The sequence below is a fragment of the Anopheles gambiae genome, chromosome 3 (genome assembly GCF_943734735.2).
Source record: "Anopheles gambiae chromosome 3, idAnoGambNW_F1_1, whole genome shotgun sequence".
NCBI lineage: Eukaryota > Metazoa > Arthropoda > Insecta > Diptera > Culicidae > Anopheles > Anopheles gambiae.
The window spans coordinates 19,155,966-19,654,576 of record NC_064602.1 but is presented as its reverse complement, the minus strand read 5'-3'; the positions used below and the strand labels follow the sequence as shown (position 1 = coordinate 19,654,576).

The 498,611-nt window shown below is 44.0% G+C and overlaps 6 protein-coding genes and 1 long non-coding RNA gene across 35 annotated transcripts; 5 read left to right on the top strand and 2 right to left on the bottom strand.

Moving 5' to 3' along the window:
• The first annotated feature begins 12,749 nt into the window (after positions 1-12,749).
• LOC1279830 (cGMP-dependent protein kinase, isozyme 2 forms cD4/T1/T3A/T3B) lies at positions 12,750-142,844 on the top strand. Of its 18 annotated transcripts, XM_061659483.1 has the most exons (12): positions 14,235-15,338; positions 22,203-22,536; positions 24,365-25,345; positions 35,543-36,453; positions 91,660-91,826; positions 132,535-132,754; positions 139,110-139,346; positions 139,427-139,576; positions 140,228-140,721; positions 140,812-140,937; positions 141,007-141,196; positions 141,285-142,844. In XM_061659483.1, the coding sequence occupies exons 4-12, from the start codon at positions 35,591-35,593 to the stop codon at positions 141,448-141,450; spliced, it is 2,613 nt and encodes an 870-aa protein (XP_061515467.1). In that variant the 5' UTR covers positions 14,235-15,338; positions 22,203-22,536; positions 24,365-25,345; positions 35,543-35,590; the 3' UTR covers positions 141,451-142,844. The 18 variants fall into 18 exon arrangements, with proteins under 18 accessions (XP_061515466.1, XP_061515463.1, XP_061515459.1 ...); XM_061659482.1 differs by lacking the exons at positions 14,235-15,338; positions 22,203-22,536 and adding an exon at positions 12,750-12,861 and having other exon boundaries at positions 24,290-25,345; XM_061659479.1 differs by lacking the exons at positions 14,235-15,338; positions 22,203-22,536 and adding an exon at positions 12,755-13,018 and having other exon boundaries at positions 24,290-25,345.
• Positions 17,783-19,729, bottom strand: LOC133393660 (uncharacterized). The gene is made up of 2 exons (XR_009766313.1): positions 19,399-19,729; positions 17,783-19,293 (listed from the first exon to the last, which is right to left on the bottom strand). It is a non-coding gene; the product is annotated as an uncharacterized LOC133393660 (long non-coding RNA).
• A 1,191-nt stretch (positions 142,845-144,035) lies between the features above and the next one.
• On the top strand, positions 144,036-150,383 carry LOC1279829 (protein argonaute-3). Its single transcript, XM_319604.5, has 3 exons — positions 144,036-145,706; positions 147,830-149,143; positions 149,232-150,383. The coding sequence occupies exons 1-3, from the start codon at positions 144,315-144,317 to the stop codon at positions 149,316-149,318; spliced, it is 2,793 nt and encodes a 930-aa protein (XP_319604.5). The 5' UTR covers positions 144,036-144,314; the 3' UTR covers positions 149,319-150,383.
• Positions 150,384-156,638: 6,255 nt separating this feature from the next.
• Positions 156,639-157,763, top strand: LOC1279828 (trypsin-4-like). The gene is made up of 2 exons (XM_319603.5): positions 156,639-156,894; positions 156,963-157,763. The coding sequence occupies exons 1-2, from the start codon at positions 156,843-156,845 to the stop codon at positions 157,688-157,690; spliced, it is 780 nt and encodes a 259-aa protein (XP_319603.2). The 5' UTR covers positions 156,639-156,842; the 3' UTR covers positions 157,691-157,763.
• Positions 157,764-159,274: 1,511 nt separating this feature from the next.
• LOC5668075 (insulin receptor substrate 1) lies at positions 159,275-375,863 on the top strand. 12 transcript variants are annotated; one of them, XM_061659755.1, is made up of 12 exons: positions 159,296-159,425; positions 172,707-173,452; positions 215,647-216,782; positions 345,079-345,259; positions 345,344-345,469; positions 346,873-347,018; positions 349,056-350,060; positions 360,807-362,027; positions 363,881-364,262; positions 364,426-364,549; positions 365,484-365,641; positions 365,711-375,863. In XM_061659755.1, the coding sequence occupies exons 3-12, from the start codon at positions 215,771-215,773 to the stop codon at positions 369,210-369,212; spliced, it is 7,857 nt and encodes a 2,618-aa protein (XP_061515739.1). In that variant the 5' UTR covers positions 159,296-159,425; positions 172,707-173,452; positions 215,647-215,770; the 3' UTR covers positions 369,213-375,863. The 12 variants fall into 12 exon arrangements, with proteins under 12 accessions (XP_061515750.1, XP_061515749.1, XP_061515739.1 ...); XM_061659756.1 differs by having other exon boundaries at positions 159,304-159,429; XM_061659757.1 differs by having other exon boundaries at positions 159,316-159,466.
• Positions 375,864-380,316: 4,453 nt separating this feature from the next.
• On the bottom strand, positions 380,317-387,221 carry LOC1279826 (MPN domain-containing protein CG4751). The gene is made up of 6 exons (XM_061656921.1): positions 386,584-387,221; positions 386,394-386,501; positions 386,064-386,307; positions 385,898-386,000; positions 385,408-385,826; positions 380,317-385,324 (listed from the first exon to the last, which is right to left on the bottom strand). The coding sequence occupies exons 1-6, from the start codon at positions 386,659-386,661 to the stop codon at positions 381,399-381,401; spliced, it is 4,878 nt and encodes a 1,625-aa protein (XP_061512905.1). The 5' UTR covers positions 386,662-387,221; the 3' UTR covers positions 380,317-381,398.
• Positions 387,222-387,775: 554 nt separating this feature from the next.
• On the top strand, positions 387,776-388,711 carry LOC1279825 (COP9 signalosome complex subunit 8). The gene is made up of 3 exons (XM_319600.5): positions 387,776-387,946; positions 388,006-388,076; positions 388,148-388,711. The coding sequence occupies exons 1-3, from the start codon at positions 387,890-387,892 to the stop codon at positions 388,581-388,583; spliced, it is 564 nt and encodes a 187-aa protein (XP_319600.4). The 5' UTR covers positions 387,776-387,889; the 3' UTR covers positions 388,584-388,711.
• Positions 388,712-498,611: the final 109,900 nt, after the last annotated feature.

Below are 498,611 nucleotides of genomic sequence, written 5' to 3'. Positions count from 1 at the left end.
AGCAACAAGGAGGAAGCAGTAAAGCAGATGCTTTGCTGCTCCCCCCGAAATCCAATCACTTAACGAAAATGGGAGCCGAAAAAACCATTCTGGACGGTAGATTCGTAAATCGATTGCGAGAAGAGAAGGTTTTTTTGTTTTGCTTATTTTTGGAAGGGAAAGGATCGAACGTAGAAAGAGATGCACAACGTCCAGTAAGGCTTCAAAGTCAAAGCTTCAGGTCAGTAAGACTTGGATGGGGGTTTGGTGGAATTGGAATGAAGTAATTCTTGCTTCCTTTTTTTTATTTTTGTTAGATTAAAACAAAAAATGTATGCTTTTTCAACTACCCAATTAGAAAATTAAAAGCAACATGGCAGATAATTGCATAAATTTTACGTGTTATGCGGATATCTTTTTCGGTGCAAGGATTGCTATCAAGAGTTTTCAAAGAGAGTAAAGAAAACATTAAACATTTCTTTAATTTTATTAAATACGAAGCGAAACACAGTTCTATTTTAGTAACACATTCATAAATGGTGTACTTAAATAATCAAACAACAAATTTTGTCATATGAATTCGTAATAAATAGCTCTGTGGTAATCAATTTAAGCTCAAAAAACGAAATAAAATTTAAATGTTAACAAAAACTACTAATAGAATTTCTCTCGGTAAAACGCTTCTTAAAACATTGGTATGACATCATGACAAAAATTATCTCATTTTAGTAATGATTTAATAAAAAAAAAACTCCAAAAATAATTATTTTTCATTCTGTCCGATTCTATATGATTTCCCCAATACTTATCAAAACGAACAACATGTTCGAAATTAGTATGCGCCATCTGTGAGTATCTCTTAGTAAGCTTTTGTTAGGCTCATCTTACTACCCTGTTGCTGGAACCGCTCACATCGGAACAAAGATGGAAGTGGGAAAATGGCCGACAAGCTCCACCCATTCGCATTTGACTTGGATGAATAAAACAGCATCAAGCGGGAATCAATGGCTATGTTTGTTATGAAAAGGTTATATATTCAACAGAGAACATTTATAAAATTTAGGTAAAGCTGCAATTTGACTTGTGAAAGTAAAATAAGAGTAATTTTTCGAGGCAGCTTTAGCAAGTGCGAAGAAAACAAAAAAAGAACAATTAATTATACGACATGTTAAGCGATTAACTTATACAAACGAAATGCTTTTCTATACAACATGTAATGGTTTACAGTATAAATTGTTCTTAGTTGCGAAAATTTTGGCGTATTGATAAATTTTTACATAGTGCTAACGCTGTTCCTAGGAAGTGGGAGGAGCTAAGTGAACTGCAATCTTAGGCGACGCTAGCGCTCTTAGTGGAGGATATATAAATCAATGTATGTTGAAAGTACCAATAGATGTCGCTTTACTTTAACGCCTGACTGTATGCAAGCTGTACGACGTGAGGTTAAGAAATCTATGCAATTTGCGAACGTGTCGATTTATTATGACTTACACTCGTGAAAAACCACCCCGTTTTTTTTTGAAAACACCTTTTTTGAAAACCTTTACAATAAAAGATGTTAATTTTTTTAAATTAAGATACACTGAAAAGAAAATAAGTTAAGATGTTTATAGTCCAAAACGACACATTCAGTTTTATTTACTAATGCATGCCTGGAGTCTTTTTAGGCCGTCCACAAGGACAGAGGAGGTGTGGTAGGTTTACATTGAGGTGGCAAGACGGCGTGGAGGCGTCCGCCATAACGGAATAGCAGACGAAGGCGCGAGACCGTGAGCGGTTTTGGACACTCCAGAGGCAAGACCAAGACCGCAAAGCGGTTGTAGCGCCGGATAAGTAAGTAAGTAAGCATGCCTGGAGTGACCGTGAGTAATGTAAGTTTCAGTGTGGAACAGTTAATTATTTCTTCCGTGGAGCACACAATAATTCAACAGGTAGGAAATGTTCCTGAAGTTAAAGATTTAATTTTTTTCATAAAGTTGTAATTCTTACAACCATCCAAAGAAGCATCGAATAAAATGCTAACAAAGGCCTTATGCTACAATGTTGCCACATTTGAGATCTTCCAACTTGCCGTCTTTCAACTGCCCCCACTGAAGGCAAACAAAACAATATTGATCCACACCAAGGGTCTAAACGTAACCTCCACCAAATGCTACCACAATCCCGTCGTGCCATTATTTAAGATCGTCTAAAAATTTGTATTCCGTGCAGGATGCAACATTGCAGTCCGGTTTGTTTCTCCACACACGCAGCCAAAGCGCAGCACGCGATGCACTGTTCCCCCCCCGAACCGGGATGTGTGCATCCCAAATGCAGTCGGCGGCACTCAAACAATGCAGCACACAATGAGCACACGATGCAAACCGCACGCGAAAACACCCAAACAGATACTGCACAAACATTGTGTTTTGCATGAGATATCGCTTCCCCACCCTCTTCGCCTCTCCATACTGCAAACCACCCGCACCCTGCAAACGCTAACCCTCCACCCGGCGTACTGCTGCGGGTCAATTACAAATGCAAAGTGCATCGAAGGTAGTATGCACGGCACGGGGTGGTATGTGCAACCCACTGACCCATACAGCGTCCCTTTGCCACGAGGCGAGAGACCATCCCCAGTTCGGGTCGACATTGTTATTAGCATCATTATAAGTATCATAGATGCATTTATGCACCAAGCGTATCATTTGTGCTTATCTGCGATTGCGCAAAACGATCTGGCGCGGCGGCGGTGAGCTGAGGCCAACAATTGCAACCCCATTGCAACCTTTACCTTCAATACCGTCGGTTGCACGGTACATGGGATCCCTCTTCGCTGCTGGTAGCCCTTTGATGTTTTCCTGCTGTTAAATTCATTGACCCATTGAGGGGATGAGTTTTAATCGAACCTGCACGCAAAACACGCTCCACGGGCTGGCCTTAATGAAAATGTGTGCATTCAAGATTGAACGTAGCATGCAGCCAAAACGCGATCTTCGGTTTGTGATCGCATCACACTCTTTCGCACATCCATCGTGTTATTGCACTGTTCAGCTTATGTTTAAATCCTGCAACATCCTATCGCGTTCTTAAGGTGCAGCGCAAATGGTGTCTAATACGATTAGTACGGGATATGGTGTACTGTGAAAAATTAAATTGATATATTGTTTCGTGTGTATCGACGAAACCTACCACAGCTGCATTTGTGAAGGGACCTGAATCGTAAGTAATATTTGTTCAATTTAAACAAAATCTAGATTGGTCATATACAAAGTTCAAAATATCAAACTATAAAATAACAAATTCAGATCTTATTGATTATGTGCCGTACTTTATACATTCTGAACTTCTAGTCATTAAGCATTCTTTTTAGTTGGTTAGGTACTCCCTTAGTAAGCTGACACTTCCAATCGAAGGTATACGTTGTTATAGAGAACTCGGTTTCTAAAATCTCTAGGCCACTTGAGAAAAAAATCCTGTTTTACTTGTATCTAAAAAAATACCTGCTAATTAAAAGACACACATTCAATAGTTGCTCGGCAATCAAAATTCAATTAGCAAATTCGATCTGTATAATTTATGCTAATTTGTTCATCAAAATGTTAACCAGCTGCTTTCAATTGTCTTCTATGTTCCACATGTTTGTAAATGGTCGTGGACTAACCCTTTAAAATTGCCTTAATTTAAACGAATACATGACATTCCTTCATGTTATTTGCTTTTCTGATGATTTATTTTTTGATGATGATAAGGTATAAGAATGGGATTAATGTATTTCTTTCATAACGCCAGTATCGCCAGTATTTTTATTGCCTGAGATTGAATTTAACGACACAATTGACAAGCAAGAGAGCAGTGTAGCTACTAATCATCTTAAACCGTTAAAGATTTGAATGTTTCCTATGTTAACAATATAGGATCAATAGAAAATTATGAATACATGAAAGTATTATAATGTTTTGCAATCTTAAGAGTTTAAATCAAATGTATAAGTAGATTAAAAATTTGCTACGCTTTTACTGTTTCATCAACTGATTACTTACATTTAGGATCTAATTTATCAGATAAATAATATTGAGTAAATATTAGAGTTAACCTTCCGACTCATTTCTGATAGAACGTTTTCTATTCTTAAATACAAAAGATGTCTTAATTTTTTTTATTTGTCATGATTTTTTTTTAATCTTTCTATTATGCAAAAATTTACTTTATTTAAAAAACAAAAGGATGGAAACAACGTTGAACTAGTTACAGACAAGTTTACTATAACAAGCATGGATATTTTCTGCAAGTTGTCCATACATCTTGAATCGATCAATAAGAAGATAGAATAACTTTTTTTTTATCATACAGAAATTAGGCAAAAAGAATATTGCTGTTTATTGTTAATTTCATAAATATAAAAGCTGTTACATACATTTTCATTAGAATACTTTTTGTTCAAAATATAAAACGGTTAATAAATTACTCATAAGATTTCCCCACAAGCAGTGCATATTTGAACAGAACACGAAGGATAAAGTAACGCCTCCGAATAATGACAATACACATGTATTAAAATAGGGAATATATTTAAATTAGAAACGTTCGAAAAATTTCATCAAAAAAAATTAAAAATAAACTACCTAAAGAGCCTTATTAAGAAGGATAAAACATAAATTACCAGGCGATACATTTTCCAGCTTTATATTTTGCAATGCTTACCCTCTGGCTCTGGCACCAAACGAACAGGACATTGAACATGCAAAATGTATGGAATTTGACAGGTTTGAAACGAGCTGCTGTTTGTCTTGCGTTTATTCGAGTCTGACGTCTAGTTCGATACAGTTGGTGCCAAAGCGCCGATACAGTGCTTAGATTAGGTTTAGGCTTCAGAAATTTAGTTGTTTCAGAAATGCTAATCTGTTTCACGGGCGATCTGAAAACGGGTGATTTTCACCAGCAGTAGTTTCTAGTTGCCAGTCTCGTGGTACAGATATTCATTCGTACGACTTTACAACATGCCCTTCATGGGTTCAAGTCCCGAATAGACCGTGCCCCCATACGTAGGACTGACTATCCTGCTATGGTAACAATAAGTCACTGAAAGCCAAGCTCACTAGCAGTGCAGGCAGGCCTTGACCGGCAACAGTTATTGTGCCAAGGAAATAGAAGTCTGTAGTTGAATCTCGTGTTGAATATAGTAGTTAGTTAAATTTTGAATATAAAAACGCTTTAAAAGGAATTTTTGTATTTGTTTTTGTTGTTTTTCCAAACAAATATTCATTGTTATTTACTTTTTTTTAGTGTTCAAATGAAGCATACAAAATTGTATTTTACATCATTTTTCTTCGGATCAAACAAAATCATGAATTATTCACAAACTGTACAAGGATTGCCTCACAGCTCCAACATAATTTCAAAGGCAATTATATCCATATCAAAATTGCTACTACTACGGGCTATAAAAATGTCATCAACAGATCGTCGTGCCTGTCAAAAGTGTATTTATTCTTAGTATTGATTAAAAAAATGTGTATTTTTGCTTCAAGATATCACAATCTTTCACAATTCCGTCTTTTATCACATCTACAAACCGAATATTTAATCAAGCTGCTGCTAAACCATACCTATACACACACACAAACAGCGATGCAAAAGCAAACAAATTCCACAAAACCATGAATCATAAAGCCATAATTCCAGCAAACAACATTTCCAACATACTTATCCGACTTCCATTACCAGCAAGAAAGTACGGCACACCGCGCCAGGGAATGAATAATTTCTTCTTATTACACCTCCCCCCGTTCCCTTCACGACTCCACACCCCCCCTCAAAGTCTTTACAAATGGAGAAAAAAAGATTTCCCAAACCCCCGAAAAACTACAACCCGGGCATGTCGGAACCATATCTATTTGATGTCCATCTGCACTTGAGACGCATTTAAATGCATTTCATCGGTTAACTGTGTAGACGTATACACAGCAGAGCCCGAAAGCCGCTGTAAAGCTCGTGCTGCACTACACCCGGGCGCAAGAGGGACGGCAAATAAATAACAAATAAAAATGTCATCTCCAAAGGAACGGGATCAATCGGAATATTAGATGCACATTGGGATGGTTTACGGGGGAATAAGATTCGATGCAACCGGTGCAAACATTTCTTTTCTCCAGCTTGTGCACCTTTCGTGCGTCTTTCGTGCAGATTGAGCGGCGAGGGCCAGGAGGGGGCCCGTTTTTGCACTTTGCACCAAGAAGCCAACGGTGGGAAAGGAAATTGAATAGTTGAAGAAAAATTGCAACCCCGGCAAAACCGTTGCTTGCCACCGTTTGAATGGTTTCGGCAAATGGGAGTGGCGGCCGGCTTAATCGCACATGCTGGCAGCTCGTAAATACCCTTTCTAACAGATTGCAATCAGATGCAAGCAAAAGATAAATACTTCAACTAAATGGGAGAAAAAAAACACACACACACACGGGTGTAAGGATTTGATGAAGCGAAGCAATTGAATGAAGCTTTTACTGGCAAAAAAGGGGGGAAAAAGAAACGATAAAAAGAATCATTCTAGACGCACGAACGACTCAGAACTTCGTTTTGATGTTCAGTACGCAACAGCTCCAGAAGATGGATGAGATGAATTTGTTCTATGTAAAAGGTTCATATGGATTTTATTTTACATTTTTTTAGCGTATTTTATAGATAAATGTTTCTATTTGAATTCTTTCCGAAGAAGCGTTAGTTTTTAATGCATTCTGTGCATTTTCGTTTCACAACCAAAGCAACATAACTCAACCATTAATCACATAATCGTTTCCAATTTAACCACCAAACCACTCGAGCATCAAATCAGCAAAAGAAACAGAAGAAGCAAAAAACTCAAATAGATTAGCACATTTGTGTGCAAAATGAAAGCAACCAATAATCAAAAACAAAATCAACCAAACACTCAGACACTCACTTACAACCACAGCCATACTAATAGTGGAGAAAAATGGAGAAAAATGGAGGCTATCCAAAAGAAAAGGATACACCCAAAACCGTGTCCATCCATCGTTGGGACTGGAAGAAAAAATCTAATAACAAGAAAACCAATAAAATTTATTACCCCATGTCTGTGTGTGTTTGTGTGCGGAACGGAAGGGCAAAAGCAACGAGCAAACGGGAAGTTTTGGGGGTAAGAAAAAGAACGATCCAGCGAGCCGTCTAGAAACGATGGTCCATTTTCCATTAAGATAAATTCCAATAATAGAGGTCATTTATATCCTCGAATTGAGTTGCACCCGGGTTTGCCGTTTGTAGTGTGTGTGTTTGTGAGTGTGTGTGTGTGTGTGTGGGCGCAATGTGTTATTTCGGATATTAGTTCGTTCATTCGTAGCAGAGTGGAGCCTTTCGGTGGCTCCAGCTCGATGTTACCCCACATTCGGTCACACCACCCCCCCCCCCCCCCACACTAACGAAGTAAAAGGTTCCGGTTAGTCACACACACACACACACACTCTGGGGGTGTGAGAAATGTAGGACGCTTTTATATCGTTGCGCAAATATCGCATTCCACGACGCTGTGTTTGGAATGCAGACGGGGTAGCTCGTTGTAGTAGTACGAAACGGCACAAACAAACAATTGGTTCGCTTTTTGGAGTGTCCTAGACCCATGTGCGCGGTTTCCGGTCTTTTTTCCTCTTGTTTTTTGCTTGTGAGCGGGAGGGGTTTACCAGCAACAAGGAGGAAGCAGTAAAGCAGATGCTTTGCTGCTCCCCCCGAAATCCAATCACTTAACGAAAATGGGAGCCGAAAACCATTCTGGACGGTAGATTCGTAAATCCGATTGCGAGAAGAGAAGGTTTTTTTGTTTTGCTTATTTTTGGAAGGGAAAGGATCGAACGTAGAAAGAGATGCACAACGTCCAGTAAGGCTTCAAAGTCAAAGCTTCAGGTCCAGTAAGACTTGGATGGGGGTTTGGTGGAATTGGAATGAAGTAATTCTTGCTTCCTTTTTTTATTTTTGTTAGATTTAAACAAAAAATGTATGCTTTTTCAACTACCCAATTAGAAAATTAAAAGCAACATGGCAGATAATTGCATAAATTTACGTGTTATGCGGATATCTTTTTCGGTGCAAGGATTGCTATCAAGAGTTTTCAAAGAGAGTAAAGAAAACATTAAACATTTCTTTAATTTTATTAAATACGAAGCGAAACACAGTTCTATTTTAGTAACACATTCATAAATGGTGTACTTAAATAATCAAACAACAAATTTTGTCATATGAATTCGTAATAAATAGCTCTGTGGTAATCAATTTAAGCTCAAAAAACGAAATAAAATTTAAATGTTAACAAAAACTACTAATAGAATTTCTCTCGGTAAAACGCTTCTTAAAACATTGGTATGACATCATGACAAAAATTATCTCATTTTAGTAATGATTTAATAAAAAAAAAACTCCAAAAATAATTATTTTTCATTCTGTCCGATTCTATATGATTTCCCCAATACTTATCAAAACGAACAACATGTTCGAAATTAGTATGCGCCATCTGTGAGTATCTCTTAGTAAGCTTTTGTTAGGCTCATCTTACTACCCTGTTGCTGGAACCGCTCACATCGGAACAAAGATGGAAGTGGGAAAATGGCCGACAAGCTCCACCCATTCGCATTTGACTTGGATGAATAAAACAGCATCAAGCGGGAATCAATGGCTATGTTTGTTATGAAAAGGTTATATATTCAACAGAGAACATTTATAAAATTTAGGTAAAGCTGCAATTTGACTTGTGAAAGTAAAATAAGAGTAATTTTTCGAGGCAGCTTTAGCAAGTGCGAAGAAAACAAAAAAAGAACAATTAATTATACGACATGTTAAGCGATTAACTTATACAAACGAAATGCTTTTCTATACAACATGTAATGGTTTACAGTATAAATTGTTCTTAGTTGCGAAAATTTTGGCGTATTGATAAATTTTTACATAGTGCTAACGCTGTTCCTAGGAAGTGGGAGGAGCTAAGTGAACTGCAATCTTAGGCGACGCTAGCGCTCTTAGTGGAGGATATATAAATCAATGTATGTTGAAAGTACCAATAGATGTCGCTTTACTTTAACGCCTGACTGTATGCAAGCTGTACGACGTGAGGTTAAGAAATCTATGCAATTTGCGAACGTGTCGATTTATTATGACTTACACTCGTGAAAAACCACCCCGTTTTTTTTTGAAAACACCTTTTTTGAAAACCTTTACAATAAAAGATGTTAATTTTTTTAAATTAAGATACACTGAAAAGAAAATAAGTTAAGATGTTTATAGTCCAAAACGACACATTCAGTTTTATTTACTAATGCATGCCTGGAGTCTTTTTAGGCCGTCCACAAGGACAGAGGAGGTGTGGTAGGTTTACATTGAGGTGGCAAGACGGCGTGGAGGCGTCCGCCATAACGGAATAGCAGACGAAGGCGCGAGACCGTGAGCGGTTTTGGACACTCCAGAGGCAAGACCAAGACCGCAAAGCGGTTGTAGCGCCGGATAAGTAAGTAAGTAAGCATGCCTGGAGTGACCGTGAGTAATGTAAGTTTCAGTGTGGAACAGTTAATTATTTCTTCCGTGGAGCACACAATAATTCAACAGGTAGGAAATGTTCCTGAAGTTAAAGATTTAATTTTTTTCATAAAGTTGTAATTCTTACAACCATCCAAAGAAGCATCGAATAAAATGCTAACAAAGGCCTTATGCTACAATGTTGCCACATTTGAGATCTTCCAACTTGCCGTCTTTCAACTGCCCCCACTGAAGGCAAACAAAACAATATTGATCCACACCAAGGGTCTAAACGTAACCTCCACCAAATGCTACCACAATCCCGTCGTGCCATTATTTAAGATCGTCTAAAAATTTGTATTCCGTGCAGGATGCAACATTGCAGTCCGGTTTGTTTCTCCACACACGCAGCCAAAGCGCAGCACGCGATGCACTGTTCCCCCCCCGAACCGGGATGTGTGCATCCCAAATGCAGTCGGCGGCACTCAAACAATGCAGCACACAATGAGCACACGATGCAAACCGCACGCGAAAACACCCAAACAGATACTGCACAAACATTGTGTTTTGCATGAGATATCGCTTCCCCACCCTCTTCGCCTCTCCATACTGCAAACCACCCGCACCCTGCAAACGCTAACCCTCCACCCGGCGTACTGCTGCGGGTCAATTACAAATGCAAAGTGCATCGAAGGTAGTATGCACGGCACGGGGTGGTATGTGCAACCCACTGACCCATACAGCGTCCCTTTGCCACGAGGCGAGAGACCATCCCCAGTTCGGGTCGACATTGTTATTAGCATCATTATAAGTATCATAGATGCATTTATGCACCAAGCGTATCATTTGTGCTTATCTGCGATTGCGCAAAACGATCTGGCGCGGCGGCGGTGAGCTGAGGCCAACAATTGCAACCCCATTGCAACCTTTACCTTCAATACCGTCGGTTGCACGGTACATGGGATCCCTCTTCGCTGCTGGTAGCCCTTTGATGTTTTCCTGCTGTTAAATTCATTGACCCATTGAGGGGATGAGTTTTAATCGAACCTGCACGCAAAACACGCTCCACGGGCTGGCCTTAATGAAAATGTGTGCATTCAAGATTGAACGTAGCATGCAGCCAAAACGCGATCTTCGGTTTGTGATCGCATCACACTCTTTCGCACATCCATCGTGTTATTGCACTGTTCAGCTTATGTTTAAATCCTGCAACATCCTATCGCGTTCTTAAGGTGCAGCGCAAATGGTGTCTAATACGATTAGTACGGGATATGGTGTACTGTGAAAAATTAAATTGATATATTGTTTCGTGTGTATCGACGAAACCTACCACAGCTGCATTTGTGAAGGGACCTGAATCGTAAGTAATATTTGTTCAATTTAAACAAAATCTAGATTGGTCATATACAAAGTTCAAAATATCAAACTATAAAATAACAAATTCAGATCTTATTGATTATGTGCCGTACTTTATACATTCTGAACTTCTAGTCATTAAGCATTCTTTTTAGTTGGTTAGGTACTCCCTTAGTAAGCTGACACTTCCAATCGAAGGTATACGTTGTTATAGAGAACTCGGTTTCTAAAATCTCTAGGCCACTTGAGAAAAAAATCCTGTTTTACTTGTATCTAAAAAAATACCTGCTAATTAAAAGACACACATTCAATAGTTGCTCGGCAATCAAAATTCAATTAGCAAATTCGATCTGTATAATTTATGCTAATTTGTTCATCAAAATGTTAACCAGCTGCTTTCAATTGTCTTCTATGTTCCACATGTTTGTAAATGGTCGTGGACTAACCCTTTAAAATTGCCTTAATTTAAACGAATACATGACATTCCTTCATGTTATTTGCTTTTCTGATGATTTATTTTTTGATGATGATAAGGTATAAGAATGGGATTAATGTATTTCTTTCATAACGCCAGTATCGCCAGTATTTTTATTGCCTGAGATTGAATTTAACGACACAATTGACAAGCAAGAGAGCAGTGTAGCTACTAATCATCTTAAACCGTTAAAGATTTGAATGTTTCCTATGTTAACAATATAGGATCAATAGAAAATTATGAATACATGAAAGTATTATAATGTTTTGCAATCTTAAGAGTTTAAATCAAATGTATAAGTAGATTAAAAATTTGCTACGCTTTTACTGTTTCATCAACTGATTACTTACATTTAGGATCTAATTTATCAGATAAATAATATTGAGTAAATATTAGAGTTAACCTTCCGACTCATTTCTGATAGAACGTTTTCTATTCTTAAATACAAAAGATGTCTTAATTTTTTTTATTTGTCATGATTTTTTTTTAATCTTTCTATTATGCAAAAATTTACTTTATTTAAAAAACAAAAGGATGGAAACAACGTTGAACTAGTTACAGACAAGTTTACTATAACAAGCATGGATATTTTCTGCAAGTTGTCCATACATCTTGAATCGATCAATAAGAAGATAGAATAACTTTTTTTTTATCATACAGAAATTAGGCAAAAAGAATATTGCTGTTTATTGTTAATTTCATAAATATAAAAGCTGTTACATACATTTTCATTAGAATACTTTTTGTTCAAAATATAAAACGGTTAATAAATTACTCATAAGATTTCCCCACAAGCAGTGCATATTTGAACAGAACACGAAGGATAAAGTAACGCCTCCGAATAATGACAAGAAAAAACACCCATCTACCGATAAAACATTCTTTACATGCAATATGTCTGTGTACCCACTCTTGTTCCGCACACTGTATCTGGCACGCTTGTACTTTGGGGCACCGTCTGCATGCACGAGCGAAGGGTCCAACTTACCCTCACGCACACACATACATAAACAGCCGTTCACTGAAACCATCCCCCCAAAATCCACTTCACATACGCACGCACGTAGTGGTGGTGTAGCTGGCCGAGCTGGTTTAGCGTACAGGGTAGCTCGCACACTTTTGAAACCACCAACGGGGGTCCTAAATTATAGATTTTTTTTCATCGAAAATTGTGCTTATCTCTAATAATTTTGAATTGATTATTTCGTGCTTAAATATGAGAAAATTATAAATACTATAATTGCTCGTGCCAACAGTATTTGATATTATAAATCAATTTAAAAACAATAATATTTAAAGAAGTTCCTATTTCACTACGAATCGTAACCATTGAAGTAACAACTAAAACATTTAGATATAAAATATATAGCATAGTATAAAAAAAAGTTCCCAAAATCCAATGAAAACACACACACCATTGCGGGCACACCCTGTAATGCGCTCCGGTGCGATCCGTGATTTACGTTTAGGGGGTCTGCCTCGGCGTGCGCGGCACTTCGGCGTTAAGTTGCGTGTTTTGTGTTGTTACTGGTGGCTGCTGCATGGCTGGTGCTGCCGCGGTCGGTAAATCGTGTGCTGCGTTCGAATCTTCTGCGCTTTAGCGCTCCAAAGTTACTGTACACCTTTTACATACCGAATTTGCGTGTGCGTACTGTTTTCGTAAAAAAAACGTGTGTGAATCTCGGACGAGCGCGTATATCGATCACAAGCACAAGGGTGAGTGAGTGAAAGTTTATCAGATCAGCGTGCGCGGCTGTGTGCGAGTGTGTGAGCAGCCAGACAGAAGGACAGAGAATATTCGGCGCGCTGATAACACACACAGGCCGTCCGTTCCATCTACTCGGTACATCACACACTCGCGCAGTACACAACTCAATCTGCTGCATTAGGTGGTACACGTTCTTCTTGTACGCACCCCGTTGCGATGTCTGTTTTGCGTGTGTGTGTGTTTTAGGGTTATTTTCTGTGGAACCACTCAACAAATCAACTTAAAACCGGAGCATCAACATTCAATAATTTGTGGTACAATTGTTTTTTTTTTTTGTTTGTTTGTTTGGGTGGTGACACTAATGCGCGCAACAACAAGTGCACACGCGAAAAAAAAAGCTGTCATCTTGCGACACACAACCACAGTGCCGATCGCCGCGAAACGCCTCGTTCTGTTCTGTGTGGAGTATGAGAAGGGGGGGGCAGCAACACACAGCTGGCTAGGGTTCGACACATGTGTTTGTGTGCGTGTTTGCTGCTGCCTACATTGTGTGGTGGTGGCTTGCTGCGATCGCGCGCGCTCTGTTCTATTACCCGCGCGTCACGCATTCTTCTTCAGCACTCTGTCACTGTGTATTTCGCACAAAAAAACCGTTCCCTAGCGGCTTACATGTGTGTGCATGCAAACGTGCGACAAAGTATGCCGGTGACCCATACCCGCGTTCACGTTGCGTTCTCTCCGTCTCTCTCTGCTCACCCGTTTCTTTCTACGACGTGCGGACGACGACGACGACGCGGTTTTGCTGCTGCTGTTGTTGCTCTCAGTACTGAAGAAGCCTTCCTCCTGGCCACCGACCAACCGGAGTGGACGGATTGTGTGTGTGATCTTGTGGTGTGGTGTGTGTAGCTAATAAAAACCGCGTGTGCAAACCATTTCTTTCCATTTCGTGTGACTGTGTCCGTGTGTGTGTGTGCGTTGATTTTGCTGCATTCTGGTGCATAACGGTACAACCGGGTGGCGTGTGTGTGTGTGTGTGTGTGTGTGTGTGTGTGGACAACAAGACAACCTGCAGCAGGCTGGTGGGATGCTGCAAACCGGATCTTTTATCAGTCATTATCGGCGGGCGGCTGGTCTCTCCGGAAGCAAGCTGGCGACACAACGGCGGTGTCCATCCCTTGTGTGTCTGTGTGTGTGTACGGTGTGTCAGTGTGTGAAGAGCGATTTTCTCGCTTTCTGCTGCATTAGAGAAATAAGAAGATAGAAAAAATACCCTCATCAAAATCGATCAAACTTACGAGATAGCTTAAATAGATGTTTGCGTGATGTGCGTGTTTTTTTCCCCCTCATATATGATGTGACGTGTGTGTGTATTCTCTGTATTTTGAATTTCAAAAACGATCGTCATGCGTTTGTGGGGCACTAAAATCGAAAACCGTAACCGCCTTGAAACGACAACGGGATGATGATGCGTCCTGTTCTTCGTGGCTGTGGTGTGATGCGCGATCAACTAATGCCCACCGCGTGTGGGAGGATCGCTTGTTGTGCTTCTTTGTCTCCCGATCACTCCTCACAAGTGCCAAATCCGGTGGTGGTGGTGGCAAAGGCGGCAGTGTGGTAGCTATTTATTTATAGCACAACAAACATGGTTTAATGTGGCGCTGCTGTAGGGCGAGAAGATCCGTTTCCGTGGGGTTTGGCTTGCCACCCGTCACAGCCCTGTGCCTGTGGTGCGCTTTAGCTAACCAAAACCGTTGCACAATTGGCGTAAATTGTACTTGAAACGATTGATAAAACACACCGAGCAGACCAACACACACACTCTCACCACTAGCTGATCGGCGTGATGACAGATGGATTTCGATCGCAATGAGAGCGTGTGTGCGTTCTAGTAGCACAATAACACGACTCTTCTCCCCCCTGATCGTAGTGGGCTGTGAGTGCGTGTTGATTTGACAGCGATTTGTTTACGTTTGTGCGGTTTCGGTGTTTTGGCTGCCCTCCTTCCCTCTCTCACTGTCTCTGTACGGAACTGGGAAGGGGTGTAGTTTTTGTGGGTCGTTTTTTCTTCTTTCCATTTTACTGCTTAAATCGTTGCAACACGCTAAATTGTGCATTGTGTTTGCACCCGGACACTTTGCTAATGCAGTTGTTCACAACGTTCGCAAGTACTGCCGAAGCACGTGGGTAGTAGCTAGCTGCTGCAAGAGCGTGGTGTGACGTTAAAATGGCGTTCAAATGAGAGTCTATATTTGTACGCTCGTGCACTATCCATTCGAAAGAGGGACCAACCGGAGATGGTGCAGCGAAGATAAGGGACAAATACAGAAGGTAAGCAAGTTCGCAGATAAATAGTTTATGTTACGTTTTGTTTATTAAATATTATATGTTTTCTTTACTGTTTTCTTTTTTCCCTTTTAACAATCACTTGTTTTGTTGGGACTGTTCTTCAATTAATAAAGAATAAAATCATTCGCATTCAATTTATCGACAATCACAACTGCCAGCACTCTCTCACCTTGGTAGTAGTGTCTGCTCAATGACACACTTTTCCTTTTATTGCACATCGCCTTCCCTTTGCCTTATCGCCTCGTGTCCTTCCACCGGGGGCGAAATATGGTTAATTTTCTGTCAAATTACTCAACTCTTTTCCAATGGCGATTCAGTTCTTCCTTCGTGCAATTTTGTCGTCTTCTCTTGCACGGGAACGCTTTATGACAGGCTAACGCTTTCGGGTGGCTGGGTGGAAGGTGGCCCCCTTGGCCAGTGTAGTAAATGCCGCTGTATGCCGATTATGGCCACAAACAAGACGCGGGTGCATACATGGACAACAGCCGTGGCGGTGGGCTGTGCAGGCCAAGGCTTTTTATCTGGCTGGTGCCAAGAGGGTGGTAATGCTGTGTGTGTGTGTGTGTGTTTTTTATGTTGCTGATCACTGAAATCTGAACGGATGGAAGATGATTCTGAGGGAAGGATTTAGCACGGCTTTTTGAAAGGTGCACGTTTCTTTCTTGCAAAAGCGAGTTGAAGATTGTGGGATTAAGATTGTGATGATATTGTGGAATTGGGGACGTGGTTATGATCGTATATATAGGCGGAGGTACAAAATTAAATAAATTTTGGCAAGAAGGTCTCAAGCTCGTGAGTTTTAACAAATATGTTTCAAGACCCCTACTTGAACGCTTTACACAACAGCGGAGCAGATTCAGTCGTTTATATCAATTAAAAACTAATGAATGTAATGTAATTGACTGGAATTCAATTGTATTTGCATCCAATATCGTTCTAGTCTCATGTGAGACATCCTGTAAAAAAACTGATGAAACAAAACATGTTTACAACACCGTATAAAAAAGATAATTTTTTGAATTGAAATCAAATAAAAAAAAAACACTCAAAAATATGTAGTAATTTCTATATTTATTCTAGATATAGGGATTTGAAGATCTTAATTGCAAATCATCAACTAGTCAAAGAAGTTGTTTAAAAAATTTAAAACTTACACCGTTTTCGAGCTCAAATAAACAATGTGCTGCTTTTGAACACCTTAACACCTTAACATTGTTGACTTAGCCTCAAAAAAGGTGTATTTTATTTCGAATCACAACTTTGGATTGCTGCTCTCTAGATCGCACCAACGACTCCAATCTGATTCCGGCTGTTGTTGTCCAGTTCCCGCTCCGGCAACAACCACTAGTTCCGCCCAAAATCTTTAGTCGTCTGGAGTCATCAGGAGTCGTCTGGAGTCGTCTGGACTCAAAACTAACTACAGTTTATCAGGCACTCAAAACTAGTTCTCAAACATGAGCAGTTTTTCTCATTTTGAGAAACTGTTTTAAGTGCATGATAATATTTTCTCAGTTCCCTTGCCCCTTGCCTTGCTTCCCTTGCCCCACGACTGAAGAATAGTGTTCCGAGTCGACCGGAGTCAGAGTCAGTAGTCGGAGTCGGAGGTGAAATGCCTGACCACAAAAATATAACACCGATCTTCTTCACCTGACTCCACGCTCTACCCGATCGACTCCGGCCGACTCCGTACAACTCCAGCCATCTCCAACTCCCGACGATTCCGGATAACTCCGGACATTTCCAAACGATTCGGACCTCGGACGACTCCGGGCAAGTGGTTTTGTATGGAATGTTGACACGATTTCAGTCGTCTTCTGAGTAGTATCGTAGAACTACCATTATTAAAAATTCAGACTTACAGAATACAGAATACATGGATACCAATGGCAACAAAATTTGTAGCGTAATAACGATATTATACTGGATTGAACGGGAGTTTGTTCCAATACAATTTTGTACTATTCAGGCACTTTCTTTTTCCTGCCAACAAGCTTACATTTCAGCCTGTCGCTGGAATAATATTTATCATTAGGGTTGTATGCATGTGACAGTTACCATTTCTTGGCACAATATTTATCATTCAGCAATAAAGTTCAATCCTTCATGAGATAACCTCTGATCGCGCCTGCGACGAATCGGCGTTTATTTACATATTTTTCAAGCTGAAAATCTGTGGCTAGTTTTATGCGTAGTTTTGTATGAAGTGTTGACAGCCGCCAATCCATAAGAAAATAGGCCTATAATGAAATCTGCATTAAAAGACAATATTCAGGACTTCCAAATCATGCTCTTTTATTCGCTGTGAAAATACGTAATTAAAAAAAATCCTTAAGTGTAATGTGTATGTTATGTAAGTTAGCTGCAATAATTTCTCCTAATTCTTTTGAAGCTGAAGATATGAAATAATAATTTTTACAACCCATTAATTGTTTAATTGATATCGCTTTATTTTGTTATCGCATGTAATGAAAGTCTTAATTTTGTTTAGATGCCCATTCAATTGTTGCTGACAAAGCAAACTCACCAAGGATCTGCCAACATCATGCTACGGATGTAGGCATGAGTTGCAAATATCGTCCAAAATAACACTGCGTCATTCACACTCTCACGGGTCTGTATCGTTTCGCCTTCCCAAGGAGTCTTATCAATTATGGCTATTTTATTTTTCCATTCACCCACTGCCGCGCTGCCATCGCATCCGTCACTCCGATTTTGCTATCGCTGACATTTCATCGCAAAAAGCCACCTTCCGCTTGAACGTCAGTGATCTTTATAGTCCAACCAACCTCACTGCCCCCCAAAAAAGACATATATGCTGATCGATTGTTTAGTGGTGGGTGTCAGTGGGTGAGAGCAAAATTTGCTTATCAGCTCATTGCCAAAATAGCCACTCTCAATTCAAGTGGAAATAATTAAAGAAAGATTGCTCAGAAGATTCAGAACTTTGACGGTTTTGAAAGATCTCACATGTTTATGGGACAAACCACACCAAACACCGACACCGATTCCGATCAATCATTCCAAAGGGGCAAGCTCTGATACACGTTGCGATGTATCGCTGTTAGCTTTTATGTATCGTTCACTCAACGTGCCGTTAAACGGTGATGTAATGGTCTCGTGTACACCGATGCTCTAGCATCAGGACAGTTTGCTGGCTCGTTGCTTCGTGCTGCAATCACGGGGGTGAGGGATGAAGGGTGATTATAGCAATTTCCCACCAATTTCCTTCCAACCGCGCCAGCAGCCCGCAACCAGCGACGGGAGGGGGTTGGCTGCCTGTTGATTGCATTTTACCCTCGAGCAGGCTCGCCACTCTGGCGATGTGTTGCACCCATTGCCGGTCGGTATCTATTTTTATCCTTATCGTGTGTGTATCGAGCACCAGACGGCCGGCAAGACATCATCATCAATCCCCCCTTTGCGTTATCGATGGTTCTGGCGAACCGTAAATGTTAGGTTAATGAACACCCAAGCTGCAGCTGGACGGACGGACGGACGGTTGGAGCGATTCCGACGAGCTGCGAGCGGCGAACGTTTTCCTTATCGCTGCTGCGGGGATTTAGGCGACTAATCAGAGGCGTTACTGCGGATAGGATGAAATCAATGCTTGATGCCGATACTTTGAAGTTGCTGATTGGAATGTTTGTGCGAAATTTGTGCACAGGTAATAAAGTATCAACAGGAATGGGAAAGTTTGGTTGTTTTGAAGAACAATTACGCGTTTGCGATAAGAACGATGTTGCGCTCGCTTGTTCAAGCTTTTAGGTGAAGGTCACTACGAAGAACGCGTGTTCGGAGTGACATCATCCGAGTTTGGGGCATCGAATGAATGTGGATCTTGTTCAAGATCATCAGCAAGCAAAACAGGACGGACTGACTGACTGATCGTGTGCGGTGTGGTGATGCGAACCTCCAACGTCCATTTTGCGCACCAGGCCTGAAAGGTAAACAGTGTAAATTTGTTTTAAAATTCATGTAAAGTAGACACTGCACCGCAGCGTATCGGGTGTTTGCATGTGTAAACTATCGTGTCCCCACCTACCTGATGGCCCTCGACAGGGATAGGGCGTGCTGCTGAGTGTTTGTGACCGTGAACTGTTTGTTGCTTCCTTCGGGCTTGGAAAGCAGATTGTTTAGCCGAGGGAAGAATATTCATTACTCCGGGGGCTAAATAAACGAAATTCCTATTTAACGGAATTCAATGTTTAGTGGATACGTTTTCGACATATGGTTGTGGTTATTGTGGTTTGGATAAACATGAATAGTATGGTTGAACGTACTATTAAGGAAAGAATTTTATGAATTTTAGCAATACTTCGCATTTTGATTCTCAAATTACTACATACACGTCTGGCATTGGCCAACAAACATACAAATAGCCATGACATGCTAATAGCCTTCCTTGCATGTATATGTTTATCACATAATAGTACACCATTACATGACATAAACCTGGTAATAGCACAAATTGTCGCGAAAGTAGCCATAAAAAGTTATATAGACCAAATCAAATTCAGATAACACAAACCAGGTTATCTTGAAAAATAATATTTGTACTTGACTTGTATAGCATTAGACCGTTAACAAAATTATTCAACTTAATTAGTCATGTTATCACAGGCGTTTTCATTCAACTATGAACTGGATGAACAACAACTGAAGAGTGAAATTAAGGTTCAAAATACTTGGTGGTGAAGCTAGAGCATTCAACAAGACTGCTCGCTTAACTTACCGAAGAATTGTTGACGTTTGTAACAGACTCCCAGTCAACTGTTAAATCAGAGTTTAACCAATCTATGCCAACCTATTGGCGCTTGTTTATAGAAGAATACTCAAAGATGGACTTCAAATATCTTGAATAACAGGCAAGATAAGGGCATGATGTATGCCGATGGACACCAGTCTGTGAAAATGTGTCCAGAAGGCATTTGTCATTAAAACAATCAAGAATAGATGTTATATATCCAAAGTAATGAATGGCTTAAAGAAAAGTAGCTATTTTTTTTTCAATAAAATCACTTTTCATAATTCAAGTGATGTCACTAGTATTTTAAATATTTCTCATATTTATTCTATTTGATTTAAGAGGGGAAAATTTATAGCTTTTATGATGTTCCTTTTTAAGTTATGGTAATTTTTTTTTTAAATCTTTACTTGCACTTTAATACAGGCGTTACGAGGTAGGTCTCGGATGAGAATTGAACTAAGGATCAATGCTTCACAAAGGCCACACGTTTATAACTAGACTATTCGGTCATTCTCGATTAGATGAGCTAAAAGTCGTATTTAAAATGAGTGCAGTATCAAGGTGATACTGATTTGTTTTTGATCAGATAATCAGATACTATAAAAAAGTACATTGTTTGATTGATGAAAAAATGATTTATGATAAATATTTTAAATTTTTAAAAGTTAAAATGAAATTTAAAAAAATCGTACTGTTTAAAAAATTCGACCAAATCAAAAAACTCACCGTCTCAACCGTGTCACCAGAGCAGTTCGCTACAAAATTTATGCACATGCAAATGTGAGCCCCTTAATTTAGTAATTAAAATGACGTTATTCAAACTGCGCCCGTCACACTCACAATGCCAAGTTGCAAAAGACGTACAAAATAATGATCACACCATTAGAGCATCGCTAGTGTCTCACCCCTTGCCTTTAGCACACGTTGATGATGCACCCGACAATGATGCACCCGCTGAAATACTCCACTCCATCACGGTGGCAGCCGTCGACACACGGGGTACACAGTCATCTTTGCTTTCTATTTTTAGCCTTCGCTGGAACATCGAATTTGCATTCACAAGAAGACGCCAGGCAGCAGGACTGTCCCGATCGATCGGTCGGTCGGCTGCAGCCATCCCAGTTTCGGGTGCCACATTTTCAAATTCCACTGACGTAAAAGGCATCACAGTGAAATGTTTCCTTCCTCCACGGGGCAACAGATCGCTCCGCTAAAAAAAAGGAAGAAGAACTGGCTCCACACTGACCGGGCAAGCCGGCTATGCTAATTTATGTAGATAAACAAACGAACGGTCTGCAACCCTCAGGGTTGGGAGATGAAATGACATTGGAACGAAATAAAATAAAATAAAAAAGATCCAATACACAAACACACACTTGCATGAATAATATGTATCACAGTGAGAAGATGGGACTGCGTTTTTTGCGTTTTCTTTACGCGAATTCATCGCTCTGTGGTGGCCGATGTCTTGAACTGTGTATGTCTGGACAGTAAACACTATTCTAACGCCGCACTGTCGAAAAGATGGGGAATATATTGGTGTGCTTCCCCGGTTCGTCACAGGCTCGCTGTCTTTTATTTCTGTAGTCTAAGATCACCATTGCGATCCTTGTGGGGGGGGCGTTTATTATTGAGCATCTCGAGAGTGAGTTTACAATTTTGTTAACAATAAATGTGCCTCAGACACAGCAAAGGTTTTGGGGTTTTTATTCATTCAAACGCCGAGCTCGAAACAGGTTCACGGTGGTGTGCATCTTTGAATCTATGAAACGAATTAAGGAATGTGGTTAATTTGCATTTGCAAATAAAAACAGACGAAAGAAACGGGCAAGCGGGACGGTTGTGAAATACATTTTTAAAAAGCGTCTTATCTTACCGCGTAGCACCAGGGGACACACGAGACAAATTTAGATTCGTGAACGAGTGCCTTTTATTTATAAACGTTGGGATGATGGGTTATTCTTAATTAAATCCCGCAAGGCTTGTTCGAACTGTATTAATTTAATTGATGATTATTATCCTATTTTTAATTCATTAGAGCTTCAATTTAGTCAATAATTTAATTTGTGTTTTTTTTCTTGTTTTCCTTTTTCTTCCAGATTTATGCAACACGCATCGGAACGGGGGTTCACTCGGCCTCTCCACTGGTGAAAATAAACACCACGCGGCGGTCAATGCCAAGGCGCGCTCGCTGCCGGGTTGAATAAATACACACACAATAAGGGGGGGTTTCTTTTTCATTTGCAATGTGATCGTAAGAACATCGTTGCCTTACGATCTTAGCGGGCCTTTTGCCAATTTTGCTTGCCGCTGCTGTTTTATTTGTTTGAAGAGGCGGTTAATTCGCAACCCCCACCGTTTGCCAGCACAACAACAGTTGCAAGCACCGTAAAGCCTGGTGTGCGTTTTGGTTGTTTGGTTCTGCAAGAGTAGGTAAATTTTGTCGCGTGTAATACGAGCGGGGCCGCGGTCGACGTTTTCAATGCGCAGGGTGCAGGGAAACAAATTGTATAAAAAAACAGATTGGTTTGCATAAAACCAAAATACGCCAATAACTGTCTATGAAGTGTTTTACCGTTTCCAAACTGTTGACGATTGTATTGCAACGCTTTTTTACGCAATTTTGTGGATCTTATTGAACCCACGGCAATGCTGAAATACGATTTTGTGCATTTATTAAATTATTTTTTTATTCGTCATTTTTTTTAGGATTTCTCATAGAATAAGCGCTACAGATGCATGATGATGATGATAACTTATATTTTACTCTAATTTCAATGCTAAAGTCAAAATAATCTTCTAAAATTGACAAATTGAAATGAACATTAAATGAGCTGTACCTAGCATAATAATTAAATATTTAAATTACTCATAATTAATTCTATACATTTGTGTAAATGATTGAGTGAACAACTGTTCATTTTAGTGATGGGCATACTGAATCAGTATGAGTGATTGAGTTAAGAGTTCACAGTGAATCAGTTGAACTAACATTGCGAGGAGTTGATTTTATTCATTTGCGATATAGTTCTTCATGCCGAATATTAACTCATTGACAGTTCGATGAATCAGCCGTGAGTCGTGAGTTCAATAAAGGTTTTAAGCATAAATTTTGATCAATGATTCAACTCTTCACGTCCACTAGTAGTAATTCACTCACAGTGAATCCAATGATTCCGGAGATAAGTGATGCTTTCGATTGTTAAATCTCGGTAACTGGTTTAACTGTTCATTCTGATTTGCAACTTAATTACAAAAATATGCATGACTGAAATCATTGTGATTAGAGTCCTACAAGTCTTGTTTCGTTGTATAGAAACTGCATTTTGCTGTAGGCGGCTGTTAACAATTCATATATTTCATAGAACTTGCACACATTTTTGCTCTTGGTTTATCAATTTGGCTCTTCAAGTGAAACTTTACAAGCATTATTGTAGAATTTAGCTCTTTCGGTCATAAAGTCTGCCGACTGCTGCTTTAGGCCATCCTTTACAGGGTTTACCTATCCAATCCAGCATCGTAACAGCGTTATCGGGTGCCGTAAATACTCATTCGGGCGACGTCAACCCTCAATTGGGCACTGTCCTTTCTATTCCAGACTTGTGAAGTATGAATCGGTCATAGTGATGAATGAAAGCGGCCTATAAGGATTTTTGATCGCAAAAATCTTGTTCGCCAAATTCTTCGTAAAAATCTTGTTTCTCGAAATTCCTGGTCTCAAAAAGCTTGTTTGCAAAATTCTTGGGCGTTAAAATCTTGGGCGTCAATTTCTGGGGTAATGAAGAAGGTCCGGGTCTACCAAAGAATCAACTGAAAAGAACGAAAGAATCGCGATTCACGATCATTTCGTCTAGATGAAAGAACTAGCATGTTCATGTTCATGAAAATGAAGCGTAATGTCCACGCCTAAATGGCATCATAAACAATCACTAGCTGTAATTAAAATGTTATGTATCTACTGTGTTACGCCTTTAAGGGTTACTAACACTTTGCATCTCTTCGTCACCACCTAAGTCGATCTTCATTAGATGTTGTTGTAATTGTGACATAGCCAAATAGTATCTTAGTAGAAACTTCGACTCAAGTGTCATCGCACTTGTCACAACAATTAAGCCCGGTTATAACCTTCGCTTAATGACAATTAAATTAATCAACTTAAAACAAATTAAAACAATTCCATTTCCAGCCTTCCGAGACACCAATGCACGTCGCGTTAACTGACAGACACATTCCCATCTTGTTCTTCCTCTATCTTCTCCAGACACAGGAGCTGTGCACTGCTTCCTATCAGTTAAATTAACCTCCACCGCCGCCGCACCGCAGCAGTGATTCAAGTGGTACACCGTGTGAGTGAATGAAAAGCAAAAAAATATTTACATCAACACACATCTACAGAAAGAAAGGTGCGTTCTTCTTTAGCTCGCAATCGCGTCGTGTTTGTTTGTGCATTTTTTTTCTTTTTTCATCTTAAACGCCGTCTCTTGGGCGAGTCGCGAGTGTCTTGCCTGTTGGTGGTGTGTGCCGCTATCAGCAGCTAACAACAACCGTGTTAGAGAGGCGTAGCGAAGTAGCGTGTGTTGCGGTTGTTGTCGTCGCCCCGCGTACACAGTAGTGTAGAGTGTGTGCCCCGCGCGAGGCCCCGCCGAGAGTGTGATTTTGTGTGCGGGTTGGTTTATTTTTTCACAAAAAGTCAAGTGTTTGAGCTTATGATTAGTGAAGTGTGCGAAGCGCGCGTCCGTAACTGCGTTGGTGCTGGTGTGTAGGATCGCCCGCGTGTGCGTGTGTGTGTTAGAGAGTGATAATAGGGCGTGCGTGTGTGTGTGTGTGCGCGCCTGTACCAAGTTCTCAATTAAGTCGATTCGGAATCGAAGTGGTGGTGGTTGTTCCTTTCGCGCGTTGGTGGTGCCGCAGGGCAAGAAACGGCGCGTGGTTTCTCGCAGGCACAAAATAAAGGGAAGAGCTCCCAATCGACGATCGAATCAAGTGCGCCGGCGGCTCAACGACAGCAGCGCGCGCGAGACCACCAACAACACGCGACGCGATCCCCTTCCTTCGTCGTGGGGTTCCGTGTACATCGATTCGTCGTCGTCGACGAAACTGTTGGACCCGGGCCCCGCTTGGTTGGTTTGGTATTGTGTGTTCGCGCGGGCATTGTTAAAAACAAGTCCGCGATATTTCAGCAATTTCAGTGCGTTCCGAACGCTCCTCCAGCGCGCAGGACCAGTTCTCTCTTTCGGAAGTGGTACGTACAGAGGGTGTTACTGCGATAGGGTGGAGAGGTGTTGATCCACCATTGGGTGTTCTGGTGGTGCTGGTGCTGGTGACGTTTGTGTTATGTTCTTGAGGTTTTTGAGCGGTGGGCTTTGGAGTAGGATGTGAGGTCAGCTGCGATGAAGTACACCCAGTGCAAGTCCTAATCCTAAATCCAAAGCTCTCGAACGTAAGGTGGCGTACTGGGCGTGAAGGTTGCTACTCCCATCGGCACGATGGGACGACTTGTGAGACCCGGATCAATCAGAACTCCTCCAGAATCAGAAGAATGGTGGATGTTATGAAATCAATTGAATGTGTACAGTGGCCCACATTTGCTTACAGTGGGCGCCTCCAACAGTGTCATTTGGTGCATTGATTCTATTGAAGATCGCTGTCCGGTTTTATTGGTTTGTGGGGATATCAAGTGTTGATGGTTACACCTAAATGGTTGACTAATATATGTGAAATGAAATGAAATGAAATGAAAATGATCATCCCCCGTCGTAGGCCCAAATTGGCAATCGAATAGGGAAGGTTGGGTGGGGAAAGTTTGTGATATGACGACTTCAAAAGGGTGCAAACCTTCGCCAGTGCAGTGCTCCTACCGCACGCTGCCCCGGGGAACCGGATTGGAACGGTGCCAAACGTTTGGACAAACAGGAGCGCGCGTTCCCTTATGAAGCAAGGTCGTGGCAAGGTGGCAAATAAACGAAGTTGCCACCTTTTCGCAATGACGGAAAAAACCCCTCGATCAAAGTGTGTTTGCCTGTCCTCGGGCATGAGTGTATAGCAAGGTATCGCGAAAAGGCAACAAAAAGAGATCTCAAATCAATAGGAATAAAGGTTTAGAGATGGCAAAAACGGATGCCCGAAAGCATCGCTTTTCTAGCGTTTCTAGCGGCTACAACGCGTGCTATCACGTGCTTCTAGTTGTCCCACTGATCAAATGGTGTGCTGTGCCGCCCCTGTAGGCGATGTTGGAAAACTGTTCCGCAGTTACGAGAGCAGGCTGCCTATTAACAGGTTATCAATTGAGCAGCCGTATCATCAACAAGCACAAGCACAGTGCGGGCTAAAAATAGCACATTTTTCACTACCGATCAAACCCTTCAACATAGGCGCGCGGTTAGTTCTAGGCGAGAAGCCTTGAAAATAGTGTTTTCCGCCTGTGGATGGTGGATGTCTGGTACCGCTTGTTGGGTGGTTACTACATGATGAGAATTCCCAGTCCGAGGTCGACACAGCTCGCTGTGTTTGTATGGTGCATGAGATAGATAAGCAGGGTGGATGATTTATGGTATGCAAACATGGTGCTTAATGTTCTTCTTCTGGATGATCTGTTGGTTGAGAGGTTTTTGAGATTTGGCCAGAAAGATGATGCAAACGGATGTACGTAACACTTGAGTTATCTACAGGCTTGTTCCTTGTTCCGAAATTCTGAAACATTAGGAGATGATGAATTGTATCAGCAGTGTGGAGAAGCAAACTTCAGAATTTCAGAACTTCAACCAAACACAAAGAAACGAATTCGGAAATCTCCACCTTAGGAAACCCTGACTGACTCAACCAAAAGTGATCTCAATATGCCCGATTTTCCCCGCTTTGTGTTGTTAACCGATAGGCGCCCATCATGGGAAACAAAATAATCTTCCCAGCAACCCTAACATCATCAAAACCGTCCAAATTGTGTTCCCAACAAAACAAAACATTCAATAGTGCGCCACATACTGGGCGGCGTCAATGTCCTAATTTATGAGTAATAACCTCTCACTCAACGGCACTCTCGAGCGCTGGCCACGTCATTGGGTACACTTCATTGAACCAATTTGCGGAATTGCCTGCTATTAAAATGTTAGGCCCCCGGCGCTGAAGTAGAACACCGATGGAGGGAATTGGACCTCGAAGGGTTTGGTTCACGGGACTTCACGCACAAGGACACACTGAAAAGGGGGGGAAGCGACGATATCTATTAGTAAGATTCTCCGGGTCGGGGCGAGGTCTTGTTTATGAGTCCGGCATATGGACCTATGTCGGGGAAGTGTTACCATTTATTGGATTGTCGTCGTCTTCGGGTGTGTGCCTGTTTGCTCTGTTCTGGCACCCAAAAAAATATACGGTACGAGGGTGCGTGACGGTTGTTCGTGATGGGTGAAATTCGCAAGGTTTTTGCTTTTCGTACGAGCGCCTGATAACACGACCAGCAAAGTAAACGAACTCCGGAGAGGTCTTACCGTATCGGTGACCTAGTTTTGTTTTGGAGTTGTTTGCTTTCCGATGCGAAGGAGGGAGGTTAAGGTGCTGTTTGGTGTTAGAGCGGACAGGTTTACACAAAGTGACGAATCAAGTTAGAATGTGTCTTTTGCTTGTTTCTGACTTGTTTGAATATTGTTCAATTTTGCGTGTCCTCCAGATCACTTGTTGAATAATGTATCGCTAACAGAATAAACCATTCCGCTATGGTGATGGTAATAGTATACTTCCATACCTTCCTGAATCCTAGCTGGTGCCACTGCTTGCTGCTGCTTGACGTTTCGGCATAAATCTCACCGATTTATGGACATTGGAAATCCTGGTTTTGATTGTAAACAGTACCTCTGAACAGAGCGCATTTGCATTAAACGGACGCTAATTGCTATACGTGTGCCCGCCCGCACAGCGTGATCGCGACTGGGATGCGTCAACAGTGTCAGAAGTTTGTTTAGGTAGCGCACTGCACTCATGTCTTTAGTGCGCAATGATTTCTAGAGTGGAATGCGTTGCCTCTCATATCATAATGACATTTCAGAGGAGATATTAGTGCCTGGTTATTGAAATAGGAATAACAGACAAGAAGTTCTGCTACAAAAGAGTAGCTTTTTGAATTCCTTTCTCAATAGAATTCATGCATAATATCTGCATACATCAACAGATCGGAAAAGTTTAAACAAATCTCAGCCCGTGTGATGTAATGATGTGTCTGACAAACTGCCGAGACACGCACAACATGTCAACACCGGCTGATATAAAATGGTGTTCTCGCAAAAAACAGCTCTCTCCTTTACTTGCACGTTTGCCCGTAGATTAGGTTTCCTCTGCGCACCTGTTTAGTTGATGCGTGGACAATGTAGCCGCACGCATTAACATGTGTCGGGGCGCATCCACGAATCAACCATATCGGGTATCCTATCGCTTCGACGTGTGCTTGTTGCACGCGGCCCTTCCACCACCGCGCTTGTCTGTTCGACATCGCTAGAACATAAATCATGGAATCGGTTAACATGGTAGCATCGCGTGTGGTGTAGAATCATTGAAAGGGGAGGCAGCAGAGGTACCGCAGGGAAGCAACCCTGATTGGCAGCGACGAGGCGAAGCATGTGTATACCATTAGTGTCGGTTTGCGTTTCATTACCACAGCCAGTGCAGCAAGAAACATCGGCTCGAAGGTGTGATGGTGGTGGTCGGTGTTTGCGGTGGGCAGGTTCCGGTAGCGATAAGCTCACCACTGCCCGCTTCAAGTACTGAGCTCTGGGTGAGAATAAAAACGAAGCGCTTGTGCGTGTGTGCGGTTGGGGGCCGAGTTGGTCGTGATCTTCCACTCGTCATGTCAGGGCACTAATGAACGTGCATTTCATTTTTTTTTACCACTATTCTAAGCGCTTTAGGTATGACAGATGAACAGAATGGAAATGCATTTCAGCCTGGTATCCGTTCTCATTTTAGAGCTCGTGGTTTGTTCAATGATTTGTAGCAATTGATATAGCCTACGATATTTCTGCATTATATGATAATTGTGAAAAATGCGTATGAGATACGTGTTTATTGCTAGAGTTAAAGATAATAACAATACAGGGTTTTCCAAGTCAGTTTGGAATGTAAACGTTGTTATTTACCGCATCCAAGATGTTTTTCAACAGCTGTCAAATCGTTTATTTGCTTCAAAATGAAAATTCAGTTTGAACACATGATTTTCAACACATAACAAAGAACTTTCAAACTCAATCCAGCTTGAGTCGTGTTGAAAATCATGTTGGAGAAATTAAAAATAATTGTCATGGAAATGAAGTGTCAGATTGATGTGGAACAACATTTTGCATGCGGTGAATAACAATGTTTACATTCGAAACTGACTTGGAAAACCCTGTAAGTCGCTGAAAGCCAAGCAAACTAAACTTGTTAAAAGCAAGCCTTGACCGACAATGGTTGTTGTGCAAAAGAAGAAGATCTCTGGGGATAAAAGATACGTCAGAATATTAATGATTTTTGCTTATAAGTACTTATAAAAACGCTCAAGCATCAAGTTTTAGGTACCAAGCGATCGGTATATCTTGATTGATATCATTCGATGCTAAAATAAGCCCTTTTAATGACATTTACCGTCATTGGGGCCCTTTCCGTTTTAAGTTCGTAGGCTGAAATTTCAACCTGTCAGCTGTTTGCATTGTATAGCAGTTTTCGAGCAGCTATCAAAGTGAGTATAATATACAAGTGGGCTTATCCCAAGGTGTAACAATTCAGAAGGCTGGTTTTTAGCGCTTCTGTTTCTGATTGAAGATTTTAAGAGTGTTTTGTGTATTCGTCAAGCCTCCAGAAAGCTTGTGTGTTTCAAAAGTTTTCACCCATCCTGTCAAAAAATGATATTCAAATTTGGTTTAAATAAACTTGCTATGAGACCACCTGGACTACATACACTTTGATTCTGGATACCATCACCTGATCTCTTTAATTCACCTTGGGATAAATGTAAACACCAACTTATTTTGCCATTTTTCCGGGCAGGTACTCTAATCTAATTCTAGCTTTGAGGCTAAAATAATCTAGACTGGAAATTGCAGGCTTGTTTACATGATTTCAGCCTCCAACTGTCATACTATATTCAAAAAGCTGACTAGAATCGTTAAGGTTTCCATAATCAGATAATTTCAAGCAAAATAGTATTTAAAATATTTTAAAATTTATAATATAATGGAATATATTTTTTTAATAATCAAGACATCAACAGAGATTTGAATGCAAAACAACCTAATATTCGCGGGGAAATCGATTGCCTATCAATTAGCCAGAATATGATATAAATTGTCGGGATGTATCCAAACTAAAATAGAAATCGGTCAATTGAAGATGATAAGTAGAAATGGATGTGAACGAGCAATTGCCGTAATATTTCGGTAAAGCCTATTTTGTACCCCGGAGAAGCATTATAAATTGTAATATGTTTGATTACATCCACAAATAGTGGCTTATGATCAGCAGTAATAAGATTGCCACATGATCATTGACAAATAATTAGCAAAATGTTGAGTTGTTTTTACATAATAATTCCATTCTAATGAAAGTTCATTTCCAAATCAGACGTTTTAACCTTGTCGACAAACAAATCCTATTAGAGTAACAAGTTGGTATTTGAACACTACTTCGAAGAACATATTTTCCAGCTTATCTTACTAGTGTCTGCAGGATTGGATAGGCACAGGTTATTAGGCAATGTACGGCTTTGCGTTTCATTAAAATTACTTGCACTTATTTCGGCATTGATTCCTGACATAATAGATGTAGTTGCATGGTTTTAATCCAAATGATTCAAATTCAGATATTATAGAATCCACTTCTGACGATAATATTTCTTTTCCACACATTTATTTGAATCCATTTAAAATCATTCAACGCAACTCAAAGCTCCGCAGCACGTTGCGCTATGCTATGTTGCATTGAATAATTTCTTCATCCATTTTACTTGATCTAATGAGCTTATAAAACTGTTCGATGCACTTACCCCGATCGCTCACTTTAGCACACGCCGGGCTCGCCTTATGGCTTCATTAAACAACCAAACAAGCAGCGAGGTGGTGGTGGTGGTGGGTAGGCTGGGCACCCGGTGTGTCCTATCGTGGTTTGGCTTTTCGTCCGCCATCCAAACGGAAAACATCACTCAAACAGAGCCTGCCGGTTTGGTGTGATAGTAGCCTGCAAGAAGAAGAAGAAGAAGAAGCGTGTGGTGGTGACCGAGACCGGTTCGCACGACGATGGTGGCGGAACGCTATAAATCATGTGTACCACCGCATACACGATCGGTCCCCGGCTCCAGCTGAGCGCTCTCACCACGAGCGTGGCCGCTGCATGTGTGTGTGCATCATGCAGCGGCCAACTCATTGGAAAATACATTTTAAAATGTAAAACATCGCGACAGGGGGAATAAAACAATGAAGAAAAAAAAACGCTCCGTATGGTGCACACTGCTACGTTCAAGTGTGTGTGTATCGGTCGTGTGGTGGTTGTGCTTTATCGACAGCCTTCTAATGATTGTAATTAATTTAATGCAGCTTTTCAATGCAACGCATTTGGGGCGACCCCAACAGAAACATTCCCCTCCCCGCTACTGTTTGTGACGGTGGCAGCGGAGGGATGCATTGCGTGATGTGTACACGCAGTGCAACAACACAAAGAAACAAAACGAAAACGGAACCAGGCGAGGCTGCTCGGTTCGCATGTGCAAGCGCATGCTCGGAAGCGAATAAATAGATAAGAAGGTGCGAGAGGTTAGGGTGGTGGAGGAGGTTGGTGGTGGTGCTCCAAAAGAATTAATATCTATGCGCTATGCGTCAATGCCGGTTGCCCATTTTCATGTTGCCTACCCTCACCCCCCCTCAGGTTTCCCTTTCGGCATGTCCTCGCACTGTTTGTCGCATGGTTGCCACACTGTTACCGCGCCACCATTACCGTGTGGCGGCCTGCCAGCTGTGTGCCAGTTTCCTTTGCCGGCAACGCTCGAACCGACCCGGTCGAAAGAGGCGAGGAAGAGCAACAAGGGGGTGGTTGCACACGGTTTCTCTTTTTCAATTATTTAATAATTGTAATCAATTGAAAATTTATGCGCGAAACGTGTTTGCAAACGTGGCCGCGTGGATTGTTGGCGTCGGAGAGAAAGAACGCACTGGTGTAGAAATTAATCTGCCACATTTTTTGTTGCGTCTCTTCTGCTGTGCAAACGGCAACCTGTAGCATAGAAAACCCGCTTCTACCGCGATGTGTACTTTTATTACACGGGTACACCTCGCCGGGGATCGACAGCGATCGATGTCGTCGTCGGATGCTGTCGGAATGTCGCGGTATCCAATGCGGGACCCTTAAATCATCCCTCCCTCGGGCAGCAGTATCATTTTGTGTCGATTTCCTTCCCTGTGTTTCGTTGAAACGGGCAAAGAAGGACAAAAAAACCCCTGCGAGCACCCGACACTCTCGATCAAGCGTTCGCGTAACGTCGTTAGGCATTATAGACTCGCTCGTCCACCGCAGTAGTCACCGCGTCAGCCCCGAGAGCATAATAGAAGAGGGGAGGGGGGGTCTGAAGTTTAATTAGGTGGTGAAATACATTTCCGCTTTGGAGCAGGCGAGTCGCTGCTGCTGCTGATGGTGCTAAAACCGGTGGCGCCGGAAGTGATCGGTTTCGTGATCGTGTGCCGCGTGGGTATCGGCTACCAGTGTTGTTGCTCGCGGGTTGTTGCCGCAAAGGGTAACGAAATTCGAAAAAAACGGGTGATCGACAGCAGTTTATCACTTAGCGGAGCGCGTCGGACATGCTGTTTCTTCGTATCTTATCGTAAAAGGATATGTACAATTTATCGGCGCTGGGAGATTAAATTTTATCAGCGTATGAATATTATGACTTGTCGGGGTAAGATTCAGATTCTGGGAGGTGTAAAGTACATGCCAATGATGCTGCGGTGGATCAACTTTGAAAGGCTAATCTAGTTGAAGTTCTCTATTTCGTTACAAGCTAGGTTAGATGTATTGGCCTTACTGCAGGAGTAGTACGATGTTATAAATTCTTAGTGCGAAGTTATCTGGTTAACATCAGACGTCTTTCGACGTTACATATCTGATGTACCTAAGAAGCTTCGTAGGGAATCGTAGGGAAATTCGTAGAGAAAGAATCAATGAAATCCAGAAGAAGACTTCGTACGGACTTCATTGATTTAACAACAGCAGAATAGTCCTGTATGGAGGCTTTGGATTGAACCCTTGACGGGCATGTTGTTAGACGACGACCTACCTGATGTAGCAGGATATGTAAATAAATTCTCATTTTGTTTGTTGTTATTTGCCTTGCTTGTAAGGACTCGTTGCATTTGAGCTTAATTCGTCTTTTTTCTGTTAATTTTCGGCCAGTTAAAGTGTGTTTTATAGCCGATTTTATTGGTCAGTTTCATCTTGAGATTTGAGCAGTTGCAGTCGTTTTCTTTAACTACTATTTTAACAAATAATTTTTTTTTATTCAGGAGTAATGGTCCAAAAAGGCCGTATTGCTTAAAACAAATTAATTTTAACAAAAATTAATCTGAACTGCAATTTGTTTGCCGTATTTTAAATTGTTAGTGCTTGTTCTACCTATTTACACTCCTGCAACATCAAAATTCTACACAGCAAATTTTCTCATCCTGCTTCAGTAAAGTTTTTTACTGAAACGGTTCAGTATTAGAATATTTTACTGATTTTCAGCATAAATGTCATTTTTTACTGATTTTCAGTAAAACAATTTACTGAATGCATTTCAGTAATACATATATTACTGAAAATCAGTAAAATAAGTGTCAAATTAGTCGTTTCACTGGATATCAGTAAAACAAATTACTGAAAATGCAGCAATCCATTCTGTCAAATCGACCTGTCAGTCAGATCATCAAAACAAAACAATGCGATAGCCACTTGCTCGTGATGTGCAAAAAGTTGATTTTGTAGGCGTTTACAGGCACCCTGGTGAAATTTCAGGTGGTATTTCGGCTAACGGGAGTAATTTGAAACAATTGGCAGCCGTGTTGGTGTGTAAAATGTTTGCTACAATCCACTGTGCGTGCTGAAATTGCGTGGTGTCTGTGAGCGCTTACTGAACCATCTACACTTGCGGCGGTGAAATACCGTATAAAAACTTTATAAAACAACACGAAACATGTATTTATATGAACTGAGCGACTGGCAATATCTGCGCATCAATAAAAACTCAATTTAAAAGAAGTATTTCGTCATTTTTTAATCGCTACCAACTACTGAATAATCAGTAATATGAGAATGGCTTTGCTGGGATTTCAGTAAACGAGCTGTCATTTTGGTGAGCATCGGACATTACTGAATGATTCAGTAAACATTCTTTTTACTGAAAGGATTACTGAAACTTCAGTTAAAAAAATTTCAGTAAAATTTTACTGAAGTTCAGTAAAAAAAGTTTTCTGTGTAAGGAGATGCAACCATGCCTTAACCAAATATTGGTAAAATTCAATATTTTTGATAATTTGTAGGTTTGTTACAAACTACAAATTGAGTAATGAATCTATTTTGATAAAAAACAAACAAGGGACATCTATTTTGATAATAAAATAACAATATATTCGAGCCAGGACCTAAAAGTCGTGCAAATTATGTAATATCATTTCTATATTTTTAGTGGAAAATACTCTAATGCTGAAGAATTATCTCTTAATGGATGGTGGTACTAGCAGTAGATGCTGAAAATACTCTTATGTTTCAAATTCAGTTCACTATTATAATATATCACTTTATAGATCGTGGAACTAGCAGTAGAATTTCATTAACGGGTTATTTCTTGAGATTTTCACGATATCTCAATGTCCTCAAAGGTTGAAAGTAACTTTTTTTTATTTCAAGACAATCTGGATACTAATGAACACGAAATATTACAATAATAGCAACATTGGATTATTTTTCTGAAGATGTTGGAAAAACTTTGGTTATTCATTTTCTAACAACGAATTCAGTGGGTTTGTTCGACTTAAAGAACCAAGCAGAGCTTTACTTCTAACATCAGACAGGAATTTACTCTTAATTTCTCAATACAGTTTTGCTGGGTTAGTCTGAATGCCACATCAAGTACAAAAATCTAGACACCAGAACCAAACAGAGTAACTGAAACAAAAAAAATCCTCAAACGCGCTTATAAATAGACGTTCACACTTCAAACAAAACTTCCATTTGTTTGATAGCCTGCAGTAGCAGCTATCATGAGCATAACATACTGAGCATTCTCGACTCATTTGTAGCACCACCAGTGTTGTACTCCTACCGATCAACAACCTTGCAAAGTCACTCAGATGCACACTCACCCATATCCCCTGAAAAAACTCTGCTTTCACTCACTAACCTATCTTTGTTTTTGTTTTCTCTCCGTTTATCCCTCTCGCCACCCCTCGCTGGTGGATAGATTTTATTTTTATGACACCACCGGCCGCAAGCAGCAAAAATCGTGTGGATGCGCGTGTGTTTTGACGGGCTGTGCTTCGCGTCACGGCGCCCGGCCGTCGAGCAGGAGACGCAGACGGTCCTGTGCGGCGCAACCGCACTCGACGCCCAGCAGCTCGGCCGGCTGCTGAAGTACACGAACTTCGCGTCCCCCGCCGCCGTACCCGTCTCGGCTGCGCCCCGGTTCGGCGACGTGCTGCTGCCCTCCTCGGTTCCGGCCGCGAAGAAGACTGCCGCGTCCGCGACAGCTGCATCGACCGACGCATCAGTCAGCGCGCACGGTTTCGCGAGTTCAGATCGTTCGGTGGCGCGTAGCAGCAGCAGCAGCAGTAGGTGCGAACAGTCCGCGAGTGTACCGCGCGACCGCAACGATCGCGACGGCAAGATGAGCGACCAGAGCGCGTCAGCGACGGCCCCGGTACCGTCGGACGCGTCCGACACGGTGAATAACAACCTGGACGCGGGCACGGTCAACAGCTACAAGCAGCTGGCCCAGCTGCAGGGCGACCAGCAGGTCCAGGGCATCCTGCAGAACCTGTTCATCGGCGATGGGGAGGCGCTCGGGCTGTCCCCGCAGGTGCAGGAGCTGCTCAAGGTCGTGCAGGCGAAGGACATCCGCATCCGGGAGCTGGAGGATATGCTGCGCCAGAAGCACGACGAGGTGGCTGAGTTGCGCAGCCACCTGGACAAGTTCCAGAGCGTGTTCCGGACGAGCGGTGGGGCGACGGGAGTTTCGCCCGGTGGCCGCAAGCTCGGCACGCACGGCGGTGTCCAGCGACAGCGTGCCCAGGGTATTTCGGCGGAGCCGCAGAGCGAAAGTTCGGTGCTGGAGCTGATGCACGTCACGTTCCCGAAGTATGATAAGGAAGAAAGGTAAGTCAGACAGATTGTTTGGGGCTTTTAAGTGGAAAACCTTGTGCAAGGAAATGTTCCTGTGTATAAACTCTTGGTGCAGAATACTCAAGTGCTTCAAATCAAGCTTGATGGGACGTCAACAAACCTGTGGTAGTTCTCATATTTGCCTTCGTCCTACCTGCTTGCGTTGAAAAATCAATTACAATCCGTACCGATCCAAATCAGTAACTTCTCAGTATCCAGTAGCCACCTTAGCAGCAAAGGTAGCGCAACTTGTTCTGACCTCGTTCTCGATTTTTGCGTCCTACCCTCAGTCTCAGTGTCCCACTCGGTCGCCGTCACAACCTCGCTAGAAACACGTCAGTCGCGTACAAACGACTCAATTGTTAGACCCCACTGTCTTAGTAGACGGGGGGGTGATGTCGTCTCGCATTCAAGTGTAACTGATTCAGCCCGCGTCCGTATCGCGGTACAAGGATCGCCTGTGTGTACTACCGTGAGCTATCTTGCTTTTCGATCAATTAGAGCACACGCGGTCGATCGCAAGATGCATCGCGCGCGCAGCTGGGTCTGCTTTTGGTGGTGTGCAAGTGGCCATGGAGTGCTGCCTGCGTAATGCAGTTGCTGATGATGCGATCGCTTCCGATGTTCGACCGATGGGAAATGAAACGTGCTGAATTCAGTGGTCGCGCGAAGCATGGATTTTTGTGGAAATGGGGATGTACTAGTTTTTTTTGTTTTTGTACCATTGAAGTCGTGGTTGATTTTACATGTTTGCATAAAATCTAGGTTCAAAGATAAAAAATAGGAGAGCAGAATAGATATTTTTTCAACGTCTATCAGGTATACTAAATGTTTCCCTTCGAGTTGTCGATTTCGAGGTTAAGATCATGTTTTTGTGTTATATAAAAAATTCACTTTGGAGTTCATTTGAATCGACGAATAGAGTCGTAATCAGAATAATCTAAGCTTGTGTGGCAGTTTCCTATTAAATGTGAGTTATATTGATGTATGTGATATCTTTCAACTAGCGATGTGCACATTGAGTCAGGAACCAAAGAGTTAAATTGTGAGCTTGAGTTTGAATTGAGTATTTGGGGCGATGAGTAATTCATTAACAATAACTTCAATAATTCATGAATTAAGTAACACTTCAGAGAGTAGAATCTTGATGATTCATTAATTCTTCATGCCAAATATTTATACTATGAATCAATCTTCAGTTGAATTACTCTTTATAGAACCGACTCTTCATAAGTAATGCGAAAAGTCTCTATTCATACTAATAACTAGCGTACAGTGAATAAAATATTGCATGAATTAAATAATTCTCAAAAGAGTTCAATCTTGAAGTCTTATTGAGTTCTCCACACAGACTAGTAGTAACTCCTTCATATTAGTTTTTCCTGACACTTAATGGGTTATTTGATGATTTCAATGGCCATTCTAACTCATTCAAACGAATTCTTCTCTTTCAATTCTTGATATTCAGACAATGGGTGGCTACATTTTTTTGTAGAATAGTTCTAGAATAGAATTCAAAATCCGAAAAGAATAAGCTTGTTCATTTTGATTCAATTCACGGTGCTGTGCGGTAATTCCCATAACTAGTTTCTTTCATTTTTGTTCGTACTTTGGTGCCTTCTTTCTTCAAGAAATCCTTAACATTATTTTAAATCCATGTCCTCGTTCTCAAGAAATCATCGAAATTTACGATTTAAAGATTTAACATTATCTGTATTTCTTAAGTCTATCTAATTACCAATCCCAAGCCATTTCCTTAGAACCTGCAACGTCTACCACAATAGACCTTGCAACGTCTACCCTTCATTAAGTGGCATTTTTTAAACCTCACCTTAAGGGTGGTCTCTTACATCGGCTCTCCCTCTAGTTAATTGTGACTTATCTCAAGTGTGTGCTCGTAATGGGCCGTTTTTATCACTATCATTCCTTTGTACGTATTTAATTTTGCAACCGTCTGGGTCGCCGATGGGTGAGCTTTTTTAAAGATTGCTTTGGCTATCCCAAGCCTTTAGCTGCAAGTGTGTGCTGGAACTCGTTTGCTCGCTACTCCATTCTAAACGGTTCACATTCACCCCTGCGAAGCTTGATGGTGTGCTCTGGTACCCTTTTGGATTCTTAGGAGCATAGGAGCCCCGAAACGTTAGGCATCACGCTGAAATCACGCCCCAATAGAGCTCCACCCTCTTGCGAGACGCGATTGCAGTAAAACAAAACCAGCCACGATCACGTATTGGAGGCAAGGCGGTGCATTTCGAGAGTGGCGCACAAAATGGCACAATTGCATCGATTGCACAATTCCAGTGTCTCTCGCGCACCGTGCATTTGATGGGGTCTTTTTTGCGTCGTTTGTGTAAAGAGTGCGAGCCGCAGGCACACACACACGCATTTATATGGGCATAAATAATGTCCCATGTTGACCGTCAGCACTGAATGCAAACCCCTCTCCTGCTCTGGTTGTTGGTTGGTAGTCGGTTGATGGTGATGATTTTATGCTCGCCGCCCCGTGTACCAGACACGCTCAAACCAGATCAAACGGTCTGAGCCTGAGTGATGTGTTAAAATGTGCGCTTATGAGCAATGGAGCACACACCCTCGAACTCTACTGTGCTCGATCGGGGCAATGGTGGCATTTAATCATAGGAAATATAAATCCACCCCGACAGTGTGTAAAGCGGGTGGGTTTTTTTGTGTTGCTATTTGTTGAACCAAATGGAAAACCGATTACATTTGATCGAGAGAAGAAAAAAGATACGAAATCGTTCAACGGCGCCTATGGCGTGTGTGTCGATGTCACAAGTGTACGCTGCTCTGTCCGTGAGTTGTTACACGTTGACTCGTGTACACACACACACACGCGGATCGAGTCAGATCGTGTAAAATCCATGTCGTGCAGATGTCGGAAAAATGTCTACCGTCCACTGCTTCAACTGTGCAGAATGTGAATGTCGGCAACTACATTTTATCCGCCGTCCAGCAAATTAACACGAATTAGCACCCGCGGATCGCGCACCGAGAAGGAGGAGAGCTACGCTTTGCCGTCTCGAGCGCGCAAGTTGGAGGGAATTGGAAGGTGATAAAATTTAGGTTATTTGAAGGCACTGTAGGTGATAAAATTTCGTTTATTTCACCTGCTCCGGCGGGGCGAGCATTCCGTAGTTATGTGCTCTAGATGGTGAGAAGCTGGTTTGCGGTTTGGAGGCGATAAAAAAGTAATGTTTTCGCTTCAAAACTATGATATTAGTAATGGGGAATTTCTCGAGAAGCTTAGCAATACTTCACTATACTCTTGTGTAGAGTTCTGTTTCATGAACCTTTCGAACCTACAGCGATGAGTGATTCGAATATCGAATCGAATCTCCAAAGATTCATGTATCTTAGAAAAATATAATGATCTCTAAAGATCCATGAATCTCGGACTATTCAAGAGTTTCTAATGATTCATGAGTTTCTAAAGGTTCATGGATCTCTGAAGATTCATAAATCGTTAGAGATTTATGATGTTCAAGATATTGAATAATCTCAGAATATTAATGATTCTCAGTAGATGTATCTCATTCAAATCGTGAATCTCTGTGGGTTTATGAAACTAAAGAGATTCATGAATCCTGATTGCTTTTATTATGAATCTCTAGTGTCTATAGATCTTAAATATCTAAAGACTCATGCATTTCACGTTGATCTACAAAGATTCAAAGAGTCTTGAGGTATCAGATATACATGCATCCTCAGATAATTCATGAATCTTTGGAGAATCTCGATTCTTTAAAGAATCAAGAATCTTTGGAGATTCATGGAACTCTATGATCCATTAACTCACAATAATGTATCTGATTCAGTATCACCCATCACCTCCACTCTTGTGCGGTTATTCTTCCAAATAGAATGTTTTATTTTTTCGTTTACGTCACCACTTACGATTGCTTTCAAGATGCGTGGTGGCAAATTTTCACGCGAATGTTTGTGCTGAAAATTTACTCCCGATAAACAGACCACATACACTCCCCGTGTGGCACATGATCAAAAACAGACGCTGGCCGAATTCTTCAATATCTACTGCTCCACTTCTTCCAACTGGAACGGGTCGGAAAGCACTTACAAATAACGATACTCGAGTTACGACGAAGTGTTACAACCTCTGGGGTGGGGAAAGGAATCCCAGCCCACCTACCCCCAAGAAGAGTGGTGCTGTTGTGTAAATAAATCCTCATCGGAAGCGTTCATTCGCACGTGGTCGTTGAATGTTGTGAAAGGTGTGCGGGGTTTGGGTCGTTGTAGGAAGCAGCAGTCGCCACCGGTTCTGAGTTGCACAATGCACATTAATCGAGTTCATGCGAGTGCGTTGTGTGAAGTGTGTGGCTCGTGTGGAATTTCGATCCACACGCGGGCAGTGACCGTGACGGATGGAGATTTTTTCGTGTGTAAATCGTTATGTTCACATCATTTTTTGAATATTTTGTTGGCAGGAGAAAAAAGATGTCATCATCATCTTGTTGGGTCGTTTATCAACAAGTTGTCTTCCGTCTCTTTCTGTAAATTACAGTTCCGAGGCATGTTTCGTGAACTGGAATGCCCCCGAACATCGTATCGTATATCTTCAACACTTGCTTTTAGCTTAAGGGAACCAATCCTTTACGATATCCATTAGCACCGAGAAATATGATATTCAAGACAAAGTTAACTTCAAGCTTTTTCCAGTGCCCGGCGGTCTATCAAGACTCCCCAAAGAGGTTCCTCCAATGACTCCACTTATGACCGCACTCTTAATCGTTCGGCGTCAACTTCGAGCCGCCACTTTATCTTGCCTCTATCGGCAAAATGAATCAAATTGTAATTAAAACGTTTGCCACAATCGGGGACCAATCGTAAATCCATCCACACACCGTACCGAGCTTGCACATTACATGGAAGAAATCACCTACCAGCCCTGATTTGCAGCACGTGCGCCGGTGAGTCAGAGCACTGGAACTAATGCTTCTCAACACATGCACCCAGATAATGCAACCCTTTCTGCAAGATCTTAAGGGGGGTTGGCTCGTGTACGGCACGACATTACTAACGTCCCTGTGTAACATAGTTGTTTTTGCTGCCTGTTGCCTTAGTAGCTTAGCATACCGAATGTAACCGGTGACGACGGTGTCTGTCCAGTGCTCTTGTTTAGGACCTTCGAGAGGAGAAGCGTATGATAGCGTGTGAATGAGAATGGCCACTTTTATTTATGGCATCGTGGGGAAGGAGAGGCCGAACCGTTTGCTGCCGGTGGTCTGTGATTAGTGATTGTGATTGCGTGCAATTAAATAAATTTTGCGCTGTCGTGAATGCGCGAAACGGCATGAACTGTTTGCAATCTGCTGTCGCCTCAAGCTTGTGGAAGGGTTTTGTGGTTAAAATTGTGTTTTTTTAACATTTTTAAATAAATCGACTGGGTGCAAAATAAACACTATTTCATTGCTCACCTGTACGGTATGATCATGCTCTTTTTTAATCGAAGACCATGCCAAAGCGTCCAAAGGCACGATCCGTGAGCCCCCGAAACGCTTCGGGGGAAGTTCGTGTCGTACCAAACGGGCCCGCTCCCTCTCCATACCCGTTTGCCATAAATGTGTTTCAATAAAAAAGATTTATGGTAATGCTGATGGAGGAATAATAACGATGTGATTTCGATAATTAAAGCAGCAATTTAAGATAAACATGGTGTGTGCGTATGTCCGATTGTGTGTGTGTGTGGGCGCCTCCATCGCGCCTTTACGGCGTGACAACGGTCGTCGCTTCGCTGCGCACAGGGGCACGTACGTTCGATCGATCATATGCCGCGCGCAACCGGCCGTGTTATGATTAGCTGGACGTGTAATGTTCTGTTATGTCGTAGGTAATAGTTTTCTTTTTCAAACCGTGGATTAAGCTTAGCCTTAGATTGGCCAATGTTTATCCGAGCAGGTTTGCGCTGGACGACGATGTGGAGCACAAGCCAGGGGTAATTTGTTTTGAATAATTCAACATTTTTTGCTATTAATAGTCAGGATTTCTTTGAAGTTATGAATGATACCACATTTTAGAAATGTAGTTGGAATATAAAATTGAGAAAATTTGTATGTTTTCTTTTTTTTGAAATTATTGTTCTTATAAGAATCAATGTAGAAATGTAGCATTACTATCGATCAGTACTTGTTACATTTTTAACATCACATAACTTTATCTTTTTTAGAGTTAAATATTATTCAAAACATTACATTAAAATCATCTGGTGATCGATATGGACCTGAAAAACAAAGTTATGAAATTAAATAACAATTTATCGTGCTAATACAGATACGACCTCACAAGCCTGTCCCGCCCCATCGGCGTAGCCACAACCTGTACCGCTGTAAGCTAATATCAATTAGCTTCTCTCTATCTACCCTCCTCACTCCATTTCCCCTCCTCCCCTCACCCTCGTCATGACACTACACAATTAAAGCTATCTAGCTTCCTCAAGGAAACATGGCTCTCTCGACTCGACGATAATCGCCGGGTGAGTGGACGCTGTTTTCCTCGGCATTATTAATACCTACACGATGCTGCTGCACAGCCCCGGCGGGCTTTTCAAACAACTTTACTTAAACGGTCGTGGATGGCGGAAAATGGGTTTTTTTTTCGCGGGCATGGCCCACGGAGTAGGGTTGAAATTATTTTATTGTTTGTGAAAACCGAACTGGCCTTACGCAAAGATGCACAAAGTAAACCAACCTGCCTTTTTTCTACCATCTCTACTAGGCGTGGTGCTTTGGTGGTGATTTTGCATCGCTGGAAGCGTTTTGGGCTTGTTTTACACTTAGGGCTCGTAAGGTTGAGGATGCCCGCGGTCAGTGAAATAAGTCGCTAAAACTGGCCCCCGGGTGGGTGGTGTTGATGGTGGGCGCATGCGGACCTCTTAAGCACGGATAATGAGTCTTAGCATCGAGCGCTTATGAAACGACAGGACAAACACGCGGTGTGTGTTTAAACGATTGTGTCGAACGGCAGAAGTAGATGTAGATATCGCTGGCAAAAGTTGAACAAGTTGTTACTTTAATTTGAAGCAAGCGTTATTTGTGTTTGTAATTGGATGTAGGCTTTGAGTGTCTTTAGAGAATAATCAAATTGACTACTCTTGAAATGAAGTTCTTTATTTGTAAAGGGTTTTCAAAGGAATAGATGTATCAAATTTTTAACTTAAGCTTGGTTTTATTTTAGTTTTTGGATCTCAAACTAATGTTTTAACCAAGTTGAAACTTTCTCATGGCATATATGAATGAAAAATGAAGTTTTGAAAACATATTGAGCTCATAAAAGGCAAATTAAATCGTTACTGCATATACTTTTCTACCGAAATATATTTGAATGTCGAATAGATTTAAAATACAATAAATAAATTTAATAATTTTAAATTACTAAAATTTAAAATTAATTTTTGAAACGAATAAATTTAGACAAAGAAGTTCAGTAAAAGTTATAACCTCGGCAGAAAATCATGTTCAATTACTGTTTTGTTCGGCAAAGTAATACAGTAATACAGGGATTTCCAAGTCAATTTGTAATGTGCACATCATTATTAACCATCTCCAAGATGTTTTTCAACAGCTGCCAAATGTTGTATTTTCATCACAACAAAATTTCAGTGCTTACACTTGATTTTCAACACTTAACAAAGAACTGTCAAACTCAATCCAACTTGAGACGTGTTGAAAATCATGTGGATGAATTAATACATTACAGGGTTTCCCACGATTTATTGGTCAGTTCCCATGATTTTTTGGTGTGTTCCCACGATTTTTTGGTCGTATCCCATAGATTTTTGGTTCGTTCCCATAATTTATTGGTATTTTCCGATTGGATATCAATACAATTGGACCAAAAAATTCTGGGAAACGACCAAAAAATCGTGGGAACGCACCAAAAAAATATGGGAACCCACCAAAAATTGATGAGAACCAACCAATAAATCGTGGGAAACCCTGTATTGAGATTCTCATGCAACATTTGACAGCTGTTGAAAAACATCCTGCAAACAATAAAAAATGCTGCTGACATCCTGACTCGAAAAACCATATACAATTCTTTGTATATACAGGTTTTAATGAATAATGTGAAAACTCAATATTTCATCCTTACCTACAACCTCAAATCGTCGCTTTTGCTTCTAGCAGTTAGAGATGATGTAAATAAAGTGAACCAAGTGGACCACCATCATGTTGTTACACTTTTTCAACGGGTTTACCATTAAGCCAGAAAGGTCACTGCTTTATATCGCTCTGCTACAATGTTTGCTTTCAGCATAAATAACAAATCATACATTCCAAGCCCAGTAAGAGTGTGCTTTGAACTCCTTTGCTACAATATTGCGTATATTCCATTAACCACGGTTGTGCGTTGGCAAATTTATTGTTTTTTCGGTAAGCAACACACAAAAAACAACTCATACACACAACCTAAAAGGCACAATGTCAACCGTAACCTGTGTGCGTTCGATAAGTTTATCGTTCCGATTGGGTCCATATTTTATCGGCCTTTGCTAATGATCCGCACGCAAACCTCCGCACGGGGCAGAGAAGGCATGTTTTCGCACTTGGAAATTCTCGCTCGAAGGGGATCGCGCACACGGGGTTCGATCGGTAGCTCGCCCGAACAACCAACCCCTGCCCCTGCTGTACCGATCGTCGTAAATCCGTTGTCACCCCACCACGCACTATCTGCTACAACGGATCGCATGTTACCCTTAATGGGTACAATCGAAACCGTTTAAGTTCGTGTATCCAGTCCACAGTGTGTCTCCCCACAGTGATGCTTGACGTTCGTACGCTGTTGCAACTTTGTGAATCACGGAGACGTTATTCTTATCTCGCCTGTCGGTTTGCGAATTGCATCGCAAATTACACTGCCACCCAATCCCTACAAGCTATGTGCTGACGAGGCGCAAAGGCAGCCGGTGCCGGTGATGTGATGGAGTGCACCAGCTCCTCAAACGGACAGATTGCTTCATTACGAGCAGAGATTTTAATCACACTTCATCATTGCCGTCCTAAGCGGGTCCTAAGCTGCTGGTGCTTCGAGTTGCTTCTAATTCGCTGCGTTTGGGGCGTATCTTTTTTATGATTATTTATCCTGCCATCGCTGCTGGTATGCTGTTTCACAAGCTCCGGGCACACCACCACATTAGTGCAGCTGCCGATGGTGGTGAATGTGTGTGTGCGCGCTGCTTCCCAAAAATGGCAGCGAAGGGTGCTCGGAAAATCGGTCAGCTTGATGTATACGCCCTGCTGCACTGCGCGCTGCAACTGAAACTGGAGCAAATTCCAGTGCATCTTACTCATCGATCTTTTCGAGCGTGTGCGTTGCATTTTGCACAAGATGATGTGGGGCGGGGGCACCCTTTCTAAGCAGCAATCCTTTGCCAACTCCCTTGGCTACGAGATTGATCTCAGCAGCACCCCAAAGGTGTGCAACCGGTTATGCGAAGCTGTTGTGTTTATTTTGTTTTAAGTTTGAGTGTGACGAAGGCAAAGAACGAATATTGCGCCGAACACACTGCGCTGCACTGCACGCTGGCTGCCTAGCGTCACTTTGATTCTTTTGCGAGACGTGAGTTTGTTTATGTAAACAATGCCCCGCCCGAAGTGGAAAAAATCACCAATCTGGGCAGAGGTGCCAAAGGTGATGCATCGGTCGCGGCTTTGAAGGTTGGTGGTTGTTTCTTTCATTGATGCCGCTGTCGATAGATTGGCCCGTTTCTAGGAACTTGTAAGGTGAGAATTGTAATAGAGGGCACTTGCATTTCTTTCCTGAAGTGCTTAATTATCCCGGATGATGATGGTTTGTGCAAAGATAGTAACATTGTTACATTCTGTAGCTGCTTGGTAGCTAGTTAAGCTCTAACGCAATTAGAATATAGTTTTGCAAGTGTTTTTCGTTGGTATAAACCAACGTTATAAAGGCTTTCACATAGTTATAATCAAAATTCAAGTTAAAATAATACGTGACTAATGCGTTCCGGAGACATTCACATATCTGTGATTTTAGCGTGTGTCAAATATCACGGGTTTGAGTCAAAATATTGTTGATAAATGGATATTTTTGATTAAATTTAGTGCTTTTTTGTCCTTAATTGCATTCAATACAAATCGTAAATAAGATTAGATTGTTTCTGTCTTTTTAACAATTTAAAACATTCAACAATATTTCAATTTATTTTGCATTTGACAATTTTTGAAGAAAATTGTACTGATTTGATACATGAACTATCAAAATTACAAATTCGCGTAGCTCGAATTTGCGTAACTCAGGGGAAAAGATTGTACTGTATAAGGGATCATCCATAAATTACGTAACAAGCAAGGGTGGCAGTACCTCCAGCGTTACTATTTGTTACAATTGAAGGAGAGGAGTGATATATTTAAATCTTATAACACAAATCAAGATGTTGCAAAAACACAAATTTTGTTGTAATTTAATTCAAATTCCGTCAGAAAAACTACAGTGAAAGATTTTTTTTAACATCACGAATGTATGCTACTGAGTCAGGCCTTTTAATCGCTTCAACAGAAAAAGTGTTTAAGAGTGCTCTTCAAAATTTAGAATTATAAAAGAATTTTTGAAAATTTACTTTGAAACACAATTAACAATTATAATTGTAACAATTATATTTTAGCGATGTGCAATTTATTGTTAACCTCTTATGGTTATTTAACGAACTCATTTTATATAGGAAACATAAAACAGGTATGGAGATATTGAATGAAGATCTCTAAACTAATTAAATTACATTAAAACTAATTAAAAATAACAGACTTTATAATCAGCTAAAATTGTTACTTTTAAGCTGTCTCGTACAAGCCTACAGCTATTACTGAGAGAGTACATTATAAACTTCATCAAATAGATTTTTTTCTCCTGATTTCGCTATCACCAATATTGTAAATATTCGAAATTTTGTTCTCACTTCGATCCAATTGGTTGCGCCAAATATTTATGCCTGTGTAAATAAACCATCAATCAATATTCAGTTCAATTCATTACAAATAAAACTGCATGCACCTTCGTACGACGATGATGCGCACCATTCGCTTCACATGCCCCGATGGACCCGTTAAAAGCGCACCCGTGCGCCACCGTATTTGCACATTCGATGGTGGCACTGTTGGCCACTCGCCAGCCACACCGAAAGCTGTCAAAGTTCAATCAAATTTGTCATCAATAATTATGCTGCGGGGCAGTGAGGAGTGTAGGGCCGTGTACACCCGTGCCCGATTGACAACCCGGAGGAAAGATTAATTGTGCGCCCGCTTGCCACCACAGGTAGACATTTGAATGTGCGTGTGGTGTGTCATTTGCAAGGGTGTATTCCCATGCACGGTGAGGAGGGGGGAAGCAAATGGTGGTTGAATGGCGGGTGTGTGTGTGCATTGGCAATTATTTGATCGTGGGCCGCCAACGAACCGCCACGGTTCGTGTCAACAAAATCCAATTCCACTATATTAACGACTGGTGGTAATGCGTTACAGTGAACTGTCGATTTTGTCTACACTCTGTTGTTGGGAATTATGCAAAAATAATGCATACAATGTAAAAGATTTTAATGAAAATTTGGTGGTTTTTAAACAAGCGCTGATATGGCATATTTATATTTAGTAATTTCCTTTTTTAATTAAATGCCAAAATCCCTGAATAAATCTTGGAACTATCTCAAAAATTCACTTAATTTTCATTATTGCCAAACCAGCAAGATCACGCATATGAATAAAATGTGTACACCACTGTGCATACAATTTACCGTAGAGCGCAATCGGCCTTTCCGTTGCACTCGACGCCGCACATTTCCACCACCGGTCATGCACTTTATATTTTAATTTCATTTTAATAACCCTCTCCCTTCCCGGCAACCACCTTATCAACCACCGTCTTACTTACTACCCCTCTTCCTGCCTAAGGTGCGTAAGATTAGGTTTCAGTGCGTACGCTCAGCGCAACGGTTCTCAGCGGTGCGCAGTCATCAGGGCTAGTCAGTCGGCCGGATGATAAGGCTGATGAATGGTGAATGGGACAGACGGGGGCCCGCCGATATCGTGTATCGTGTATACGGCGGTGAACACCGGTTATGTTCCTTTGCATACTGCATGATGATGGTACCTATGTTAAAATGCTCGATCTGCCATCTCTCTCTCTCTTGCAGCGCGAACGATCGTACCAGCGGTTGCTCTATGCAAACGCAATACTTCGTGTAGGTATTAACGTTTTGCATACGATCGCGCGCGTGCCATCTCTCTGCCTGTGTGTCTGGCAGCTGCGGTGAGCGTGAAACCATTCTGCCGGGGACGCTTGATCTGACGGTCTGTTTTGTGCGTTTAATTTATTAACTATTATATTGTCATCGCATAGGAATGATGAGGCAGCAAGTACATGCAAACAAAGTGGATTGACGTGAATGCGATTTTAAACAATGCATTTTAATTGCTATTATGGATTACAAGATCACAGCATTGCAAAATTCATTATTAAATTTATTGTAAATAACATTCATTCGTAGTTGAACAGTATTTGAAGGAGTCATGGGCTTCATTTGACTAAAAAGTTTCAACTTGATCTTTATATGATGAATATACTTAGTTGCTACTCTCTACATTTTACAATTTTTGAATTGTAATTAATCTTTTTTGCACGGAAATAGGCTGCTATGGCAAATTCAAAAATGACTAAGTTGACAGGATTCTCTACAGACCTAAACAAATTAGATTGTATATTCTATAGGCAAAACTTACTGCAAAACTTGCCTAGATATACTTAAAACCAAAATTGAGCACTCAAGAAACCCAGTCGGAACTGATAGGACTTTAAATTCTTAATTTATCTCAAACGTTCAGTTTGGGTGATTTCATAGCCATATTGCGACATAATATGTGAATCAGAATCAATACCTACAGTCAGGATTTAACTGTAGAAGTGCTGATAAAAAAATAAAATTATTCATATTTTTTTAAAGTGAAAGTGTCATGTGCTTTGTTTAGAAAATTGATAGAAATACAAACCTGCATGTTACTACCACGTATCGCTGTACTAGCCACTTTCATTCGCTACCGACAGGCATAACATTTCCATACCGTGTTCAACAAAACGTGGTCTGCGGGTTGACATGTTGATACTGGCTATCATGCATGCTACGAATAGTTGCGACATCATGCTATGACTAACATCAAATTTACATTTCTGTCTGGCACTAAATTTCCCTACGAAAACACCCGCACGCGTGTGAACGTGAAGTTGGCATGTACTGCGGGCCGCTCAGTGTGGGTCTTCTTCTTATCAGCTGTCTAGTTACGCCATTGAATAATCCCCACCCTGAGCGCACCCGGTGGGGGTGATTTCATCCGCAAGCTCCCCAAAGTCCTTGGTGCGTCCCCGGTGAAGGTTGACTGGTACGCACTGCCATAAGGTCATCCCCCTGATCGATCAAGGTAATCCGCAGTGGGAGATTCCCAAAACCCAAAAGGGACAGAGGCATTGTAAATGCCATTTAGCCCGCCTCTCAGCTGGTTGCGTTGTATTTGGGTTCCACTTTCACCAAAATTAAACTCACGTCTCAAATTAGTACACCGACCAGTAGTAAAAATAGTGACACAAGCGATCATAAAAGACGCTTTTTTACAAAAATCATCTCTAATTCTCTACCACCACTTTCCTTTAAACGATTGTGACATTTCAATGTATTTTAACCCGATTTAATGTTCATTGGGCGTAACGTGAACAAGGCACGAGCGATAAGGTGTCTTGCTTCGAATCGTCCCAAACGAGGCAGTAGGGGGTCGTTTGTTTTGGCCAGAATCGGCCCAGCCCAGGGCATTATTAGAAGGCGGTGCAGCGTCGGGCGAGATGAGGACGACTACGACGAAGGTTCTTTCCTCAGATGAGGTGTCTATTTCTGTCCCGATGCCAACAGCTGTGTTTTTCTGTGAGCATGCAAAGCAATAGCGCGTGTGGCCCCGTCTATGTCTTTGTGCTCTACTGCCGGGTCGGGCTGCTGTCCGTGTTAATTAGTGCTTGACTCATCCGGCAACCGTGTCAGCGGCACAGGACGCCGGACGGCAAGCTGTTGGCATGGGATCGAGTTTCCTGAACCGTTGCCTGAACTCAAACGCCTACGGTGTACCGAGATTACGGTGGCAGAGCTATTAAAATGCTTCGCATTGAGTTGTCGAGTGCGGTTGGTGCAGCTTGGATGATGGTTAGTCAGCAGAGGCCGGATTTGATGGGTTTATTTGTTGCACGACTAAAAATGTAATGCACGGGTGAAATTTAACGATGGGCTAGAATGTTTAACGGAGGGCAAATGGAGTGTTGAACAATTGGTTGCAATTCTTCGTTTCCTTTAATGAGTTAAGGATATCATTAATTGAATTTAATTTTGCCTTTTAGAATCTTACAAGTGTCCTCTCTGCAGCATTCACTTTGTGTATGGGAAAATGGAGTAATTTGGTCATGCTAAGCCTTCCATTTCAAAAACATTTAAAAAAAAAAATATTTGTTTTGCCTTGAGGTGTGATATTTACATTTGAGATTTTATTTGAACATAATCGTCAGCTTAAGTCATAGCATGCGATCTGCTATGAGCATCGAAGTCCACAGGTCATAGCTGTAGCCAGTACTGCAAAATGTCATGAGAATCACGTGATAATCGGCCCCGAAAACAATGAACATAACCGGGGTAGCTTGATGTTCATCGCTGATACTCAATGAAAGTGCGTCATGACATGCCGAACGCGACATGAGAAAGCTTAAGTCTAATGCGATACTCAAACTGACAAGCTGAGCTTAATGCCGGTGCAAGCATAACCATGATTTTTTTCTGCCTGGGAACAGTGCTGCCAAAAGTCACTGTTTCTGTCACCAATTCTCATGACAGAAACGAAGCTCAAATCAGCTCACGTAAACAATTGAGATGATCAGAGGTGAGACTCAAACAGTTGGTGGATCAATCACATGTTTGGTGACATTTTGTTTAGTACGCAACTCTTGGTCACTCACTTGATCACGGCAATGAACAATGAAAGACGATGACAATTTTTTGTCGGTGATTATCACGACATTCTTGGAATATGCTTGGCATGTGGTCCAAAGCAACAAAATGAGCATGCTTTCTCGCGCTGTTTGGTTTGATGGTCTGTCGTGCCAAACAGAGCGAGAAAACATTCTCATTTTCTTGCTTGGGTGCTTGGTTGCTTGTTGACTCCCACGCACCGCATATCTCCCATTACGATAGTGATGCTCACCGAGAGAAAATGTCGCGACCAAGTGACTGACCAAAAGTTGCTTGCACAAAATGTCACCCAGCATGTGATGGTCGCACCAACTGTTTGAGTCTCACCTTTGATCATCACAGTAGAGCTCGTGACGCTGATATGGTTTTGTTTCAGTTGGAATTTGTCATGATTATGTCAGTGACATTTTGCAGAATTGGTCACAGTAAAAAAAAGTAATGACAAAGTGACTAACCAAGCGTAAGATGCTAAAATGTCACAAAGTATGTTTTTGTATTAGGGAAACGCTCGTTTGACTGCAGTGTACACTTAGTCAAAAAGAGTATCATCATTTTTTGTGACAAAAATTCAATAGCTCTTATAGAAGTCATTGACAAAATGCCGTCTAATTTAACAATATGAAGCACATTATTGAACAACTTTAAAACATTTTAAAATCATAATAGAGTTACCCTACTGCTCCGTGTTTCCCTTATTTTTTTTTTTTTTGGAATAATAAAAACCAATCAACAAACGCCATTCGCGACGGGTATTTCCCGCTGCTGGAAGCTTTACGTCACGATCCTACAAGGACGTGGCTCCCCAGCGCTTCGTGTTGATGAATAGGTAACGAATGGACATCGCGCGTGTTTGCGTGTATGTGTAATGGCATTTCCGGAACAACATAGCTTGGTGCCACCGGAAAAGGCTCGATCGACGGTGTGATCTTTTTTTTTTCTTCTTCTTTTTCTGGTTGTAAATTCCAATCCGCTTGAACCGATCGTTGGCGGGTGGACACATACGGGCACTGTGTCAGCTGTGGCACCGTTCACGTCACGTCACATCATCCATTAGCAAAAAGCAGGTCGTCCATGTTCGTCCCATTTGGTGAGAGAGCGGCGATGTCGTCGATTTTTTGCTGCAAGCCTCGGATGCATTTCTACGAGTCAAAGTTTTCTCTCCCGTAGATACCCAGTGGGCCCACAGCGGATGGGGTTCAGTTAAGGAGGGAGGAGGGTAACATAAGACAAGAAAAAGGCAAAAACATGCATGCGCAATTCCAGCAAACGGCACCACTTTTGGGCTTGGTCATAGTGAACCGGTGCTTACCAAAAGGATCTCACTCGTCCAGTGCGCGGCAAAACGTGAGATGAATGTAACGATAAATTTTCCCTCACTTGACACGACACAGAGACGGTATTGCGTTCGGTTGCAAGAGCAAGAGAGAGAGACGCTGAACTCGACGCCAAACAACGGTTATGTTATGGCTTTTACGAGAAGAGAAAGCATAACACAGAAAAGATTTCTCTGCGGGAAATCGGACAGTACACCGGGGGCCGAGGTTTTCCCGCGATGCATCCCCGCGGAATGATTAATGTTGGACAGAGTCACCAATGCAGCACATACCCGTAAATCACACCGATCTAGCATTGTGGGCAGGGGGTGCTTTGGACGAGGTTTTTTTGCCTCAGCACATGATTGATTTTTCCACTGATTGGTTGCGTTTTATGCAGCTGCAGGTGAACCGGAGCACTTGAAAGAGGCTTTATGCGCGTTTATTGCGTCACAAAGGTTGTGTCTGTGTGTTGATATCCTTGGAAAGGTATTATTTGGTCGTATGCAAATAAATTATGTTGTAGAAATTGAGGATAAAGGAAATGATTGGAATTGATTTATATCATATGAAGTGCAAATTGAGATTGAATCCCATTAAATTCCATCCTTTTTATCCAGCAAGTTTACGAGATGCCTGTCCGAGTGCTTCACCTTCACAAGATGGATTTCCTTCACACAGTAAAATTATGCTCTTTTTCACCAACCTGTGCGCTGATAATCCTGCCCTACTACCTTCCTGCTCGCAGGCAGACACCAATTAAAGTGTCCGTGCACGCGGTTTGGCTTTGCGCGTCGATAAATCATATTTAGCGGTGGTGTGGTTTATTTATTTTGCCCATTGCTGCTCACTGAACCTGTAAGCGGCTGATTGGCACTTACAGAGCGCGCGTTATCCCATAAATCGTACTGCAGGGTTCAAGGAATGAGAAACAAAAACACACAGAGGCCCAGTGAAAACAAATTCCGCTCGATTGGTGGTGACCCACCACCGGGATGCGAAGTGCATCTCATTTGCAAATGTCATCCGTGACAAATGCACCGTCCATGCCCTGTTCGGATGGCTTTAAGACCCTTTTGGAGGGTAGGGCGCTGAAAAACCGCTCTGCTGTATGGAACTGCAGCCCGAGGGCTTTCGGGTTGCTGATCCGCCCCAGCGGAGATTGTTGTGGAGATCGGTTGGAGATTTGTTCATTTATTAAAATGCTTTCCACGCTGGGTGGGATTTAGGGGTGGCAGAGAGCAGGACAGGCCCTACCGTGCACAGGTTGTGGTTAATTAAAGTTTTTCAAAATGTGAGAGTGCACTTGTTCAGGGTTACGCTGTAACAGGTGGTGCTGGAAAGCAGTGGGTCCTTGTCGCGTGGTGCAAGGGTCAGGTGCAATTAGACCTTAGGCGAGGTTAATAATTGCAAACAATGTTTCGTTTGTTTGGTGCAGTAGAAGAGAGAGCCAATCTTTCGTTTGTTGGCTTCTTAAATAAGGTCTAGTTGATCTGAAGAAACCACTTAAAGCTTGATGCACTCATTACTACGTTTTTGATACTTTGTTGTGCAACCTATTTCGCATTATTTGGGGGTTTTCTCTGTTTCTTTATTTGTGTTCAAACAGTCTAATTGTTTTTCGTGATCTATATTTGTTCATTTTTAAAACGAATGTTACTCATAGTTATAAAACAAATCATCAACTCTCCATGATAGTTAAAAATGTAGGCCAGGGTAAAGCGAATCTATTGCGTTTAGTTGAATTATTTGAATGGTTTTCTGAAGGTGCTTCCGAAATAATTGCAATTTTAGATTTTTTGTTCCAAAACAGGCATTCCAAAAGCCTTTTTAAAGCATTTGCAAACAATATTTTAATATCTTATACAGTGAACCTTCTCTTATTTGACACCTCTCCAATTACAAAAACCCTCTCTTGTTTGAACATTTTCCACCGTCCCTTCATTTCCAGTACATTTTTGCCCCTATAATTTGGAAAACCTCTGAAATCTACATCCCTCTTATTTGTGTGTGGTGTTTCCATGGTTATTGAATGATGTATGCTCATATTGGCAATCGTGTTTGTAGTTTCCAATAGTAACAGTTAACGCTGCATACTAAATGTTCTGTCTCTTTCTTGTTTTATGGACCTTTCATTCACTTTCAACCTCTGTAATTTGAAAACCCCTATTATTCGACAGTCCCATTATCTCTCAAATAAGAGAGATTCGACTTTATATCTAAATGAAACAAAGTAAACGAAGCCTTCGGACAATCAAATTGAAAAAAGCAAAAAATATTTATTTATTTATTTATTTATTTATTTATTTATTTATTTATTTACGTATCGGGAAATAGGCCTAAATAACAGATACAAATTCTTAATTAGTAAACATCTTAAACATAAATAACACTAGCCCTTTACATCTGACGAAGGCGAGAAACAGGTATATGAAAATCTGCAGATGATTCAAGTCTATTGTAGCTGACACACATTTTAATTAAAGGGTCGTTAGCGCCAAATGAAGAAGATTGAAATGGGATCCTGATTAAAGACCTGCTTCTAAGATCCCTAATAGGTACAGAAAAGCTGATCAGATTTAAAATTTCAGGTGCATCAATAAGCCCATTTAATAATTTATGCATGAAATTACATTGAGCATTCTTTCTCCTGTGTTCTAAAGTTCCGAGACCAAATAACTGACACCTGACATGGTAAGGGGGGCGTGGCATTTGGTTTGGCCAAGGAAGACGATAAAACATAGCGCGTGTCACCTTTTTCTGAACTTTTTCTATCATGTCTATATAGGTCACTTGGTTTGGACACCAAACAACGCAAGCAAATTCTAGGATCTTAGTTGACAAAAAAAATATAATTTAGGGACATTTCACGATATTAGCTATGACACATATCATGAATACATTATGAAATCATATCTACACTCCACACACAAAACTTGCCTGCGATTTTCAGCCTAGATTATTTCAGCCTCATAGCTAGAATTAGACTCGAGTACCTGGTCAAAAAATGTCAAAACAAGGTCGTGTTTTCAATTTTCCCAATCAAAGTGTCAAAGAATCAAAGTGTATGTAGGTCCAGGTGATTTAATAGCCTATTTTTATCACCAACTTTGAACGTCACTTTTTGACAGGACGGCTAAATTTTTGCTCAAACAGGCTTTCTGGTATCTTGACGAATACACAAAACACTCTTTCTACATTCAGAAGCAGAAGCGATAAAAATCAGCCTTCTAAATATATATACCTTGGGATAATTCCACCTGTATATTATATCCACTTTGATATCTGCTCGAAAACTGCTATACAATGCAAACAGCTTACTGGCTGAAATTTCAGCTAATGATCTTAAAATGGGAAAAGGCCCTTATTTAGTTTTTTTTACAACATTCTTATTTTTTTTGTATTCATGAGAATTACTCAATTAAATAAACGATCTAAAAATTCTCCAATAAACCACTAAAAACTTCGTCGTACCTTCGATTATATCGAACATAGTCCAATGCACATACATTCTTAGTTTACTTTTGTTTTTACATTTTACCTTTATTCCAACGCTAGTGAATTAAGTCAGCAAACTAATTCACTTTCAATCGACCGTGTCTCCAGGTGTGTCGCGTAATCACTTTGCGAGTAGTTTTCTTGTAGTGCTCTAACAAATTCTACAACACGTCGTGAACCGTCCACTAGACTGGCTGACAGCCACCGAAAAAGGACATCAACGATCCCCCTGGCAGCGAACCCGTTTCTGCAAATAAGTCTAGAGCAAAATATCCCCGTGCAAACAAAACAGACAACCTTCTAGCTACCGTTTTTCGTGCAGTTTCACTGGTGCAACCGTTTTAGCCCACCACCCCCCGAGATAGTTGGATTAGGTGCAACCCTCCCTCCCGGTTTACCTTAGAGTCTTCGAAGCCCCCCGGAGGCATCTGGGAAATCGATGGCCGCACTAACTCGGTAATGTGTGTGTGTGTGTTTGTGCAATTTAAGAAACGGTAACTGAATGGGCACGAACACACCGCGCACCGTGGGCTCGATTTGGCGTTGGGGGCCGTCGTAAGTGCGACAGGACACTCTCGACCGATACGTGTGCTAATGAACGTGACGATGGTTGCGGGTGACAGAGGAGGGACGCGCTGCGCTTATGCGATTTATGTTCGCGTGCGTCTGGAACGAGCCGTTCCTTCAAATTCCGTTGCCAATCACCTTGCTACCGTTTGGTTTGCGGCGATTACTTAATTTATAAACAATCTGCACGAAACACGGACCCCTCTTGCTGCTGCTGCGAGTGATGCGATGGGTGGAATGCAAAAGGGATATAATTATGTAATGTGAAATGCACCAGCACACGGCACCACTGCACACAATCTATCGATGTAAATATGTGTGTATGTGTGTGGGCATGTGTTTGGTGTGTGGCATTGCAATTAATCTTCGAGCTTTTGACAGTTTAATTGTACTTAATGGATTACATCATGAAATGTTACGATTTGCAAAATTTGTTGAGTTATATGCATTGAATTTGATAAGAAGCGCAGCTTTGAGTTAACAATGTTGCCAAGGCTGTTTGACGAAACAGGTCTAAACATTCACTTTGCTTTGGTCAAAACTGAATATTAGACATGAAATGTACTTTTTAATGCTTTTTTGGGTTATTTGACGTAAACCCATTTCCATTATTATTTTATTCTGAAATCCTTTTCAATGCATAATTGCTAAATTTTACCTCTTAGCTATTAAAAATAGTTAAAAGTGATGAAATTGCATACCTTTAGGCGTTTAGTTCAGCCGAACGTGGATTAGTGTTTGTTAGTTGTTTGTTGTTTTATTCTGATTGAGTAATTAAACTCGTTTGAACGGATTTATTTCTTTTAATTTGAATGTTTAAATTCAAATCTAAAAATAAATCGTTGAAATACATCTGAATGTATACTATTTAAATAAAGCAACGAGATCGTCTGCTCCCAAAACCTGTTCCTTCCGACGAAGCCCGATGCCCTCCGGCCGTCGGCAGCCGGCTGATGAATGGTTAAACGTTTACTGTTCATGTAATCTACATTCGAAATGACCGCGACATGTAGTTTGCTTTTTTGCTGCACCTTTTTCCCCTCTCTTTCTCTCTCTACCACGAATTCCACGTATTGATTCGTGTTGCCGAAACTGTTAACCAGATAACGGCGATCCGATAAACGTCATAAACATACGGTTCTGACACGGCTTTGCATGATGAATGCGTTAAGAGATGCTGGAAGAAAAATGCTCAGCCAATGCAAAACGCCCCAACCGGTCGGCAAATGTTGACGGAATAATAAATGAAAGATGGAAAATATGCGTAAAATTAATTGAAAACTGTCTCTAACCCCCCTCCGCCAACCGTGGCTCTAAAAGCGCATTAGCAATGTATGCAAATCATTCGTTTCGTATCGAAAACAACCACCGCATGTCGTAAATTAGTGCCGGCAATAATTCATTCTATCAGCAGGGTCAATCTTTCGGAAAAATTATCTCCTAAACTCCTTTTTTTCCTGCACCACAGAGCCCCACAGATGAGAGGCATTTCCGCTCGAACTGTGCGCTCACGGGCCGGGCGCTGGGGATAAAACATATTCACGTGCCCGTCACCGTAATCATTAACACCTTATATTTGATTTTATGATACTGCAGCACGATTAGCAAGAGAGGAACGACGACGTTTTAGAGCGAACCGGTTGGGTCTCGCGCCATTGCGGCTAGGCCGCCGCACTCGCGCCGGAGACTAATTGGTAGCAAACGTAGCACACGTTGCGCGAGAGGAAATGCAATCGGACGAACGCGTGCGGACCTCGTAAGTCAGTTCGATCGAATGCTGCGGCGATATGAGTGCAAATGTTGACATGGATTTGCAACCAATGAGTAGAGAAATGGGTAAACATTAGCAGCAACACCCGTGCAGCGGCAGCAGCCGAGCAATGACAGCAGTGAACCGGTTGGTTGGAGAAGTAATTAGATACGGTTATGCGAGACGTGAAATGTAATTAAAACCAAATCGAGCTGAAAATGCTTTTTTTTTCTTTCTTAAGGATGGAGTAAATAGCGAATGGTTTAAAACAAGGGTAAACAAGTTTTGTGCAATTTCAAGGCCATAGAAAGCGAAGTGAAATGACACAAATCATAGAAAATCTAGACGACTCTAAACGACTGAAACTCCGGGTGGAACTAGTGGTTCTTATTTTTTCCGGAGTCCTAATCGGAGTTCTAGGGTCGCTCCAGAGAGCACATCAGCAGTCATAATCCTTTTCACAGAATTGGAGAAAGGCTCAAAGTACTTTGACGTATGTAATGTATTAAGACCTTTTTTATCTTTATCACATTCACATCAAAGTTTGTTTGCACACTGCAAGCAACTGCTTTGTGTTTTTTTTAATATTTTTTTTTAAATTGTGGATGTTCTTTTGGTGCAGAAATATTTTATAGCTTTCCAAATATATCTTATACTCTTTTTTCTACTTGTGTGAACAAGCATCTAATTTCCAATAAAACGGTTATACTTCTGGCCAACGAATGCGAATCGTTGGACGCACACTGTACATCGATCGCTAGCGCACGGTAGCAGCGCCATCTAGCGGCGACTAGTGCAAACCGTTATTCGAGTACACTTGGTCGGATGTTTTTCGAGCGGTTGTTCTTCAAGCTTTTGTTTGTGAGATTTTTGAATTAATAGGATTTTTGACAATAATTGCTTCATTTCGCATTCAACAGATATTCGAGAGAAAAAATGATAAAAGTCTCTAAGCTTTTTGAATCGTTTTTCATCGTTTCCAAAGCTCTAGGCATAACGAAATGATTGCTCCGTGCGTTGCTGTTGCTACAAATTACTAGCTGTACCGCACAGAGCGCCGCACAATGCAATTGATGTTTATTAAACTCCCATAAACTTTTATTTGATAGAGCCCTCAATCACGAGCACGCCCGAAGTGTATGCGGCCGCTTTCGCTGCAGCAAAACGGTTTGAAAATTAGCCCCTGCGGTCAAGCTTCTATCGCCGATTGCACTCCTTCGGTCCTGCAAATGTGCAATGTGGCAAACACGAACCATTTGGCAGTGTCTGCAATTCAATTCGCCACTAACTACACGCTCGGCCACACGCGCTTGCCGCCGAACGTCGATCACAACGGACCCTCGGAGCAATGGATTTAAGTGCTCGACACTTTGGCAAATCGTTCCAAGTGGCAACCGCCGACCAATAACGTTGAAGCGGCGCGTTAATCACACTGCTAATGCGCGATGTTGTTTAATTGGCGCATGTGTGCGCTGGAAAACAGTGAAATGTGCTCTCTTATCGTGCCAGTCTGATGTGCATTTCGAGCCAACGAGCAGAAGCGGCAAACGATGTAAACAAAACGGTTCTGGTCAATTGTTGACGGGTAAACAGATCGTGTAATAGGGAAACAGGCCCGATTTTATGGTTTGAGAAGGTGTGGGAGCTTAGGATGGTTAAAATTGTTTTCAAAACATTGTGCCTGTTGTGATCAAATTAAGTGGTGAACACGCTTTATTTCGTTTTGTTGAAATTCTTTATGATTACTTTAATTTCCCAACAAATAGACGGTTTTCGGGGTAATCCTTGTAGTGCATTCTAGAGCACTAAAGCAAACAATCGTATTATTGCGTGATGCAGTTAAAAGACAAACGCTTCGCTTCTTTGATGTTGCTGCCCTACAACAACATGATACGACTTGCTAATTCTGCCAAATCTTGCTAAAGCGAACAAAACTCTTTAAACGTACCGTGACGACATTACCCGATTATCCTCACCTGGCAGTTTATATGCACGACCATCGTGACCGTCCCGCAAAGCAAGCGAAAGAACTGGGTTAATCCTCAAACACGCATGCTGCGCTTTCGGCGATTCTGCGCCACTGCGCCAAGTGTTTAATTTTACGCAATTTAATGGACAACTTGAATCATTTCTAAACGGTTATCAATCAAACACCCCCGGCTATGCGTCCCCAAGCACAAGACAAAGCACCGTACAAACATGCGAACAGGAGAAGCAATTTAACTCTGCTCCATTTCACCTGCCATACCTACCAACCGAAGGATATCCGTAACGCGCTTTGTTGTTATGACTGGCGCTCGCGAGGGATTTTGCTGTTGTTGTTTTGCTTTCGGCTTCTGCCAACCTTACCGCGCTTTAAATCTATCAACTTTCCAGGGTCGTGCAAATAAATAGCACTGTGCGAACTGTCACACCCAAAAACAAAAATTGCGACTTCGATCCCCGATAATATCGCGCAGTGATGATGGTGGCTCCTCGCAGCCCCCTCTCTCTCTGCTTACTGTGCACCTATTTGCTACAACTCTATTGCGCACGGTTTTCGGCGCGCTTTGGGGCTATCGGAGCTGCAGCGGCGGACGACCGGTAATAATTTCGGTCAATTCGATCGCGTTTGAAGTGCCCGGCAGCAAGCATTAATCACTTGCCTGCCCGGCCGTGCTGCCCTAGCAGGTATCGGGCGGTATTGGATTGTGTTGGGGGCACTTTTTTCATTGTCAGTAACCTGTTTGTAAGCGATTTGGGCAATGATATTGTACCGTGCTCAATCTTAATCGACAGATTACGATCAAGTCCTCGAACAACAACAACAACAACAAAAAAACCAGAGAAAAAGGAGTTTTAAGAAAATGCGACACGAGAGCTGCTTTATGTACTTTCAAGGTGCTGGGTGTGTTAAAATTAGAGTAAGAGGGAGCGAAAGGGCACGGGAATCAATAGAGGACGCAAATAATTAATACACACCACCAAATATTTAGCGTATGTTTGATATTTAACGTATGAATGACGATTTAGAGTAGCTGAGTTGTTTTTATATACTTCCTCAAATTCAAAATAAAAATAAGAATTCATCATTTTTAAAAGGGATTTATTTAGGTTTTATTTTTGTAAAATTTAGATGTTATACCATTTTTCCAAATGAGCGTTTTCCAACCCCAATATGGATGCTATGCAAGAGGTGCTTTTTCGTACACTGAATGCCTTTTCTTCTTCTTCATCTTCAATGGCACAACAACCGTTGTCGGTCAAGGCCTGCCTGTACCCACTAGTGAAGTGAGCTTGGCTTTCAGTGACTTATTGTTACCATAGCAGGATAGTCAGTCGCACGTATGGGGGCACGGTCTATTCGGGGCTTGAACCCATGACGGGCATGTTGTTAGGTCGTACGAGTTGACGACTGTACCACCAGACCGGCCCAAACTGAATGCCTCTATGAAACGTTTTATAATGTTCCTCAGGACCTAACCTAGCCAGAACTAGTCCATTGCTGCTAATACAGTGAGGATGCATCGACAGTGTCCTTTTAATCCGGTAACTAATTAAAACAAATTATCCAAAAACTGTTTGAATGAATTGATCCTTTCCGTTTTAAGTTGGTAGGCTGAAATTTATAACTGTGAGCTGTTTACATTGTCTAGCAGTTTTCGAGCAGCTATCTAAGTATAATAGTATAATATACAGGTGGGCTTATCCCAAGGTGTATGAATTTCGAAGGCTGATTTTTATCGCTTATGTTTCTGAATGAAGATTTTAAGAGTGTTTTGTGTATTCGTCAAGCCTCCAGAAAGCTTGTTTGAACTAAAGTTTTCACCCATCCTGTCAAAAAGTGATATTCAAATTTGGTTATAAAAAGACCACCTGGACTACATACACTTTGATTCTGGATTCCATCACCAGATCTCTTTAATACACCTTGGGATAAATGTAAACACCACCTTGTTTGGCCATTTTTCGAGCAGGTACTCGAATCTAATTCTAGCTTTGAGGCTAGAATAATCGACACTGAAAATTGCAGGCTAGTTTTGTGTGTGGTTTTGTATGGAGCGTTTACATGATTTCAGCCTCCAACTGACAAACTCCATTCAATAGACTGGCTAGAATCGTGAAGGGCCCCATTATTTGCTTTTTGAAGATTAATATCATTATCATACCATGTTTAATACATTACCTAAAAAGAGGATCAATTACAATCAATGCAATGTTATAAAAAAGAGCCATGTATTTAGCTGCATCGGTGTATCTAATGACTCAATCTAGAAAACATTAAACCGGTGTATTCAAGATCGTAATAAATTTGTATTGTTTTAAAACACGTAGAAGATCTTATAATTTACTGTAATGTACTGTACTGTAACGTAATGTTCTGTACTGTATTGATTTTAAAAAAATCTTATTATTTTAGCGGGTGATTAACTGCAATTGTCTATCTAAAATCGATACCAAGCATTAAATGTGCTCATTTGTCCCATCATTCTGTAACATATATTTTCGAAGCTAAAGGAATCAGTAGCAAGCGAACAAACCCAAGGATCTTTCAATGCTTTACTCTCTCCTCATAAGTTTTCCTTACGAAGGAAATAGCATTTTAATAACCCCTGCAATCGTTCCCAAATGAAGCCATATTTTAGCGGCTAACCGGAGGCAACATAAAATGTGTCTGTAAATTAACGATACAACGTGCAGCACACTGGGTGCACCGAGCAGCATAGCGGGAGTGACTTTTGGTGTTGGTGCAAGATGGAATCACCAACAAGTGATCCCCAAAAGGTTGCTGGTTGAGATCAAATGGGTTGGAGAAATGCATTCAACTTACGCACCTTTTTAGAATCACTCCAACCGTGTATTACGATGTTTATGCGCACCTGATCGCAATCGGATCGACCCACCAAAAAGGCCACCATAAATTATCGGCTTTGGAGCAACAACAGACGGGTGGGGGACGGGTTTAGCGAGTGCACACCACGAAAATGCGATCGATCGAAATGTTTGCGGAAAAGCGAAATAAAGTACCGGAATAAAGCTGAACAATTTCAAAGCGATCATACCGCGATCTCCTCGCGAATTGCATTACACTCCGGGGTGGACGACGGTGGCACACACTTGCATCACCCGTGTGTCGGTCGGTGTCGTAAACCCGTTGTGGCGCATCGTAAATGAAGGTGAACGAAAACAAAATAAAAAAACAAATCCCCGTAATCCCCTTATTTGCCCTTTTTTCTGCTCAAGCGGCTCCAGCGGCGGGTGCAACAGGTTACATGAAAGGGCAACTCCGGAAGGATAAAATAGCAAACGCACAGCAAGAAACTGAAGTCGAAGCGGCGATTTCAGCGCGCCGAATGATATCTTAACCTGAGAGAGGAGGCGTTGGGATTTAGTTTCTTTCTTTTTCGGTTGGGGCCATGGGCGGTACGAATGATTGTGAGCGTTTGCAGTACATAAATTTTACTGCAAGATAAAAGAAAAGCGCCTTCCGGTAACCGGGTGGGGAAAGCAAGGCAATGGTTGATAAAGCCTGCTGCAGGAAGCGGTGCCATTCGGCGACTTTTATGATCACCTTTCGCCCTCGATGTTAATGTTTTTCCGTTTCGTTTATTAACGACAGTTTCCTGCTCTTATTGTACATTTCTTTTTTAGTCTTTATGAAAAAACGGCATGTTTTAAGTTGAATTTTTACACCTTTCACGTTGTTTATATGTATTTTGCTGCTTTTTATTTTTGTTCTTGTTTAATAATTTTAAAATTAGCAGTTTTACTTCATTTTGAAGGTTTAAAAAATCAATTGTGTTTTTACTATATTTAAAGCTCTTTTCCCACATAGTAAATTCAATAAAAAGAAAAAGAATTTTTATGAACAACAAACACGAAACCTTTGTCCCATAAATCAACGGAAATCAAAACGACCGATCGGTAAAATATCGAAATAAATGCGCGATCAAATGTGACACTGGCAGCGAACAAAAAGCATGTTTTTTTATACACCTCCCTCAAGCGTGAAGAAACACAATAATCTTTTGATGGTTTTGCGGACTTTTTTTTTATTTGGCGTTTGCATGTCTGTCAGCGATGAATCGTCGCCTAAGTGCAGCCCGCCTGCCTGCAACCAATTCAGAATCAATTTATGGAAGCTGTAAAATATTAACCGAAAACAAGCGATCGATCCAAGCCGGGCGCATATCGGGCCAGCGTTTTTGATGACCGTTGAGGTTCCGCTCCCGCTGATGTCATGACAGCTACGGTCCCCGGGGCCGATAATTTGTTACACGCCAAAAGGTATGCCTGGAAGCGAGCGCGCCTTTATTGAGACATTCTTTGGCTGGTTTGGCTGTGTCTGATGCCACCAACGGAAACAGAAAAAAAATTCCCTCCCATTCCCGGGGGTGTATAGATTGGAAAAATTGAAAGCGATTGTCTTTGCGGCGCAAAGATCGCTGTTTGCCCGATAAAAAGCGCTATTAATGCACCCGAAATGGTATTAGATGGGGCGAAGGAGGGAACTGGCGATGTTGTAGCCAGGTCTTGCCAGTTTTAGTCGAGCCGTGCGTGAGCGTTGTATCCAAAAATCAAAGAAATCGATTAAGGATTCTGGTGTAATGCAAATGTTTGATGGAATATAAAGATTTTCAATTTAAATATCAATTTAAAATTTAAAGTTTTATCGATCTTCGGTCGGGTTTTTGGGGGTCGTTTTTATTCAAAAATATAAACAAGAGAAAGGCACGCTGGTGTATAGAGAAGCTCAATTTGCTCATTTTATTGTTACAAAACGGTACCCTGCACAACTTGCTTCGGTGCTTCCAAAATAGCCTTTTTCCCTGCTTCTGCGCAGCCTATGTGACAACACAAATTGTTATCGTTTTTGGCGGCAAAGGAAATAAAAATTATCCAGATGAAATACGCGCTCATTTCGCTCGAAGAAGTCGTCGTTAAAGGCCTCTGTCGGCATAGAAAGTATGCCAAAAAAGTGAACGCAAAAGGGAAATTTCCGCAGAATTGCGTTCGTTAAATTGTACCACTTGGCAACTGTTCAAAACAGGAACGGTTCGAGTATTGCTGCTCGACTTTTTACATTTATGTCATTTATCGAGAGTATTAAATTGCCAATTGCACCACGGGAACTTAATTGCAATCTTGCGGAGCGGTTCTCTTTTTTTTTTTGTTACTCTCAGTTTCTGTTGCGATGTATGCCATAAAGTTACTGGTTTAATGTTGGCGCAAGTTTGTAGCGCAAATCATCATACAAAACTGGTTGAATCCAATGAAGCGCAATGAAAAAAAAAAATAAGCAATGCGTCGAAAGAACTGTATTTTTGTTAATTTACAAGTCATTTTAATTGTTTGTTTAAACAGGCGCAGAACGAAAGCCTGAAAAACACACCACACCGCAAAGCAATTAAAAATCGTTGCCAAAATTGTGATCCAATAATCAAGCTGCCCATTCCGTTCCGCCGCATTGCCAGCAAAATGTAGTTGGTGTGGTGTGGTGGTACATATTAAACTTTTGTTTTTCCGTCGCTGTTTCCTTACACGCAGCCACAAAAACATGTTTTGTTCACGCAGCCATTGTCCGTAGGTCGTAATTTCTTCTGGTTTTGGTATGATGTTCACACCTTTCCGTTGTCCACTCACAGGCGCTTCGTGGCATCGGCATTGTGAATTTATTGATGCAACAACGCATCGTATGACAGTTGGTAATTCGTCATCTTTCCTTAATGAGACCTTAATCAAGTGCTGCACACAAGCTCCTCCGTCACGTGCGTGAACATGATCGCCTGTTGTCGGTGTTTCGGGGTTTCTCGTAGTTTTTCTTTCTTCCAAACCAAGCAAGTCCTGCATTAAACCGGTTGATATTTGATAACCAAACAGTGTGTGAGTGCGAAAAAAAGCCGGCGCAACCCCGCAACGCACGCTTATTAAATCACCCAATGTCACCTAAATGTGTGAATGACGCGAGATATCGCCTTGCACTGCTGCAGCCTCCCGGTGTGATCGTTGTTGGTTAATTAAAACATTGGTACCCACGACACCAGACACTTTTCTCTTTCCCACCAGCAGGATACATTTTCTTTAAATTGTGTGTTTTTTTTCTTCAATTGGAACCCATGGTACATTGAGTTGATGAATGTTCATTAGGTTATTGCGCAGGTTTTGACATTAATCAATCGTTATCGATCGTTGTATCGTGTTTCCAATACTACGCCTTAAAAAACACATTGCCCAATTTTGATATCGATCGTGGGCAATCATAAATTCGGAACGTGTAATGCCACTGTCAACAGTAATTAAAAATTAATGGTGTGTTAATGGGGAATTGGTTTTATCGGGTCATACGCAGCATGGCAAACCGCTGCTGCTTTGCAGTGTTTTTCTCATTTTATATCAAGACTCAAGCGCAAAAAGGTTTCCTTCCTAGAAGCATGAGGCAACAAAATGTACTAACAAAATGCACGCAAGTGTTACAAACTCCAGAAAAAAATGCCAATGTTTTCATGTTCAGCAAAAACCACCTTAATGACTGTTATAGTTAGCTCTAATTTTATTTTTCTTCTTTGATTTATTTCACAGGTATGTGAACGGGACCAAACACAGGCTTTTATTATATCTGGTAAGAGATTTATGCAATTCCTTCAAACCGATAGCGTCAAGTGTTGATTACAAATCTTTTAGACTTTAAGTTGATTTGAAGCATCAATTCCACTTCTGCTTCAATGAATATCATCTCTGTCGATGGTTTCGTAACGAATGTCACGATTAATCTCGAAATTACCCCGTACGTGACACATTTAAACACTGCGGCCGTTAAAAGCGATCCGGGCGGATACGAAGATTTAATGACACAAGCGCTTGCGTCAATTAAATCGCATCCATCGTCCACCGATTGCAAACAACGCCAGTCGTGAGATTATGTTGCACTCCCGCTGACGTGTGGTGGTGAGCAAGAGCGCTATATAAACAATCGCAAAAATTGGAGCAAACTGCAGCGAAAAAGCGAAAAGCCAAAATAAAAATTCAGCTCCGCGAAGGAAAATCCATTTCCCCCCCATGTGTCAACAGACAGAATCTCAGAATAAATAAAACAAAATGTAGCATCTACTTTGAAGTTGGTGCGCCTCTTGTGATGGTTTATATATTCTCTACGGTTTGTAGTGTAGCACGATAGCAAGATACAAAACACGATGAATAAAACGAGCGAGAGCTGGATCACCGGTTTCGTTCGATAACCCCCGGATGATTGCGAATCAAGCGGTAGTGAAGTTATCTCCCTTGAGACTTCCGATTGAAAGGTCCCCAAAAATCTCGAACGGTAATTTCCCGGCTTACCAACCGATCGACTCTGATCGGCTTAAAGAAAGATAAAACTACACACGCCATGGGTACCGTGCAAATAGCCGCCAACATGTACGATTGTGAAAGGTTCCGATCGTGTTGTGGTCCTCAAAACTGCATGTTACTGTGCGCCCGTGTGCACAAACATACACACACACACACACACACACACACAGACACGTACCCCGCCCTCGATCGTGGTTGATCTCTCGGTCTCTCCCTTCCTCGCCCTCTCTCGATCTTTTGGCCACTGAACGTGCGGATTATGGGATGATGAAATGGAGCCTGCGGAATTGGACCACACACTCCTAAAGCCAATGTAAATCACCTGTCACTCAACTTTTCAACGTCGTGCGATCGAGATCGAACGCCGCCGTGTGTCGTACACCCGAAAGGGAGACCGATGGTCTTTATTTTTGCATCCCCGTCCCAAACCCTTGAGGTAATAGAGTTATAAAACGCGTAGAGGTTAACTGTCGGACGAGAGTTGGAATTGCATACGGTTAGGTTTGCAAGTTGTTGGAAAAGGTTTTAAAACTGTAACATTAAAAATTTACTCACATGAAAAACTTGATTGAATTTGATCAATTTACTTTCTCCTGGGTTGAATGCTATAGAGATGATTCATTCTACGGTTATTCCAATTCCAACAAAGGTGTTCAAAAAACCAGGATGAAAGGTGTGTCCCTCCCTTTGCCAAGAGGAAGTTTACTCTTGAGGGGTAAAAGAGGTAACATGTCACCTTTTTGATACAAACGATCACAATGCGAACTGCAAAACATGTGAACGAAAGCAAAAGAATACAGAAACTGACAGGCTGACAACGCATGCTCCTCCTTTGCTCCTGGTTCCTCGTTACATTTGAAGATTCCGCACCGGTCTCACGGACATGTACGCGTTGTCGAAGATGAGGCGGCCCAATGTACACAACTCCCGACCCTGGATGAACAAGATGGCTAGAAAACAAGACTGCTCGTTTGCGCGAATACAATTCGGGCGTGTAAATATTTGAAAGTAAGCAGGTCCCGACGCGTCGCTCTACGGCCCACACCAAATGAAGCTAAGCGCAAATAATAATTAGCGTACAATAGGGGGAAGGAGGTATAGGACGACGAACAGCCGCCGACAAGAGACGAACGATCGCTAATACCATCAGCTTCAACAATGCAAACCTTCATTCAATGCATTGTGGAGCGTAGTAGGCGTTTGAAGATGTTGGGGGAGATCACACCGAAACCCCAAACCCGCTGACCCAAAACAGAAAGCTCCAATTGTAGTGAGTAATGTTGTCTTTCCAAGCTGCCTGCTGGAACACCTGAAGATCCTAAAGAATTGGCAATATTGGCACGTCTGAGCTCTTAGAGGTGTTCCGCGGTCGATTGGGGAAAAGAAACAAAACCAAAGATATTCACGTCCGGCTTTCGTCGGTTAGTCATCATCATCATGATCATCACGTGCAGTTGGAGAAGTACGGTGGCATATTCCGCTTGGATGTTGGCCGGCCCCATGTAGCCATCAATCAATTCGCGTGACATTCACTAACCCCCATTCGCGACTGATGGTTACAGAAGTCGTCCTAATAGAGCCTGAACTACGTCTACCTTTGAGCGGGCATCACCAATACACTCTTAACGGGGTAGAGTTGCTCTCACCACTACTCTTACATTGCAACTTGTACCGAACATCACCTTCAGATTCGCATCCGATCTACGCGGCTAGTAAGCGGCTTGTGAGCAAAATCAAAACAACCCTCAGCCGGAAACTCAATTAGCTGCGTGATCGTGTAGCTAGTTAGGCTCGCCGTACTTAAGTGAAGTTTAATCGCTTACGGCCGGAGCCTGTTTGGCGGTGTTGCTACCGGTTACGGTGACTACGATGCGTAGCTAACGGTAGTAGTGTGTACCGTCATGCGTTAACTTCTGCTAGACGCAGCTTAATTTGTATCTCCCATATCATTTACACTGGGAAATAAGATCGTTCAAAATGTTGTTTTTATTAGCATTGAAAGGCACATGCAAGTTGCAAAATATGATTGAAAATGACTCCAGCAGACACTGCGCACAGTTAATAACGCCAATGTAGCTGGAACTTCCCAGGGACATTGGCTGGTAGTGTCGATCTTCAATAAAATTGGTAATAGATTTATATTGGCGGGATCAATTGACACGGCGGTGAGAGGCGTCTCGGGCGCGTAAACTTGTGACGCATTTCTTTTGCCGCAAGCTGACCAGAAACTGGGCCACGCGGGATCCACCAGGGGGTGATCTGGTGCCTACTCTTTAATTGATGGTAGTCAGTTAAATGCTGTGGAGTTCGGATATAGCTAGATTTGTCTGAGTTATTGATGTACTCCACAACTCAATTCTTTCCATTTGTGCCCATCTCTCTGATGGTTCAATCGTGAAGAGCAGCCAGTGAAAACCCTTAAATTTCAATCCCATTTACACACCCCATAATGGTTATCGGGAAGCAATGCGTTGATGTGTGACTTGCAGAGTTGAACGATGGCTGCTGCTGCTGCTGGCGACCGGCTTATCATCCCCACGCCAATCACGTTTCTTCCACTGTCCCTTGTTCGCCTTCTGATGGACCTGTCCACCAGGCAAGCCCTACTAAAACCGGTGTCGATCAATTCGCACCGCATCTCCCACCCACCCCGGCCCGATGCCGATCACGACCGGTGCGCGGTGGTAATCATCTCTTCATTGGAGCTGTCACTCTCAATGTTTTCGTTTTGATAGCTCTCTTTCGCTGCGCCGCTGTCAGTGTGAAATTCGAGCAGCTGCTTTGACCATTCGAGCACCCCTCAGGGTGGGTCTCTCGGTCAATCTCTCGGCATCTCTCGAAGCGCAGGGGTGTACCAAGGGGGTATTTCTCTCTCCGGTTTTGCCTGTTGCCGTATGACATAATTCAAGTTTTTCGCTTCCTTCGTCCTTCCCCGAACCGGACACTCTACGAACTGTGCCTCTAAGCTCCCACGAAGCCTATTGGCGAGTCTCTGAAGCCCGCACGCACACACAAACAGCAGAGCCCCCACGTACACCGTGCGCACAGCAAAGGTCCTTGACGAACTTCGTCGTGCGTCTTTTTACACGTTCGTCCGCCCCAAATCAAGAACCGCTGCGTATGGTCGGGCGGGAGGCAAAGGGGACGGAGAGAGGCCTGCTGCGCGGTGGCCAGAGTGAAGTGAGAGGATTGTTTCGCTTCTTAATTTTCAAACCCCAGACACGCTGCCTGTGCCTGTCGACCCTATCTCGCGTCGGACGCGCACCGCAGTCGCGCGAGCTGTTCTCTGTCGTGGCGTGCGGAAGAGAGTGATCAGTGCAAAACAAGACACCGTACAGCGCGGAACGTTTTTTCGGTTGCGCTTTCCCGAGATCATCAGTCATTCGGAGTCTCGAGATCAGTCTTTTTTGTTTGGTTTCGGGAGTTGTCCGTCCGTTTTGCGCGTGCAACCGAAGTTGTCGCTGCTGTGTTGCTTTTTGGGAACGGCTTGTGAGAAACTGTGTAAGATCTCGTAAAGTGCGTTTACAGCTGAGCTGTGTGCGTCCAGTGCGTGCGTCTACGACCCTGTGCCACAACACCAGGGTTGATGGTTAAGGAAGCTTGTATCTACCGCGTGCGACGTTGGAGTGTGTTTGTGTTTGTGTATTTATTTTTTGTCTTGAATTTTGACCATCATCGGCCTACCTAAACCGTTCCAAGATCAAGGTGACTGTGCTTTCGGTCGACCCGTACCTACGGAAACCTGTGTGTTGCTCACACGCGGAAGTTCACCTTATTAAGACATCTGGCTGGTGTAGTTGTGTGGCTCTGGAGAGTGATTGTTAGTGCGCGAACGTGTCCAGTGTGGTACCGATCAAACTCCCAAAACAAAACAGAATTGCCTGCGAATTCGTAGTGTTAGAACGCGTAAACAACGCGAGCTTCTCTTGAAAGTCACCTGTGTCTGGGTTTGCTCCAGTCTCCAGTGCGCGTACGCAAAGGGTGCTTGTTGCTGCTGCTGCTGAGGCCAAGGTTGCTGTCGTCGATCGGTCGACACGCTGGTCGACACAACCCGCGATGGACGATCGACACCTGGTTTGAAGCGCGATTGTGTGTGTGTTTGTATTTGTCCTGCGTTCGTGCGTGTGCGCGTGAGTTTGGAAGTGCAACGCTGGCAACTGCACTGCAAGTTGATGCACTCGCGTGAACGTGCGGCCAACGACAAGTGTGTGACAGGACCGGTCAACTTCCCTTCATCGAACAGTAGTTTCCCTTTCAAGCTGACGTCCGACGACCGAAAATCGGACCCGTTTTGCATGACGTTGTGGATCAGTTTTAATTTATGGACATCATTGTGCCAGTTGTCTGGTACGGGGTGGTTAGTAATAGGCACACAAACACTAGAAAAACCGTGGGTTTTGGGTGACTGTGTATTAGTAGTAGGCAATATCGTAAAGACTTTCATGGCACTTGACGACGACGCTGATCGCTCAAGTACCTACGCCGAACGGCTTCCAACGCTTTGATGACAGCCAGAATTAATGATTTTTGTCCTTGGAACCACCGGTGGACAGCATTACGATATGCAACAAAGTGTACATTGACACATGGCTTCTTCGTTCGCCTCTGTCATCACGTACTCGAGATCGCGCGAATCCGCACCAGCTTTGAAACCAAGACCTCCGTCCCCCGGTACTGACCAACGGCGGTGCTACGTCGTGGCGTGTCGTTGTCACCGTGGCCGATCCGGTCATGTCACGCAAAAAAAAGACACGCAACCTGCGCGGCGCGAGTTGAATGAACTTGCTTTGGGACAGATTTTTCTTACACACATAGCCGCTGAGAGCGTAGCGGCGGCAGGCAAATCTGTCCTGGGACAAGTTCAAAAACGCAATCAACCAACCAACACCGCGATCTCCTTGGGGCGCATGCGCGCAATTTCGGTTTGCCATTTCTGTTGCGACTGCAATGATGCCGGGGTGTTGTGTACTAGTTTGTGAGCAAACGTACCATAGTTGGACGAAAACTAGCTGCAGTGTGCAACATGAGTGTTTGTATTTTGTTTTTTTTTTTCCTCTAAATGAAATTCTCGCTCGTTTATCTACGAACACCGATAACGTAAGCCTCCATAGGGGCACATGTTCAAATAATCAGGTTTTAAGTGCCGGAGCTACCTTTCGGTTCTCTGTAAATGGAGGTTGAGTTTTCGAGTTGGAGTTTCTCTTCCGATTACCGCCTGTTAGAGGTTTGGTTTTGATATGGATTGACCTAAAATCAGAATCACATTTATATGTGTTTGGGTGATTAGGATTGAAAAACGAACGCAAACCTTACGCTCCCCGAAAAGGTGTGGCTAGTTGGCGAACGGTGTAAGATGTCTAACGGTTATCACATCAAATCTTTAATTCAGTTTTTTCACCTCTCAGGTGTATAATGTTGGATATCATTTTTTGCTCGTTTCAACGCTTTTGAAACGTGAGACGTGTTTGACACTTGAAAGGCTTAAGTTAAGCCTTGTATAATTAAACGAGCACAGTGTGTTACGTTACACTACACTCACGTGTTAGCGTTTGGAGACGAAGACGAACTCGACGCGTGTTTCGGTACAAATGTTGTTCTTTGATTGAACTCAGCCGCCCTTGTCAACACTTGGCAGCGGTAGCCGAAAGATGTTGCATTACGTACATGTCCTTCTCCCAGATGGTGTGTATGTTAGTATTTCGCATTGCACTCTTCGCTGTCGAGGAGGATAGAAAAAATAGCAAAGTGCGAAAAATGTTCACACGAACCACGGCAGACAGCTCGTCTCCAACAGTGAGATCGTGAGATCCGCATGTTCTGATGGTTGTCATTACAACCAATTAAAATAGGCAGCTATTGAAACGGATGTACGTCACACCAACAGCTGTGATTCGGTTTTGCTTTCGCCCCTCCCTATCTAATGGCACTGAAAAATCGGACAGCAAAATCAATTAACACCTGGTTTGCTTGGTTTGTTCGGGTGCATAGAAAATGAAAACAAACCTCAATGTTAAGGTAAACATAATTTAGAGTTGATTAATGGAGGTTATTAAGTTTCGCACTAAACGGCTACAAGATTGATAGCTTTCAATTCGTCTCACTTTGAAGTCACATTTTCAGCTTTACTATTGCGTGCTAAACGATTGATTTCTGCAAACCCCCGCTCCATGACCTATTGTCAAAGACTTTTAAGGTTAAATTGTTTTCTTTTTGTCTGACGAATTTCGATTGTGAAATCGAATATTAAGCAAGGAAATGAATGGAACTGTAGCTAAACTAAATGCTCCGAACGAAGCTATTATTTTGCACAAACGGTCTTATTAATGCAAATGTGATACCCTTCGCAAAATTCCTCCATATCCGGTGATATTGAACGTTCGACCGCAAAGCGAACGTGGTAAAGCCATCGCGATCGGAAAGGGTATCGATTTCGGAATGATATTTCTTTGCGTTAAATTATTTCCGCTTGAAATCCGATTCCGATCCAGACTTTGATATGTTACGCAGAAAAGAAGAGAGAGACACGCACTCCCCGGATGGCCAAATCTGGGTCGATCGGTGCTCTTCGGCATTAAAGTTCGTTGTCTCGAGGGGTAAGCCCCATGACATGATTGACCTTAAGCGGCCTCAAGGCTCTGGGAGCCGGAGACCGAAAGAATAGGGTTTGCGAACTAGCAGAGCTCCCCTAATACACACACCGGTGATCGTGTTTTGATCTGCGCATTGTAGATCTCTTGGGAGACACGGAACACAGGCTTACCACACCGGCGGGACAATCTCGGCACAGATTAGATTAATGCAAGGTAACTCGGGTCGGGGGTTCTTTTTGTAGGCTAAACCGTTCGTACATAAATCCTGCCGACTCAACCGCCAATTTACTCCACCAAGCCCTTGGGGGGCAGCAGCAAACGCATCTAATGGCCCCATTCTCCCCGGCATGAAGCGTCACCAAAGTGAACATTATGGAAGATTTATTGGTACCACCGCGTTGACTTCATGCATTTCGTGAGAGAACGGCGGCCCCTGGTGTGTAGTGTATGACAAGATGAGGCTTTTGATTGAATTATGAAATAACAGCCCCTATACATGATGATCGTTATTGTCAGCATCTCGGTTGGGGTAGGTTTTAGACACGAGATCCCAGCACGTATTAATCCACCTTTCAGTGCGCGGTGTACGGTGTTGTGTAGATGCCAATTTAATGACACTCAGCCGTCAGGTTGTTGTTGCTGGAGCGATACGAGATCTAGAAGGTTGTGTAGACGGCTAGATTTCACAATTGGCTGGTTTGGCTTCTCTGAAAAGATTGACATCTGCGGTAGTGGCAGACAACAACAAAAACCGTTGGTATGTCTATTGCTACTACCAGTGATCAATGTCTTGGCAGTTAGATCGATTGATGGCTGTGAGATGATCAATCGCAGTTAGCTATTGTGTTGTCACATACGAAATGCTTATAACTCCGAACAAATAGGTCCATGTCATGGGTCAATCAAGATAGACTTGGAATTTCGCGATTTCGGTGGAATAGATGGAGATCATCTTGAAGGCGATAGTCGTTCCCAATTCTTCAAAGTTACGTATAAAATACTGTTGTTTGAGGATGTATGAGGCAAACAATGAAATTGTGAAACAGTGCCGTTAAACCCTTCAAAATCCCATTTCTTCCTCAATAAGATATCTCATCAAAACTCATTAGGCGTGATCGTGTGTCTTGCTGCATGTAGAAATCAATCCATACTAAACCCTGACGAGTTCATCCGCAGAGTCCATTTTCAACTCATAACTCAATGAAGCCCAATTACTTAAGGGATAAGTGTCACTGTCTACCGGCTTCGCTGCCGACAGTGTAAACCGGTAACTGTTGTGTGTTGCTTGCGGCACTCGGGCCAGTGACAGAAATTATTGGATTTGCACCGATCTGGTGTCCGTGGCGGCACGCAACCATGTCTCGAGCAGCTCAAACCGTCCCTTCAAGGAAAGGTGTCGTGGAGCGAATTCATTTGTCGACACAGCAATTTGCAACAGTCGTCGTGCTTCGTGATGATGAACTCACGAACAGGAATCCAAGCCTTCAACTCTGCACGATTGAGTAATAATAATGGCAGAAATAAGCCTTCAAACGGATCGACTGCTCGAGCAGCACGAAGAGCTTTTGCTTTCGGTCGCGAGTGTGCGGGCATAGCCAGTGGCAGTTTTAGCACCACAGCCCTAAAACTTAAATAATTAAATAAATTATTGAAAACCTATAACCGGCTTACCGAGCGGATTCACTCCGACCGCGGCCGGAGGGGTATAATTTTGCTCACGTGTGAGGTCACGCAGCGTTTGGAAGCGTTGCAAACGCACCAGCATAAAAAAAAACTCCTCCGAGAGTATTACCTCATTTTTATGGCATGCCGTAAAAAAGAACCGTATCCGGCCAAAGGGGGAGCAGCAGGTCCGTAATAAAACATTGACATTAGCAGAACAGGTCCATTTTCGTCACATCCTGCGTGTGATGATGGGTGGTGGTGGGCCTACCTTTCACTATTTCACTTTGTTGGCGCTTTCGTCCTTTGATGAAGCATGAATGCGCGGGGTGTATATGACAGTTTCGTTTCGGTATTTAATAACCACAGCTCCCACAGAAGCTGTCAAACAAAGCATAGGCGGTACAATTTTACTGCAGTTGTCGCTCAAATTGTTTACGCTTTTACATTTCTTACAGTGAGAGTGATATGTTGATGTATATAAAGGTGCTCTGGTGCACCTCTACCGGACAGTAACGGTGCTTCATGTTTATTCGGTGAAATGTAAATAAAGCAACAACATCTTGCTTAATATCCGAACGATCTTAATCACTGTTACAATGTTGATGCATTTTGAACTTAATTTGAGGCATGAATTTATACTCTTTCCATTGCTCATTTATTATGGACCTCCTCTTTCTTAAAAAGAGAACACAAATTTCTGTACTCAAAAAATAAGTAAAGAAGGCAAAAGTCGACGAAAAAAGCAAACCACTTACCTTACGTTTTAATCGAACGATAAATCAATGTTTGATACTGCCTGTCTCTCCCTCGATCACTTACAATGTGCATCGCAAATGTATGTCATGCACGTGATGGGCCGTGCCGTGCCCATGCGGCATGCATTAAAAATAGAAAAGCACCGTTAGGAGGAGGGAAAGGTTTCACTTTCCCAATTGATCCATAAATAGCGTGCGCAAGACTTTGGCAAGACTCACAAGAAGAAGAAGAAAAAAAAACATCAACCGCCAAAACCTCGAGAATGTATTGTATTTACCATTTCTGTACGGCAGAAACGATTCGCACACCAACGCCGGAGAATCGTTTAAATAATGAGGTGCACATTATTGGGGAAGAATTATGGCAACCGACACATTTCATCGCCAAACGGATGCACCTGTTTTAAGCAGAAGCGAGGGGGCCGGTTGAGTTGGATGATATGTTTATGGAGCATCGTGTTTGTAAAGTTGGGAGTTTGATTCACTTCTTTATTGCACAAAGATTGTAGGTACCAAATGTCACATTGCTGTGCCTAAAGCGTAAAGCGTATAATCCTAAACCCCTCTAATGTAAGCTACAGTTAATTAAAACATGATTAATGAGCTTAGTTTTAAACGAAACGCGTAGCTTTACACATTAATATTTCCTTTTGAGTTCCCCTGCCACATTTTTCAATCATTTATGATTGCGCAACTTTACCCAACCCTTCAATCATCGTCGCGACAACTGGATGAATGACACAGAAAAATTAGTTCGCAAAACGGATCGAGTTAATTTATGCACCTTCAGCTTGCGACCATGTTGTGGTCCCACGTTATGCCTAAAACAAATAAGAGAGGTAATAAGAGAGAAGGAGGCTTGTACGAAGCCTTCAACACACTATTGTGAGATTAGCAAAAAAAACCTACAAACCACTTGGCAATGTATAACACACACACTCACACATACTCTTTCAAAGACATAGCGAACAAACATCAAACGACATAAAACGAAACGAGCTTTAGTGCAAATAGAAAAAAACAACACAGCGAGAGAAGAGTGAAGAGAAGAAAAAAACAACACAAGCACAAGCTATCGACGGAGCTGCTGCTCTCCCTGCCCGAGGTCCTTTCACGTGCGAGTTGGCGGAGGGTTTTGACTTAGTTAAGAGCTACATTTTAATTCCAATCAACTGCGCCTGGTGTAGCCGCCGATTCCCCCCGCGTCCTGTCTGTCACCTGTGTCTTGTAGGCCACCCGCGGTCGCTTGGATGCGTGGTTTTCCAGTTTGCTCGGCACCGTTGCAAATTATCTTGTCGCGTCTTGCGTGTGTGTGTGCCGCTTCTTCCTGTGCACCTTAAGGTAGGCCACCAGCATCAGTGCAGTTGATTCAATTTTTGTCTTCATTGTAAGGCGTGCTGTGTGGCCATTCTCGATCATGTCTTTATTGGAGTTCCCTTCTATTCTGGGCCTCGGATGATGATGATGGCAGTTGACGGAACTTGAACGTAAACAAATAATCAGTCACTTTGTGACCCGCGGTGCGTGCCTGCACCTCCATTACGACAAGTTGCGACGGCCGTTTCCGACGTGGGGGAAGGAATGTCCGCCCCCGGTGAGCCATAATCCGGCGACGGTGTCCTGCTGCAGAAGCCAACGACCTGTCGGATAAATTTGCATGCGCACTGATTGACGGCGTTGTGCTGTTGGGGTGCGTGCGTGCGTGCGTCCAGCTTTTGTGGACGGAAAGATTTTCCGTCTTTTGACAGCCGAAAGAAGGAATGGAATGCATGCCGTGTTGCGTACTTACCGACATCGCATCCGTTACCCCCTCGTGGTGGTGTTGCTGTTCGTGACAGTGAACGGTCAGTGTTGCCAAAAATGGCCGTTTCAAGTGCTGTGGTGGCCGCCCTTCACTTTGTGCACTCACACTGGTGATGGACAGCGATCGATGCAAAAATGGACATATTTTGCTACCGATCGGTGGCATGGTGGTTGCCGGCTTGCACACACGCGATAGCTGGTGAGCGAGGTGGTTTTTTTTTTTTGGGGCCATTCTTTGTGGGATTTTCCTGGCCGCGGGATTTGGTCCGTTGAAGGTTGCGGGTGGTTTGCCACCCGTTGCTTTTTTGGTGTGATCAATTACAACGGAAACACAGTGCAACCTGTCGTGTCAAGAGAAAGGAAAATGATCTGTAAGGTTTGACTTATTGTTCTCTTCTTCGGTTTAGCTATAGAAAAAGGTTTAAAAATACACTTAACTACTGCTTTCACGTCATTTTGTACGATGTTTTGGACTCATTTTAGTTTCTCAGCAGTTTATCATAAAATATTCAATTTGTAAAAATATGTGTCTCAATATTTCCATTTTTGTTATGTTTTTCTGTCTCATTATAATGCAGTTAGTTTCCTTTTTACAACATAAAAACTATTATTGGGACCCTTCACGATTCTAGTCAGTTTTTTTGTATGGAGTTTGACAGTTGGAAGCTGAAATCATGTAAACACTCCATACAAAACCACACAAAAAACTAGCCTGCAATTTTCAGTCTAGATTATTCTAGCCTCAAAGCTAGAATTAGATTCGTGTACCTGCTCGAAAACACGGTGTTGTTTACATTTACCCCAAGGTGCATTAAAGAGATCAGGTGGTGGAATCTAGAATCGAAGTGTATGTAGTCCAGGTGGTCTCATTTTTTTAACCAAATTTGAATATCACTTTTTGAAAGGATGGGTGAAAACTTTTGTTCAAACAAGCTTTCTTGAGGCTTGACGAATACTCAAAACACTATTAAAATCTTCATTCGGAAGCAGAAGCGATAAAAATCAGCCTTCTAAATTCATACACCTTGTGATAAGCCCACCTGTATATTATACTCACTTAGATAGCTGCTCGAAAACTGCTATATAATGCAAACAGCTGACAGGATGAAGTTTCAGTCTACGAACTTACAACGGAAAGGGCCCCATTATCAGTTTTTGTATTGATGGTTTCGATTTTTTGGTAATCATTTTATACATTGTTTATCCTATTTATTAATTACAATAAATTGTTTTTTTTTTCAACTATTGCCTCATTTGTACTCGTCATTCAATCTTATTCATTTATCTTGTTGCTTTTCTTGTTTTCATTTTCATTTTACCCTATGGCATTATATTCAATTGTTTTTTCTTAATGTCTTTGGCTTCTTTATTTCTTCAAAAAGGCTTTATCGATGTATTTTATTATGTTTTTTTCTTTCTTTTATATTTCTCATTGTAATTTTCTTCCTCGTGAAAATCTACCATTGAGCTATGAATTGATTTTGTTCGATTTATTACTTATTATATTAGTTACTATTGAACTTATGGTCAAAGCTTGAAACTTGATAAATCTATTTTAAATAGTTTAAATTAATCACTGCTCTTGTTTTTATTCTGCCGTTTCCGTTTCCATCATCATCATCAGCATTTATCATCATCTGACATGAATTATGGCTACTTAACAGGACTCGTTCCCGGCACCACGATCGTGGCGCACTCTAACAAATGTCTAGCCTAGCTCTGTTTTCATAGCACCAAATCCACGACCCACCGACCTGCTGCCGGGTTGCCCGCCGATAGATTAACCACCTAAACCTATCACAACACCAAATGGGCATCACTCTTACCAACCAGCTGTGTGTGCCGCAGCCAAAAAACACACTCACGCAACGCGAACGCATTTTTCAACCCGGTTCGTGACGCGTTCATACGAGAGAATATAAATAAATCCGCACGAAGCTTCCCTTCCGCCCTGAATTTGCGGCTACCTTTTGTATCCGCTCGTGCTACTACCCTTTAGTAGCGATGGGAGCAGTTCTTACACGCATCTAATGCCCCAACCACTCGCCCCACGACTCGCGGTAAAAGCACAGACCGGCCGGCGTGTTTTGGCGTACCCCGCTGGCTTGCGTGCGTGTGCCGGCGGGCAAGATGTGATGTTTATTTTCGTTTTGCGATCGAAAGTGAAATTTCGCTGTTTGGTGGCCGGCTGTGCTGTTTACCGTGCGCAGTTTTTTTTCGCCTTTTCCGATAGAAATTCGTTCTTTCGGGGGTTTTAAACGGTAAAACAACAATTTGTTTACATGCGACCGGTTGGTGAGCTGGTACGTTGTGGTTAGAGTAGAATTCTTGGTTAGAAAACCTTCGTCGTGGTTTTGCGTGTTTTAATAACATAAAATGTAGAAGAACATCTCTCTTCGTGGTGCAAGTGTGCCTGCGCAAAGGGGCAGAAATTAGGCTGAACAGATGATGACGATTAAATTTAATTTGGCTGTGCGTCTAGCGACCGTTCTACTGACGGCTGTTTGTCGCGTAATTTATTCGGGAAACGTGTGGTCCCGGCCCCGTACTGCAGGAAGATGCATCGAAACTGCAATCTTGGTTTGCAGATCTGCACAGTATATGTGTGCACCATGTGAAGCCCATAAAATACGGCAGCGTTCGTTGACATGCGACAAATTTTACTAACTCAACGGTGCACCAATGGTGCGATGCAGATTTTCCTCCTTTTTTTGCTGCTTCCTTGCATTCCTTCACTGGTCGCTCAACCCTGTTGACTTGGGCCAACCTTAATTCGGCTACAGCCGATGACAAGCCGGTATGATTTATGTTTCCGACCATCGCTGGAGAACGTGTTTTATTTAATTTCGCTGCCCGCGCTCGTTTTCGGTGTGTGGCTTAGTAATTGAGCGGACTCATTGAAAGACTCGTTTTCTGGAGCAACTCTCTGAAGTAAAGCGCGGTACGGTGGTCGGCATTGCGATAAGCAGTAAATTGACGCAATTTGTTTTTTGGGTTTGTGTGTTGTCGGAGTCTTTTTTACGTCAAAAAGGTGAGCGGGAGCCGACAAACGGTGAAATGAAAAATGTGCCCTGTCCGCGCCCATAATTAGAGCTATCCATCAGCAGCCGAAAATTTGCATGCGCTTTAACGTACCGCGGTACTTATGGGATGGAACTGCGAATTTGTAATGCACCATTGCTTGTATCTTTGCGAGGATAGTTTGGAACTTTAATGTGTGCACAGTTTAATTAGCTCGTGACGTTTTAAAGGCCGGGGGACACTGTCCGTACTCGCTAGTGTAATTTCAATTTTCAGTAGCGCATCTGGCGGCATTTAGTGGAAGCTTTTTGGTAAACAATTTGGAGCTTCTTCAGAAAATATGTTATTTTTCTATGTTTTGTACTTGATTTGGATGAGAAAAGTTTTGTAAAAGGTAGATGCACATGTCCTGCACGCATTGCATCCATTTTCATGACAAAAAACGATGGAAAAATATCGATAACTAATGCCCACAAAATCAAAACGTTCGACGATTTTTAATGTATAAACTAAACTAAACATTTTGTTTTTGAGACCATTGCCAAAGTGTAATTATTTCCTGACAGGGCGTATTCCTGCCTCAGTGAAAATGATGTAAAAACATAAATGCACCTAATTGACAGTCATTGGAAATTAAAACACATTAAAATGAAAGCCTGTCCCAAATCGTTCAGTCCAAAACAATGAGCTTGCACTGTGTGTGCCAATGAAGACATTGCGCCTGATTGGCACAACACAGCCCTTTGCCACTCTTGCCTTGCTGTCGTCTGATATGCAGATCACCAAACGACGGCATGTAGACGCCAGGCTGATCGCGCCAACAGCAGCAGCAGAGCCTCTACACAGCACTCGATTCCGATCGAAACGACTGTAGGACTGAATCGATTGAACGCATTTATTATTCGCAGTTTTGACGCATGCCTGTCACTCCTCGAGCCTTCCGCCGCTGTTGACTCCAAGCAACCGATTGGTGATTGACGTTCGTCGGCGGCGTGGAAAACTGTCTGTGGCTCACGATCTCGGCCTGACGCGCACTCCGCTACCACCCGGTGGACAGTTGAACGATCGATAATTTGCTCGCGTCATCGATGGGGCACTTTTATTAGGCAGATTGAATCGCACGAATCTCTGAAGAAAATTGAAACAACATGAGAGGGTGATCCAACCGTCAATCATGCGTTTCCGAGGGAGAGATTGAACGTTGACATGGACGTCTAGACGTCTGGGGATGTGTGTGGTTGCTAATCGAATGATAAGTTTCAATTAGCAAACGGCTAATGAAATAACAAATCAAGTTGGTCTGATACAATCACAAAACTCGTCACGTTCGAAGAAATGAGAGCAAATTTTCCATTAAAAATCATACTTTACTCTCCTGTGTTTCAAGCAGCATCTCACCAAAACGGGTAATCCATATCCAAACATACTCGAAATTGGACGCTCCATATGCAGCTCCAAGGTACAGCAAAACCTCAATCGATCCTTTCTCTCAGCGCTCTGAAACTTAATAGGATTATTGGCCGACCACCGCCTGAGGTTAATTATCGTAAAGTTGGACGAAAAATTGATCCGCTCGGAGCATTGTCTCGTTGTCTCGGATTGGTTTCTAGCTCGGAATCGTACCAAATAAGATGCAAATTTATTACAACCCACCCGCCGGGACTTGGCGAGATCGTTTGCCAATTTAGTACTTCGTGCACTCGTGCCCAAAACGGTGGTGTGATGTTTGGATGTTTGCAAAAACCAGCAAAGTTGAAGAGCACCTGAAGGTCCTTTTTGGGGTAGGTTGCGCGCTTATAACGTACAAAAACCTGAGCAAACAAGAAGAAAAGCAAAAAATCATTCGCACTACTTTGGCGTTATTAATATTACTTTGCTCGCACGAGGTTACCACCGTGCCGCCGTGGAGCGATTGATTTGTGGAGTATCATTTTTTATGCCTTCTTTGCGTCAAAGCCCTGACAGCCGAAAAGGGGAGAAGCGAAAGTAATTCGTTGGGCCAGCCTTTCGCGTCGGGCGTGGGTTTATTTTGCGCAGTGCTGCCTCAAAGCTGCTGGGAACGATATTTCGGCTTAAGGGTTATAATTGAACTGGATTGGACTCTCGAGCAGCACAAAACATTCGCCACTGGGTGTCTCTGCCGTAGCCGGTTCGTAAACGTGCGAATTGACTGTTTGTTTGCCTCATTAAGATGTGTACTCCTGACGAGAACCGCTTCTATAACAACAAAAAAAGGCTTTAGTAGAGCAGTGCCTCACCGTGTCGCTGCTATTCAGGCGGGGAAGGGCACATGGTGATTATAGTATGCTGTAATGATCATGATCATACGTTTGTAGCTATACATCATGGACACGGCTGGAGATACCGATGCCCATTGTTTGAATTCAATTAAGATCCTTAACGAGCCATCGTTTACCACCTACCGAGTGAGCAATGTGTTGCCCGAGAACGGTGTTGCCCGGTTTTTCGGGGGCAAAATGTGAAGTATGTTGGGCCAGAAAAAGGAGCAAGGTAACCTGTTATTTTTTGGAAAGCAAAAAACAAAACGAACCATGTAATTCATTAAATTACTTTCGGATATTTTCGCGTACTAGCGGCAAGGGTCGGTACTGGATCGTTATCTTGCTATTGTAGTACATTGGTTTTCTTGGATAATTATTGCGGTTTTCTTTTTTCTGATGTAGTTTTATGGAATATTCCGTCAGATAAGACAGTTTGATTGGATCTTTGTGTTTGATACTGAAATCTGTTTTAATCTCTCAAGACCTCAAGGTCCATTAAAATGTCTAGTTTTTATTTCTGCTTAATGTACTACTAAAACCACTCAATTCAAACTACTTCATAAAAACTCCGTCCAACCAGAGGACCTTGTCTGGCAACAAACGTGGAAGCGTTCAGCGATCGTTCCTAGAGTTTTGTGTGTGATCATTAAAATTTAACGAACTCTACCGATCGAACCCACCTTACCTTACTATGGGAAGGGAACAGATAGCGCAGTGAACGTGCGGCGGCGTCGGCGGCACCTACTACAAAACCGGACCATAAACGTGCCTTGCCATGGCACGGTTTTCATCGAAACGGAAAGTGATTTTTTTTCGAGCGGCTAGCAAAGCGGCCATTTTATTAGCATTTTCCGGCGGTGAAAATTCACACTAGAGTGCTTCAAATGCGTGTGTGTACTACTGCAAACGATTAACACGAATGAGTAGCGTGTAAAACAGGAACAGGGGTTTGATCGAGTGGTGAAGCTGAAGAGGGAAATAAAACCAGCTTCAAATTGGAAACAATTCTCCATGCCATTTAATGGCGTGTTACTATCGAAACGGTAGCCTTCGGAAGTCAATTTGTTAGTCAATTATCATCGTATAACACGGCACAACAAAAAGCGGAGAATAAAAGAAACCAACAGTCCAGGGTTGGATCGTAAAATGCGAAAAGTTAACCAACAAATTAGTCTTCAATGATCCACAACGCCATAGCAAAGTCGGCAACGAGAGAGAGGGAGCGATAGAGAATGCAAAAAAACGTGTCACCTTTAAGACAACATCTAACCTCAGTTATGTCTTTAGCTATTTCTCCATCAAGTCTCAACTACGCGGTGTGATGTAAAGTGTGAAACGTACAAAGACAAACATCGAGCCCGCCCATTAAAGAGTCATCAAACGACGAACATCAAGTGTGTGCCTGTGTGTGACTTAACCAGGTGTTTACAAGCTGCTTAATCCCGATCTTTTAATGCCACCGGGCATAATGTTGCAACAGCAACCACTTCAGTGAAACCCTGGGACTCGCGTGTGTTCAGTGTCTGCAAACCAATTACGGCTCCAAACCCAGCGGACCAGGTCGTTGGTGCATGTGAGTGAGCCAGGTTCAAAATGTCCTTACCTCATTCGATCGTTACCGCTGTGTTGATCGTGGTTGAATAGCTAAGTGCGCGTGTGTTTGTGTGGTTGGAGAGACGACGGAACATCTTCATCGGGAATTTCTGTGACAGTCGTGGAATTCTTGTCCAGTTTATTAAGGAGTGTTGAAAGAAGAATTCAAAGGTTACGCTCCAAACGTGATCCACGTGAGTGCTTGTAAGCGTGTGGTGTATAACATCTTTTGACTCCTCGGGAATAATAATACCAGTGGCCCCATAGTTCCGTTGCGAGGTTGGAGTTCGCAAGGACAACGTGAACGCATTCCTATACACCGTTTTTGGACATCATTCCAGAAACTCTGGAAACGGAAGATATCGCTTGGAATTCCGGTGACAATCAAAAATGTCATCGTCCAAGCCGCCGACGATGAAGTCGGCCCTACACGGAGGCATTTTGGGCGGCAAGAGCAATGGCAAAAATGGCAACGCCGGCAATGGCAGCGGTGCCGAGGGTCGACCAGTGCCCGCCGGTGGCACGCTCGGACTCAGTGCCGCCGGCTGCAAGTACGACCGAACCATCGAGGATACGGTGGTGGCGCTGCGCCGCGAGCTTCGCACCGTGTACGAAACGCTGCGCGAACAGAACGAGAAGCTGGTCGATCTGGAGAAGGATGTGCGTGATCGGGACATTAGCATTCGCTACCTGAAGAACGAGTATCGCAAGCTGCAGGAGTACTACCGGAGCAACAAGAGCGACCTCTCCGTGCCGCCCAACTTTAACCTGAACGGCAATAATAAGGAGAACGGCGGCGGCGGTGGTGGTACGGCGAACGTGGACGAACTGTTGCAGAAGCTGCAGCAGGAGCTGAAGGAGAAAGATCAGATGGTACGCGAGTTAAATCAGAAGGTGATCCGACTGTCGAACAATCTGATCTTCGTTCAGAAGGAGTCGCTCAGCAAGGACGATCGGTTGGACGAGCTGCAGAATGAGATTGACAAGTTCCGGCAGGTGGTAAGTAGTAGTTGGTGGTAGGATGTGTTTGTGCCGATATAGGGCAGCAATCAGTGACATCTTTGCTGTGACATCTCAGGTACGGCCCATCACGAAGGCGATGATCGAGAAGCGCTGCTCCGAGGACACGTTCGACAGCTGGTCACCGGGTGTGGAGAATACGCGCGTCCTGCCCGTCACCGAGACGCGCATCAAGCGGCAGGCCATCAGTGCGGAACCGTTGTCCTCGCTGGCCGGAATGCAAGGCGATCTCATCAAGATTCCCAAATCGTCACTGTAAGTGTAATGGGGGCTTATGCGGTGGTTCGTGTGGTTTGTATCCCAGGAAACTGGAAATCTGCCTACCACACACACACACTTCTACGTAGGCGATATTCACACGCTTCGCAGCAGCGCAAAGGTGGTCTGGTGGTTAGCCTCCCTACGGGGGCCCCCGTAGCCCGATATCGTAGCGGAGTTCCGCGTGGATTTGTGACAGATCGAAGGATAGCACGAAAAAATGTAACCCCGGGTCGCGTCGGGTGTGTGTACACCGCGCTACACATCGGCGTGGGCTGTGTTGGCCGGTGACATGTGTACACCGTTTTATTGCGTGTGAAACCACAGCTCTTGCTGTTGCCGGTGGTATCGTGTGACATTTGTTGAAGTTAAACTGGATTCCAAGTTGGGGAGAACTGTTGTGAACGCAAACGGAGTCCGGGAGAGGCATTAAAACCAGCTCGCAAGATCCTTCCAGCAAAATGACTCGTTTTCCACTTTTCCACGTGAGATCAATCAATGTAACGAGCTGTACGTGCATTTAAAAAAGGATGCCCAAAGGGATGTGAAATCTTCCCCGCCCCGACACCTCGGGCAACTAATGATCGGCAGCAGCAGCAGTCGATCGATCCGGCCGGCGATACAACAGGCTGAACCGTTCGCGTTTGCCACGTTTGCGTGCCCGCGGGCAGTTAATTAAAATGTTTACATTCCACCCCCGGTCGATGCGAAGTCCGTCGTCCGGCGTATCCGTCGCGCAAATTAAGCGGCATTAATTCTGTCACTGATTAGACCACCTTTGCCCGAGCAACGAGGCGTGTTATGCTGTTGGGGCATGGGTTTTGCACATGCATCTGCGTTAGGTGCGTTTTTTTGTACATCCACCCCAACGCAACGCTAAAGGCGAAAGGGTAACTAACAACAACAACTACTACTACGCACACGTCCATTGGGTCGATGTACGCAGCTAATGTCAACCGTGTGTCTGTGTGTGTATGTGTATGACTTGGCGAACCGTTTTCTAACGATGGGCCCGCATCGAAACGGCGGTGCTAATGCTAGATGAACGATTTAATTCAATCTAAATTACTGTCGCACCATTGATTAGAAATAATTCAATCCGACACGGCAACGGTCTCCGGCGCTGCAGAATTTAGTGGCTGTGGCTGGCAAGGAGGTTGAGAAACTAGCGGTACCCGTTGTTACATTGTGTGTTTAACGATGGCTGCTTTGTGATCATTATGTTTGGTCTATTAAATAATTGAATAATTAATCATTTAATAACAGCGATTCAACTTTTAATCGAAAGGAGCGAACTGAACTGTTTGAAAGAGTAATGGCTACACAAGAAATGTAAAATAAACTAAACAGATTGTTATCGAGGCATCATCCATAAATTACGCAACGCTTAATGATTTTTTAAAGCTAATATTGAATACTTCTTCAAAATGTTCAGTTAGAAGCAAATCATTATATTAAATAAGCTTCGGTTTCTGAAATCCTTACAGGTTTGTCTTGTTGCAAGTATTAATGATTTTTAATACGATTTTGGTTTTTTGTTGTTGTATAGTCATAAAGTGATTGAAGGAATTATTATTTTGCATTTATATTCTCGATTTGACCATTTACGGGTATCAATGAATTATTCTATAAAAAAGAAAAAAAAAATAAATTTTGCCAAAACCGCATACATTACAAAGTTATTTAACATTTTGTTGATCTTTTTGCAAAATTTCATGATAATACGCCCTATCTATTACAAGATTTTTTTTTCTTTGACTCAACAACCGATGTCGGTCAAGGCCTGCCTGTACCCACTTGTGGGCTTGGCTTTCAGTGACTAATTGATTCCCCCCCATAGCAGGATAGTCATTCCTACGTTTGGCGGCGCGGTCTATTTGGGGATTGAACCCATGGCGGGCATGTTGTTAAGTCGTACGAGTTGACGACTGTACTACGAGACCGGCTATTACAAGATATTAATATTTAAAGTCAATTATTATTCCAGGAAACACAACTGGCTATCATATTTGGCAGACATGGCTCTCAAAGTGTTTACTACATTCTTTAATCTCATAATTATATACCAAAAATGATGAAAACTCAAGAATTATATGCCGGTACTGTTGAGCCATTCATTTTATTCTATTGAAGATAATAAAATCATCGTCGTTTTTCTAACGCATGACCCACCAAATTTAGGCTCTATATATTAGATAGACCAGGCCAACCAGGCCGTCCTTACGAGAAATAAAAAAAAAAAATTTTTTAGAGATTTTTGATCATCTTGTGTTGTGTTACCTTAAAAGGTTTTCAACTACTCTTTTTCTCATTTGTAACAAATCGTAACGATAGAGTAAACTCCCACCTCATCTGAGAGTGTTACGTAATTTATGGATAATCTCTTTGTCAGAAGAATTCAAAAATGCCTCTGAATGTTGACCTATCAAAGTCTCTCTTCCTCAAGCTCAATCGCGTGCATTTTGCTCACAATTCACGTGCAATCCTTGAACATTTTGTCTCAATATGTCTTAATTTTACCATTAATATGTTGAATGAAATGTTGGATTGTAATTTTATAGCCATCTTTTGACTAAATTCAACACGACAAGGCCATGACGTCCACCAACATAAACACCGCGCACATCGTTCCTCATTCATCTGCCCATAAACAATGCACGCTCCCTCCTCCATGCAGGTCGTTTCCAAAAATGGAGCGTTAAATAAAGGTATAAATCCAAACGTCGACCCCAAAACAAAACAAAAAAAAAAAGGCAAACATCGGAACGCCGATCGCCTTGAATGGTGTGAGTAATCAGCTACTAATTACCTCATTAATAATTGTACTCACGTCACTTGGCACGGGGTGCCGCAAAGGTCGTCATAATTCATGCACCAACCAGCGCAAAACTCAACCCGCAGGCGCGGAGGCCACACTCCCCAAAAAGCGTCTAGTGTGTTAGCTTCGCCTCGGCACGAAGAAGAAGAAAATTCCCAGACAGCTGGGCCCGTGCCCAAGGCCCTGCAGGGCACAGAAAAAAGGAAGGAGTTCCATGTTTCGGGGTGTCATAGGTGTTGTAGAACGGTTCCTTTCAGCACGTGCCGTACCCAGTCTGTGGCATGTCTGCGACCCACGCACAACTCTCCCCACGGCGTACATGGGAGGAATATGTAAGTACGCCCAGAAATCTATGGCCTGACATTTGCACTCCATGGGAACCTTTGCTCGCCCATGCAGGGAGCGCGATATCGACAGCACAGCACCGTAGTGGTACAGACGGGCGGTAGATGTAACGCGAGGTTGCTCTAGTATCCTCACCCTCTAGCGGCACCAATCCTTTGGGCGAGATACCACTGTCAATACTCTCAGGCAGGTCTCATATAACCTCAAACCCACGGATATTGTGTACAGAGAAAAAAAGGGGACCATGTTCACCCATCAACCCACCTGGGCCCGTCATCAAACCAAAAACACTGACAAACACAAACGCGACCAGCTCGGCCAGCTCTCTATCGTGTGTGTGTGTGTGTTTGCTCTGGTTCTGGTTGGTCTTAAATTTTATGCCCTCAGCAGACCAGCAACAGTCATCGCTTGTCACCATTAAACAACCATGACAATTTCATTAACCACCATCGCATAAAGCTGACGTACGGGTCGGTACAATTTGACTACCCTGACGAGCTTACGATCATCCCACTAAAGGGAGAACAGCCACCGGTCGGTCGGTCGGTGTACTGCCTATCCTCGCCCACCCTACAGAATGTAACAACGATCCATTTCGCTAAATGTTTTATGCGTTCGCTACTTTCGACAATAATCGTAAAAATTAATAACGTCGACTTGGCGTGTGCGCGGGCGCGCATTTGCGCGTAGCCACTGGGCTGGGCGAGAGTGGATACATTGTACCTGGCCCCACGGTAGCCGTTAGTAATGGTGAGACACTGGATGGATTTATTGTCCGGTTAGGGCAGTTGGGCGGGTGACAGTTTTTATTACCTTTTTGGCATGTGTAGGATGCAATGGGGTTCTATCGTGGCGGGTGGTTGATACAATGGCTGAACCGCTACAGATTCATTTTTCAATTTAAATTCCTGTTTTATAGCACTTATTCACAATATACGAAGTGTGAAATGAAGTGTGGTATTTGCAGTTTTTAATTAATAAATACATTGTTTCAGCTACCCATCTCAACAAAAATGCACCCAAAAGCATGTGTTTTATTTTTAATTTTCGCACAATTCCAAAATACAAAAAGACATGAAGCCACAAAAATCAAACCATATTTACGTCTCATTTATTTACATCGATCGATAAGTTAATTGCTACAAGCGGTGGAACCCTCTCCGGGGAGCTTTCCTCCCGCCGTAAAGTGCTCTTATTTGCGCGCATAGCAAACCCCACCGCCGCGATCGCGCGACCACACCGTTGATTGATTATTGCAATCGCTAAAATGGACATTTGCACTTACCGACGCTAATTGTCTTTAGCGGGCGACCTTTTCGTGCCGTGCCGCACGTGTGCATATGATTGCTGAGCATGATTACGTCCGTGTCTGTGTCTGATTTCAATTCGATCGTCAATCGATCATCTTGACGCTATCGGCAGATGAAGGGTAACTTAGGGAGAGCATAATTCGGGTGCTGCAAAGGGGAGGTGATTTTTTGTTCGCCTCACTCGAGATGTAATTAACGATCGTGATTAATGAGTTTGTTTCCGTACCCGCTTGCATTACTTTTAGATCCCGTGAAATAATCAAATCTGCCATCTTGGATAACGATTTCATGAAGAACTTGGAAATGACACAGATACGCGAGATCGTCGACTGCATGTATCCGGTACAGTACGCGGCGGGCAGCCTGATCATAAAGGAAGGCGATGTGGGCAGTATTGTATATGTGATGGAAGGTAAGTTGAACTATCGTTTTTATGCCATATATTTTTTTTCGATAAAAATATTGGATTTCAAAATTCAAAAACCTGGTCTGAAAGCAAAATTTTGTATGTATTTCATGTTCTAAATATTTAGAGTATTTTTATCCACATAATATTTATTTTAAATCATATCATGGTTGGTGTTTTATTCCTATAAATACATACCGTTTTTGAACAAATCAGAAAATAATACCTTGAAATAGTATTATTTATTAAATTTTCTAAAATTTTATTTTTGTGTTAAAGAACAATGCTGAGGATGAAATAAAAATAGTTCCTTCAACCATAATGAACATTTAAACAATGAAAACCCTTCTGCTCTGTCCAATGCTCAGCACCATAGTGCGCCTGCATGGCGACGATGTGTAGTGCATACCTTCAGGCGTATATCTCAAGTGAAATAGGCAAATCGTCGACTTTTTCGACATTGGTGCGGTGTTTTGTCGACATTCGCCTCTCTTTAAACTTAACTTAATTTTTGAAGATATTATTGCTTTTTTTGTTTCATTCTGTTGGAGAAATGATTGTCAAATGTTGTTTTAACCGTTTTGAATATTTAAATACTACAGACAAATTTGATCTTTTGTTTTTTTTTTATTTGCTGAAGAATTTATGATTCATGATAAGACTTATGTCGTTTCTAAGTGACAACACCGCCATCCTTCATGTTCTGCCTGTACGGTGGAGAAAAGTTGAGATATTGGAGCTCTTCAAGCAGCAAAAAAGTGATGGATGCATTTGTGCAACATCCGTTCCTGTCCGCATGCGTGACGGACGTTTACATTGTCGTTCGCCGGCTACAATCGTGTCCGAACTTTTCGCCAACTCTTTCAGTTCTCCAGCTTTTAGATACAAAGAAGCCTCCCAAGCACAACACCGCTGGGGTAGATTTTTCCCTCATTTTCACTTTCTACTCTCCGACGCCGGATACAACCGCGCAGCAGCATTAGCAGTTGTACTGACTTGATCGATGATCTTACCGCGCTCGCACACAGTCCGTCTCACGCAGCTGGGCTCTTGCGCTGCAAAGCAGTGTAGATTTTCGCATCGTGCTTAAAATATTACCCCAGCGTGCAGACCGCAGTGTTTGCTGCGAAGATGAATGGCGGCTGCCTGCACGATGACGACTTGTCGGCCGGCCGGCGAATGCGCTTTCGCTTTCAGATCAAATGACAATCGATGAATTATCTAACCGTGCGGTGGGTGCGCGTCATGCGAGAAGCGTCCTGTTGGGAAGCGGCATTTGCGAGGAAAGTAAATTGGCAAGAAATGTGCCTGCCATTCGCCGAGGAAAGTCCCGACCGACAGGAGAAATATGTTGATCAATTCGAAGCATTCATGGGCGCCATCGTCTTCGAGACGATCGTTTTGTGTGCCGTGTTTTCATCAGCGCGCAAAATCTGGCGCGTTGTTGGCGATTGGTGAGCAGATGATCGTTTCTATTTACCGTGTAATAACCGCAAACAGATGGGTTGTTTGTTTAGCGATATTTGTTGTGCAATTGAGTCGGTTCAATGAAAGTTACCGAGCAACAAATAAGTTTATTTGCAGTGTAAACAAGACTAGGAGCTTGTTAAGTTATAACTTCGAGCAACGGACTAGATGTATCAGACTTGTATTTATAACTTAATTTACAGCAAACAAACCCCGATTAGCCAACGGGCAGTAGTAGCAACCCCCAGTTGTCGTGGGTCCTCCCCGACTGAACCTTAAAGCGCATGTATTAGAGGCGTGGTAAAACGTGGTAGTAAGATATGCGAAACGTTGGTAAAAAAAATCAGATGAAAAATAACGAAACACGCGTTCGGCAAACGCCAATGCAAACAAATTAATCACACCGTCCCTTGTTTGTGGAGACAGGCATCCGGGGCAGTAAGCGGAAGTGAGTGGAACGGCGAAACGGCGAACCTAAACGCCTTTCCATAACCACCCCGCTTGGCCCGGAGTGTGCAACATAATAATTTAATGCTTCACTAACGATTCCAGCGATTCGGCGCGATGCAAACGACCGTGAGGCTTGTTTCAGGTGTCGGCACACTTCCATTTCTTCCAAATGCCCTTTTTTCTCTCCCATTCTATCTTCGTTTGTACCCGGTCGTACGTACCCGTGTGGCGATGGTTTTTCGTGAACGCGATTCTAAAGAGATTGGAAAGCGAAACAGAACCGACCAGTTCGATTAGCACATGTTGCGATGAACGGTTTCCGGCGAAGAAGACACAATGGTCCCGTCTGGAGCTTAAGGGGTAACTGTCTCCTGTTGGAAGAACAACATTCCACACCTGGTTGTGTTTATGTTTTCCACCAGTGCCCCTTTTCCTGAAGATCAATTAACAGTGTGTGTTACTCTTCTAGTACGGACGCTTCCTGTTCTGCACGAAGTTTACGTAGGCGATCGGCGAACAACAGGCGCGATTGTTCTTGGTCATTCGTTAAAAACTCATTTCCAGGGCAGTGGAAGGTAGATCGTCCATTATCTGGATCTTGTAATTCTGAGCTTCCTCTTCTAGACGAATTGGTAAATAATGCTATAAAAACCATCCAACACAAACTGTGTGATCTGCCCACTTGAAAACAGTCCTTGGATGTTCTGAACAATCCAAATTCATCGTGCCATGTCCAGGTGTTGCGTTTTTTAGTACCAACTTTTGAAGTTTGCAACCACCAATAACTCGCTCGTTAGTCGCGTTGTAGCCTTTCGTGTGGCTTCAAATTTGTTTACAGCTTTTCCAAGGCCACAGAAACAAACCGACCGTACATGACGGTGCGCCTATTCTACTGGGCACAGCAAACACAGTTCGTGCGGGTCGACAATCGGACAGACTAGCTCCAAAATCTGATCGCATCATGTTGTCGCCACTTAGTGCAGTCATTGGACGGTATCTCAACTCCGCCCAGACATCATGCTCTAGCGGTAAACGATTAACATGCTGACGTTTGCTCGAAGCTTGTAACAACCTTTGCCGATGAAGAACGGGGAGTCTCTGGGATGCCCTGCGGCATATGGTATAGGTGCGACCTGAATGTGATTCTACATTACAATGCAGCAGGATGACGTTGAGGTTGATCTGTCTCTAGATAGCGTAGCGCCTTTGGCAGTCAGTAAGGTTCGTTGTCAGGCTCCCCCGGTTTGCGCTGATGTTTGCAGAGCTCGATCGTATAGTTTATGACACCCGACACACCATCGATCTTGAAGCTGCTCATCTCATCTTGTTCTGGCCTCGTCCCCGCACGGGTCGGATCTATTGCAAACCTGCACCAGACACCAGAACAATACCCAACCGGATTGTGGCATTGTGCTTCGGTTGGAGGTTTGCTTTCGTGTGTCGACTTAAAAAGCCATTTCGGAGTGACGTACCGCTCACTCACTACTCACGGGTCACTCGAGGGCGAGATGATGTTGCAGCAAATGCCAGGGTTAAATATTGGGCAGACGCGCCAGACCGGATTCGAAGATGAAATAGTAGGTCCGTCCGATTCGATTGCCATTGTTTCCGAGACTGTGTGCGGCGGAGAGTCGACTCGATCTCTCGGGTCCACCGTATTCGGCAATCGGCAATCGGGGATCTCGGTGTGTTCTCACGAGATTGCGATCGTACCGAAATAAAATCAACACAATGCAGTGCGGTATGGTGTGTCTTGTTTGTGACGAGGTGCACGTTTTTTTAAGGGCTGGGCTGAGATCGGCAGATGATCGCTTTATAAACGCGTGCAATATTCCAACCGTGTGCCCTCTAACATTTTAATTGAATGTAGGTTTTTGTTGGTATTGTGGTGCTAATTGTTTTATTAAATTAGGGCACCAGCCTAGTCTAAAGTGGAATTTAAATGTTTGGGGGGAGAGCCGTTTTAGGGTGATTGGAGGTGTGGGAGTGGGTTTTGTGCAGAATGAAATATCCATTTGTCAAGGCGACGTTTCGTAGTATTGGTACATCGGTTTAGATCAATTAAAATGATTTATGATCTTAGAGTTAATTTTTTGTCGTACTGTGACTACTCTGCGTAATCTTTTCAAATCAAAACTGCTGAAAAAAATCAGTTATTTTGTTGAAGATTTTAAAATAGGTTTAAAAGATTTGGATTTGGTTTATAAAGGGTTTACTCAGTAGATACTCAGACTTTTAAGTAGATAATCAGACTGTAAAAACCATAAACACCTTCTAGCTTAGTTATAAAAATAGAAAACCAAATCTTCTATGATTAAATACCTAATTTGTTCAATGTTTTTTTTAACTTCACATCAACAATCGATCTTAATAAAGACAAAATGCAAATATAAGACCATTTAAACTTTAGAAACAATGTGATTTTAACGAAATTCTTAAAATTAGTTATTTAATTTCAATTACTTAATCTTAATTTCAATTAGTTTTGACATTTTGTATATGATTTTCAATATGAATGTTTACCCAAGAAATCAGTATGCTTCCATATTGCAACACAAAAAGAGTTCCTTATCACCGGCTACTTAGTGCATGGCAAGTATGCGTTTGAGATGGAGCAAGCTTTTATTCTCTCCCAGATCAGATCACTCTCCGATCACGATCTTCAATCCAATCTGTTTACACAACACTCTCTCCGTAGTGCACACGAAAACGATCGGCAGTTCGCGCAAAGAGAGTTCGCAAAGCATAAACAACGGACCTTTGCATAGGGACTCGTTCACGTCCAGCTGTTCGAGGCGCCACCGAAAAAAAGCTCCCTCCAATCCCTCTCTTTTCTCTCTGTTTTCAACTGCAAGAGAAATCGAAACGGCACCCCGATCGCGTACACACCGAAGCACAAAGAGGAGGCCCCAAAAGCACAACGCACAGCCAGCCAACGCTCTCGCAAGCAGCTTTCGTGCGGCCCGGGCACGACCAGGCCCGCTCAGTCACGTTTCGCGTTCCGACGGCAAAGCAACACGCGCGCGCGCACACGCCACACCGTCTAGAGGCCGTGCTGTGTTGTGTGTTTCGGGTTTCGAGTGGGGTTTTTTCGCGTGCGTTTCCAGTGCTGCACTGTTGTTTGTTTCGCCCTGCTGTGTACACATCGATTTTGCCGTCACCAGCAGCCTCTGTTGCTGTGCGTGTCACTTGCAAAGGGGGAACACAGAAAGAGGAACCACGCGCGTACGGCCCGCGGTTGGATTGGCGCGGTTCGCGGATGCAAAGTTTAACGATCAATCGCAGCCACGATCACACGCACACGTGCGCTTTTGGTAGTGCGGTTTCTACAATTCCACGGTGTGGTTACGTTTTGTTTTTGCTGTTTACGGTCCGTGCTGTGTGTTATGTTGTGGGCGATTGTTTGTGTACGCTTCGGTAGGTGCATGATCTCCCAGTGTGTGTGTGCGCGCGTCTTGTGATCTTTATTGCACAGAAAACAGGCAGCCCATTGGGGCAGCTACAACAGCTCCAAGGTCTGAAGGCTCAAGCGACGCGGGAGTACAATCTTGGGTGTTGAGGGTGATACGACCACCACCACCATCACTTGGAGAAGTCTACAAAAACCCGTTCTAGGCCTTCCATAGCCTCGCCCTGCAAGCAGCTTTGTTTGCATCGAGTGCTCTATGTGTGGATGTGGTGTAGTACTGTGTGCTTTGTGATGAATGTCCAAGTTAGTTCCTGACAGTCTGCAAAATCCCAATGCGATCCCAACTTGATCTATCGACCCCATGTATATTACATCAGACGTGAACGAAGAGTACGATCTTCAGATCAGATCCCGATCGTGAAGAATACTCTCCAATACACTCGAGTGCGTGAAAGTGACATCGACACATCGAAAGTGTACTACCCCAAAGGAAAGTGACAGTGAAGGACATCGTTGACGTATGCAACGTCTTGGAGAGCCAATAATGCAAAACTAGCCACCCTTCTCCATCGACAATCTCCAATCGATCGGATTATTCTGCAACTTCTTGAAGCCACGCTGCGCTGACTCGCTTTGCGGTCGAAGTCGAGTCGCTCGCTGCTGGTTGAAGTGTTTTCACTCACCCTGAGGGTGTAGAACACGGCTTCGGCTTGCATACACCACCCTTTCGAAACGAACTCTACCGGTCGCCACAGCCGCGCTTCGTTGTCGGTGTTGGGTTTACCGACCACATAAACCAGTCGGCGACGACGCGCGTTTGCCAGTGAGATGAATTTCTTCGCCCGCTCATACGACCTTTACTGAAGCCGCGGCGTGTGTACGCTCTATGGTCCCCAGACAAGGAAGTTTGCCAGTAATGTCATGCAGACGGGCGGGTTGAGCTGGAATAAATAACCGGTTAGAGAAAAAAATAAACCCGCAAAGGGTGGGTGTAAGTCGATTTGGTTGTTCCGCATGTCTCTTGGAGCTTCTTGGAGTCCCCCCTTCTCTCGCGGAGTAGTCATCTCTGCGTTCGGGAAGGACGTTGGCGGGTCCTCAAGCATTCCATCATTCTGTGTGAGCAACCAGTGTGTGAGTAAGCGAAGTCCCAAAGTCTTATGTCACCTTGCGAAATGAGCAATCGATGTGCTTCATGTGCCCGCGGGCGCACTATGTGTCGCTTTGGTGACAACTCCTTTTCCTGAGGCCTTCTGAAGACCGAGCATGGAGGGGTTTTTCTTTGGCGTTTGTGTTGGGCTGCACTTTAAACATCAAACCACCACCACACTGTTCCACTTTTTTCCGTTCACTCCGAAACGGTCGAAGGTAACGAGATTTTATGTTTCGCAGCGCTCTCTTCTGGTGTGGTTCGAATGCAAACCAACCGACACTTTGGTGCTCCGGTTTGTTGTAGGGCATTGTGTTGGGTGTGTGTGTGTGTTCTTATGGTGCACCGTCATGGTCAGTACTTCTGCAGTGTGCAGTAATTTACGTTACTTGAAGAGTGAGCGACATAGTAAACGAGAGAGTGAGAGTTGGTTCTGAACGGCTCAGTGTAGGGTGTTGGCTTCCCCTTCGAGTGGCCCTGACCACCCTCCGAATGCGTTGTGAATAATTAAACCAGTGCTCTGCGCTTTTGCGGTACCGCAGTGTCCTTAAAAGATCATTTTGCGCGATTGTTTCGGTACCGTACTTCCCCCGGGCCCGAAGAAAAACTGGAAAGGCACGTTTCAAGAGTGGTTTATTTGTGCAAAGATTTCAAGATATATGCAAACGAGCAAACTGTTTGAAGTCGTAAGTTGGAAGCATTTCAAGCGCTCTTGGAAAGGAGCTTATAGAGTAGTCTAACTGGAGGGAAACTTGAAAGTCTATCGTATATACAGAAAAGCCTAATCCAAAGCAGCCCAATTTGAGGCGGATCAATTTTGATTGGCGCATGGTGGCGATAGAGCAAAGGTGTGGTATAGGCATCGCCACTGATACACCACACTTCTTGCCCCGTCCATAACGTCCAACACAATTAACGAATGTTTGGAGCCACGGAGCACCTTCTAAAACCGTCCCAGGCAGTGGCCCGAATTGAGTCATCATCGTTCAAATTGAAAATCCATTTGGTAATCGGTCTCAGATGATCAATCACCTTAACGAGCGCCCAAGAGGCCCCCGTGTGCGATGAGCCGGCGTAACACCTCCCGATAACTTCCTTATTGGGCTGCGCCAAGTGACATCCACTGAAGGGATTGGGGTTCGGAGTTGAAAACTGTTTGGAGTTCCGTGTAGATTGGACGCTCCAAATTACGCCAACTTCACATTGATTGCTTGAAACGAAAACATCAAGATATCCTGCATATATTCCACAACAACTCTGTGGCGTATTTTCGATAGCTTCACAGTACGCGATCATCAACGATGGAAAAGCTCGCCAAGTATGCGAACACTATTGGAGGCCACATTCCTTTTGGGAAAAATCCGAAACCAACACATTTGCCCTTCTGTGGGCGAAATTTGCTGCGCGAAAATGTACTCCTCCGCTCCTCGTGCGCATCAGAAATCAGACAGCCGCGATGAATATCCGATGGCCAAGGAAAATGCCAAGTGAACGTGGAGGTTTGTTTGGAGGATGTTCTCCACCAAAGGGGGGGAGCCCATTTTCGGCATACAAACACTGCTGGCATTCATCGTACGTCGCGTGACTGGGCGCGTTGCACTTGTTAGAGCCTTGCAGTGCGCGTGCTGGAATGTGTTTTGTTCCGTTTGTTGAAGTCCGTTGAAGGGCTTCGGATTCTTGCAAGCGTATCGGGCGCGCGAGGGAGTGCCTGGAGTGTTCATCTGGTAATTGGACACGTAGACACGGCTTTAAATTAATTCCTCATCAATCGAAGGATGCACTCCCAGACGGATTTTTGCGTGTCGTCGTTGTCGGATCGGGGATGATACTCTCATCCAATTTGTGTTCGATTGAATTAAGCTAAACTACCGTGTAATGGATGTCCCACTTTTTTTCGATAGAGAGAGTGTATGTAGAGTAGAACTGATAATGTATCTAATTTCCTCCCCTGGAAGGGTTAGATGAAGCGTACGTTGGTATGGAAAACGAATCCACTAGCAGTTTCAATTTACGTCGTTGCCGCTTCGGTTTGTTGACGGCTTGGGGCCGTTAATTAGTGTGATGGTTGGTTATGTTGCTTGCTCTGGCCCTCTCGAATGGAATCGAATTTCACTTATCCACGTACGGAGGAGGCCTTGGCTTTGCCAAAGAAATGCAAAACACAGACAGGCGCAAAATCGATCAATTGCGCCCATTTTCGGTGTGTGTTAGCTGCGGTTGTTTAACCTTTTCTTGTTGCTGCCTGGCGTATGTGCGTGCCCAATTTTGCAGCGTATTGTTTTTCGGTGCGGAATCCAACGCACGCTCCAGTAACCTATTTTGCGTGCGGGAAACTAAAGCAACGCGTCGAATGGAGCATCTCAATATCAAAATCAAATCCTATGAACCGCTGTACTTAAATTGTTTACAGTTCCGGAATTGAATGATACTTTGCTGCCCAATGGCTCTCCAATAAATATGCCGCCTTTTTATAATCCTTTTATAAAAGGTTCCTTTTCCCTTTTGCGAACCTGATCAATCGTAACAAAAGAACGTTATTATGCGAAAGCAAAACGGAATGCATAAATAAATAAAATTATCTGTAAAATGAAATTTTAAACAACTCCATAATGCCTAAAAAAACGATTCGATTTCGAGGCTCTTGTTACTGACGGTGGAAACTGGATTGAGAGCGTTTTGCTCTCTTCTACATACCGGTCGCTGTTTCAGCTGACACGACTTTTGGGGTTGGCAATTTTAAGGTTCGCGCAACCGAGCTTGCCTCATGCGCTCACAAACACACACTCTCTGGGGGACGGAGGACCTTGAAAACTCGTTCAGCCGAAGCGACCCGGGTAGTCGATGGAATCCGTACAAAAGCACACCGATCCAGGATGCACGATCGAAACACGGTGACGGCGAGACGAACGAACCGGTTCAAGGATCATGTGCGTCATGTCTCCAGACCGGAAAAATGGCGATTTCGTTGTCCACACGCGACAACGACGACGACGACGATGGCAAAGTGGCAGTATTTGGCAAGAAAAGAGGATGTTCAACCCAATTAAATGATAAACAAAAACAACACCAATGCACTAAGAAGGAGGTTTAGTGGAGCATAACTGAACAACGCTGAGTTTCTTGCAGGAATTAGGGCTAGAATGGTTCCAATGAGTCATACTTGTTTGGTTTATGATGGGAATTGTTTAACAAAAACAAACCAACAAAACAACAAACAAACAAAATAGTATTGGCGTACTTTATTGCCTTGCCTTCACAATTCAATCACGCCTCTCTCGCATAAACAAAGCTCTTTAGCAACACTCAAAACGCCCCAGAACGAATTATACATTCCAAAACGAATGTCGGAGTGTCTTACACACCCCAAAAACACACGCAAAAAATCGATTTAATTTTTCATCTGTCTCCAGCACCACGGGCGAGTGTTTGTCAAGGTTATTTTGCTGATTGAAATATTTCGCCATTCCTTCGGATCATATTGTGATGTCATGGCGTTGCGAGATCAACAACATGTTGACATTTTTCGACGCCAAATCTTTAATAGAGCTAGCTGGGTGAAGGCAGCCAAGCACTCATAGATTGGCATAGAAATGAAATCTTTGATTAGGGTCGCAGCTTGTCTACGGGCACTTCAGGAGTTGCTGGTGGTATTTTCATTGCACTCTTGATTGAATCATTGAGGTATTTGAGTTCGAAGACTCTCGCCGTAGATGTTGCTCTCATCACGTTGATGCTGTTATCAGTTGTTCATCCGCGAAGTGTAACGTGACCCACTCCACACTCTAGCCTGCCCCGGCAGAGACCCATCATCACTCCGGAAAGTCCGTAATCAGCAGAAATTCATTGAGGTTATAGCTCGGTGATCATTGGGTTTATACCGACCAAAACAATAAAAGACTGTCTGGCTACCCAGGAAAGGAAACACCCTTTCAGACAACGGCATAGACGCAAACGGAGTCTCATCACGCTCACTCTGCTCTGAAGATTGTACTCCCTGACTCGCTCGTTGCACGTCGACTCCATGGACGGCATTGTAGAGGTGTGTGCCACAGTGTGTATTTATTTTTCTATTTCTCTCGCCTTCTGTGTGTGTGCGTAGCGTCGTAGCTGAAGCGTATCAAATAATATAATCATATTACATGTGACGACCAGACCAGTGAATGGAGTGCTTGCTGCTGCCGCCTGTGGCCGTTGCTTGTTGGTGCGGGTGTGTACTCGACCCTCAACTCGGTAGATGCTGCGCTAGCGTGCGTCGTACGTCGGCGTGAAAGACACTATTGTGTGTACAGTTTGCAGTGTACAGGACCTACCCTGTGCCGAAAAGAGTCCAGAAAAGTGTTAGATTATTGGAAATCCCCAACATGAAAGGTGCTACGTAGTGAGGTTCTTGTGAAGTGTTTCCTGTTCCTATGAAGAGGATTGAATTGTGAGAAGATATACATATCTCACCTGGAGGTACGGTTGTGTGTGTGTGTCTGTAAGGTTAAAAGTGCTAACAATGAGGATCACCCATCATCCGGGCCGTGCGATTGACGCGAGTCTTTCGCTGGAGCAGCGCAGTGCGATGGGTGCCCTGTACGAGGCTAACTGGAACAAGGTACAGTCCAGCATGAACTCACTGATCGAGAGTCATCATGAGACGAGTCCGTATGACACAGTAGGTCAGGCAGCGAGTAGCAGACCGGTCAGCCAGCCTGCGCCATCCTATCGCATCTCAACAGTGACTGGATCTTCCGAAGATGATGAAGGCCTGCCGGACGAGGAGGAGCGTGACGCATTTCAGGAGAGCAGTGGCGCACTGAAGGCCCTAAATGGGTACCGTCCAGCCACGATAAGACGCGCCCGCCAGCGACAGTACCCAGAGTGGGACGAGTTGAAAGATCCGAAAGATGCTCCGGATGATCCAAGCGCCACCAAATATCATACCGTTCGTGGGGGACGGATGTTTGAAAATACTCACAAACCGCGACCAGCCTTGCGGGGGTCCAGCATGGCAGAGTTTGATGCAGGGCACTATGCAAACTTGCTCCCAGGGGAAGACCGTGCTCCCGCCGTACCGGCACGCAACGGAACGCTCAAACGTTCCAACACGGTGGCGGCCCAAATTCCAACCGCCCAGCAGCGAACGCTCGATCGACGGGAGCTGTTTCTGCGCCAGCAGCAACACCAGTACACTCCTCCACAGCAACCCTCGAAGAAGGAGCGCGTACGGCAGCAGAAACCGATCGACGAGTACTCGGATCATCTGCACCGTCCCCCGGTCAGTCACTACCCAGACCCGATGACGGATCTGGAGGGTAAGCTGCGATCAAGTGCGATCTGTGATAGTGCTACCGGCGGTGGTGGTGGTGGTGCACGGTACCGTGATAAGTCCAGCCCGGCCGACTATCGGCGCGGCAGCGATGACAGCGAGAGCAATCTCTCGATCGGCGATCGTATGACATCGTACCGGTCGGATAACGATCTCTGCTCGCAAATCTATCGCGAGGGCAGCCGAAACGGGTCGCTCGCAAGTATACCGCGTGCAACGGCGACACTATCCCGCAATCGCACGATCAAAGGCCGGCCTATCCTGGAAGACATACCGGCGGATCTGTTGCCCCGGCTGGAACCGGAAAAGCCGAAACGCTCCTCGAGCAAGAAAGTTGGGTTCGGTAAGATGTTGTACAATACGATTTCCGCTGGTACGAAATTCCCGCGCACACTACTCAAGTCACACTTTGGAGGTGGAGGAGCACGGGAAGGTGGCGATACGTCCGAGTATGATAGTGCGACGGGCTATCAGGATTCGCCACTGTCGTCGATGTCGTCGTCTTCGTCTGCCTCGTCCTCGCCACCATCATCGTCCAAGTCATCGTCGTTCAAGAAACTGTTCGGAGGGGCCGGCAGTAGTAGCAGCAATGGAAGCAGGAGTACCAGCAATAGCAGCACGGGTTCTGGAACAGTGCATCAGCAGCGCCGCCAGCAGCTTGGTGACGATTGCAGCGATGCGTACATTATTGCCACGCGACCAGCTAGTGGCGGGAAGTATCCCTCGCTGGTTCCGGTGCATACGTACGCACGGAAGCGTCGCACGGGCAATCTGATCGCCAACGAGCCCATCTACGGCAACGTGGAGGAGATCTACGCCAATCCTGATGGTGAGTTTGCACAATGTTCACGTTTTTCTACGATTCGTACACCGATGTCTATCCCCTAGATATGGGGGAAGATGTATTTCTGACTGTGAACAACTAATTGATACACATATCCGCTTTATCTCTAAAGAGAGCAATTAGAGTAGTACCCATCGACTTTGATCGTACTCTATCAACTGTCTTCCTCGTTTTTGCGCGCACAAACTTTCTTCTCCATCATCATCAGAGTAACCGCTTGATGTACGCCTGCCGTCACGATCATAACCATTACAGACTCACAAGGCACACTAGCCGGATGCACCGAAGGGCATCCTGCTGTGCAACGTTGTGCAGCCTGTTGTTTGTCGTATGTTGTCTCTCTTCATGATTTTTAGATGCAAAAAACCGGCCAAACAGTTTGCAAACACAGCTCACCGACGACTCATAATAAGAGCCTGATGATGGTGCCGCTTTGAAAGGGGCTCCAGTCCCGATAACAATAAATGATGACGATGGCGCTCGCGGGTTCCTTCTTTCTTCTCATCTCATCGCATCCAAGATGCATCACCCCGTTTGTTGGCGAGGCAAAGATCGTGAAAACAACCTCTCCGCGCGTCCATCGGGATGCCGTAATGTATCCCAGGTACTTGCGGATAATGGCTCTCGCGATCTCCACCAGATGGGAGACCATTAGTCAGCAATGCAAACACTTACCGGCGGAGGTCCGGTTTTCATTCCCAGCGCAGTGTATAGCGTTAGCGAATGGTGATGACTTATCGCGATACAGACACATACACACTGGCGGTGGAAGTGACAGGAAGTTAAGAGAAACATTAGAATTTACTTAACACAAAGACGTTGGAGGGAGAGAAATGTCTTCCGAGAGAGATACCTTTGGGCGATGATCTATGATGCGGTTTGAGAGATTATGAAAGGTTATGGTTGCGGTGAAACTTACCTGCAACCGGTACGTTCAAATCCCTTTTTCTACCACGTGTCACCTTTGGACCTACTGGTGCAAAGTGTATACATTCGGGCTTTGATTGGTCGTTGCCGAAACTATTAAATATCACTCAAAATCATATTTCAACCCCGTCAGTCCATTAGGCTGACTATTAGGCGCAATTGCTTCCTATGGTAGGTTTTTCGGTACGTTAAATCCGCATCCAATGGTGCTTTTATGTAAGGTGAGAAAATTACGATCCTCACCAGCACCCCGTGTGTTGGGTACTGATCTTGCAGGTTTCATTCAGGTCTGCAGAGGCGAAGAACCGTCCTAAAAGCGGTTAAAACCCCGTACCCAACACCGTGTTGGCGCACGATGCAGGGAACGTTTCACTTGCTTCCGTTTGTGTGCAGCTCTGCGCTCACTGCCGGAACACCATTTACATGACCATTTATTGCGATTAACCGCGTCCAATGTTGCAAATAGATCGAATCCGGACACGCTGTTTTACCACCTTCCCCAGTGCGCGATGACGATTTTGTAACGCGGTGGCGCGCGTGTATGTGTGTGAAATGTGTGGAACCAATCGGAAATGTTGTGATTCCAATATCTCGCAGCAGACAGAACCGCATGTGTGTTGCCGTTTTTGTTGATCCGCTCGCTGCAACGGAAAACAAACGCGTCTGACATCTTCCCAAAACACAGCCGAAAATGGTAAACGAAAGTGACACCGTACCGGGCGGCAGGGAACTGACGACCGTGCAGCATCACTTTCACTTTTGCTACATCTTCGATGGTCAATGCACACACACAAACATACACACGACGGCTAAGGAAGGCGCATCACAACCAGATCCCGTCTCGTGCAAATCGTGCCGCGCTTGTTAGCCCGTATGCACGATGCAGCCCAGACGCATCAAGCCGTTGCCGTGGAGGATGATGCTACCGCAGCTGGGTTGAACTTTCGCCAAGATGATGGTCCTCCAACGTCTACCACCGTGTCATCAGCGCGTTCGTACGCAAAGTCGAGATGAGACACCGCCCCGTGTCGTCGTTCAAGGCGAGTCGCTTCCTTCCTTTAACCTTTCACTGCTGGAAAGCTACATCGAGGTTTGGCTATTACGAGAGCGCACGCGAGATCTAATCGAACACACATCGTCCTCCGTGCTCGGTCGTTCGTCCGGCAATCGCGCATTCGTAATTAGCCAAATCCTCGCGCGATGACCACACCGTCGTGGTTGAATGTCAACATGCTTCGTCTCCGGATGAAGTGGTTTTTTTGCGAAGAAGAGTAATACGAGAGGAACCCCCTGTTCTGAGACGTTTTAGATATGCTCATTTGAGCGGGATGTGATGTAAGCGAGTGATATTATGAAAGCGAAGAAGATAGCGCATCGGGTAAGCAAAACGACTGTTGTGTGTACGAGAGTGTTCCCCCTGTCCAATGTGTGAGGGTGATAATGGGTAAATTACGGACAACTTTAGCTAAATACTTTCGAATTGTTGTCACCAGGTGCTTTCACGTGCCGATGAAAATTGATAAAGACCATGTTTCGTTCATTATCACCCACGTTTTATTTTTAGCTTCTTTAATGTGAGCTTTCGAATCGTGAGCCCTTTACTCAGCTGACCGCTGGTGGTTTGCTTACATTAAGGGAAATTAGAAATTTTTATCACGCATGAGCTGTTTGTCTACGCTTTTAAAGTGGTGATTGCATAACTATAAGACCGAGGTATATTTCCTAATTTATTTTTCAAAGATTTAATTATGTTTCTGATTTCAAAAGTAAATAGAAGTTATGCTGTAAATGAAAATAAATCACTTCTAATAAATCTTGATGTCTCCGAATGACAAGGAACCGAAGAGTTACATCTTGTTTTTGTTCATATCATTTATAATTTGGATCAGTAGATTGTTAAAAAAAAATTAAAAATTGAGAGATAATTAAAATGCTGCTTGTTTTTGGTCATATTTAATCAATTTGATTCGTTTTTAAGAATATTGAGCTTCAAACAGTTAACAAATATAAGATATTTTACAATATTATAATATAGAATTTGGAACTCTACTCTACCCATTCTGCAATTGGTACAAAGTAGGCAGAAAAAAACCCCAAAATCTATAACAAACCAAGCGAACGGTTCAACCGATAGAGGTTAGCCACACGACCGTTGTAATTTATTCTCACAACAATTTTACGCCATTTAAACGCAATTACTGTGGCCACCGGAACAAATTGGACAGCTCCCCCCAATGCTCTGCGGTTGCTGATGCGTCGTCCTCTGCTGCAAACTAGACCATTTGTTGTGGTGCGTTGATTTGTGTTTTCCATTTTTCGGTGTACAACAGCCGGCGTGTTTGTTTCGTTTCTCTACATGTGCAGCACAAAGAGCCTATTTAGGAGGTTATTCGATTTTTCTCTTTTTTCCGTCTGCTTCTAAACATGCCTGCCTAATCGGACCCCCAATTTCCCAATTCCATTTCGAGGTACGATTGAACTATGGATTGAAATAGATCTAAAAAAACAAGAAGCGTGCGTGGTGCGTGATCGTGCGGTGGAAGCTTTATTATGTGATCCTTTTTTTGCACTCTTCCCAGTTGTTCGAGGCTCTGTGTCTCTGATGAAAGCGATTTGTGGTTTGTGAGGTTCCCATTTCGCAGAACGGATAGAGCGTATGCATAATTCAAAGGGATTGCCGGTATCTTGCCGATATCTCACACTTGAAATGGCACTAGCAGAAACCGCACACGTGCAACATCGGTCACAGAAGTCACTTTCACTCGGACGTCTTCCCGGCCGACGGTGTCCGCCGTACACTCCAGCCCAAGCGCATCATGCATTCATGGATCACCTAACCGAAAGGATTACGTAAAAACGGTACCGTGGTTCCCCGTTTTCCTTTGGTAGCGAAAGTGGTGTACCGCTTCGGTTCTGCTTGCAATGGTTTCGCACCGACACTATGCATACATACATATCCGTGGCCTGGCTGGCAGGCTTTAGATTAAACAGTGAAAACAAATCGCTAGCAAGCCTCACTAGAGCCAGTTCGGTCTTCAACACCCAACGAAATGCTGAAGATGCACCGCCGCTGCAGTTTGCGATTGAAAGAGTGTTTTGTGCGATCGTGTCTCTATTGATTTCGAACGGAACGTGAGCTCTCGGCGGTTTGCCCGGGCGGCGAGGAATCCCGAAATGCACTCACACGCCACACGCGGTTGCATGTTCACGAAGGGAATCCTTTTACTTTCGAGTGCATTGAAGAAGGAATGTTTGCCATTGCTGGGTAACACGATACGATACGGAACATGGACATTCAACGCAAAACAAAATGTGTTTGAGTATGAGGCTCGCCTGAGGGGTTTCAGGTATTCTTTAGAGTCGTAAGGCCTTGTGATGAGGTGCCTATTTGCTATTAGAAGGGGGAAGATGGAGATACTTGTTCCATTCAACGCGAGATAAATCGTTGTTTGAATAGTAATTTATCATTTCAGTTGAACGTTTAATATTTTATTTATAAAGCTATTATTTATGTCCGGAGATTGTACTCAAATTGTCTTTCTGCAGATTGTCGAATATGATAAATTTAGCAGTATTTCTTGCATCAACATTGTATGAAAAAGTATGAAATTTGCCTTTTATGAATAATATTTATCATTAAATTTGGTAAATTCAAGGAAAATTATTCCTCAGTTTATACAAATAATTCCTCTTAAAATCCAAAGCTTATCTAAGCAATGCCACAAACATTAATTAAACGGAAAGATACTAAATTCTAATGCAATAAAGCATTCCACGAATCATTTAACCGACCACGTAGCAACCTCTATTCCACACCAGCGATCATATCACAATACCGTTTAATCCCGCTCGCTTACCGCTCAATTAATTCTTATGAAAGATCGTATCGTCTTCGAGTTTTCGCGTAATGTAACGCATTAGACAATCTTAATTAAGGCCATCAGGCACTCTGCATAATGTCACTCTACACTACGGTGGACGGTGGATCGAGGAATTGAGATCGATAGCGGTACATTGGTGGGCCGCCCGTCTGATCGAACTGGAGCTCTCGGTGCCTTCGGTGGCATACGTGCATGGTGGCATCTTTCTAGCGACTCCACCAGCCCCGAGATCATTAGAGCAGGCAGTGGATGCTATCGCGGCCGCGTATCTTCTTCGTCATTTGCATCCAGCATATGATCCGTGAAACGTTTCTTCGGGCGCTCGATCTCTCTCTCTCTCTCTCTCTCTCTCTCGATTGGCCTTTCTCAGGGGCACATTCCACTGTCCGGTCCAACACCGGTTGGCTTATTTCGTCTTCGTTGCATATTTCACAGAACATGTGTGTGTATAAGTGGCGGTCATTAAAAAAACGTCCCCACCTTTCCCGCACCTGCGCTTCTCAGTGCTTCCGTTGCGCCCGCGTGCTCTGATTACCATCGGAAGACGGCACAAGGGCTTTGGGACATACGGTGTGTCATAAATTATGACACCGGAGCAGCATGCGAGTCGTCCACTGTGTAATGTGCAAGGTCTGCATAAATGACGGGAAAGAATAGGCGTAGTAGAAATGGAACAGCAACCTTATAACGTCACAGTAGAGAGGGGAATGTAACTAAAGCTACTTGATAGACGAACTGGCGACTTCTTCGAGAGAGAGAGAGAGAGAGAGCTGAAGTTAGTTTCACGGTTCCAATATGTTTTGTTGGAAAGTTCTTATCTACTGAGAAGGTTGAAATTCTTCAAAATTGTATTGAATTTTGTACTGTTATGTAGTTGTTATCCCAAATGGTTCTTCTGGAGTTGGTTCTGGATTCTTGCGATGACTAATGCTATGTTACTGTTGAATCAAACATCAAGACAATTAGAATTAAATATTTACATCTTTTATTGCTATTAAATGCTCTAATTTATTCTACAATTGATTTCGATTAGCTCTGTACGCATCTTTGCTCGCCAATAACTACGATTGCTCAAAGCTCAAATATGAATAGCGACCCAAAATGTCAATGTCTTGTTTCTGTTGATTCTTCAAATGGAACGGTTTCGGCCGTATTGCTTGTCCATCTTCAATATTGGTACTTCATCGCCTCAACATACTGAACTATAGGATCAGCAACAGCCATATTTACGACGCCACGGCTAACCTTGGCTCACATTTCTGGTATTTAGTTTCAGCCAACAAAAGATACCTTAGAGTAAGTCAAATTGCCGGCAGAAGACCGGGTCATCGTTAAAGAAAATATTGAACACTCTGTCCGTGAATACCATTACCGAACGAGAGTGATCCTACGTAGTCCTTGAGAATACTTTCATTGTTTTGTCTGAAATTTCTTTGTTTTCTCCCTTTTTCCTCGTACCAAGTCGTTTGCTTACACGTCCATGAAGTGTGGAGAGATCGATCGTGTTTCCGAACGGTGATACATTATGCATACGCAACCAAAGCCAACATTGGAGTCGATTTCCAACAAGTAATCACTCATCGATGCCACAGCGCCATAAACAAACAGTCGTTTGAAGGATTCGTTGTTCATGTGCATAATAATTGCAGGAAGAAGCGAGAAAAGCACAGAAAAATGGTCACACGGAAAAGAAAATCAATCTGTTTTCTGTACGATCACGGCGATGCACCTTGGCGCAGGGTGAGCAGGTGCTGCCTTCGCTTTTGCTGTGCATGCGAAAATGTTCACCGGCCCAGGGTCTTGTGCGAAAGTCAATTTCTAACACCTAACTGCCAGCAAACTTTCGGTGGCAATGAGTGAGCGCAAATTTCCTTGCACAAATTTATGCCAATCTTGGACCGGTCGCAATTGGATGCGGGTGTACCCGACGTGGTTTACCGTCGAAAAGATGCTTTGAATCGCAAAGCAGTGCGCGATGAAAGTAAAAGTTAGCGACCGTTGGTGCCGGAGTTCAATGACGCGCGTGTCACGTCGCGTTAACCTTAACCGCCGCCGCGCATTCGGGTTAGCGATTTGGGGTGATTTATGTTTCATTTCGCTTTCGGGGGTGATCGGTGCATCCGAATCTTCCACGGTCAGCCAAAGACGCCAAACGCAAAGAAACTCAAACAGCCGGAAAAGTGGTCGAATCGGTTTTTGCTTGGGAAATCGCTTTCCTGATCGTGTGCGCGTGATACTTTTCGCTTCTTTGCTTTGTGATTTTCCACGGAGATCTCAATTTTTTGGAGTTGTTTTGGGGGAAAAAAATTTGGGGAACCCAAAAGTGCCGACACTGAACGATGACTTTTTAAAACGATCTAAAAGGTTTGTTTTGTGGACGTATGTTTTCATTTCCGCTTTCGGCTTGCGCGGCGGTTGGAGGTATTTTTGTTTGAAACTCTTCAACTTAGCTCATCGTTTTCACTCGTTAGCTAACGGAAATCGGTTCGCTACTGGAGAGGAGAAAATCAAGCCTCCATTCCGGGCCTCTCTTACGGTGTTTCGTTTGCATTAATAATTTCCATAATGTTCATTCTTCTGCCTATTGATAGAGTTCTTTTGTTTTTCTCCCATGCATATCCCACCAACACCGCTCTAGGTTGAAGGAGAAACTTTCCACAGCATGTTGTTTTGTGTAGTAACGGAATTAGTAGATAAACATATCAGTGATGCTCTAGCAATAGCAACATCAACCTCATTGTACATCGCACTACTCTTCTGCTGCAATCTGTTTTGAAGCTATTTATTATGATTCAAATTTTTCCGTCTATCAGCAAGTTCAAAAAACAAACCCTCACAATCACCACCACCGCTACTACCAGGAAGAAGGAAATGCCTACGATTTTGGCAGCTCATAAAATAACACTTCGCACCGTAGTCTGGTCCCGGAGCTACCCATCGTTTCGGTTGTAGTTCTCTTCCGCGGTTTCGTTCAGTGACCGAAAGGTTCGTCCAAACCTCATCGAAGGCCCTCGTCGATGATCCGATTGCCCATTAACGGAGGTTTTTTTTTTCGATGATGCTTTATGTGCGGCCGCGCTAGTTTGCGATATATTTATATTCATAACGGTAAGCCGGTAACGATTCCGGAGAAGGGATGCCCACGCTGGCCGCCAGGTGCTGGTCGAATGATTTTGGATATGGAGGGTTTGTTGTTTTGTTTTATGTTTCGTGTGATCTGCCCTGACCGCGATGGTGGCGGCGCAATCATCATCAGTATGCGAACCTGTGGTTGGTAGGTTTGAGCGCAGGAGGTTGCGATCGATTGCAAGCGCGACTTCCAAATGGTGGCAATAAATCGTTCAACCAAGAAGCATGTTTGATTATTCAATGCGCGGTTTTTCGTGTGTTGGATGAAATTCAAGCGTAGGATATTAATTAAATTTGAGTTTAAACAATCAAAAAACAAAATGTTTAAACTTCAAGGATGTTGGATGAACAATCATTCCTTAAAAGTTTATACACAGGTTTTGACTTCTCTTGGACTTCGGTCAAAAGACCAAATTCCTTTTATAAATAAATTCACAAGGACTATACGCATTCAAGAATCAATCTAAATCTGGATCATCTGGATAAATATTGATATACTTATACCTGGAACTTCTTGTACTGAAAACTGATCATGTAGACATATTCTAAGATCATCTTTTAATTACAAATTTAGAAATAAAAGCCAATTGCAATGATCTTTTTCTATAAAACACGCCAGATCTGATAGGCTGCCCTACAGAACTCTTTTGGAATGTGGGTTTCGACGACCTCATTAATATCGAACATGATCTCACCATAATTCTTCAATGATATGATGTATTCTGATGTTACCTCAATAACGTTTTTAAGGTAAATCTTAATGTAATTACATAATGATCTACGGGATAAAAAGGTGTAATATTGAATTAGTTTACTATTACATTGTATTCTGGGTTATTTAGATGACAACTTTGTCAAGTAAACATGCACGAGGTCGCATCATAACCAAGAACTTTAGTCGCTATTTCTATCAAGATGATATTCAATGTTGCTGAAACCTAGGTCCATGCAACTAGAAAGCATCCCTAATGTTTTGTATATGTTTTCCAGTTAAAATCATCAGTTTTGAAGCAAAACCTGCACCTCTAAACAGGCTGTTACATCAAACTTTGTACTATAATTTTCAATCTTTGAAACCCCAAGCCATTGAAGTGAAAATAATAATCTTTTACTTTTACTTCAATTCCACCTCTCTCCTGGTGGCCCTCCTGATTGATCCTAATTATGCCAACTAAATCTAATTTTCCCATTTCTCTTGTCCCATTCCAGGTAAGAGTGAAAGCATCGCTAATAAGATGAAATCCTTGTCCCCGGGACTGTGTCCACATGTAGTAAGTGCGAATTCATTTCGTCTCTGTAGCCAACTAAACGCTCCAAAACGGTTCTCCGGCCCTTATCGGCACAGTCAGGCCGCAGTCGAACCCTGCTGCTGGCCCACTTTCAGCAGCCAAGGAATTGTAGCCTTTGGTGTGTGTCGTGTGTCGCCCAGAAGCCCACCACTATCATACGATCGCCAATCCTCCTTGTACCTCTCCCATCCAATCTCGGTGGCATGTTTTTCCTGCCCACAAACAACGTGCGCCACTTAAATGTCATTATCAGGGTGCGGCAAATGTCAACGTGTGCAAGTATGCGAATAAAAAAAACCCAGATAGGCAATTCAATGTTGCACAAAGCGCAGGAATCTAAAATGAAGGAAAAAAAAGTTTCTTTCTCGTCGTCGCCGAAGGTGAAAACTCTCGCATCCCGACGAAACGGAACGGTATCGCACCGGTTGCGATGGAAAACCTGTCCGAGTCGAGCGCGTGTGCCCTTTTTTCCCTTTCCTGCGTCGAGTACCGTCCAAGGTTTGTGGCCCGGTTTTGATCCACTTTTTTACGCCACTCTCCGTTCCCTTACACAGCCTCCACAAACGGGATAAAGGGACGCGCCTTCCCGACATTCTCCCACGTGTGTAAGGCGCGTAAATCAAACGAAAACAAAAGCAAACGTACCATTACTACCCTTTCACTTTATATTGGCACAGGTCCGGGTGTCTGTTTGTGTGTATCGGCGGTTGTCGATTTTTCCCCAGTTTTTTTTTTTTTTTGCGTCCCAACGGAGGTGGAAAACATGCTTCGGGTTTTATTTTATGCCAACACCGTGTGCATCCGTTGTTAGATGTGTTCTGTAGTGTGTCTGTGGGACTGAGGGGCTCGTGTGTTTTTTCTTATTGATGTTACCTATTTATTTACTTTTTTTTTGTAACGACGCCATCTTCGGCGGCGTTTCCACTGGCCCCCGGAATGCGTCGTTTATCGCTGAAGGTTTCAGGGCCGTTTGAAAGTTGTTATCTTGTTGGGCAAGTTTTTTGTTTTGTTCATTCCCTTGTCGTGGTCAAATAACAATTGCTTTTCTGCAGTCGATCGATCGGCTCGACCGAGGCTTCCGCTCTATGCGTGACTCCAGCACAGCCCATAGAAGGCAAGGTTTGCGTAGGGGCTGGTTTCTTTAGGGGAGAAATGAACGTTTAATCGCTTTCATTTCACTGCTTGACATCGCTACTAGAAGCTTTGAGCAAAATGGGGCTGCAATTCTGCTGTCCACATGCAATCTGGTTTGAGCATTTCTATTTATACTTGCACAAGAGAAGGTATCTTGGGACAGAAAGAAGCTATGAAATAGATGATCCTGATACTCTATTTTTGTCTTGTTTGTATGGAAAGACATCTTCAAACGATCGCGCAGAAGTACCTCAATATATAACAATTTATAAACCATTCAATTTTAATTAAAAGTCGCTTCCTGTCCCATTGGCTATCAAGCCAAGCTCATTAAAGAAGCTCCCGCTCATTGCCATTGCGCACGAACTGATTACCCTGATGGTGGTTGCAGCTGATCGTGACCAATATTTTGTGGATACGATTATCGATCCCCTCCCCAGGCATGAGGAGGTTGGGGGCCCCATCTTGCCGATGTAGAACAGAATTTATCTATCAACCGCTTTAATTCCCCCATTAGCCGGCCGTTTGTGCCCGTTACCTGCCATCGTAAAGCGTTATTGGATGTGCGCTCTAACGGGGAGGACACATCCGCCGATCGTTTATGATGGAAAAAAGCCAGACCACCACCACACGGGCGACTAAACGGTTTGCAAACAAACCGTCCGGCGGGACACACTGTTTCTGTTGGTACGGCTAGACAGCAGCAGCAGCAGCAGCAGCAGCATCTTGCTCGGAAGAAAGTGGTTTGACACGATCATTAAAAGGTTTCACCTCTCAATCCTTACCTCTTTCGTACAAGACGTCCCATCAGGCTTCCCTGCAAAGCTTCCAGTTTGTGGTGGTGTTCGCGTGCGCGATCGATTGATTAAAAAGAGTTCCGTGCTCTAGCCGTTCCTGGGGCGTGCCGAACGCGATCATAAATTCAACATTTGGTGCATGAAATCACGAACGCGCGGTTTGACAGCATACCGAAACTCCACTGCCGCTCCCTCGAAAAAGCTGCCTTGCCGAGCGGGAGCGATCGCGAGATCGACACCCCAAAATGTCAACGGCGCTAACCCGCGAGCGCCTGAACTTTAAAGTGTGCTTCACGACCACAATTACCATGCAATTATTTCGGCCTTTTTCCCCTTCACTCTTTCGCTTTTGTTGTTCGGAGGTTGGGAGGACTGGGACTGGATGTGCAGCTTGAGCAGCAGCTGCAGCAACAGCTTCCTACCGGATCAAAGCAAAGTATGTGTGTAACCGAAAGGAAAATGGAACTTTGTTTGTGAATGTGTTTGCACAGTTAGCGAACTCTGGCAAGAAACAAGCAGCAAACACCTTGTTCGCGGTGTGTGGAGGCCGACAAACGCGCCCTGTTTTTTTTTTGTGCAATACGTTTGAATCTGCCCAACCTGAGAACTGCAAGCGCTGCAAGCGAGCTCCATTTGCGTTCTATTTGGCGCGAATCGTGACTTTTCGTGGTGGTGCTCTTTGTGTGCAACATCACTCGCGCCCATTTGTTGTGCGGCTTTTCGGAGGTGTGGATGAGCCCTGCCGTAAAGCCCTTCCTTCCCTATCGAGGTGTAGTGTAGGAAGTGTAGCTGATATTCTAAACCACCAGGTATCCCACGGCCGTTCCCTGCTGATGGAACGCGCGAGTTGCAGCCCCGTGGGGTGAAACCATCGTGCTGAAACGGAACGCTCATAAATTCCATCCCTGTTTCATGTCAAATCGTGGTGCGCGGTGTGTAGTACACATTTGCAGTCAGAGATTGCCAGCCATCTAGAGGCCGGCAAATGGCAGTATATATTGTGAAGGGTTTTGTAGATTTGTTTATACGTCTGTGTCTGTGTTAACTAGAAAGGAGGCTTATCTGCACTTTGGCCGCGTTGAGTAGTGATAAGAAGCTGTTGTGTTGTACTGTCAATGTTGGACTGATTTATGCTCTAAGCATTTGCAGAGGAAAGACAGCGTTGCTTAATCAGTTGGACCCACGCTGTTGAGTTATTTGTGGGAGCTCTTGAGAGGATTGTGGAGTGTACCTTTGGGAATTGAACTGATCCAAGTGGATCTATTTTTAGAGTACCTGAATATGGTTTTTCTCAGTCGTCTCAATACAGTTTTAGAGTACCTCGGTATAAATTTCTCAGCCTTCAAATACTCTTACCTATGGTATATTTGCGTAGCTTGAATTGTTTCAGGAATTAGTTTTTATTCATTAAACCAAACTGAAACTATCTTATTAACTGAAATAGTTTCTCTCCATTCTTAATTTAAAAATTTAAAACAATTTGAAATAATCTTCAATGTAAATTGGAATACAATGTCTAATGGCAGGTTTCTAGGGCGCAGCATTTTCAATTTTAACTCCAATTCTAAATATCCAATCCAATTCTCAACGGCAGTGTAATACTTCTCTTTTTCTAGTTGCTTTGTACAAAATATGCGTTGAGCAGATGCTTAATACGCAATTATATTGGATGTTTCACAAAACTTTAATGGATTTCATTGATTTTTTTCAATAGCAATAGGTAATTCTTATTCTTGCTCAAGCATCTTCCCTTTTTGGGGCTCAAATAGTTGTGTGACTCCTGCTATTGTTAGTCCGATTCCGACTCAGGCAATATCCGAACCATTAGTTCCACCTGGAGTCGGAGTCGTCCGGAGTCGCCCGGAGTCGTTCGGAGTCATCCGGAGTCGTCCAGAGTCGTCCGGTGTCGTCAGGAGTCGTCTGGAGTCGACAGGACTCGTCCAGTGTCATCTGGAGTCGACAGGACTCGTCCAGTGTCATCTGGAGTCGACTGGAGACGTCCGGAGTCGTCCGGAGTCGATCGGAGTCCACCGACCTGATGCAATGTGATCACATTTCTTGGTGTTTTATTTCTTCCATTTTGCACGTGTACTTCATATATAGGCCTTTGTTTTGTAGGTCGTCTCCGGCCGACTCCGGACGACTCTGAACAACTCCGGACGACTCTGACTCCGAACGACTTCGAACGACTCCTAACTACTCCAGACGACTCAGGATGATTTCGAACGACAAAAAACGACTACGGATAATTCTGGGAGGACCTACCTCCAGGAGTCGGTTCCGAAATTAATGGAGTCGACTTCGAATTTTTGCCAACTTTACCCATCACTAGTCTCAACTGCTGTAGACTTTTGAATGGAATAGTCAATTTTGCCTATCAGAGAAACATTAGAAAATGGATCGATGAATTGTATACTTTCAATTCATAATTTTATACTAACTTGGGTTACTTTTTGCTATTTTTAATGAATTTTGCCTCTCTTAGTTAGAGTGAGTTGATGATTTTTCCATTATGTGGCGTGGTATAGGTGTATTGAAAATCAACCAAAAATAACCCTGAAAATCCTTCAACTGGATTAATTTTATCTTTATTGAATGTCGTGATCATTAATGGATCGATTGTTTCTGATACGATCTAATGATTTAATATAGCGTGAAAACTCGAACGCTTGGCATGCCACTCGGAAATCGATCTCTAATTGACTGCTTACAAATGAGCATATATAAATCGCTTGCTATCAAAATAATGCCATTATCTCACACATGTTCCTGCAGCCTCATCATTTTTTTAGGATTATGAAAGACATACACAACAAACAGAAACGCTCGTTTTTGCCCCGTTGTTTTATAGATTCCTCCCCGAGTTTGTTTTTCCATATTTTTGTTGTTGTTATACATCCCACATTCCACCCCCGTCGGATCGCAGATTGCGGAACAGTATTTCTTTTTACAACTGCTTTACAAACGCACACAGCAAACGGTACACATTCCGGCGCTCGATCCATCCGTCCGTCCGTTCTCGGTGGCGAGCAAGTGGGTTGCAACGTGCACGACGACGCGGCACCGCACAAACCAGACCTAAACCACCGACTAGCAGCAGCGTGCATCATCACTTACAAAACCACGAACGGTCCCGCGAGACGACGGTTAGCAATAAAACAGCATCGTGTGGTGCGGTACCCCGATGCTGAAATGAAAAATCCACCCACCACCACCACCCGGTTCGGTGTCGCTTCCTGGATCCGTGAAAAATCCTCCCTCTCAAGATCGAGCCGCGATCGATCGTATCGGGCAGCTCGGATCGTCGGTACGGCCCACCGTTTGTGTTTCGTTCGAGCTTATGGGTGAAGAAACAACAGTTTTCCACCTGACGGCACACAGAGCACCGATGGCGGCGGCCGCCTTTGGACAGTGCGAGAGGTCGCGGTCCAGCGCCCAAACGGCAGAGTTTGCTTGTGTATGCTAAACTGGGTTGCCAAGCCCCCTCTGGTCCCCGGGGGGGGGGGGGGGGGGTTGTGGTAGCTTTGTTGCTTTTGTTTTTTTGTTTGTTTTCCGTTCAACTGTGGCCCGCACCGCTTCGTTCACACTGTGAAAATTCACTTTCTTCTACGGGCGCTACTGCAGACAGCATGGGCTGCAGCTTCACTCGAACGGAACATGGAGCAGCGCGAGCGATTTGATTGATTGATCTTTTTTGACGCAACCGTTGCTGCGGCCATTCTTCGTGGCTGCGGCGGGCGCGCCGCCGCTACGGACAATGTTGCAAGTGCACGTTGAGGCATGCGTTGGCAGCATTAGTTTAAAGACAGCAAAGGAGCAAAGTACTTTTTGGATAACGCACAAAGCACGAGACTCTAATCAAATTAAACGCCGCACCACTCTATCACGATTGCACAAGGCGTTTGAGAGCGTTTGTGTTGAAGTGTTCGGTGGGTACAATTACGGTGTCTTTTGGATGGATACAGAAGAGAAGCAAAATTATTCCTTTTGAAGCACATCAATCAGCTGGATCACTTTTTAATGATGGTTTAAAGCGATAAGAGTTCGTTTCAGTATTTGATTACGCATTATTTTGTTCTCCTGTTCAAATAATTACTATTTATATTTTAATATTGAAAGTTTCTTCTTCTGTAAAAGCCATTTTTTCTAACATAAAACACTGCAATTAATCATTTGCCCCGTCCACTTCACATGCAAACCTCGTCACTAAATGCCCCCCTCCCATCATCTGACTAATGAACGCATTAGCGAATGTGCCATCCTTCTTGTGAGAGCTTGATTGCATAAAATTGCCCTTTTACGCGGCCACTTTCTCTTGCGCCTCTTTCTCCCGGTGTTTTTGTCGCATCCAATTCATCTCTCTTGTTTTTGTTTATGCTGCTACTGGCCCTGCTGCTACTTCAACCCTTTTCTGCATTAATAACTCCCACACCTTCTTCCCATCTCTCTATGGCATAATTTTGCCTTCGAACGCGTGTGTGTGCCCTGAACGAATTATAAAAGCTGAAAACGATTTTTTGTTTCGCTATCGTGCCTCCATCAACTGCGTGTGGTGTTGTAGAAGGAAAAGATCGCGTTAGATATTAGCATATCTTTTGCACTGCACTTGGGCCTGTTTGTCTATCTATCTCTCTCTCTATCTGGCGCTTTTAAAACTATTATTATGTGTGGATCTGGCAAAAGGTGTTCACTCAGTGGCGTTGTTTCACAAGTTTCCAAGCACAGTTTTCCTTCACACACCTTACACTCTTGGGCCTCGTCCACCGATTATTCACTTTTAATGCGCTCTCATTGGTGCAATCAGTGCACCAGAATGCAGACCCCACAGACAGACTCACTTTTATCTGGCACGCGCACGTTACCTTCTCAACCCATTTCATCGAACCCACGAATTTCGCTTTCAACTCAGCAGGTGTGTTTATTCGGGTTTTTTGGTTTTTGGCGCGCGCGCGCTACATCTATCAAACTTTTCCAATCTTATCTTGTGCATCGAAAATGGTTTGCATAATTTCTGCACTTGGGTGTGAGAACTAGTGGGCTTATAAAAAAATCCTATCTCCATCACCTGGTTGCCTGGCCCCAGTAATTTGCCAAATCAACGTGCTCTTTTTCGCAAATTGAGCACTTAAGTTTGCAACCCACAATAACATGTGCACCTTAAATTGGCAATACAGGCAAAAACAAAACACACCGAATGTGGGCACATGTGTGTGAGGCCAAGCATGTGAAATTGGAACGAAAGTGCGAGTGCGGCTGCATAAAGCCTGGCTTGGGTAAAAGTGATAGTTTCACACCAAGCGGCAGCGGCGATGAGTCAATGATATCAACTGCAGTTTTTTGTTGTTGTTGTTGTGGTTTTGGGGCATTTTTCTCTCTCAACATCAGTAATTATAGCAATGCAATAGACACCGATAGCCTATCGGATTGCGGTGTAGCTTTGGGCGTTTCGAAATGAGCTGTCGAGTATAAAATGAACTAAAAAGCTATTTAATTATCTCATTATGATTGTGTGGTGTGGTGTATGTGAAGAAATAGATGTTAGAACATGGTGTTATTATCATTTTGATCGAGTCAAAGATATCTTATTGGCTCAAGCAGAAAAGGTTTGTGAAACAGAGCGGGGGTGAAACAGAAACAAAACACTTTAATTTTATTTAAATAATAAATGCAACAAGTGTAAACCACGAAGATAGAAACTACTGATTTACCAGTCTAATAATGTATTGATGATTCGTGTATCAAAACGAAACGGTTCTCCGTGATGCATATCAAAATAACAAGTTGAATAAATGCACAGTTAAATTGGCTGTTACTGAGCGCACTTGTACATCTGAGCTCACCTCAATTCATGGATTTAATTAAGCGAAATCACTTCGGAACGTTTAACGCTGTGCGAAGTCACCCAAATGCACACCACCGCAGTGACGATCGCGAGCGCTTGTTAAGCGGCATCCTTCGCTTTTGAACGCGGAAATGAAGCCAAACTCGCTGCACACGGTAATGGCTCAATCACGGAAGAGAAGTTCCAAATTTTGACGAGTACACCAAACAGAAGAAACCAGCACAAAAGCACCATCATCATCATCATCATCATCATACACCTTAACGATCGAAGTACGTACTCGTTTCGTTGGGTTCTCTTACCTCCCAAACACCCAGAATAAGCGGGGTCACTTGAAACCATTTTCACAAGCAATCGATCGCTGTTAGACGAACGACAAGTTTCCGAAAACCAAACAGAGTCCACACAGCAGTGTGCTTCACTGCTGTGTCCTATTGGCCTCAAAAATGGTCTGCGCTTCGACAGTGTAGTACCCTGCAGTGTGTACTGCCGTTAGCCGTACCGAGGGACAATAATTGCGCGCTTAAGCAATTGCACTGCGGCACCACGGCCAACACAGTATGACGCGCCGCCACCAGCTCCTCCACTTCACTGTTTTTCGGGGAGGGAAAGAATTGGAAAAGTGCGCGCGCTCCGCAAGACAATTTGTGTTACGCCAACGGTGACGACGATTTGCTGTCAACCTCTGGTAAAAAATAATCAAAAGCAACGGGCTTGGTGTTATGTCCTACTAACCGTCTCTCCACTCGTAGGGAGGCAGAAAAGGGCATGGTTGGAAAGATTGGTTGCTCGGGATCAGTGCAAGATCTTAAGGTTTAAGGAAGATTAGTGTGGAACAGGGACAAACGGTTTGCGTATCCCTTTCATCGGAGATGGATTAGTGGAGGGCGAGGATGAGCTTTGTGTTAGGCTTTTAATTGTGACCCCTATTGCGAAGTAGGTTAGGAAAAAGGGGAGAAGCAAATTGCTGTTTATCAAAGAAATTGGTTAACCTTGATGAAGGTATTAGATATGGTGGTATCTCTAGAAATAAGGGCACGGCAATGGGGGTAGAGACTTTCTGGACATTCTGGAGCTTTCTTCTGAGAAGTACAGAAGTACGCAAAAGTTACTGAATCTTCCGATTTCATTTTTGTATATCTCCTAAAAACCCTGGAACCTAATGATTTCTCCCCAACTAAACCTCCTGTTGAAGTGTGTATGCCCCCTTTTTTGCTGCTGTTTCAGTTTTGCAAGAGGATGTGGTTTTCGGTGCAGAAAATGGGTCAAATAACCTTCCCTTCTAGGAAGGTGCTTTTGGTTTTGGAAGGTGCTGCTTCTCGCCAACGCCCATCTAACTTTCAAGAACCGGCTGTGAATCACCGAACCAAACACCACCACCCTATGAATCATCCGCTGCCAAAGAGATGACTCAGACTGAGCAAGTGGATCAGCAAGAACAGTAACTTGAGCGGGACTGAGCTACCGATGCACTTTGCTGAATTTTGACACGGAACAAGCCGGTCGTTTTCGATGATCCGGTTTCAACAGCTCACTCACACCCTAGAAAGAGGACTCGCGTGGATTGAGTAATCATAAGTCGCAATTTCGATGTTGGCTGTTGCTGTTGCTCCATGTCATCATCATACTGCCTAATGGTGCAAAAATATGCAAATGTTTGCTAAAGCGCGATGTGGCGGGAGCAACGGACCCAACGTTGTTTTGGCATTCATAATGTATGCCTCCCTCGAACGTACCGCGAGGAGAGACATACGTTGAGGTGTGGTAATTCGCACAGTCCAGTTATCGTGTTTGGTTTTGTGTTTGGTAAACACGCGGGAAGGCCTGAGGAATTCAGCTTCTTCTTCGTGGTTGCGCTAATCGTGTCACTGCACTTTGACGAACGTGGAAGGGAATGCATTTGCGATTACACTTTTAATAATGTTTGCACGCAGTTAAGTAAGCGGGGGTTAAGCATTATGACTAGGAAGTCTTCCAAAAGCAGGAAATATCTAAAGGAAACAAAATAGAACAAAAAAGCTAGTACAATGTTATTTCCTTTTACTGTTTTGCTGTTGGAAGCACGTAATACGATGAGATGAATATGACAGGACAAAAACAATGTTGTTTAAGTATTGTTTGGTATGTTCTTGTTACGATTGTGTGTAGTAATCGTGATTGCCTCTGAGCCTCAGTCTGCGGCTCAAAACTCAGACGGAATTGAAGCTTATTTATAAGAAGATCAGAGATTGTTGGAATGAGGAACAGGAACTGCTTGGCAAAACAGCTTAAATTTAATTTTAATTAACAAAATAGGAAGTCGAACGAAGATACCAAAAATACAAATTAGTTAATATAAAACCGCACAAAAAATCGTACATCATGATACTACAACTTTTCAGATCATATTCTTCAAGACAAGTAAATCATTCTCCGTATGCTATGTAGGCATTCTACAGTCACTTCCATTTAATGCAGTGAGGACTGCATCAGTCTCTAACTTCATTCCACTTGTTGCGGAGTGATTTCTTGACCTTTACACCGTCTGTGATTGATTGGGCTCACCCATAATAAGACATGGAGAAGGGCGCGGTCGGTACGAGATTTGATCCGATTATTGGCATGTTGTTGAGTTCTGCCCATTTTATGCCTGTATCACGGGAGCGCCTTCAAATACAAGATCAAAGCCGCCTTTTTGAAGGTTGATTTGAAAACGTTGGTTATAAATCGACACACTGCCAGTGTCTGAAGAACCACTCCGTGGACAGTTTATTAACCATTAAAGATTGCTGTCCATCAAATACCTAAGGTATATTAAATTTTGATCTTAGAGACATATTCGCCGTATTGAATAGTATATGTTTATTCACTAAAAATACTTATTGAAAGAAAAAACTGGTAAAAGTATTCTTTAACGGCAGTGCAAAAACATAATTTACATTTCCAATTTAATATCCAATTTTCTAAATTATCTCGTTCAAATCAAAGCCCTACTTCAAACCTCTATATCTTCATTTGATTAACTATGATCTAAAAACCTATCGCAGACCACATGTTTGCTAAAACCTCTTTCACACGGCTCTAGAGCCTCCTGCCACACGTACACGGCTCATCCGCTCAATAATCGCCACCAGGAGCCCTAAATACTATCAATGCTTTTCAGCACAACCCGCCTCAAGACGATGCATCTCGTTGACCTACCAACGAGCACCCGCTATCAATAAATGAACCGTCCCGCGAGAACGGTTGTGGCCGTAAAAACTAACCTCACATCATCCACGCCGAAAATAAAACCCTCCAGAGTGAGTGCGCGAAAAGCAATAGGCGCAATACGGAAACGGAACCAAATAAACGCTACAGCTGCTGTGTACTGTAGTGGACGTATTAACCGAATTTTGACCAATCCAATCGACGAGGAAGGGGAGTTGTTGAAAAGGTGAATGAGCCGTGCTAAATTTCATGCGCTGTTGTGGAACAACCCGTACTTTAGCCGATGGATTGCGTTGAATGCTAGCAATGTTTAACCCAGTTACGTTCTCCTAAGCGGGAGTAGGTAGATGGAGGAAGAAATGACGGACTTTTCAGGGACCCGTCCACACCGGAACGCGAAACCCGGGGTCCATCGACCGGATCGATAATAGCGAGAATCGGTCAATCTCCTCCTATAAGCGTGTGTGTGTGTTTGAGTGCGTTCGCTTTCAACTATGATTAATTTTCACACCAAATCGTACCAGTCGAATGAGTTGAAGAAAGCACACGTGGACGGAACGGAGTGAATGGAAAACAACAACCAGCCAGCCCCCCTCCGAACAGTAGAAAGAGAGCCCCCAGTATTTGCTTCAGCAATCAATCAAACGGTTTTTCATTCATCGCGTTTTGGTTCAAACAGTGGCTTTCTTTCCGCTTCGCGGAGCTTTCAGCGTCCGTTTGCATACGGCGGTGGCGTGTGTGTAATGCGGGTAGAGTAGTACTTAGCCCGTCTAACGATGGATAATCAAACAACGAGTGAAGTGTTTTGGAGCTGGAAATTGTTTCTCCTTTTAGTATACCAACGGGGTTTCCCGAAATAACATCCAGAGGAGACTAGGTCTTGGCCTGCTTTCCGAGGGGTTTGGGGCAATGCCGTGCCTGAAGTAGTACCGTCTGAAGAACAATTCTATTGTACGGTTTGGTGCTCTTACTTTAACCTTCATTGTACAATTGTACTTTCTTATCTGCTTTTCCTTTTTTCCTACAACGTTCAATTGCTTTTGTAAGGTTTTTTTGAAAGATGATCTGTTTGCACTCCTCATGTACAATTAATTACGTTTTTGCTTCGCATACGCGCGCCTACCTTCACTGACCTCCTGACATATACTTGAACTCTCCATCTCCAACCGCGTCCAACAGTGTGAACTTTCTCCTTGTTCCTGCGCTCAGCTGTCAGCCCGTTTTACCTTACGGGCAATTGCGCAAGCGCTGTAGAATGGGCCGGGAAGATAGCACCAGGAACGTGATCCTCCTCCTCCAAAGACGACTACACATTCGTCTTCGTCCGCTGGGAACACTGTGTGCTTTTTTCGGGAGGATGTTCATCAAAGTGTGTAATAATTACAGCGTTGTTGTTTGACTGGGAGAAAATATTCACGCGCAAAACAATACACAACCAGCAAACCCCCCCCCCCGGACCGGAGAACGCTTAAATGTAAAGGGCGTACCTTACGACGACATTAAGCGGGCGGAGAGATGGCTTCTCTTCGGACTTCGTTTGAAGAGAAAATTGCCAATCCGCACCGCCCTTCTGGGGTGATGTGTTTTCCGGTGGCAATTTTTCTTCATAAAATTTTGCAAAACTTGCCGTCCCAACAAAAAAAGCAGCAACTCACTGCAAGCAATATTTGTAGGTTAATTGCGCGATGTCAGCAGTGCAAAATTGTGCCGTTACGGATTGTGAACTGAGCGGGTTGTCCATCACGGTTTTGGCCCTCTTTCGGTGGAGGACGGTTCTACACCCACCCACTCCGGCCTGTGATGTGATGTTGGGTGAAAATTATGTGTGCCATCGCACAGCAGCTTCTTCTATGCTTTATTACCGTCCCACAGCGACTGGGACTGTGTCCGCTTGTCTGCAGTTCCGCAATCCATCATCATGCTCTCTGCGGTGGTATGCGTGTGTGTGTGTCTGTGGCGGTGTGGCACACGTCCATCTCATATCATCGGGGAGCCGCCGTGACGGTTCGTTACAAATGGCGTGGCGCGGCTACCTTTGGGCTTACGCAATCTCTCACCACCAAACTACTATAACATCCCTATCGGTAACCCTATCACGATCGCACCTGGGCTCTGTTTTTTGCGGTCGCATCTTCCGGCATCATGACGCGGCGAAACTTCCTTTACTATACGGTACCCAACAGAAGGAAATAACACCATCTTCTGATATATGGTGGTGGTGACATCCAGCTCAAAGAGTGGTGTGGTTTCCGTTTTCGATTGGATCACTTTATCGCGAACCCGGGGAGGGGGAGAAACCGTTTAATGCTGTGATGTGGTGTTGCTGCTACTACTGGAATAGCTTAACTGGACCTGGCCACACTGTGCGTGTAAGCAGCCCCTTAGCCGTGGTTACATGTTTAATGCAGAGATGCATTTGCAGATGAACGCGCGATAAATAGCATGTTGCATTTTTGCAATACGTCGCAATGTGCCTGCCTGCGTGTGTTTTAATTACTGATTTCACTTTTGTTTATCATTGCAAATGCAACCAACCAGCCATGGCTGGGTAATGATGGATATTGCAAAAGAAGAAAGTGTGCTGTTGGTCAAGATGTCATAATGATGGGTTATCTTAAAGGTGCTACAGGAAATCTGAAACCGTTTTGTAATGCATCTTTGCTGATTGAATGAGTGGTAGGACATGACAGGCGGTGATGTATGAAACTTGTACTATAACTCGTTGTGGACGTTATCGATAAATTAAAACAATGACATACAAAGAGTATCTAAAAAATGCTGAAATTAATAAAACGTAAAGAGTGCATGAACAGTCAGATACATCAGGGTTAGAAGTTACAGATTAAGACGGTTGAGACATATCACGAAGATCATGAACACAATTTCTATCAGGATCTTCATATTCGACCATCAGCAAACAACCGCCAATATCCTCGGAACTAGCTTCAGATGCTATATGAAGTAAAGAATTAGCAGTTGAATATCCAGAAGAAGATGTTTAAGCCTATGAAGGACATTTGTAGCGGGACAAATGACGAATGCATCTGGTAGAATACATTCAAACGAATAAAATCAAAGCCGGAGACTTCTAACAAAGCAAATTTGGAGCCCTTCTTAGAAGCTGTTCGGTTGGAAATAGTACCTTGAGGCATCAGTAGTTTCTAGTTACAAAGCTTTATTGATAACCTACATCCTACACCGTAGGATATAAAAACTACTCAGTTTACAATGTTACATGACATGATCAAACACGAGAAAGATCAGGAACTTTTACGTCCGCCAAGCCGTGGTATCTCAGAGGTTCGTTGGAATTTCCAAAGTCATACGTGATTCGGCACTGCTATTTGCAAATTTGAGCTGATATCTCCAAACTTTGATGTGATGTATTCCATCTAGATATCTTGAAGTACCCAAGCGACCTAATGATATTTATAATGAAGTCATCTCAAAAGTGTTTGAAAGGTGTATGTAAGACCTCCTATGCTTATTACAAACAAATATATAAAAAAATGAAGTAACGATTGACCTTGCATCAATTCGTAGTAATATACGATTTCTTGTGGCTCAGACATAGGTCTTTTGTGATGTTTTATCTAATGATAAGAAACACCTTCTTCTATCATGGATTAAATTGTATTATCATATCCGTTGTCATGCTTCATTCTCCGCATTTAAAACCTTCAATACAATAATTATCACTGCACAACAGTTCCCCCTTTCTCCTTGCCCACAAACCTGTCTGTCGTGAAAGCTTTCCACCCCGTAGTGGTGTTGTGCCCTTCGAATATTCACATCAAATGGCTGGCCGGTCACCACCTCCCATTGAGCGTGTTAGGTTAGGACGGGGATGGACAGATTGCAGCACAAAAGAAGTGACAGCACATTCGCCGGCGTTCCACACGCTAGGGCTCCACTTGCATACCATTGGGGGGTTGCATGGTGCAAGGGCAATTATTTAATATCCACACAGACCGCCGGCCAATCGCGGCTAGCGGAACCGATAATATGCAAGTTGCCGGCGAGTTGCAACATACATGTCGCTGCACCGTTGCTGAGTGTGTGTTTGTGTGTGCGGTAGACAACGGCATGTCTCAAGTGCACGGCGCTTTGTTTAGTCGCGTTTAGTGTGGTGATGGAACAACGTGATGACTATGGGGCCGGCCGACACGGATCATCGATCAACATCAGTTGACATGGGCTTGACAGTTGACAGCACGCGGAGTAATCGACGTTGACCACCGCTCAAGCTCGAAGCATCGAAGGTCTTGCAAAGCGGGAGTGTGGTACCCGGGAAAAGGAATGCACACGATGCAATTTGTTTAGATGCACTTGTTTAAACGTCCCGGCAGAGTATGCCTTCAACGCGTGCACTTACTGTTAAGTGAAGCAAAGGGTCTGAATAATTCCGCTCGTGAGGGTGAAAAATGAATATATTAATATCTGCTGTGCTCCACTTTTTGCCATTGTATAATCTTGTTGCTTTCTAGCCGAACGAAAAAAAAGCCCTTTAAGCCAAACGATGCCACCGCGGGTCCGCTGGCACCGTAATCCCTTTTAATTAGGCATTTAAATAAAGCAGCATTAAATTCAGCTTCCCGCTACCACTTTATTCGAGCCCTTTCGATAAAGCCGCGGCAACCACGCTACCGTTAGGTAAGCGCAGGTGGGGTTGTTTTTTTTGTTTTTATTACTGCTCATCATTAAAATTAATAAACAAAAACGGCATATCAAAATATACAAAAACTGCCACAACTGATGTACGCATGAAGGGCTGTGCGTGAAGAACGTAACGCTGAGGCTCATTATGCGCAAGTGCTTCCATTTTTTTTCCTACGGTTTTTAATTCATGCCAACTACCACCCCATACCAAATGTGGTAGAATTTTGTAGCGCTTTTGTTTCGACAGTGAATGACGCACTTTTGTGGTGTCCCCCCTTACCCCTAAATATGTATCACTTGTTCGTTTGTCTGTAACAGGGCAAATAATGCCTCGAAACAGGCAAATCGCGCATACAAAGTGGACTAATCGAACGTAAACACAAAGTGGACTTTCGATCGGTACAATTACACCGAAGATCGCAAACCTTTGGAAGCGCTACACACAAGCGCAGAGTGGGATCTTGTTGTTGCACATCTGTAACCGCATGTCCGTGCTCTCTGCGCGCTATTGCAGTTTGATTTATGTGTGGCCCTCTGATGCAACAATCACAACCAAACTAGAACACCGTGCATACGTGTGCACACGCTCGAAGGCAAATCGACGATCCGATGGATGGATAATTATTCCCTCATCGTCGCAAACCACGCGCAGTTGGTGATCCACAAAGCCCAATTGGATGTATTTTCGCGTATCACGCGCGCGATCCGTGTACGATCGCAATTTCGCACCCATCGCAATGGCCGCCGGGGAGTAGTTAGGGTGTGCGCGAAATGTAGCCCCCCCGGGTGGTGGCGTCAAATTTGCTGCTGGTCAACAGTTTTTACGACCTGTAAATGGCACCATCATCATCATCATCATGATCATCACCATCGGCGTCGTTGGGTGATTTGAGTGTCTTTTTCTGTGCGAACGATGGGCATTTCTATATCCCTGCAATGAAAGTGGTTAAAAATTTTGCAGCACCCAAAAACGGGGGGGAGTTGTTTTCGCGCGCGCGCCCGCAATATAGCAGCCCAATCAAGCTGTGAATGTGCGCACCACACCGCGGGTATTTTATGCGGGCAAGCATTGGTTTTGGCTTACGAAATTGTGGTTTTTTGCTCTTTTTGCTGGCACCACCGGTGTATTGTCCTGATGTCGTGATTGATTTATGTAAGGCAACGGAAAGGTTTATTATATACTTGGTTTGGCACCAGATAGATTGCAGATCTTAGTTTCATAGCCGTAACACTAACATAGTTTTTTGGGATATCTCATTGTGTTAAAGTTTTTAGTACAGATAGGATTCAAGATATTACTATAATCATCTATTGAATTCACAATACTAATTTGCCCTATTATAGCATCGATCCCTACCAAGCGGATACGTATCTTATTGCCTTTGCTGGACAAGTAATTTAAACCGTAGTATGCCACTGTGTACTTGCTAGATATGTATATTTTGAATTGTCTATTTTACAGATGTTACATATAGATTTTGCAGACAAACATCTGTTTAAACCATGTATGTTGTGAAATCTGTGGTCCTAACATAAGGTTAACTTGAATTTCCAGAATTAATCATATTTGTAATTTTAATTCGGTGTCTCAGTCTATAATTCGGGGGCGGTCCGTGGTACAGTCGTCAACTCGAACGACTCAATGACATGCCCGTCATGGGTTTAAGCCCAGAATGGATCGTCCCCCGTAGCAAGGATTGACTATCCGGCTACGTGGTAATGAATTAAGTCTCGAAAGGCTGTATAGGCCGGCATGTCCGCGTAGGACGTTACGCCAAATAGAAGAAGATAGAAGAGGTCCCAGTCTTTAAAAAAGTGGGTTTTAAAACTTACAGAGCACGGCAATTCTGGTATACAGAAGTTGTTTTTTCGATTCTTTGGAAAGATATTCGGCAAGGTATGATCGGCCCTTTGGCAGGATCGCAGGGTCGTACCGTAGTTTCAACTGCTGTGGCCTGAGTCATAGACTCTTTGCCTAATGTCCAAGCCCTTCTCGACAGTTGCTTCTGACACTAATGTTTAATGTTCTGACACTAGTGTCGAAACCGATACCGTTGTCGAATTTTTGACGAAGAATTCCTGGAGTTTTGTCCTTATTTGCATTAAGAGTATATCAAGATTCTATTTCTTCGTCTGTTGAGTTGCTAGTTGCTCGCTAACATTATAGGATGTTAAATTTGTGGATTTTTTGCTTTATAAAGTAAAGACACGCTTTGCTCTCCACTCATTGAATTGATGTTCTGATCTTCTTGATGTTCTGTAAACAAACTCGAGTGTATCACCAACAGGAACATGCAAAAAATAGAGTTCAAAGGGTTATTTCTTTGTGGGGGAATTGTGTATGGAAATTTAAAAGAAAATACAAATATTTTATGTTTATAACAGCAGACGCCAGTAGTAATAATTCGTACGCTGAAATAATTCCTTTGCTCATGTCAACCCATTCCTGAACCTCTCATGTCAACCCATTCCTGAACCTCTCATGTCAACCTCATTTTTAATCTTCCATCCTTCCTCCTCAAACTTTGCGTCCGATTCGCGATCACATTCCACTTCGAATAAAAAACTCCACTCTACAATCTACCCAAACCTGTCCTTTGCCGTTGAAGCTCGCTTTAAAGGGCACGCACGCTTTTCACTCATTTCCGCACTTTCCCGAGGGGAAAGGGAGGAATAAAAAAACAAACTCCTCGTCGACATAATGAAGGGTTGGAATTGTGTACGCAATCCGCTCGCAACTGCGGATGTTTGTGAAAAACGAGAGGGAAAACTGGTCCGCAAACGTTCGATCCTACATTGTCCATTCCTTTAAAAGAAAAGCCTCCGAACGGAAGCTTTAGCGGTAGTTCTCTCTGTCTCTGTGTGTATGCGCGCGAGCGCCAAGGAAAGGAATGTTTCGCCTCACCGGCACTCGGTGACCAGAATAGCTGTCCCGGAAACCTCCATTATACCGCTGTGTGTGATGGCAACTTCCGTAGATGGTCCTCAGTTCCTTCATTCCTAATGGACATATCTATGTGTTGTGCATGTGCGTGTTCTTCCGCATTTCAGCCCATCTGATAAGGGATTGGTTTGTTTTTCGCTCCGCTATTTTCGATGAAGACATAATGACATACCGAAGAATGGAACCGCGTGCGGCGGCTCGAGCACTAAGATCGTCCGCCTTCTCCACCACTGATATGCGCACGTACTTATCACGAAACCTGTTCTTTTTGCTCTATTTCTCTCCTACCCCCCAGAGGGCCGCGTCGAAGTGTCGCGCGAAGGCAAATACCTGTCCACGCTGTCCGGTGCGAAGGTGCTCGGCGAGCTAGCCATCCTGTATCACTGCCAGCGAACGGCCACCATCACCGCCGCCACCGACTGCAAGCTGTGGGCGATCGAGCGACAATGCTTCCAGACGATCATGATGCGCACCGGGCTGATACGGCAGGCCGAGTACTCCGATTTCCTCAAGAGGTAAGTTCAAAGTTCGCTCTCTCCCTCAAATTTTTCCAGATCTTGTTCTGCAAATTCAGATCCTCACACAAGCTGTCACATTTATCAAATGATGGCGCAAACGAACGGAAGCGAGTGATCAATTTGTCACGATCAGGTCGGTCGGTCGGTCGGTCGGTGCCGCCGTCTGCGTCAGATTTATGGTTCGAAATGGGAAGGCTTTTCTTGGAAGGCGGCTATGATGTACCGTTTTGTCGTGGGAACTAAGATACAAGGTCTGATGGCCATGTGCGCATTCGTAGCGACGCGATGCCATTCGACAGGCTGATGGTGCTGGCGGAACCCGGTAATTTTAGTAGCAGCAAATTACATGCATTATTGAGAATACAAGGCTTTAAGGAGAGGCTCAAATGGTTCCCTCCGATTTGTTTAGATCCTGGGAACTATTTAACAGCCTTTTTTGTCAAGTTTGATTAAAACTTTGAACTTGAGAATGGTGACTTCTTGAAGAGTTTGGTAATGATCGTTCTGTTGGAGTATGACATGGACATGATCGATGTATTTATAGGACATTATAGCACAGTCTTGTAGACAAAACCAATTAAAACTCGATTCCCCAGCAGACCACCAACATCATACCTTCAGTTCCAATAGTAACAAGTTCTTTGATAGTGCGCAAGCGATTAAAACTCAACCGCACAACCAACTCTACATTTCGTAGTGTGTGATTCCATTCACTTTTTGATTCAGTTGTCGCAACCGAATGGTCAGATCAGGGCGGTTTTTGATCGGGCGGCACCCCGGCCTTTTACGTTTCCTGCCTCTCGCCTGCCTCGCAATTCTTCAAACCGTACATTGGGCAAACTGTTTGCTTGCAACCGGTATTTCGCCCCTCGTTCGCCGGATGATAGGGTGGTGGTGGGTCTCTGCTTGAAGGTAATGGTAATTGATCTTTTAACTGGTTTGCTTGAATGCTGGACAGCGTTTCGGCAGACAGGAAGAAAACGCTTATCCAGATACGCGAGCAAAACACGTCCGAAATTGGAGTTGATGTAATAAGCAATGCAACAAAAAAAGCTCTCGTTTTAATATGTTCAAAAGCCTCTACTTATTGTCCCAACGTAAGACAACATAAATATAAATAGTTTTTTGCACCCAATGACACCCTTGTTATGCGCCTCCAATGTTACATGCAATGCGTTTTAACCCCGTTTTTTCCACGAAGAAATCGCATTTGGGGTGCGATGTGAGGTCATCTGCGTTGCGTAAAAGCGTACTTTACGAATATGTCATACCGTTGATTAACGAGCGGCGGCAGCCCTCCCCTGATCGATCGGTGAAAGGATCACGAAAAGTTTTCACACACAAACGCCCCGGCTGATTGCCAATTTATTACCCTGCCCCGTGGCGTTACAGCATGTGCTTTTAATTGTGCATCGGAAGCTCAACCCATCATAAAAGCGCATTCCCTTCCACCCAAACTCTGCTAGTGCTTATTGTTTTGTGTATAATGTTCGGGTTACTTAAGACCTCCACAAGGAAAGGACAGACACGTCACAAGGATCAGGCGGACTGTGACTCCGCCAGTACGCTTGGGAGAACCATTGCTACGTGACATAAACCCACGAAACCTGTTTCCCTGACATAATGTCCTCTCGGGTGTGGGGGCCAACTTTTTTTTTTGGACACAAAAGTTCGCCCATTTCGGGTGCTGCTGCTCTACTTCTCGCACTACGCCGGGAGTTGAGAAAGTTGTTTCATGTCTCTCGGTCTGCAATGATGATGGATTTTAACCATTCCCACATGTTTTGGGCGGCAGGCCCGCTTTCGCTACTTCCAATTACGCCATCGGGAGACCCATCAGGATCCAATAGTGGCTGCAAATGTGGTCTTGCAACTCTTGCCACCCTTCTTCGCCCTCGCTGGAAGAGAGAGAGAGAGGACGGTAAGGAAGGAAGGAAAGCAAAAAACTGAAATCGAAAGCATCCCCCGGGGGCAGGTTTTTTTCGTTTAATAGATGATTCATTTCGTTCGTTCGATCAGTACGGGTGTGGGGTATGCTGTGTGTTTGTGCTGCAGTTCGTGAGTTTTGACAGTGTTGTTAGATGTGAGGAGGAATGGGGCACATTTTTACACCTCACCTCAACACAATCGTTTGATGTTCGTGCCACAATCATCCCGTAATGGATGTGTTTATTGCGGTAGCATTTAGCCCGAAGCGTTTAAGGGGGCGACGACGCGCTGTGGACAAATTTTGAACGAGTTACATGAATGTATGCATGCAGCTCGATCGATCGATGTGTGGAAATGGGGCTCTCTCTCACTTCGTAAGATCGTGTGCGACGGACAAAGGCGAACCAGTTTGCGGTGAAAGAAGGTTGTACATTGCTTGTTCGGGTTGTACGAAGGGTTGTTCGAATTAACTGTTTTGATGACAATGATTGACGTTGGGGCCCAAACAGTTTGATTCATGTTGAGCAATTGGAGACAGGAAAGCAACTTCAGGTTCAAACAAAGTGGTACAATATTAAGCTACATCAACTGATCAGTAACAAAACAAAAGATCATCTACTGATCTGAGGACTTTACTTCAGGTTTTTAGCCAATATGCCCTTAACATCCTAACTAACGATTTAGGAGCCAACAGAAGATTGTTCCTCCTTATTCCCTTTAGTGTTCCTGTGATCTTATTATGTTAAGTAAATGTTAAGTAAAATAATTGATTACCTTACGTTATTCAGGTTCCAATACTAGACGTCTATAGACACAGCCAAAGTCTTTTAGATGTACCGGCTATTAAACGATCTGAACGAAGATCAAACAGTATGAGGGTTCAGTCGTGTAACTCGTGATGAATGAATGAAATGAAAAGTCAATTTCTTTCTACGCCATCTCTTCAAAGGATTTTTGAACTCAATTTCAATCAGGTCTTACTGATCATTGGTGTCTAAATGATACCTTGTCAAGACAAGACATCTTCCAATGATCATCTTGCAATATCGCTTACCATTGAGATACAGTAAGAGACCTTTGGAAGTCTAGAAGTACATTTTAAAGAACAGATTTTCGAGAAGACTGGTACATAGAGCTACTGGTCGGACGTGGAATCAGGACAGTCTCTTCATGCCCATGACTATAAGCCTGTAGGACAGTGTAGGGATCGAGAGGGAAATCACCACAGATAGCTTATTGAAATTATTACTCCACACACTAATAATGGAGTGTTTTATGATTCCAGATAGCTTTAGAGCTTTCAGAAGAACAAGTTCAGGTTATCTCATTTCTTTTTTAAAGATTGATTTCCAACGAGTTCAGAAATTGGTTGCATTTCTACTAAAAATGACATTGTATAAGATACAATGTATAAGATATAAGATATCCAAGATACCTAATTATCTTTAGAAGCCTTCTACATCAATGAAGAAGCTATAAGATCGCTCTACCAGTATCTCATATTCTAGCGATCGGCAAACTTTGTGACTGAAAGAGCTGAATTCTACAAAAATGTTCGTAGACTTTCACGTGAAGAGCCAAATTGTTAAACCAATAGCAAAAATGTGTGCAAGTTCTATGAAATATATAACCTGCTTAGAGCCGCCATCTCGATATCAAAGAGCCACATGCGGAGCTTGCGAGCCGTACTTTGCCGATCGCTGTCCTTTTCTAGTTCTGTTGGATGTGTCTTCGGAAGACCTCATCGAGTAATCAAGCGGGGACAATGTCCAGTCTCAGCTTGCTATCTCTCCTCACTTCCTAAGATCATTCTGATCATGCTCACGAAACGTTATCATTATCATTCTCGCGGATGAAACTCGTTCCCATGGATATAAACTAAGAACAAACAACACTCTAAAGCGCGCCTTCCGATTCATAATAAACCATTTTCGCTACGCTTCTAGTAGTCAAGCGCCGTCTTGTTCCCATCAAAATCTCTCCAACGCCGGCGAAATGGAGCGGGGGATTGGGTGGGCCTTCCCGGACCACATACCGTTGATGACTTCATCAAGCCGCTCTCGGAGCGAAACCAATTGCAATTCTTTCACATCCGCACAAGAACGCCAAAAGCCCGCAAGAACGATTAAGAGGGAAGCGTGCTGGGTGAAACAGAACGTCCCCGACTGCGCCGGTGCTAAGTCTTCATTATCAAGTCTTCAAAACCCCATTTACTCGCCACCTTCAGGGCACGTTTGGCACGCGAATTAGTGGTGGTTGGGATGTCCATTTTTTGGTTTAATTTCTTTTCCCTCACCCCAAATGACTTGAAAAGAGCAGCCTCTTTTGCACGTTCGCGCAAACCATTTGTTTGGCGTTCTATTATCGTTTAATTTGTTTCTCGCCGCGGCTACTGCTGCTGCTGCTGCTACTACTATCGCTTGCTCCTCGCCCCAGACACACTCTGTGTGAGAGAGCCTTCTGGGGGTGTGGGAAGGCCATCGTTGGGGGGTGTTCTTTTACGACGCTGGCTTCTGTGTGTTGTTGCACCTGATGTCGGTGACTGCAGAAGAAATCTATTTGCCCCGAGCACCGATACCGGCTCAGCTGGCAGCGTGTGAACAGGTCTCATTCATTCATTCATTCCCCTGGCAGCTTTGTAATTAACGCATTATTTCATCGCGCTCTTTTTTCGCATTGGTTCTTTTGTCCGGCGGCCGGCCTTTTGCCGCCTTTTGCTTGGATGGGTGGCCTTCACGGCGATATCATGTTGGCAGGGGGTGATTCAAGACGAATTGATTAGTGAATAGATTTTCCATTTTTCTTATTACCATCGCGCATCGACTCACAGTAGGAGTCTTTTCATACCTTCAGGTATTCCTATCTGCGCTTTGTTTTCGATGCTGTGTGCAATGTGGCAGCACATTCCGATTGTTGCGACCTGTGCTGCACTTGATTTCATAGTGAGTGCAGCGCCACTTATGCAGTCGCGTGCCATTCGATTTGTGATGCAAAGAGGGAGAATGGAGGCCCCGTGATGATGCCGCCCCAATCGTCACATAATGGGTGTGTGTGTTGTGAGAATGATGTTGGCGTGTGTGGTTGGGGAGGAGCGTTATGATGACATAAGATATTGCTGACTACCAAAGGGGGAAAGTTCATTGGAAAGAGTTCCTGAAAATAGAGAGAGAAAGAAAAAATGCATTAAATCGTTTACGATTCTGGAGCATCAAAACAGAAACAATTATGCATGGGGAGAAAACAAAGATGCATTTCAGTGCAGTTTTCTGCATTTTGTATGCAGTTTTGCATTAAAACCTGCCGTTATAAATGCAAACCTCTCGGTTCAGGTGCCATAAAATCGGACAATTCAGTGTCTTATTCAGCTTTTGTTGCTACATTTCCTTTGAAGTTCTCACATTTAAGACGTGCGCTGGAACGGCACAAAAACCAAATACCGTTCGTTTATCTTGCATTTATAATGGCACACACACACACGCATACACTCTTTCCGACCACCGTGACCTACTAACTCATTCTCCATAAAACCTTCCTTTACATCGATGGTAAATTAAACCCTCTCCCCGGGCGGCACAAAACGCAGTCAAAATCTACTGGTCGGTCTCTGCCATCATTACGTCATCAGGGCCATCATTACACCCGGGCACACACAACCAAGCGGCGTGTGTGTATGTGGTGGGTAATGTGACATGCATAATCAATTCCCCACGTTGACCCTCATCGTTCATCCTCAAAGACGAACCGTCAAACCGTATTTATGACACCCGCACAAACACACTTCGGAACGCAATAAACCGCGAAAAAAGCATATGCAACACAACAGCAACTACATGGTGGCATCAACCTCGGCTGTGGTCACGGTTTAGGACATTACCCTTGACTGCTGGGGCTTCCCCCTCCCCCTCCCCGATGATAGTTAGTGCCGCTGGACACGGTGTGTTTGTGCGTGTACTTACCTCTTTTCCCTTCCACTGATCAGGGCCACATTACGGCAAAACGCATTATTCTGCGCACCGCATGTGTGGCTAAAAACTAACCACCACCCGCCGGTACTATTGTTTGCATGCCGGATGGAGCCGGCTAAACACTGGGCAAAACACCAGGTTTGGGGCAACCTGCTTAGGCAATGTTTACACCCGGTATGGTCGTGAGGTCAACACTGTCGGAGGGTTTTTATGCGTGCTTTCGCACCTGCTAAACAACAATGGGATCTAGTTGCCCTTGGGCAACCATGTCCACAGCTGCAAACCAGGATTTAAAAGGGTTGTTGAAAATTGTTGGATCAAAGTAACTGTAACCATCACCCCACACCGGTTTGTTGATTGTTTCTGGGTAATTCTGTTTGATTTAGATACATTTAATGTCTTTTGGCATCACTTTGTAAGTACTTTTCCACTGCTAACGCTACTTCTCTCTATTTCAGTGTGCCGATCTTCAAAAACCTCCCGGAGGACACGCTGTGCAAAATATCGGACGTGCTGGAGGAGTGCTACTACCAGAAGGGTGACTACATCATCCGCCAGGGTGCCCGCGGCGACACGTTCTTCATCATCTCGAAGGGTCAGGTGCGCGTCACGATACGCCAGCCGGACACGCAGGAGGAGAAGTTCATCCGCACGCTCGGGAAGGGTGATTTCTTCGGCGAGAAGGCACTGCAAGGGTAAGTAGGGACACACTTCTTTAGAGGGGAATTGAGTGATCGCTAACAAAGTGTCTTTATTTTCCCCAAAAAAAAAACAGCGATGATCTACGCACGGCAAACATTATCTGTGACTCACCGGAAGGCGTTACCTGCCTGGTGATTGACCGGGACACGTTCAACCAGCTGATCTCGAACCTGGACGAAATCCGAAACCGCTACAACGACGAGGGTGTTAGCCAGCGGAAGAAGTAAGTAAAGTCTGTAGTGAGGGGTAAAGAGAATCCGATCCGACTCCAGAAGGCTGGTCCTCCCAGCAATAGCTGGAGCCGTCTAGGGTCATCTGAAGTAGTCTGAAGTCGCCTGGAATATTCTGGAGTCGTCAGAAGTCGGAGTCGTCCGGAGTTGGAGACATCCGAAGTCGGAGTCGTCCGAAGTCGAAGTCGTCCGAAGTCAAAGTCGTCGAAATTCGGAGTCGTCCGAAGTCGTCCGTAGTCATCCAAAATCGTCCGCAGTCATCCGAAGTCGTCCGGAGTCGTCTAAAGTCGCCTGAAGTCATCTGGAGTCGTTCACAGTCATCCGGAATCATCTGGAGTCATCCGGAATAATCTGAAGACGTCCGGAGTCGTCCGAAGTCGTCTGAAGTCGGAATCATCCGCAGACCATCTTCGGCCGACTCTGGCTCTAACGACTCCCGACAATTCCGGACGACTCCGACTCCAACGACTCCTACCGAAACTAGTGGTTTCTTTGTTGCAGGAGTCGGAATCGCAATAAAAATAGCCTGAGATGGTTCGGAGTCGCGGGTGCGCTCCAGAGAGCACACCACTAACAGCCTGACACTACGTCTACTGGTTGAGATCAATGTCCTAATCATGCGTCTTCCTACTCTTTTTTCTAAGGATTTGGGAAGAGTTCCGAGAGGTGAAGCTGTCCGATCTGCGCGTCATCTCGACGCTCGGCGTCGGTGGCTTTGGGCGGGTGGAGCTGGTCCAGCTGGCCCAGGACAAGTCGCGCTCGTTCGCGCTGAAGCAGATGAAGAAGGCACAGATCGTGGAGACGCGCCAGCAGCAGCACATCATGTCGGAGAAGGAGATCATGAGCGAGGCGAACAGTGACTTTATCGTGAAGCTGTACAAAACGTTCAAGGACCGCAAGTACCTGTACATGCTGATGGAAAGCTGCCTGGGCGGGGAGCTGTGGACGATCTTGCGCGATCGTGGCCACTTTGATGATGGCACTACGCGCTTTTACACGGCTTGCGTGGTGGAGGCGTTCGATTATCTGCACTCGCGCAACATTATCTATCGCGATCTGAAGCCGGAGAATCTGCTGCTGGATGTGTCGGGGTACGTGAAGCTGGTGGACTTTGGATTCGCTAAGAAGCTGCAATCAGGTAAGGAGAGAGAGAAAGAGAGCGCGAGATACGTTTTGGTGAATTCAAGATGCTCATGATCTGTTTTGTTTCCGCGAATCTTCTCAACAGGTCGCAAAACATGGACGTTCTGCGGTACGCCGGAGTACGTAGCGCCGGAAGTTATTCTTAACCGTGGCCATGACATCAGTGCCGACTATTGGTCGCTTGGAGTGCTCATGTTTGAGCTGCTGACCGGTAAGTTTTCGCTCGTATTAATGAGTGGGTTCCTGTGGATCTCTTCTAATGGTTTCTCGTGTTTCACAGGTACGCCACCGTTCACTGGAGCCGATCCGATGCGCACGTACAACATCATCCTGAAGGGTATCGATGCGATCGAGTTCCCGCGCAACATCACCCGCAATGCCAGTGCGCTGATCAAGAAGCTGTGCCGGGACAATCCGACCGAGCGTCTCGGCTACCAGCGAGGCGGCATCAGTGAAATCCAAAAGCACAAGTAAGTGTGTTTGACGCCTGATGAAGACACTGTCATCGCAATCAGAGCTCCGCTAGACACTAATAATGCTCTTAATTCTTTCCTACAGATGGTTCGATGGCTTCTACTGGGAAGGATTGCGGAATCGTTCACTGCCGCCGCCGATCCTGCCCAAGGTACAGAGCGTCGTCGATACGGCCAACTTTGATGACTATCCGGCCGATCCGGATGGTCCTCCGCCGGATGATCTGTCCGGATGGGACGATGATTTCTAAGCGAAACGTCGTGTCCCCTCTTGCCTGCTGTGCGCTCTTTGATGAAAGATCTTTTCGCGCTAGACACTTCCTATAAGAAAGTTTTGCTTCTTCTCTCCCCCGTGCCTCCCGTGCAATAAGGTTACATTTTCGTGCGTTTTTGTTTTCGTTTTTGTTTCATTTTGATGAATGAGAGAGAGAGAGAGAGAGAGAGAGAGAGAGAGTGAGAAAGAGAGCCAGCGATTGAAGTTTGAACGTTAATACCGTCTGTCGTCTAGCGCTTGGTTGAACGTTTGGTTGTTCCTTTTGGAGTTAATGAGGTGTTTGTGGCGGTGTGACCTTGTGCACGGGGACGGTGTAGCGTTTTTATACATATATTTTAAAAAGTTTTATCATTTTTTTATCAAAAAAGAAGAAAAAAAGGTGCAGACACAGAAAGGCAGTCAATTGCAGAGTGTACTTTTTTTTAATGGAAAAGAAGAGAATGTGTCCTTAAACAATTAGTTATACGTTTAACAAATAATAGCAAAAAAAAATACAAGAATTAGAGGATTGAGCACAGCATCGTCCATGTCATATGTGTGAGGTGAGAGGGTCGGAAATGGAAGAGAAGAAACTGTTGATTATGATTGTGTACTGCTTTTGTACTTCCCTGTTTTTTCTTCTTTGATATCTGTTTTCCATCCTGAATAATCCTTTCTCGTTAGAGATCACGTGCGACGACCATCGTACCACGTGGTATGCCTTAGCTAACAAAAAAGCCCCAATTTTTATTGCTAACACCTGTCTCTCTCTCCCTTTATACCCCGTTACTTCAGCTAATTGTTGGTCAGAATTTAAACACCCCCCGATAATAACCCCGATAATAGTTGTTCGACGCTAATTGATAATGATAACGTTTGGTTAGCGAGAACAGGAGAGAGAGAAAGAGAAACGAATGTATGTTTGTATGTGTGTGTGTTGCGTGCGTGCGTGTATGTTGTTCAATTTGTGCAATCGAGATTCTGTAAAATATACATATTAAAAAAGCGAAGTCTGTACATAACAAAAAAAAACAATGCGCGTCAAAATTCACGTGTTAGGTGCATATATATGTGTAGTGAAAAACAAACAAGCAAAAACAGCAGAATTGGTTCGCGGTTTAATGTTTCTTTTTGCTTTCCCTTTTTTCGCACGATCATTTCTCCAGTGTCTAAATAGATTATTGGAATGGTTCGTTGTTTAAATTGTTATTTTAAAATTGAGCGCATGGTCGTGTGTGTGCGCGTATGTGTGGTTGATAGCCCGAAGGAGAACCGTGTGCAGAACTAGTTTCCTTTTCAGCAGCTGATTAGAAATCAGAGTTTAGTTTCTAGCATCGTTTAAAACTGAGAGAAAAAAAAAAACAATAAATTCGTAATCCGTGTAATTTCGAGTGTGGTGGTGTGTGCCGTTTGATTTGGTAGGCTAATAGTTGGAAAGAAAATGGCCAAGATTGAATGAATTGCAGAGTCTGCGGGTCAGCGATTTGTGAAAAGCTCTATTTTTCTTATGTATTTTTTCACATCAGCTAAAAAAATATAATTTTATACAAATTATTTCGAATTATACCAAGAGACAGGGTAGAAATTCTTGTAATACAACTTAATGTGGTAATTTAAATATTTCTTTAATTATTTTTCATGGAGACCCAAATCAAAAGATGTACAAACAAACATCCCCTACAAGTCTTACTTATTTTATTTGTATTTTTATACATACTTCGACACTTTCCACTCCTGGACTAAGAAAGTACAACGGAAAATACGAATTCTGTATTGACGTTTTGTCATCCACACGACCATCTGTCATATGCGAGTGACAGATCAACTGTGGTAATTCACCTTGTTTGTTTGCTTCTTTTGTACCAAACACTCGCTTCTCGCTTCAATTTTGACTATTCTCTTGAAGTGCTATCAGAAAAAATGCGTGAAATTTATTGTTATGCTTTTTTGTTCTGTTATCAGTTAATATTGCCCAACTAGTACCCTCAAGCCGCATCACAAAACCTGCGTATTGTTTTGTGCGCGGTGAAAACCGTGCAGAAGCCGCTGACAGCTACGCGCTGTCAAGTTTCGCCTCGCAACCAGAGTGACCAGAAATACCGATTTATCTGTATTCCTACCGATTTTTTATACGCCTACCGATTCACAGATGAGCCCCCTAAAACTACCGATTTTTCATTTATCCTACCGAAAATCACAGATTTTTTCGTAATATTAACCAAAAAGTCATATAACCATTTTCCAAATCACTTAATGTATAAAACTCTATATGGAAATCACTAGCAACTGGAACCAGAAGTTCAATAGAGACAACTAAGGCCCGTGTCTGTGCTCCATCGCATGCGATTTAATCGCACGTCCTGTCAAACGCTTTTCGTATCATATTGCGATTATTTGAATGATTTTAATAATATAACGATTATGAAAAATTAAGTTGAGATTGTTCCTACAAAAAACCACACATTTAGTTTGACAGATAAAATCGGATGCGGCGTCCGACGAAATCAATATTTTTGATTCCGCTTGATCCACAGATTAGCTTCCATCTCCAGCCTAACGAAAACTACCGATAAAATTTTGATGCGCCTACCGAAAACCGCAAAAATAATCTGGCCACTCTGCTCGCAACAACACAATAGAACTCGCTGTGGCAATTTCTCGCGAAGAACGCACGTTTCGCATTGTTCTCCGGCTTAATAATCGAAGGTTCTTTGACCGCTGCCGATCTGCATGAAGCGGACAGATAGCGCGTGTGAAAATCGTGAAAAAGGGAAGCTTTGATATCAAAAACCGTGCGTGTTTCATCTCTTGCCTGTGACCAGGGACTCTCCTCCTCCTCCTCCGTGTATAGACTGCTCCGAGATGAGTTCACGGAAGGACTTTTTTCGGTCGATAATAGAATCCTCCTCGTCGATCGGTGGCTCGAACAACGATTCGGCGAACGCTACGTCACAGAACCTCGACAGTGGGTACCGCACGGGCGTAACGACCAGCGGCGAGGAACCGACCGCACCGTTGCCAGTTCAAGGCCGTGGACGAGCATGGGCACTTTCGTCGCTTGGCGTGACGATGGCACCGCCGGCCGATGCGGCAGCACCGCTGGTGACGCCGATGGAAAACCTCGTCATGGGAGGACGGGGCCGATTTTTGCAGAAGCTGCTAAGCCAAGCCGCCCCGACCGCGGCCACGGTAGAGCCACCGGCGGATACGACCGTTCCGATCTCGTCGGCCACTTCCGGAGCGGGAACGGCATCGATCAAGGACAGCGACGCTCGGTCGGTCGCATCAAGGCAGGCGTCGGACGTTACCAAGGCGGAGGATTCGTTTGTGCTGCGCGAATGCAAGGAGCAGGGCGAGCCGGTCATACGCATCGGAAAGGAGGGCAACCCGCTGCACCTGATGGGCAACTTCATGGAGCTGAAGTGCGAGCCGGATCGCGGTATCTTCCTGTACACGGTCGACTTTAGCCCGCCGATCGATGCGAAGCGCACCCGCCAGCGGTGCATCGACAGCCACAAGGACGTGTTCGGCACGGCGTACACGTTCGACGGGCACATACTGCTGCTGCCGAAAGCGTTGGAGCAGGAGCGGTTCAAGCTGACGTCCCAACATCCGACCGAGGGTACGCCCGTCACGCTGTCGGTGGTGTTCCGCGTGCAGCAGCAGATGAGCCAGAATGTGGCGTTCTACAACAAGCTGTTCCGGCGCATCATGTACATGCTGCAGCTGTCCGAGATGGGCCGCAAGCACTTCGATCCGACGCAGGCCCGCATCATACCGCAGCACAAGCTGGAGATTTGGCCCGGGTTCGTGACGGCGGTGAACGAGTTCGAGGGCGGGCTGATGCTGAACCTGGACGTAACGCACCGCGTGCTGATGCAAACGACCGTGTACACGCACATCAAGATGCTGGCCCAGGCCCGCGGTGGCCAGTTTAGGGAGAATGTGCTCAAGTCGCTGCTCGGGGCGGTCGTGCTGACGCGGTACAACAAGAAAACGTACCGCATCGACGATGTGTGCTTCGACACGAACCCGCTCAGCACGTTCCGGTACGGGGAGCGGGACATCTCGTACGTGGAGTACTACAAGGAGCAGTACGGGCTGGAAATTAAGGACCACCAGCAGCCACTGTTGCTGAACCGGTCGGAGCGGCGCGTGGTGGGGAAGACCGAGCCGGAGGAGATGATTGTTTGCCTGGTGCCGGAGATTTGCTTCCTCACTGGGTTGACCGATGAGATGCGAAACGATCATAAGGTACGTTTTGGGAGTGTAGATTGGAAATGCCAAATTGGTCTGGAAATGGTTAAAGTATATAGTTCCTTGTTTTGATTGTAAATATTTACAAAAATTCCGGCTAATTCGATATTTCAACAGTTTATTTTGAACTTTTTACTTTTTTTTAAATTACGGCTCTAAAACAATATCGATTAAGTTTCTATGAGAGACTAATTACGATTTGTTTATTATGAGTTGCATAATACGTAGTGATCGAGGAAAACTGAACGTAATTCTTTATTTTATTATTTATTAATATTTTAATTTAACCATTTATTGTTATTATTTATTTAACTATTTATTATTATTTATTATATTTAACTTTTTTGAGATTTTTTAAACCGAAATTTGATCAGTTTATAGATTAGGGGAACTGGGGGTAGTTTCGACACCTTAAGGGGTTTCCCCTGATTGCAATAATTTTGCCAATGTAAACTTACTATTAGATATCGAAAATGTCTTTTTTGATTCATTATGTACAATATTAAGAGAAACTACGGGTTCTGCATTGATTTTGATAACATTTTGATAATAATTAAAAAAAGGGTGTTTTTTTGCATCAAGACTGCAGACACCTTGTTGGGTAATTTCGACACATTGATTATAATTGTTAAAATAACATACTCTGATGGCCGGTTGTTTTTCATTGAAGTTCAACAAAGTATTTTGTACCAATTTTAAGAAAAATTAACACGAAACATTTTTGAAATATGCGAAAGAAATGAAGTTACAAACAAGAACAAATATTTCGTTACAAATAGCATAGGACCAGACTCCATATAGTAGAAGCTGTGGAGATAGCATCTGGTTTATAGAATGAATGGTTAAGATTACTTTAAAAATAACCTTGCAGCCAGTATCTTCCAGTAATCTTTTTTTCATAAAATCGAAAAGCGTGCTCAATTTTATTTTTCCCTGCCAACTCAAAAGCCAAAAGACGAATATTTTTCTACTATTTTTCTCTTCAGCTAAGCCTAAACCGACCTAAAGTAAGCCTAAAATACAGTCAAAGCCATAACAATATTAATTTTAATAAGCCTAAACCATGTATTTAGCCGGTCTCGTAGTACAGTCGTCAACTCGTACGACTTAACAACATGCCCGTCATGGGTTCAATCCCCAAATAGACTGCGCCGCCATACGTAGGACTGACTATCCTGCTATGGGGGGAAATCAATTAGTCACTCAAAGCCAAAGCCTACAAGTGGGTACAGGCAGGCCTTGACCGACATCGGTTGTTGTGCCAAAGAAGAAGAAGAAGAAACCATGTATTAAGTATATTTTTTGAGTCCGAGTTTGGCAAACGTTCTATGAGAGAATGATAGCTAAATTCTATAATGATAAGCTCCTTGGTTTGTTGACATTGCAAGTTTTAAAGCTTCTAAGGTGTTTTTGTTATTTGCTCAGTGTTTGATCATTACTTTTGCCGTACATAGTTTCGGGACATCTGTAGAAAATATTGACACTTTCAAATTACGATGTAAAGAAAAATGTTAACATGCTACAAATAAGCATTACACTACTACCAAGTGGGGTGTCGATTTTACCCCCATTGGCCGCACAAGTTTTAGTGACATTTTATACTATATAGTTTAATATAAAAATTACGCCCTTTGATACAGAACTAATCAATAGTGTTTATAAAACAATACTATTAACACGGAAACTATAATTTTGTTGAATGTAAAAAAATCTCAGATATTCATAACAGTTAATATAAATTAGGTGTACCAATTTCTTTCTTCACAAAGTTTTATAAATACTAAAACGGCAAGATGTCGAACTTACCCACAGTGTCGAACCAACCCTGACTTCCCCTATAAATGAATATAATGTTGCTTTCCTTTTTTGTTGTGCGTTCACGGTTCAATTTGAATATCAACAGTGGATGACGAAATTTTACGTTAAATGTTGAATTTTATTGAAGAAAGGTGTAATTACACACAATATTTTAAATCAAGCTTTGGTTACTGATAGCTAATTAGTCATGGGAATGTAACCTGCTACCTTTCGTTATATTTAAATTTTAAAAATACTCATTGCTAAATGCTGATCATCATGAGGTAATTCAAATTTCTTCTCCTCTTTCCCTTCCCCCCCAGGTAATGCGCGATATTGCGACGTACACGCGCATCACACCGAACCAGCGCCTCGTCGCGATGCGCCAGTTTTGCGAGAATGTGAACAAAAACGAAGCCGCCCGCAAGCTGCTCTCCTCCTGGGGGCTCGAGCTGATGATCACCCCGAAGGTGATGATGGGTCGGCAGCTCCCGCCCGAAAACATCACGTCCGGCGGCGGTGTGGTAGGCAGCGCCGGCCCGAACGTCGACTACACCCGCCAGGTCACCAACAATCCGATGCTGGAGATCGTCCACATCCGCCAGTGGATGCTGCTGTACACGCAGCGCGACGAGCAGCACGCGTCCGTGTTCCGCGATTGCGTGAAGCGTACCTGCAAGCTGCTCGGGTTGGAAGTCGCCCAACCGCAGGTCGAAGTGCTGCCGCAGGACGCCACCAACCTGTACGTGCAGGCGCTGCGCACCCGCATCCGCCCCGGCACCCAGATCGTGGTCATCATTTGCCCAACGTCCCGGGACGATCGGTACGCCGCGATCAAGCGCATCCTCTGCACGGAGGTGCCGATCCCGTCGCAGGTCATCAACGCGCGCACGCTCGCGAACGAGAAGCGCAACCGGTCGGTCGTGCTGAAGGTGCTGCTGCAGATGAACTGCAAGCTCGGTGGGTCGCTGTGGGGCGTCCGCGTGCCGATCAAACGCACCATGATCTGTGGCATTGACACGTACCACGAGGCGAAGCAGCGCTCCAACTCGGTGGCCGCGTTCGTCGGTTCGCTCGACGCTGCCTTCACGCACTGGTACTCGCGGGCGACCGTGCAGGAGCGGAAGGAGGAAATCCTGAACGGGCTGTGCGTGTCGCTCGAGAAGACGCTGCAGGCGTACCAGCGGCGCAACTGCCACCTGCCGGACAGGATCATCATTTTCCGCGACGGTGTCAGCGACGAGCAGACAAACATTTGCCTGGACTACGAGATACCGCAGCTGCAGGCGGCCTGCAAGCTGGTCCAGCCGGACTACGAGCCGAAGATTACGTTCATCGTGGTGCAGAAGCGCATCATTACGCGCCTGTTCACGATGAGCCGCGGTGGTGGGGATGGCGATGGGCAAGCGAATGCACCGCCCGGTACCGTGCTGGACAACACGGTCACACGGCGGTACATGTTTGACTTTTTCCTCGTATCGCAGACGGTGCAGATGGGCACGGTGACACCGACGCATTACATCGTGCTGCGGGACGATTCCAAGTTTTCGCCCGACATTCTGCAGCAGCTGAGCTACAAGATGTGCTACATGTACTACAACTGGACCGGCACGATTCGTGTGCCGGCGTGCTGTCAGGTAGGTTGGACGGAGCAGATCCTTTGGGAGTGACACACACACTGAAGCTAATGTTTACTTTCCTTTTTTTCTTTGCACGCACACGCAGTACGCACACAAGCTGGCGTATCTTGTTGGACAGTCGGTCAAGCGAATGCCGGCGGAATCGTTGAACGACAAGCTGTTCTACCTGTAAGAAGGCGCACACTTTGGAGCGGCAAAGGGAGTATTTTTTGCGAATTGTGTTGTTCATCTCAAATTCCCTTTCCGAATTTGTCTCTTTTTCTATATGCTACTTGATACACATGCAGCTTCGCGCATGCATGCAAATTTCTCTTCTTTATTTTTCACTATTAACATTACGGAATTCAATCTCGTTTCTACACACGTTACTGACACACACTGATATAACACACAGATGTATTAACCTCTTTCCGTTGAGCTGTACAATCGTGAACTTATTATACATTCATTGAACTAAGAATTAGCCATGGGTTAGAATTTATGGGTTATACCAATAGAGAGATGCATAACGAACCCAAGTGCCTTAACAGATCACGTCAATTTATTTACATTTTTAGCATTAAAACGTCCTTTAGCTCGTAGAGAAGGGAAAAGCTTCATCTATTTTATTTTTATATTATTCACCTCTTGCGAACAAATTTTAAGAACAAGAGAGATTCTTATTTTCGTTGGTAGGAACGTTCAAGAATCTGAATTAAAGCTGAAACAAACAAAATCTTTTAAAAACCTATTTTTCTATTACGCTATTTTTTTCTTACCCGTCTTTAATCCGCGAAACTAGCGTGTGCTGGAATTAGTATAAAAAGCGGTCTCCAACACTTATGAGACATTTGATATCGTGTAATATCTTACTTATGGACTATCTCTACCATTTTATAGTTCATTCATTTTGTTGTTTTATTGAATTGAATTTAAGTCAATAAGATGTAGTTTGGATTAAACGAATTATGTTTTTTTTTCACAAAACTTGGCAAATCAATAATTACTTCAGGGCTGGATCTCGTAAGTGAATTTAAGAAGTAAAACTTCAAGAAAATTACAATGCAATGTTAACTGTTAAAACTATGAACTGTACATCTTTGAAAGGAGGGGGTAAGCTTTTGTTACTCTTAAGCAAAGATTGAATTCCAAAGACTGATGTTGATGTTATAAGAATTTGTGGAAGATGCTCAATTGTGGACCAAAAACAGAAGAAAAGAAAATCGTGTATGAAATAAACAGAAGATTAATAAGAAAATTGTGCTGTAAAGTGCCAGTGCCTTGGATCGAATCATCCGAAAAATAGAAGTATATTTCATCATTAACTTATCTTATTGATTCTTAGAGCTTGAAAAATCGGTTTTAATGGCCATACGCAATTAGAGAAGAAGAGATTAAGTAAGTTAAGAAAATATTTAAAGAACAATTTTTACAATTCCCATAGATTAAATTTCGATTTCGACTTTAATTACTAAATTCTCATTAATAGCGTATGTCGGACAATAACTGCAGTCTTAATGGCATTTTTTCGCTAATTTTATATTATTTTTACTTTCAGTGCTGTTTCAATCATATCTTCAATCAATAATATTCCAGGGCGGAGTGAATTCTCTTCGTGAATATATATATAATCACTGAACATAAACCGAAAGTCAGAACATTCAACGTTATACAAAATTTGCTGCTGTTGCTGCTGCATCCCTTAGGGGAAAGCGGGACAAAATGGGCCTGTTAAGCAGTTTACTGAATATTCCTTTGAAAAGGCCACAAAACATAACTTATTCTTACATTGTTACATGCTTCCATCATTTATCTATGGATTAAAATTCCAACATAGCCTGAAAATAACTTAATTGCATCAAAAAAGTGTAAAATAAAAGTTGATGTTTTACGAGATGCTATTTTGACACGCAGGGCAAAACGGGCACATGTAAACAAAACATGAAACGTCCAAACACTGGGGCAATATGGGCCACAACAACTGCGCTTTGCTAATAGTAGATGCTTTGCGCACGTTTCGTGAAATGTATTCTCGTCCTATACATTCCTGCTGTCCAGGAAAGCCGTTAAAATTCTTCCAAAATCATGTTATCAAAATTAAAACTGTTTTTACACGTTTTAATCTACAAAACCGAATCTTTTAAAGCAATGCCTGTTACCATTATTGTGGGGACAAATACAACACCATAGTCTCACCAAACGCCGTATGTTAGAAGCATCTGTCCATTTTGTCTCAAGAGTAACTGCCCATTATACCCCACGTGTGTAACATTACCCAAAAACGAAAAAGCAAACACGTTAGTCTCTGATGAGATAAGGCGATTGAAAAAACACAGATGAAGCGTCTCATTGCATAAAAAATAATTACTCTTACAAAGGGCGTCGCGGGTTGAAAATTGAAAACTGAAACCCGGCCAGAGAGAGAGAGAGAGAGAGCGCTTTTGGGTACAAACATTCTGATCATGTGAAAACTTACACCGTTTCGCATTCAATTGCCTTGCTTTCTTCAGACAAATATCAGGAATATATAGAAATATCATATCTTTAAAAAATATACCATGTAAAACTTCTAAGCATCGCTGTGACACTGGTTTAAGCTTATTTTCGAAACAGCAAATATTACATCAATATGCTACCTCATCTTATTTTGCATTTTTTTTTGGTTATTTGTTATTAAATGGTTATAAAAAACTTACATGGTGTTCATAGAACACTCCAATGAATATATTTAGAGCATTTGTAATGTGTCTTTGAAGTGAAGTAATGCTAAAATAGAAGCTGCCCATTTGGCCCCGCTTTCCCCTACTAGCAGCTAAATTTAAAATGAATATGCGTACTTGCGTAATGAACGCGCAACGATGACGTATTCGAGCCAATTGTGCTCAACTCCACATACACCCTTTTCCGGAGCAAAACCCTTTTGGCACTGCTTGGCCCCGGGGTCGGCGTCTAGTTTAATTGATCCTGCTTCCAGGTTTTTAAACCATCTTCCGTGTTAAAAATATACAAAAACAGAACGACGCAATAACGTATACACACACCGGGCTGAAGGAAAAACAAGGAACGTATGCTGCGTACACCACCAACCTCACCCGTTGTGTGTTGTGGATGGTCGGGCGACGACGACGCAGGCAACAGAAACCAGTAGCAGACCGATCGGGGCTGCTGGGCGCAGCGTTGAGGGTTGCCGCTCGGTGGTGCTCTCACCGTGTGGCACATAACCTACCCGAATGCATACGCCCGTGGGACGTCCTGTCTCCTTTTGTTTCCACCAAAACAACCCTCACAATCGATTAACTCTCTCTCTCACTCTCTCTCTTTTTCTCCCTTTTCAGTGGCACTGCGTGTCTGCCGCGCCGGCGTATATGTGTGTTGTGTGAGGGGTTTTTACTACGGGCCTTCATCCCTTTGACCGCTCCAGCTCCAGCGTGCGCCATCATATCCTCCAAAGGGACTCGCGCGGGTGTCCTGCTGCTAGCCCGCTCTTTTATTACGTCTCCAAAATGTTGCTCCATTTTCCAAACGCCTCGTGGTGTGTGTGTGTGGGGAATGGAACCGGGAACAACATGCACAAGGTGGTGGCACAAGTCGCTGCCCACTTCACAGTCCCTCCCGCACGTAATTTCCACCAACACCGCGCGCATACCCAGCTTCGGCTGTGTCCGGCCTTGGCGCCTGGTAGCGAAAAACGGGCGGATATGACGCGGTTCCGCTAGGGGTCGGTATCTAGGACAATTTGTTTATAAATAGACTGGCGTGTACTAATCGATACCCACACACACACACACGCTGCTGGTGCCCGATAATTGGTCCACCGCAGTGTGTGAGCGGCAAACCGACCTGTCGGCAGCACCGGATCTTCTGCTGCTGCCTAGTGGTGCTTTGCATGAGTTTGGAAATTGGAAAATGGGATTTCTCATGTTGACTTCTCTCAAACACAATACGCTTACGTCACCACCACCACCACCACCACCGTCTTCTTCCGTACGTGTGTATGTGATACTACCGCCGCAACATTATGCACCATCCGGCTCCAAAGCCTACTCCAACAAGCGGTGTGATTAGTGAGAAAAGCCCGTTGCTAATGGGCGTTGCCGAAACGCGCGCGTTCTCTCTCTCTCTCTCTCTTTCTCTACGCAAATCCCGAAAACAGCAAACGCCGCATATTGGTGGGGATGCGCGTGTAATTAGAAGCTCGTTTTTGCAACATTGCAACATTGCTTGGAATCATGGAAAAATGGTTCAAAATTCCTAAATCTCGCGATAAGCCATATCACTTGCCGCCATCGTGTGTGTTTCATCTCCCGCAAAGCGTACGATCCCGCACACGGGATGATGATGATGTTGCCCTGTTTTCCCCCTGGTTGTTTCATTTCCCTTTTCCCATCACAAGACCTACTCACACACACACACGTTAACGTGGGTTTTCCTCCTGCTTACCCACACATACGCGCGCGCGCGCGTGTTTGTGTGTAAAAGGGCAAAAGTGTGGCGCGTACGCACGATGCGAAAAATAAGGCGCAATTTCTTCGGGTGGCGCTATTTTCCTTGTGATGGGTGATGGGTGGGAACAGCAGCAGCGTGGTGGGGCGGTGAAATCGATTCGGTGCCGCGTTAACGGCGCAATACGGAGCATTCGGGGTTGGGGTTGGGAGATTGTGAAATTTTGTCACGTATTTTCCCGCCAACCGGCAGCCGGTTCAAAAATCGATGGGTAAATGAAGGGGGGGGCCAAGATGATGGCGTTCAATATGGTTTTTTTTTTGGGGGTAAAGGGAGTTAACCGATGGCGCTGAAATGGTAATTATCACTTATGTATGATTAAATTAATAGTAATTATTATTACAGTGCGTCAGGGTTTAGAGCAAGGCTTATCTTTGATGGCATTACGGTTGTTGTAAGTGGAAGGAGCAGCCTTTCAGCAGTAATGGAAGCAGATCAGCTGCAAACATGCTTCTAAGGGTTCAATTTGCTTGTCTAAGAAGAGTTTTATGTGTTTCCTAAGCATGCATATTGGTGGTATTTTCCAGAACATTCAGAATAATCCTCTAATCAGAACAATACGAATTAACGCTCTTAGTGGTAGATGAAAATCTTTAGAATTTCAAATTCAAATCAAATTCCATCTATTCTATCAAAGTCAAATTCTATGAAAGTCTACAGAGCAAGCTCTAGATACTCTATATAAGTAAATAAACAATATTCAAGATGGAAAGGTGTGAATATTTGTAGTTTGAAGTATTTCAACTTCTCTGAAATCAAACAGAACCTCTTTTTTATCCGCAAAGGCTTTTCCATTCTTTGGATAGGAAGCAATTTGCAGAAAGGATTTGTGAGCTGGAAGGGCTTAAGAGGCGAATACTCTGTTCACATTGGTTGGATCTTAGCAACGGTCCTAAAAATCTCCCCTAATGGTTAATTCTTTATGTGGCCTAGCGAAGAAGCACGGAGCGTTAGTGTACGACCAATGCGCCTGTGTTCAACACTGATATCTAAGTAGCTATTTGTAATGATAGGTTCTTTTGAGAAACAAGATCAAGGAGGATCAGAGATCTACAAAAACAGCGATTTGAGTTCTGTCTAAGCATTACGCCGCATCACTCGACCCAGGGAATGTATTGAGGAGATGGATCTGATTATCTTCATTTACTGCGGAATCTATATCCTTAATAATATTGACCAACCATGTTTTTGGTTACTCCGGTGCCATTAATTACTTTGACTCTAAGACTCAGAGACTCTGAGCTTAGGTGATTTTTTGGTTATCCTAAGCTGCTACGGTCAGAATAGTATTGAGTGCATGACACCATCAAGCTCTGTCTGTAGTTTGTACTAGATGAGTTCAGAAGACCATGTGGCTTAGTCTTGAGTTCCTAGAAATTCGCGTTGATAATGTTCGCTTTCAAAACATTTTGTTATCTCAACTTAAAGCTAGCATACCTTCTCTGTCTTCGTGGATAGCTTACCCGGATCTTACGGGTATAATATGAGTAGTTTGTCGGAGGCTGGCAAGCTTGATCAATATTACGACAGTGAGATCCAAGGTCAATCAATCCTGCTCCTTATATGTAGGCCACATTCCTTCTCAAAATCTTGCTCACGAACTTAACTATAACAGGTTCGTCAAACTTGTACAGAAGCCATGTCTCAGAGACGTCGGTGAATTCTAATAAGACCGTGGTGTAGTAGGTGCACTATCTTCTGAATATCGTTCCAAATTTCTTATTTACTTATCCGGCGCTACAACCGCTTTGCGGTCTTGGTCTGCCTCAGGAGTGTCCGAGGAGTGCGTAAAACATGGCCAGCACACCGGACCCTGGCGAGCTTGATACGCTGTACGACAGTGAGGTCGCCGTACATCTCGTATAGCTCGTCATTAGTACGGCTCCTCTGTCGTCGTTTCCCACATACGGGGCCAAGTATCCTTCTGAGCATCTTCCTCTCGAACGCGGCTAAGAGGGCTTCGTCAGATTTGGACAGTGTCCATGTCTCAGAGGCGTATGTGAGTACTGGTACTATATAGGTACTATATAGTCCCAGCTTCGTCCGTCGCGAAAGGTTCTTCGAGTTGAACTGATTTTTCAGGCTCTAGAATGACCGGTTGGCATCCAGCATCCTTGCGCGCAACTCAGCTTCCATGCTGTTGTCGTTGCTGACCTTTGACCCAAGATAGGTGAATTCTTGGACGACTTCAAAAGTGCGTTCACCTATATGTACGTCACCTCTACGTAGATTCTGATTATTTATTGGTAGGCCCGCGGATGTTGCCACCATCAGTTTGGTCTTTGCCTCGTTTATCTGCAGTCCGAGGCTCTCTACCGCCTGCTCGATCCCTTGGTAGGCCTCTGCTACATATGAGAGCCGCAGACCAATGATGTATATACCATCAGCGTATGCTAGGATCTGGGATGACTTATAGAAGATGGCTTCCGTAGTCTCCACCCTTGAGTCACGAATGGCCCTCTATAGCGCCAAGTTGAAAATTACTAAATTACTAACCTTAATATTAAAATACCCAAATTTACTCAATATTTGAAGATTTTATTACGCTTTTTTTATTTCATCAAGAAACAAACCAAAATCCTCAAAGTGTGGTGTTGCGTGTACTTGCGCAATCCTGTCACCCAAAGCACTCGTTACATTGATTTGTGTATAATACTTATCCCTTTTCTGATTGAGCACCACTTGAAAATCGTAAACAAACCACGTCTAGCAGCCGTTTGGAAATACGTTTACTAAAAGATTACATCTATAGATAAGATTGCTACTAACTAGAGCAGCTAAACTTGAACTTGAATTTCGTGCAAGCCACTTCAAACTTAAATCAAACGTAAACCGCGCACCTGCTTTAGAAACCTCAATCAACTACGGTAAGCTTCCTGGGGTTGTGTACTCGATGGTACTATCTTCTTCCTAAAGCCCACGTGTACAATGCACGCATGTTTCCTGCCTTGCTTTACGCAATCCAATGGATGAGTTCTTAAGACGAGTTCCGTACAGTTCGAATCAATGCTTGTGGAGTGTTTGTCGAGCATGCGGCTATGATAAGACTACTAGGACACACTAAGAACAGGGCATAGACGATATCCCGGAGGAGTATAAAATCGGAAGCTTCGTCTTAGTCTCATCATCAGTCTTCGCTGGTTTACAATCACAAGAAGTTCATTGATTGACCATAAAACAATAAAACGAAAAGAGCAGGTGAAAGTAGCGCACGATGGCAAATCAATTCGTACTAGCTTTTGCTATGGTAGTAGCTGTAGCGACTGGTAAGTGTCAATAATGAAGCTTGGTAGTGTTTGAAGATCTCATCAACTCTTCGCTTCCACCTTTGCAGTCGCTTCCGGCTTTGTCGCCCCGGCCCGACGCGCCCAAATTGTCGGTGGCTTCCCGATCGACATTTCCGAGGCGCCGTACCAAATTTCGCTCCGCGAGGGAGGCCATCCTTCCTGCGGTGGATCGATCATTTCGCCCGACTGGATCCTAACTGCTGCCCACTGTCTGGAGGGCGTATCCGCCGATCAGGTGTCGATCCGGGCCGGTTCAACGTACAAAATGCACGGCGGTGTGCTGCGCAACGTCGCACGAGTTGTGCTCCATCCGGCCTGGGATCCGGTCACGAACGAAGGTGACATTGCGCTGATGGAGCTGGAAAGTCCGCTGCCGCTGGATGGTGACACGATGGCATCGATCGAGATGCCCGAACAGGACGAGGAAGATCCGGTCGAGGGTTCGAAGGCGCTGGTGTCCGGCTGGGGCAAGACGCTGAACCGGTTCCATTCGGCGTTGATCCTGCGCGCTACCTTCCTGCCGATCGTTCACCGGGACAACTGTCAGAAGGCGTACCGGCGTACGCACACCATCTCGGAGATGATGCTGTGTGCGGGCTTCTTCGAGGGTGGCCATGATTCGTGCCAGGGTGACTCCGGTGGTCCGCTGGTGGTGGACGATGTGCTTGTTGGTGTGGTGTCGTTCGCGATCGGTTGCGCCAGACCGGGCCTGCCCGGTGTGAATGCGCGCGTTTCCGCCGTGCGCGATTGGATTCGTGAAGTGAGCAACGTTTAAAGCGGGTGATGTCTGATGGGATGTTTTTGGCATATGTTATATGAAATATATTTATTTTTGGGCAAAAGCATAACTAATGCTATGTGTTGTTTCACATTTTCGACAGATGACTTAAACTACTGATACTTCTTTTTGTTCTTTTTGCGCTACAGAGTCCTCATTTTTTTTAAACATTTTTGCCTTGGTTAAGTATTACAAGTGTAAATATGAGTAAAGGATCTAGCGCTCCTTTTGGAATATTATCCAGTAAGCATTAGGTCTTTTTAGGGTCTTATTTAGGCCTATTTATCGAAAAAATCTTGGTTCCCATGTCTTCATTTATTCGAACATCTATTCCAACCGCTTATCGATACACACCTCACTACAATCAAGAGCTATAAATGATACAAAGTATTCCTGAAGAGATACATAAACGATAAGATATCTATGAATTTCTAAAAATAGATGAATCTTTATATACCCATGCTTCTTCAAAAATGCTTCAATCTTTGAGGATTTGTGAATATCAAACCATGAAATTTAGATCTGAAAACAAATCATTCAGATTCTTCAGTGTTACCCATCTCTAGATCAAACTGATTACTCGGGAGTGTCGTTTCTCCTAGACTCACCAAACGTGTGATATTCAGATGCTATCGGATAGCTTTGATAAGTGATATACTTACAAAGTAGTTGTGATATATATCGCCCAGTGATATGCATAGTCTTTTTGTAACATCAGGAATTCTAGAGGACCAGAAATTAAGATGGAAATAACGCTGGCATTTTTGTGCAGGTTGTAATCTGGGCTGAATTTGCAAACTATAACTATTAAAAAAAAGGATCGAACCTGGGTTTAGGACGGAGATCGATCCAGATAAAGAATTGAAGGCGTGAAATCCAGGTTTATGTCAAAGAACGGCACACAACGAACGAAAGTATGGATTAACGAAGGAAACAAAAATAAAACAAGAGAAAAGATGGTTAATATCTCTTTTTAAACAATTTTTAATACAACAATTACGTGTCGCAATAAAGCATTAACTTAAATTCCACAAATCAATCACAGAAGAAGGGACTCAAAAACCAACGAAGAATCGTACCACGTGGTCCGATCAATTCGAATGTTCTAACAGGATTGCATACATTTAGGCGCTTTCAGAAGCAAAGCAATGGCAAAGCGCAAACCACAACCAAACTCGCAGAAAACGTCATTTTGGTATAATTTACGCTTAATTCTCATGTTAATTTAATTGTTTATAATAATCTCCTTTACTCAAAATGGGTATAAAAACAATACTCAATCCCAACGGCTCCCACATACTGCCACAGTGTGCGATACGATTTGTTCCCTCCTGTGTATGTGTGCTTGTTTTTTTTTTTTCTTTTTTCCCCACTATTCCATCTTGTCGAAAACACGCTGCAGACGAATGTTTGCCGTAGTGTGTGTGATTTGTTATGATTCGCTCGTGGACTGGTGTGTGCGCGCCTGTCGTCTCTAACGCTCACTCACACAAGCGCAACCCACTTGGCACAGCCACGCTCGCATTGCCAAGCACCCGCCTGCTGTGTGGCAGCGTGTGTGCGTCTGTGTGCGTGTGGCTCGGCTCGCCAGCTCGAGCGAGACAGGCAATGTGTAGTTTGTGATTACTCAAAAAACCAAGATGGACGCGGTTTTACTGCGAGTGAAAAGTGTCGCTCCCGCATTTCGTCGCTGGCAAAGTGTGTAAAACGGTGCAAAACTGTGCAGATTGTGGTGCGTAAGTAGCTGCGGGTGGTTCCGAATCCATCGGCACGGTTAGTTTGGCCCGGGCGTCACTTGACGGTGGAAAATTTCAATTTCCCTCCGAAAGTGTGGTTTTTTTCTCGTGTGCGGGGGCAAACGTGTGTACGGTGTGCGTGCTGGTGCTGTGGTGCTGTGTGCGTGTGTGTTTTTTGTGTGTGGTTCTGCTGCGTTTGGGCTCTGATATAATATTTTCGGTGGCTGTAAGTTTCCACCTTTCCACCGCCGTCCTGCAACACTTCTCCATTACGCTGGTGGTGTGTTTGGTGTGTTCGGTTGTTGTGCTTCTCGCTGCCTGCCTTCTCTCTGTATCGGTTTCCACTTGCCCGCCAGATTGCGCTGCCCAGATTATTATACAGTGCGTGTGCGTGTGTTTTGTGTTTTTGGAGCCTTTTTTTTGCTGTGCAGTGGGGCAAAGCGCGCAAGTGTTAGAAGAGCCTGTCGCGCGGGTGTGTACATGTGTGCAAGAAAGAGAATGTGATGCTGCTGCGAGTGAGTGAGTGAGTGAGAGCGTGTGTGTGTGTGTGGCAGGACACGCACTGACCCCATTCCTCCGCACATTTCGGCCACGGGTGCTGTGCAAAAAAAAAAACCCCGAAAAAACACAGCAACCAAAGCAAAAGAGAAGAGCGCGTGCGTTTATACTGCCGTGTTGCCGTTTTGTTTTGAATGCGTGAAGCAAAGAAACGTGTACGTGTGTGTGTGTGTGTGTGTGTGGATGGTAAACAAAAATGTCCGATTATGGAATGGATAACAATAGAAAAAAAAACACAAACAAGCAATCAAACAGTGCACAAGGTGTAGGGAAAACGGGAACGGAACGGAGCACACATACGTCCGAGCTACTCTTCCCCACCACACAACGAGATAGCGATCATAAACAACACACACACACGGTGTTTTGGATGGGCGGGGGGGGGGGGGGGGTGTGTGCGGTGTCTGGTCTGGTCTGGGCAGCGCGTCATCAAAGCAGTCGCGTCGTGGCGCGTTGACGGATTTCTCGGAATTTTTCGACAGCACAAAAGGATGAGCCTCTCCTCCTCCGTTCCAGGAAAAGCCGTCCCCGTGTGTGTGTTTGTGTGTGTGCTTGACGATGCATGGCGTGCTCGTGGCGGTGTGCGTGTGTGTAGGAGATTAGAAGAAGACGCAGGGAAATAATAGAAAACAAGCCAATGCACCACACCGAGCAGGCCAAGAGCGGGTTTTGTGTTTTTATTTTGTTTCGGTGCCTATTTTTCGACCTGTATGTGTGTGTGTGTGTGTGTGTGTGCGTGTTTGTGAAGCGCTGTGTAAATGTGTATGTGTGTGTTCAATCTTAGCCAGCATCCGCGGTCGTAAACAATCGATTGAAACAACATATTTTGCCACTAAAAAGATAATTTTTGTCTCATGAAAAGTGACACTTTTTTAAGGTTAGAAAATAATCGTACAAACTGTTCGTTGTGATTAGAATGGCAATCGTTTTTTTTTTTTGTGGTGTGTGCGAGTGTGTGGTGGATACGAAATGGCTTCTCGTTCGTGGCGAGACGCGCGCGCCACAGACACGAGATCGAATATCGCCATTTTTGTTGCTCTCCTTCTACTCCTCTCTTTCTCGCGGCGCGCACACACTGGCAGAGCTCCGCTACCAGCAGCAGTCGTCGGTGTTGTTTTTACAGTTTAGCTACAAATTTACATGGTTTTGTTTTAACCATCCAAAAACATATGAAAAAAGCTCTCTTTGCTCCATTTGCTCGCTCTCTTCTATTGCATCTTTGGGATCCAATGGCAAAGAGTGCCCTGTTGTTTGTTGTTGTTTTGTTGATCCATTCGGGGTGTATTGTGTGTGAGCCCGCGATTTCGAAGATGATACGCACTGGGGCAGAGGAGCCACACAACACCATCTTTTTTCCGCCTTTTGTGCGTGTGTGTGTGTGTTGAGCGGCGCCCAGAGCAGCAGCAGCCTTGCCACGACCTCAACCATCGCTCTCTCTCGCTCGCACTCACTCCCATCATTCTCTCAAAAGCATGATTGTGCTGCTTTCGCTCAAAACCCTTCAAAACACCATCAACGAACGAACCGAAACATAACAGCAGCAGCATCATCATCGTAGTAGCAGGTGCAGCGTCCTCCCCACGTCTCCTCTCTCTCTCCCCCTCCCCCCGCTCCTTCCCTAACAGGTTGGTAAGCGTTCGTTGCTGCCTCCTCTTCTTCGCGCCCTCTTTTTCGAAGGTGGCGCAAGGTGGTGTCGGCGCTGCGGCGCGTTGCTATGGCTGCTTTGTGGGGCAGCCTTGCGAGAGCGGGGGGTTTTCCCTGTTGTGTGTACCATATTTTTCTGTGACGACACACACAATTGCACAATGTGTGTGTTTCCTGTTGTTTTACCTTCGTGCGTGTTTTTGTTTTATCATGTGCAGCCAACAAATGTGCGCCCGCACACGCACACAGAGACACTGCTGGTGTTCCTCTTTTCTAAATCCCTTCATTATCACGAAATGGAGAAAAGTTGTGAAATTCGTGCACTGTCTAGGTGTGCGTGAGTTTGGGTTTTGTTTTCTTTTTCTTTTTTCATCGTTGCGTGCGTGCGTGCGTGCGTGTACAAGAGCAAAAGTGTAATACAGTTCTAAAAGAGTGTTTAATCGTTTTTATTCCAATATTTTATCTTTTTTTCAATATTTTCCTCTCACAATCTGCTCTACATGTGTGTGAGTGTGTAGCACCAAGCTGTGTGTACAGTTTTGTTTGGGCTCGCGCTGCGTGTTTCGCTTTTATTACGTCGGAATGTTGGAAAGTCTCTCCGCCAGAAAGTACCGTTGGCTGGTGTGCTTGGCGGGGTGCGCAGGCGCTCGTATGAATGAAATACTGCTGCTGCTGCATTCACAGGGCGCGCCTATCTGTCGCTGTATGTGTGTGAGAGCGTTTGATTGTATATGAGCGCGCGCGACACAGTGTGTCCGTGTGGTTGTGTGGCGCGAGTGCAATGTTTTGTTTTGATTCCGCGTTGTGCCCGTTCGCGCGCTGCTGTACCTTTTCCCTACGGGTGTGTGTGTGTGTGCGCGCGCGCGTGTGTATGTTTTTGTTACGAAACAACTGGGCAAAAGCGAAACACAGCGTATGTATCCGAAGGGTGGAGGGTAAATCAAAGAGGGGGAGGGGGTGGGGGGTGCTGTGTGCAAAACAAAAACTTGACACGCTTTTTAAAAGAAGCCAGCCGTCGCTGCTACCCGCACTTCCTTGCGCGTTCCAAAGCTCGCGCGAATCGATAGCAACCGAACCGTTTTTTGTTGTTGTTTTCTTCTCTCTCTCTCTCTTCACCCTTCACCCGGCCCTTTCCTTGTGGCCGGGTGAAAGGGGTCGCCGTGAGGGACGGAAGGGCGATCTAGACAGGGAGGGGGGGTACAGGGACAGGGTTGTGGCGAATGTGTGTGAAGGGCGGTTGCGTCAGGCGAAGGCTTTCGGGCGTGTGTTGTTGGTGTTTGTTTTCGGTGTGCGGGGGAATGGAAAACGTCAACCATTTTCCAATAATTTCCACCTCGAAAAGGGTTGGGAGCTGGAGGGGCACCGAAGCTAGGAGATTATTTGATTTTTATAATTTTCATCTTAACAGCACCATTGTTAGTGCAACCAATTGATTTGGCTGTGCAGTTAGAAACAAAAGAAGGTGCGAATGTTTTGAAAATCATGGGCAAGGAACGGTACCGGTGGTAATTGATAACAGTGTCTCTCCATATCATCTATTAGATATTTCAAATTGCTGATGCATTAAAATGAATGAATGAATATTTTCTGTCATTGTATCAAGTTTATGCAGAATTTTCCAGTTTTTACTGGATTTTCTAAGTTTTTATTTTTTCATTGCTTTTTGAATGATTTATAACTATTTTTGGAATTTTTAATTTTATCTTGTCGTATAGTCGTATAGACAGTTTCACAAGCATTTCTGGATGTGTCACCCTCAGTATATGTAAACAGTCCAGAAATCGGGGGGAGCGATTTAATAAATTTTGAAATTAGCTCTATAATAAATCGTGATACTTCAATTAAATTTAAGAAAATTCGTGAAGAATCTCAAAATCGTCGGGAAACCCCTGTAATATATTATCAAAAATCCTGTGTAATCTTAGTTTCGTGACAAATTAATTCAATCGTCAACAAGTCTGTAATAATCAATACATTTTTGTGGTCAAAGTTCTGTTAAAAGTATAACTCTAGATACAAATTTATTTGCAATTTTGTGAAAACTATTTTTTGCAAACAACCATTTTTATAATTTTGTATTTTGATTTTTTGCACACAATGAGTTGCAAAATTTTGACAGCCCAGGTTACAGCTCGAGTGAAATTGCACGTGAAATTTGGTGTTTTTTTGTTGATATCTTTCATTGAATATTAAACAAAATGTGGCTTATGGCACATCAAAGGAAAGGAAATTTAATTATCCAACTATTTATACCATGAAATATTTTTAAATATTAAATTAAATGCATTTCCGTGTGATTCCCCGCTTTGATCACGGTGAAAACACAATGCTTAGCGGGGAATAGCAAGGAAATGCAACGTTTAGTTATGTATCGCTGAATAGGTTGTTCTTCACTGACATTTGTTATATTTTGATATTTAATTGTGACATATTGTTGTTTATATGTTTAAAGAGGATTTGAACCTCTCAGGGAATCTCTTTCATTTCACTTAAGTTGTTTAGATAACTTAAAACATTCCAACCACAGGAGCATCAGGCTGAACTGATCTGTCAAACTTGCTCAGTGATGAAATTTGGACAGTTGTTTATACCAACTGAACTGAAAATGGCAATAAAAAAGATATTGTTGATTATGTATCCACGTGATCGTTTTGCTGGCTAAAGTTTCGTGATTTATTTTACCAATTTAGAGTGCAGCGTAGCCAACCAACCACTACGAAAGTGGCTCAAGTGGCGCCACAAAACGGGCGCTGCAAAGGTAATCGAACGTCGCCCGGGTGTAAACAACCCGTCCCTAAAAGCAAAAGTCAATCATATTATCATACCGTCCAATAATTATTGAACGCATTTTAAACTCCAACCCTCGAGTGCATGCGGGTGGTAATGGTGGTGGCGCGTATTTTTTTTATCTTTTTGCTACATTCTAACTCGTGGAATGCATTTTTGTCCCGGCGCACGCACGTGTGTGTGTGTGTGGGCACACGCAACGCAACTGTGTCCGCCATCTCCTCCGTGGTGCTCTGTGCATTATTCAAAGCTACTTACCATTCGTTTGGTGCCAACGTGGTGGTGTTTGCAGGGGCCACAAACGAAAACAAATCGAAAGTGCTCGGCTGAAGGAGGAGAGCGTATGAGGAAGGAGGGGTGGGGGTGTTGTTGTTGTTTTGCTGTCATTCGATAAGTTTGCGTTCGACCTTCTTTCCATTGTGTGCGCCGGATGGGGGGGGGGGTGGGGGAGGCCTTCGGCGGTGACAAGGGGTGGCATGGCGAACGAAAAAAAAACAAACCCCGCGATGGATAAATGTGCAACCTCACCGTAAACAATCGTTTAGTGGACTTGTGTTCCCTTCTGTCGCCCTCCTTCATCGCTCCTTCCCACCCAGCACTGTCCTTTTCTGTCACTCTGGTCGCTCGCACTCGGTGTGTGTGTGTGCGTTGCTTTCGATCGTGGCAAGATGGTGTAATACTTAGCACGTTTTGCATCGTTCTTTACTTTGGGTGCATTCTGTTTTTTTGTTGCGTTGTTATGGCTTTTCTACTGAATGGGGGGGGGGGGGGGCACAGAGGGTGGTGAGGGCCGGGGGTTCTGCTTCGAATTTTAAACACGTTTTAAAACGGTTGCTTATCATCAACACGTTGGTTGTTCCTCTCCTTGCGTCCTCGCCACCTTCCGATTGCACTTGCATGCTGGCCGGTTTGCAGAGGGATAAAATGAAGCGAAAAAGAAAAAACACACATACACATAGTGACTGCAGATAGTTACAACCAGTACAGTTGGAATTGTTATGCGTTTGGGGTGTAGTGTAAAAAAAAGGGTACCTTTTCATCCACCGTGCGTATAGATCATTTGATAGGCGAGGAACAGTGAGCGGTGCAAGCGGGTGAATGTATTGAACCCAATGAAATGCAGTCGAACCCGTTTAAATGGGGTGATATTTACCATTGAGACTGGTTGGTTGTTGATTATGAATGTTTGTGTATCACGTAGATGAGTGATTTTTTATGAGTTTGTTGTAAGTTTTAGCTTTATTGGAATGTGGTCATATGCTGTGTACGTTTTAAATGTTTTGAAATATTCTTCTTCTTCTTCTTCTTCTTCTTCTTCTTCTTCTTCTTCTTATTTTTCTTCTTCTTCTTCTGTCTTTCGCTTCTTCTTATTTTTCTTCTTTTTATACTTCTTCTTCTTATTTTTATCATTATTATTATTTTTATTATTATTATCATTATTATTATTTTTCTTCGTATTTTTCTTGTATGTCTTTTTTTCTTTTCCTTTCCTTTTCTTTCCTCTTCTACTCCTTTTATTTTTTCTTATTCTTCTTTTATTATTAATATTATTATTAATATTTTAATTACTATTGCTATTATAATTGTTTCTATTTAGTATTATTATAATTATTTTTTATCATTTTTATTAGTATTTTTGTTATTTTCACAACTTTTTCCTTCGTTCAATACCTTACGTAAAAAAATAACGTACGAAATAATGAAAGCAATACTTAACCCATTAAATTAAAAAATGGCACTAAAACCTTCCAGAAAAGATAAATGATTCAGAAATGTGCAAAAAGCAACGTTGGCGTTGACGTTGTGTGTGGAAGCTTTCAGCAGAAATTGAAACGTATTATTTGGTTCTTTTTCTTTTCCCATTAATTATATATACATTTTTTTTATATTACATTTGTTTCATTTTGTTCAATACAACAGTACTGTAACTATCAGCTTTTGATTGCTTGTCGATAAAATCGGACACAAAACGAGAAAGAGATGCTGTGGTTATCAGCAAACTAATAATAAAGCTTAATTGTAAAGTTAAAACTATTGTTTAAAAGTGTCTGTTGCCATCTATTTTTGAAAATAGACGTTCAAAACCCCCAGACGAAACCCAATTCTACCTCTGCCAGCTAGACGGAGGTACGCGCGATACGCTTTGCTTGCGGTTGGCGAAACCTCCGGAACCGTAACCGTAATTGTGGCGGCGGTTCAATTAATTAAAATCCCTTGAGTGCATCATTAGATCCGCATCCTAGCGCAGTAACAACGTCTGAGGCGCACACTGACTACCCTTCGAGCGATTTTATTCTCTCTTTTCTTTATCGTACCCCCTTTGCCTTTGTGGGCCAACGAATACAAACACACACACATGCACGTCCGATGCAGGTTCCGTCTGGATCGCGATGTGGCAGCAGAGGAAGAGGGAAGAGCGGTAACGACGTGCAGCCAAGTTGGACGTTGTTTTTAATTTTACCTTACCCCTCGTTCCCGCATTGACCCCTCACTGTGCACCTGTAATGCCATTTTTCCACCCCTTTTCTCGCTGGCATCAATTAAATGTACAACTTGGGTTGAGACAGTTGTGTGAGTGTGTTTTAGGGGGCTCCCTGATACTGCAAACGTAATCATCGTCTGAGTAGTAGTTGTAGTAGTAGTAGTAGTAGTAGTTCACTGCAAGAGAGTGCCTTCGTGAAAGAGGGATGCACTGCACATGTACTTCTACCAACACTTGCGCGCTTTCGCGTGCACTTTGAGAATGAAATCCCTGGGCCTGCGGCATTGCAGCTGTGTGTGTGTGTGGGTCTGTTAATGCAACACATTTACATTTCTTTTTCGCTTCTTTGAGTCTTCTTTCCTTTCCTTGAACCCGTTACTACGCATTATTACTACGGCCTTTCTGTGTCTTCATGGCGTGGATGCTCTCTCTCTCTCCTTCGTCGCTCAGCATGTCGGATGCACTTCTGCACTTTAGAAGGCAAACCAAAAAGAGAGAGAGAGAGAGAGCGAGAGAGTGACAGCAAGAGAAAGAGAGCACGAACGGTGTGCAATATTGTGCAAACGCGATGTGCATTGCAACGCGCTTGCGTTCGTAGTAGAAGTGTATTTTTACGACGTTGTTTACTCTCGGTTCTGTACCAGCCGCCGCCGCCGCCGTGTGTGTAGCGCCATCCGATGCCCTCCTTCCTGCCCGCGAGCGAGGGGGGGTATTACCTCGACCTGCCCGACGGTGGTGACCGCTGCGATGGTGCTGGAGGTGGAGGGAGGGATTTTGTTTTGTTTTTGCGACGGCTGTGTGCACATCGTGTGCGCCCAGCAGTGTGCACTTTCCTTCACCCCTCTTTCGGCGGCTCATTTTGTGCCTGCCTCTCTCGTCCTCGCCCTGTTCTTCGTTCTGCTCCCTCGGGCAGGAACTAGTGTGTGCGCCTCCGCTGTGCGCCCGCGCTTCCCTCTTCCCAGGAGCTGGGCGGCGGCAACGATTGCCTTGAAGTTTGTTGCATATTTATTCCATCAATATGATGCACTCTCTCTCTCTTGGCTCACCCCCTGCCCCGTGCGTGCGCGACCGTGTGCATTTTGCTTCATTTTGTGGTGCATTTATTTGAAGAACACGATGGGGTAGGGTGGGTAGAAATAACAAGCAAAAAAAAAAAAAAAAACACAGTAACGACTTTTCTGCGACGTCTAAATGGTACCGGGAGTCCGGTAGGGGGGGAGAGTACAGCGCAGTGAGGCTAGAGCGAGTGTAATCAGCCCTAGCGTTAGACTCAACATTTTCTTCGTTGGGTTTGGTCTTTCATCCGGTTCGCTGTTTTACTGCTGCTGCTGCTGGAGGAGTGCGGGAATGTCGGGACGGGATGGTGGGAGGGAGGTTGGCCCGACGGGACGGGAAGTTGTTTACTAATGTACCTTTACCTACGCTCGCGCACCCTTCCCATTGCTGCGTTCTCGCGGTAGTTTGTTTTGGTTTGCTGTTTTTCGCTCGCGCTACGGCGAACGTCGAGCGTCTGAAGGCTGTGTACGGACGCGGCGCGGTGCATTGCGTTGCAGCAGTCTGGGAATGGTGATATGGGTTTAGAAATAGAACGGTGTTAAATGTCACTAAAATAGTGCTGCATTCAGCGGAGAGAGCTGTGAAGCGCCCGCTTTTACAAGCATTTATAAAGTGGGTTTATAGCAAAATAAGGTGCACTTGAGCAAGAAGTATAGGACTTTATGGCAAATGATGCAACTAAATTATGTCTTTTTTTAACTTATAAAGATATGGTGGTATGAATGCTGTCTTAAATACTATTTGATACTCGTTATGGACAATTTTGGAAAGGTTATGCTTACTATAAATCAACCAATAAGTATTATTTATCACAAAACGTCACATGAAATCGAAATTATGGCACTAGTGCTGGGAGCTCGGAATCGGAACTACTTGGAATCTTCGGAATCAATTCCGATTCCGAATCCAGAATTGGAATTGGAATCGTCCCCGGAATCGAATTCGGCTCCGGAAGCGGAATCGACTTCGGAATCGGAATAGGCTCCGGAGTCGCCATAATAATGGACCGTTTTGAAGTACATTTGTATCCATTGCGGCTTATTAAATAGGGATCAAATCATCCAGTACATTTGGAAAAAAAACCAGTGGAATTCTGATTCCGGACTTACTATCTAGAATCGATTCCACAAAAAATCGGAACTAGTCAGAAACCACTTTGACCAAAACAACATATTTCCGATCACTATATGATACAAGATTTAACTTCGTCATTTGCTCTCTGACATTTAATAAACTACTACATGTTAGACTGAATATTAGTTTTTTTGTTGCACAATATTCTAATAGATTCTACGTCATGTATTAAATATTGTATGTTTCTTTTTAAATGTGGCTTGTTATGAATTGCATCTTTCTGACACAAATGTGTAAAAAATACTTTTTAATCGATTTTTTGTTGCATTTTCTATTATATTTTTATTACTCTTGATGTTGGACAAGTCCCAACATGTTTGTTTTTGTTAGTATCCCATAATTGTCTTGCTTTAAAGCAGTAAAGTTATGGTAATTAAATTTGTTGATCGATGTTAGATGATTATTTTTGTTTTTGTTGCTCCATACTTTCATACTGAAACTCTTCATACTGTTCTATAAAAAAAAAAACTATTGATTCGTTCGAATCTCAATCTTCTATAAAAAAGGAGAAAATAGGATTTTATAGCAACTGCTCGAAAAAAACATACTATGATACAATTCTAAGTGTATTGCACCCGAAAAGAGCAGTTGCGAGCCATTATTTTTTACCATTTTCTGGATTTTTTACCATTTTTTTATTTAATTTCAAAATTCTGGATGTGTTAATTTATTTTCAATGTTTTACGGATTTCAAATGGATTTATTTTATTGCTTAAAGGAGAAGTTTTGCATGGTTGAGTTTTTTTAGATGAATTGAAATGATAGTACATTGAACTGAAACTAACCGACTAATTCGGCCCTAATGACTGTTGTTTTTGTTTCATTTATATCCCCTATTGCCTTTCTACTCTTAAGCAATACGGCCTTTTTGGACCGTTACTCCTGAATAAAAATAAAATCCCCTGTTGCCTAGGGGACTGTGTTAACGTAGAAAATCGGATGATGAATATTTCGTTTTTTCTTTTGTATTTGTACTTGAATGCACTCTCACATTGATTTTTTTGTCTCTCCGAATAACAAACTCTTGAACTCATAGGAAAGGAAGATAATTTACGCTCATCTCTTAGTCAAAATCTTTCGTGTTATGTTTAATGTTTGTTCTCAACCTACCTCCCTCCACTTGATTGAACGTAAGTTTCAGGATACAGTCAACATTTTGCTCCCTCGCTTCGGGACACACAAGCCAAATGTTTGCAAACACCGTTCGAGTTCCTTCACACCGGGCGGCAGCTGTTCCCAAAAACCTTTCTTTGTTGCGTTTCCACTTGCGTTTGTCCCAGCGCAAGTCCTGTCTCTGCTTCTCCTTCACCGATCGGGGGGATCATCTGTTTTCTTTTGCGCGATCAAAGACTCATAAATATTGTCTGTCTGGGTGTGTGTGTGTGTGTTTTCTGTGTGTGACAGGACCAATTGCTTCCAACTTAACGCTGGTTAAGAAGGTTGTCGATTCCAACGACAAGAGCCGCCGTGCGTGTGTGCTCGACCTCGTAAAAAGAGATCCCACTTCGTCGGCACCTGCCACGCTCGGCAGCGAAGCGTACGAGAACCGCCGCCCCAGAAGGTGAAGATGAGGCGTGTGTGTGTGTGTGCATCTTTTGGGGGTGAATTTGCGCTGATGCGAAATGCAGCCGCAGCTGGTAAGACAATGGTAACGAGGAGGGCAAGCTAAGCTGGCTGGGTTTCTTTCGCTTGCTTTTTTGCGGTTTGCTGCTTCCTCCTCCTGTGTGTGTCTGGCCTCTGTCTCCGGCCGGTAATGGGAACCATTTGGCGTTCTTGTGGGGTCGCCGTGGTTGGTTCTGGTTTGAGGAGGTTGTGTTTGATTTGGCTCGGCTCTTTGTTTCGTGCCAGTGCTCTGGCACAGGGGATGGCACATTAGCCGTCTAATTAATGAAGGGTAGCGCTACAAGCTACGAAATGAATCAAGAACATTCCCTTGTCTCTTTGCCTTGTTTTAAGAATTTTGTATATCTTCTGAAGAATTGTATTGTTGCAAAAAATATATTGTTTATACTTTGATTAGCGTTAATTGCGATCAAATCCATAAAAAATTAATACAGCTATTTAAAAATAACAAAACATAAAAAAGGTACTCGAGTTGATGGTACTTTTATTGAAATGACTGTACATTAACCTCTACCACAGTATGTTTAAACATTGAATATCGATCTTAATGGCAGGTAGGGGTAGGTACATTTAGCATGTCTGCTCCCTCTTCTTCGTTCAAGACCACACACACACACGAAACATACGGTCAGGATATAAAAAAGCAAAAAAAAAACAAAAAACAAATGGAGGGAGTCTACACATAAACGAAGCGCAAAAACAACACAATCCGCCAAAGGGGATTCACTGCATTGGCGGGAAGTCATCGACGTCTCCGTCTGCAGACAGATGCGGCAGGGGGAGGAGGGGTAGCGGAACCCCGGGAAGGTTAGCGGGAGAAGGCCATCTCCCCTGGGGGGGTGATGGTGACGAGTGAAATGAGTAAAACGCAAAAACATTTAACGATTGGTTTGCCCACAGCGTGTGGGGTAGCAGGAAAGGAGAGGATAGTAAGAGAGAGACAGAATATTCAAAATGCATGTTTAAGGGTGGGAAATGTTTTGCCGAGAGGGGGTGGTAGTTTTGGTGGTGCGCTGAGTCGCGACAGCGAGCGAGACAGAGAGAGAGACAGAAACGAACGAACTGCATTTCTCGTTCACGATGCGCGCACCTCAACGTCGGTACGCGTTGTCGTAGGTTGTGGCAAAAACTGTACCACCACCGGGTGTTTTTTTTTTGCTGTGTTTTTCCCCCCACTCTCGCTTTGTTGCATTCGGTTTGTGACGTTTGTAGTGTAAAATTGTGTGTAGTGTGTCGTTTCATTCTTTCTCGTTGTGTTGCACTTGAACCTCCCTCGAGGGGGGTGCTTTACAGTTGCATACTGCAGCTGTGTGGCAGCTGGAGTGTGTGCATTGATGTTTTACGGTTTGTTTGGTTCTTCGGGTTGTTTTGTTTCGGTTTGATGTATAGTGTGGCTTTTTCCATTCTTTCTTTCATTTAGTGGTTGCTGTTTTGTTCTATTGTATGTTTGATGTTTCTTTTTGATCTTTATTACATTTATTTTCTTATTGCATTTTATGTTTACGGTTTATTTATCTTTTTTTCTCTTGACTTTCTCTTCACTTTTCATTTTTTATGTTTTCTTTGTATAATGTCTTTTTTAACACTTCTTTTTGTATCCATAATGAATCATTAATAAATAATCTTGAAACTCCTTCCAAAGGTGCTTTACAGTTGCATTTTTTGCAGTTTTCTGGCAGCTGGAGTATATATGTGTTTTTGTTTGTTTTAAAGTTTGTTTGGTTCTTTGGGTTGTTTTATTCCGTTTTCATGTATATTGTGGCTTTTTATTTTTTACTTTTTTGTTTTTCTTTGCGTTGTTCTTTCTTATATTCGAAGTTTTTTTTTTTATTATTTTGTTTTTTATTACCTATATTTTCTAATTCTATCTAATGTTTCCAGTTTATTTATTCTTTTTTATGTGTTTTTTAATTCTTTCTATACTGTATTTTGTATTTTTCATTTATACACACTTTTTGTATCAATAACGAATCATTTTCTTGTATTCTTGCAGATTTTGCTATTATAAACAATTCAAGTGCTACCAAAACTGTTGAAACGTAATCAAAACTAAATAAAAACTACAATTGTGTGCTTGAGAGCAAAAACAAAAAAATACAAAACTAAAACAAAAGCAAATAATGCAAAAAACACAACAAATCAAACACCGTTAAGCCACCCTCGTGTCAATCTTCATCGTGTGTGTGTCATTCACGGCCCGTGGCAGTGAAAACGATTGTTTAATGTTTTTAAGTGTAAATTAGTGAAATTTATTGTCCTAAAAGTAGTGAAAGAAGAAAATTAGCATAAAAAAATAAAAGTGTTCGAAGTGTGTGTTCAGCTGCATGTGTTGATGGTGTGAGTAAGAAAAGTAGTTAAATTTGTGGTGTAGAGGAAAAAAAAGTTGTGTTCAAGCTAGCAGCCAGCCCGCTCGTGGCGAGGTGTTTGTGGTGAATGGTTTTTGTGTGGGCTAAAGCTTTAAAGGAATTCGCCCCAGAATTGCTTTCGATTGTGTGTGTAAAGTTTGTTTGTCCGTGTGTGTGTGGCGTTTTTGTGTGCAGGGTGTGAAGGATGCGTTAACTCGCAAGGTGGCGTGAAAGTTATTAAAGAGGTTGCAAAAGTGATAATAAATTGTGTACGTTTTGTGACATAAAATACTATTTTGCTGCATACAGTAAGCGCACAATAAACCAATACAAGCAAAACTTGCTCGGCGAGAACTTCGTCCTTTGAAGACTTTTATCATCTGGTAACTAAAAGGTAAGATATGTAATGCTTATGTAATAGATTAGTTTGTAAAAAAGCATAAAGCACATGATATTATCGGATGAAAAGAAAGAAAAAAATAGTAATAATAACATAGGTACATCCTTTAATGTCATAAAAAAGGTCAGACGAAACGGAATGGAGTCGCCTGGTGTTTGCTGTAATGCCCCACCGCACTGAAAGGTTCACCGTTTTCTTTTTGTGTTTGCCAACCTTATGTCTCCAAAGCATCTACAGAAAAGTTTAATGAACTCGATGTAATATGGACGCGTGGGCAACACAATCACACACACACAGCTTGCCCGAGGAAAGCATTACATTCGCAACTAATATCCTTTGTGTTTCTTTGGGGAACTGTTTGATGGTGATACTGTGTGTGGGTTTATTTTTGCACAAGTGTTATCTTTTTGTTCTTGTTCGGCGACATAGTTATAGTTGGAGAAGTGTGTTGTTTAAAAATAGAAAACCTCCGATCGATCGGAGAAGAGCTACACAATCCTTACCGTTTGGGTGCTGTTGCTTTTACTTTGGTTATCATTTGTTTGACTGGATTTTTTTCGTGGTAAATATTGTGCTGTCATAACCAATAAAATACTTTTTTTCATTCTCATTTTTTTAATTAAAAAGGAAAATTATGCTCATATTAGAAATGTTATTAATATGAGCAGGAATAAACTAAAAAAATGCAAAATAATACTTTTAGGGTAAATGTACCAATGGTGGTGCAATTTGTGGTGGTACAGATGTATTTTAATGGATTTAAAGTGTCAGGAAGGACAATTTCTGAATATTTTAACACATAACAGTTGGGATATGTTTCATCTTCGCAATCACAACCATTTTTGCCATGAAACACATCAAATTTACGAAAAAATTCATATTTTTGTGACTGCTTCGTTGTACCTATAATGGTGGTATGGTTCCTATAGTCGTCGTATTGTGTTCCTATAGTGGTAGTAAACAAAGATGCCTCCAAAACAGTGTATAATATCAATATAACTTAGTTTTGAAGCTGTTTTCGTGTGAATCGCAAGGATTACTGCGATAATAATGATTTCTTTCGTAATTTGATCGTAAAAAATGTATGAATTCGGTTGACGAAAATATTGACTAAGGTACTGAATATCACCTGTCGTCAACCCATACCCAGAAGATTTTGCTTGATTTGAAGTCGATTATTCACTCAGCCAAATAAGCGAATTTTGGCCTTTGTTCGGTAAATTACTTACAGAAAACTCATTTTTGTTGCTTATTTTAATGAAAACAGTACGACATTTCAAAAATGTCGTCAATAAAAATCTAAAATTACCTATTTTTATTGATTTTAGATCTAGGACCACTATAGGAACATGCCTGTTTGGTGTACCTATAATGGCACTATCGTAAAAAAACACTGAAAAATACGTATATATGGTCAAAAGCCAATGAATTTGAATAAAACAATATCATTTGATAACAATTATGTTAAAAAAAACGAATAATTGCGTTGTTATGTGGTCATTTAGAACGTTAACAAAAATATGAGTATCGTTATGAAATCCTAAGGATTTTGGAAACATGTTGATACCTTTCACAAAATAGTGGATTTTCGGTCACTAAGAAACAGAATGGCCCCATTTCATTTTTAAATCCTTTGTAAAAGGCTAGAGAACATTTCACACTATCGTAGATAACTTAACTACTGTTAATTTATCGTATGAGACGCATTTTAGGGCAATACCACCACTATTGGTACTAGCACCACGTTTACCTTAACTAACAATTAAATTGTTATGGTTCTATAGGTTTTTTTTTTGTTACTCTTTTGATTATTTATCGAGCACTCATGCAGTCATTTGTTTCTCTTGTTATAATATTTAATATTTTATTTTCATAATTTATTTAAATCGATTGCTTAATCAATTGTAAATGATTTTCTGATTTCTTGTATATTATGATTTTCTGTACACGAAAAAAGTGTGTGTTACTCATTCGGATGGCAATTTTGAGCATATGAAGGGTCTAATAATATTTTTATTATTGTTTTTTTTCTCTTCAATATTATTTATGATTTTTTCGTTTGAGTTACTCACTTTACTGTATTCTTACAATTTATTGTTTTTATGTTTGTTTTATAATTTATGTTTGATTGTTAGTATACATTACTACACAAAAACATTAGACAAGTACAGTTTAAACTTTTTTAAAAATAACGACATTCAATACTAATCGTTTGTTACTGATTTTAGTATGCAGTTTGTGCATTTTAATTATTCTGTTTTGACACATTTTACTCCTTCAAAACGGTAATTTGCTCCCCTTATGGAAGGGGGGAATCATCTTGCACTTATTGCTGCTGTCACAAGTGGAAGAAGCCCACTCAGCCAATGCTCTTGACCCAGATATGTGTCAGCTCTATTTTTCAAAACCTCAATTGCCTTCCTTTCTGGCACCCGTTTGCCCATTTGGAATGCATGATGTATTCCCATCTACTACCCACTTCGCTGGCTAGAAATAATGCAAAAATTACACACATTTGTTTAAAAGAAAGGAAACCACCGGGGCTTTCCCCTCCCCCCCCCCCCCCAGATTTCCTACCATCGACTCTACCCACAGGCTGCAATCGGTAAATACAAATAGTAGGTACAAGTGCATTATCCCGCGGCACACACACCAGTAGTGGCCAGTATATTGTCGCAGCGCGTTGCACGAGCACGGCTTCAACACTTGGCGCTCGATAAACAAACAACATCCGGTCGGGTCAACTGGCGGCCGCCAAAGGGAGAAGCGGCACACGCGGCTGGACAGCAGACCGGTAGGCTTGTTGTGGCGTTTGTGTAGAAAAGCAGAGTGAGAGAGAGAGAGAGAGAGTGAGAAAGCGAGCGAACTGAAATGATGATGCAAGTGCATCCTGCTGCACCGAGCACGAGCGCGCGCGAAAATGCACGCGACGCTCGTTTCTAAAATGCGGACTACGGAGAAGGGGGTTGAAAAATAAACCCCCAACCTCTCCCACCATCAAAGCCTACAATCAAAACAAACAACATGCATCCTTCCGCCCGCTTCGTCTCGTGCCCTCTCTCTCTCTCTCTTCACACTTTGCCCATTTGATTACAATGACGCGCACAGAACTTGGTTACACATTTGAACGGTGCGTCATTCCAGGACACACACACACACACACACACACACAAACAACCACACATGTACGGTAAATGTGTAGCAATAATCATTGAGTTGTTGATGTTTCACGTTGCAAGGGTTGATGGGGTGGGGGAGGACGGGAGGATGTACAGTCGCCCCCGAATGAAGCGCGTTTTGAGAGACCCATGCAGCAAGAGAGAGAGAGAGTTCATCTTCGGCGCGAGAGAAGGTTCGCTGTCTGTGGCTGTTCTCTATTAGCTTCTCTCTCTCTTTCTCTACAACCCTCCGCAATGATCAATCCTCCATCTCACCCCGATGATGGTTATGTCCACCCTTTAATGGCATGTAATGGCACGAACCCGTCAACTACGCCATTAAGCACTGGGCGACGGCTCTGCAGATCAGTTTTTAGCTCAGTTTGGTAGGCTCAAATATCTCTTATTTACACACGCTTGGCAAGGCTCTCACGATTCCCAACCCTTACATTGCCCACGTACATCGCTCTCACTCTCTCCCTCTCTCACACACTCGGTGGCAGCGAGAATCGATCGACAACTTCCGGCCGGGCACTACTGGGGGGGCTGGGTGGTGGACGCCGCGGCCTCGGTTTCGAAACCCGCCCAAGTTATGAATGAAATCTCTCGCCCTGCCGCGTGCGTTGCGTAATGTTGTGCGAGCGTTTTGGTAGGTGTCTGTTTGCGTCCCAAGCACACCGGTGTGTGTGTGTGTGTGTGTGTGTGTGTCTATTGATGTCCGTGGAATCACCGAAAGTTCCAGCTTCGGGCAGCTCGTTTTACAGCGTCCGTTTTTGTTTTATTTGAAATCCAAAATCGCAAAAACAACAACGCCCCAAACTCGCCGCCCTTTGCTGTGCCATTTGCCTACACACTCCACCACCCTCTGCAATGGTTTCAGAGTGCGGGGAATGTCGTTGGGTGGCTCAATTTGATGTGTTTTTGTTTATCATGTTTGCTCAACAACAGAAATCATAATCCGCCCGACGCGCGGGCGGCGGCACTTCGCTTTGCGTCAACCTTTCCACATTGACGTGTGTGCGTATTGGTTGGAATACCATTTTTATGTTTTACTCGTTCGATCGCAATGTTTAAACTGTACTGCTTTTGAAGCGCGCCGCAGAACCAGCCAGCAACCTTCTCGCGTTGCGTTCTTGTCGCGATCTGTTCGGGAGATTCGACTTTGACCGGGTGCGCTCGCGCTCGTTCACGTGGCCGGTTCGCGCGGATCGTGCGGTGAGGTGAAGGGGTTCAACAAATTGCGCATTAGAAACATTGGTAACCCTCCTCCTCCCTCCCCCCTCTTCCCCTCTCTTCGTCGTTCACCCCACTTGTTGGTGTTGAGTTGGTTCGTTCGTCAACCCCAACCCCGCATGGCTGGAAAGCATTCGTTTTGGCGGATTCGTATTACGGTCGGTGGATTTGGTCGTCGTCGTCCCCACGCTTGCTTACACTCTTTTCTCAACTCGATTCTCCTTAACCTTGTTCCGTTTTTTCCCTTGTTTTGTATCGTTTTTTGTTCTGTTTTGCCGTTTTCTACTTTCCTAACCTTGTGCTCTTCTGTGATTGTGTTGTGTTGATTGCGCGCGTATATGCGTTCGTTTGCGTTTGTGGTTTTGTTTTGGGATTCCTCCAGTCTCCAGCACACAAAAACACCGAAGTTTGTTTATTTTCAGACGAAGCGCGCGAGGGGAATTAGATTCGATCCTGTGTGGTTTTAAAAATGGTAGATTAAATATTTCATTTCGAAAGGTCAGTACACAGGTGTGCGCACAAGAGTAGCTTTCCGGAGCATGGGGAGTAGTGTATACAGCTGTGGGAATAAATTTAGGGCATAGGAGGGTGGCATAGTTGGAATACTGTACTGAGCGGTAGTGTTCTATCTTTTGGGGGGAGGAATGTAGGGTAAAGCATACGGTATAGATAGGTTGGGTAGAGAAAACAGCAGCAGGAGAACCAGCAGCAGGAGAACCAGCAGCAGGAGCAGTACCAAGCTGTGACGAAAGCTCCCTTACTTATCTAGCAAGATTAATGATTTCCGTTGTTGAAGAATGGCGTTCTTGTTATTGATTTATCAAGAACGGTCAGGTGGTACTGCTGGTTGAGTTCAAGTGTATGTAGCTAAATAGGTGAAAGTATGCTTAATAATTTTTTTCTTTTCGCCCTACGGCGATTTTGATGGAAAGGAAAAAGGAAACGGAAAATTCGAGCACCTGCTCGAAATTTTGTTCTGTAAGTCAGGCCTAAAATTTTATGAAAGATGGTTATGAATCGGTTAAAATAATGTTTAGAAAAAGAAATCACGTTCCATAAGCTACTTCAAAACATAAAATGATGAACCTAAGTCTTATCAAATGCATAATCAATTGAATTCGCTTTGGCTTTGGCATGATTTGTTAACATAATTGTTTAATGAGTTTGACGATTGACGTCGTTTTATATTTGAAGACATTAGCTCACAGGGTTAAGTAAATAATAAGAAAGGACGTTTTTAAACATTGGGGAATTTTGGGTTTCGAGCTAGTTTTTAAAGGAGTGTGACATTTGGTCGTTGAAATTATATCAGCAAGCCATAAAAAAATCTGAACCTGAACTATTTAGCCAGGTATTATTTTCAAAATTTTTTCACTGGCAGAAACTAAACGATGAGCTATCCCAGTTTTACCAGTTTTCAATCTCAAAGGTGCCATAATAAAATTATTTTATGATTAGTAAAAAAAAAGTAATAATAATGTAAAGCAAAATAAAATATCAAAATGGGAACAAACCATTTTGGACAGGTATGTAGATTTGAAAAACGTCATTATCAAACTATCATATAAATATGAAAATACATAATGAAAGCCTACCAAAGAAATTAAATACGAAAAATCAATTATGGCATGTATGAATGTTTATAACCAATCTATAAAATTGAACAATAGTCAAACAAATCTGTCAGAATGGACTAAGGTGAAACATTTTTGTTAATCGAAGACTCATAATACAACCCTGATTGGAATGTTTTGATAGAAGATGTCTGAAAATTTCAGTTTTTCAGCTTCAAACATGGAAGTACTCAATGTTATAGTACGTAGAAAAAAAAACATTTCAAGCAGTTGTTGTTGTTGCTGTTGCTATAACATGTCATAACAATCAACATGATAATAAGACGTTTTTGAGTTCATCAAAGTTTAACGAAAAGCTCACAGCACTATAGTATCGATATTTTCAACACTGCTATAAGTAGCACATACTTACCAAACCATTGCCTTATCGGCTGCTTTATTGCATAATAGGCTTAATAGACCCGTACTACCACCATACTCCAAATCTTCGAAACCCGAACTGCAGCATAGTTCCCTGGAATTCCAAATTGAAATCGACAGCGGTATGTGCTGTTGGTGGCAAAACACTAAAACGTTATCTCACACTCCTTGGAGCTAAAAATAGAACCGAATACCGATTGTGTGTGTGTGTGTGTGTCCTCCACACAAAACCATCTCACCTCGGTCCATGTTTCATTCATCAAGCCGTGTAGAGCGAGATCTCCAACCGCCCCGCTTCACCCAAAACCGATAAATATCGATTCGTCCCAAATTATGTCACCGTACTCGCTCGCATAGGGGGGAGGGTGGCCGACTTGAGCAAACGACAACGTCGTGTGTGTGTGATCGTCGCTCAACCTGCCTCCCTCTCCCTTTTTTTGGGTAAATAGCAGCAGGAGGGGTTTTCCCAGGTTTTTTTTAATGCTTCCTCCTCTCCCTGTCCGCGCATAACACCAAGCATAATGGCTGTGTTGTGTAGTACGCGCCGGACCGATGCCGGTATGGTATGGTCAGTTATTAAGCCATTGAGCCATTGGCGTTGTTTGCTCTTCTCAGAGGATGTTTGAGCGCCAACTGCAAGAGGTGTGTTGGGAAAGAGATTGATCGTACCGAATACATTAGTGGTGACAGGTGTGTGACAGTGAGACACCAGGCAGTGTGTGTACGCTTATGTGTTGTACCCTATGGAGTCACCGTAGAGGCAGTTTTCCCTAAACCCTCTATTTGGAGCAAGAAAAGCAGCCTGGTCGACCAGGAAGGATGTGCAGCAGGTTTTGATGATTGCGTTTTAAAATCCAGGTCATGAGAGAGCTTCCCAAATGCTTCGATTGGAGGGGCGTTGAGAGGGCCCCATCCCTCGAATGTGCTGCGTCCGGTTTCGAGTGCGTCCGTGGAGAGGGGTAGGTGGTGGTGCTATTGGTGTGTGATATCGTTATGTATGCCATCCCCTATCACGCGGGAGGAGTTGTGTATGACGCGTCGGTGTGGTCGGGTGAGATGCGTACGTCATATGCGCAAAAACTACTGGGAACCGATGGGTAGTTTTGCCATTCAAAAGGGACGTCACAGCTTCCACAGCACCGTCCACCAATGTGCTTCCGGGAGGGTTTTGTGCGTTCGTGGAAGTGGTAATATGGTCGTCGGTTGTTTTTCAACTCATTTCTGCGAATCTGCACTGTTGTTTGTCGCACTATTAATTACGTAGTGCAAACAGTGCCCAAGTACGTCCGCTTGGCGAGCGATAGTGCCGTTCCCGGGAAAGATCCCTAACGGTCGATAACGGGCGCGCGGATTCGATTGGGCATTTGTTTTGCAGCGGGACGTTTCTGCGAATGTGATTGCGGGCCTTTATTTGCCGACCAATTAAGATTGTTGTGCCAAATGGTTTATATTTTTTTATGGCAACATATTGAGCGTGAAAAGCACACCTCCTGAGTGTGTTGCTGTAAACCCAGGTCAGGTGTATTAAACTTTTTGTACGTTAGCGTAACCGTAAGGCCACTCAATGGTGCATCGAAATCGAAAAGTATTCCAAACAATACTCCGTGCAATTTCGAAGGGACATTTTATCGCACACACTCTCTCTTCCATTCTCTCTCTCTGATAAGCAAAAGCAAAAACGCATACAACCTACCAACCCAGCCCAGCATCACCGCCGCACGCGTTGAAATGTGACGCATGCGCTCGTTCATTTTCCGCCCATAATTCGTGGGCCTCCCCCGGAGCAGCAGGAGAAGAAGGGCACAGGACACGAATCTGACGGTGCCACCGGTGGTGAGCAGAAGCTCTGATCATTTCGGGTGGGGCCTGTGTGTACCATTTTATGCTACAGCGCATTGTGTGCGCTATGCATACATTTAGGAGGACACTTATGCTTTGTGCGTGTGTGTGTAAGTGAGTGTGGCGTCTCCATCATTATCATTCACCTGCGCGACGCGCCGGTAGTGGAAATAAATTGTTTGAAATTAATGAAGTTTTGCTATCCAGTTGGGCAGACAAAATGAAATATAGCTATAGTGTTTGATTTGGAATAGTTTTTTGCTGTTCTTTTTAATGCTGATTGTTGATAGATTGTTAGTTTTTTTGCATTTTGCATATTTATGGCATATTTTAAAAAATTATGAGTTACATTTTGGAATCGAATTCAAACTAACTCAGAAATAAGTATTTTTGGACTAATATCCGAGCAAAATTCGAGTTCTTTACTAGCAATAGTCGACTATTTTCTTAAGTACAATTCGAGCAGTTTTATAGCAAGTTCCAATATTGTTATCCCAAGTGACTCCTTTATCCGTGACCTGCTCAAATGGTGCTCAAAAAACCATTAATTGTAGATTTGAGAGTGATTAATCGTGTTTAAAGCGTTAATACTTTGTTAGTGCGTAAATTGGACTTTCGTTTAAAGTAACGTTTTTTTCCTGTCAAAATAAGAAGAAAGCAACAAAAAAGCCAAATCAGAGTTCGTTTTAAATGGCTTGTGCAAAAAATTCCTTCAAATGCTGCAGTTTAAGGCTCCACTTGAAGGGAAATAGCTCAAAAGCTCAATTTTCGAGCTCGAAAATGGCAATCGGATTGTTAGAGTTCTAGCTACAGTTAAAGCAGCATGCTGTGTACTATAATTGTACTATAATATTATTATAACGTTTTCAAATAATATTTCAAATCGAAAAAGTATTTACAATGACGTGCAAAACTGCAACTGACGCAACATAATGTTGAGTACATAACGCTCCGTCCGTACGCTTAGTGTACGAGTAGTTTTAATTCGCATGCATTGCGTACGCGTAAAATTATGAAAACTGGCACAACCCCCCCCTGTGGCTGCCGCTTCCATTCTCCCCCTACTTTCACGGAAAGGCTGCAGAATGCTGCATAAAACTCCACTTGGGAGAAGAAGCACCATTTTATGTGCAGTTTCATTTGGCTTCTTTTTCCTTTGTGATGCACACCCACAACATACAAAAAAAAAAGAAAGCATAAAAACATACCAAAACGCAAGGTAAGCACATAAGCTGACTTATGTGCGTCCGGTACTGCCAAGCGGTTGTAGCGTTGATTCACGAAAATCTTCCATCGCGAACGTAGCATCAACCGAGGACGACGGCACACATAAGCCAAGTTGTAGTTTCGTAGTGGGCGAGCGGGAGGCTGCTTTTCCTCCGTGCTCCACCCCACCCTAAACTCGAACGGATTCGCTCTAGCATCCAGCCAAGCGATGGATGGGTTTTGCAATGCCAGTGGGGCTAGAGGAATTTAGAAGGAAAATGCATCGCGCGTATATACATACACAAATACAGCGAAACGCAAATCATTTGTGGAATCTGACCAGCCCCGACCAGCCTCAATGTTGTCGTAGCCATTTTTCACGCCCAGCAGCAGCAGCAGGGTGGTGGCAATGAAGAAGGTGGATTTCGTTGCAGTTGCACACACAACGATGCAGCACGGTTGCATCAAAACGGCTTATGTACGGAGACGGTTTCCATTTGCTTGCGCTTGTATTGGTGAGTTAATATAGAGGGACAGGAGTACACTAGAGGGAGTAGTAGCGGAAGGAAGGAGTCGTCTGTTGCGATTGCCCCAGGCACACTTGCAGGCAGGACCATCGAAGCGAATCCTCTGCTGTGTTTGTGTACATCGAGACGGAACGCTGCAGCGTTTAAATGTGCAATCCAGTACGTCCCATAATTGCGTCTCCCTTACTCACACCGACACACACACACACACACTGGGAAAACTAGGGCATAGTAGACGGAGAGCTATCGCACGCGACAGACAGACAAAAGAAAAACGAACTCAAGTAGTGGAAGGATCGTGTGGTGGTTTTGTTGCACTGTTTTCCCGCAAGAGCTGCAGAAGTAGCAGGCAGAGCGAGACAGCACAGGAGTACCTGGAAAGGAATAGAGCGGTCAGCGGGGGCAGTAGGAGAGCGGGAAAAGCGAGAGTAGTAGTAGACAGATGAGTAAAAACACACACACACTCACACGGCACATAAACACTTAAGTGCGCCCGTACGCAATCACAACATGCAGCCCGCCCGACACAGCTGCAGGAGCCAAACGCGGCCAGGACGCGCGCGCTCCCGAGCAATAATGCTGAGCCAGCAGCAGCATCCAGTCGAGCTGTTTAGTGTGTGCGGGGTTTTGATCAACTGCTGAACGGTGTGGAAAGTGTGTTCGATACTATTGTGAGCAAAATTAGTATAAAACAAAGTGGTGTTCAAAAATTGCAGTGCGTTTGAGAGACTTTGTGCATTTTTTTTCTCTAAATAAACCTTTGTGAAGGTGAGCTTGCTATAATTCGAGCAGATGGTTTGGTGTCGAGCAGTATAAGAAAAGCACTGTAAAAAAGGTGGAAATAGTAATATATTTTATTTTAGTTTTGTTCTCATAAAAAACAACAAAGCAAAAGTGCAATTTACATACACATTAATGCAAACTTTATGCAAAATAGAGCCTTTTCTACTACCTGCCATAACTGCCATAATTTGTATCCCTTTTTCCCGGGACATTTTGATCATCGCCCCTTTCGGACCGTCTCCAGCTTTGTTCATTCAAAATGGTGCAGGAAAATTCTACGCCACAAAAACAGGGAAGGCGGGAAGTGCAGTCACACACACACACACACGCGCGCAAAACAACGAGGAAAGGATCGCGTACGCACAATTTACGCAATATTCCCTTCAGCCCGCCGTTTTCCATCTTTTGTGTGGGAATCCTTTCCTCCCCCCTCCCCCCCTCCGGGTGTTTGAAAAAAGGAGACGACGGTTGCTGCTGCGGCAGCTTGGGGTTTGGTAGTAAAAGCATGAGCGTGTTCGAATTTACGGCGCAATATCGCCATCTTCTTATCCTGCCTGGTCCTTCCAAGCATCTTCCTGCCCGACTCTTCTTCCTGCGCTGTGTTGTGACGGGCAGTTCTGGAAGGATCGTGTATCCTTTCCCCACGTCCTACCCTAGGTGTCGCGTCGTCCCCCGCATGCCGTATGTACAATGAAGAGAGCGAGAGAGAGCGAGAGCGTGTGTGATTCCTTCTTTCACAGGGAGTCACGCGCTGTACATAAGGACATGTACATCGCAGCCTCTGGCAGAATTGTAGGCGACGCGTTGATGAAGGTATCTGTGTGAGTGTGAGAGAGGGAGAGAGAGCCTTTGGGGAGTGTTTGAAGCCTAGCAGAATGTCTGAAACAGGAAGAGGACCTTACCAATAAGACGGGAGAGGCGCGCAAATTCGACTGTGTGCTCGCCGTGGGGCTGCTGGCTGGGAAATGCTTTGGGACGCCTGTGGGAGAGCGTGGTTATGGTTCGAATTTCGTCACTGACCTTGAGACGTTTGGGTGTGAGCATTAGGGCATTTCCGTCTCTCTCGCTTGTGTTTGTTTGCTTTTTTTTGCCCTCCCATATCCTTATTGGAGGTATATAAACAAGACGTTTTTTCTGAAGGAGCGAAAATGAGATTGTCCCAGTTTGTATGGATTAATTATCCCAGCGCTAGAATGTAAGTTATCAGTCGTTATATGATGTCCCAAAAGTTGTATTTCGTGTGTCAAAGATATTCCCGGAATGAGTCTGGAAACTATATTTCTTTGAACAAATAGCTAAAGTACTACCTCCAAGTACTAGAATTTGTTCCTGAAATTACGTTTAATGTACAAAGATTTGTTGCTGGACATTGGAAAAGGACTTCAGAGATTCTTGTGAAGTCCTTCTTACAGCCAGAGACAAAGTTTGAGTGCAGGAAATTGGTGTGGTTTTGGTTGTGTATTACTCTGCTCTTACCCAAAAACGGATCTCGTAAAGAAGCTCCCTTCAACGATCCGCCCCTTGTCTTGTATTCTGGTCTCGTTCAATCCCTGGAACAATGAGCAACGCGAAGAAGGGGAATAAACCTCCCGGGGAGGTCCAGAGTGTGTGTGTGTGTATGTATGTGTGTGTGTTGGAGAGGAAAACAGGATTCTTTCTTCTGCGCATACCCTTTGCCGCGGACGGATGGAGAGGCGAAATATATATCTTTTCCAGCCAGGCCAGACCAGACAGACAGACGGGATAAATGTGTTGTTTGGGTTCCCGGGGTTGTTCCCTCCATATCCAAATGGGGGTTTGTCAGCAGCGCCGCTAGGGAAGAATTGGCAACGAAAAACGGGAGGGCTTTGCGCGCTTTATTAATGTCCTTTGTTGTCGCAGTTTCTCCTTCCGCATCCTGTTGCGGCGCGAGACCCGACCCGTGCGTGTGTGTGTCGATTAACCTTCTTCGACGCTGCTCCGGCTACCCGTTCCACCACCCTTTTCGCTCCTAAATGCCCCCTCGGGCGAAACCACTTGAGGCAAAGTTTAATTCCTTTTTAATCATTTTAGCGTGAAGGCAATATGGTTTATTTTCCGGTTTCTCCCGGGCGTTTTTTTTGTGTGCGCAGAGTTTTCCCTGCAGACACAGACAGGTTTGGCGAAATGCTCCCGTCGTCTGCGTTCCGCCGGGGCAATTTTTCTTCCGGGTTTTTCTTTGGTGATGGCAAAAATGGTACCATCATCTTTTTCTTCCTGGAAGGGTGTTTGGTTCGGAAGAATTGTTCGTCCCCACAATTGGATGACAATGGGGATATACAACCGGTTGGGCATTGTTTTGTGTACATGTGCGGCTGTGTTGCTTTATGGTTGGCCAAATTCAGCAAAACGGGAAAGAGCAACAGTTTTGTGTAACAGTCGCGCGATCCTGCCGGCCACGGGTCTGTTGTTTTTGTGTGAAAAAGAAAGGGGTGTGTTTGTGTATGTCTGTTTTCTTGCTTTGTACTTTTTCTCTCTATTATCTGGCCATTGTTACTTCCGGCCGATAACCTTGAAAAATTTGAGGGCAATTGTGTAATTGCCTCAAGTGTTTATATGGGATCGTGTTTTTGCGCAGTATTTAGATCATTTTATATTACGCATTGAAAAGCGGAAGAAAGAGGTGGTAAACATTTGGATATCATCCAAATATGATTTTTTATGTGTAAAATTGTTTGCTTGTTTTAGGTTAGATTTTTAAAATTCGTTTTTTATTCAAGCTATTATCCTCCAAGTTGAGCTAATAAGCCAAATTTTGGTATAACAAAGGGTCTTTTTATATTCTTGTGCTGGAGATTTTATAGATAAATCGTTCCTAAATCCAAACATGAAACACTCTTTAAAACTTCAAAGAATTTTTTTTTTCAAATATTTTCTTGGCCTGTTTAGCTATTTTCAATTTAAAGAATATTCTTTATACTATCCTCTTACTTTGATGAGCTTGGTGAGAAAATATAGTTTCATCAATTTTGACCTTAAAGATGCTCTACAATGTTGATCTCAGCTCATTGGAGGTTTTTGGATACATATAAGAGAAAGATGAATACTGTCCTTTCTTCATTAGACAAACCAATTAATAAATCATAAACATTTAAAAAAAATACAAAGAAAAAAAATAATTGAAAAATAATAACAATATTTCCAACGAGATTTGTTTAACACACGCACTTGGCTGCTCTTCTTTCCCGCGGGATGCACATTTTCGCCCGCCCGGCACTCACGCCGTTGTGTGGTTTCGCCTGTTTTGGGGCGAAAACACAGGGCCCCCGTCACTCAGAGCACAATGCGCACCCGGCGGGGCACGCTCACCCAACAAACAGTACCGAGAGAGCGTGAGTGACTCCGAACGCCGAGCGCGAGCGAGACAGCGCACGCAAATACCTACAAACGCCATAAACCGCTCTCTTTCCCGCTCTCGGGAGATGCTCTCTCACTCTCTCGCTCTGTCGGTCCGACTTCGTGCAATCGAGTGCAAGCCGAACGATCTCCGTTCTGGCGCGCGCTGGCCGCTTCGACGGGCCGGCAGCCGGAAAGTGATGGTTAAAAAAATTACAACGTTCAACCAGGACGGGTGTGTGTCTGTCCGCGTAGCGCGCGTGTTCGAGTTTTAAGGTGGTACAGCACCTCGCTGCCCTTCGAACTGTACGGAACGGCGTGTGTTGAAAGCGTTTACTCTCGGTGCGATTTACGCGATCGTTTTGTGTAGTGAATCACAGTTTTGAAAAAAATCTAAAAATCAAATCAAATACTCACTGAAAGTTTATTGGCGAAGAGCTCCTTTTTTGAAGTGCACCCTCAAGTTTTGTGTGGTAAGAAAGCAACGAATCGAAGAAATTGTAGCAGAATCGAAAAATTTGCTTCTAGAAGGGAAGAAAGTAAAACCAAAAACACACAAGTCAATGAATGAATGAACGGCATTTCACTGTGCTCGGATGATGTTTTGTTGTGCCAAAATGACCCAAAGTGCAACACGAGCAGCAAGGCAGCAGATTGGCTCCGATCATCATCTGCGCCGGGATGCTAATGAAGCGTTAAGGCGGCGATAAGAGCGTGTTTGTGCGATGATGGCCGGCCGATACGCGCGTGGCTCGAGTCGAATGGTCGGAGCCGAAGATCAGACCTAGCCGCACGCAGTGAGAGTGATTTGCGCGCCGGGTTTTTATGGTGAAATGAAGCCACTTTGTTGGGGCTGATAAAAGAGTGCTCAGAAGAAAAAGCGTCCCTTGGGGGAAAATGCTGCTGTGTGGTTTGGGTGTTGTTTTTCGATTCGATTAATCAGTGCATTTTATTGGTTGTGTTTGTGGTGCTTTTTTGTTAGTGTCTAATGTTCTTTATTATCTTTCAATATTTTATAGCAAAATAAAAAGGGAAAAACAAACAAAAGTGATTTAAAATTGAAAAAAAAATCAAGCATTAAAACGTTGTCACTCGACTACAGCTTGATCGAGTTTCTCGTTTGCGTTAGTTTTCCTTTTTCCCAATGTCTGTGGCATAAAAGCTCGCGCAAAGGTAAAATAAAGGTGAGCACAGCAGTGTGCCACTGTAAGAGAAAAAGGATCCAAAGAAGAAAATCAATACAAAAATAGTGGAACCAGAAAAAAAAGTTATCGTTCCAAAAAGATTCCAAAAAAGAGAGAAAAAAAAAAACAGCAGACGACGAACCTCCATCGGAAGAGTGAAAAACCCGCCTAAAGCGTAATATTTCCCGCTGCTTGTGTTTGTGTGTGCGTATTAGTATTTGTACGCCTAAAAAAAGGGCAAAGAAGGATCCTGCTTTCCTCCAGCAGGCTCCTTCGTTCTTCTAGTAGCCAAGTGGCAAGTTGTGTTGTGGCGCTCTCGCCCGTGTGTGTGTGAGTGTGTGTTGCGTTGGGATGTGCGTTAATGTTGCCGTAAAATAAATAATAATAATAGTAATCATCCCTACTACTACTACTACACCGCGCAAAGAACCACACAAAAGCTTTTCCTTCTTCTCCGTCGAGAGAAGGCGTCGTTCATTTTTCCGGGCCCGGTGAGCGACCCGCGCGTGTGTGTGTGTTTCTGTGTCCAAAAAGGATCGAAAAAAGCTTCCGTTTTTTGTTGTCTCCCCGTGTGCGCGTTGGCCCCGTATCCGGTGGGGGGGGGGTGTTTGTGTCCATGAAGCGAAGGGGAGAACCGGAATCCTCGACGGGATAACAGTCTCTCGCCCTTCGGAATGTGACGGCGCTGCTCGTGTGTGTGTGCGTGGTTGCGTGTGTGTGGTGTGCAAGAGCAATCCACTCCACCAGTGAAGGAAGGAAGTTCATTTTTTGGAGTGTGCGTGTATATGTGTGTGTGCCTCGTTCGATGAGGTTTGTTTGTCGTTTGCTCCCCCCGCCAAAGGGGACGAATTGCGTGCCGTAAGCTAATAAATTAGAAATTGAATGAAAATTAGTCCCAACTCGGGGACGAAGGGAAGGTGAAAATACAGGCAGAAGAGAAAAAGGGGGAAAAAAAGAAGTTTCTCCATCACCCACCTGGTCACCGGGTGTGCAAGAAGTCACCCGAATAATAAAAGGGCCGATTGTTATTGGCGGCCGCCGGGCGCGCCCGGTCTTTCGGTGTTGTTGCGGTGCGTGCGTGCGTTCTGTTTGTGCGTGAGTGTGTGTGTTTGTGGTCTTTAATTTTGGAAGGGCGCCCCTGCAAAGGAGGCGTGATCATCTCTCCACACACGAGTGTGTAAACGAGTGCATTTTGGGCGTTGTGCGTGCAATTGCGTGAATTGCGTCTAAACACACCTCCATCACACATGATCGGGCCCGGTATCGCGTAAGAAAGGGATTGTGCGCGAATATAAGAAGAAAAAACAAGCAATAAAAGCAAAGATTGAATCACGGTTCAACTCCATTGGAAGTGTTTTTTGCGTGTGGTGAAATCGGTAAAAGACGCGTGGTAAAAAACGATCGCGGGCCAACGCGAATATTCCTCAAGCTTTGTTTTGAATAATGTAAGTAAAAAGGTGAAACACAGTACTTTTGTAATCGTTTTGGGGCGGAGGTTTCAAAACCCCCCCTCCCTTGGGGGTGGTAGGGCTAGTGTAATTCCACTGGGTCCTGGCAGCTGCTGCCGGCTGCTAGTTTATAATATAATTTCTAAATGAAGTTCGTCCCGTACTGCCGCGGTCCGCGAACATCCCGTTTGGGGAATTATGGACGCAATTTTAAGCACTCCCAGCGGGATAATAGCTGATCGTGGGTTAAAGCAGCCAACTCCAACCGACGGCGGGGAAACAGAATTAAGACGTCGGCAAGGGTCCTATTGGAATGTAGAAGCATATTACTTAACTCCGGCTGAGGCTTCTTTCTATCCTGAGGGGGGAGGAATTAACAGAAATTGGTATTGATTTATAATTTGGTTTCCTTTTAGGAAGGATTTGAGACAGATTTACATAACTTGTTCATGCATTTGATTGATTGTAGGTCTTTTTTAATAGTGTTAATCAAACAAATGATTTTTATTTGTTCAGGGAGCTTCGGCATGTCTCGTCAATTCCTTTTTGGGAGAAATTTCCAGTTTAAATATTGTGTTGTGCAGTCATACATGGGCTAAAGGTTATTATGTTGCTTATTTTTAATGGCAAATTATCATCTTTATTGTCGAAAGGTGTATTTTTCCACTAGATTATTGGAATATTGGAATATTGGATTCCACTTAGAATATTGGAAAACATTATAATATCTTTTAAAGTTGATAATAGTAGCAACAAATCAATGGAATATTTGTTTCAGTTTCGATCATTACTTTCAACTTAATAAGGGTCAGATCGAACAGACAGTTTTAAATTCATTTTTGGACAAGTTATAAGTTATTAAATATTTACGGTTATCCTAATATTTTAAACACTGTAACATCATTTATTATTGATAATATCTTACATTTTACGTTTTAAGTTTATAAACATTAATGGAAATAAAAATCATTATTGAGGAGCTTAATAATTCCAGTCGTCTTTTTTACATGGGGTTTGACCGTTGGCTGCTGAATTTCCCCAGCCTAGATTATTTCAGCCTAAAAAATATGTAAACAAACGCAGGGATTCTTCTCAAGGACTCGAACAGGTTATCTCAGGTAGTTATAAATGATTGGCTAAAGCATGCAAATTTTGTCAAAAAATGTAAAAAAAAAAATGATTAAATTTTATCAAAATTATTGAAAGTACCATAACCCGCTTCAAACAGCAAAAAAAAAAACAGAAAACAAAACTACTCTAAAATGCATCCTTGTATACAAAATGATGCAATCCGATATGCCAGAACGTAATTTTCATATTGGAAGGAATATTGTTTCACTGACAGGTTGAAATTTGAGCTTGTTGGCTAGAAATAGAACCAAACGGTTGCCTGACAGTTCTGTGTAAGCAAACGTAAGCTGTCAACTGCAGAATTAAATTCCCGTTTTAGTCGAATTTTCAAAAAAAAAATGGATAAAATTGATTTCTTCAGTTACAACTGTTTCAAATGCTTAATTTAGTAGCCAAAACCTATCACTTCAAGCAACATTGCACCAATTTAGTGTTAATTTGACATTTTTCTCCGTTCGCACGAATAGCGAATATTTGAGACAAACCTATGGCATATATTTTATTCCTTATTGTTTTAAATATTACTTTTACAAAAAGTAATGTAATTAAAAACAACGACCATCAAGCCATTTTCATAGCTTTTTTGAATGCTCATGTATTTAATCATGTATCGATGTTTTTTAAACACTACAGTAAAATCTCTCTGAGATGTAGTCTCTTTAAGATGAACATTTTGACGGTCCCGTCATATTCCATACATTATATGTCTCTTAAAGATGAAGATCTCTCATCTCTTATAGAATGTTCACCTCTCTTCAAGATGAAGATGAACATTCTATAAGATGCATATACGATTTGGCAAACGAAATTCCCTTAGATAAATTTTTGAGCGACAGTTCACAAAAATATTTGTAAAAGCATCCCAGGTTTTTTCGACGGTTTCTTGGAAACTTCATAGCAACAACTTCATTAGTTTTCCTCAACATGAATATCTCTCTAAGTTGACGACGGTCCCTTGAAGATTCACCTTAGGGAGATTTCACTGTATTTCAATGAAAAACAAATAGAACTGTAAAAGAAATCTGTTTCTTCAGCTCATAAAAAAAAAACAGATTCTTCAACATTCAAAACAACATTCATCGAGGGCAATGACAGCTTTCACAGAATAAATGTAAAAATATTGTAATTGTTATGACTTGATAACACCGAGCACCTGAACTTCTTCATAACAAAGCGTCCCTTAGCTAATAATAGCATCGATTGTTTTGCACTCCAGCATCCACTTGCGCCCGTTCGATGCTGCTTGGCCGCAGTCAGCTAGGTACGGGAAGATCGAAGTGTTTTGACAGCGTTGTAAACGATGACGCGGTTTCAGCCGCCGGCGTGTGAGGCTGTCAAAAATAAAGGCGGTGGGCGAAGTGGTGTAGTGGGGTGGTGTGATATTTGCGTGTGCACCGACCGTTGGCGCCATTTATTTTCGTCCAGCAAGCGTGTACTATCAGAGCTGCCGCCTGTTTACCGCCACCACCGCCGCCAATCGGTGCCAATGGGACTTTGACATCACGTTACTTTGCTTACGTTTTGTGTCCCCTCCCTTTCAACCCAACCCTATGGAGTGTTTGTTTGATTTGCAGGTTTGAAAGGCCCAGATGGGGACTGTAACTGGCGGCACTCGTGACGTCACAGAACGTCCCCGGAGTAGTGCGCATAGATATATTTTCGTTGTGCATGTGCGGTACAGCGTGTTGTCAACTGCCGGTTACATCCACAATTCACAAATCTCACACCAAATTGGCTGTTGTTGTTATGTTGCTAGTTTTGCGCTCCTCCAAAGCAGAGCGAAAAAAGAACAGAGAAAAAAGTGGCATTTTGGTTTGCTCCGGCACGCGGTGTGTGACGTGCGCTTGATGCCAGAGGCGCACCACCCGTAACGATGAGAGCTGATAATGCCTTCGCTGACTTTTCACCGGCGCGGGGGCCTTCATCATGATGATGAATGAATTTTTCTGTGCACCTTTTTCGGTGGTGCTTCCTTCCTTTCTTCACAGGAATTGTCATTCATTCTTTGCTCACTCGACGACCTATTCACCTTCCCACATCCCCATGATCATCATCCTGGGTGCTGCTCGGAGGCGATAAAGTGCGACACTCTCGCGCACGTTCGCTTGTGACGACAGACAAACAGAACAAACAAACCCCCGCTGGCTGGCTGGCCACACACTGCTGGGGTCCACTTTCGATTTTCTTCTTGTCCGCCTTCCCTGTCGCTGGAAGGTTCGGGAGTTGGGGCGGTTTTTTTGTTCGCTCTCTTTCGTGTTTGTGCCTTTGCTTCGCTGGTCAGTCCCCTTGGTTTGTGCGAAATATCACCGATAAGAGCGAAAACGCGCGCACCCCGCCGAGGTCGTTGTAAAAAAACACACCGCGAAGGAATAGAAAAAACCAACCGATTTGAAACGCGCGTATGTTAAACAGGAAAAGGAAGAAGAGCAAGAAGAAGTGGCTAATAAGGAACAGAAGGAAACAGCCGCAGCCCCGGCGCACACCAACGTGTAAGAAGGGAATGTATCTCAACTCAAGCACACACACACGCCACCACCACCACTACTACTACGGAACCATGTTGCTCGTGCGTGTTGTGCTGTTGCTGTGGGCCACCACCATCGCCCAGTGCGGGGCCAGTACAGAGCTGGCAGTGTTGTTATTTAGTCTGAAATGATACCGGTTTGCTGCGTGGACCACCGACCGGTATTTTTATGTTTGTTGCTGGTGCACATTCCACCGTCCACAATCATCATCATCAGTAGCAGCGGCAGCATCATCGCGTCGCTCACTCACTCTCTCTCTGTTGCTCTCCTGGGCAGTGGACAGCAGTTGGGAAGGAATTTTTCGCGATCACCACGCACACCTCATACACTCAAAGCATAACATCATCATCATCATCATCATCCTCATCATCCTCATCATTACAGTCATCAACGGCGATCGCCATGCGAGAGCGAGATCCGCGAAAAATCGTCGATTCTTTTATCGCGTGGTGGGGTCGCGTCGTGTCCACTCGTCGGGTTCACAACACAAACCACTCGCACACACACAAATATACATTCTATTGCGTGCGTAAAAGTGTTTGTGGGAAGTACACGCACACACGCGCATCATGTTTGCGCACGGTTGTTTTGCGAGAATATTGCGCAAAGGATGGGCCGAGTTGCTTGCGTTAGTGGGGGGGGGGGGGGGGGGGGGGGGTGGGGTGGCGTATTTTTGCGCGTTTCCGTGTTTGGAACCTTTTTTATTCCACTGCTGCTCCAGGCCAGAGGGTTCAGTTCACTTTACCGTCGCGATCCTTTTATGCCTTTATGTTTTCGATGTCGATCATCAACGCGCCTCTCTCTCTCTCTCTCTCTCTCTCACCGGCCGCCGTACGAGCGCACGCCGGATCTCGATCGTGCATGTGCGCTCTCTCTCTCTCACGCGCTCTCTTGTGGTTTTGTTTTTCGGTCGCTGCGTGAATTTGCTCTGGACTATGGTGCGGGTAAAGGACAAATGTCGGGTTTTTCGGGGACCGCAGTTTTCGTGATTATCAAGCTTATTTTATTCTTGCAATCGAGAAGTTTCGATGTCGAGTTGAATTTTGCTAAGGAAATCAGGTATATTTTGCAACCAAACTATCTCGCTTCTAATAGTGCTCTAATAGTGGCTTCGAAGTTTCCATAGAATTGTGTCAAGTAGTAGTATTTTATCCATGAAAGCATCTACGCGTTCTTTCGATTACAGAGTGAGAGTCAAGCCATTTGTTCTCTAGATCAAAACTCTAGCAGAAATGGGTAACACTCGTTGTTTTGCTAGTTAGGAAGTAAAATATTTCAGTTTCCTATGTTTCCAGTATCTATGAAAAATTAAGAAATGATATTGAAAATCAATCAACGAAAATAATTTATATGTCAATTCAACCAAATTTGAAGGACCCAAAGTACCAAAAACGTATAATTCAATGAAATTAGATGACAATAGTAGATCATTTATTTTGATTACTTGTCTGAAAATTCCTGATTTTGGACTTTCATTCTGATTTTGTGAACGTATTTTCAAGTCATCTCCGATAGTTATCGATTTCAGAATCAGAATTGGAACAACATTAAAAAGTAATTTTTTTTCAAATTTCCACAATTAAATTCAATCCATAATTAAATAAATAAATCAAGAAGACTTGATTTTTTGACATTTTGATGGGTATATGACTGTTAAAATATTCAAATTTGAGTTGTATTTTCCGTACTCAATGTCAGTTTTGCGTATTGCCATATTAGATTTCAACAATTGTGTAGTTGGGTAATGTCAACTCATTACACACCGATAGAAACAAAGAAAAAAGAACCGATACCTGGGAGTAGACGAATGAAATGTTTGGGAGCTTTAACTCTCCCCATTCTGATGATTGTTAACCTGAGTTTCTGACTGATCTAAATTCAAAATTTTGGATAAAAATAGTCATAGATCATGAAATCATGAAACAATTCCGACACAGACACATCCGTAAGCTTAATTGCAAAGTATATGCTGTTATTTGGTATGATTCACAGTTTGGCTTAAAGATTTGATTTCAGTAATGGAGATAACAAAAAAAAAAACTACAGAATTGGTGGTTTTTTGGGATTTAAAAAAATGTTTAATCATATCGCTAATGTCGACATTGTCTATACGTCATTTTTTTTAATTTCAATTTTCAAACATAAAATTATTGTTCAACAGATTCAGGATAAATGAATTTTACAATCTTTCTCCAATCGAAAAATTTCCTTGGGATGTAATCCAAACAAGTCCACGCGACGTCCGCTTGCATCCCATAGTGATCCGTACCCGGACTTTGCACACTTCCGACATTTGGCAAATTCCTACCAAACCTTCCGCGCCCGCGCCCTCGTTGGCCCCCAAAAACCATCATCATCCCCTTGCTTCCTGCCCAAAAGTTCCCCGCCGCGTGCACACCCGGGCACCGGTGGGGTACGGTTTTGCGCGCTTTGCGTGGTGTGTATGGTTGGTGTGAGCATTACAGATTCTCCCTCTTCCGTCCGTCCCCTTTCGTGGGCCCATTCACCTTTCGTTCCGCTGCTGCCGCTGCGGCCGGTGCGTGCGTACCGTTGCGTGTGTTGGTGCTTACGCGATCTGGCTGCGTGTTATTTATTTGTTCTTGTTTTTGTTTGTGTGTCGTTTTTTCCTTCTTCGTCTCTGTGAGCTTCTCTCGCTCGCTCGCTGATTTGCCGACTGTAGTAGTAGTAGTAGTATTAGTGGTACTGTTGCTGTTGCTAACGTTAGTAGTAGTGGTGGTGGTGGTGGTGATGGTGGTACCGCTGCTGGTTGTTGTTGTTGTTGTTTTTGTCGAGACGAACGGCCCCCTTGTTCCCGAAATGTCAACGAACGGCGCCAAGGTTACACCGTTTGCTTGATAAACAAATTAATAGTCAGTCTAAAAACAAAATTAAGCGTAGCCTTGAAAGTAAACACCACCAAACCTCCAAACATCACCACCACCACTACCAAGCGTCATCGTTGTGTTTGGTGCATTAGAAAAAAAGAGGCTATAGAGTGTGTGGGTGTGTGCGTATTTATGTATGTGAATAGAAGAAACTAGAAAGAAGATTGTCGATGTGGTCCGTCCATCGAGCCGATCATATTGTTCCCCACTTCATCGGCCCTTACACAGGGGGTGGGGTGGGGTGGGTGATTATGCGAAACACTTCACAGTTTCTCCCATGCAGGCACGCCGTCGCTCCCCCCTGCACGCCCAGATTTAGTTGCAAGGGCATGAACTCAGACCGAATTTTGTCGTCTTTATGCTGTTGTTATGCTAAAGGCAACTTTTTTTGTTGTTTTTTTGAGGGGCTAATCTGATGAAATCGTTTGCCAATGTTTTGGCCTGGAAGAGTTGTTGCTTTCTCGATCAAACAGCTTCACTGCGACGCGATCGACGGGTTATGGTTGAGAGTCGCCGTTGCGGAATTGGGAAAGTTGTTTCCTTCTGGCCGGTGAGTGCGCGAGAGGGAACCATTAAGTGAACTTGTTTGGTTTTCGGTGATCGGTTTGGGAGCGGTTTAGATGGGTGGAACATGGCTCAAAAGCATGCCGCAATCGATTGGCATTTGGGGTTTTTATTGATGTCCTCATCAAATTAAGTATATATTGGAAAATTTTCCTATTGGAATTAATTGGAATCTGTTAAAGCATTCAAATTTCTGTTCTTTTGTAACAGTATGGCCCGATTTGAATGTTTTGGGATCCGCAGAACATGTCCGAAACTTGTACCGCCTGTCTATTCGCCCGTACAGACACGACACTCGCTCACGGGTTAGGATGTTGGTAACACACGACAACCAACCGCGAACGAAAAGCACCACCCTCCACCACCCCTATTTAAGCCGGTGGCGTGGTGATGGTGCCTCCCCAATATCCCATCTCTGTGTTTGTGTGTGCTGAGCGTGTGTGTGTGTGTTATCACAGCCCTCGTCCCACCAACTCCTCTCGCTTCTCCCGTTCATTTGAGAGAATTTGGCTGCTTGTTACGGTGGTGTACGTGGCGCGCTCTGGCGCCTGCTGCGCGCGTATCAAATGCGTATCAAATTTGGAATTTGGCCTACTCGCACCACCACTACTCAACAACACCACCACCACCACCAACAACGGGGAGCGGATAAGGGAATTTTGCGCTGCAAATGGAAGGCCGGTGCTCGTCGTGGGGTGCAAAGTGAGCCGCACAGGCTTTCGGCGCTCGTTATCTTTGCTAATCAGTCAAAAGCCAGGGGCCTGGTTTAGGCTGTATGATTTTTTATTTTTTTTGGGGAGTGGAATAGGGAAGGAACTACATGATGTTTACGCCCGAACCGGGTGATATTGCTGTGTGCAGGGGCAAATTGTGTAATCGTTTGCAATGACATTATAGCTAAATCAGCTCTAGAAGTAACTCTTTTTTTGGGGCATGAACACACAAGCGAGAGTTTTTTTTTATTCGAATGAAGGCTAATGTCAAGGGTGGATGTGGTTTAAGATTGTGAAATTGTTTGAGGATGAAGAATATGTTTCATATTTTCCGCGATTTTGGCTTGAATTCATTTTATTTGATTCGCTAGCTGTGATTTGAATCATTATGATAGAATCGTTTGCTTCCAGACGCTAATAAGATTAGCCAAGTCAAAGGCCGTTATGAATTGCATGAAATTATAGGCTCCAGCTACTAAAAGTAATTCATGTATCAATAAATTAAATCAAATAATTTACCAATAAATGTGAAAAATAGCCATTTTTATCATCTTTGTAGAACTATATCTCAATATCTTTTTCAAAAGATTCAGAATTTTATTTCAAAAGATTTCAATGTTTTGGTAGCATTGGCAAAATTAGAAGTAACCCAGAATGTTTGAAACATACTACAGTGGAGCGCCGATTATCCGGGCTCTTCAGGACTCGACCTCACACAGATAGTCGAATAACACGGATAATGTGTCAAAGTATTAATTTTATCACAAATTCCTGATATATTTTTGAAATTTATATTATGTTTTCGTAAAACCGATTAAGTTTGTTTTTATAAACTTCATGTTTTTCCAATGAGAATATTTGAAACGTGCCATGAATTATAGCGTTTTTTGATATCAAAATGTGCAATGATAACCGTTTTTTTTTTCAAATATACTCTTTAGCACGCAATGCCATCTTTGTATTGAACTGTCATCTTTGTATTGAACAGCACGGATAAACGGACAACCGAAGAAAAAGTACCGGTATAAACGGCGCTCTGCTGTATTACGAATGCCTATTAATGCCTTTTTCTTATTATTTAATTTTTAAATGCTTGAAATTTAAGTTTTTTTTTATATTTCAATGATATATTGTATCGATTGGAAGTGAATCAGTGAGTCAATCCATAACTGATCCGATTCTTATCGTGTTGAATAGATCCGATTCTTATCGTGTAGAATCGTATAAGAAAAGACATATGATAGAATGAGTTACGTTAGAAAGCAAGTGACATTGTTGATAAATGCTCTATTTGTCGTTAAGTACTGCTTACAATGAAGATTTTTATGACCGAATCGTCAAAGAACTGATTGCAAGTAACTCAGTGAGCTATTCTTAAATTTTTTTGCTTGTTTATGCTTGGAGTTACATGTTCTTTCGAGTCTTGTTGAATCTATTTCGATTGATTCATTTCAAGCCAATTTTGATGCCGATCACTTCGATCGATCAGTTTGCGAAACAACTCGTTCTAATGATTCTTTTTACGTTGACTCAATTCATCACACGAAATCACACCTACCGAAAAACAACAAGAAGTGTTAATGTGTGCTTGATTTACAGATAATAACTTCATTGATTACTATCGAAGTATTTTCGACACTGGGAGAGCGCGCCCCGCAAGCAAGAGCTTTTGTTATTGTCCTATGCTTTATCCGCGCGTCTTCTTTCAATCCATCCATCGCCGGACTTGTCCCCCGCTCCTCTGTTCCCCATTCTGTGGAATGTGTTTCACGTTTTGCGTCATACCTTTCACATTTCTTCGGTTTGGTGTGGTACCCGTTCCATTTCCCCATTGCGACCGCTTCGGTATTGGAACGTTCCCGGCCACCAACCGGCACTCCAGAGTGCTTATTACATTTTCAATCTCTTAGCACGTCATCTCTCAAACTCCCACCCTCTTTGTATCCCACATCCACAAGATCGGGCAGTTCGGTTTAGCATTATTGGTGTAAGAAGAGCGGCGAGTGGCCGCCAGTACTCGGGCGCGGTACGCGGAAAGCCAAAACCAATCATCTGCCCGTTCGCTGCCCAAACACCACCGCGCGCCGCCGTTGTGCTCCTCTGACGCGCATTCATAAATCCGTGAATGAATCTTCTGTGGCCCGGTTTTCGCAGCCCGGGATCGAACGATGAATGAAAGGCTCCACAGCTCCACCGAACTCGACGCCAAAAAGTTTCGCCTTGCTCCTCTCCTCCTCTTTCAGCGATGTCGATGCCTGCCCCGGCACATTCGCACTCGGGGCGTTCAACAGGTCCAACACGGCTGGTGGACGGCTTATGCTCTGTGCTACCGGTGGTGGTGGTTGTTGGTGGATGGATGATGCGGTCGTGCGGTTTGGAGAGTCTCAAAAGCAAACCAATCCATTCCTCCAAAGCCGCCCCCACTCCCGTCCTCGGGAGTGATGAAAGGGCGCTCGGGCTTTGCTTCGTTCTCGCGCTGGCGGCGGCTTATTTATTTTCCTGCTGCCGCCCGTTTATGCTCGCGCGCCTACCCCCCGTCCCTTTGCTCGTTTATGCTGCGAAAAAGGTGGCCCCGGTGTATCGGTGTAAGTTTGGCACCCCGGCGGGAGGATTGCCACCTTTTTGTTGAGGTGTGGAGGTGTGGAAGCGCGTCACAGGGCTGCGAGATGTAACGAACAGGAAATAGGCCGTAAAACGGTAAGCCGATGATCAATCGGTGCACCAAGGGGATAACGGGGTGTATGGCGGCTGTTATGATTCTGTAGCTGAACTTCAGTGTGTGGTGGCCTACGGCTTCGATCGAGCTTCGTTTTGGTCCGTTCCCGCGCTCGCGCCCTGATCTGACCCAATCAATCACGATCGTTGCTCGTTTCGCTTTAGTTTTAATGTCTTAACCACTCTGAAGAATGGGTGATTCCACTTTGGAGATGTGTATCGGTGCATCGGTTCGATTTTTTTGGGTGTAAACCTTGGATAAACAGCAACGCGGCGTTACCATTTTGTTTCATCCCAAAAAAAAGTACACCCATCCACACGTTTGCTTGATGTGTTATGGCGGAAATGAAACCAACTGTTGTGCTGAACTGCTAATGGAAACTATCGCTCGCGGGTGCTGTTGTGATGCTCGTGTTTTTTTGTGAGTTTTATTCATAACACTCACCGGCAGAATAACTGCGGAAATTCGACCGATGCATTGATCAGGGCTCGTTTGCTTAATCTATACTTCCGCAGCGGACGGGCGGGCAGGGAAGGTGCCCTTTCATCCATGCCGATAATGGGATGAAGATTCAGTTTCAGATGGACAATAATTGCCGTGCTGGATATTGATTTCAGCCCCATCAAGTGGTGGGTAGCAGGGTTGTTTCGGGCGGACGCGGAATAATTGCATATCTGTTTGATACCGGAATATAAAAGAGTTTTTACGAGCTACGGATGGGTGTGTGTGTGTGTATGCAGCTTACTGTTTTTCATCCGGTTATAATGGTCATTGAGAGGTTTTGTTGTTGTGTTTAAGTCGTTACGGAAAATGAGGCATTTAAGCGTGTTTTGTCCAAGAGCAATTGATTTGTTGTTTCTTGGGGAATTGATGTTGGCGATTGTTTTTATTGCTAAATAGGATCTTGAGAATCTTATTAAAGTTTCAATCGCAACAAAATGCGTCTAAAAGATCGAAAGAATCCGATGAGGTGCTGATCAAAGATCTTGTCCAAGAAGAAGAAGAACAGATGAAGATGTTATCAATAGAGATCTTCATTACGTCCATTTGGGGTCCTAACGCGTCCTAACCATTATGTCCTTAATATTTCTTTCGGCTGGTAGTTATGTTAAGTATATCAGCTGAAGATCTTGACATGTAACTCTTCTGCATGTTAGGTTCTTATGCCTCTAGACATCGATGCCAAATTTTTCTTTGGTAAGAATGTCTGGTGGACATAAAAAGCCTGGATGAATTGACAAAGATTTGCGTTAAACTCATTAAGGTTTCTCAGTATCTTCTTATGACACCCAGAATTCCTATCCTTGAAGACTTGATAAAATGATATTTTGAGTCCTGATCGTTCAGAGATTAGTTTCTGGGTTTTTTTAGATATCCTGGTCTGTTCTGGAGGTTACAATAGTTATTTCCTCCTAGCATGCCTTCTCTAGAACAGAGTTCCCCAGGAATTACGACAACTTGAAAGAACTTTTGAATTAGCTGTTCAATAGTCGTTCATATTTATAATATGTCATTTAAAAATGTTGGATCATATTGTGCCTAAACGATTCTTTATCAGAACCGTACTTCTTGGTAGTTCAATAGTCTTCAAAATGCATCTTGCTTCTGAGGATATTGGTACATCGCTTTCAAGCCAGCAGCAAAGCGTGTTCTCAACCATTTGTTTTACGAAAAACATGAACCTATTATAACGCCTTTGCGCTTTTTCACCGTGCGGGTTGTCGCTTTGATAAACGACTACAAGACATCGAGCTGTATTATGCTGCAGCGCTGCCTGCGAGTTGGCAGAACGATTTGCGCTCATGCTCTGGCGGGAAAGCTATGAAGTGTGAGCCCTACATTATTGGGCTCATTACTCATCGCGAACTCATCTTCTTACGCCGGAGGAGCGCGTCCGAGCGTACTGGTCTGGTGCGCGTGCGTTGGTGGTGTGTGGAATATTTCAAAACCAGCAGCCAATTCGAAGGCGGAAAGGCCCGCCAACAGAACGGCTGCTTCTGCCAACAAAACGGACTTGGACTGTAGCAAAGAGTCTCTCGCTGGCTAACGGACAACGTTCGTTCTGCATCGCGGGAGTATCGTAACACCGGCATCAACGGTTGGCCGGCTGCCGATAGTAGGGAGCGTAGCCAAGGTTTCGAAAGCAGTGCTATTATCGTTAATAGCCGCTCATTTCGTTCAGGGTGGAGTTGCTTTTTTTGTTCATTGTTCTCTCTGTGTCCTTTTGGATAGAAAACGATAGATGGTAAAGACATTTTTGGGATCATCGGTGAATGCCGTCGTCGTTGCTGAAAAGACTAAATCAAAGTTCATAAAAAGAAATGTTAGGATCGTTCACTCCCTTGTCTTGACGCCAAATGAAGTGTCTGAATTCATTGATACGTTCTCACTATGTATTGAGACGATTATTTCAAGTGCAATTTAATCGTTCTCCTTTTGGTACATCATACGCAACAATTCACAAAGCGTCGATCGGTCACAAATCCCACTCAACGGCTTTGACAAACCGTTTCCTAACGCGGTGTGTCCATACGTTGGCAACAATTTCGGTGGTTGTAGCCTGATGACTACGATCTCCTTTTGCACTGTTTGTTTACTTCAAAAAACTGGCGGATGCCATACCATTCATGGGAAGAGTTACGGCTTTTAGCCGTTGATTTATGGTGTTACCGAATCGATTTCCTTCCACCTTTCTTCATCCTTAATACCACCATCCAAAGTTCCTTTGAGAAACGTACCAAAAAAAACCCACAAAAACTTGAAACCGCCGACAACTAATGCGACCCACAGACAGTCACAGGCACGGCGATTGACCGCAGCCAGACACGATCCTCGAGATCCGGGGTCCGGTCGGCCGGCCGGTTGATCTTTCGAGAGAAAATTGGAGCAGCAGTCGACCGACGTCCCCGCGATCATGTCTCGCCGAGTTTGCGAAATAATTTCGCACGGCCCCGGACCCGTCTGGGTCGCAAAATATATCTCTGCATGTGTGTGTGTGCGTGGTTCTTTTTTGCAAACAATTTCTTCTTCCTGCGATATCCCGCCATCATCTCCCGGTCGGTGGTCGGTGTTTGGGGTTGTTGTTGTGCAAAATTTTTGTTTACGACCCGCGCGCCCAGACGTTAAATGAGTGGAACCCCACATCAGAGAAGCAGCAGCAAGGCACAACAAAAAAAAAACCCGCCGAAATCCTAAATGGGATCTTTCCCGTGTGACGGCGGCGGCGGCGGCGGCGGTGGCGGCCCCGAAGGAATTAACGAAACCGAAATTAAATAAAACGGCGAGACACACACGATTGATGTATTTCTCGTGCGGGGTTTTTGGTTGAAAAATTCGCAGGTATATAGATATGCAACCGAAAAGGGGGGCGGCGGCGAAATGGTTGATGATGATTTGCGAATGTGCAGACTAGGCGGGTGAGCGGGACGGTTCAAGGAGAGGCAAAGACCAGACCAGACAAACAAGCGCAGTAGACGGGTAAGGGGGAAAAAACATCAACAACACAAAAAACCCTTAACCAACAACACATGAAACAAAACCGTCTCACAAAACCGCCCGAGACGCAGCATAATCCATCGCTGGGTCCGTTTCTAAGTGGGTTTGCATATTTCGACGCAACAGCGCCGACAGGCCCGGCCGTTTGTTTTGTTGGCCGTTTTCGCCGTTTATCTGTCGGGATATCTCCTCCGTCGGGCGATCATCCAACGGTGATCCGGCGGGAGTGTATGTGTCCCTCTCACCACCACCAGTCCGAATTGCAGACTGGAACCTGGATCCCTTCGTTCCTTTGCCGATTCCTTGTGTTTCTCCCGATGCGATTTGGGTTAAGATTAAGTTGAAATGTGTTTTTTTAATTGCGAAAGGCAGGCAAAATTGACAGAAGAGCGCAAAAGGATTATTCATGTTTTATTAAATTACCAATTATTGATGATTTATTGTACTCCGGGCGTTTACACTGTGGGGTGGGTACACTGGCATGGTGTAATTTGAGCCTGATTTTTCGGCACCGTAGATGACGATGTTGTCGCAATGAAAGGAACTTTCTCGAAATGGCGGGACTTTTGGTGAATATATCCTCTTAGGCCTAATGTTAATTAAATGATTACGGAGTGAAGTGCAATTAAAATTAAGGATTTTAGGGTCTGTTTCGAGCCGAATGGTTAATTGCAATAATTTAAAACAAATTTTACACAATTATTTATGTTTTTGAATGCCCAAAAACTAAACTCTAACTAATGAAGGTTGGAATGTTACTTCAAAAGAACTAAGGAAGTTTGAGCAAATTTCAGAATTCTCTTAATTTGGGTTCTTTGTTACTTGTCGATCAACATTTTTGATTTTTTCCATTTTTTTCCTTAATCAGTGATATTCAAGAGATTAAATAACTGCTTAAAAAAGTACAAAAAATAAAAAAGTATACTCAACAAACACAAAACAGTAACAAAGTACACAAGAATAGATCGTTTAAAAATCCATCAAATCCAAATAAGGGGCCCTTTTCGTTTTAAGTTCGTAGGCTGAATTTTCAGCCTATCAGCTGTTTCCATTGTATAGCAGTTTTCGAGCAGCTATCTAAGTGGGTAAAGTATACAGGTGGGTTTATCCCAAGGTGGATGAATTTAGAAGGCTGAATTGTATCGCTTCTGCTTCTGAATGAAGATTTAAAGAGTGTTTTGAGTATTCTTCAAGCCTCCAGAAAGCTTGTTTGAACAAAACTTTTCACCTATCCTGTTAAAAAGTGATATTCAAATTTGGATATCAAAAGACCACCTGAACTACATACACTTTGATTATGGATTCCATCACCAGATCTCTTTAATGCACCTTGGGATAAATGAAAACACGACCTTGTTTTGCCATTTTTCGAGCAGGTACTCGAATCTAATTCTAGCCTTGAGGCTAGAAGAATCTAGACTGGAAATTGCACGCTAGTTTTGTGTGTGCTTTTGTATTGAGTGTTTACATGACTTCAGCCTCCAACTGTCAAACTCCATACATAAAATGACTAGAATCGTGAAGGGCCCCTAAGTTGGCAAATTTAGGCAAGGAATTAAAATAACGAATAAACCGTTCCCGTCTTCAATTACAACTTGATCGAAAATCCCTTCGAAAGGATCAACCGTTATTTATTCGCCTTTCGAAAAGATCATGTGGAAAACCTATCCGCTTCTAAAGGGTTTAATTGTTGTAGCATCTTTTTATGATTTTTTTTTCCGCCACGAGTCGCTCAATGTTGGATTTTAGAAGATAAGCATATTATGCCAAAACCCAACTAAGACAGTGCAGCAAAAAGAACGGGGCATGTCTTATGTAGCCGTTTTTTACGCCACTTAATTCGCACCATCGGCTCCTGTTTTTATTTTTCAGCTCGATTCGGATCCTCAAGTCTGTAGACAATTCATAAAAAAAACATCGGTTTCTATTTCCATCTTCCAACACCACCGCCCTTAGGGAAGCATAAGAATGTGCTTTCCTCGTTGGGTTTTGGGGGTAGAAGCATAAGAATGTGTCCCGCTTTTGTGAGACCTGGAATGTGTGTGTGAGTGTGTATTTTTGTTTTTTGCTTTATCTCTGCGAGCGATTTTGCTTTTTTCGTTCTATTTCTACCTCGTTCCTTCACCATAAACAACCCTTCTGGATGCCAGCAGCGCGACAAGGTCCCTTTCACGTTGCTGCTCGTGGTTTCAGTTTTCGGCACGGGCATCGGAAAAAACAGGAAGTTGTGTCTCGCGCTTTAAATACCGCTCGTTGTGAGCGCACGCGGTTCCAGTTGCCCTGGTCGCTGGTGGTGGTGTCGCGCTTTATTTCACTATCGCTGTAGTTTCTCCTTCCTTCCCTTGTCGCTGCTCCGAGCCATGTGTGCTGCTATTATTCGACACAATCGCTCGCGGGAAAGTGGTTTGTGATGAACGGCACATAAAGCATGCAAATAAAGCTTGTAGACGGGGAGCGGCACGCAAACGAGACAGTCGGAAGAACGAAGAACTGAAGAGCGCAAGATCGCGTTTCGTGCTCGAAGGGTTTTTGTTAAGGTTGTGAAATTAAGGCGAGCAGGCGAAGCGAGGCATCGCAACAGGGTTAAGCATGTTCGCTCGTTTGATTTTGTTTGGTGGTTTTAGAGTTAAAGCATTATAAAAACCGATGTAATACGTATTTTTCTATTAGAAGTTTAGCATGGGGGTTATCCATAAACTACGTAACTTAGTAAATTAGGTCTAATAAACTACTTTGCAGGTTGTTCAATACAGCAACATTAATTCAACTCATACATTATTTAAATCACAAAGTGAACGTGTAAATTTTGACGCAAACCAGTTGTTGATTCGTTGTAAAGCAGACAATTATCACTCATAAATTAGTCCTTTCTTACACCATTCACCATTCAAAACCAGTTCCACACCGACCGGAAAAGCGACAAACATTTAGTTTCATTTTTCTTCTTCTTCTTCTGAGGAGTTCAAGGCCGTTAACTGTGCTCTAGCCAAAGACAAAGCACTCGACTCGAATAATAAGTCAACCTCCTAACCCTCCAAAGTCTCGGTGGACCTTCACTCTTTGTTTTTTTTTGGCCCTGCCAAAGCCCTGCCAACGACTTGTTCGGCTCGAAAATTCAAATCGTCTCCCAGTAGGGCCACACAAACACACGGCGCTGGCATGGTTCTTGCTGGGACCATGGGGTTTGTCTTACGTCTAGCGTTAGCTTCCATTTAACTTTTTGCGCAGCACTGACAAACACACACACGCACCGCCGCTGCGCGGCCAGGTTTACACCCCGGTCTATGAGTCAGCATTACCCGGGTGCGTGGTTTACCACCATTCCACCTCCCAACAGTTTCCGTTCCATTCGCCTAACGGGGCATCATGGACCTACCTGTGTGTGTGTGCGATTTTTTTTCCTTCACCATGCGTACGCGAATCTCACCTCAACCGCTTTCTGCTGCTGCTGCTGCGCGGAAGTCTGTTGGCCGCCTGCGTGTACGCATGACGTACGCAACCAACCTCCTCCCGCATGACTTACGGTTTTGCGCAAGCAGAGCCGGCGGGGCCGCAAAGAACTGGGTGGCCTTTTAAAACACTTCAAACCCCTCTCCACTTCTCCCCTGCCGGACGCTGCCATTCCTCCTGTTGCGCTCGCTCTCTCCTGCGCTCTCCCTCTCTCGTGTTGGACTGGCCGTGTTGCTGTGCCGAGTGGTGGCGGATTGCGTTTTTCGCGAGGCCGTTTGTCTTTCGGGTGGTTGTTATGGGGTTGTAATGTTTTTTTTGGGGCGCAAGAGTGCGTACGTGCGTGCGCGACTGATAAGTTACTGGTTCAACGATCTTTCAAAGTGGATGTTTTTTGTTGTATGTTTGTTTTGTTACTGAGGAAGAGAGCTGATGCGATTCGTGTCTTAAAATTCACTCATGATTTAGGAAGTACATAGTTTAATCCTGCAATGTCCAAACTTTTGGCTTTGCGGTAAATATAAACTGTAGAACACGTTCTTTCCAAAACTTCAACTTAGTGTTGTGAAGTGGCTTTTAAATTGGTAGCAACAGGATATTATGTTTTAGTAATTTTGTATAGATTTTTTTGAATGCCTATGTAAATGAGGGATTGAGAATAAGAGGCTTAATGCAATATCATCACTTCATAAGCAGATGTGACAAAAGTGTTAAGACGACCCCCGATCAGTTCGATACGTAATGTAACACATATTGATGTCCCTTTTCTACATATGTACTCATCCATGAATTACGTAACGTTAAAAATAAATATTCTGGCACTTTTCCGCACATGTTACGTAATTTATGGTTAATCCCTTTATTTATTTTTTATCCCGTTTTACTTCAAAAATAAATTTAAAAAAATATTTTTGCTGTTGTTTTTTTATGTTATACCAATATACATGTTGAAACTTACATTTAGAGCTATATTTATTCACGCAAAAGCGCCTCAAACATGTCTACAAACTTTTCAACCCATCGTCGCGACCTCAATGTTGCGGCCCGATCTTTCTAGCCTCTTGGCCGGTGGTCACAACATTTCGCGAACATCATGCTCTCGCCGGCGGTACGCAAAAAAAAGTAACACAGTCAAGGGAAATAAAAACGCTCTCTTGGCCTTTTGGCCCCCAACAACTCGGCGGGGAATGTGCTTAACGCACAAACGCGCACACACACAGCGACGCTGACCAAAACATAACTGCCCGGCGTGAGAGGCACAGTAACATAATGCATAAAAACACTGCCACCATCAACCCTATAAAGAAGCATACCAAGACGGCGGGGGACCGGACGCGCTTTCGCAGATGGCGGCAAAGAAGCAAACCAAAACATGGACGGGGCGCGACCGCCGGGACTGCCCAAAATGAAGTTGGCAGGATTTTCTGTTTTTGTTGTTGTTGTTGCTACCTGGAGTGAACGAAGCCTCCCTTTTCCCCAAGGCCTGCAAAGCATCGCGCTCCTCCACCCTTTAAATCATTCTTCCCACTACTGTGTTATGCAAAAGGTGCGGCGCACGAGCCGGAGGAAACGGGGAAATGATTTTGTTCGCGATTTCAATCGTCCTAGGCGCGCGTTGTGTGTGTGGTGCGCGTCTCTGATTGAGCGCGAGATGATGGTGTATGAAATACACTTTTTAAAAGCTTTTCCCTCTGGCCTAATCATCTCCCCGTTCGATCGATCGATTGGCTTACGCATTGATGTTTTGGTGCGTGCCGCCGCCAACACGCACTCGGAGCTGTGCGAGGGGGGGATCTAATGAGCGGAAAAGGCAGGGAGGGCCGTTTGAAAAATTCGCACACACTTCCATGTTTTCCTCTATGCCTCCTGGTGAAACCATTCTGTGCGAAGCGAGAGACAGAGAGAGAGACGGTCTTTTAAATAGAAGGCTTTATTTTTTCCAAGGTAAAGGAGAGCCAAAGGAGAGGTAGCGGAGACGGAGGAGAGTTTTTAAAGCCTTTTTTTTATTTTCGGACCTCGGTTTGGGCAATATTTCCGCCAATTTGAGGAGAGTCGAGGAGGCTCACGCGCGCTGCCCCGTTTTCAATGCTGTTTCGCACAGCAAAGAAGACAAAGAAAATGGCAAATTCATCCCCCGCTGCCAGGTTGAACACAGCGAGCTGCTAGAGCTGCGTACACGTGGAATGTTATACTTCTTCTTCTTCTTCCTCTTTCGTTTCACAATCTGCATGTCTGGTTTCGTTGCTTGCGTCTGCGGGTCTTGAGCTCTCCGCTTTGAGGGCTTTTCTTGCGCGAGATCCCCACCGCTGCTTCGTATATGTGGTGCAATTTGAGGCTTGTGATGGACAAATTTAGGGGTTCGGTACCTTTTTGGGATGGGAAGCTGAGTTGTGGGAAGGCGCGCGGAGAGGTGTCCGTCTGTGTCCGCGCACGCGGTCTGAGGTCAAATTGTGCGTAACCGTCGCGCTGTCTGTCTGGTGCGTGTGCCGCACTGCTTTGTCGGTAGCGCGGACAGCCGCCGCTCATCAACGCCAGGAAGGGAGAGGGAGGCCACACGGTGATGTCTGCGCTTTCGGTGCGTAGACATGACGAGAGGGGGAGTTCGTTTTTTTCTTTCTTATGCGTAACGCGTGTGTCGTGAGGTATAACCAAGCTGCCCCGGTGCCCAAGGTGACCAGACGACGAACCGGCTTCCCAGGGGCGGAAAAGCGAAACACGCAAAACACGACCTAGTTCTCACCGTTTCGAGGCGAAGAAATCGAACGTTTTTGGGTGTGTGTGCATGTTTACCTGGGCCGTTAAGAAGAAGTTTTTTTTTGTGCTTTGGGTGAAGAAGATGCGTCGGTTTTTTGTTTTGTTTTTGGGTCAGTCTTGTTATTTTAAACGTTTGTTTCCTTACCTGTAATGCGTGGTGCGAGTCATGGCCCAAGTCACACTCTTGGGAAGTGAACTTGTGCGGATGCAGTCGAGCTGCAAGCAAAAGAGTTTAACTTTTAAAGGTAAAAGAGTTTCTAGGCAGAGTAATTAAACGAATTTGCTTCGACGAAACGTTAACAATCAAGACATTGACATGTTTTCCTTCCATTAAAACTCCAAAAACACTCCAAAAATGAAGACTTCAGTCGCTTAAGGCTCTAGTTAGAACTTACCGCTATTATTGTAGGGTGTCCCATGGTCTAACTTTTATGCTACAAAGCGAAAACTGAGCCTGTTTTGCATATCCTCCACAATATTGTTAGGGAAAAACCTCACCCGGATCGAGAAAACGTCCCTTCCTCGATGCCCACAAAGGGTTCAGTGACCGGATACTGGACCGGAAGCTCCTTATGTTTTGTCAACCGTTTGTTCACCGCGTCCGGTTAGCGTTCGGTAGAGGTGTGTGTGTGTTTTATCCTTCCATCACAACATCATTACATTTCTGCAAAAAACAGCGTTCCGTGCAATGGAAATGTCCATTTGCAAAATAATGGGAGTGAAATGGACAAACCAAGGGGAAGGGCAACCAAAAAACAACTGCAACTCCCTCCTGATTATTTCAACTACACACTCTGCTGTCATAATAAACATAACGCACGCGCGTGTGTTTGCATACAAAAAAAGGTTGGCAGCAAGGATACCGGAAGTGAACCCGCTACCTTACCTTCTACGGCACTAGCCCCTTAATTGAGCGACGGAAAGGGGACAACACCACCCAAGAGCCCTTTGCCGTCCGTCGATTAATTAGAATAATTATCAGCTTTCGTATCGAGCGACATCAAAAATGTTTGTTGCGGCTGGCTCGATTAATGATGGGTCGTTTTTTTTCTCTCTCTTCTTTTCAATATACAACCAAGCTCAGGGTGAGTGGTTGTCGTTCAGTAGGGTTTTGGATTGAGCAAGAAGTGGAATGAAGTGGGAAAAAACAGCACGCGTCTAGAAGGGGAAAACAAAACACTCACCAAAGGACATTTAACGAGAGCGCACCAAAACGGTAGCAGAACCCTTTCCTGCGCCCTAATAACATTTACGTTCTTGTTGTTCTCTTGAACTCTCTGGCTGTTTTAACGGAGAGTGTATTGCAGTGTGTTTTTGATACACAGCCCCTTAAATAATAATTAAAGCTTCCCCACGGGCAAAGGACAAGGGGTTGACAATGATTGTTCCGGGCAAATGTAGCGAAAAGCGAATTTCCACCGACAGGCAACGTTTTATGCTGCTGTTATTGAAAATTATTCTAATTAGCCTGTCGGGAAGGAGAAAAGGTCCTTGGGTTTTGTGTGTGTGTGGGTGTGTGTGTGTGTGTTGTTTTTGTCTCCCAGTTTTTCTGGACCCCTTTCCGGTTTCGGTCGAGTGGGTTTATGGGATTGCACCGGGGAGGGGGAGACAACTTTACAACGCCAAATCAACCACCACACTCCACCGATTGTGGTTGACATGTTGATAAGATGTTGAAAAGTCCAACGATAATACGGCGGGGGGGGGGGGGGGGTGACTGCGGGCGGCCGGGCCAGCTCACCATCATCAATTCTTCAACCCCGCAGGAAGACGGCGGTGGCGAATCGTCGTCGTCAATTGTTGTCCAGGCCGAGGGACATCGAGCCAGGATCGATCGTCAGGGCGGCGAGCAAGGGGAGCTTTGTGTCCGCCATGGGGAGTTCAAGTTGGCTGACTTTACGATCCTTTAATGGGTGCTTGAATTGTTGCCGCTGCTATAAAACGGTGGCAACAGCACCGGTCGGGGTGTGGCAAAGGATGGCAGAAAAGACGGCCCGGCGACCAGGGGTAAAATGTTGGGCCCGGGTTGGGGTTTGTAGTTGTGGTTTTCTCGCTATCGGTGCCATAAAAGCGTGGACAATTGCTTCATAAGCTCTGGTGCTGCTGCTGCTGCTACTGTTGGTGGAGAAATTTTAGGGACATTTTAGTCCTCCTTATCCCCAACGCTTGGTGACGCTTGCTTTTGGTCGGTATTCGGTTCAACTCGGTACCAAGTGCACCGGCGAGGGTTTGCGTGATGTGATTTGTCCTGAGGGGGCATAAAAGGGACTAGATTTATGAACTAATTGCGACGTTTTCGGGATTTTTTTTTCGGGATTAGGACCAACACTTGGGTATAAGTATGTCGGCACGATAACTCTGAGGTATTCCGGGAGCGGAGGATGGTGACACTCGTTATCGGATGGAAGGTAGTGAAATAAAAGCTTTAGTGCCTAGATTGTAGTAGTTGCATACCGACCAACTCCAAAACCCTGGGGTAACAGTTACGACGTTATTTGGGCAGGAGATTGCTGAAGGATTTTCGGGGATTCAATGTAGAAGAAAGCAGTGAACAATAAACTAATTGTTATAAATGTTAAATCAAATAAAGTAGTAACTAATCCAACATTTTTAACAAAGTTCGTATATTATAGAATCAAACATTTAAAACGAATGAAGACATTTTGAAGTTTGGAATTGTTTTTATCGTAGTTTCTTACCTTCTTTGCTCTATAGCATAGCTATCTCACATTAAACCAAATTTCTAACAAACACATAAAAACAAACCCATCAATAACAAATTCCAATAAAACAAACTTACAAACTCCATCTTGCTCACGTCCTCAGGTTTGTTTCATTGCGTTTTACCTCAAAACAAACACTGAACACCCATTACTGAAGGCCGTGGCCGTAGCGCACGGAACTAGGACAGTCCAAGTAGAAGTGTCATCCTGTTCCGCAGTACAAGATCAAACCAGAATCCTTTCACGACATATGGGGCAAGACGGTGCGGCAAGAAGTTCTCCGTGGCCAAAAATATCGTCCACACAGCCTTGGATTGTGTTTTTAGCAATGGAATAAGACAGGAGCGTGGTTTGTAATGGGTCCCCCAACATCGTAGAATTCTTTGGCCTGTTTCTTAGAGTCTGCGGATTCGATAGGTGTTTTCTTGCAACAAAGTTTGTGGCTCGTGGTTTGTTGCGGAGACTTCTTTTATGTGTTTAGTTTTCACTCAAAATTCGTGATTTATTTGTGCTTGTTAGAACACATCTGTAACTGTTCCAATAAATGATTCTTTTTTATAATAATAACATTGGGAGCAAGTCTATTTTAAAAATAATAACAAAAATCAGTACAATATCGAGAACTGATGAATAATATGGCGCACGTTCAAACTAAAATAGAAGTAAATCAATTGAAATACAAAGAACTGAACAGAGAGAAAAAACAACAAACAGTAGTAAAAAAATAAGTAGAAAACCAATAAATATATAAATAAAGTTATAATATGGGTAAACAATGAAACTAAACAAAGAAAGCAAACATTATAAAAAGAGTACAAATAAGCAAAAAACCAAAAAATACAACAAATTAAAAACACTCAAACTGCCTAAGAACTTTTGTGAACAGAATCGAACACTTACAAGGATACAATCCAATAAGAAAAATAAAACAGAGAGCAGTAGAGCAAATGGATTCGAGCGCCAATACACCGGCATGTTTATTTATCATCTGGCTTTAAATGGCGTACCATTGACGATGTGCAATCGATACACAGTGGGGCAGAGCCGGCTTACTCTAGTGCACAGTCTCGAAAACGAAAACTCAGTCAGCGCCCGCAGATCGATGTCGAATTCGAATCGAAAAGTTTCCGTTTGCTTGCGGCTGTGACCCACTTGCACACTAACATTGGGCGGCGTGCGGGTGGGCCTGTAATGTGTGTGTGTACGTTCTTCGTCGTTGTCTTAGAGCAAAGGGAGAATATGACGAGAGAGAGAGAGAGAGAGAGCGAGAAAGAGAGCGAGAAAGAGGGCGATAGACTGTCACACTTCAGTGTACCGTTGAATTACTTTTTAATTGGCGATAGGTTTTTGGTTTCTCTTGATTCTTCTCGGAGGAGCCGGTGAAACGAGAAGCAGACGACTTCAATTGCGGTTCAGGACAACAAATCATGGGTCTCTTCTTTTTGTGGCATTGGTGGGTGCCATTCGATGTGTAACTTACACCTGCGGCGCAATCCTGCAGTCCAGTGTTTGTGTGTGCATTAAAAAAAAAGATGCATTATGCAGAGAAATTGAAACAGAAGCAATAAGGAAAAAAGAGAAATAAAAGGGAACAGCAAGCAAAAAAACATGCACACACACACACACTTCCTGCCAATGCGATCTTCGGTGGGTAGTTTTACACGCATCGGAAGGGAAAAAGTCATACTCCTGAACGCCTCGGAGCCGGAGCGAATGGATTTATTATGATTGCATTAGTTTTGGTCTGGCAGTTCTCTCGGACCGTTAACGTGTGGGGGAGGAGTGGAGGGGGAGCGGGCACCCGGGCAGTGTTGAGAGGAGGGCTATATGGAGCCACCGGCCTCAGGGTCTCGGTGTTACTAATGAAACGTTATTTTCCGATTAAGCTATCAACGCGCAAGCATGTTCGCGGGTGAGCTACAGCAGGGAGATGCGGTAGCAGCCAGATAATAATTATCATTTATTCAGCTACTTTACGACTGCTTTATGAGATGGAATTAGGTGTTGAGAAAGTGTGGGGGGAGGCAGAGAGACAGAGTGAAAGGGTGCTATTGATACCCCTTTGGGCTGTGTGTGTGTTTGTGTTTAATGATATTTAACGTGGAAATTAAAGAAAAAGCTGCTTGGGGCGCTCCGTCCGATGCAGTTGCAATCATTGAATGTGAAAATTGCATGGTTTGGGGAAGTATTTTTCCCTGTCGGTATTTATGGTTAATGAGGAAAAGTATGGGTTTTTGGTACGGGTTGTGATAGTTTTGGTAAATGAATTTATTGCACACCCTTATAAAGGAGCTTTGTCGGATAAAAGTAGGAATTTTGTGAACTACAAATTTCCCTGGAACTGAATGATTTAAGAAGGTTTAAGTCATGGCACGAAAATTACACCGAACAACCACACTGTATCTTTAGCGGTTTCTTATTAGATTATGTTTTCTGTTGCATTTTGGCATTACAGTAAGATGAAAATTAACGTTATTTCTCTCTCTTTCTTTCTTCAATTTTCCCACAGAGCGTCAAACACGACTTCGAAGGATAGATCGTCCGGTACTGGCGGCGTTCCCACCGACACCAACGGCATCCGGTACCGCTTAAACAGTTCTCATGGGCCACCGTGGCGGAAAATTGCCGCCGCGATGTCCACACTTACCAACAACGCCAATAACAGCAGCAGCAACAGCAACAGCAACAATAACAACAACAGCAGTAGCAACAACACTAACAACAACAACAACAGCATCGCTAGCTACTATCAGCAGTACATCCAGCACTATCAACTGTCGCCCCAGGGGGGGACCGCACCGCCATCCGCCGGTGGTTCACCGACGGTCACGAGTATCAACAACAACAACAACAACAACAACGGTCCGACATCCGACAACATACACACCATCAACAACAACAACAACAACATTAGCACCAGCAGTAGCAGCACCAGCAGCAACCAAAGCCAGCCGACGACGGCGGCTAACTCCGGCAGTGGCGGCGGCGGCGGCGTCGTCGGTGGGATTCTGGGCGTGCGAGAAGTTAGCGCCAAGCTGTTCCTACCATTTGCCCGCGCGAAGATGATGCACTCGTCGTCGTCCGCTGCCTCGACACCGGCCAAGGACCAGCACCAGCCCGGCACGCCGCTAGACGGCACGTCGATGGCCGGCATGAATGCGACACCGTCCGGCACGCCGTCGGCAACGCCGGGCACGACGACGGGCGGGAGCAGTGCCGGCGTGTCCGGGGCGGGCCGCGCCTCGTCGCTGATCATACCGAAGGCGCTGAACGTGGTGCTGCACGGGTACCACCGGAAGCACAAGACGAACAAGAAGAAGTACTTCGTCGTGTACGGGGACGTGCCGGGCAAGGCGGCCCGGCTCGAGTACTTCGACAGCGAGAAAAAGTTCAAGCAATCGTTCCAGAAGGGCAGTGCCGGCTGCGACGGGGGCACCCAGCCGAAGCGCACCATCGTGCTACGCACCTGCTTCAACATCAACAAGCGGCACGACCTGAAGAAGCAGATCATCTCGCTGTACACCAAGGACGACAGCTTCTGCATCGTGTTCGAGAGCGAGGAGGAGCTGAACCTGTGGCTGCGGACGCTGCTGCGGCTGCAGCGCGGCGAAGACTCGGAGGGCGATCCGCCACGGCCCACATTCGGTAAGTGGAAAGAAAACACTGGTTCAAGAATATGGGGGGAGAATGGTTTGGTTTTACAGTCTTTATAGGGTTACAACATTTTATTGTCGATTGTGGAATTGATTTTAGAAAACCAATGAATACGATATTTCCACGCCGGTTTTGGAACAGATTCGAACTGATGATCTGTGGCGCGCTAGGCCATGCTTTTGCTGCGACGGTCATTGGGCAGTCAGTTTACTGTGTCGTTAAATTGACTATTTGTTCTGATCTTGCTTGATGAAAACTCTCGTAGCATCTTCAAATGAAGTGCCGAGCACAACTAATTGCACGAATTGGCTCAAATCATACCATCTAAACACACATTTCCTGGTGGAAAGATTCTGACCCAAATATACGTGGGCTCATCGACAAAAAGAATGTATTCGACCGTGGCAACGGTGGCTGTATTAAGCAGCTCTCTTTTTGCGTCAACAAAACAACAACACCGACATTAGCATATGGTCGTCGTGAACTTGTTGGAGCTCTCGCCACGCAATGCAGCGCGCAAAAACAAACATTGTTGCTGTTGTTGCTATTTACCTATTGCTTTTCTTCCACTTTTTTCGTCGAGCGTTTGCGTCGCAGCAGCTGCTCGTTCAATGACGTAAACGGATTAAGCCCAATGTTGGTAAACACAGAGGCATCACGATGATGGAGCATGATGCTGATGATGATGATGGGAAGATGGGGAGCGAAAGTGTTGGCGGGGGGTTTTAATGCATCCATCACGGCGGCAGAAACAGTTCCCACAGCTTCTTCGCACCGGACACGTGGAATTCCGTTGAGGAGGTCGACTTGCATATGGGAGGTTTCGTTCGCAGCGAACTGGACAACATTCCTTTTCTTGGACAACACTTTGCCCATGCTTTTGGGCCTGTTTACGTGCGTCTGCTCGAAATTCACATCCAGAAAAAAGGTGGTTAAAGGAAATTGGAATGAACAACGTTTTGGAAAACCCTTTTTTGAGTTGTTTTTTTAAATTAAATTAAATAATTTTTGCATTTTGTTTTCCTCAACCCTTGAGCTTTCCCTGGGGCCACACACACAAACACACCTGCATCATTGCGTCGTTGCTCCGTTGATGCGCCTATGTCGTTTCTTGTTTTGCTTTTAGGCCCAAAGGGTGTTTTTGGTTTTTCGCTTCTCGCAAAAGGTCATAAATTTGTGTTAACCCTCCTCAGCAGCAGCCAATGCAGACGAAAACGTGTTGAAGTGCGGAACGCGAACGGTCCACTGGGATGCATTTATAATTCATACACGCCTGACATATGAAGAAACAAACGGCGAAACCGGCAGTGGGAAGGCAAAGTAAGTTTGAGAGCTGAGATGGACTGAACCGTCCTCCCTGTCCATTAAACGGTGGTTATATGTCCCTATCCGCAACAATGCTGGCGCGACAGCGACAGCCGTTCATCAATGGAAGATTAGTGTAGTTCGATAGATCTGCAGTGTAAATGGTAGAGTTATGTTTTAGACTGTTCAAAAGCTTTCCAATTCTTTGCTCGTAATAATACTAATAATGATCTTTTATGTTTGTTTGAAGCTCGCAACGTTTCTTCTAGGAAGTCACGGAATCGGGCAAAGAAATTAAAAAGTTAGCACAGGAAACCTGCTGCAGCACACTGCGGAGGAAACTAAAAATCATAGGAAAAGAACACCACCAAAAAAAAAAAACCCCTATGCAAAAACAAGCAATTTCAGGCAATAAAGCAAAGTCACGTCCCGGTGTGTCGTTAGAAGTTTTGCTCCGGGTTTAGTTCCGTGAGTGTTTCTATGCATAGTAGCCAGGGGTTCAGGTTTTATGCCTTTCCGTTTGAACAAAACCTCTCTCTCCCCCCGTGGGAGGAGGACACAGACACACACACAATCGCCAGCAGCAGCTCCGGGCTCTATCTTTATGGCAGAGAGTGACGTTTTCCGATGAGGAAGATAAACCGTCCCCACGGTAGAACCGGGTCTCGGGTATGTATAGATTCCTGGTTCGTTACGATGGTGGGAGGAGCACCTTTATCGGGAATATGGCATTCACTGAGTTGGGGCGTTTTTTTGTTGGGAGATTCGTTGTGTGTATTTAAGCAGTGCGCTGGGACCTCTGGCGGAGGGTGGAAGTTTTGTTTTTTTTCTTTCACGTTATTTGCCTACTTTTGGGGACAAGAAGGAATATTGTCGTCCGAGAGGCCGATATGCGTTTTTGTTTAAAGGGTGTTTTGCTTGCTTTCCAATCCCTCCGTTGAGGGGGGAGGCTTTGTTGGAAAGGAAGCGTTTGTTAGAATGCACGACGGTTTCGAAAGGCTGCTGCTCTTAGCATGCGGCAGCATTCGCCCGACGACTCCTCACCTCTTTGGGGGGCCCGGCTCTGGGGCTGGTGGGACTTTGGCGAAACGCATTGCGCGAATTCTGCGACGTTTCGTGTTCGTGACTTTCATGCACAACAAACATATGCGGCATCAGGATGAGGAGTAAGGAAGGGGAAAGTGCTGTGGGGCAAAGGAGAAATTATATTTAAAAGAAAGATTAAACCGCGTGAGCGAGAGAGAGAGAGAGAGAAAGAGACGTCTCCAATACGGATTCGAAGCTTTTCGAACTCTCCAACCTGCACCAGCAGGATATCTTGGCCCAGAACGCCTATGTGTGTGTGTGAACCATTTTTTTTTGGAGGGGAGAGGGGGGTGATGCAGGATGTTTAACAGGCAGCTTCCGGCAGCGTTTCGAAGGGTGATTTGTTGTTGTTGTTGTTGGTACTACGTTCTTAATTCGGTTTCTAGCGACCCTTCCGGTGGGCGCCGAGAGGCCCCCTCTAAGTATGAGGGGACGGTTAGGGCAGCTACGAAACAGCACCAGAGGCCCAGAACGCTTCGGAGAACCACGTGCGCCACCACGACGTGTTTGCACGTGTGCGATGAATTTTCGAACAGAAAAGAAAAAAGCATATTCAACATTCGACCTGTTTTTGTCGAGCTTGCGGGGGGGGGGGGGGGGGAAGCATTGGAGGCAGAGGGTTTCCCCTGCTTTCCACTCAATCAATTATGCGTCCCATGGCGCATGGGGTGTGGTGTATCGTGCTTGTTGTGTGCCGTATGTGCTTGCTTCAACGTTTGCTTTTTTGTTTCAATTTTTTTTGTTATGGAGAGAGCCGCCTCCGGGATATTCTGGTGGCAGAGTTTTTCGAAGTTGAAGTTGGGCTTTCCTCGAAAAGTTTGCTTTCTGTTTGCAATACACCATTCCGGTCCTGAGGGATTTGGGAAACGATTACTTTCTTTAATCACTTTCATTTTGATTAAAACTGATTTGATGGTTGACCAGTAAATTGATATTATTGCAAACATAAAATGCCTCAACATGAAGCATGCAATATAATATAAACACTCTCTGTCTTGTTGCTTGACATCGTTTTTTTTTTTAATTTTCTGTACCATCTTCCTGTCGTCCAGTGTGCCGCCCCGCCCGCGACACACGACATGCCATTTATGAGCAGAATTCCGGCGAATTGTTGTCCAGTCTGTGTGTCCCGCGATGACGCAAGCCCCATGCCTCCATGGAACGACGCATCTGCTGACCACGGGCTACGAATCCCGGCGGCCACAGGGGTGGGTTTTTTTTTGCTTGTTTGATTCGGCCCATAGCTACCCTCAAACTCTCGCCCCCCCCCCCCCTTTTTGTGTACCGTAGGCAACATTTATTTGCGTAGCAAACATCCATCCTTGAGCGACGGTCGGTCGGTTTATTGAAATGTCGTCGGCTAGCATTGTTTTGCATAAATATGCGCTAAACGGCCATCGCTGCCCGTTGGTGCGTGTGCGCGTCCCGAGGGGAGCTGACACACGCGGGTTCCAGTTCGGGTTTGTTGTCGCCGTGGGTTCTTTTCCCCCCCACCCCCTGTTCTTTCTGCTCCCCGCTGAACGATGCTCTCGTTCCTGCCAACATCACAGTTTAGCGCGGTACGCCAAAGGAGATAGGGGAGAAGAAAGTTAAATAAAATCTCAAGCGCAAGCAATCAACCTTAAAACTGTTGTTACACAAACACACACACACGTCGCCCTCTGTAGCACAGAAGGATGACGTGTATCGATCATTTGAGTTTGTGTTGATTGTAATCTTAAATGCTCTAGAGGTTAACCCGGTAAGGTTTTCTCCTGTCTGTAAATGTACTTAGGGTCTCCCGTCCCCCCTCAAAAACATATCCACTTTGCTGACTACAAACCAGCGAAGAAGCGATCGATCTTTTGGTGCTTTCGATTGCAGCGATACGACGCTTGACAGACGCTTGGGTGATTTATTTTTAGAGCAAAGTTTAATGAGCCATACACTTACGGGCGAAAGCAATTCGGTTTTATTGTGCCAGCAGGGTAGGGAACAACATGGCTAATGGGGTGTGCAGCTAATGGTGGGCTCGGGCGAGATCTTCAATTTTGGATACAGTTTTATCTGAGGATGCATGTATATAGGTAATGGTGCATTTTATGTCATTTGTTGAAATGTTTTAATTTGTTTTTATATGCTCCTGTTTGAAAAAGAGGATCAAATATTGTAAAATTTTAGTTTGAGTTTTACAAATTTAGGTTTTTTTGTGAAGAAAAAATCCGCTTCATGTTTTTTTATGAATTTATTGAGTTGTGCTCCAAATAAGCTAATAAACTTTACAATCGGTTGAAAAATATTAATCAGAAATAGTTTAAACATAGAAAAGTGTATTCCAAAAATCCGTGGGAAACCCTGTAAATCTATCTTGCAAAAGATATTTACATTCAACTACTTAATTATTTCAATTCTCCGTTAAACATTGTGAGGGTTGCGAGTAGTATCATCTGCTCGAAATATTAAGGTATTTTAAATAATATTTATTTTTTATTCATAAATTATGTTTTGCGGTGCTATTCGTCGAAAAGATCATTATTTCTAATGTTGTGGATTTTTACAAAATAAAATGTCAAAATTCAGGTGTGTATTATGCTACAAATCGCACTGTTATACCTGATCTCGGATTGCTATAATTATAACTGCTAAAACTAGGGGCGAAAAGTCTGCCTAGGCTCGCAAGCTCTTTAATGCGAGGGCTCTGGACCTGTGAACTTGTATGACGTGCGAGCACTCACGCGCCTTCGCAAATCGCTGTCAATTGCATGGCGGGTCCGAATACAAAATACTAAGGTTCAGTTTGGTAGTGTACACTTTCGAGCAGCTGCTCGAATTAGGCTCAAAAAGAAGATAGTAAATCAAAATGAGGTTATAATTTGCATATATCGCTATAACAGGCTAATTTGATTAGAATAGCTGGTTAGCAAAGTCACGCACGAAAAAAGAGCTTGAAAAGGTGTAAAAAGCGATATTATTGATAAAGATACAGTAGAACTCTATGCTATTGCAAACTTTTTTGAATTGTTTAAATGGCTTAACGAACTTTGTGGTAACTTGTACTAAAATTCAACAGATAGATAGCTTCAATAAGGGTAATCTAAACACTACTCTATTGGTGCAAATCCTTCAAACTTCTTTGAAGAATGTCCGATACATTCAGATCAACATTCGATCTACTTCCGGCTGGTACCACCACTACCACCAAAACCCGATCGATCGGTAATGGTCAAACCAAACTTCCTTCAGGCAATGCGGCAAGCAGCAGCAGCAGCAGCAGCAGCAACTAACTCTCGAAGTAGATGCGCCTTTTTTCCTTCACCATTCTAGCCACACACTCCTTCGCTCAATTTTCCCTTCTCCTCTCTCTCCCGCATCCTTCCCGACCCGGAAAAAAGCAGCCGGAAAAGCAGCGCGCCAGGGCCGGAACGATGAGCCCATAAATGGGGAGATAATTGAATCAATAGATTTCCATTATCTTACGCTCGCCTCGCTTGACGCGCGCCGTCATCACCAACGACGACGACGACCAGGACGACTTTTGGTTGGCGCGCGGGTACGACCGAAACCATTATGCTGTCCGTTCCGAGTGTCGAGTTGTTGTGGGGGCGTTTTTTTGTTGTATGTCTCGTACCACCGTGTGTTGTTTGTGTGTTTCGTTTGCTCACTCTCTCTCTTTCCGCACGCTTCAGCACTGCTTTTTATGTGCCCATCAACATTCATTCGGTCGTTCTTGTTCGAAGTGATGAACATTGGCCCATTTCTCGTGCCCTCCGTCGTCCGGCCTAAGGACATTTTCGGGGTCGGGATGGTACAGCCCATCCTTCATGGTGAAGACCGCCGGAAGGGGGGGTTGGCCGTTAACGTACTCCACTCCATTGCATATCCGTTACAAGTGTGCCGAAAAGCATAATGTCGGGGGCGCGCGCGCGCGCTCACGCTCTGGCTGCCGGCTGTTTTTAGTGACCCAACCACCCACACTACCCTATTAAGCGACCTCTGGTGTACTCGGGGGTTGGGTGTGTTGTGAAGAGCGGGTGGAGCAAGATGGAAAAATAGATTTACTGTCAGCCACAAGAAGAAAGGCTTTTATTGGGAGTTAACTTTCTGTTGGCGGCTGCTGCTGCTGCCGTTTCTGCTTGTAAAATGTTGATGGAAAGGTATTTTTTCTGACGTTGTTGTTGCTTGAAGGCTTACCACCCGCGCGACCTCGCGAGGATTAACGAGCGGCGGAGTTGTTTTACAATTAGTCACGCCGCCAACCGCCCGCCAAAGACGCTTTCTTCTCCACCCAAGCATCCTGCAATGGGCTGGAACTCCACTCGAAACCGTTTGGCATTTTGTGTGCGTGTGTGTGTTTTAATGGTAGTCCCCGAGTGGCACAATTGGAAATGAATCGATGCTTACGGGTGAATCGGATCCCTCAGCCAGCCCCAGCGGCCCAATCGAAATGCCATCGAAAATGTCAAAAGAATTTGTGACACGTGTGGGGCCCCCGAAGGATATATTTGTTTGCAAATTTCGTCGACCGCGGGAGAGGTAGGCTTACAGTCTAAATCGTTGATGATTTCGAGCCCGGTTCCAAGAATTGCCGCTAATGCCACCGTTCTGGGTTGGAATTGAGATGTAAGTAAAATTTAACCTCAATGAAAGGAACCATTGAAGCCTTACGGGCGAAAACAGATGAGAAATGAAGCAGAAACACTCCAAAAACATGTCGACTGTTTGGGTTTGCAATTCTTCATTTATGAATGCATGATTTGCTGTTCCAATGGTCCCAGAATGGTGTATGGCGGTGGGATTGGCAACCCATTTTTCCAACCTAGCACACCTCCAACGGAGCGGGGTGCGCCCCCTGGGTTTGATGAAACTAATTTTACACCTCAGCAAACATTGATCGCGTTTGGCGGTGGTGCGGTGCGTATACCCTCTATCCTTGGTGCGAGTTACAATTCGGCAACTAGCGAGCCTCGAAGCCCGCCATTTTGCATGCTCCTCCCCCTCCCCTCCCGAGCCAAACACGGGATATGGCTTCCCAATCGTCAAGGTTGCACCTTTTGCTTTGCGGTTAATATGGGGTGGTCCCCGGTCGCACCCGAACGAAAGTGCCGAAAACAATATCCCATTACACAATTTGCCCCGCTTGTGTGGAGTGTTTGGCGCGAGATGAAAGCGAGGAATTGAACGCGCTGGGAGTCCACCAGAGGAACCACCATTCACCGTCTCACCCTCTCTGGAGGCGCAGGGGTCGCTCGGTTTTAATTAGGTGTCAAATCGGATCGTTTACAGCGATGCGCACCGGGCCACCGTTGGCGGGATTCCGCCTCGGCGTATCGCGTTCCGGTGGGGTGGTGCGTAAAAGTGCGTGAACAATCGAACACGCAATGGCAGAGCAGTAAAATTCGGGCAGCAAGTTCGGGTCCCCTCAATAAGGGGATTGACATGCGAAATTTGATATTTATCATTTGGCGCAAATGGGCGATGAGCTCGTGGGACAAGGGGCGACAGGGGACGTACCAGGTAAACGGGATTACTCGGAGCAGCGGTACAGAGTTGCGTGTGTCCAGGTGAGAGATGATCCAGGAGTGTAGCGGGAATTTTATGTCACCTTGGCAGTTGGGTGGTGACGGTGAGCCGACCGCAAGTCGGTAGTAATTAAGCCAATGGGGGTAGAGGTCGTAATGTACCAACGGGAAGGGTGCGAGACACGACACGTGAGATTGGGCTCAGTGAAATTCGGGAAAATCCGATATTGAGGGATTGATCGGTGTTTGCAGTATTGGTTCACGCTTTGCCCGGTGGTGGTAACTACTGGGTCGGTCGATTAATCTTTCCTGGGAAGTTGGCTGGAAACCCCGCGAGGGTTAGCAGTTATGAGATATTGCAGTCGGTTTTATTGACCTACCCAGGACATTAAATTGTTCGGCTTTGTAGTGCCTGATGTGAAATTTCTGATTGGCATGCTTCGCGTCGTGTGATACGTTGGTTCTACTTTTGAAATTCTATGTTGATTGTTCAGATGCAAGAACATTACATTTGCTCTAGGTTTATGCATATTACAGTACACCCTGGACTAGGAATAAAGGCTATAAAGGTGCAATATTTATTTAAAAACATAATAAAATAGTATGATGTAAGCATCAAAATATAAGTAATTGAATTGTGCAATGTATGAATATCATCTGATATCAAAATAAATTAAACTATCTTTTACCTCACTGGTTGGATAGGATTGCCAACTAAAGAGTTCACACTCGATATTTGAGTTGTTTGACAATCGGTGGATGTAATTAAAAAACAACCGAAAATTTTATTCTAAAAACTTATTTATCCAAACGGAAATGCATCGCAATGACTTTGCTTGATAGCTCCTTGATTACCGTGCCGGTGCTTCTTTATGTCAAAGCTATCTCGTTGGATGAAAACCAACTGAAAAAGACCCAACCGGTGAGGTTATACTGTATTTTAATCCAGTGTTAACTGGTCCGGTCTCATGGTAAACTCGTCAACTCGTACAACTTAACAACATGTCCGTCATGGGTTCAAGCCCAGAATGGACCTTACCCCCATACGTAGGATTGATTGACTATCGTGTGTAGTGTTGGGTTAATCTGATTCAGACTCAAGAATCTCAACGAATCTTTGAAATTATTCAATGAATCTGAATCTCGGTTCGAAAGATTCACACAAATCTTAAAAATTCTTGAATCTCAAAAAAATCATGAATCCGTATGATAATAATGATAATCTCTAAAGATTCACATATTTATTGAAAGATTGACAAATCTCTAGAGATTCATAAATCACCAAAAAATTATAGAGATTGAACTTCTTATTTTTCTTCTTCTTGGCGTAACAACTTATGTGATCATGCCAGTCCAGCCTATACATGATTTCGTGACTTCATGGAAACTGAAGTTTAATAGTTTGTTTTAATCTTTCGATATCCATGAATCCTTGGAGATGCATGAATCTTTGGTGATCCGATTTGAGATTCGAATCACTCATTACAGAAGATTCATAAGAATAAATCTTAACGAAAGATTCATGAAACCTAACTCTACTATCCTGCTATGGGTAATAAGTCATTGAAAGCCAAGCCCACTAGTAGGGCAAAGTCAGCCCTTCAGACCCGACAGCAAAGAAGAAGTTCACTGATCCTTTTCGGCGTTGGCGCTAGCACAACCTGTCAACGTCTTATTGAAGTTCATTATTTGGAAGATCAAAGTCCCGAACACTAAATATAGACAAGCCTGAATTATATTGAATTCCTGAACCCCATGTCCTTTTTTCCAACTGCATACGCGAGAAACCTGGAGTGTTGAACATTGGTACAGAGTCCTTTGATGTTTATCTTATCAAGGAGTTACTGTACTTCTAATTCCTTTTTCTTTGTTTATATATTGGTTTTGTATCCTTTTGCTTCAGACAAAAAAAAAAAACATGTATAAGTTGGAACTTCCTAATCCTGGACCAGTTGAGTGTTGTTGGACATTCTCCGGAATAGAACTCAACAAATAAAAACACAGTTGCACGTAGAAAAAAGTATTGTTTCTAACCGAAGCGCAACATCCCCCACCCACCACTCCCCGCTTCGCTTCGCTCTGCTAGGGCCGTTCACCCCGTTTCGCACCAGTCACGCGTTGCGACGAACGTGCCCGGGATTTAAGGGGGCAGCAGCCCCGTCAAGTATCGGAGTATCGCGAAGCATCGTAAAACTTCGCTCCCAGACAATATCCGCGTGCAGCTAAACCGACCACCACCACCGGGTTAAAAATTAATCATCGTCAAAAGCACAAAAAAACCGAAAAGCAAAACGTCCAGAACGTGAGTGCATACGGCACGGTTTTGTTTCGGTTTTTAAGTATTCTGTCGCGCGAGCACAATAATCTCGCTCGTGCATCGATTATTCGGTTACGGAGTTAAATGCGTTTCTTAGCTCCTTTATTGCAACTCACCATTTGTTTGCCATGCAATAGTGTGTGTGTATGTGAGCTGCAACAATGTTGCAACGCAGCGAACCGATGGAGGCGAAAACTCTAATCGGTCATTGCACGAATTGAAACCGAGTGAGTTGTGCATTGAACAGCTGTGTGCTGGTTGGTGTGTTTTGTTATGTTTTGCTTCAGGTTTTGTCATTTCCCCCATTCCCTCCTCGGGCCGTACACTTCGTATGCAGCCCTGTTCCATCCCATGCATGTTGGACGGTGCACGTCTCCCTACGCCATCAAACTAATCAACGAATGTTATACACACCCGTGGATGATGATTTTCCTCCTGAGCGATTTAATTAGACGCGCTTGTTGGGGTGAAATGGGCAACTGCAAGCAAGTCGATGACTTTTGCAGCGCAACGCGTGTCACTGGCCACTCGGAGTGTGGCATTTTCGTAGCAGCAGCAGCAGCATCGAGGAAAAATGATTTAATTTGTGTTGCTTTTTAAGAGCCACTTTTGGACGAATTAATTTAAACCACGTGTATCCTTTAATTGACGTCCGCGCTACAGCTGTCTTCGGTGCCATTCGGTCCAATCTAGATAGCTTTTTATTGCAAATGCAGTGAACATAAATCTATCACCCTTTAGCGCACATACACATAAAGCCGGAAGCTGCTTCAGCACTTAGCACACAAGAAAGTGTTTCCTAATGGGATCTCAAAAAAAAACGCAGAAGAGTATGTGGTGCACCATCATCCTAGTGGGGGCTAATCGGATTGATCGTTAAAATGGTGGCTGGCGCCTCTTTCTTTAGAAGCGTTTCTGGGGGGAGAAAAATGGATGATCCAAAACAAAGTGGCAACTGCAATAAACCAAAACGACAAAAAAAGTTGGCATCTGAAGTCGGATTCTCCTACCAAAAGGGCGGAAAGTGGTTTCGCTATTCGCTCGAACTGCGCAGTAAAATAGAAAAAGGGCGACCAATTATGATGCTGCCATAAAGATAGGGAAGGCGGCGGCTCATCATCAGCGGGTGAAGAGTGTCACATAAAAATTGGCCACTAGTACTACTACTACTACTACTAGTCGTTCGCGTGCTGCCGCCGTTTGTTTTTGCGCTACGATTTGCGCTATCGTTGACGAGGAAAAGCATGAATTTTTTGGGGGATTGTACGGTGGGACTAGAATGTATTGCATTGGAACAGGAATTATTGGTTGTTTTGGTGACAATTAGGAATTGCGAACAATTGGCATGATTTATAATGATAGTGGAAGCTATTCTTCAGAGGAAAAATAAACGATGAAAGAGACAGTATGTTTTGATTTGAAATAAAGACAAACTTGTATCAGGATAAGGATAGGTTCATACCTTAAGTCAAAGTAGGAACTATGAGGCATGATTGAAGAAGTGAATACTCTTTATATTAGACAATCTTACCAGGCTATTACTATGATCTTGGCTATTTCATGATTTAATTGATGACGTCATGATGAAGGAGCTAGTATACCGTAGAATAGATACTACGGTGTACATATAACATAGTCTTAGTACATCCTTTTAGTGAAGCATTGTCATATATGGAGCCTACCCTCGTAACCTACACACCAACATATTACACTCAGGACTGCTCAGAAACAAGAATGTGTTCTAGGTCAAGTAATCCACAAGTTGTTCCTTCCTAACAATCTCCAAAATCTTTTGTAAAATGTGTAGCATGTTTATTGGGCGAAATTCTTCAGTTTCAACAGTGCCAGCTACTGTTTTGTATAGGAACTATAATCAATTATTTTCGCTCTTGTGGAATTATTGTTTCCTTCGGCTAGTGATGTGTTAATTGCTTCCAAAAGATTTGTTTCAACAACGTCAAGCTCGACTGTCATAGAGTTCACGTTTGATATACTTCCCTATGTAACTCCCCAATATAACAATTAAACTCCTCAATGCAATAACTTTGAAAATTTCTACAATTTAATGTTCTTTTATCTGCGAAATATTCCATCTATTTGAATTACCTAACCTATCTAACCTTGAATAACCTCTATCTATTAATTGATAGATGAAAACTGTCATATTAGATTTTGACCGCTCATTACAGCTTTTGTAACTGTGTCAAACCACGTTAAATGCTAATTATCCATTATATAAACATGCGAGAATAGTTCAAAACATCAAGAATGCATATTGTTAACAACTTTATTGCACACCACGAACGATCTCCTGTTTACTTTTGGTGTATGATTTGTAGGACTAATTGAAAACATTTCGTTCGCCAAACGTCAGAATCCACACGAAAAAAGTAGTTGATAATGTAAAAGGCTCCAGTGAGATATACCTGCCATGATTGAAGGCAAAAGATCTTGCGCAAGGACCGTAAAGATATCAGGTCAAGTTATAAGCCCGTTTTGACAGCTAGGTGGAAGAAGAATCGACGAAGAAAACTGACAGTTAGTTTTCCGCTTTTGACGAACGCTTCAAGTTCTCGAAGAAAAATTTCCATTTTAAATCACGGACTGTGTTCTAATAAACTAAAATATTCACCCAAATTGATCTCCACCAAATATTGACCATGCAAAACGTAAACAATCCATCAATACATATACAAGCGGAAAACCATCTGTCAAAATCGGAGCCCAGGGGGGGGATCGCCAAAAGCGCTATAACTACACCTCATTATACATTCCACCTTGATCTTGCGTCAAAACCGTTTCTCAGAAGCTTAAACGCGCCTCGACAAGACAACTTCGCACGTCACAACAGGTGCTGGGTGCAGCTTCCCTACATCACCCTTCTTTAAATGGCCATTCCAAAACGCTATTCCTTTTGTGGCTGGCTTAGAAACTATTCCACCGGGGTTTTTTTTTTGGCGTATTAATGCTACCTCAAGTGGACGAGGTCAGTTTAGTGAAGCGTGCGTATGAAGTTAGTATCTTCTGCTGTGTGTGTGTGTTTAGATCGCTGTTACGCCTTACGCTTCGATGTGCGATTTTTTTCTTCTATTTTTTTTGGAAGCGCGAAGTTGAACGAACCTTGGCCACATCTTTCCCATGCTGCCAAGGTCTCACGATTGGCGCGGAAACGATTCGCTAATTTCCGCCTTCTGTCGGCGGAGAGCAGAAGAGATACAGCGCAAGAGACGGGGAGGGTGTGATCGAGCGCGCAAAAATCTCAACCAACCCCGAGCACACTACGCACATTGGAGAAGTAGCAGCAGCAGATTGGACTGATTTTTATTTTTTCTTCTTCTCGCCACCCCCCCTCCCCACGCCATTGGCGGTCGGTGACGCTGCGTGCGTGAACTTAGAATGGCGCAAGTTGCAAAAAAACACAAACACGATCATTGGAGAGCGATATATGTTCAGTGACCGCGCGCCGCTGTCTTTGAGTGTGTTATTTTTCGTTTCTGCTTATTTATGTGTTGTGTTGTTCCGAACTCTTCTCCACTCTTCCCCCCTCCCCCCCTTCCTGTATTCCAATTCGTCTGTTTTGCCAAAATGCTGTGCTGCGATGTGTTGCAAAATTTGGCCACAAATGTAAAAGATACAAATCATCTCTTCCCCGCGCCTACTGCGTTCCTCGCTCGGCTCTCTCGGTGAAGTAAATGTTTATTGCGTAGCAAAAATTGGCGTATTCTTGGGGTTTTGGGGGTACGGTGCGGTACCCCAAACACAGAGCTCTCCCGAAGTAAAAGGCTTGAAATGGTGGTGGGAGTTTTGGAGTTTTTTTTTTGTTCTTTTTGCTTTGTTTCATTCACCCCATGTTGTGTGTGTGTTTGTAGTACGGTGTTTATCATTGCACGCAAACAATTCCGCCGGTCAGTTGCGCTGCTCCGAAGAAGCGCGTTCGCGAGCCCCAAGAAACCCCGGACCGCGGTGAGTAATTAGAACCGTTGGGGACGGAGGCAGTGCTGTGGTTTCTTTTTTTCTTTTTTTGTCGGAAACAGATGTTAATGGATCGGTTTGTTTTTGGTATTAGCACTTGCTTTTCCGCATTCCAGGGTTTGGTTTGCAGATTTGTTTTTTCTTTTTTTTTGCGCGGTGCGCATTGTAAATGAACTTCTACGCTGTTTGGGGCTTTCCAATGCATTTTCTGTTACAAAAATTTCGTTTATAATTGAATTAACTTTAAGAAATTTTGTACACATTTTTACACAAAAATTATTACGACAAAATTTTCAAAATAAAACATGCCAAATGACCAGCGCTCCGGACATGAGTTTGCCAAAAAAGAACGCACATCTCTCGCACCACCGCAACGCCAACGCACATAGCATCTTAATTACTAAAACAAACACACATAATCCGGTCCCGGCCTTTAGCTCCGTCCGTCGCTGTTGAGTCAGAGGTTCGTTTTTAGAGCAACTTTCATCACCCCGGTGTTGCGGTGCTTCCACTTGTTTGTGTTTAGCCACGTCCCCGAGCCGTGCTGTGCCGTCGCGAAAATTCGCGACCTAGGAAAATGTAGAACGGCGCGCGGCTCCTCCGGTTGGCGAAATGTGCACATGCTACGGGGATTGAAGCATCCGGAGCATCGACCTTTTTGTGGTGGAATCACAATACTTCCCACGCTAATCGGAAGCGTGTGTTCAATCGCTTTTAGGACCCATGATTGTGGTGTAATTTGGTGTTGGAATTGTGAACGAAAAAAAGATGGCAACAGACTTAGAACACGATGTCTGGAACTTTCACTGTAGATTCAAGAAATCGCTGAAGAAAAGGTGAATCAGTGCTCTAGATTGAAGTAGCAAAATCGAAACGAAAATAAGACTGTTCACACCTCACACGCAGATTCGCGAATATCTCGGCCATACATGTGGGCGGTTTGGTTTGGAGTGTGGTTGTTTGGATGTTTATTGTGGCTGGAAAGGGGGGATGAGTTCTTTTCTGTGTTTCGTTGCCTGCGGAGCCCGATAGAGAGGGATGTTTCCCCCAAAAGCGAAGAGAAACGACGACATCAAATCCAAAGTGATGCTGTTTTGACCTCAAGCCTGGGGGGGGGGGGGGAGTAGGGGGTTTATTTGGGGATTTTGCGGTCGCGCTGTTTGCGATGCCCATTTGGTCAGCATCGCTTTTTCCTCTTCTTCTTCTTCGACCAGACGACCCGGGTGGGAGTGGGAGTTAAGGTTTGGTGTTTGCTAAAAATATGCTCATCCAATTCGATGATTGTGTGTAGGGCGGGGTGGCTTCGCTCCCACCCCTTTCCCCTACCCCTAGTTGATGTTGTTTTTATTTTTGCGTCCGTGTGTGTGTGCTCTCAATCTATTGTGGCTTTATCTATCGATGCACGTGTATAATACAGTGTATGTGTGTGTGTGTATAAAGCTGATGCTGTTGCGCGAGAGAGAGCAACAGGCCGCAGTTGCCTAGTGGGGGTGTTGTGATGATGATGCTTTTAAATTCTTTTCCCTCGCTTGCTGTGTCTAGGCCAAAGAGACACACGATTACACACTTGCGATGTAGAGGTGTGTTTGTATGACCACGTCAGTTTTCAGTGCCACAGTTCGCAAACGTTTGTTTGTTTGTGCTTGTTTGCTTCAACCTGCTGCAGCTTTTCTGGACATCTGTGTGAGTAGTGATGGGCTGTCTGGATCACAACAACGAGTCCGTTCTGAATCCGGTAATTGTCAGTCCGATTCCGACTCCGGCCAAATCGGAACGACAAGCTCCGCCCGGAGTCGTCTATAGTATTCTATAGTCGCCTATAGTAGTCTATAGTAGTCTATAGTAGCCTATAGTCGTCTATAATCTTCTATAGTCGTCTAGAATCGTTTAAAGTCGTCTAGTGTCGTCTAGAGTCGTCTAGAGCCGTCTGGAGTCGGAGTCTACCTGGGTAGAAGTCAGAGTCGTAGTCGGAGTCGTTCGGAGTCGGAATTAATCGGAGTTGACCGAATTCTAATAAAACAGGAGTTGGAGTTTCTCAGAATCCGTCAGTGTCTGGCCGACATTTAATTTTGTTTAGTTTTTTTTTTCGTTTTTTCACTCCGTACGACTCCGAACAACTCCAAAGGACTCAGGATGACTCCAAATCTGACTTCGGACGACTCCAGACGACTCTGGACGACTCTGGATGATTTCAGACTTCTCCAGACGACTACGGACGACTTCAGACGACTCCGGACGACTCCATACGACTCCATACGACTCCGGACGACTCCAGACGACTCCAGACGACTCCAGACGACTCCAGGCGACTCCAGGCGACTCTGGATGACTCCGTACGACTCCGACTCTAACTCCGGACGACACCGACTCTGACTCCGGACGACTTCAGACGATTCCGGATAATGCTGGTTGGATTTTCTTCCAGAGTCTGTTCCAACATTTTCAGAGTCGGATCGGAGTCGACTTTCAACGTAATTCTTAGCAACTTTTCACCATGTTAAATTATGTATTCAAGATTTTCTGTAGCTTTAAACTGCAAATGTGTGTGTTTTCTTGCCATAAGGATTTATTTTTTATATTAATAGTTTGTTTTACAATATATCGACACATTTGATGTCAAAATAAAGTATATTCATTAAGGATCTTTCACAGAATATAAAAACATTTCTGACAATTACCAAATGTATGAGTCACAAGATCATTTAAGTTTTGGAATTGCGTTTGGAAATTGGAACAACACAAAAAAACCCGCCCAATCGCCAAATTCAGTCACGCGAAAACAGCCCCAAAATCTGGTCCCATTTCAATGGTACTTGACGGGTTTGTCGCAGTCTCTGTTGGACATGAACCCTCTCTACAAACACCTCCACTTCCTCCGAATCCTACATCCTTTCTTTCCCGCAATGTGGCGAGGAATGTGCTTAGTTTATTTTTCGTCCATTTAATTTCTAATGCGCCCGCTCTGCCTGGTGGATAAAGGTGCAACCGTTTCCGGCATCATTTACCGTGCCATAATAGTAATCAAGGGTGGCAAGCGGCAGGGAAATAAAAAAGCAAGAAAACTGCCGGGGCGCCGCAAAGTTGGCCCCTAAACACGATGCTGGTGTGGTGCTCATGATGATGGTGATGATGATGATGATGATGTTACTGAAGTGAAAATTGGATAACTTTTGCCAATCTGTTTTTCTTCGCATCGGTGCCTCGGTGTGCGCTATGGCGCCCGTCAATGGGGGCGGCCGTGTGTGAGAGGTGGGAAGAGGAGGCCTGCGTAGGTCATGGAAAATATTATGCTCTCTGACAATGTGTTTGTGTTTGGCCATTTTAGATCTGCCCTTAGCAGGTCTAGCAGATTCTCGGCCGCTTTTTGGACGTTAAAACATCAGCAAAGGTAGCTCCACCATCTTACCACCTAACACACACAGCACTCGGAAGTGTGGGGAAGAGGGGTTGATATTTTTTTTGGAAATTTTGTTCAAGGTTTTTGGGGATTTTTTTTTCTTCATAATGTTAATGTTATTTCACTCCCCCCCGTATGTGTGGTTCAAAATCAGAGTACCAACATTCCCCCGTGGAGGTGGTGGTTTGTTGTTCGGTGTGCGGTTGAAAGCCACCGTCGCCATCACCAATATTTAACGTTGCATTACACCGCACAAGCCGAGCCAAGCGCGCGCGTATGTGTCATGCTACCAAAAGTTTGTTTTTTATTCTTCTTTCTCTTCTTCTGCTTTGTTGTGCTGTTGGGAGGAATTAAAACAACAAAAATAAAACACATTATTTGCACAGTGGGAAAAGCAACAGAACGTACGTAAAGGCACAACAGCAAAAGAGGAACACAAAAGTAAACAAAGTTTGTTCTAACATGTAACAGTGAAGCCCACAGGCAGGGCGGCGGCGGCAGTGGTGACGGTGCCCTTAACTTGGAGTAGCTGCGTGAAATGTGTTACAGTTTAAAATGTGTTTTTTTTTTTCGTTGTGTCTGCGTCTTTGGGCTTTCTGTGGTTTGTTTTATGTTTTTTTTCCTCCCCCGATAAGGAAACATTGGTGCCTGCGCGAGTGATGAAGTTTTCTCGTCGTATTTGCTATTCTTACGTCATTTGTGTGTGTGTTTGTTTTTGTTTTGCTTTTCTACACAAGTTTTGTATGTTTCTGTTTTTCCTTTTCTTTTTAGCATAATTTTTGCATTCTGTTTTTTACTTTCTTTTGAATTTTCTTCCTTTTTGTGGAACTGCTTTAACTCAGTTTTTATTTGGTTTTCGTATGAAATTTTTTATAAAAAATCCTAGAGAAAGCTTAAAACCAAAGAACGATTAGCTTTAATTCACTCAGTCTTTTTTCTTTATTTTGTTTTCATTTGCTGAGTTTTTTGTTTGAATTGATATATTTTGTTATGTTTTATTGTTTTTTTTATTGTATCAAATTCCATGAAACATTACAATGAACCTTTTCTTTTAAATTATTTTTTATACAATTTTCTGTATGATTCGTGTTTATTTTCTTAGTTAACAGTTTTCTGAAGTTTTTGGCATGCAACAACCAAAAATATCAATATTTAAATGTATTTTTTATACCTTTTAAAACAGACTTTTGGTGGCACTTGCTATCTAAAAATTTGACAAAAATATAAAAATGAAGAAAAAAATCGTCCAAAACACCAAAAACCATCAACCACAACAACACCTCCCTCCCTATCCTCAGTCTGCGGCAGACCGATGTCCAATTCCGTACCGATATTGCGCTCCCGAAGCAAAAGAAACCTTTCCATCCGCAGAACTCAAGAAGGTGATCGGGGGGGAGTAAATCCGTCAGCTCGGATTAAGTTTGACAAAGTGTGTGACATCGCTTGTCAGTTTGTGTTTCGCTTGGCGTTTCTTGCCGGCGTGTCCTGCGTCCCTCACGGCAGACAAAATAATGTCATTTGGGGAAAAAATACGAGAAGAACAAAACACAAAAAAGCAAGCTGCAAAGAGCTCAAGGCGGAGGTCGGAGGTCGGGGTTGTGGGTTTTCCATTTCTTTTGAGCTCGGTTTTCAGTCTGCCCACGGTAGTGTGATTTTTATGGTTAACCTCAATGCTGGGGAGGGAGAGAGAGCGCACATTACTTTTTGTTTTGTTTTTTAGAACGATTTCAGTCAATCTTTGAGTCAATTTTTTTGAAGGCCTGCTTGAAGATTTTGACATCCCTTCCCACTCCCACGCCCGTCCGGATCGTGATGCGGAAAAGCGGGTCAAAGGTGCAGAGTCTGTGCGTCTTTTTTTTGTTGTCGGCATTTGTTTTATTGCTTGGAATAGGGCAATAATGTATGTTGCGCCGGTGTGGTATTTATTTTAAAAGCTCCCGTTTTATGTATCTGTTTGTCTTGATCTTTAAACTGGGGGGAAAAATCACCCTCCTGATTTGATTTGAATGAACATTCGTCACTCCCTCGCCCTCTCAACTGCCTTTAGATTTGTCGCCGCAGCTGCTGTGTCCGCGTCGTTGATGGATTCCTTCTGGAGCCTCAAGCAGACATTGATTCCGCTGCGTTCTTGTTGCATTTTTCAACGCTCCTCCTCCTCCTCAGCGAAACATGCGACGAATGGCCTCTCCAGCTGTAAGCTTTGTGCAGGACAGCTCCCCCTACTACGTCCAGCTGGTGTGATGGGTCACCTACGCTCGATCAACCCGGTTGCGGTATAAAAATATCACAGCCACACGGGGCACCCCATTGTGAAAATAGACGGTATTAGTTTCGGCCAGCTCATCGTTCCCCCCTCATTACCACGTAAGGGGCACGTGTCTATCACTTTCGCTGCGTTAAATAATGGGAAGAGAGCGAGAGAGAGAGGGGCCAAAGAGATAGATTAGAAACACTCGCATTGGGGGGCAGAGAGTGTACGAGGTTGTGTATCTGTAATCTGTGAAGACAGTTGGCAGAGCGAGGGCACGGGTATGCCCATATGTGCTGGTGCGTTCATTCTAGATATTTGTCGAGCTCTGTTGGGAGGACGAAACAAAAATATATAAAAAAAGCGTAAAACAAACCGTGGGATGCGATGCAAATATTTTGTTTTTCGTGGAATTTCATTTGTAGCTTTTCGGGGGTAAGGGCGTGCGCGCGCGCGCGTGTCACTCGTACTTGACGAGATCAAATGTTTTGGCTCAAGTTACCCCGCTCTCAACGTGGGTTTTGTATCAATAATGTGGCAGAGAACGGTGGATAGAAAGATGGGACATGACGACCATTCAAATTTAAAATTTAAGATTGTTCATTATTGTAGGTTTTTTTGGGAGCAAGCATTTGTTTAATATCTGTTGATAGACTCAAGATCTCTATTTACAAATTTGGTTACAATAATTAGGTGTCATAAGTAATTCAATTGGAAATTTTTTTATACGAGACCACTCATAACCACTACAAAAACGGCAACAAAGCGTAAAACAATCGAGCGAGGCTTCAAACCCCAATATTATCTGAAATATCTGAACCTAAAGGAACTTAGAACATTCAATATGCCACGTTGTTATACAAATTGTTGATCTATATTTTTCCCAATGTTGATTCCAATTATGAGGTATTTTTGTGATTTTATCCCTTTTTTGAACAAGTTTGGAGCAAAAACTATATTGATGATTAAATAAATTCTTAGTTGTACAAATGCATTAGAGTTAATACCAAAATGCCTATGAAGTTGGTATAGCGTAGGTAAATTATTAAGCTCCTAAGGTCTGTATTATTCTCCAATCTTACCATTACGTTGGAACTGTCACTGGAATTGTATTTCAGTGTAGAATTTTACTGTTATTGCAAACGAAAAAATGTTGAGATTGTTTCAAAAACTGACAAGAAACTGTTGAATAAAAAGGTCCACCACACCTCGTAATCCTAACTCCAGTGAAACCTAAACTATCCTGCTATTACTTGTTTTTCCAGCCTTAAACGCCCCTCATAAAGGGTGTTTGTAAGCTGCTTGCGTGGAACATAATCTTACTGCTCCAATATAATGCGATATGAGATTTTTCTTCCATAAACACGCACAGCCATGCCAAAGGTACCGCCCGAGCACCCCCGCCCAAGCATTGATTTATTGCCGCTGGCGTGAGATGCGCTCAAGATGCAGAACCTCTAACGCGTATCGCGTTTTGCAGATGAAATATCCTTTGCCTTTACGCCGCACTAAATCTTCGCCGCCGAGCGCGTGCAATTGTGCTTGCGTATTAAGTTTGCTCGGGGGAAAGACGAAGCTTCGTCTCGTTTTCGCCCGCGCTCCCTCTGTGTCTCTCCAGAGAAACTCCAGTGTGCGTGCTCTATGCATTTTACTGCACACACTACGCGCCCCAACGTCCTGAAAAACGAACGCCACGACGGTGGTGTGTGTTTCGTTCGCTGTGGCGATACGGCGTGCACCATGTTTCATTGGTGTGTATCCTTTTTGCGCCTCCTCTCTGAGGGAGGGGGACTGCTTGCTTTCTCGATGTGCTGTGTGCAAGGCGATGCGCATAAAACCACGAATATAAAGTGTTCAATTTCATTAGCGAAATCCAATCTGCACAGCAACCGTGTGCCGTGCGGCGCCGATCACGGTCCTCCCGGGACGGATCCCGAAAAGGTGTCCTCGGGTCGTCGTTTAGCTCGCGTCTCCCTCCCAGCCCCCAGAGATGCAGAGACGATAATCAGTAGCTGCTTGATGCACTTGCTGATTTTGCATGCGCCACTAACTCGGCACAGACGGTGGATGGCCGTGGAAGAGCAAAATTATGATTCCACGCAAGATGACTTCCAGCCACCAGTGCCGCCGTACAAACGATGAACTATGTGCGGTCGCGCCTTCGGGCGTCTGGAACGAGAGTCCTTCTGTGTGTGAGTTATTCGTCCCCGTACCTTCCTTCACAAAACCTGAGGCGGATTCGATTACGGAACGATGCTGTGAGACGTGCTTCAATTTAGTGCACGGTTGAAGCAACTTTTTTCTGCTCTCCCTGTCTCGATTTTACTCGATCACGCTCCCTCCCCTCGGCTGCATTAGAAGACACGATGCATGATGTGTGCTGGTGGTGGTATTACCATGGTGTGTGGTAGAGGCTGCCGACACACCGAGGATAAAGGAAAAACTTTCCCGTAAATGCTTTCCCTCGCTTCCAGCGGAAAGTTGTTGCGTATTTTTTTGTGCTGTTGCCTTGCGCTGCTACTGTTCACCTTGTGCTGGTTGTCCTTTTTCACTGTTGGAAAGCCAGGGAAAGCGTTCAGTTCAGTTTGCCGAGAAATTAGTAGGTTCGCTGTCGATAAACAAAAGAAGGACGAGGCACGTCGTGTTTCGGTTTAGCCGTCCAAAGAGAAAGCCGATCCAGACCAGACAAAAAAAAACCGCTTATGACAGTAGCAGCACACCCTGGAGGTGAATTTGAAGGATGTCAATTCGCTCTATCCACACAAGGCTCCAGACGAGTGGAGATTTTGGAACCTCAACCGCCGCGCGGTGGTGCGGGAGCGTGATAAACTTCTCCGTCGCGCTTTATGATGTGCAGCGTGCTGTGTACCGAGGCGCACGCCGAATGAAGAATACGCGACAAAAAGACATGGATTAGTTAATTGAGGTTAGATCACAAGAGCTTAGCAAAGGTTGAGGCAAGAGGATTATTAGGGATGGCATTATGGCAGAGGCCACCGTGCAGTTGATGGTGCTGCAGTTTGTCTTTGGGTGGATTTGCTGCTCGTTTGGAGTCACGTGTCGGTCGGTGTGAGTTTGTTTTTTAGAGCTCAAGGTGCAGAGCGTTTCAATTAGGCAAAACTTTCACGGCGAGATGTGGTTGTTGGTTGTTCAAACAAAGGAATAATTGTACGTTAAATTGAGTCACTTAGAAGTGATATTACAATAAAATAAGAAGGATTTTTCATTCAGTTGAAGTAACAGACCTCTAGAAATCACAAAACCAGTTATAAGGCCTCATCGACTGCTCTGCAAGCTGTTGTATTTGTTTTCAGCACTACAGAGTATAATCCGGAAATCTGTGACAACAACTGATTAAATTGTGAAATTGAATGCTTCAATTGTGACATTGAATGCTTCAATTGTGATATTGAATGCTTCAATTGTGTGATATTGAATGCTTCACTTGTGACATTGAATTCTTCAATTGTGAGAAATTGAATGCGTTAGTTGTGACTGACACTTTGAGTTTTAATCAATAAGATCATGTTGATTTGTTTATCTATTTTGTCTTTCTTCCTTTGTGTGGATTTCCTATTCTCTTATTCTGATTGCTACTTGACCAAACACGCATGGAATCTCCTGAAGCAGAAAACAAAAACAGACAACGATCACAACACCCAAGAACCCAGGTATCGTCAAACGATCGTATCGCTTACAATCGTACACGATTTCTTTCCTCCCTGCTATTCCCCTTTCCCCCCCTTCAGATATTCGCCGCGGCCCATATCTGATTAGAATTCAAGGTCACAAACGTCGCTGCTCGAAACGACGTTCCCTTTCCGTTCCGTGCCGATAGTGTAATAGGCCGGTGTGTTAGTCTCCGTGTGGGACCGCTAGATTTCATAGCATCTGGGTGTGAGCGGTTGTAGCGAGCTGGCAGCACTGCTCTACCACTTTCAACAAATTCGGGCATTCTTTAACACCAGCATCTTGATCTGGTGGAACGAATTGTTGATCGACCGATCGGGAGCATATGCCGTCCTGCTGGTGGATGGTGGTGCCCAGCTGATTTGTCACTGACCGATACCCGAAACATTCGCTATAGCGCACGGGCCGCCGCGCAGTAGTAGTATCCGCTCGGGCTGTGTGCGCTGAGGCAATCGCAATCGATTGATCTAATTTAGGATGCTGATTTATGCGTCGACCAGCTTCACTCCACCCCGCTCCAATCGCTGTGTGTGATTATGATTATTTTTCTCCATTTTAAGTCTCTCCCGGGTGTGTCTGTGTGTTTCTGGTTCTCGATTTGCATATGCTCACTGGTGAATGATGGATCAAGTTCGCTCACCAACACACGTTGGAAGAGTGGAGAGTAAACGTTAATATGCGGGCAAGTCAAAGCCGAGATCAGCTGGTTAGAGACGCAAGCGGGAGCACTGTTAGTGTGAAAAATTGTATCCTGCTGCCTTCGCGGGTGGTCGTGAGTACGAAATTATTAAATATGGGATTAAATTGATTTGTTTTTAGAATTGACATAGAGTCATAACACAAACATAATTATTTCTAGTTGATGTTCTGCCTGTTTACTGACTGCAATATAGTGAATTTCAAGATTATTGCAATTTTCAGGTCAATGAGCAATCGATGACATCAAGTTTCAGTAAATTTCAACCAATCTTTACTCTTGTTTATTTTATAAAAATGATTTTTCAATGTAATGTAATGTCTCCTTCATTTATTTATTTATTTTAATTTTATTACTTTTATTAAGCCCATTACTCTTAATGGGCCTCTTACGTTACCTAAATCAAATAAGATTAATTGGTTTCTTTTTTCGTGTTGTGTTAAGTCATATTATAACACCACATCTCAACGATTCAAATAAGGCAGCCTCACTCTTGCCAAACGCGTGATAAGTCCTTTATTTTTATCATTAACATGCACTACTACCACATGCTCATAATTAATTATCGCCCATTCCGAGGTACTAAAATACCTTCATCCCCATCCTTTTCGTGCTTGCAAGCTATCGAAGGATTTCCACTAATCATCACTCCATCGCTGTGTGTGGCCCACATAGAAAAGTGTTTTTACCTTCATTGATCGAAATGTTGCATGCACGATTCGTTCGGTTTGAGCGCAAAAGTCCTCCATTGATTATGCTTTCCTCCTGTATTTTTTTTTTTTTTTGAGGACGTGTGGTGTGGCTTTGAAGATTAGCCGAGCGCTTACCGGGAATCCAGGAACCTTTTGCACCGCAACAGTTCGTGGAAACTGTACTTATTTCGATCAACAGTCGTCGTTGGGCGGAAGTTACGGAATGGTGGAAAGGGGGCTCCCACCCCCCCCCCCCCCCCAAAACCTCGTGGTCCAAAAATGGGGAATATTTCGATTTTTTGTTTTTCCCTCCTCCCAGATCAGCACCATCATGAAAGCGCGTTTAGTGGCAGGATTCCTGGGAAATCCTTGGGAGTTTATTAATATGCCACAAACACGTTCCTAATCATCCGATGTTTTGCACGTTTCCTGCGTGTGTGTGTGTTGTTTGTGTTCCAAAACACAAAACGTTGTTTGAGGGTCGAAAATACATTTCGGTCATGGTTTTCGACGAGAAGCTGTTGCGATTGGTGTGGCGCACACTGTGCACGAGTGGCCGCAATTGCGTCATATGCAAGTAAACGTACTAAATTTGAAACTGGAATAGCATTAACGAGGAGGAAGAGGAGGAGGAGGTCCCAGGGTGCGTAAGCTTTCGTCGCCTGTGGCCTCCCGGGGGAAACTCCCTTCGAAGTAGCCGTGGAACTTGCGCGCCAGAGCAAAAAAAAGCATTCCCACTTCAATGTTTCGGTTTTTGTTTTTCCTTTCCAGGGGTGGTAGAGTTTTGATTTTGTCCCTCGAACGCGCGTGTGTGTTTGTCTACATGTACGATTTCTTCGTAAATGGAGGAACACTGCTTCTTCTTCTTCTTCTTCGTCAGCCCCATTGCTTGCGCTTCCTAGTGCGTGAGCGCGCGCGCGCCCGCTCTATGCAAAATGGTGATTGGGCGCCAAAGCGCCAAGCCCCGGGGCACGCCAAAAGCCGACCCCAAGATTTGCATAAGAATTGGTTGGTGAATATTAATTGGGTTTTGTGTGTGTGTGTATGGTGGCTTCCTCCAATGCTTTTTTTTGGGGCGACGCGACACCAACCGTCTGCTCGCTGTTGTTGTACGCCTCCCCGTTTCCCCACCAGAGGAGTCACCAGAAAAGGCGACCGCGAGGCCATACCGAAACGGCTACCAAATTTCTGACGTCGGCCCACCAAAGGCGGGGACAACGGCGCGGTCAGTTGCGGGCGTACTTGCCAACCCGCCCCAAAATAAGCACTCAAAAACGAAACCAAAATCAACGTCACGCAAATGTACAGTGGTGGCGCACAGCGCCGTACTAACGAAAGGAGAAGAAGAAGAAGAAAAGCTAAACAAATATATTCTTCCCCTTCCGCGTTACTCCACTTGCGTTGTCCAGATCGATCGAAAGGCGCGAACGCGAAGCATGCATAAGTGGCCTGCCGGGAGAGGATGGGACAGTATTGTGCTGCTGCTGCGCCCGTGGCGCCTTTTGTTTCACTCCAGACGACCATTTTCGTACTTCCGGCCTGCTGCGGATGAAGATCGGGCGGCGCCTTTCGACGACGTAACCGGATGTAGTGTTCTCGGCTGATGAGGTCGGTTAGATTTTAACCGGTCGAGCGGGAGGGGAGGGGAAGTTGGTTGATAGTGAATGTCAATGCGTTTTTTTTTGGGATGAAGGAAAGGATGGGGAAGAGACGAAGACCTGCGAACGCAACATTGCTGACGATGAGAACGGAAGTGTGTGTGTGCCTGTGATCGGCATGAAATCGGTTCTACGGAAGTGTAGCGTTGAGGGCATGCCAGTGATATTTGCATGCCCGGTTAGAGGCGTGCCCCGTCTGGCGGGACAACCCCCTCGAGCATGATGTAATGTTGTTAATGCCTGCGCGCTGTGGGGGTTAGACGAAGCCTTCTATAACATTTTTTTTTGAAGGTTAACACTAATAGCTAATCCTTTTTCTTTCTTTTTCTTTTTAGGTAAGTTCAATACGAGACTCCCAAATAATTTTTGGATTGGCCAGGAGAAGCTTCTTTGTGAGTGTTTTATCAAAAAAAAAAAAAATAAAAAAAATAACACATTTAATTAATTTTTTTCCATGATTGCTCATGCGTTTAGTCCTAAGTCCTGGCAGTGTTGCCAATTTGTTTGCCATAAAATAATTAAAATCTGTAGGCAGGTTTCGAAGAATTGATACGATTGCTACGAACAAGAACCTTTTATAAGATCCTTTTTCGTTTTTGTAAATGTGTTCATTATTAATGCATCAAAGGCATGAAACCAGCGCCCTATAACTTTGGCCGTGTTGCCAGCCCTGTTTGCTATAAAACGCTCTAGCACATAAGCCTGTTTGCGCGTATTTTTAGTGAAGATTTGCTATAAATTAGGTTAGCCCGTAAAGAACCGCCGTTTAAGTCGGCCCCATAAAAGGACAAGGGAAAGTTTTCAAACGAACTCGAAGAGCTATTTATCAATTAATCGTAACCACCAGCTCGGACCGCCAGTGTTCCAGGGCTCAGTGAGTTTGCCAAGAGGAGGTTGCTAATTGGCTAACCTTTTGGCAAAATCTTTCAGCCCATTTTCTAGCCGCTGTATCACTGCAAGCGCGCTCCCGCGCCTGGTGTCTTGGTAAGGAAAAGCGCCATGAAGGAAAAGTTAGACCTTTGACTAGAAACTGCTACTGCTGCTGCTGCTGCTGCTGGTGGTGCAAGGATAAAGTTTTCCTTTGCCTCGACCAGGCCGAGGATGCGGTTGATGCTTCCTCTCGTTTTTCTATCCGCAAAATGCCAAAAGAATGTACCAAAAATTAGCAACAAAATTAGACACAAGTTCGCGTGGTCGCGTAATAACGCCGCGGCTGTTTAATTAAAAGGTCGTCCGTCGCAGGTCGCCCAGCTTCTCGCGCAGCATTTTGGGGCTGCACTTTTCGTTTGGACATGTCGTTTGCTTCTCTTGAAGCTGTACCGCCCGACCGTTCTGTGGACGAAGCAGGGTTTAACTTTGCGGTATGCTTTCACTTTCCTTTTTTACGTTTTGTGCCAATGTTTTGCTGGTTAAAAATGTACGACTTAATTCAATTACAAAGACCCAGCAGCCGCCTGTCGGTTTACTTATTATGGTTTCGTGTGCTTTTCTGGCTGGTTTCCCCCTTTCATTTGTCTGCTGTCTGCTAGAATTGTCGTCTGTTCTGCGATTAATTGAAGGAGTCCTACATTTGTCATTATTTAATCTATGTCGTTGTGTTACTTCCTTTTTTTTTTGGGAAAATACCCTTCCAAGTGATGTTTGTTTTAATTTACTTTATTACAATCAACGCACAAGTGCGTCAGTCCAGCTTCCAAGTAAGCTTTCAATTATTTTTTATTAATTCAGGCTTACGGTGTAGTAATGCTAGAAAAATTAGAGGAAAAAACAGTGCTAAATTAAAGCGAAACACTGGTAGCGAGTGCGTTTCTGCATTGAAGCACTCGCCATGACTTTCCTCGACGATGCTTTTGCTGGTCGTTTTCAAGCCGGATTGTTCTCGTTGCTGGCTGCTGCTGCTTCGACACGATTCGACAAGCTTCCGTGAACCTGAAACGAAATAAGATCCTTTTTTTTTGCTTCCTTTGCCACCCGGTACCGGGTACGGTTGCTCTGGGTGAAGATGAAACATTTCCGCTAATAGTTCGGCACTGCAATCTTCGCCTCACGGAGCATTGGGCTCAAATCTCGCGCGCAACCATTCAATTTGGGTTGGGGATGGGAATGGAACACAGTAATCGAGCTTCCTGTTTCCGGCTAAATGGCATCGCCTTCCTTCCGAGCGGGAAAAGCGGGAAGGAAAACTTAGAAACGCTAAAGGGCGCCATTCGGTGGTGGCGAAGATGATGATGATGATTGTTTCTACGCTTTAGCAAAGCGGATAGTATTTAGGGAAAAGCATTTTGCCCCAGCAACTGCTTTATATCTCACCTCCACTGCTCTGATTGTAATTTGTGTTTTGGGCACATTTACTTGGAATTTTTGGGGAAGCAACAACTGAGATAATTCAGTAGAAAAGGAATCGATACCTTTGTGTGCTGCAGGCAATTCCTTTCAGCTAAACTAAGGTATTAGTTTTCACAATCTTTACACCATGAAAGCAGTGTTGAAATGAAATAAACATTTCCGGTCCTTTTTGATGCTTAATACATCATTTGAAGCATTATTCGTTTAAAAAAAGAGAAATAAATAAAACAAACACTCCTCCTCCATGTGTTCCCACGACGGCACGAAAGCGTTCGCCGAGTTTGGTTTTGTCAACCATGTCTGTTCGTCGCCGTCCAGCACAATCGCGAAACTTCAATCTCCTTTCACCGAGCTCTGGGGTACCAGCGCCAGGAACCCTCTGGTCATGCCCACATACGACGCGTTCGATTGTGTGTCTGTGGGTAGGTAGATACCTGGCACCCAAACCTGTCCTTTTTCTGCTGCTTCTGCAAGCGTTCGGTTGGAATGAAAATAAATAAAAATTGATAACCACCTAGCAGCCCAAATGGGCGGAAGAAAAAGTGCGACAAGACATTGCCCGTCGAAAAGTAGCTTGGTGCTTGGGGCACCCAATTGCAGTTGCAGCTTTGGTTGCCATTTTTCACCTCCACTTTTTTAAGATGGCCCGCAGCACGCAGGCTGGATGGAACTACTTTCCCACGAGCCGTGCTGCAGTTGCTAACAGTTTGAGCCTGGTTTGCCCGTTTTTAATCGTTCATTTTGAATTCTATCAAACAAATAACACTGTATTTTACGAAATTTGTCATTTAATTGTGTTTGAATGGATGAATTTTCTGTTCAAAAAAGCGTTAAGGTTATAAAGAACCTTTCAATCAATTCGCTTTACGACCACGAAAGGACATTCAGGTTCAAAACGACCAAAGAAAAACGTGCCCAGCGAGCTGGAAAGTAAATACCATATTTTCTCTCTGCCATATGTGCATGTGTGGGTAGCTTGTAATGATACAATGATCGATTATGATAGCATTCCCGTTGTTGCTTGTTTTTTGCTTTCTTTCATCGTTTCTATAAATCGGTGGGAAAACGGTGGGAATGTTTTTGCAACAACTCGAGCCGAAGAGTTGCCGGCGTGGCGAAGAAAAGCCATCCGTTTTCTTCTGTGACTGTTGATATTTGAACGTGTGCGCTGCCTACGCTTGTTTTAGCTGTGCGGTCTGGAAACATAAAACCCATGCTTCTATTGTTGTGTGTTTTGAAGAGGTTTTACGGCGGGGGCAGTTGTGACATGCTCCTCAGAAGTTTCCAGAGTTTGTGGATTCAATTGAAGAGTTTGTACGAGCAGCTTTAAGAGCAAATATTAACATTGTGCTGAAAGCCATTCTTGTCGTCATTGTCATTGGTGTGTGCATTACCTTATTTCAATTGTTTTTATTCAAATCCTTTACAGTTAAATAATGATAACGCCCCAAGTAACTACGCTAGGAAGCGTAAATTCAGTCCCCAAAATCATACCGCCGGGTCACTCCCGCGCAGAGCCTGCAGGATCGTTACGGCGACCGTCTTTTCCCATTCCCGCTTGGTCGTCGTTCTGCTCCGTGATTTCTTGAGTAGCGCCTGAGTTATCGTCTGGAAGTATTACATCTCGACTGCTTGCACATTGCCTTGTAACTTGACAAGGGGGGGAGAGCTACCGTACCTTTATCAAAGTAAACTTCACGCTCCCCGAAGGCGGGAAACTCTCTCTGTTTCTTTCTCTCTCCCCTAATAAGAAGAGCATGGGTGGTGAGGATGATGGGCACAAGTGGTCGTGAGTTGTGCATTTTCGCGAAATACTTGTTTCACTTACAAGCAGGCGGCAGTAACTCTGCTGTACACCCTTTAGCAGGGTCCTCCAGAAAGAGTGTTTTTTTTTGGACGGCAGCATCTCTGCAGAAATGAAGAACGACTTCTTCTGGGGAAAGATTTCAGGATATCAGGTAAAATGCATAAAACTGAGAAAAAACGGATTTGCTTGCCTGGCTCAAGTCAACTCGAAGGGAGCTTAAAGTTGAGATTACAGACGTCTCCCCCTCAAAAAAAAAAATGCTCCCCCTTCCCAAGGATGATGTAGAAACAATCCCGAGTGGAAAAAAAGCAACAAACCAAAAACAGTCGGGGAAAGATGCTTGCTGGTGTGGGATCTTCGGGGTCGAACTTTTCACTCCGCTGGGAAAGCGTGAGCGTGGGAAAAAACACAAATCGGCAGCACACAAGAGCACCACGGCGAACATGAATTTTGTCGACGGTGGCTGCTGAACTCTGCTCCTCTTCCTCCTCCTTTGAGGTTTGCCCTTTGCACGTAGCAGCGGACCGATGGCTGTGTGACAAAACAAAACACCGAAAGACGAGCAAAAAACAAAAACCAAAAACCAAAATAAAAAAACGAAACCTCCCCCGAAGAGGGCTCGTTAAAATGATAACATCTTTGTGTGCGCGGGGCCCACACAAATGTGTGAGGGAGTGCTTTTTTATGTTCTTCACTGGCCTGCTGGGTGTGTGTGTCCTTCCGCGCGGCAGCTATTTCCTTCTGCCAGGCGCGAGATTGGCGGCCAACACACGGGGGAGAATGCGCAATTGTTTTGGTTTAAATGTGTGTGTGTGCATCCTTTGGCAAAGCTTGGTCCCAGAAAAAAGGGAAGTTAATAAACCATTTGTGAGCCTTTTTGCTCGTAAAACATACATTATAAGCGCACTTCGAATGACGTCTTTAGATATAATGGATAATTTTCTGAAGGATATTTGATTGATTTTACGCTTCTTATAGGATTTTACGTACTACTTGATTACTCACGAGTTCAAAACAATGCAATTTGAATTTTGTTGTTTGTCAACCTGACAGTATAAATGTGTTTAAAATCATCTTTACGATATAGAATATAACAAAAACGTTCTATGAAAACAGTAATGGCCTTTCCTGCAATAATGACATCGAACAACTGTTAAGTAATGCATAATTAAATTGATAAAATTAATTTAAATGATATATGACACACACAGTTTAGAACTTTCTAATGAGCTAAACGCTGATTTATTGCGCAATTTTCCCCATCCCGAACCATTCCTGCGGGATCAAACATGAAAATGGTAATTTTTGGCATCCCGTGTTTCCCAGTTTCTCAATATATACTTTAAGTAATAAAACCCACAGTATACAAATCACAGTTTGCCAATTGGCCGTGGTGGTGCGTGGTAGTGATGGTGTTAGATGGCAGTTCTTCTTCCCATTTTCTGGGCGCGAAACGAAGGGGAATGTTTAAAACTATAATTTAGAGCAAAACTTTACCACAAAACCCTCTGTCTGTCTCGGCCGGTGGAACCCCTGGGCGGGGGGAGGCGAAGGTAATTGGGGGCGAATTGGTGTGTCTTCCGCCTTTCCCGAAGCAAGAATTACCGTGTAGCGTAATGGGCAAAATAGTTGTGAAATTATCGGCAATAAAAAAGTATAGCAACTATTCAAGCAGTAGGAGGAAGAGCCTTTCACCCTCTTACTCTGCTCTCTTTCTTCTATGTTTTTTTGGGTGCCCGTGCACAGCACACCAACCTCCCCCCCCCCCCCCGCGGAGTAGTGGGAAAGTAGCCAATAAATTCTACTTTGGGTACAATTTTGCACTACCTGGCTACCGTAATAAAGCAGCATTATTAGAGTTTTGAGCCAATTCGGCGCAAGACGCAAGGTAACAAGTCACAGGGTGTAAGGGTTTGTCTCCCTCCCCTCCCCGCTCCCCTCTTTCTACAATTTTTGAACATCATTTGTCGCGTGTGCTACACATCATCGCGCCATCACCGTCATCATCGTGTGGACGCGACTCCGCGACCTAAGAGGCGAACGCGGAGAGCGAGAGAGGTTCCGGAAATTATTATGCAAATTTTAAGCCCGCGTCTCTCGGCAAAATTGGTGGCGGAAGTTTGTAAAATATGTTTTCTTCTTGCTCCACCACGCACCCATTTTCCTCACGTTGAAGAGAAATAAAGAGAGAAAGACTGAAAGGGGCAAAGAGGCTGGTGACACATTATTGACCAATAAATTTATGGTGTCTTCCTTCCGGCGGGTGCACATGGCAGATCCGCGCACAACGTACGGATGTTAGTTTTGTCGGGTGAAAAAAGTGTTTTTTTGTGGGAGGAGGTGTGGTTGGTGGTGGTGGGCCGGGGCGAAAGTCACCCATGGCAATGATAAACGCACTCGCGTGCTAGTTCAATCTTACTTTTGCGTCGTTTATTAGTAAATTGAGCAAATCGGGACGACGACGACGACGGTCTGCAGTCGTGTGATTTCGTCTTGCTGTGGCGGTGCGTAATTTTTTCGGAGGCTTGATTCCTTGCCTTTGTCGCGGACAAGAAGGAAGCTTAGCTTAGTGCTGCACCAGTGTGGTTCCTTCCAATGTTATCATTCAAGATTTATCTGCCGTATGCAAAACCGTATGCAGTGGAAGCTCTTAATGTGCGACATATTGGCTATAAAAATGCAAATAGTTTGCAAAGCACAAGAGGAGAGAGAGAGAACTAGGAGCTGTAGTTGGTTGAATGATAATGTTACGTTTATTTATGTAGTTGGTATGTTTTGCATAGCTTATGCGTAATAAATTATCAGCACTACTGCTATATTGTGAAGCATGGTCGTGTAAAAGCTTAGCGCAATAAATTGGACAGCTTAGCTCTGGTAATGGTGACTGTTGGAGAGTTTGTTTTTGAATTTTTGTAATAAGGTAGTACAAAATAAAGTAAAAGTCGTTAAATTTGATATTCTTATGATACAAAAGCGATCAACTTTAATTTGAACCCTTTTAAAAAATACATCAATGCTCTAGCATAGATGGTGTCTACTAGTGATGTGCTCTCTGGAGCGCACTTACGGTTCCGATCCGACTACGACTATAATTAGTTCCATTCGTACTCCGGCAAAACGGGAATCTCTAGTCGAGTCGTCCGGAGTCATTCGGAGTTGTCCGGAGTCGTCCGGAGTTGTCTGGAGTTGTCTGGAGTTGTCTGGAGTTGTCTGGAGTCGTCCAGAGTCGTCCAGAATCGTCCAGAGTCGTCCAGAGTCGTCCAGAGTCGTCCAGAGTCGTCCAGAGTCGTCCAGAGTTGTCCAGAGTCGTCCAGATTCATGAAGAGTCGTCCAGATTCATGAAGAGTCGTCTAGAGTCGTTCGAAACAAAGGCCTGTATACGAATTGCACGAGCAAAGTGAAAGACAAAAATACAACGAAATTAAATTCCTGATCACAAGCACATTTCACCGGACTTCTCCGGACGACTCCGGACAGCTCCGAATGACTCCGGACAACTCCGACTGTCTCCAGAAGATTCGACTAGAGGTTCTCGTTTTACCGGAGTACAAATCAAACTAATAATAGTCGGGTTCGGATCGGAGTCGTAAGTGCGCTCCAGAGAGAACATCACTAGTAGACAACTCAGGCCAACTCCAGACGATTCCAAACGACTCCAGATGACTCCAAAGTCGTCTCCAAACGATTCCAAACGACTCCGAATAATGCTGGGTAGATCTACCTTCCGCTTTCGGTATTGAATTTTGTCGGAATTAGATCGGAGTCGACTCTGGACGTTTGTCAACTAAACCCATCACTACTGCCTACGCCTATTGCTTGCTATGTATTGTTCCAAGGCTAAAGCTGCATCATTGGACAAGAACGAAATCTCTTCAAAACAAAACAAAAACATAAAAAAATCACCATCAATATGTCCCGCCCAGTACAAGAAAACATGACGAACCTTCTGAGCAGCATATAAACGTTGGCCTCGTTCGAACCTTCCCTGCATCCGGAAGACTGATAAATCATTGCAGCGGCGGAGTGTATGTGTGCGGTTTGGTGCTTGCTAGTGCTGTGTTGCCGATTGCTTTTCCTCCCCATCTCCCCTTACATTACTCTGCCCTCCCCCATTCTATAAGCCTTCTGGTTCGCCTGTGTGTTGTGCAATACGCTTGGATGCTGCTTTACGACTTTTATGCAAATGCCAATTGCAAACATCCTGCCCCCATGGTCGTCGTCGTCGTTTATTTCCTCTCGCATACCCCAGTGCCCAATGTCCGGGAGGCCACGAGAAGGGCTCGACACCACTTACAAGCAAATATGTAACGCATTCTGCCCAGCCGACCCATCGGATGTCGAATGTCCTGCCCTCGGTCCTCGGTAGGGACATAAAATCTGTCGGAATGGATGGAAGGTTCAAAATTCAGACAGTAAAAGTTGGAACTGATTTGTTTTGCAGTTGCCGCGCGAGCGTGAGAGAAAAGAAACACACAATCAGAATACGTTCCGAGCAAGCATTCATACATAAGGCATAAAATTATGCTGATCCTGGCATGTGATATCGCAATCGGTGTGTGTGTTTTTTTGGTTTGGTGTGCTGAATTGGCAATGTTAGAAGCGCCAAGCTTGCTTGAAGATGTTTAAGAAGTGACAGAAGACGCGAGAGGAAAACGGTCAACGTCATTAATATATTTATTAAGCTGGGGGTTCCTTTTCACGCACCGAATCAGATTTACATTGAACACTGATTTACGATTTTCTTTGTGCTGATCGTGGGGCATCCTTAATGAATCTCCAACTCCCAAGATCAGAGTCAACACTGCGTCTGGGTATTAGAGTTTGGAATGGTTTTTCGTAGTTTTCATTACGTATAATGTATTAATTTAAACGGAAGCTATTAAAGTGGTCGTTCTCCATTCAGCAAACCCCCTAATGCCCCGATGCAAATGACATCAATCTCCATTCGCAAAAGGCATCCAAGACGGACGAGGCTTCCCCGAAGCAGCGCGCATAATTCTGGCTGACACAAATGCAGATATGCAGCATATACATAGCTCTTCTTTGACCTGTCGTCTGCTGGTACTGCTGCCTCCAGGAAATCGTTCTCAGCCGGCGGCGGCATCGTCGACCGTGCATAATTCCGACACATGCCGCCACCGAGCCTGGGCAGCAGCATCAAATCGTTGTTGTCGCCATCCAGAAGATGGTCTTAATTGTCGAATAATTTATAGGAATGTTTCTTCCACACTATCGAAAGTCACCCGGACGGGCGCTCGCTCGCTCGCTCATCAATAAGGCACGCTTGATGTATGTTTAATTATTATACTGCTGCTCATCACGAGAAGCGTGATCACCCGTGAGCTGCCGCCGTGTGCCTTTCTTCCCATTCCTGTCGAGGTTTGTGCCGAGACGGGCAGGAATTTCGCATGCGCCGCCCGCCTGGTGGTGGTGGGAGGGTTTATTAGTTGATGAATTTATTATGGAGCAATTCGCGGCGGCGGCGGCGTTCGTGGTGCGATTTGAATGCGTTTGCATTCCTTTCCCTGGAGCGAGGCTCGATCGCGGTTGTTGGATGATGTTTTGTTTTTAGGTTTGTTCTGTTGTTTACACTGTGACATAATTAATTGAGCTTGAAGTGTTGGACAGCGCTGTAAATAGTGCGGCAATGCAAGAGTTTCGTTTAGCAAAGGTTTGATTTTTTCACCCAGTTTTTTGCCTTGCAAATTAAACCTTAGCCCATTGCCTACCTACGTCAGCAAGTAAATTGGTCAGCAGCATAGCTCGTCTTCCCTTCCCGCCGTTTCGGCTGTGTAGGAAATTCCTTTCGTTATATTGGGCGTCTTTCGCACAAATGGAACCCACAAACCGCACGAATTAGATTCGCACAAACGGAATTCACTTGCATTTTTTGCTGCTGTTGCTGCTGGCGTGGTTGGGTTTTTTTTTTGTTTGGTGGGGGCTGAGCACACCCTGAGGTCAATGTTATGCTCGTTTCGTTTTTGCGCGTGGTTGGTCGCAAATTTGTACCCCGTTGTAGTGCGCTTCGTTCGCGCAGTGGTGGTAGTTTCGTTCGTAGAGCACAATTGTGTGTACGTTCTCTTGTACCAGGGGGCCGTTTGGGGAAATTGAACCATTACAGTGCCTTCCATTTTATTCCAGTTTTGCGATCGGATGTGGTATTCCCTGGTAGAGGAATGGGGAGGGGGGGCAGTGTGAAGGTTTCTTGGGGATCAGAGGTTTTGCTTCGGATGGAAGCGCATCAGCAATGATTTGTGTGGGTACGGATTTGGATGGATGAGCTTTGCTGTGTGACGGACTTGCCCAACTCCGTTGCTTGGTGTGACGTCATACTCGCTTTGCAGATTTTGTACACTTGCTGAGATTGAATTTGCTGTTAACTTTGGATTGGGATACGATACAATTGGATTTTCTTGTTTTTTGATAGTTCAAACACGACTTGTTGTTAAAGTGTTGCTGTCAATATACAAAAGACGGAAAAAATAGTTTGTTTGGAAGATGTCATACATCTAAAAACATTAAAGAATACATTAGGATCTGAGAAAAACCAAAAAAAAATCGCATATGAAAAAAACCAACTTCATTAAAAACTTTACGAAACTCAGAAAAATATTGAAGAAAACAGAAAAAGAGTTGGAAAGGTGAACAATACTGAAATTGGTATTGGGTGAGGTAGTACATGTAGAAAATAAACATAACTTAAATGGTTTAACACTAAATTGAAGGGGCAAACATCAAAATAATGAAAACAAAGACAAAAAAAGTATAAAAAAGTATAATATAATTTAGAGTCTAAAACACCCTTGCATAATCGAATGCAATATGTATAAAAACAGTGATACAAAACAAGTAATTACCATACATTAAGATCATTTGAAAAAAGATGATGAAAATAAGACAAAAATAATATGCAAAATACAAAAGAAAATGACCAAAAGACATTAAAAACATTCCAAACCATTGCCGCTAGTGTCTGGCTACATTAGAAACCCCAACAGGAAAAGCAGACAGGCAAAGAAAAAGAGCCACAAGGCAATGTTTTCAAAGGGATTAAGCCATAAAAACAGTTAAAGTAGTAATAACATTTGAAAAAAAAAAAAACTGCCAAACGAAGCGTGTGGCATGTCGTCGTCGTTTGCCCCATGCCCACTGTTCGGGTTTTAGCTGAGCCTCGAAGCCGTCCGATGCACGAACGAGATAACTGCATGGAATGCGCGACTCGGTACCGTGAAAGCACGATCAATTGAGATCGATGCTGCGGCGAGAGCGCCGCCAAGACGACGGTCGCCGTTTGCAGTTGGCTCTTTGCTCAAACTGGGAGCGGGAACGGCACAGAGCAGCAGGAAAACACGATCGTGGAAAATCGGACCCCTTCACACACACGCGCGCGCTCGCTGCCAGTCATCAATAATACTCACACTCACAGCATCCATCCGCGCGTGTGCCGTCGTCTCCGCTGTGTGCGGTTGATGGACTGTGGCCGAACGGGGCGCGCGCTCCCGTTCGCCGGCTGGGTGCTGGCTTATTTTTAGAAGATTTAGATTTATGACTCCACGCCGCAGACAGCTGATGAGTGATCCGAATATTTTTAGACCCGCGTTACACACCCTCCCTGCGTGCTGCGGCTGGGCTGCGGGGTGTGTCATCGGTGGAACGTGTTTTTCGCCCCATTTCCCGGTTTTATCTGGCCAGGGGGATGAAACCGGCGTTTCGATCAGCTTGATTCGGCTTCAGCCTGTATGCTTCCTCCATTCCCCCGTTTTCTTTACCACGCTTTTTCCTCCCGCTGTACGCGGAAGGATGGTTTTGTACGTGGCAGAAGAGAGGTTTTTTTTTGGCGAAATTACGCGCAATCGGCCAAAAAGGCCGTAAATTAAGGCCCCGCAATCGCCACAATTCGATCGAACGCGAGATCTGGGTGTGGGAAGCCAGGGATTGGCAGTAGTGAAACGGGACAAACGAGAAGAAACAACCTGTGTGTGTGTGTGTATGTGTGTATCCAACAAATCGATAAAAAAGGGAAAAGAAAACAAAAAAAAAACCTATTGCGTTAGTTAGATTATATCAACTGTTGGGAAGATGGTGCCATGGTTCCGTGGTTTTCGCACACTTGCGAAAAGAAATGCGAACTTTTTTTTTATTATACACACAAACGCAAACACATTGATCAACCAAGCGTGCAAAAACGCGAAAAAGCGCTAGAGTAATAGCAAAAAAATCACACAAATAAATAAAATTCAACTACACACAGAAGCCCCCCACAATCAGTGAAGGAAAAAGCCTTGAAACCCCCGTGGCGGGGAGGGCGATGGGAGCATTTTTGCCAAGTTCAGCAGATAATGGGAGAGTTTCATCCCCCCCCCCCCCACACACACACACACACACACACACACACACCTCTGACCGGTGGTATAGTGCTGACCCCCCTAGCAAGGTACGCGAAAAAGTGGCGTTGGTGGTTTAGTTTATCGCTTGTTCCGATTGATGAATTCGCGAATTCGCGAAGCGGCCGGTGGCAAGCGTAGTGGTGTGTAGCAAGTAGCGCAAAATTCGCAAACGCACCGAGGGGCGCGCGCGCGATGTGCGAATTAGCCGGATAGATTACACTGATTAATTAATAAAAATGGGAATTTTTACCGTTCCTTTACCCTGTGGTTTTCGTTTCGCTGGGAGGTTTTTTGTTTTGTTTGCCAGGTGTTTGGCCCAAAAAGAGGTGTGTGTGGTGCAAACTCTCTATTTTTAGCACGATCGGGCCGAATTTGGTTTCGGGGTTTTCGGTAGGTTTCGTTCCTCTATTGTATTTCCCTTTTTCCCCAGTCTTGCTGTGTGTATTCCTTTTTTGTTGTTGTTTATAGGAAAAAAAAAGAAGCTTTTACTGCGTTTTATTTGTCGATCTTTTAATGCGGGTGAATGGAACAAGGGGAAGGAGTGGAGCCTTCGTTTGGAATGCGGATGCAATGTGAGCGATTTTTTTTTCCTGTGTCTCTTTCTCTCTCTCTCAACCACCTGTTTTTATTAAACCGGTCAATAATCGGACCCCGGGCGTGTGTGATCGGTTTTATTGATGGGTTTTCCCTCCACGCATGCCCACTTCGTCCTCAAAATCGGTCATTAGTGTCAATCGAAAAGACGGCGTGTTGCGTTTTCATCAATTTTTCCCCCTCCCTCTACACTACATTAGTTCGTGTCCGTTCACAAATCATCGGGGGCTCTCCTGTGCTGTTGTGTTATTTATTGTTTTCATCAATGATGTACTAATTTTATATTGTATTGGGCGTTTTTTTGTTTTGTTCCTTTTTATTCCTCTTGTTGGCATACTTTTTTTTTGTGCGCTTTTCGCTCTGTCAATTAAAGTTGCGCGAATTTGAAACTCAGCGAAACGTGTCCGAGATTTGCGCTGGCGGCACACCGGCGCACCGCTCGCTCTCGAAGGTTGTACATTGATCCCGGGTCTAAATTTTCCAAACGAAAAAAAAGTGCGCAATAAATGTAATTAGAATTGTGTTGTGGAGGAAGCGGGGGCAACCCCACTGTTTGTTGTGATTTAGAAGATTGCGGTTGGGTTTGTTCCTTATAAATCAAAGTTAAACCACTTCTTTCAAGAGAGGTGATAGAGTGAGGAGGGTGGTGAAGGATCGCGTTGACTCAGAATTTGCTCAAACGATTTGATTTGCCGTACGATTTGCTCCTTTTGTGCACCGATTAAGCTGATTCTTGAAGGAGAGGGAGCATCATATCGTATGTTTGTCGCACGCGGTTGGCCTCGTTTTCCGGTGGCGTGTTTGCAGGAATTTCGGGGTATCAACAAGACTGTTGGAAGATGTATCTAGATGGAAAAGTCGTGTTGAAATCTATCAGTTTGGCATTGAATTACAAGGTCTTAACATCTCAGCATTTAACCACTTTTTTAAATGGATAATAAACTAATTATTATTATCATTGTTATACTCTTTTCTCTTCAAAAGTATTGATTTCCATTTCAATTGGAATAAAAATGAAACCTTTAAACTAAATTAATAAACCTTATATTCAGTTTTGGTAGCTTTCCTCTAAACATAAAACAAAAGTGATCATAAATTCCACTCTGGGCAGTTATGTTGCTGATTACATTCTTTGTCACTAAATTTTTGCTTTAAGACTTCAATTTTCGATTCTAACGCACCTATTTTTATCAACAAATTATGATTCTTGTAAGAATCATGATAAATTTAGTTTTTGAACAAGGTTTTTGAGCAGATTTATGACAATTCTAATTTTATATTAGAAAAACATAATAAACCTTAAAAATTAAAAACTCAAGAATTTAAAGCAATTGTTTCGAGCTGAAAATATATGTCAACTTTAATAACTTCAATAAAACTTTTATTTCACGTAAATTTCAATAAACAATAATTTGACGTCAATTTTATATTTGAAATACGATCAATTGAGAATTACTTAACTTTAATTGAATAATTTTGGAACAAACAGTTTCAAGTAGGACTGAAAATAGGTGAGTTAGGGGCAAAATTTTGCTGTAAACGGCTGTAAGTTTCCGTTCCTGCTCCGTTTTCTTAGTTTTTATCTTGTTTTTCTTATTGACTTTTTTTTATTTTTATTGTTATTGCTTTTTGAATTAAAAAAATAAAAATAATAACGAATGAAAAGAAGAAAAAAACCTGAGTACTTGACAATATGATTTTTTTTTTATATTTTTTAACGGGAAATTAAGAAAATGATATCAAATTACATCGATTTTACGGTACTGAAACTAATCAGCGTTGTGTACGCTTTATAAAATCGAAAAATTAAGATTAAGATTTGGGGGCTTTTACGATACTAGCCCGGCTGTTTTATGTGGAATTTGACGCTTGGCGGCTCAAATAATGTCAACATGTCATAGAAGACCACATGCAAAACTTGCCTCAGTACTTGAGCCTAAACTTTTTCGGTCTTAAAAATATGCCCCTCACGTCATCGCGGGCGCTCATGAAGGACTGCCTTTTTTAAATTTACTGAAGGATATACATTGTGTCCAGAAACGCGAAATATTGTTGAAATCGATTATTTTTAAAGTTGAATAAGTTAAACTATTCAATTCATTTAAAAACAGATAATAAATCATATAATAATTCATTTTAAACAGAAAAAAGACATCAGAACAATTTTAAAATGCATCTTTGTTTATACATAATTGCACATGGATACAACTTGGATGATGAATACTGATCCTCTGACAGGCTGAAATTGCAGCTAGTTGGATGAAAAAAGAAAAGGACTGATTATTAAATAATAAATGATTATTTTTGATAGCTTGTCGTTGAATCGTTGAAATACACTATTAATTCGAGTAGTTGCTTGAATTTCATAAAGTTCTTAAGTAGTTTTAGCGTAATTTAAAAAAAACCGGTTGAAACACGCTAAGCAAGTTAGTACGAGGAGCTAATTTTAGTTACTGTAACGGAAAAATCAATACAGCACAAATTTAAAATAAATTTATTCATTGCTCATATACAAAATTGATATAATTTCCACAAATCTATTTAGCATTGTTTGCTCAGCACCAAACAGTTCCATTTATATACGAATTAATGAACGCTTCCACGCTCATTGGCTGCAAATTTACGCCGTAAGCCTTTTATTTACCACCACTATCTCCAAATCAATGTGCGATTATCCAACATTAATTGTACGCGCCTTGGCGGGGGGGAGGGGGAGAAGGGGGGGAGTATATTTGGAGCAATTGCGTCCGTGTTTTGCGTTTGCTGTGGTTCTCCTGTTGCTATTAAACCATGCAATTAAATGCAACCAGCGGCAGAGCGGCAGTTATGATAGATTCGTGCCACCACCGGCTCCCCCGGCTCTCCTTTCCAAACCACGCTGTGTGCCCGGTGTAATATCTTACTTTACGCTTCGCTCGGCTGTGGGTGCATTTCCGCCCGAGCAAAGGTGCACACACACACACGCGGCACAAACAGCACACAGAACGGGGGCAACAGGCAACAGTGATCTTCAATCAACGCGCTACGGGGCTTGGTGAGCGGTTCTTTCCGCCTTTTCCCCATTCCCGTGGCCGCTATGCCGGGTGGGAGGAGGTGGTGGGTCGTTAGGGCTTTCGTGTCCTTTCTCCACCACCGTCCCAGTCCTCTCTCTCTCTCTTTCGCATTATGGGAGTGCAGTGCCGTTCGAGTTGTTGTGTCGCGTGTTCGTGTCACTTTTCATATTTCATTCAATCATTTTCCCTGTTTTTTGCGCGCGCCGGTCGGCAGTGGGGGGAACCGCTTTTCCTCACCCACTTAGTGTGGATGGTGGTGTGAGCGTGTGTGTGTGTGTGTGTGTGTGTGTGTTTTTTTTGTATTTAGTAGGTTTCCTGTTTGTGGTTTGATGAGTGTGTTTGCTTGCTTGCGCTATGATGGAAGCTGTTGCTCGCGTGAATGTGTGTACATTTTGAATTTTATGTTAACGTATCCAAACAAAATATGCAATAATAGTGTGATAAAATCCCACTACCTAAACGCTCTCAGCTTGAGTTCTTTTTCGTCATGTACAATTGTACATTTTACTTCAATGAGTGCAATTTGTACAGCGTCTGCTGGAGCAGACCGCTTGGTTTCGGTCACCTTGTTTGTTATTAGCATTGTTTGCTGTGTGCCACTAGTATTTCCGCTACCCCTAAACACACCATATCCCCCCGCGCCCTGTCTGGCCTGCCCGTTATCCGCCGCCATCCCTCACCGGATTTTAGTCACCGCCGACGAGAACCGTTCGCCGTCATCGTCGCCGTCGTCGTCAATCATCTCTCATTCTACCAAAACCCACCCGTTTTGAGCGACGCCGCTCCACGTACACACACACATATGGGCGTATGCACCACCGGGTGGGTGGTGGGAGAAGGTAGGGGGGGATATTGTGTTTTGTGCTGTTGCGGTTCGGTACCGTGCGGACGGTTGTCTCGCGCCGTTTCCGTCAATGAAATTCCTCCTGACCGAGCACACGCGGCAGTCCCGCCCAATGGTGGTGGGATCGGCCGTTTCGTGGTCGTGTTCACCGCTCGGACCTATTACGGAGTGTTTGCACAACGGGGGTGGTGCAGTAGTAGTGGGCGGCAGTGTTGATGCGGGGTGTACATGAATGAGAGACACAGTCAGGGCCGCGAGCGGCGCAACACACGCCCGGCTACGAAAGCGTTCCAAACCACGCGTTTGTGGCGCAAAAGGCGGCGCGAGTGACTTGCGCGACTGCCGTCCACCTCCGTCCACCTTCCCGCTGTGAACGGGCCGGAACGATGGTGGGGATCGGTTTTATGAACGAACTGAAATTTGCACCACACACACCTTCCGCGCGCTGCACACTACACTTCACGCGCGTTTGTTCCCGCGCTTGGCCACTAAATGGCTGCCTTTCTTTCTCGCCGCCCTACCGTCTTGTAATGTAATGGGAGTTGGGGGGTACGGGGTTACTTTTTCCTTGCGCAAACATCCAAATGCACACACACACACACGCGAGCGCAAGCTGGCGAGAGAAAACGGTCCCGGTTGGAAGGGAGGCGCAGGCGACGAACCGAAATGCCCCAGATTGGCTCCCACACGGTGAGGCAGACGGTGAAAAAAAAAAAACGGGAGAAATGTACTTACAGCAAGCGAAGGGAATTGCTTTCAAATTGGAAAATAAAAGACGGATTTGTGTTTGAGTAACTGGCGCAAGCGGGCTTACCTTTGAATTGAAGCTTGTACTTTTATTGTAATGACTCCAAAAAACGCATACAATAAAGCCATGTCAATAGACTTTAAAGCTTAGCAAATGATCATTACATGATGTAGTTTATCGCTCAAACAATCGGAATCGGTCGAGAGCTGTCTTCAAAATGTAACAAAATTCGTAACAGCACGAAACACTTACCCGAATCACACATGCGTTGTGTTTTATTCATGTAAAAAGCAGCGGCTTGCGGCTAATGCGCCACCGTCCTCCTGCTGTCTAGACTAGTGTTGGCCGTTCCGGTCCGAACCTAGTAAAAAAGTTCCGTTCTTTATGTAGGCCGTTCCGTTCCGATCCTTTATACAAAATCGTTCCGTTCCGTTCATTCCGTTCTTTCCGTTCTTTCCGTTCGTTCCGTTCCGTTCCGTTCATTCCGTTCTTTCCGTTCATTCCGTTCCGTTCATTCCGTTCCGTTCATTCCGTTCCGTTCATTCCGTTCATTCCGATCCGTTCCGTTCATTTCGTTCTTTCCGTTCATTCCGTTCCGTTCAATTCGTTCTTTCTGTTCACTCCGTTCCGTTCCGGTCTTTGCCGCTTCAATATTGTTAGCAAGGTGCTATCGTTCGTGCGTTCCGTTCTTTGAAAAAACCGGCTTTGTCCGGCTGTTGCTTGCTGCATGCAAGATAACTGTTCACTCTTTCTCGCATACAGTATGTGTTGCCTGTGCACTCTCCCATGCTCACAGGAATATTCATCGCACTTCGTCGCGTATCGTATATAAAAATCGTGATAAGCGAAACCAAAAAGGGTGCTGCATTTGGTATTATGGTGCAATTTGTAACATCTATTCTACTTTTTGTTATAATTTAGCTAGTCTAAACTAGACAAATAACTATTATAAAATTTAAATTAGTACTCATATGGCAGAACGGGTTGGAAAAGATGTATTATGATATGCGAGTATGAACAACGAAAAATAAAATGTATTTATTTTTTATGCCACGATGTCCACATGATCTTGGCACTCGGCATGATTCCAATATTTGGCCATTCGATTTGAAGCATTCTGTTCCATTCGACAACCGTTTGAGTGCTGTGATCTTGTAAACAATTTGTATGAAAAAACTATTTGTTTGAAATAGTAAGTGAAATTCAAATAATTAGTCAATCTCGTGATACAATCGTCAACTCGTAGCACTCAATAACATCGACCCCCATACGCTGGGATGATTATCCTGCTATGGGCATTTAATAAGTTACTGATAGCCAAGCCTATTAGTGGTACAGGAAAGCTCTGACAGAAAATGGTCGTCGCATATAAAAAGTTAAAAAAATGGCCGATAATAAATGCATGTTTTATATTAGCACTGGGAATATTATATTATTACTGGGAATAGGTTGAACCCATCTAGATTTGGTGTCCTATATGACCCCCCCCCCCCCCCCCCCCCCCGGAAGACAGTTTGGCTTCTATGCTCTGGGTCGGTTCTTTTGCACCCCAGGTTCACGTTCCGTTCTTTTTGAAAAATGAACTAGTTCCGTTCCGTTCCTTTTTTTTAGCGAAATTCCCAACACTAGTCTAGACACGTATCAATCCGCCCGAATCAACGACGGAGGAAGAAGCACACATCATATTAGCGTGAGTGGCTTGACTTTCCTTCTGGTTGTTCTGGTGTGCAGTATAAACATTCTTGAGTGCGAATCGTTTTACCCACGACTGCACACACCGGCTGAGGTTCATCAACACGGTTCCCCCAAATGCACATGGTTCTATCTTGGTTCCACGTGTGGCAATGGTTACGGAAGAGAAAAGAGAAGTGTGAGTGTGTTTTAGAGTAGGAGGCAACAATTCTTAAAGATGAATTTCATGTTTGACATGTCTCGTAACCCGATCCTGGTGCAGCTTATGAGCGAACTTTTTCCGATTCGACATGTTTTTAGATTCGTTGATTGCTATCCACGGGCGAGGTTGGTTTATTCGCTGTGTCGATGAGTTCTGGGTTCTTTTTATGTGATTTTTTTTTATTTATTGACAGTAAGGAGATGTTTTTATTTGGCGCACATTTCCATCTACAAGAGCAGGGCTATTTTTGAAATTTTTTATATGTTCAAATATCTTGTATTATTGTTCGCATTTTTAACGTTTGAACACCTAAATATAAATAAATGTATTCTCTTTCTTTTCTTTCTTATTTGCTATCGTTTCCTTAGCTTTTTTTCTCTATTATACTGTCATTTCATTGACTTACTCTTTAATTTTTTCAATTTATGTCGATAAAATCAAATAAGGAATTTCAGTTGTACGCTTAAGCCTTCCAAAACTATTAAATATGTCTTTCGATGTAGAGTCATATGCATCGATATCTTTAAAAAAAAACACTAAAAAGAAAACAAAAACAATGAAAATATCATCTCAAAGACAATTTTTAAGAAATAAAATGCAGAACAATACAAAGAACAAGTAGCAAATGGATAACTTTTGTATATCCTCTCTTTCGTCCTGCATATTAATGCAAATAAGTGCAGACTACATAAAATAAAACAAAACAAAACCAAAAACACTAGTTTCTGATGGATCCCCGTGGTGTCTGGGGAAAAAAAAACAAAAAAAAACACACACACTCACACAAATCGGCAAGACTCTCTTCAATCCTTGGACACGATGATTCGATGCTGGTAAAAAGTAACCATATGCAAAGTGAATGGTTTTTATCGTTCAACTCTCACTTTACTGTAAAGGCAATTTTGCACAGTTTTCCCTCCGACACTCTCCCAACATCACCCCCTTACTCTATGCGTGTGTGTGTGTGTGAAGCAGGCCGACAAAACGGGTCCCATTCCCAGAGGCTAACGAGAATAACGTGTTACTTTCATCGTCCTTGTTATCGTCGATCCTTGCCAACCAGCCAACAGCCTCTCCACTCTCTCGTGCTCTGCGCCTGGTGTTGTTGTCGTGGTCGTGGTTCGTTCCGCCTTTGCGACGCTACCAGGCTGTCGTTGATCATCTTAGTAATCCTTTTTTTTTGTCGGATGGCAACGAAAAACGTTTCATGTGACTACAAGTAACAGCCGTAAGAACGAAGACGACGACGACGACGACGTGTGTGTACCTTATCGACAGCTTTTCCCACATCAAGGAAGGGCACTGTGTAGTGTTTGCTGTTGCTACTCCTGCATTAAATGATGGTTGGAATGTTCTATACGGTCTCGTCGCCACTGGTGTGACGGGGTCGTGTGCTGCTGTCGTCCGTTTTTAGTTACTTTGGCCGGGAGAAAAAAAAATCCCGGATGCATCCCGGACAGTAAAGAGCATGTGTTTGTGCTTATCGTTTACATCGTCAAAGGAAAAGGCGGTGGAGGGGACGAAAAGGGAAGTGGTAACGTGTGTCCTTATGGAGGTTTTTGGTTTTGTAAGCGTCCGCTTGATGGATGAAGCTGTTGCCTTGCGGGGGATGATGAACTGGTTTCCGGGGAGGGCTTTTGGGATTTTTCTGGAGCTTATTTTCTAGATGGAGAGCCTTTAGGAAGAGAGTTGGCGGGAAATGTCCACTGAACATGAGGTTCATAGACATTACTTAGCCATGTTTGCGTTCACCAGAAGTACAAGAATCTCCAAAAAAGTGTCAATGTATCCATCAAAATGTACTTAAATTTATAAATATTCCCAAAAGAGTTTGAAGAAGTACTTCAATGATGCATTTTAAAAAGATTAATTCTAGAGATGTTGTTCCCTAAGCGCTTTTTGTAAAAATAATGCACTTAAATATTGGAACCTCGCTCTCCCACACAAACTCCAATGGACATTCAAATAATCCATCATCGCCTCTTGGACCTCTTTGGACCCCGGAACGTCCCGAGCATCGCCAGAGAAGAGTGCAATACTGTGCGTTGGCCGCCGTACTTCAAGTAAATCATTACTGTTGGCGCCATCCAGGGACGCGATAAGTCTGTGTGTCCATTGTCCACAGAGTGGACTGTGGATTTTTGCCCCCCCCCCCCCTCAGTCGGTCCTTTGTCGCACTTCTCGTTGCGCGCCCGCCCGCCAGCTAGATCAAACATTACTTTTCATCTTCCTTATCCGACTTTTTGTCCTGCTGCACCGTTGGGTTGGTGTGAAAAATGCCATCCAGTTCAGCTTGACGCAATATTGCAAGCGCTCTTTGGCACATTCTTTTGCAACAATGTAACCCCTTGGGGACATTAGAAATGTTGTGTTAGGATGGCCAAAACGGGAAGTAATGCTTCACATACCCTTTTCCATGAAGTCCCGATGAAGAATGTTCGCCCGCACAGCGTAATAAGTTATGACAGTAAAAGGGCATGATTGCTTCCGGAGAGAGAGCAGAGCACAAGCAAAAAAGGTCCGAGAAGGGTGGACGTCTTCTTTGATGGAATGCACTTTTCCGTCTGTGACCTTGTCTCTGTGTCGCGTTTGCTATACACATTCCATTCATCATCTGAAGCACCGGGAGAGAGAGAGAGTGGGTTTTGTGTTGGTTTAGTGTGCTTTTACTGCTGCCGCGCTTCTTGCGCGGCCACAGAGCGGTTGCGAAGAAGTAAATAACATGGACTTACTTCATCTAATTACTTTACTACTTTGTGGGTTACCACTTTTCCCGTGGCAGGCCAGTGAGCGTGAGTCATTTCAAAGCAGGAAGAATCTTTCTGTCCAGTCACCCAGAAACACGGGGTAGCGCATTACTGGAGCGATGGAAGGACACATTCCTCATCGCTGGGCAACCTTCCGGGGCAATGCGTGAAGGTACTCGCTAATGCAAATCGGGAGTGATTTGAATAAAATTTCTTCCCCCCCCAAAACTCAAAAACTGAAGCTTTTGCCTCTGCTGCATTGTGTCGTCAGGGATGGCGCGCTACGTGTTTGCATCTTCGAACTCTCGCAGTTAAGTTTCACAAACTCCCTCTTCTGGTCCATTCTTTCTTGCCTTTTCTCTCTCTCTTTGCCTGTTTGGCGCCCCATCCTTTTCGCGACTTGCGGTGAAACGTGTGGCGACGCTACGGTGCGCTTCTATCCAAGCGGAGTAGCGCAACTCGTTTGCACCCCATAACCTTAGCCGACTGGCCGAACGACGAACCACTAACCCTACGGGGGACTCTGGGGACACACGACACACAGCGTAGAACACAACGCTTGCAGCGACGACACCACCAAGCCCGACCCGATTCGATCGCATTCCAGTGCATCTTGCTCCAGTTGCATAGCAATCAGCAGAGCACACGGCACCGCGTTCGCGACGGTTCCCCTCTCCACCTTCTCAACACCTCTTATGCCAAACTGTCCTCGCGAGAAGCATCCCTGCCTTCCCTTTGCGACTGCTGCGACGACGGCGGTGTACAAACGTGACCGAAGATCTAATTGGATTTCTTTGTCTCTCTTTCTCCCGCTTTCTTCCACAGGTATGTACCATGCAACAGCAACTACAAAAAATGCAGACGAACGGTTAGCGTGCCACCGCGAATGCGAGATGTATGGGGGACGATGCTGCACCAGGAGGCGCAGGAGAGAGAGTGCAGTTAAAAATTTACATATCGAGTGCAAGTAACTGACGATGACGATGATGGGGACAAATCTGTTGCAGCTAGTGCTGCTTTATGCGTGGGTGGTGAATTACTCACCCCGTTTATTTGTTGTTGTTTTTTTAGTATGAAAATAATTGATTTGATTTTGTGTAAAAATATGAATGTTTTACACATACGTTTTGCTACGCAAAATATCAACCTATGGTATGGTCATTTCCAAATTCAATTTAACTGAATCTTTGTTCTTAATTATTTTTTTTCAAATATTTGTCAATCAGTTTTCGACAAAATTGTTCAACATTATTGGTTTGAAATGTATTTGAAATGAATCTGAAAAATGTACTTCAGATCATAAATAAATTGGCATCCTAATGCTATAGAAATACATTTGAACAATGCGACGATGGATTGCAAAATAAAACTGACCTTTAACCTCGCCAATCGATGCCTGACGCATGGTATACACGTTAGCTGCATGGCTTATTGGCACTCAGCCTGTCATCAAATCTCGATTGAAATTAGCCCCGAGATATATAGATAAATGCTTTTTATTAGGATTAGGATATCGATCCTTGAATATCATCCTTAATCATTGGCAACACCAAAACACTGTTCGGTTCCAGTAACTGAACTCGGACAATAAACTGTGATCAAGAAAATTAAGAGGCTTTCCTGTATGAATCTTCTTGCACAGCGAAAAATATTGATCAAATCAGCGAAATAGCACGATGATTTATCCGATTCGTAAAACATATTTAAGTCGTCAGTACAAACAGTTTCAACTTGGCAGTGTACGCTTTCTACGTCAGATTGATCAAACTAGTTACGGAGAATTATCAATGCCGTATTTCTGATTGGAATCGCCCAAAATAGTTTCCCATCAATGGGCAGTGTTCACCATCACCACCATCATGAATCATGTATCGCCTATGACGATCTTTACGTGTTCGAATTCATATATGCATCTACAGCGCTATTCTACGAACCATAGTTTCGCACCCTTATTGCTGCTCGGGTGTTTAGATAGGGTGTGTTGTGGAGTTTTACAATCCCTCTGACTCTGCCAAATGAACGGTACAAACAAACGCATTTCGCACGAGCAAAATTTCCCAGAAACACATAAAGCCCCTAAGCTCTCTGGGTTATTATTGAACGGCAGCAGCAGACACATCCGCAAAGCAGCGCGCAACTTGGAATCACAAACCTGTTGCTATGTTTTCGCTTGTAAACGGTTGGCAATTTATCGTTCTACGGAAAGTTCAGCCCGGGCGGGGCGGCGTGTGCAGTGTTTAGTTTTCGAGAATGCATAAACTGTGGCCGGGCTGTGTTGCGTGCCGTGGAAAAACTCAGTGACATCATGGACAACCGATGCGAGATCGTCGATGACGAATGATTGTTGATGTTTTGTTGGTTCCCGAACGCGTACAGCAGGCACCATAAATAGAGGGACCAACCGCACTCGCCAAATGAACCCGGCGGGGGCTGACGTGTCGTTGGCATCCTTTGATTTTTTGCACTGCGTAAAAAGCGGAGAGAAAAAGGTACAAAAATAGAGAGAGAAAAAAAACTGAATGCCAATTCCAACCGCCGATTGAGCAGTGTGTAGTGTGTGGTGATGGTGGTGAGTCAGTTGTTTTGATTTTCTTCGCCGGCCCGCCAGCCCGAACTGCATTCCAGCCCGTTTGGTGACCATTTTCAAACCGGTTTCAAACGCTCGCGAGTGTGTGATGTTTGTGGAGATATCGTGTGCACTGTAGCGCTGTGTGTGTGTGTCTCTCTTATTCCGGCGCTGATCAAAACGATCGCACGCGAGTTGTGTGTACCGCGTCCCATGCGACGGTTGGAATTGGCAGCATCTTTCCACCGACGGATAAATTTGTCCGCGACGGGGTGATTTGTTTCTTTCTCTCGCTCTCTTTCCCGTCTCCCTCTCTCCCGCGCCACTTATTTTAATTTTTTGCACAATTCCAATTCGATGAGTAATAGAAGTTTTCGCGACCCCCGAGCACACTCACAAACACGAAGGCATGAGGGAACGTGCACGGCGCTGTGTTTTTGTGTGCCCGTTTTATACCCGCCATAGTTCGCGGTAGTGCAACAGACTGCGCACCCCACCAAACCACCACCCGCAAGTGTGTTTGTGTTGCGTGTTTGTGTGCGGGTTTAAAGGGCGCTAGTGCATTCCGCGGTATTTCCGGTGCATCCGCAGTTTGCCTAGTTTACGGGGTTTATTTTTCGCTTGCACTCCACCACCCGTTTTCGCTTGCCCCTAGGGGATGGACGGGTTTGGTCGGTTTTCGAGTACATCCCAAAAGCCAGCACGCAAATAGATTCTGACAGACAACACATGACTCTGTAGGTTGGGACCCAGAGTTGCTCGGTGTACGGCGCACGGCGCGCCGGATGTGATGTTTGTTGCTTTTCTGGTGGAGTGTGCAATTGCGCGTGTGGGGCGAGGGGAGGCTTCGGGATGTTATGGACTATTGAAAGGGCTAGTTAATGCTCATTTGCGTTCGGCTTCCGTTGGTGGATACGGCGCCTCACGTTTGGTGATGCGTTTCTCTATGAGCTAAGGTACTAATTTGTTTGGTCATAGGTATGCACTGAGTGTAAGATAGTTTGCTCCAAAAGTTTGAGAAAGGTAAACATTACCTTTACAAAGCGGAAAACTTTTTACAATTGCCTACGTTATAACGGACGTTGACATCATTTCTGTCGATGGATGAGATTTAAAGGGTTTTCCAGGAGTTCTCATAGCTGTGGGACACTTTATACAACCCTTTCTTACGTGAAATGAACTTAATGCAATGGGAATTGGACTCTCTTCTCTAGCACTCTTGTTGGACAATTCCAATAGGAATTTACAAGAAGCTTGTCCAAAAAGGATGCCATAGAGTTCAATTTCCAACGTATGAAGTTCAATTCCAATCGGAAAGAGTCTAGGAAGTGTCCCACAACTATGAGAACCCCTGGAAAACCCTGTATTATAAAAGTAAATGCTATTCTCAATTATCTCATATTTTAAATGATTGATACATAAATTTACAAAAATTATCAAAAACTTTTGTTTATTTTTATGTTTGCTGTTGCTATGTACATTTTATTGTTTGACATTGGTTTCAGTTGGTTCTTACACTTGTTGCTTTTCGTTTTAATCATATTTGTTTGATTTGGAATTTTTGTTTTGTTTGTATTAAATGTTATGAGTCTTATTTTCACCTGAAAAACAAAGTTATATGTTTCAGTTAAAACTTGAACAAAATATTCACTTTTTTTATAAAACTGAGCCTAATTGCACAAAATCTCTATTAGCTAATCAAACAAACTACTTTAATTTTTAAGTTTGTTTAAATATAATTCGAATTGTTTTGTTTACTTTGTTTTTATAACAGATAGTTCGAAAAACTTATGAATGACCTTTGAAATATATTTTCGTATTTTTAGTCCTATTTCTCATCTTTCACTCCAACATGTAAAAATTGGCTATTTCCGAAAAAACAGACCTTTGCACTGTTTTGTTTTTACCAGCACCCGACGAAACACAGATCTGAGATTACGCAAACTTATCCGCTAGCCACGTACCGCGAGACAAATCAAACACATTCCACTCCATGATATCACTCGAACCACCACCGTGAGGGCGTCGAGTCTATCTAGGGCCTTCACTTTGCCGCATTTCAGGAATTATTACTTCGCGGAATGGAATTACCCACCGCTTCGCCCCACACACCTCACCTTTGGGGCGGAAATAATTGGAATTGTTTGGAATTTCCACAATTCCACCTGCACAATCCGCGCGTCGTAAGTGCAGTCGGTCGGTCGTCGTCGTCGTCGGCCGCCATAAAGTCCGTTGCTGCGTACGCGTGCTACCGCTCTACAGCGCCACGAGCTGCAATTGCAATTGCGCTGTGTTTGTGCGTGTTGGGGCGGATGGCGGTGACGGATGCAACCGATAACCTGTCCATTTTCTGCGGTGGCAGATTCATTAAAAATCGTCCAAAGGAATTGTCGCCGGTGTGTTTGGTGCTCCGTTAATGGCCTGTAAACAAACTCCACGCGCTGTTACCCCCACTTATACCCCCCTTTGTCAACCCACCAGCCATAATCTTGCCCCACTGGTGACCAGTGCGGGGCGTGTTTTTTTTTATCTTCGCAACCATCGGAATGTTGTCACCCCGTGGAGCGCGTTTACACCCCGGCCGTTATCCGTTCTGTCTGCACAGAGGGTGGACGGTGGGGTACGGGCATCACAGTTCGGGATAGACTTGTTTGTTGCATCGTCCGGTCGACTTACCGCTCCGACGACGTACCTTTAACCCTGTTCTCCCTGTGTCCGCCATTTCCTTTCCGCAAAAAACTGAAGCAAGGGGTGCGTTGTTTGTTTGCTTGAGCACGGGAAGGGAAGGAGCGAGTTTCATACAGCGGCGGCGCGGCAAGTGCAAGAGATCTTATTCGCTGATTTAAACGGATTCATTGGGGTCCGCGCGTGTGCAGTATTATTGCTCGCTGCACGCTTTTTGTTGATGCGTAAGCGGAAAGGATTGTTTGTCTGTGTGTGTGTGTCGTTGTTTGTGTAATGCACCTTTCAAACCAACGTTCCAAGGGCCGGGAGAAGGGGCCGGGAGAAGGGGCCGGGGTGAACGAGAAGGCCGCATGTGCAATATGACGCTTTAATAAATTCCTGCAGCTGCAGTTTATGATGCTCTGTGTGCTGCTGCTGATCCGTTGTTTGCGTCTCCATCGTTCTGGAACGATCGCTTATAACCGCTTTTCGGCGGCATTGATTCGATTATTTGCGTATGTCGTTGTTTCTTATTGGGGTTTATCTTGTTTTTTTGTTAAATATGTTTTTTTCTTCTATATTTATTGTTTATTTGAATTGTATATGTTGTTGACTTTTGTTTTCATGTGTTTTTTTATGTTTCTTTTGGACAGTATTAGTTTTTCAATGAGTTTATATACGTTTATTAGTGTAAGGGGTCTTTCCCCGTTTTATTTACGTTTTTTTTTATCAATGTTATTGACTTCAATTTTTTCACTTTTGTTTTTCATTTTGTCAACAGTAGTTTTATGAAGTATTTCAAAGCTTGTTTTATTTATCTTTATTTGTTTTGTTTTTTTGTTGATTCTCGTTTTATTTAATATTTTTTTACTATAACTGACAGCTACCTTCATGTTTTGATTTGCTTACATAACGTTAATTTGATTTTATACAAAACCACTTTTACGTAAAATCTTTTTAAAAAAAGTAGTTGATGTATTTTCTTATTTAGTATTGAGTTGTACTAAATTGAAATACAAAATCATATTTAAACATTTATTCCTTAAACCAGTCCAATAGCACAAATTATTATTTATTTAAATTCGTTCTGTATGCCTTTCGAACCAATTATTCGTGCATGCTGAGCACTAAGTTATAATTTTCATTCTGCTTCAAGCAAACGCTCTGCAGCATGTTTGTTTAAACCGAAACGGCCGCAAAACCACAAACCGATTAACAATTAGCTCTCCGCGTGTGTTTGTGTGTGTGTTGTCGAGAGCGTTGATCGCTAAAATCAACTCGCGGCCGCCGTGGCGCTCCTTCCCGCTGGGGCGTCCGCTTATCTTGCCCACACACACACACACACATGCGATCCTTATCAGGCTCTGGTGGGCTGTTTTTACTCGCAAACAAAACCCGACCGTTGCTGCGGTTTCGTCCGCGGCAAAAGGTCAGCTTAAACCTTTGAAAGCAAAACAACAATCCGCGCGTCCCCTGTGCGCCACCATCACCGCCACGGTCTGGTCTTCTTCATCCACACCAACACCACCACCACCACTTATCAGATCATGTCCATTCGGAATGCGTGAAATCCGGCAGGTTTGCGCGCTCCCCCTTTTGTTTGTGCCCTTTGCCTTCCGCCTACCACCCGTGAATTTCGTACCAAACGACAATATAATCACTCTATTTACACCCGTGCGTCACGGGTGGTGGGGCCGGCCGGTGCACGTATCGGGAGAGAGCGATGTGCGATTGCTCTGGCCTGCAAATAGCAGCAGCAGCGGCAAGTATAGCGCGATCTACTCTAGTAGGGCCTTTTTTTAAGCTCTCTCTTCTCTATTTGCTACTTGTCCTGCTCCTCTCCCGCGTAATCTCTTGTACACCTTTTTGTGGTTGTTTTCACAAAGCTTTGCGCACTCTGTCCGAAGGGAGGGAGGAGAAAAACCCATCGCACACAGCCACACAGCGCACTAATCGCTGAACCGGATCTGTGTGGCGCCTCGGACGCCGATTGAAACTCATTAGAACAATTAAGATTGATCGATAAAGCTTCCCCCGGCCGGTTGGTGATGGTGTTGGTGGTAGTGTTAGCAGAAAGAGAGGAGCCAAAGTCGAAGGGGGGGTTTTGCCGACCAAACTGAGCGTGAACGAAGCCGATAGAATAGAGCACGAAAGCAATGGGGGTTGAACGAGAGCATATCCATGACCGGCAAAGGTGTTGTTGTGTGTGTGCGGTTGAATCCGGCGTGTGTGGAGCAGCAGGTGCAGCCGAATGTGCAATGATGTGCATCAACTTGCACCCGGCTGGTGGTGGTGGTGGTGGTGCATTCTTGTGGAAAACATTGTTGTAAAGAAAGAAGGGGGGGGGGAAGACTTGGAAGGAAACGACGAACCCCTGTGTTTCCCCGTCTGGATGTGAAGTGTTGTAATTAATGAGTTTGTGTCTAGCAAAGTGATGGGTTTAAAATGTTACGTATCAAAAAAAAAAAAAAAAAAAAGGGCGGCCTTTTATAGTTCACTGGCTCTGATAGGTCAGTGGTAGTAGATTGGGTAAAGGTTAAAAGGGAGCTATTTCCATAAGTTCTTTATTTTTTTTTTTTTTTGGTCAAAGAATCACCCATTTTCCATGCCATTACATAGACAGCAGATATTCCGATTGTGCACGTGCAACGTCATTCGGAACGCCCGTCCCTTCATTGACGTTATGCACTTTATCTTTCTTGTTCTTTCTGCCTTTGCCAACGTTACTCCAATTTTGCACCAAATTCCAGTAAATTAGCTGGCCTGCAACCCTTTTGGCCTTTTCTCACCGTACGGCGCGCGGGAGGGCGCTCCATCTTGCAAACCCACGAAGGCGTGACACAAATGGGCAGTACCGTTTTAATTAGGGCCACACCAATTTTGTGGCTGCTCTGCTGCAAGGTAATAGGCGTGAGCGTAATAAATAAACGTTAAATCAATGAGCTCAATTGCATGAGTGGGTCAAAGCGGTAATGGTTTTGGGGCGAGGGGCGCAAGCACTTATCCATGTGCTATTAATTGCAGATGTGTTTTTGAGCAGGGCGGAGGTGAATTCCGCTCGCTTGATTTAGTTTTAATGTTTAAGGGTGCATCCACATTCCTCTAAATCACGCAGTTTTTGATCCATTTGTGTGCAGTTAATTGTGGAATTTTAATAATTTTAACGACTTCCCCGAAAGAAGGTTCCTCCAGAGCGTTAAAAGCGCTTAAATTAATACATTATTGAATTGCGGTATCAATGCATCAACTCACTCTCCACCATCATCGCACCCCATGTTTAGAAGAAGCATTTTCCCATATTTCATCGTTCCCTCACGGCGTGGTTGGGGGCTTTCGAACTCGAACCCACTTCGACCAAGTTCGCGACCACTCAAACACTAGCACCACCCGTCGATACACATATATCATTAATCAAAAGTCACGTTGTACTTTTTTTTATTCTCCCGTCCAATAACCACCATACAACTACTCCTCCCACGTCGTTCACCCTCTAGGTGTGTGCTTTTGCAACATTAAACTGCAACTGAGATGCACCAACGTGCGCGCGCCCGACTGCAACAATGTTGTGCTGGAGCTCCAGCCGCGCGCCACACATAAGGCATCAATTCGACATGCTGGCTACCGACGCTCGAGCAGCATTTATCATTGGCCGCCGGCCACTCTCCTCCGTCCGGGCAGCTACACCCACCACGTGTCTTCCAATGTGCACATACACACACCCGGATATGAGTGTGTGAACGATGCGGTGCAAAAGTGTGAACAGACACCGCTTCATTAGTCGCGGTTGTTTTCCTACGTTAGTTCTGTGTGGATGCTCTTTTTTTCTGTGTGTGTGTGCTGTATTTTGTTGGGTACTAAGTCCTCGGGCGTTTAATGTACAATCCTGCCCGCTCTTGTCCCCCTATTCGGAAACCATGTGTAGCAACAAATTCGAGAACGTTGAAGCGACCCGTGTGTGTATGTGAGCAGAATTTATGCTCTGCCCCCGCGGGTGATCAGCGCGCCCGCGAACGGTATTCCGTTTGAAGTTAGCTCGCAGCAGTGGTTTAGCACAGGGGGTTTTGCCTACTAAAGCCTTTCCACAAACGATCAAAAACAGGGGGTAGAGGAAGGAGCCTGGACCTCTCTCTCTCTCTGCCACCTTTTCTTCTAATGTTTGGGGGATTTTCAGCAGACAGCATTGAGCATTCTCGCGCGGTGCAGCCGGCGCGCGGGTTAAGAATTTTTGGAATCGTAAAATCGAAAACCAACCAAAACTGTCTGTCTTCGCGGTTTACCTACCGAAAGATCTTTGCGAGCGCGCGCGTGTGTACGATCGGTTTGATGAGTCGCTCATAAAACAAAATCGCGTTTGCGTGAGCGCGCGCGCGCGATGCGGGCTACGACAGGGCCCGGCATGAATTATGATTGCGGAACACGGTCGCCTTTTGCCGGGCCCGTGCGTCTGTTGTACACCTTGTCCCGAAATTTTCGAAATGATCTGAAGCTGAGAAGGCCTAAACAGCTGCATTTTCAAACAGTGCGTGTAACCCCGCAAGAGAGGGACAGAGAGCGGGTGTTACGAGAGGGATTTGTTGGAATCACTTAATTAGAATATCAATTTGTCAGGCTGTTTTCGCTTTTGTCACGCCGTGAGTTTAAGTACCATTCCTACGACCCGTGCTGTGGTGGTGTTAGAGGAAGGGTTTAATTTAAAGACCCAGCCACTGCTAGAAAACCGCTGGGGACTGGTAATTTATGGCATTCTTACTGTTGACTGTACAACATCCAACTGTACGTGATGTTCATGCTTTCGGACGGTCTTTCGGGGTGAATCCTCGTCTTTCCTTTCTTTCTATCAAAGGAGATCGGAGAATTGGAATCAAATCAACCAACTTATTGGATGCTACAAACATCATTTAAAGAAGGTTTGGATATACGTTGGATGGGTCTTATTAAGATCCCATTGCTTCATTTCCGGTGAGTTGATTCTTCCGAGAGTTTGTCTGGCTAATGATCCTGTCTACATATATCCTGTATGATATGTCTCATTACCGGTGCATCTCGTCCGTTTGAAAGCATCTCCAGTGTGTGGTATAAGGAATTTCCCCATTCGACGAATGTCTCATTAGTCTCACTACCTATCGATGACTTACTACTTGAAGTTTCAGATATTTTTTCTTCTGCTTCTGTCGGATCTTTATCATTGAATGCTCCAAGATGCTCCAAATGAAGCGGAAACAAAATAATGAGCTCACATTGACTGGGAGGGAAATTTGAATGAACTTGGGAAAGGAAATTATTTGCATCCTTGAAACCCTGGCTGTGACACAAACGAAAAGGCTATTTACTACATCGCGCACTGATTCGTTGGACGATGAATGCAATCGGTAATAGGTACAGCAATTTACAGTCCTGAAAAGAACTTCGATCCTAGAGACTATTTTCCGACCGTTCGGTTCCTTCCCATCCTTACATTCTGTGATTACCATAATGAAGTTTTCGTATTTGACGCCCCGAGCAAACACGCTCGCGCGAATGTTAAGTGATATGTTTTCCCACTGTCAAAAACTGTGTTGTGCGCTGTCGTCGTCCACCGGTTCTGTGGGTCTGTGATCTAAATGTCGTCCCCCCTTTTTTTTGTTCCTCGCCTATCCTCCTGGGGCACCAAGAACGGGCGAACCGTGTAATAGCTTCTCTCCCACAGCACGGGTGGGCGCGGCCAAACGCCTAAACGAATTTGGCCACGTGGCGTCTGGTCGGGAGGTTCCAGCATTGTTCCAACACACGATGCTAACGAGGGCGAAGATGGTGCGCCCCAAAACGGAAGCTTGCAGGGTGGGGGTGGCTGATGATGGTGTTTTAACAGAAAACACTGTAGCCGTGTTGACATACGAAGAGCAACCATCCGGAGGAGGCCGCGCGGTTAGGCACTAACAAAACATATTCATTGATTCACGTGCCCATGGACATACACACCCAGCGCCACGCTGGGTGTCCTCGTCCAGTTTCGCAGGACGATGACGCCGACGCCAGCGACAACAACAGCGACGGGTTTGGGAATAATATTTACTTACCAAACCCACCACTTGAGCTCCGAGGCTTCCGATGCCCTTTACTACAGACACTCGAAAGGGTGCCCTTCGGGGTGGGGCATCTCGACCAAGTCAAAACGGAGCTGGGAATTTGCCCGTTATTCTCTCTCTCGCACTCTCCTCTGACGCCCCAACATTCTAACTTTGATCTTTGAGAGGGTGTCCTTTTTGATTTGGCGTAACAGTGGCGCACTGCCCACCCAAAACTCCCTCCGCCCAAACGCTATCATAACAGATTTATGATAATTTATGTATTATTGTTTGCGCTTCCGATCAGACCCCGGGCGCAAGTTTCGGGTCCGGCTGGTTCATGTCCTTTCTGCCAATGAATGCCGTTTTGCACGATTCTCCTCGCTCAATGTACATCACCCTGCGCAAACAGAACCCCAGTGTGGGCGCGTTTGGCGTGGGTGTGGTGATGGTTTCCCGCCCGATGCTCTCTGCATCATCCCTGTGCCGAGTGAGGACGCGGCGCGTTGTGGATTTTTCTACGATCGGGTGCGTGGGTTGGAGTAATTTTAAAATCCTTCAGACGTTTGTGGTTGGACTGTTTTGTGCTTTTATTTTGCTTGATTTTTGGGACGCGCAGGATTGCGGCTAGTGAATTTACACAGGGATTTGGTTTCGTTTTTTTTGCTGTAAGTGTATGCATTTTAAGGGTTTGGTGATGAATTTGAATCGTTTGATCTTTCATTATTTGATAAAAGGGGTGATAGATGCTGACGCTTTTATTAGCATGGGATGAGCTTTTAATTTGTTAAAGACGGAAAATGAAGATTGGTTTTTGATACGGTTTTTATAAATATTCATTTCACAAATGTTGTACACACAACGCAACATCCTTATGTATTTTAATTTTTTTAAAAAGATGTCCGATCTCAATTATATGATTGAAGGGTGAGATTGATTATGTATTATAAATTTAAACAATGGATTTGTTTGAAATAGAAATTAGTGCATTTATTTTATAAAGCTTTAGCTTATTTGCATTTCTTATTTCAATGAAACTTTTCAAGACTTTACCTAAAGAAGCCTCTAAATTGTCCCCATCTACTCATCGTACGAAGTACAGATGAGTCTTCAAGAGCCTTCAATTCAAGCGAACTCACGCTAAGAGAAACATTCTTTAATGAATAGGTAACAGAAGTGTGAAGTATTTCCAAAACCTTATGCACTCATTTGCTTCCTGCAAATCGATCCAAAAAAGAAAAGCTTACTCCAATAGAGCGAAACATAGACCGCAGCGTATCAGCAGACGGTGAGGTTGACTAATTCAATTGAGTCATGCTCTAGGTAAAGGTTTTAGCTGCAGCAACTATTAATTGGAGTACCATCGGTAAGGAGCTCTTTTACCGTTTTTCTAACTCAAGCTTTTCATTTTCACCTTCGCTGTGGTTGATGCTGCTTCACACCATGGAGCATGAATTTTCAGCAGATGAACAGGTGACGGGTTTTTCTTGCTCCATATCCTTTTGCCAACGTGACATCGCCGTCTGCCTGTGTGTGCATGTTGGTTGACTTTTGCATTGTAAATCCGACAGCTGGAGCTCGAGTCGTACCAAAAACTCTGTATCTCATTTAGACACGAGTACACTAGTTTGATGGGTAGGATGGGAGCTTTAATGCTATGAAGAATGAAACACGTGTATGTGCTGTGTTGTGCAATTACCAGACACGGTAAGGCTCTGCCACGCTTTCGATCGTTTAGACACGTACCGCGTATTAAGCTGTAACTGCCAAATCTAGTTTAGAAAGAGTTGTGCAGTTGCTCCTTGAGTGCACATGAATTGGTCTGAAGAGTTTCATACAGGGGGGAGGGGGAAAAGCTGCTCTGCAGCAAAGAAACACAAGTGTCGTTGTTTAACTGGAGCAGCTGCTGCTTTCGTGAAGAGCTCTATCACATTAGTTGTTCTTTTGGTTTTTGGAACGAACTCCGTAACGAAGATTTGAAGTATCATCTGGTGTACTATTTGAAACACTTTGCAAATGAGCAATACATTAAATTGAAGTATTTTTTGCAACATCTTTGTTTGAATTGAATTCTGCACGATAATTTGTTGTGTTTATGTGTCGATTTGATTATGATCCTGATAACGATTGCTCCTCCGGAAGATCCAGCTCTATACTTCCGTCTTCAATGTCTCCCTATCTAGGATACAAATACAGACATAAAACCCTTGTCTTGGAATACAAAATGAATAGAATACACTCAGTTCGCTCCACAACCCGCAGCCTGTCACTCGGCCTAAGTATGTGTTTCGTTTCTCCGTGTGCGCCTGCAATGCGGTGGTGACTTCAACGAGACCTGCAAGCGTCGTGCGTCTCGCGGCTCCCTTGGTTTAGTAGTAGTAGCATGGCGAAAGATAGATGTGGGACGCTTTTTGGGCTCCACCGATCTTGTTCCCACCACACCACACGCGATTTGAATTCCCGTGAGCCCCCTTCGGTTCGGCAAGCTGCTGCTACAAACTCGTGCTGCCTGTGTCTTTCTGGCTCTTTGCTTGCCTTTCGTCGCCGAGAGTCACCCCCTGGGTTGATGCTCTCGGTGGCTTCTTAGTCGGAAGATGATTTGCTGCTGCTGCTTCTGATGCTTCTGCTGCCGGGTAAATGCCGTGTTACCGTAGCCCTTTTTTATTGGCATCCCTCTGTGCCTCTCCGAACCAAGCGGGAGGCGCAGGATTGGGTTGTTGCTTGGACCGTTTTTCGCCAAGCGTGTTCGCCAAAACCTGCAGGGCACAACAGCGGTCTCGGAGGTATACGGAAATTCTTGATTCTGTCTTCCACAGTCGTTTGGTTGAATACAGCCAGGAAAAAAAAGGCAACAGCAACGGCACAAGATTTTGCTTGACCGCCACGTTCCGTTCCCATGGTGGGCGCTTTCTTCATGGATCTCAGCCATGTATTGGCGCGAGTATGTTTTATGTTTTCGATTGTGCCGACATTCCTTTACTCCCGGGCTGACTATCTCTCTCTTTTTATCCAATTTCTTTTGCTCTCGTTATGCTAGTGTATGTGTTTAAGGCTTCTTGTTCTGTTATTTCCTCGCTGTGTTTTGTATCATTTTTTCGCGTCTTGTTTTCATCGCTACAAGTCCTCCTACTCTCTCTCTGTCGCTCTGTTTGGCCCGGTTCGCTCAATCAGGCTTATGCTGCTGCCATGGAAAGTGTGTGTGTATGTGTTTTTTGTTATTTTATTTATTTCGCTGTTTACTTATTTATGGTGTGTCGCTTTTACGGCCATTGCGATTGGCTTTATACCTACCTTCCGGGCGGTCCCTTCCTCCCCGGTCTTCCACAGGCTCCCGCGTTTCCACCTTATGTAGCAGATCTTGGGAGTTGGTGTATCCTCGCGCAACAACCCATTGCAGGCGCAGGTATATTTATATCTCTTTTCTCTTGGCATCCCTCGCTCCCTCTCTCTCTATGTATCTTGGGCCGTTTCAGTGAATTTGTCGCCACTGGTATAACGGCGGTGAAGGTGGTTGGAGCATATCGGGATGCTGATGCCGTCTTGGTGATTGTTCCCTTTCCTTGGCTTTTTCTTGTAAAATGGTCAGTAAAACTCAGCCAACTTCGCCTTCTTCCTGGATCACTTTGTCAACGCGTGTGGGTCGATGTTCTTAACCCACACACATCCGTCTTGGGATTGCAGAAGTAGCTAGGAGTTGTTTGTATCGGTTAGCTATATCTGTCGCACTCTTGCTGTGGATGCTTGCCGTGGAACCCAATTACCACTCGAACGAAATGGTACCTAAGGCCCCGATCGAAGGTTGGTGTCTTCTCCGCATGCTTGCCTTGACTTGGTTGTGTTGTGGAACGGCTTTAGCAGCAGCGCGTCTTCTTGCAATTACAACCGATTGCGATGATCAATACTGAATGGAAGTTGAGCTTGGACCGAATCGATTGGATACATTCATTCTTAAAAGAGATCTTGTTTTCGAAATCCAACTTTGAAGTATTGTATTAGTTTTGATACTTTTGCTCTGCAAAAATCAGAAATGTTGTAATCAATTTGAAATCTCTTGATTTGCGTTGAAATGCATTTGTCGTCGCGGCAGAAAGATGCCGAGATTTTGCTTCCCCAACCCAACCTCCATAAATGGGCAAAATATGCGGAGCCACCGAACATATTATGTTCCCTCCATTTTGGCGTGTACGAAGTTTGTTTTTCTTTTTCTGCTTTCGCTTTGCGCGCAAACAAGATCATGAACGATAATGATGGTGGCGGTGGTGACTGTCCGGGGTAAAGGGACAGCAGCCCCAACACGATTCGATGTAAATAAAGCAAGCAAAATTGGATCTCGCGGAGCGGAATCGAAAGACACAGTGCGACGTTGTAGCCGCTGCGACGCGCTTGGAATGTTTCTGCGTGCTGTTTGTTGTTTTTGCGCGTGCTCTCGTGTGTGTGTGTACGTCTGTGTTTTGTTTTCGGCACAACGAACTTCAAACAAACTTCCCGCCGCAATGTAACGGCACGCAGCACACGGGCACGCACAACAGAACCCCAACCCAGAAAGTGCGGGGGGTTGTGCATCCAGCATCCTTTTGCTCCTCGTGTGCGTTTTCGGTGCACTGCAGCGAAAGACCAGGAAAGGTGGACACAAATTCCAGGCTGCGATTTGTGTGTGTGTGTGATCGGTTAAAAACAAAAATAAAGAGTGCAGCAGCGACGATGCCGCGACGCACTTTCAAACCTTTCACTTGTGTTGGACCCTCGTTGTCCCTACTTTCACGCGTTCGTTTGCGCGCGCGCGATCGCCCGTTCGCTCGCTCTTCCCAGGATATGCGCACCGCGCTGTAATGGAGCCCTGTTTGGGTGGGCTTCAATAATGGTGGTGCCGGTGTTGGCCGTCGCCGCCCAGAGGGAAATGTTGTATTATTATTTCGTTCCTTCGGTGCGCCCGTCAGTGAATTGAGAACGGCGAAGAGTGCGATTGGAATGTGCTTGATTTTGGAATTGGGTCTTGCAATGGTTTGATGTCCACATAAGGGTAATTTTGTTTGTAGTGGATAGGGAAATTGTTCAACGAAAGATCAGTTCTAGGAGCTCATCTAGATAATAGTCACCATGAGTGAGATCTCCATGAAGAGTTGTTCCAAGATTTGGCTCTTTGTCGGAGACTTAATTCCTACATGAGAATGAACTTCTTGAAGTTAGTTTTGATAATTATTGCCTAACTTGGAGATGATCAACATCTCCACAACTTTTGGAGATGAAATGTATGCATCATTAGAAGATCTACTGGAATTCATGGGTTCTTGGCCATTAGAAGTTTGAGATACTGTGGATTCTGAAGATATCCCAACTATCTAAACATTTGAGAGCTAAAATGGTAACTCATTTAAGGGTCTGAAGGTCCTAGCGCCTAATTTAATGGTTGTCTGAAGATGATAAAGGTTTAAATACTTGAGATCTTCTAGCTTGTGTTATTCAGGTCTTACGACTCAAATCTAGATAGAGGCTTGAGGCATAAATGGAGATATACCATTTATGAGGATTTAGGCTTGAACTTCGTATCCAAAGATGATTACAGATAAACGCGAGAAAAGTGATTTTGGACCGTACACTTGGTCCTTAGAACTTAGATCTAGCATGTATTATTTTTTTATACATGAAATATGGGAAATTTGGTACTTCTTGCAAGGTCTTGTTAGCTTCTAAACATTTTTAGAATCTTTCTCGCCCCAATGATTCACTTCAGACGGTTGCAGTTTGCTATAAAACACACTGTGCATTCTTCCAGTGGCGGTGGCGAACTCCAACACTCTATAACCTACTGACTGCTCCCTCCGTGCAGTGCAGTGTGTCCCCTCCGAGCGTGCTGCTCAAAGTCGAAGAACCAGTAGCATATTGCCGTGTAAGGTCTGATGAACCACCTTTCCTCCCGGGGGGGGGGGGGGGGGGGGGGGAGGGGGGGGGGTACACACCAGCTACAAGGGGGAAAGATACGGAAAACCACATTCCACATCAGCATCAGCGATGCTCCCTTAGCAGCGACACACATAAATGGGCGGGAATATAAATAATAAAAAACAACAACATAATCCAGCACACAAACACACGCGCGTGTGCAAGCACCAGTGGTAAATGCGATCGCGAACGGCAAAGACGATAAAGTGACAAGAGAGAACACACCTCTCCTCCCAGGCGTTTTTTGTTGTTGCGCCCCTTTGCTCCACTATGCCATCGCGTGGAAGCAAAGGAAATGTGTATAGTCGTGCACTCTCTTTCTCCTCTCTCTCTATCTCTCTGTCTGTGTCTCCGCTGCATTCCAAAGTGCATGTGCATTTGCATCCCACTCACCTACTCCCTCCCCGCCGAGGGTGTGTTTGTTTTGTTCAGCTTTTGGCCGTGCGTGTCATTGCAACGACGCGCCTTCTCTTTCCAGCTTCTTTCCATGCTTTCCCATTTCTCCAATCGTCCCGTGCAAGCTTGAATTTCCTTCCCGATTGTCAACCGCACCAATATAACAACGGTGCAAACATGTATCTAACGTTCGCGAGTGTCTGTGTGTGCCTGCCCGCGAGTTGATCTTGCTCGTTTGCTTTGCGGGGTGGAGAAGGTTTGTTGGAGCAATGTGGAGGACCTTCCCATCCGGACACAAGATCCCGCGAAGGGAAAGGTACCACAATCGACTCAATGTCGCAGAGACGAGAAGACGGCAGCGGCGGGGGGTGGCGGGTTGATACACGGCAGGCGTTGAGAAATCGGAGTAAGTGACGAGAAATTCCGCGCGGCTGTGGAATGCGCTTGCGAAATTCATCTCTCACTCCTGCATCAGCAGCTTTGCGCGCGCGTTTCGGGAAGTTTCGCGAAAATCTCAGACACAGCAAGACGCAAGATTCTTGACCCCACCCGGACGTGTCGTGTCCGGACGTGTGGGTGGGGCGGAGGAAGTACAACGCGGGGATAAGTTGTCGCAAGGAATATTACAGACCGTGTCGCCGCTTGTTAGGGACAGTTCTGCTTTCCAATAATGTCCAGAACCTGGCAGTTATGCTGCGCCTTAACTGCGCACTTTATTGGCCTGTGAGGCTCTGGGGACGGCGGTGCATTGGCAGTTGGGGAGGCAGTTTTTAAACGGAAATCTATTTGAATTTTTCCACATTTTTCACAAACGATAGCGGCTTCGAGTGCTGCTTGCTTGCTGGATTGGAAAAGTTTAGCCAATGACGATTGGCAGCCGGCATTGGAGTTTGCATTTTTATTGTCACGCAGAAATGCATTTATTGGAATAGTAGCCGCCTGTCGTCGGTATGTCATAACATGTCGTTTGCTTATTGGATACTTATTGGATGCTTTGCCTTGTGGGGCGTTTATTTGCAAGCAAGCATAGTTTTGCTATTAGAAAGTAGTATTTTATACATTATTATAATGTTTTTTGTTCCCCCTATTTCTTATCACAACAAAATTCCGGTTTTGTCTCAATACAAAACCTCAACCTCGTGGCGCACATTTCGATTCTGTCACCCAGCAGCGAAACGAACTCTCGAACCAAGCGGCACACGCCGGAGAATGGCACCGAAGCGAAGAGTTGTGGATAGTTTATTGCGTACCGCCAATAAAAATGCCAAACATACTGATAATTGATTTTTGCTTCAAGCACCGCAGAGCGCGCACCGTTCGCGGTTTGTTGCGATTTTCTTTGCATACTCCTTTCGTGTCCTTTGGTGGCTTTCTTAACTGTTTTCTTTTTGTATTTTTTTGTTTTTGTGGAGCTTCCGCCGCAAACATACTGATTGTGATCAATTTTTATGAGCGAACTGTGACTTCTGTTATTTTCTTGGCCATGCGCTGCTCCTTGCTTTGCGATAGGTTGTGCAGAGGCGCAAGTGTTTATAAATTTACTCACAGCGCGCACACACACACACACAGGCTTTTTGGTGGTCACGTGGGATCGTTTTTTATTTTGTTTTTGCGCAGGCAAGAGGCAATAATTTTGCATGAAAAATTGTCCAAACGAGCCATGCGTACCCCAACTGGGAACTGGGTAGAAAGTAACGAAATTATTGATTATTACTCGTACTTCGCATTATGCTGCAATGGTTGAACGTCCTAAAGAACCTAAAGGACTGTTTTGCTGTTCAAAAATAAATTTAATAAGGTTCTGATTGCTTTTTCAATTCACTACATTCCATCAGTATGATTTTCGACCATATTAATTTGTCAATCTGGTAGTATGAACGTAACTCCTGCTACAGAATCTTTCAAATAGCATTCAATTATACTTTCAAAAGCCTTCCGTTCAATACTTTCAAAAGCCTTCCGTTTGTTAGGATTCATTTTGCGTGTTGCGAAAGACTTCAAAGATCCATTCAGTATAAAAGCTCTGTATTGTGCAATTGTCCGTCCTACCTTAGAATTCGCTAGTATTATTTGGACTCCGACACAGCAATATTTAATAGATAGGCTAGAATCGGTTCAACGTAAGCTCACTCGTTCATTGTTTTACCGTCTCCCGTGGTCTCGTAATTGTGTTTGTCCCTCTTACCGTACAAGGTGCCTGTTATTTGGACTAGAACCTCTGCAACATAGAAGAAAGACGGCACAGTGCTTATTTATACACAAACTTGTTAGCGGATCTTTAGACGCCCCGTCAATTCTGAGTAAATTGAACTTTCAGGCCCCAGTAGAATGTTAAGAACCAGGACATTATTTAACATAGAATTAAGATCGACTAATTTTGGATCTAACGATCCTTTATTAAAAATGATAAGTGCCTACAACTCGCTAGGAAACAATGTCGACTTGAACTCAAACTTAAACAATTTACGGACCTTTTTACATAGCTTAATATGACGCTTCTACAGTTTATATTGTTTTTTATTTTTATTTGGTTGATTGACAGTTAAACTTGTTATGTTTTTTTATGCGTTTTTGTTAGCACTGTTCTTTAGAATAAACTATAGAAATAAGTATGTTATGTAAGCTTATGCCAGCTGGATAACTTTCGGAATAAATAATAATAATAATAATAATAATAATAATAATAATTAAATTAACAAAATGTTGAAAATCATCTTGCTAAAGTAAAAGATCATTCCGCAAAGGCAGAACTAGTCAACCGTTTCAATTAAAATCAAATCATGTGAAAACAATAAATGCAGCAAAAAGGATAAATTATTGGCAATTTAAATTTAAAAATTGTTCAACTTCCTGCTTGCATAAATTCTTCAACGTATTGCGAGTTTTACTTCTCAATCCTTCATTGCACTTCCGCACAACACGCAATAAGTCATCCCGTACCCCTTAGCAACGCTCGAGACACTACGCGGCTCCGTTCGTAGATTTGCCTTTTATTAAAATTAATTTTACGCTTCGCTTTTCCAACACACCACCCATTGCTGCTGCTCAAAAAGCACAACGCCGGAAACACCCCGTTGGCCGAAATTGGCACAATTTTCCCTTTCTCCAATGGTGTGTGAGTGTTTGTGTGTTTGCGTCTATTGTTTAGAGTTGAACGAGCCGAACGAGTTTCCCTTTCCGGTGGCGACAATCGAGCCCTCCACACTTGAGGGTGCTTGAAAACTGCTCCATTTCGGGTGCGCTCGCGTCGTTTGCCGATTTGATTAGTTTTCCTATTGTGCTGTGTGACCACCACCCTCCCCATTTCGTGGAAATAGAAAAGTGTATTGGGGGGAGGATCCAGGGCAAGGCGAAGGTTTCCATAGCTATTTATTAAATCATTGGCCTTTCGAAGCCTTGGCAAGGCTCTTTTGCTGCTGCTGCTGCTGCCACTTGAAATGCGACTCATCGTCGTGACAAATATAAGAAAGAAGCGACGAGAGTGCGTGTGTCCCTTCCCGAGCATTGCCTCCTTTGCGCTTTAGCGAAGCGGACCGACCCGGTTTCGCGCAAAGAACAACCACCCTTTTCCACCGCCATGTCCATGGCGCTTTTGTGTTCAGGGTGGTGGTAGGTGCCACTCGTCGGATGTTCACTATGATGCCTCGGCAGTGCGTTTATGTCACTTTTATTGGCCGAAGAGAATGAATAAAAAATGTTCTGCTGCTGCCTGCCGCTGCACGCTTGTCGGTTTTCCTCGGTCACCCTTTTTTCCAACCACCAGCAGGAGGTGGGGAGGAACAGAAGCTTCAATTCGGTGTGAGTGAGTGGGTTTTGGTTTTATTTACGGGTGCGCGCTACTCGTCCTTTCTTTCTTTGATTCCCCCCAACAAAGGGGAAAAACAAACACACTAAAACTATAACCTCTGCTAGCACAGGCTCTACCCTCCACTACTGCTCGCATAGAAATTCCGTATTTATAATGTCTCAATAAATTACTATTATTTTCCACAGTGGCAGCAGAGCATGCTCCTCCGTCCGTTCCTCGCTTTGTATCACTTTTTGGGTTTTGTTTCGGTAAGGTTGTCATCAAGTCGTGATGGTTTTTCGGTGCCGTTTCTGGTTTCTCACCTCACCATATACTTTTGTAGTGGCACGCGCGCATGTGTGTGTCTGTGTGTGTTTATGTTATGGGTCCACTGTAACACTGTGCAAAACGAACAGTTTCCGTTCCACACAGCGAGGTCCTTAAACGGATATGATTTACGCGTGCGGCCTCCGCGGTTCGGAGGACATTTTATTGCACTCACATACCAGCACACACACACACAATGTGCTGCAAATAAAATCCCCCCTTTCGGGCGCATCGTCGGACCGAGGAGAGAGAGGGAGTTGGCAAAAGCATTGGCCCAAGCGGCGAACCTCCTGTGAGGAGTAAAAATAAAACTTCAACCAGCGAAATGGGTTTAGTGTGTGGAGTGTGGAGGCACGTTGTGCCTCTGGTTGCCGGTTCGCTCTGGTTTATGACGCTTTAGTCGTTTTCCTGCCATCGAAGAATTGTTTATTGTGCTCGGATTATGGTAAACGTCTTTTCTAGTGGTTTATTTTATCGATTACGGATAGTTTATTGCACATCACAAAAGTTCGTCTTGGCTCGCGTTGGCGCGCGATGATGGGCTGGTTGTGCGGTTGTTGTGCTTCGCGCGTAACGGGGAGTCAATTTTGTTGTTTCGGTGTGCGCTCTCCTGACAGCAAACGATGCAAGGATGCACACGGGAATTGTCTGGAGCAGTGTGGGAGACATGTTTCCTTAATTCCAATGTCCTTGTACCGGTACGTCCAAAAATAGACTTAGACATTGAAGTTCTTGAATGAAACATTTACTCTTTTTTATTTCTAGTTGTCAAATTAAACTGTTTTAAATTGTATGAAGTCGAAAACAGAAGTCTGATGTTAAATATTTGTTGTTCAATAAATGTCAATATTTGGTTTTGTTCATTGCAATTCTTCAAGTCATTGGATTTCATCGGCTAAACTAAATTACGTAGGAAATTTTGTCGAACAGTCATTCGGAATTCCGGAAATTCTAATACAGACGGCCCAAAACAAGCCTGCCACCACTAATTCTCAACCTCATAAACACATTTGGAAATTAGTCTAAACAGTTTGTGGTGGGAACATCTTCTTGTCTTAACCTGCTGTGAATCTTCGGCCAGGCTATTTTCCGAACGGCCGTAAAGCATCTGTGCTGCACCCGGCTGCTGATTCTGTAATCGAGGCGTCAATTAAACATACTTGTACGGCGTACCACAGATTCATCAGGTTGTGAACCAGGTCCTTCAAGAGTCGTAAAGGTTCTAGGGAGACCTCCCTTCGTGCTAAAGCACAAACCATCGAAATGTGTTCAACTTGACTTGACCAATTCCCTCAAGCACTCCCTTGGCGGCAATCCTGGGCCTTATGAACAGACTCGGTCCGGTAAACGGCTACGCTACGAAGGTGATGATAGGCCAGAGCCAAAAGCCAAGCACTATGCCCCAACCGGCCGGCAGGAGCATTTTCCTACAGCTAAGACGGAGTTACGATAAACACATTTAGCATTTCATAAATTGGGGAAGATATTCCACGGACGATGTACTGTGAGGTTTATTTACCTTTTCCATTAAACATTTTAATGTTGTTTTAGATGAGTTGATTTCATTTCCAACCTCCAATCAACTTTAAACCCCAGTATGGCATGGTTTTATTCGCGGTAAGAAATTAACCAGCCTCACTTCAAATCGGAAGTGGTTCAGCGCGCACCGAGATGAAGTGATCGGTGTTCTGCCGTGGGCGATAATAATGGCAACACATGCCGCTTTTGATTAAAAAAAAAAACTCAAACTCCAAGAGAGTACTGTGCCGCTCTCCTTCCTTTTCGTCAGCACGAATGTCCCTAGTGGGTGTTGTTTTTGGATTATTTCGCAAAAAAAGAACGGCCTCAATATAAGGAACACGGTTCGCAACGGTGCAAAAGCGGCCTCTTTCTCGGTCTCGTTTGTGTACGATTTTGGGGTGTTTGTGTGTGTGTGTCTGCTCTGTAAAAGGATTTTTGGAGCACGGCTGATTATTTCATGTCCCAGCGACGCCTAAACAGACCGGTGACCGGTTTTCGGGTACCGGGTTGGGAGACCGGTGTAGCTTTCGCTTTATTAGCCCACGGGTTGCATACTGTTTGGTAAGGTGGTGCATATGCTGCCATTAAGAGCTTTCTTAAAAAGGAGAGTTAGTTTTTGGGTGCAAACAACATGTACAGAGTGGACCAGAAACTGGTACATGTTTGCTGTGTTGAATGGCGCACAAAATAAGATTTTTTTGTGATATAAAACTTCTCAATTTCTACGCAAGTTTAATGATGATGACGTCATTTTATGTTGTTTATCAGCCATTTAATTCTTTTGATTGGAAATATTTTATAAAATATCTAGAAACTAATGTTTTTGTATCTTTTCTCTCGTTTTAGGTATGTATTTGTCCTGCTCCACATAAGGCTTAAAACTGATCCACGCAGCAAGATTCGCCACTCTGAGAGCATGCTGCCAAAAACTGGAAGAATTGAGACAAAACCTTACCGTATGATCGTTGACCACCAAACAACGAACGGACAGCCAAAAACGGCTGTATTTAACTTTATGAGCTCATCTACATGCAAAATCGATCGATGATGATCATCAGCACAAATTTCGCGTAGCAAAGAACACACAAAACAAAAACCACCCCGCCAAGGAGAAAACCAAACCCGGAAGAATGTGTCTGGGCGCGACGTATCATATTTCGCTATCAGAGAAGAAGCGAGACGTTCCCACGATCCTGCCAGTGGTGGTTACTGGCACACTGGGCGGCAGGGTACTGCCAAAACTGCGGATCATCTTCTGTCCGACACAACCGATGTCTTATGCGCTTGGATAAAAAGCGAAACCTTTAGAAAAAAAGATCAAGCGTAGACAATTTGTCTGTTTTCCCCCCTCTAATGTGGACCTTGATTGATTGGATAGTGGCGATGATAATTTGAGCAATTGCTTTACACTGAAAGCTGCTGCATGATTGTGTGTTTGTCTGTACCGCTCAAGTGTATGCTTTAAGCATGTTGTTCGTGGAGGGGGTTGCTTTATCAGCAGCGCCATGCAAAGCTTTTTTTCCTCTCACCGTGGTGCTGTAAATTATGCCGACTTTTTACACACAAACACACTGCGAAAGAGCAAACAACTTGCTGATGCTGCCCCGCTGTCAAACACATAAATCGCTCCAAGCTCGTCGTAGCAGCAGCAGCTACTACTACAGCGTAATATTTCATTCGATTGCCGGCTTTGGTAATCGAGAATTTACTACGCTGGCGATTGTTTTACTCCGGTGGCCGTGGTGTGTTTGTTTGGCATGTAAGGCCAGGTTTACCTTTTTTTTATTTATTTATTTATCATAACCAACCGCGATGCCTTCGGAGGGCAATCCGGTAATAGGTCCATTTCAGCTTGGCCGGATTCGTGTTTCGTGTGTTTCGGCTCCTTCGCCTACTCGCGCAATCCCGTTCGCTTCCCGCTGGGTAGGCCACTTTCCATCCCCGTTCAACCCGTGTGGCGGCGGTGGGCGTTTTGGATTTCGAGTCGCGTGTGTGTGTGTGTGCGGAGACCGCGGCTTTGGTCAATAAAAATGTAAAATGACAAATGATTATGGATTTGCCATTCCCATATCTGCCGGCTTGAATCCGGCCGGCCGGCCGGCCGGTGGTGGTGTCGGAATGATTTGTGTGATTAAGGTGACGATAAATCGCAGAATGAGAGCAGCGACTGGGGAGGGAGAAGCAAACGGGCTGTACAAAGAACAAGTAGCAAAATCAAACCAAACAGGTAGTGCGTGCGTCTGGCATCCTGCACTCCGGAAGGTTTTTGCTTTTACCGAATTTTGTCACCCTAACCTTGGATTGGCACCTTCACCTTCACCGGGGTTGAAGCCGGCCATTTGATATTTTAGTGCTCCGGTGGACGTTCGAAATGTAAAGAGAAAAAAGGGCGTTTTTGGTTCTTGTTGGTGCGTCACCATTCTAATTCATCATGCTTTGCCCGTCACTGGATAATCTTGGGCAATGTTTACATCATTGAAACTTGCGTAAATTAGTTTATTGTGCGTGAGAGCGTCGATGCTGTATGTTTTGTTGTTCTTGTTGCCTACAAGGCAGCGCCGTTGTAATTGAATACACTCCCTAAGTACGGCGTAAAATATGACGGTTAATCTTGATGTTCATAAATTTCCCCAAAAACAATTTATCACGGGGCGGTTTTTTTTCTGCTTCTTCACAACAACAAGCAATTGTTAAATCAATTCCCTGTTAGTGAGCATAAAAGTGTGTGGCAGCAAATGGGGGGAAGCGCAGTACCTTTCGGTGGAGCCACATCCTCCAATAAAGGACAACGTATGATTAGTTGTTATGGAAGGGTTTTTTATGCGAGCAAGCAAGCTTTTTTTCTATTTTTTTTCTGCAATGCTCCCCTCTCGATCGATTATAAAAGCGATCGACGGCGGCAAGTTGAACGATCGACGGTAATAAAAAGGGACGCGCTGGATGAAAAATCGATGCACACACGCGTGCAACGGACCAAATAAAAAACCGAAAAAAGGGAAGGAAGGTGCATAAAGGTTGGCATCATAACAACAACATTACTGACGCCTCTCTCGGCAACCACCAGGGCCCGGGCAAACTATATATTGTGTCGTGTAATTGTACATCGGGGCGGGAGAGAGAGAGAAGGAGCGAGTGAAACGGGGGAGAAGAAAAACAAGCGTAAAAAGGCCAACACACTCCACCCCAAAGCTTCCCCCCTCTTCGCGCGTGTGTATCATAAACGATCAAAACAAACCATTAACCTTCACCCCGGACCCTCTCGACGCGGGCTCTGATCATCACACCCGGGTGTGAAAGGAGATGGAAGAGGTATTGGAAAGCGAAAAAAAAGTCCCCCCGGCGGCAAAATAGCTTACACAAATACCGACCAGAACCGCGCTTTTGGGCCTTTTGGGGGAGGCATTAAAACGGTGGAATTTGCTAGTTAAAGGGCTGGCAGTGAAGGAGACAACAAAACACAGCGAGAGAGAGAGAGTGAGAGAGAGAGAGACAGTTCACGGAAGAGCTTTTTGTCGAGTGCCGTAAGGTAATCGGACCAAACGTCGGCTGGTTAGTTGGGCCTGAGAATTGGCCAAAACGCCCTCCCGCAATCCCGTGTGCATGCCGCCATGTGGGTCGTCTGTGTCCACCATCGAAAGGAGACCACCATCGAACCCGCCAAGACACGAACCGGGGTGCAATCATGTTACCTTGCCAGTATCGAGTGTCGAGGAATCGAAAGAATGAGAAAGAGAGAGAGAGAGAAGAGAGAGAAAGACAAGACGATCTCCTTCAGGTGATGCCGCAATGACTACGAAGCAGGCGAGCAAGCAAGCAAGCAAAAAAAAGATTATACCCGCAAAAAAGGGCGGTCCTGCACAAGGGGGGGGAGAGTTTTGATCATGGAGTAAATAAATTTAATATTAAGATGCAGGTTGCAACATTGTTGCAACGGGGCGGCAGCAGCAACACTGCACGATTGAATTACCACCGCGTGCTCGTGTGAGCGATGATGGGAGTAGAGCAGCGAGAAGGAAGCACACGGTTGGCTGCGAATGATTTCCGTTGCCTTTCCCACCACTCCCAGTACAGAGAGGGATAGTAGTGGTGGTGATGGTGGTGGAAGCGGCGGATAGTCCATGATCACCCCAAATTGATCCCCGCCAGCATAAGAGAGCGGCGGCGGCGGCGCTCCAACGGAAAGGGAGGCTATATGTGTACGTTGCGCCCGCTGCACGGAACGCATCACTGCACGGGCCTCGAGTCCTCCGCCAAAGCAGGAAGTTGAGCGCAGCGAATGCAGCGAAAGATTTACGAGGTTTGTGTGTGAGGGCTGAAAGTAGTGGGTTGGAAAAGCGCGCGAAATTTCCCTGCACTGCGCTCGGGAGGCGTAGCGCGCGATTTCCGCTCGCTTCGGCTCCGGTTCGTGACGAGTTGTAATCTCGCCCAAGTGTGTTTGCGTTTGCTGCTGCTGGTGGTGCTGCCAGTGCCACAAGCGCTGGATTTCCTCGATATCTAGCTCGAGTGATCTCGCAAGAAGGGGGGTTTGCATGTGCAAATCGTGTGCAAAAGCGCGCAACAGGAATTTTAATAAGCCATTGCCGTTTGATTATGAAATTAGCTGCAGCAGTGAGTCGAGGACTTCGAAGTCGATCGTGTCTTTTACTGCGCACTATTGGCAGACATAGCTGTAGCGCCGATAAGCGCGATACATTGTTGATGCAATGCCACCAGCCAGCATCCCCTTTCCCCCTTGTTGCATCAATCAAATGCCAGTGCCATTAATACGCTTTGAAGCTTCCCGCGCTACAACTAGCAAATCGCGTTTGCAGAGTTTTGTAGAGCACATCGATCCATACACACATCACCCAAGGGCCATGGGAAACACGTTGGTGTGGCGCACACAATTCATCAAACCCTTCGACGAAACCTGCCCGCGGGACGCACCGGAATGCGATTAAGATCGCACAACTCTCGCATATATACGATCGCGCTGCCCATTCCCCGGCAATCATCATCTCATCTGCCAACGCTCGCGCCAACGTGACAGATATATGAGTTGCACTTTGCAGCCAGCCTGCAACGAGAGATGATCGAGACGAGATACTGACTGGCTTGCAAACACAACAACAACAACAACAGCAACGATAGCCGTTCGTCTGACTAATTGAAGTGGCTTCTTGGCTTTCGCTCGAGTGTGCGGCCACATACACAAAAGCCGAGAACAACGTCTCCCCCCGCTGCTGCAGCTTAAGAAGAAGGGGCAAGGGAAGCTGTGTGGTGGAGTTTGGCTGATCGTTTCCTTACCGTGTCTCGTCCCCGAAGTCCCCCAAAGGAAGTACCCAAAGCCGCGGGAGTAGGTCCGGGAGATCAGAGAGTGTCTGTGTTTGCTAAGTGATGTTTTTACTGCGTGTAACATGAGCACGACGGCCGTACCACCGCAACTCCTCCTCCATGTTGCCCTCTCTCGGTGCAAAATCGTTGCAACAATGTTGCTCCAGCGTGTGTTTGTAGACACCACCATTCGGGTCGGGCGAAACGGCAGTGTCTGTGGCACTTGGGCGATGATCCTCACTACTACGGTATGGAGGTGTCAGGATGATGGGAGGTTTTTTTTTTTGTTTTGTACAGGATTTTCCCAAGCCGTGGGATTGCTCCTCGAGTGTGTTAGCTGTGCACTCAGGTGGAACATTACAAATGACAAGCGGCCCTGGCGCGCGGGCCTGTCATTTGTTCGCAGCGGCACTGGCTAAAAAAAGGCACCCAGCAGCAGCAGCAGCAGCGCCTAAGTGCATGTAATTGTGGGGTGTGATTTTATGTGAGCAGTAACGGGTACTAATCGAATGAAACACGCCGTACACACGCGAAGATCGTTCATTAATGTCGATCCATGTTGATGAGCGGGGCAAAGGAAGGAACTTAAAATTAATAGGATATCATCTTCCCCTTCCAACGGGTGTGTTTAAATGTGCTTTGCTGTTACACCACAACCAAACCCCCCCAAAACTGGATTGCAACTCGTTACTTTTCCACCAAATGCTCTTAATTATGTTTTGTGATCGATAATCCTACTTAATATCTGCCCTCTCAGTATCAACATTGCAACACTTTGTCGTTCGCTCCCACAAACACACACTGTTTGATGGAGTGCTTTACAAACAAATAACAGACAATAAGGCACAAATATAAACAGAAAGGGGTACGGTGGCGACAACTGCATTTGCATTTGGGCAGCGGCGGGAGAGGAAGTGTTTGTTTGTTGCCCCGGTCTGGCCGTCTGGTTCTGTGCGCCTGCAGGCCCACAGTCACGAGGCGACGTCGACGGCCCACAATGGGACTTACCAGGCCCCAAAATAAACAGCATCAAATGCAGCATCTGCACCACCATCATCTCACACGAGCCACGGGTGTGTGTGTGTGTGCATCCCAACATCATCCGCTCCGGGGAGAGAGAGTGTCAGAGCAGCGACATATGAATTCTGTGTACCGTGCCGTGGACTGAAATTCGCAACCAAATTATAATAAAATCAATGCAACACGTGAGCGGCAGTGGCAGTGTGGGCTGGTGTTGTTGAAACACTCCAATGTTGACAATTCCCATGCTGAACACATGTGGGAGGGGTGGAGGGAGGGGGAAGGAGATATTCCTTTGCACGAATTAGCACAAGAGTCGCAAGCTTTGCCGGGGCACGATCAGAAACAGAGGGGCAGATCGTTTTTTTTTTGTTTTTGCTGTTTGGTCTGTGGTTTTGGACAGTGGTGGACACCACTTAGTAATACAAATATAATATTTGGGGGATTTTACGATTCTAGCCATAATTTTTATCAAGGCTCGAGCAGGCTGGCTTCGACGCATCGACGTGACACTACTAACAAAAGGAGCTTTATAAGTTTTGAACAAAAATGCGTTAAGCACTAGCGCCATCTATATAATGAATCGCTAACTACACAGACACGACGAGAATCATGTGAACCTCCTTTTTGTTTTTCTCCCCAAATTCCAACATGGAATGTTTTTTTCCATTTCTCACATGATTTGTTTTGATTTGCAAACCTATCAAAATGATTTTCATGGCTAGTTTGTCTAATCATTCTCATAAAATATTGCCTCGCACTTTGCAATTCGTATTTGGAAAAGGTTGTTTCCATTAAAGTTGTTTTCCAAATATTATTATTTTTATTATTATTATTTTTCTTAGTTTTATTATTATTATTATTATTATTATTATTATTATTATTATTATTTTTATTATTATTTTTATTATTATTATTATTTTTATTATTATTATTATTATTATTATTATTATTATTATTATTATTATTATTATTATTAATACTATTATTATTATTATTATTATTATTATTATTATTATTATTATTATTATTATTATTATTATTATTATTATTATTATTATCATACTTTACTGAATCAAAAGTGTTTAGTCAAGGCTAAGGACTATTTGAAAGACGTTTTAAAATTTATTAAAAGTATTTGAACTTATCTTAAACACCCAAAAGAAAACAAAACGATTTTAAAATGCATTTTTGTTTGTTCACAAATGATGAAATTCAATATGGCAAACCGTTACTGTCACACGGGCACAACTCGGATGATGAATATTGATCCACTGACTGGCTGCAATTTTCAACTTTTTGCTCTTAATGTATAAAAGATTCCATTATTAGGGATAGGAATGAAATTAGTGGGCAACATCTTCGGCCCATTTGTTTGTAGTTTTTTCATCATTTAATTAGTTTTCTTCTTCGACAAAATTATATTCAACACCATTTTAAAATGTGTTTATACTATCCGATTAATCATTAATTTATTCAAAATTGAGTTATTACTTCAAAGCACGAAACAGAATTGTTTAATTATTAAAAAAAATGCAAAAATATCCTCATTTGAAGATGATGCTTACACACAATTAAACTAATTTGCCAGATAATATAATGGTAATCGCATAATTAATATACGATCCTCCACAGCAGTGCGTTACAATTACGACCGACATGCACAGCTCGGACCCCTTCAACAACCCGCCACACGCATTTTGACAATCCCTGGCCATGTGTGTGTGTGTGTGGGAGAAGGTGAGACTATCGTGTCAAAACTGTGCCAACAAACAACAAACGGTCGGACTCCCTTCTCGTGTGTGCACTTCAGCGGGCGCGCAACAAGTACTACACGCATTGTAAGCAAACGCCTCTCCCTCTCTTCGGACACTCGAAGCCGCAAAATAAACTAAACCTCACTTTCCGGGACTCCTTCCCTCTCTTTCTCTCTCTCTCTTTCTCGGGGGCATGAGGGAAGGGGCTGAGCCCCCTGGGCCCGGGGTTGAGTGCACTTTGCATGCAACAAAGTTGCGCTGCAAACCCGATGCACTAGAAGTGCTGCAGCGTGTTATATATATGCAAACGCGCGGGCCTTCCTTGACTTCGCTTTCGGTGTCGTCGGTCGTCGGGGAGAGGCAAAAGGGAAGTGAAGAAGGTTTGGTTGGAGTTCACGGCTGTTTCGCTTTTTAGCTAGCCCTGCCTGCCTGCCTGCCTGTCGGTGATGGCCAGCTGCCGCTGTCCCGGAAATCACTTGGAAATGAACCAAGTGTGGCTGGGGCTCCATACAGACCCATCGGGGCAACTTCTTTCGGTTTTCATTTCCACCGTTGGTGTTGTGATGTGCGGTGTGTGTGTGTGTCCCCGTTTGGCTATTACACCTACCCGTCACACACAAACACACACTGGAGAAAAGCTGGATTTAAATGAAGTGTGAATGGCATTTTGTGTTGACAAACGATGCGTTTTGTGGCCCCGCGTAACGAATCCTGCCTTTGTGTGCCGTAGCTTGGTCGTCTTCCCCGTGTCGTCGTCCCATGTCGCTCTAGTCTGGCTTGTCGACGTCGTCGTCATCGGTGAGAACTGGCTGACATTTTGATACGCGTGTAATGCGCGCGGTAACGGCAATGGATTTGCAAGTCCCGCCAGAAGAAGAAGTGGACGCCCGCGAGAAGCAGGAGAAGTATTATGATATGATGGGACAGGCCGGAAAGGGTGAAGGCATGTTTTGCAATAAGATGTGTGTTTATGATACTGTTATGAATGTAAATTATGATAAAATTAATTTTAATAGCAAAATAGTGTCGAGAGCAGCACGCTTAATGACAAGTTACATTGTAGCTGGTTTTGTTTTTGCAATTAAATTTTATTATATTGTACAATTACATTCCTCATTCCTTGTTTGGAGAAGCCGTAAGGAAAATGTCTTTATTGAAGAATCGTTATTTTTTCTTCCTTTTTCCCCATTTCAATTACCGCCTCCCGTTTCGTTCTCTCTGCCAGAGACAGAGAGACAGAGAGAGAAAGAGAGTGCCTACCTTCCATCAATAGGTTATTGTTTGTGCTGTACCCAAGTGCGGTTTATTCTGAACCCTCATCGGTTCCGGGTCGTGGGTCAATCCGGTTCGGATTCGGATTTATCCTCAGCCCACTCAGCGCTCCCGCGCCCTCCTTTCTTCACGTTTGATTGCGGTTTTTGAAGGTTAAAAATGATTTCCATACATTTTCCCAAGCTGCTGCTGCTGCTGCTGCTGCTGCGGGAAAGGGCGAACGACGAACCCCGCCAACAGTTTGCGCAACATTGTTGCAAGGCACTCATGCACTCTCTATGCATTTGCACTGCCTGTGTGAAGTGATGCGGGTGAAAAAGGGAAAAGCAGGTGAGGGTGAGCTGCACAATTGACCTCCGGAGCCGATCATCATCATCGTGTGGTCATGGGCGGCCCCCACCCCGTCATCGTCGTTCTGCCCCTCCGCAAAGGGTTTCCAGTTATTCGCTGATGCCGGGCCAGAGCGTGGGCATATAACGATCCTTCGGGCGCGCGGCTGTACGGGAAAGTGCTTTCGCTAGTGTTTCGTGTACCATAAATCTAATCCAGCTCGGCTACTACTATCCGATTGCGAATGAGATCCGGTGTTTTTTGTTGTTGTTGCATTTATCTTTGGTTTGAAATCTTTCAATCTCTGTCTGCTGTTGATGGCGAATGGCGCGATGGTAAAAATTTATAAAGCCCACTGCAACACAATATTCTTCCGGGGTGATGGTGACCGGTGAATGTGGCGGGGAAGGGCGAGAGGCAGATGAAAAATAAAGATCCTATAATCAAAATCGTGATTTACCGATCGGCGGAACACCGTGCCTGATATGCGTAGGATGGTAATGTGTTGGAAATATTGAAAACCATCGTTCCTAAGAGAAGAGTTTTATAAATGTATTTATTGAATTTTCTCCCTTTAAAATGTTTAAAACAGTACTATTTGTCCTAAAACGATTTTTATTCATTTGTTACGTTATCTTCTTTACAAACAGGACATTCAAACATTCTCATTAACCATTTTCTCGGAAAAATTGGTGTGTTTCGGCTTTAGTTTGTTCGTCATTAATCATTCTTCCTTTGCAACAACCGGAACAGTTTATGTAGTTTTTATTGCGTTTTTCTTCCCTCTTCAAGGTTCTTTTAAAGATTTTTTTTCACCGGAAGAAAACATTCAAAAGAAATTGTTTTCCTTTTTTTTTGGAAAAGTTTCCTTCCGCATTTAATTACAAGGAACCTCAACCACAGAATACGCAGAAGAGTACAACAACAAAAAAAGACACTCATCATAGGAAAATAAATACAAACAATCCTAATGAGTCCCACGTTGTGGAATAATCCAATCATAGTTTCTCGTCGTCTCTCGCATGGGTCGATAAAACCTTAAAAAAATCATTCAGAAAAATTATTTGCTTGTGTTAAAAAGAAATGCCTTCTTTTTTGTCGGCAGGGTGCAACACAAAACCACGCTCAAACAATGGCCTAAAATTAGCAGCTGCCACAATTCTTTCGCGAGGATTAACCGTGGCCAAGTAGAGCGTGGTTGGACGCAAACAAAACTCTTCCTGGCGTTTATTATTGTTTTGTGTCGTTTTTTTTTATTTTCCGTTGTTTCATTCCTTTTAAATAAGATATAAGGAATCTTTATGACTCAAATTGTGTATCCTTTTTCGTAAAACAACTAACATCAAGTAGAACATCAATACAACCTTTCCCCGAGTTACGCTAGTTCTCCAACAATTGTCAATTGCAAAATAAATTGAATTATTGTTGAATGTTTCAAATCGTTAAAAAGACCGAAATAATGTAATCTTCTATTTGTATTAAATATGTGATTTAATGCATAAAAGGGCTGATGAAACACGTGATACTAGACTTACGCGAAAATTCCTGTTGCGCAAATGTTTCCTGAAGGCATATACATCAATTATAACAACTAAAACGATCACTTGCTTTCTTTCGCATTTAATAACATTATTGGACAAAACAACTTACCTGCAAATATTAAGCGCAATGAAAAACACTCCTTCTCCGCACCTGAGATCAAATCTGTTCCGGCGACCTCTGCGACATGATATTTGTTGACGCATCATTAGCTTGCTCCGGCCCCTTAATCCCCGGTGACGTTCGGTGTGTGCACATTTTTATGCACTCAATCATCGTATGTTGCCTGCAAAAGGCTAAAAAAAGTATTCCCGCTTTGCAACGGTCCCAAGGACGGCACACGAACACACACAAACACCCATACTCATCATTCCATGTGTCGTCTGGCCCCGTCTGCTCACAGCTCTGTCCCCATGGAAGGTTGCAGAAAATGGAGCTTTGGTGGACTCCCGGTAGACTCCTGGAAGCGCAGAACGCGCAGAGGAGTTTCGCATCGAGAAAAGGGTCCAATTTTCACGAGTTCGATTTTGAAATATGATACGGTTCTTTCCTTGGTGGTGACGGTGGTTGTGTGTTGGTGCTCTCTCTTTTTTTCGTGTTTTCCACATTCTACGCGATGTTGACGTGTTAGCACCGTTTTGTGATGCTGCCCGGGAAGTGAAAAATATTGCTGCATAATCATCTTTGGCCCGGTCTCTTCCTTCTCACCCGGGTGTTGGCTCCGGTGTACGTGCATTGCGTGCCCTTTCGAATCTCAGGATGTCACTAACCGCCCCATTGGCCAACGGTTCCTAACGGTCCTTTTGATCCGTTGCCGCACAGAAAAAAACAAGACACAGCGGGCGAACGAATTGACATCGAAATGGAGACTGTGTTGCTTCGTTGCCTGGCTGGGAAAAGGGACGAAGGGGAGAGGCCACCATTCCACAGATCGTTTATTCTTTCAAGCAGACGGGTCCAAACGGTCCAAGGCGGAGAAGCAAATTGAGGTTGTTAGGTTGTTAGGGGTGAAATTATGCATCATAATACTTTAAACTGTCACTGAATTTATTACACCGGCGCTACGTGTGTCTACCCGGGAACTGTGGGCGCTCATGCAGATCACAGGCCTGCCAGGCTGAGAGAGAAGAGGTTGCATCGGAGCCACCGTGGATCGTTAGGCAAAACAAAACGATGGTGGAAGCGTGATGTTTTGACCTTGGCCCCACAGCTTCTGGTGGAGTACAGCAGGACTATAAGAAATTGTCTTGTTTGGTGTCTTCCCATCATAACCTGGCTTCTCCTGGGCGTCCATCCCGATAATCAAACCATCAAACTTTGATACGAACAAGATGTGTCGTCGTCGAACATCGCTAATGAAATGTCCCCGGGGGCATCTGCAAACATTGAGGGAAGTTTGGATCCCGATGGAAGGGAACACATTCCCATCAATCTTTAACAGCGGAGCAATAACAGGATGTGATCGTCAAAAAAGCAAATGAGTGAATGGCGAAACGAAAGGGGCTTCCTTTACGAAAAATTGAGGGGCTGAATCGAAGCGAAGAATGCGTAAATTGCACCGCTTTATCGGTGCCAATAAACGTGATAATCAATCGATCCGAGAATCGGCGGTGGTGATGGTCAGGAATAATTATAGCAATCAGCTGTGCGGCGTTGCGCATTGATTTCTGGCACTTAAGCACTGGAAAGCATCCCCAACTCCTGGAGTTCTGGGCCCGGATCGGGATCTTTTTAACTGGCTCCTGCCAGCGCCGAATTTAGTCCGTATTTGGTTGCCCCCTTCGCTATCAGCTCCCTTTTTTGGAGAGTGTATCTGCCGAAGGAATGTCGGTCGGCGATCGCACCCCAAATCGGTATAGGGCAGCCTCATTAACCGGAGTACCCGGGGTGCTCTTCCTTGTTGTTTTTGTTTGATACCCATTTTGGCGCCTCCTCGAAACTACTTAAAGGGGCGGCGAGATCTTCCTCCCCTCCCCCGGTAAGTAAGCTTTCGCTCATGAAGGGTTGTACCAATAATTGTAGGTTATTTCCCCACACACACACACATCTTCTCCCCGTGGCATCCCTCTATTATTTCCCTTTGGACGTTGTTTCACGGGCAAGCTTATTGAGTTTTGCGGAAGCTAACCGCTTAAAGCAAAATGCAGCCGCTACGTGTGTGTGTGTGGGTCCGTTGCATTGTGATGTCGGAAGAAGCAAATGCCACGGGCCGGGGCTTGCCCGAGACGAGGAAAGGTATGGCGCGCAGCGGATAAAGAAGGAATGAATTGAGTTGCCCTGCGGTTTGTGTTGTTGCGCGTTCGTTCGCTTCTTTCTTCCCCGGCTTCAGTTTTGCACCAATTATGCCGCCGGCTCCCATCCCCCGTTCAGCACCCTGTTTCTTGCTCATTCTTTCTCTTGTTTTTTGATGGTGTTGTTGTTGTTTCGCCAAATAGATTCCGCGCCGAGTGGAGGCGCCGGGTGTAGTGTGTGTGTGTGTATGTGTACGGGTCTGCATATTTATGAGCGCACTTTTGCAACAATGTTGCAGTGGAAATGATGCCCGCATCATCTTGCACTATGGGTGTGTTTAGCACATGGACATATTGGTTTTGGGGCTACAAAAACAGACGATAATTCAAGTTAAAATTCTATTCATTTTCTCATTAAATTCACTCATTTTCTATTTCACTTTAACCTCATTCCGGTTACTTACCTATACATATGTATATCGTATGCTCCTTTTTTGTATTTATATTATTATTTTCATTTTATTATTCTGATCAGTCCATGTTATCGAAAATAGTTTTAGATGCTGGTAGTTTGACACGAGGTACTTTAAAAGATTAACGTCATATTCTGCTGTCATCTAAAAAATTGAACAAACGTTTATACTAATTATACTTGAAAGAATTAGCTAAATGAAAGGATGAGTGTTATTATCCAAAATCAAATATTTTACTCAAAAATGTTATAAAATAGTTTAATTATAACACATGAAAACACAGCACAAAAAAACTTATTCAAACATAAATAAAATTTTGCGTATTGTTTTTTTACATGAACTTTCAAAAATATAACAAAAATGGTGGAACATGTATTTTCATTGCTAACAGACAGTGTAATATTTGTTAGCTAATAAATCAATGCGAAATTTTTGGTTTGGAACGACTCGAATGTCAATCAAAATTCTGTTTAACACCCACATTTGTTGCATGGTGTTGATTTGAACAACAAGTTGAAGTTTTTGCATCGACAACATTTGTTTTTTGTTGTTTGTTGTTTTATTTCTGTTCTGTCCCCTGCAAATCCCACCGTGCCGAGCAACTACCATCATCATCAGCACCATCATCATCACAGTCAGAATGCAGCAGGCAGGGCTGGGCTGCCCGGCGGCAAAATATTGATGTATTTAGCCCCGGTTCCGCCAATCACCGCTTCAATCCCCCCCCCTCCCTTCCCTGCCTCCCACAACCAAATGGGGCACGTTGGTTGAGGTCGGTGCTGCTCCCCCGGGTCGGAAAATCGTTTTCGCAGCCATTAATTTGTAAGATCGGCGGAATATGCCGCGAGATTGAAACGCACCGAAACAAAACAAAAAAAAGTAAATGCGCGTAAGAAGTACTAGGAGGGGGGGGGGGGGGAGGGTCTGGGTGGCCGCACAGAAGAGTCGTCAAACAAAACACAGAAAATGAAGAGCAAAAACAAAACACAAAAATTGCGCCTGCAAATGGCAACAGCGTCCCGCAACTGCAACACGGACGGGCAAGCACAAGCTGCTGGTGCGCGATCAAAGTTGATCAAAGTCCCTCCGCGCGAGAGAAGAGGGTGAGCGAGGAGAAGGTGCATTAAGAGAGTTGGGTGTGGGTTTGTTTGCGTGGTGCATAATCGAACAAAGTGAAAGGAATTGACTATAAATAATAAATGCGAACGGTTTTTTGCTCTCTCCCCCTCTCTCTCGCTTGTTTTGGTTGTTTTTGTTGATGCTGCTGCTGATGTTGCCTCTCCTTTGTTTTTACTGTTTCTTTGCTTTTTTGGAAACCGTGAAGCAGCAGCAGCACGGGCAACAATCGTGAAAGACAACCGGGAATGCATTTTAAATAATATCAAACAACACGGTAAGAACACGGTCCAGAGAAAGCAAAAGAAGGTTTGGCAAAAGAATTCCTTGCGCTCGAGGGGTGAGGCGATGCATTTCGAGGGTGCATCGGCATCGCTCTCGGTATCATCAGCAGTGCAAGATAAGTGCATGCCCCGGTGTGTGTGTGTATGCCGGGGCGACGTAAACGCTTCATCAATAAGAATCGACAGCGACGATGGGACCGATGGTTGTGGAATTAAAGGCGCAAGATGCGCCGGAACGCACGGAACAACAGTGCTCATTCAGACATAATGAAACGGAGGCCACAGGAGTTTCACGAGGACGACGTGAATAGGAGCTGGAAAATAAATATCCCCCATCCTTCTAGAAATTGCAGCAGGATAGTCGAGGTGAAGGCAGACACACACACACACTGATGGAATGTCGATGGTTGATGAAAGAAGCAAGAAGCTCAGCGGCATAGTTTGATGAGCAAAAGCGCAGCAAAGCGAAAGCTTCCGACAACGTTCGGATGATGGCCAAAAGTGCAGCAACATTCTTGATTTCCTGCTAGTGAAAGAATAGAGCCGCTCGCATAAGCTCCTTTCGCTGCGCGTTGCGTTGTGTTTGGTTCTGTTTCCTTTGCAATCTTTGAATGTGGGAGCAGCAGCGCCCCCGATGGCTTTGAAGCAAAGGAAAACGAAATCCAGCCCTAAATGAAGTGGCTCAGCAAAGGCGGGGAAACTGCTGCTACATGCCATTACCGTTTGATAGAAAGAAAGTAGGAGTAAAAGCTTTAAACAATGCTAAACGTTTGAAGGTTCTACAACCCTTTAATACGGAGCTCTGTGTACTCGTACCTTTTTAGCTTTAAAGCGAGTTTTTAAGACAACGTACTCCTGAAACTTGAGTTAGTTGTTAAGCTCGGCACAATAATTAAACCACACAATCAACCGGGAACAAATTATCTCAAGCGATTCTATCATTTTCCATCAGCAGTCAGCAGTATTAAATTCTCACCCTCGCGGAAAGTTTCGTCTAATGAGATAAATAATCCGATATCTGTCGCGCTATTAGTTGTGCCGCGTCGCCCAAGATCCAATTGCTTGATAATGATCGAGAAGCTGGCCGAGGTTTTTCTCTCGCCACTCTGAAGATATCGCAAACTTGTCACGAAGCTTAGAAACTTTCGAGCCTGAGCTCTGGCTTTCGTTTAACGACTTCGTGTACCAACAGCAATGGTGGGGTGGTCCACCTTATCGTGCGTCTTTCTCGGGAAAAGAGCGATGCTTGTGGAAGTGTGGAGAAGGAAATTTAATTTCGAAAAATCAAACAAAACCTTGGTACACCCAGCACTAGGCAGACCTATCGTCTTTCAGCGTATACTATTAACCTCCAACTCCAGATCTTCCGTTTACCAGAAGAAGCTGCACGCTCTCGCACTCTCTCTCTTTGGGCAGCAGCGACGATAGCATCCGCATAAACTCCGACACGAAGAAAAAAAAACCCTTCCAGACTTTTAATTCAGGATTAACGTGAAAGATTGTGGAATAATGTGTGTACACACAGCACGAAAATAAAAACCGTCTGGAAGGCACTGACCATTGGATCTACTCTCTGTGCCCGGTGTGGGGGAAAAAAGGTAATTCCTCGGAGTTCTTGCATCGATGAACTTCTCCTACAGTCTCTGTTATGTGTGCGCTATTTTGTTCGAAACGGTCCATTTTCCGTCCATTCCAAAACACCACACCGCCCTTGTTTGGTGGACGCCGTCGTCCAGGTGGTGGGTTCCCCGTGGTCGTCGGTCTGTTCTGATATATGACACTATCAAACAGCCGGGCAGCCGGGTATCCTGTGCACAGTAACCAAGATGAGAGTGCCAGTAAACCAACCTGCACTGTAACGTAACGATACACACAACGCTCGGCACACTGTTTACGCCGTCTAATTCCACCGTTGCACGCGAGTATGCCACAGCGAGTATGTCGGCACCGCTGCTGCACTACTGCTGTTGTTGCTCAATTTTGTCGACAATCTTTGCCCACTCCCAGCTCCCTTTTTTGTACACTAAATACACCCTTCCGGTTGGGTCGTGTGGGGAATTCTATTAGCCAAAAGCACAGCAGTGAGACCTGAAGTGAGGACGAAATCGAGTGGAGCTCGCGGTACGCGCTCTACCAGGCGCCACACTGGCTGAAGACGGCTTCCGTGTGGTTCCTCTCGTCCAGCTCTCACCCAAGAGAGATACCGCACAAGGGGCACATTGGCTCGGGGTGTTCTTATTGGTCGGAAAATTGTTGCAGTAATGCCGCCAGCCACAGTAATACACCTTAAATTGGATGTGCGCGATCCTTTTGAGGCCACATTGAGACGACCAAGCGAGCATATCAGGGCCGCTCTTGTTGGCAGCAGAGCAGCTGGGGGTCGGGTTGCTCAACGTTTGCTCCTGTGTGAGTGTGTGTTTCGGAATGTTCTACTTTTCGCACAATGTTGTAACAGCGCGAAGGACGAAGGAAGTAGCATTACAGCAGGACAATTTACAGAGGGATGGATGGAGCTCGCTCCCGGTAGCCCGGTATGTGGTAGTTGGGGGAACTGAAGCGAAGTAACGCTAGCACACACACACGACGTTAGCTGGAATGGGAAGAAACGCTGTGCAATGCATTGCATATAACGACGACCATTGGGTGCATTTTTGTGTATATTTATAGCTCCCGAACTGGCACTTCCCCGAATAGCTTTTACGATGGCGTTCTTTGGAGTGTTTGGAGCACAGGATTTTCGCATACAAGAAATGGTAACAGTGATAGGTGCTTTTTTGTATCTTTGAGATGCTTTGACACGTTCACTGGGAAGATCATCCGCTCGCTGGTAGAGTTTACTGTGGGGAAGTTAACTTCCTGTGACAGCACACCATGACATCACATTATCCTTGCCGGTGACATCTTTTCTAGGGACAAGCTTAGAATACTTTGAAAAAGAGACATTGTGTTGATGCCATGATTGATCCATTTGAGGATGCACTCTTGGGATGGATGACCTTTTTGGTAATGATTGTTTCAATACTTCTTGTCTATGTCTAACTACAATAACTTGACGTTTATCAATGTAACGATATATTTTTCCGGATGTGATCCGGATGAAAATAGAACTCACCTGGGCTTTTAGGATCTGGTGAGTCTTTTATACAAACCTCTGGACTGTTCCTGCCAATATCGAGATATCGTTCGGATGTAGCAGTTAGTAATCCAGTAGTAGCATCATAAGATATCTCTAGAAATTGGACTACGATCTAATCGAATATTCGCACTAGAAAACATGCAATGCATCTAGGTGCAAGTTTAGTGCTCTTCAGCAACTACACCCAGCCATGAAATAGTTAGAAGGACTGTTGTTCCAAGTTTACCGATGAAGAGATCCTTCCAAAACTTCACCAATCATTGAAGTTATCGTCCCTGTGTACCCTTTTGTAACATTCCAATAAACTCTCCAGCACCTCCCCAAAATCTTCCTCCCCAGGTTCAAGTGCAGCAACGTGTCAGACGTGTCTAGCTTTCGTGTATCCGAAAAGTGTGTCATCAGTACACGAACGCCACATGCACAGAGTGTACTCCAGTACGCCCGTTCTGTGTACTGGACTGTTTAGTGTAAATAGGAAACGGTGAGCCCGTTACTGGAGAACAAACACAGGTACAAACACACACACACACACACACTTCAACCTGCCAGAGCTACCGGCAAAACCTGCTGTGCGTCGGCTCAAAACTGTACCAAGACGACCATCCTCACACCCTGTGACCAAGCGACGAACGCACGGACCGAGGGAACGCGGACGGCGCCATTACAAAGGAAAACATTTCAACAAAACCACAGCGTGTCGGCCGGCCGGCCGGTCTTCCCTCCCCCTTTCCTTGAGTCTCTAGTTGAAGAATTGTTTACACTGGGCCTATCGGAAAGGGCATTGGGGGAGAAGCGGGGGAGGTTAGAAATGTGGCCTTCCTTTCACAGCAGTGTGTTCGATCTGTTTTGCTTTACCGCCCGGCGGAGGAGCTTCCGGAGCGTTCCGTAAACAGCGTGTGTTTCGCAAGATAAGATTTGCAACATTCTGTCGTGAATGGGTGGTAGTGGGGGACACGCAAATATACACACAGATACACACAAACACACAGAGAGGCGTGTAATGCCTTTGCACTTGAACCTATAACTGCACGCGTGCAGGGAATGGGCTGTGCTGGTGTTGCTAGCGGAAGCAGGAACAGTTAATGCAACATTTTGATGATACCGCGGCGGGCACTGTGTCGGAAGCCGTATGCTTTCTGGGTGGTCCCCGCGGTACGGCGACGTGTACGCCTCCAACTGGTGGACATTGTTGCACAGGACGGTTAATTAGAAATGAAAAGAAACAACTACGCAATTACACCCTTTTTTTTAAAGAGTGACAAAGGACAGTTTGTTTGTTCTTAATTAGTTTTCAAATCGTCGTTCCTCTGCATGTCTGAATTTCCTATTACACTTTAATGGCGGAACATAAACCATTGCAAATAAATTCTAACACTGAAATCGCCTCACCAGACGCCAGCCAGCGTAACGCTCGAGTCCATCTTTCAACGGGGACGGCGATTGCAATCAACCGACTTCCCTCCAATCGTCTGGGTGTTGGTGGGCACGAAGAGCGGAGAGGAGGAGGAGGAGGAGGAGGTTTGTAGTGCGATTATTTGCAACACGTGTCGCATCGGTTGACCATCATCATCGGCACACCGACTGAGCTCAAGCTCCTTTTCAAGGTTGATCGTTCAGCGGGTGTTGCTCGGGTCGTGTCGTCGGTGCATGGTCAGACTAAGCCAGGCCAGGTCCAGACCACAGCAGCCCCCGTTGGAATTGTTTGTTTGCCGAACGATTGTGTATGTGTGTGTGTGTGTGTGCGTGTTATGGTTAGTGTTGTTGGATAGAATCGATTACCAACCATCTAGGGCGAGGATGGTCGTCCCCAAACCCTCCTTAGCTCTCGAGTGGTTTTGGCGGGGGACGAACCGACCGATCAATTGACTGTGCCACACCGGCCAACATTGTTGCAGAAGCTGCCCCGGGGTGCGTGGGAAAGGGCGAGGCAGGCTCACGGGCAGATTAGAGCGAAACGTGGCACGCAACTCGGTAAGATAACAATTTCTAAGCAAACGCAACACAAGAAACGATAAAACGTCGCGATGGATGCGTTGTGGCGCTCTTTTCTCTCTCTTTCTCTGTCTCTCTTTCTCTCCCTCGAACTCTCTAGCAAGCAGCAACATTGTCGGTTGATGGGTTGCTGTAAATTGTAGAATGTATTGTAGCCGCGCGTGGCTGCCGGGGTGGTAGGGAAACACTTTAAAGACACAGTCGTGCGTAAGCGAGAAACCTTAAATGTGCAAAGATACTTTTTATTAATTTAAATTCATGTAATATTACATTTGCATTTGCGACTGTCTTGCTCATATCGATGCACATCCTTCCGGCAAATGGCGACGTTTGTCGCTCGTGCGAAACGCTGTGTGTGATGATGTACGCTAATCTAATAAGTGTGACGCACACAGGTAACTTTGCCAGAACGGTACGGTACGAAAAAAAAACCGCCTAAAAACAACTGCCAACCTGCAACACAATTTTCTACAAAAACAACCACCACATCATCCACCTGCAGTGGGTTGTTGTGGGTGTGTGTGGGACGCGTTTCGCTGGCGCCAGTACGATAATCGCCACCAAGCGCCCAACCGGAGGGCAAAACCAACGCACGACGCACGGGGAAAAGGAAAAGCCAAAACAAACGCGCCAAAGGCACTCGATGTGGAGAAAATTAGGCATGTTGTTGGTGTTGTGGTGGTTGAGGGGGGGTTTTCTGCGCTTTCTGTCATCGTAAAGCGGATTTTCCGTTCGGCGGTGGCGCGTCGCGCACGGTTGTTTATTGCATCCGCGTATCGCGTTTTGCGCGGCGGCGGTGGCGGCGTCAGCGCCGTGTCTGTGCCGCACGGCAATAAGTAACTTCTACTACTGCACGGGGGCGGCAGCAAGGGATGTGTAAGTAACTGCGCTACCAACATTGTCGCAGAAACCGTTTGCGTGTGGGAGTCAAGAGTGAAGACGGAATTGGAAGCGCAATGGAAACCTTTTCCCTCGTTCGGTTCAAGCGGCGGCCGGGATCCTCAGGGGAGGGGGGCTGCCTGAGACATACACAAGAGCGTGGTTTTCCGGTTGCGGTGTGCTGGTAAGGATTCATTGGAGTGTACCTCGCTTTTGATAAATTGTTTTAATACAATTTGTTTGCGTGTGTTGTAAAGCGAGCCGCGGGAAGGGAGCGAATGAGTTTTCCCCCGGTTTTAAAGCGTTTGCTCAGTTCCCAAGCATGGCTAATCAATTTTGTTGGGCGTGTTAGCAGCCGGCGTGAGTTGCCTAAGCTTAATTGAGTGAACTTGAGCCTACTTCCAGCTAAAGCTACTAAACAATCGCACTAACAAAAAGGCAATCGTTTTGGGGGGATTCTGTAACCCACATGGACTTCGGCGCAAATATGTTGTAAATAATATTGATTTGTCTAACTTTTTTTTTTTCTTTTTTAATTTGTACCTCACTGGGTCACTCATGGTGTAGTGTACCGTCTTGCCCGGTGCCTGTCGCCGCCGTATCGCCATTCTTATAATCTTCAGTTGCGCAATCCGGCGTGTGTGTGGCGCCCCGAGCCAGGTAATGGCTTGCGGCAGTAATGGAAACACTTTCATAATCCATAAGCAGCTTGGGCTGTTTTTGCACGTGTTTGCACGGTTTGCAAGCGGCGGGGCGGTTTTAAGCGATTGCAGTGCAATTGTTCTGTTAAACTAATTAACAATGAGCACGTGTGTGTGTGTGTGTGTGTGTGTGTGTGTGTGTGTGTGTGTAGGCATCTTGGGCTTTAAAATTTGCAGGGAAAATTTGTTTGTTGTAATGCAATTTTCATAAATTGTAGGCTTGTGTGATATGTTTTTTTTTTCTTAATAGGTCATTACAAATTTTAATCTTTTTTTGTGAAAAAACTCTATAAACTAAAACACAATTTAAGGGATTTTCCAATACTTTTAAACTCTGTTAACGCTTTATTTTGATCTTATGTCAACTAATTGCATACCTTCAGGCGTAATTTGTTTAATGTCATCAGGAGGATAATTCAGCATAAATGCTTTAGAAGAGTTATAAGAACTATGTTTTGTGGTCTTTTGTGAACACATAACATGAAATGTATGCAAGATTTATCATAATTAATTAAATTATTTAATGGGTTCCTAATGAAACAGTTCGAAAATAATGAGATATTCAGAAAATATGAGCGGAAAAGACAAATAAGATCCAAAATAACTAATAATTGAAAATATCCGTATTGAGCTGTTGTTGACAATTAAACCTTAACCTATTTCAAATTGTGGTTTAAACTGGGCACATTTTTCCCAAATCTCTACGTCAAACTCTTTATATTACCCTTCCCCACTCTCGTTGAGCATTCTCTGGTCCTAACAAGCGACTGTTGCAATCGGCACCATGTTTGACCCATCAGGAAACCCCTTTTCTTGCGGCAACCTGGGCTTAAACAGGTGCATATCATCCGTGGCCTGGTTGCCTGAACCGATGGACGACCGACAGCATCACGAACGTTAATCGGCGGGCTGCACCTGATTAACTGCCGAGTTGCGAGCGAGCGCGTGCACCTGTCTACCGGCCAGTTGCACCGAGTTAATCCATCGTGCAAAGGACAAAAGGGCCATGCAACGGCAATAATGAGACGGTAATTGAAGTTTCCTCCCCAAACCAAACGCACACGGTCGGAACATCACTGAAAACAGCAACCTGTCAAATCGTTATCAGTACTCAGGAGGAGGGGTTGAAGTAAGTTAGAGAAATGGTAAAGAATTGCCCATCTTCGGTTCGTTCGGAAGACTTCACTATAAAACCATCTAGCAAAAATTATGACATCAAGCGCTTATCGGCGAACGGGAAGGGGGAGGGGGGGGGAAGACTCTATCACGAAACCAGTCATCACGATAAGTGACTGCCGGTTGCCGGAGTGTGAGTGCCCCCGCATATCGATACGCTTTGCTGGACACACGTCGCCGTAATCGTCGCTCTTCCACTCCTTGGGGCCCGGGTCTCGTAAATCCAACATTTGACAGGACGATCATTGTTTCCTCCCCCGGCCCAGGACTGTATGGCGGAGGAACCCCGAGTGTGTAATACACACGCTTCTAGCTTCCGCTTGCGCTCATCGTCGTCGTCGTCGTCGCATCAAGTCGCAGACAGACATTATTCGCTGAGTAAGCAGAAGACCATAAATTATGAACTCACCGTGCTGTGGCTGCTGCTGCTGCTGCTGCTTCCTGCCCGCAACACTCACCCGGATGAGTGGATAGCTGAGTGACGGCCAATTCCCCTCACGTTCCGTTCCGGGTTGGGTGTGCTCTGCCGCCTCTGTCTGGTGTGCGGTTAGCCGCGACACGCTTCGGGAGCGTATGGCGTGTTCCAGAGCGCCCGGCAGCGGCCAACAGGTTGTTGTTGTCTGGCTCCTCCTCCGCTCCCTTCCCCCTGGATGCCAACGGATAGTGCACAACGCCGCACGCCCCGGGTTTTTGGACGGGAAGGGTTGATGGGGCTGGTGGCATCGGCGTATAATCACTGATATGCTTCGGTGATGCTCAAAACCGCACGCTCCAGACACACACACACCATCCAGGCCACCACCGAACTATGCCCCTCGCCTCGCAGCTGGTCCACTGGTTTCTGGTTGACTTGCCAGCTGTTGCGTCCCTGCAATGGAACGATGTGTGTGTGTGCGAATGATAGGGAGGAAGCTTATCGTTTGCGACGCGAAACCTTTGCCTTATCCGGTTCGTCGTTCTTTCCTTCCCTTTCCCAGCCCAGGTTAAAGGGAGGTTTGTGTGATGACCTCCTTCCTTAAACTGTTTGCTCGTCTTAAACTGCCGCTTAAAGGAGGACGGTAAATAGGACACGCTTGTGTGGTTTTCAAGACTATCCGAGAGCGAGGGAGAGAGAGAGAGAGAAAAATATAAAAAATCCGTCAAAACGTGGAAAGGCGAAAAAGTCGTTTGAAACGTTGCAAAAACGGGAGTAATAATATCGACTAAATCATCTTAATTCGAGACGCAAAGATAAAAATGAAAAGTCGCTCAAGTCCCTCTATCGGTCTTGCTCTAAGGCACAAATTAAACGGGTTTGGTCGCCTTTTTTGCACTGAGTAAATGCACCAAAAGTGTGTTTACTGTTTGCGTTTTGTTTTCTGTTTCCAAACGCGTTCTCTGTTCCACCTGATAACAGTTGTAAACGCAAATGGTTGTTTGCACCGCGTGTGTAAGCTTCACACGGTTCGGCATCGGTTGTGGTTGCCGCACCACCAAACACACGCCACAGGCTCATTTTCGGGTGTTTGGAAATGAGAACGGCAACGGCGAGCAAAAGGCGCATTAAAAAGTGCATCAGCAGCACGGTCGGGAAGGTTGGGATGGAAAGCAAAAAAGGTCAAGCAGGGGGCGGGGGACCTCCTTTCCGGTGGTGCACACCGTGTGCGCCATTACGCCATCGTTAATTGTTCGAATGAATTGCATTAAATTAAATTAAATTTAAATGCAAATTGAGGTGAGTTTTCGTTTACAATGCAATTAGAGCAGTTCTTGCTGGCGAGACTGCCGTACTTTCCCTGCCCTTTCTTTCTGCTTTCCCACTCTCTCTCCCTCTCATCGTTCTTTCTTCTGTTCTTCTGTGTCATTCGGTTGAATGTTTGGATTTTGTTTAACCCCCGCGCGCTTAAGGGGTCGAAGGGTTTTGGGCGGAAGAAAGAACCTTGGAGAACCCTGTGCCCCAAATGCATCCTGCAACCTTTTAGGGGTCGGGGACGTGCATGGGACGAGAAAGGGAGATGAACTTTTTCCCTTCAATCTCCATATTACTTCGCGACCCCGGAGGGAGGTTGGCCTTTGTTTACCTTTTGCGTTCTTATCTCCCGGTAGCATCTTGTTTTGTTGGCCGTGTTTTTTCGTGCTGCTGTGTGTGAGAATGCACCCACGATGAGGAGTAGGGTGAAAACGTAAAAAAAAGCCTAAAGAAGGCCTCCACCCTCACCCTCCTTCTTGTAGGTGTATCTGGGGATGGAACCATTCTCCCCCCTCATTTTGGCATGACAAACGTAAGAATGGTTTAAAATAAAGAGAGAAAAAACCAAATGAAACGGCTGTATGGGGGTGGGGGGATCCAGGGGGCAAGTTCAAGTTCTAATAAAACAAACAAATGGTCGGTGGATGAGTGGGTGGGTTGGTGTGTTGTTGTTTCGTGAGAACGCGACCGATAGTTAAATTCGATGTGGAAGCGCTTAATCAAGAAGTTTCCCAGAGTTCTCTCGGGGTGTCTGTTTGTGTCTATTGTTATCGGTGCATATCGTTTGCCCCCCCCCCCCCCCCCGGTTATTCTGTCGCCTTCGGGTGTACGGGAGTGAAATTCGCAAACCACCCACCCACCAACCCACCCATCCCTCTCCCATCCCGGGGTGAACCAAAAAGTTTTCTCTTGGGAACGGCAGAACGGGCACAATCTCAGTTGAAATTGTTATTACTCATGCAAACGAAAAGGAAGGAAGCGGGATAGGGGGGCATAGCGAAGGGAAGATGGGAAGCGGGTGCATTTAATCACTTCTTTGGTGTTGGAAATAATTGTTTGCGATCGTCGTAAATTAGCCGCTGCTTTAAGTGAACCTTCTTCTCCGTGGGGTTTGCTTCTGTGGGCCATTAAATGTATGATTAAACTGATTAAAAATATGCTCATTTGCGCTACCAGCAAAAACAAACAGATACAGGGTATCATAGCTGTGGGACACTTTATTGACTCTTGCATATGTGAAATGAACTTCATGTCATCGGAATTAGACTCTATAGCACCCTTGTTGGACAAAACCAATAGGAATTTCCAAGGAGCTTGTCCAAAACGGGTGCCATAGAGTCCAATTTCCAACTTATGAAGTTCACTTTTAATAGGAAAGTTTCAAGGAAGTGTCCGATAACTATGAGAACCCCTGGAAAACCCTGTAAGAGCGGGTTCGTCGTTTGGTGCAGATCTATCTTTTTTTTTTTGCAATAATGGGGACTAAATGTAGTTTGAAATGTCATCAAGCTAAATTTTAAAACAATATTCAAACACCTCGCTTGTCCTCTAAAACCCCTGAAAGTATGCAAATACGAGTCAATGGAAACATTAATATGATGGAAGCAATTACGATTTATGTCTTCAACTTTATTTGCTTACTCTCCATAATATGTTTCCTCCGCTCTTAACACTTCATATCATGATTACAAGCATTTTAGCGCTGAATGCCACCTTTACTAATGTAAACATTCCGTGCGGGTGTTTTCAACTGCCGAGCGACCAGCACAGCAACGTCGGCGGCAACACATTTCTCGAATTATGGTACCTTAATGCATCCAGCCCCGGAATGGTGGTGAAAAATGCCATCATGATGCAAATCACACTTCCAAGGCGCAAAACAGTTCCCCCCAGCTCACCCAAAAGCAAATGTTGCTTGAATGCAGGCTACCTGCCCTGTACACTGCGTATTACGTCGTTTTGTCTCAAGCTAGAAATCAGTTTTAAACCTCCAACGGAACAACGGAGACCCACAGTGTAAGGTCGTTCCTTACGCGCGACCTGAATTAAGGTACAGGGCAATTAGGCCACCCAAACAGAGCAACACAAACGCCTTCAGATCGAAACAGCACCACCTACACCCGAAAGAAAAGGGGTCCCTAAGAAAGGGGTCGGTGGTGAATTATTCTTGGTAAAATGTTTCCCATCGTGGCAGATTAGTTTTATCGTTCGACATTTTTACATTCCTTCCCGCGCGCGCACTCGAGCGAAAGTAGCATGCAGCCAGCAGTAGCAGCAGCAGGGGTTGCATGTTTAGAATTGCATTTTTATTCAAATTTTCAAATTAATACCACACACACAGGACGCGTTGTTCGCTTGCATCAGTCCGTCGTTACACCAGAACCGTTTTGTGTTTCCCCCGGCAAGAATGCAAGACTGCAGTGTTTGTGTGTCCGATGTGGTCAAAGCCATTTCGCGGCCGCCTTCCCCGGGTGTGGTCCCGGCGGTTTAAAAAGTCTATTAAATAAATTGTAGAACAACCCAACTATATTCAGGTCGTGGGTGGAAAGGACCCAGTCCCGTTTGTACATTTCTTTGCTCGTGGGTAACAGGCGCAAAGGAGATGTGGAGTGTGTGGAGTGTGTGTAGTCGCTCATCCTGTGTCTGTCGGGTTTTGCTCTGTTCCAAGAGCACAAACCCCACCCCGTTCAGCCGACAGGATGAAGGTCATTACATGATTAATTTAAATTTATAATTAGTTGTAATAATCGTTTTGCATATGGATATATGCTATCGCCGGTAAATGCTTCAACTTCACGGCCGCAATTATGCTTCAAGGATTGGATCCTTCAGCAGCGCAATCGCTTGCAACTGCCAACTTGAACATTTTCCAGATGAACTGTTGCAACGTTGGAAAGTTGTGGTGGAGATTTCCTTGTTTTCCAGCGCAATGTACATCGTTTAATGGGATGTTTATCACGAGGAATACTTTTTAATGGGTCTAGTGTTACAACAAGGATTTATTCAGCGTAAGAAAAGCACGATTATTAAATTTATTTCAAGTGTTTTGCTTAGACTAGATATCTGTAAAAACCCTTTAATAAAAATACATAATATGCGCACCATTAATCTCTGTGATCTAATGCACAACACTTACGGGGCGAAATTCTAAACGATTAGTAGTCGATGGAGTAAACCCAACCGCCCCGGAACACTGGCACAACACTTGGCACATAATTGCATTGCAACACTCGAAGTGAGCGAGTGAGAAAAAAACAGTTCCCCTCCGTTTGTCCCGATCTTGATGCAAAAGATCATGAGTGCGCGATAGTATCGCTAGGTATGGCCGACGACCCACCCGCCCAAAGATATGGCCGTTCGCTATAAAATCCGACACCGAGACGCATACTTTATTCTACTCAATTGAGCTTCAATCGTCCGTGGCCGTGTGGCGCGTTTTCTTCCCCCCCCCCTCCCCTCCCCTATCTGCGCTCTCACATGTTATGTTATCCTCAGCCGTCGCATTCGTTATGGCTCGACGCAAAAAGTCAACAACAGACTGGCAAGACGCTACCCGCTTTGTTAGAACATTTACACCCGCGCATCGAGCCGAGGGATTTTTTTCTTTCCTTTCCGCTCTAACTGCTGGAGAAAGGGGGGTTTTACCCCGTGCAAAAGGTGGGCGATGGGAGTTTTTTTCTTTTCCGTGTGTGTGTGTGTTTTGTTGGTGTGAAAAAGATTTATTTCGCCCGTTTTCACAAACAGTCTATTACCAACGGCAGGTTCGTTTACGCGTACGTCCCCGTACATGAATCTAGCAAAGGATAGGGGAACCGTAGACTGAGGGGGAAGAAAAGGGAAATCACGAGAGCAATAAAGCCAACTCAGAAGGACGGTGCAAATTTGCAAAAATAGAACGTCTTCCCCCTCACAACCCCAAAGTCCAGCCGAATCATTGCCGACGGGTGATCGTGTGGCGCATTTGCTCCGTTGGATTGAGACATCCTGCCATGATCATTTAAACGTTTCGCACGAATTGTTGTGTCTAATCTTTTTATGTCTAATTTGTATCTCTTTTTCTCTTGTCTTTTTACAGGTAAGTCACTCCTAACTGTGTGCAATGCACATTCAACGGAAAAAAGGACCATCGGCGCAGAGCAGGGAGTAAGATGTTAATTACCCAATTTGTTTAAAGCCTGAAGCAGGTTTTTATTTTAACGAAATAGCCGCTGGAACTTGGGCAAAAGAGCACGCACCAAAAACCACCTGTTCTTTTGGGGGGAAAAAACCAGGAGGGGATCTCAATCTTTTGATGTTTTTGGTGGCTTATCTTACCCGGCGCAACGCCGCGCATTTATTTCAGTCGGCAACGATTCGGCAAGATTTTATGGAATCTCTCTCCCTTTCCCCCGCGGTGGTTTCGCTGCGTACGCTTCCGTTAATGGATTCGTCCTAAACCCGAAATAGCGCGCTCTCGTAGGATGTCTTTCATGAATTCTTCAAATTGCCTCCATCACATGAGATGATGGCACGGGGGGGGACGGGCATCGTTACGCCTGACAGAAACCTCAGCTTCATTGAAACGGCAACCCGAAAAGCTTGAAACTACCATCTCTCCACTGCAAAGCCTGCACGCATAAAACGCTTATCTCCTCGGGGTCGGTCGGGCCTAGCCCGCCTACGTGTCACCGAAGATTTTCGTGCAAGATTTTTATTACCCTCCTCCCTCTTTTCCCACTGCGAAGAGGGCATGACGCACTCGATTTTGGAGGCGGTAAGCGGCCGAGCTGCGCAGTAAGGACTCACTCAACATAATTTCCTAATTAATCTAATGACAGCATACGCTGGCTGTCGTCGGGTTGCCGGCTCTGTCGGCTGTGTCGCCTACCTGGCGGTTTTTTGGAGAACATAAAAACCCTCCTGTCCACCCACTGCCCACCGCCGGGAGTGATCCTAACCGGTGACATTACGGTGATTTAGTTCCGGGGGGAGGTTGAGGTGTCATTGCGTGAAAGTGATACGACCCACCCTTTAACGACACGACCCTTCTATATGTCTGAATATGTACCTGATGTATCTCCAACAAACGAACCAAGAAGATCAAACTGTGTGTGTGTGGGGGTAATGTTGAAGATATGTTCAACGTTCCTGCAGCAAAAGGGAACACGGGATGGACGGGTAGTGCCTATAAAAAGAAACCCTCCAATGTGACAACTTGCAACGGAGCTGCCCATCTTCTCCGGGACACCCCGGCAGTTGGGATGTACGGCGGGGTCACACACGTGCGCATGTTCTTGAAGATTGGTGTGAGGGTGATTACGACGACGTCTCCCGGAAGAGCTGCGGTGCGCCATTCCGGCTCGGGAGAGTAATCAGCAGTATTTGCTGCGCTCAGTTTACTGCAACGACGCAACGGCCGTTTAGTCGTCGTTTCGCTCGTTGCTGATTTGAAGATTGAGGTGCGTGGATCTTTGCAGAAGGCCATCGTGTTTTGCACAATCAAAAGGAGAAATGATTGGACTGTCGGATTCGGAAGCGAAATGGACGCGTGATTTCACTGTGTGCCCTACACACACACACGCCAGATGACGCCCAAGGGTATGGATGGTACGCAAATGCGGTTCTTCTCCCGTTGCGTATACCATTTTCCAATAGTGTGCTGTCGATTTACTGCCGATATAGCTGCAAAAAAAGGAAACACACTCTTCCACTCCCACAGTACCGCTTGCAGGAAACAACAAGCTATGCAAATTGATTTGCCGCAGTTGCCTGCCTTGCTAGGGCTATTTTTTCTTCTCCTCTGGATGCAGCAGCAGCAGCTGTGTTGTGTTACTGCAGTTTCCTAGTTTCCGACGGAGGAGGTCATGCTTCGGGCGTGAACAAACCGGCGCTGCACAAATCGAAAATCGATTAACAAATTTATTGTCCACCAAGAGCGAGGATCTCGCGGGTAGGAAAAGGACCACCAGTGACTTGAGTGTGGTGGTTGCTTCTGCTGCGATTCGTTTCCCAGTGTCCACGAACAAACATCCCCAAGGCGCACACATGACGGCTGGATGTAGTCTTGGGCGTAACATGTCGTTTTTTTTCTTCTTCTATCTTTCGGGTCGTTTGCATCACACGCGGCGGGGTCTGCTTCGTCCCCGGGACAATGTGAGTTGACAATGTCAGATGGCATGCCCTTGCCGCGCCCCCGCCCCCCATATTCGTTTACTGACAAATCGAGACACAAACCAGGAAATGTGTTCCGAATGGGACGTGAGCTACACACACCATTTGTTTCAACTACCTTTCGCCCCCCTCTGGATTCATCGTGCCGGGTGTTACACCCTCGGTAACAACATTCTGATGATGATCCTGGAAGCAGTCCGAAGTCTAACCGGAGCCGTTGCCAAGATGACAACGGTAAGGGGGTCAATCTCTGGTGTACTTTCCGGTGTCACCCAACTCTTGCTTCTCACACCCTGAACCCAGGGTGACACGCGCTGCTTGTGTCGGACTCAAAATAGCTCAGGCAGAAGGAGCGGGGAGGAGGGAGTAATCGCGAATCAGTATTTAGTAGTGAACGGCTGCTTCGCTCCACAGGCTTACCATTGAATTTCCGTTCCCGAAAGCATCCCAAGTTCCGTTTACTAACCGAGGAAGAAGTTTGAAGTGTTGTTGCTGGGCAATGCTGGGGTTATGTGCAGTTGACAGAATGTGTGTGTGTGTGTGTTGGTCCCGTTGTTCTTTTTGGATCACCCCCGCGGATGAACGTTACCACGAAGTGTTCCATGTTTAGGACCTAACGTTGGCCTTCGACCTAACGCGACACAACAGGCATGGCAACAACACGGCGAGACAAAGACGACATCAACCCATTCCCCTGCGCCACTAAAACAGGGGCAGTTTTTCTTTCGCATGCCTTGCAAGTCGTAGCCTGTGTACGCCCACCGCGCATCATCCGGCAGCTTCTGGCCTGAGGGGTTCCCAGGGATTTGGTTTTGACATTCTCATGAATTTTTATGCTCCCGCCTGTCTGTTGCGACCGACACGGCTGCTGCTGCTGCTCCATGTAGCTTCGGTACGGTCGGTGGACCAGCACCACCAGCAGTGTGTATTCTTTGGGTGCTCTGCAGGAGGACAGCAGTAGCAGCGTGTCCTCGCTGTACTCGGTATTCATATCGACAGCTACTTCTCTGCTCACATGCCGATCTCTCCCCGTGGTAAACGTCGTCTGCTCGCTGGCAGGCAATTGCATGAGCATTATTATTATCTGAACTGTGTTTTGGCCGGACAGCCTGGGCGAAGCAGAGATGATGACTCTTCGATTGGTAGTTGGTAGTTGATTGTTCCGCCGTACCAAGTCACACCCGGTTGGTGGTGGTGGTGGTGGTAGAGGAGCCACAGACCTCTTTCAAACGCTTCGAAATTGCACACAAAATGTGGAGTTTTGTAGCGGCGTGTGCGGATAGTGACAGCGTATAAACTTTTATGCTGATAGTAGAATGACAAGCATAAGTTGGAAATAGAATTTCCGTTTAAGTTGTACTTATTTTTTAACAATAGTTGTGTGATCTTCTGAAGCATCAGTGGCTAAGTAAATGTCGTCTTCTCTGCTGTAAACTGGAAGTTATTGTTTTGTCAAGAATGTGTTTTTTTTTTAATGAAAGGCGAATCATTAACCTCGCGAAGAATGTTAAAATTTGCCTTAAAATAATTCATCGGCATATCTGAGCATCTTTCGGACCAATATTTGCGTTACAAAACGTTACCGTTACAGTTACGTTGCGTTACGAAAAAGTGTCGTTTTTGACAACCTTGCTCGAGCTCTAATCACTATCGCGACCGTTCGTCTAATGATCGTATGGTCCCTAGTGAATCAAAATAATATTAAAAGTAACGCATTGGGTGTGAGATTCATCTACTCTAGAGGTGCATGTGTGCCAACCAGCAATGAACAAAAATACACACACACACAGAAGCAAACCACGCTAAAAACAACAGCAGCTGTGTATCACTTTCCGTACTGCAGGTGCTGCTGCTGCTGCTTCTGCTGCTGCTATCTTGGCAAGATGTCTGAGAATGCAACCCATTTGGATGGTTTCTCTCTACCTCCCTGTATTTTTTTAATTTTTTTTGCACCGATCTAGACAAACTTCTAGAGAGACAATCACATTCACATACACGCGCGCCCAGCGCTCAGCGCTTGCCACCGCAAACAGGGCCAGCGAGGTGTAGTAGCGCGGCAGAGCGCGTTTACGCAGTGGTGCGGTGTGTCCCCGGCGCAGAGCGGCGGCGTACGTTGGCGTACTTTATCTGCTACGGCCGGCGGATGGAATGGGGCCCCGCCGAGGGAAAATCCGAGACAGAAATAACAATCATAACAATCTAAAAATAACAAGATTGCCCGCATCGGATCATGCCACGAGACAGTAAACAACCTCAAATCATCATCATCATCATCGCCATCATCGTCATCGTCAGCAGAGTGCACACTTGCCGATGTGTCGCCATCATTTGGCAGCTTCAACGTGTTCTATTGGTTTCGCTGCTTGGAGTGGAAGTGTGGAGCAGAAGCGTCTGCAGAAGCGAACGATGGTCGATGTTGGTTTGGCGCGAACAATATGATGACCAAACCAGAGGCGAGCACCACCATCAGGTCCAAAAGGGCAGCAATTGATTGGACGCTTATGTCGCACCGATCGGTTGAGATTTCTTCGGTTGAGACCCCAAATTGTAATCAGAAATCATCAGGCGTGTGTGCTATGTGTTGCGTTGGGAAAGATGAAGGGTTCTGATCGTAAGGTTGGTTTGATTGTGTTCTAATCGAAAGTGGACATTATGAGGGTCACGCGAGAGAAACCTTGTAGTGTGATTTTGTTCATTAAATGTTACACAACGTAAGGTTTCGGTTTAATCCATCGATCAATTCAAAAGTAGTTGTATTACAAACTATTCGTATCAATTGTTATAAAGACATGAATCTTACTTTCAATACAATGAATTATTCCTATTCCTGTTATCAATTGTATGTGGCATAAAGGTCCCTTTCCTACGAATGAATACTCTCACAACAAAACATTAGCAACTGCTAGAAGAAAACAAAAACGTCCCATACATCTCATCCTGGCTCGACGCGCCTGCAAACAAATTGCATTGCAGATTAGCACGGCAGTACCGTCGAAGCTAATGAGCCGATTCTCGAATGGCAACGAGCGGTAAATAGAATTTGTTGCGGGCGAAAAAACACAAACTCGTTTGTCTCCTCGCCCCGCCTCTCCCGTTCCACGCTTTTCTCGGGGCAGCTTTTCCTCTTCTCGAATTAAATTGTGAACGAAAGGAAGCTGCACCGGAAAAGTGGCCATTCCGCATGTCAAGTGCGCTTCCGCGGGTACTTCTGCTGTGTATTCGCGCGCCGCGCGCGTGCACTCTTAATCGTCCGATGCCGCCAGGGGATAACGTTACCACCGTTGCACCGTCGCCTTTAGCCAGGACGCATTCGTGAAACGGTGCCAAATCGCACTGAATGTTGACCCGTGGGGAGAGAACTTTAGCGTTTTTTGGTTGCTTTCTTCTGAAGCTCTACTGGAAGTGGACAAGTGGTGTAACATTGTTTCCTCCAGCCCGTTCTTTTCCCCACCCCGGGGGTTTTCCAGCATCGCGCGACACTAGGAACGATGTAATAATTAATGCAGCTTGGCGGTTCCTTTTTTTTTGGTGGTGTATAGCGCGCGCTTCTATGTTTGTTTTAAGGCAAGGGAGCGACGAGCAGGGGTGTCCTTTTGAAAGTGTTGGAAAACGAATGAAGGCAGTCCGTGGTGTTGTTTTTTTTTGCCCTCCAAAAATGCAACCGACCCACCAACGAGAATTGAATGAGTGTACCGATGGGTGCAGCTCCCAAGCGCGTGTGGTAGTGGTGGTGGTTTGTCCGCCTCTGTGTGTGTGGCTGTGTGCCGCAGTTAATGTGAGTTTTCTCCTTTTTTTCGGCCCGGCTCGGTTTCGGTCGCATTTTGTCTTCCTGTAATTTATGATAGCTTTTAGCTTGCCAAAGGAAAAACCACCGTGTGCAAGGGAACACGGTGCAAAGGAAACGGATGCATCGCGCGCAATTGTAAAGGTGCTGAGAGGCGCCCAGGACCAAACCAAGTCAAGCCAAGAAAAACATTGTTGGGCAGCATTAAAAAAGGAAAAGAAAAACAACTCAGACGCGACTTATGAAGTGTTCTGCGTAATTAAAAGTTTATAAATTAAGAAGATAATAAATCTCGATCCCTTGTTCCTCTCTTAAAGAGCCTCCCTCCAGCGGACGAAGTGTCGTCCGGCTGGAGAGGAAATGCAGCAAGCAAAACCCGGGCTTAAAACGGATCAGCTTGTTTTGGTTGTCCAGATTTCCGAACGTTTCGCTTTGTGCATTGGTGTGGTCTGGTGGTCTGTTTTGTTGACATGGTTTGTGGTCTTTTCTTTTTTTTTGCAAACGAATGAATGAATGTGAGGGGTGAATTGGTGGATGCTAATTTTTCGTGACAGTTTGATTTTGGAAGTGGATTTTTTTATTGAGCAGACGTAAAGAATGTATGTATGGTTTTAGCTTTTAATTTGATATTTTCTTTATTGGGGTATTGATATTTTTTTAATGCACAAGCAATTAAGTAGAGCTCGCTGCACTTGAGGTCCTGTCAATTTAATTCAGTTATTCTTTATAGGCTGTACAAGTATTAGTTATAAAATTGTTTAACATATTTAATATGAAATCTTCATAAGACATATCAAATCATCGCTAAATATAAAAATTGAACATCACTCATACCAGGTCTGTTCCAATTATGTGTATCAAAAACTAGCTAAGACCACCAGCCGTCGGTCGCTAATTAAAATTTAGCAATATTCAAGGCATTCAGCAATATAAAAAAAACAAAAACTACTTTTTTCATTTATCTCCGATTCGTATTTTACATTAAGAGCAAATGTGGTAATTTGCACGCCGCATTGAGTCGTTTGTCTTACAAATTAGGCTTTGATTTTAGTGAAGGTGTATCTTTTACAGCTTTTAACGTGATATATGTCAGCTGTAGAAATATTTTAAAAAAATATTACTCAAGGTTTTATAGAGTTTTCCAGAGGTCCGCATAGTTGTGGGACACTTCCTTGACTCTTTCTAATGGGAAGTGAAGTTTCTTTTTTGGGCTGGTTCGTTGGAAATTCTAATTGGATTTGTTCAACAAGGATGCTATAGAGTCCAATTCAAATTACATTAAATTCATTTCACTTAAGAAAGAGTCAATAAAGTGTCTTACAGCCATTAGAACTCCTGGAAAACGCTGTATCCGACTTTAAGAAAACCCCAAAGAGTTGCAAAACATTATTTATTGTTTCTATTAAATATAGAATCACACGCCAAAAATGCATATTTCCCATGCAATTCACAAAACCGCAGCATCATACACGAAAACATCCAAATTCACGAAACACCGATAAATATGTGAGTCCACAGCAGCGAGCCGAACGCGGTTCGAATTGAAACACGCCAATCGAAATGGCCTCATCCTCCAAGCAAGCAAGCCTTCCCCCACACCGCCTTCAACCCCATCCCGCCGCCGCGCGCCCGCTCGATTTATGCGTTAAAAACAAGATTCTAACTCACGGAAATGCACCATTTGCGTCATGGAAACAAATCGAAACGAACGGGAAAAACAGAAACAAATCGTGTATTTGCTACACCAACATCGCCGCAGGGTGAAGCAGACGAATGTGGGAGAAGCAGGTGGGGAAAATGTACGCTAAGTGCAAACACATACACACACATTATTAGTTGTTTTCCAAATCTTGTTTGTACCGGCGCAATACACTTTCGTGCTGCGTTTTTGAGCGGGTAATGGTGGCGCCCGCGCGACGAAAGTTGCAATCAGTTTTGCATTATTCATACCTGCTTGCCAATGGGTGGAGGGGAGGTATGATTTTGAAAGAGTTCCAAGAGGGACAGAATGCTGGACCGGGTGGGTGCTGTAGTTGCTTTCTTTGAAGTACGTTTGGAGCTAAAGCGGGTGCCAAAAGCGCATCACAAATCACTCCGTTCCGTTTGTTCTAAGTACATTAGAAATTAGCTGTTAGTGCTGACCGCAAAGAAGTCGTGGGTTGTTGTTTATGATAGCGTGCTATAAATATAACTTTTTGCATTTTAAGCCCCCAAAAATACGCAAAAAAAATACAGCGACAGCATACCTTTTTTTGTGGTGTGGTCGAACTGTCTGCGGATGAGTAGAGTAGTTGGACGGTGCTGCTCATCAATGAAATATTTACTCGCTTAAAAAGGCGATGAGTGTGACGACGAGCATGATCACGCCACCCTAAATACTTTCACACTTGGCGCACTCGTTCCGTTTCTATTGGGGGAATAGAAGGGAAAAAACACACACAAATTAAGAGGGCGTGCTGCTGCCGCTGCTCACCAATCGAAGGATCACACTGACGAGCAAACCGATCACTGCCTGTTGCGATCTATTGTCGCGCACGGGGGCCAAAAGGGCAGCTAGCAGACACACGTAGCAGCGGGCTCTCGTGATCGACGCGAATGAAAATAACACCGGCTGTGGTGGGAGCACTTTTGGCAACCGCAGGCCACAGTCACGCGGGCGTGAAATACACGCGAACAACAAACAACAAACCCACTCACCCACCCCCTACGCCCCAGCTTTTGCCTGGGTGCTCAACAGCTCAACGCGTACGCGATCATTGTCCCCTCCCAAGAGTCGCGGTGGTTGAATTTAGTATTTATTTTCATCTCCACACACACGCCCACACTGGTGCCGTTCAACAACGTGTCGACAAAAAGGGTTTAATTCGCCTAGAAAAACCAACAAACTCCGCGTGATTTGAGCACAGCGCAAACCACCCCCCCCCCCCCCCCCAACAAGGCAACAGGTGCTGTGTGTGTGTGTTTCTGTGTGTGCTTTATAGCAGTAGTCGTGGGCCCAAGAAGATGATCGGTCCGGAAATAAACTTATCACAATCGCTGCTCTCTCCCTCCCATTCGAAATTAATTGCTTGTACCATTTGTACCACACTTTGCCCCCCCCCCCATGCCTCTCTATCCCTCTCTGTCATGTGTAATGAGCCCCGCAAAAATGTCCCGCCCTTGATTCTTTATCGAAGTCAAGCCGGTTCGGCGACACCCAAGCAACCATCGCCCGTGGTGGGATAAAGCCGTTTCGGCGACATGATTGAGAATTGGCAGTCTTTTGAAGGATTCTATCCCTGTTCGGTTCGGTGGGGGGGATTTGGGCGAAAGAGATGGCAGAGGACGGTATCGGCGGGCTAATGTTGTTTAGGATGAGATTTATTTTATTTTACCATAGCAACGGAACCGTTCGAGCAGCCAACCGACCGAGCGACCGACCGACAACACCGTTAGTGTCGTGTAAATTGAGCGGACCGAGCGGAGGCGGATTGTGTGGCGCCAAAGATTTATGCTCCATCACTGCCCCCCCCCCCCCCTCCCTCGACGAGGAATGTCAAACAGTAGCGCGGGGGACAGTTGGTTCAGTTGAATGAGCTGTACTAGGAACCGAAATAGATTTTGGGGGCATTTGGCGTTTGATGTTGAATTTTATTTTTAAAAAGGTGCACCCTTCCTGTGGAATGTCTGTGTGTGTGTGTACCGTAGGCGATTAGTTTTGGGACAGCAAAATGTACAAGTTTGATTTTCTAATTACTTACACGCGTGTAAGGGTTTGAAATTTTCATCTATACGGCTGAACTGGTGATTGCGATTAAGCAAGGCTTTTCGGCGTAAAGCGACGCTAAAGCATCGATTTGGACCGAGCGCTTTTACACTTATGTTTGTCAAGTGAACGATACCAAAGGATGGCGGTAAACTAACTGCCACTTTCAGCGTGTGTGTGTGTATGTGTGTGAAACTTTATACCGTAGTTCCGGTGTGTGGCCCTGTTGACAACGGTTTGAATTACAGGCTGCAGTAGACAATTTACTGGCCTGCCATTTTTCCCCATACTGACGGCAGCGTTCCATTTTTCGTTCCGGAAAAATCGTTCCCGGTCCGTTTTGGGACGGCTCGACGGCGGGTACGATGGTGGTGACCCGGTTTTTCAGGCTTTGAGAAAAACGGGCGGCCCCCCGGATTTGTTTGCTGCGTTACAGTGTTATTATAATCTATTTTTTTTCGCGCAACTCTTTTTTTTTCACCACTGTCGACTGCCTTGGACATGTAAGTGCCCCGTGTAAGAATGTTGTAGGAAAACATAAATTATATGCAGCCCCGCCGGGGGGTACCACAGGGGGGGGGGATCAGGTTTTGATGCAGCAAAGGAAGAGGGTGATGGGAGTTTGTGTGTGTAAAGGAGAACATTATTTACTGGACGATGCAAGGACCTCATTTTGTTTTGCAAGGATATGAGAATGTGTGTTTCGTTTACATTTTGCATCGTATCATGCTTCTCATCAGCTAGAGACAAAACTATTAAACTCTGTAAGAATGTTAACAATTTGAATTATTTCGTACACTGTTCGTTTTCCTGTTGGATTCCGTACGCTTTTCGTTTTGCTGTTGGATACAACAGGGTGTTGTGCGATACTAGCCAGCTTCCCATACGGAGTTTGACAATTGGCGGTTGAAAATTACATTATTTAGCAGATTTTTAGTCTAGATTACAGGGTTTCCCACGATATATTGGTTGGTTCCCATCAATTTTTGGTGGATTCCCATATTTTTTTGGTGCGTTCCCACGATTTTTTGGTCGTTTCCCAGAATTTTTTGGTCTAATTGTATTGATATCCAATCGGAAAATACCAATAAATTATAGGATCGAACCAAAAATCTATGGGATACAACCAAAAAATCGTGGGAACGCACCAAAAAATCATGGGAACTGACCAATAAATCGTGGGAAACCCTGTATTTCAACCTGACAAAATTTAAAACAAACGTCGATTTGTCGCAGGATCTATCAGGTTATCTCATGGTTGATTTTTTGTTTTTGCTGAAGCAAAAGGCTAAAAGAATGATTACTAACACTTTAATTTGATGCTTTTAAATATATTAAAAGTATTAAAATCCAACACAAACCATTCGTGAATAGCTAGAAAATGCTTATTTATTTAGTTGTATATACTTGTCCACAACATTCGGCTCAACAAGAGATAGATATAAAATACAATAATATCTTAAATGCTAAACTAATGCTAGTAGACGCTCGCCGTAGTAGACAATCGGAAAACGAAGGACCTCATTGAGACTATTGGATGATAAGCTAAAATCAAAATTAGAGTAGTATAAATTGAATCTGAGTGCCATGGCAGATATTGGTTCATTTGAGGCGTAAATATTATTGTGACGCTTCACTTGTACGAAGCTGTTATGTCTTGAAGAAGGTCTTGGTACGTGAATATTTATTTTACTAAGTAGTCTTGGTGCATCTATTTCACCATTTTGAAATTTGCTAAAAAAATCACTTTCCCCTTTGCCTGACGATTTTCTAAGCTTTCTATACCTAGTAGCAAGCACCTAGATTTATAGGAAATCTCCAAACTGTTCGGCCATCCTAGAAGTCGTATAGCATGTCGAGTCATATCTTTTTAAACTTTCTTCAATTCGTTTTATCCAACGATCTGCGTAAGGACACCACACTACAGAAGAGATCTCTAATATAGAACGAACGTGACTAACAAATGTTATTTTTATACACATAGGATCATTAAATTCATTCGTCATTTTACGTTCCATTCCAAAAGTCCTGTTGGAACTATTTATTACATCATCACGTAGTGGTCACGCAGTATTAATTTGTTTAATTTAATTAATTTAATTAATTTAATTTAATTAATTTGCTACATGATTGATCCTAATTTTTCAAAAATTATGGTGATACACAATTATGGAAATGAATCTCTTACTGCTATGGACAGTTTAAATTCCCCTTAAGCTATAACAAATGCTAGATTGAGATCTTAAGATGTGTATTTTGTATCATTTAATGGTAGTATCCTACACATTAGAAATGCTTTTTTAACTGTAGTATCTTTTGCTAGTAGTGAATCTATAACATAGTGTAATAAAATCAACACTAAAATCGGCGAATCGAAACAAAACAAACAAACCTTGCCATAATTGCACCCCCTTCAAAAGCAATCCCGAACAAACGCTCCAAGGCTCAACGCATTTAGCAAATTGAACGCAGATCACTGTAATGTAGAGCTTACAACAACGATGCAATATGCGTGGCCCTAGCAAGTATATTGCGGAAGGAAATTCCCATCGTGCGCCATACGCCAAAACGGGGAGGTATGCAATCAAAACATCCACACAAACACACAACTGATCAGCTGCAAACTGCTTTCGCGCTGGTACACACCACCGACCCCACGTGAGATGGGCAGACCACGGTAGAACGGGGCAGATAATATCAATGTGTCGTTCGCAATAGCGCAGCATCATGGTGCATCCCGTCCCATTCCCATTCGGCACTCGGAATGATGGTGTGTGGATTGTATAAATAAAGAAATAAAAACTGGAGCAAAAACCGGCGCGCGGCTATAAGCAATTGCTTGCCAGCGTCCGAGGGGGGAAATCTTTTTGGGTGGGTGAATGAAAAATCCTTACAGCGGAAGAGGTGCAGACAAAAAATAAATACCCTCTTTTTCTCGAGGACATGGTGTGTGTGTGTGTGTGTGTGGCCGGAGGATAATAAGCGAGCGACATGAAAACTCTTTCATAAGAATTTGGCTTCGATTCAAGTCACGATATGGGGACACACACACACCGGTGGCGAGAGGGTTGCCAACGTGAGGAGAAAAAGTACATGTTGTGTATTGCATTGGGTATTTTCTATCTTTGCTTTCCTTTTTTTGTTGTTATTGGTCGGTATCATCTATGACTGTATGTTGGGGATTTTTTACAAGCAATATCCACCGCTCTGCTCTTTCGCTTCCGCCAACTCCAATTGCGACTCACTCGTTCGTCATCCTTGCTGACTCAATTTGTTCGTCGCGTTTGTTCGTGTGTCAATGTACCAGAGTTGTCGCATTCCCTTGTTCAAAGGATGTGCAACTGGAGCGGGATTTCAATGAAGAGAAGCAACATCTCCACAAGCAACAACAAACTTTAGCTGACCGGCACAAAAATCGCTCCAGACGGGGAAAACCTCGCTACTCTTTCCCATTCGCTGCTGCAGTTGCTACAACACCAGAACCCAAAAACGTGATGATATCGAGACTGGTAATATTGAGCGTGAAGTGAAATTACCAACGACACAAAAAAAAGGAGTAAAAGCATCTGCGCGCGCCACCCAGTGCAAAAGAGCAAGAATCGCAAGAACATCTTAAAAGCATTAATGTCCGTACTTCCGGTTATTGTCACGGATTAAGGGCTTTGGGGAAATAATTTAAGTGCCCAAACGACCGCGTGGCCGGAGAAATATGGCGTACCTTTCTTCGCCCGAAGCTGGCACACAGACACACACACACGTTGTGGCAGTTATTTTTGAGCGGAACGGTGTGTGTTTTTTAACTCAGCAATATATTTGAAGTTTGCTGCAAGGACAATCAACGTTTTTGGTGTTCTGGTTGTCCGGTTTGAGGGAAGATATTTTTGTGGCCCGCTCGTTTGTTGGTAACAAAAGTAAATAAAGCAACGGAGACTGACGAAGGGTAAAAATTGTGGAGCGTAAATGATCGCTGGTAACACCGTTGTTTATACGCGCACGTACTGTTAACGTTAGCTTTTATCTTTATCCCGCAATGGATGACAATCGTTAGTTCTTCTTTTTTTGTTCGGTGATATCTTTATTAGCAGATATTGAGTGAATGACAGAAGGAGGCAGGATTCAGGGTCTTGAAGTCTGCAAATATCATATACAACGTGTTTATATTTTGTTATTCCTTTAATAAGGATTAGTGCTTCGGATGCAATATTGTCAGAACACCAGTTCGTAGTAAGCCTTATTTATATCGCGTTTGATAAGCGTACTATATTGTTATTGTGTTGCTTTCTTTATTTTGAAGTAGCATTTAGTTCCTTTTTGTTTTAGTAGTAAGTTCTGTTGAGATTTAAAATTATTATAGTGCTTTTATCCGTGCTTTTGTGTCAAATGCTACTCTTTCATTAAATTTCACATTTTATCTTAATAAAAATAAAAAAAAATTAAATCAAACGAGGCAAGACCATTAAATACACCAAATCATTTTAAAGAGCCAATCGATGCCGCCGTCACAATGAGAAATCACGCACATTATGCTGTGCCCGAACTGCTCCCGATGCCGGGTGAAGTAATTGGACAGTAATGATCCCCAGACGAACGCTCATCGATGAACCCGCCGCCTCCCAAGGACCTGTTACACTGTTGGGGCTGCTCAACTGGTCAGACTTGTGTGGGGCTAACGGTTCAATATTCCTTTTACATTTTTGGTTCGATGTTTCCAGTGTTCTCTCGTTTTGGGATGGTTGCTTCCTTTTCCTACCGTTCGCGATTGCTGCTTCGATGAACCAGAAGGACACTTCTCTACCCTTCTCGCTCAACCGCAAGGGGCTGGGGAGGACCGACGCCAACCACCTACGGTGCATTAATTGACCATCAATTTATTGATAAGTACCGCCGGCGGCACCCCGCAGGGACACTTTACCCCCAAAATGTTATTTATGTTATGCCACTTTTTATCAGTTTAAGAAAGTCGTCGCGAGTCGTTGGTAGAGAAGCAGAAGGGCCATCAGGTGGTCGTGTGACAGACAGAAGAAGGTGAGGGGTCACTATCGAGCGATAGAAATGCAATAAAATGGATGAGTTGCACAGTGGGAAACCACCCGGCTCGGTGGGAACAGTCAGGCACTGTCTCGCTGTGCGTGTTGCACATTTTACGCTCTGGACACAGTGAACGAAGGAAAGGATTGTGCTCCATAGTGGATGGGAGGAATAGAGGGAAGGATGGCATCTCTTCCCCCCCCCCCCCCCCCCCCCCGTTCATCGTCAAGTAGTGGGTTGTCTTTGGCTGCCTCCCGGCAAGCGCCAGCAACGAACGAATCTAATTGAATTAGTTCGTCTTGACTTGAATGTTTGTTTGCACTTTTCGTAGCGTTTTTCATGGGTTTTTTTGCTTCTTTTTACCCCGCCATCTTGGTCGACATTTACGTTGGAAACTTAATTATAGCAACAGAGTCGAGTGGAGTTTGTAAGTTGTAAGCGAAGGCGCCAACTTGCGTTAGGATACGTTTCCTTATTGATACGTTACTCGGGACAAGAAATGGCAATCGATCAGAGGATCACACAGTTATTATTGGTGATTGATTCATAATAATGCCACTTACAAGTGATTGCAGACAATGCATGGAGAGTTCCTCTTTTTTCAATTCATTTCCTATTGTGATTGTGATATTAGCTTAGTATAAATTTGATAAGAAGAGTGCACCTTAATCGCCGGTCTGTTTGCAACTGTTTATTCGTTTGTCCTATAGTTCATTACATAATTCATTACAAAGTTAATTCTTGTAGTTCGAGCAGTTCATTTCATGCAGTCCAAATTAGTCAAGTAGTTTTATCTATATCCTATGGTTTAGTTCCTTCTAATTCATATGTGTTTTCTTATTTGAATTCATATTCGAAATATTACTGTATAAAATCAAAATCCAACAATATTATTGAAATGAAAAGATTAAATTTCTAAACCAATTTAACCATGTGTATAAAAAAAAGTGTTGAACTAGCAACGATAGAATGACAACAAATTACAAACATTAAGCTCACAATTTGGGAACAACAAAAAGGTAAAAACTTAAACAGAAGAGCAAACAGAGCATGAGGCTAATGTTAATTTTAATTCACAACCATTTCGTCGCGTCATAAAATAGACCAATTTATTGAAGAATAATGCGATGCTCTCTATATGAAGCTTCTGCATTCCTCAACACATCTGGGTCGCAAGTACCTAGCTAGTAGTGTGTGCAAACGCGCTTCTTGCTCGGCACGATATCCGGTATCCGTTTTCCCTGTCATCGCATACACACACGCCACGTTTTGCACGATTGGCGAGAGTGTGGCGACTGTCGTCCGGAAGATAAATCGCTTATCCTTGTGCGCCTTGCCAGCTTTATTCGCCATTAAACATGTTGGGAGGATTTTTTATCATTTCATCGTTTGGCGTACAGCGCAGTGGCGGCGGTGGCGCCTACTACTCCATTTCCATGCTGCTCACAGTCGTACGACGTACGCTTTCTGGCACAGGTTTTGCTGTGTCCAGCTTGTCCCGCGTGTGCGGCGTCCTTAGCTCGGTAGGTCCAGCTGCAGCGGGGTTTGGTCGGTAGTGGCCGGCAGGGAACGTATTTACCCATTGCGAGGTGTGCATCCTTAATGAAGCGTTGCCTCCGTAATGCTTTATCCTTGAGGCTTGCTGCTGTTGGTTGGCCCTTCTGGCTACCTAGGCCACTTGTTCGCAAATGTCCGGGCCTGTCAGCTTACGGTCAGCTAGAGACACCCATCATCTATGTTTTTTTTTGTTTGTTTTCGTTATTTTTCTCCTTTCGTTTTTTGGACATAACACAACAACGCCAATCCTCTCCAGCCAGCAGTGGGCAGTTGTTGGTCACGAAACAATCGTTTATACAATAAAATGCGTCCCCTCCCAATGCTCGGACAACAACTCCTCGGCTGCAGCGGGAGCAGCAAACATAGTGAGACCAGCCGGGCTCTAGTCCATGAGGGTTATTTATGAAATTTATACACAAAAGAATGCCATTAAGCGAGCATTAAAACTGATAAATTGTATCAGAAGTTAATGCCTTTTCCCTCATCTCCGGCTTCTGCTTCCAGCGCTGAAGAAGCTTTTCTGTGTCGTACATTTTCTTGGCCAGAGCGGCAAAGAAACGGAACTGCCTGTGTGTGTACGCTTGTGACCGTTCTGGTGTGTATTTTTTTTTTCGCTTTTATCTCCGCAATGCAATTTGGACCCAACCGGACGGAACTGCATCTTTCATTCCGGTTCGTTGTTTGTTCCCCCACCGCCGTGTGTGTGTTGGCGGCGGTGGTGGTGGCGATGGTGGCACAAAACCACCACCCCTCCTATTGGCAAAGAAACCCGTTGATCAAACGGTCAAAAGCCCCTGGCACAGGGGGTACGGAACTCACACGCGCGTCTTTATAATCGCATCTGTATCAATTGGAGGAAATATACTTGTCCGACGTCCAAGTTAAATATATACATTTGCAGCGTTTTCGCTCGCCCCGCTGTCCGCACACAGTTATTTATGTGTGTGCCGTCCGAGCCAGCGAGACCGACTCCTCCACTACACTACTCCCTCCCTCTCCCGCCAGGGGGTGTAGTTGTTCCAGCTTTTAATGTGGAAGAATAAATCATTAATCGCCTATAAATTCCCAATCGTTGTCGCTTGACGCTGTATACCGGCCATCTTCGTGGACGTCTTCGCCTGTCGCCTGTCGTCTGTCGCCGGTAACAGTTGCTGTGTTGACTCTTCTTGCTGGTGGGCTTTCACACTCCACCAGCACTTCCACGTTCAAGTGGTTTAGTGGACACTTCTGCGGACCTTCAGGGAAAAAGGCTTCATTGCTGAAGATCACATCAGGCGGAGGTGGGCGGACAAGGTCTCGGGCTTTCCGCACATACGTCTTTTTTCTTGTTTATTGTGTGTGTGCGCTGTTTTTTTTTTTTTATAAATCACTCCATTTCCACACAGCGCCATGGCGCGTGGCGTGTGCAAACGCGTGGAATGATATATTGGAGCGCCTGGAGAGTCTTTCACTACGCCACACGACAAGTCTCAACACCCGGGATATGACGTTCGCTGCAGGAGGATGTCTCTCGTATTTGGGATGCAGCGTGCGACCCCAACACCCAACGCAGTTGAAGATCTCCAGAAGTCCCATGATGTCTTCAAAACGGGCCAAAGCCATTCCGGCACTAGGTAGTAGTAGATCTGTTATCTTGTTTATTTTATTTCCCTGCTTGTACCACTCAGTATTTGCAGTGACAACACTTTCAGATTCAGGCCAGGTCTATTTGAGCTTGTTTCGTTTTTTTTGCTTTGCTTTGTAGCAAAAATGTTGCATTCACACACACACAAAAAAGCCTGAAAATCCAAATCCAAGTGCTTGTGCTCTCCAAATGCTGTTCCGTCAGCGCCGAAAGGTAAATGGCACTTTATCTAGGGATTTATCAAAATGTTGTTGTCCATTTTTGGAGTGTTCCCCGGTGAGAGGTGGAATATATTATTCGACTTGTCTAGAGAGGCAAGAAACAAACGTCGTTTCAATTGGAGTTCCGAATCCTTCTCAGACTTCTCGGCAGCTGGTGAGGGCATAGACCTTCCTGCAATTAATTTAATCAAACTTTTGCCGGCAGATAATTGTGTACCTCAATCAACGCTCTGCAAAAACACAAAGCTCACTTTATACAAAAACCCTTTTTTAATGGATCTTACCGCGTTGTAGTAACCAACAAATTAAACCAACTTGCGGAACAATTAGTAGTACAGCCGTGGAAAACAAACAATTTCCTACCTGTGTACCTATGTGCGCTTTGTGCACTAAAACATGCAATTTCATCGTTTCTTCTCCCCCACAACTGTAAAGCTAATAATTGTGGCTCGAATAAAATGCACCACGGCCGGCGGTAGAGCGCTGATTGCAGGGTGCGGATGGATGCAAAATCAACCGTAATTTTCCTTCCTGGCGTTCCTACGCCACAAGCGAACGGAAAACAATTTTCTCAAATTAGGAAACGCTTCCTTCGTGTGTCGGTTTGGGCGTTTTTTCTGCTTTTTTTTGTTCAATTCCGTTCCATTTTATCCTCGGCTTTTTCCTCCCCTTTGATAAAGTTTAATCTCACCACATACACACACACACGAGCATTCTCGATAAATTGGGGGTAGAGGGAAAGCGAAGATCCATATTATGCCATTGCTACCGCAGAAAAGTGTAACCATAAATCATCCAACTGCAGTAAATCACGAACCTTTTCGACCCGACGCGACGACGCGGGCACCCTTGGCCGGCCGGTTGTGGCCGGGTGAAGAGGATGATGATGATGATGGTGTGTGAACAATTTTCAAACTAATCCAAACAGAGATCCAAAAAAAAAAATAAAGCGAACGAAAAGGTATTTAGGATTCGAAACCTCCTGTCGCCTTTCCGTGGGGCTTGTGCAGTGTACCAGTTGCATCTGTCGCCTTTATTTTCACTCCCTGTTGTAGGTGAGATTGGAATTAAGGGAGAAAAAAAGTCGTCATACGAAGCCGATCTGACACGCACACAACAAGGGTACAGGAAGGTGGTAAGCCCTGTCGTTTGTCCCTGTTTTTCTGTTTCGCTCCGTGACTTTGACGCATTAGAAGGATTACATTTATGCGATCATGCAACGAGCTCGCATACGCAGGGGCTGTGATCGTGTCGTGGGCGCGCTATCTGTTGTGTTTTTCCCTTGTTTGTACTTGTGTTTTTCCCCCCCCACAAACCCACCAACCCTTTCCGAATGTGGCCGAAACAAACTAGAACCGTACGAACCACCGATTACACTTTCCGTAATTACATATGATGGGTGTTGTGTGTTTTGTCGGCGATAAATCGTTTTTCGGCGTCGCGCATTTTTTGTACTTTTTTTTATTAATGCGGGGGGGACGCGCCAAACTTCGCGAAACAAAACGGCAACGCAAACAATAACAACTTCAGCAGGATTCAGTGTGTAAAAAGCGTTCTGAAAGCCAGTAAATCTTCATCAGACACATAGAAAAGGCTACGTTGGGGCGAGGAAAATGTTGGGTTTCGAGAATGAAGGAAAATCTTTTGCCGAAGCGAAGCTTGTCGGTGAGGTCATCGGGTACCATGGCAAAGGGGTAGCAACAGCTAATTTGTTGGAAAACATTTTATGCAAAACCCTAAAGCGTCTCGCGGTGACACAGGGAAATTCCATTGAATTAATGTGTTTAGGTATATCAAAGGAAATAAGATTGCGATTGACGGTAAGATTCAATTATGCTCAGCATAATTCTGTGTCTTTACTTATTGTATTAAAATGGAACCTTGTTTGATTAAATTAAGTCCTTATAATGTCTGAATACGAACATTGAGTGCTTCAATTTACTGAGCAAATGTCTTAATTCAAGCACGCGAGTATCATACTACGCACTTATTCCATTCACAACAAACAGCGCAAGCTTTGGGTTCTTCATTCAAAAGTAACATACGCACTCACACTCGTCGCCGGCCGGTTACAAGTCTCTACAAACACCAAGGGAAAACCTGTACCACGCACGCAATCTGCTATTATTTATTCGTGTCCGTAATTGAATCGAAATTTATTACGGTTACCGGTGTGTGCGTGTGTGTGTGCTGAACGCAACTTCCGCGTCCAGAGACCGCCGGGCGCTTGTGACATCTTTCTTTTTGCCAGCGCTTCCGCCGCAAGCAACAAGGATCAACTCCCAGAAATTGCCATAGGTGTTTACTAGCAAAAAAAGTCTGTTAGATCCTTTTCGCACTTCGGGGACATGTGGGGGAGGGAGAATTCGTTTTCCCAGTTGCAAGATTTTGCACAATCCCGAGAATAAAGGTCCCCCCAGATCCACACAACACGGGAGCAACCTTCATTTTTCGATGGCAGTTTGCATTAAATCTGGATTTACGGCCTGTATGTGACCGAAACTAGGGACCGAGCTATGATTTCACTTTCTTTGTTTCTCTTTTTTTTGTGGCACAAGGATTTAGCTTTTTCCATCTCACATGCGTAGAGGGACGAAAAAGGTTCCAAAAGTGAATCGTACACCGTCTGGGGAGTTTTTCCTTTTCTAAGACAATTGCTCGGAAAAGCTTCTCTCGCTAACCACGCGTGGGTAACAGGTGTGCGTACGTATGGGTGTGTGTGACACCGGTTTGTGGTGAAGATGCAATAGAGCAGGCTGTCCGTTTTTTCGTGCAAAAATGTTAGAAAATATAATATCTGGGTACCCTTTTTCTTCGTTTTTGGGATCCTTTTCCGAAAACAGGAAAAAATCATACCGCTCACGGAAAGTGTCCACATCTTTCAAGGCAGGCGGGTGGAGAAGGGTACATTTATGTGCCATCAGTTGTGTCCCGGAAGGGCAAGAACTTGATACTATCGCCTATCGGATCTTTCTTCCACGAAAAGGGGGGGTACTGTCGCCGGAATGTGGGTCAGCGTTAGTGGCCTCCGTAGCAGCTCCATTCAGAAAATCACTGGACAACTGTACAGTGCTTAAATTGTTAATTAGGCGTATTTCGAGGAGTCTCTTAAGTGGAATTCTCCCCCCTCCAGTATTACTTACTTCACAGAAGTGGTGGAGGTCAATTTAGGATCGGAATTTGGCTGACATTTTAAAAGGATTGCATTCCACTTAATGATGAAATTTAAATGACTGCTAAAATGTGTTGCAGTGGAGTGAGGTTTCCGGGTTAAAGTAATGAAATTATTGCTCAATTTAGTCATTTTCCTTCTATGTCAAAGCCGCCTGGTATGATATAGTCAGTTGCTATACGATAAGACATATTAAGAGCTAAATCGTAAAAATGATCGTCGGAATTTGAAGAATAATCGATCGATCAAAGTTGGTCGTTGTACAATTTCTAATCCAACGACCAATCAATTAGGATTTAGCTATTTCCAGCAAAAACTGATTATTTAAGCTGAAAATCACATGCTAATATCGGTGATGGCATCTCAGTGCATCTTGGATAGTTGGACACAGGGTACAGTTGAGGATCCTGAATTGGTGGCAGATAGGGAAATATGTGTTAAGAAGTAAAATAGGTTCTCATCTTTTACTTTTCCTCTGTTTTTCTTACTCTCCAACACTCTGTAAAGTGTATTTGCCATCGCAAGTAATAGTAATAGCTTCTTTATAAGCCCACTCGAATGACTTTCGAGTGAAGCGGAAAGACCATTACTATCCACTCCACAGTACTTGGTACAATGGTCATTTAAGGGCCCCAGAACCGGAAGCAGTCATGAATTGTGTGTGTAGGTGTGTGTGTGTACATTCTGTCCAGCACCACATACATTAAAGATTGGTTGAAGTTTCTGATTTATTTTCCCTTACATTGTCTACGAATGGTGAGAGATCCGCAATGGCATTATCCTTGGGATAAGAATTTTGGCACGCATCCTGCAGCTGTAACAGTACTTTTTACATCAAGCGCTGTGACGTTGCTTTCTTGACGAGAATGGGTGCTAATCATTTGATTGCTTTGCCACCCGCGAGCATTATGATGATGCAGTTCTGTTACGGACGTTAGTGATTTAGCGTTTTTTTTCTGTTTCTAGCTTGAGGAAGGGGCATTTGTAGCTTTTCTGGACATTATGCACGTACGTTAAAAGTGTTCAGTAAACGCTGAATGATGTGGGCAACATCGATTAGATCATCAAAACCTTGTCTTTAATTTATGCCATATCTAACAAGCTTTATTCTTCTACAACGAGCCAGTTAAAAGTCATACGATCAATGATCAATCGGATAACATCAACATTATGAATGCAAACAACGACTTAACAAACACACACTGAAAGGTGCCCAGGCGACACACTGTAAACACACCTAACGGTTGCATATTTCACCTTTAATGTTTCATATCAGTTGACGTGTATTGCCCATTTGCTGTCATGTTTTAACGAGCTCGCTCTCCCCCCAGCGAGCCCTAAAAATTTAATTGCCTGTTTTTGATGTCGAATTCATTTTCAAGGAGAAATTCCGTACACAATTACGCGCGCTTCCCCGCCCGTCCCGCCTAAACGCTCCTTCGCTTTGTTTTGTGTTGTGTCTCGATCGGTCGGGGTCGCCAGGGGGGAGGGGTGGTCTGTTTTACAACCAGAGTGCGCGCGCACGCCCCATGCTTACTGATGCGCATCCAAAGCTAATCGAACTATGACCACTTCCGGCCGGCTATAAAGCCCCCCCGGGAGGAAAAGGAGGGCACGGAAAGGCACGGGAAAAACAGTAGCCAACCACCTTTTCGCCGAGTAGGTGGCGAGTTTCGTCCGTCACACACACCGACTACATCGCGCGCGGGCGCGCGCTCTGTGGTTTGCCGAGATGGCCAACAAGAAGGGCTGTGTCTCGGTACGGGTACGGGCCCGGCTGCCGTAAGGAAAATCAGCGACGCAAAACACACACACACACATGCAGACAAGTAAGTCGCTGCCCTCCTCCGGTGGCATGCCCGAGGAAAACTGTGTCCAACGGCTCTCCAACCGTATTGGACACACACCACGTGGAACTAATTAGTCGCTAATTGAATTGAATTAAGCGTACAATTGAACGCGCCGCCGCCGTCGGCTCTTCTAGCCGGCTCAGTATTCTCCCCTCTCCCCCCAGACCTGTTGCCGGAAGTGTGTTGTTTTGCTTCAGTAAAAAAAGGGAGACAGAGAGGATTGGGTGTAAAATTTGTTGTCGAGTCGAAATGGTGCTAGTACGAGGTGATGAGGTTGAGCAGGTTGTTACTTCCAGCCTAACTAGCGATGACGACTCCCCCATTCATTCGCTGCCCTGCCCTAATCAAGACCCAGCAAAGATCCTTTTCTTTTTTTGTTGTTGTTGTTGTTGCCCTCCCCCTTTCTGTTCCGGCTGGTGCCATCGGGAATGAGACACGAGAGCCACAGGCATGTAATTCACTGTCGTCTCCAATTATCGATTAATTGGACCGAAAAGTAAATGAAACTAGTGGTGGCGGCGCGTGCACGTTTCTGATGGCTGTTGCCTGCGGCCATCCCGTGTGTGTGTGTGTGCAATTTGCTTTTTAAAACCCCCTCTTCTCCTCTTGTTTCATGTCTCAGTAGTTTACGGTGGATCCGTTTCGTACCTCCGATTCTGAACAGTTAGAGGCAAAACCAAGTAATAACACATCTCCGGGGTGCTTTCTCGCTGCTGCTCTCTAAAGGAAGGGCTCTTTAAAAACCGACCTTGCAAACACACACACACATACCCTGCTGTCTAGGCATGGTAGCGGCGACGGTGGCTGCCTTGGAGTGAATTGTTATTTGCTCATTAATTAGGCGTGGCGCGTGCATCGCAATTCAGTCAGAAACCATTAAACCTGAAATCCACCCCACATTCCCCTGTTTGTCGGTGGAAGGTAGATGCGGTTGCAGGATCAGTGACACTTGTTCCTTAGTGAGATCTTCGTACGGGTGAGAGAGGTGAGAGGATGGCAAAGGGCACAAGGGGGGTGCTGGGTGTGATGTATGTCTATGATGCGGCGGAAGTGGCTTGGAAACACTTGCCGGTGAAAAGTGATGCACCGATGCACAACGTTGACTAGGCGGGGGCTGGAGGTTTGCCGTGACGGGAAGCAGGCAAACATTATGCAGTTATGTTCTTGCCCTTTCGTTGTCTCTATCTCTCTCTCCTCCTGCCTATCTGTCTAAGTTAATGGGGTTTCCCTTGCAAGATGCACTCATGTAAAACGGAAACTATATAATGTCTGCGAATTTTCTGCTCCTTGGGCCCAACCGCCTCTCCCTTCACGCGAAACTTATTTTAGTTTTGTTTATCATCTTGTGGTGGTGGTGGTGGTGGTGTCTGCCACCACTCTAGAGGCGCTAGAGTTGAGCAATTCCTATTTTTGTTCACCGCCCAAGAAGTCTACTTACTGTGTGGTAGGCCTCGCTCTCCCTCTCTCTGGTCTTAGTCTGGGCATGATGTGCTCCGGTGTTCCGGACTTAGTGAGTTAACAAAAAGCTAGTGTGACAGTTTGTCGCATCACGTAAGCGGGTATGTGTGCCTGTTCCACCGATTATCTGGCGTATGGTTTTACCTGTCGCTCAGACGCGGCATGTCCTTCTGGCTTGGTTAAAACTCTGGCACGCGGCGGTGGTCTGTCTTGGAATTTTGGTGCGCGAGGACGTACGGGGAAGTATAAAATAAGCACTAAGCTTGTTTATCTTCACGTGAAGTGGTGGCGCTTTTGCTCGCAAAACGGGCACACGTACCTAGACATGATGTGACGGGGCGGAAAAAAACTCAGTCGTGGCGCATAATTACTTATCCACTACAACTACTACTACTACCACTCGAACGGTGTGCAATGCTCTTGTGGAAAGGTTGTTTTTCATGCTTATACAGTTTAGTGCAGACACCTGTAAACGGTTATGTATCAAATTAAGAATTCAGCTTCAAAATGAATCATATTAGACATTTTGTTTTTATATTACAATATTTCATGCTATGTTTGTGTTTTTAATCCAATAATTGTACTGTACTGGGTACCAAATTAAGTCCGTATGGTTTTATTTACAGACTCTATAAGAATTGGAGAATATTTAGTCCAATTGGGCAACAAGATTAATAATAGGGAATATTCTGATAGGGATTCTCAGCTTCAAAATGGATCATATTAGACATTTTGTTTTGTTTTCATATTACAATATTTCATGCTATGTTTGTGTTTTTAATCCAATAATTGTACCGTACTGGGTACCAAATTAGGTTCGTATGTTTTTATTTGCAGATTCTATAAGACTTGGAGAATATCTGGTCCAATTGGGCTACAAAATTAATAACAGGGAATATTCTGACACAGCTTTATGCACACATGACAATGACAAACAACAATACAAGTAATTAAAGGACACAGTCGGCTAAAACAGCGTTAAAACTTGTTTTGACGGGTTTTAGCCAACCAATGACCTCACGGGAAAGATAACTGCCACGAAAACAGTGAGCTTGTTTGGATAAAAAATATTCGTTTTAGTTTTGATAGGTTAGACACAGAAAACACAACCATGAGATCATTTCACAACAATATTTACCAAACACAATTGAGCAAAAAAAAAAACAGTCCGCTTGAATTCCGAGCAAGCTACGGTTCATTTCGTTTTGGGAAAATTGAAAAAAAAAACACACACACAAACGGAATAAAAACACGAAAAAACAACCTTCCTCCTCTTAACCCCTTCAACTGTTCGATGCCAGATAGATGGCGCTGTAGTGAACGGGGCAAAGTTTTACGCTCGCTTTGCCCATTAAGTAATTAATTTACCAATTCGCTCGCAAAAAGAAGGATGGTGTTTGTGGTGCGTGTGGACAGAGAGACAGAGAGAGAAGGAGAGAGAGGGAAGGCCGATAAGGGAATCTGTTTAAACTAAATACCGGATCAGCGTTGTAGCCCTATCGAGAAGCAAACGACTGGGAAATGGGGTGGGTTTCCCCGTGAGGAATTGGTAAGGGATTAGAAAACACTATCATGTCCTTGTCTAAATTAAATTGTTCACCAGTTTACCACTTACCTGAGCGGGCGCACACACACACACACACACACACACACACACACACACACACACACACACACACACACACACACACACACACACACACACACACACACACACACACACACACACACACACACACACACACACACACACACACACACACACACACACACACACACACACACAGACAGCTGACCTTCCGCGCAAGGTAGTAGCGTGCACCCATCGGAGTGTGCTCTCCAGTCGCCATTAGGTTCTATCTGCAACAGCAAAAAAACAACACAAAAAAGGGAAACACAAACAACTGAAAGCTCTTTTCTCCCTCTGTGCTCCCGGCACGCAGGTGTAGCGAGCGAATCACTTTCGGCGCAACTTTCTGCGAACAATTCAGTAAATGAAAAATCCATTTCGTTTCGTTTGTTTAATGAACAAAACGGAATGATAGCTCTGCTGCTTGTACTGCTGTTTGGAACGAGGTAAGTGGGGTTGATTTTTCACGGTAGAAAAGCAGTTTTTCCCGCTCCCATCTCGCTTTACCGGCAGCAGATCGACCCGCCCCCGGCACACTTATCCTCTGCCGTGTGGCATTCCCGACGACCCGACCGGGTAATAATTTATAGTGCCCTGTGGACACCCTGGAGCGAGACAAGCCAGTGACAGGCGGTGGGTTACGGCTGTGTCCTGGGAAGGGTGGATGATGGTGAGGTGGTTCCGCCTCGTTTAGCGCGCACTCCTTGTGACTCATCCAGCCGAAAGAGCTAACTATTCAAAGCACAAATTTGTAATCGGCGCTGGTTTTTGTCCCTTTTTGCTTTCAATTTGCAATATAACTTTTTCCTTCTGCAGGTTTTTGTTTGCTGTTTTCCCTCCGCTCAGCTCAGCTAACTAACTTTTTCTACCCATTTTTTGTTGTCTCCTCCTCCAGAGCACGTTTGGGAAGTGTACGTGCAGCGCAAGGGGCTCGGCGACAGTTACGGCATCCTTGGCAACTATCGGCTCTGCATCACCGACAAAACCCTATCGCTGGTCCGCATCGGATCGGAACTGACGCCGCACCAGGAGAAGCGGGCCGAAAATGTCGAGTTTCTGCTGGCATCGGTACGAAGGTAAGAGTGACCAACCAACGCGAACGCAAGCGTTGCAGGAGAAGTTGGAGTAAACGCATGTTTTTTAATCGAATTATTTTTCAGATGTGGGCATTCACAGCGCTACTTTTACCTGGAGGTTGGCCGCAGCTCCAAAACGGGAGCGGGCGAAATCTGGATGGAGGTGCAGGATTCCATCATCGCGCAAAACATGTACACCACCATCATGAAGTGAGTATATTCCCGTTTCATATTTAAATAGTGTATTTTTAATCTTTTGTAGTTTCGTGATCTTCGCCAAACTGCGCTAATCCGTCTACAGTCTAGACGGCGGTGGCACACGCTTAAGGAAGAAAATCAAATTGAGAAGACTGTCTTTTTCAATGTCTTGAACGCATTCTAAAACAAAACGAATGTTTCGCTTTTTTTCTCTGGAGAATGATGTTTTCGCTTGGATACATTCCTCCAAACTCCCTTCTTCATCGATATTAGATGATGTCCACCGTAAAAAATATATAGTCGTTCGTTAGTTGTGTTCCGCCCGTTTCGCCAGCAGCTCCTGAAATGCTGCCGAACCACCGGCGGCGACTAACAAGATTTTCAAAAGATTTCTCCTGTTGAAATGTGTCCCAGAGAGAGAGGCGCAACAAAAAACAAGAACAAAAAAGCCCGCTCGTCAACCCCGGAAAACGTGGAAGACGTTCGTCTCAATGTCTTCAACGTCCCCCCCAAAAAAAAAAAAACAACCATAAAAACCATGCGTCTGGAGCGAGTCCCCACAGCAGCACACCATCAGCGCAACCAACCTGTTGCATGTAGACGCTGCCCGGAAAAGCCGGAAAAACGGTTGACTGCCGGTAAACGGGGAGAGAGAAAAAAATAAGGGGGATGAGAGACTGTGTGTGTCGTCTGTTGCTTTCCCGCAGAGCGTGCAAAAGCTGTCGTCCATCAGGAATTCAGCATGGGTTTTTTGCTGCTGTTTTGTTTCGACAGCTTTTTTCAACATCCCTTCCCGACTGTCTGGCATTGGGGAGGGCAGTTTAGCTTTCTTTCGGGTTTTTGTTTCACCATGCTCGTCGCAGCATGATACTAACGCCGCGCTCTCTTTCTCGGCAAATGAGGCAAGATTCCTGGGACAGCATTATTTTTGAACGGGCTCCTTTTCTTCGCTTGCTTTCTCGAAGGAGTCTATTACGGGGCTGGTGCGCAACAAAACTGCAATCGATAACGACGTTTGTGTGTCCAGTCCTTTGGCTGGTTTCTGCTTTCTTCCTGCCTTTGTGACGTTGCCGGGCGGGCGGGAGTTTGGAGTGATTTAACTGAAATTAATAGCTCGCTCGATTCCTTGGACACAGGGTCAATTGCCCGCCCTGTGGCAACACTAATAGGTTGTCCTTCGGATCGGCATTAGCTAGCTTGATTGGTGCAAAACTGATTACACGGGTGTGAGCGCTGGGCGCTGGTGAACGTTTGGTCGGAAAGTGAATCTTTCCCAACGCATGAACGCGTCAAGCACAAAAGCTCAACCGTGTGTCAAATTAGCTTACCTTTTGGCTAAAAGACGGTCAGCCAACGTTTACGTTTGCGTTGCAAGAACAGCAACACTAACTCCTGTTTTTCGTTTCAACTTCCAGGTCGGCAAAGAGTAAGGACGATAACCTCGGTCCCATGATACGGATACGATCGTCGTCGGCGAACGCCGCCTCGAAGCCAACGTCGATGCTATTCCGCCGCCAGACGCACACCGGCCAGAAACCGATCAACTGCTCCCCGTCTAGCGGTAAGTGGCTTCTCGTTTGTTTGTTTTTTCATTGTTATTATAGAGTTAAACCTGTAACCACCCTCTCCCTATATCGTACATTTTGCTAATATTTAAACTTTATAACGCCCCGTTGTTCCCTGGTTTTATGAATTCCACGACCTTGGAAGAACTGTTGAACAAAACCTACCTCCTCCCCCCATTAGCATTAGTATTTAGCACCAGGACGCAGACAGGATATGGTTTATGTAGACTTAGCATATATCCTACGGTCCTGTTTTTCCCCCTTCCCCCCCCCCCCCCCCCCCATTGATCTCACATCTTAGATTTGTCTCCTCCCTTTCTTTCCGCAAACTAGCTAAACACACACTACCTTGTCTTTGTCGTAGGTTTATAACGCACTAGAACTGTTACTTGCTCTTTAAGTTAAACACACTTATTCTTCTCCTGTTTTATCCCCGTTCCGTGTTTGTTTTCACACTTACCGTTTATGAGTATTGTAACGTTTTTTACTTCCCTCTCCCTTCAACTATATATTGTACGCCCTTGCTCACTCGCTCACGCGTAGACAGTTTGTTAGTTGCTAGATGATTTTTCTCTTTCGTATTGGTTGCTATTACTCATATTTTATCGATTTATTTGATCACTTTTGTTTTATTGTCAATGAAGTGTTTTTTTATATAATATTTATAACATTTGTAGTAGTTTTGTATATTTTTAACAGTTATTTTTAAAGTAATTAGATTATTTTTATATTTTGTTTAAATATGTTTGTCCTTTTTTATCACTATAATTTCTAATGTTATGTACTGATTGATCATTCGATTTGATTTGGCCGTTGTTTTCTTATTTGGAATTTGTAACCATTACATTTAGCCACCAAAAGAAAGGGAAAGTGATTAACAGGTGTAGTGTTTTTGTGTTTTTGTTTTTACCGAGTTGATTTCCTATTTGTTTTTCTTTACATCCTTTTTTAATGGTTTTATTATCTACTCACATTCACACATTTGGTTTTAAAAGCAACGTTTTCGATTGATGTGTTCTGCAGTTTTTCTATCGTAGAATTGTTTCTCGTTATCAGTAGTTGTTAGTGTGAGAGTTTTTTTTTCTATTTGTTTTTCATCTTCTTTAATTTACTCCTGTTTGATCTCAGTGTCTCAGTCTTCCTAGCATAGCGTTTGTTTTGTGAGCTAACACCACACACGCACACACAGACCATACGTATAGTTTTAGTTGTTTGGTTTACCTTCTACCCTTTTCTGCGTATTGATTCTAATTTTGTAAGTTTTTTTTTTTGGGGGCTTGTTTAAGTACTCAAAATAACACCACAAGGGGGTTGAAATTTTAAATTCGAACCAAGCAACGTCCCCTTTAACGTCCCGTGAATGTACTTACCTAAAGCCAGCGACGAAATAACTTGATCCTCGTACCTGTATGTATCTCTTTCCTGAGTGGACGGTTTTACCAAACAATCCTTTTTGTGTGTTCGGAAAAGATGTCGTGAATCTGCAGCTCGTGTTTAACTTTCTGCGCATTATCTTCACCTTGAGCTGACATTAGGACAGGGGTTTTTGCCATCAGTTTTTGCTCTGCGATCTGCTGTTGCATTTTAAGGTATTTGAAGATGTTCTACCGTTGTATCGTTTTCCATGTGATCGCTTCGAGCATTCGAAATCTCTTCGTCTGCACCATGTTTCATCCAATTTCTGGTGGTTTCTTCTGTCCTCCAAAAACTCCTTTATATTAGGCGAATAATTCGAACGATGCGCAATACTCTCCAACTTGATCACAACTTCTTCGTGCGCTGTCCTCTCTCTCTCTTTCCATTACGTCATTTCCTATCTCTCGCTCTCTCTCTCACCCATACCTACACATATTATCTCTCCCTCTCTCTATCGCTAAACCTGTGTTCTTCGTACCAAGCGACACACACGTGGCCAAAGCTCATCGCACCGACCTGACAAGTCCTGCCAAATCACATCCCCCAAACACTTCCCCACTGTTTTCCCCAAAAGGGCAAAGGGCCACAATAAATTCACTCTGTTGTGCATCTTCCAGAGGATCAGTCGAACAATGGGCAGAACTCGGAATCGTCGTCGTCGGCCACCAGCGTCAATACGGTCGTGCTGGTCGGCTCGCCGCCGAAAGCAGGCACCTCCGCCGGCCTGCCGTACAGTGCTGGTGCACCGGGCGCGAAACCGCGCCCGCCAGTCGTGGCGAACCCTAGCCTGCCAGCCTGTGCCGAAAACTCCTCCTCCCTCAACACCTCGACCACTTCCACCATTACCACTGCTGCTTGTACCTCTACCACTGCTGCCGCCGCCGCCGCCACCGCCTGTTCGCCGTCGTTCGTCGGTCCGTTCCAATCCTCCTCCGATTCGTCCTATCACGCACCGATGATCGTTCCGTTTGCGGGCATTACACCTGCCGTGAGCACTGGGAATGTCGTCGCCTCGACGCCGGCTGCCATGTTCAGCAGCAACTCGTCGCTAGCGAGCATCGGGTCCTGCTCGCCAAGCGATGCGTACGTCCCGCTGGTGCCACCGGGACACGCCAGTGCCAGCCAAGGCGGTGGTGGTGGTGGTGTGCCTACTCGCGGTGGTTTAGTTGGGTCACCGCGGCTCGGTGTCACTGCCCAATCGCCAAACTATCGCCGGACGACGTCGGTGAAGAAATCGGCTGGCAGTGACGCTGGCGGTGGCAGCACCACTTCCCCCCTACAGTCAACCCGCAGCCATCAACCGTCCCGTCACTACCATCAGCAGCAGCTTCCTTCCACCTCCTCCCACCATTCCCATCATCCCACGCACCTGCCACATCCTCCTCCACCGCATCATCCCGCTCCCTATCCGCACCATGGCACGCAGGCAGTGGCAACCGGGGCAGTAGTTGGGCCACACCCGGCCACACCGAGTGTCGTTAGTAGTAGCGGCTGCTGCAGCATCGGCGGCAGCAGCAGCAGCATCGTGAGCAACAGGAGCAGCAGCAACTACAGTAGCAACAGTAGCAGCACCAGCACGATCGCCGTTACCAATGAGTTTTCGTCCTCCTCGACTGACCATGGTACGACCTATAATATGATTTTTTTTTCTTCTGATATTTTTGGTTTTATCACCATTTCTACTCTTCTTCCCCTCCAACACATGGTACCGAGTGTGTACTGATTCTTCCCTTTTTAAAAGCTACCCATTATCCTTCCATCGTTGTGGTTCATTCACTCCGAACGAAACAATAAACTATCTTTCCCTCTTCTCTGTCCCGCTATTGGTTCTTGCTTTATTTATACTTTTATCAGTATTTAAGTTTGTTCTGTTTTCTATCCACTCAAACACTACTGTTATCCATTTTACATCTTTACTGTCTTACTTTCAATCATCGCAAAAAGTTCTTCTCTATTCCTATTATTGGCTTTAATGTTACTAAATTATGGCTTTTCTTTCTAAAAATTCATCCTTTTTCAAGCTTATTCCTTCCTTCGGGAACATATTATTTTGCTGTATCTCTCGCTCTCTCTCTCCCCCTCATTGTAAACCATATCCTATCATAATAATAACCCTTTTTTCCTCAACGATTGCACTTAAATGAGAGCGGGAGCAAACTTTTTCTATTAAACTGTTTGATTTGTTTTTTTCCTCTTTTGGGTTTTTTTATCCATTTTGTTTGGTTCGTATTGTTCATCGACACACACACATACTCTCTCTTTCTCTTTTCCTCTCTATTTTTCCTCTCTTTAGCTCTCTTCCAACCCCTTCGATATTGCTTTTAATTTCCATCGTTTTCCAAACCACACTTTTCCCGTTTCCCGTTCGGTTCCTCTGCTGTAACCCTCCGGGCCCTCATTTTCCGTGCTCCAACGACTCTTCGGCAATCCTGTCTCCCCGTAAAGAGCGCTTTTTTTATGGTCAAAATTTACCAAAAAATTAAAACAAAAAAACCAAAACTAAATCATTCTAACCACTCGCGCCTCTACTCATCCCGAATTGACGAGACTGCCGTCCGAACGGCTGACGTCCTTTTTCGCCTTCGCCACCAAAATGCTTCGATGCTCGCTGTTGTGTCTATTGCTTCTGTGCTTTTCTGTGCTGCTCGAAATTGCTGCCAAACTTCTGCCCACGGGCAATATCACCGTCCGTTTGAGTTAACTTTTTTTTATTGGGTTCTCTTATATTCCTGGTTATTGAAACGAATATTGGAAATGCAGTGGAAGAGAAAAGTTCTCTCTCCTCCGACATTGCAACACACGCACACACACACATTAAGCACACTTGCCAAATAGACTGCAGCAGCGTATTGAAGTATAGCAGTGCACTGCGAGAAGAACGGGATAGGAAAGGATGAATGGGTTTTTGGCTCACTGTTTCGGACTATCTTTCAACATTCGGATCAACAAAACCCTCTTCAAAAGGTTATGGCAAACTAGGATTCGTAATGTTCGCTTTCGATGTTTTATTGCGCCCGTGTATCGGGTCGTCTGAACTTGGGGAATATTTGTATCATATTTGCTTCACAAAACCACCAAACAAAAACACCCATGTGATGTTGTGAACACAGTGGATGGCAATCGCGGACACTTTTTTTTTTCTCCAAGCCAAAACACAAGCTGCAAGTTTTATCTTGTAAACTAGTGTGTAGTACATCGCTAGGAAATATGTTAAAAAGCAAAAGATAACAAAATTAGATGTGTATCTAGTAGCAGCACAGCTCTCGGCGCAGATGCATCCATGCACTACTAATTTAGGGTGGTTTTTTTTCCCCCCACTCATACTATTGACTTTTAATAAGAACACACCGCAACACCCCGTGCGCATCTATAAATTCCAAGCTTAAAAGCATAAACCAATAAATTAGTCATAATGTAGCGTAACTAATTGGCGCCGGTCTGCAGACAGCTCTATCAGATGGGGCAGCCACGTGTAATATAGTAAGAAGGCAGCAGCAGCGATAGTAAAAGAAAAACGGCACTCTTGAGTAAAGTTTAGTTTAATTTTCAATTTGTAGCTAGTAGCTTAATTGCTTCACAACCTTGATGAAAAAGGCGCCACTGTTGGTGGAAGAGAAAAAACAAAACAAAAAGGCACTAGAGGCATAATAGAAGGAAAATCAAAACCCCACCACACACTCAATGCTTATTAGCGGCTGCTGCTGCCTGTGGGCTGGGCCATGTGTTAGCATGAATTATTGATGCGCTGCTTCCCTCTGCTCTAGTTAGTCTAGCGCAAAAATACGAGGTGAGGAAAAACGATCCGATTCGATTCGGGAAGGTAGGATAGACAACAGATTAGCCCTCCGGGACAAGCCTGGAAATGATGATCCTCTGCCCCGATAAGATCACGTACAAAATGGTTTATTTAAAACTGCAAAAAAGCGATTGCCTAAGCCCCACCACGTGCACAACCATCACTACAAGGGTGGTAGGACCTCGGTGTGTATATGTGTGTGTTTTGTTTAGTTTTGTTCGACGGGAATTGTTCTTCTTCATTTAACGCTGATCCCTCTGTTCACTCTCGTTTGGCACCGACAAGTTTGTGTGGGTATGTGTGTCCATTTTGGTGTGCAAACCGTTGTTTTATACTATTACTCTCAATGTGTGTGTGTTGAAAAACGTTGTCCAGCGCCGTGTGCCGTCTAGGAAGAGCTTCCTCTACTAATAGGGGTCTCCATCGTGCCCCATCTAACACTCAACCTCGTTGACGATCGCGTAACATGTTCTCTTCGACATCTTTCCCCGACTCAAACCGGCAAAAGCTGTTGCTCGGCGGCCAATATGCGGTTTGTGCTTCTTTCGACCAATCGGTTCCCTGTCTGTGTTGCTTTTTCCACCCACCCCCCCTCGTCTAGTGGCGATCATTATTAACTGCATGGCTCAACATGTGCTCCCAAATTGTGTCCTTACGCGCGTTTTGCATGATTTCCCAGTCTGTCTGTTTCTGATCTTGTTGTTGTTGACTGTAGCGTTTCCTTGTTTCCGCCAAAGGGAGATATTGTTTCTTGCATGCAAACCTTTCACGTTCCCTTTCGCCATTTATGTATATCTGTTTTGTTGTGGTGTGTATTGCAGATTTGTGATTGGCTTTCTTGCTCCATTTTTGTTTCGGCTCCTCGATGTTTTATGCATCCACAAATTTACGTTTTTAAACTCTATTTTTTCTGTTTTCCACTCCACTCAACAAACTTATCGCGCTTTTCACGCTTTCCATCACTCATATGCTATCGAAATTTGCAATCAACATTTATCATTCTTCATCTCAGTCGGATAAAAGTGCTGCGATCGAGGCCAAAATTGGCTACCGATCGATCGCACAATGTTAAAGGATGTTTACTGACACACACATCGATAGTCAAATAAATAACAAACAAAACATCAACTACCATTTCTCGAAGTGTTGTGTACCGAATTAAACATAAATGAATGGATAAAAATGGCATTTTATTGGGAGGGAAATAATGCTGCAACCGTTGTAGCAAACGTCAGTCAGTGGCTCAGAGCCCATCTGCTGTACGAACTGCATTCCTTCAACCACAACCCGAACCGAGGTGAAGCTGCACATTTCTCATTGACGTTCATATCATCAAAATTACATTAGTTTTTGGTTCAAATCAAGCAAAACGATTATTATTTAGGTTTTCCAAAAAATTTGGCAAAACTTTTGTTTTTTTAATATTTTAGTTTTTTTTTTGTCTTAAATCACAATCGGCTTAAACTTTTTTTTATTGTAAAGAGAAACTTTTAAATCTCTCACTGTTCAAAATTTTCCAAAATTTATCAATTTTTTATATGACAGATATGACAAAAATGAGAAATTGTATGCTATTCTTCTTTCCCTCTCTCTCTCTTTCTTTCTCTCTCTTTTTCTCTTCCCACACTACGGTGTATGAAAACAAAATACAAAAAATTATTTTCCAAATCAAAATTTAAAAAAAACCGCCACCAAAAAACACACCAAATTTCTTCGTGTAGTGTCTTCCGGCTTGTCCGCGGTGGCCAATATGTCCTCGCCCGCGGCAATGGGAAACTCGACGACAGCGGCAATGATGATGCTACCACCGTCGCCCTCCGCCTCGATGAGCAAGTTCCACCATTACGCCAGTACGCGGCAGGGCGGCAAGGAGGTGCCCGGCAGTGGCGGTGGCATCACGCTCAGCAATCTGCTCGCCACCATCACCCACTCGCTCGTAGGGGTTGGTGGTGGTGGCGCTGGCAGTGGTGCAGCCAACGGTGATAGTGGCCCGCTGGCGACGGCCAGCGGCGGCAGTGGGGGCAGCGGGGGCAGCTCTTCCGGTGGTAGCTTTTCCAACTTTTCCACCTCGTCCAGATCGTCGTCCCGCTGCTCCTCGACGGTTAGCATACAGACCGTCGCGACCGTGCCGCTGATGGGGCCACCGCCACCACCACCGCCACCGCCGCCACTGGAGGGCGCGCCGGCCCTGTGCGGGGTGCGGCGGCGTCACACGCGCAGCCTTAGCCACCATTCGGCCAATGCCATCTACCTCACCGGTGCAAAGCCGCTGCGACGTTTGCGCAGCACGCTGCGACGCCATTCCGTCTCAGGTACGGCTTGAATGCTTGGTTTTTTGATTTTTTGTAATTTTTGTTCTAATTTCGGTTAGTTCTATCTGTTATGTTCGTCAGCGAAAAACAAACATTGCATACCATTTTCCTTTTTCTCGGCATTTTCAGCGCCCATCACAAGCATAGTTTTGTAGCGATCACACTTGTGCTCATCACTGTTGGGTGCTTTATTTTCGGTTTTGTCATCCAATTCCTGTTTTGTTTTCGTCATCTAGTTTGGCAAATTGTTGTTCAATCTTAATGATAATTCATTTTATTATTTTTTATTATCTTTTAACGTCATTGAACGGACTAACGAGGTCTATACAGTACCTAGTTCATGGAGATACTTTCTTTAAAGAAACAACTATTTTGTTCTGGTTCATTACCACGATCCGATTCATTCCTCGACATTGGTTTGTTTACATTGTTATGCGCATTTAATTAGACACGTATGTGGGAAAATATTTGTTCAAAAATCATCTTAACAAAACAGAATAAATGCAGTTATTTATGTCATTTTTTATATTTTTTGCGTTAGCAAAATGTTACCCATAAAATATACTCCAGTAGTTCTTCTTCTTCTTCTATTTGGCGTAACGTCCTACGCGAACATGCCAGCCTGAAACAAGGCTTTCGAGACTTAATTCATTACCACGTAGCCAGATAGTCAATCCTTGCTACGAGGGAACGGTCCATTCTGGGCTTGAACCCATGACGGGCATGTTATTGAGTCATTCGATTTGACGACTGTACCACGGGACCGCCTACACACCAGTAGCTATGTTTTTGAAATATAATACAATGTATTCTTACTAGAACAGTGAAGGTATCTTATGTGCTACCTTTATGAGTTATCTTTAAGCTTCCCCAAAAGCTTGTATAATCTTACCTTAGTAGAGCAGCTTCTGGGGCACTTAATTTCGGAATTTACATTGATTTCAGTTTCAGCAATAATCACTGCAAAATGAAGCAGTTTTTTTGTTTGTTTAATTTACAAAAGCCTCAATAAAGGAAATCCCTTCCTGGTACCTTTTCCCTGCACATCTGTTCCGGTAAGCTGCTCGATAGTAATTAGAAGAGCGGCAAACCTTTCCGAACCTGCTCGCGAACAATTATCAAAGCTAAAAAGACCCCCGTTTCCCACCGGGTAATCGACAAATTTCTTCCCTAAACTGTATACCACCGCCACCGCCGGAAAAGGGCCACCTGGTGGTTCCTGTGTACCGTGGGCAGCATGGAATGAAGTAATTTTCTTTTCCACTTGATCGCGAAGCCGATCCACATACATATCCACCACGATGCACCACCACAAATGCGAGGGACGAATATAATGAAAATTAATTAAACCTTTAAGCGAGCCGCAATCAGATGTTAGCTTAACACATATGCTGCTGCTGCTGGTGGCCTGGCCCCCGGATAGGGATGAGAGAAATGGGAGAAAGGAAAGCGCTTTTGTCTTATCTTTCGGGCTGTGCCCGGTTTCCATTATTTGTACCGGAGGTTTTGTAAGACGGCTGGGGCTTAAACGAATTAAGTTTGTGCTCGCGTGGCCGACTATCTTGCCGTTTTCTTTTTGGTGTGATGGTTGTTGCTGTTGTTGTTGTTGCACACAACCCATATGGTGCACACACACACACACACGTTGTGGTCATATTAAGGGGAGAGAAGTATAAAAGTAAATCTTGCTCCCCGTTCCCTTGGAACAGATGAACTGCATTTAACGATCGCGAAGAAAGGGTGCGAAGGAAATTACCCACGGAAAGGTGGACTGAATTCCAAGGTCCGTACCGGTTTCCTATATTGCTTCTGCCCATGGGTGGTACAATATGGTTTAATTATGTTGGATTTTTGTTTTGTTTCTGTGTATTTCTTTTCTTTCAAAACTGACCTGCAATTGCCTTTTTTAAGAAAAAAATAACAATTTGATATGAAAGAATTATGAATCATTTCATCCCCTTAAAAGTGTGTTAAGAATGAATTTGTAGAGCTTTTTGTGTTTGCCGGTTTTTCTTGTGGTTCAGCCGCAAACAGTGCCAAACTTAGGCCAACGTGTTCGCCAAGCTGCTCGTGACTTAATTATTAATTTCCTGCTGTAAACTATTTATGGTTTGCGAACGTGCATGGAGCGGTGCCCTATGGGTTGTGCCGGTTATTTTACCTTCACGATGAATTTTTAAACACAAACCGAGCTGAATGAATTTAATATGCTGCAAAAACACCTCCCCTTCGGCTCGGCTGCCTTTCGCGGGAATGGAGAAAAGAATGATTTATTGCCGGCAGCCGGCCACCACTGTGTGCAATCCGTGCATAAAACTGCCGTGCTTTGGAAGCAGCGTTCAGATTGAGATATCTAATGTGTACACTGCCTCTTCCTCTACTGTGCTCTCTCGGCGGAGATCCTTCGTGCGACTTCAACGAGCGTACAGGCGGGCAACGGGGAAACGCACAGCCACTGTGGCCTTGCCGTGGGCTACTGGAGTGCCATTAATTAATAAAAGGCTTGTTATTTTAAACCTATTCATTTATACGATTGTAAAAAAAAAGACACGGGGAATGAAAAGCTAAATAGCACATTAAAAAGAAAAAAAAAAGATAACGCAATGCAGGCAATGCAATATAATTTTGCACAGAGCTTTGCAGCAAGAGCCAAGCTAAGAGCATCAGTAAAGCCTCCTCGTGTTGTGGCACGCGTGTGTGCGGATTGGCGTACGCCAAGGCAAAGGGGCAGGAAGTATTTAAGCGGCTAAAGACGTAGTCAATTTCTTCTCGTTTTTTTCCATTCCTCTTATTTGTATGCCCCTCTCCTATAAAAGTATTTGATCTGACGTTTAGTAGGAGTCTCTTACCGTTTTCTTCGTAAATGGATGATTTTCTGATTTATTTTCCTTACACCAGCAGAGCCCCATTTACAGATACGGGCATTCATTGGCGAAATTGCAAGCAAGGGGCAGTTCCCGGTTTCGGTGTCCGTCTTTTAATCGTTTGCCTTCTGCAAGCTTTCGTTCCGCTTCGTTTCGTCCTGTGCGCTGCAGATTCACGCACGGAGAAGATTATTACTGTCCCCCCGTCCCCCCCCCCCCCCCACAACAAGCGCATATTAACCGCACACACTAACGCCTAAGTCGCCCTGTTTCCCTAAACCGAAAGCTGCCCAGAAGCGGTCTGCTTTCCCAAGGGGACTTTCTTTGGGAAAGAGTTGGATTATTTATTTGATACGTTTTGTTAATATTTTTCAAATATGTAATATGGAAGGGAAGAAGCAAGCTAACAATGTATATACTGTTGAAAACTCCTTCAGAAATTAATCATCTAGAAAAACGACTCTGATTTAATCAATAACTCCTACTTGTGGTTGGTTTCTTGCTCACTCGAAAATCAAAATTATAATTAAAACTCTGCAGATGAGCAGATTTAAATACGTAAAACCCTTCAATTCGAGCACGGTGAGCAAGAAAAGACAACTGTTTTTGGGGTTTATCGTTGTGGCAAAATAGAAACTAATGTAGAATGATCGGCATTGCTTGGCTCTAGACCTGATTAACCGTAACAATCTCAGGATGAAAGCAGCCGTTAAATAGAGAAAAATGTGACAAGTTCTTCTAACAAACTGGCACCCTTCGAGTAGACGGCATCATACTGGGAATGTATCAGCGTGTGTGTGTGTGTGTGTCTGTACATGTAGCTGTGGTGTGTAGCTGACACTGTGCGTGGTGGACTAATAATGTAGCCATCTAATTAATAATCTAAGACGCAAAGACGACGCGACCCCGTCGGCCGCATAAAGTACGCCGGGAAATGGATGTAATTAAATACTGTAGCCGACCGGCCGACTGGGGACCGCACACAGGTGAATAGGTTCCTTCAGCCAGCATGGAAAAGATCATCATCTCGCGTGTTGTGCTCATCCCCCCCAGCCATAATGTGGTGTCTTGCAACGAAAGCAAAACTAAACACCCACCCCCATGTGCTGCTGGTGTACACGCTGCAGACGCGCGCACACGGACACCTAATGTCGGACATATAATGCGGTCGGCTGAAATACGAACCTCATAAAGATTATTTATGAGCGGCACAGGGAGGACCTCTCGACACAATATCCACGGACCCGCGACTCGTTCTCGGGCGAGTTTGCGGAAGCCCACGCAAAGCACACACTCTCCTCCGGTCCATTAGAAGAACTCTAGCGAGGATGAGTAAGGAGGGAGAAGAGCCACTGCGGACGGAAGCGCGGAGTGCAGTGATGCAAGTAATGAAAACGAAAACGCAAAAAAACATAATCACAACCCTAGGCGCAACCATCGACCGGGTTATAGTTTGCGGAAGACGATACAGCAGCGCCCCCTGGGCGGCATATAGAATGGGAACGACACACGCTAAAACAAGAGCAAAACAAAAAGGAACAAAACCCCTCCTTCGTGTGTGTGCCCTTTTGCGCTAAAAGAGAGAGAGGTGTGTCTCGGGAAGCGAACCGCGAACGATAATCGTAAATTTCCACCTAGTAATCACTCCTGTTAACTAAACTAATTAGAGTAGAGATAATCAGAAATTCTAACCGTACCGAATCGAAGACGACGACCACGACGAGAGGATAGCGACGATGGCGACGAACCTATCCAGCACACAAACTCTCACGTGGCCTGTTGTGGTTCTCCTTTTACCACTACCGGACGGCGGAAAAAAGGGGATGTAAAGTGGACTTAGAAAGAACGTCCTCCTACGGGTGACACCTGATAGATAGGGCGGATAAGGATAACACTCTTCAATTCGGACGACTGCTCGCGCGCTCCACCGGAAGATCCAATCTGATCCAGCCCGTCGAAAGCTCATTAATCAAGTTGTTTCACTGACGTGCGTGTGTGGGGAGCAAAAAAGGCTTACACTACTTAGCTTACTCGCTTATAACATGCTGTCTCTCACTTTCTCTTACCTATCTGTGCTGTATAAAAGATGCTTACCCTTGGAGTGACGAATGAACACAGTCGCAGCTGCTGCTGCGATGATGATCATTGAAAATTATAACCCTATTTACCCGCTACAAAACCACAACCAACAGAGCTGGGCTCTCGTCAAGCTCTAACTACTAACCCTCGAAACCCCCAAACGGCGTGAATTAATCTCTTCCATGCTCGGATGTACTACCGCTTCTCTCTACTGATGTTTGTGTAGCACTAACGATTTCTTCCCCATTAACCCATCATCATTACGGTTTGCAAAACGCCATGAACCGAACGGAGAAACACGGACAGTGTTGCTGCCAGAACCGTTGTTCACATGTTTGACGACAGTGAGACGTTCTGCAGAAGAGATACTGGACACACTACTTAAACACTTATACGACTTTTGAGCCATAAAACTAATGGAAAATTATACTTTTACGAACAAATGAAATGACACATTCTCTCATTTTTTACTAATTTTTAAATTTAAATTAATAATAACTCTTTTATTAAGCAATTCTCAAAGCAAAAGTAAATGTTTAATGATAAAAGGTGCATATTAAGCGCATTTCTATTCGTGGTTTGCATACCTCCCGGCGTTTAGCTCAAGAAATGCAATGTGCTCAATTAGATTGATCTATGTTTAATTAACATTTTGTTCACGAATATCTCGTTACCAAACTAATACTACTCAATGATAGCAAATAAACATTAAATTGCATACCTACGGGCGCTTAGGAAAGCCCGTTTTGCTTGAATATATATATTTTTATTCAATATAAATTCTGAAATTTGTTGATTTACACATTTCTAAACATTCCTTTTAACATTGTTCTTTTATATTTTACGTTAGACTGTAAACTGACTGGTAAATGTAGTTGTATTTACTGTTTAAAACTGTTCAAAACGAATTTAACGATCGACTGCTAATTTTCTACTGTCAAGACGACACTAAAGACAAGCAACGTGTTTCGACCACACACAACACAACTTCACCACACTTCTACTAACGTGCGTGAAGCGTGAATTTTCCCCTTCCTTCTATGTGAATATTGCCCACCTTTGTATGTAACCACCTTGGGCCATCCTTCCAATACTAATCGCCCTGTTTATACCTATCAGCGACTTAGTGACGAATTGGAAAAAAACATATACACATGACCCTCCGTGTATACTTTGGACATTGGAGACACGCAGAGACACTCACAGAACACCTTGAACCGCAACAAAAGCTCGCTTTGCGCGCAGCAAACCCGTCTGAAAATTCCCGTGTGTACTATCTCTCTCTCTCTCTCTCCTTGTTTGTCTCTCTATCCGCAGTTACATCCGCATCCGCCACAGCCGGGGTGGTGTTCCATCAAAGAGCTTTATCATTGCCAAGCGCTCCCATGTTAGGCCATTCCCCTCATAGCAATACGCATCATTTGGGCGCACTCCATGCGCACTCCGGCGGTAGTGGTAGTAGCGTCCGGTCCTCCTCCCAGTGCAGCGTCGTTGCGGCCGTCGCTGCCGGTACGCAGGGTGGGCTGCTTCCTTCCGCCACCGGCGGTTCGCAGCACATTGTCACGCTCTCGACGTCGCTGTCGTCATCGTCCGCCTCGTGCGCCGGCACCGGGACGATCCAGCCGGTGCACCATCGTACCCGCTCACTGCCCCTGACCGAAGAGTCGGCCATTCGCCTGACGGCCGAACACTACCGGCAGGGTGGTGGCGGATGGTGGCAGCCCCACCATCACGCCCCTTCCTCACTCTCGCACTACAATCATCTGCAGCAGCCGCACTGTTCCTCCGCTGCCGGTGCATCGAACCACCGGAAATCATCGTCGGCGTACCTGCCCGCACCACCACCACCAGCCTTCGCGTCGATCGGGTGCAGTAGTGCGCAGTGTCCGATGCACGCCGGTGGTCCGAACGGGGGAGGCGGATGGTCACCGCCCGTGTCGGATGTGCTCTGCACGTCGCCGCCCCATCGCCACCAGTACGAGCTGTCGCCGGAAGGACCGCAGCCGTTCGCAAGCCTCGTCCCGTCGCGCAGCTCGATGGAGAGCATTATCGAGGATCAGCGCTACCTGCCGATGGATCTGAAGAAGCCGGCGGGCGAGGAGACGCCGGAACCACCGCTACCACCTGCGCTGCCGGCGGGCAGTCAGCTGACGCTGATCAGCCGGCTGCTGCGCAGCAGCAATCTGCAGCAGCATGCGTCCACCTCCTCGGCTGGGTCTGGGTCCGGGTCCGCCTCCTCCCCAGGCACCACGTTGTCCGCTGGCAAGATCGGTCTGCTAGGGCTGAAGATGGCGATGATGGCGGAGGGCCGCGGGTCCGCCTCCTCGAACGGTGGCTGCTGTAGTTGTAGTAGTCCCTCGCAGTCGCAGTGCAGTATCGGTAGCAATTGCCTTCAGGCCATTAGTAGCAATTCCACCACCAATACCACCACCATCACCACCACCACCTCTAGTTCCCATAAGAGCACGAACGGTTCCTCGCCGGCGGCGCTGCGCCGCCTGAGCGCTGGCCGCACTGCCAGCGGTACGATCAGCAGGAGTATGTATTTTGTTTCACACCACATGATTTTGCCTCTTGCGTTTCCTTCCTTTTTTTTGTTTTTTTTTTTAAATTTATTCTTTCTGTCTAATTTCTCTCTTTGTCGGTATACCTTTTACCTGTTTTTAGTTTCTTCTTTTCTTTTGCATTTTGATGTCTTTATTTAATGATTCTGTTATGTTTTCAATTCTATTCTCTTGTTTTCATTCATTTTTGTTTCTTTTTAAATATTATTATTGAATGCCAAACACTTTTTTTTCGTACACCAAACACACAATTATAGGTAGTTTTGAGTGCTTTGATTTTGTTATTAGCATTTTGTTCTGTTTGTTTAAAATGTCTTTTTGATCTGTTTGTGTTAGAAAAAAAAACATTTGGTTATTTTTGTTACTTGTTTGTATTTTTAGACCACATTTTTTTTTATTTTTGATTGTTTTCCTTAAAACTATTTGTTTTTCATCTTTTTTTCTTATTTTTGACTCATCAAATTGTCCTTTTTAGGACTTTCTGTGAGGTTTTCACAGACTTTCTTGACTCTGTTGTACTCTTTATTATGATACAGTCGCTCTCTAATGTCACACAGAATCGAGAAAGTCTGGCAACTGTCTAAGTTAATGAAACAAATCATTCTTACATTCTTGTTACAATGTAACTTAACTTAAAAAAAAAACAAATTACAAATTCTCATCACCATTGGATTATGACGACTCTCCAAACCCGCTGTCGCGCTGTGTGTAATACGCTTGTAATCGGATTACACAGCCACACAGCCGTCGTCCTGCCCCTTTCCGTGTGGAGGGAATTAAACTCATCTTTCTGTGATAATCGATTTGGCACATTTCGTGGAACAAAATCCAATTTGAGCGACTAAACCATGTGGCGCATGCCTGGTACCACCACCAATCCTACTTTAAACGTCACATACCGGTTGCGCTCAGCGACGCCGTAAGCTTATCGTAATCGAATTAAGCGCTGGATCCCCAGATCCGGACGGACGGACGGACGGAAAGGGATCAGCATTGCATTACACACCTCGATACACACGCATACACATTGCGCTTAGAAGTGCAGGGGAAATAGTGGGAGAAAACACAACACATTTGCTTGCTCGGAATTGCTTATTTATTGGTCATAGTTGCGCACAAAATCATGAATCAACTCACCCATCCACATCATTCTTATCGGCATTAGGACAGTGTACTTCATTGGCTTTTATTTTGGCTCATTATCCTTAAAAAAGAGTGTTTAATATCCCATACACAAAAAATCCATCACAAAATCCTGGCGGCCTAAAGCTGTGTGTGATAAGTTTGTTTTTGAGTTGTTTTTGAGCTGTAGAGGGCCACCAAGCCCACGCCAATTGCACGTAAAACTGCCTGCGCACCATCACCACCACCCGAGAAAAATACCCTCTCTCCTTTCCACTACCCTTTTTTTTCGATCTTTCTGTATGCTCCCGTTTGTTGTGTTTTGCATGTCAAAAATAAACAGTGCTCTCAGCTGCATCTCTCCCTGCGAATGCGAAACCTCCATTATCCATATTGTGCATATTACTTAAGTGTACTCTGTAAGAAGATTCTATATTGGTTTACTTACATCGCAAAATCAACCGCGTCGTAGCAGGCGACGAACCCTCTTTTCCACTTTTGGCTTTTTTCCTCTCTAAAAAAAAAAACAAAATTTAAATTCCTCCCTTCTATGCTACCCTGATTGATTTTGTTGTGAACTCACTCACTCCAAATCACAACCAGGACAACACTGGTATCGCCCAACCCGTACACTAATCGCTCTCTTTCTCTCTTTTCCATCGTTGCACCCTCTCTCTCTCTCTCTTCAAACCCCTCCACCCGCAGGTGTTGCCATTGCGCGCGAACGCTGCGACAGTCTTCCATCGCGAAATCGAACGACTAGCGAAACGATGCCACACCAGCAACAGCAGCAACAACAACACCTCCTAAACCAGCAGCAACAACAGCAGCACCACCATCAGCTGATGCTGAACAGTGGCAGCATGCCACCGCCTCGCATGATTCCGAGCAGCAACCGGCCACACTCGGTGCACATCAGCCACAGCCACAGCCCGCCGGTCAACTCGTCCCCGCTCAGCCCGCCGCCGCCGGCCACCTACTCGACCGGTTCGGACGGTTCGTCGCTTAGCATCGACGAGTCGACGGACAGCTTCATCACCGGCTCGCTGACGCCCGATGAAGGCCAGGGCTATCCTAAGGTCATTAAGTGAGTGCGCTACAACGAAACGACCAATTTGCACAGATGGGCGAATCAAAGTGTGTTGTGTGATGTCGTTCGTTGCTTTCTTCGAATTTGAGCCCCTTTTTATTCTCCATTTGACCCCTCCCTCTTTTCTCTGTCCACCCTTTGTTACGTTCGCTCTTTGCAGTCAACTCAACTCGGGCTGCTCGATACCGGAGGAAAACTCGGAAGAGTTCATCAAGGACTACGGCCACATCGATCTGAGCGCAGCAGGCTGCGGCATCTCCCAGCACGATGACTTCGCAGTGCCGGTAAGTGTTGTGCGTTTTTCGACAGTTTTAGGGAAGATCGTGCGTAGGCATTGAACGCGCGCATTTCCGGTCAGTCCCCATCCGATCCTTCCCCGTCTCGTGTGTAATCGCTAACCCCGTTCATCAACCACAGCCAGCAGGGTGTAGTGATGGGAAAAACGAAGATTTCGTCGGAATCGATTCCGACTAGCTCCGAAGTTTTCTGGAATCGATTCCAGATAGTAGGTGCAGAATCAGTTTCCGGAATTGGTTCCAGAATTGGTTTCGGAATAGGCTTCGGAATTAGTTCCGGAATCGGCTCCGGAATTGGTTGTGGAATTGGTTCCGGAATTGGTTTCGGAATCGGCTTCGGAATTGGTTCCGAAATCGGCTCCGGGATTGGTTCCGGAATCGGCTCCGGAATTGGTTCCGGAATTGGTTCCGGAATCGGTTCCGGAATCGGCTCCGGAATCGGCTCCGGAGTCAATTCCGAAATCGGCTCCGGAATCGGAATCGGTTCCAGCATCGGAATCGACTCCAAAATCGATTCTGAACCCGGAATCGAGTAGGTCCAATTCCGAGCTCCCACCACTACAACACTGCCTGCTGTGAACATTCCAAATTAAATTCAAAATTGACACACTCAAAATTGAAACCGTGTTCCTAATTGGCTTCTTCTCTCTTTTTGGCTCTCTCCTTTTCATTCCTGACCCCCATTTCTTCCCCTCCAAACCCTTCCGTTTGTTTTTGCTCTGTCCTGTCCCGTGGAATGCTTCTTTTCCACAAACAATACCCCCAAAACTGTCCTTGTGAACCCGATAACGGCCAGCAGACGCATCACACTGCTGCACCTACCAGCAACGCCACGCCCATCCTCGCCGGCAGTAGTAGTAGTAGCGCAGTAGGCAGAGTTGGCCACCCGCATCATAATTCCCTCTCGCTTCCCATATCGCAGGCGGCGCGGCGCGGCGGCAGCCCAGCGCCCCCGTCGACGGTCGGTTCGGTCGAGGGCAGCGCGTACATGGAGATGTGCAGCCCGAGCGGCAGCTCGCCCGGCGACCCGTCCGGCAGCTGCTACATGGCCATGTCCCCGGTGGCGGACTTTTCCCGCGGGTAAGCAAAGCAAAACGCTCCACTTCAGAAGGGTGAACACCTTCTCTAATTTTGTTTCTTTTCTTGCAGGCTCTGCTCCAGCTCGAGTGCACACAGCCGTGCGTCTAGTCTGGCGGAGGACATCGTGGACGGGTACGTGCCGATGAGTATGCCCCGCACGGCAGCGGCAGCACCAGCCGCACCACCCACGGAAGAGTACATGCTGATGGACCCGACGCTTAACGGTGGTGGCACCAGCAGCCGGCTCTCGAACGCAACGGCCGCCAGCAACAACGCAGGCAGCAGCATCATCGGTGGCGGTGGCATGTCGTCGGCCGCTTCGAGCTGCAGCATCACGTCCGGCACCCCGTCGGCCGATTTGCGCCTGTCGCTCGAGAAAGTGCCGGCGTACATTGGGCAGAGCGACGAGCACGAGGTGAACGATCGCCCGTTCCGGACGTACTCGGTCGGCAGCCGGCCGGAGCTGATCAAGCGCAAGCTGCGCGTGGAGATGCTCAGCTCGGGCGAAAGCTCGGTGGGCGGATCGTCGGCCGGCGGGTCGGCCAGCTCGCGGCAGCGCGCATTTTCCGTCGGTTCGCGCGCCAAGGTGCCCCGCTGTTCGGACGTGTACAAGGGATACTCGGCGGCGCCCGTCATTGTGTCGTTTGCGTCGACCAGCTCGCAGGGCAGCATGCTGGAGAGCAGCAACAACAATAGCTCGAGCAGTACGAGCAGCATTTCGCACGCGGGCAGCTACGGTGCCTCGATCGGGGACACGCTGCCGATGGATGAGCTGGCCGGTGGTGGTAGCGCTGGGGGTAGCAGTATGGGCCGGAAGTCGGGCAGTGGATCGCTGCTGCCGGACGGGGCCGGTGGCGGCAAGCCACCCTCGCACGGCGGTTCCCACGGGCGGATGAGCGATCTGATGGAGATTGATTATTCGTCGCCACGGCAGCAGCCGGCGCGACCGTCGACGAGGAGCAGCGAACCGTCGGGCATGGAGGACTATCTCGACATGTCCGGCAACAACAACGAGGAGGAGCAGCGAGCAAGGGGCCAGGGGGCGACGTCCTCGGGCTACGTCGAGATGCGCCCCGGTCGGCTCAACTCCCAGTCGGAGGAGAACGATTACCTGAACATGACACCGGGCGGCGGTGGGCGCGACGAGCCCGACTGCTGTCCGGCTGCCGCCAGCATTGCGACCAGCTCCCCCATCCAGATCCAGCACCACGCGAAACAGCCGGCCGACGGTGCGGGCAGTGCGCACAGCAGCAGCAGCAACAACAACAACAACAACTACCTCGAAATGTACCCCCGGGCGGCGGTGGCGCAGAAGGAGCAGAAGCGAACTGCCAGCGCCGCGTCGACCACCACCACTGCTACGAAAGTACCTTCGGAAGATTACCTGAACATGGCGCCGCTAATGATCAGCTCGCTGGGCGAGGCGAGCGGCAGCGAGGAGGAGAAGATGCACGGACCGGACGAGGAGCCGCTGCTCGAGTCGTCCAGCGCACCGCCGGACGGCTACATGGAGATGTCCTGGAACCATCACGGCCCGGTGACGGCGGCCGGGCCCGTCTCTTCCTCCGCCTCCTCCTCTGCCACCTCGTCCGCCCGTACCGTGCCAACGAACGGGGGAGACGACTACATGAACATGTCGTGTGGCAGCGGCTCCCAGTCGGAGGACGCATCGCGCACGTACTCCGCACCGATCACCATCCAACCGGGTGCGGGCAAATGCCGGCTCGATCTGAGCGGCGAATCGAAGGTGGAGGCGGGCGCCAACATCCCCAACTATCTGCCGCTGGGGCAGCATCCGGATGCGCGCAAATCGGTCCACCATCCGCACCACCAGTCCGCGATGATTGTGGCACTGCAGCAGCATCTGCCGCTGGCGGCACAGGCACCGATCCAAACGACGACGGGACAGCAGAGCGGCTCGATCGGCTTCAGCCCGTCGAAGCCGGCGGAAACCACTCCCGAGCGGGCGCGGTGTGACTCGCGCGACAGTGGCATCGTGACACCTTCCGGCAGCCAGCCCACCATCTTCCCGTTCAGCCCGGCGAGCCCCACGAAACCGTTCGCGCCGGCCCAGGACGAACCGATGGGCGGCGAGTCGCTGGACGATTTGAGCCAAAACTATGCCGAACTGAGTCTGGGCCGGCAGCAGCAGCAGCAGCTTCAGCAGGCGCAAACAGAACTCTCGCCCGCCATTCGCAAGCTTTCCACCGGGAGCAATCGGGGCTCGGGATCGTTCAGCAAGCTGCAGCTAGTGGCAAACCAGCCCGACTACGTCAACTACTGCCCGGCGACACCGCCGATCAGCGGCGATGTGGCGCCACCGGCGAGCATCATGCCGCTGAACGTGTTGCCGTCGGCACAGAGTCGAACCCGCAGCAGCATCGACGATGATGGAGCGGGCGATTATGCGCTCATGAACCCGGCCAGCTCGCGCAAACTCTCCACCACGTCGATGGGCTCGATGGGAGGCGCAAGTCTATCACCGGCCGGTGTCGTCCCGCCGGGCTCGAGCGCAGTGGGAAGCATCACTCCACCGGTGCTGGTTGCCCGCAAATCCACGCTGCTCCTGTCCAGCCCACAGATGGGCTTCAAACCGATCGCTTCGTCGCAGGACGCGGAACTGCTGCTGCAAAGCAAGGCGGTACCACACGCTACCGCCAACTCGCCGAAAGCGCTCAACCTTGGCCGACGGACGGGTGAACCAGCGTTTAGCTTCACCGAGCAGCAGCATCAGCAGCAGCAGATGGCCCCGCTGCAGCGCAGCATCTCTACCGGGACGCGCCCGAACAGCGTCAACAGTGAGCTGATCGGCCGGCCAATCGGTACACCGGCCGGCCCGTCCACCCCCGGTGCGGCGTCCCACAGCAGCACCACCGCTGCCGGCAGCACGCGGCCCAGCTCGGCCAACAGCGAGCGGCTGCCCGTCATATCAGCTACCTCATCGTCCGCCTCGTCCACGTCGACGCTGTGCGAAAGCAAAAACCAAAGCCCGTCCGCCTCGAGCACGGCGCTCGCCATGGTGGTGGGCAGCAGTACCACCACCAGCCCCCCGAGTGTGCCCGGTTCGCGTCCGGATTCGGTCAGCTCGATAACCGATCCGCACATTGTCTCCCGCCCACCGTCCGTCAGCTCGGAGCGTGAGCTGCACTACGCTAGTCTCGATCTGCCACCGTGCAGCAGCAGCAGCAGTGGTAAGCAAACGGTCGCTGCCTCACCGTTTGCACCCGGCACGATGATGCTGCTGGCGGCGGCGGCCGCTGCGACAACGCCCGCAGCGACCAGCAGTGCCGCCGCACCGGTTACCAAGATGGACGTCGACGAACCACTGCCCGGGTCGAACGAAGCGCGCACCTCGATCGACTCTTCCAGCCCTAGTCCGACGACGGCGGCCGGTCTGCAGCAGCAGCAGCAACCGGTGCGCTGTGCCGCCTTCACCTACGCGCAGATCGACTTTGTGCGATCGCAGGCGCAAAGCCAACAGGGACAGACCGGGACGGGACCGGCCGGTGCCAGTGGCCAGAGCACCACCACCACCACCACCAGCACACCACCACAGTCGTCACAAGCGTAGTAGTTAACCGCGTACAGTGTCCACGACTGGGTGTAATTTTCGCATTGAAATTTACGTTTTCGTTTGTTTTTGTGTGGTTTAGCGTTTTCGTTTTCCTTTTAGTTTCTAGCATTGTTATTTTCTACGTAGAAAAGTGTGTGCGTGTGTGTGTGTCCGTGAAAGAGGAGGCAGCAGGGGGGATTTGCTTTCTAAACTTTGAGTCTCTTGAGTAACACCAATATTTGTTGCAGCGCAAAACAAAAAATGCAAAACGCGAAACTCTTCTTCCACTCCCGGTCCCGGTAGCTGGTATGGTACCTCACACTTGAAGTGCTGTGGAGCAATTGTAAAGTAGCAACGTGTACAGAACGATTATTGTAAGAGAAAACGGGAAAGTAAGAAAGATGCAAAAAAGCATAGAAAAATGAAGAAGAAGAAACGCAAATAAAAACCTCACTTCTGTTTGCAAAGAAAAATTGAAACTACAACAAAAAGACGGACAAGACCATGGGAATGAAAAATGAACCGAAAACTGCCAATACAATTACACTAAGCGCGCGAAAAAATAAAACGGAGGAAAAAAAGAATGTAAAAGAAAGGGCAATTTTTTGCAAATTGTGAAAAAGAAAATGAAGCCCAATCTATTTATATACAGACACAACAAAACAGAAACGGGAAGAGGAAAGAAAAAGAAAGAAAAACAAGCGTGCAAACCTCACTCATATATACATACAGCAACACAGCAGCGAACAAGAGCAAACAAGATGAACCGAAGAACCGCGAGCGCCCTCTAGGTAGCATATTAGTCTAGTCTAGGCCAAAAACCACACCTATACACCCGGACCCCACACACGCACAGTGCGTCCCCGGCTGCTTCTCCTTCCCTGGCACTATAAATGCACTGAAAAAAAGACAGCAATACACCAGAACCTCAAACCAACTGCAACTAGAACAACACAGCAACAAACAGCGGACTTATGAAGGCGTTAGGAAGCGAAGAGAGATACATAATACTTCCAGAGAGAGAGAAGATTAGAGAGGGATAGAAAAGATAAGAGAGAGAGAAAGAGAGAGGGAGAGAGAGATAGAAAGAGAGAGAGAGTGAGAAAGAGAGAGAAAGGATTACGTCTTACGACTTTAGTATGATTTTACAGTTGCGCAGGATTAACAACAGTTAACTTTAGATCACAAAACAGTAGAGAGGATCACATACATGATCGACATGATGAGGGAAGTGTTGAACCGTTACTGCCTATTACTATTACTACGAAGCGACAGCTTGTGGGCGCGAATGCTGCAAACAAACTAATAATACTACTCAACCAGTGCGAAAGTGGTGTTCGACAAGCCTGATGCTGCTGGTACTGCTGCTGCAGGGGCGTCGCACTCGCTATATCAACTCGCTCTTTCTCTCACACACACACTCTCTGTATCACTTGTTACCATTGGAGGCCTCTTCTTTTTGTTGTATGTATAATATATAAACAAAAAAGGAGCGAGAGTAGAAACCCCGTTTACTTAGGCTGGAATGGCTTTTGTAGAAGTCACTTGGCTTGGTGTGTGGACGTTTTTGGGATGCATTTTTTTTTCTATTGTTTTTTCTTTATATATATATGTGTGTGTGTGTGTGTGTGTGTGTGTGTGTGTGTTTGGGTGGATTTGTTCCGGTAATTGCTACAGCCATACAGGATGTGCCGTGAAGGAGGAGGAGGATGAGGGTGTGAAGAGGTGCGCCGCAAACAAAAGCTGCAAATTGCAGAAATTACTAGTAAAGAAGAAGGAGAGAGAAGCAAATTGCATAAAGAGAAAAGGAGAGAGGAGCAAAACATATGTATAAGCCATATAAGTGTAAGTGGGAAGAAACGGTAAGAAATAAGATAAGAAAATGGAAGAGAAAAGCAAAGCGTGTAAAAACCTAAACTAGAGAAGGTAATATATAAATTAAAAAAAACACCCACACACAAACAATAAAATGGAAGATTTATTCCAAACGTGGTAGAAACATTTTGCTAGAAAAAGGTATAAAAAAGAAGAAAAAAAAAGAACACACACACCTTCACATCCACTCATTGCATTGTGTTCGTTTTTGAAGCTGAAGTATGTAGAAAATTGGTAAAAAAAGGAACCACCCCCTCCTAGAACTGAAAAAAAACAGAAGCTAAACAAACAGAAGAAATACATATGTACAGAAGAAATGCATACATATACAGAATTACTTATTAAAGCAGAAAACTCTACATTAAAGTTAGAAACAATAAGCAGCAGAAAGGGGGTAACAGAGAAGAACACACAGAACCGAGAACAGAGTAGTAAATAAGTCGTGTAAACTGTAAGGTATAGTGGGAATAAGGATGAGATGTAGAATAGAGTAAAAGAAAAAAAAAGAGAAAAACCCCGGTAAGTGTTTAAGAGAACAAGAAGAAGTAAAAAAGAAAGAAACAGACACACACACACATACATTTAAAAAGTCCCTTTAAGGTTAGACGGTTAAGGAGAGAAGAAATGTACGACAAACCGCGGTGTAGTAATAGTAAATAAGCCAAAATAAGCTTTACTTGAACGTTATTTTCCTACTTAGTTTTTATGGTGTGTATATATATACACACATCTACATATAAATGAAAGCAGAAAATAGAAAAAAAGGAAAGGAAAAAAACACAAACACAAACACAGATAAGTTACAAACCGATTGTTGGTTTTCCGTTCGTTCCTCTTATAATCTTATATACATGTATGGTATAAATAAAATTTATGTACAATATATATATATCACGTCACACAGCATATAAGTGCATACATAAATATATATATTTTTTACAAACAATTAAAACAAAAATCGCTAGAAAGAATGTATAAGTAAAGCAGCAAAAAAAAGAAGAATGGAAGTGAAACAGAAAAAAACAGCTGAAAACAGGCAAAACTCTAACGCTCTCGCAAATGAAACCAGTAGACAGAAAAAAATGGAAAAAGATATGGTAGGATAGTTAAAAAAAAAAACAAAAAAAGGAAGAGAAAAGAAAAAAAAGCAAAAAAAAAAACAGAGTACTGTTTATGTGTTCTTATTGTTTTCTAATACATTTTGTGCTGATCTTTTCCCTTCCCTTCCCATCTTTCCTTTCTTCGGTTTTGTTCCGTTGCTGCTAGGGGCAGTACTGGCAGAAGAAGAAGGCTTAGAAAGCGGTGAAAAGTGGAGAGAGACTTTCTTTAGCAAAGATTGAACAGTTTTTCCCTCGTATAACAAATCCTTCTACCAACCAATTGGGCACTAACGCTACTAATTGAGGAAGAAACTTGGTTACCTGAACTAATCGGAATTCAGATCAACGAAGCAAAGTAGGCGCACATTGCTAATAGAAAGAAAACGAAGCAGTAAAAGAATGAAGAAACAAAGAAATAAGGGTAGAATAGAGAGAAAGAGAGAGACAGAGATTATTTTCATTTTCACCTTGAACTTGCAGGAAAAACGCGTCGAAAGAAAAAAAAACCATAAGGCAACGTGTGTAGTGCATTTTAGACCAAAATTAGAGCAGAAACACGGACGAGAGAAGTAGAAAAGTAGAAAAACCTGAAAGGATAAAAAAAACAGAAGGAGAAGGAGAAAAAGCAAAACATCGATAATAATAAAGAAACTTCTAAGAAAATGACACAAAAAAAAGAAGGGAAAACGATTATTAGCAAATGAGAAAGAAACCAAAAAAAAAAATAACAATGGAAAACGGAAACAAGAAAAAAGAAGGAAAAGGCACACAAATCGGGGAGGAAAAGGAAAGCGCAAACTGCTAAGCGAAAAACACAAAAAAAAATAAACAGCTTTAAAAGTGCTTTTTTTTTAAACAAAACGAACACAGTACATTCGAAAAGAAATAGGTATGAAAGGAAGATTCGTTTTTAAGATCCGGTTTAAGAACAGCAAAATGGGAAAATTTGTTTGAAAGTGAAATGAAGAAGAAGAAAAAACATAAGGAGAAAACAAGCTAGTGTAAATCTATAAACTCTATTGCTATACTACTACTGTACTATCTACTATCTCACTATTTAACTACTACACTTAAAACGAAGAGAAGAAAAACAAAGTTAATAACTACCTACTAATACTACTACTGCGCTACACTCTTTATATCCAGTTTGTCTACCTACTCTATTATGATATTTCAGTTTGATTAGTTGTTTTTTTTTGTTCTATTACTTTCTTGTTTTTTTTTCTACTTTTTTGCATACTCTTTTCGTTTTTCTATTGTTTATAATATCTTAATAATTACGTTCTTTGTTTTAATCTTTCTTACTTACTTGTTTTGTGTTATGTTTTAACATACTTTCTATTTTTAATAATAATTTCAATGCATTGTTTTCCTCTCTTCCTCTCTGTGACATACTGGTCATTGCTAACAAAATGTAGCTTTTCTCGCTTCCTCGCCCGCGGATTTTGTTTCCTGTTTGAAGAAAGATGTGAAAGAGAAAGGTAAACAAAGTAAACTCAACAGTACTCGCAAAAGTGGATGAAAAATGATCATGTGTCTGTGTGTTTATATTCATAGCACACTTGGACCTACTTTTATTTGCTCATTTAATTACTTACAATGAAGAGATGGAGGAAAAGTATGTTGTTCTACTTACTTTATCCAATTTTCCCTTATGGATTTCGCATTCAATTGCTTTCAAGTGGCAATGCTAGAAATCCCATTTGATAAACAATTTTTTATTCACATTTTTGTTTTAAATAAAAACACTCACATTGAAGAAGGGGGAAAAATGGTATTTTTAAGCGTAAATTATCCTTACCCTTCGGATTCCAATGTAATGACCATCACTGCAAAACCAAACGAGGTAGCAACGGGTAGCAGAAGCAGCAGCAGCAGCAGCAACAGGTTCCCATTTCCTTCCAGTATCTTGTAGAGAGAAGAAGAAACATGTAAATGACACTGCCTCGTAAACAGCAAGGACTTGTAGTAAAAACGAAACAAAAAAATACATAATAAAACAAAAACAAACAAAAATACCAACATTGCCGAATGTTGTCAGCAAATTGCGTTAGGGGGTTGGAGAAAACTCTCCCCGAAGCGAGAGACAGACAGGCATCACGCACGGAACCGATGATCCAAAACATCGATAAAGTAATTCAAAGCATAAGAGAAAATTTATAATAAAACAAAAAGAAAAGTAGGAAAAAGAGAGATAAATAAGAGAGAAAGAGAAAGCGATGGAAACACAAACGTGCTATTAGTTTGATCTTTGAAAAAAGCCTATTGTCCTCTAACCCGCGTGTGTTACCAGCCGTTTCTTTTCCGTTTTTGGAAGCTCCTGAAAGCTCCCCTATGTTCCTTTCGTGTTTAAGAAAGAGTTAGAACAATTAACTTAACGAAAACGACGCTTTGTTTCGATTTCTCTTCTGTAACCCTTCCATCCCTTGAGGCAAACCCTGCCTACTGGGATGTGAGAGTGCAGCGGCAGTGTGTACGGTTTTTTGCGGTGTGTGTGTGTGTATGTTGTGTGTGTTTGGCAAATAAGTCTTCTTACGGTGAGAGTATGATGGGCGCCTCGAATAAGGAAAAGAAATGCTTTCTAGCCTTAAAACCACTACAGAAACAACAACAACCAAATGAAACATCAAAAACGGCAACAGAAGTAGTTGTATTCATCAAAACCAACCATGTCATTTTACACGCGCGACGCATGCTGCTAAACATTAAATTGCACACTTGTAAGAAAAGAAAATCAGAAAACAAAGCGAAAAGCGGTTGATTAGAACGAAGCAAAAGCAAAGAGGCAAAGCAAAACAAAAAAAAAAGAAATCATAAATTTAATATAAAATGCAAAACTTTAATGCAATCATGTAAAAAAAACAACATAAAACCCCCTTAAACAAAACACTACTCAAATGCACATAGAGCGCGAATCGGAAATGCTAAAACAAAGTTTGAAGAAAAAAAGAGAAATAAGGAAAAAAACTAAACTAAACTAAAAACAATGCTAGATAAATAGAGTAACACAAGGAGGAAGAGCGGAGTGTAAACGCTCGAGAAGAAGAAAAACAAAAAGAAAAATACAAAAAAAAAAAACAAAGTTTAAACAAGAATCAACAAGAGCAAACCAACATCGCAAAAGAAATGGAAACAAAAATGGAATCAAATTCCCCTCAGACGTTTAGATGCTGCGCGCCGGCACAGGACGCAAGAAGAAAAGATAAAAGGAAGAAAAAAAAACCAAACAGCAACAGCAACAGCAACAACAACTACAACTAACATGTGAGAGAACAAGAGAATTAAACCGGAAACACTGTGTTCAATTTACGATTCTGAATTCATACATTGATATTGATCAGCTTTACTTTTTATTGTAGCGTTTAAGTATGTAGCGAACATGTGCGATGGGGGGGGGGAGGGGGGAGGGGGTGGTATAGATAACGTAGAAACACGCCACAAGCGAAGAAAGAGAGACACGAGAGAGCGAAAAAGAGAGGAAAGCATAAAGAGGATAACAGTAAAGCCCCTCTCCAGCTCCCTTTGCGCTCGATTTTCCGCAAGAAAAGGTGGAAAAGGCCAGGGCCAGAAATATTATATATATATAGAATAAAGGTAAAAGAAAATTATAAGTGAAATGAAACCTAAACATAATTGTAAGCTAAAGTGGAAAAGAGAGAATAAAGAAAAGAATTACAATAAACACATGAACACATACACAGAGAGTGTAAAACAATAATTAAATGAAAACCTGTGTAATTGATAATATATAAAACATAAAACAAAATAATGGAGTTTAAATGGAGAACGAAAAACAAAAACACCGAAACATAGAAGGTAAAAAAGAGAAAAGGCGTCATCCATCCATTCTCCGCTCGTCGTCTTTCCTCTCGTAGGATGTGATAAGCGCTCAATAAGAAAGCTATCGATCTTCTCACACTAGCGAGAGCGAGACATGGTGAGAGAGTGTGGATCGATAGAGCTACCTCCTGATTTGGATGATCTCCTGTTACGATGCCTGGTATTCTGGTCCGCGCTAGTAGCGTTTCGATTGGTCGCAGCATCCCTCAAAGGTAGCGGAAAGAGAGAGATACACTCTCCTCGTCCTTTTTCCTCTCGTATGATAAGAGCATGTGACAAGCGCCCTATAAGAGAGAGGAGCGTTAGATCTTCTCATACTAGCGTGAGCGAGACATGGTGAGAGAGTGGATCGATAGAGCTACCTCCTGATTTGGATGATCTCCTGTTACGATGCCTGGTATTTTGGTCCGCGCTAGTAGCGTTTCGATTGGTCGCAGCATCCCTCAAAGGTAGCGGAAGGAGAGAGAGAAAGGATACACACTCTCTTTGTCGTCTTTCCTCTCATATGATAAGAGCATGTGATAAGAGAAAGGAGCGTTAGATCTTCTCACACTAGCGAGAGCGAGACATAGTGAGAGAGTGGATCGATAGAGCTACCTCCTGATTTGGATGATCTCCTGTTACGACGCCTGGTATTTTGGTCCGCGCTAGTAGCGTTTCGATTGGTCGCAGCATCCCTCAAAGGTAGCGGAAAGAGTGAGAGAAAGGATACTCACTCTCTTCGTCATCTTTCCTCTCGTATGATAAGAGCATGTGATAAGAGAAAGGAGCGTTAGATCTTCTCATACTAGCGTGAGCGAGACATGGTGAGAGAGTGGATCGATAGAGCTACCTCCTGATTTGGATGATCTCCTGTTACGACGCCTGGTATTTTGGTCCGCGCTAGTAGCGTTTCGATTGGTCGCAGCATCCCTCAAAGGTAGCGGAAGGAGCGAGAGAAAGGATACACACTCTCTTTGTCGTCTTTCCTCTCATATGATAAGAGCATGTGATAAGCGCCTAATAAGAGAGAGGAGCGTTAGATCTTCTCATACTAGCGTGAGCGAGACATGGTGAGAGAGTGGATCGATAGAGCTACCTCCTGATTTGGATGATCTCCTGTTACGACGCCTGGTATTTTGGTCCGCGCTAGTAGCGTTTCGATTGGTCGCAGCATCCCTCAAAGGTAGCGGAAGGAGCGAGAGAAAGGATACACACTCTCTTTGTCGTCTTTCCTCTCATATGATAAGAGCATGTGATAAGAGAAAGGAGCGTTAGATCTTCTCACACTAGCACACACACTCTCTTTGTCGTCTTTCCTCTCATATGACAAGAGCATGTGATAAGCGCCTAATAAGAGAGAGGAGCGTTAGATCTTCTCTCATTAGCGAGAGCGAGACATAGTGAGAGAGTGTGGATCGATAGAGCTACCTCCTGATTTGGATGATCTCCTGTTACGATGCCTGGTATTTTGGTCCGCGCTGGTAGCGTTTCGATTGGTCGCAGCATCCCTCAAAGGTAGCGGAAAGAGTGAGAGAAAGGATACTCACTCTCTTCGTCATCTTTCCTCTCGTATGATAAGAGCATGTGATAAGAGAAAGGAGCGTTAGATCTTCTCACACTAGCGAGAGCGAGACATAGTGAGAGAGTGTGGATCGATAGAGCTACCTCCTGATTTGGATGATCTCCTGTTACGACGCCTGGTATTTTGGTCCGCGCTAGTAGCGTTTCGATTGGTCGCAGCATCCCTCAAAGGTAGCGGAAGGAGCGAGAGAAAGGATACACACTCTCTTTGTCGTCTTTCCTCTCATATGATAAGAGCATGTGATAAGAGAAAGGAGCGTTAGATCTTCTCACACTAGCACACACACTCTCTTTGTCGTCTTTCCTCTCATATGATAAGAGCATGTGATAAGCGCTCAATAAGAGAGAGGAGCGTTAGATCTTCTCACACTAGCGAGAGCGAGACATGGTGAGAGAGTGTGGATCGATAGAGCTACCTCCTGATTTGGATGATCTCCTGTTACGATGCCTGGTATTCTGGTCCGCGCTAGTAGCGTTTCGATTGGTCGCAGCATCCCTCAAAGCTAGCGGAAAGATAGAGAGAAAGGATACACACTCTCTTTGTCCTCTTTCCTCTCGTATGATAAGAGCACGTGATAAGCGCCCAATAAGAGAGAGGAGCGTTAGATCTTCTCACACTAGCGAGAGCGAGACATGGTGAGAGAGTGTGGATCAATAGAGCTACCTCCTGATTTGGATGATCTCCTGTTACGACGCCTGGTATTTTGGTCCGCGCTAGTAGCGTTTCGATTGGTCGCAGCATCCCTCCAAGCAAGCAGAAGGAGAGAGAGAGAAAGGATACACACTCTCTTCGTCCTCTTTCCTCTCGTATGATAAGAGCATGTGATAAGCGCCCAATAAGAGAGAGGAGCGTTAGATCTTCTCCCACTAGCGAGAGCGAGACATGGTGAGAGAGTGTGGATCGATAGAGCTACCTCCTGATTTGGATGATCTCCTGTTACGATGCCTGGTATTTTGGTAAGCGCTAGTAGCGTTTCGATTGGTCGCAGCATCCCTCAAAGGCAGCGGAAGGAGAGAGAGAAAGGATACACACTCTCCTCGTCCTCTTTCCTCTCGTATGATAAGAGCATGTGATAAGAGAGAGGAGCGTTAGATCTTCTCCCACTAGCGAGAGCGAGACATGGTGAGAGAGTGGATCGATAGAGCTACCTCCTGATTTGGATGATCTCCTGTTACGATGCCTGGTATTTTGGTCCGCGCTAGTAGCGTTTCGATTGGTCGCAGCATCCCTCAAAGGTAGCGGAAGGAGAGAGAGAAAGGATACACACTCTCTTTGTCGTCTTTCCTCTCATATGATAAGAGCATGTGATAAGAGAAAGGAGCGTTAGATCTTCTCACACTAGCGAGAGCGAGACATAGTGAGAGAGTGGATCGATAGAGCTACCTCCTGATTTGGATGATCTCCTGTTACGACGCCTGGTATTTTGGTCCGCGCTAGTAGCGTTTCGATTGGTCGCAGCATCCCTCAAAGGTAGCGGAAAGAGTGAGAGAAAGGATACTCACTCTCTTCGTCATCTTTCCTCTCGTATGATAAGAGCATGTGATAAGAGAAAGGAGCGTTAGATCTTCTCATACTAGCGTGAGCGAGACATGGTGAGAGAGTGGATCGATAGAGCTACCTCCTGATTTGGATGATCTCCTGTTACGACGCCTGGTATTTTGGTCCGCGCTAGTAGCGTTTCGATTGGTCGCAGCATCCCTCAAAGGTAGCGGAAGGAGCGAGAGAAAGGATACACACTCTCTTTGTCGTCTTTCCTCTCATATGATAAGAGCATGTGATAAGCGCCTAATAAGAGAGAGGAGCGTTAGATCTTCTCATACTAGCGTGAGCGAGACATGGTGAGAGAGTGGATCGATAGAGCTACCTCCTGATTTGGATGATCTCCTGTTACGACGCCTGGTATTTTGGTCCGCGCTAGTAGCGTTTCGATTGGTCGCAGCATCCCTCAAAGGTAGCGGAAGGAGCGAGAGAAAGGATACACACTCTCTTTGTCGTCTTTCCTCTCATATGATAAGAGCATGTGATAAGAGAAAGGAGCGTTAGATCTTCTCACACTAGCACACACACTCTCTTTGTCGTCTTTCCTCTCATATGACAAGAGCATGTGATAAGCGCCCAATAAGAGAGAGGAGCGTTAGATCTTCTCCCACTAGCGAGAGCGAGACATGGTGAGAGAGTGTGGATCGATAGAGCTACCTCCTGATTTGGATGATCTCCTGTTACGATGCCTGGTATTTTGGTAAGCGCTAGTAGCGTTTCGATTGGTCGCAGCATCCCTCAAAGGCAGCGGAAGGAGAGAGAGAAAGGATACACACTCTCCTCGTCCTCTTTCCTCTCGTATGATAAGAGCATGTGATAAGAGAGAGGAGCGTTAGATCTTCTCCCACTAGCGAGAGCGAGACATGGTGAGAGAGTGGATCGATAGAGCTACTTCCTGATTTGGATGATCTCCTGTTACGATGCCTGGTATTTTGGTAAGCGCTAGTAGCGTTTCGATTGGTCGCAGCGTCCCTCAAAGCAAGCGGAAAGAGAGAGAGAAAGGATACACACATCGCCCATCCTCTTTTCTCATATAATGAAATACGCTTCTGATGCTGATGCAAGAACAAACGGCGCTGAGGATCCGATCATCAAAACCTTTTTGAATTTACTACTTTCGCTTAAAACCGTTTTGAGAAAATGAAGATCGCGACTTGGTGATCGTTTCGGACGCAACAATGAAGACGCACGCGCTGCAAGAGTGTTACGATGATCACACACATAAAATACTATTAAGGTATTTATTGTTATTCTTCTAATACTTGTTTTACGCTCCCGGAAGAGTGTTGGATGGGTGGTTGGCTTCCTCGCGCTCCCCGGTACATGATTGATGATTTGCTGCTCGAGAGGAGGACTCTTTCTATGGAGCAACTCTAAACTACACCTTGCAACAGTGTACAATGAGATGGGCTGTGCTGCTCGTACCGAATATCCTCCCCTCGGCCTTCACAACGGTCGTTTGCTGCGCACTTTCGCCTACTAGATTAGTATTGTGTATGCTTTTGTAATGTTTTGCGGGTTGTCCCTTGGAGGGAGGTTCCAGTATTGTGCCTTCTACTACAGTGCCTTATTTAATTTAGTGCGCTTTCCTTCTCGCCTTATCCTAACCTGCTAGCTGCTGCTGCCACCTAAGCACGATACACTGCTTATCAGTATCATAGTATCATCTTGATATAGCTAAAAAATATATATAGGGGTTTATGTGTGTGTGTTTAAGGGGTTTATATATACTGTTGCTTATATATGATTCAAATCATCCCACCACAATCAACAGAATCGTGGGGTTTCTAGTTGTTTTCTGTTTGTTACTGTGTGCTATTCATTGCGGCCTACTTATATGAGATTCAATGCTCGTTGTGGGAGGGCTTTAATTGCTCGATGAGATGATTTTGGAGGATGGAGAGAGAGAGCGAGCGAAAGAGAGTTACTATTCCTTACTCGTCACACGCTCCTAAGTAGGCGCAGATGGCGCGAACGAACGCTTTCCATCAAGTTCCCCCAAACAAGCTGAAGACCACCTTAAAAAAGCTGCTAAGTAATGTTGGCGTGTTGCCCACCCTAATGATATATTATTCTCTTTTGCCCACCATTTTTCTCCTCCTGCAATCCTGGCACACACCTCTACCACCCCGCTGCAGTAATTGTTAAAATTAGAAAATAAAATAGAAATCATACCCGATTCGCCTACCGTTATCTTCTCTCTGTCTCTCTTTTTCTCTCGCTCTTCCCTTTTCATGCTTGGCCAAAATAAATAGTGCCCGCCGGTCTCTCGACACCATCTCCTCCTCACGGGTCCAAATTTTCGGTGGACATTTTCGGTATCTTGGCCGGCGGTGCCGCCACGAGATCCGCAATCGACGCAAACTCCATCCGCTTCTTGTACGGTGGCAGTATCATGCCGCCACTGCCGCTACCGCCCCCCGGTGACGTTGTGCCCGACCCGGCGGTGTTGCTGGCAGCAGCAGTGCCCGGCATGGCGGGCGACGCGCGCGACATGTCGACCGGTGGCGTTTGCGAGGAAGCTTTCCGCGACAGATCGGCGGCGGCAGACCCGAGCGGCGAGCTGGCGGCCAGCGGCACGACGCTCGAGACGGCCAAATCGACGGCGGAAAAGTTGTACTTGGAGCTGCCGCCCGTACCGCCACCCGCCCCCCCGAGCGAGGGGCTTTCGCGGCTGGCCGATTTGGTCGGCGTGAGGCGTGCGCCGGGCGACGGTACGAGCGATGCCCCGGTCGCCGAAGGGGCCGAGCCAGCGCCCTGCGGCGGCGGCGGTGGTGGCGGCGTTTGCGCCTCCAGCTTGCCCGTCGACGAGGCGGTCGAGGAGGAGGACGATTTCGGCGGCTTCATCAGCATCGAGTTGAACGCTTCCTGGTGCAGCTTCAGCAGCGAGGCGGACGGGGCCAAGTACATGTTGTTCGCCTCGAGGGTGGCCTTCGACAGCGGGTCCGGTATTTCGTACTTGTCCTGTGCGAACAGGGCGGACATGTCGGGCATCTTGCCGGCCGCGGCCGCCGAGAAGTTCGGGAACATGGACAGATAGTCGAGGTTGGCGGCGGCGGCGGCTGCTGCGGCCGCAGCTGCCGCTGACGATCCTTTGCCGCCACTGTTCGAACCACCGCCGCCCGATCCACCGGACCCTCCTTGCGGGGAACTGCTGGCACCACCGCCCGGTGAGCCAGTGGCCGCGTTTGGCATTCCTGCCGCACCACCGAACAGAAGGTTCAAGTCGGGCATACCCTTGCCACCGGCGGCTGCCGCTGCTGCCACGGCCTGACTGTACAGCAGCGCGTTCATGTCGGCCGCACTCGGCGGTGCTCCGCCAGCACCGACCGCCGACGTGAACAAACTGTTCAGCATGTCGGCCGGATTGGTGATGGAACCGCTGCTCACTGCGGCCGCCGCCGCCGCTGCTGCTGCTGCAGCCGCCGCTTTCGAAGCTTTGTCGCCCTTGCCGCCCGACTTACCTCCCCCTCCAGAACCACCCATACGTTGGATCGGTTCGAACAGGGCGGACAGGTTCGGTACGCCCAGGTAAGGATTCATTGCCGCCGCCATATCACTGTCCTTCATCCCGCCGCCGCCCTTCGAGCCGGAAGAGGATGATTTACCCGACGGAGATTGTCCATCACCACCACCACCACCACCCGCCAGCATGCCGAGATTGAGCGCACTGTTGCCATTCGTGCCGCCGCCGCCGGAACCACCACCGCTGGTGTGGTTGAGAAAGGCGGCAAAGTCGAGCTGGTTGTTCGAGAGCGATTGCGCCTTGAGCAGCACCTGGATGTCGTCCACGTTGCCCGAGTTGAGGATCTGCTGCACCACCGGATACTTTTGCGACTGCTCCACCAGCAGATTAATGTCGGCCGTCGTCGGGACGGGCGGCAGGTACGCGTCGGTCGAAAACACGGTGCGCAGCTTCGTGATGAGTTCGCTCGCCGCTGCGGCCTCCTTCTTGGCGGCCGATGCCGTTGCCGTCGAGAGGGACGAGTTGGGCGTGTTTGCTCCTCCTCCTGCGCCTCCTCCTCCTCCTCCTCCACCACCGCCACCCATCGAGCCCATCTGGCCGCCGGAGTGGTCCTTCGCGCTGCCACCGCCCTTCCCAGACGACGGTTTCTTGATGATGGAAATTTCGCTGCCCAAATTGCCGAGCGCTTGCGCTTGCTGCAGCAGCATCTGCGAGTACTCGGGCGATTTCATCAGATCGGCCAGCTTGCCCTGATCGAACTTGGACGAAAAGTCGGCATACTCCATCATCGACTGGTGCTGCAGGAGCGCTTGCTGTGCCTGCTGCAGCTGCTGCTGGGCAGCGACGGCTGCGGCCGCCGCCGCCTGCTGCTGCTGCTGCAGCTGGCTCGCCTTCGAGCGCGATTTGCCCGACCGGCCCGATTTGCCCGTGCTGGGGCTTCCACCGCCCGCCCCACCCGCTGCCGCGCCGGAAGTGCCCGGACTGGCGGACGTGAGGCCCGCCATACCGGCCAGCGGATTGCCGTACTGCGACTGCATGAAGAGGCTCAGGTTGCCCTTCTCCAGCTGCTGCATGAACTCCTTCATGTTCGGTATCGGGGGCAGCCCGCCGGCCGACGACGAGGCGGCGTTGGCACCGCCGGACGAGCCACTGTTGGAGGTGATGGTGGAGGCGGCCGACGTCGCCACGCTCGATCCACTGGCGGCCGCCTTGGACGATATGCTACGGTTGAGGCTGTGCAGCAGCGTTTCGTTGATCTGCGAGTTGGAGAGGCCGGAGGCGGCCGCCACCTGCGCCAGCGCGGTCAGCGCGGACAGGCCATACTCGTCGCCCCGCTTGCCACCCTGCTGGCCGCCCGCGCCCTGCCCGAACAGGGCGGCATAGTCCTGGGACAGCAGGTTCGAGGGCAGCGTACTGCCGAGCGACGCGAAGGTCGCCGCATACAGATCGTGAATGTTGCTACCGGCACCAGCGCTACCTGCTCCACCCGCTCCACCACCGCCACCAGCCGACGGGCCAATCAGCGAGCTTAGGGTGGGACTGCCCCGATTGCCACCGCCGGCGCCACCGGCCGCACTGCCCAGAATGTCACCGATCGACAGCTTGCCCGGGCTGGGGGCGGGCGAATTGCGCGCCCGGCTACGGCACGACGACGTGTCCGACTTGGCCGGGGACGGACTGGCCCGGACGGGCATCTCGAACTTGGCCGGGCTGGCCGAGTTCGACGGTATCGTGATGGGACTGTCCCGCGGCGACGATGTGTTGGTGGTTGTGAGCGAGTTCGCGCCGAGCGGCATCATCTGACCCGGCTGGTGCTGCTGCTGTCCGCCGGCCGACGCCTGCTGCTGCTGCTGTGACATTGCGTGAAGATGGTGATTGTTTGCCATCCCCGCACCACCACCACCACCAGTGCCAGTGCCAGCGCCACTATTTATCGTGAGGTTGGTAGCGGTCGTTTGAGGGGCCGTCACCGGTCCACCATTATTGCCACCCGGCTGGCTATTGGTCGGCAGCACCACGAGCGAGCTGGACAGTGGCGACGGCGTCATGTTCAGTCCCGAGGGACGCTTCAACTGTGCCTGCAGGCTTGGCACGGCAATAGACGGGCCGGTCGGTTTGCCGTCGTCGTCCTTCAGCGAAATCACGTCCGAATCGCCCATCTCGGAAGCACCGTCGAAATCGTCCTCATTCTTCGCCTCCGTCGTGATGCTGCTTTCCTCCGCACTGTGCACCAAATTCACGACCACCGGCTGGGGCGGACAGTTGGAGGCAGGGGTCGTGGAAACGATCGTCACATCGTCGTTCAGCTTCGTGCCGTCCGAATGGTGATGGTGGTCTGCGGAGGACAGCGCAACTGGTGGTGGTGGTGGTGGATCCGGTATGACCACCACCTCCGGGATGTCTTCCGGCTCGAGCCCGAGCAGCTCCCGGATCCAGTTCCAAAAGTGGCCCGAGGTGGAGTCGCGCGGGAAGCGCGGTGTGAGCGATTTCCGCAGCTTCTCGATGTACGGCACGTCGTTGATGTAGAGCGACTGGAAGTTGATCAGCTCGCGCTTGAACTGTTTGTAGTAGTCGACGGTTAGCATCATCTCCTCCTTCACGTCCTCGGAGAGCGTTTCGTCCTGCACGAGCGTGTACGACATCAGCATCGGGCGGCCGTACTCGGCGGGCCGGTTTTCCGGCGGCGGCATCACCCAGAACGACATCACGTTCGACTCCAGCGCACTGTTTTGATCATCGTACGGGGCTGCAAAGGTTGACAGGAAAAGCAAAAGTGTTTAAAATAGCCTTCTTCAACTGTTTCTTTTTTCTTCCCTCGTCCCAACTTACAGCAAATGAATCCAATGCAGGGAATGTAGGACGCTTCCGTCGGACCACGCATCCGTATCTGGTAGTCCAGCTGTGCGTCGCAGTCGCGCAACGTGGGCTGCACCGGGAACCGTGGATGCGAATGGTACCACCCGACCAGATTGATGTTCTTCTTGATCATCAGCTTCTGTATCTGCAGCTCGCAGAGCGCCGCCTTGTCGCGATCGTGCCGCGTGTTCCGGCACGGGAAGGCATGCGTGATCGACAGGTTGTGCGCATTGATGTCCCACGTGCCGCCGAGATACCCGCACACCTCGTAGTTGGTCAGATGGCAGTGGAAATCCATCACCAGCAGCGTCGAGGTGCTGACGGTCACGAGGAACGGTTGCATCTTGCCGATCGCGGTGAACGGGACCGCCTCGATGAGTGTGTTCGAGTCACTGGCGGGGAAAAACGACGTGGAAAATATAGAAATGGAAATAACAATTTGAAATTGCAACGGCCAACTCACTGCATGATGTTCCGATTGCTGATGGTGTTGTGTGAGACGATGTTCCGCCGGGCCGGCGGTGGTTCCATTGCCGTTTTGTCTTCCTCCAGCTCCTCTACTGGATCTGGAAAAACGGTTCCTGTGTTAAATTTCTTTCCGATCACCCGCTTCACCCACTCTCTCTCACCTTCAGCCGGCAGGTCCTCCTTCTGGTCGCGTTCCTTCTGCTGCTTCTTGTAGTACGCCGCCTTGTACGCATCCAGCTTCCGGCCCTTGTACTTGACCGAGGCCCACCCGCAGCCCGACTTTTTGTCCGGATTGATGATGCGCTTGCAGTAGATGGCCCAAGCGCTCGGCGAGCAGAAGATGGTTTCCGTTTCCTGGGACTTTATTTTCCCGTCCGCCAGCAGATCGCCGACAAACTTTTGACCCTGCAGCAAGGCGAATGAAACAAAAAACGCGGTGTTAGAGTGGGAGAGTGGTACAAACATTGGGAATGTCCATGTGTTGCGCGTACCAAATACTCAATCGTCATGGCACCCTTGCCGGGCTGCAGCACGTTCGCACCGAGCAGCATCTGCAGCGTGATCGTTTTGCCCGGAAAGTATCCCAACTTGTCAGCATCCTGCAAAAGAAGCACAACATTTCGATTGTAGTAGGCATTGCCCACGTTTCACGCAAAAAAAAAAACGTTCCGGAATACACACATCATCGTTAAACTCGTCCGGAATGTCGCTCTCGTCCAGATGGGAGGACGATTCCTCTTCGCTTGCTTTTGTTGACATGATTAGCTGCTCCCTGGCAGGCGGCGTTTTCTTCCTTTTCCTAATTTGCGTCTGTTGGCAGCGCCTTGCTTCAAGCAATGCTCACACGCACCGCGACCCCCCAAAGCTAATGGCTAACACACAACCGCACTTTTTTTTCGGGGAGACGCCTGTCGCTTGCGAGAAGAATTCCCCTTTTGTTTCTTTCTTTGCACCAGCTTCTTCCTCACAAACACACAAACACACACATACGCGCGCGTGTACACACAGTCGGAGGGCGGCGACGGCGGCGACACTGTGTGATGCCTCCTCCTTCCCTCTTCACCCAACCAAGGGATGCGTTCCTCACAAGCGCTTTTTTGCAAACTTTTGCCTCACTTTTTCAACCACTTCGCGTGAACCGTTTTTCCGCACTTTTGCGCGTACGAGCAGTGCGCTCGATGGCGAACGAGGAAAACCGCACTTTCCGCGGATCCGGGCACAGCTAGCAGGGAAAATTCGGCATTTACTCGAGCAAGCTTGCCTTCCCTGTGTTGTAAGTTTTTTTCCCCCAGTACTGCTTCTATTGCTGTTGACTGCGTGCACTAGGGATGGGCATGCCGTGCTGGGCCAAATGTCATCATTTTCTGGGCATGATTTTGTAAACAGTTTTCAAAACAGTAGAAAGGAAGCTGTATAACTTATAGAAATTAGCGCAACGTTTAAAAATATAATTTGCGAAAAAATGGGTAGTGCCAATGCTTAAAGAATCGAAAAACAAGCCAGTTTTTTGTAATAATCAATGGGTAGACGATGACCAATGTCAGGATGGGCGTGAACCATTGTGTTCCGCACAAGACGCCGCAAAGTGACGTTTTCTTCTGCCGGGACGAATTCGCCGTACACTGTAAATTATACAAATCTTGTTCTAAGCTGCATCTTTTCCGATGTTCTTTATGAATAAATATCAATAAAACGTTTGGACTTATAAAACAATTTCAAGTTTCAATTACGAAATTGTATTCAATGTAAGAAATAGGGAATTAATTTCAGATTCATTCGCCATTCACCATCTAATATTAGCCGCCTACAAAGCGGCTCGTAAACGTGATTATGGCCGCCTGCCAATTGTTGCTTGGGAAACGCGTTTGACAGCCGCTGTCATAGCCGAAACGCTCTCAGCCGAACGTAAACAAACAAAGAAGGACTTTCTGGCGGATTGGAGAAACTCTGTTGAATTTAACTGGAAATTTAGCACATCTCATCAAAAATGCTTTCGGAAAAGATACGACAGCTAACTTTAGTGCTAGAAAAACACGAACTAGAGGTGTGTATCGCTTGCAGACCGTGTGTTGCGTCAAATTAATCTCAATTCCTTTGCACTAGGCCCCCGGCGGAATCGTCTCCATTCAGCTATATTCGGAACTATTTGCGGCCTATCTTTATCAAAATGATCTGTAAGTATGCCCTACTTTTAACGTCCTTTCACATCATTAAAGGCTTCCTTTCTCCCACCTTCATTTCCCAGTGCAAATGCTCGGTTTCTTTGGAAGCGCATCCCGCAGAACATGAAAGCCGGAAACGGGGAGCTCGAACAGATGTACAAAGTGTACGTAGCGCTGTGGAACAACAACACGGCCGCCTTCTACAAAGCCATCAACCACGACTGGTCCAAGCACGTGTCCGAGCTGATGTTTGAGCTGAAGGAGAAATTCCAACAGGAAACGATCGCACTCATCGGCCGCGCGTACAGCTCCATCTTCGAGAACGTGTTCGCCGAAATGACCAACCAGACGCCGGACATGATCGAGGACACGTGCAAATCGCTGAGCTGGGAAATCGTGCCCGGGGCCTATCCGCGATTGATCATACCAAAGCGAACGGTGGACGAGAAGCCGATCGTGGTCGGTGCGGAAGCGCAGCTGCACCGGTTGACCGACTTTGTGTCGTTCCTCGAGAACTGAAAGCGGCAGCGCGGGCAGGGTGGATGCGTGGTACGTTTATGATTGTGAGCTTTTTAAGCACAGCGGCACTTTAGTTTGGTGATTATCTCTTACTTCATTACTAAATAAAAGAAGCAATGAATGCGAAATTGTGGCTTTCCCCATCAATACTTCCATCCAATTTACTTCGTTTTCGAATGGCAAGCGCACCAGCAACATTCTACGGTTTCACCTTTCCACGGGAAAAAGCGTCTGACGTTCAAGCTATCTTCTAGCGCAATTTTCATGTCCCGCATCTCCTGCACGGTCATTCCGGGCTGGTAAAGATTAAAGTACAGCAGAAATTGTTTCAGAAACCGTTTCTCGAGCTTCAGTAGGCTGTGCAATTTTGAGGAACCAGCGACAACATTTCTGCCAAAAAGAAATAAATTCAAATTAAGAAGGATGACAAAATGAAGGTAAGACTATTTCAATTTACCTAAAAGCATTTCGTCTTAAAATGCTTCTACGCTTCAAGATCGGGACGGATGGCGAGTCTGAAACTCTTAAAAGCTGTTTACAACACTTTTTCAATTTGGTACCACACATGGTGCAAAGCGTTTTGATCGTTGCTGTTGTAGCCTACTCTAACTCTATTTTGTTGGTGCATTGGTCTATGCGTCGGCCTTGCTGGTGGAAGCTCGAAATCGAACCTACCCGATTCCGATTCCGTTTTCGGACAAAATCGAATAAAAAATCCGATGCTGGATTCGATTCCGATTCCGGAACCGGCTCCGGAAACGGAATCGACCAGCGAATCGCAATTTGCTCCGGAAACGGAATCAGTATTGACTCCAGAATTGGAAGCCTATTCCGATTCCCGAGCCGATTTCGATTCTGAAGCCGATTCCGGAGCTCGAGCTTCGATTCTGAAGCCGATTCTCCATTAGGCCACACGGCCCGGCTGTAGCTGGAAGCGATTCCAACGAAAATTTCGTTTTTCCCATCACTACTCGCTATGGCGGTTTAGCATAGCCTAATCTTGCTTCATTCGGTTAGCATCGATCTTCAGTCGACCTGATAACATGGTTATTTAGCAGGACATAAAAATAAGACGACATAAAATATAATATAAATATAAAATATAATATAAATAAATATAATATAATATATAATATAAATATAAAAAATATATTAAAGTGTGATCGCTGCTAACTGATCCATTTGAGATCACGCTTGCAATGGTTCGTATTTTATAATTTTGGAGCTATTCGTACGAGAAACTCTTTACAATGTTCATATGCGTTCATGAAGTGGTCTCTTGGGACCATACGGCGAACACTAATGACCATTTTTATTTTAACAATACGAAGCAGACAAACAGGTAAACAAAAGATATTTTGAAGGCTTACAAGCTATACCGCCTGACTGTTGCTAATAAATTGAAAAATAAATCACACAAGAATTCTATCAGTTTTGCGAAGCCAAATTGGATAAGCATTCTCTCCTGGTTTCGAAAATCACGCGCTTTACTAAATTTAAAAAAAATGGGTTTATATTGGGCTTTTATAAGCAATGAAACTATGAATCATACTACTATTTCGTGAATAATTGTTTGTCTCTACTTGATTTTTTCTTCTTCTTCGTTGGCACAACAACCGTTGTCGGCTCAAGGGCTAGCCTAATGGGCTTGGCTTTCAGTGACTTATTGATTACCCGTAACAGGATAGTCAATCCTACATATGGGGGGGGGGGGGCACGATCCATTCGGGGCTTGAACCCCTGTCGGGCATGTTGTTAAGTCGTTCGAGTTGACGACTGTACCACGAGACCGACCCGCTAGTTAATTTACTACGTATTAAAGAATTTCTGGATGATTTTCAAACTAAGATTGCATTCGCCGTTCAATTTATTCATCAAAAAAATTCCCTGAAAGCTTGAATACATCCTTCCTGAATTATTTTCCGTTTTACAAAACTTTTGAAATTTTTTGTTTCAAGAATGTAGGTACGATGGCGGTGTCAAATTGTAGAAACGATCATTAAATCAAGGGATGAGTTAAAGTAAATCGTGACACGTATTCTAAATAATTCGTGAAGCATCCACAAATCCTTAAGAAATAACTAAAAAACAATGCAGAACTTTTTATTATCAGCAATATTATCATTAATGATTTCAATTTTAACGGAAAATGGGTTTCGAATTTTAATGATCTTCAAAACATATGCTGAGCGTTAGCATGAACGCGATGCCAAACGATCGTGCATATTGAGCAATAAATTACCAGTTTACATGTACATCAGCGGCGTAACAAAAAAGAGATAATCATAAATCCAATGTCTCCATCCGGCTGACCGTGCGCTAAACGAACTTTAACGACCCTTTCGCCTTTAACGCTTAACTTCTCGCCAAAAACTCCCAAAAAAGCCGATTATGCTTCCCCCATTGCTTAAAAATAACTTGCACTTTGCAACCCTTCAACACTTCTTTCACACTTTTACATCAACCCGCTACCCAAAAACGCGACCCGACGCGACTCCGGTTAACAAGATTGCTTCAACGAGGTTATCCATTTGCACGAAAATGTCCTCACATCACGCACCCTCCGTGCATGGGACAAGTACACAAGTACTGGTTCTTCTAACGCTTTTCTTCTCTTGCAACCTTCAACGGACCGATTACGATGCCATTGCGGTCAAAATCAAATCTCATTAATCAATTATTAATGGGTGCCGGTGCCGGTTTGCCAAACCAAAACAGGAACCGCCGAATGCCCAAAATGATGCTACAGTGCAAAGAAAAAAAAAAAAAAAACAGCTACTTCCATAATCAAACACCTGCGCAACGTTAATGAGAAAGTACGTGATGCGGTTCGACTCTTGGGCGATGCAAAAAGATGCTGCACGCATGCAGCAAGTCCCCGTGAGCGCAACAGCATCATCCATCCAGCCATCCGTCCTTAACTAACACGGAAAAATGTCCCTCGCCGAGCGCACGATGCAAAACCGCGGGTCGTTAGACTGAAATGAAGAATAATCGTGTTTCACCCCAAAATGACGTCTATTACCACTGGCAATTATGGGTAATAATGTGTTTTTAAAAAATGATCTTCCCATTATAAATGGGAGACGAGTGCGCTCGAGCGCATCCATGTTTCGTGTGTCCCCACCGACCAAAATGACACCTTAGCGGTCGATGGGGGCCTACCAAACGGGGACCTAAAGAGAGGGTAGGATGTGGCTTCCTAAATGCATGTGGTGTGGCTGCTTCTTTGATTGAATTTTGCACCAAACTGCTCTGCCAACTGCACTAAGCAGAGCAGTGAGCTTTTGCAAGCGATCGCGAGGCTGGGGAAGTGGAGATCGCGAGGATCTTCCAAAACCCATCTATTACGGTGATTTTTTTCGCAAATTTTCACAGCCACAAGGCCGACACGCAACACGGCATGCCCAGGCTCCAAGCGGAAGAGGATGGTGTGGCATGGCCAGCACCGGCACGAGGATCGCCTTACATCGCCGGTAGCGATTAATCAATAAATAATTTACTGCTCAATGAGCGAGGCGTTCTCGAGCGTTCCCCGTGCGGTTCCCGGCCGTGGATCGTGCAAGTGGCTCCCCGAAGGCTTACGCTGTTGGGTTGTTGCGTTATGTACGTTTTTTGGTCGCTTTCCCGCTTGCAAGTGCAGTGGGGCGATGCGTCTTTGCAGATGATGATGGTTGTTAATGCTGCTGACGGTGGAACACGTGCGTTTTTTTTTGCGAAGGCAGTAACGGTCTTTGACAAATGAGGTTTTATTTCGCTTTTAAACATCTTTTAACGTCCATTTGAATAAAATGCATTTTATGATAAAAGCTATTGTGCATCTAATGGCTGTACTTATGCTAGCTCAACGTAGATGGAGCCACTAACGAACTTTACAAAGTTGTTTGTTGCTTTTGATGATTTTGTAATATTCTTCTGTTTGTACATTTTTCTTTTGTGTAATTTATAGGGTGTTGTGAGACATTTTGGTAATTTTCAAACATTCCTTAAAATTTTCCTTACATTTTTGATAAATCTTGGAAAATGTCGTGGTATATGTTCTTATTCATATTTGGTCTGGTGGTTAAGTCGTCAACTCATATCACTTAACAACATGGTCGTCATGGGTTCAAGCCTATAGTGGACCGTGCCATTATACTTAGGACTGACTATCCTGCTATGAATAATAATCAATAAGTCACTGAAAGCCAAGCTTACTATTGGTGTACACTGTACAGGCAGGCCTTGATCGACAATGGTTTTTGTGCCAAAGAAAAAAAAGTTCATATTTGCTATTACTGTGAAATCTCTTGAAGATGCAGTGTCTTGAAGATGAAGAATTGTTTCTTTACGGTTATCATTTTGACGGTCCGGACATATTCCTTACATTTTATGTCTTTTCAAGATGAATGTTTCCTTAATGCAAATATTCTCCAAGCTGTATATGGGTTTTGGCAGCCAAAATCATATAAGATGAATTTTTGGGTTGCAGTTCATTGTGGTTTTTTGAATACTTCATAGCAACACCTTCATTAGTTTTATTCAACATGAATATCTCTCTAAGCTAGCCATCCCTTCAAGATTCACCTCAGAGGGAGAGATTTCTCTGTATTTGTAAAATTTTATCAGCATTTGTATAGATTCACCAACATTTACCAATACGCTCATTCTTGAACCAAAGCTTTTTTTCATCAATTTTAATGATTGGTTTTATATTTAAATATGTTTTTCGTCATTTTCTCTAAACCCAGAACCAAGCATCATGGTACCAAATAGGGACTGTCTGTCATGGGGAAAGATGATCACCGAATGCGAAGTATGACACTGATAAGGCACCTCGTCAATATCCTGCCACAATTTCAACCAATCGCTTTGTTCAATCAACAACAACAAGAAGAGCAACTGATACGTTGGGAAAAGGAAACAAAGTGCTATGGAATTTAAAACAACGTTTGAAAGTTATATTTTCTCATGCTATGAAAAATGGCCTGCAGAACCTATAGAAAAGTTCACAAAACTTACTCAAGGCTCAAGGTTCAACTCTTTACTTTGACGCAACATCCGTTGTTGGTAAAAAGGCCTGCCCCAAATACCACAAATGGGCTGGGCTATCAGTGACTTTTTGATTATTAATAGTAGGATATATTCAGTCCTACGCATAGGGATCATGGACGGGGCTTAAAACCATGACGGGCATGTTGTTAAGTCATACAAGTTTGGCGACTGTACCACGGTATCGGCCCCAATCGACTATTTCCATAAAGCGAAAATCTAAAACGCACTTGCGTAAGCTTGAAGCTACTTTAGCTGTTACTGTCTGGGCTAGCAATAAAGCGATTTAATACATTTTAATTTTTGTGCTTATCTTACTTTTCTAGTTGTCTGTCTTTTTTTCCTAACATCACAATTTTTTTTCCTAACATCACAATACTTTCAACCATTGAAAACATAAAATTAGGAATTGATACATATATAAATGCTATTTATTATTAAAGATCTTTTGAAATTATCTTCAGGAGTTCGGCTTTACCTACCTCTGTCTGTAACAGCAACAGTGTTTCAATTCTTGTTAGTTTGGCAAAATGTCAACGGCCTAGTTACAAATCAATTTTCCGAATAAAATTGTAAAACATGCTGATAAGAATTCAATGGGAATCAATTACAAGCAGATGATTTGATAAAATTTTCTTACAATTGAATAATTTGTCATTTTCAATCAATGTCGTTATAACCATTATGGCGTAATCGGAACTACAACGAGTAGGAAAGTATGGAGAATAAGATCTTTTAAAGATTCATCTCGAAATGTCGATGTTGTCTATTTTTGTATAATAAAAAGGCGTCGTTTCCATCTACCACTGTTGTACTTTAACGGTCTGTTTTGCAGTTAACTTGCAGTCCTAAGAAAGTTCCCTGAAAACAATGAAAACATCAATTCCATAAAAAAACATCCTAGCATCAATAACAATTTACCTCATATCTTGGTAAAAGCATCTAAAAAAAATCATACACATTCAACACATTCGACACATTCTTGTGCAGTTTCAACTAAACCTACCCTTCCCGGGATCATTCTCCGTTACACGCGCGCACCCTCCACGCACGGATCTAATGACCGTGTGTTGCCACAAATCGTTACCGACACCTTTTATGGTGCTGCTGTCGGGCACAGGGCAGCAGCTTGTTTGTCCCTTGTTTATGAAACGGCAAACGCCGAACATAATCAAAAAGACCGTCGAGGGAAGTAAATCGCTTTTCGCACTTGTCCATTAGAAAAGTTACGAGGAAAAGAGGAAGAGAAAATACCAACCAAGCAAAGAGCATTAGACTCACCGCTCCCATTCTCGATCGCTCTTTCCTTCCCTATACCGATTGGCATTCCGCACACCGACAAAATCACGCAACGATGCCGAAAGACACGCGAAAGGACGCGCTTCTTCCTCTGTCGTCGGTTAAAAAGGGCCAAATTGCAGGGAACGGGCAGCTCATTTGCAATAATTTGAGCTAAACTTAATAAATTACGCATCGCGGCATGTTAGCCCGATAGCGCTGCAGCATTGCGCTGTCCGTGTTCGCGCGATACACGCGCGTAGAAAGGATGCGCAAAACGATATCAGGGGGGAAGAGAATGCATAATCGATGCCAACCGGATCGACCGGTCGGGGGGTGGGTAAGGGGCAGGTGCACCAGCACGATGATTGATTCGTTGACGCGTAGTTGGCCACAGTTTGCGCGGGGCAGTGATTGCAGTGAGTGCGTTGTGCTGCGATCGAGGCGCGGTAAAATGGCCCGCGGGAGACAAATCGGACGGAACGAAAGCGAAATTCCATCCTACTTTTGATGCCTTGTTAGCGTTAGCGACGCGTCAGCCACGGGTGGTTTGGGTACTGGTGGTTGATAATACGTTTGCGCAGCAGCAATTGCACCGGGTGCAGCAGCAATCGAAGAACCTCCCTCCCGGACACGCACCGCACCGTGTTGGACTCGCGACAGGGATGGTTCGTATTTTTTAATATCATTGCCCCTTTTTTTCATCCTTTTTTGTGCATTTTCATTTATTCAGTTTCATTGCACACTAAATATACACACACACAAACACACATCCTCATGCACTCGCTGTTGCTTTTGATGCGCTCTTTTGGTTGCGTACACTTTTGCTCACATTTTTGCTCAACCCGATGTGCATACAATGCACATTGCAACACATTTGCGCGTACCCGACGGTACCGTGCTGCGTGTAGCGGGGAAGGGGATTTGTTGGCCCTGGTTACAGGCTATTATGTGGCGGTGGAGCTTGTTTTTAATGCTTCATTCAAACATCCATTGCACTTTATTTTGGCGGGGCTTCATCAACATTCAGTGAGAGTGGAAGCTGCCGATCAACAGTGCGCGGCGGGAAAGGCTTATCAAAAAGGGAGTTTCATTGCAGTATCATTGCTTTCGTGTGCCCGTTTCGGTGACTTTAAATGCTGTGTTTTTTGTCCGTGAGTTGATGGCAGATGGTTGTTCAAAAGGTACTGTGTAAACGTTATTAGAGGGCGATGTAGTAAAAGCGTAATTTTTAGTGCCGCTTGTAATTATGTTAAGGCTTCATATGATGGAAATTAGTGTTGGAATGGATTAATTAACAAAAAGGCGTCATTCTGGTTAGTCTACTAGAGAGAACTGACAAATGCTGACGGAAACGATTTTAAATGAATACTAAAAAATACCTTGGATTTCGTTATTATTCTCATTATTGGCTTAGTGGTTTTCGAACGAATTGTTTGTTAGCTTTTAATAGGTCAATTCTATAGACAATCTGTAAAGGATTTTGCAGAACAAAAGCCTACGAAGTCGTAATTCTTGTAAAAATGCATAGGTAATTGTTTTGTGCATTCATAAAACCGTAATTTGATATTGATTCCCAATTCCAGGCAATTCAATCACAACATAATAAATAAGATTTTTTCACGAAAATATTTGTAGGTATGTGATTAGAAATAAGGGCTCGTTTGGATGATATTATCCACAATCCGAAATTTTTCCTCCCTTCTTTAGTAATAGATCATATTATCTAGTGCAGTAAGGATAAGCCACAACTTCCCACTGCTGCTAACCGTTTAGAAATTAACTGTGAACTAAAACACTGTCTCCGTGTCCATCCACTCTAAAGTTACAGATCATAGGCGAAAGAGTGTCGCAGAGCTCAGCGTCACTGGCTTCAAACAAATTAAAGGTAATTATCTCGAAACTACGAAGCCAACTGACAAGAAACTGGGTTGTCTGATCTGAACGTGATTTTAATCTTGCACAGTTTTCTGTCATTCTTCGTAGCTCATTTTGGGACCATACTGACACTTTGGTACACTCTTTTATGTTTTAACTATACATATTGACTAATTGAGATTCATCTGCTTAATTTTTAGACTTTCTAGGTTCTTAATATACGGTTTGTCAACCAGAGGTACAACATATGTTCCGTTATCGTGACAGATTCAGTTATGGTTCTGAAACCGAGCTCAGTTCGAGTCGGAATTAATTCCTGGATCGACAAGGTATGATTTCAATATCAGTTTCAAAATAAGTTGAAATTCGTTGACAGTTCCAAGACCGATATGAGAACAACATAAGTGCCAGTACCGGTATGAGTTAAGTATCAGTTCCAAGACAAGTATGAGTTCATAAGCATTTCCAGGATCTACATGAGTTAACCATTAGTTCCTGTACCTATATGGGTTAATTATCAGTTCCAGTATCGATATCAGTTGTGAATCAGTTTTAGGATCGGTTATGGATCATTTTCAGTTCCAGAACCGATATAACCGAATTCGGAGATACGCGGTTTTCTAATTTTGACAGGTCTTTGAGCAAATTGTACTGATTTCACACATCAATTGTCAAATTCCAAATAATTTCCCTTTAAAGCGAATGTGAAAACCCATTTTCAAAGGTTTAAAACTTTTAAGTTCAGTCAGTATCATATCTAATAATTATTGCAATTGCTAAAACCACCCTCTAGTTGCAAAAAAAAAGGAAAATGAGTGATATTTTGGCTGAAAATCACGAGATTCGACTTACGCGGAAATTCGAGATACGCAGTATTTACCTGTCGGTTTTCGGTCGCCCTGAACCGTGTATCTTGGAGAGCGCTTGTATTAGATTTTAAATATTAGAATTAATCTATCGATTTAAAGAGGCGAATGAGGCGAATCGGCTCAAAGTTTCTATACAAATAATAATAAACATATAAAGTATATAAAGTAAGTGGGCATTTACAGGACCGATATGGCTTCAGGATAAGTTCCAGAACCGATTTGGGTAAGTGGTCAGTTCCAAGATTGATATAAATTTAGGAGCAGTATGAACCCAGTATCAGTTTCAGGAATGGTATGATTTATGTTTGAGTTCCATGGTCAATATGGGTTAGTGATCTGTTCTAGTAATCATAAGGACTGATGTATTTACCCTTGTTTTGTAAGAAAAAAGGAATAATTATCCGTTTATTGATAGTCCAATTAAAAATTTTTAGTAATAAAAATAGGTGGGCTGATAAATTCATATTTTTAGTAGAATTTTTTAAAGGTTCTGTGTCTAAAAGTTGTTTTTCATAACCCATTCAATCACCATACTTGCTATACGAACACGACCGCGGATCTCCACACTTAAAGCTCAAAGAGAGTTAAATCAACCAACGATTTAAGTATGATGAAATTTAAAATTTTCAAAGCAAAATTCTGTGTATGAAGCGTTTCGAAATCAATATCAAATCAACAAACAATCTATTTTTTGCACTTCATTATTTACAACTTTCGCAACCGTTCACCGTCACCCGGGAATATACCGTTGTCTGTCACTCAATCGTCTAATCGCACCATTTAATCGTTCCTACCCGATGGTTAGTTAATTTTTAAACCCTACCCTTCCCATTGCACTGTACCATTAGCTCACCTTTTCTTTCCAATGCTGCGCTCGTTCCACCACCAATTTCCCTCTTTGGGTTTGGAAAAATCACTCGAAAAGCCGGTGAAGCACTCCTACCCGGTCTCTAGCGTGCAATCGTCCTTTTGAGCTCATCCCATTCACCACCACCGACCCGCATACAAATGATGATGATACCGATGAGCAGCCCGGTGAATGAGACCCCATGACCGACCGATGATTATCGGTTTGCTCGAGTAGCAGCACTTCGGTTCCGTTTTTCCCATACGAACTCGTTTCCGGCACCGGCACCAGCAGGATCAACCGGACAGGCACCCTGGACTGTGTCTAATTATGTACGTGCCGTGTTACGTGGGCCACCAGTCCCTCGCCTCCCTTTCACTCCGTTCCATAATTAATGAACCATTGACCCCTGTGCACGCGCCCGGTTCACGCGCTCTACGTGCGCTGTGCTGCAACTGTTGCTCCACAGGAGGAGGCACCCAACTCTTTACAGGATACGTGGCACCCAACTACCAGTGTGGATCTGAATCCTTGTTGGGTGTAAGCGTACGATTCAAAGCGGGATCGTTCTCCGGGGCGTAATGATACAGAAAAAGAGCCCTTTTAGACGGTTCATTCCCTGCGTACTGCAGACTACGCAGCAAATCGTTCACTTTTCCGAGGAAGTGCGTCCCTTGCACTGGCGTTAATGGATTCAATATTTCTACTTTCTCCGCACCCCATGCACGTGCCAGGACGGGCCCGTGCACATCCGCTCTTCCGATTGTGTTCCGTGGTACATCGGGCACGCCTTCCAATCGGAGCTGTGCAGGGAAACTCGAAAACAGCGCATTTTCCTCTGGCGCGTCAGCCATCCTGCGACCATTTACGACTGCACCGTTCCACACCGTTCGCCGGAATGGTTCCACCCTGTGGCTGTGAGCGCTGTCGCTGTCGATTTGCATAATTAGAAAACATTCCGCCAGCGGCAGCAACCGAAGCAGCCCCCGGTGCCGGTTCGGTTTGCGCAAAAATAAAGTCAAATATCCTTTGAGCGGTTGCGACAAAGCAACGCCCACCGCGAGGCGAGCGGGAATCGAGCCAACCCGGCCCGGCTCAGGAGCCAGTCGGTTTCATCTCCGCCGCGACACAGCGCAAGGTTTCGAAAAATCAACCACAAAAGCGCCAGCGTCTGGAAAAAGGATGTGGGCTTGGCAACCTTTCTCGTGCAGAGTACTGTGCCACGATGATTGTCGCTTACCGCCTGACGGAGCGAATGGGGGCCACCCCGTTTTACCCATCCCTGTGTGTGTCTCTCACTCTCTCTCACTCTCGTTAGGGTGATTAATTTGCGATGAAATAATTGCAATCTTGGGGCCAATTTCCTTTGCGCTTCTTCCGTCATTCCGCCCAAGGAGGGAACTGCTGCCTGCGAGCGGTTGGGTTGGTTGAATAAAATTACGGGTTCGGTGTGTTTGTGTGTGTGTGTGTGTGTGTGCTGCGCTCGGTCGGCGTTTTGAGCCGTGTGATATTCGGCTGGTAAAACGTGTAATTCGATTAAATTTAGAACAATCAAAGGTGTAATGGTCATTAGTGTGTGATTTGTAAAGTGAGACTGGTGGTTTTGTGGATCTCGGATTGGTTGAAGGAATCGGTTGTAAGGGAATGGCAAAGTTGAGATTGTTTCAGCATTTGATAGAGTGAAAATTTGTATTCTTGAATTCATACTTTGAAGGAAATGTATACATATTTATACTTACAAAGAGTATATGCTGTAAATATAATGATTGCATTGACATTTTCAGAGTTCCCCATGGTTTCTCAAGGCTTTTCTCACGATTACACACAATTCAAAACTTTATTACAATCAGTTGGTTGGAGACAGTTTGTTCAAAAATGTCAATTTCGTCTCAACAAATTGTAAGAAGATAAAAAAAAAAAACAACTATGGACTGTTTCCAATAAATTTGAGATATGTCAAACAATATTGATGCAGATTCAAAGTCATCTGCATACTGACAGACATCCTTGGAAACTTTGTAAATTATAATAAATTTGCTTACATCGATGTATGATCTGAATTTCCTTAATTATTACAGGGGTTTCCAGGAGTTTTCATAGCTGTGGGACACTTTATTGACTTTTTTTTTACAAGAAATGAACTTCATATGTTGGGAATTGGAGTCTATAGCATCTTTTTTGGACAAATCCAATAGGATTTTTTTCCTGGAGCCTGTCCAAAAAGAATGCCATAGAATCCATTTTCCGTCATATGAAGTTTACTTCCCATAAGAAAGAGTCAAGGAAGTATCCCACAACTATGAGAACCCCTGGAAAACCCTGTATTCAGCAATATTTATTAACTTGTTTATTTGCTATAATCTATATGGCCTCTAATAATTTATAAGTATCTTAAGTATTATTCTGCACGGTTTATAAACTATTAACACATCACGAGCTAACGTCAAGATGGTTAAAATGAGGTAGATGAATTAATTCATGATGACGTCAACAGAAAAGAGAGATGATTATCGAGACACGGATAGAAATGGTCCTGTTAATAAATAATAACAATCGATCCGCTAGCCCAGTCTAGCTCCAGTGAATTCCGATAGCCATCCCTGTAGCCACTCTTATTCTTATCCCCAGGACAAGCGACCGATTTTTCAGCTTCTTCCAATAAAAGAATGTTGATTAAAAACGCTTGCTTTTTCATTGTATTAGCACATTCCGGGCGAAAAAAAGAGTTCTGTTGATAACGCCTCAACAGGTCCAATAGAAAGGTTTATAAAATTCACTCATATTTTTGCCACAACTTCTTCTATTTGGCGTAACGTCCTACGCGGACATGCCGGCCTATACAGGCTTTCGAGACATAATTCATTACCACGCAGCCTGATAGTCAATCTTTGCTACGGAGGGACGGTCCATTTGGGGCTTGAAACCATAGAGGGCATGTTATTGGGTCGTTCGAGTTGACGACTGTACCACGGGACCGCCCCTTTGTGCCACAAACCCTACTTTTTTTGTTCGAGCAGCCCTGCATCGATATTTTAATGACTGCGTCCATATTTAATACGGGTATGATTGAAGACGGAAAGCGATGCGTGTGGCTCATTATTTTAAAAACATGCAAAATTGTACCCATCCAACAGACTTCTATAGGTGATGCTTAATTTTTAAATGAAATTGACCATTCCATGAAACTGACCACTCTTGAAAAGACACACGAAAGAAAAAAGAGCCTTACTATTTTCCATTAGCAAAAGCAGAACCCATTTCCCATTGGAACATTTCTAAGAGGATTTCAATTTCACATGAACAATTACACGATTTTTTTTTTACAAAATTGTTCCATTGTGGTAATTATTTTCATGCTTTCAGATCACGCACGGAAAATACATGCATAATAAGAAACGTGAAAAGTAAAATTACTTGTAGTAAAATGGGTAAATATCAGTTTACAAGTCAGTAAATATTTTGTTCCACATCGGAATGTAATATTTTTTTCTTGTGTGTATAATGTGTAATAATCACTATTAATTAACTTTATTACTTCACTTCAAATGAGCTTTCTTCCATTGATAAAATTTGTTTGCAAACAATCAGTAACGTTCCTACCGTCAGTATCATAAACGCTTAAGTGCATTTCAATTACTAAAGAAACATATTAAACTCCCATCGTATAAAAACCGAACACCAGTAACACGACAAAACCTGCATCCCTCCCCTCTTAACCCACCCACAACATACGGCCGATATAGCTCACCAGCCCCCAGCCTCGAAACACGTCCCGTCCGGCGCCGGCCGAAAACCAAACTTTGCGCGCTTAAACGATTCCCCTTAACCGTATTAACCCCTCAGCTGCAGTGGCGCCGCTACCGAAACGATCAAACTCAAACTTACACCGGCTTCACCGCCACCTCGACCATGCTTGCCCCATGTTGCCGGCCGTGGAAATCGACACAAACCACCATCGATGCCACCGCACCACCGATCGCTTGCCGCAGCACACTAATTTGATTATTGAGGAAATCTGTCCGTTTACCGAACCGAACGACGCCGGGGAATCGACCTCGGGGCAGGTTCAGGCCATGTATATGCGCGCGTGTGTGTGTGTGTGTGTGTGTGTCGTAAGGGGGATAACAATTTCCCCCAGCGCGAAAGGAAAAGGCGAAACGACACGATCTAAGGGCAGAACATGAAGGAAATAGCAACGGACCATCAGACCAAAGGAAAGAAAAATGAGCCACACCGACGGGCAAACTTCGATCGAGCTTCGATATCCGGGGGTTAGATTGAGGGAAGAACGAAGAGGACAAAAACACATATAAAGCAATTTCCCTTTCCCCCTCACGCAAGCTCCCCTTCAACAAACTTTGAGCAGGTGGCAGGTTTTCTCTAACACTTTGCAGCACGTTGGCTTTCCTGCTGGCCCAGCGTTCCAGGAGGTTTCCAACCGACGGACACTGCACTGGCATTGTTGGGCCAAAGGAAGAGGTGAACAACACTGTCAAACGCTTGTGCTCTGGTTCTGGTACCGCACCTGGTACACCTGAAAAATTGCTCCCCGTTTTTACCTTTCACCGACCGTGGAGATGGTCACTGTGAAAGGTCATTTTTCCACCTTCCAAGACAGTGTACGTCGGGACAGAAGGGACAGAGAGGACCCCAGGGCCGGATTGGGGGCAAAACCCATCCGGTGCCCGTACGTTTACCCTGGTGCTTATATTTCATTCCTTCCGACGTACTGGGGCGTCCCGGTGGCGACTGCAACCACCACCAACATCAACAGCAGCAGCAGATAGCACGTCCGGCAGAGTGTGAGTGCTCCGGATTCAGGTACACTCGCACCCTCCCACGTGGCTGCATGTCCGTGGGAAGTGGGTAGGTGCATTAGCCACAAAACAGCGCAAAAAAAGAGGGAGCCATCCTGACGATCCACTGGCAAAGTGCCTTCGGGCTGTACACAGGGTCGTAAGTATGCTGGCATGGTGCGTTCCGACCCGCGCGTTCGTGGCAACTCCCCCCCCCCTCCTGTCCAGATGACGAATGTGGTCGACACGGTACGGCGCGATGTTTCCCCGTGGCATCACACGTTGACAGGTATCGCGCCCGGTCGCTCGCATTGTGGCTTCGTACCACGTACGTCCTTGCGCCCGCTCCTTGCGCAGCCACAGTGATGTCGTTAACGCTGCTGGAGCTGCTCGCAGTGGTGGTTGGGGTGGTGGATTAAGCTTCCGAGCTAGGGGAGTCCGAGCCAAAGACTGATGAACGGCAACAGCGCGAACCGGGCGCGAAGAGGAAGGCCGCCACGTCCCTTCGGGGCAAGGCGGGTTGCAACCAGGACGAATGTCGTTCATGTGTCGGGTGGCACGAGCGTCAGTCAATTTCTGGAACGGACAACCGTCACACACAAAGCTCGCCCGGCCCGAGACAACGTTTTCGCACATCGTCCTCGCCAGCGCACAGTGGGCAGTGAGTAGCGTACCGGTACGGCATAAAGCTGCCAGCACTTTGCCACTCCCGGGTCGGTCGGGTGAAAGAAGGAAAGGAGTTGGGAAATGCTCGTGAAGTGGACGTGTCGGTTCGAGGCTATCGTGCACGTCGGAGCGGGAAGGTGATGGTGCCATCCGGAACGATCTAATGCTTGCGCCCGGGGCACCGGTGGCGCGACGGTGCGGGCCCAGGAGTATGGGATGACCCGACGACCGTGCTGATGGTGTGATGCTCGCAACCGGGCACTGCTGCTGCTGTTGCTGTTGCTGCTGCTGCCGGTGCTGGTTGGGAAACGTCCAACTAGCTCCATTCCGGTGTCGACCCATGCTGTGCCGGGGATCTTCCGGGCCGGTTCGTGGTTTGCGAAGCACGTTTGCTCGTTTAGCGCTTACCGTTCTTACCGATGTGTTGCTGATCGGTCGTCCCGGGTCAGAAAAGCATTGAAATTAAGTCGTTTATTCTGGGAGAAAGAATTTTCCACGAAATTTGGTTTTGTTTCATTAAAAACAATCCTCAGTAATATTGAATATTATTATTTTGAGTATTATATGTCAAAATACGAAATATTATTCGTCACAGAATAGAGAATTTTTTCGAAAGACAAGGTTTTTCGAATAATAATATCATTTTTGCTATCTATTTGCTATACTATCGAGAAAAACAATTTAATTTTCTTATTTATGTTTCGTGAACAAAGCATTAAGTGTATCCATAATATTTATAAAAATTAATAAAAATAAGTAAGATAAGTATAGAAGGGAAATTTTAGGTATTAGTACTTTTCTTACCAATTAGTGCACTGAAACATCTAAAATAAGGTTTGGTTAGGAAAGCGGAGTTAGAAGAGCGTTTTTATTTCAATAATATTCAATTAGATTTATTTTAAATAACTTTCTTTCTGACAGCTCGATAAAATGATTGTGTACGTAATGTTCCACTGTATTTAACTGGATGTTACGTTTGATTGATATATCAAACTTTCGAAGAGATCGAATTTCACAAATAAAAACCAAATCAAGGCTCTATATGCTTTCAATTTAAAGGGCAAATTTTCTACCAAATCAAAAAAGAAAACTACAAAAATGCTGGTACACTCTGGACAAAAATAGACATGTATTCTTTCAAATAAAAACACAAACAAATAAAATACTTCAAATTTTAATTCTTAAACACTAGAGGAATTTCAACTAGAGTTATTGCTTTAAACAGCTTTAAACTTAAAGTCATAAAATTGTAACTATTATTATTATTATTTAGCAAAAAGTCTGACATAAATTATTTTTAACAAAAACTGAATGTCCCTTATTTCTGTAATAATGATAATATAACGATAAAAAAGCCATAAATGTTAGATAATTTCAACTAATTTTTTATTGAAAATATAGAACATTTTATGCTTTCTTTTCAAATGCTTGAATAGTCCCTCTAGGTGTTTGACCGCACGGCACCGTTGCAGCAGATTTCTTTTTTCTCACCAATACCACCACCGCCACCACCATCACCTCAACCACGTATCCATACGTTCCGTCGGGAGCGTTGTATGTTTGGTTTGCTGTTTTTCCCTCGACCTTTTCCGGAGGAAAATCTTCTGCCCTGTACACACCTCGCCTTGTCCCTCCCCCCCCCCCCCTCCATGCATGCTACATCGAACGAGCACGACGACAACGACGTTAGGCTACGTCGACACTTTTCCGCACACTTTTCCAACCCTGGGATGCCCCTGTGCCACCCCCAGCCGGACGCAATGCTGGTGTGCTGATGCTACAGCTACTTTTCCGAAACCCGTTCCATTTCCCAAGGCTATCATCGGGATCATCAGTTCTCGCTCGCTCGCTGTGGACGTGGGGTGGAGGTGTTGTTGTCGGTGTGTGTGTGTGTGGCACCACCTTCTCTCACTCCTTCCCGAGTGGCGCTTCCCACAAAGGGTAGCTGCCCATCCCCAGTTTCGTGGGAGCTGGCTTGCTGGCTGGCTTTTACCCGACCTCTTTACCCCGTCCCCCCGCCCCCCTCGGTTTGCTCCCCATACCCCCACACCTCTCTCTCCTTTTTGTCACACTTGTAGCCTTTCAGCGTGGCAGCGCCGTGCCAGGGTGGAACGTTCGCCGCACGCAATCCCGTTTGCTGCTTCCGGCTGAATTTCCCACCCGGAATTACCTCACGCTTCCACGCTTCAACCCAAACCCTCGCCGACCCGGTGCGGCAGCTTGGCAAGCAGAGGCGGGAAAACAATAAAAAAGCAACTCCAACATGCGACCCACACCCGACCCCGACTCGACCCGTGCACGCCTGGGGCGGGGTGACCGGAATAAAGGCTGCTTCTCTGTCCGTTCGTTCGTCCGTCCGTCCGTTCACGACCTACCGTCATCGGAGCCCGTTGTCCCGTTTGGTCGGGGGGTGGAACGGGAAATCCTTATAGATTTCCCCTTGTTTCCCCTTTTGTTATCCGGGCTGACCCGCTGACCCTCGCCTCGCTGTCGTTTTGACCGTTCTACGCCCGTTGGTGCGGGCTCCTGCCGGGCCGAAGTTAAGCAGCTTTGGGTCTTATTGTAGTCGTCGTCGTCGTCGACGTCCCCTGGCATCGCTGCCGTTGACGGCGCTAACGCTGGAGTGCTTTTTACGAGACGCACGCGAACGCAGGCAAAGGAACGGCAAAGCTAAGCCAAGTCTTGTGGACAAATATTCGTGGACAGTCGCAGACGGAGCCGGCTCGGTTTCGCTCTGCGTTTGGGGTTGCCTTCTCTGGCTGGCTCCGTACGATTGTGCGGCCAATAATGGGGTTTCCATCGAACCGGGTTGTGTGGCCGTGAGCGTGTGTGTGTGTTTCTATTGTATCCGTGTTGGTTGTGCTTTTCTTGGTTTGGATGGATAAAAATAAAAATCCGCATTCCCACGGCTGGTCGATTGCTATCGACGCAAGCGATCGCTCGCGCTGGGATGTGAAATAAACGCCTCCTCGTTTGAAAAGGAGTTAAGCAGCAGCGGTAGCACGGGGAAAGGAAACCGGAAAAGGGCTGCTAAGCAGGCAGGCTAAACACGTGGTGGAATATAAATGGTCACAGGAGTTTTCTTTTTGCAGCAAAACGGTTACACGGAATTTTCCAGGAAGAGAAACTTAATTTGCTCATTTTGCCAGCGTATTGCTTTCCGGTGGAAGATTGAACCAATCAAGCTCTCTATTTATATGGTTTTTGGTGGCAAACATATTGCATGAAACTCGCTTCGAGAAAGTCTTGAAAGAATGAAGTTTAAAGAATAATGGGGCTTTCACGATACTAGCCAGCTTGTTAATAAGGAGTTCAAAGATTTGGTGGCTGAAATCGTGAGGCAATATCAATGCCAAGTCCAGTAACAAACGATTAACTTTGAATCCAACGAACGTAAGTTCGTACATTGAATAATTGCAATGCATAATATTGCTATGAACAAACTAGCATGCTATACAGTTTCCGTTTTTGTCATTAAGGCGTAGTTTCTGGCATTTTCTCCATGCAAATTGCTGCATCTCGGACATACTCGGTTTATGACGATTAATTATTTCGACAAATTCAAGGTTATTATTTTATTGCTGTAAGTGCTTGTAGATTCTGAGATAATTGTTTTTGTGATGGTTATTGTAACTCGATGTTGTAAATAGAGGTTAACAAGTAATGGGAAATGTATTGTTGCTTGTTCAAAAGACAGAGTAACTATTCTAGAACTTGTCTAATTAACACAATTATTTGCACTTGGTTTATTCCAGAGATAATTATTATATCCTGGACGACTTGAGTAAATCTAACGACTTACAGGGTTTCCCATAATTTAATTGTTGGTTCCCGTAAATTTTTGGATTCGTCTCGTTCCCACGAGTTAATAGAATCGTCTCATTGCAAATCAATGAAACATAAATTTCTGGAAAAACGCTAAATAAATCGTAGCAACGAACCAAACAAAGAAAAGGAAGCATTCAAACATTATCCTGCATCGCATATTCCCAACAAGTTATCAAACATTGGATCTCATCAGCTAATTTCTACTTCCAATTTGTTCACTGGATACTGGACAAAAGAAATGCTTACATAATATTTTTCGTGAAAACTAGAAAAATCCTCTAAACTAGGTAAGAGTAACCCGAGGCTCTGAGTTGAGCATCGTCTATGCGGTCCGCGGAACTTTAAATTTACTGTATTGACGATTTATAAATAATTTTCTTACCTTGAAAATCCCAAGTTGGATAACGGATAAATTTGTATTCAGCATACAAAATTCAACAGAGAGGTGCTTAATAAAAATGACAACAGCTTATACATTTAGCAAGTACACTGCAAATGACGAAGAAGAGGAATTCAATAATGGAGTGAATCCACAAATCAGGTGGTCATAGAAAATGTTCAATTTTAGAACAACAGTCTTGCTATATAAGTGACGACTAACCCCACACATTCCTGTCAATGCCTCATGCTCACTCAGAAATATAAGAGAATGGACTCCTCTTTTCCCATCCCGTTCGTTCAACACTTCATAGCGGGGGTAAATGTAATTATCTTAAGTGTAACAGAGCCAAACACTAGTCCTTTCTAATGCCACTTTATTTGTTTCTTCCCTACTCAACACTCGGTCTGTCATCACGATCCCCAATCACCATCCACAGACACAGTGCCCCCTAAAGCCCCCGACAAAACCCGTACGTACGGAAACGGAAAATTGATTCAGTACTCGATTTTATCTCGTTGACATTTTCATTACACCTCTGTCCGCTCGCTCCCCTCGCTGGCACAAAGAAAACGTACATAAATCAAACAGAATCAGACTTCCTCGGCATTCTTGCCGCTTTCGATGGCTCAATTATTTGCAAAATAATCAATAAACTCATAACTCCTTACAGGATGCCCGCCCAAGAAAAGGGGAAAACACGCGTGTGCGTGTGTGTGTGTGTATCAATTTCTTCACCCAACATCCCACTCAAGCAGACAAGTGAAACTCGGTGTAACTGTCAATTAATTGGAAGGGTCAAACTCGTCGTGCTTTGGATTTGACTGGGGGTTTCGGGCAGGATGATATCGATTTCACCCGCACACTGTCAATCTCTGGTAAAGATTTTGATGAAAATGTCCGATCGATGCTTCGACCCTGCCCAGCACCACCGCCCGCAAATGGAATGAAATCGAAAACAAAGGGGTTACCCCGGGTTACCAGGCACACGCAACTGGCCTGCTCCTTTAGTATTCACCGGCCGGGGGGTATGGTTGCTGTTTGCAAATCCTCGGAATTAGCCTCGTGGTAAAGATATGTCTCTCCCATCCCACAACGCTCCAACACGCTTGACATATCTCGAGCAAGAAATCACCCCAACGAGCATAACGATCCGTGGAAAGCCTGCCTCCGCGCTCCAGGTGGAATTCTTTGCTCCGGCGAGCGACCGAGGCGCCGGATCGCATAAATCATGCCCTGCCATGATAATGGTCGGTGACGATGGCCATATCAACCGCCGGTGGTGCGGCCGGTTTCGGTCGGCCCTCGAGGTGACCATGCAAATACATACCACTTTTGGAGGGAGGCTGGCTGTGGCTACCGAGCAATAGTCGGCGCTAAGTAGGGCCGATCCCTTCGCTGAGCAGGCTTGCAGATGATGATGACGATGGTGGATAAAATGATGGCATCGCTGTACGGGCGTCTGTGCACGTGTGTGTCACCCCGGGGGCGCTCTAATTCTGACACGTTCCATGTTGGAGGCTTGGTCCTTGTGTACCATCCATCCTCTAGCCTTCCCCGCGCACAGCCGTGTCTCATTATCTATGTAGTGCTTCGCGCGCTCCTATCCCGCCCGACCGGTGTCGATAATTTCCAACCTCACGCATCGGTGGTGAAGAAGGTTTTGGTCGTCCCCGGGCCGTGGTTCCTCGGGCGCATTCATCATCAACGCGCAACGCCCGGTCTGACGGCCAACCGTTGACAGACCCGAGATCGTGTGCCCGTGTGATGTGTACCGTGATGTGGGGCGAATGCTTACGCCCCATTCCACAGGGCTTGCAGAGCTTGGAGCGGATGGTTGGAAAGGGGGGGGGGGGGGGGAAGAAACAATTGCAGCCACACATTCGCACGTTCCGTGTCGTGTCGGTAGCGCTGCCACACCACGCCAGATGATGGATGAGTTCCTGGATGAAGCGACTCATGCCACCATTCCGGACCGAAGCGATGCAGCAGCGCAACTCTGTCCGAAACGAAGACGTAAATGGCCCACTCCATGGTACGGTGGCCCTTTTGCCAGGCGGGCGGGCGCCCGAAGGGTAATACCTGCGGATTGCAAGAATGAACTTCTTGGTCGAGCTCTCTAACCTCATTTGTCCCGCCGAACCCGGGAGCACCCGGGTAGTAGTAATCCTATCGCCGCACCAGATGCGTGCCTTTGAGGCATACACAAACGCACACACACACACACACACAGAGTGGGGGAGATAAAGTGGACGGATACACCGAGCGTGCAGGGAAGACGCATCGTTGCGCGTCCTCGTCGGCAGCAGCAGGCAGCAGCATCCGAGCAGGACATCCGGGAAGCATCCAACAAATGAGGCTCCATCCGCACGGGACCTTCCATTCCCGGGGCTTTCATTCCGGGCTTATGAATTCCATTCACCTTCCCTCCCCGAACCACTTACCCTAAATGCCCTTTTTGCCACCACCACCACCACCACCACCCGAATGTGTGCTTTCCACCGTCCGCCGTGCAAGGATGACTCGAGACGAGACGAGATAGAAGCACACCCCGAGCAACTCTATCCATCCTAACGACTGGCGTGCACTCTGCTCTGCCAGCATGAACGGTCGCTACTGGTTGCTACTGGTGATGTCGTGATGTTTTGTGTTTGCACGGGCTGGATGGAAGGGTGGGTTTCGGGCTGTGTCAAAAAGCGGATGCTTTTGTGTAGATGCCGCAGTCTGTGTGTGCGCTTTACGGTAGGATGAATCCGCCACCAGGGAAAGTTATTTTTGTTTAGCTGGAAAGTTGCGCCAGTGGGGAGGATTTGCGGTGGAGGGGGTTGGAGCGGAGAAGGGTTGCTTTATTTAATTACTGCAACGCACGGTGCAGTTGGGTACGGTCGTACGGCCTTACGGCGCTGTTGCTTGCCGCTCTTTGTTGGATAAGTTTTGTAAGCTTTTTTTGGAAAAAGGTTCAATCAATGGAATTTCAATGCACTACTGAATTCGGTGTGGCTGGTTTATGAAAATCATGTTCTATTTAATTTAGAGTCCATTTATTACATATTTCAAAATACCGTAATCGGTGAACTTCATTCCAAAGTAAGGTAATTTACAGATTATTGCTTTGAATATATTACTCAATCCAAAATTCAATACTAAGAACGAATCAGAATATGTCAATTTTAAAGATACATTTAGATAAAATAACTAACTGATTCTACAATAAAAAGAAACAAATCAAATGTCTACATGCATAAGAAATATAAGTATGAAAATAAAGTGGTTAATAAACAATGGAGGTTTAGTTCATACAAGTAAATAAAACTTACAAATGAATGATGAAAGTATGAAATAATACAAAGAGATGAAAGAATAAACAAGCAAAAAAACAAAAATAAGTAAAAGAACAAAAAAGCAAAATAAGGGGAATAGCATAAGCATAAACTAATATTTACAAAGTTGATACTGACAGAAGATATAGAAATTTCACTATTGTATTAAAAACTATTAGGAGAAAAAATGACAATATAAAAAAGTGTGATGAACTTATGAAAAAATCATGAACATATGAAACAATAAAAAAATAATGCTAATAAAAGATGAATTAGATGACAAAAGAACAGAAGCAGATGAAATAATTCAATGAAAATGATGAAACAAGTCAATTCTAACAAAAAAGCGAAAAGTAAAGCAAGAAATAAACAATAAAATATGCGCACACCAACACGAACCAAACATGAGTAATATTAAAATAACAAAAGTATGAATAAAAACGATTTACATTCCACAGTTGTATTGCGATTGATTTTTCATCTATTAAAGAACCATTAACCAGCGAAAGCAATGCTCCAATCCCACTATCATCCATCCCAGGCGTGGAAGGAGCACGGTCTCGCTGAGCAAGTGCAAGCCTCGTGCCTCGATCGACACTGGCTCAAATAAGTGGCGATGGCGTGATGGAATAAAGTTCATGCCCCAGCTATCAGCACAGGACCGGGCCGGGCGTATCAACAGCGCAGATCGTCACCCAACAACGCGCCGGTTTTCCCCGTTGCTCCATGCAGCCGCCTGCCTTCAATAAGAAACAGTCTTCCTCGCTGCGGGAGTGGTGTAGCACAGCGCACCAGGCACACGATGGTGGCTCACAAAGCACAACCTCCCCCACCGAAAACCATCAACAGCAGCAGCAGCAGCAGCAGCAGCACGGAGCGTCGGTTCGGAGCGAATTGGAAGGATAAAGTGCATAAATTATGTATGCGACTATGACACGCTTCTTGTGCAGCCTCGCGTGTCCTGTGTGCATGTGCGGGTTGAAGCGGACCGTGCCGGTGTACGTGCCGACGCAAGCAGCCCACACAGTGTGTGTGTGTGTATGTGTCGGTCGGTGGGCACAACGGTTGGAAATTTGTGCCAACGATCTGCCGCCATGTGCTCCGGTGGGAGAGCGTTACGACTCGCTGCTACGGTACGGTATCGCCAACCACCACCGATGGTGGCACGTGGGAAACAATCCCAAAGGCAGGTGGGCTCTTACTCCTCCCACCCTCTCCACATCCTCCATTTTGTACCGGAGGCACTCGGCAAGCGTTCGAAAACTGAAGCAGAAGTCAAGGAGTGGCACAGACTGTCGCTAAACGGAAGTCTTTGGTAGCGATTCGTAACAGCTTGCCCCGGCCACTCGACCATTCCGCCTCAGAGAGGGTGACGGTACGGGCGGTTCGATCGAAAGGGAGGGAAGGGGATGAAGTTTAAGATTTATTTGTGGCACTCTGGTACGCATCCGTACGTACGGGACCGGGGAGGGGGGGGGGAAAGGAGCAGCTTTGGAGTCGAAAACCACCCACCGGAGCCCAACGGGCCGGTTCTACACATCGAGCGTATCGATTGGCAGCGTGGCGGTGGCTGTCGAAAGTTAACTGACAGCTTGTCGCAACCCTGGCAACGATGAAAACCTGTGCGGTGGTAACTTCGGGCAACTGTTCCTGCTCGGGCTTGGCAATTCGCACGACCAATTCCCCACAGGCAGGCACCTGTTCTTCCTGCCCTGATTGGTGTGCGATGAACGCGTGCGATGCGACTTTCTTCTGTGCACACGAGCGCGGTGGGCACACGCCATCCGTGCAGTCTGGTGACAATCGCTGGCATCGAGTGGTTTAACTTATTTTTAGCCGCCACACACACCCCCCCCCCTCCCCCCCCCCGCCCGTCAATAAATTATCGATCGAGAGTGGTGTTCGCGAGGGAAAAGTTTGGCCAGGCAGTTTTGCCTCGCCGACTCACCGGGCTTGAAACGTTCCCATCGAAACGATGCGCTTTTCCGGAGCTGCTGCATGTTGCTGCACTCGAGATTGAATGCGCTTCGGCAAAAAGGCACAAGGTTCGCCAAAATCGTGGCGTAAAGTTTTCGTGTGCAAGATTGAACAAGTTTTTAATGCCATTCCCTGCAAGTGGTGCTCGTGGTGAGGCTGAGACTGCCCGAGCGGATTATATCGGGAGGTGATAAAGCAAGGATTATTAATAGATGACTGAGCGTTTACCGGGTGTTGTGATTTCTGAAGTGTTTATCTAATGAACTGTTTAAATGTTTTTTTTCATTATACCAAAAAACAAAAACAAAAATTATAAAAAGAACAAACCTCATCGACAACTCGCCGTGGATTTTTCAAACGAGCCATTGTTTTTGTTAGCAGTTCTACTAAATATCGAACAAAAAAGCCTCGGGTGCCCATTATCGCGTCCATGCTCATGTATATTTGAGTTTTTGGGACAATGTTTCAAATACAATGTTCAAATACAAAACAAACTATACGGTACTGAAATGCAAAGCATTTTTTTCGGCTACTCATTCGCAACCCGCTCAATAAGGCCCTTCGACGAAGAGGATAGTAGTGACAGTGTGGGGCAAGGTGCTTACAAATCGAAACACCGAATGGGTCTGACATGTTGATGTTGATCGTCGTACGCACCGGAGGCAAAGGGGGGGGGGGGGTCGCGAAGGGTTTTCTCCCCTACACTGCGTTTGGCAAGTTTGTTTTTCTCATCAGTAGTGCAATGCATCTCGCCCGGTCGTTGGAACGGACGGTCCCGTCGCCTGTGGGCAGTGATAGCTGCATGTATTATAAAAACAAACCGCCCTGTTTTTACAATTTCATTTGCATTTTGCTTCGCGTCTGGTATTGGCAATGACAAATAGGGTTTTTTTTCGTTTGTGGCTCAAAAAAAATGATGGCATGAGTTCGGGTAACGTTTTGGGCTGCGTTTGTTTGCGAATTATTTTACGCTTTATTAGACTTAAGGGTTAACCACACCGGAATCTAAAAAGTGACTGTAAAGAAAATAAATAAAATGAAAGGGAAACAGGGATGACAAACATTCCATCACATAAAGTAAATAAGAGTTAACCATAACGGAGTTTAAGCAGCAATTAAAAAGAAAATAGATAAATGGTAAAAGGAATTAAAAACACTCTATCACATAAAGTAAATAAAGTAAATTGGAAAGGTACAGCTGCAAACCAATCGTTTTAATAACCCATGCATTATTTATCAAGCAATTTAAAAGGAAATATGAATAAGATAGACTATACGACATTTAGATTTGAGCAGAGGCTTATTTAGGGCTCAATTTCGCGGGCTGGAAATGCAAACAATATTGGCATCATTTCATTAAATTAGATTATATTTGTGACTTAGGTGTACAGATAGAAAGTAGATTGACCTTTAAAGATCACTATGAGTTATGTATTTCAAAAGCTCTTCGTTTGTAAGGATTTGTCTTACGTGTTGGAAAGGACTTTAGTGATCCATATACCGTAAAATCCTTATATTGTGCTATAGTTAGGCCTGTTCTAGAGTTTGCTTCAATAATATCGATACCAACTCAAAAATACAGAATTGAACGGCTAGAATCAATCCTAAGAAAATTCACACGCGCCCTGTGGTACCGTCTGGATTGGTCTCGTGACGCTCCTTATCCCTGCTACCGTACCAGGTGCCTACTTTTTTAACTGGAATCCCTCGAACACAGGCGAATGACAGCTCAGTGCACTTTTTTACATAAGCTCATTAGCGGATACATTGACGCCACGTCCATTCTAAAAAAAAATCATTTTCAGGCCGCTAGCAGGAGTTTAAGGCCACGAACTCTATTTAGCACTGAATTCAGGACAACGGAATTTGGCTCCAAAGACCCTTTACTTCTAATGGTAAATGCGTATATCTCTTTAAACAATGCTGTCGATCTTAACGATAGTATAATAATCTTAACATGATTCTTCGAGGCACGTATTGACGATCAGAAGCATTAAGTTATTTATTTATATATTTATTTACCGTTTTCACGTTCGTCATAGCTACCTGATTGTAATTCGTCTTATATGATGATAATTTCAATAAAGTCCATTATTAGCCAGTATATTGAAACATTAAAAATAGTTATGTAGGCCAGTCTAGGCTAGATGACTTAAATAAATAAATAAATAAATAAATATACTTTAACCGACCGAGAATTTAATAAACAACAACAGTTTTTTAGTTTGGTTGTCGGGTTTTTTAATAACATCTTTAATTCTTTGATCTATTTTTGAAAGCCATTATGAAGCTAAACAGCAGCCATTATTAAAATTAAAGATAATGTCTTACAGATTATATTCCAGGATACTAGTTTTTTTTGTAGTTTATGTTGTTATCAGTCATGATTTGTCAGTTTCAATGTTGATCAAGTTAAGAACTGTTGGCAATCTACAAAAAGCATACCTCAAAAATAAAAAAAACATTTAAATGTCACTTTACTTTAACGCGAGCTACAACATCTATGAGAGTGCTTTTTTCTCTTCCGACCAATATTAAGAAAATGGGAATATTATCCAAATATTTAATGACCAACATTACAGCAATATATTAAGCATTATGTTTTAAATTTGTTGCGTTTCTTTTCTAATAAAACAAGAAAGATTTTAACTACACTATTCAAACGTTTTATTTAGTATACGTAGCAAATTAAACAGTTTTTTTGTAGAAAGTGTTGCACAACATAAACAAGTGTATCTGACTTTATTTAAGTAATAAAACCAATCAATAAAATTGCGTTTATATATGAATCGTGCGTTGAAAAAGAGCAACCACTACAAAACAATAACTTACAACGTACGTCATCGATATAATAACGCCCGCAACAATAAAGTGCGTACAATCGCTGCGGCAAAACAGGCAAAACAATGCACCACAACAACAACAATAACAGTACATGCAACTCTTACCATTTGGTTGAAATATTTAATAATAAAGTACAAAAATCACACCACCCACTCTAATTACAACGTTCCCAACTATGAATAGTAATTCCCATCGAACGAGTTTCACTCGCACCCATGCTCTTTACGGCCCTGCGGCGTTAATTAAGCTTGAACGCATGCTGCTAAACAAAAGCATCTTTCCATCGGCAAATCGAGCTTGCACGGGCTACCATCACTACCTTCCCACTGCTGGTGCTGCTGGTTTGGCTTTTCATTTCCCAATTGGTGCGCTCCCCTCCCCTCATTAGCCACATGCCACAGGGAGCGCAGAGTGCAATATTGTTTTAAACTGCAGCCCACAAGGGAGTTCGTTGCACGCACCAAACATCCGGTGAAAACAAATTTCAAACAAAACGAAACAAAAACACACACACACACACAAACCCCCTGCCAAAACTCATTGTGCTCGATTGGTCCCAAAGCACGCCGCGGACGTCAGGCTCGCATGGGACAAGGGATATTGATTGCGTGTGCGTCACACGGCCCTGTCGCGACGGATATTATTGCAATTATTATTGCCGGAACGGCTTCATCGGTACAGTTACCCAGAAGGGGTTGAGCATGGTTTGGAATGGGGAACGGAGAGAAAAACGTGGGATAAACGGTACCAGTTTGCAGTAACGCTCGACGATGATTACAGCAGCCCGGTCCGTGTGCCATCGCGTTAACGGTTCCATGGGTGGGCAAACGAGACACACACACACAAGCACGCGCACACGGATACAGCAACAGTAGTGAGTGAATATGGAGAAAAACAAACTGACACAAAAGATGTGGATGGGGGGGGGGGGGGGAGGACAAACAAAAAAGAAAAACAAGCAAATCAGGCTACCTCAAATGGGCACGCTCGGGGTTTGTCCGACGGAATGGTATCGTCCACAGCTTCCCCCAGTTATACCGAGGGTGGGAAGGGGTAGGGTAGGGTACAAGCAGCAGGAAAAAAAAGATAGTCAACGGACGGAACATAATAACGACATCAAGCCAAACATGGACGGACGCGAAGGGCAATCGCAAACAAGGGCGCATAAACTGCGCCGGGGCAAAAACCGAAAGCACGCCACGAGCAACGCAAAACAGCCCGAAAGAGAGAGAGAGAGAGCGAGAGAGAGTGGGATAGAAAGAAAGAGAAATAAACCCCCTTTTATGAGGGGGGAGAACGGGAAAGGAACTACGGTTCAGCAGTGATGGGTGTCCTGCGGTGGGGCTTTTTTATGACGCCTCCGTCCCAACAATCCGCGTGTGGTGTGGATGAAATTGCTCGCTCTACCCATCCACCCCCATCGGTGGCAATAACGAGGACGCAGGACGGGCGGTACAGAGGGGTTGTGGGAGCACAGCTCAACGACCCAACGACCACAATCAAGCAGTCCTTCCCACTCCCACCCCATAACCATAACCGCCAGCGAACGATGGTGGCGCAATTTATTGGTGTGATGGAGGCGCCCAGCCATCGTCGCTGGGTTCGTCCGTTGTGGGGGCGAACAACCGGCCCGCCCCAAACCATCGACGCCAACGGTCGTGCCGGCGAACCGAAATGATTCAAACGGTCTACCTTCCCACTCTCTCCTTCCGCGTGGAATGACAGTCTCGTTCGGCAAACGATGTCCATCCTGTGGGGAAGGCGCCGCGCGCCCGGGGAAGCCTTGGGAAGCGAAATTCAATTGGCTTTTAAACTAATGGGTAAATAAAATTGAATAAATGCGTCCGTCGGAAATGGGTGGAGCGAAATGGGGAGACAACATTTGGGGGAGAGGGGAACGGCAGGGGTAAAAAAACGAATGTGCCGCAGGGAAAAAAATACGAGAGGGCAGAAACAATTTGCATGAAAATGAGCGGCGGGACACATGGAAGGTATGCCACCTTTTTGCCATCCATTAGGGGGGTGGGGGGGGGGGGGTTGGTGGCAGGAAAGAGGATGAGTTGGGGTAGGGAAGGAGATTGATGTATCGCCTGGTCAACGTGGGGATGATGCACCCGCAGGGACGACAGTGTCTAGTCGGGCTTCTGGGACTGGTGACGCGTGGTGCGTGTGGGCAAACGTGGAAAATTAAACACTGCAAATGTACGCAATGTAATAGAGTGGATTGAAATTGAATAATGCTTCACACTATTTTTCTTCCATTTCTGCTCGATGCAACTTATGCTAGGTTTTGCAAAAAACTTAGCGGCGTTGTGTATGAGTTTAATATTTAATATCCATTACGAGCTAAGACGAACACAGGGAGCTGAAGTCCAACTAAATATGAAAAAATGTTATTTATTTAATTCAATAATCTTGATCAGCAGGTAAGCATAAAGTATACCACAGAAATATGACATTAATTGTGAAATGTATTCCATCCTGTGGAAAACTCTGAGGACTTACCAAAACAAAATTGTGCTGACTGTAGCAACAGCAATTGTAATCAGATAAGAGTAATTTTGAATCATGTTCAACGTACCCTAAACAAATCTCCTTCGAATAATGATCATCACTGGCTGAAACACAAAAAAAACTGATGATATTGCGAGCTAACATCGATCAACTTAACACTGTGAGGACTTATTTTTACTCTTTATAATATTCTGCAATCCTAACAACTCATCTTAGAATCATTTTTTTACTTTTTTCCGTCAGCTTTTAAATATAGCAATTAAATAACACCTAACACAAATACAGTGAAGCCCCGTTTGTCCTGATACCTTTTATCCGGCTGTCCGTTTATCCGTGCTGTTGAGAAATGACAGTTCAATACAAAGATTGACATTGCGTACTGAGGAGGATATTTGAAATGACGGTTATCAGAGCATATTGTCATAACAAACAACGCTATAATTCATGGTACATTTCAAATATTCTCATTGGTAAAACGTGAATTTAATAAAACTGGCTAGGTTTTACCAAAAAATAATAAAAATTAAATAAAACAGGAATTTGTGATGCAATATACATTCGGTTCATTATCCGGGTCAATCGAGTGTCCGAGTGAGGTCCAATCCCGATGAGCCCGGATAAACGGCGCTCCACTGCAATTCAACAAAACAGAATTCCAGTTTCATTCGAGGTGTATCATTTGGGGACACTGTTTTGGAGATGTTGATCATTTAATTTAAATTCGTTGGGTTTGTTTACTTGAAAAAATGAATAAAACTCCTTACATTTCTATTGACTATGTTAAACTTCGTTTAAGCCTGAGGTCCAAGGCATCTAGAACATATAGCCTTCTTAGCAAATTATTTAGCAAACTAAGCATTATAATTTATTTTCTTCTATCTTGAAACTATTCAGATGAGTTGTATATCGTGAATAGAATATGGATATTAGGAGCAATAGTTACCGGAAAAATAGAAACTTTACAAAAAGGTGGAAATTGCTTTCGCAAAAAAATATATATATTTACAGTCCAATAACATAATTTCAATTGGACCGTTCCTCCTGAATAAAAATAAAAACGAATATCGCTCTAAGCTATTGGTCGTTTGTACTTTCACTTAAGAGATTCATGATTGTACGATTTAAACGTGTAATTATTAATTAGGTTAAATAACTAAGTACACTTACATGACAATTAGATATAATTTATACTACTATAAGTTTTGGTAGATTGAATTATTTTCCCTGCGAAACATCAGATCCACATAAACCAGACAAATTCTTAATCTTCATTTGCTTACTTTTGTCTTACTATTAAATAAATAATAATGTAATCCAGTAATCTTTATCCCAAACAGAAAATGGCGCATAACACGGTTTGGTGCAAAATGGGAAAAAGACTTCTAAAATAAAACAATCATCACAAAAATCGCCCTAAGCCTTTACAAGACAAAACGCTTTCATCCTTTTTTCATTCCCCCGTGTCCCCTGTTCCCCGTTCTGACCATACAGCACATTATAATCCCCGCCTCATGCGCTCACTTCCCTAGCATGTGGCCAAATACCAATCGAAGGCTGACTTAAATAAATAAGAAACCACCCCAGAAACTCGTCCTTCCCTTCGGCGCTTCCAACCATTCCTAATTGAAAGATGATTTTTAATTAAGCTGCAGCCAGTGCCAACACAGACGAGCAGCGTGCCGTGGGGCGAAACGCCGCCCGAGGTAACGGCGGCTGGGCGGTGATATCGCCTGCAGTCAGCGGCACGAACCTGACAAAAGTTAAATCCAACCAACCAACCACCCCATACCACCCACCCACCCAACCCTCCAGGCAAAACCGCCTTCCCGTTGTGCTAACATGTTCATCCGCTTCGGTGCCGGTCCGTGTGAGGAAGGGGCGTAAAAACAAGCGACCAAAGTTCGGCAGCAGGTGAAGCCGGCTAGAGTGAGTGAGTGAGCGAGTGAAACGGTCCTGATTACGGGCCCCGGTCCCGGGTACGTGCTAAAAGCCTCACAAGTTAATTAAACATTTAAACCCCACTCTCGCTCGCACACGCCGCTCATGCTAAGACCCGGCCGCAGGGTGAGGGAAATTCGAAACCGAAACGACGATGTGATGCTTTCCACCCAGCACAGCACGGCATGCCAACCATGCTTGAGTGTGTGTGTGTGTCTGTATGTATGTGTGAGTGTGTGTGAATGTGCCCCTTGGGCTAGGATTTGTGCGACGATTGTCGGAAGAGAAAGTTTGCACTTCCGAAGAATGTGCCTACGACGCAGGGTGAAGTGTCTTGTGCCGGAGCGTCTTGAACACTCAACCCACCGTGCGGCAAATCTTCAACGCTTCAAGCGAACGGTTGAGGGCAAACGGGGTGAGATCAAGAGACACGGAGCAGCATCGCACGGATAAATGGAGCAGGACAATAAGTCTCATTTCCTGGCATTCGTAGCAGCAGCAGCAGCAGCAAGTCCGGTTGATTTTGGGAAAATTAAACCAGTGGGTTGAGCCGGAGGGTTTGCGGCGGGGATACGGCATTCCCGACAGGATGTACGCGTGGTATGTGCCGGACACGGGCATGCATTTGTTTGCACACAACCCTTTTGTCGACAGGATCCGTTTGAGTTCACCCGAAACCCTTGGCTTTTCCGCCGCCAGCAGTTCGACGGCTAACGACGGCGAACCGTATCGATAAAATCCCTTCCAAGACGTAACTCATACCACCGGGCTGGCAAAGGGTGGAGGGTGCCGTCTGGAAAGGAAAATTCAACCTCTTCTACCATCGCTCTGCTCCCACCGGGGCTTTATGATGCATGCCCTAAACGACACATGGAAATGTTCGTTAGTGCCCCGGACCCGGTCAGGCAGCGTGCAAGACACGGGCGAAAGAGCTGCAGTGCATCTTAAGGACATGTCCTTGCGGGGTGTGTGCCTTCACAGCGGCTTAGCAGCAGCACTTAGCCTTAGCCTGCCCGAGTCAGCAGCGACGGACGACGGACGATGTTTCTTTAAAGTCGGTACCAAACGATGGCCAAAAAGATTTAGCAAAAGTGAACCGGGCGGCATTTACCGGCGGGAATGGGGACAGAGGAAGCCTAATGGGTTGGGCGTTGGGATGAGTTGGCAGCGCCTGGGATGGTGCGGCGCAATAACGCAAAGGGTCGGTAATGGTGTCTGCCATTTAGCCGGGGGCCAGCGTGATCTCAATTAGTGCGAAAGGTAAAAGTTGTGTTGATTAACGGTAATGTGCATCCAACTGCTTCCGTCGTTTATTGCATTTTTCGGTTGTTGTTGTTGTTGCTGTTGGGTCAAAATGGAATTATTTTCAGTGCTTTGCGACAGTGCTCAGGATAATCGCAGTGTCGGAAGGGAATAATGTCACCCTTAATTCACTTTCATATTAATAACTTTCAAGTACAGTAATAGTGAAGTAATTGCATTAGGGGTTATAATAAACAGGAATTTAAGACCGGCATTATTTTTTTTATTGTCCTTAAACTACATAAACTTCTTCTCAATATTTTTCGTTGTATTGTTGTACTATACTGACTTATACCAAGTAAAAAAATAATTTCATGATAACAAACTTTACCAAAAGAACGGTGACTTACAGGCAAAGTACATGGTTTATTAAAAACATTTAAAAAATCAATGAAAATAAATAATGCCTTAGCAACTTATTGTTCATATATGCTCTGCGCTACATTAAAAAGACAATATTTACTAGACCGTTTGCTAACTGCTAGCATCTCAATAATATTTGGACGGTATCCTGAATTTTATGATTCCTCACACGATTCATTGGCTGTTTCCCATGTACAGTGAAATCTCTCTAAGCTGAATCTTCAAGAGACCGTCAGCTTAAAGAGATATTTAAGTTGAGGAAAACTGATGAAGGTCCAAGAAACTATGGGGAAAACATGGCATCCTTGGACCAATATTTGTATGAACAGTCATCCAAAAGTTCATCTAACCGCGAATTGAAGAAGTACTCGATATTGAAGTTATTCAATAGATTTAGTTACGATTTTGTGCACGTCATTTGTTTACATTGCACATCAGCTGGTTGCTGTGATGCTTTATCCGTCAGATATTTAACCTGTTAAATAGTTCATTTCGCTGTATATTGTACCTCATGTAGCCGCGCGGTAAGAGAATTTCGGTTATGTGTAGCTTGAAGGATATTCGCCTTAGAGAGATATTCATCTTGAAGAGAAGAGGAAAATTTTATTTATTTTAAAGAATGGATCCTATATATCCCTCAAATAAAGTACATAAAGTACTGTAAATATTAACGAATAAATCCTTCAAACTCCTGTAATCTATTGTGACAATTAAGTAATTTTACATTTATATTGTTACGCATAGATTTGTATAAATTCTGCTCCAACATTATTTTTTTCCAACATCAACTTCTAAACTTATAATCTAACGTTATTTATCTTAAAATGCGTAGACAGCGTTAGCAAATTGTACAACTAATTTATAAATAATACGCAAACAATAATAAAATTGAATTATCTCATGAAACCAATAGATCTATATACAATGTTTGCAAAAAACCTGATAACATTCCGATATTTATTACATACACAATCTTCATGTATAGGATATAAGCACAACAAAGTTTGATGCAGAACAGAGCAGGAAAAAAATGCTTAATAATTGCAGTAGCTGCACCGAAGTCAATCAGCCAGTTCTCGCAATCGTTGTAACGCAAGCCATTAAAATACTCCATACCAACAGGCAGTACTGCCTTTGGCAAATGCAACCCTTCCCACACGGTGGTCTTTTCCATAGCTTAAATTCCGGCAGAAAACCCTTAAACATAAACACACAAATTGAATAGCTGAGCACAGTTTACGTGGAAAACGCTCGCCCATCAGCAGCAGTTTGAGTGGCTTTTGTGTGTGAAAGCTCTGCCTCGGCACTGTGCTGTAATGTGCTCTGTGCAATGCTTTGCTGAAAGTGGATCGTTTATTAACAGCAACAAAAACCAAACAGAAAGCGAGAAAGAAAAAGAAAATAGTGAACGATATGTTGCCCGGGTGGGTGGAAAGCACCGGTCCGCGAAGCCGGTCGGTGGGTTTGTGCAGAATTCAGCCACCACCAGACCAATACAATAAACCCATTACGAGTGCTGTCCTCCGCCGTGCTGCTGGCGCCGAGGGAAATGGAAAATTTCGTCATGCGATAGCGTCCATGTATTGGAGTTTTATTTTCGTGTGCAAAGGTGGAGAACATTCTGCATCCATTATTCCTCGCGGAATGCTGCAATCCATCAATTGGTCGCACTCGGATCGGTCGTCGTCGGGGAGGGGTGTAATGGCGACGAACGGGCGTGAATACAGACCGCTGCTGGGAAACAGGCACAATGGATCAGCACGGCAGGATGGTGATGTTGGTGGGAGGAGCACATGGACATGGGCATGGTAAGCGAGCCGATCAGACCGACTCCTTCGTCCGTCCATCTGCCGGCTGCTGCGCTGCGCCTCGTACCGACACCGGTGACAGGTGAAATAAATCAAACCAAAACTCGTGCCGATAGTCGATGGGTAATGATGGAAACTGGTCATGGTCGAAGCCGGAAGGATGCCTTTAGCGTACAGGGTAGGAAGCGCCATGCGCTCTGTGAATGATTTACGTGCTTTCGACGGGAACAAGCACAACGCGTGTGTGAGGGCGTGTGTGTATGTGTGTTCCTTTTGTGCTCTCGAAAGTGATAACTGAGGGACGGAAAAATAGGTGCCGGCGTGTTGTTTTGACGATGCATTTCTATGAAACGTTAGGTTTGAGTAAATTTGAGAGTTTGTGAATCTTATGTTCACATTTATCTAATTGTTTTCATGTTTTTATAAAGTTTACTACAATGAGATGATGGCTCCAAGTGCGATTTGAACCCCTGTTCGATACGGAATGTAATATTCTTTGGTAATGAAGTAAATCCCTCTGATTCTGATTTGTTTTAATTAATGCACTTCATAAGTAGTCTTACATCGGTCACCAGGTGTAGACTGCATTAATGAAGCTTTTAAATAAATCATCGATTTTTTACACATTCTATGTGCTAGTAAAGCTCATTCTTATCATCCAGTTGGACCAAAACACAAGTAAAACTTCACTCGTCACATAAACTGTGGGAAAATATGGGATCAAACATTCATCTTCCATTGGCATATTTGAAGCAAATACAGTGTAACCCTGCATAACGAGCTTAATCCGTTTCAGTGTTATCTCGTTATGCGCAAAATTCGTTGTTGACTCGATGCTCCTTTCCGTATAATTGTATGAAAAGTGAAATAAGTGACTCCAGGACCGCAAGTGTGCTGGTATAAGGGCAAATGCGCTTCTGAAAAAATGAGAAATGTCTTCATAATGCTAATAATTTCGAAGATATAAGTAGTTCAGTGTTTCCATGTCATTATTATGGATAAATTTTCTTGAAAAAATGGTCAGTATGATTTTGCATTCTCCTGAATAAATCATTTTTAGATTGATATTTCTTCGGTGGTGTTGTTGTTGTTCCATTGTTAAACATTTCCTACAAACATTATGTTCCAAAATAATCCAGTCTCTTCACCATGGAAAATTTGTTGTGGTGATAATATAGAGTAAAGAATGTCAGCACGAATAAAGTTTGAAAATGTTTTGATAAATTTCTTGGCAAAACATTTATAACACACTGACCCACTACACATGTTACCGTACGAAACACCTCCAACTGACAGGACAATACTACAGGGGATACTTTGGCCTTTATGCACAAGTAGGTCTAGAAAAGCGCCTAAGAAACACTGGCTCAATATTCCACTCATTTGTGCCTCACACAATTATACGACACTGCTCCTCCTGTCAGTTTTTTTTAATAAACAATTCTTACTTAAATTACTAAAAACTACTTCAACTCTAATTCACTCCCAGATTTAAGATCTACTCCCAAAAACATTATACCGTTCACGAATGATATTATACGTTATACGAAATTTTACTCGTTAAAAGGGGTATTCGTTGAGCATTTAGATTCACCCGTTAAACGAGCTTATCGTTCTCATAATGAGGGATTCCACTGTGTAGTAACGACGTCCTTTAAGACGAGCAAGTAGCGGAACTTGGGGCAAGTGTGCCACCTTAAGCATTTCAAGTTATAACTCACTAAAACGTGTTTTTCAAAAGCCGATTTAAATCTCATAACCATTTTACATCTATTTCCTCACTTATAAATGAGTTTCGCTTGAAAAAAGTGCAAATAAAACAGTTTTTGAAGCGTTTTAAAAAGGGTCCAAAAAGACGTTGTTTTTTGGGCTAAGGGGCAAGAGTGCCACTCGTATGGGGCAAGACGGCCACCTGGTTAAAATAACCGTATTTCTTAGATAATTGGAAATTATTACGTTTGTACCACTAGTGTATGTATTCCTACATGTATTTAGTCACCAATGAACCCTTTTTGACCACCAATTGTACCACAATATGGTTTTTTTACTGTTCTGTTTTTCTGGCGTGGAATCCGCTCACAATAGCGCACCATTCCGCAGCACGCTACAACAATGTTTACATTTTTGACAGCTCGCGCCTATGAAAGATGGTGGCACACTTGCCCCAAACAGAGATGGCACACTTGCCCCAAAAGTTGTAACTTTTTTGAAATTGAAGTTTTCAGTGACAAAAAGAAAGTTTTTTTCAACTAACCCCACAAAAAATTTCACGTTTTCTCAGCTATACGGTGGTGTAAATATTTTCTCGGTTGATTGTTCGCATGATTTTTGAGAGTTTATTTGATTGGATTCAAAAATTATAATATTTTGCTCAATTTTGAAACTCAATATAAATCAGTTCAAAACAATGGGAAATATCGATTGGTCTATATGAAATTCGGCTCAGTATACCTAGTCATTGGAAAGGAACCAACTGTATACACAATTGATCATTAAACTAAAGTTTTTAAGGAAAAATGCTTGGTGGCACTCTTGCCCCGTATGGCACACTTGCCCCAAATTCCGCTATACACATTTTTTTTATAGAAAGACTCGCTATAGAAAGAAAATCACTGTCAACCCTTTCTTTTTCTCAAGAATCATGCCAAAATGAAGGTTTATTATGTGTCGGCTTTTTACCCCACTCCATAAAAATTTTAGATCTACGTAAAACATTTTAGACTAATAAAAACATTTAGTTCATCTTTCTATTGCTCTCTCTTCTTCTATCTCTCTCTCTCTCTTTCTCTCTATCTTTATTTCTCTCCTTTGCCATCTCAATTTGTCTGCTCACGATCGAGCTCGTCGTTGCGGCCTGGTTTGTTCAACAAAAAATCCCACAAATGTCATGCATTCCAACATAAAGAAACGTTTCATGCTTAGGAAGCTTTATAAAACAAACTAATTATTCAGTTTCTTGGCGGCTTTCATGCTTCATAATATTATATATTAATATTTTCATAGAATAGATAAAGTGTTCTACTAGGCCACTGGATCTTTTGCCGTCCACTGGAACTACCCTTTGACTTTAAAGGTGTATTAAAATATAGAAATGCCAATACACAATTAAAAAAAAAGGAGGTAATATTAAATGATTTACATCAGATTTCATTTGAAATTGAAATAAAAGGAAATATTTTATCATGGAACAGCGCTAAAATTAACCTAACTAGTAGGAGGCTCACAGCGAAATTCAACACTAGTTTTACAGAATTCTCGTAAAAACTCTAACGAAGTGCGACATTCCTCCACAGCTTCCCACACACTGCCGCCTACATCTGTGGCACGAGCCAAGCAAACCGCAGGACAAAGTTGAACCAACAGCTGGCACCTCACACCGCTGTTTCAGGCAAAACCGCTTGCCGCAAGCGTATGCGTGCGTGCGTGCGTGCGTGCGTGTGTAACTATAATTCGTACCAAAAAAAAACCCACCAGCCTACGCCTACCAAACGCAATAAAAGAAAGGGAAGGAGAAGGCCAATCCGTACGCGAAGGTGAAATGGCCCACCGGCCCACCCGTAGGCGCGTGTTCTGGCTTCCATTTCCCATCCAGCAACCATTCCGGGCATTCCGGGTGTTTGCGTGCTCGGAATCCGTTTGTCCCGGCATCAGGTTCCGGATCGGTTGGAATGCAACCCCGTGGGAGGGGGTTGTTCAGGAGGCGGGCAAAAGCGAATCAAAAAACTTACCCTTTTTACCCAGGGACAATCGACAGCGTTGGGCGTAATTTACCATTCCACCAGGCCGGTTTCGAAAATTCTGCCTACGAATGGGCGCACAATCAGCACAAAACACCCCCCCCCCCCCGGTCCACCAGCGACAAAATCGGACAAACACACGCGCGGGTTGGTTTCTACTTCTATTTCAATCCCTTTCTTTCTTTTTTGTTTTTGGTCGGGGTTTCTACACCCAACCCTCGGAATTGGGTTTTGTTTTTTTCACACACGCGCGCACACTCGCTCTCGCCAGCTGGAATGAAAGGCCGCCAGCACCACCTGCGGCTCATCATGGGCTACTGGGATTTTTGTTTTTTTGTTTATGCACCCACAGAAGCCTCCCTGGAGGAAGCAGGGGCACAGCACAGTGAACGAGAGCGGCGTGAAGGATTGATTGGCTAGACCGAATGCCAGCGGCTCACGAACGATGGAGCAGCCTGGTGGTTGGTGGCGATAGCTGTGTGTCTGTGTGTGTGTGTGTGGGATTTAGACCTTTTTCTCATTTTCCTTCCCTTCGCTTCTATTATTCTCATGGGAGCGAAGAGCAATAGCTATCGGGGGGGAGGGGGTGAACCTTTTGTTCCTTCCCGTTCGGGGCGTGTGAACGAAATAAGCGTAATAAAAATAACTCACAGCAAGCCATGCCCACACACACACACACACGCACACCCAAACGTGAAGGATGGCATAGGAATGACGGATTCTTTTTTATGACTCCTCAAGGGTTGATCGTGTTTTGCTCACCTTACCGCAATGAGGGAGAAAGGGATCCCTCTTCTTCCCTTTTAGATTTTAGGGAAGGAAGGCAGAGGGAAGATTTTTCAGAAAAGGGAGAAAATTTCATCCTTTCAGCAGCCAACAGTCCGAGTCGGATTTTCGAGAAGGCGCCCCATGCTGTTGCTGATGATGGCAACGATGATGACCGGCTGCCGGTGCGTCTGGTCAAGCATGAATTTCGTTTTTTTTTTGTTCCACGCTGCTATATTCTTGTGAATTCCACTTCCACTTTTTTATCACTGTTCTTCCTATTCTTTTTGTTCAATTCAACGTCAGCTCTAGGCTCTATCCGAGTTTATCCCCTGAACACTCGGGGAAACGGTCACAGCTCAAACGCATCCGGCCACTTGCAGCCTACAAGATAGACGGTGCGATACGGACGAAAATCATTGCCAGATAAAGCTATTCAACCGTAACGGTTGGCGATGGGGGACTGGGGGTATGTTTGTGGTACGCGTGGGTTGGTAGCGATTCGTGGAACAATTGTAAACCTGGGCGTCGTCCCGGTGTCGGAGGAATTTCTGATTCCACTGAAGGTACTGTTTGCTGGATACCGGGAAATGGGGATCAATTTTCCCAGCTAGTGAAGTGACTAGTAAAGCTTAATAGATGAACTTCCGAACGGGAATGATATGTGTGAGTTTGTGTGTGTAATGAGATACATTTTTTATTTTACTTTTGATATTGATTTTCGGGTTAAATAAGAATTTTATATCAGAAATACAAAGATACAAAAATGTCAAAAAAATAAATAAAATTGTAAACAAATAGTTAAATTACATGTTTTGATTAGATCTAATGTTAATCCTTTCTGCTCCTAGCCTTGAATTACTTTGAATAATCGATCGGTCTTACAGGGTTTTCCAATTGAGTTTAGACTAGCCGCATACTTTTTTTGAATAGTCGCAATAGATTCTTGACTAGCATCCTCTATTTTTGATTACGAGCAATGGATTATTGACTAGGAGCAATTGATTTCAGCAGGTCCCTGCATGACAGCCTAAGAGCGTCGCGTTTATAGCACCCGGTGTGACAGATCGGCTTGAATAATAATCTGTGAATAAAATTTAATTTCATCCGCTCATTAGTTTAAAGCGTTTGTTTTACTGCTATATATCATCCACAAAATAAGATATATTTTATCTGATAGGTTTTTGGTGCTATTGTTTTGATTTTATGAATGCACAATACAACACAAAAGCACTTAACGGCTGAATTGAAATATGCAGTAGTGAACCCACAGGCATAACCTAACCAAAAGCTAGATTAAGCAAGTTTTTCAGAGTGACCATTCATAGTTCTATCGATTTTCGATCAAATATCGGTTTACAATTGAGCACACTAAAACTCAGTTTTTCTAACCAAAAATCAAATATTTTTCTAAGTATTGATCGTTTAACCATAAAATTGGAATTTAATAAAATTTATGAGTGAATAAAATGTTGTTTTTACTGAAAATTACCGAATTTGCTTTAGATTTCCTACCGATAACCTCTAAAAACAATCTGGTCACTCCGCGCCAGCAACCGGTCTGCTGAAATCAATTGCTCCTAGTCAATAATCCATTGCTCGTAATCAAAAATAGAGGATGCTAGTCAAGAATCTATTGCGACTATTCAAAAAAAGTATGCGGCTAGTCTAAACTCAATTGGAAAACCCTGTAATGTCTGGCCTTTGAAAGATCTTTTAAATTGTTTATGGAAGTTTATTTCATCCAGAACAGTCTAACGATCGGAGTAATTTCAAACAGTATCTCTGCAAGATGTATGATTCATCTCATCTATTGCAAAGAAAAAACGGAAGCTTCTATAATAATCAAAAAAGGCTCTATGTTTTCTATGCGACATTCAATGTTTACAAAATATTATCTAAACAAACTAAGCATAGCTGAAATAACCCACTTCCTACAGTAATGCATCAGCAAAAGAGTTAAATCTGCACTGGTTTTTATGCGCTTCTTTGCAGCTACGCTTGAAAACTGTAACCCACTACGGATGATTTCAACACAACAACAAGAAAACGAATCCCAACTGCTACACTGTTGAGCTACTGGAAGGCTTGCCCGAAAAAAAAGCAAAACAGAAAGAAACAAAAATGAGGCCAATGAAAGCACGACAAAAATACACCCCCCGCACCAAAAACGGAAAATCCTTCGCCAAAGTACGACACGCTCGTCGAATGACCCGCGGGCTGGAAGGCTTTGGAAATGCTAAAAAGCTGCGAAACGGTGAAACCAAAAACAAAACAAAAAAAATCTGTAAAAGTGAAGGTATTGGAGGACGAATAAAGAAACAAAACAAAACAAAACCCACAAAATATTGCCCAAAGTTTTTTTTACCACCGTGCCACCCCAAATGTCCTCCCCCTTTCCGATCCAGCGAGTTTTTCCAACGCCAGAGTGAAGTGCGTCTGGTGGAAAAGCTGAAAAAAGGAAGGAAAAAATAGATTTCCCTCCAGGCAAACGGTGTGTGGCCACCGATTGGGGCGTGTTGTTGGAAATTTCCGGTTGAAAGTTTGGCCTGTTTTTGTAATCCTTGTCACCATATCCGTCCCAATCCGTCCTCCGCCACCCCTCTCTGCTGCGACCGGAAACCAAGGTAGATGATGGAACTGTGTAGTTTTTCACTTTTTGTTTACTTGCCTGTGACCTTTTGCTGGGACTTTCTGGGTGGGAACTTTTTTTTGTCAACAATAAAATGGATTGATGCACGTGAGGTGTTTTTTTTGCGGCCATGGACGAACAGGAAGATAGGGCAATTCATTGCTTTACAATAAATTACGGTTTAATGGTTTTTTACAAAAATAAGAAAATTCAGATTTCAATCATTGAAGAATTGTTATAAATCAATTAAAAAGCATTAAGGTTCAATTTAAAAACATCAAAAAGGACAATGTTCATGCAACAGGGTTTGAATTTCACTCAGTGGATTCAAATAAGCATTAAAATTTGTCACAAAGCTTAATTAGTTCGATATTAACGATACTTTAGTATCAATAATAACGATCATTTAGTAGTAGCTGTACGTTGACAAGTAAAACAACGCATTATTAAAAGAATCAAATTTTGAGGATCCAAAAAATCCTTTAAATTTTTTTATTTACTGTTGATCTTTATTAGGTTGTTATGTTTATTATTATTCCGTTCACTGGTTCAATCGGAAACGGTTTGAAAGATAAGTTTAAATTAAAGTCTAGATAGAACCATGGTTTACATTTACAGACGATGCGAGTGATGAGTATACTAGAAAGTTCGTTACTGTAAAACTTGATTTTTTTTCAATTTTAAAGTCATGGTCTACAACTGAGAATACAATACATTTTTTACTTCATCAAAACTTCCAAAATTGGCTTAACATTTGCTTAAGTTTTAATTCCATCGATCACATTATTAACTTAAATTCAATTGATTCTCTTGATGCATACTTTAGAAAATTACCAAAATAATATAAATTAAGACGATTACACTTATACATAGTTTAAAACTTTACATTTTTTACGGTGAATTTTTCTTCTGCTTTTGAGTTAGATGCTCTATCACCCCTATTTTCCCTTCTTTTCTCTAACGATTGTGTAAAAAAACACATGGCACCATGCAAACGATGCGTTGAAATATGCCAAAACCCTCCCATTGCAAACCTGCAATCGACACGCTAATAGTTTCGTTTATCTGATTACAGCAAAGGATGCGAGAGAGAAAAAAAATCAATTTATGATGGCAACGACACGCCTGTCTAGTTGTGGATTGGTTGCTGCAAAAAAAAAAAAATGAAAAAAGCTGTGTAAACCGAGCAATGATCAAATCTAAAAGTGTTAGTTATTCCACCTTCTCCTCCATCCCGAGAAGGCCTCCCCATGCACTCGATGCGACCGTTTATGCAAATTGCTATCTCATGCTCACGCTCGCACCAAACTCAACGGAGCTGAACGACAACGGGGAGGTGCTTGTGGAGAGTTGAGGCAGTGCATTTCAATTGATTGAAATTATGAGCCCCCCACACACACACACACACACACAGGATAGACACAGGACATGGTGGAGAGTGTGAAAGTGCACACCCTGTAGCCTCCAGCCCAAACCTCCAAAACCCTCCCCTGTGTCTTTGTTGACACCGGGTGGTAGATGGAGTATAATTGATGGATGTGCTGTCAGGGACTACGGCCGCGGCCACCACTACCACCATCACCGCTGTCATGGTGAATTTCATTGATTTTGTTTTTTTACAAATTACACTGGCCCTCGTCCCAGGCGTCTGCCACACACACACACACACACACACACACACACACACACACACACACACACACACATACACACACACACATACACAAAACACTCCAACCAAATACGTATGCGCGCGCGATGCCGATGAAAACGCTTCTGGACAATGCGAAGGCGTCGATTGGGAAACGGATTATGGTTTGGTCTGGCAGGGGGGAGATACGTTTTACATACAGGCTCCAGACGGCTGCTTCTATGAATGCAACGGCGCATAAAGCGTTTCCGGTGAGGGAGAGGGTATTGATGCAGCATGGGGAAAACATCGATTTTTTCGGTGTAAAAGGAAAACGAGGGGAGATTTAAATAAAGGCATAAATATTGGGTACGATATGGAGTTTATTTCGTTTTTCTTTATTTAATGGTAATTTTACTATGTTTTTGAACATAATTGTTAAAATTCTAGGTTTAAAACTTTTCTTTGCGCTAAACAAAGACATTTTGAAGTTGGTACATTTGCATGTAATGTAACTTGATTTAAAATTCTAAACTACAGATCGTAAACATTCCTGTCAAATAAACTAGTCGAAGCACCGATAACTCACACGATCGATTTACATACGAAAAGCCATAGACACTTCTGTCTCGTTTTCCCCCACAGTTACCATGGGACTCTTTTTCTTTATCGAGGTATGTACTAAAGTAAAAAAAAATGGAACGGGCGCTGTAAACATCTCCTTCAGGACCACGTTCCATTTCCGGCCCCAGGGTGTGGCACCCACACCTTTATCCGGTTCGGTCTAATCGAATAAGATGGATTTCCCACGATAGCAACTAAGCGTGTTACACGACCGACTAGAGGGGGTGGATGGAGGTGACATTTCCTTCCCCCTGGCAAGGACAACGAACATTTCCCGACCAGCCGACCGGTCGGCCGGGTCAACGCTGTCATCACATTCACCGGGTAAAAGGGCAAGCTACCTAATGGTTTTTTAGCTCCCGTCGCCCCCCCGTTCGATGACAAAGTCGTCCAGGCGACGTGAATAAAAAGAGAAGAAACGGGCGAACACTTCCCCTCCGCCCTCGCCCCCACCTCTTCCTGTTCACCGTCCGTCCGGCGTAGGGCGATTGTGGCAAATGGATGACCTTTTTCCTGTCGACTGTGTTTCACCTTGTGCCCCACGTGCCACGTGCACGGAGGACGAAAATCTTTCCAATCAGGTGGCAATCCCACCCACTGCGGACTATCTGGGTTGGGTTGAGTTGGTGGCACGTCAAAGCTTGTTGAAGCGAGAAAAATTTCATCGCACAGCAGGGCAACAGCGGCAACAGCAGCAGCATAAACCTTCGGCAAATTCCACTGTATTAGTCGTGTGGAAGTGTTAACGGAGAAGCAAAAGGAAGCAAAAAGAACCACTTCACAAAGAGAAAGAGCAAGAGAGAGAAAGTGTGTGGAAGGACGATCTCGGAAGCTCGAAAAATCCATGTGTCCACGGAAGGTTGTCTAAAGGTGTGCCAGAAAGGAGACCGTAAAGTGTGATGGAGAAGGAAGGAAGAGAATCACCGTAGAAGCGGCAAGTGATGTCCCGTGCCAAGTTTCAAGTCCGGTTGAAAAATTCATCTCCACGAACGGTAATGCGGGCAAAGTGGGGCAGATTTGCGCTTCTTTTACCTGTCTTTTTCACTCTCTTTCACCATTTTTTTTCCTTTTCCGAAGTTCCAATTTTCTATCGCAGCTTGTTTCAACCTACAACCTTCCGCAGTGACTCTTAAGACTGTCAGCCATAAACCATTGATTGAACGGAGATTTTGTTGCACAGTTTTGTTTTTTTTCTTTTTAGCAGTTTATCTTCGTCATGGATGACTTTTTCAGCATTGTATTTGATTTTGCAAGAAGCTCGAAAGTTTTTCATTTTTTCCCTTACAATGTCGATTGATGAGTGATCCAAAAGCTTAAAAATTACGTACTGAAAGTGGGATGTTTTTTAACATTGATTTCCATTTATGTGTGTGAATGGCTGTTTTTTGACAACTCGCTATACCTTGCTTTCGGTTTTAACCGTGGATTACATTTATCCTGCAAAAAAATCGCACACGTTACCGTGCAACCAGACATTCCGAGAAATAGCGTCACGCCGCGAAGCGTGAAGCCAAATTCGATGACATTTGATGATGTTCGATGACAGATCTATAGAAAAACAATCCATTTCACGGCGAAAATTTTCACTCCATGTGTACAGATTGAAAAACTGCTTTAAACTATATTTTGTAGTGGGATTAACACATTACAACTCATTTCAAATAAGAAAAACGAAATAATATGAATCAGTATGAATTCAATACGAAAGAACGGAACAGTAGATTTTTTATGGATTATACAGCTCTTCACTGATAGAGGATAGGAGGACTTACGTCAAATAGTTTTATTTTATTTAGCTAAGAACTGCTAAGAAGGTTAAACTTTGTGTTTCAATTTTACATCTTTTTGTGTACATGTTTTTTACTCAAGGTTTTCAATATAACCAATAGGTAACTTCAAATAATCTTTCTAATATTTCCATCCAATCCACGTCCATCTTATACCAGGGCACATAATAATGCTACGTCACAGAGAGGCAGCTCATCAAACAAGTACGATTGTTGTGCTAAAGAATAAATTAAATAAAAATATTCATGCAGCAAAGGTCCACAAGAGATCCATTAGCAATCAGTCTCAGTGAAAAGCTCACAAAAACTCTTCAAACTTATCTCAATAAAGATGGTAAGGAAAACTATTTTGTAGGTTTAATTTATTGCAAAATTATCAGTTGCAAACTCTCTTGCAACGATTTGTAGTGTCAGTTAAGTTTAAAATGATGCTCCATTATTAAAATAAATCATCCACTTTTTACACCACAAATGTTTCCATATACATTCATAATAATTGCTAAATCAAAATAATTTAACATATACAAGGATCTCATCTACTTAAAATATTCTCTATACATTTTTTTTTTAAATTCAAAATGTATATTCCAACACACACATCGCGCCGCACTCACAAAAAAAAACAACAACTGCACTTTAAATTGTCACACCACATTCACACTTCGTATCTCTAACAGCATAAAGGTGAATATGAGAGCAAAAAGAAAAAAAGCAGCCAACCAACCCCGACACTCCACTTGTGCACTTTAAATCCCCTCTCACCAACAACGCAAAAGTACTGCCGATGTCGCACGTGCTTTGCATTTTAAAGCCACCAAACAGCATCCCACCACCCCCACCACCACCACCAGCGTGGAAAAAAGCATTGCAAAAGAAGGGGAGAGAGGAAACACATGGCACGTCCATTTTCCATGCCAAATACTTTTACGCCTTCCCAACCGATTATTTTCCACCGCCTGCTGTGCGTAGCCCGTGTTGGTGGTGGTTGGGGAGATTGGCGCTTCCATGGAGATGAACGAGAAACGAGAAAGGAGAAAAAAGAACGCGGCTTCTCCCCTGCACATTGAAGGTTACGCTTCGGTGCAAGCCCGCGCACGTAAAAAGGTAGAATCAAGATCCAGCTCCGACGCCAGGCCCCGGTGCCGGTCGATGCAGTTGCGATTTAAGCGTTTCCCTCCTCCTGCAGCATCCCGCCTCCTTCCATCTCGGCTTCCGATCGGGGGAGTTTTTCAAATGGCTGCGGGCGTACGCCAAACACCCGATGCGCGCGATGAATCTCAGCCATCAACGCCCGCGTTGGCGCTTCCCCCGGGCGGGGCTCGAACTCTTCTCGAACGTTTTTGCGCACACACACACACACTCACACACACTTACAGGAGGAGGAGGAGAAGGAGCAGAACATGGAACAAACAAAACAATAAAAAAGAACTCCGTGCAAGGTGCCACGGAATCGTTTTGCTTGCTTCTCGGTTTCTGCTTCATCGGGTTTGTGTGGTTCAAACCAAGCAAAAACCCGGGGTTAAAAATATCAAGCGAAACGTAACACGGGCACAGCACGAGCACCGGAGCCAGAAGCTACTTTGGCGCATACCGGGTCCCTTTATGCCGTGCCTTTGGCGCTGCATGCTTGGGCCGCAGCCAGCCACGGGTATGCCACGTGCGATGTCGCTTTGTGCTGATGCTGGCAGGAAAAAAGAACCTCCCTTCGCTGCTACGGTGGGGGTGGGGCCATCCATTTCCACTTGCCCGGGCACACGGGTACGCGCGGGTTTGCTTTATTCTTATCTTGCGCGCACCGTTGCCGACGGCGGGTTCGGCGGTATCAGTTGGCACGGGTTTGGGCACCGCTTCTTACGATGTCCTTTTTTTTATCGGTTCTGCTCTCCTGCCTGTGCCGGTGTGCGCTCCAAGAATCAACCAAAACAAAGCGTATGACCCCCCAACGAACCCACCCCATTCGTGGGGATGTGGCGCACATGCACCGACCAAGGATGGCGCAAGGAAAGCAAAAAAGTTTACCACACCATTACCTTGCCAGTGCGATGGCGTAGCGCCACCGGCCCACGTTCCATTCGGAGGCCGCGGTTTGTCTTTTTATTTTTTGGTTCCTTTTTTTTTTTGTTGTTGATTGTTCTCTTGCCGGCAACCAAACGGTGCGGTTCGCTGCGAGAGCAAAATCGTCGCCACGGACCGGGCGACTGGGTTTACTCGGGGCAGTTTTGCGTGGGGCTGTTTTTTTTTGTTCGTCTTACATTTTTAATTTTTATACCTCGAACGACACAGGAAGGTGCTACCGAGGAACGAGGATTGATAAGTTTCTCGCTCTCTTGTGTTAGTTGTTCTGATGTGTATACTGTAACATACTATAAGTCGTAGTATTCTGTTTATCTTAACAAATCGTCTGAACTATAGCTCAACAAAGTACCTAACATGCATTTTTTTAACTTTTGTTACGTACTCCATTGTTCTTCCACACATATGGCATTTCCAGACTGTAGAAATCCTTACGCACTCCGCATCCCGTTGCTGGCGCTAACCTTTGACCTGCGAATTGGAATCTTAGATGACTTCAAAAGTGCTTATCCTACCTTTTCGTAGGCCATCATAAGTTTGGTTTGCGCTTTGTTTATCTGCAGTTTAAGGTTCTCCACCATCTGTTCGATCTTTTGGTAGGCTTTAACTACATAAGAGAGTCGCAGATCAATTATGTCTGTTTCATCAGCGTAGGCCAGGATCTGTATACACTTCAGCAAGCACTTCTTTCCACACCAGTACTCCATAGAAGTCCATCATGGTGCTCAGCACTAGTTCCATAATCCCATGTTACAGTATACAGTGAAATCTCTCTAAGGTAGATCTTCAAGGGACCGTCAACTTCATGTCACGATATTCATGTTGAGGAAAACTAATGAAATTGTTGCTATAAAACTTGCAAGAAACCACCGCATCAAAACCCTGGCATCAATGGACCAATTATGAACAGTCATCCAAACCTTCATCTAAGAGAATTTAGGCTCAAAAAACGCATATGCAACTTAAAGAGATTTAAAAAAAGTAAGTTTGTTGAGTGAATGGCGCATAAAAAAGTGAGTTTGTTCAGTGAATGGCGCATAAAAAAGTGAGTTTGTTGTAAAAAAATGAGTGAATGGCGCATAAAAAAGTGAGTTTGTTGAGTGAATGGCGCATAAAAAAGTGAGTTTATTGAGTGAATCACTCATAAAAAAGTGAGTTTGTTTAAAAAAAGTGAGTGAATCACTCATGAAAAAGAGAGTTTGTTTAAAAAAAGTGAGTGAATCACTCATAAAAAAGCGAGTTTATTGAGTGAATCAGTCATAAAAAAGTAAGTATATTGAGTGAATCACTCATAAAAAAGTGAGTTTGTTTTAAAAAAGTGAGTGAATCACTCATAAAAAAGTGAGTTTGTTTAAAAAAGTGAGTGAATCACTCATAAAAAAATGAGTTTCTTGAGCGAATTACTCATAAAAAAGTGAGTTTATTGAGTGAATCACTCATAAAAAAGTGAGTTTGTTGAGTGAATCACTCATAAAAAAGTTAGTTTATTGAGTGAATCACCCATAAAAAAGTGAGTTTGTTTAAAAAAAGTGAGTAAATCACTCATATAAAAGTGAGTTTGTTGAGTGAATCACTCATAAAAAAGTGAGTTTGTTTTAAAAAAGTGAGTGAATCACTCATAAAAAAGTGAGTTTGTTGAGTGAATCACTCATAAAAAAGTAAGTTTATTGAGTGAATCACTCATAAAAAAGTGAGTTTGTTGAGTGAATCACTCATAAAAAAGTGAGTTTATTGAGTGATTCACTCATAAAAAAGTGAGTTTGTTTTAAAAAAGTGAGTGAATCACTCATAAAAAAGTGAGTTTGTTTAAAAAAAGTGAGTGAATCACTCATAAAAAAATGAGTTTATTGAGTGAATCACTCATAAAAAAGTGAGTTTGTTTAAAAAAGTTAGTGAACCTCTCATAAAAACTCACTTTTTCAAACTCAATAAACTCAAAAAACTCACTTTCTTACATTATATGAACTCTAAAAACTCAAAAACTCAAACTCAAAAAACCCACTTTTTCAAACTCAAAAACTCAAAAAACTCACTTTTTCAAACTCAAAAAACTCAAAAAACTCACTTTTTCAAACTCAAAAAACTCAAAAAACTCACTTTTTCAAACTCAATAAACTCAAAAAACTCACTTTTTCAAACTCAAACTCACTTTTTCAAACTCAAAAAACTCAAAAAACTCACTTTTTCAAACTCAAAAAACTCAAAAAACTCACTTTTTCAAACTCAATAAACTCAAAAAACTCACTTTTTCAAACTCAAACTCACTTTTTCAAACTCAATAAACTCAAAAAACTCACTTTTTCAAACTCAATAAACTCAAAAAACTCACTTTTTCAAACTCAAAAAACTCAAAAAACTCACTTTTTCAAACTCAAAAAACTCACTTTTTCAAACTCAATAAACTCAAAAATCTCACTTTTTCAAACTCAATAAACTCAAAAAACTCACTTTTTCAAACTCAAAAAACTCACTTTTTCAAACTCAAAAACTCAAAAAACTCACTTTTTCAAACTCAAAAAACTTAAAAAACTCACTTTTTCAAACTAAAAAAACTCAAAAAACTCACTTTTTCAAACTCAAAAAGCTCAAAAAACTCACTTTTTCAAACACAAAAACTCAAAAAACTCACTTTTTCAAACTCAAAAACTCAAAAAACTCACTTTTTTAAACTCAAACTCACTTTGTCAAACTCAAAAAACTCAAAAAACTCACTTTTTCAAACTCAAAAACTCAAAAAACTCACTTTTTCAAACTCAAACTCACTTTTTCAAACTCAAAAAACTCAAAAAACTCACTTTTTCAAACTCAAAATCACTTTTTCAAACTCAAAAAACTCAAAAAACTCACTTTTTCAAACTCTCAAAACTCACTTTTTCAAACTCAAAAAACTCAAAAAACTCACTTTTTCAAACTCAATAAACTCAAAAAACTCACTTTTTCAAACTCAATAAACTCAAAAAACTCACTTTTTCAAACTCAAAAACTCAAAAAACTCACTTTTTCAAACTCAAAAAACTCACTTTTTCAAACTCAAAAACTCAAAAAACTCACTTTTTCAAACTCAATAAACTCAAAAACTCACTTTTTCAAACTCAAAAAACTCAAAAAACTCACTTTTTCAAACTCAAAAACTCAAAAAACTCACTTTTTCAAACTCAAAAAACTCACTTTTTCAAACTCAAAAAACTCAAAAAACTCACTTTTTCAAACTCAAAAACTCAAAAAACTCACTTTTTCAAACTCAAAAAACTCACTTTTTCAAACTCAATAAACTCAAAAAACTCACTTTTTCAAACTCAAAATCACTTTTTCAAACTCAAAAACTCAAAAAACTCACTTTTTCAAACTCTTAAAACTCACTTTTTCAAACTCAAAAAACTCAAAAAACTCACTTTTTCAAACTCAATAAACTCAAAAAACTCACTTTTTCAAACTCAAAAAACTCAAAAAACTCACTTTTTCAAACTCAATAAACTCAAAAAACTCACTTTTTCAAACTCAAAAAACTCAAAAAACTCACTTTTTCAAACTCAATAAACTCAAAAAACTCACTTTTTCAAACTCAGTAAACTCAAAAAACTCTCTTTTTCAAACTCAAAAAACTCAAAAAACTCACTTTTTCAAACTCAAAAAACTCAAAAAACTCACTTTTTCAAACTCAAAAAACTCAAAAAACTCACTTTTTCAAACTCAATAAACTCAAAAAACTCACTTTTTCAAACTCAGTAAACTCAAAAAACTCTCTTTTTCAAACTCAAAAAACTCAAAAAACTCACTTTTTCAAACAAAAAAACTCAAAAAACTCACTTTCTTACATTATATGAACTCTAAAAACTCACTTTTTCAAACTCAAAAAACTCACTTTTTCAAACTCAATAAACTCAAAAAACTCACTTTTTCAAACTCAAAAAACTCAAAAAACTCACTTTTTCAAACTCAAAAACTCAAAAAACTCACTTTTTCAAACTCAAACTCACTTTTTCAAACTCAAAAAACTCAAAAAACTCACTTTTTCAAACACAAAAACTCAAAAAACTCACTTTTTCAAACTCAAAAAACTCAAAAAACTCACTTTTTCAAACTCAAAAAACTCAAAAAACTCACTTTTTCAAACTCAATAAACTCAAAAAACTCACTTTTTCAAACTCAGTAAACTCAAAAAACTCTCTTTTTCAAACTCAAAAAACTCAAAAAACTCACTTTTTCAAACTCAAAAAACTCAAAAAACTCACTTTTTCAAACTCAAAAAACTCAAAAAACTCACTTTTTCAAACTCAATAAACTCAAAAAACTCACTTTTTCAAACTCAGTAAACTCAAAAAACTCTCTTTTTCAAACTCAAAAAACTCAAAAAACTCACTTTTTCAAACTCAAAAAACTCAAAAAACTCACTTTCTTACATTATATGAACTCCAAAAACTCACTTTTTCAAACTCAAAAAACTCACTTTTTCAAACTCAAAAAACTCAAAAAACTCACTTTTTCAAACTCAAAAAACTCAAAAAACTCACTTTTTCAAACTCAAAAACTCAAAAAACTCACTTTTTCAAACTCAAAAACTCAAAAAACTCACTTTTTCAAACTCAAAAAACTCAAAAAACTCACTTTTTCAAACACAAAAACTCAAAAAACTCACTTTTTCAAACTCAAAAAACTCAAAAAACTCACTTTTTCAAACTCAAAAACTCACTTTTTCAAACTCAAAAACTCAAAAAACTCACTTTTTCAAACTCAATAAACTCAAAAACTCACTTTTTCAAACTCAAAAAACTCAAAAAACTCACTTTTTCAAACTCAAAAACTCAAAAAACTCACTTTTTCAAACTCAAAAAACTCACTTTTTCAAACTCAAAAAACTCAAAAAACTCACTTTTTCAAACTCAAAAACTCAAAAAACTCACTTTTTCAAACTCAAAAAACTCACTTTTTCAAACTCAATAAACTCAAAAAACTCACTTTTTCAAACTCAAAATCACTTTTTCAAACTCAAAAACTCAAAAAACTCACTTTTTCAAACTCACAAAACTCACTTTTTCAAACTCAAAAAACTCAAAAAACTCACTTTTTCAAACTCAATAAACTCAAAAAACTCACTTTTTCAAACTCAAAAAACTCAAAAAACTCACTTTTTCAAACTCAAAAAACTCAAAAAACTCACTTTTTCAAACTCAAAAAACTCAAAAAACTCACTTTTTCAAACTCAATAAACTCAAAAAACTCACTTTTTCAAACTCAAAAAACTCAAAAAACTCACTTTTTCAAACTCAAAAAACTCAAAAAACTCACTTTTTCAAACTCAAAAAACTCAAAAAACTCACTTTTTCAAACTCAGTAAACTCAAAAAACTCTCTTTTTCAAACTCAAAAAACTCAAAAAACTCTCTTTTTCAAACTCAAAAAACTCAAAAAACTCACTTTTTCAAACTCAAAAAACTCAAAAAACTCACTTTTTCAAACTCAAAAAACTCAAAAAACTCACTTTCTTACATTATATGAACTCCAAAAACTCACTTTTTCAAACTCAAAAAACTCACTTTTTCAAACTCAATAAACTCAAAAAACTCACTTTTTCAAACTCAATAAACTCAAAAAACTCACTTTTTCAAACTCAAAAACTCAAAAAACTCACTTTTTCAAACTCAAAAACTCAAAAAACTCACTTTTTCAAACTCAAAAAACTCAAAAAAACTCACTTTTTCAAACTCAAAAACTCAAAAAACTCACTTTTTCAAACTCAAAAAACTCAAAAAACTCACTTTTTCAAACTCAAAAAACTCACTTTTTCAAACTCAAAAACTCAAAAAACTCACTTTTTCAAACCCAAAAAACTCAAAAAACTGACTTTTTCAAACTCAAACTCACTTTTGCAAACTCAAAAACTCAAAAAACTCACTTTTTCAAACTCAAAAAACTCAAAAAACTCACTTTTTCAAACTCAAAAACTCAAAAAACTCACTTTTTCAAACTCAAAAAACTCAAAAAACTCACTTTTTCAAACTCAAAAAACTCAAAAAACTCAATTTTTCAAACACAATAAACTCAAAAAACTCACTTTTTCAAACTCAAAAACTCAAAAAACTCACTTTTTCAAACTCAAAAAACTCAAAAAACTCACTTTTTCAAACTCAAAAAACTCAAAAAACTCACTTTTTCAAACTCAAAAACTCAAAAACTCACTTTCTTACGTTATATGAACTCTAAAAACTCACTTTTTCAAACTCAAAAAACTCAAAAAACTCACTTTTTCAAACTCAATAAACTCAAAAAACTCACTTTTTCAAACTCAATAAACTCAAAAAACTCACTTTTTCAAACTCAAAAAATCTCAAAAAACTCACTTTTTCAAACTCAATAAACTCAAAAAACTCACTTTTTCAAACTCAAACTCACTTTTTCAAACTCAAAAACTCAAAAAACTCACTTTTTCAAACTCAATAAACTCAAAAAACTCACTTTTTCAAACTCAAACTCACTTTTTCAAACTCAAAAAACTCAAAAAACTCACTTTTTCAAACTCAAAAAACTCAAAAAACTCACTTTTTCAAACTCAAAAAACTCAAAAAACTCACTTTTTCAAACTCAAAAAACTCAAAAAACTCACTTTTTCAAACTCAAAAAACTCAAAAAACTCACTTTTTCAAACTCAAAAAACTCAAAAAACTCACTTTTTCAAACTCAAAAAACTCACTTTTTCAAACTCAAAAACTCAAAAAACTCACTTTTTCAAACTCAAAAACTAAAAAAAACTCACTTTCTTTCATTATATGAACTCTTAAAACTCACTTTTTCAAACTCAAAAAACTCAAAAAACTCACTTTTTCAAACTCAATAAACTCAAAAAACTCACTTTTTCAAACTCAATAAACTCAAAAAACTCACTTTTTCAAACTCAAACTCACTTTTTCAAACTCAAAAACTCAAAAAACTCACTTTTTCAAACTCAATAAACTCAAAAAACTCACTTTTTCAAACTCAAACTCACTTTTTCAAACTCAAAAAACTCAAAAAACTCACTTTTTCAAACTCAAAAAACTCAAAAAACTCACTTTTTCAAACTCAAAAACTCAAAAAACTCACTTTTTCAAACTCAAAAAACTCAAAAAACTCACTTTTTCAAACTCAAAAAACTCAAAAAACTCACTTTTTCAAACTCAAAAAAACTCAAAAAACTCACTTTTTCAAACTCAAAAAACTCACTTTTTCAAACTCAAAAACTCAAAAAACTCACTTTTTCAAACTCAAAAACTAAAAAAAACTCACTTTCTTTCATTATATGAACTCTTAAAACTCACTTGTTCAAACTCAAAAAACTCAAAAAACTCACTTTTTCAAACTCAATAAACTCAAAAAACTCACTTTTTCAAACTCAATAAACTCAAAAAACTCACTTTTTCAAACACAAAAACTCAAAAAACTCACTTTTTCAAACTCAATAAACTCTAAAAACTCACTTTTTCAAACTCAAACTCACTTTTTCAAACTCAATAAACTCAAAAAACTCACTTTTTCAAACTCAAACTCACTTTTTCAAACTCAATAAACTCAAAAAACTCACTTGTTCAAACTCAAAAACTCAAAAAACTCACTTTTTCAAACTCAAAAAACTCAAAAAACTCACTTTTTCAAACTCAAAAAACTCAAAAAACTCACTTGTTCAAACTCAAAAAACTCAAAAAACTCACTTTTTCAAACTCAAAAACTCAAAAAACACATTATATGAACTCAAAAAACTCACTTTTTCAAACTCAAACTCACTTTTTCAAACTCAAAAAACTCAAAAAACTCACTTTTTCAAACTCAAACTCACTTTTTCAAACTCAAAAAACTCAAAAAACTCACTTTTTCAAACTCAAAAACTCAAAAAACTCACTTTTTCAAACTCAAAAAACTCAAAAAACTCACTTTTTCAAACTCAAAAAACTCAAAAAACTCACTTTTTCAAACTCAATAAACTCAAAAAACTCACTTTTTCAAACTCAAAAAAACTCAAAAAACTCACTTTTTCAAACTCAATAAACTCAAAAAACTCACTTTTTCAAACTCAAACTCACTTTTTCAAACTCAATAAACTCAAAAAACTCACTTTTTCAAACTCAAACTCACTTTTTCAAACTCAAAAAACTCAAAAAACTCACTTTTTCAAACTCAAAAAACTCAAAAAACTCACTTTTTCAAACTCAAAAAACTCAAAAAACTCACTTTTTCAAACTCAAAAAACTCAAAAAACTCAATTTTTCAAACACAATAAACTCAAAAAACTCACTTTTTCAAACTCAAAAACTCAAAAAACTCACTTGTTCAAACTCAAAAAACTCAAAAAACTCACTTTTTCAAACTCAAAAAACTCAAAAAACTCACTTTTTCAAACTCAAAAAACTCAAAAAACTCACTTTCTTACATTATATGAACTCCAAAAACTCACTTTTTCAAACTCAATAAACTCAAAAAACTCACTTTTTCAAACTCAATAAACTCAAAAAACTCACTTTTTCAAACTCAAAAAATCTCAAAAAACTCACTTTTTCAAACTCAATAAACTCAAAAAACTCACTTTTTCAAACTCAAACTCACTTTTTCAAACTCAAAAAACTCAAAAAACTCACTTTTTCAAACTCAAAAAACTCAAAAAACTCACTTTTTCAAACTCAAACTCACTTTTTCAAACTCAAAAAACTCAAAAAACTCACTTTTTCAAACTCAAAAAACTCAAAAAACTCACTTTTTCAAACTCAAAAAACTCAAAAAACTTACCTTTTCAAACTCAAAAAACTCAAAAAACTCACTTTTTCAAACTCAATAAACTCAAAAAACTCACTTTTTCAAACTCAAAAAACTCAAAAAACTCACTTTTTCAAACTCAAAAAACTCAAAAAACTCACTTTTTCAAACTCAAAAACTCAAAAAACTCACTTTTTCAAACTCAAAAAACTCAAAAAACTCACTTTTTCAAACTCAAAAAACTCAAAAAACTCACTTTTTCAAACAAAAAAACTCAAAAAACTCACTTTTTCAAACTCAAAAAACTCACTTTTTCAAACTCAAAAACTCAAAAAACTCACTTTTTCAAACTCAAAAACTAAAAAAAACTCACTTTCTTTCATTATATGAACTCTAAAAACTCACTTGTTCAAACTCAAAAAACTCAAAAAACTCACTTTTTCAAACTCAATAAACTCAAAAAACTCACTTTTTCAAACTCAAAAAACTCAAAAAACTCACTTTTTCAAACTCAAAAACTCAAAAAACTCACTTTTTCAAACTCAAAAAACTCAAAAAACTCACTTTTTCAAACTCAATAAACTCAAAAAACTCACTTTTTAAAACTCAAAAAACTCAAAAAACTCACTTTTTCAAACTCAAAAAACTCAAAAAACTCACTTGTTCAAACTCAAACTCACTTTTTCAAACACAAAAACTCAAAAAACTCACTTTTTCAAACTCAAAAAACTCAAAAAACTCACTTTTTCAAACTCAAAAAACTCAAAAAACTCACTTTTTCAAACTCAAAAACTCAAAAAACTCACTTTTTCAAACTCAAAAACTCAAAAAACACATTATATGAACTCAAAAAACTCACTTTTTCAAACTCAAAATCTCTAAAAACTCACTTTTTCAAACTCAATAAACTCAAAACACTCACTTTTTCAAACTCAATAAACTCTAAAAACTCACTTACTTACATTATTACTCACTTTTTTAGGAGTGATTCACTCACTTTTTTACAACAAACTCACTTTTTTATGAGTGATTAACTCACTTTTCTTAAACAAACTCACTTTTTTATGAGTGATTCTCATACTCATAAAAAAGTAAGTTTGTTGAGTGAATCACTCATAAAAAAGTGAGTTTATTGAGTGAATCACTCATTAAAAAGTGAGTTTGTTTAAAAAAAGTGAGTGAATCACTCATGAAAAAGTGAGTTTGTTTTAAAAAAGTGAGTGAATCACTCATAAAAAAGTGAGTTTGTTGTAAAAAAGTGAGTGAATCACTCATAAAAAAGTGAGTTTGTTTTAAAAAAGTGAGTGAATCACTCATAAAAAAAGTGAGTTTGTTTTAAAAAAGTGAGTGAATCACTCATAAAAAAGTGAGTTTGTTGAGTGTATGGCGCATAAAAAGTGAGTTTGTTGAGTGAATCACTCATAAAAAAGTGAGGTTTTTGAGTCTATTGAGTTTCACCTTAGAGAGATCTTCATTTTTAAGAGACATAAAATGTATGGAATATGACATCTTAAAGAAACAATTCATCTTGAAGAGACTACATTTAAGAGAGATTTTACTGTATTCAATTCATGAATGTTTTCTTTGAGGAACGCTTTTAGCTTGAATGTCAAATAGATCGTTGGCAATTCAACTAGAAGTACACGCCTTTATAACATTTTTTTCACTAAAATCCCAAGATGTCGTTTACCTTATGTTTCAACTTGTTTTTGACATTTACTGAACTCTTGCGTAATTGCCCATATTTTTGGAAGTTTTTTAATTACACATTTTACTCGGGTTGTTCTTTTCTACATATCTTTGGCGCCATCTGCTTTGTTAAATGAGTACCTATACCTAATACCTAATATCGTCCCAACATCTCGAAAGATAAATACCAAGACAATTGCTAATGTAAAATGAATTGAGCAATTGAATTGCATTGAGCTGGTAGGCAAATGAAGCTCAGCTTGTTAATTCGGTTTGAAGAGAATTGAAGGGAAGAAACCAACAAATATTTTCTTAATACTACCAAAATGATGGTTGTGTAAAGATTTTATATCTCACACTCCATAGTTTACAAGAATCAGTATAAATAACTATTTAAGTTTTATAAATCCTTATCAAATAGGATTTTGACCTTCCAGGTGGTTTTGTTCATCCTCCTAGAATCTAATTGTATATTTAAGGATCTTTGGCATTTGAGCATAGGAAATATTATTTAGGATCGAAAGCGTTTCTTTCACTGACTTATTACCTCCTTAAATCCACTTCTCATTTAAATCAATTAATGCTTTTTCATTCCAAACACTTCTCAATCGGAACCGCGGCAGCAGTGCGCTGCGTGCAAAACTGCGTCATCCCACGCTCACCCACAGTGGCACAGCGGCGGCAGGCACACGATGACACACGTCCACAAGGGGGGGGGGGCGGATGGAGAAAATCATCCCAGACGACGGGGACGACGACGACGGAAAACCATCCCCGAACCGTCGTGCCCGTCGGGAGGCTATAAACCCCACTATAAACCAGAGAGAGAGAGAGAGAGAGGGAGAGGGAACAGCGCGAGTGAAGGCGAGTTGAGACACAGTTTTCACAGTCCAACCATTTCCGCACCCACCCACCGATCCACCCACACCGATCCACAAAAAAGTGCTGCAAAAGAACGCAAACGTGGCGTAGCGTGGCATGAAACGAACCGACCGACCGACCGACCGGGCCAAGGCACGCTAAAGCAAAGAAAAGAGAGCGAAAGAAAGAAGAGTAAAAAAACCGCTAGCCCGACACAGCTCAACACCCAACAGTTGAAAACCTCCCACAAACGCTTTTCCATTGCGTTTCCCTTCCCCTTGCTTTCCCCCTCCCCCTTCTGCAAGGGACGATGTGCCAGCCAGACCCATCGGGGTCTGGCTTTCCGTTCCATTTCGGATGTCGCACGCCATCCTTATCCGGGCGCACGGTTTCGCATTCGCATGTTGGCTGCCAAAATCCTACCCCTCCGCCGCCACCGCCGCCTCCCTCTCAACCACATTCCTTATCATACTTCCACCTCCCCACCACCCCCCCTTCCTCACAATCTCCTTTTGCCATCCCACCGGCGGGTGTCGGGTTGTACGTGTCCTTTATTTTGCCTCTTTTTTTTTGCTCTTCCTTTTTGAGTCGTTGGAGTTTTCCTCCCTCCCTCTTTCGCTCCCTTTTCCCCTCTCCCCGGGTTGAGCGAGTGCCGAAAGCAGCACAAACTTTTCCCAAACCACCATCTCCCCCTCCCCCCCCCCCTTCCCACCCGCCTCACAAAATCACCTTCCACCCTCCGGGTCAATTTTCTCACTCCCCTCTCCTTCCTTAACTCTTCTCTCCCCACCGCTCAACGCTCAACGGATAAGGACATTCAATTTCCACCCGTGCAGCACAACGCAACCGAAGGCGGACGGTACAAACACACACACACACACACACAGCCACATACAGCCGGCGGCAGCCGCACACACAGCAAAGGACAAGCGAACCACCAAAAACAACAACAACAACAACGCCAAAAAAAAGAAGAAGGAAAACACACGCGCGCGCCAACTGGTTTTCCGTTTTGCGCGGGACGAGGGGGGGCTGGAGGTGGAGAGAACATTTGGAGCGAGAAAAGTTGGGTGCGCTGTTGGGTGGTTGGGCGAAAAATCAAGCAAATCGTTCGCAAAAAGGGACTGGAACGTTGAGCCCAACAGCGCAACAAAAAAACATCCCACACAGAGACACAGTGAAGGGCCACAACCGAGCACGACCTCGAGTGAGCGAGAGAGAGAGAGAGAGAGAGAGAGACTGAACCAAGCAGGCCAAGGGGAGGGAGAAAAACAGTCCGCTTGATAGATGGTGTGTTGGGAAAAGTCGGATCCGGCTAGCGCTTGGTTTTGGTTTCCATGGGTTTCCAAGTGAAAGGGAGAGAGGTAGATACGAAAAAAGAGAGAACGAGAGCGAGAAGGGAATAGCAGAGGCACAACAACAATTCGACAGCAGCACAGGCAGCAGCAGCAGCAACAGAAAAAAAACACTCACCCAACATGCAGAAGAACCTTTTCCCGGTACGAGCAAAAGGTTGCCTTTTCCGCATGGTCGATGTCGGTTGGGAAAAGGGGAGGGGAGGAGGAGAGGGATGGTTTGTGGGTTGGTGGGTGGGTGGGGTTTCTGGGTAGGGAATTAGTTCGTCCCAGTGGGAAAGTTAGACTTTTGCCTGCGGTGCCGTGCGGAGTGTGTTGAAGAAAAGGGGGCAGAGAGAGAGAGAGAGAGGGATTGCGGTTGGCTGTCGGTTGGATCGTGTCGACCGATAGAGGATAGCTCTGTGGGAGGGAGGGAGGGAGGGAGGCGAAGTTTTGGTCCAGGACACACTCGCGCACACGACCGGAAGGAGCAGCAGACTAATGTGAGACTTGTTGGGGCGGAGTGGAGGATGGAAGGAACAGAAAACGTGTTTCCAGTGGAGAAGCAGCACGGTTGGGGGAGGGAAGAAACTGTGCAGATGACATGCTCGGGCTGGGTAGGACGGACTGTCTGGGCTGCAGCAGCACGATGGTAAAGATGGGTGTCATTCGGGGCAGGCAACATGGTCGAACTATAGAGAGAGAGAGAGAGAGAGAGAGAGGGAGATGGAAATGGTAAAAAGAAAGAAAAAACAATGACACGCTGTAAAAGGGCAAGAGGCGTGAGCGGGAGAAGGAGAGAGAGAGAAAGGGAAGCGGATAGCGGTCGAATGCGAATGAGCGATTGCTGCTGGGCCGCAAACGGAAACCTGGCTGCCCATCATCATGACCCCATCGTTGGGCTGGGAGTGGGTGGAGGGGGGTGGATGGGTTGGGTTTGCGGTGAAAAGGAAAACAAGTGGCAGAGTGGCGAGGGAAAGGGAAAAGGTTCGAGCCGGGCAGATAGCGATCGAGCAGCAAGCCGTGCTGTCGTTGGCGTGTCCGCGTGTCAATCCAGTGGGTGGGCGAAGGGGGGGGGGGGGGGTGAGATAGAAATATTGCGGACAGGACGGCTGGGTTTGGGTTGATTGTTGAGTGAGCAACTGTGAATGGGGTGGGGTGGCATGGGGGGAGGGGCGTGGATGGGTGGTTGGGCGAAGGTGGCTGTGGGTTATTTTTCCTCCGCGCGCGAGCAAAACAAGGAGCTGGGGGGAGATTTGTTGGATTTTTTCCAACTTTCCTCGCCCGCTATGTTCCGTTGCCCGTTGGATAAGGTTACTACACACACACACACACACACATTACCGATTTTCCATCACTCAAGGATATCGCATGTGTGTGTGTGTGTGTGTGTTTGTGTGTGTGTGCCAAAAGCATTCTCCCAGTACCGGTACGCCTGTCCTTCTTTTCTGCTCGGTGTCGACCCACACACACACACACACACACACACACACACACATTCTCGTGGGAGGCGCAACCCAGCAAGGACCGAGAATCATGAGCATGACAGATGGGCTTCAACTGCTGCTGACGATGATGCTGGCGTGGCGTGGTAGGGGGGGGGGGGGGATTGTGGGGCGGTTCGGGAAAAATATTGATGCGATGACTTGCCTGTGAGGGTGGAGGAGGGGTGGGATGGTTTGGGTTGCCTGCAGCACCGGCCTGCTTGCTTCAGCCGAACGATCGGCAGGTTGTGAGATATTTGCCTGTGTTGCGAACGCGCTGACGTTTTGTTGTTGTTTGCGTCCTGCGGTACATTGAACCGAAACCCGACGGGTGAAGGGCCGGCGCAATGAACGAGATGTTGGGCCGTTGTAATGCTGGCAAGCAACGACACGCGTGGGTAATTAATGCAAGTAGTGCGAGTTTGCAAAGTTCAAACCAAACCAGAGCACAGCAGTGCGGTTCGCGAGGCAGCTTTCCGGGCGAAGGATTGCATTTTGTTGGGCGGTGTTTGGGGGAAAGTTTTGTTTCTAAGCTTCAGGACAGGCTGAGATGGTGTTTGCGATAGGTTTATGTAACTTTAGCAGCATAATGTTTAATGCAAGAAACAAGGACTACATTTGAAGATAGCTTAAAGATTAAAAATTGTTCAAATACTGTAACTTTAAATTGAATGATAATTGTTTCGCCAATCATACGTGAATCGGAAAAGCTGTCACTAGCTTAATAAGTATGACATTTTTCTAATTGTCTTACATAGTTAGTTCAACATCAAGTTTCTATAAATTACTTACTCATTAACGTGCTTGGTTATCTAGGACTTACAGGGGTTGTTCATGGTTGTGGGACACTTACATGACTCTTCTTGGTTCAATCTATAGCTTGGTTCATCTTGCTTAGTAGGACTTGAACTTTTCTAGATTTAAGCCTTTACTACGCATCTTTTTAAGCTTATCTTCTGGAACCCAAGATAGAAACTGTTGTGGGCAGCCGTGCCGACCCCTGGACTTGCCGTGGCAGTTGCGCAGCCACTGGTCAACGTCCAGGAGGACGACAGTGTGTCACGCACACTGTCGCACACACTAAGCAGCGCAAGGCTAAGTGTGTGCCGAGCGCACAATTAGAGTATGCACGATCGAGCAGGAGCTCTCGGCAGGGGCGCTCGGTGCGGCTGGCGCGCGGCCACCGTACTTCTATATTGTAAAGTATATTGTGTGTTTTATTTATTATGTACGTTCTAAGTGTTTGAATAAAGTAAAGATATCAAACATAACAGAAACCAAGAAATGTTTATAGGGCAAATGAAAATCCATGGACATTGAACTTTATTCTACGGAAATTGCTCTCTTTAGCTCCATTTTTAGAAAGATACATTTTAAATTCCTATTGGAATTGTTAAAAAGGGTGCTATAAAATTCAATTCTCTTCAATAGTTAATTACTCATAAGAAAGAGTAAAAAAGTATCTCTTATCTATGACTACCGTTGAAAACCCCTGTCATTTGAACGCTAAAATCATTACAACTGGTTTAACAGATAGCGTTCTTCCATATTATTCGAACAAAAAAGAAATAAAAATCAACCTTAGTTAAGATAAGCCATTCGAAAACTTATAATTGAATTATATGTTTTGAATTAGTTATAAAATGTTTTTATATTTTTATAAATCCTGTTCAAAACAGGATACAATTTACTGTTCTTTTTTTTAGTTTTTATTACACTGCGAATTTATCATCTAGAACTAGATGGAGAAAATTTAATCTATTGGAATCGGTCTATAAATGCATGATCTTTATGCAATGTGATTTTCTCTTTATTATCGCTCTTATCACATCTTATTGGGCGATTGTTATCGGAAATAGTAGATAGTAACAAACCAAATAAATAGTAACAAACCAAAGCAATACAGGGGTTCCCACGATTTATTGGTCAGTTCCCATGATTTTTTGGTGCGTTCCCGCGATTTTTTGATCGTATCGCATAGATTTTTGGTGCGTTCCCATAATTTATTGGTATTTTCCGATTGGATATCAATACGATTGGACCAAAAAATTCTGGGAAACGGCCAAAAAATAGTGGGAACGTACCAAAAAACTATGGGAACCCACCAAAAATTGATGGGAACCAACCAATAAATCGTGGGAAACCCTGTAAACATGGGATACTTTATTTTGGCTGCATTTCGATGATAACAACTTAAACTTTGAACTAAAATCACATTTCAATTCATCTGAAGTAAACAATTTATGTCAAAGAATGATTGTAACCGGTTTCGTGAGACAATTACTTCGCCTGATACGACTTTAAAAATAAAAACAAATCCTCAATGAGATGAAGTCTCACATCGACCGTAGAGGGCCACATGCTCAAGATTATAGAGTGAAGAGAGTGAATTATAGCAGACATAGACCAACTTTCCGTAAGTATACTTATAAAACACATTCTTAAAACTGCCTAATTCAAAACGATTATATTGTATTTTACCATCGACCTCAAACTCAAAATGCATATTTTTGTACAACTAGTTAAGAGGAAAATGTTTTAAAATGCTATATGTACTGTAGGCATATTAAAACCCAAAACCAACGAAAAATTACACCCAGCAGCAAAAGCTTGCTATTAGAAAAACTGCGCACCGATATGAAAACAGCAGCAAAGTCAAATCCCTCTTCCGGCACGAGCAATTATTCAGCTCATTATGCTCCGAAATGTGTTGGTTTGCGGTAGGGGTTGCACTGCGCCCGTAAATCAGTTCCACAGTGCCTGCACATCAGCACACCAATCCGCATACTCACTCACCCACCACCCCCTCCCCAGGCAGAAGGGTGCACGGTCGGCCATAGGTCCCTGTAAGTGGCAGTGGCAGAGCAAAAACAAAACAGAAAAAAAAAACAAAAAAAAAACAACCAACAACGAACGTACCATCCCACCCTCACACGATAAAACCCGAAGGAGAAAGTTTTTCTTCACACACAGAGTGACGTACCATACCGTGCAGTGGCAGCAGCAGCCGGAACAGCAGCCAGAGCAGCAGCAGCCGCCGGAGCAGTAACACTATGGCAGCAATCTATCCCCATTTCCTTAAGCCACCGTCGCCACGGTGCTTCCCAGCTGCTGCCAGCCAATCCCATTTTCGTCGGAGAAAAGGAAAAAAAACGCCCTCACCCTGATCCTTTTCCGTCCTTCATTTTTTTGCCTTCCCGCCGGCCACAATGCATCGTCGCTTTTCCTTTTTCCACATAATCTGCTCCAGTAGGGGTAGAAGGACAGGGTAGCAGAAGTGATGCACCGTTGCGTCGGTTACAGCCTTACTGCGGGGATCGATTGGTTGGTCTACGAGCACGGTGCAGAGTGGGAGCGCACAACACAAAACAGGAAGAAGAAAAAAATAAATACAAAACATCCCAATCGAAGCATTGTCGAGTGGCAAAAAAAAGAGGGACGAGCACGTTTGGGGCGCCGATGGGAGCGACAGATGACAGAGGGGAAAGAATCCAAATGAAGAAAAGTAATGCCTCTCCGGCTCTGGTGATGGTGAGGTGAGGCGGAGGTGGAGGTGAAGGATGGAAAAGGGATAACGGAAAACAGACCTTTCCTTTCGCATGATCTGCCCCCGGCCTCCGCTTGAGGCCACCGGCCCTTCGCTCATGATTCATGGTGGAACAATGAAAGCAGAGAGAGAGAGCCAAAAAAAACGGCAAAGAAAAAGGCGGAAGGAAGGAAGGATACGGTTCAGAAAAGGTTAAAGTATTTATCCTTCCCTGAGGCAGCAAACGTGTGTGTGTGTGCGAGTGAAGGTGGTGGGAAGAAGGGCAGCAAAGGCAAGAAAAAAGCCATCCCCTCAAAGGTTGCTATCGGGCAGGCAATCCGGGTATTGATGTGGCCCCCACTGCTACTGGCCACCCAACATTCTCTCTCTCTCTTTCTCTTCTCTTCGTTCTTCTTCTCTCTTTCTCGTATATCGTCTCAGTTGCGATTTTATTCTGCACGGTTTTATTGCTCTTGCTCATTTTGTATTGAATTTTCTTCCATCCATCGGTGCCCTTTTTCGGATGAACGGTTCGGTGATGCTTGGCTGAGGAATGGTCATGTGAGGTTTTTTTGAGCCATGGAAACTGCATTCAAACCTCCCCTCACCTCCCTTGATGTAGACCAACGAGAGGAAAGTTCAAATTTATGCGATCTTTTTGGTGGAAACTTGTGTGGCGTCCAAGTTGTGGTGTGGTGGCTGTTTTTTTTTCTAATTTGATTTACATCTGGTCTGGTAGCAGCGGACAGATTAACCTCGGGGCTCCCCGGGCAGCGCTTGAGTGGACAAAGTCCGGGAAAGGTAAAATATGACATTTTTAGTTATTTTATAACATTATGAGAAGAAAATTACTGATTGAAAGAAATCTCAATATTTGTAGTTAAAATGCTGGGCTAGAACTTATAAATTCCTTTAATTTTATGATAAAAATATAGCTTATTATGGCTTGAACCTGTTTTAAAAGAGCACAGCTCTTACTATTATGAGCAAAAAATATTAAATTTATCTTTAGCATACAATCTGTACACGTTTTTTCAGCACACCATGTTCTTCTTTTTTTCTTCACTTTTCATCATCTTTACCCTGGTCGCAGCACAGCTCGTCTGAAATTTGTTTTCCTTTTTAGCCACAAATCTCTTCAATTAAATTACGCACGCCTGTTGTAATACGTCCAGGAAAAGAGACAAAAAAAATCCAAAGAAAGTAATCCCCTTCGAAAGAAAATCCATTGTTTCTGGTAGCAAGAGAACCTACTGAAAAAAAGCTACACTCACACACACCGAAAACAAACAAATCAAACAAGAAAGGGGGAATGAAAACAGCACCACACCAACAACAAAACATAAACAAAGGAGAAAAAAACTACTCAACATGCAAAGCGTGCAAAACCCCACAACTTGGCTTACTCATACCCACCTCATCCTCATAGTGACGCAAATTTGACACGGATGAAGGCACAAAGACGTTACCGAAAACCGCACAAGAACACAAGAACAACGGAAGGAAAAAAAACAAGCGCTCACTCCCCCCGCTCACTCACTCGACCCACAAAATGCTAAGCGCTCTGGACGGTTCTGGCAGGGACGGAAGGAAGGATTAGCTTCTTAGCTGCCGACGGCGGTGGCAACGCTTCTGTGTTTTAGTTTTCCACGAAAATTACTCTCGCCTGCGGGTGAAATGTTGTCCCCGGTTCTGCCACACCAAACCCACCCACCCACACACACAAATGGTGTTGGTGACGAGCGAAAGTTTTGGTGCCGGTTGTGGCACCGAAGTGATGCGCTACATTAAATATTAAACTCTCAATCACGCCCGGCAAGGTCGTCGCATACGGCAAGGCGGTGTCGGTCGACAAGGGCTGGATGATGGCGGGTCGTTGACGGTAGTAGGGTGCGCTGAGCATCTTAACCATTCTGGGGCCTGGGGGTGGCTGACGGATGGGGTTGATTCTTTTTGCTTTTACTGCCTGCAAAAAGAAAAAAGAAAATTCGTTCATTTCATCGATAAAGGGGGAGCAAACCTCCGGAAACAAAACAAACAGTTGTGCAAACGCTGCTGTACGGAACGACAATCATCTCAACCTGTTTGGTGGTGAAGCGTGACGTGTTTTAATTTTTGCTTTTAAATATTCTTTTTCTTCTTGCTGTTTGAAGGATTCTTCCAGCTTTTAGAATATAATTTGAAATAATTGCTTATGTCTGGTGCGGGTTTTTTGTTGTTGTTCTACCCCTTCCTGTAAGTATTCACCTTCCAGCTAATTATCCTGCTTCACCTATTTGCATAAAAGAGGTTTTGCTGTTATTGCTGAGTGGGGAAAAAAAGTAATGTGAATGGGGTAAAATGACCCTCATGCACTTAGCTTCTGATCGATGGCAAAGAGCAAAGAGACACCTAAACCTGAAAACAAAATAGAAATTTTATAATGTCAAGATAATGTCGATCACAAAAACAAAATTATTCGTTTTGACAACGGTAGCGTTTTGGTACGTTCTATTTTTAAATTATTTGAACTAGTTAGATTCAAATATGGTTCTGATCAAAAGTGAGATTTCTATTGAAGGATACGTCTTCCGATGCGGATACGATGTCAGCAATAGGCAAAATTGTGCAGTGTTTAAATGTGTCAAACGAATCTATTGTATATGCTAAACAAAAGCTTAAAAAAGACAATGTGCTTAGAAATATTTGGTGGTAGCTAGTATAATTAGTAGAAATGTCACTAATGGCAAGCCACCAGAAAATCAAAAATACTTTAATTATTAGATGTAGTGCTCCTTTTCATACGCTACTCGATGGACAAGACGAGCAAAGGAGAGTCTAATGAGTCCTGTTTAGCCAGTGATTACTCTATACACCAAATTATCCTAGGTTTCGTTGAAAATAGAGTCTATGAATGACATTACTACAAAACCATCATCTGAAAGCGAACACGAAATCATATGTAACATGTCAATAGTCTCTATTTGAAATGAGACCATTCCAATTGTAAATAAACGTTTGAAATACGCACAAAAGAATATCACTTTTGAATAAAGTCTGGTAATTCATATATCTTTCAGAACGAAAACGTTTAATGTACAACTCTCATTCACATCTTCTGTATAAAAAATAAATAAATTACCTTTAAATAATGTATGAAAAATTTCTAAAAATCATGCCATGCTTTCATTGTTGAAATCGTTTTTACATACTTTTTAAAAACTGTCCGCAGTGTTTAAGGAGTCAACGGAAATAGCAAAGGAATATAGCTATAACCGTATCCGTAAGCGGAGATTGCAGAGAATCTCAGATTGCGGACACATTTATCTGCTAAATGGCTCGTATTGGCATATATTTATGCACTATCTTGGAGCAATCTTGAAAATACATACAAATGACGGTTAAAGGCCACGGTTACGTGAACATGATAAATTTTTGAAAAAAAAAAACAAATATATGCGCAATCTGCGATTGCGTTCCGTTGCGTTGCGTCTTTCCCCGAGTTACGCGACACTCGAGGTATGCTAATTCGAGTTACGCCCTTTTTTATTTTTGACAGTTCATATGTCAAATCTGTACAATTTTCTCCAACAATCGTCTTATGAAAAATGGATTGCAATTTTTCCAAAAGTTTTACGCGAAAATTCGAGTTACACGAATGTCGCGTAACTTGAGGAAATGGACGTGAATATCGAACTACTTGTAGTACGACATGTAAATAGTTCGAATAAGCTATCACTGAAACTCTTATTCTATAGCTAGAATTAGTATAAAAAATCCTCAAATATGATTCCCCAATTGTGCGCTAAGTACATTACAGGGAATATAACATAAGGATAATTTATCAACAAGACCCATCCGTACAAATTGTAATAAAGGAGTGGTTAAAAGTGTATCTCTTCTTATTACATATTTGTAACCAGCCTCGAAATCAATGTGTAAGCCAGGATTGATTTCTTCGTTATTGGCAAAAAAAAACTATTGTTAGTCTAGTACTTGGCTTGGCTAGACTACTTTTGGATGAATCATATCATAATGCCCCAACTATTGGTTTAGCGTCTTATTAATTAGAACCTCATGTACAAATCGCACTTTAAAAACGTTCCCGCGACTAATTTTCCAAACAAAACGCACTACATCAATCAGTATTTTTTCCTAATCTTCAACCTGCAGCGAAACAGCGACCTCAAACGTTATACCACCCCGTGCGCCAATGAAGTGAAGCATCCAATTTCGGATCATCTCGTGCGTTTCCACCGATGAGGTTTCTGGCCACACACGCTTTTCCGCTCGCGTATTAGGCGAGCCACCTTTTTTATCATTTCACTTTCTTTCACTGTCTGCCACTCAACCGCTTTTCACACCCTCCTCAACTGTTCGGCAAATACAAACACACTCACACACACACACGCACCAACGCGCCGGCAGTAATTGAACTCCCTCGCACGCTGTGTGTTGTGTGTTTGTTTACCGTTTTGCTCGCGTTGTTTTCCTTTCCCGCACACTGATCGACACGTGCGGTACAATCCCAGTTCACCCTCGACACCACACACCAGTTTTGACGGCGTGGTTTGGATGGGTTTTCTCTCTCTCTTTCTCTCTCTCTCTCTCTCTTCTCTCCGCCAGTCTGTCGGCAACAGGTGGCACCCCGGCAAGTACGGTCGGTCTGTCGAAAACGGCGTGTCTGCGTGCGTGTCTGCTTCCCTGAAATGTGCATACGTGCATACGTGTGTATGTGAGCCATTTGGGCTGGAGTGGTGCGCTGCGTGTGCCATGAAAAAACCCTCCCTCTATCTCTCTCTCTCTCTATGTTCAGCGCGACTCTCTCTATGTCGCGGTGCGCGGGGGTTAATTTCTGTTGCTGATGACTACTTTTTCCTTCACGCTTCTTTGATCGATTAAATTTCGATTTACGTAACACGCTGCCGCAGTCGTAGCCCGATGGCTGCGTGTGTGTGCATGTGGTGTGTCTGGCCAGAGGAGATTGGTTGAATTTGTACGAAGAAAGACGGGGACAGCATTTGGGGTACGGGTTTTCGGGGGGAAGGATTGGATGAAAATGTGGTCCCGGGGCAGGCGGTGACATCGGACTGATCGATCGAACAAGCCTCGAAAAGCCTCACAACTTGCGTAAGGCGTGGATCTAATTAATTTGCCACCCCTGTTGGCAGCTGTCGCCATGCGTCGCTTTGTGATACAATGCATCCGGGGAACTGGGAATGGAATTTCTACAAAACTTTGATTATTTGAAGTTGTTCAAAAATCGTCTTGTAAAGTACAACATGATTTGATTTATAGAGATTTCACTTTTTGTATATATTTTTGGCAACTGCGCCATTTTTAAAGATTTGATATTAACCATATTATAAGATTTCATTGATGAATCTGCTTTTGCTAATGAATATCACTATGATCAAACTGCATTTTCAAACATTAAATGATCCCTTGACCAATAAGAAAATAATAAATCTAACTTTAACAAAATATTGAACCGAAAAGCGTATAGGATAAGCCAAATCAAATAAGAAACTCTGTTGCTTAAATTGCCTTCAAAAAACTTGCCAAATGTAATATTTATGATTGCAAGAACCTTACCTTAACCTGCTTTCCTGCTAATAAGGAAACCGAATCAAACACACACACACACACACACACACACACACACACACACACACACACACACACACACACACACACACACACACAAAAACTCGCTCACGCAAACAAACCCATCCCAATCCATCGAATATCCGTGCCACTTTATCATACGTTCACCCACCATAATTCGTTGCCACCGTTTCGGGCGGTTTTCCTTTCCCTTGCTTCGTCGTCGTCGTCGTCGTTGTCGCCGTTGCCACACGTGCGTCCCACCACGTGCGGCGTGCGATGGAGGCGCACGGTTGCCCATAAATTGTTGGCCCCTGCCCCGTGCCATTGCTTTACCCCCGGGGTGGCGGCGCATACGCCCGTGCCCTTTAGCCCGCAGGCATACGACGTTAGCGACGTTTGCCCGGAGCAGCAGTCCAGCGCTTCCTTCTCCCTCCCCCAGGTACTCAATAAATTATTTGCAACTTCCTTTCGTTGCCACCGTCAATTTAACGGACCGTCCCTAGGGGATGAGGATGGTGGGCAAAAGACCGGGGCGAGAATAGAGGGAGAATTACTGAGGAGATGGGTCCGCTTCCGTCGGCGTCGTGGAGTAAGAAAAATCCTTCGCCCGTTGTGTAGATAAGACCCGAAGGCTTCGCCTCGTGCTCCTTCACTAATCGTAATTTGGCTCATCGTTTCGTTTTCTTTCTTGCTGCTTCTTTTCGTACCCTCTTTTCTTCCCATTCGCTTCGCCACCCACAGGGCCGGCAGTTAGAGCCGAGCATTTGCCACACTGTCCACCACCCAGCCGATCTCCCCGCCGGAGCACGGGCAACTTTTATATCCAGGGCAATAAAATTGTGATACATTTCTGTCTCGTTCGCATGGCACCGTGGGTTGTGGTTTTTTTTTTTTGGGTTGTTTTTTCGCCTCTGCACCGTGGAGGGTGAGGCCGGCTACTCTGCGAGCGGGCGGGACATTTCACTTGGATTATGGGATTCCCACGTCATGCGGAAAACCGCATCCGTGCGACCGCACCGTCGCCCGTTCATGGGCGACGAGGGTGATAATTTATTGCCGTTGACATTTCATTGTCATTTCTGCCATTTATTTCCACACGCGCGTTCGGGCGTTTCGGGACCGTAGTGGCACGTAGCGGCAACATTCTTGCCGGTGCGCCCCGGTTTTCCCGCATGGGCTGCGCGGGCACTGTGTGGGACTGTGTGGCCCTTTCCACCGTTCGGGCGTTCGGGCGGTCGTACCGGCTTGTTTGGAGCTTACCTTGCATGTGGGCGATAATTATTCCGGGGGGTTCTCTTTATTTCTTCCAATGGTGTGGAAATTCCTCTAGTTAGCATTAAGCGTTTCTACCATACTGTGCATAGTGCATAGTTTCAGTGTTGCAACAAGTTGGACATATTGGACAATTGAATTTGTACATTTTTTTCAAACATTAGCAATTACAAAAGTAGGTACAAATGTTGTAAGTTAATTTAAGGTGTGTTAAAGAAGCTATTGTTTTCAACACAAGCTATATATTTCCTGTTTATAGATCAACTACAAATAACTGTTAGTAGAATCAAAAAGGATTTTTTTGTATGTCATTGCATTGCATGGCATAGTCATCAAGTCATCAAGCACACGACTGAATATCATACTCGTCATGTAGGTTTGAGGCCTACACCAACCACGGTTGTGGTATCAAACAGAAAGATCAAGAACTGGAATGATCTATCGTTATTTGTTTGGGCCTACATTTGATAAAGAATCGCTAATATTGGAAGGGATTTTTACTTACTAAATATTAACACCACCTAAACAGGTAATGAACATGTTCGTCGAAGCTTAAAACGTGCATTCGATATGAAAATAATGCAATAATATGTTCATAGCAAGTTTAAGGATATCATTACTGCTCATTTTCTCTCTATTCCTAAAAAAAGATCAAATTACCAATGGCACTGGTTAGAAACATTGTATATGCGCCCGTTAACTAGGTGTTGACGATGTGAAGTGGACAAGAAATACTATGGAGACAATGATATTGTAAAGTAGTGGTACTAATTTATCGAAGAAAAAGTTGATTTATAGAGTGTTGTTGCAAAACATAAGTTTTTAGAGTTACACGAATGTTCATCAAATGTAAACAATTCGTATACAGGGTTTCGAATCATATAAAGGAATAGTACAATCACTTAGGAGAATGTTGCAAGCATGTTTGCAATCATATAGGGGAATGTTGCAATCGACTAGAGGAAATTTGCCAGCATACGGTGGAGCTGTCATCAGACTGTGGGTGCCGGTGTAAAAAGCTCCGACTTGATACCGATGACGTTTTCCAAAAAAAAAAAACATCATTTGGAGTTGTTTTTGTGTGTCAATCAGTTGTACGAAAGGCAACTAAATAAATCCTGCTGCGGAGCCATAATTAAACATGACTAATTAATAAAATCAACGAAAATATTTTGGGGTATTTATAGCGGTACCCTCAGCCCGATGACAGCTTCACAATATGCTTGCAAATTTCCACAACTTATGATTGCAAACCTCCACACAATGCTTGCACGATTACACTTCCCGTTTGAAACATTCCCTTAAACCAGGGGTTTAAAACTTTTCAGTTAGCGGGCTGCATTGCTTCACATATAATGGTGTTGAGGGCCATCTTTCCGTTGCCTGTAACTAATGCGAACGGTTACATTTTGTCTTTATAGGAAAATACTTACACGATATACAAAACTTAAATAGCTTTCTATTTCTTAAGCTTGGTCTACGTCTCTGAATGGCAACAATTACATTTTCTTTAAAAATAGTCACAATAATTAACTATTTCCTTTAATCTTAACCAAACCGCCAAGGGCTGCATTATAGGCTCCCGAGGGCCGCATGAGGGCCGTAGTTTGGGGACCCCTACCTTAGCCAATTGAACTATTCTCTTATATTATTTGGAACCCTCATACACTTATACCAGCAACACTCGTCGCATTTGACAACTGCCGTCGATCCTGGTTTTCTGTTTTTTCCTAAACCCTTGATGGCTAAATATTCTACATGACGACACCTCTTTCCTGCCCACTCTTTCGTGTAGCTGCAAGTAATTTCATCTCTCTTTTTTGACAGTACTACACAATAAATTTGCCATAATAGAATCTTATCCTTTACCCACAACCACCTTTTTCCATAAGCTCTTTTTCCAATTTATTAACCTTTTCCATAAGCTTTGGACAAACAACACAATAGCTAAACCGTTGCGAATGATTAAAGAAACTAAAATATGTTTTTCCCCAAAGCAAGATTTCAAAATTAGCAAAACAAACCGCTCAATGTCATTTGAAAATAGTTACTTAAAACGAAAACGTATTGAGACACATTTATTAAATAATTGCAATTGGAATTTTTACATTATTTCGTTCATTTCTTGCATATTCATGAGAGATTTAGATTTGACAATAAACCTCATACATATTCAATTGATACAACACGAAAGTAGACAACAGGGAATTGAATTTAGCTGAACTTTATAAGATTCAACATCGTAGTAGAATTGAATCCGCATACCAAGGACCCTCATAACTCATGCAAGTACAAAAAGCGCTCGCCATAAATGTCAAACTTAGCTCATCTAGCTCCAAGAAAGTTATATTGCTTCCCTTGACCTCCTGCCCATCTTCATCGCTACGCTAATTATATCAATAATAAACAACATATTTACATTGCAAAAGGTTACAAACTCACAAATCATTTCACAACATCAACCCGACCAGGTACGTACCTCGCAGCTACTCGCACCAGTCGTTCGTGTGCGCCACCAGCCGACGAAATCCTTTACAGCGAGTCACAGCAGCAGCATGCAGCTAATTACTCGACCAATTTGCACACTCGATGAACACGCGCCCTACACTGGTGCCCTCACTATCAGCCGAACCATCTCGCTGCTGGCCACACGCTTGGGCCTCACCCCACTCACCCGTTTACGCCGCTCGACGTATACAACTTGTTAGCTAAAATTTCAACCCATCCATCGCGGCGCCCAGGCCGCTTTTTCCTCCAGGCACACTGGAGAGCTGCGGCGGTTTATTTCATTCCAGCCAATCTAGGGCGCTGCTGAAGAGGGCAGACACACACACACGCACAGAGGAAAATGCCACACCCGCAAGGCATCGCTCGCGTTGCCGCAATCAAAATGCCATGATCTTGGCTACACATTATTCGACCAAAACCAAACGGCAGCATCCTTCCGGATCGTTTCGGGCTACTTGGGTGTGTGTGTGTTTGTGTGTGTATTTTTTGCTAACGTTTTCCTTCAGCCCCATGCTGACGTGCTGAGAGCGGGAAACCCGGGTTCGTCGTTTGTGCGCAAAAAAGAGCAAACTGAAGAAGCGCTAACGTGCTGCCGCCACCACCAACACCACCATCACTCCGAACCACCACTGTTTGGTTCAATTCACAAGTTTTTCCTCTGCTACATGGTGGCGGGTCGGGAAATGCTTCCCTCCCTTGCGGGCATATATAAAGAACCCGAACGGGCGCGCACAGCGCAAGAGGAAGGAAGGAAGAGCCGCGAGCGCGGTCGCTCATCAACGGGACGCAAACTAAAAACGTGGCAGGAGGCACACGCGAATCCTTTGCGCAAAGTGGCACACCGTTGGTCGTGCTTGCTGTGCGCGCCCGAACGGCGAGCTGGAGTTGGAGGAATATAAATGACTCAGAACCGAAAGACGACGACGACGAGCTAAATGCGCCCTGTGTTTCTCGTCCTTCGCAGCGGAGCGGACGACGGTGCTGGACCGGTGCAAAGGGGAGGGAGTGGAGGTAGTGTGATAATATATTTTCCACGCTTCCCGAGCAAACGGTTTGCATTCGGTCGGTGTCTTTTTCCCCCGGAATTGCGTGCCGGAAGGAAAGAAAGACTGCCAGACCGAACGCGCACTTTGCCCGCCAGCAATGACAAGGGGGACCACCACCGTCAGGATGGCATGGCACGAGAGAGTGGGGGTGGGAGGGGACCAACACTTTCTTCACTTTATTATTATTATCATCATCCGTGCAGGGAAGCGCCGAGGAGACTGGCTGGGTCGTGGACTGTCGGTCGGTTTCTGTTTCGGAAGGTTGCAGCAAAAGCGGATGGAAAACCGTTGGCAGCGTCCTTTTTTCGTCTCTGTCTTGCTGTTTTGCAAAGCGTCGAGATAAGCGAGTTGAGAGGAAATGGAACGAAGCAGGCGGCCCGGGTTGTTCGTATCAACTAGGGGAGGAAGGCACAAAAAAGAAACCACCCGACCCGACGAGCAAGCAAGCAGACAGGCGGGATAATTGGTTGGCGATGGAAATTGAAGCAAAACAAGCGTCAACTCGATTCGACGCACGCTCTCTCTCTCTCTCTCCCTCTCTCTCTCTCACTGTATCTCTCTCGCTTTCTTTTTCTCAAGTCCCTCGTTCAAGCTGCAAACTCCGCAGCAAACAGCACTCGACGCAACTCCCGCATCGCACAAAGCAACAAGCACTGACGTGGCATGAAGATGGAGAGAGAGAGAGAGGGGGGGGGGGGATGTGGTGGAAAAACAGGAAAAACTTCGCCAAGCTTCTTTCGCGCGAGTCGTTGGCACCTTTCAACGCGTCTGACGTGCAGCGTTGGGGTTTGCACTGTGGTCATGGCAACGGGTGATGGAGATTTATTATCCATCCAGCCACGTTGCCGTCGATGGGTGTAAAACCGAATTCGTGTTACGATTGCTCGAGTGCGTGTGTGTGTGTGTGCGTGTTTAGTAGTAGTGGCTGTGAGTTATGATGTTGCATGGTGTCGATGCAGTGTTGTTTTCTCTTTGGTGGGTATGATTGGTATGAGTATCTTAGGGTTGCACTTTAGGCTAAAAAGAAAAGGTTCTTTGAAGTCGTGTTCCATACTAGGGGGAATAAATTATTTCATAACATAAATTTTTTGAATTATTACAAAAATGACTTATCGGTAAAGCGTTTGTCCCCAGGACAAGCTTTATGCATCTCTTTGCAGAAAACTCTCATTGCTGATCTCTTGCCAAAAGTCCTTGAACGCGAAATCAACACGATAATGTCATTCAACATTCTATCCATTTGCATTCTATCCGGAACATTCTATCCATTTGCGTTTTGCTCGATAAAATGCAATGCAATCATTCGCAACAGAGCTTCCTTAAATTAACTTTAATGTTGTTTCCATTGCCTGTCCCTCTAGCCTGTTTAGGCCGGCTCGAAGTCTCTAATGCCTGTATAGGCCGACATGTCCCCGTAGAACGTTGCGCCAAGTAGAAGGTGTTGTTTTCGTTGGGATATGAAGTTAAATTTTAACTATTATTTATCCACTGCCATCTGGCAATTCCAATTACGTCATGTTCTATAAATCAATCTTCCTAGAAAAACTTACCATTGCGTTCTAGTTTTCAGAAGCTTATTCTACCAGCTTACAGGAGTATGTAATGAAACTTCTAACAGCTCAGAAACTCTAGGTCATATTCAAAAGGTTCCTGGAAGATTCAGTTGGCTGTTACTGCACCTGCATTTGTGCATTGCCTAGACTCGTAACAGTTATTAAAGTCTTACAGAACCTTCAATTGATCCCAATAACACACCTACAGACGCAGTCTTTTTTAGCAATCGAAATATCTTGACGTTGAGTAGATTGAGTTTTCATCAAAGTTTGTCGAAGAAAATATCTGAGTAGTTTATATGAACTTGAATATTATTTACAGGCAAATTGTTTTCTGATTTTAACTCAATTTGAGTAGAGAAAATAGTCTCCAATGCTCAATCCAATCAGATCGAAATAATAATCTCCAAAATTCGATATTCAGAGATTCAACAACTTAAAATATCTCGGATTATTAGAAAAGAATGGAAAATGGAAAATTTAGTGTAGAATACGGCGATGAAAAGATGTCGAACCTATCACGGTTCTGAGTCTAACATAGAACTTAGCGTGATGCTAGAACCAATCCGGAACCTATTTTAACTTTGACCATATCATGCAACTGATAATTGCAATTGACCTGGAAACTATTCCGATTTTTAAATAAAGTCTCTAATCTTTCCCGGCCTGAGATTCAATATAGATATCCAGGAGCATACGAACATCTCCTGGTCCTTAAACCAATCTCAACCCGGTCCTTCTCAAAGATCTGATACAGAACTGGTCTCTTCCACTTCTCTACAGCAGTAATAAAACGAACCGTAGAAATTCACGACCAAATTAAGATCTCATCCAAAGAAAAATTAAAGAATTAATTTAAGGATGACAAATTCTTTGCAAAAAATTACTACAATATGATAAGAAGTCATCCCAGAGTTCCATCCAAAACGCACTAACTCAAACAAAATCGCAGCAAATATCAAACTTGGCCAAAAGCCACACAAACATACCCCGGAATACACCACCATCATCTTGACCCTGCAGCCATCTAATTGTCGGAAAATCGGATTCTCTGACTTGTTAGGCAGGGTGGCAGCGAACCGTTCCAACCGACCGGGCCCGAGATACGGCCAAGACGCGTCCGGGGAAGCCGTCACGGCTAAAGTTTGCTGACTTTTCGCTCGAGTGAAAATGTGCTTCCGCGTGCCAATTGAAACAGTCAACAGCCAAAAGGGAGATGGGTGGGAAAATTATTGCTTCACACCCACCCAAACAGGCACAGCACAGCCATCCAATCTACAGAAGCGGAAGATTGATAGAGGGAGAGGAAGAGAGAAAGAGAGAGCGAGAAAAAAAACAACGCACACTGATCCTTCCGACGCAAAGCGGGATTATAGCGTCCCAGGCGATTCGTTTCCAACCCATGGAGACTGGCGGTTTAACGATACGAGACCGAACGCAGGCAGGCAGAGAAAAGGGCTCTGGCGGAGCTGGGTTGGGAAAAGTTTTCCATTCTCTGCCGTTGCGTGGGTGCGCTTAACCGGGGGAAAGAGGAGGAGGGCGAATGGCTTGCTGCGAAAGGTGAAAAAATAAAAGAGAATATAAAGCAAGGCATGCAAGCGAGCAGCCGACGGTCGCGTTGAGCCAAAATGTTAAAACACGCCGCCCGGGAAGCTTTTATCCGTTTTGCAAGCGTTGATTGATAAGTAGCTGGGAAAGAGTGTTAGGTGAATACTATTTGGAATTGATCTATAAAATAATTGCGCGCGAGTTGGTAGATTCAAGATTTTACATTAATCAATTTTATATATTCAAGCTGTGACTTTACTCTAAACATTTTACCAACCCAAATTGCCTGCATATTCAACACTCTCTAAAAGCTCATCACTTCTCCACACTTCCATTTTACCACACAGACAAAAAAACACAGAAAAACACCACCACATAAAGCCCCATTTCCATCTCAACCCGACACCATTCGACGTCTCCCTTCTTCACCCATCGCTTCTACCCAGGCGGCGAGCCTGTGCGCACGTGTGTGTGTGCGTTTGTAAGTGCGCTTGGCTTCCATTTTTTCTGCACAATCCACCCCGCTCTCCAGCGGCATTTCAAACCCACTCGCGAAATTCCAGCGAGGTCGGATTGAAGAGTCAGCAGCACCGGACCCGGATGACGGCGCGTGCTAACGTTATTATCAATTTGCGTAGGATGGTGCCATCACGCCACACGCCAATAGCACCACCACCACCAAGGAGCCCTCTTCCGCTGGGACATCGCGGTGAGTCGTGATGAGTTTTGTGCTGTTTTTTCCCCCGTTTCCGGCTATCCGTGCTGTGCGACGCGAGGTGAAAGGTGACGTGCTCCACGCAATCAGTCGACGGTGTAATGGACACGGCGTTCGCTGGCCGGTGAGCGCATTGGCTGTGTGGGTTATTGATTGATTATTAAAAAATATATTGTTAAAAAATATATATAAATATTGTAAAACATACATAGAGTAGAGTAAGGAATGTAGTAAAATAAAGAATATACATTTGTTCCAATGACATTAAATAAGTAAAGAGTAACTTTGTTAAATATGTGAAATACTTGGATTCAAAATATTTCGATTTGATCGTTATTTGATGGTCAAATTTGCTACTCGACTAACGATCCAAACCAATTTAAATAGTGTTTTAAATTTTGAAAATTTGTTACCCAACTCAAAGTGCCTTTTTTTATTTCCCTTGAATGAAAAAAAAAGCTTGCACGATTGTAATATATTTTTTTGTTTTTTGTACATTTATTTAAACACACATTTTCACCGGCAGGGTTTTGTTGCACCTCCATTCATTTTTATTTTATTTTATTGTATTGTACACATACATTTATACCTATACAGTTTTGAACCTTAATTTTACCTTCCAGGCTGACGCTTAACCGAAACGACCACCATCCACCATGTATATCCTAGTTTATCGTCCTTCTATTTTTTGTTTTTTTTTTTTCTGCAAACTCCACCTGCCCACCTGCGGGGGCAAGCTTTAGTTTGCATTTTTCGCCCACGCATGTGTCGCTTTCAATTCGAGCGATGGTGAGCTATGGTTGTGAGTTTTAGTTTGAGGTGTGCCTATTTTTTGTTGCTCACTGTTTTATGGTAGCACGAAACTACGAAACACGTTTTGTTGTGGTTAGAGCTTTTTTCAGGGACGGAAAGTACGTGACATTTGTGATTTGTGGTTTGCGTTGCATATGCGTAGCCTCTGTTGTTTGTATTTGGAGAGAATTTTATAATACTTGTTTTTCCATTTCAGATGCATCAAATTGAAACCGTGTAAAAGGATTAGTTAACGTTAAAATTGATAAAAAAAACTTGTTATAAACTATGGTGGTTTCGTTAAAGCTCGTCAAATTGTAGTTTTGATGAAAGTGATAAAATTGGGTAGTAAAAAACCCCTTCAAAGCATAGATGTACCGTGCGCTTCATGGAATCAAAAGATCAAATGGAATTTTGTTTCGAAAAATGTAAATAAATGATTAAATTGTTTTAAAGGAATACAAAGTAGCAAAGTAAAACATAGGGCCGGGTAAGAAAAATGACCTTAAGATAACCTTAAGAAAAATGCTAAAAATCTAGGAATATATAAATACAAATACCATGAAAATGTCCATACATTAATTTTAACTCATGTTTTTATCAGAAAATGTATTGAAACTATGAAGTTTCTATTGACTTTTTTGTTTGTTTTTTTTTTTTAATGAAATGAAAACATAAAATGAATACATCATGAAAGGTAAGATGGACACCTGTAAAAAACGTTGGAGATTGAAGAGGTTTATAGTATTTTACCAAATCCTTTTTGCTTACCACGTCCTGCTACGTACATAAACTAATTCAAGGCCAAATGGAACGACGGTTCTATCAGCCGTTAATTTAGGAATTATAAACCCCACTACCAACAACTCGTAGGCAAGTTTCCTTTATCTTAACCAACCTCCAACATGCTCCCATGCATATTGTGCCGCCCTGAAGAATATTGGAATCACTTTTGTAAACCATTTTGAGCGGTAAGGTACCTCGATATTTAACCCATACTGAATAACTAAACGTGTACTTATTATTTGACTTAAACAATCAACCTCAGACCTCAGACCTAGAAAGTCTGGCAGGCGCCACGAACACATCATTTGATCATACGGCATACGGCAACAAGATGTTACGAAAGAGTTCAACATTGCATTTCCTATATGGCCGTTACCCTCGAAACGGACTTGCGATTGAAGATTACTTTTACAATTATTATCCTAGTCCTTAATCCAGTAATTTCATTTCATTTCATTTCATTTCATTTATTAATACAATATCCGCCATCAAGGCTAAATAAGGCAGACTTAAAACTAAATAAACCCTAACAAATAAACAAAATAATTCATGAAAAACTAAGCCTAACTAAACTAGTCTAGACCTAGCAAAAAAATTAAAGAAAAAAACAAAGGTAGAGCGTAGAGACTATCAAAACTTAATGAAACTTAGAAGAATAATTAAAGAGAATTAGAAGAAAAAATACGGTTACGGAAAGAGTTGAGAGAGGAGTCGAAATCAAAGAGATAGTAAAAGTGGTTAAACAACCTGAAACAGGATAGAATAGGATCATTGAAAGTATAGAGAGTATGACGTGTTTCAATTGACAGAGGATCACGAGGACGAAGGGAACGAGAGGGAACATACAACGAGATGGACGAGAGTAAATCAGGAGCATCAGTATCAGAAAGTAATAAGCCACCAATAAAACATGCCTGAGACACTTGGCGGCGGAAGCTTAAAGAGTGAAGATTGAGTAACTGCAATCGCGTTTCATAGGGAGGTAGTGAGGCAGCACCGAACAAACGACGAAAAGCAACCCTGGTAAAAAGGCGCTGAATGCTTTCAATTCTCGAACAGCCATCAATAGTAGGAGGATTCCAGATGATGCTAGCATATTCAAGAAGAGGCCTTACCAGAGCACAATAAAGGTTTCTTAAGAAGCTTTGATCTCTAAAAATAGAGGTAAAACGTAAAATAAACCCAAGAGTTCGATTAGCTTTTAGTAGAACCTCATCAAGCTGCAGTTTAAAGTTAAGACGACTGTCGAGTATAATACCAAGGTCACGGATGGACAAAACACGAGAGAGAGACGAGTTAGAGAGAGTATAGTTAAATGAAATAGGAGAAAGAGAGTGAGAGAAAGAAATAACAGAACATTTATCAGGGCACAAGCGAAGTAAGTTGGATGAATACCAATGAACAAATGCATTAAGGTAATGCTGAAGACTCATACAATCAGAAGAAGAGGACACAGGTAAAAAGATTTTGATATCATCCGCATAAAGGAGATGACCATCAGGAGGTAAAACATTACAGACATCATTGATGAACAAAGAAAACAGAAGTGGACTTAGCACACAACCCTGAGGGACACCTGACGTACAAAAAAACTCCTCAGATAAGTACGACCCGGTTTTAACCCTGCAAGATCGAATACTTAAGTATGAGGACAGCCAGCTAATAATGCCATCACCAAAACCAAGTTTAGATAGTTTAGCTAATAGTAAAGAGTGGGGCAAACTATCAAATGCAGCATGAAAGTCAGTGTATATTGCATCAAGTTGGGTACCTGCCTCAAAAGATCTGAAAATATTGGTAACAAAAGACATGAGATTAGTAGAAGTAGACCTACCAGGCATAAACCCATGCTGTTTAGGGCTAATAGCGGAACTACAACTATGAAGTATGGTTGGAAAGATACATAGCTCAAAAGTTTTGGCTGTGGCACATGTTTGAGTTATCCCACGATAATTAGAGACAATGCTACGGCATCCCTTTTTGTGTACCGGAAAAAGCCAACAGGATTTCCAAAGAGCAGGAAAGACCCCGAGAGAAAGTGAAAGGTTGAAAATTTTAGCAAGGTGTGGAGCAAGCACGTCCTTACAGTTTATTAAAACTGAGGCAGGAATGCCATCTGGACCAGGAGTAAAAGAACGTTTCAACCCAAATAACACCTGTACAACTGTTTCAGAGCTAACCGAAATATCGGAGAGATTAATTAAGTTCTCTGGCGTGTAGAGTAGCCCACCCTCAATAAGGTTAGGGTCACTAACCGGTGGCTCAAACATTTGGGAAAAATGTGCAGAGAATAGCTCACAGATCTCAACAGGCGTAGAGGCAGTTCGAGAATCAAGTACCATTTCATTAGGTAACGTATTGCACCCTCTTCGAATCCTAACAAATTGCCAGAAGGATGCTGGATCAGAACGGAAACGCGATTGCAGTCTACTCGAATAGGCCTCAAAACAAGCCCTGTTGTATAGTCGATGCGCAGAGGCAGCGTACTTAAATAAACGAAAGTTGAAAGCAGATCGGTTCAGACGATACCTCCTAAGATATTTCATTCTATCCTTTTTCAGGTTGCGAAGAGTACGATTGGACCAGGGAGGATTAGGAGGGGAACGAAAAATAGGTGTACATGAAAGGAGTGCAGAGGTTAACAAAGCATTAAACGATTGGACAGCCTCGTCGACCGATGTACATTGATAAAAAAAAGACCAGTCGGCACGAGATAGAATAGAATTAAGTTTACGATAGTCTGTAAGACGAAAATTATAACGAACACTCAATGAATTAGGAGCAGAAGGCAATTCATTCCTAACCCTACTAGCCCTAAATAAAGAAGACGGTAACGCAATTTCCAGAGCAGGATGATGGGCATCCTGGGGCAGGAGCAGTGACGAAGCAGGATACACAGAAGAACAAGCAGCAGCAGCAGAGTTAGAGAGCACCAGGTCCAGATAATGATTTGAATGGTTATGCACCCCGTTCAGCTGATAGAGTTCATGCAAATTTAACACATCCAAAAAGCAGGAACTGGATGAATTCAAAGAGATATGAGGCACATAATGTCTCATAGGTAAAGATGAATCTGACCTTACTGCGGCTGCAGGCGACCACCCTAACGCCGGTTGATTGAAGTCGCCAAGAAGGATAAGATGATCATTCGGTTTCATATGCATGTATGCATCGCTGATGAAAGCAGAAAGGGATTCGAAATAGTTGCGGTCGCTGCTCAAATACGGTGGCACATAAACAATCCCCACATAAAGACGAAACTTAGGAAAAGAAACACGAATACATAAAGCTTCAAGCGTAGGTTGATTCATGTTAAGTGCCACAGACGGATAACGACTGGAACATGCAAGCAGCACACCACCCCCACGCGATCGTTCATTGTTTAACCTGCTGCGATCGCAACGGTATATATTGTAAGAATCACTATCCAGGACCATATTGGATGGAATCGATTCATTTAACCAGGTTTCAGTAAGGGCAAGCATTTCAAACCCTGATTCATTCGCAGAAAGGCGCAATTCATTATATTTGGTGCGAAGGCCTCGAACATTTTGGTAATAGATCACGAAGGGGTCTATTAATTGTGAGCTATCCGTTTGGCAAACGGGCTGATCTGTGGTGAGCGATTCGTGTTGCTGAGATTGTTCTGTGATTGAAGCCCCACCCCCGGTGATAACTGAGGGGGTATGGGAGGAAACTCCGGTTGGATAGCCTCTAGGATCTCGGTCATCTGGGATAGTGATTGATTCCCGCGCTGTGGGGATGGCGATCGATGATCCAAAAAATGATCCGGATGAGCGGTGCTTTTTGGCGCAGCAGAAGAGCAATTTGCACTGCTTGAACGATGCGAAGTAAGCGCAGAAGGGTCAAATCGGGCCCTTTCATGTATACGTTGCTTTGGTAGGCCACGATCAACAAACTCACGAACAGTAAGTGAAACTGGCCAAATAGTAGATTGAAGCGCCAGATCCTTGAGTGATTTGGGAATACTCACTTTAAACGATATAAAGGACATCAAATCAAGGTTTGCGCCCTTTTTCGTGAGACGGTAAACATCTATGTTGTCGGTTGGCAGCACAGCTTTAAGCCACACACGCATATCATCAGCGGAGACATGCGATTTGATGTTCGTGAAGTATAACCATACTTTTTCTGCTATGCCAGTGTTCGTGGTATCATGGTTCAAAACAGGATCAGAAGATGATTTTGTATTTGTTCGGCAGTGCCCAGCACTAATATCACTAGTCACCTTAGTACGATGAGTGTAGTGGTTGCAGCTATCAGAAGCTTCCACAGTGTTGGTATCGTTCGCTGCTTGTTGGATATCTGCAGTGAGCTCCATTGAGTTGGTAAATGTACGGCGAGTGGATGCTGTTTTAGTCGTTCTGGTATTAGTGGCGTTGAGTGACGATGCATTAGTGGACGTGTGCGTTCGCGATGCGTGAGAAACAGACGGCTTAGCTAATACGGGTATTAGCTTATCAGCGAGAGCGAGGATCTCCGCAAGCAAATCGCTCTTGATAGCCGATCTAAGAGAAGAGAGAGATGAGTCAATCGTGGTGAGAATTTCTGCTTTCACCAACTCGAGTAGGGCTGCTATCTCACTTGTGAGAAGTGAGTTTGTGCCATTGCGAAACTCGTTACAATTTTTGCACAACCACAACAATTGATTATTCCGCCCAAGCTCACGAGTAGAATCACGGGACAAACCCGTGCAATGGGTATGATGCTTGGAGCCACACACACCGGCGCAGGACACCGAATTTGCACTATCGGTGGGTGCATTGCAGGTTGAGCACTGCATAACGAATGACACAGCACAAACTGACGAGTGACAGGAGCAGGAACGAAGCCAAACAATATCTCGGCAAAACTGACGAAATAACAGGAGACTAGGTGCAAGAATTCAAGTGCAACTTGATAACAATCGAAGGCACGCACTAGCCAGTACAAGCAACTCAGCAGCACCAATGTTGCAAATGTTGAAAATCAGGCAGTAACACGGCAAAACAGCATCAAAAATCAGGAGCACAAGGAAGGCACAACCACTCGGTTTGACAGTCGATCTCTCTCTAATTGATTCCAGACTGAAATGGGTCCTGTGTAACCTTGTATCTTGTAAATTTCGAACCTATCTTGATCCTCCCAGACCTGAAACCGAACATATCCCGGTTCTGGATTTAATACATACATTCATACTATGCCTGCCCAGGACTCATACTATGCCTCTATTGTCCTGGTATTAAACCTAATCTCAAAAATATTCACTTAAAATGACTGATCCTACATTCCGTAAAAAATGCGTATAATTTGTGTTGCGTTGTCTAACCCATGACAAACCCCAGTCGTATTCCGTCCTAAGAAATTACATAAAAACTTATGCAGCATAAATTAACCCAACACAACACCAGTAAGTCGGTTCATAATTCAGGTCCTATATGGCCTTTGTGAACTTGCACAAGAATAGACTTGCCCACGTGTTCTCAAGAAAAGTAACCAGCCCTTACGGTCAAGCAAGCCTGTCACTCACAAAACGTGAGAAAGTGAGCCTGGCAAGTCAGGCTTGAAATAAAGAATAAACTGCTTGCTTGCTTGCCGTCTCTAAACATACAAAACACCGACACCCGCACACATCGATGGCCACTTTCCAGAGTTTGCCGTTTTCTTACGACGTCTGCGACAAAAACACACATACTCTTCTACTTTCCCCCAGGAAAAGGGAAACTTTCTCTACCGTTTTCCACGTGGTGCAAAAGGAGAAAAAAGTCTTCTAAAAACTATCACCCATTCCCCATTCCAACACTCCTCTCGACACTTGCACGGTAAGACCCTGCTTACGTTACATCTTCGAACCGACCTTTCAGTAGAGAAACCACAGATCTCCGTCCGAATGCGAAGCACAGGACCCTCGTTGTCGTCGTCGTCGCCGTCGTACCATTTCGCAAAAGGATTCCTCCAGGGATACGGAAGGACCGTCGATCGGTGTGCTTCCGGTTGCCAAAACTCGTGCCAGAAGTTCGTGCCACCAGACGGAAAGAGACGAGCACGAGCGTTCGGTGTTGCAGAAGTCTGAAGGACGACGATGGCAATGCCTAATGGGTGCCAAAGTTCAGCTTGGGAGCATGGTCCGAGCGAAACGGAAACCTCAACTCAGGACGCTACACTCCCCCCCTGAAACACACTCCGTCCCCGTGTGCAGTGTCTGTGCTGGCAGAAGTTTTCATCGACCGAGTAACAGCAACAGTAGTACCCCGGGACGGTGAAGAGGTACCCAGACCCAGAAAGCACGGACGGATGCGAGTAGGGAAGGAAAACTTTTCGAAATGGTCGGAAGGCGGTTCGGGGCAGGTCCGTGCACATTTTCCGGACCGGCTATAAAGTACGGTCTTTCGACAGTCCGTTTTTTGCTGCATCTGCTACTGCTGCTGCTGCTGCTGTTGACGGTTCCCAAACGAGGATAGGGAGGCCTGCAAAGGAGCCGCTGAAATGTTGCCTGCTCTAAATTGAGAAACGAACGTACAGACATAAACCTTCCTCGCTCACTTCGATGAGCGTGCCGGGTAGCTCACCTTTCTGTGGAACGCAAAAAAACGCCCTCAAAAGCGGAAGCTGCACGCCCCGGAATAGGAAACTCCTGTGTGGAATAGATGTGTGCCGGTGAGAGAGGCTTGCGGAGTTTTTACCGATTTTTTTTGTTTTGTTTTTACACCGGTCTGGTTTTTAGTGTCCCGTGTCCCTTATTACCCAGGAAAAACACTGCACTGAACGAGCTGCCTATGGCACTGCTGCTGCTGCTTTCCGCCGTGCGAATGCAATCGTCATAGAGCGTACACACACAAACACACACACATACACTCTTGGGAGTTTTCTTCGCTTTTGTCTCAAAAGTGTATCGCAAATATTGGGTCTGGCTGGATGCGAAGATGATGATTGGATTTTTCTCTACTCGCTTGCCATTCCCAAGGGAGAAAGGTTCGGCTACGAATGGGAAAAGGCGGTAAAACTATTGCGATTTTTTTTGTGTTTGCATTGTCTGTGGGAAGCAAAAAAGGAAATGATGGAGAATTTTTCATTTGTGGTGCACAACTTTGGTAAAATTAAATTAAAAAAAAGTAGTCTATAACATTTCTGATTACGCTTGAAAGCGACTAGGTTGGTATTGTATTTCAAAACTATGTTTGAAATATGTTTGAAATCAAATTTATGTTCGTTTTTGAGAGTTTGCAATGTTGAATCAATAAATTATATGACATCTTGTAAAAGGTTTTTAAACTAAATCCAGCTATTAAATTTAAGCTTCTTGTACACCTCGAACTGTAAAATAAATTACATTATTTTATGGTATTTTATTGGGGACTTATTGTTGAATAAGCATTTTCTATACACCTTGAACAAGTTTTTTTTGTATTTCATAGAATCGAAAAATTGAAGTGATTGCTTTTGAAATCTGCGAAATAAGTATTGTTGGCTACCCTAAAGAAATTATAAATACACTGGGAGCTACATTTCCCTTATCAAATGCTAATTATTGTACATTGAGCTATTTTCAGCGTCTCGTTTCCATCTCAGATCGAACTTATGATAGATTGTAGGTACCAACTATTTTAAATATGTTTTTTAATTGGTAAAGAAATGAAGAAATGAAGAAATGAAGAAATGAAGAAATGAAGAAATGAAGAAATGAAGAAATGAAGAAATGAAGAAATGAAGAAATGAAGAAATGAAGAAATGAAGAAATGAAGAAATGAAGAAATGAAGAAATGAAGAAATGAAGAAATGAAGAAATGAAGAAATGAAGAAATGAAGAAATGAAGAAATGAAGAAATGAAGAAATGAAGAAATGAAGAAATGAAGAAATGAAGAAATGAAGAAATGAAGAAATGAATGAATAACTAGATTAAGGAATAAATAATCTTATGAACAACACGAAAATTAACCAATAAATGACTAAAACAAGTAAATACATGAATAACAAAATAAATAAACAAAAGGATATGGAAACTCATCCAAATAGTTTATAAAAATAAAAAACCTTGTTTTAGTTTAGTTTCAATTTTAGCTTCCTTCTTCTTTCAATTTCTTATCGATTTTCAGTACAAACCATTCAACAATAAATTATTACATAAATAAGACTCATGCATGAACTACTATGTTAAAAAAAAACTAAAAGAAAAAAGTAATAAAAAAAGTCATCGATGACATCTAATCAGTCCTCACTGTTTTCTTTTAAAAAGCATTAAATTATAACACATTCAATAAAACCTTAACTATTTTTCTAAACAACAGAAAGATAAGAATGGTTCAAAACAAATCATTCGATTTATTCGCATACTGCTTGCTTCCCTTCGACGCTAGTCATAAATTATATCGTTTCTTCAATTTCTCAAACTTGTGTCTTGCCACCTACCCTCATTTCCATGCGCTACCCGTGTTCTGTCCCCACCCGCTACTGCTGCTGCTGCTGCTGCCCACATCACTCTTCCAACTTTGATTTAATGCCCGACAAAACTCGCTCGACCGCACGAAACTCGTCGAAACTGCCATCCGACACCTGAACCACCTGAAGCGCTCCGGTCCCGAAAATCCCTACAAACAGGCACCATCTGTAGCTTAATCTCTTTCAGCCAACTTTCAACCCCTCCCACACACACACACACACAAACTCACATACACATATCATCCAAAGGAAGGATCCCCCAAAAGTTGGCACAAGGCGATACGGCCAATGGGAGCGATACGGGCGGGTGAGACGCTGCCCTAATGCCACGATCCGACGATGAGTTACTGTCTGCGGAAAATCTCAACACATAAGCCAGCCGAAATGTGCCGGGGGAGTGTGCTTTCACGCTTTGTTAACTTTTGCACCGAGAGCGGCAGCAAAAGCGAGCATTCGTGGCAAGAGTGGCGCTGGCGTGAAGACTAATGTCACACAAAAAGTGCCATTCAGGCTCGCGCTGCTGCCCCGGCTGCGCTTGTCTCCTTGAAGGATGTTAAGAAGGATTTGTGGGGCAGGAGGAATAGGGAGCGCGAATTGGGGGATACAGAGCTACAACTTATTTTATCGAGTCAGCGTTCTTCTCGTGACTTCTGTCTGGCGGGTGGAAAATTGCCACCGTAGTAGAAATGAGCGTTATGGAAAAATAGTACAAAAAAAGGACGGTTCAAGCTTCACCGCAAGTGGCAGCAAAGAGTGTCTTTTTCTGTTTCAGGGACGGTAATGAGAGTTTAGTGAGAAGCCGTCGTCTTACGCCAATCATACAGCGAGCATCTTGATACCAGTTAAATGGATTAAAATTTCAACCTATTTTAACCTTGTGTTGTATTCCTTTCATTATTTAAAAACGTATTAGTCCATGAAAAGCAAAATTGCCTAGTTTGGAGCGACGTATAGAGACGACATATGAAGCATAGATGACGTCTTCATCGTTTATTCCTTTATTTTATTTAAAGAAAATCATTTAGTAAAGTTGACAATAGTTTCTGATTTAAGGGATATTGTCAATAAGGGATTGTCTATATATTGCGTAACATTCACGAGCGAGAGGCAAATAATTCTTTACCTTTACCAATACGAACAAAGAATAAGACACGAACAGAAAAAAAGAGCAATTGGTATAGCTCCAGCAACACATTTTGATGCAATGACTTTATGAGAGGATGTGAAAAGAAAACTAAAAAATTTTACGTTACGTAATTTATGGAAGTGGGCCGTTTTCCATTCTCACTTTGAACCAGTTTCTTCATGGTCGTTTGGAAACAATTCTGGTCATTTATTAACCATTTAACTGCTTTCTTATTGAAAAAATAAATAAATAAATAAAAGGCTTTGCTATTAATTTTCAACAATACTTTGACTTCTTCATGCACAACAAACGTATGAGGAAGGTTTGACAATTATAAACTTAAATAATGATACAGTAGATGTCCGCTAACTGAGAGTATAAATTTGTGAGAAAAATACACATTTGCTATGAATTTCCCTTCGTAAGAATCCGGATGTCTCATATTTTGACCTTTATGTGATTTTCACTCCAATCACTCCAGTTAACGAACTTCCACTTAAAAAAAACTCCAGTAAAACACATCCAGTTAGCGGTCACCTACTGTAGTTTATTTTATCAAAAGAATGTAAACTTAATTCAATTGCTACGATTGGCTTTGTGGAATATCATCACCAATATGTGAGGGACGTAATTTATGGAAGGCCTATTCTTGATGTTACATTAACATAACTTGAAAGACAAAACACATAACGTAAAATATAGTCTAAGATTCGTAAGGGTAATGTCTTATTGTTCATATAGCTTTGGATGGTTGGTTACGCCTTACAAATAGTACCAGACAACCACCCCAACAAATTCTCTTCAAGCGACTTTCTTCCAGGCTTTCTTTACGAATGTAAAATGCAAATATCACTACGAACAATTTTCACTTCAACCAACATATTTCACAATTAAGCGCAGAGCATCTCCAGCGGAAAAAACCATCCATTTCAATGCCGGTTTTGTTTTTTTTTTTTTTTTGCTCCAGCCCAGCTTCCCTCTGATTAAGCGCTGCTCGACTGCTCATTGTGCACACGGCCCCAGCCAGCCCACCACCAATCGAATTAAAACACAGCAACCGGAAAAGGGCAACGGGCAAAGAAAACAACCACAGCTACCCTCACCACACTAAGCCCCCTGCCACTAACCAACACCTGCACCACCACCACCGCCGCCAGCTATCGATCCTGCGCACCGAAAAACGGAAGCAAACCGGAATCGTACCAACCAACCGTTCCGAATCGTAAAATAGCGTCGATCGGAAATTTGCATTCTACCACCCGCAACCCGTCCACCCGCCCTTCCCTAGCCAGGCCCCCAAAAGCGGTAATAAAATGTGGCTCAATCTCTCACACCACTGGACCACCCGCCAAGCGCCTGCTAGCAACACACCCCCTCGTTTTGGGGCAAATAGAAGCTTCCCGGAGTAGGCGAGACCCAAACGTGGAGCCTGCTGCCGCAAAAATGAATCGAAATGAAGCTACTATACCTTCAACGAGATTCGGGTGTGTTCGTGTGTGTGTGTGTGTGTGTGTGTGTGTGTGTGTGTGGATGTATCTGCTCCCAAGCGTGAGGTCCCCTTGGATGCGGCTCGTGCGGATGGCACCGTACCGTTCGGAAAACGTTTCGATAAAAAGGACCCAACCCCGCCGGTTCTCACATATTGAACATCGTCCGGGTTTTATTCGCCTTCGTTTTTTTTTTCGTTCTGCTCATGCAGCACGAGAGCATCCCAAGCATCCCAGGGAGACTGGGCGAGCCCCGTTTCGGTCCCGGCCGATAAAAACCAACTCCACTGCTTCCTCACATCACCAGCCACCCGGGGTCGAGGGGCGAGAGAGATCGTAAAAAGGAATGAAATGTTATGACCCGCCCGTTTCCCGTCGCTGTTGTTGCGGCCTCGGACGGATGGAGCTCCCCAGTGCCGCCGAGGCAGGGCCGAATGATGACCGAGCATTATTTCAGCTTCGGCCACTTACGACACTGTGCTTTGGCAAAAGGTGGAAGTGCAAAAAGGGGACGTATAAAAATAACTTCAACCCTCCTGGTGGCAAAACCCGGTGAAAGCATCAATGCGGCAGTCGGTCCGGTCGGTTCTGTGTGCACCCATCACTGTGCCTGTGGCACCGGAGGAGGAGGAAAAGAGTTTACGGGGAGTGTACGACGACCCAGGATTCAACCTTTTGTTTCACTCAATCTCCCTGCCTAGTGTGGTGACCCGAGCGTCCGCAATGAGCGATGATACGTCCAGGAGATCTCCCGTCAGCATCTCGACATCGCTCGCCTCTTGGCTCAATCCAACCGTTAAAGCCCAGCCGTCAAGTATGCGGGCCAGGATTAAGCGCGAGAGGGGTCAGATGTGGGTGGAATGTGTGTGTGTGTGTGTGTGTGTGTGTGTGTGTGTGTGTGTGTGTGTGTGTGTGGGAGAAATCGCTTCTACATCCCAAAGACCAGAGGGAGTTTAAGGGATGGATCTGGTCCGCCTTCTGTCCTGGTGTTTATGCGCTGCTCGTTTCGTTCTTCCTCGAACCGTTTCCTCCGTTGGCGGGTGTTTCGTGTTGTTTGTTTTTCTTTCCACTGTTTGTATGTTCACCCCTTTTCCGAACGAGGACACACAAAGAGACACACACACATTGCATACACAGAAGGTTGGGAATTATGCTTCCGACAGGCTTTCTCTTCCCAACAAGGATGCCATGGGATGTGGGGATTTTTTTGGGCCGTCGGCCAAAAATCATGTCCCGAATTGCTTTGCCTTTCCCCGCCACGTGAGTCATGTTTTTCTTTCTTTCTTTTTAGCAGTGTTGAGTGTAGGAAAATGAGCTGGGCACTGGTTGGGACACTGGTGTCCCCATGGCCAGAGACGGTGGCGTTCGGTGTCTGAGCTGCCAAAATGGGCAATTGATGAGCGGACGGTGCAGTATGCAGCTCGGGAAAGCGTAAGACAGGGTTCAGGGAGACGTGGTGCTCTTTGTTTGTTGGCGGATGAGTTGGCATATTATCGAGATAGTTGAGGGTTGAATAATAAGAATGATAAATTGTTCCAGCCTGGTGCATATGACAGTGAAATGAAGGATCAAGATTTTTTTTAAATTTATATATTTGAAACTCTGTTGTTTCTTGATACAATTTGAAAGTAGTTTTCATTTAGCATCTTTTTGGTTTTAAAAACAGTTTATATCTGTTTTTCTCATTTTACTACTTCAAACCCTTTTTCTAAGAAAAAAGCAATAAATCATCTTTCAACAGAACAATAACAAAACCCATTACTAACCTGAACGGACATAAACTTTTCCATCCTCTTCCCAAATCAAAATGTTCTGAAAGAAAAATATAGATATGTGAGAGAGAGAGAGTGGAAAAGGGAACAAAAAAAAAAGAAAAATCCATCTCCATCTCTGCCGGTTCAGCACGTTCATAATTCACAATGTACGGCGCGAAGGCGACAATCTTAAGCCTTCCCCCGTTTTGGTGCCAACTGTTCCGATTTTGCCGGCTTCATTTTTATCAATTATGAGTTTTGGTGTGGTGGCTGATGTCCCAACGGTGCCGTGTCGGTAGGACGGTCAACGTCGTAAGTGAGAAAAATGTTTGCTACCGGGTTTTAGGATTAGCTTTTGTGCTGGCTCATGTTTGGCCTCCGGACGCCATGCTGATGGCTCATTAGCACATCGGGGAGGGGGAGTGGCATTGGAGAAGGAACTGAGGGGTTGGTTGGTTTTTGTGCAACTGTAATACAAAAACGGTTTGATAGTGTTTTTTTTTTTTTTTTTGTAAACAATAAAGGTCTGGTAGAAAATGAAGAAAAATTAGACCGAAGAAAACTTTATTAAAAACATCATATGCAAGAGTAACAAACAAACTTAAATAAAGATATCTACGTGAATGAAATAAAATAGATTAAATTAATATAATACAATAGACATAAAAACTGTCATAATGTGTAGCGGAGTGCGAAATTTCCAAATGCAGAGTATCTCACTTTCCTGAATGTTTGTAATCTAATGAATAGTCTTCATGCTTTTAATGCTTTTAATGAATTTATTCCTCATATAAAAGCAGTAAACCGAGTATTTGTTTATCTTTTGTTTTCAAGTTGCAGTACATCAACACGAGGCTATGTATAATAGATTTTTTTTTAAATTTAACCCTTTTGACTCTTAGCCTTGGACCCAAATTAGTAAAAATATACCAAATTTTTACCTATTTTTGTCCCATATATTCAAGAACTGAATTCCGATTAAAAACGGGATGATCTATGATGTGATTTATTGATTTGAGCTGTATGTCAATTGCAACTAAAATAAAAACGGCAAGTTCAAAGTTAAACACGGTGCTATGATTTTATTTCCTTGATTAATGCTACCCCAAAAAGGACAGTCTGCTCCCATTCTTTACTGTCGATCAAACTTCAAAAGGTGCAAATCACGTAAGCTCAACCGAAAAAAAGATCACACAAAAAGCTTCACCACTCATCCATCCCTAATCCTAAAACGAAAGCTCCCCCCACTTGGTAAGAAAACTTTCTCCAAAGAAAAGCAAAAATCGGAAAGAAAAGTGCTGCAAAATTTCCCACACGAAGAAAGGCCCTCATATCCACTCACCATGCACTCCTTTCTCTTTCCCCAACCACCACCCAACTAGTAACGGAAGCGCACGCTTGCACACTCGTAAAAAAGAACGATTTCGGTGCGCGCTTCACCGACCGCAACCGAAGCGATTCCGCAAAAGCAACCGTGCTGAGTGGTGCACTTCGGAGGCAGCGGGAGAAAGAGTTGCCAAAGAAATTTTACGAGTACGTGCGACCTTCCCTTCCTTTGCTGGCTAGGGAAACCCATCCCACCAGGGAGACACGATGATGATGGGTAGATGATCATAATACGGCGCCCCGGCGTACGGGAACCGGCTCGCTGGACGACGGCTCGCTTGATTTGCATTCTTTTTTCGGAATGGGGGAGGAGGTGGAACGTGAAAAAACTGTGGAACGGAAAACTCACAGCTATCCCCTTTTGGCTCAAGAAGGGAGCGAGATGAATGGGTTTTCTTTCTCTTTGTATGCCGAAAATGGCCTCACCTCTCTTAAGGATGGCTTTATCCTTTGACAGGGAGCGTTAGCAAAAAGTGGGATACTTTCCGGCGCTTTACGCTGTAACACGTCTTAAGTGTGCCCTTGTGCTTTGAAATCTGCACTCCCCTTTTTCCTGCTGCATGCTCCAGTTCCGACGGTTTTGTCATGGGAAATGCAATAAAATATCGTAGCTAGACTGTGCGATGGTCAATTTCGTGAAGATACAAGGGTTACATGAAATTTATAGGGCGCACATACTGCAAACTTACTCAAGATTTAAAGGTTTTTGCACTTTTTTAACAAACCGTGTTAAATGAAAGGTTTTGTAAAATTAAATGTAAACAATTGGAAGACAATACAATATAAAAGTAATATTAGCACTTAAATTTAGATATTTTTTTAAGTAACATAAAAATGTTTTCAGTTACTATATTTTCTTACTACAAGGTCGCTCCGTCTGATTGAAAAAGGAAGATATCAATCAACCACGTGTCATTAGTAGATAACTAGTTAATTTGGTTGCAGGGCTACGCAAAATAATTTCAGGAGTATACAATATCTTCAGGGTTTAGGCAAAGGTTAAACTGAACTATTAAGTGTTTCTGTCATCCACTGGGAACCTCAAGAAAACCTAATTTTGAGCCATTACTAGGAGTGAGACTGATTGCAAAACCCATATCGGTCCTGAAACAGATTCTGAATCCATATCGTTGCCAGTAAAGATCCTGTCCCATATTGGCCCTGCAACTGAACCTGAACCATCAACAATCCTGGAACTTATACAAAATTCAAACTTATTCAAAAACGATCCTTAATCCGTATCGCTTTTGGAACTAACTCTTAATACATACCATTCCAGGAACTGATACCCAATCCAATTTAGTCTTTCAACTGATGCCGAACTCATATCACTTAAAGGATTGATCTTGTCCCATGCTGGAATTAATCCTGCACCATTATTGTCCCTGGATCTGATCTTGCATCAATCCCGATTCTATAACTAATAATGGTACCCATAATGGTCTTGGAACTGATACAGTACCTGAAACTGATCCTGAAGTGGTACAGGTGCTGGAAGTCCGAAAACAGCGCCAGAACTCATAGGCGTTCTAGAATTTATACAGAGCTCATATCGATCCCGGAACGAACTGCAAATCTTTCCCGGGAACTGATACAATGACTTAGGAACTGATCTTCTTCTTCTTTTGGCTCAACAACCGTTGTCGGTCAAGGCCTGCCTGTACCACTTGTGGGCTTGGCTTTCAGTGACTTAAGGAAATTACCCCCCCCCCCCCATAGCAGGATAGTCAGTCCTACGTATGGCGGCACGGTCCATTTGGGGTTTGTACTCATGACGGGCATGTTGTTAAGTCGTACGAGTTGACGACTGTACAATGAGACCGGCAATGATTAGGAACTGATACATAACCTGAAATTGATCCTGAAGCGGTACAGATGCAGGAGGTCATAAAACAGCACCAGAACTTATAGACGTTCTGGAATTTATACAGAGCTCATATAGATCCTGGAACGAACGGCAAATCTTTCCCGGGAACCGATACAATACTTACAATTTCTTCTGTTTTATTTACGGTTTATTTGGACTCTACTTTCAATTAGAGTCTAGTAAAACCACTTCAAACTACTAATATATCCAAAATCATAGAATAAGATAGAATTTCAGAACTTTTTGTGGATTTATCAACCCTTTATGACAAATTTCCACAGCAAAACACAATATTTCTTAAAATAAATACCTAACATGTGCCTTGTGTAATATACCTCTAACGTCTAATGTAACATAGAAAATGAAACTGCAGACTTCCCAATCCCAACAGGACCATGTCATCAGAATACCAAAATTGCTATTCCGTTGAAAGAGAATGAAAGAAAAAAAAACCTTACCCTATGTACTCCCATCCAGCGAAACCGATCCACTCGTCTTGAAGAGCTTCATTTAAAAGTGCTCATATCAGAGTTCGAAATTCATTTCTACCATTGCGCACTTTAACTGCCCTCCGTGGCGCTTTCACCATACCCACGTTTTCCCATACCTCTTCAAGGCTAACTCATGCTCCTCATTCAAGCGCGCAACGAGGCAGATGATGACAATATTGCCAAAGTTGTGCATATTTCCAGCACGTACCCTGTGGCTCAATGCACCATTCCCCGGCAGCTGTACACACACACGCGCGCGCCCGCTCGTTTGCTTTGGGAGTTTCCCCCCCAAATGACGCCGTGCTCTGGTAAGAATCTCGCAGGATGCACTCGGCGACGGTTGCCAGTGCAAACCAGCTCCACGAGGTCTACCGGCCCCGTTCGACGGCACCCGAGAAGACGACAAAGTTAAGTGCATAAATAAACCAATGCCCGCTGCTCCGAAGCACACAAGTGGGTGGGGACACCGTACGCCGGTACGCGGTGGGCACGCCAAATCGCGAACACATTGACAGCTGCCAACCTTTGGACCATCACCGACGAATGGTGCTCAGGCTCGAATTGAAAAGCGCAATTTTGGGGGATGCTTTAGCTTCTAGTTGACTGCCGGCACAAACGGAGACGGCTAAGGGGACAGCGGTTCGTCTCTTGTCGCCAGAAAGGATTGCACCGCTATCGGAACCTGGCCAGCTGTCACGCGTCGGCGGGTGCATTTTGCCGGCGAAAGTGGGACAGAAAGCCTCATCATTACCGCGCGTACAAGTGTTGGGGTGAAGTTTGGAGTGGGGTTTTGGACGCAACGTTCCGAACTCAAGTGAACGGACCGGGCTTATCTGCGAGACGATGGAAACGATGGATCGTTTTCTATGAAAATGGATGCAAAAAGTGTGAGTTTTGAAAACGTGGTGAAGACCCGCACTTGGTACAGTTTTCAGAACAGGAGTTGTGTTCTTGTTTCTCTTTCCCAGAAGTGAAGCAGCAATGTTGTAGAATACGATTACAGGAACCAAGGATGGTTATTCATTCCTTTTGGAACTTTTATTGTATTTTCTCGGTAAGTTTACTAAAAAAAAAAGGAAAATCACTTAGGGTTTCTTGGTATTTTGAGTGCTTTTACTTTATGTGAAACAGTATGTCAAATTTTTTGGAGTGTAAAAATCCTTTTGAATGTAGTAACTTTACTTCCTTGTTGCAGTATATCATACAGATTTACAGATCAAACACTGAAGAATATTAATACAATTAGAAAAGTTATATTTAAATCAATTAAACTTTTTGAAACTTCAATATCTTTTCCAGCTTTTAAAAGTATCATTTTACTGATTTTAATGAAAAATTGCTTTAAACAGCTCATCGTGACATTGAATTTCATATTGTTCTAGTATTTTACAGTCGTTCGCTTGGTTTGCTCTGGATTTTGTATAAAGTCCTCTGCTATGGAAACCTTATTATCCAATACTCTCCTGTGGTTTATTTGTATTGTCTAGGTACTGGCTTTGATTTTGTTTCATCTGGTTTTGACATGATTTTGTTAATTACACATTTGCGATTGGTGCAACATGGTGCAGCTGATCCCATTGTTCTTTCCCGTCATCAATGAAGTGCTTTGACAATACCCTCATAGGTTATATTCGAACGGTTTCAGATTAATACTGCAATCAAGTGAATCTACAAAAATATCAAAATTTTACATTATTTCACTGATTTATCCAACAACAGCGTACATGTTTGAAGCGTTAATGATGTTGAAGTTAACAAACTATAACTAAAAGGTTAGCTTTAACTGCTCACTAAATAACATGTGTAATGTTTTAACAGAAAATTAAAACACTCTAAATTAAACAAATTAAGATAAACGATAGTTGAAAAAAATAAACGTCCAAGTTTTGAAGTAAATAAACCTCATCTTTTGAATCAAAAATCTGTCTATTAATAATTAAAATACATCAAAATCCATTGCAGCTCAACAAGGAGTTTGAATGATTTAAGCAACTTTAAACTTTCAGTTTAAAAATGTTCTACGCATTCTCAAACATTGCACAGGAGTACCATTTCGTCAAGCAATTTTTTAACTGCATCCATCAAGCAAGCATTAAAAAAACACGAGCTGCTGCAACCATAAAACCGGTGGATAATAGCCTCACCCGGTACTGAGCGTTTCAGAGCAGGAGCACCTTTTTAAATCGGTAAAACTTAGTCGAACAAGGCTCACACAGCGGCAGCATACCAGCAACACACGCCGGCACGGCACGTGGGTAACGTGGGAGCCAAGAAAAATGCCCATCGGCAACAGCAATGGATTGTTGTTGAGGTGTTAAGCGCAAGACCAAACCGACAAAAGAGCCTCCCCGACGCCACTGACTCTTAACCCCCAATCCACAAACCCCATCCAAGGAATGGGACGACGGGGCATGGGGGCTCTAAACACTCCAGCAACACATACCTCCCGCCCCCAGCTTGTACCACCAAAAAGGGAAAGAAGCAATACGGGGAAGCAAAAGTTTGCCGCAAAATGACGGCCCACTTCAGCACCCCTTTCCAGGAGCTCGACTGTTGTGGAAGGACGAAACGGAGAGGCAAGGTTAACACTGCCAACACATACCGGCGGCAGCGGGTCAAACCCCGGGCGGAAGCAAAAGTTTACCAAACCAAAAACCCCGCAATGTTGTTCCGCCCATGGTCATAATCATTGCCAAACCGCGTGCTTGGAAGCTTCCGGCGACCAGCTGCTCGACCTGCGCTGCAGAATCGGAACTCAACGGGCGCCGATGGATCGGGCTCCTCCACTTCACAGGACGGTGATAGTAAGGGAAGAGGGGGAGGGGGGGAGGAATAATTTTCCAAAACTTTTCCCATCCCAACCTCCCTTCCCCTTATTTCATTCCTGTGGAAGAGCAAAAAGACAAAAAAAGGAAACGTGCATTGAAACGTGTCCCGAAGGAATCGAGCTCACGTTGTGCACATGGAGCTGTGTTGTTGTGTTGGCGGTGGTGGTGGTGGTGCTGCTGCTGCAAGGTAAATTGGGATCTGGATTGGGAGCTGGAGTAGGAGCACCGGCATGGAGTGTGTTGCCTGGCGTCTGGTATGGTACGGTTGCCCCAAGGAGGTATAAAACTATTACTGCGAACGCCATGTTGCATGTTGCTAAAGTTACTCCAATTTGGCAATGTTGTGGTGGGTAGAGATGGGGCGGGAGTTTCTGTGCCCAAGGAAATATTTTACAATTCATTAAAATGTTTCAAGTTTTGAGGAAAATTCCGAAATGATTTATCTCAAATTTATGTCTGTAAAGACACTTATTAGGGATTAGTTCAGCTTGAGAGTGTTGAAGCACTTTAATCCATTTTTTATAAATTATTTCATTACTTTGGTAGTTATAAAAATATGAAAAATAAATTAATTTATTCATAGGGGAGTTTTGCCCGCAATAATGCCACTACTTATTCCCTGAGTAAGCCGTGAGTCAAGGGCACAATCCCTGGGTGCACCTTTTAGCAGCCCCGTGATCGGTTCAAGCGCACCGAATTCATATCTGCATCGCCCTTTTCCCTGGTGCGGCTGGAATCACGCTCGCCCCAAAGCGCCATACGTTTGCCACCCAATATCCACCTGTGTGTGCGGCACCTTGCGAAGGGCACGATTATGTATACATAAAGCACAAAAACTCCCTCCACCTGGCGTGTGTCTGCGCCATGGGCACGTCTGCAAACTCTCGGCTGCGGTGGTGCCCCGGTGGTGTGAGTGGTCGTATCCTGCAGCATCATTTCATCGCTATGCCGGGCCTGTTTGTACGGTACGGGCTGGTGAGTGTGTTGGGCCGTAGCTTTCCAGCCCGTGCCGTGCCGTTTCGTAGAACCTCTCCGGGGCAAAGAAACTCTGCTCGAGCGCAACACGAACGTTGTGCTGGAAGCGACCGAAAAAAAGGACGATGAAAAAGGGAAAGAGGACCTCCCTGCTATTTTTTTGTTGCTTCCTTCTGCTACACTGCTCCATGCTGCTGCTGGTACAGGTTCTAGATATTATCACCCCCTTGTAGTCCCTTCAACCTCGGCGACCCGGTGTCTGCCTGCCGTTCGCCAGGTAAGCTGGTAGCCTCGACCAGCGTCGACCAACAAAGAAGCAGAGAGCACATCCGGCGCACACCAAGGCAATCGAATCGCCAGACCCAGAATGTATATCAGTCGCACCCTCGTGCGTCCTCCAGACGCATCCTTCTTCAACCTACGGACCAACCCAGGGGGGATCACGGCACGCCAACTAACAAGATCTCTGCTGGTGCCGGCATTGGCGTTGGCTGGCTGGTCCCGTCCGTCGGTTGGGTGGTTTCTATTTACGGTCACCTTTTCACCTTCTCGGAACTCGGCATAACCTCACGGACGGCAAGGCCAACGCACACACTGCTACGGTCTGCCGGCGTGTGCAGGAAACAGGAAGAGACACCTTTACAAGCCCGTTGGTACCCGGTACCAACCCACCCACGGTTTCCGGCCCACTGATGCCGAGGCGCACGGTTATCGAAAGGCAGCAAAGATCTTTTTACCCAACTTCCTGTTCCGTCCTTCCAACCTGCTCGGTAGCTTTCTTTCTCCCCGTTTTGGACTGGTCAATGTTTAGGTATAAATCTTGCGTTTTGGCTGACCGGTTGTTGTGTGTGGGCACTAGGTAAGCTCAGGCAAGCTATGGTACAGTGAAGGCGTTTACTAAAATTTATGTAAAAAAATTATTTTAAAATTGCAAAAGCTTTTTATGTTAAAGTTTTTTTTTGCCAACTTAATTTTAATTTCCATTGAATTGAGCTTAATTTAAATGGTTTTAGAAAATAAAAATAAAACATCGTAGTCCTACTAATATGAATCTTGAACATAAGCTCTTCAATCATCGTGAAACTCAAAAAACTGGAATAGTTAACTGGAATTTCTATAAACTCTATGAAAAGCTAAAAACTTTGAGAAAAGAACAACGAAATGAATTCAGATACTACTCTATAGAAAGCCACACTTAGAAATTCTAATTGGATTGCAAATAGATTGGCGAGCCAAAAGTATAATTTCCCATACAAGATGCGAACACTTAGAAATTCCAATTGCATTGCAGTTAGATTTGCGAGCCAAAAGTATAATTTCCCATGCAAGATGCTAGTCCAGAAAGTGTGCCAAAGGTATCAGAATCTCTGACATTTCCTCTGCATCCCTGAATTTGATGTGAAATCCCGTGTAACATGAACGTGCATGATATCGACGTAAATTCACTTTCCGGATAGATTCACATAGGACTTTCAGAATTTTTTTCTATAATGAATTGTCTAGTACGAAGATCACCACGAGAAACCCCCGAATGAAAACCAAACATACGCACTGCACTGTCACAAGGCCACACGAGCCGGCAGCGGAATCGCAAAAGGTCCGTTGCTGGGCACGAAAAAGGGATCAGCGGCTCCACAAAGCGCCACAGGGTGTGTGAGATTCAACAATTCCCTCCAACAACCCCCCCTTCACAAACTTTTCCCCCAACCCTTCCCAAACCCAAGCCCTATGCCGTCATGGTAGCCTCAGGTACACTCACCATGCGGACGATCGGTTCGGAACGTCGACGCCTAACACTCAACCGTAGCGTGCAAGGACCATCGCCGCGAAAGTCCCTCGCAGTGGCTGGGGCAGCGTAATGGAAGCGCTAGGGACGAAAAACTTTCCTCCACTTTTCGAACCCACACCCCAAAAAGGGTGGGTAGGTTCGTGTCCTAACCAAACCCCGGGTTGCCGGTAGCAAAACTCCCGAGCGCCCCAAAAGCACCTGATAACGGGCGGCAGCACGAAGAAGAGAAAGAGTGTAAAAAAAGTTCCCCAACAAAGCTATCGTTCGGTTTGTGGAGGAGATTTTTTGCGTTTTTCTTCCAGTTCTTACGATCCGGGGCGCTTTTCTTCTTCTTCTTCTTGTTCTTCTTTGCTTTCCATCTTCTTCCTCCAACTCAAAACCACGATTTTTCAACCATCGTTCTCCGCCTTTTTTTTCTCTCTTCCATTTGCCGGTCGTTCCCAGTACAGTACAGCAGCGGAAAAAAGGAAAGGCAAAACAAATCAAACCCTCCATCACCGACGACCCTTCCAGCTGAACCCTCTTTGCCTCCCTCCATTCCTCCCCTACTCCAGACACTAAAACGCGCGCACCGGATGAACCGCCGGAGAACGATAATTCCTCCACCGGGGCCATACCGTCGTCGTCGGCGCCCTTTTTTTGGGCGTCGTTTTTTTTCCCTCGCAAGCCATCCCCATTCCATACTGTAGGGTTTCCCTGGCGGTGGAAGAGGAGTGCGGTGGGGAGGGGTGGCAAAATTGATCCCTGCTGCCGTGCGCCGTCCTGCTGAAAGTGTGCCGCCGGTGGGTTGCGGAACTGCGGTAGAATCGTTAATCGCGGAACCCATACCAATACCCCCGGTCCGCAGCAACGCTGTGAGCCCTTTGCCCTCTCTCTCTCCCTCTCTTCCGCCCTCTATTTTCCGCCTTCTCCCCTGCTCCATCGCTGTTGGGTCGCGTGGAATTCATCGGCATTCTCCCAATTTACGACAACGTGCCCGCGCGCGCAACGGTTTTGGCCTTTTTGCGCGGGAGGTTTTTCCAGAGGGTGGTGGGTCAAACCCAACCGTTGACGCGGGCTCGATAACGGCACACGACACAGCAGCACCCAAATGGGACCAACCAACACAGAAGCAGCAGCAGCAGCAGCGGGATCATCAACAGCAGCAAAAACCGAAAAGCCCTCGCGGCGTGAAACGTGTTTCGATATTTTATTATAGAATCATCATCATCATAGCACGCGAACGATTGGCAAGGAAAGGGCGGCCGAAGGGGGGGGGGGGGGTAGAAATTTGCCACCTACACACACACATACCACCCCCACCAGATCGTCCTTGCCACGGTGTTCGCACCTGTGCCGTTTCGCCTGCAAAGGACCCGACCGAGGCGACAGAGAGACAGAGCAATGGCGCGGGAGCGAGACGCACCGCAGGGGAAAAAATGATAAAATGACGGGAAAAATATAATGCAAAACGCCCAACCTGCTGCTGCTGCTGCTGCTCGTTGGAGGGAAGGAACTGGGAACGGGTGAAGGGCACATCCTTCGTCCGTTTCACCTACAGTATCGCACTGGTGCACACACACACACACCCGTTCGCTTACACAGACAGCGCGAAGATGCGCACACAAAACCACACACATGCCGAACTGGGCAGGCAGGCAGTCAGGCTCAGGCAGCACGTTCACTAAAAGGGCCAAGGGGGAAAAGGGAGTAATGAGTGGCTGGAGATGGGAGGGGAGGGGAGGGGGAGTTTCGCCACAGGATCCAGGACGGTTTCGAGTTCGCCGGCTGGCGTTACGGTTGGGGATCGAGCCTTCGCACCGTAACGGATTGGCGAGAAAGAGAGAGAGAAACGAAGGAGAGGTCAGCGAGTGAGGGAGACAGAGCGAATGAGCAAAAAAAGCTCGAAACCCACCGTACTTCGAAGGTACTTCTGAACGGATAGCCGGGTTTTTGCAGTTGATGGCAGCGAAGCGGCACACTGAGCGTCGCCAGTGGTCAAAATTGTGGTGAGTTTTTATTAGATTTTTTGATATTTTTGTGTGTGTGTTGTTTATAGGTCGATTGATTTTAAAATCGATTTGCCTTTGTTTTGGAGTGCAATGAATAGAGCTCCATTAGCTCGATTGATGTTCTGCAATCGTTTTATTTATTTTCTTTGCTATTATTATTAGTTGAAAATAGACCTTTTTTAACTAACTGATATGTATTTTTTTAAACTTTTTATATTTTTTTTATAATTTGACATTTCATTTTTCAAATCAAGGCATAAACATACTACCATGGTACATAAATTTTAGAAAGCATGCTAATTCATGCCAAAAAGCTTTGCAACCCGTACAAGATGATGTGTTGTGTGCATACAATAGCTATTTGTTATTGCATGGGTAGCAATTTTAATTTAATTTTAAATATATGGTTTTATTTCTAATCAACTTTTTTATCTCACTTTATGTCATACCACATTGATCTAAAACAATTTTGAAAGCAGCTTTATATGTTTGTTTACATATGAAAAACTTTAGTTCTAGAATAAATCTTTGATTGAGTGTATTAACACAACGATTGAGTATTAACACAATTTGCTTTTTACGATTCGGAAAACTCGAATTTTTCGACTTTAGCCGACTTTTAGCCGAGCAATTACATATATATGAGTAATTGTGATGACAAATTTGGCAGTATATAGCTAAACGTTAATGTATAAATTTTAAAATGTTCATGAAACCGAAATAATTTTCTTGGAAAACTGTTAAAATTTGCTTATATCCTTCGTTATTTCAAATTCCACGAAAATCGAGAAGCAAACAAAAGCAGACTATAAAGATTAACACAAAATTTGTAGAGTTGTGAATTACGATATATGTTTGAGTTGATTAATTTACATTCGAACCTTGCTCAAAGTTAATTGTTTTAACATAACTGTTTATAAATGCAGTTTTAAAGTGCAGCTTCAATGTAATAGTAATGCGATAGTACTGACAAAACAAAATACATTGTTAAACATTGAATTTTTTTATCATGCTTCAGCAAAATTAAATTATTTTTAATTTTTTTTTTTTTTTTTTTTTCTTTGGCTCAACAACCGTTGTCGGTCAAGGCCTGCCTGTACCACTTATGGGCTTGGCTTTCAGTGACTAATTGATTTCCCCCCATAGCAGGATAGTCAGTCCTACGTATGGCGGCACGGTCTATTTGGGGATTGAACCCATGACGGGCATGTTGTTAAGTCGTACGAGTTGACGACTGTACTACGAGACCGGCTCACAGCAACAGCTAATAAGTCAAATTTTCATAAAAAAGGAAGTGTATTTCATGAAAAAATATAAACTCAACTTTCAATGAAACTTACCATCAAGATCTATGAATGCGTATTTGCAACAGTTTACTAAACATCACGCGATAGATAAAATTAGTAATAGTTGCTTAATGCTTAACACTACCTAACAAATAATGGTGAATTTTTATCGAATGGCTTTAATTTTAAAGCGATGAAAAAAGAAAAATTCATTGCGCAGTAGTTCTAGCTTCAAGTTTCTATTATTTTCTTTTAAAAATATTCTAAAAGCCTTTTTAAAAACAATCCTTTCTGAACAAACAATCCAGTAGAAAACAACCGATCACATTGTACACAACCCGCTAAAAACCCGTGCCCCAAAATTGAATCAAAAATAATTTACGCCACATCGAAACCGACCGTCCGAGCGAAAACTGAAAAACAATCATATACACACATACACACACACACACACAAACACACGCGCAATTTTGACCACCGCGCCCGATCTGCCCGAAATCGCTGTGATTGATAAAGCTGCGGCCCAACCGCCGGCACGCTCTGGTCGGTCGGTCGGTCGCACTTGGGTGTGAGGATTTCATCGCTTGTTGGCTCCCTTTCTCGGACGAATGCATCGAACCCAACCCACCCGGCGGCTACGGTGGCTACCGAACCGACCGTCCGTTTGCCACATCATCCTCCCCACCCTTCGGTATCCAACCGACCGATCCGCGTCCGTTTCGTACCCCATCCGCGGCCACCGCCCGAGCAAAATCCTCGGCCGGCCGTGTGATGATTGCTCATTTGTTGTCTCGTTTTAGCGCGCATCCAGCTCCTGCCGCTCCCGCTCTCACGCCGATCTCGACGACCACCGCTTTTGGGGGCAAGCGCCGCCCGTGTGTTTGTTCGCCGGTTTGCCGATATATCGCACCATCTCACTCCAGCCCCGCCCGCCCGTCAGCCAATTCTCTGCGGGCTCGAGCGAGCCTCGAAGCGTACGGTGTTGCTTCCCCCGTTTGTAGCCCTTCCGCTACCCTCGCTACAGCCCCCCCCCCCCCCGCTCCTGCACGGTCGACATCGGCAGCCTTCGTCAGTGCCACCGTGTGGCGTTCAATCGTTTCCCATCCCACGCCACATCCACGCCACGTTCCACCTCACGACAAACGAAATGAGCCAAACCTTCCTCCACGGCACGGTCGTATCGTCTCCCTTCTCTCGCATTTCCCCTCTACTGCACTGCCGTTTCTCCCCTCCCCCATGGACAGCAATTTTTCTCCCAGGCGCGTGTCAGTCGCAAGGATTTCCCACCACAGCGGTATCAAATCCTGTCCTGCTCTTCGCCCTCTCTTCTGTTCTGCCGCTTTTCACCGCTCTTTACCGTCATCCACTTTGGCAGTGCGACTCGTTTCCGCCTCACGGTGGGCAGGCTTTTTCTCTCGTCCCTTTACCCTTACAGCCCTCTCCCGCCCCTACTCTCCGTCTGTCGACCATTATATCATTGCCGCACGAGCGTCGGCTGCCGATTTCCTTCCAACCTTCCCGGGGGCAGACGTTGCGTGCGCCTTCCTAAATTTCAAATTTAGCGTTCGGGTTGCGCTCGGGTGCGCTCACGCACGATGGGATAAATAGGTTCTTTTGAATCTTCTAATTGATTTATAATTTACTCCATTAAAATGTGGTGTTTGTATCGAAAATTTATGTTTAAATAACTATTCATTCCATAATGTATTACACGATGTCCAATATCGTGTAGTAGCTGGTGAGTTTAATTCAATAATATTTCTGGAAGCTCAGCTCAGGCAGCTCATCAGTTCTTATTATTATAGTATTATGGAAATAAAATAGTAATTTTGGATTTTAAGTTCTATTTTTTACAAAAGAGAAAACACAAAGAGGAGGAAATGCTTAGTCTTAAATATAGTTTCCTGTTAAATAAAAAATTGAAGTACGTTAAATAATTTACAGTTTTTTTCATTTTTTCGATTTATTTTTCATTCCCATATTTTTCTTACGTGGAAATTTGTAACAACAACAACTGATAGCAGTAAAAAAATAAACTTCCAAAGAAATGGTGTTAATCTATTTCAGAATAAAATAACATTGTGTTTGAAAGCTTCATAATATAACAACATATAAATAATTATAGAATCTTCCCCTAATTACGTAACACTCGTGCTGACCGATGTCAACTGTCAATGACAACTGTCTATTGCAAAAAAAAATGGATTTGCTAAAAGTTTGAAATCGCTAAATACTCATAAAAAACAGAATTTTTTACGCAAATTGTATGAAATATGGTATAATGTGCATAAAAGTACTGAGTTTA

Coding starts and splice junctions, on each gene's coding strand:
- LOC1279830 (XM_061659471.1), top strand. CDS start 102,792: ATGAGGATCACCCATCATCCGGGCCGTGCGATTGACGCGAGTCTTTCG. Junction 139,347..139,426: donor GGCGAGAAGGCACTGCAAGG/GTAAGTAGGGAC, acceptor AAAAAAAAACAG/CGATGATCTACGCACGGCAA. Junction 139,577..140,227: donor GGTGTTAGCCAGCGGAAGAA/GTAAGTAAAGTC, acceptor CTTTTTTCTAAG/GATTTGGGAAGAGTTCCGAG.
- LOC1279829 (XM_319604.5), top strand. CDS start 144,315: ATGAGTTCACGGAAGGACTTTTTTCGGTCGATAATAGAATCCTCCTCG. Junction 145,707..147,829: donor AGATGCGAAACGATCATAAG/GTACGTTTTGGG, acceptor CTTCCCCCCCAG/GTAATGCGCGATATTGCGAC. Junction 149,144..149,231: donor GTGTGCCGGCGTGCTGTCAG/GTAGGTTGGACG, acceptor ACGCACACGCAG/TACGCACACAAGCTGGCGTA.
- LOC1279828 (XM_319603.5), top strand. CDS start 156,843: ATGGCAAATCAATTCGTACTAGCTTTTGCTATGGTAGTAGCTGTAGCG. Junction 156,895..156,962: donor GGTAGTAGCTGTAGCGACTG/GTAAGTGTCAAT, acceptor CCACCTTTGCAG/TCGCTTCCGGCTTTGTCGCC.
- LOC5668075 (XM_061659755.1), top strand. CDS start 215,771: ATGTCCACACTTACCAACAACGCCAATAACAGCAGCAGCAACAGCAAC. Junction 216,783..345,078: donor TCCGCCACGGCCCACATTCG/GTAAGTGGAAAG, acceptor CTCCTCCTCCAG/AGCACGTTTGGGAAGTGTAC. Junction 364,550..365,483: donor ACGATGACTTCGCAGTGCCG/GTAAGTGTTGTG, acceptor CCCATATCGCAG/GCGGCGCGGCGCGGCGGCAG.
- LOC1279826 (XM_061656921.1), bottom strand. CDS start 386,661: ATGTCAACAAAAGCAAGCGAAGAGGAATCGTCCTCCCATCTGGACGAG. Junction 386,001..386,063: donor GGAGGACCTGCCGGCTGAAG/GTGAGAGAGAGT, acceptor CCGTTTTTCCAG/ATCCAGTAGAGGAGCTGGAG. Junction 385,325..385,407: donor CTGCATTGGATTCATTTGCT/GTAAGTTGGGAC, acceptor CAACCTTTGCAG/CCCCGTACGATGATCAAAAC.
- LOC1279825 (XM_319600.5), top strand. CDS start 387,890: ATGCTTTCGGAAAAGATACGACAGCTAACTTTAGTGCTAGAAAAACAC. Junction 387,947..388,005: donor TAGAAAAACACGAACTAGAG/GTGTGTATCGCT, acceptor CCTTTGCACTAG/GCCCCCGGCGGAATCGTCTC. Junction 388,077..388,147: donor TATCTTTATCAAAATGATCT/GTAAGTATGCCC, acceptor TTCATTTCCCAG/TGCAAATGCTCGGTTTCTTT.